At 37.2% G+C, this 576,716-nt stretch overlaps 19 protein-coding genes and 2 long non-coding RNA genes across 64 annotated transcripts in view; 13 read left to right on the forward strand and 8 right to left on the reverse strand.

Moving 5' to 3' along the window:
• The first annotated feature begins 396 nt into the window (after positions 1-396).
• On the forward strand, positions 397-39,368 carry kcnn1b (potassium intermediate/small conductance calcium-activated channel, subfamily N, member 1b). Its single transcript, XM_079638618.1, has 9 exons — positions 397-1,220; positions 14,519-14,971; positions 21,080-21,175; positions 21,857-22,275; positions 27,381-27,522; positions 28,363-28,473; positions 28,883-29,010; positions 33,210-33,279; positions 36,222-39,368. The coding sequence occupies exons 1-9, from the start codon at positions 456-458 to the stop codon at positions 36,519-36,521; spliced, it is 2,484 nt and encodes an 827-aa protein (XP_079494744.1). The 5' UTR covers positions 397-455; the 3' UTR covers positions 36,522-39,368.
• A 2,737-nt stretch (positions 39,369-42,105) lies between these two features.
• Positions 42,106-58,469, forward strand: LOC307012046 (occludin). 2 transcript variants are annotated; one of them, XM_079638264.1, is made up of 9 exons: positions 42,106-42,194; positions 42,364-42,456; positions 45,458-46,234; positions 47,789-47,950; positions 52,808-52,959; positions 55,166-55,384; positions 56,576-56,747; positions 56,831-56,872; positions 56,991-58,469. In XM_079638264.1, the coding sequence occupies exons 3-9, from the start codon at positions 45,482-45,484 to the stop codon at positions 57,087-57,089; spliced, it is 1,599 nt and encodes a 532-aa protein (XP_079494390.1). In that variant the 5' UTR covers positions 42,106-42,194; positions 42,364-42,456; positions 45,458-45,481; the 3' UTR covers positions 57,090-58,469. The 2 variants fall into 2 exon arrangements, with proteins under 2 accessions (XP_079494390.1, XP_079494389.1); XM_079638263.1 differs by lacking the exon at positions 42,106-42,194 and having other exon boundaries at positions 42,317-42,456.
• Positions 58,470-58,681: 212 nt separating this feature from the next.
• On the forward strand, positions 58,682-71,568 carry LOC307012196 (uncharacterized protein). 2 transcript variants are annotated; one of them, XM_079638593.1, is made up of 10 exons: positions 58,682-58,832; positions 61,753-61,846; positions 63,492-63,590; positions 63,741-63,842; positions 66,536-66,700; positions 68,536-68,673; positions 68,782-68,833; positions 69,095-69,121; positions 69,254-69,280; positions 70,187-71,568. In XM_079638593.1, exons 2-10 carry the CDS (start codon positions 61,784-61,786, stop codon positions 70,744-70,746), a joined length of 1,233 nt encoding a protein of 410 aa, XP_079494719.1. In that variant the 5' UTR covers positions 58,682-58,832; positions 61,753-61,783; the 3' UTR covers positions 70,747-71,568. The 2 variants fall into 2 exon arrangements, with proteins under 2 accessions (XP_079494719.1, XP_079494720.1); XM_079638594.1 differs by lacking the exon at positions 58,682-58,832 and adding an exon at positions 61,400-61,594.
• Positions 71,569-72,764: 1,196 nt separating this feature from the next.
• itgb4 (integrin, beta 4) lies at positions 72,765-100,596 on the reverse strand. 2 transcript variants are annotated; one of them, XM_079638591.1, is made up of 42 exons: positions 100,193-100,464; positions 98,120-98,204; positions 97,751-97,833; positions 96,713-96,808; positions 96,403-96,607; positions 95,644-95,740; positions 95,379-95,550; positions 94,991-95,254; positions 94,745-94,834; positions 94,543-94,665; positions 93,853-94,020; positions 93,690-93,766; positions 93,387-93,589; positions 92,736-92,839; positions 91,299-91,394; positions 91,049-91,178; positions 90,821-90,946; positions 90,455-90,561; positions 89,971-90,004; positions 89,686-89,880; positions 89,137-89,240; positions 88,965-89,023; positions 88,810-88,833; positions 88,190-88,338; positions 87,477-87,656; positions 87,090-87,238; positions 86,698-86,905; positions 86,302-86,622; positions 86,021-86,172; positions 84,787-84,967; positions 84,468-84,605; positions 84,176-84,358; positions 83,920-84,054; positions 80,550-80,711; positions 78,787-78,948; positions 78,422-78,535; positions 76,794-76,943; positions 76,140-76,328; positions 75,848-76,003; positions 75,563-75,724; positions 75,255-75,362; positions 72,765-73,840 (listed from the first exon to the last, which is right to left on the reverse strand). In XM_079638591.1, the coding sequence occupies exons 2-42, from the start codon at positions 98,196-98,198 to the stop codon at positions 73,701-73,703; spliced, it is 5,775 nt and encodes a 1,924-aa protein (XP_079494717.1). In that variant the 5' UTR covers positions 98,199-98,204; positions 100,193-100,464; the 3' UTR covers positions 72,765-73,700. The 2 variants fall into 2 exon arrangements, with proteins under 2 accessions (XP_079494717.1, XP_079494718.1); XM_079638592.1 differs by lacking the exon at positions 78,422-78,535 and having other exon boundaries at positions 100,193-100,596.
• A 4,526-nt stretch (positions 100,597-105,122) lies between these two features.
• On the reverse strand, positions 105,123-123,462 carry sap30bp (SAP30 binding protein). 4 transcript variants are annotated; one of them, XM_079637159.1, is made up of 11 exons: positions 123,250-123,462; positions 121,856-121,980; positions 120,722-120,766; positions 116,683-116,725; positions 112,468-112,556; positions 109,204-109,295; positions 109,028-109,088; positions 108,897-108,948; positions 108,745-108,803; positions 108,528-108,612; positions 105,123-107,000 (listed from the first exon to the last, which is right to left on the reverse strand). In XM_079637159.1, exons 1-11 carry the CDS (start codon positions 123,341-123,343, stop codon positions 106,822-106,824), a joined length of 924 nt encoding a protein of 307 aa, XP_079493285.1. In that variant the 5' UTR covers positions 123,344-123,462; the 3' UTR covers positions 105,123-106,821. The 4 variants fall into 4 exon arrangements, with proteins under 4 accessions (XP_079493285.1, XP_079493284.1, XP_079493287.1 ...); XM_079637158.1 differs by having other exon boundaries at positions 105,185-107,003; positions 123,250-123,400; XM_079637161.1 differs by having other exon boundaries at positions 106,036-107,000; positions 108,790-108,803; positions 123,250-123,400.
• On the forward strand, positions 123,409-139,796 carry spag17 (sperm associated antigen 17). Of its 3 annotated transcripts, none has more exons than XM_079637153.1 (39): positions 123,409-123,733; positions 124,160-124,303; positions 124,407-124,466; positions 124,615-124,746; positions 125,074-125,239; positions 125,407-125,601; positions 125,768-125,940; positions 126,263-126,424; positions 127,237-127,282; positions 127,750-127,868; positions 128,053-128,187; positions 128,288-128,398; positions 128,604-128,748; positions 128,837-129,022; positions 129,136-129,173; positions 129,296-129,394; positions 129,529-129,683; positions 129,793-129,929; positions 130,058-130,122; positions 130,225-130,473; positions 130,577-130,691; positions 130,799-130,912; positions 131,019-131,188; positions 131,332-131,446; positions 131,846-132,006; positions 132,142-132,280; positions 132,923-133,125; positions 133,202-133,334; positions 133,416-133,543; positions 133,626-133,796; positions 134,742-134,845; positions 136,212-136,342; positions 136,476-136,606; positions 136,830-137,021; positions 137,676-137,789; positions 137,892-137,946; positions 138,639-138,726; positions 138,945-138,998; positions 139,081-139,796. In XM_079637153.1, exons 1-39 carry the CDS (start codon positions 123,623-123,625, stop codon positions 139,202-139,204), a joined length of 5,070 nt encoding a protein of 1,689 aa, XP_079493279.1. In that variant the 5' UTR covers positions 123,409-123,622; the 3' UTR covers positions 139,205-139,796. The 3 variants fall into 3 exon arrangements, with proteins under 3 accessions (XP_079493279.1, XP_079493277.1, XP_079493278.1); XM_079637151.1 differs by having other exon boundaries at positions 123,494-123,733; positions 127,747-127,868; XM_079637152.1 differs by having other exon boundaries at positions 123,494-123,733; positions 127,747-127,868; positions 138,642-138,726.
• Positions 139,797-139,968: 172 nt separating this feature from the next.
• Positions 139,969-161,239, forward strand: dennd2da (DENN/MADD domain containing 2Da). Of its 6 annotated transcripts, none has more exons than XM_079637155.1 (16): positions 139,969-140,305; positions 149,949-150,002; positions 150,157-150,219; positions 150,367-150,441; positions 152,271-152,366; positions 153,164-153,333; positions 154,825-154,937; positions 155,029-155,098; positions 155,395-155,472; positions 156,256-156,396; positions 158,412-158,560; positions 158,656-158,827; positions 158,922-158,972; positions 159,079-159,160; positions 159,930-160,178; positions 161,065-161,239. In XM_079637155.1, the coding sequence occupies exons 2-16, from the start codon at positions 149,957-149,959 to the stop codon at positions 161,127-161,129; spliced, it is 1,620 nt and encodes a 539-aa protein (XP_079493281.1). In that variant the 5' UTR covers positions 139,969-140,305; positions 149,949-149,956; the 3' UTR covers positions 161,130-161,239. The 6 variants fall into 6 exon arrangements, 3 of the variants coding, with proteins under 3 accessions (XP_079493281.1, XP_079493280.1, XP_079493282.1); XR_013800421.1 differs by having other exon boundaries at positions 139,996-140,305; positions 159,403-160,178; XR_013800422.1 differs by lacking the exon at positions 139,969-140,305 and adding an exon at positions 141,227-141,248 and having other exon boundaries at positions 159,403-160,178.
• Positions 161,240-161,555: 316 nt separating this feature from the next.
• Positions 161,556-165,954, reverse strand: dram2a (DNA-damage regulated autophagy modulator 2a). 3 transcript variants are annotated; one of them, XM_079637162.1, is made up of 8 exons: positions 165,796-165,954; positions 165,455-165,652; positions 164,571-164,638; positions 163,381-163,523; positions 163,126-163,303; positions 162,950-163,032; positions 162,111-162,203; positions 161,556-161,976 (listed from the first exon to the last, which is right to left on the reverse strand). In XM_079637162.1, the coding sequence occupies exons 2-8, from the start codon at positions 165,583-165,585 to the stop codon at positions 161,854-161,856; spliced, it is 819 nt and encodes a 272-aa protein (XP_079493288.1). In that variant the 5' UTR covers positions 165,586-165,652; positions 165,796-165,954; the 3' UTR covers positions 161,556-161,853. The 3 variants fall into 3 exon arrangements, with proteins under 3 accessions (XP_079493288.1, XP_079493289.1, XP_079493290.1); XM_079637163.1 differs by having other exon boundaries at positions 165,455-165,939; XM_079637164.1 differs by lacking the exon at positions 162,950-163,032 and having other exon boundaries at positions 163,172-163,303; positions 165,796-165,935.
• Positions 165,955-167,205: 1,251 nt separating this feature from the next.
• On the reverse strand, positions 167,206-180,018 carry cept1a (choline/ethanolamine phosphotransferase 1a). The gene is made up of 10 exons (XM_079637157.1): positions 179,765-180,018; positions 179,538-179,648; positions 175,898-176,313; positions 174,183-174,330; positions 173,503-173,644; positions 172,951-173,035; positions 172,517-172,648; positions 172,085-172,243; positions 169,713-169,838; positions 167,206-169,020 (listed from the first exon to the last, which is right to left on the reverse strand). The coding sequence occupies exons 3-10, from the start codon at positions 176,246-176,248 to the stop codon at positions 168,883-168,885; spliced, it is 1,281 nt and encodes a 426-aa protein (XP_079493283.1). The 5' UTR covers positions 176,249-176,313; positions 179,538-179,648; positions 179,765-180,018; the 3' UTR covers positions 167,206-168,882.
• A 521-nt stretch (positions 180,019-180,539) lies between these two features.
• On the reverse strand, positions 180,540-197,202 carry kif2a (kinesin family member 2a). Of its 4 annotated transcripts, none has more exons than XM_079637289.1 (21): positions 196,936-197,158; positions 194,938-195,032; positions 194,391-194,513; positions 194,247-194,301; positions 192,961-193,089; positions 191,792-191,892; positions 191,555-191,650; positions 191,089-191,143; positions 190,798-190,960; positions 190,605-190,695; positions 190,395-190,458; positions 190,216-190,307; positions 189,832-189,974; positions 189,478-189,682; positions 189,244-189,354; positions 189,079-189,146; positions 188,715-188,798; positions 187,179-187,329; positions 182,084-182,185; positions 181,784-181,919; positions 180,636-181,674 (listed from the first exon to the last, which is right to left on the reverse strand). In XM_079637289.1, exons 1-21 carry the CDS (start codon positions 196,994-196,996, stop codon positions 181,589-181,591), a joined length of 2,211 nt encoding a protein of 736 aa, XP_079493415.1. In that variant the 5' UTR covers positions 196,997-197,158; the 3' UTR covers positions 180,636-181,588. The 4 variants fall into 4 exon arrangements, with proteins under 4 accessions (XP_079493417.1, XP_079493415.1, XP_079493416.1 ...); XM_079637290.1 differs by having other exon boundaries at positions 194,938-195,052; positions 196,936-197,143; XM_079637291.1 differs by lacking the exon at positions 188,715-188,798 and having other exon boundaries at positions 180,540-181,674; positions 196,936-197,202.
• Positions 197,203-198,828: 1,626 nt separating this feature from the next.
• On the forward strand, positions 198,829-204,903 carry slc2a6 (solute carrier family 2 member 6). The gene is made up of 10 exons (XM_079638141.1): positions 198,829-198,969; positions 199,071-199,224; positions 199,314-199,520; positions 201,197-201,296; positions 201,427-201,638; positions 202,887-203,033; positions 203,173-203,281; positions 203,374-203,544; positions 204,148-204,293; positions 204,525-204,903. The coding sequence occupies exons 1-10, from the start codon at positions 198,911-198,913 to the stop codon at positions 204,684-204,686; spliced, it is 1,467 nt and encodes a 488-aa protein (XP_079494267.1). The 5' UTR covers positions 198,829-198,910; the 3' UTR covers positions 204,687-204,903.
• Positions 204,904-205,936: 1,033 nt separating this feature from the next.
• Positions 205,937-211,736, forward strand: LOC307012309 (uncharacterized protein). 3 transcript variants are annotated; one of them, XM_079638826.1, is made up of 6 exons: positions 205,937-206,354; positions 206,838-206,981; positions 207,738-207,800; positions 207,924-208,133; positions 208,523-208,657; positions 210,933-211,736. In XM_079638826.1, exons 1-6 carry the CDS (start codon positions 206,238-206,240, stop codon positions 211,146-211,148), a joined length of 885 nt encoding a protein of 294 aa, XP_079494952.1. In that variant the 5' UTR covers positions 205,937-206,237; the 3' UTR covers positions 211,149-211,736. The 3 variants fall into 3 exon arrangements, 2 of the variants coding, with proteins under 2 accessions (XP_079494952.1, XP_079494953.1); XR_013800599.1 differs by having other exon boundaries at positions 205,972-206,354; positions 207,738-207,822; positions 210,933-211,718; XM_079638827.1 differs by lacking the exon at positions 206,838-206,981 and having other exon boundaries at positions 206,090-206,354; positions 210,933-211,429.
• Positions 211,737-214,941: 3,205 nt separating this feature from the next.
• On the forward strand, positions 214,942-240,009 carry LOC307011386. The gene is made up of 3 exons (XR_013800415.1): positions 214,942-215,048; positions 238,807-238,908; positions 239,936-240,009. It is a non-coding gene; the product is annotated as an uncharacterized lncRNA (long non-coding RNA).
• A 4,914-nt stretch (positions 240,010-244,923) lies between these two features.
• On the forward strand, positions 244,924-398,027 carry fibcd1a (fibrinogen C domain containing 1a). 13 transcript variants are annotated; one of them, XM_079636975.1, is made up of 15 exons: positions 244,924-245,129; positions 246,947-247,068; positions 267,842-267,955; positions 272,698-272,862; positions 273,079-273,174; positions 277,361-277,444; positions 280,107-280,220; positions 289,646-289,728; positions 300,097-300,216; positions 322,069-322,548; positions 337,248-337,413; positions 337,704-337,840; positions 363,427-363,523; positions 386,449-386,628; positions 394,660-398,027. In XM_079636975.1, exons 8-15 carry the CDS (start codon positions 289,657-289,659, stop codon positions 394,920-394,922), a joined length of 1,515 nt encoding a protein of 504 aa, XP_079493101.1. In that variant the 5' UTR covers positions 244,924-245,129; positions 246,947-247,068; positions 267,842-267,955; positions 272,698-272,862; positions 273,079-273,174; positions 277,361-277,444; positions 280,107-280,220; positions 289,646-289,656; the 3' UTR covers positions 394,923-398,027. The 13 variants fall into 13 exon arrangements, with proteins under 13 accessions (XP_079493101.1, XP_079493096.1, XP_079493105.1 ...); XM_079636970.1 differs by lacking the exon at positions 277,361-277,444; XM_079636973.1 differs by lacking the exons at positions 277,361-277,444; positions 300,097-300,216 and adding an exon at positions 320,945-321,077 and having other exon boundaries at positions 244,926-245,129.
• Positions 398,028-401,061: 3,034 nt separating this feature from the next.
• On the forward strand, positions 401,062-416,682 carry traf1 (TNF receptor-associated factor 1). Its single transcript, XM_079636969.1, has 10 exons — positions 401,062-402,281; positions 402,753-402,840; positions 403,113-403,211; positions 404,705-404,866; positions 407,204-407,263; positions 407,349-407,417; positions 408,079-408,501; positions 410,351-410,528; positions 412,352-412,500; positions 416,124-416,682. The coding sequence occupies exons 1-10, from the start codon at positions 402,067-402,069 to the stop codon at positions 416,340-416,342; spliced, it is 1,662 nt and encodes a 553-aa protein (XP_079493095.1). The 5' UTR covers positions 401,062-402,066; the 3' UTR covers positions 416,343-416,682.
• A 4,540-nt stretch (positions 416,683-421,222) lies between these two features.
• On the forward strand, positions 421,223-448,341 carry phf19 (PHD finger protein 19). The gene is made up of 15 exons (XM_079638636.1): positions 421,223-421,420; positions 423,346-423,551; positions 424,312-424,393; positions 424,601-424,696; positions 427,472-427,566; positions 427,679-427,827; positions 432,363-432,458; positions 433,342-433,410; positions 433,999-434,119; positions 436,323-436,390; positions 436,517-436,666; positions 437,092-437,161; positions 439,977-440,062; positions 442,823-442,918; positions 447,666-448,341. The coding sequence occupies exons 2-15, from the start codon at positions 423,372-423,374 to the stop codon at positions 447,997-447,999; spliced, it is 1,692 nt and encodes a 563-aa protein (XP_079494762.1). The 5' UTR covers positions 421,223-421,420; positions 423,346-423,371; the 3' UTR covers positions 448,000-448,341.
• Positions 448,342-449,853: 1,512 nt separating this feature from the next.
• On the forward strand, positions 449,854-551,243 carry dab2ipa (DAB2 interacting protein a). 12 transcript variants are annotated; one of them, XM_079638268.1, is made up of 18 exons: positions 449,854-450,409; positions 451,591-451,712; positions 451,979-452,105; positions 483,636-483,742; positions 496,767-496,885; positions 520,862-521,018; positions 524,546-524,644; positions 524,871-525,425; positions 533,301-533,445; positions 534,248-534,392; positions 536,441-536,677; positions 536,983-537,184; positions 538,242-538,420; positions 539,434-540,331; positions 541,630-541,782; positions 544,033-544,235; positions 545,840-545,927; positions 548,275-551,243. In XM_079638268.1, exons 1-18 carry the CDS (start codon positions 450,337-450,339, stop codon positions 548,440-548,442), a joined length of 3,777 nt encoding a protein of 1,258 aa, XP_079494394.1. In that variant the 5' UTR covers positions 449,854-450,336; the 3' UTR covers positions 548,443-551,243. The 12 variants fall into 12 exon arrangements, with proteins under 12 accessions (XP_079494394.1, XP_079494398.1, XP_079494404.1 ...); XM_079638272.1 differs by having other exon boundaries at positions 520,865-521,018; XM_079638278.1 differs by lacking the exon at positions 496,767-496,885 and having other exon boundaries at positions 520,865-521,018.
• LOC307011959 (antimicrobial peptide NK-lysin-like) lies at positions 487,022-488,528 on the reverse strand. The gene is made up of 4 exons (XM_079638108.1): positions 488,351-488,528; positions 487,943-488,007; positions 487,558-487,656; positions 487,022-487,450 (listed from the first exon to the last, which is right to left on the reverse strand). The coding sequence occupies exons 2-4, from the start codon at positions 487,985-487,987 to the stop codon at positions 487,292-487,294; spliced, it is 303 nt and encodes a 100-aa protein (XP_079494234.1). The 5' UTR covers positions 487,988-488,007; positions 488,351-488,528; the 3' UTR covers positions 487,022-487,291.
• Positions 551,244-552,188: 945 nt separating the features above from the next.
• endog (endonuclease G) lies at positions 552,189-556,548 on the reverse strand. The gene is made up of 3 exons (XM_079637702.1): positions 555,801-556,548; positions 554,775-554,884; positions 552,189-554,195 (listed from the first exon to the last, which is right to left on the reverse strand). Exons 1-3 carry the CDS (start codon positions 556,347-556,349, stop codon positions 553,916-553,918), a joined length of 939 nt encoding a protein of 312 aa, XP_079493828.1. The 5' UTR covers positions 556,350-556,548; the 3' UTR covers positions 552,189-553,915.
• A 1,240-nt stretch (positions 556,549-557,788) lies between these two features.
• Positions 557,789-576,716, reverse strand: part of ntng2a (netrin g2a) — a 62,875-nt gene continuing 43,947 nt past the window's right edge. The window contains exons 7-14 of the mRNA XM_079636518.1: positions 571,479-571,517; positions 569,621-569,758; positions 567,268-568,359; positions 565,840-565,959; positions 565,313-565,384; positions 563,165-563,332; positions 561,460-561,594; positions 557,789-559,392 (exon numbers count right to left, since the gene is read on the reverse strand). Of these exons, the coding sequence (XP_079492644.1) occupies positions 559,175-559,392; positions 561,460-561,594; positions 563,165-563,332; positions 565,313-565,384; positions 565,840-565,959; positions 567,268-568,359; positions 569,621-569,758; positions 571,479-571,517 (1,982 nt within the window). The 3' untranslated portion in view covers positions 557,789-559,174. The remainder of the gene's footprint in view (positions 559,393-561,459; positions 561,595-563,164; positions 563,333-565,312; positions 565,385-565,839; positions 565,960-567,267; positions 568,360-569,620; positions 569,759-571,478; positions 571,518-576,716) is intronic.
• The window catches only part of LOC307011142, an 18,238-nt gene continuing 14,434 nt past the window's right edge, over positions 572,913-576,716 (forward strand). The window contains exon 1 of the long non-coding RNA XR_013800357.1: positions 572,913-572,994. This is a non-coding gene — a long non-coding RNA (uncharacterized lncRNA). The remainder of the gene's footprint in view (positions 572,995-576,716) is intronic.

Here is a 576,716-nt window from a genome sequence, read left to right on the forward strand (position 1 = left end):
ATCAGAGCCGCTTTAACTAGTTTTTTTGTAAGTGATGCAAAGGTAATATAATACAAATGATAATGCTATAAATGTATATAATTTTTTTTCCAATTAAGATATATAAAAAGCTGCAGGATTTACGATGCTGATGACGCGCCATCACATTCTGTGATAAGGTCCAGGAATTGCTCGAGCGGCCTCCTGTTGCTATGGTTGCACTATCAGGCGAACACAACTTTTATTCGTTAGCGTTTGTTCGTTAAACCTATACTTGTATACTTAAGACCCCCAACCTTTTGTTTTGATTTCCTTTAGGGGGTTCGAGTCTTAATTCGGGGAGTCTGGTTTCGCCAACCTCCCCATAATTCGCACCCTCGTACTGTTCACTTCCCTTAGTATAGGCTACTCATTCATACAAACACTTCGACTGTCACATGTAGAGGTGGGGCTCCCTGTAACTCCATAGTGACGTGATGAGGCTGGTCTTGGTTAAACCTACCAATGAAACGGGCCTTCTTGACTCCACCGGGGCTGCGCGCAGCGAAAGGGTGCCGGATCATTGCAACGCAAAGCGGCACTCCGCCGCAGGTGAGGCGGGGATGCAGCATCGCTACTCGGGAGCCGTCCATCAGCAGCAGCACCACCACCAACAACACGCGGAGCACAGGGGTGGCCTTAGACAGACCGCACAGCCCTTGCCAAAACAGAGCCAAGAGAACCTGCCTAGCCCTTTCGGCCAAGAAGCACCAGTCAAAAGCCAAGGAAGCAACCTAAGTCTCACAGACTGTTCCAAACCCTCCCTAAGTCGGCAGCAGAGTGTTGGAGGGGCTGCCAAAACTGCGAATTGCCAACCAGATCATTGTTCGTGCAGCTGCGGATTGCAAGAGCATCAACATCTGTTGCAGCAACAGCAGCATCCAAGCCAGCGTCACAACCCTCCACCTTCCCTCCAGCTACAGGTTCAGCAGCAGCGGGTGCTGAGGAGTAGCCTGCCCAACTGCTGCGCTCGAGGATCCGGGGAGCTGAGAAGCCAGCAGCCGTCTCTGCTGCAGCACCGTGAAAACGACAGCCTGAGATCAGACGAGCAGCGGAATCCAGCTCATCACGCCCGTGCATGCACGCCTGATAGATGCCAGGGAGCCAGGAACTCCGTTTCTCCGCGGAGTAAAAGCAGCCCGCTGTCTTCTGACAGTCGCGTGTGCCTCGAGGAGAATAAACACAGACACGAAGGATATAAGGTAAACCTGCATATACCAACTCATTTTGTGTTGTTGTTGCGCACAGACCGCATGAAATACGCATCGTTTATGCGTGCACTCTGTGAAGTTTATGCTTAACAGGTGGCCAGTTTTATCAATGCACCCGATTACGCAGGCTTCAGCTCGACTCTGGGAGGTCATACTTGATATCGCTTCCCGTTTTTAACACCACAATTCGGCCGTATAGATGCAGAAGGCTCTTTTGTAGTTGCTAGGTGTTGGTATTCGTGCTAACCTCGAAAGCATGGAAAGACAGAAAAAGGCGGGGGTGCTTGCAACAGGCTGTCCATGATTCCCATGATGGCGTTTAATAGTAAGTAAACATTGTGAAGCATTCGTTTATTCTTATATCTGCATCAATCATATTTAGTCTATAGCCCTGAATATTTTTTAGCCTACCTCATTATGTGAGCCACTGCTTAGAATTATGCTTTAAATGCATCTATCTATCTATCTATCTATCTATCTATCTATCTATCTATCTATCTATCTATCTATCTATCTATCTATCTATCTATCTATCTATCTTTCTTTCTAGCCTTATATCAATGCCATCCGTTGCCTGAAAGGACCAGGGACAGAAAAGCAAGGCAGAAATGCAAATCAGTGTCATTCATTCCTTGTGGGAGAGCCGACCCTGTTTCTGCCTCGCTGTTCCATTTTCTGCCTGTGCAAGCCAAGGGAAAGCCCCCCTGAGTGGCACTAACATGTACTTCAGGCCTGTATTATTCATGATGGGTTAGACATCACTGCCAGAGCGAAGAGACATTAGTATTAGTTTAGTTCACAATGCACAGCAGATTGAGGTAAAAGCCATCACCGATCTCATCGCATGAAATCTCCCATAAGTCTTTCCCGTTGTTTGCGTCGGTCTGTTTCTTTCTCCGCTTGACTGGTTCTTGTGTTTGACTGCATTGTGCTTGTTCTAAAAAAAAAAGAAAGAAAAGTGATTGTTCAGCCTGTGCCATTTGATTAATTTGTAATTGTTTTAATGCACGGTTCAGAAAAGGCATTGGTAGGAATTAAAATAACCCTTGGAGCTTTCGCTGTTTGTACAAATCACTCTTTTAGGAAAACCATGCTGAATTCTCTCCACGGAGGGGTTGTAATTATAAATATTTACGCAGAGTTTACAGTCAGGCTTCTTCTTGAGTGGAAGCACTGGGATGTGCTGTGGATGTTGAGGGAATGACTGGTTCAGTATGAGCGAGCAGACAGAAGGGAGAATCTCTGGGTGTTGTTGCTCTGCAGCTGGTGTTCTGCTGCTTAATCAAGGGTAATTTGTGGAGAGTATAATTGGCTGAGCTCTCTTGTCTCTGTGTGTGTATTCGAACTGAAACTAGCCAAAGGCTCTCTCTGTAATACCTACAGTGTGTGTCTGTCTACTATGTCAAACTGTTTCAAGTCCTATTGCTGGGATAGTATAGATTATTTATAAAAGAATATGTTCTAATGGCATACTTGGGCATCGGTTTGAATTATTGATACTACCAGTTAAAACACTGCTATTTCGGAGTAATTCATCCATCCATTTTTAAATACCTGATCATTCTCCTGTTTTCTGTTGTCTAATGACAACAACAACAACAACAAACCATTGATTTGAAACAATGTTCTTGATTCTGCAGTTTTTGTTCTTGTTGTTTTCTAGCCCATGAGAGTCTCTGCAGTTATTTGTGTGATAGTGCACTAAATTTCAGTTGGGGAACAGAATGGAAGTGATGTTGTGAAGTCAGTTGCTTGAGGATGCAAATGCTTTCTTTTTAACCCTAAACTGTTTTGCAAGTGAAACATTATAAAAATCGATTTTTTACTACTTTCCATCAGTCCCGGGGTGGAGAATCGGGAGAATTCTATTCTATACACTATTCTTCTGGAATAGTGGAATATTTTTTGTTAACTTCTTCTGTGAATTATTATTTAACCTTTACATTATTTGTTGAACCATGGTATTAATACAAACTACACAATAGTAAGAGCTGAACTGTTGCTTCATTTATCCAATTTGGAAAAAAATAAATGTAATTTGGAATTCCGCCATGGAAAAAGTGGGCCGGTCTTGGGCCTGAATCTCCCGGGCTGAAAAGTGGCCCCACTCCGGCCCTGCTTTCCATGATAATGGAGTTGGCTGGAAAGCTTTCCCAGTATTCCTTGTTTCAATGGCATTGCTAGGTTTTTGCTATGTGGTCACCAAGTTGTTGCTAAGTACCTTTTAAATGTAAATCTAAATATATATTTTTTGCTCACAGATTTTATCACCCGCCATGCATGCGAAAGACATGTAGGCCTACATTACGTTAGAAATGTAATTAGGCAATAGGCATGATTTTATGGTGTCGTTCATAATCATATTCATATCTGTATCACTGTAGCAGGATGATTCGCACACACTCTTAAAAATAAAGGTTCTTTATTGGCATCTATGGTTCCATAAGGAACCTTTCCATTGCACAAAAGATTATAGTGGAAAAAGGTTATTTAGATGTTTAAAATGTTCTCAAACTAAAGGCCAATTCACACTGCACGACAGACGCTGACCAATGCGGACTATGGCCAGTTTACAGTCCGTCACTTCTCAGACATTCCATGACCCAACAAACAAGCAAAAACAAGAGCCGACTAACGACAACAGACACTGACAGGGGGAACACACTGATCTGACAAAACCAGGTTGCGTTTGTTGGTGCGGTGTGAATTGGCCTGAAGAAAAAAAAGGTTCTTGTAAGAAGTGTAAACTGAAAGGTTGGAAACAAAAATGGTTCTTTTATGGAATCACTGTGAAAACTCTTTGTGTCTCTTCCTTTTGGAAGGCCAATTCACACTGCAGCGATAGATGCAACCAACACGGACAACCACCAGATTACAGTACGACGTCTCTTCTCATACACTCCACGACCAGACAAGCGCAGATTTAACATGTTCAATCGGCGAAAAAGGCTCAGATGGATGCCAACAGACGCAGATGGGTAACATGCAGATCCAACAAAAACCTGACAAATTGTCTGTCGGCGTAGTGTGAATTGGCCTTAAAGGACAAGTTCGGTATTTTACACTTAAAGCCCTGTTTACAGATCGTATCTGATGAAATAGAACGGTTAAGATTAAAATTTGGACACATGCTGCTGTCGCGAGAATTTTAGGTTTGTTTAGCTTTTGTGGACCTATTTTGCCAAACGCGTCACACCCAGATTCTTCCGTTGAGAGCTTGAATAATAGACACTCCAGCGGCGGAGTAATACCGCACCTCACACAGCACATTCAATACAAGTCATGGAGTTGGACAAAAACTACGATAAAACCTGTTGGAATGCATCTTTTTCAGCAATTTTTTTTTGGAACCGTATCAGTGAACACCCCTGACCACTCGGTGAGTTTCACGTCTTTGTAAACGAAAGTTTAATGTGTTTTAGGAAGGAATCTTCCAGTGAACATAGACAACCATTGTGGGGGTGAGGGGGGAAAGCGATATAAACCTAAAATTCTCGCGACAGCAGCATGTGTCCAAAGTTTAATCTTAACCGTTCTATTTCATCAGATACGATCTGTAAACAGGGCTTTAAGTGTAAAATACCGAACTTGTCCTTTAAGAGTGCACTAAAGGTTTGGAATAATAATAACATCTAGTTAAAGGCACAGTATGTAAGTTTTGTCACTAGAGGTCGCAAAACAATATCAAAGGCGTAGCTTGATGAGGCTGTGAATGAGCGTGCCGTGGAATCATGGGAGTTGTAGTCTTCACCTCCACAGCTGATGGAAAGAAACCATTTTCTCAGACAGAAATCGTGTTTATGGACGAGCTAATGAAGCAAGGCGAGGCCGAGACCGTGGGACATTTTTTATTATTCTTGTATGCCGCGGTCGCTCCTTTCGGTTTTGTTGTTTATGCATATTTTACGATTAAAGTTACGATTAACATTCGCCTCCTTCCCTGAACTTGAACTTTTTTACAGTTAAGTTCGATAACTTACATGCACATTATTTTATTTCATACTAATGAAATAGCCTTCTCAATTACTACTCAGACAGGTCACCTTTGACAAATTAAAATTGTGTGGTAACGGAGCGCTGTTTTACTTGGTCAGAAAAATAATATAAAAAATACGAGTGTGTTGAAAGTTATATTGCAATGTTTCTCTGTGCGTTCGCTTGGTGACTGGTATGACACGCGTTGCACACTGCAGTAACCTCTTTCTGATTATGTTAGTCACTTGACTAAATAGTGTTGTTTTTGAGGCATTGATTATACAAACATGTTACTCGCGGTAAAAAAAAAAAAAAGACTAAGCGAGCTATATAACATTGATTCATTTTCTGTCGATAAAGGTATCCAAACAGTTGCTTACCTGTCTAATGAAACGCATAATATGTTAAAGCATCTTTGGTGTTTCCATGGTTTCTATGGATGTAAAACCGGAAATAAAGGGTAATGTGGATATGACATCATTGACAGGTGACGCAATGCCAATGACACAGTGTGTATGATTTCATTTCACAGCATTTAAACATTGTTAGAAATATTTGGGATATGTAAGTAGTACACAAGTCAACAAAATATATGACATAGTTTTTGAATATTTCAATCCAAATATCTTGCATATTGTGCCTTTAATAATAATAATAGTGAATTTAATTTCTCTATTTTTCCTATTACATCTCTGGATAGCTGCTAGTGAAGAAGTGTTTGGGACGGTGTGTTCTTGTGATGCCATCAGCATCTAGCAGCTCTAGTGTGATTAAGTCACATGGTCTTTACGGTTCATTTGCTTGACTCAAAAAGTTCCTTGGTTCCCATGAGCAAAGATGGCAGATTTCTTGTGAAGTGAGCCAGACAACTGGCATTGAGATGCTAACTGATAGCTTTCTCCAGGTACCATGATTCAATCTACATAAAAATCACAATTGCTGAAACAAATCACATGCAAATGTTTTTCTTATTTTGTCTCCTACATCGCACGGGCCCTGAGGTGCACATTTCTGCAACACGAGACGTGGGAAGATGTCTGTTTGTAAAGATCACATTTTGATAGTGGTGAGCAGTTAGAAAAGATTCTTGAATAGTGGGATCTGTAATCAGCTCTCAGGTCTGCTGCAGACATTTCATTACAGAAAAGAGACCTGAGGAACAGAGAGTCTGATGCCACATCTGAATGAGTGCAAATTCAATGTCAAAATAGATTTGCTAAATTGGATTTGTACGGACCAAAGCTTGCAGAGAGGGGAATGAAGGAGCAGGGGAGGGTGAAGTCTAAGGGCCCTTCAGTTTTGTCACGCACAGAAGAGAATATTGGTTAATATGGAAAATCTGTGAAATTGGGAGGCTGAGACAATGAAAACGCCATTGCAATGTGATGAACGCTTAGCCTGTTGCATCAACATTTTAGTAGCCTAAATGGAGATGGTGCAGATGTTGTTTTTTTGTGACGGATATGTGATCAGTTTTGTAGACGTATCCCAAATCAGCATAAAATTGTACCCGGGGTGTGCAGCTGTGTGTTATTATTGACTCTTCCAAGGTCATGCGAGGAATTTCTAGCTTTGTGTGTCATGTCGTTACAGCAGCTGTGCTGTCATTTGTGTGGGAATTTACATCGTGATGCATCCCATTGGAAAGAAAAATCACAAATGAGATCTCTGCAATATCCCAATTGTTTCTCCTGACAGCAATGTGATTAAATGGAGAGCAAATGGAGACTTTTGCTTAAAAAATGCAGGAATCAATGTGCCTCCTCTGAGCTTCAGAAGAGATCAATGTCACTAACTGCGCTGAGATTTAAGTCTGCAATGAAGTCAGGGATTTCTCTATGTATGGTATTTATATTTTTTTTTAAATGTGAATAGAACAGCTCATTTGGACATTGGATTAGAAAATGTAGCATGTATAAAATACGCAGTATAGCCTACAGTACTTTTATTTAGCAAGAATGCATGCAATCTGGTCACACTTTAGGGTCCATTTCTCACTACGACTAGCCTTGCCTCAACAAACTCCTGGTATGTTTGTTAAGTTTAGGTATGGGGCAGGATTACGGGATGTAGAATATTATGGTCATTCAAAATAAGGCATTAATATGTGCTTTATAAGTACTAATAAACTGCCAATATCCTAGTATCACTGTTTCCCACAAAACTTTGAAGCAGCACAACTGTTTTTACCTTTGATAATAATGAATGTTAAAATGTTTCTTGAGCAGCAAATCAGCCTATTAGAATGATTTCTGAAGGATCATGTGACACTGAAGACTGGAGTAATGATGCTGAAAATTCAGCTTTACCATCACAGGAATAAATGACATTTGTTTTTCATCAAATAAATGCCGTGGTGAGCACAAGTGTCTTCTTTCAAAGAAAAATCTTACTGACCCCAAACCATTGAACAGTATATAAATTGCATTCGCTTTCTAGCTTTTTATACTCGTACTGTACGTCAGCAAAAGTCTCAAGGATCCGAGACAAAGTTTATATTTAATTTAACCATAACTAAGATCCTCTGAGTATTAAAACTGCTCTGATATTGTATTATTGTAAACCTCAGGATAATGTTAATATTCAACTTTATCTTTCCGGGACAGATTTTAGTTTATTGTACCTTTTAACATTTATAGGAAGAAAGACTAATAGGCTAACACAATTGACTGCTGGCTCTCTGTGGACCTTGATAGAAAAAAAAGCGCTCATTTGGCAACTGGCAGACCATGTTGGCCTTGGAAAGAGTGGAAGTTTTGACAGAAGCTTTGCTATGTGTTGCAATTGATCCCTGGAGCCTTTTCATCAGAGAGACAGTCACTGTTGTTGGAAATCAGTTCTGGGTCTGTTTTATTATGTCTATTACTCCTCCATTGTATTTTAAGTACTAGGCTATATGTTCACATAAGCAGCGCAAGGACAAAATAGGCTATATTTTTCTCTGTAGCCTACAGTATTTCAGAGACATCTGTTGAAGGAGAAGGTGTGCGTGTGTGTGTGTGTGCGTGTGTGTGCGTGTGCGTGCGTGCGTGCGTGTGTGCGTGCGTGTGTCCCTACAGTAAGTGTCCTTTCTGTCCTTAGTTTCATACTTCTGCAAGCTTGTTTTCATCACACTCTCATTAAAAATCCGTAATACTGTAATTTGTACTCCTTGACATTGCATGATAAAGTTATGATTTTAATTGTATAAAAACTATTAGCCTACAATTCTGTAACTATTTCCTATTACAATGATGATTTGGTTTAGGGGTTGGGTTTTGTTACATTTTAGGTTTAGATTGTATGCTATCTTTATGGTTTTTGTAGGTCGTACACTGCAAAAACAATATTGTAGAATTAAATTTCACTCAGAAATGGCTAGTACATTGATACAAAGAAACAGCAAGTGTAACATTGAATTTTGATTGAATTTGAATTATGACTGGTCCTAACTTAGTTACATTAAAAAAAAGGTCAGTTACATAAAACGTTATATTGGTCTAATTTGAACTGAAAAAGTAAGACTGATTACCTCTTATCTAACTGCTGGTTGGTTAACATAGTGGCTAAGTTTAAGCAAGACTGTACTTTTGGAGAACTTCACACACTTTTTTTTTTAAACAAACATAAAAAGTGAGACAAACAAAAAGCTGTACAGAATAAATATTCTCTGTTGCCATTTGAGCAGAAAGCCTTGTGAAAGACTCTATAAGAACTGTCTCGCATGAGGGGCCTTGATGGAAATTTACTTTTGGGGGTCGTCCTAAATGCTTGCTTTTCTAGTCCTGAATCGTAGGCTATTATTTCAATTTAAAGTTCAGCTTATCATCAGTAGTAGCAGTGCTAATTCCTGCATAGATATAGACAGCCTAGTTCAGTAACATGGATAAACAGAATTGTTCAAGTAAACAGCGAAACTGTCAGTTATGCTGAGGAGGATGGAGGATCAAGCACTGGTGGTGATCTTTAAGAAGGTTCAGGTAAACCAGCAAAACCAGGTTTGTGACAGGAACGGGTTTCCAGGTGGTGCCACAACTAGCTTTGGTTAACTATGCCTTATCAGCCGTGATAATTGTGTATCTAGATATGTATATGTTTTTTAGGATTTAAAAAAAAAATAAGCTGCATTACTCTCATTTGTAATATATTGGTGTCTCTATTCGGTTCGAATGTGGGTCTACATTGTGAGCTGCCTATCAGAAAATGACATTACAGAAGTAGGTCTCTGCAAATGAGTTGGCATTGTGTCAGCCCAGCAGCAGTAGCTAGATAACAGAAACTGATGCTTATTGCCACGAAATTTAGAACAGTTGAATAAAAATTCAATTCAGAAATAATTTAATAATGTGAGATTATTGTGAACAAGCTTTTTTTGTATGATCTTCATAGGCATTATCGCAAGTATTTTGCCTAATTTATTGGTCTAATATAATTAACTTCTGAACAATTTAAAGGGGTGGTTGTGTATGATTTCACTTTTCTAACTTTAGTTAGTGTGTAATGTTGCTGTTTGAGCATAAACAACATCTGAAAAATTACAATGTTCAAAGCAAAGGGAGATATTTGCTTTTAAAGAAATAGTTTTTTAAGGACTACAACAAACGGCTGGTAGGAACTACATGACATTCCTCACGGGTTAGTGACATCACCAACCCTAAAATTTACATAAACCCCGCCCCCGGGAACACGCAGTCCATGTTGAGAAGAGGAAGAGTTGATGTAGTCAAGCACATTTGTGAGTCTGATCAAACTTTAGCATCCATCTTTTCACATGCAATAGAAAGTCACTCTGTGTGCATCTCACAACAGTTCCTATATGAGCGATTTATAGATTACCATGACAGAATATGCTAATTGAAGATATTAACTCAACATCAGCAACATAAATGCATCAACTAACCATTCAGAGACGTCCTGTTGCATTCTACATGTTGTCACTTCTTCTTGAGTCTCTCCATCATTGTCTGACTCCGTTTAAACATAAAAGAGTTATGCAAAACAGTTTCTGTAATTTTAGTGTGTGTTAGCAGCTCCGATTACCTCAGGCAGACACACACTAAAATTACAGAAACTGTTCTGAAATTACTGCCATTTCTAACACACACACACACACACACACACACACACACACACACACACACACACACACACACACACACGAGCTATTGAAACCCCGCCCTCTGTTTCAGGAGCAGCAGCTAATTTGCATTTAGGGACAGACACAAAACGGTGCGTTTTTGCTAACACTCAAAAAGTGACACCTTTAACATGCTATATAAAAATATCTGTGGGGTATTTTGAGCTAAAACTTCACACACACACTCTGGGGACATCAGAGATTTATTTTACATCTTGTGAAAATGGCATTTTACCACCCCTTTAAAAAACTATTTGCATGGTCCCATTTTTTTCCATGATCCCGTGCTTTTAATGTTACAGCTTTAGATAGGTTTTTACTATTATTATTATTATTATTATTATTGACAGCATTTCACAATTTTTCCCTGAGGAGCACTGATAATGTTGATTTTTCTTGTACCAAACTAGTAAGCTAAACCTGGTCTGTTTTCGGGCTGCACAAAATGTCGGTTTAGCATCGATATTGCGATGTGCGCATTTGCGATAGTCACACGCAGAATGTGCGATGTGAATATAGGGATCGTAGTTGATCCGTGATGCGTACGGTCCATCTGCTTGCCCGGATTGAAACGCATGTTATACGCAGATTAATTGCAAAGTTTAACCATCATAGAGTGAAAGTTTATCATTTGCATCTGTTTTTAAGTCCTGTCAGTTTGAACATCAAGCGTAAGAAGACTGGAATGTGAACACAGAATTCAGTTCCCTGTCTCTTATTTTTGAGCTTGAATGGACAAGCAAAATGAAGTCAAAATGCCCGTCTCAGCAAGTATCCACGTAAGCACGGTCGGTTATGTGTTGTAAACAATTGAGAAAGAAAACGGATGCATATCATTATATTGGATCTGTGCATTCTGTCTTAAAGTGACAGCAGCCTAATATACCCTCAGCTGTTTGTCACCAATGTTAATATAATAGAGCTATTCAAATCATCTTGTGAAATTGTTTTCATATCGCAATATATATTGCAGGAAATCAAAATATCACAATGTCAATTTTTCTCAATATCGTGCAGCCCTGGTCTGCTGACGTTGAATACCAAAACACCAAACTATTTTCTTGACAAATTTTAAACTCTTAAAGGCACACTATGCAAGATTAGTACCTTAAAGGGGTGGTTCGGGATTTTGGACATCGGACCTCATTTTCAAGTTAGCCTGTTTGTTATTCATCAGTGGAGACAGTTTTCAAAAAATTTCATCCAGTCCTTCCAGTTGCATAGATCGCCGATGCTAGGCTAGCGCGAATCAACGGTATAAGCTAGCCTGCCATTAAAAACAGTTTTACCCACTCCACAGTACACCAAAAGCAAATACATTATAACGCCAGACTGTCGATGTAAATTTCTATTGAGAGAATAATGTTAGAAATCAAAGTAACTTACCGGTACTCTTACATCTCAATGATCGCATTACATTTACAGGAACTAGTTTCTCAGCAGCGGCGGAATTTTACTTTGCTCCGGTTAGTAGTACTGCGCCGAAAAGTAAACACAGAACAGAAGCGCGCACTACAGACGGGACGTCTAGCTAGCTAGTAGTAGCCATGAACAACGAAATTGAAAAACATTTGATTGTAAACTAAGGAATTGGCAAAATGGTGATTCGTTGTGCATTTCGAAATTGTAAAAATAAACCAAATAGATGGTCATGCAAAAAGTTTCCACAAATTTCCATTGAGAGATCCAGAAAGGAACCAACTGTGGCTTCTTTCTGCTGGCTTGGACAACGAGACACCGGCAGAGACTATTAAAGTTGCGAATTTGTAGTGATTATTTTAGACCACACGACTTTGAAAACCCCCATAATCGAAACGTTCATAAGTCACTGACAAGGAATGCAGTTCCAGCCGTCTTTCCATATGCACCAACAGCAGATGAACAGGTAATAACTTTTGTTAGGCTACTATAGCTATCTATGAAGCTAGTCCCTTTCATAACTGATAGAATGACAATGACAACGTTAGTGGAGATAACGTTACAGTTCAATTTCTGTCCTTTTAGCATCCATCTCGATTAGTTCTTCGTCTGTGTATTCCGGCTCATACATGTACGGTTCGTTGAATAAAATACATTCCTCGTCTCCAAAGTCTGAAACATTGGCATGGCTTTCAAACGTGGCCATAGTCCTGTGTTGATTTCTTAGTGAAATCTCACTCTTCTTACTCTGCTTCTGGAGTGATGAGTGTCAGCGGCAGGTAAATACACTTGCGTCATGTGGAGACTCTCGGTTGCCTAGGTAACTTAATATCACTCCGCCGCTGCTGTAGACTGCTAATAAATACAGGGAACAAAATGTAACTATTGCAATGCAATGAAAGGGTAGTTTGATTTCTAACATTATTCTCTCAACAGACATTTACATCGACAGTCTGGCGTTATCATTTATTTGATTTTGGTGTACTGTGGAGTGGGTAAAACAGTTTTTAATGGCAGGCTAGCTTATACCGTTGACTCGCGCTAGCCTAGCATCGGCGATCTATGCAACTGGAAGGACTGGATGAACATTTTTGAAAACTGTCTCCACTGATGAATAACAACTAGGCTAACTTGAAAATGAGGTCCGATGTCCAAAATCCTGAACCACCCCTTTAATATAACAGCTTCGAAGTCATTTAGATGGTAAACAAACTCGTAGTAGGGCGAATCATCCCGATAGCAAAGCAGGGGTGGACGCCACTGGCAAAACCAGCAATACAGATTTGAGAGTTGGCGCCCCGCCAAATCTCGCGAGAATCACGACTTGCTTTACGGCACGACGTCACATACATCAACAACATATGAAACAGCCTCTATGGAAGACACTAGCACCTATTTCAGACATGAATCATGGCAGAGTCGACGAAGAAAACGAAGAGGGGATCAGGCCTTGAGTGCAGAGGCGGCTCTGCGTGAGTGGCATTTACGACAGTAACGTTAAATACAAGTACTCCACAACGACTCTAGGGGTCACTGTTTGACAAAAACGAAAACTGTATAGTATGCCTTTAAGGCAATTTTTAGAACTATATCTTTATCGTTATCTTTGTAGTTGTCGTCCTTGGTGTGAACAGGGCTTTAGGGGCCATTCACACAGAACACGTATTTAACATCAAAAGGTTGTTTGTTGGTCAGTGGAGTGAAAAAAAAACATTGGCTATGGAATTGGACGTCCTATAATAGTATTTTAGTGGGACTGGAAGAACTAGTTGATGAATACTAGTGATAGACCAGTATATTGGATGATATTTGGCCACTCGGTCAGTTAAAAGAAGTGTTTGTCTCACTTTGTTCAGTTCCTAGTGACAGCTTTGTCTATTTATTGTAAACCATTTCTGTTCATTATGTTGTTGTTTTGGTTTCATTTTGAGTAAATATTATGTAAAATAAGTTTTCATTTGCGCGTTTGAGTTTATCTTTAACTAATTTGTATTCTCAGAATTACACTACCATTCAAAAGTATTTTTTTAGGCTAATGTTTTTCAAAGAATTGTCTTTTTCTCATCAAGGCTGCATATACTTGTACATTAAAAACAGTAATATTGTTAAATATTATTGCAATTACAAATAACCGTTGTCTGTATGAATATAATTAATTTCTGTTATTTTCAGCATCATTACTCCAGTCTTCAGTGTCACATGATCCTTCAGAAATCATTCTAATATGCTGATTTGCTGCTCAAGAAACATTACTTATCATTGTTGAAAACAGTAATACTTTTGTGGAAACCGTGATACACTGTGTTAAATAGAAAGTATAAAAGAACATACTTTAAAAAAAAAAATAGATATCTTTAATCAATTTAACGCATTCCTTGTGGAATAACAGTATTTATTTCTTACGTAATACTGACACTAAACTTTTGACCAGTCGTATATATTGGCCATTAGCTGTTTTTTTGTGTGTTTTTACTGTACAAGTTTCAGTTTTTCTTTATTTTAGCCCTGTGATGCTTTTCATACCAATTAACCTGTTATGTTTTTTATAAAGTAAATGACCTGAAGCTTTTTCAGTAGTCACGGTCAGTAGACGCCCTCCTCCCGCACGAATTGTGAACCCTGTAGATGCTGGCATTTATAATGTAATTTTCTAAAGAAATATCCATTAAATCAGGCATTGTTGTGAATTGGCAGTGCTCTCTCTCAGCCAGTACACAAGATCCTGGACACAAAAGACAATAATAAAATCTATAAAAACATCATCTTTTTTTTCTGGCAGGTGAATGCGGATGCCAGCAGGCTGAGCCATGCTGGATCGGGGCCTTCCCTGTCCCACGGCGGCCCACAGTATCCTCAGATAGCCATGAACAGCTGCAAGTACAATGGGGGCATAGTCAGACCACTCGGCAGTCTGGGGGCATCCCGGAGGAACCTGGCAGAGCTGGACTCTGAGACACAGCCTTTGCAGACCCTGCACTCTTCCGGCTTGGAGGTGGTGGTCTCCAAAGGGAACGGGGAAGACCCTAGTAAGCAGTCCAGCGAGAACCTAGTGAGGCAAAGACCCTGCAGCACTCCGCATAAGAAGAACAAGGACATTGGCTATAAACTTGGGCACCGGAGGGTGCTGTTCGAGAAACGCAAGCGCCTTAGCGACTACGCCCTGATTTTTGGAATGTTTGGGATTGTTGTCATGGTGACGGAGACTGAACTCTCTTGGGGAGTTTATACAAAGGTAAAAGTTCCTCAGACATGGATATTCTAAAGTTTTGAGTTGCCTCAAAGAGTTGTTGTACACTTAAAGGATAACTCTCACCATATTTTCGTTTTCGGTCAAAATGCCTTTTGAATGGGAGTGCTAGGGGTACTACAATGTCAAAATCGCTATTTTTAAAACACTAAGGAGGCTCGACACAACATGAAACTGTGCTTGAAGTATTACCAGGGGCTCTACACATGAACTCGAGCATTGACAACATTGTTTGTGTACACAGAGTTAACTAAAAAGAAAGATTTTGAACAACTCACTGTGTTTCCGTCCGCCGGCATTTTGTCAGTCAAAAGTAGTCGATCTCCGAATGCAACGTAATGAACTGACTCCATGTGAGGAAATGTCATGAACTTGTAATTCCAATGAAAAGCATGATAACTTAGACACTTAGCTCATGGCAATATCTCTAGCTTTCCATCTTTACTCTCCTCATGTTACGTTGCATTCGGAGATCGACTACTTTTGACTGACAAAATTCCAAAATTCTTTTTAGCAAACTTTGTGTACACAAACAATGTTGTCAATGCTCGAGTTCATGTCTAGAGCCCCTGGTAATACTTCAAGCACAGTTTCATGTTGTTTCGAGCCTCCTTAGTGTTTTAAAAATAGCGATTTTGATGCTATCATTGCAGTGCCCCCCTAGCACTCCCATTCAAAAGGCATTTTGACTGAAAACGAAAATACGGTCAAACTTAAAAGTGGAGTTTCCATTCTAATTATGCTTTTACACAAATGTTTGACTCGGGTAGATTAATAGCCTAGGTTCAATTTTGGCGAGAGTTATACTTTAAAGGGATACCTCATCCTAAAATGAAAATTAAGTCATAAATGACTCACCCTGCTGTCTTTTCAATGCTGTTTGCCCTTCTTTCTTTTATGGACCACAAAAGGAGAATTGAAAAAAAAATCACGCTTGTGCTCGTCCATATAATGGCAGTTTAATAGGTTTTTAAAGCTTTTTTACAAAGTCACAAAAGTATCACAGAATGATCCCTGGCGACACATGCCTTATATTCCAAATGTGTTTGGTGAAAAAACTTAATTTTATGTATTATTTAACAAAATCCTTGACCTTGGCTGTTGGTCTTCTGTGCATGGCTGCACGACGTGCAGTGCACGTTCATGAGACTCTATTAGCACTGCAGTTCACTCCAACTCGCCCTGAAAAAGCACACAACTTGTGAGAAATCAAGATTGACAAAAACACGACATAACACCTTGAAATCTCTAAAAAAGTATCCGTGTATTTCATTCACTGAGTCAAATATCACCGGACTGCAACTCTGTTTGTCTTATACAGTAACAGTTGACAGATACGAATGCGATAACTTCTTGTTTCGACAAACACAACGGATATATTCACTTCAGAGAAGAAGGTAGGCCTACATGGGTTGTATTTCATGTCGTGTTTTTGTTAATCTTGATTTCTTGATAACTTGAGTGCTTTTCCTTGGCCAAATCCCCAAAAACCTAAAACTAGACAACAGACCATCAAACCATCTTAACCGGCTGGTAAAAGATGGTTTCTTCTGCAGGGTGACCACCACAGGTGTAGTTCATCACATCGCATTAACTGTTATAATGTAACCACTAACATTCAACAATCAGAACAGTTGCATCGCAGCAAGTTCAAACTAGACGGACATTTAGAGATACGGTATACAGTCATACCACTTATTACACAGCATTTCGCCCCATAAATAATTATGGAGATAAGAGATATTGATTTCTGATTAAACTGTTTTAAAATCATACCTATCTTAGAATCCAACAGTTTACAAAACAATAGTCACAAAATGGCAGCAGCTGTGTTTGTACGAAACAAGAGAGAGCGAGATACTGGATGGCATAATTAAATAACTACACAAAATATTGATTCGACTGAGTTTTAATAATTTATTCGCTCACCAAATGCAAAACGATGTATAGCGCTGCTGACTTCAGTAACCCGGATGAGCCTGCGTTATCTGTTTTGAGCGGTTGTTATCTGGGCAACATACCGCTGGGTGGCGGGATTGACCAATCAGTATTTCACAGAGCCATGTAATAATAACTAGTAAACTAGTACAATGGCTTCAGTAATTTAAATAAAGCTGACATAAAATGGAATTTAAATATTAGATGGAAAAAAACTTAACTTAAAAAATTTGAAATGTTGCCTTGGCAACTAATTGACACAAATAAGTGGGGGTACTAAAATTACTAGAACTAAAACTGAAATAAAATGAAATCTATCTATCTATCTATCTATCTATCTATCTATCTATCTATCTATTTATCTATCTATCTATCTATCTATCTATCATCTATCTATACAGTATATTCAAAATAATTCAAAATATTAATACATACCGGTACTATAAATAACACTAAAAAAACAGTGTATGAAACCTAACAAACATATTTTATGAAATCCTTTGCTTAAAAAATGTTCAATGTGTATTTCTTTCAAATAAACTACACTTTATATTTTGTTACTTAATTCAATTATTAAAAATTGTAGATTTTTTTTTTTAGTGTGTACCAAGTGCAGAAATAATATTTGAGGGTGCTGTATACTGGTATGTAGCTGCAGGCTATTGGCAGTTTGCATGCTTTTTTTTGGATGTTGGATTGTTGAAAACAGACTTCTTAACTACAGTAAATTAATTAGCATGACTTTCCTGTTCAACCTGCTTCACTAGTAAAAACCATTTTGGTTAATCAGCATTTTTTCTTGTAAAGAGAATGGCTAATCCACAAGTTAGACCAGTGCTCAACAGCATAAACCTGAACCACCATTAAAATGCATGTGATGTACAGTGATGTATCTCAAGACATTGCATGTTGACCTCTGCAAGATCAGCTTTATACAACTTATTTCATCCTTACTACTTTGATTCATACCATGTAATTAAATCCTGCAGCATATTGAAGTCTGGGATTGATCCATTTATGATCATTTAAAAACACTAAAGGATGCATTCATCATTGACATCTGCTACTTTGTGTGCATTTGCTTAATGGTTGGAGGCATCAAAGAGCATCAATCAATCAATGAAATCTTTATAACACTTTCTTGACCATTACATCGTGTAATTGTTCATATAAGCATTTGCACACTTTCACTCCAAGGTTTAGCTTACCGGTATATACAAAAGGGCCTGAATGAGCTAATTGGTCTTAATTATATCCTTCCTTAATTATTTAAGGGAGCTTAATAGGCTCAGCTATAGTAAGAGCAAGAGATCTTTAATTTGAGTTGTTCTCCTCGGACATTCAAAAATGCTATTTTTGAAAGAAGGGATGATGATTGTGTATTATCATTGAAGACATTTAAAGGGTTAGTTCACCCAAAAATGTATATTATCCCATAATTTACTCAGCCTCAAGCCATCCTAGGTGTATATGACTTTCTTCTTTCAGTAAACAAAATCTGAGTTATATTAAAAAATATCCTGGCTATAGGCGATGGCCATTCAGCACATAGTTATAGCATCTAAAGATTTATATGCCCTCAGTTTCTCTTTACGCTCGGTTTCTCTATCGGGTAGGTGTAGAAGTCAGGCCACTCAACCGGAGGTAGCGTTAACGTTAATCCTGTCAGATCGTCCATCCATTGACTGAGCGTGTACGGGTAAGCCAATCTGGTTCCGTTCGTTAAAATTAACTTTTGCAAATAACAATCGCAGTCCTGGACCTTGAGTGACCTTGCACATTAAGATAAAGTCATATTTTCTCCAGTCATTGTTAAAAAACAAGCTAACAAAACTTGCAAACTAACGTTAGTGAAGCGGCCGGAAGGATCGTTCTGCCAGCACCTAAGCTCCGCCCACAAAAAACGTCACCATGTTTATTAACTGAAAAGGGGTCTATAAAGGACTTCTGAAGTATTGCTTTTTTGTAAGAAAAATATCCATATTTATAACTTTATAAACTATAATCACCGGCTTCCGGTCGGGTCAGAGGTCCTCAGAGGAAACCAGTGATTATAGTTCTTTTATAGTATTTTTGGGTCAAATAACTCTTTTAGCACAGTAGGCCATCTTGTCAATCCAAAGGACTTTGGGTTGGTTCAAAGTCTCTGTTTAGCTCTGTTTCCAAGCCGGACCATTAAAATTGTCACCTACAAGGTGTCATTCTCATATGGTGCTATGGTAAATCTGTTTGCAGATTCTTTTGCCCTAAGTGAATGGCTGGCTCAGTAGTTAGCAAGACAATCCCTGGGGAGCTTTCTTTTTTCTTTTTTTACCTTCCCCTAAAGCATTGTTCAATGCCTTAGCCAGCACAGCATGTTCCAGTGTATCAGCAGAGTCAGAAAGGTTTAATGAGCTCCAATTGCACTGATCTCATAATGAGGATTGTCACCCAGAGAGAAAGAACAAGAGCTTAGATTGAGGGACAGAAAAAGATGATTGTTGGTAGTTCCTTTCTAGTCACGATTGTGTGTGAAAAAAAACTCCATATTGAACTTATGGGTGTGCTTTGTGCAGTAAAATTAGTGTTGGCTACATCTGTTGGAATTATATGAACACACACTATATTTCCCTGCTGGAAGAAAAAATCAACAAGCTGGTTTTAGATGGTCTAGTTGGCCTGGAGCTCCTAGATTGACAAAATCAGTCTATAACCAGATAACAGACCAGGTTGGAAGACTAGCTTAAGATGTTTTCAGCCTGTTTGGGAGATTTGATATTAATACCGTTCAAAGTTTGGTGTCTGTATTTTTTTTATTTATTTTTTATTACTGTAATACTTTCATTCAGCAAGGATGCATTATATTGATCAAAATTGTCAGTGCAGACATTTATAATGTTACAAAAGATATCTATTCAAAATAAATTTCTACCACTAATTTCTAATAAACTTTCTATACATCAAATATTTCTTTTTGAACATGGTTTACACAAACATTTTAAGCAGTGCAACTGTTTTCAACATTGATAATAATAAAGACTGGAGTAATGATGCTGAAAATTCAGCTTTGCATCACAGGAATAAATTACATTTTAAATTTCAATAATATTTCATAATATTACTGTTTTTACTGTATTTTTGATTAAATAAATACAGTCTTACTGACCATAAGAAACTCCTTATAAAAGCATTAAAAAATATTACCGACCCTAAACTTTTGAACAGTATTATATACTACAATTTCCCAACCAGGCTGAAAGAACATCTAAAACCAGTCTGCAGCTGGTCCTCCAACCTATTCTGTTCTCTGGCTTTATATATATTCAAATATTTAGTCATGATGATGATGTGAATTCTTGGGCTGAACGTGGAGTGCTAATTTGCCATATTGGTTCCATTGGGGAATTTTTTTAAATAGCAGTTTTTTATTTATGAGTAAAAGTTCTTTCAAAACATAAGTTGTATTGTATACATAAACTACAACTTCCACAAGTATCTTGAGTTTACTTGCTGGACAAATCAGCAAAACTTTTTTAGTCTTTATGTGACAACTTCTTAGCAACATTAGGGGGAAAACTGTTTGACATTTACTTTTAAAGTGGGACTGTGTGTAATTTCTGTTAGAACAACAAGTAATATTAGCCACAGACCTTAATGTACTCTTCAATTATTCTAAGTAGTGGTATTCTAAAAATTACATTCTCAAAGAAATCTATGACTCAAAAATGCTAATTCTTCCTGGTTTTTAGGACTGCTCTATCTATATAGTTAGCTTTCATGCATCAGAAATAGAAAAATAATGAATCATGCAGTTGAAATTCCACAAACCGCTGTATGTTGCATATAGCACATGTTCAAGACTTGTGCACACTATACTGTAGCTGTCAAGAAATTGTGTTTGTCTATCCCTCGTGAATACATTTGCTCTTGTGGGCAACATTAAAGTAAAACATAAAGTGCATTAAATGCATACGTTTTCTCAGTATGCGTGTTCCCTGGGAATCAAACTGTCATTACTGCCATTTCTAACACACACACACACACACACACACACACACACACACACACACACACACACACACACACGCACGCACGCATGCACACACACACAAAGATCAGCAATATGAACATAAAACTTTCAACTAATGTTGTTGTTTTTTTCCACTTTCTCTGCAGGAATCCTCATATTCATTTGCACTGAAATGCCTTATTAGCCTCTCCACTGTAATTCTGCTCTGTCTGATCATTATGTACCACGCACGAGAGATTCAGGTAAGTAGCCAAGTCAGCCTTGTAAGCCATAAACTAGAGTAGAGCCTAAAAGATTGCAGAGGAAACACTTATGCCAATTCCTAATGACTTATAGTAGCAGCAGAATGAAAACTTGCCCTGGCTTTTGTAATTCCTGATATCTGCATTCAGTGTCGGTGCCATTTTACCTATCCATTAAAAGGTCTTTATACAGAAGACACTGATTTTGATTAATGATGGTATTACAAGTGGGGCTTATGGCTAATAGGAGATGTAATTCAATACAGGCCTGTCAATCAGTTGGTTTGTGGGCATTATTTAATGACTTGGAACATCAGATGATGGTCAAATTACAGAATGGATGAACAATTGAAAACCTTTATTCCTGATTGAAACAAAAGAGAAGAAAAATCCATATCATGGTCATAATACTAAAACCACAAAGAATGTTTTTTATATAATTTATGTATTATTATATTAGACTATAATAGATATAATTTTAATCTATTATATAATATCTAAACATGTATTAATTACTGAACACACACACAATAATCTCAGGTAAATCTGTCTTGTTTAAAAAATGTTGGCATGTTTTAATGGAAAATAAGGCAAAAATGTAATATTTTTGGCAGTGAAGATCATAGTCCTGTTCTGAGAATCTGTTCATTCCTTAAAAACATGTCCCTGTCTAACGTCTAGCTCTTCATGGTGGACAATGGAGCAGATGACTGGCGGATAGCCATGACATACGAGCGTATCTTCTTCATCGTTTTGGAGCTGCTGGTGTGTGCCATCCACCCTATTCCAGGTCAGTACGTCTTCACATGGACCGCCCGCCTGGCCTACACCTACCTACCGTCTGTGGCGGATGCAGACGTGGACATCATCCTCTCCATCCCCATGTTCCTGCGGCTGTATCTGATTGGCCGAGTCATGCTCCTGCACAGTAAGCTCTTTACGGACGCCTCGTCACGCAGTATCGGAGCCCTCAATAAGATCAACTTTAACACACGCTTTGTCATGAAGACTTTGATGACTATCTGCCCAGGCACAGTCCTGCTGGTTTTCAGCATATCATCATGGATCATTGCTGCCTGGACAGTGCATGTCTGTGAGAGGTGAGATAAACCTTTGATTTCTTAGGGACGCTGTTTGTACCTGGAGTATTAAAGGAATATTCCCATTTTGTTCCGAACCTGTATCATTTTCTTAATTCAAATGTGAATTAAGAAAAAAAAATTATTAAAAAAATCCTGGCTGCTCTTTTTTTCTCATTTCCATATAATGTAAGTGAATGGGGACTGGGGCTGTCGAGCATCAAAATTTAAAAAAAAACAAGCACCATAAAAGTTGTCAATTTGACTCATGCACTATTTTCCAAGTCTTTTGGAGTCATTAACTACTTTGTGCAATGAACAGATCGAAATTATAACCTGGAGCCAATGATGCTGATATACTGTTTTTGTTGTCCGTACAGCTTTTGTTGTCCATTTCAGAGTTTAGTAGAAGTAGGGGAACAACGTCTTAAATTTCAGTCTTTTCTTCACTCAAAGCTATCAAATGGCTACAGTAGTATTGAAATATGGCACATACGTCATATTGATTACTTGTATGGTATTTTATGTTGGTTTGTTTGTCATTTTAAATGGTTAGTTCACAACAACAAAAAATTTATTTTAATCTATAATCATTTAATCATTATTTTACTCACCCTCATGTCGTTCTTAACCCGTAAGACTTCCGTTCATCTTCAGAACACAGATTAAGATATTTTTAATGGAGTGATTTCTGTTCCTCGATTGACATCTGCGCAACTACCACTTTGATGCTTCAAAAAGTTCATAAAGAGATAAAACTCCATATGAATAGTGGTTTAGTCCAAATTTTCTGAAGAGACTCGATCACTTTATATGATGAACAGATTGAATATAGGCTTTTATTCACTATTCACATGATCAGCGAATAAAAACAGAAGCTCAACTGCATAACACACGAGAATGTAGCGAAACAACTGATGTGTGCGTTGATGAATAGTATGTGAATAAAAGTCTAAATTAAATCTGTTCGTCATATAAAGTGATCGTGTCTCAATTTGGACTAAATCACTCAATTCATATGGATATGTTTTACGAGCTGTTTATGAACTTTTTGAAGCGTCAGTTGCGTAGCTGTCGATGGAGGGACAGAAAGCTCTCAGATTTCATTAAAAAGATCTTCATCTGTGTTCTAAAGATGAACGAAAGTAATATGGGTTTGGAACGACATAAGGGTGAGTAAATGATGGGGGTATTTTCATTTTGGGGTGAACTATCCCAGAAACCCCTTTTTTAAGTCCCCATTCACCTCTTATTATATAGTAAAGAGTGGCCAGGATATGCTTCCGCAAAGAAAGTCAGTTATGGGTTTGAAATAACATGAAGGCGAGTAAATAACGACAGAATTTTTATTTTTGAGTGAATGATTTCTTAAACAATTTATGTATTTTTCCCCCCCATCATATGCAGTTGGTCAAGACCCTATGTTGTTGCCTTTATAAAATGTGATGTGATGTCAGTGGCAAGCGGATGTGTGCGTGTTTCATTGTTCACGCGTGTTTTGTTCTATGTTTCTCCCACATGGCTGCTGCTGGATAGGGGTCCAAAGTGAGTCTGTGATCTGCAAGGAAAAACTATTACTTGGCTCTTAGCTTCTGCTCATCTCTCTTGATGAGCTATACTGGCAAAGCGGCAATTTGCTGGCATCCTGGAAATCCCAAATTCTTTTCTTTTCCAAATTCAGATTCATTTGGTTTTTTTCCTATAAATGTTCGGGCATCTTATAGCCTTTGTTGTAGAGGGGTCTTAAGTGTTAGGTAATTACATATTTGAGTCATTCGTTGGATTTTGGGATTTTCATGCAGCTGACACCATGTGTCAACATGGTGGTCATCATGTTCATGGCAGCCTGTTCTTTTCCTAAAGCGCTGTCAGATATTTGACCTTTTCTGGTGCTCTAAAGTGCTATTCTTACCAAGATACCATCTTGACCTAGACCGTGGGGAAGAGTAAAGATCCAGTATGTTGTCATGACCCATAAACATAGAGAGAGCAGCACAGCTATGCTAATCAGGTCATCCTGAGCCCTTTAGCCAGGTTCTGCGCCCACTTCTTACCCATTAGACTATGTGTGCTACATCATCTGATATTTCTTCACTGCACTGCACCACAACAATAGTCCATTGTGTATGTATGGGTTTCCTTCAACTATGGGCACTTTTCACTTCTAGAATATAGACACACACTATTCACTAACAATGTCTAACAGCTCACATAAATGTACCACAGCCAGGAGGATTTTTTTTTTCACCATTTCCACAAAGTCTTATTATTTAATAGCATTCTGTGGATAAGTTTTGTGCGTCCTAAGTACAATTACATTTTCCAAAAAAAAATGTCCACTCATAATTACAATATGGTTGAGTTGTCAATTAAAAATAATTTAAATATGAAAAAAAAATTGTTTGGTTATTTAAATGGTTTATGATGGCTTTTCATATTTTATGACTGAAAATAATTATTTAAATGATCCAACTAATTTATTTATTTATTTCTATACCTAAACTCTTCAGAATATCTCCTTTAAGTATCTTTTTCACTCTTTCACTTCTCACACTTTTTTTTCCCACCGAATATTACAGCCTGGTTGTGTTGTTAGTTTTTTTTTGTTTTACATAGTAATTTAGTACACTAAGGTAAAACATTATCAGTTGGTCATGATGCAACTGAGGACTGGTGTATTTTTTTTACATAAATCATTTTTTTAATTAAAATTTAAAAAAAATATTTTGAACAAATTAAAGTATTAGTGTATAAAAATGTAAGAATATTGTTATATTTGATTATTATATATTTAAAAATACTATATTTATGATGGTTGTGCATATTTTATGTCTAAAAAACTTGATCTGTAACCAGGATAAAAAACAAACAAAATAAAAGTGCAGTCAAAAGTCTCCCCATTTACAACAATAAAAGCGCCCACAGTTGTAATACACTCATATATCCAATGAAGTAGATTTTTTCCCCTACCTCATTGACTTTTTTCTTGTTTTGAGAATAAATCTGAAAAAAATTGTGGTGTTTATACTTAAAACAATAAAAAAACTAAACACAAAAAAACCATAATGATACAGGTCTCTCATTATACAGTTTTGCTTCTCAGATAAATTGATCTTGTTTTAAGCATGCCTACATATCGTTACTGGAAAGCAAGACAAAAATACAGATTTAGAAAGTGATTTTTTTCCACTGAGGTTGAGAAAAAGTGCTGAGGACACCCCAAGAAGCTAATGTGCTAGTCAGGTGTCATGCTAGCTTGTTATTTTTCAGTATTGTCATGTCCTGTGTGAGAGTTACAGCGTTTGAATCTGTCGGAGGAATGGAGAGGTGCTTTATCAGCACCTTCGGAACCCTCTGAGACTGTATTTCCCTTCGCTTCGCCTCTAAATGGCCTCAGTTACCTCCTCGCTTTAAATCATCTGTCGGCAGGCTAGTCGACAGGCCTCATTTAATAGCACTCAAGCTAATGAGTCCTCAGTTAAATTCATGGACATAGAAGCTGGAAACTCACTGATTGATTCATTTGAACATAAATGTAGAGTTACCCCGTAGTCAGCACATGGACTGTTCATGCTGTTGGAAGATGGATTTGAGGCCAAGGAAGTCCTCGTTTTGAAACTTTGACATCATCATCCTCATCACTTTTTACTTATTTTATCCTTTATGTTTGTTTAAGGGTGTTTGGGGCGAGTGTTTCTTGAACTGAGTAGACTGTTTTGTTATGAATGTTTTTATCTGAAAGAATCAACATAGATGGCATTCTGTTCCCTTAACAGAAATTTACCATGGTAACTAACCACAGTATCACCAAAATACCATAGTTACTGTATTTTTTCTTTCTGCTGTACAAACACTATACGAAGCTTTTGAAACGTTTCTGTTTACTTTTGATGATAATGGCGGCGGTGAATATCAAATTAACACAGTTTTATTCCAGTAGCAGTTACTGTAGTAAGTGGCGGGAATTGTGGTTACCTTTGGTAAAATTCTGCAAGGGTTGAATCTATGTTTAAGATTCTTTGATGTGTACAAATGAAGCTCTCGGAACAAGTGTTCTCTGATTTGAGATAATGCTAAAGTGCCTTTGTTGAAATCAACTGCCTGAATGCTCTTGTGTGCTCCATACTGTCAGAGCAGTGCATTATCTGAGTTCATGGCAGCTTTGGATTTGGTTACACTGCCAGCATGTTTTTTTCCATATACCCTCTTTATGCTTGTGTAATGGACTGTGACTTCCACAATAGTTTTACACAGACGCATTCTCCACACAAGACCGAGCTAGAACACTGGGGGAAGAAGAGCAAGCCATCTAATGGGCCCTGGCTGCCCTCTCGATCATACGAGCAGAATATGGACACCACTGCTTTGAAAATATGTACACAAAGGCACCTTGATTTATATTTGAGCTGTCCGCCTTTTATCCAGTGCGGTCAGGCCTGAATATTGATATATGCTGCTGCATTCAATACTTATTGATATTCTACTTTAGGTCATTTTTAAGATTACCCTTCAAATGTAATTGGGCTTCTCAAAGACCCCTAATGTGAAGTGTACCTGGCCGCTGATTCGGACAGGTCATTCTTTATGCTTGAGCCGTGCTACAGTGTCCATGTGCAGTGCTGTTCAAATTTCAGGGGAATATTTGTAAATAGCTTAGCTTTTGTAAATATATAATTTAGTATAGGACAAATCTATGAAAATATGATTGCAGCAGCACAATCGTATCAAGTAGGGGTCCGAAAACCTGGAATGAGCTGTGAGAGTTATTATAATTTTTTGGTTCTTTTTGTTTGTCAACATAGATGTAGCTACAATTGTATTTATTCATTTATTTAAATGTTTTTACATTTTTATTTATTTTAATTTTAAATTAATAAAAAAAAAAATCAGGTTTATTTTGTTTGTCAGCATAAATGTAGCTAGTATTATATTTAATAATTTGTATCAATTATCATTTTTTATTTCTATATTTTTAATTCGCTTTTTTATTTTATAAACTCGTAGTGGGGTCACCTTTAACTTTTCCTTTTTCCTTTTCTCTTTTGTGATTGATTCTATGAGGTATTAGTTAGTCACTCTTTTGAATTAATCGCAGCTTTTTTTCCCTTGTTATTTTATCTCACCAGATACCATGATAAACTGGAAGTCACCAGTAACTTCTTGGGAGCCATGTGGTTAATCTCCATAACCTTCCTGTCTATTGGTTATGGTGACATGGTGCCTAACACGTACTGTGGGAAGGGAGTGTGTCTCCTTACTGGAATCATGGTGCGTCTCTCTTTTACCCTACTAATTATGTACAAGTCTTACATTAAATTCTATTTTTGAGACATTTATGTCCTTGTGAGTTTATCTGCATATATTTTACAGTTATTAGTGTCCACTCAGCCATAACGTCATTAGGCCATAAAGCCATTTTGTGGGGGAACTGTTTATAAAAAAAAACTCAAGTCTTGCATTAAATTCAGTTTTTGAGACATTTACATCTTTGTGGGTTTATCTGCATTTTTTTTTACTGTAATTAATATCCACTCAGCCATACCGTAGTCAAGCTGTGAAGCATTTTTTAGAGGAACTGTATATATAAAAAGCTATTATCTCTCAATGGCCCCGTTTACACCTGGTATTAAGATGTGTTTTGGTCGATCGGATCACAAGTGGACGACGCTAAATAAATACAGGTGTAAACGGGGTCTAAAAAGTTTTGAGCTTATTCCCTTTCGAACACTTCCAGAGGTAGTTGACAATGCATTCGACCAGATTGCTTTCGTAGTGTAGCTGCTCATGTGTTCGAATGCTTTCGAACAGCCAAAAAAGACCGGCTACTGTCCGCCTACTGACCTAATGCATAAACATTATGGGACAAAAAAAAGATGAAAAACATACCAAACACTATTTCTGATTTCTAACTCACTGAGTTCAGCGTGGTCTTGCAGCTGTCAGAGCAGAAACAAAAGCTGCTGCTCCCTGTTTCTTCATCATCTCCATGCGCGTTTATATGTAAATTACATAAGCTTACTTTGTACATTAAATCGAAATTTCTGTAAAAACCAATACATTTACGTAGACAGGGCCTAAGCTTTTTGTTGTGGTCTGTGTTTTTTTCAGGGGGCCGGCTGCACTGCCCTAGTGGTGGCTGTCGTAGCCCGGAAGCTAGAGCTCACCAAGGCTGAAAAGCATGTCCATAACTTTATGATGGACACTCAACTCTGCAAAAGAGTGAGCATGTTTTAATATACAGAATTAACTGACATAACACCAGCTAAGTGAAAAGCAAGCAAGTATAAAATAAGTGTTAAATGGAGCAGTCAAACTCACTGCAAAAAGCACTTAATGCCAAATGTTGACTGTGCATAAGCTGTGGAAACTAGCCAACATTCACTTGATGATATAATTTTCTAGACAAAATCTGGCAAGCATATCTCACCCATATCTCTAATTCACCAGAACACGCCGTGTCTACAACTAGCACTTAACACTGTATTTCAGGAGTGTTCACTTTAATATTGTAATGTTGCTGTAAGTTCCCAGACATACTGTTACCTGTACCTCTTTCTGTCTAGCTGTACTGATGTTTTAAAGTGAATATTTAATATAATCTTCTTAACTGGACTTCATTTGCTGACAGGTGAAAAACACGGCTGCTAATGTACTCAGGGAAACATGGCTAATCTACAAACACACAAAGCTTGTGAAGAAGGTTGACCATGCCAAGGTCCGAAAACATCAGCGCAAGTTTCTACAGGCCATTCACCAGTACGTATATTCGCAACTTTTAATTTTTGTATTGCTACGTTTGCTGTCCACCTTTTTTTATATGAGATGAAAGATTAATCTAAAATGTATGGTGATTTAAAACTGGAATTAGTTCAAGTTTACTCTTTCCAATTTAGGGAATCTATAAATAAAAATGTATATGGAGTTTTGGAAACTGAATTGAACCTTTTAGACTGGATAGACTGAACCTCATATTTCCTTCCTAATGTATTATAATTATTTACAGCATTTTTTGTAGGGATGTGCCCGAAGCTGAATATCATGTTCAGAAAGGAAATTATGTGTACTACGGAGCCCCTAAAGGGACATGGAGATTGGAAAAAATATATATATGAGATTTTGCGTTCTCTCGCAATTACCGGTATATAGTTAGGTAATAATATTGTATATAATTTTTCGGTATCAGGAAGCCGCTATGAATATGCAGGGTTAAAACATTTTTTTACTTTTGAATGCTCGCTTTTTACTTTCACTTTCCAATTTCCAATCACGCGCACTCTGTGCTGACTGCATATTTTACAAGATAAGATATTTGTCAATGACGCTCTGAAACTGTTGCGCACTAAATCCTCCTCCATCTCTGATGTACTGTACTGTAGTGTAACCGACTACCACAGTAAGCCTAACCATGTCCCTTTAGGGTCTCCGTAGAATGCGTTCGTCATTTTCCATGCCTTCGGGCACATCCCTAATTTTTTGTGAGTTTTACCTGTCAGATCATGGGCTGAAATCTGGAGAATTGCTTAGACTAGGCTTTCCACGGTACTTCAGTACCAAGATGATGTTGAAAATAAAAGAAGTGAGGATTAGGGTTAGTTTATTGAACAAGCCACATAATTGTGTGCATAAATGACCAAATGCACCTTTGTCGTGGCGAGATGATAATGTAAAAACAGTCGGGTTGTATTAAGTGAATGTAAACAGGCAAAAAAAGAGAAGATTTTTCTCAATATCGGACCAGTGCATTGGAACTTAGTGTACATGCAGCCTGCCTCTGTCTATTATGATGTTATTAATCAAACAATAATACTGGCGAGAAAAAACGAAAACCCACTCACTGCTATTAGTTATTTCTTTGTTCTTTATAACTGACTGTTTACTGGAATAATTCCTTGGGAAAAACTTGATGCAACGGTAATTGAGATATATTTGAAGGCTACTTGCCATTGCTTTAATTTAATTTGTTTATATTAATCTTTAACCTCTTATATAAAAGAATGTTCAACGGAATATAATTTTTTAGTGTGAAACTGGTATAGAGCATAAAGAAATATCACTGGTGTTGTAGACAGTAACCTGGATACTTGAGTCGCTCTCAGCTCACCCAGAATAGTGTTTACCTTCAGCTCATGCAAAAGCAATGAAGAATTTTTCACTATTTATGGAAATACCTTGAAAAATTGAAGGGAGACAAAAATGTTGCTAAATGGTCTGGCGATGCAAATCAAATGAAAAACAAATTTTTTTTTTTTTATTTTTTTTTACTCTTGGTGTGCAACTTGAGGTTTTTAAAAAATGTATTCTGTGTTCCATTTGTTTTGCCTTAAATCACTGCAGAGCTCAGAAGTAAGTCATGTCTTCTCTCTTTCCTTACCATTGGAACCTCTTTTCATTTTTACAAGTCTTATTCAGCAATATCAACCAACATGATGAACATTTGAACATTCAAAAACATTTGAAGCTGGGCATCATTTTTGTTTAGACTTGATATCCCTTAAGGATATTTAGACAAATGAGATTTGAATGGTTTACCAACCTGTCAAGGTACTTGAAAGGAAAGGTTCTTCGCATCTTCTCAGCTTCAAATTTATCAGATGCCACAATGTCCGAAATTCATTCATCTAGCCTGTACCAGATTTCCAAAGAACACTGCACTTTGATCCTTTTAGTCGTACCACCATGTACAATCTGCTAGTCTGGTGGTCTGCAGTGTTTTCTTGCAAACACAAATCTATTGCAAATCATTTGTATCGAGATGCGTTTAGAGAAATACCAAATGTGAATGTTGAGAGACTGCATGAGACGTTCAGACACAAGTCAGCATTTGGTACTCGTTTCCTTTCACTTGTTTGATTCACTTTTAAAAGGGACCGTTCACCCAAAAAAACAAAATTCTGTCATTATTTACTCACCCTCATGGTGTTCCAAATGTGAACGTCATACTGATTTGTGAATGAATTATGAATGACTCTGAATGAATTGAATTAAATTGAATGATCTGTTTGAATGATCTGGTCCTTATGCATCGTATTCACACAAAAAAGAGTGACCGGTGCATTATGCAAAATTTGTCAAAGAAAGCCATACAGATTTGGAACAACTTAAGGCTGATTAAATGATGAATAGAATTATTTTTTTTGGCTGAACTAATCCTTTAAGTGCAGTAACATTTTCTGGCCGTGTTATAGGTTCTCTGATGTGAATCGCCAGTCCTGCTTTTGTTTGGCACACAGTCAAAGTGAAAGCGCGACTGCTGAGCACAACAATTCATTTATAATGTATTTGGCCTTTACTTTTACGAGACCACATAAACATTCCCTTGCCTAATGCATACAATCATAAAATTCTATAAATATCTGCACACGAAATGCTTTGTAAACTCAAATCGGCCCGTGTTTCTCGAACTGCGGAGAAGGCAAGGATATCCTCTGGAGTGCAGGGAACTATGGAGGTCTGGGTACAGAAAAAAAACAGACCAATTTTGGCCCTCCCAAAATTGAGAGTTCATCTTTAAAGCAGTACAAGCACATGAAAAGTACAAAGTGTCCACCTTTTATTTTCCATAAAGCTTGCGCACTTGAGTTTTTCACACTTGTTTTTTTGTTTTTCGTTGGGAGGTAGAGTTTGAATTAAATGGATGGTTGGGATTGGTTTAGGTTGCTTTAACTCTGTAGAAGACATTTATGGTATTTTTGAAGAAGCCATCATGTTATGTTAATATTCTGCATGCGAGTATCGTTGACAAGCATTTTTCTCAAGACATTTTCTTAAGATCTGACAAAAAGTTCCTCATTCTACTCTTACTAAACTCTCCTCGCCGCCTTCCCTGTCCCTTCCGGGTTTTGTCCATGCTTTCCTAGAGGAAAGCCCAGCTAGAGAGTTTCTGGTGTCAGCTTTCTGAATTCACAGGCACTGAAATATTAGGTTAATGCTAATTCATCACTACTAGCACATCTGTCATTACCATGGACCACAGACCATGTGTCCAGCACATTCAGTTCATCTGTTTGCACATGTTACACTGGCTCCATTCTGACATGATATAATGAATGTTTTCAGCTACATCTCATTGAGTTTTATTGTCTGCAGTCTCAGTGCTGACTTTACAAAGGTGGTGTTCGAGGTGTGTTTTCACACATTTTACACCGTTCTTGTTACAGTAGAGCTGTTTAGTCTTGACGTCAAGTTGTAGGCCTGCCTACCAGCTGCCAAAAAAATTATAATGTGTTGCATACCAATTTATGGTTTATGATTTACGATCACAAGTCTGGTTATATATTGTTAAAGTTTTGTCAAAAATGTAAACGTATATACATACAAATTTAGTGTCAATCTCAAACTAAAATCTCTTCTTGACTCTTTTGAAAGAACAGTTGACTTTAAAGCAACTTCATGGTTTTAAAACATTACAATGTATTTCATGCCTTTATTACTTCATAATTGTCTAACTGCATTTCATTACTTTCCATTCCACTTTGCTGAAAGTTTCTTTCTGCATCAGATCACCATTTAAAAAGCTCTGCAGCACAGTTTCTTGACTTTGAGGTAGTACTACAGAATCCATATCCATATGCTTATGGAGTTTTGGACGATGCCTCAATTGTTGTTCTTTTCAATCCTTTCTTTTTCATTTTACCTCCTGTGGCTGAATAAGTTTGCATGTCTGACTGGACAAAACTGGAATGTAAATGTTTGCATGTGGGCATATCATGTAACGGGGGAAACATTCATAATGCGACACTTTAGACCTTCTAGATTTCAGCCTAATTATCAAACTCTGTTTCTTCCTCTTTTCCCTGCTCTTTTCATTGACACCCCATCATAACCTCCTGCACTTCCTTTTGCACTCCTCCCTCTATAAACTCCTGCCTCCCTTGTATATCTGTGTGTCTTCTTTCCTTGCGGCCCATCTTGTTTTCTCTGTCTGTCCACCTGCTCCCTGGCTTCTTTTTTCCCAGACTGCGAAGTGTGAAGATGGAGCAAAGGAAGCTGAATGACCAAGCAAACACTCTGGTGGACTTAGCAAAGGTGCGTACTGTATTGCTTGTTCACCTTAGTAGATTTATAGTAATTGCATACTAGTTGTTTAGCATGGTCTTGTACTGTAGGGATTGTGTGTATTCGACTATTAGGTTTTGTATGTTTTAGTAGATTATAATTTCAGCAAGACAGGCTATATTATCTACACTACCATGCAAAAGTTTGTAGTCAGTAAGTTTGTAGTCACTTTTATTCAGCAAGGATTCATTAAATTGATCGTTTGAACGTGACCGTTAAGACTTTTATAATGTTACAAAAGATTTCTATTTGAAATAAATACTGTTCTTTTTAACTTTCTATTCATCAAAGAATCCTGAAAAAAGATATATCTCAGTTTTCACAAAAATATTAAGCAGCACAACTGTTTTCAACATTGGTGTCTAAACCAATATAAACTGTTTTAATAAAAAATATAATATACAATTTTTTAATTTCATTTAAATATTTTTTTTACATGTTTTTGTCTTAATTTTGTGTAAAATTAAAATTAAAAATAAATTCTGAATGCATAAAATACCCTACTTCATTTGCCAGAGCGCACTGTGTTGAATACCGCATCCCACAATGCAATGCACTCGACCTGAATTTTCGTCATGAAAATTGCCTGAAAGTCATCATGAAATCAAAATTTACCCTATTCACTTTGTTTGCGCACATTACTAGTCTTGTGGGGAACAATTAATCCATGCAAGTTTACACAGAAAAAAAAATAGTTTGTTGTGGTCTTGATCTTTAATCAAAATCTGAACATTTGCTTCCGCTCTGGAATGCCGTTCCATCTCTGATGACGTCAGTTTGACAGCTTGTGTTGAATATCCTTAACTACTCCCCTCCAACCGTCAGTTTTCTATGAGCGAGGGATAGAGAGGAGGTCCGCTAAAGTAAAACCCTGCCCTCTATTCAATATTCCGTTTTACTTGGAAATGCGTCACAACACTGGAGAAAAGTCGATTGCAACTTTTAGTTCACAGGGACTTTAACTGTCATTTTACCATCTATTTCTAGATCAAACTCCTAGAAATTTTTACTCAAAATTGAATTAACCTTCTGGTGGTCTTTTATAATTTTAGACTGAAACAGTTATGTTTAGAATTTATATATATATATATATATATATATATATATATATATATATATATATATATATATATATATATACATACACAGTGGGGAGAACAAGTATTTGATGCACTGGCGATTTTGCAGGTTTTCCCAATTACAAAGCATGTAGAAGTCTGTAATTTTTATCATAGGTACACTTCAACTGTGAGTGACGGAATCTAATCTACTGATTTTTAAGTAATTAATTAGCATTTTATTGCATGACATAAGTATTTGATACATCAGAAAAGCAGAACATAATATTTGGTAGAGAAACCTTTGTTTGCAATTACAGAGATCATACGTTTCCTTTGGTTCTTGACCAGGTTTGCACACACACTGCAGCAGGGATTTTGGCACACTCCTCCATGCAGACCTTCTCTAGATCCTTCAGGTTTTGGGGCTGTCGCTGGACAATACGGACTTTCAGCTCCCTCCAAAGATTTTATATTGGGTTTAGGTCTGGAGACTGGCTTGGCCACTCCAGGACCTGGAGATGCTTCTTACTGAGCCACTTCCTTAGTTGCCCTGGCTGTGTGTTTCGGGTCGTTGTCATGCTGGAAGACCCAGCCACGACCCATCTTCAATGCTCATACTGAAGGAAGGAGGTTGTTGGCCAAGATCTGGCGATGCATGGCCCCATCCAACCTCCCCTCAATACGGTGCAGTCGTCCTGTCCCGTTTGCAGAAAAGCATTCCCAAAGAATGAGGTTTCCACCTCAATGCTTCACGGTTGGGATGGTGTTCTTGGGGTTGTACTCATCCTTCTTCTTCCTCCAAACACGGCGAGTGGAGTTTAGACCAAAAAGCTCTATTTTTGTCTCATCAGACCACATGACCTTCTCCCATTCCTCCTCTGGATCATCCAGATGGTCATTGGCAAACTTCAGACGGGCCTGGACATGCGCTGGCTTGAGCAGGGGGACCTTGCGTGCGCTGCAGGATTTTAATCCATGATGGCGTAGTGTTACTAATGGTTTTCTTTGAGACTGTGGTCCCAGATCTCTTCAGGTCATTGACCAGGTCCTGCCGTGTAGTTCTGGGCTGATCCCTCACCTTCCACATGATCATTGATGCCCCACGAGGTGAGATCTTGCATGGTGCCCCAGACCGAGGGAGATTGACCGTCATCTTGAACTTCTTCCATTTTCTAATAATTGCGCCAACAGTTGTTGCCTTCTCACAAAGCTGCTTGCCTATTGTCCTGTAGCCCATCCCAGCCATGTGCAGGTCTACAATTTTATGCCTGATGTCCTTACACAGCTCTCTGGTCTTGGCTATTGTGGAGAGGTTGGAGTCTGTTTGATTGAGTGTGTGGACAGGTGTGTTTTATACAGGTAACGAGTTCAAACAGGTGCAGTTAATACAGGTAATGAGTGGAGAACAGGAGGGCTTCTTAAAGACAAACTAACAGGTCTGTGAGAGCCGGAATTCTTACTGGTTGGTAGGTGATCAAACACTTATGTCATGCAATAAAATGCAAATTAATTATTTAAAAATCATACAATGTGATTTTCTGGATTTTGTTTTAGATTCCGTCTCTCGCAGTTGAAGTGTACCTATGATAAAAATTACAGACATCTACATGCTTTGTAAGTAGGAAAACCTGCAAAATCGGCAGTGTATCAAATACTTGTTCTCCCCACTGTATGGTAATGTTATGTTTTAAATATTTCGTTTTTAAAATCTGAATGTTTCCCTTTTTTTTGTCAGAAAATTTGCTAAATCTATTTGCAGGTTTTTTTCCATGCCAGTGGACACCATTTGTATAGGTGATTCTTATTTATTCATGTCTTTATGTGTACTTATTGTGATTATTACTTCCTCAGACGCAGAATGTGATGTACGACCTGGTCTCAGAGCTGCAGGAGCGCAGCGAGGAGCTGGAAAAGCGGATTGGTAACCTAGAGGCAAAACTGGACTCCATAAACATCAGTCTGCAGGCTCTGCCTGGCCTGCTCTCACAAGCCATACAGCAGCAACAGCAACACCTGCTGGACGGGCTGACCCAGCGCGGATTCACCTTCACCAGACCCTCCTCGCAGACCTCCGAACGCTCCTGGGCGTCATCCGTGCACCGACGGAGATCACCTTCTACCGCACCACACACGTCCTCGGATAGCGGCTAGCACGCTCCCACACACTCAAAACCATACTCTAAACCTACACACACACTCCTACACACCTCTGTCATCAACTAACACTGCTAAATATACTTTTAGTACTAAAACGTTAACAAGAATGACAACTTCAACACACTGGAATAAAATGTAATGAATAACACATCATGGTAGAGATATGGTTTATGTTTAGCCATTGTATGGCTGTTTAAAGTTAGCTTTTTTGTAAAGCCCTTGTATAGTATGGACTGGATTCAGACTGCAGGGGGTGGAATGGATTTATATAGAGAGATATATAGTTTGGAAACAGAGCATTAAATGGAACTAAACCCTTGAAAATAAAGAGGACTGAGAAGGAAGGAAAAATGTGAGAGAGAGGAAGTCACTGGAGCGACTTCCTGTCCATGGCAGTTTTTGAAGATGTAGGCTACGTTCACATTAGCATACTAGCATACTACTTACTGTTGCTGCAGTATATATTTATATACAGTGTACAGTATGCAAATTTTCTGTGTGCTTAAAATAACCTACTACATTTGCCAGAGTGCACTGCATTGAATACCGTATCCCAGACTAAACTGCGCTCGACTTGACCTATTTTCAGCGTGAACATGTATTTCTAGTACTCCAAAACAAGACATTTTTACTCAATTTAATAAACCCTCTGGTGGTGTTCGGGCACTTTAGACCGAATTGTTTTACTTTACTTTTTTTTTTTTCTGACGGAATGGTTTGAAACTTGGTAAATTTTGTTGCACTTACTAGATTAATAGATAAAATGTGGGCATGACTAAAAAAGGCTAAATGGTCTTAAAAAAATAGTCACCCTTGTGATCGTCGCAGTCAAAAAATGAGCCATAGGAAATTAATTGGAAATATAAAAACTTTGAAAATACAGAGCATATTTTGGAGGGCAATCAGCCACGATTAATATATATAGCCTATATATATATAAAAAACTCACTATTAACTGAAAATAATATAAAATATTCTTTCTAATAATTATTTTATATAAATATAAATTAATTAATCTGAATATAGTCTACTTCTATTCTATTCCTTCAAAATATATGAAGAATTAATATTATTTAAACAAAGCATATCAGATTTACTAAAAAAAAAAAAAGGTCTGATTTGGCTTACGGTCTGATTTGACTTCCAAGGATCACAAGTGTGAAGTCGAAGTGAAAAATACCAGAGGGTTAAAAGTGCTATATGTAGCCTATTCCAAAATGATAACTGGATGCGACTCCGAATAATGCACATTCGATGGAATTTTCAAAAAATAATACAGTATATTCTGCAGAGTATTCAGTAAGTACTAAGCTGGTATTCTATTCCGTTGACTAGAATCTCATAGAATTGTTGTTGAATTGTCGAGCTCGTAGGAGTTGAGGAAGGGCCTTTGGAAGACCAGTGATCAGGTTGATTAATCATTACTAGATATTTAAATGTAACCAAATATTAGTGAATACTAAAAACAACCAAAGATTACAAATTATATTCAAATGCATATTTTGCAGACTAAACACTTCAAGCCAGTCTAATTCATTGGATAAATGTTTTCATGACACTCACCGAACACTTTCTATTGTTGACTTTCAAGTGCTCTCTTTATAGCAATAAACAATACAGTGCTATAGGGATTCAGAGACCTTTTTACAGCAACAGCTGTGACCGACTCTTTTGTGTTTTACAGGAGCCTGCCACATAATAATAGATGTCCAATCAACACTAAACAAGGTTCAGGCTGAGCTTCCAAGGGTCCTTCTAGCTCTTTTAGCTCAAGCAATCTTCAAGACAGCCTGGGGATGTGATGTGATGTGGAGGGAATACTGTACACCAAACCCCCTTGCATGTTTCAATGCAAACGATGATGAAGATAGTATGGTTTTCTCTTCATTTTTCCTTGCTTTTCCTTTCTCGTTTTTTAACAGAGATTCCTTTTTTATTATTTACCTAGATTTTTATAGCTTGTAGAGGATATACAAAATGTTTCCGCAGAGTGGCAACATAGTTGATAACATGCATTCCTTGACCATGTCCAAAGACTTCAAAAAATTCACCTAAACAAAATGTAGAAACGAACCACAGGAGATGAATCCAACACTTGGATATCATTACCACTTACACGAATTTACCGATTTGGTTCCCAGTTCTAGGTTTAGAACGGAAATGTCAAGATGTGATTGTCATTACGGGTTTGAAAAACAGCAAACTGCCTTTACTGTGTGTCTTTGGCCTTGTTGACCAAGCTGTAGCGGATTTACTTAATGCTGGGCTCCAACATAAAGAAATAAATGAACAAATCCACTACCTAGTCAGTGCGTTTTTATCTACTTTGTCTTCGTTGGACATGTTGTCTTTGCATTAACCCTTTGGTCCGTTTTAGGACAACAGCCCAAGCAGCAGCAGTGACGCAGGATGTGGGGCACGACCTATAAATAGCAATTCCCACTACTCCCATTTAACCATAAAGAACTTTTGTGCTGAAGAAAATGGACAGCGTTTTAGGTCACTCTGAACGAGGCACTCAAGTGCTTTTTTCTCTCATTCTTCATCCATCCATCTCTTTCCTGACTCTGACTTGGCTCAACATTAAGTTTGACTAGTCCATTTGAAGGCTAGGATTGCAACCTTCTTGTAATATAGTGACGTTATTATTTATGATCTATTTTAATGGGCTTTTTTTTCTTTTTCATTTTTCAAATTGCAATTCTGGCTCTGACTTGATTCTGATTGGTCGATCGCGCCAATTGGCTGACCGCTTGTATTTCCTAAATTGTTGTAAAAATGTCATCAGAGCACTTAAGTGTAATTACTGGAATCAATGTTATGACAGTGTTCGGTGTTTTGAATTTGTACACTAGTGTTTTTTTGTTTTTGTTTTTTCACTGCGAAGCTTATAGGCTAAATGTCATAGGCTTTATGTGATAGGCCTATAGCCTAATAGGCTACTTTATGCTTACACATTTATTTATTTTGCTAGTTGCCGTGTAATAAGCGGCATAGCCAGTTACATCGGGTCGAACACCGGTGATTATTGCAAAATACAGTGATTTTGTGGTATTGGCCGGCAAAATACATGATCTATTACATATGCAGTTGTGAAAGTTGATATATTCAGTCGGTACAAAGGAGTGGGTGCTGTGATCTGGACAAACCTGTCTCATCTCGCCCTCATTAATATTCTTTCTTGTATTATGTCTTGTTTTAGTAATTGACTTCAGCGCTACAAAGCGCTTCAGTGACACACACGGCATGCATAAACATGTGATCAAAATACAGTTAAATGCAAATGAATAGCTGGCCTACTCAGAATGAAGATCACTTTCCCAAATGGTTACAATCATATATAGGCTACAGACTGTGCCCTATATGGCATATCACTATGAGTAGGCCTATAACCTACATTTTAAAATGAACTGCAAAATGTAAGGCTGAAAAAATAGGTTTACTTTCCTCAGAAATCACTGCCTTTTGATATAAAAAAAATTTGCTCAGACCCCACAAGTTGTGAAGAATTTGGAAAATTCTCCCTGCATTTTTCCTCTCATTCAAATTAACTCTCTTTCTCTCTCTCTCTCTCTCAACAACATAGGGAAAACTGGGGTAAAATCAGCCATAAGGTAAGATGACCCCTTGTTTCTATATAGGCAGCCAAACACCATAAGAATTTGAAAGCATTTTCATAAAGAGGCAATCATTTTGATCAAAAAATTTAATTATTTCCTTTCCACATGAGTTCCAGCAATGTCTGGAGTTTGGATGATTTGAAGAAAACTATAGGGAAACTTGTAAACATCATCAGTTTAGTTAGACCTTCAAGCTGATAAATAAGTGAGATGATAGTTTGTGGTTCATCCTCCACTCTCTGTAAAAGCGAAACTCGCATGAAACTTTCACAGCCACAAAGCTGTTTTACAGAATTCTTCTGTGACAAAGTTGTTTTACCCCAAGTGCTCTGGTTTGGGGAAATGCCATCTGCATTAATAATTGAAAAAAAGCACTTTCTGTGTTTTCCTCAAGCGTGTCTCTATACTCAATACTCTTCCCAGGGACAGCTTCGCTCAGTGAGTATGTATTTATTAATATTTCAGAACCAAAACAAATAAACGCACATTTTTCATGCAGGTTTTTTTTAAAAAGGGGAAGCTCTCAGTACAGCCAAAGGCACAGAAATAATGTAAGTAATGGATTTATCAATTATTTATACGTAGGCCTATATATTTTTTTAGTATATAGTGGAGTGGTTGTAAGTTTGCTTTTTGTTCATAAAGGGTAAAACAAGTTTTTTGGTCATGTTGCTGTCATGCTCGTTCTACTCTCTCGATGAGCCACAACAATAAAACGGGCTCGGGATCCCTTAATCTCATTTAAAATCATTTTAACAGTTATGTGAGAACAGAATCTGGTGCATGAATGTTATGATTGCCTATAGCTTTTATTCTTTTACAGATGTGAAAGTAATAAGTGCAGGTTAGAGAACTGATGTCATTCTGACATTCAACTGAATAACTATGAAAAATAAGGCCTAAACTAAGAGTCAAATGTTCTTTTGTCCACAGATGGCCATGCTATGGTAAATAATTTTGTGCAATACAATCTTATCTATTTGGTTTAAAATTATATCACAAGCTTGGCCAAATATAACAATTCTTTTGTATCAAATGTACGTTTACCAGGCTTAAATTCCTTAAAATTGTTTGCAGCTGTTAGTTTATTTTTAAAGACACATTTGTGTATGTACAGCCTTTACTTTTCAAAATGTAGCCTAACAATAATAACCAACAGATTATTGAATAGTAGGCTTAGGCTACCTGTAGTGTTTTATAATCCTCTTTGTTATATTTCATTAGCCTATACTATATTAGTCATCGTAATAAATAATTTAATAACCTCAAACAATCAGACTTTATTTCATAGGTTCAGGTTGTTTGCACAAGTATTTAGAATAGGCCTACTCCATGTTCAGTTCTCACCTCGCTTTATTCTCATGCCATCCTTCGATTCTGCGCAAGAGGGCGCTATTAATTCATATTTTTTATATTTAACTTTTGAACTGTTGATAATATCATACCAGTTTCTATAATTCTATATTTAATTATATTTAATAATTCTATATTCTATATTTCTATTCTATTTTTTCAAACCGGACATAATGTGTTCATTTTGTTAAATCCTACTTATCGATGTTATTTCTTTGTGATTTGCACTTGCTTTCGCTAAACAAATCACTTCTTGGAAAGTGATATCATTAAGGAACAAAAACTATCAAAAAAAAAATAAAGAAACCCATGGAATATTTGTTTAAAAAATAATAATTTTCGCGTTAGTTTTTAACACTTCACGTAGCCTACGTGGGAAATAATTATAACACCTGACCTGCTTGAACAGTGAAATTATCTAAGAAAAAAATTACTTTGTTCACTTATTTGTGATTATATGAAACTAAAATAATTTCGAACTGGGTGTTTTTGTTGTTGTTGTTTTAATGTTGAAATACTTCATGACAGGAATGACCCGCCCTCGCGACTTTTGTCCAATGGGATTAACCCTGGTCTGACTAACTGTCACGTCCCTAGTAGATTATATCGAGTAAACTACTTGTTCTCAAGGAAGTTTATTTTCACAGCCGTTCATGCATTTCCACCCACATCTTTTTCAGGGGGCTCAGGACTGGTGAGTCCAAACAATCAGACCTCTGATACAGAGAGACAAATAAAGATGTGCTTCACTGCATGCAGGCGCAGGTGGACCAGAGAGATTTAAGAGAGAGAGAGAGAGAGAGAGAGAGTCTCGAACAACACCTTTACTTTTACCTGCTGAACTTTTTTTATATATATTATAGATGTCAACAGCAGCTAAGAAGTGAATTTGAAGACGAAGAGGAATAATCTGGGATAATAATAATATATTTTCATCAGAAGACCGATTCAAAAAGGTAAACAATGTTTTCCTTTGTTTATTTTAGATTTTTCATGTATTTTAGATAAGCATATAGGCTATGCTTAAAAATGTATAGGCTATGTATGGTTTAGATTTTAAAATATAATATAAATGTTTAGCTATTTATAAGAACTATTTTATAAAAGTTATTTATAAAAGCTTCTTATAAAATTATCAAACTTGTCTCAATTATTTAAACTAATTGTAGTGTGTTATAGACATGCAGCAGTTTCACGACGATAAACAATAAGAGATTGTGTGATGTTTGCTCCTACTTTTTGTGTCATACATCATTATCTGCTTCAAAAGTACTATGGTAGGCTACTATTACGTTTGAGCATTAAATTATAGTAATACCATGCTTTTTTTTTTTACCTATGTACCATGTTGTTTTTACTTTTATACCATGATATCATTCTACAGTAATACCATGTTTTTTGGCTATGTCATGTGGTAGTATTTTTTATTTTATTTTAATACCTTGGTGTTAATAACTTACCATGGTGTATATATTCAATCACTTTACCGTGGCACTGTTATAGTTTTTAAGTAGGCTAAGACCGCACAGTTTCAGCCTAAAAATGGAAGAAGAAAAAAAATCCTCTTTTTTTTTTTTTTACTCTCTCACCTGTTGTTGGTCATTCAAAAGATTCATTAATGAATCATTAAATCAAACCTGTGCCGGGATTGTAAATAAGAAAGGGACTCTCTTGAGGACACCTGATCCTTACAACTGTATGTGCCTGCCTGCGTAGGCACCCCCTCTCAGAGCGGCCCAGACACTGAAGCTCTTGTGTTATTCTTTCCAAACCTCTCTTTTTTTTTTACCTCAGGCCTTTATTACCATGGTAACCATGCGCAGACAGAGTGCAGCCTTGACTTTTTGCTATAACAAAGGAGAGAAGTTGGGGGAGGCTGGGTAGTAGGTGAACACATAGTAACCAGGCAAACGAAATGGCTTATGCCAAGTTCTGAAAGTGTTGTATGCATTCTTCTGTTGTTTTCTAAGACAGAAGACTTTTAAAGGGGTAGTTCACCCAAAAATTAAAGTTCTGTTATTAATTACTCACCCTCATGTTGTTCCAAACCCGTAATACTTTCGTTCAATCTTCGAAACACAACTGAGGGATCTGTCCCTTCATTGACAGCCACACAACTACCACTTTGAAGCTTCAACATGATCATAAAGAGATAAAACTCTTCGCTGATCATTGAATGTTTATATGTGAATAAAAGCCTAAATTAAATCTGCTCATCTTATAAAGTGATCGAGTCTCTTGAGAACTTTTGGACTAAACCGCTCAATTCATATGGTTTTACAACCTCTTTATGAACTTTTTTAAGCGTCAAAGTGTAAGTTGCGTAGCGGTCAATGGAGGAACAGAAATCTCTCAGATTTCATCAAAAAGATCTTCGTTTGTGTTTAGAAGATTGAAAGAAAGTCTTACAGGTTTGGAACGACATGAGGGTGAGTAATTCATAACAGAACTTTCATTTTTGGGTGAACTAAGCATTTAAATAAATTATAAATATATATTGAAGTGAGTAAAATCATGACATTACAATTTATAACATAAGGCATTATAAATTAAGAAAACAATACAAGGACTTTCATATCACATCTACAAATACAACAAAAGGTCTAGCAAGAATTTTTCAGGAATTTACATGTGCTATATTAAAACTGAGTATTTGATTAAGAGTATTTTTTCGAACGCAAAATATCTCAGTAGATTGCGCTGTATTTAATTTAGAAATATGTAACATGGTAACATGAAACTACAACTAACATTAGACCATAAAATAATATAACCTTCGATTATTAGACACATTGTAAGTCCTGTTTTGTCTAGTTTTGCCCTGTTTGTGACCTCATCCCCAGACCATATGATCTGAAATGAAACAAACGGCATATTTGGCAGGAATGGAAATCTGTGCATTTCAAAGTCAGTGCTGGACAATGGTTGAGATTGAGTTGAACTCCCACGGTCGGGCCTGTAAACAGTGGCTTTGTGTGGACAAACTCTGATCCCTGGTGCCGATGTCTCCGCTCTGCTCTCTGTTGTTACCTCACACTGATAAACAGCACGGTTATTTCAGCACAGTGATTTCACGGCTTGTGGTTTTGGGTAACGTCATTTTGGCCTGTCCATTAATAGAGGTCACTGACGACGTGCTGACCAAAGACATGTAAAAGGACAGTTCAACTATAAATAATAATTCTGTCATTGTTTACTCACACTGGTTTGTTTCAAACCCGTATGCGGTTATTTGTCATTTTTTCCAGAGTGCACAAAAGGATAATTACTGTCCATAATGACTATGTCTGTCATTTCTGTCAAACATAATAATAATTATATTCAGCAAGGAAGATATATTATATTCAGCAATGCATTAATTTGATCAATGTTATAATGTAATTCTGTCAAATAAATGTTAAACTTTAAACAGCACAAATGTTTTAACAAGAAATGTTTCTGAAGGATCATGTGACACTGAAGACTGGAGTAATGATGCTGAAAATTCAGCTATGCATCACAGGAATAAATTACATTTGAATATATATTTAAATAGAAAACAGTTATTTTAAATTGTAATAGCATTAAACAATATTGGAGTTTTTACTGTATTATTGGTCAAATAAATGCAGCCTTGGTGAGCGAAATCTAACTGGCCCCAAACTTTAATACATTCTTGTTTAATGTAATTTCATATAATTTATAAAATGATGATATAATTTAAGTTGTCAGATATTATAAAATTATTTGTTTAAGGAGTTTCCATGAACTCTTTTCAGTTAATAATTACTTATTTCAATCTATTCCTTACACAAAGCTATTGAGTTCCTTAGACTGGAATATAGTGCATTGTTTGAATTGGACCTTTTATGGTGTTTTTTGTCTTAAACAGTAAATTAATAACCTAATACATTTTCTGTTTGCTTGCAATACCTGAGTGATGCTATTCATATTGACACATTCAATTGCTTCTTTTAGCAAGTCATTGGTCATCATTGAGAGATGTTTGAGAAACAACCCTACGATAGTCCCCCGATGTACACTCCCCCTTCCAATGGCTTTGGACCACCGGGAAGCTTCAGTGACCCACGGAGTGAATTTGATCCATACCCTCCACCTCCAGGGTCCTACTACATTGGTGAGGAGGTGCCACAGCATTTCTACAAGTGGTTCTCCCCTCCGGGAATTGTAAAGATTATGATCGGGACAGTTATAATCCTCTGTCTGGGAATCTTCGCCTGCGTGGCCTCGACTCTGGTTTGGGACATGCAGTACGGATTAGGTTACGGATCTGGATATGGAAGTGGGTACGGATACGGAAGTGGGTACGGATACGGAAGTGGTGGATACGGAAGTGGTGGATATGGAAGTGGTGGATATGGTTACGGAAGCTACAATTCTTACCCGACCCCTTACTCGGCAAAGACCAGCATGATCGCCGTCGCTGCCATAAACTTCATCATCGCTTTGGGATTCTTTGCAGCCAGCTTCTCCAAAACAAACACGTTCCGCAGCAGGAAGTTCTTTCTTGTGGTGCTTATTGTCAGTTCCATAATGGCTGGGATTCAGGGCATTATAAACATTGTGTACATTGTAGGAGTGAACCCAATGGCCCAAAGCTCCACCAGCTCATACTACAACCCCATGCTTATGATGTGTCAGAACCTCTACGGAAGCAGCGTGTCAGGAATGGGGGCCGGCTTTCCTGTCTATAACCAGTACTTGTACCACTACTGCTACGTGGACCCTCAGGAGGTACCATTTAAACTTACAGGATGTTTGGAAATGTCTTTCTTTAATTTGTGTTTTCTTTATAGTCTACAAACAAAGGATTACAACAGACCATAACTTGTCCCTTATTGTGTAAAATCTGACAGGACGCCCACAATGGAAGCCTGATCTAACCCTAACATTGCATTTTGAAGAGCAATGCGTAGTAGATTTAAAAAATATATTTTTCAAAGTTCAAAGTTTCAGTCTTTCTACTTAAAAATGTCATGTTTAATTCAATGCTACTTGCTGATTCTTTGTAATTAACTGTGAAATTTACTTTCTACATTTTTTCTCAGTATATTTAGGTTGATTAAGTGATGTTAAATAGAATTTTTGGCATCATTTACTCACCCAAACCCATAAAACTTTCGTTCATCTTCAAAACAAATAAAGATATTTTTAATGAAACCTGCCAGATTTGAAAGTCCAAGTTCAAAACTGTCTCTGACGAAAGACATCCATATGAATCGAGCGCTTTAATCCAAGACTTCTGAAGAGATACGGTCACTTTATATGATGAACAGTTTATTTAGGCTTTTATTCACATATAAACATTGATCAACGCACATACATAAAGCACATCAAATATGGTAAACATAAGCTCGAACTTGCTTAATTGTTTGCGAAATGAAAGATGGATTTGGAATGATATTATGGTGAGTAGTTGATGAAAAAAATATATTTTTGTGTGAACTACCCTTTAATGATTCAAAGTGGAATGGATAGAATTAATTAAATAAATATAGATTTCTTTCTTAAAACAATGAATTTACTAGTTTAATTTAGCACAGGTTAAAAAAATGTTCAGTGTATTTCGTAAGTATAACCATAAATAAAAGTAGTCTTTCCTCAAAACAACTATTTTGTTTGAGAACAGTTACACCTCAAATAAATAAAATGTGCATTTTAATGGAAAATTGAATCCAAATGCTTTAAAAAATATGAATTGGGCTTCCATTGTGAGTGCAACACTTTTTCTGTTAATTTTTGCAAGCTAAGAAAAAAAGAGTCAAAATAATTGTGTATAATATGCAGTTTTTAATAACCCAGAACTTTCATTTTAATATAGAATATTTAATTATAAGAGGGAGATGATTATTAAGATAATACTTGTAGTATGCTAAATTATTATGCTAACACTTTACAATAAGGTTTCATTAGTTAACATTAGTTAACCTCATTAGTTAACATGAACTAATAATGAACAGCACTTCTACAGAATTGATTAATCTTTGTTAATGTTAATTTCAACATTTACTAATAACATTATTAAAATCAAAAGTTGTATTTTAACATTAGCTAATGCACTGTGAACTAACATGAACAAACAATGATCAAGTGTATTTTTATTAACTAACTTTGTTAACAAAGATTAATACAGTAACAAATATATTGCTCATGGTTAGTTCATAATAATACATTGACTTATGTTAACAAATGAAACCTTATTGTAAAGTGTTACCATTAGTTTAGCTTAGTATGATAAAAACATTTCTGTATGCATTGGACTTAACGATACAATTTCATCTTTCTCAGGCAGTTGCAATGGTTTGTGGGTTCATGGTTGTGCTGGCACTGGCTGTGGCAGCTTTCTTCTCCTACAGAACCAGAAGTAAAATCTGGCACTACGGGAAGCCAAACATCTACTGGGACCGGCCACTGATCGGAGGAACCGAGGGCAGAGATGTGGAGGATTGGGTGAGTTTCCATATTACCACGTTGTCTTCTAGGCTGAGACGTGCTGCATGAAAGATGAATCACATGGTCAATAACTACCGGTAAATGGCACACCCAGGTCAAAGTTGCATGAAGTGTCTTGCCTAAGCTGATGAAAATGAAAGGCCAGTGTCAGGCTTATAGTCTCTAAACTTAAAGCAAACAGTATTCCAATACATTTCATTGTGCAAGTTATAGGCTCCAGCAACATACCACAAGCGGTTTAATTCTGCTAAATTGTTTGTGATAGTCAATCAATACCTTTTGTTTAGGTATGGGAGCGGTTTATGGATGTTTTGAAGCCTTTAATAGTTTCAATGGCCTGTGCGACACTGGTGATAATTCAGTCACAAGGTTGAACGAATCGCTGATACGGTCTGTTTGTTAACGGCCAGCCTAGTTTCGCTGTGATTGATTATTAACCAAACTGAAAGAGTCGAGTAGCTTTTAACTTCTTGGGACTGTGAACTGTTAAACTTTTGTAATTCCCGGACGGTTTGGAAGCATACTTGAATTAGTATTATTTGTTTGCTATTCATTGAATAAATTAAATGTTGAAGTATACACATATTTATTAGAAGTGTTTTTAATGGCCAATATTGATGGAGATATTAAAGAGTGTAGCAGTTTCAAATTAAATATATATTTCATTTAAACCTTGAAATTACAAAATACATTACAAAATATACTTTGAGTAGCAGGAACATACATTTATAATCTTAAAATGCATTTTGGGTAAATGCAATCTATCTAGAAGCATATTTATAAAAAATATTTAATATGGATGAAAAATAGTAGATAGAAAGTAGCTAAAACTTAACAAAAACAGATTTATTCATGTACATCTATTTTAACAATATTTTTGCAATCGTTTTTCGCCAAAGATTTCTGAAATTAGATGAATACTCATTTACATAGTATGTAAATTAGCTGTCAGTAAGTCCTGTAACTAACCAAACTGTTCATCAGCTATGCGAGACTTGTTATCATCTAATGTTGCTTATTTTAAAAATAGCTAAATATATCACACTAGCCAGAATATAGTTGTCACACTGTGGTTTCCTCAGGAACAGACTGAAGACTCCGATTATAGATACACACACTCAAACGTTAATAATAGTGATCTGGAACAAGCTGACAGGCAGGGAAAACACACATACACGCAACGGAGATCGGACAAAGACTGAAAGAAGGGGTGCAATGCATCTTAAATGGCAGAAACGAGATAACTAATCATACACAGCTGGGACAAATGAACTCATAGTGATAGTAACCGTAGAAACAAAAGAAGAGGAGGGAAAAGAACAAAGGAAAACAGCAACCAATCAAAACACAAACTGAAACAACTCCAAACATGAACTGACACGTGACAATAATAACGTATGTTTGCATTGCATGTACGATTTAATTTGTGTTGCAGAACGGTGTGTTTCAGTGGTACAGTACATTTTGTGCTGTGTAAAAGAACATGAGTCAGGTTTTGTGTATGTGTGCATCACACAGTAACATTGCATTACTCATTGTGACTCTTGAAAAAGAGGAGCAATTCAAGGAATAAAGGTTATTTTAAAAAACAGGCTTTTTTTACTTTAATTTAATTGTGATCAGATTAAAGGAGTGTGATTTCACTTTTCTAACTTTAGTTAGTGTGTAATGTTGCTGTTTGAGCATAAACAACATCTGCAGCAAAGTTACAATGCTCAAAGTTCAAAGCAAAGGAGGATATTTGCTTTTAAAGAAAAGGACTACAACAAACGGCTGGTAGGGCTACACGACATTCCTCACGGGTTAGTGACATCACCAACCCTAAAATTTACATAAACCCCGCCCCCGGGAACACGCAGTCCATGTTGAGAAGAGGAAGAGTTGTTGTAGTCAAGCACATTTGTGAGTCTGATCAAACTTTAGCATCCATCTTTTCACATGCAATAGAAAGTCACTCTGTGTGCATCTCACAACAGTTCCTATATGAGCGATTTATAGATTACCATGACAGAATATCCTAATTGAAGATATTAACTCAACATCAGCAACATAAATGCATCAACTAACCATTCAGAGACGTCCTGTTGCATTCTACATGTTGTCACTTCTTCTTGAGTCTCTCCATCTTTGTCTGACTCCGTTTTAACATTAAACGCAATATTCCTCAATTAAATAATTCCCATCTAAGATATACGCAGGTTGAGTTTTGATAGTAGTGTGCTGAAACTCACAGTTATGGCAAGGGCCAAGGGGCGTAACATTTCAGAAAATCATTTGAAGCGGTTGACCAATCACAACACACCTGTCCAGCCAACCAATCAGAGCACAATGTGCTTTCCAGAAGACATTGCTTCATAGAGACAGGAAATAAACAGGGATGCGTTTCCCAAAAGCATTGTAAGCCTTAAGGGTACGTTTACTCAACACTGTTTTCAACTAAAAACGGAAAACTTTTTATGCATTATGGCTGTTCATTTACACAACAACAGCGTTTTGGGGGCCTGAAAATGCAAAAAATTTAAAACGAGATTGAAAGTGCAAGTTTTTGATACCGATACCGTTAAAAACGCGAATGTTTGAAAGCGGTGACGTCATGCGCATTACGTGTTCAGTCTATAGGTGCGTATTTTCTTTACAAAGTGACATCGCCAACTACTGGCCTGGCATGAATAATACAGTGTTTTTAGTCGTTTGCGTGGATTTGTGTGAACAGGGATTGTTTTGACAACCTTGTTGCTGAAAACGCAAAGGAAAAACTCTCCGCTTTTAGTACATCGTTGTTGTGTAAAACATACCCTAAGTAGATAGTAGAACCTTTGCCACCAATGGTGTCTACGATCAACTTAGCTCACGATGCTTTTGACAAACACAGCCCAGAGGAAAAGTGCTGCAACAATGTCAAATATAACATTTAAGCCTATTCTAGTAAACCCTAGTACCTAGTCTAGACTCTAGTAAAGGGCGTGATGTGGCCTCTAATTGTTTTTCCTAGACAGATCAAATGGAGAGCTAATGGCTCCTCAGATTGTCTCCCGAGACCCTAGAAAATGTGTCTCCTTTAGCATTTCAGAAGAGATCACACTGTGCTCACTGCTCAGATTTACCAAGATACCAATGTCTGCAATAAAAACTCTTGAGAACTCAGTATAAACTTAAACTTTGCTCATTACATTTCAAAAACCATCCATAATTCTAAAGCTCTATACTCTTGTCTTAGCGCAGGTTAAAATGGCCTCATTTGTTTCTATTTAACTTCTGGGAATTTAAGGAGAAATGTCTAAGACAAAGTTGCTAACTTAAAATCCTCCTGAGCTATAAATGAGCAACTTCTAAGCAATAAATCTTTGGTCCAGTCTGCAGGTTGTTAATGAACCTGTAGCTGCTAGTAGAGGCTCTGTAGGGTGCAGTTTGATTTTGGATTAAGTCCATTGGAAACATAATTACTACCATCATGAGACTGGCCTGCCTCTCTCTGCCCTGGTGCTTTCAGTAGATCTATGAGATCTGACAGCGTTCCACACACTCCCTTTGAATACCTTTCTCTCCTTGCCTTTCTATCTCTCCTTCACTTTTTTTCTTGTGTAAAAGGAGGTCACGGGCACGAAACGACCCTCTTTTTAGTTCTCAAGCATTCTTTCCCTGCTTATGTAGCGTGATCACGGATCAGTGCTTGCAGTAGCTCTTGCAGGGAAAGCATTGTTGGAATTCCTGGATGACTTGGGCTCTTCTATACAGTGGCTTTTCCCCTTCTCCCCAGCTGCAAGGAAATGCTCCTCCACCCTCTTTCCTGCTGCGTCCTCCTCCGAACACACACAGTCACATACAACCTCTCCAGAACAAGACAAACAATCCCTTCCACACATGTACCTGCTTTCATTGTTATAGCAGTGTACTGCTCGGAATAGTTTTTCCTTTTATTCACATGGCCACTCATTTGTACACCTTTGTATTTTAGAAACAAATATTATAAATAAGGAGCTTTTCTGACACTCATATTGAACTAGAAGTCATAACTATTGGCATTGTATGTTTGTCACAAAACTTACATGCCGAGAACATCCTCTGAAATCAAACTTAAACAGGAAGCACTTTTGCTTCTTATTCGCTGCGGACTTTCCTGTACGTTAGCAGGAGGAAAATAAAGTCTAAACAATGGTTCCAAAATGGTTTCTGTGTTTGTATAATGTTCTGCACAGAATTCAGTTTTAAAAAACTGGATTCAAGACAGATTTATGATTGAATAATTTAGTCTTACATTATAGAAATATACATAACATACTTATAGGTAGGCATAAGCTTATACAAATAAAACTGATATTTTTTTATTTATTTTAAGTAACTTTGCGAAAGATTTTAACAGCAAATATGCATTAAATTGATCAAAAGTGACAGTAAAAACATTAATAATGTTACAACAGATTTCTATTTCAAATGCTTTTCTTTTTAACTTTATACATCAAAGAATCCTAAAAAAAATGCATAATGGTATCTACAAAAATATTAAGCAGCACACCTGTTTTTAACATTGATAATGATACGAAATGATTTCTGAAGGATCATGTGACACTGAATACTGGAGTAATGATGCTGAAAATTCAGCTATAAATAAAATGGATCTTTATTTATTGATTTTATTTAGCCACTTTGGATAAGAGCCACTGCTAAATGACCTTGTATGTAGAAATATTCCTGTTAATCTTAAACAATCTTAAAGTTGAAAAAACACTGAGACCTTTTGCCTGTCATTATCTGAAAAATGTTGCTTCCTGATTTTACGCACGTCAGACTCTTTGTTCAGATATGTATCGAAGTTTGCAGACTTTGTACTAAACGGGAAGTTTGTTCCTTTTTCAGGTCAACCGTGTACAGGATGGACAGAGCGTGCGGGAGGCGTCCATGGTGTTTTCAGAGAAGATGACTCCTGTTCTGGTTTCTGCCCCCAGTGTCGGCTCCATTCCCCTGAAGACTGGCAGTGTCTTTAGCTCGGAGACCCACAATATTATCGGGTGAGTGAGTGAGTGATCCGGGCCGGCCCTGGCCTAGCTGGAGAATTGAATGCTGAGCTCCATGTAAACAGGCAATATTGCATGACCCTGCTAAGGAAATTTTGGCGGCAACTTTATTGCTTAACCCTTAAACAGGCAACATGTACCACAGGATACATACTATTTATTATCTTGGAGGAGGCATGAGAAAGAATCTTTCATCAAATTCTGTTATCATTATCATAGTTGAGTCTGTTTGGAGCATGTGGCTCACATGACTTCAGGTTCAAATCATTTCTCGTTTTATTAGTTTGACCTGAAGCCAACGCGCCCGCCCATAGTTCTGGACATTCTGACTTTGTAGAAAGTAGGCATATATTAATCTTACTTAAGCAAAAAATGCAAAACAACGGCTAATATTAATTGTGAACATTGTCTTTGTTGAAAAAGAAAATTAAGTCATACTGTATGTTGCTTCTGATTTTGAATCTGTATCCCCTGAGATTACGTAGTAAAAAAAAAAAAGGATTATCCGCAGTATTGACAGTGAGTGGTGTCTCAAGATAAACTGGACCCCTGTACAGGTTATTGTATTATTGCCAGGGGTGCACATAACTTTTTTTGGTCTGGTTCTCAAGGCAGCACCTGCATGCTACTTGGCACTCACACTTTACTCGGCACACTTATCATACAAGCTGTCTTTCCTCCTGACTGCTCTCCTCTTTTCTGTCGTCTTTTCTCTCGAACATGGTAGATGATGTCTTCAGGATTACTTAGAAAATGATATGTTGTATCATCAATTAATTACATTATATGATTGATTAGGGATGGAGCTAAACATACAAGAAATGTGTATGGCGTAAGTTTTGGACGCTTGGACGTCATACATGCAGTATATTTTGCATATTGCTTTTTTTTTTTTGTATCAAATAAATCATAGAAATAAATACTCTAATAGGGCAACGTATACTGGGATATACATCTCATAAAATCTAAACTATATCAAACATTTTAAAAAGTCCAGATGATATAAAAATGTGACATGAAATTATATTTTTGCTGATCAATTTCCACTCTTGTCTGTTTAAAGGTCATTTGAAATTGCATTCCAGTTGTTCATACACTACTGATCAAACGTTTGGGGTCAGTAGGGTTTAAAACAATTTTTTTAAAAGAAGTCTCATGGTCACCAGGGCTTAATTTATTAGATAAGATAATGTTATTAGAATTTAGCTGATTTTTCAGCATCATTACTCCAGTCTTCAGTGTTACACGATCCTTCAGAAATCATTCTGATGCTTATTTGCTGCTCAAAAGCCCAAACTTTGGAACGATAGTGTGCAGTTTACCACCGATTAAAACTAGCCGGTGCTGTGGTATTTTTAGACTTTTTTTTTGTGACCTTTGCTAGATGAAGTTAGGTCAGCAGTGCTATTGTGCTTTTAAATTAGTTATCTGGGCCATTAGTCTGGCTAATGATCTGGGCCATTAGTTTCATGAAGTCAGGTTAGATTACACCAGTATGACGTGTCTTGGCCTGAGATCAAACTAGCTGCATTTTTTAATCAGATGTTCTTTCACTATAATTTGTTTTTAAATTAAGTTTCTCCCTCCATGTCTGCCTCTGTCTCTCTGTGTGGCTCTATGAGCTTTGATGGTATTGATTCAATATAAATGAATGAATTCATATCCTTTTTCTATAGACAGTGTTGGCAAAGTCCCTGTTAAGATTTAACAAACAGGCAATGTCTCTGTAAAAGATGATTGGCTCTTCATTTCTTTTAATAGTCAACATTTATTGGAAAACAAGCACAAAAAAAATCACATTGAGGTACAATAATAAGCTATTTTGCTAAGTACTGTTTTGGCTATACTTGTGAGGGCCATATTTTCTAAAATGTCCTCACGAACACCAATATTTGAAATGCTTATAACTTGAATAAATAATATTTTACTACAAAATTGCCAACATGTTTCTGTTAATGCTATATTTAAAAACAGGGTATAATAGTCTAAATATGAAAGAAAAGAAAAAAAAATTATGAATCTTTCACATTAATCATGTTTCTGATATGCATTTCCTCATTCAGTTCATTAATTTCCTCATAACTACACAGTCTTAACCCCCCTTTTCTCAGATTGTCATACAGTATTCTGAAGAATATTTCGATTGTTGCCTTGATTCTCTGTTCGGATACAGTAGTAACGTTGGTCTTTCCTCCCACAGTTACCCTGAGCGCTCTTTCAGCCACCCATCTCACTCTACATCCCCGTCAGGAGAAGTGAGCTCCAGCCCCTCCGACCAGACCGACACCATCCGCAAACCGTCCGCCTCCAGGGGCAAGAGACGCAGGAGGAACCCTGAGCTGGACGAGTCCCAGTACGAGACGGAGTACACCACGGGAGGAGAGACGGCCAACGATTTTGATGAGGATCTATGGACACGGTGAGGCTCCGTTTTAGTAATGCATTCCCTTGGACACTGCATGGAAGTTTATAGGGGGGAGAATCATCTCTGCCACGCATGTCCACATGATAACATCATAGACTAATTTTGGTTATTAGGGTCACAGGCTGTTGCAAACGTGTGCATGTTTACATGAGTTAAAAAAACAGACCATGTTGGACCATGAAAGGAAAATCTCTTAGCAAGCAATAAACCTATGGTCTCATTTGTTTTAATGATACATTTTACAGCATTTATTGACATTTGTTAATGTAAGTTTAATTTTTCATTTTAGTTCACAAAAAAATGTATTGGTGAAAGTTGAGATTAAAATGAACCAAGATTACTAAATGTAGAAACTATTTTCATTGTTAGTTTATTGTTAATTAATGTTAATCAGTAAAAACCTTTCTTTGTAAAGTGTTACCCAATATAAAATACTTGTATTCACTGCATTATAACTAATTCTAGCCATATTTTCTCACTAGTTTGCTTTTTATTTCCTTTTTTTTTTTTTTTTTTTTTTTTTTACATAAATGAAGACTATAGAGTTTAAAGTTTGGGTAGCCACAATACTCAGAGTAAATTACCACAATTTCAGCCAATACTGATGTCACATTAGCAAAATTTGGGTATATAGTGGAATTTTACAGAAGTGAAATCTTGGCAAATAGCAGAATTTCACATTAGCGAATGTTGATATTTTACTTAAGCAAAATTTCAGCACTTCTCTGAATTTTACAAAAGCTAAATATCAGTGAATGGTAGTATTTCACATTAGCCAAATTTCGGTGAATGTTAGTATTTTACATTAGTGAAACAAAATAGCTAAATTTCGCTGAGCAATGGTAAATGTGTACTCCTTTACTCTGTTAATGGTGGGTGTTTTTCTGCGTTGTGGCAAATAAAAGGCTGTCAGCTCAAACTCCACAGCAGTTAATCCATTAAATACCATCATTGTTGCCTTGATCAAAATGCTTAACTCTAGGTCGCTCCAAAGGGATTGTTGTTAAAAAAAAGTGGATAACATTTCTTAGGATAAATGTTTATTAAATAATTACCAAATGACTATTGATCCCCTTTATCTTTTTCTGCATTAAAGCTGAATATACATAAGTCGCAGCAAGTATCACAACATCCATGTTCCTGTGTACTTCCATGTTAACTGCCTTCTGTTTCATTCCCAATCAGTCTGTATCCGGAGATCACGTCTGATCCCCAGCGACACGAGTATAAGAAAGAGTTTGACTCGGACCTCAGGACCTATAAGGAGCTGTGTGCCGAAATGGATGACATCAGCGATCAGATAAACAAGCTCAGCAGAGAGCTGGACACACTTGATGAGGGAACGTCCAAGTACCAGGTGAGTGACTGAAACATTTTAGATTAAAAGTTCAACACCCTGTTGTTCAAATGCATGACTTTCTTTTTTATCTCACGTTATAGGCTGTAGCAGAGGAATATAATCGTCTGAAAGACATAAAACGGGTGAGTCTTGATCACAAAACTTAAGAATGACTAAACATGTGACTCGCATTCATAGTAATAGATGCTCTGCTTTTTGATGTTAATATGAGGCTCTCTTTCCCTTATTCTCTCTGCTTAGATGCCAGATTATCAAAACAAGAAGCACCAATGTCGCAAACTGCGCCACAAGCTTTTCCATATTAAACGAATAGTTAAGATCTACGACCGTGGTCAGTAATAAGCTAACAACGCTCTCCTTTTTCTACATTTTTGCATTTAACTAATCATGGGCGGCCATGACGAAGCCTTTAAATGACTGTGTGACCAAAGCTGCCCGAATCCTAAACTGCTGTAACATTGGCTTCACCCGGTGCTTATGATTAACCTGAGCCCTAAAGATGGTTGCCTTGGAAACGAGGTCCTTTCAAAGTCTTTCCATTTCCTGGAACATGTTTTTTCACTGGAAACATCTGCTTGACTTCATATAGCCTGTAAAATGCCATAAAGCATTCAGATATTGTCATTGTGTTGTTTGTGTGTGATTTGGGTGTGAGTTCTAACCTCAAGGTCAGCTGATTACAGCGGTGCATGAGTTTGTACTTTGGACAATCCTTTTCCGACTGAGTAATTTGCACCTGCATAGACATCAATGCAGTCAGTTTCCTTGTGTATGACTGTAGGTGAGTTAAGTGTGCTTTATTGTGAATGCTTGTGAATGTGATTGTCAAGGTGTAACAGTGGGTCACTGCTTATTTTCAAGTCAGAAACCATGAAAGTTATCATTTCCAGAACAGTTCCCAAGAACAACTGAGATATTTAATCTCGCACACCATTAAAAAATATTGTCTTTTCATTTTTTTTAAACAACTGACTGCCTCTGTGAAAGAAGATAATATTTGGAATTTTAAATCACAAAGCGAAACTGGAATTTTAAATTCAGTAGCGATAGTAAAACCAGTGCCAGTGGTACACTATGCAAATTTGTACACATATGCAAGAATTCTGTTAATGTAGCTTTAGATGTTTATGTTGCATTTGATTCATTTGGGGGATATTGTGATTTTCACACTATTTTTGAAACAAATAATAACTGCTTAATTTCTAACTAATCAACTATCTATGCAAGATCAAATATTGAAGTTCCATTTGTTTTATGTTGTTATAGACATCAAATAAGTTTTGTTCAGAGGTTGTTTTGGTTGTTTACCGTTTTGTATGAACACTGAAAAGATTTAAAAGTAACCTTTATAGGGCATTCATTTTCAGCTGTTAATGAGATAATGCTTTTTTTGTTTTTCTCATGTGCATAACAGCATTTATGTTTATCTACATATTTGTTGTCCTTTCTATTTTCAATAAAGTTTTGTATTTTAAGTTTGATCTACAGCCAGGTTATTTACGGTGTAAAGTTTTGTTTTCATTTATAAATGCAGAACAATATGAAAATATGCAAATAACATCAATAGCAAAGTAGAAAATGTAGTAGAGGTTAAAATTAAGGTACTATAATATATAATTATTTACGTAATTTAAAAAGTGTAAGATTAATTGAATATCAATGTCACGTATAAGATTATGTATGTATTTATTATTATAAATAAAGTACATTTTTCAACTTAGGACATGCGTCGTCGAGTGTATAAGAGCAAATGGGATAAGACATGCTAGACACCCGCGCCCTCTGCTGGATGTCTTTTAAATAGCAAGGCCAGAAAAGGCTCTCCATGAGGCAAATACGAAAATATACGAGGAGTCCTTCGGCTTCGTCCGGAAACTTTACGGAAATACACGATCGATGAACACTCCGCGACAAAAGGCTTTTGCTAAAGTACCAAAAAGACGTGAGCGCCTATTGGTCACCACGAGACACAGCACACTCCAATCCTGACTGCTGAGGCGAGGCCATTCGATGCTCAAACATGAAATGAGGTTGTGTTGTACAAAAACTTTCTGAGGATATTTCGAAAGGTTAAACAGAAAGGTACGTGACTTTCATCTTAGTAAAACTTCTGTCATTAGCAGCGGTGCTTCTGTGTTATATATTTAATGCATTTTTGTATGCGAGAGCTGCGTAAAATTATGACTGCATTGCGCTTTCTGAGTTTGAAGAGAATTATGACGTCTTCATTTATTTTATGCTTTTTAAACCTACATTCTGCATAAACATAAGAAAAGAATGAGTTTTTATATTATTTCGTTTTTCTAAATGCTCTGATAAGAAAAACAATGGTCGTATTGATAAATGAGATGCCAAAATGGTTATTATAATAATAACAAATATAATCATGGTAATACGTTTTGTGACAGTTACATGTATAGCAATAACAGTAAATCGTGCATAATTACAAGTAACAACAAACCCTAACCGTAACTCTATAGTGCATGTAGTTAATTAATATTGCTCAGTAGCCTACTTAATTGAGGAAGTTAGGCTACAATTTAACTACAACACCTTAAAAGAAAATGTAACCTGAAAATGTATAATTATAATACAATTATTATATAAAAGAACACTTAGGCTATTTGTATCAATAAAATGCAAATAAGTGATATAGGCTAATATTTCCCTTTTAATGGCAATGAGAGTGTCTGCCTTCAGCAGCTTTTTAACCTTCATCCAACACCTCACACTCACATTACACGCAGGGTTCCTGGTTTAATTCGCTTAAAGGATCAGTGGTGTGGCTCCTTGTGTTCGTTCACGTGGTTTGTGTGTCCGAATCTGTCAAGACCTCTAATCTGTCCCTATTCCCGACCTGACACGTGGTGTGACACTGCCAACGCTTTGACAGGTTGAAAACAAGTGCATAAGTGGTTGTTAGGATGTTGCCAGGCAGTTTCTTGTTATAGGTGGTTACTAGGGTGTTGCTACGTGGTTTCTTGAGTGTTCTGAGTTGTTGTTGTTGTTGTTGTAATAATTATAAATGGCCAAAGTGGACCACTCTATGTTGTTAGAATGACAAAGGTTTCAGAAGTTACATTTTTAGTCTGGTCTGCTTCAGCGGTCTAACAGCACTCGTCAATGACAAAATGATTGAGGTGGCCAATCAAATCAAAGTAGGCGGGGTTTACAGTTTACCGAAGCAGAATGAATTCCAGGGAACGTACCCTGATTGATGTAGTGCATTTTTTAGGGCACCTTGTACTGTAAATGTAGGGACTTTCAGCTTCTTTATTAATCATGTTCATTCGCCTAAGTCAGCAGTTTTAATCCATCATATGAAAGCAAGTTAATTAGAGCCTAAATAAAACAAGTGCATATTGCACACCAGAGGAACATGATTGTTCAGAGTAGCTGATCATTAATTAAATCGAATCAGAGTCTGGCAGAGTTGAGTTATTGGCTCCCTAAGGATGTAAGTGCATCTCGGGGCACCATGTAAATATACAGACTTTAAACTCCATTTATCATGTCCATTCGACAGGTATAGTTAATCATAAATAAATGTGAGTACGCTAAAGTGGTTTCTCTTGTGTGACATTGCTTTAATGTGCCAAAAACAACATAAAATGAAGGAACTTGCCTAATTTTACTGTATTTGTAAAACATATAGTGTCAATGCTTTTTTCTCAGTGTATCTTGTGAATGTACAAACTTCTTACTTTATAGGAAACCTGTTTTATTCTTCCTTGTCAAAAAAATAAAATGATACAATTAATTTGAAAAATGTATATTACTGTGATGTCCAGAAGTCTGAAAATTGACATTTAAAACCTGGAAATAAACAGTAAGTGGTACATTTTGAATTTGAAAGTCACCATAAAATCAAAATAATTTTTTCGCTTTCTTTTTTTGTGGAACATTGCACTATTTATTATGGAAGCAATAAATAATAAAAGATATTGCGACTCTTTATCTCACAATTCTGACTTTTTTTCTCACAATTGCGAGATATAAACTCACAATTGCAAGATATAAACTTACAATTGTGAGATAAAAATCGCATTTACCTTTTTATTTAGTGGCGGGAACAAGCTTTCATAATTTATTCAAAATTATTTATCTGTGTAAATCATTTAAAAAAAATGCATGTCCTCATAGCCTAATCTTTAATTAAAAGACCTTCCCCTCCCTCTTGCAGCGACGTCTCTTCTCGCCGGACGTGGTTAGTGGCATGAGGGCAGGATCAACCTACCTGTCACTCACATGAGAGCAACCAATAGCAAACCACATGCATCCAACCATCCAATCAACTGAGAAGTCGTTTCACTCTGATATACGTCACAATAGAGAAGAAAAGACTATCACGAATTCTGTTTCATGCCAACTTTAAAACAAATAAATATTATGACCTTGCGCAATTTCTAGGTTACTAATCAAATGTAAAAAAAATTAGATCATTCTCAAATCATGCTAAATAACATGATCATATAACATGTTTATATCATTTGTAATGAAAAAATGGAGTCTTAAATTAGAGAAATTAGAAGCCATTTCACTAGTTGTCCCAGACATTTGGGCTATGTTGTATGTATATTATAAGCTGCTTTTTAACATTTAGTTTCTGAAGATTTGGGAATGGACTGAGAGTTGAGGTGCTTTGGCAGGTTGTGTGGGTGTGCTGGAGAAACGCTGAGAAGACGTGCTGATTCGGCACAACCGCATCCCACTCTGTCCCCGAGCTTCCATTAAAAGTGCTCTCGCTGCTTCCGCGGGTCTCTCCGGACCTGCAGGACCCACTGTCGGAACGAGCTGAACGGAGCAGAGCCGCAGAGTGATCAAAAAATATTGCGTTGTTGCAGGTTGAGTCTGTTGAGTTTGCTGAGTTTTGAGAAAAAGGCTTTTTGCAAACCCCTCCCTTCTGTCTCAGCTGCTACACTCCCTCATTTACATCATCACATCTTAAACATCTCAAATCTCTCTCTTCTCCTCTCTTGCTGTATTCTACACTTACTTTCAGGTTTCTAACAGGGTCACGTCAGCCTGCCGATATGATGAAAGATTGCCTTCAGTTCCTCATTGAGCCAGCAAAGAAGCTCAAGTTTCGTCTCAAGGTACAGTGTGTCATTCATTCATGCATTTCATCAAAGGGTTTATCAGTAAAATGCATAAAAATCACGGCTTTTTTTTTTTGCAGTAGTGGCCAAAAGTGATGTCATTGCCTATGTCATTGCTTATGTCCCTATAAGTATCATCAAAATATGAGGAAGAGATTTTATATTTTTTTTAATTTTAGGGAATAACAAAACATTAAACTTGGTTGAGGTATTTATGGGAAAAAGTACAGTTACAGGTTTAATTTTACCAAGCAAAATTTTTTTTTTCAAAAAAAACAAAGCTCTCAGTAAAAAGCAAACTTTGACTACAACATAATCATACAAATTATGCATTAAAAACTAGATTACACTTTATTTTAAGGTGACATAGTTATTCTAATTACTCAAATAAGTACTGAGCAACATGAATTAACTACATGTACTTACTATAGACTTGAGGTATGGTTAGGGTTAGTTGTAATTATCCATAATTTACTGTTTAACTACATCACCTTAAAATAAAGTGTTACCAAAAATTATGTTAAATTATGAATAAAGGTTGAAGATGTCAATTTTCCTAGGCCGGACATCACTTTTGGCCACTACTTTGCTGTATGTCAGATGAGTTGATTTTTATTATTATTTAAATATATTATATTGTGTCGAATATTATTTGTGCCATAATTTCCACCACCACCATAACAATTGTGTGGCTATTAAAGTAGTATACTTGTTTTTCAACGAGATGAGACATATGTATGTAATTTGGTCAAAACTTATGCCGAAAGTGTAATAATATTATGTAATTATTTATTTACTAAGAAAATGTTTATTTAATTGTGTGTGAGTAGTAGAGCTAACTACTACTGAATTGAATTGTGATTCTCCCACAATTCTAAACAGACAATTAAACAAAATAACATGTAATTTAGGAGAGGTTCTGACAAAAGTTGAATTGCTTGTAAATTAATTTGAAATAGTTCTCTCTTTTTTTTAAATGATTCAATGACTCAGTCATAAATACTTCACTTGTTTCATTGCTGTCTGGATGAATCAGTGTTTTTGAACAAATCTCTTGAATGAATGATTCAATGACTCACTTGTTTCATTACTGGATACAATCATTATAATGATACAATCATTATTTGAAGCGCCATCTTGATTGTTTCCGTAGACATCAGTTTATATCTGAACCATATATCCCAGTACTTCTGTGATAAATGTAATATTTTTTAACACAGAAATAATTATATTTTGAAAAGACTGTTTGTGAAGCCGTTTCATACAGTACCTATACGTGACAGCTGCTCTCTGGCTCAGCGGCAGCGCAAACACAGATTTAAATGATTTTTTTAAAGAATTAATTGACAGCCGAAATATTGTCATTTAGGAATAAGATCGCATGGGTGCTTCAATTGAGATCCCAATCTTTTAACAATTAATATTGCAGCTCTAGTATGGAGTATACATAATGCAGACAAAGGAGTCGGCAGTTATAATCCAACATGTTTAACTGTCATTTCATGTTATCAGACACAATTGCATTATTTTGAGATGTGGTGGAAATGTTCACGACTTTCAGAATTTTTTTTATATAAAAGTTCAGCTATTATATTCCCTGGTGTAGCTTTAGTTACTCCATAGTTTCCAAATCTCTGTACAGGAGACGCGGAAGAGAGTGAAACACGTAAAGAAAGAGCCATTAACAGAGAGTCAGCTGTTTATAATGGAGCTCGCGCGAGAACTCAACAGGATCTGTCAGGTGAGACAAATATATCATTGCATTGTGCCTGGTTTTTCTCTTGCCAGGATCAATGAATGAATTCACTGCCATCTGCTCAGAGATTTCCAATAGATTTCTACACACATTTTCGAACTCTCTGTTGGAACCTCTCATGCTGATGTCTTTCAGAGGACAGATATTCTGGCTCACATCTGGACCGGAGAGGACGTGTGGCCTCCGCACGCCTGTCGAGAGTTCATTGTGGAGACCGCCAACGTTCTGGAGATGAAGGTCAGAGAACATGAATTTACTGAATTGCACACAAATTCAACACACAACAGGAATTGAATTAGTTTAACACAACACAAGAACAGATCTATTCTTATGTGTATGCTATATTTCTTTTACTAATTCATATGAATTCATATTAATTCTAATTGTATGCACTTCAAAAGTTTGGGGTTGGTAAGATTTTTCTCTCTCTCTCTTATGCTCTCTAAGTTTTTTATGCTCACTAAGGCTGCATTTATTTAATCAAAATGACAGTAAAAACACTAATATTGTAAAATAGTATTACAATATCAAATAACTGTTTTCTATTTGAATATATTTTGAAATGTAATTTATTCCTGTGACGGTAAAGCTGAATTGTCAGCATCCTTACTCCAGTCTTCAATGTCACATGATCCTTCAGAAATCATTCTAATATGATTATTTGCTCCTCAAGAAACATTTCTGATTATTATCAATGTTGAAAACACATTCTTCGATGAATAGAAAGTTCAGAAGAACAGCATTTATTTTTAATAGAAATTTTTTGCAACATTGTAAATGTCTTTACTGTCTCCTTTTATCAATTTAATGTGTCATTACTGAATAAATATTAATCTCTTTAAAAAACAAAAAACCTTACTGGCCCCAAACTTTTGAATGGTAGTGTATACATAATAATAGTTTAAAATTAAGTGATATTTATAATAAAAAATATATAAATGTCCCTAATGTTTTGTGTATACTTTATGGGGAGCTCATACTAAAATGTATGTTATTAACATTTTATTATAATATTTTATATATAAAACAAAGCAGTTAAATTAATTTTAAATTTACTTCCTTAAATTTAAATGAAAAATTTTCATCTGATTTTCTACCTAAATTTAAGTTCAAGATATAAATAGAATGGTAACAAACATTCTCAGTTCATTTTTTGAATGGTTCTCAACCCTGTTCTTCAGCAAACTAAACTCACCGTCCTGTATTAATTTATCTGCATCCAATAGGAGATACACACTGTTTTTCAGACAGCTGTTATTTCTCAGGATCTGCATGACTTTAATTACAGGCTGATGTTGGTTGGTTAGAACCGTGTGTTATATTTAGATAAAATCCTGCTTTAGACTCAAAGTGCCACCAGTCCCCATAGTAACCATCTAGTCTGTTTATATCAGGCTGACTGACAGGTCCAGTGGCTTAAGGGTTTAAAATTCTGTGTCAGTTTTCAAAGGATCAAGCTCTAATCATGGTTTGTTTGTAAGTTATAGTATACTGTAGTCCGCAGCACTTTTGTGTCCTTGAGAAAAGTGTTGAGCTGTAGTTCGCTCCAGGGCGTCCGCCTCTCGGATTTAGTGTACTTTTAAAAAAGCTTGTTGTCAGCACATTTCTTCTGAGAAATCAAAGTAATTGATTTGAGTCAGACACGGGCTGTTTATTAAAAAGTTTACTGCGTCATAAATGTCAGCTCAAAGGGCTGAATAGGCCTCTAGTTACTGAGGCAATTATTTTCAGAATCACTGATACTGAATCAAACATGTTGCAAAATTGAAATTGACCCTTCACAAACCATTCTCATGTCACACATCATGTTCGGAGCAAAGCGCAAAGAGGACACTAACAACGTGCCGACAGACAAGACAGAGCAGGTTACTTTTGGTATAAAAGAAAGTCTCAGCTTTAAAATTTTGTAAGAAATTCAAATAAATATAATTTTGTAGTTCTTTAATGTGACGTGACAGATCGCTGTAGCGCCTCAGTTCAAGCGACACGTGAACCAATCATCTCTTCCTACTGGCTATAGCACAAAATAAACATGAATGAACATCAGAAGGTATGTTGTTTAAACCGCGGAAAGATATCAATACGCACCATTTTCAAGTTCAAGACCACCGACGGTAATCTACTAACTCTCCTGTCTGGTTTGTTTGTTGGACAAAATGACGATTGGTCAGATCGCCTGTCAATTAAACTCCAGGCGAAGGGTGCATTAAGGGTACGTTTACATGACAACGATGTACTAAAAACAGAAAAGTTTTTCTATTGTGTTTTCTGGAAGATCCCCATTCAAACAGATCCACGATTATGATTAAAAATGCTGTATTATTCATGCCAGGCCAGTAGTTGGCGACGTCACTTTGAAAAGAAGTGCCATGACGCTACGGCTTTCACAACAAAAATTCACGTTTTTGTAGTTTACACAGAGATGATAATGGTATCATTTTCAAATGCCGTTGTCATGTAAATGAACGGCCTAAGCGCATTAAAAGTTTTCCGTTTTTAGTTGAAAACAGTGTCTTGAAAATGGCCCCTGAGTTTTGAAACCATCGTCATGTGTGTTATGTACTAAGTCTATAGGCAGTGGCACATAGTTTTTCTTTACAAAGTGACATTGCCAACAACTGGCCTGCGAAGTACAATAATACAGCTTTTATTTATATCAGTTTTGCTGATCCGTGTGAATGGCATCGTTTTGACAACGTTGTCGTCTGTTTTTCCATTTTTAGTACATCATTGTCGTGTAAACGTGCCCTGAATGTCTAAATGGGGTTGCCAAGGTTAAAGGAATAGTTCACCCAAAAATGATAAGCCTTTTGACTGACTTTCTTCCACAAAAAGATAAATTAATGAATGGGGACTGGTGATTTCAGTATTCAAATACACCATAAAAGTATCATCAAATTCCAAGTCTTGTGTTTTTACACGCTGTGTAGGAAAATACAGAGAAGCCCATGCAAGTTTATACAGATCTGCATCCTGAAAAGCGGGACTGGAAGAGTCATTTACTAAGCATGCTTGAGCAGGGAGGAGAGCATGACATGGGCTCATATAAAAGGATCATCATGGACTGGACCAGAGGACAGCGCAACAGACACCCGGTGAGGATCAGAAACATCTGCACATTCACTACACACTATTTTCTCAACCTCATGAGGTGCATCCTGGGGTGCTTTTTAAGGACATATACATGTAACACACGTATTTATCGAAAGAAATTCATAGGAGGGCGTAAGTTATATTTGTCTACAAAACTAATTTCAGTTATTTAAGCATTTATATCAAAAAGTTTGTTAGATCCTGAGAAACATGTATTCAATCAAGCATGTACAAACTTTTGGCTGGTAATGTTTAGTGGGATTCTATATAGCAAATACGTTTATATTAGTAAATATTAGCCTGGGTTTCCCCAGACTGCCTTTGCGCAGCGCGATTTTATTCTCGCTGAAAGGCAGTCTGGAAACCATGGACCTGATTTTCGCCTCGTTTAGGGAACCAATCACAGAACGGGGAGGGAGCAGCAAGCCTATGGCAGCAAGACGATGACGACATATTTGCGACACAACTAAGCAGTTTGTTTATATCTATGGAGTCAACATGGCAGCAGACGCGAAGCTACCTTTTGATGCAGCCTTAGATATTGTTCTAAGTAGTTTAGATCGCAATTTTATTTAGAAAAAAGAGCAGCGTTTGGCGTTAAACCATTTCTCTACATATGTCATCTGGTATAATGGAAACGATTGGCTATGAGCTACGTACAGGCGCATTTGATAGACATTCTTAGCACCCAATAAACGGCGCCGGCGCATTCGTAAACCACGCCTCAAATACGAGAAAATGCACATGTGGTTCCCAGACCCAAGTCTCAACGAGAATTGGGTCTGGCGTTAGCCAGGCTAGGTAAATATATTAATGGTTACAACATTCTGTCTCTTTGTCAGGGGTAATTTGTTTGTGAATGTGTAATTTAATATCAATCCATGCTGTAAATGAAGTGTCTGATTCTCTCTCTTTGTCTATGGGTCTTAGTCTCGGGTTGCTCTCTGATTATGTATTAGGATATTAACCTTGCTATGATCCTCTTGTCCGACTGTGTTGATCACAAACGTCCTCACTGACTGACCTGAGAGAGACATGCACAAGCCGTTAAGCTGTATAAATGGAAACTCACCATTGCCTTGTACAGTTTTTCAAATAAAATAATGACAGGTTTGACAAACACTTCTAGCTTACTGCATAGTGTACACTTTATACTACCTACAATTTTAAAAGTATGTAAAACAGTATGCATTATGAATGCATTATTCGTCTGTCATCAGTTACTCACCCTCATGTTGTTCCAAACCTGTATGAGTTTCTTTCGTCTGTTGAACACAAAAGAATATAATAGAATAATGGCTACCGTCGTCAACTATTTGATTACCAACATTCTTCAAATGATCTTCTTTTAGCTCAACAGAAGAAACTCATACAGGTTTGGAATAACATGAGGGTGAGTAAATGATGACAGGATTTTCATTTGTGGGTGAATTATCCCTTTTTCAGTCTTAGCCACATTGTTTACACTCTTTGAGGAAGTCAACCTTCAAATAGCTTACTAATAGTTGTCACACATTAACCTGGATACGAGAAAGCATTTAAACATCGATAAAATTACACACCTTTAAGTCTATAGGGACATGTATCCTTTCAATATAGCGTCACCTTTCTGATGCCTAATCAATAATTCATTCATCTCTCAGAGTCCTCTTAGTGTGTAACTCAATATCAGTAAATACTGTTAGTGAAGTATCTTCTCTCTTTCTCTCATTACAAAACAACTCCACTGTGACACATGCACACAAATCAACTTTTCTGAAAACTTTGACCGTTTCTGAAGTGTGTTTTAAAAAGATATATTTTATGATTTCAGTCATTTATCAGTTTCTCTCTCCAGCACGGCATCTGGCCGGGCGAGGCGGTGTTGATGATGTTGGATGACGTGGAGCTGCAGTGGAAGCGGGGTCACCTGACACACCTGCAGTCTGCCGTGGAGCTGCTCATTGGCCTCGTTCTTGGGGAACACCTGGACAAGGTGCGATAACTCTGGAAACATATACAACATGCATAGACTTGCATAAAATTCAAAAGCTGCGATTTATATTTTTAACTGATCTAATAACAAGCACCATTGACATTGCAGGAGCTCATTCCAAGACTGTGGCTGGTACAAAAACAAAAGACCCAGAAGATCGGTGAGCAGGCAATGACATTAATGCCTTAGAATTATTTTTTGAAGGATAATTACCTACTGCTGCTGTAAGTGATTTCTGCAGCACTAGTGGCACCAAATGAAATTGCAAAAACAAAGCTTACATTGCTTATATGTTTATGTAGTTTCCTTCAAATCACATACAGACGTTTTATTAGATCAGACCTGAATTTCTTTGGATGTTGAGAAGATAATTGGCATAAATGGGCTTTCTGGTAATCTCTCTCTCTCTGATCTTTTTTAGATTTCACTGGCTACATTCCACACATTGGTGAGAGAGTAATGGCAATCAAACAATTATTTAACACTGTTTAAATGCACTGATATTCAGTGACTGAGGCCGTCAGTGGAATAGTTTATATTATCTCACGTAGTAACACAGAAATATTGCTCTTTGTTTCAGTGTGGAACTGGATATGTGATGCTGCAGGTATGTGTCACTGCTTAATTTTTTTGTTTAAACAAAAATATGATACATTTTGTTCAGGTTTCTGAACGTTTAAAAGCAATTATTTGAAAAATATATATATTTTGAAACATTATAAATGTCTTGTCTTTACTGTCACTTTTGACCAATTTAGTGCAGCCTTGCTGAATATATATATATATATATATATATATATATATATATATATATATATATATAATATAGTACTATATATATTTATATTATAAAAGCCCTGAACCGCAACGTAAAAAAAAAAAAATCTGTAAAAAAAAATGTAAATCTACAATTATGATAATAAAGTCGTATCATTTCGAGAATAAAGTCGAAATATTTTGAGATTAATGTTGAAACATTGCGAGAATACAGCCTTACGTTGACGTTCTTTTTTTTTTTTGTAAAGAAATGCGCTCGTGAAGTCGGACATGGATCTAAACGTAGTAGCTTTTTACTTTTATATGGGAGCGCATTTACTAAAAGAAAACAGAACTTCTACGGAAGACTGTAGGCTATTCTTGTCATTTTTACTTAATTCTCAAAATATTATGACTTTAATCTCGAAATGTTTCGACTTTAACCTGCAAATATTTCGACTTTTTTCTCGTAATGTTAGTTTTTTTTTTCACTGATTTTTTTATTTATATGTATATATATATAAAATAAAGATGTTTTAAGTAGTGGTAGAAAAATATTTTTTTCTGTATGCTGTGTATTTTAAACTGTTAAGAGTATTTCATTATTATTTTTAAAATATCCTAACATCAAACTTTTTTAATTGGCAGTCTGCCTTTTTTTATATATATATATCTAGCTTCTTGAAAACCTTCCGAGATAAACCTCATAAATCATAAAATCATAAATCTAACCATAGTGTGTGGCCTTATTATACAGTGGAGGTGAATTTCGACCCGGAGACGGCCAACCCTGCCCTTGTTCTGTCTGAGGACTGCAAGCGTATGCAGTGTGGTCTGGAGCGGCGCGGGGTCTCCTGCAGTCTGAGGCGCTTCGACGGCTGGTGGTGCTGTTTCGGCTCAGAGGGCTTCTCGGCAGGACGCCGGTACTGGGAGGTAGAAGTGGGCGACCGCGACTGGCGTCTCGGGGTGGCCAAAGAATCAGCCATCTGCAAAGGCTACAGACCGCTCAACACTCAGAGCGGATACCTCACCCTCAGGCTGGAGCGGGGGTCCGAGCTCAAGGCCCTGACCGCACCGCCTACCTTCTTGCCCCAGTCGCTCATCCCGCGGAGGGTGGGAGTCTACCTGGACTATGAGGAGGGGCAGCTGTCCTTCTATGACATCCAAAAGCGCGCACACATCTACACATACAGCGAGAGGTTCACAGAGAAGCTTTACCCGGTGTTTGGGACGGTGGAGATGGTGCGTGAGATGGTGATCAGGCCTGCAGATCTGAGGGAGCGATGTCTCTGTAAGGGACAGTGTCTGTTCTTCTAACGTACATAACGACCACGCACATGGATACGAAAAATATCTCACACCATAAAACATTCATACAGTTCATTCATTTGATCAATGCTTGGGGGTGCATAGAAGGTATTTTACATTGTTTAGAGTAGCTAAAGATGTAATTTCTGCACCACAAGAAAAAAATGAAGAAGAAAAAAAGACTTGTTAAACAGTCTGTGATTGGTCAGACAAACAGATAGTCCCGCCCAAAACTCATGTCTTTAGTGCTGCTAGTGATGATGTATTTTTTTAGGTCAACCTGGTTCCCTTGACAAAAACCCTGTAGGATTTTTCCAATGGCTTTTGCAAACCATCAAGGCTTTCCTCAACTGTATCGCAAAAGGGTTCATTAATCGCAGCTTTTGGATTATTGCAGAAAATAAGCTCTGTGACCAACAAAAGTTTATGATTCTTACACATTTTGTTCCTTTTCACAGATGGAACACAACTTTATGTGCAAAACGTAGTTTATAAACGAACTAAATCACTGTCGCATGACTTCACTGTCAACACCACGTAGCATAAGATGCTTTGTCTTTTTTTTTAAACATTTTCTCTAAAAGTTTGAGTTGGAATAGTTTGCAAAAGCACGATTATAAACACAAGGCTGTAAAAGTGAATGAGTTTTCCTGTTCGTTTAATGTCGTTTGACGTTTAATGTCCCCGACAGCTTCTTTAGCCTCATTTGGCCACTTGTGTAGAAGTAAAAGCTGGGCATTACTGATGTATTTTAAGTTGTTGAATGAAATGTGAAAATATCTTGATCTTATGTTCACCACAGACCTTATTTCAAGCATTTAACCAAACAAACCCATTGACTTCAGGATAATGTAACCGGAAGTGCTAAAATGCTAACTCGTTTTGGCTAACAAAAATACCTCCTACAGCCAGTGTTGGGGATGTGCGCTGTGCAAACATGACGGTTACTGTAGACTAAATGTGAACATGTATTTACTCATCTCACTTGCACAAAAGTATTCCTCAAAATGAATAAAAACAATGAAATGCAAATGAAAATAATAATGCAATAATTAAATGTTAAATAACACCAATATGTTTTGTTTAAGCTTACTTTATTAACCCATTGCTTTGCTTCTGATCCAATTCAACCATAGTAATAAGCAAAAAATGTTTTTTGTTTTTGTTTTTTTATTGCTGAAAGAGTTGAACTTTCCTGCATCCTATTCTTCTGTGATCTAAATGGCAGTGATCTAAATATGCAGTGAGAAGTTTTACATACCTACATACTATGATGGTGAAATGCAATTATTTTATGAAAATCTTAATTCTTAATTTCTTAAAAAGAAAAATAATTCCCCTAAGTCAAAAGTTAGTTTGAGCTGCGCCCTCTACTGTACAGGAGGTCATTTGCATTCCATCCATTTTACTTTTGGTGCGAAAGGGTCTTAAACTGTTTTTGTTTTGTTTTTTTAAACAAACAAGCAAGCCCAGCCCAGGTGAGTAAAGGTAACACAAAATTAAAGGCAACGCATTACTTTCCATGAAAAAAAGTAACTAAGTAATGCAATTGTTGCTTTTTTTTTTTAGGGAGTAACGCAATATTGTAACGCACTGAAAAATATATAGAATATAGAATGTTCACCATTCAAAATGTAACCAGCGATTGTCATTGTAATATTGTATACTGAATTATGATTTATTTGCATCTGTTTACCCTTATATGTTTACCCATTCATTATGTTTACGAGTACAGCCAACAGAAAATGATTATAATTAGCCCAATTCAAGGCCTGAGACCTAACTGTACTTTTGCTGCCCTGAATGCACTGCTCTCTTAGAAAATGCAAATCTAGTTTTAACAAGTATTGGATGCTAATCACATCTTACTCCATGTTTGTTGTTTTTCAGTAACATAAGAAAGCATATAGAGGGCACTGTCAGCTCGTACTCGTATTCAACGTAAAGCATTTCAGTAGGTCCAGTGTGCTAAAAACAGTTGATTGCACCCAAATCTGTTTCTAATAAACAAGCTAACACACAATGAGTCGACTGTGGTAGAATGATTTATTGTTTCATTAAGTGCGTTGAACTGATATCCAGTGAGAAGTTTTGCATACTACATACCTACATACTAGAGCTTGAGTATGATGGTGAAATGCAATTATCATATCAAAATCTTTAAAAAGAAAAAAATTCCCCTAAGTCAAAAGTACCGAACAGATTATTAAAGGCAGTAAAAATGTAATTTAAGGGTGTACAAGTGTGATGTCGGCAATCTTTTCTGAATTGTCAGTAGTGTACTAAACTAAAATACAGCCACAGGCCTAAAGTTGCAACAGCACATCTTGCAACCAGGCAATAAAAAAACAAACCTCAGTAACATATTTACAATCCTAAGAATCGAGTCCATATGCATGCGCTTGTGTTGCAACATTTAATACAACCCTTAACAAGTAAAATTTGATTTAGAACGAAGATAATTAGTTAACGTGTAAAAAATAAATCTTGAGATATTTCACATTTGATGTGAAAAATACATTTAGAAAACTTCTATGCTCAAAAAACGTGATACAACTTGAAACCAACATCATGATATGAAATCTGCTAAACCTTGTCAAAATGAAAGCAATCAAGCTCAAATAAGCAACAGAAGATCTCTAACCAATCCCATGGCGCATACGTCAATAACATTTCTCATAAACACTGTAGGAAACCAGGTTTGATGCTAAAACTTTGACCAAATACCTGTTTGGAAGCGATAACACTAAAAGGTTTTTAAGTATTTACATTCAACTAAATATCAAGGCTTGAAGACTTTGGTCTTGATGAGCAATAATCCAAGGAATCCAAGAGCTCAGTTGTTCTCATCCTCACATAAAAACCATATGTTGTGCACATTGGTCGGTGAACTTCTCTAGTTAACTTAGTTTCGCTTGAGCGTATATACATACACATTCTGCTGAAGGCAAAAGGGAGTTGGATTAGGACTCGAAGTACTGCCTCTCCAGCTTCTTTGTGACGGTGCTGCTGGACACGACTCCTCTCTGCACCATCTCCACCTGCCGTGTGACGGTGCCGCCCGACTCCGTGATCTGCCTGCTCGACATCAACATCATACCGTCTGAAAAAACACACGTAAACATTAGTGCAAAAATGACTGATTCTTTTTTATTTCAATGAAATGAGTGAACTATATTTTAGTTTGATGTTTTGTATTTTTAGGGAATTTTAAGGCACTAAATTATATTTATGCAGCAGTTATAATCCATTTATTCACTTTTTGGGGATTGACCTGAAAATTAACATTTCCAACTTAAACTGTCGTAAATCTTTGAGTGCAACTTAAGTTTGGTCTCTTTTTAAAGACAGCACTTGGCAGATTATTGCAGAAGTTAAATGTAAAAAAGTTAGAGAAATATATATATATATATTTTTTTACATTTTTGTATGAAATATATATTTTCCAAACAACATGTTTAACTCTAAAACGTTGAGAAATCAAAGCCATAAATCTTAAATAAGCCATTTTTGACTGAAAGCAGTAAAAGTGTGACAATTTTTTTCAGTACCACTTGAACCTTTTTTTGTGTAAAAAAAAAAAATCTAGTAATAAAGTAGAATTATTATTTTTTTAAACACTTTGTATCAACTTACTGTTTTTTATGAACTACTCAAACATGTTATCATACACAAAACATGATATTTCTAGAAAAAATAGATGATATTAATAATCAGTGTTTGAAATACCATCTAAAGAAATGTGTATTTAATAAACTATATTAAATATAAAAATACTACTTGTTTTTTAGTTTAGTTACATTTAATAATAATTGTAGTAGAATTAATCTGAGAAAAATGCTAATTTTAGAAAAAATATTCTACTTATCAAAATAAATAATCATAATTAATATGAATTATTTAATTATGTTTTGTTGATTTATATTAAATAACATAATAAAAAAAAAAAATTGTGTTAAATTTAATAATAGTAGTAAAACTTTTTTTCCTGAAGTGGTCTATTTTACTCCAAAGAGTTAATAAATTAAATAAATAATAATACCGGTAGGTTCAAATGCTAATTTCAGTGTTTTATTTTTGTTTTCTGAAAATAATGTGTACATTTTGTGGTGCTGTACTGCAGTTAAAAACTTTTGATTACAGTGTTGTATAGAAATGTGCAGACTTTGTATAGAAATGTGTCTGATTTGATAAAAAATAAAAACTACATATAACAAATACATTAGCATAATTAATTATAAAACATCCTGCGGGTCTGATTCAATTGAAATTATGAAGGCCGTTCACACCAAGGACATGATAAAGATATAGGGTCCCACTTTATATTAGGCGTCTTTAACTACTATGTACTAACATGTAAATGAATCATTTGATACTGTGCACTTATTGTGTACATGCAAGTTTTTATATTGTACTTAAATTTAAAAAACACCTGCATGTAATTACAGCTGTAATTATCGTTATCATTCTCAATCGTTCTTGATAACCCAGCAAGATATGTAGTCGTGTGTCTGTACCTGAAGACACGAAGGGTTCTGAGAACATGGTGTGTGAAGTAATCTCTGTTGGTAGGTTAAACACCTCTCTCTTTGTGACTGACTGACTGCTGTACTGTGACATAGAGCCTGAGGAAGAGGAGGAGGAGAAAAGAACAAGAGATGATGACGTTTCAACCATTCATTATCCTCCAAGACAACTTAAAATGCAATGTGATGTATTTCCAAGTAAAACAGAACATTCGTCAGACTGAATCATAAAAAGCAGGCTATGATATTTATTCAAACATTTAACAGTGAAAGTGACACTGTCCTGATGTCCCGCATACCTCCATCTTGGGATTCGATGGTGATGATGCCCTCTCGCTCCGGACCGAAGCCCTGTGTGGTTTGGGCTTGAACTTTAAATTTGTACGGCATGTTTTCTTTCAGGTCAGACACCGTCAAAGAAGTCGCAACGTTGTTATTCACCTGGAAGGAGCGAAGATCTCCTGCACGCGCACCAAAGATAGAGTCTTAACAAGGAAGCTAAAGAACAGGGCTTGTTTCTGATTAGTGCAGTTGTGATGGCTTTTATACAGATTCAAAAAGAATTTGTCAGGTTGGTGTCTGACCTCCACCGTGCAGCTGTTCACAGGTGACCACGTAGCCCAGGATGTCTCCATTGGGTTTGCGTGGTTTCTCCCAGCTCAGCTGCAGCGTGTCTGGACTCAAAGCTGTGAAGATCAAAGGTCCTGGAGCGCTGGGAGTGCTGAGAGTGAACGGAGACCCTGAACAACAGCACACACACACATATTTACATGTTTAAGAACAATTAAATGATACATACACACAATAGTGTGGTAATGTTTAATCAAGATTTCACAATAGTTGCCACTGCTACTGCTGACATTAGCTACTGCTCACCTGGCATTGGGCTCAGGGGGCTCTTGGGGTCGACGGCAGACTCAATGGTAATGACTCCCTCTCTCTCAGGACCCCAGCCCTCTCGACTCTGGGCCTTCACTTTGAAGATGTAGGATTGGTTGGGCAGGAGATCCTGAACCACCACAGAGTTCTGAGCGGGATTGTTCACCTCGATACGCTTTACCTCACCTATAAGAGAAACACAATACGATAGTCAAATAAAAAGACATCAAAAAGACAACATCTGTTATCATATTTATCACATATACGAAATTAAATTGTTGATTTATAGCATATAATAAATAATCATTTGCTTAGCTTGTATATGTATTGTACAATATACTGTATACGTGTATATATATATTACGTATAAGTACGTATACAGTATGACTATGAAATATGATAATTTAGCAATTTATTTGTATGTATATATATATACAGAAAGCTAATCAAAATTGTCCTAAGACAAGAACGGGTATTGTTCAAAATGCATGTATAACTTTGATGAAAGGTTTTGATCCATTTCAAATGTTGACTACTGTATATATAATTTACATATGGCAATAAATTGATAAATTATAGTATATAATTGAATAAACTTGAATATATTTCTGAATGAATAAGTATGACTATGAATGAGAAGAGATGAATCACCTCCATTGATCAGCTGGTAAAGGACGCAGTAACTCAGGACACCGGTCTCACATTGGGGCTCCTGCCAGCTCACTTTCAGGGCCGTGGGCCCCAGGGCAGAGAACACCAGTCTGCTGGGAGTCTCAGGAACACCCGGGTTGAAGCGAGAGTCTGAGGGCAAGAGTAGTGCAGACGGTAAAATGTCAAACCACAGAACAGACATGTTTTATTGCTTCAGCACTGGGAAAACAGCAGGGAATTGGCTGAGGTGTGTCAGTCTGCAAATTACTATGTTGTTCAGACGCGAGACGTGTGTCAGGGTTTAATTGTTTGCAGTGTTGGGGAGTAACTAAAGTACATTTTAAAGTTAAAATGTTACTAACTTGACTAAATTTTTCAGTAGTTTTCAAAATAATTTAGCTACTTCTAACAATAACAAGGATGACAAAAAAAAGTCATGCTTTTGCGCAAATGAAAATAAATGAAATAATTGTGCACTCTCTCCAAATGCTAGATTGTTTACAATTTATTTTAGCGAATCAGTTCATTCTTCAGACAGTTTAAAGGTAGGGTAGGCAATTTCGAAGTGGCTAGAAATAGCAAGCTAGCTTTGAAAGCATGAGATCCCACCTTCCCTTTAGAGCGTCTCCAAAGCCACACCTCCTCCACAACACACGAACGCACACAGCAGGGAGCAAACAAAAGAGCCACGAGAGACGCCTTTAAACTACCTCATGTCTCAAATCACATAACATTACAATAATAATAAACTGCAGAGCTCTAGTTTTACCACCTGACTGCTGCAGATTCATTTCGGCGTTGATAGTGTTGATATAGAAATGCGTAAATCCAAGCTTGAGGACGTGACTCCAGGGAAAAAAACGTCACGGCTTCTCGTAATTATGGTTATATGGCATGAACGCAGCATAAGCTTGTTGTTTTGGTTCAAGAGGAATTGTAAAAGACGGTTGCTGCTTGTTTGTGGGACTCAGTGAATATCGTTCTAAACTCTGTATAGCCTTAGGGAACGCTGATGACGTGTGATGTCTGCGCGAGCAGGTGCGCGGAGGTATGGAAATACTTATGTTGACAAGCAGGTAGGACATGGTATCATAGCATTCGGACCAAAAGCAATGATTGGACGAAAAAATTTTGGTCCTGAGACTTCCACAGAAGATATATGTACATATTTTAATTTTTAGACCACTTCTATTATTGATTGCTATCAGGATGTGAAGAAAGTTTCAACCAGTATAACAAAAAGTGTTTATAAAACAAATTGCCTACCCTAGCTTTAACAAGTTCGACATATTTAGTCATAAATGATGGCGTTTTATTAGTTGTATAATTTATAGTAAAATTATATGTTTAATCTAAATGTAATGAAGTTGTATGATTGTTTTTGTGCCAAATAAATACTGTTCTTACTGTAAAAATGTATTTCATAAACATATATATGTATGTATATATTATATAATGATATATATTATGATATAAAATTATGTATATATTAAAATCTTTTCAAAATGTATTACGCCTTCTAAAAGGTGTTCTTGACTTTGGTTCAACTACTTTACAGTAAAGGAAGCTTGTAGCGTGGTTTCAATCAGTCCCCTGACGCACTGATGGTTGTTTCCGCGTTCACTCACCCTGAAGAACACTATCCAGGTTCAGCAGTGCATCGTTGATATCTTCAGACTGAGTACGAGCTCTGGAGCTCAAGCTGTAGCTGGTAGTTGTGCTCTGACTGAAGCTAGAACCCCCTGAGAGAACGCCAAGCCACGGCAGGGTGTGGCGGGAAAGGGTTGGCAGGCAGCCGTCGCATGACGAGAAAACAGTGAGAGAACAAAAAGTGTAGAAAACAGACATGGCATAAGAAAGAGAAAAAGAAGAGCAAGGTTGAAGCGAGAGTCAGCCAAGGATTCTTGCCAAAAGCTGCACCTTGCGAGGCATATAAATGAAATTTGATTGGCTTTAACACTATGTGCAGGCAGATCTATCAAGCTCACTTTACCTAAATTGTCCAAAAATCCTCCAGGAAGGTTTCCCATGACGATAGAATCCCTAACACCATCACTGTCAGTGTAATGCCTGTTCTCAGATCGCTTCCTCAGGATCACTTCCTCTTTGAGAAGCCCGCCATCTCTAAGATCATATCTATGTGTAGTTGAGCCCCCTGATTGAGAAAAAACAGCAATGATTGATGCAAAGGCAATTTATTCAACAGTTTTGGTTTTACAAGCATATGAATTGAATCAAAGTGTGATTCACACAAACTTAAAGGAACATTCTGTCATCATTTACTCACCCACATGTCATTCCAAACCAATTTGACTTTCTTATTATCATGGAACACAAAAATAGATGTTCTGAAGGACAGTTCTGCTCTTTTCCATAATGAAGGACGACAGTACACAAAATGAATGGAAAAAAAAGTGCCAGATAAGTGGTCCAAATGATTTGTGTGCTATTGCTTTGTTCGAGTAACAGACTCAAATTTACATTCATATTCGCTTAAAGGGATATATTCAACTTAAATATCAGCCTATTCTTCACACAAAACTATCACAGCATTTCAGAATGGTTTGGGCTACTTTTCTAATGGTACTTTTATAGTGTATTTGGAGCTGAACAGCCCCTGATCATTCTATGGTGTGTGTTGTATGTTAAAAGAACAGCTTAAATGTTCGGCAAACATCTCATGCTGTGTTAAACAGAAGAAATTAGGTCATAAACATTTGGAACAACATGAGGATGACCAATACTGACAGAATTTAAATTTTTAAGGCAAAGGTGGATAGGATTTTAAAAATAAACTAATAGATAACAACAAATTTTCCCAAATTGAGTGATCACAGTGCATTCAGGACAATTGTTTTATAATACAAATTGTTATGAAATGTTTAAATGTTATGCTCAACCCCCTGGTGCTCTTCTGTCATTTTTGACAGAACATTTTTATGCATTTTTTTCTTCTTCTTCATTGGAATGGTACGAAATTTGGTCAAAGTTTTGGCACTTGCACACACATTAAAAGAACACGCACATTAAAAAAATATCATGGACATGAAAATGTTAAACGGTCCTGAAAAATATTGTCACACTTGCACTCCTCGTGGTCAAAGTGACCGCAGTGGAAATTAATGGGAAATCAGCAATAATAAGCCAGGTGTCATCTTTAAAAAGATGTCATCTTTTATTTCATTGTTTCATTTTATTTTAAAAATAAATTTTCAGGTCAATGTTCAAAAAGTGAACCAATGGATTATACCATTGCGGACTACCGCATAAATATAATTTAGTACCATAAAATCCTCTAAAAATACAAAATATGAAATAAAAAACATTATAAAACTAAAATATAGTACATTCATTTCATTGAAATGAATAAATACAAATTTGGGCTTTTTATGACTGCCAGGTGAAGAGCACTAGAAAATTATATATTAACAAACCATAAGAATATAAATTGGAATAAAACTATAAAGTTTGATTCATGTAAGTGCTGCTGAAGTGGAGATTTTTTTTGTCTAAACTAATTTTGAGAAAATGGCCTTTAAAGAGCATTGCATTTTAAATCACACAAATAGATAAAGTGCAATAAAATAAACATTTAAATATTAATTATTTTGGATGTTTTGTTTCCACTTCTCTGAAACAAAGACATTTTGTGGAAGCAAAATAGGCCACTACCTCAAAATTGACCAGTGCATAATTTTTTTTTTTAAAGTTGTTTTGCCAATTAACAATTTCTTTGGGCATTTAATATTCTGATACCTTTGCCAGAAATGTACGTTGTGGAGCTGCTGTGATTGGTCACAGCGGGACGGGGGGTGGAATGGCTGTACGTGGACGAGGAGGAGCTGACGTTGCGGGAGAGGGAATTGCTTCCTCCCGGGAACAGGAAATTCTGGTCCCACTTTCCATTTACAAACTGATCTGTAAGGACATATGAGAACAAGATGGCGATTTCATGAATTAGCATAGCAACATTAGCGCATTAGAATTCACAGTTGAAGTTAGCGCTCCAGACTAGCGCTTTGAACTGCGGCCTAGAGGAGGGAATCACCTCAACAGACCCAAACTGCAGAAAGCCTCTCAGTTCAGAAGAAACAATATTTCTAAGGTAGAAATAGAATTAGCAATGTACATTAAGCAAGAGAAATGATGCCAGTTAGCACTCTGAGACTCTTGATGCCAGTTAGCACTCAAGCGACTTTGATAGCCCAGCTGTGGGTTGACGTTGGGTGTAGCTGGCATGCTGTCTGCCAGGGACAGGTCTTCACCTTGTGGCAGGGTCTGTGCAAGACTATCGCTGGCATCTGTGGCTGGGCTCAGGAGGTAGGGGATGATGTCAGCAGGCAGTTTCCAGGACACTTTACGGAGATCCAGATCCGAACCGACTAGCTGGACATGCTTCCAGCGTGAGCCTTCCGCAATCATGTGGGGAAGCAAGCAAGGCACAGAGGATGTGTGGGCTGTCCGTGCTCAATTTAATTCACCTCACCCAAAAATGAGAATTCTGTCATTATTTACTCACCCTAATTTCCTGTATGACTTTCCTGAACACAAAAACATTAAGTCTACGCTTTTTCATATAAAAAAAGTGAATGTGGCTATAAAGTTTCAAATTTTACAAAACAAAACATCATAAAACTAGGATAAAAGTAGTTAACTCTTTCCCCGCCATTGACAAATTTTTCCAGCGTGTTTTCAGTGTTATACGGTAGGGGGTGCGCTATTACGTAGCTTCTGAAAGAGAACTGAATCTCCTGATCAAAACACCGGCGAAGAGGAAGCAGAAACAAGCGATAGCATATGTAAGCAGATGTAACGAGATCATCAGCATTAAAGAGAATGAATCAAATCTGCCTTATTTTAGTGAATGAAATGTCAAGCCAGGACGAGCTATAGGACTATGAAGCTTTGGAGGTGTTGACGGACACTATCTTCTCCGTCTGTTTTGATCATTGTTCTGAATCCGATCCAGACAAAGTCTTTGACAATTTTGACAGTTTTGTGAAAATTATCAAAAATGCTGCTGCTGGATGACAATGATAAAAAAAAACTCTGGAGGGAAAGAGTTAATACAACTATTGTGAAATGTTAATAACAAGTCTATTTGTATTTGATAAAAATTATATTTCAAGTCTTCTTAAGCCATATGATAGCTTATGTGAGGAATAGATTGAAATATAAGTCATTATTGGCTGAAGAATCTTGCCCTCCGAGAGTCTCAATAAGTGTGAATGAGATTTAAGAGTTATGGTGGATAGGAAGATGTTCAGTGAATATCAACTTATATTTTGTTTCTTACACAAAACAATCATTTAGCTTCAAAGCACCATATGGACCATAATCATGGTAGTTTTTATGTAATTTTTGTAGTGTCCATCCCCATTCACTGTCATTTTACAGAAAAGATTAGCCTCTGATTCTGTGCTCCCTGAAGTCAAAAGTCATACAGTTTGCAACAACCTGGTGACAGAATTTTCATATTTGGGTGAACTATTCCTTTAATAACTAGAGTTAGGCAAAGAAGGAAAGAAGAAAAGGTGATAAAGCTGATGTCTTCTGAGCCCATCCATGATGCTAGCGATGTTTATTTTAACTAGCAAGTAAATAGTCTGATCATTCTTGCCATATGCGAGCCGAAGGAGCCCAAACGTTACAGCTGCAACATTCCCTGAAGGCTGCGCAAACAATAAGTTAAACTTCCATGAAGAGCCCAGTCACCCAGTTCGACAAAGCCAAAAGAAAAGAAAAAGACAATGTTCCATGGCAAAGGTAAGTTCTTGTGGGGTCTTCAATGCACAAAGGACTAGAAAGAGCCTTTCGACTTCAACAGGAGTTGCATACGAATGATGTAAGGACATCATTCTGTTACGCCAAAGATGGAGGCAGACCTTGACCATGTCTGCTATTGACCAATAGTTTCTACAGGTCAACGTAGCACAAAAAAAAAAAGCTTTCGAATGCTTGAAACAATATCACCAACATGTTCAGGCATGCAATACAGACGAGCATGGACATGTTTTGGAAACTTGTGTGCAAAATCTTGTTTTAGTTCCCTGCTATCCCTGATGAAAAGACTAGCATTGTTACACCGTGTCTACACCGGACATGACAACTGTCGCGTGGTGCCGCAACAGCTTGAGGCTGAGGACACTTGATGCGACAACACAACTATTGAAAATCCATTTGTTCTTTGTGTCAGAAGTAGCGAGAGTGCTTGAAGTACATTAGAATTAGAACAGTGCATCAGTTTACTATCGGGAATTTGTCATGTTGCGTCACGCCACATTCAGTGTAGACAGCATCACTGATTATAATGGGTTCTATCTGCTTTTGTCACGTCACGCCACTCACGTCTGGTGTAGACATGGCGTTAGGATGCTAGTGTGCTGGTGTCCCCTTTACCAAGAGTTGCAAGGCCAACCAGCTTACCCATGCTGCTTGACCACCTTCACCAGCTCAAGTTTTACTAGTGAACACCATGGCTACACTGGTCCACCAGCTAAACCAGAACAAAACCAGCAGCATAAATCATCCTTGAACGTCATGGAAATACATCCTGGTCATTTCAGAAGGGATGTTCAGCAAATACACTACCGTTCAAAAGTTTGGAGACATTAAGATTTTTTTATGTTTTTGAAAGTAGTCTCTTATGATCACCACACCTGCATTTATTTGGTTAAAAATACAGTAAAAACAGTAACATTGTGAAATATTATTACAATTTAAAAGGACTGCTTTTTATTTCAATGTTTAATTTTACTTATTTTCAGCATCATTACTCCAGTCACATGATCATTCAGAAATCATTCTAAAATGCTGATTTGGTGCTCAAGAAACATTTCTTATTACTATCAATGTTAGTAAAAAAAACGTGCTTCTTAATATTTTTTGGAAATCATGAAACAAGTTTTTCAGGATTCTTTGAATAGAAAGTTCAAAAGAACGGCATTCATTTGAAATAGAAATCTAATATTTTAAATATATTTACTGTCACTTTTTATCAATATAATGCATCCTTGCTGAATAAAAGTAGACATTTCTTTCTTACTGACCCCAAACGTTTAGGTAGTGTACACTGACATGACTCCAATGTGTTGCAATAGTGCACCACATCACAAAAGACACCCACCTTCGGACAGATCTGTGACGCTAGGCCTCTGGCTACTTGTTGGGGATCGTAGTACTTCATTACTGTACATCAGATAGCTGTCATAGTCATCACCAGCTTCTGCATCCACAATGGGAATGTCGGGAATGATGGGAACTGTAGGATTGATGTAAATCATAACAAACACAATCAATCCACAGTCAGCACAACGGTTTATTAAACAACTACTTGGTCTGAACTTGAGTTTGATTCCACCCCATTTTTGTGAGATGCTTACTTGACATGGGTCTGGTAGGCTGTGATGCCAGGTTGATTGTGGCTTCTCTGTACGGGCCCCAGCCCACCTTATTGCGAGCACGCACTTTGTAACAATAAGTCTGAGAAGGCTGCAGATTCTCGATGAGCAGCATGCGCTTTTTGGCGCTATCAATCATCACCTTCTTAGAAGGTCCTGAAGGCTCTGAACAGAGAAAAAAATTTAGACATTTGCAATCAGAGAAACATTAAACCACAAAAAAAAAAACAATCCTGACACACAGACGCCATAAAGGGAATTTTGGGACTTTTACTTTTGCCCTCGTCGATGGGTATGTAGATGACCTCATATGAAGTGATGACACCATTCGTCTCTGCTGGCTCTGCCCAGCTGACCTGAGTGACAGTCGGGCTGATGACATTGAAAGCCAAGCGACCAGGTTCACCAGGTACTGGAAGGGGTAAAATAATGCAGTTGGACATGTTTGTGAGACAGAAACTTCAAAAAGCAACAACGGGCATGCTAGAAAAGGACAAATATGAAAAATATGACATGCACGCTTCCCAAAAAACTGAAAAAAGACCATTACAATCCCCAATTAGAGCAAATACAAAATTCAAAGATTGACTTACCATCCTCCAGAGTCTGGCATTGGATCATATCGCTGTAATTGCCCTCTCCAAGTGCATTGTAGCCACATACGCGCATCTCGTAATCGCAGTACGGGTAAAGATTAGTCAGCTCGGCTTGAGGAGTCTTCACATCCAGCACCTGAGCTTCGGCCTCAGGATCTCCATATATCCAGTACTTCACCTGGAAACAGCAAATCACGGCTCAAATGTCATATTTAACACCAGCTCCTTAGCTAAGCTAGTGTTTATTGAAATACTAATCTCATAAAAATATTGCAACTATATTGACACTTTCCAAACAGAAACAGGCTGGGGCTGAAAAACAGCCCGAGATCTATGATAAACTGTCACAACCCACAGTGTATAACTACTGTTCAAACATTTGTGTTCATTAAGGTTTTTTTTTTTAAATGCAAGGATGCATTTAATTGACCAAAAGTGACAGTAAAGACATTTATAATGTTGAAAGTTTTCTATTTAAAATAAATGCTGTTCTTTTCAGGATCAAAGAATCCGGACTTTTTATTATTATGGTTTCCATAAAAAAAGCAAGAAGCACAACAGTTTTCAACATTGATAATAATAAAAAAATGTTTAGTGAGCACCCAATCAGAATATTAGAATGATTTCTGATGGATCATGTGACACTGAAGATGCTGACAATTCAGCTTTGCCATCACAGTAATAAATTATATATATTTTTAAATGTATTAAAATAGAAAAGAGTTAAGAATATTTCACAATTATATTATAATTAAATGTTTCATAAGATACCAAACTTTAATTCATATATATTAATCACTGTTTTATATATCATCCCTGTATTTCAAAAGCAGAACAATTACATTTATTTCATAACCAAAGTCATATTAAAACTTATAAAGCCTACATGTTCTCCTTCATCTTTAATGTCACATTCCTGGCTTTTGCCACTACAAATGAAGTAAAAAAAATCTCATATTGGTTAATGCTGTGTAAATACCGAAGCTTTCGCACATTTTAAACTGTATCTAATCAGTAACAGGATTAGTGGTCTGAAGCAGATGTTTTGAATAACGGCTGTTGCTTAACTGGGCGTCTCCGTTTATGAGTTTTTTATTTTATTTTATTTTTATCATTAAACTTTACAGAGGTAAAAAAAAAAGAAAAAAAAAAAGATTATGCCCGGTAAATAATACAGAAACTGATTCAATTTTGTAATGTGTTATGGCAGATATCATGTTGCATGACCTACCTTGTAACCATTGGCGTTTGAACAGGGGTTCCAGTTTAGACGGATGTTTTTAGGCCCGGTAGGGACAGCTTTGATGTTGGTTGGGGAGTAGAGGCGTCCTCCAGGAGATGTGGCTGTCTGATTAACAAACTCCATTTTCTGGAAACCATCCCCTGAAATCACATCACGCAAACATTATGTCCCATTCAGCAAAAGTTAAACAAAACAATGAATATTTTTGCATTTACAAATGGTTGCACACATGGACCCCAAACCCGACTCTAAACCCCCTGTTTTCTCACCTCTACCATCGGTGACGTTCACCAGCGTAGTCTTCCTCTCTCCGATGACTGCACTGTTGCTTGGGTCGAATAGTTCCAGTTGGAAGGTTTCGGGTATGATAGGAGATGGATATGCTTGAGGATCAATGAGAACATTCTTTTCCATCTCGCCAGGAGCAAATTTGAGAGGACCGGAAAGGTCAAAGCGAGAGGCTTTCTTTGTGCGCCAGTACACAGTGGTCGGACCCTCCTGGTTTCCATTGCGTACCACAGGTATGGAGTATAGCATATCGGCTGTATTGCAAGTTTGAGTACTCTTCTTAAACATTACGACACTGGGTTCTGTGAGGACAATTCACATTTAGGTTAGGGAATAACAACAAATTATACTTTCAGATCTGTAAACCTGATATGCACCTGGTTTATCAGCAATGGTGATGGTGGTCCGTGGGTAACGGCCTAGTTTAGCCCCTTGTCGTGGGTTACTCAGATCCAGCACAAACTGTTTGACCTGTTTGTCCTCCAGCAGGCCGTCTCCTTTCCCAAGCTCCAAGAGTTTCACTGGGACGGTCTTCTGCGTTTCCCCTATTCCATAACTCATGTCTCCATCGACTGAGATATAGTCCTGTGAAGAGAGGTTAAAATTAGTAAAATGAAACATTACCACAATCAAACATTGAGAATTACTTGTGCATGTTCTTTCAATCCATGAGATATCGATATCACTTCAAGAATTACATGTGGTCTTATATAGTTAAGTAATAAACAGAGCAATTCCAATAGGGTCCTCACACCATCATGTATTTTACCTTCTTGTCTTTGGCAGTGAGGTCACGTGTGCAGTATGTGACCTGTGTCCGTCCATCCTCTATAATCTCACGACTGATCGGGATGTTCGCCACACCGTCCTGACGGCTGTAGGTGTATGATGGCTGCAGGAAGGTAAAGATGCTCCTAGCTATAGTATAACAAACAAACAATAATCTAAATTTTTGATCATGCATCACCAAATGTTGTATAAATTAACTTAATCTAATTCAAGATGTATTCTATGAAAAATAATCGTATTATCTTCCGCAATTTTGCTTCTCAAGAAAAAGTTATGTTGTTTTAAGGATGTTTAAATATTTTTAATAAAAGTACAAAAATACTACTAAAAAAAATTTAGCAGTATTTTTACTTGTAAAACTTCCTACCTTGTTCTTTAATCACTGTAATGTTGACATGATCTTTGCCAATCTTTGCAATTCCAACTGGAACATCAACTGCTTGCACAAGCAGCTCCTTCTTTTCATCATCCTCATCTTTGACGAACAGGGGAACCCGGACATCCACTGACTCCACGCCTTCCTGAAACTCCACAGCACCTGCCGCTTCTACAGAGGAGAACATTTTTCATTTACACAACAAACTTGAAATATAGCAGAATAACAACAACAGACTAAGATATTATGTCTTATTTTCTGAAAAAACAACATTTATTTATTTATTTTTTCAGAAAACAAGACATAATGGCCCGGTTTCACAGACAGGGCTTATAGATTATGACATGATTAAGTCTTAGTTCAATTAGGGCATTTAAGTAGCTTTTATAAATGTGCTTTAAAAAAAAACATTACTGGTGTGCTACTTAAGATAAAACAATGGCACTGACATATTTTGAGATATGTCAGGCAAGTTGCTTTCAGTTAAAACAGCTCAAACATGCATTTTAGTCTGGGACTATTTTAAGACTTGTTTGTGAAACCGGGAGAATATCTTATGCCATTTTACTTATCTAGTAAATGCACCTTGATTTAAAATTAATTTTTTTGCGATATTTGGACTGGAAACAAGACACTAATTCTAAGTAAGAAAACATTTTTTTGCAGTGCATGGGAAAAAAAAGTGTGTTGTGCAAGGTTTGTACCTCTGTCAGTAGCTACGGTGTAGTAGCCTGGAACCACCTTCAGATCGCGGAAGTTTCCAGCCTGAACCTGTTTATCAGTCAATTTCACAATATCTGGGTAACTGGCCCGAGGGGCAGTTAAAACTGTGTCCACAATTGTGTTGTTCTGTCTGTGGATGAAAATGAGAATTATTATTGTCAATCTTAAAGTCTTAAAGAGATTTTTGAGATTCTCTGTACCAATCAGTAAATCTCAAGAAATATTCAGGTTATATTTTACCCCAAAAAGAAAAAAAAGTGCACAAGGATTGCAAAGTCTTGGTAATGCTTTCAAATTAAGCCTGCTTACTGTGAATTGTTAGTCCATGTCCATAATAATTTAGTTAATGTGTAATGCTTAATGGAATAAATTATCTTGATGTAAAATGTTATGATAATTTTCCATGAGAAATTAAGCACATTAGTCAAACTCTAATGGTTTTTATTTCAAAAAATTAAAAATATTTTTTTGAATTACACCCCAAATTTGAAATTACAAATGTGAGAATTTCTTTGTGAGATTTGTCCTAATCAATAAACTCTCAATAGACTTATATCAACGTACAGTATTTCATTAATGTAATCAACTGTAGCTACTGTACCTTTTTCCAGAATTTCTTTGTGTCCTAGGGGAATAGAAAAGCAGTAAAACGTTCAGTACATTCAGACACGTCGAAATCAGAGACTGATCCAATACTTTAGAAAAATTTGCCCACAAGGCGCAGATTTTTATAAGTCATAGAGAGCTACTTCTCACCTAAACCGAGACTTTTGCACTCTCTGTGCGCCAGGGATCTGCAGGAACACGTCATTGAGCTGTTTATGAAGAACACAGAGACATTTGCAGTCAGGCATGACCGTTCATGTGCGAGAAGTTGTTTCTAGGCTGTTGTTTTTTCAGGAATCATCACACATTTATAAGCACTCACGTTGTCCTCTACTTCATGTCTGAGCATGTCTGTGTCCCGAGCCTCAAGCTGGGAAAGAGTTTCTGAATATTGCCGGTTTAGACGAAGAGAGACAGGGTACTGGACTATGACAGAGAATAGAGAGGGATGAAAGAATATGAATATGAGCTAAACAAGCACGAAAAATGCCTGTGTGGTCTTACAAGTTAAAATTGGTTTAAAAGAACAGTTCACCTAAAAATTAAAATTCAACCATAATTTACTCACCCTCATGTAATTCCAAACCTGTATGAGTTTCTTTCTTTAGTGGAACACAAATAAATTAATATTTTGAAAAACATTGTCCATACAATGAAAATAATCGGAGTCCACTGTTGTTTTGGACCCTACTGACTTTCAATGCATAGACAAAACAGTTGAAACATTCTTCAAAATATCTTCTTTTGAGTTCCACAAAAGAAAGCAAGTTATATAGGTTTGGAATGACAAGAATTTACATTTTGGGGTGAACATTTTTGGACCCTGGTCACACTAGACGACGTGAGGATCTGAATCTCAGTTTAGACTCACTGGTCTCATTGGGGTTGGGTTTGATTTGGTTCTGGGGGTGGTTTGGTCCTCGATGAACATTATCCGTCACTTTCCAGCGCACAATGTCTGTGCTCTTGGGTGGGCGGCTGCGCACCATCGGGGTGTCCAAATGATCAGAGGTCAACAAAGACTGACGTAGCATGTAATGGTCTTCTTTGAATCCCACCATACGACCTGCCAATCACACACACATTAAGAACAATAGAGTATATCTGTTTCTGCTGATTTCTCCTTAATGTAACTTAAGTGTAACAGAATGATTACCTCTGCCACAGCACGGGAGAGGAGCGAGACACGCCTGTTGGGGAGAAACCCAAACGTGAATTAATTGAGATATAACATCACTATACACGTCCTAACCAGTTCCATCATAAGTTTTAAACAGCAAACTGCAAGTAACTTGTTTGGTTTCAACACAACAGGATCAAAGCCAACATATTTGCCAGAACATATTTGATGTGTAATATAGAAACCTGGACAAGCAACAAGGCATTTTATTGTTTTTTATATCATGCTGTATATCATTGCCTCCAGTAAAATCCCATTGATTGGCAGTCCTGCTCCACTCAATTATATATTTTTTACACATAAAACGTTCTTATTGGTTGTAATTTTGCTCTTTGTGCAGATTCTGTGTAAGTGCGTGTGTGTGTGTGGTGTGTGGTGTGTGGTGTGTGTGTGTGTGTGTGTGTGTGTGTGTGTGTGTGTGTGTGTGTGTGTGTGTGTGTGTGTGTGTGTGTGTATCTACCTTGCAGCAGGAGCAGTATTTCCAGCAGCAGAGCAAAAGCAAACCAAGCAAAAGCATCAGAAACATAATGAGAGGAATCAACCACAGGAAACCAGCAGGTGGACAGTCTGACACACGGAGAAAAACATCAGTTAGTTTAACCCTGACATATATGACTTTACACACTCTTGTTCAAGAGCTAGAAATACAGAATAAGTAGTAGGTACAGTACATAACTACAAAACATAGAGTTTTATTTAATATGAAATATTAGAGATGTACATGAAAATCCAATGTTCAATTTACTTACAGGCCACCCAAATGGAAAAATGCTGTCTAAAAAAAGTAGATTTAGAATCTTAGAAGTAATATTTGTGTATATCTCACCTTTCTTTTTCTTCACTAGGACTCTGTGTTCTTTGTCTGTGATGTTTGATGGATAATTCACAGTGTAGTGATACATGCAGTCGTCATCTTCATCACGAAAACTGCACGTCTCTATCACGTTTTTATCTGTGTACACAAATAAATCAATCCTTCATTTGTTCATCCATCCATAAACGAATCCAAGAGTATAGCTATATCTTAAAATAAAGGAAAGATCTGACACCTTACCTTCCTGAAGCTCTTCCACTATGATGATTTTAAAGGGGCACTCATCGCATTTCCTTCCTTTTCTCTCACCAGTGTTCCAGGCTTGGCACTGAACGCAGCTCCTCTTGGCTTCACACATACCCAATTGTTGCTGCATTGTGAGAGACGGTTGGTACCAGGACATTTGTTAACTAATAGTGCTTATAAACATGCAAAGAAAAGGAATACAGACAGACAGACAGACACACATTCACAGACATCACAGTTGTACCTGGAAGTTCGCTTCACAAGTGGGGCTCAGGGGAAGTCCAGAGTGTTCACACTCACAACGACCACATTTACACTGACCACGGTCATTGCAGACGCCCTACAAAAGAGAATAACACAGATTTACACAATTTATATACACAGAATAACACAATTTATATACACCGAGCTGTTTTACCAGGAATACTTGGTACAAAAATAGTTTTGGTACAAATTTTGGCCAAAACTGTCAAGATCATCTAGATTGCATTCGCCCTTACAAAGGCAAAAAACTGTAACTACTTATTAGTCAAAATCAGGTTACGAGCTAAATAAGGTCTCTTACACAATGATCAGTCCAGTGACAAATAGGCTTTGCTCAACCATACTAAGATTCAGAGAGAACAGATTGTGAAAATCAAATCACTTACAAAATTCAATGGAAACATTTTTTTTCTCAGTTTCAATGTTGAAGTAGTTAATGAATTAACAGATAGTTGTTAACTATCAGCATATTTTTGTTTCCTGTGTAATAAATTACACAAACTAATTAAATAAAATAGTTACTAAATTGTAAAAGTACTGATGTAATACATTTTAATATTTTGATTTGTTGCTTAAAAGACTATTATGCCCTTTCAGTTTTAATTTTGATTTTTTTTTTAAATAATTTTACATGCTTCAGCTATAAAAACATAATGCACATAAATGTAATCATAAAAATGTAATGCATAATCAACAGTTCATTATCACAAAATTAACCCAAACAAGATGATCTTGCATCACCCTGAAGATGTTTTATGAAGTATTTAGTAATAATGACTGGCTGACTGTACATTATCCAGTTTATTACACGGCTACTCAAATAACTAAATAAATGGACATGAAATAATGATATGAATTGCAATTATATTATTTTGTGAGAAGAAAGAGGCTACAGAGTGATATAAGAGACATTAAAGGAGACAACAATAAAATTAATTAAGTCATTCTTAATTAATATTTGACCAAAGAATGTTGAGATTGACAATGTTATTGTTGAGTCCAATAATCCAAAGATTCAAAAATAAGTAATCTTTTTATTTTAAATATGAATATTGACAAATACCACAGACTTTGTGTAGCACTAAATATGGCAAGTGAGACTTAAAATAGTATTAAATAAGTTTATATACACTACCAGTCAAAAGCTTGGGGTCGGTAAGATTTTAAAGAAGGCTCTTATGCTCACCAAAACTGCTTCTGTATTCTTTGATGAATAGAAAGTGTAAAAGAACTGTATATATTTGAAATTGAAATATATTATATTATAAATATCTTTACTGTCACTTTTGATAACATTTTAAGGCCTCCTTGCAGAATAAAAGTATTTGATTGATTTCTAAAAAAAACAAAAACAAGTTACTGACCCCAAACTTTTGAACGATAGTGTACTTGCTTAGTAACTTTTTGTGAGTTTTACCCCTCTGCTGTCCAGGCATGAGTCGTTGCTGCTGGGACATTCACAGGCATCTCCTAACCAGCCTGGTGTACACACACATCGGCCCATACTGCAGCTTCCACGTTCTGTTGTGGCAAACAAAGGTAGAAAGTCACAAACCTCAAAGCGTTAACTATGGCAACACGTCAAAGCACGTACAACATTTTCAAATGACTGTATTTCCTGTTTTCCTTTCCTCTTCCAAACTAAATTTGGGATATATTTAGGCCTCAAGTTGTTTCAAACCTGCTGTGCACAAAAGAAGATATTTTGAAGAATGTCGGTAACCAGACAGTGGATGGACCCCATTGACTTCTATAGTAGGAAAAAAAATACTATGGAAGTCAATGGGGTCCATCAACTGTTTGGTTAGCGACATTCATCAACATATCTCATTTTGTGTACAGCAGAAAAAATAAATTCATACAGGTTTGAAACAACTTTTTAAGTGAACTATTCCTTTAAAGGCTCATTATGGTTTAGTATACCCCCCAGTATATATTTAAGTAATTAAATTAATATAAATGTGCGATTAGTCGACTAATGGCTTAAATGAACGACTACAAGTTGACTAGAAAAATCTTTAGTCGGCAGGCCTAGACATATTTTTGAAAAAAAAAACATTTTACTAACCATTACAGAGAAATCCACCAAATCTCTGACACTGAGATTTGTCAAACTGGCAGAAGAGTCCCTCAAACTGGTTTGGGTTATAGCACACACAGGTCCCACACATGCAGTCTCCTCTGCCCGAGCACGGCTCGGTCTTCCCAGGTTGGATGCACATGGCAGAGTCTGTGGAAGCCCCCATTGAACAGTTGCAGAAAGGGCCTAACCTATGAGGGGCCGAGCATAGACAAGAGGCGGGGTTATGGACTGCTACATATGTGATCGGCACAAACCAAAAATGTAAAAGGAGATACATTTCCATCATACCATCCTTCAGAACACTGGCATTTCCCACAGACAAGATCACCATGGCCATTACAGCGCACAGCATTTTTAACCGGGGTCTGATGTTTAAGTAGAAACAGGAGTGTAAGATTTGAAATAAACACACAGAACAAGAGATGGGGTTTAAAGACATAGCAAACCTCACCTTTTCGCAGTCACATGACTGACAGAGCACTTCAGCATTGATGCTAAGTGCGGAGCTAAAGGTGGTGGGTTTGACTCTCAAGGTTCCCGTCCGGTCAACCTGTTTGGCCTTACACACATGATCCTCTCCCACCTGAGTGAGAGCCTTCAGACGGACTCTAAATTTACCCTAGAAACAGAGAGACATTTGAATCAGTCTCTTTATGACCCGGTTTTCATATTTTAAAGGATCTTAACAGTGTGTTTATAAAATTGGAGATAGATAGATAGATAGATAGATAGATAGATAGATAGATAGATAGATAGATAGATAGATAGATAGATAGATAGATAGATAGATAGATAGATAGATAGATAGATAGATAGATAGATAGATAGATAGATAGATAGACAGACAGACAGACAGACAGACAGACACAGACAGACAGACAGACAGACAGACAGACAGACAGACAGACAGACAGACAGACAGACAGACAGACAGATAGATAGATAGATAGATAGATAGATAGATAGATAGATAGATGGATAGATAGATAGATAGATAGATAGATAGATAGATAGATAGATAGATAGATATTCAATAATTTTATGTTTTTCCTTTATTATTTTCCTTCTTTTTGAAAAACTGAAACTGTGTGAGAGACTACAGTTGTAGTTGTGCATTTAAACCTAATGCAAAGACACTCACAATTTGTCCTGGTGTGATTTTGAAATTGCCATATTCAGAAAAAGTGCCAGACTGAGACAGAATCTTGGCTTCCACCGCCTTTGGCCTGTCCTCTGCACGGATACTGATCTTGGAACGAATATTCTGTTAAAAAAATGATGAAGAGTTACATCAAATTTGAAAAGAAATCCCAGCAACGTATTTGGTATGAAAATGCATTTACCTCAAAAGCATTTTCTAAAATGTTTATGATGTTGGAGGAATCTTCTTGTAACTGTCCCAGCTCAGCAATAGGGAAGTACTCATGCAGTTTCTACATTCATGGGATACAAATAAAAGCGTCACACTTGTTTCACAAAAAGGGCTATATCACATTTTCAATATAATCTTTATTCATATTGTGGTTCCTGAGAACTTTTAAATGGAGATGAGATGCACTTATGTCTTGTGTTTTTTAAGGCATACACACCTCATAGTATGTGTAGGAATGGTTGGTAATGGCGAAGATTGGGATGATGTTATGTCTCCCCAGAAGTCGCACTAGGGTGGGTATAGATGGGTAGTCTTGACGAATGTCATGTGTGTATTTTCCGTCAGAAGTCAGATGGCATTGCTCATCGTTACGGTCCAAGATGCCCGCAAGCACATTGACACCGTCTGCCTCATAATGGAAAGCCGATTCAGTGGAGAAGACAAGCAAGTGGGTGCTGTGTTGCCTCCAGCCAATCTGTTGCTGTGAAAAAAATAAACAAGTTATACTCTACCAATAAGAAGCAAGCAACTAATTTAGAGTACTGTAAATGCCAAGCAAGGCATCCAAGTGCATTTTCCACTTCCATTTATCAACATGTCAGTACCTGGCAGACAGCAGCCTGTAAGATGGCATCAAAACCCCCCTCAGGGGCATCCAGGTTGCCAGATATGCGCTCTCCCTGGAGCTTCTGTCTGAAGAAGGTGATGTTGTTGGTGAGAGTGATGACGTTACGGAATGAAAACGGAGGGTCACTGTTGGTCCACGGCTCAGCTAATCTATGGAAAACATATATAAAAGGAAAACATATATAAGGAGCATATGCAGATAAAGTCAAACAGTGTGGTGCTGTCACAGTGTATTGTTCTTACTTGGCTGGCCTCATGTCTGTCTGAGGCTCGGTGACTTTGTCCACAAACTTGCCAAATCCGATGGTGTAATCATCAGAAATTTTGCCAACAAGCTCAGCTGCATGGGGTGAGAAAATGAATGAATATCGAAACATTGCAAAAATAAACAATATTGTACACCCAATCATAGTTTTCTCCAGGGATATTAGTTCAAAAATGTTCTTGCGTTCAAAAACAGTAAGACAAAGTGCAATGAAGCAGAACAGATTCAAATAGGGAGCTTGAACTGCTTTTAGCTTGACCCACCATCTAAATAACACAATACTGATGGCTCAAGATAAAAAATAACAACAGCTAATGTAAAAAATGTAAATGCAAAAGTTTAGTAGTAAGTATTCATTCCATTCATTCATTAATTTATTCAGAGTTCAGAGTTCATGCATTCACAAATAACTGTATAGCTAGCCTAGTTAATAAAATGCAAGTTGTGATGCATGAAATATTATAAAATACTATATGGATTTTTTTTTATAAAAACACATTTTAAACCATTTCAGAGTAAATATATTGATTGATTGATTGATTGATTGATTGATTGATTGATTGATTGATTGATTGATTTGCTCTGAGAGGTGCTTTTTCCAATCAAAGGAAGCATCATTTCAACTAACAGCCATTGTTGAGCAAATTAAGTTAAAAATGTAAATGTTTAAATGTAAAAACTAAAATGTGTTAACAATATAATACATTTTAATATATGACTCCATCTTCCTCACTCACCCAGTCTATCTCCCATGCTCTTCAGGTTGTCCAGATCATCAGACATAGAGTTGGAGAAGTCCATGAGGATGTAGAGGTCCAGAGGGCCACGGGCTGGTTCAAACACTTCCATCTCCACCTCCTTCTCCTCCCCGGGGAGAAGCGTCATGCGCATTTGCTGAGGGGACACCTGAGAGAACTGTTTTGACTCATCGATTTTCTCGTTCTGAAAAACACACAAAGACGCATGAATGCGTGAACACGCATGATTCCATGATATGGAAATATAACCAAAGCGAGGGACAGGTCAGTAGAGTCTGATGAAACAAACCTTTTCAATGCTCCTGGTGCTCTCAATTGTTACCATCCGACTACATTTACGGGCCTCCAAGTTTTCCTTCAGGTCACAACGCTCATATTCAAAGATCTGATGAGAAAAATAAGATAATAACTGTTCATACAGAGAGCTACAATAGGCTTTATGAACATACAAATAACTAAACACAATGTTACGGTGTTTACAGTAAAATAAAATACACTACTGTTCAAAAGTTTGTGGTCAGTAAGGTTTTTGTTAAATAAATTAATACTTTTATTCAGCAATGAAATCAAAAGTGACAGTAAAAATACTATAAAAATATTTATAATGTTACAAAAGATTTCTATTTTAAATAAACGCTGTTCTTTTGAACGTTCTATTCATCAAAGAATCCGGAAAGCATGCATCACGGTTTCCACAAAAATGTACTGTATAGTTCAGCCATGAAACTATTCACATGCTGATTGGTTCGTTCAATGTAACGTTCTCAGCCAATCGATTTCACGTATGTCATGACTGAAATAAGAAGAAATCTTTTGTGAGCACAAAACCAGCATATTAAAAGGATTTCTGAAGGATCATGTGACACTGAAGACTAATAATGCTTAAAATTCAGCTTCGCCATCACAGGAATAAATTATATTTTAAAATATATTAAAATAGAAAACTGCTTTTTAAATTGTAATAATATTTCACAATATTACTGTTACTGTATTATTTTATCAAATAAATGTAGCCTTATTTCAAAAACATTAAAAACATTTTTTTAATGTTATTAAAGCTAATTAGAGAAAAACTGCTCCCTCAAATCACCATTGAATAAGATTGATGTATGTCATTCATCAATTGCGGTTGAACAGTGAAATTGATGTTTTGGACATTTATAATCATTTTGTAATGGTTAACATTTCAGTTTAGCTAAAACTATTCTACAGACCTGATCTCTGGATCAATATGTCATATTTAATAAGTATTTATTTAGGAAAACATGTCAAACACATATACAACATCAGTTCATTCCACAACATAAAAGGATCATTGAATGTTCACCTCATCGGGGCAGTATGCACATCCTGTGCCGACCTGAATACATTCTGAGCAGGTTTTGGTCCTGGCAGCGGTACAGTGGTTCACTACGTAACACAAAAAGCATATTTTTTATGCATATAACAAAGATAATCATGTCTTCTAATTTGGTTTTAAATGTTCTGAACTCAGTAATTAAGGTCTTCTTGGCGTTACTGTATACATTTGAGTAACACTGACGTTTTATTATTCAAAGCAATATATGCTGTCATTACTGATTACAGTTAGCAGAAGGTAATCTGGTGTTTTTAACCAACTTGGAATGGCTTCCTAAGTAAAAGTGTTTGTAATTGAGATTTGAGGTTTAAGGGGCTTAAGAGTCGATGTTCCCACCCTCATTAGCACGGCTGACTGTCACAGCAAGCATGAGAATGCAGATCCCCACAGCGAGACGCGGAGCCCATCCTCCCATTTCAGTCTGAAACACAAATTTAACAATAGCGAGATCGTACATATTACGTAAAGTTAAACATGGTGAACAGATGTCAGTCACACATAAACAGCACACACATGGAGATACACACCAGAACTGATCGTAAGTGAACTGAAAAATGCAATGCATGCAAGACATGTGCCTTGATAAACACCATAAAAACATGCAGCAAAAAACTCCATAATGACGACTTTGATGACCAGACACACTGCACATGGACATTTACTTTATGTACCGGTATGTACTTTTAGAGACTTTTATAGACCGCTGTCCATATCTAATCTACAGAAAGAGGAATAGCATGCACTTCAGCTATCATGCCGGCAGCTTAAATCACTAAAACAGCAGCAGAAATCTGATCCACCTGCTGATATCACTTTCCCTCGCTTTTCACCCACTCCCTTTCTCCCTGAAAACATCAAATGAAAGTTGAGCCCATTTCACCCCCCATAAATCTGAACTCTGACAGTCAAGAGGAGAAACAGACCAATGATTCCTCAGGAATTCCACTCATATCCTCTACAGATGGACACAGAATCCAGGGAAAAGCAAGACAGTGGAAAGTTTGGGAACAACTTTTTTTATATTTGTGCATTACATTTTGGTCTTCTTCTTTTTATTTACAATGAAAAGATAAGTTATTGTTAGGACTTTAAATTGATTTTCTTTCTAATTAATTACTTTATATTGAAATTGATATGTATAATATCAATATTTGCTGAATAAAGTCTAATTAAGGGGGAGAAACAGGACACATAATTGCATGCCGCCATCACATGATCAGACAGACGCTGCATCACTGTTTTTCTCTAGGTGTTCTTGAACACGTCTGAACACCTCTGTACTCATCCTGTGCTGCATGCTCTCTCTAAATGTGGTGAATTTAGTGAAACATGTTGCCTGGAGTAGCAGCTGGTGCTGCAAAGACTACAGACCTGCGAAAAACATCAAGGTGGTTCTTCAAGTTCAATATCTCCAATGGTACGAAAATCGATAACTATTTACACAAGTCAGGGAGCATGATTAAATGTCATTTAATGACATGTTTTTACTTTTATATAAATAATGATACCCCAAAATCATGTTAAATTGAAAGCCTTGGAAATTTTATCTATCAAAAAACCCAAAATATACAAATATGGTATTTTCCCACAAAAAAAATGGTGTTGGCACATCCATCAACTTTACGTTCACGTATATCTGCTCGGAGTTCATATTTTGACCAACATCGCTGGAATTTCACTCCAGGATGAGAGAAAACTCAATCTCATATAAATATCACTGTGCCTGAGACCTAAACAGACCTTAACATGCTATTGTGAACCTGATCTGTGCTGTGCTAACCTCACAAATGGGCAGATAAATCAAGCTTAGTCATACACTGAGAAAAACAACATAACCCAGAAGTACCCAAAACAAAAATATTAGATATTTTGTGTATTATGATATATGTCATTCGTTCCATTCTGTGAAACTTTTCCAACCAGCAATATTTTCCAAGCTAAAAACGAATTCTATCTGAGAACAATAATGACATTATAATACGATAAACAAACATGGTCACAATATATACAATATATGATCCAGACACAAATGTGATTTGATGGGCACAATTGCACAACAACATTAAAATTAAAATGAACAACTATGATGCAAAAGGCCTTGCAAAAGGCATACCAACCAACAGCCAAACACCTTCTTTACCTCTCATATCTTCATGAGGATTTAGTTTGAAAAAGATTAAAGAAAAGATGAAGAACAAAAAGAGCTGAACAGTAGTGTGCAAACTTTAGAGAACTAAACCAAACTGATTCAAAGATTTCTCTTCTTCATATTGCCAGCCACAAACATCAGCAAACAAAAAGACACAAGCAAGCAAAGAGTAAAGGGGAAGTAGAGAGATAAAAAAAAGAGTCTTACAAAATATATGCAGGACTGTGAGGCTTTACAAAAAGATTGTTGATCTCACAAACCTCTTAGTTTGTTGTTTCCCAATCCAAGTCCCAGAGTCCACACAGAAACAGCAAAGTTCTCTAAAAGAAAATCCTTAATACTCTCCCTGTTGTCCAATGATTAACCGAAAAAGGGGGAAAGAACCTGTTTTCCACCTGCGTCTTCACAAATCCAAGCAACAGGCAATCCTCGTGTGCTTGCAGGAAAACTTCCCCCTCCTATCCCACTTTGTGCTGTGCAAAATCGACTGAATATTCCTCCAGATACGACTTGTGTTTAAGAGTGAATGTGTGTCTGGTCCCTCCTCTTTTGCTCAAGTTGTTCAGGTGGGTTGCAGGCAACACCCTTCCTTTCTTTCTCTGGCTTTGTGAGGTAACAAGGTTGTTCCACCTTTCCCTCTGTCCTTTGCCCGCTTGTTCTCTGCAAATTCCTTTAGCAGCACCCTCACCTGTGTGGACTTGAGAATGACAGGTCAGAGCTCCTCCCCAAAGGGGAAAGGAAAAGAGAGAGAGAGAAAGAGAAAGAGAGAGAGAGGGGGGGGGGGGGTGAAGAAACAAACCCTGCCCTAACTGACCTTGCACAGGGAGTGGCAGGCAGATATATTGCCTGCAGGGTACAAAGAATCATTGCCGCACTCATTTCTGCACATGGATACAGTGGTACACACACAAACACATGCCCTAGCAGACTAAGACGATGAGGATAGTTTTGAAAGCAACCAACTATACCCTGAGGTATGCGCGAAAAACAATCCGATAGGCTTCACACACTCAAATGAACTCAACAGCGCTCGCTTACTGAGCATTGCCTTTGAAGTCTTGCAAATGTCACTGCCACAAAAATGTGCCCTAATTCAAGAGGGAAAAGAGAAAGTGAGACAGCTAGAGAGGAGGCGAGACATACAGGGACAGCGTTCGAAACGGGGAGACAGAGAGAGTAAGTGGTGAAAACAAGCATTCCTGTGCAGCGGGAACAAAGCAACAGTTTTCCATTTACAACTTGACCAGGTCAGTGACCTCATCCAGATCAGCTTAGAGAGAGAGAGAGTGAGACAGCGAGAGAGTAGACAGACAGACAGACAGACAGACAGACAGACCGATAGATAGATAGATAGATAGATAGATAGATAGATAGATAGATAGATAGATAGATAGATAGATAGATAGATAGATAGATAGATAGATAGATAGATAGATAGATAGATACCGATAGATAGATACCGATAGATAGATACCGATAGAACGATGCATGATTCATAGAACATCCAGGAGTCAATTATTCATTCTAACGCTTACTAAATTCACAAGCTGAAAACAAAACACAGTAAAAGCACATGGACAAACCATGGCAACGATAAATCATGGGAACCACATTCCCGCAGGGCAGATGCATAACACTAAACACACAATGAGTCAGAAACAAGGTGTGTCCTTCCCCAAGTAACAATCAGACTGCCTGGCACTCAGTGAAACGTTAGAAAGGGATGTGTGTGGTACAGCTGTCCCTCGGGATGACCTGTGGAAAACCTGCTGTTATTGCCATTTCTGACTGCCGGACATCAAGAAAAGTTCCAAGTGCATTTCCTCACATGCTTGAATGTTTCCCTTGGATTATTATTATTAGACATCACATCTTAAGTACATTAAGCTTTATTTATGGCCAATTAATTACCTACCAAATATCAGTTTTGTAAGTCTTGTTTATTGCCCTTGGAACATGTCTTATGTCTGCATCTTCTGCCAATTTCGGACACAATTTCCAAAATAAATATTGTTTTCCTCCTTAGTGGTCAAGAGCATCCCTGTCAGGATTTCCCTTCCCCAAGGAAAAAAAAATAAAAAAAAATCATGGTAACCATAGTTTACAGTCATCTGCCAAAGATAACGTTTATCAAACATATCAGGTTGGTCTCTCTTGCTAACCAAAAATAATAATAATTAAAAAAAAATTATACAAATTATTTTTATGCATTTTTTAAAGAAAACAAACACATGCCTTAAGTGTAAGAGCCTTTCAGCATATTTGTCATTGATCAATTTCTATTGCTGACGACAGTTGTGACTAATGTCAATTTAACAAAGTTTTATTGAAGTAGCCTAACAATAAAAGAAAGGTAACTCGTGGTTACCACGATTATATTTCATAGCAGGATGTAGCTATGTATTTTTCAGCCATTGAGCATGTGTTGTAGGCTACTTATACATATACCACATTGCACAAGCACAAATATTGTTCCCCCCTCAACGGTCACAAACTTTCTCTCAGGATCCGACCACCCATGAAGCACACAACTGCTGCAAACAGTTGAGTTTAAACATACTTACAATGTAGAAAAGAGAAATGTAGAAAACAATATTCAACACGAGCATGACTTACTCAAACAAAAGTAAATTTAACTCACCTCTTCACCGCTGTCGCTTCAGTCAGTGTCAAAACTCAGCGAGCTGCTAGAAAACATCTGTGGGCATCAGGGTTCCGAGTCAGCTCAAATATTATATCACACAAACATTCATGCATTTATAAATTCAAATTTTCCGTGCACTTGCAAACGCCCTGGACTGCATTACGCACATTTTTGGCAACCGTGCTTTTGAGAGGCAAACGTCTCCATCATTTACATGACAAAAGATTCTCTCAGAATTTATTACTTTCTTTTGTTATTTGTAATCAGGCTGGACAAATGAAAACGGCTAGCTAGCTGTGTCATTGAAAGCAGACCAAAAAGTAGCAATTCAGAAGAGTCAGACTCAAAAGAGCAAAATTCTATACTCGGCCCCGCACAAAAAAAGAAAAAGAAAAAAAAGTTTGATTGTCTTATTACGCATCACAAAATTGGTCCAGTACGTCCTGTGAGTGAGCTGCATGCTCTCACAGATAGGCATATACATAGCCTACCGTTCAAAAGTGCAAGGTCAGTAAGATTTTTTTTATAGGTAAATATATATTAAATAATACTTTTCATTTACAATTAATTTATATAACAAAATATTTCGATTTTATATATAGGCCTATGTTGTTCATCAATGAATTCAAATATTTAGCAGCACAATTGTTTCTAACATTGATAATAATAATAAATGTTTCTTGAGCAGCAAACCAGCATATTAGAATGCTTTCTGAAGGATACTGTGACACTGAAGACTGGAGTAATGATGCTAATCAATTGCTTTTTAAATTTGAAATATTATTTCACAACATTACTGTTTTTAATGTATATTTGATCGATTAAATGCACTCTTGGTGAGACTAAGAGACTTCTTTCACAAACATTAAAAACCAACCCCATCATTTTAAAAAGGTGTCAAGCTAATACTAAAAATAGTATAATTTATTTAATGCCATGATGCATTCTGGGATCTTGTGAACAAAAAGAATCTGCAACAATAGTACAATATGAAACTGTCTGTAAATTCATAGGTTCTGCCTATATTCATGATCCAACACCCCTCCCCCCATATATTCTACTTCCCTTTTGAAAATAAATATAGTTCTATATTTGAATAAGTGCACCAGTGCTATGGGTTTACAATATTGGCAAAAACATATGACTAGTGGGTAGAATTAAATATAGCTCTCACTACAGTAACACAGGAAGGTAAAAAAAAAATGGTCAAGTTCTAGTTCAATCATTGAATCACTATGCATGTTTAAATACTTGGTAACAACATTATAATTATGTGCACTGCATGAGTAAACCTTCGTGGCCGGATTCAACTGTAGATCAGTGGAGTCAGGGCCTGTACCGGGTGTGTCCTCAATCTGAGTCACCCTGACGCACAGTTACACACAGCACTCGCTCAATCTCAGCTGGCAAACGTACTCCTGTGTGTCAACTGATTTACCTGGGGCCATGGAAAAGTCAAATAATAATTAAAAAACACCCTTTGTTACAACCATAAAGCCTTGCATTTGAACAGAAATAAAGTTTGACAGGCCAATAGGAGAGAGTGGGGTAAGATGTGCCACCAGAATTTGCTTTCCTTTAGCCAGGAAGAATTAAGAAGCAGCAAAATCAAAGGCAATTCATTATATTTCTGAATGTCTGCTAAACAATTGAAATGAGAAGAAATTATTTATAATACAATATCATTTAATACGCCTAGACACGACCACAACGCAAGTGTCAGCAGAGATTGTCAACTAGACTCTCCCCTGTGAAGGCCTCATTGATACGATAGCCATCGCCACTGATCCTCAACACACCCGCCTCCATACCGGCGTGACTTTGATCTTCAACCAGGAACTGGATAATATTCTTCTGATTGTTCCAATCCAATCTGACCTACAATGCTGCATGAATCATTATCATACACTGTTCACCAGAGGAGAACTGTTGCCATAGGCTTTTGGCCTGCTAAGTTGGGGACATTAAAATGTAAATGTAACATTTAATTTAATATTCGACAATAATATTGATCTGCCTGCATTGACACCATTATATGAGAACTGAACTGAGCTGGACGACGACATCACGGTTTTCTCCTGAGCGGAGAAACATAATATACATATATATATACATAAATTAACTAAATTAATAACTTTTTTACAACAAAACGAAACATCACTGAACTTAAGGTGGACTGTGACGCTATTTTCTTCTGGAAACAAACTTTGTTGCAATTTACTGTTATTTCTATAAAGCTACTTTGAAAAAATCTGTATTGTAAAAAGCGCTATATAAATAAATGTGACTTGATAATACGTTTTGATAAGCTTATAAATCGCAGTTTGGATTTGAATAGGCAATTACTTAAGAGTCTATAACTGGATCATTATTGCTGTGATTATTATGTTTATAGCAATTTATATGTTTGGCAACAGTTCTTTTAACCTTAATTGACGGAGTGTGTAGCTTTTCATTTCTCAGACAACCATGTAGGAAGACACATCATGGCCATATTCCAGAATGACGAGCCAAGATTCATCAGGGTCAAATTGTAAAAGAATGGTATAGAGGGAGCATGAAGAATACAATACAAGATCTTGACCAAAAACAGATGCACCACTTGATGGAAATAACATCACATTTATTTTCATCAAGAGGTGCCTACATTTTTGGTCAAAATAAATTGACGAAATAAATGCAGTCCTGGTGAACATGACATTTCAAAAAATAAAATAAAAAATAGACCCCAAACTATTGAATACTAGTTAAAGTTAAGTTGAACATATGTTCTAATGTAATATACTAATTTGATCATTCGCACAAGGTTTTATCCAAAATAATAGTCTACTTAGAGCAGTGGTTCTCAACCCTGGTCCTGAACTCAGATCATAAGCAAACTTAAGCAGCTGCAGAGACATCACATCAATGTCATGTGTCTTTACGGGATCTTTACGAGATGTGTGTGAACGCACACACGGATTCTGGAAAACCACTGGCAGTGCGAATGAACCAAAATGAAACCATCCCGGGACACATTATCAGTGTATTTTCCGGAATCTGTGTGAAAGAGGGCTTTAAAGTAACCACCACTTAGAGTAAAGTGTCTAGAATCTAGATCAAGGGTCGTAAGTTTGAACCCACAACCTTCTGATTATCAAGCCCTTTAACTAAAGGCTGTACCCCCACATTCTCAGAAGAAGATTTCAAATACTTTAAATATGACCAAAGAAAGTGCCAGAAAATCATCTCATTGCACAGGAATTCTTAGCTTGAACAAAAGCTTGGATGGCTAAAGTTCAGAATGGAAAAGGTATCGCTTAGATATAAATCAGTAATCCATCTAGTAAATGCACACCATCTTTCAATTTCAGAACCCAAAAACACATTCCTCATCCACAAAAAGTTATTTAACACTACCTGACATCCCATTTCTACAGCTGTTTCTTCATCCCAGAGGTTTATAAATTCAACAGCTTTGCAATTATACAAAACACATTTATTTTTTACACTGCTGAGCTACAGAGAAGCCACAGTCGTTTTAATATATACATGTTTAAAAAAAAAAAACTACTTGCATTGCTAAAATTAAATAAAAGACAGAAAAAAAAGTGTAAAAATTTACCAAATTATAAGACCACCTTCTGTCTACACAATAAATGCACAAATACAGTCAATAAGCCCTGATCAGGTGTGATAAAATACTGAATGAATACTCCAGTGATGTTTAATTGGTGTTCTGTGTGACGTGACCTATCCAAAACATGAAAAAGGAAACAGATAAAAGGCAAACCTGACTGGTCATTTATCAAACAATGAATGATTACTAAAAGGAAAAATAAAAATGCAGAATTACTCGATAAATTGTATCAAGTTCGAAAGTGTTTTCATATGTTGGACATGAAAGTTCAGATGACTTGCAATGCATGACAGCTGCAGGATAGATTTTACATACATGAAATCAATGGAAAACATCTGGGCAAAGACAACCAATAAGTTTAAATACAAAAGAAAAGTATCAACCAGAATGCATTTGAAATAGCTAGTCAAAGTTGAACACAAATGTCTGGTACAATTATGCCGTTATGAAGATATATCCAAAATATTCTCTTTCTGAAAATGAGAGAAAGACCATCTATTCCAGTTGCCAGACAGTTAAAACCAGCTGTTGCTCAAGTAAACAGCAGGACCAGTTACTTTTCCATGTGACACTGTCATTGACTATCAATCTGGCAAACTGATTTTCAACACTTTTTTTTCCCCATGTCATTGCTTAGCTTTTTTGAGAATGGTTCCCACTGCAGAGATGACAGTGGTCTTGGTGCCGCTGGCTGTTGTGGTCACAGAGACGACTCCGGGGAGGGTGGCAGTGGTGGTGAGGAGGGCGGGTTGTGCCAGGGTCACTGGCACTGCTGAATCCCACTTGCTCTTCCTCTTCTGAGCATCTGCTGGGTCATAACACTTAGGTTTAATTCAACTAGAAGTAATGGTAGGTTTGTTTGCAGTAACACTAACCAATTATAATTCAACATATGTTGGGCTGTCACAATTCCTCAATTAAATTAGAGTACTTGATTTACAAAAATCCTCGATTGTAATTTGCCCATGTCGATTACCTGGCAAAACACGGAAGTGTTGCATTCCACGGACGAGAAATGAGAATCCATGAACGGCATTATTAGACCTTTTCAAAGGCTGCGCTATATATCAAAACCATTTAAAAGTGCAGTGTGCGATTTTTAGCGGCATCTAGTGGTGAGGTTGCGAATTGCAACCAACAGAAGTTACGGTGGCCGACAGGAAAATATGTCGTCCTGAGACAGCAGAGAGTAACCAGTTAAGCAATGAGGTTTCACCATGCACCTTTAAAAACCATAATATAGCATAGTGCTATTGTGAAATCACAAAGGCTAGGATTTCTTTGAATAAATATATGCGCTGTGGGTTTCAGGGTGAAGCGCGGCACTTTAATTATTTACATGCATGAAAGTTACGAGTTTCTTCCAGAGTCTCAGAGCGGCTCCTTTCACTGTTAATGCTGCTATAACGTTCATCTGGGAATGCAATGTGCACCATTTCATCAGATATGTAATTATAAACCTTAGCCAACACAGGAAAATACATCAATACGTTTCTAAATAAGCAAACTGTTGTTCATCGTGATATCAAATAAAAGTTGCATGTTTTGATGTCCACATGTTCTTGTTCATGAAATTACAATGTCTGTCGTAAAGTGGCCAAATATCAAAAATTAAGTGGAGATTAATTAAATCTTGTTGGGCCAATATTAAACATGCTGTAAAGTGTAACAACAACAATCACCAGCCCGTTGTTGGCTTCTGGAGGCATTTATTATAATACAAAAGTTGTGTATTTTATCAGTGTTGTTCAATACAACAATATAATTACTTGCTTTTCGATACTTTGAACCAATTATTATTGCCTCATTGTTATTACACCAATGTATTTTACGTAATTTTAATGGTTGTTCTTCACTTAGGTCTATTTGTATTACCACAAAAAATGTGTCCGATTACTTAATAAATCGTCAAAATAATCAACCAATAAAGTACCAAATGATCAAAATAATAGTGACAGCCCTACACATTTGCATTTTATTATCATGGAACTAGAAATGATTAATTCAACTATTATCATAGTGGCGACACACTAGGAGTAAAGAAATATACGGACTGATTTTATCTTTTATAAATGCTGAATAATACAGTTGAAAAAAAGCATAATATAGATATTTTTTTAAATAGTAAAGGCCTTAAACCTTGAGGTCTTTTTAATAAAAAGACCATACTAATTTTGTGTGACCTAAAAACATTTTTTTGCATCATATTTTTAAATAAGAATAACAATAACAGGCTGTTATTATACAACAATAACATTGCCTATTTAGGTTTCATCACTTTACATTTTTAAAGCCCTTCTTTTTGCATCAAACACTCAATCATGCATTGTACCTGAGGATGAGGCAGTTGTTGCGTTTGTGGCCAGAGCTGCTGCATTAGAAGTGGTGCCTTTTTTAGTGCCCGTTACAAATTCAATCTAAAGACACATGGGTAAAACATTGTAACCGTCAGTAAGGTTTTGGCCCATATAGAAGAAACCAACCTTTTAATATTATAAATAATAATAATAATAATAATAATAATAAGTGGAGTGCCTCAAGGTTTTAACCTTGGTCTTTTCCTTTTTGGCTTTTTCCAGCTTGTCCATCTCTACCTTCTGAGCTTTAGCTGTGGAGAGAATAGGACACAAATGGTTAACAGATGTAATCAATTTAATCCATATGAGTTGAAATGCCAAATTTAATTTTAAGCTAAATTTACCTAGTGCCTCATAATACGAATCCTCTGACCAGCCATGGGGGTCAAACATGTCCTATGGAGAAGTAAACACAAAAAGTTTTATAAAACAGCAATGTGTGTTTACATGGTATTAAAATGTAAACATTACATACTTTTGGATAATTGGTTCCAAGTTCATCAATTCCACAGAACTGGATTAGCTTCTCATAAATACTATAAACACAAACACATGGTTAGCTTGCAAACAAATAAAACCGTATGAAAATATAATCTGCTTCAGGTTATGTCTGGTGCATGGTGGGTCATTAAAAACTTGTTATCTCCAGACCTTGGGTTGCGAAACTCTTTCTTCATTTGAATATGGCTGTTTGTATCAAAGTCTCCATGAAGCTTCCGCTCGTAAAGTTTAAAGATCTTTTCCTACAAACAGAAAAGTTACAACAGACTTATTATCTAATTATTTTTCCAATCATTATTGATATTAAGTGCATGCATGATCTTGCTAAATAAACAAATTGTCAAATTTACAAGTTTATGTAAAATGTGCACTACGAAACAAGAAAAATACTGTTTCCTCTCTCCAAGTGTTGTGAGACACTAGGAATGAATAAAGTCTTTGTACGACTGCGAGTTTCTAGAACTAGAGGGTGATTTTTGACAACTGGACTCCAAGAAGCACTTGGAGATGAGCCATTTTCAGTTTTCCTTCACATTCCAAGAAGTCAAATACATTTAAAAGTCCTTCGTTGACAGTTAAAGGTAGGGTAGGTAAGAATTGTCTAAAGAACTTTTTTTCAAATTGGCTTAAACTGTCTTTATATACCAATACATAATTAAAATGTAAGTACTTTGAAAAAGAGAGTATAAAAATTGAGTGACTCTAGTGTATTTAATCTTCAAAAAACACAGCTCATGAATTCCTACCGGGACGAAACAAGTGATTGGCTTGCGCGACTGTAACTCTCCGTCGCCATGACTACCGCCGCTATTTCTGGCTCTGCCCACGTGCCGCCCATTAATGAGCTGTGTTTTTTGAAGATTAAATACACTAGAGTCACTCAGTTTTTATACTCTCTATTTCAGAGTACTTGCATTTTAATTATGTCTTGGTATATAAAGACAGTTTAAACAAATTTGAATAAAAGTTTTTTTAGACAATTCTGACCTACCCTACTTTTAAGACACTGATCTTACTTCATTTGGACAAAATGTACTACAAGAAAGTTAGCAGGAAGACCAACTGAGGTGTAGAAGGGAATGAGGATCATGTCTGAGCAGTGATAAAAGCGTAGCCACAAGGACAGGATATCAATCATGACGTGGAAAAGCACAGCCCATCTATCAGTACTAGGCTGTACAATACTGAGTGTGAAAACCACACCCGTGCACTCCTGCCCCAACAGCTCACGAGAGACAGAGCCACAACAGGAAGTGGTATGCTTATTAAGAATTTGACAATAAGATACGAACAAATATTAACAAACCACATTATTCTAAAGAAATATGTTCAAATATGACCTCAGCATTATGGTTTTGACATCACTGACCTCAAATGTTTAAATCCTTGGACATGTTCTGACACGATGCAAGTTGCATGATTTAGGGCAAACTGCCAGTCCTTACCCCCGGGTGAGGCAAAACACCTGAAAGACTGACACCCACAACCTTCCACCCGCTTGAGCCCCCCAGTGCCACACCCCGAGATAAAACATGCCAGCCAGGATCTGAACATGTGCTCTAAAGACGGTGCCAAGAACTAAAACAATGAACTCAAATGATCTCTTTTTATGACTGTTGACAAAGTGTAGCAGTCCAACCAAAACAGAGCAGCTGAGAGAATGTTTTTCAGCTGGTATACGAACAAAAATTAATAATAATTCTTTGGAAAATTCAGAATTCACCAAGAATGAGAAGCACCAATCATATTGTTTATTTGCATGCACAGTCTATGTTGTTTTAGCCCGTGTCATTTTAATTTGAAGGGTTAGTTCACCTAAAAATATTTTGTCATTATTAGCTCCCCCTCATGTCATTCCAAACCTGTAAGACATTGGTTCATCTTCAGATATTTGTTCATCTTTTTTTAGATATTTTTGATGAAATCCAAGAGCTTTCTGTGCCTCCATATAGAGCAATGCAACTACCACTTTTCAAGGCCCAAAAAGGTTTTGTTTTTTGAAAATATTCCTGTAGTTTCATAAAATTAAGGTTGAACCACTGTAGTCACATGGATTATGTGGCTTGAAAGTGGTAAATGAGTTGCTGTATGTATATGGAGGCACTGAAAGATCTCAAATTTAATCAATTATCTTAATTTGTGTTCCGAAGATGAACAAAGGTCTTACGGGTTTGGAACGAAGTGAGGGTTCATTTTTGGGGGAACTATCCCTTTAATTAAGATGCTATTATTAGTTTTCAACCAGTATTTTGTATTTATTTTTGTATTTCCTGGTTTAATTTTAGTTAAAGGATTAGTAATCTTGTAGTGCATTGTCAGTTTTATTCGTTTTACATAATAAAGCTGTATGTCTATATAATTTGCATTATACTATATTTCTGTTTGTTATTTTAGTACATCAAGTTAAACTAAATAAAAATGAGACATTTTGTCTAAGCAAACAGCTGAAAATAAAAAACTTGTAGTTAATGTTTATTTTATTTTGAAGTAATGGAATTTATGGTTTTAGTTAACTACAATAACCCAGGCTTCAAGTATTTATGCAAATAAAAGTAACAGACAGTGTTTGTTTATACGGATGAGGACGTAATTAAAAACCCTATTTCAGCATGAGAATACAATCACCATAAAGTCAGGTCTACTTTACAGCATATATCCTAAACTAACAACGAGCAAAATATTTTATACAGCATGCATCATTTTGTTAATATTAGTTAATAAAAATATGATTGTTCATGTTAGTTCACAGTGCTTTAACTAATGTTAACAGAAACACCCTTTTATTTTAAAACATTTATTAGTACATGATGAAATTACCTTTACCTAAGACTAGCCTAAAAAATTCTGTAGTCATGTTAACTAATGTAGTTCATGTTAACAAATGAGACGTTATTGTATAGTGTTACAGAAGAGGCCATCTGACTGACATTTAAATTGTTCATGTTTATGAACAAATTTGAAATTATTGTACAGCAGCCAATTATCAAAGTCAATAAGCTCTCATTCAAATAATCATGCAACAATTTCCACAAAAGGAGTGCCTTGACTTCTGTATGACCAAAAATCATTGGTTAAGTTCAGATTTTTTACAAATGTACCGGTAAGCGTCCTTTAGGATCTAATTTATAACTAAAAGGACATCCCTAACATGTGATCAGTGCAGCAGTCTTTAACACAGCTTTGCGAGTAAAAATGTGACTCCTGGAAATTGCATAGCAGCCAACCAATCAGATTAGAAATGATTTTGGCCCAGTCTTGTTATTTGTTTGTGCAATATGCATAAGCCTGTGAATGGTCAGCGGACAAGCTATCTGAGAGCAGCTGAGACTAGCATCTGTTAAAAACAAGTTCTCTCATTGGAGCCCATGGCAGCAAGTCAAGAACATCTCAAACAGAACAGAGCAACGATCTCACCTGCAGATGACTGGAACAACGCCCGGCAGGTTCAGGAGGAATTCTGATCTCGTCAGGAGACATGTTCCGAACCTTCTCCGAAAACTGTGCTATAAAGAAGAAGAAAATACTCATTTGAAGAATTAAATACATGAATATTACAATTTACTTTACAGTCTAAACAGGTGTGCTGCAATAGAGTAATGGCAATCATATGCTCCTAAAAGCAAACTACATTTTTTCAAGAAAATATAGTTGTGCTTGCTCATGCAAACTCTCTGCTAGGATGCCAGGGCATTGCTATGCATGTTGTTATATCTAGCATGTTGGTAAGGTGTAGTGTGTGTGTGTGTGTGTGTGTGTGTGTGTGTGTGTGTGTGTGTGTGTGTGTGTGTGTGTGTGTGTGTGTGTGTGTGTGTGTGTGTGTGTGTGTGTGTGTGTGTGTGTGTGTGTGTGTATGTATGTATGTATGTGTGTGTGTGTGTGTGTGTGTGTTATGATATATATATATATATACATATACATATACATAACACACACACATATTTCAATAGGCCTGTATGTTGTGCAGTTCAATTTTTCTTTGATTTAGATTTTTACATATTTCATACAACCGAAAATAAAAAAGTGAGCACATACTAAAAACTATAAATAAATAAAAAAGAAATAAATCATGAAAAAAATCCTTCTCCCATCAGCGATATTAAGTTTCCAAACACACAAATATTCTGGATTCCGTATGCAAGTTTAACCTCAAGCTAAATTTATTTTCGCATTTTTAAAATGACACTAATCTACTACAATTTCGCAAGCATTTGCAAGAACTATTCTGTATTTTTTTCTTTATTCCTTCAAACTAGAAGTGTCTATCAGCAGTCTGTCAGACATCTCTGGAGCAAATTACGGAGAAATGGAATTTGTGGTTGCGTACACATGCAGCAGTGAACACTTTTCAAACCATACTGGTTGGAACAGGCTACTGCCGAATTCCCTTTCACCTCACCTCCTCTCTTCTCAATCCCACACACCCTTCCTCCCCCATCTGCCTCTCTCACACCCCCTGGCTGCTGTTCTGGGCAGATCTGAGGCAACCACTGTGGGCCAAAACATGCCTCCGTTTGTTAAAACACATGAGAGACATACACACACACACACACACACACACACACACACACACACACACACACACACACACACACACACACACACACACACACACACACACACACAGGGAAGGGCTGGGTGGAGCACTCTAGAAGTGGCACACTTCCCAAAGCAATGCACAGACCCACACAGACATAAACATGTAGAAACAGGCCCTCTAGCGATGGAAACCTACTCAGAATTTCAGAAAGGTAAAATCATTTTTCATCAGAGTTGCCTTGCGCAAACTGAACATTTGAGAACAACCCTTTGGTAAAACAGGTCATGTACACCTGTAGAGCTACTCTAAAGAGAAAGAGGTAGGAAAGAATATAGCACGCAGATAGCATTTAAAATAATCCGGTTCACTATAATTATTCCTCATACTTATGGTTATAGGGATTTTAAAAACTCCTAATCCTAAGTATTAAAAGTCGATTCATAACTCCTACATAAATGAAATCTCAAATTGTGCAGTTTCTCAAGAAGACAGGCTTTAGGACAAATTATCAGACTTGCCATTTTTCACCTGGCGGATGTTAAAAAAGGCAAGATAAATCCCATAAGCTTACAATTAAGAAGAAACCTGTGTCACAGAGTTCAACAGTGCCATCAGGCCTTATTCAGTGACCTTGGTATTTTCCCCTGGTCTTTTAAGGTGAATAACAACATTATAAACTTTGATTTGAAGATTTTGACAAAAAAAAAGTATTTGAAAATAAGAAAAAAGACAAAGGTGGGAGGCTGTCTACTTAATGATGGAAATACCTACACTCCCATGAAGTATTGTGAATGACATAATGGATAAATACAAAACTATTGATGGCTAATAATTATATATAGGAACAATGTATTTTATGTTTCTTGCAATATGCAACCACACCAAGAAACCACCCAGAACACCCTAGGGCTGGGTTGACACAAATTTCAGGATTCGATTAAATTTCAATTCACAATCTTGGATTTACATTATCTTGGATTTGATTCCTATTCAATTGGATTTTGATTATTCTGAATATTGTTTATAAGCCGTTTTATTGACGTCTTTCCGCGGTTGAAACCTGATTGAGCAATTACAACGGTAAACTGTACTGTTTCTTTTAACATACCTTCTGATGTTCATTCATGTTTATTTTGCGCTGTACTAGTAAAGCGGAAGAGATGATCCGTACGTGACACGTGCTGCTGCTTCGCTGTGATCTGCCACGCCACATTAAAGAGCGCCAAAAATGGTATTGTTTAAATTTGATAAATAAAATGGACAGAATTTGAAATCTTCAGAATTTGATAGAGACTTTGTTTCATATCAAAAGTAACAAAGCTTATTGCAATTTATTGAAATAATTATAACTATATTATCGAGATAATAAACTAAATTATCGATTCTTCGTAATTTAAGAATCGATTTCAATCGAGAAATCAATATTTTTTTCCCAAACCTATTAGCAACCATACTAACTAGAACACTGGCAAACACAACTAATACTTTCTTAGAAAGTGTAAAGACTTTGGTATAAAATTGTCTTTGCGATTGTATCTGTGGCTGTCATGGATTAAACTGTAGTTGGTCTGAAAGCTGTGTTTAATAAAGCATTCACACATCATGTCTTAATTACAGTGTGATTAGAGTAAATGCTGTAGCAGCAGGCAGCAAGTGTGCACAGGAATGTTGGCAAGACAGGGGTCTTCTATAAAACCCCTAAAATCCCCACCGTTGCTCTCAAGCCAGCTTTCCTATTCTTGATATGATTCAGTCCGATTTTAGCTGTGATTTTTGAGCACTAGATCTCTCCCCATTTGTCATTTCCTCTCCATCAGAGTAATCACGCGTTAACTGTACATGACTCATTTCTCAGGCATCTTCAGAGCTCAGTGTTCACCCAAACAAGTGGCACCATCACACACAAAGTCCATACACCAACTCCCGTCTCAGAAAGACTCCAAAAAAGAGAAGGAGGGAAAATTAGAGCCGAATGTAAAGATCTTCTGTCTCCCAACCACAAAGCAAATCTTTGAGTCTTCAGCAAGACCTTCCTTTCTACGGTCAATTCTGATCTTTTAACATTTTAATGGGAAGAAAAACAAGACAAAGTGGAACGTTCAGTTACTCGTCCAAATGTCTTGTTTACTGTAACTCCCAACAATTTTAAAAGTAGAATATTCTGGCTCTGAGTGCATCAGAAAGATATGTGGCATTATAAATACAGTTTTTATACATAAAAGCTTAGGGGCCCAAACTTCTAGTGAAGGCTGCATGTATTACGTTGTCTATAATGTTGCACATTACAAAGTTTTTTCATGAAGAACGTACTTCCAGTTCCAGTTGATGAACAATCACAAACATTGATGAGCATGCTTATTATAATCAGAACATTATCGAGCATGAAGTGGACACTAATCATTTTTGTTATAGTTATCATTCTTGGTGTTAATGGGCCTTTAGTTGGAAATTGGAATCGCTTCCAGAACAATTGTTTCCAGTTGATGAACGACAAAAACATTGACAGCCAATCAGAATCCATCTAACTTTAAAAAGCTCTAGCATTTAAAGCGGAATACAAAACTGCATTGCGAGCTCATTTTAAACAGAACGATATCATCTGTTGATGTGGCCAGCCGCTGATATAGTTATCGATATTAGTGTGAATGGGCCTTAAGTGGAAAAAGAAAAATACACTCAGAAAAATTCAAAGAAAAATCATGACTGATGAACAAGCATTAAAATGCAAGAGCTTTTTGCCTCTTCAGATGCTAATGCTATTCATTTTTAGCCTTTTATTCGTATTACTTGAAAAACTCGCAAAATATAATGACAGTCCTAAATCAGCTATCATCACTGATGACTTTAGAAAGTGACGCTCCTGAGGTCTCACTATAATCAAACTAATGAGAGTTGCCATAAAACAGAACTGAAGCAATCCAACCTGGATCACTCATTTCCTGGGCACGGCCAAGGTACACAGACACACACCTCAGCAACTTTCTTGCACCATGTTGGCTGGAGCACAAACACACATCAATGCTTTCTACCATCTCTTTGGAAAGATATCTTACTTTGAAGATGAGGGAATGCTTGATTAATTTGATACTTACCAACAAGCTCATTGGGGTCTTTAACCTCCACTTCCAGGACATCCTATAATAGAAGAAAAGGTAAAAAACACATATTGAAAATCAATACTACATTTCATTTCGTAAGTGCTTTCAAGTAAGCTTGTACATCCATCCACATAAGATGAATTATGATAACCCAAGTGATATATTGTTAAAACCATTTAATCAGATGATATTTGGCCATTTTGGCAATATCAGCATCAAATAATAACTGTGCCTGTTTGTTGATTTAACAAAAGTGTTAGCACCCCCTTGTGTAAGCTCTAAAACTTCCAATAGAGGAGTGAAAGGATAGTGTCAAACAGTTTTTTATTTTAAAATATTTTTACGTAAATATAGCGTAATATAAGTGTTCATTAACGCATATCTTTACACACTACTAGCTATTCAGAAGATAATATGTTTAATCCTCTGCTGTAGCTTTTAAAACACTAAATGTCTCCTGGGAAGCTTAAAAATCAAGGCGTGAGGAAATCTGCACCAAAGTGCAAAAGCCCTGAATAGTAAAACTAGGCTGAAAAAATACACTGGGCCTCTATTCACTGTCCTCCTTTACACAATCTCAGATACAGTCACTCAGCAACAGAATGTGCAGATGGAAGAATCGTCTCGTAAAAGCGCCCAAGTAGAAAATGTGTCTAGGACAGCACATAGACACAGAGAGAAAGATATGACTCACTGAGAGATGAATCTCTTGTAGCCAAAAGCGCAAATCCTAACAACAGTCCTTTCACTTGAAAACTCACTATGGCAAAACAATGTTAGACACAAAAAAGGACCCATCCATCTCCACTGAGGCAGGGGGCCAGCCTAAAAAAAAGGGTCTTTTTCATTTAGATTAGCCCAAATATGGGACCACGGGTTAAAGGAGCAACCCCTCGCTATTTCATTGTCGTGCCCCTGCATGCACTTTAACAACACTGAAGACAAAAAAATGTCTGAATAATAAAGTTATAAGACACTTAAGCAAGTGAATATTACAACCTGCACTTAAAAGGAATTGTTACTTTTATGCCATTCCAAACACAAATGCTGCTTCTTTTTGTGTGTGTGTGTGTGTGTGTGTGTGTGTGTGTGTGTGTGTGTGTGTGTGTGTGTGTGTGTGTGTGTGTGTGTGTGTGTGTGTGTGTGTGTGTGTGTGTGTGTGTGTGTGTGTGTGTGTGTGTGTGTGTGTGTGTGTGTGTGTGTGTGTGTGTGTGTGTGTGTGTGTGTGTGTGTGTGTGTGTGGAAAATAGTTGTAAAAAAGCTTCTTTAAAATTCCCCTTTTTGGGCCCTAATGAAAACAACACCATGTGAGCTTGGAACAACAAGAGTGCAAGTAAATGAGAATTGTCATTTTTGGGGGGTGAAAAACAGTCAAGGACAAACATGAACTGAACCCACATAAAAAGAAAAAGCACTACAACTCTTACATTTGAAAACGTTCTTATTAAGCAATCATAATTTAATCATTTCATTACAAAATATGTCTTATATAATTTAGTGATTATGAAGAACAGCGTTCTCTCTCTGGGGTGTGGCTCTAAATTGATGCAACATCACAAGAGCAACTATTGTGAAAAAGTCATTTCAGTGCATGAAATAACTTGCCACTGCTGTAGGGGTGGGCGATATGGCAAAAATATCATATCACGATTTTTTTCAGGAAAATCACGATTAACGATTTTATCACGATTCCTTTTCATGTTGGTTTTACTATTTTGCAAGTGACTGAGCATCACAGCCAAACTAATGTATTTAAAAACAAAGCCTTAGGTAACAACATATAAAATAAAAAAGAATGGCAGACATTTAGGCCAAAGTGGCGAAGATAAAAAATATTTGTCATTGTCTTTGTTATTAAAAATTAAGAACAAAGATACACATACACAACTTAATATACAAATAAAAAAAACAGTGCTTTATTTTTTCAGCTACAGGTGTATTTAACAGCATTGAAGAAAGTAATTAAATGAACAAATATGAAAATAAAACACAACATCGACTTCACTATATAAATTTTACATTGATTCTTATTAAAGCTACTATTAAAGTTCTCAGTCAAGAGTGAGTGAGATGCTCTTTGTATTTTGTTGTTTTATTAACAGGGGTAGTTCTCCCAAAAATTTCAATTCTCTCAAGCCGCTTTAAACCCGAATAAGTCTCCCTCTTCTGTTGAAAATAAAAGTTATTTGGAGGAATGTGGGTAACCAAACAGTTGATGTACCCCAGTGACTTCCATAATAGTTTTTTCCTACTATGGTAATCAATGGGGACCAGCAGCCGCCCGGTTAGCCACACTCCTCAAAATATCTTCTTTTGTGTTCAGCACAAGAAATAAATTAATACAGGTTTGGAACAACATTAGAGAGTGAGTAAATAATGACAGAATTTTTATTTTTGGGTAACTGTCCCTTTAAGGACAAGCGGCCGGCAGCATGTTTACTATTAGGGCTACTGTCACTTTAAGATCTGCGCGCAACGAGTCTACACGCATTTGACAAGGCAGATTTTTTCTTCATTTTTTCTATTGTTCTTTAACTTTAGACATAACCAACTTTGTTTATGTAAACCTTGTGTGTATTTGACAGTATTAGCGCAATAAGATAACTTAGTTCAGTAACGGGTGCTGTTAGACAGGCTTTTAGTGCATGTGCGCGCGTCGGGTCTATTGCGCTCAGAAAAGTGCCCGTTAGAACAGCGCATCAGCAGCGAATGACATGTTTAACCGGCAAGGCTTTAAAGCACATGCAAATAATTCATTTTTATGAACTACAGTGTCCCGTTCCTCTGCATTTCATGTGGATATACGTCGCGCTGTAGAGTATGTTGAGACGGAGGCGCCAGAAATGCAAACTGATAAAATGGACGATCCTACGATATTTCTTCAAAAGCAGATCGTGGAGACATTTTAATCGTCCACGATCAAAAATCGTAATATCGCACACCCCTACACTGCTGTGCTTTGCACATCTGAATTCCTTTAAGATTACTTTAGAATTTAGATTCTAGGTATTCGAAATAATGAGAAATACTGTTCATAAATCAGCAACTTAAATGTGTTTTCTAAAACTATCATGAAAGCACCATGCAAATACCACACTACCATTCCAAAGTTTGGGGTCAGTTCCTTTAAATGAATACTTTTATTCAGCAAGGATGTATTAAATTGACAGTCAAGTAACAGTCAAGACGTTTACATTATATTTCAAATAAATGCTGTTCTTTTTAACTTACTATTCAAAGATTCAAATAGAAAGTTTCCACAAAAAATTAAATGGCTGTTTTAAATAAGAAATGTTTCTTGAGCAGCAGATCAGCATATTGGAATGATTCATTGATGATAGATAAAAAAATATTATAGATGATTGATATGATATATAATGATATTTTGGAATGATTTCTGAAGGATTATGTGACACTGAAGACTGGAGTAATGATGCTGAAAATTCAGCTTTGCCATCACAGGAATAAATTACATTTTAAAATGCAAAAATATTTCACTATATGACTATTTACTGTATTTTTGATCAAATAAAAAATGTTCCTGTTCCAAACTTTTGAATGGCAGAGTACATTCAGTTATGTTAGTTACTAAAGCAACAGTTATTACATTAACTACATATACAAAGCATTAAAATATTATCATCGAGTACCATGGTATTATCATCGAATATCATCAAAATATCAAGGTACCAACATAGTACTGTTGCTGTGTAAGGGATAAACTTAAACACACTGAAAACAGCGAAGTCAATTTTAAAATGATTATATTTTTATATTGTTATATTTATAATGATATAACAAGTACCTGCAGTGTGTATAAACCTGATGTTTAACAAATAGACAAAAGAATATATTAGGGACATGCTGTACTACTCATACGACCCTTCTATGCAAGTTGAAACACACATGTTCCTCAGATGGAGTGATGCGGTGTTCTCTTGGTTTGACACCAATCATAACACTGCAGTAAATTTAGGAAGGGTGTGTCTTGAGTTTGATACCCAGAACAAGGAATTTAGGTGGGGTCAAATACCTTCACATCATCTTGGGTCCGCCCTGAGTCCGACTCCTCCTCTTCCTATGAAAAAAAAAAAAAAAACAGGGTCACCAAAGTCACATTACCATATTACCAAACCACATTCAAGAGCTCCCCCTTCAGGTGTGCAAAGTTACAACCATGATTCTCCGAGAATGACTGGGAATTCAGTAATAATCAGAGTTTGAATTAAAGGGAAATAAATTAAAATGACCAGAAGAGGAGCAATAGTAAATTTACTGAGATCGTTTAGTAATAAAAACATATGTATGCCAAAAGTACCTATATGCCAGTTTCACAACAAGGCTTAAACCTAGTTCCAGACTAAACTGCATGTTTGAGCTGTCTTAACTGAAAGCAACTTGCACTGACTTATCTGAAAATATGTCAGTGTCGTTGTTTTGTCTCAAGATGCACACAAGCAATGTTGTTGTTTTTCTAAGGTGAGTTTATAAAAGCTTCTTAATTTATCTAAGACCTAACCCTGGCTTAACCTAAGCCCCGACTGTGAAACCAGGCCTTAATGACTAATAATGAGAAAAAACTAGATCATAATATTTAATTTAACACAACATGTCAGAGTGTAGACGTATTATGAAATAGTTTTCTAACCTTTATATGGCATTAATTCTATTACCTGTCAGAAATAATGTGCATTTAAAACAAATGGTAATTTGCCTACATTGTAATTATCCATCCATAAATATTATATAAATATATATATATATATATGAAAATGTGACAATAATTGTTGCAAACAAAAATGAAAAAATACTTCATTTCTCCCTTAATTTGAAAAATGTACAATTTTCCAGTCCATTACTATATTATATATATATATATATTCTACTAATGATACTGATATAATAATGGACTGGAAAATGTTAAATATTTAAAATTAAGTGAGAAATCAAGTAATCTCATCTCAGTAATTTGTTAATTTTTGTTTGCAACAATTTTTGCCACAATTTCCTTTTGTTACAATTGGCTCTAGTCTCCTCTAGTTCAAAAAATAATAAAAAGGTCCTATAAAAATGTGAAGGATCATTTTGAGGAATAGGATTCCAAGTAAATGTAATGGTCTGACACTAGAAAAACACTACACTAAAAAAAGATATGGTGAAAACTTACCGAATTTCTAGTGCTGTCCTCGTCACTATCCTCATTTTCCGAGGGCTTCTCATCTGGCTCCTCCACACGACTCACGTCATCCTCTCCATAACTAGCCGACACCAATCCACCATGAGATTCTGATTCTGCAGAACAAAAAGAAACCCTTTTCAGTTCCACAAGTTAAGATATTCACAAGAACCTTGACTTCCATTCCTGATGATATCAAGGGCCGTTACAACATCCTACCCGTTTGTTATCACCTAAAAAGCAAACACTGAAATGCATTAACATTATATAATATAGATCAGAGAGAAACAAACTGAATAAGAAAATTCATAAGTACATAAAGGCAGAAGTATGATTTTCCACATCACATTAAACAAATGATGAGCCAAATACAGTTTAAAAAAAACGTGACCTATGATTTTGAGTTTAATTGGATATAGTTACAACGGTAGCCTATACTATAGTTACAAGTTATTGTTGCTACTGTAAATCCATAATACATTAATATGAATAGGTTAACACCAAGTTACAATAGTTTTACAGTTGTAATAAAGAACGTCACAAGCATAAAATGACTAGTGCTGGGCAACGCTTAATCACATCCAAGTCAAGTCAAGAATATTTATATAGCGCTTTTCACAATACAGATTGTATCAAAGCAGCTTCACAGTATTCAATTAAAATAATAATAAAACGTCCATGTTTGGTAATGCTAATCAATAGTTATTCATTCATTCACATCCAAAATAAAAGTTTGTGTTTACATAATATGTGTGTACTGTGTATAATTATTTTGTATATAAATACACACATATGTGTCACATATATATTTAAGAAAAAATTAATGTATAAAATATGTATATTTATATATAATATAACCTATGTATATACAGTATATACATGCGAATATTTCTTAAACATATACATGGATATGTCTGTATTTCAAAATAAATACACAGTACTACACACATGAATGAAAAATGAACACACACATATTGACATATTATGTAACACAAACTTTTATTTGGATGCGAATGCGATTACCCCAGCACTAAAAATTACATAAACTACCGGAAGAACGTAGCTTAAAAAAAATCTTTATCATAAAATAAATAAAACAGGGAACGAGTCTATTTATGTGTAGTGCCCTCTACAGCACTCCACGGCCAAGTGTTTGTCGTAATCATTTTTTTTTTACTAGCCAAACATTAAGAAATAGCTAGTTCAGCTCATGACAGTAATATATTTCACAACATAAGATATTTACATGTAAATATTGTCTATTTCATCGCATTCGCTGTCATTTGAAGCGGCACATACGTTAACCTAACCACAACAACAAAGCCACCAGTGTTACAAACCACCAGTATATACATGCTTTACCTAACATTCATTAGAGCTTATACCTTGATCATCTGTGTCTGGATCTGAATCCTGCTCTGAATCATCCCCATAAGCAGCTAGAGAAGAGAGAAGCGCACTTCTTTTACTGCTCGCCATGTTCAGCGCTGGCGCACATCAGTGACGTTAAGGTCTATATTTCATCTGCGCACGCTCGGTGTTTCGAAACGCGCGTCGCGTAGAAAACGCAAGCCTGTTTGGTTTCCATAGGTTACCACGACGCTTTTAAAAACTTCGATCAGACATACAAACTTTTGGTAGAATTTACACTGTCAAAATAATATAACAATAACTAATTAATTACTTATTGCCATTATTTTTGACAAGAGGCCCTATATGCATTGTGTAATCAGTCAGTTTAATGAATTTTAAGTTGCTATGCCCCCCAAACGGAATAAAAGTGTTACTCCGTCTGGAGTAACTCCAACTGGGACAGCTGCTGCTAACAAAAGCTGGGAAACGGCTCTTACTGATGCTGTATTTGAGGAGGTAACATAGAAATGACGCTTAATAAACTGTCATGTTAAAACGTGTTTGAAATTTCTAACTTAACGTTACTTAACTCAACTTAATGTTCTTCTTCGTCTTCTGTTCTTTTTCTTCTTATGTAAGTTAACGTTAACTCTGTCCTTTCTCATAATTTACACACCATTATGTTGTTAGGCAGAAAGTCACAGTCACTATTCACTTGCATTGTATATTACAAAAAGGTTCAATGAAAGTGAATGGTGACTCTGCTCTCAGTCCCTGACATCCATCTGTTTTCGTGTATCCCTTTAAACGAAGAAATGCTAATCTTATAGCAATAACCAACAAGCAAGTGCACAGCTTGTAGACACTGCAGAAGAATAGAATTGCTTCATCAGACAAAAAAAAAAGTATTTTTTTCATCATCTGAATCATCTGTGACTCTAGAATGACTGGAGGGCCAGTCTGTCTATAGTGCAGGCAGAGAGAGCCGAGGACGAACAGCTCATAACTGAGGCCCTCCAGCAGGCCGTCCAACAGCCCCTGCGCAAGCTTTTCAGCATGCTGTCCTGGGAGGACACTCTGGAAAAGGTTTCTGATCAAATTATATTTAATTAATGAAGTAATGAAATATAAGAAATAAAATAAATATTATAATCAGTTATCATAAATAAACCAATCTTTTGTGACGCAGATCAATGAACTAGGAAATCCAAAGACCAGAAAGACTAAAGATGGTCCCATGTTTTTTGAGGTGGGTATTGTTACTATTTTTTTGTAGAATCATAATCATAATTTTCATAATGCCTTTTGAGAACTTTAACCAGTTAGAAAGTTAAAATGACAAAATAATGTCAAATTATGTTGTCCATTTATGGTTTCAGTAATTTGTGCTTCTGTAGGTGACTGAACTTGCAAAGTCTATGATGGATGTTGGAGAGGAAATTACTGTGGACCTGATGGCAAAATTAATAAAGTTCCAGCTTCTGACCATCAAAAACAATGACATTGCAAGACGGGCTGCTGAGCAGAAGGTGAGAGCTTTTCACCATTAGCTAAAGCATGTACTGCAATATATGTTGACTCATGTCATGGTTATTCTATTATTTCTCTTTATAATAAACAGATTGACACTTGATTTTGTAATATGGTATACAACTGAAAGCTTTTAAAACTGATAACCAGATTGTGAACAATAATTTATGGAAAAAATACTATATTATGCAGGGGAGAATTACATTTACACTTAATATGTGATGACACAGATTTATTCTGCAGAATTCTAATCAAATATACTATGCAAACATTTGATCAAACCTATGTTATCTGATAAACAGTAACACAGAGTGTGTATGTTTAAGGCTGTAGAGGAGAATGCTCATGTTAAAGCGGGCCTGAATTCTGCCAGCAAGGATCAGGGGGGTAAAGGAGCAGCAAAGGGGAAAAAAGCTGCCGAGCCTCCAGTTCCAACCAAAGACACCAAACTCAAACGCAGAGGGGAAGAGGAAAATACAATCAAATACATAGGTGAGGCCTGATCATAGTTACTTAAAAGGTTAAAACTAGGAATCCAGTTACCAGAAAAACAAAAAAAAACATTGCCTCTGATTGAATATCCTGGAAATAGGTCAGATTTGAAAGTGAAATGGGTTGCAAATAGTGTTTTAATATTGAGTTTAAACATATCTGTCCAGATGATGAGCCTGATGACGGGCCAGAGCACTACATCCTGATAGTGGGATTCTACCAACCTCATCTGATCTCTGCACTGGACTCTCTGGGTATCCATGTGTCCAATGTTATAAAACTGAACTTAGAGACAGAAGACCAATCAGAGGCAACAACGGAAACAGCGGCAGAGGAGAACCATCACTCACCTGAAGATCAAGGCAAGTTACTAAGAACTTCATTGCACTTATTCCTTTCAAATTATATTACATAGTGTATGCAGAGATGTAGTTGTAAATTCAATCAAATTAGATGGCTGATCTTACATTTGTATACATACAAAATCAGGATTTAAAGTCACCAAGTTTTAATGTGTCCTGTGTTCAGAAGTTGAGACTTTTAAGCAAAGAAGGCAGCAGGAGCTAGATGTGTTCTGGGAGCAGTTGGATCAAGTCTTGAACAGTGGGAATATGGGATCCAGACTCAATGATGTGGCCAGGTTGAACTATACCGTGAAGATCCATTTGCTGCTGCAGGACAAAGACAATGCTGAAGAAATGGTGAACATGTACAATTTCTTATACCACACTGCACATTACTCAGAATTGTTGTCTTGTTTTTTAGTACAAATATCTAAACATTCTTAAATCAAGATATGGAGAAGCAAAATGACTTAAGATATTAAATCTTACTTTCGGAAAAAATTATCCAAATTAAATGAGTTTATGCTTAACACAAGAAAAAAAAAATCTGCCAATAGGTTAAAAATTTTTAATAAAAAGCAACTTGCACTGACATATCTTAAAATATGTCAGTGTCATTGTTTTGTCTGCAGAAGTTTACATATTACATTATAGTACTATCATCCACTACTGTCTGTAGCTGGCGTTTGGAGCTGCCATGTTTGAGGGTGTGGCGTGTCTGGTGTACGACAGCCTGGACTGGAGGAGACAGTACAGCCATTATCTCAGCTGCATGAGGTTGATCCAGGTGCCTTTGGCCTGCAGATCCATCTCGCAGTCCCGACCGCAGAGCTCCACTGAGGTACACGACTGCCTTTACTGATGGTAGTGCTGATAATATGTTAAATAAACAAGCCAGTGATTTAAAAAAACAACGTTATAATCAGTTAAAGTCCCCCTGTAGTCAATTGTATCACTTAAAACTAATCTTCGATCACCAAAATTACATATTTAAAAAATAAAATCCTTGAAAAATAATATTCATGCCTTAAAATAGCTTGAATATAACTTGACACCCAAATTTGGGTGCTATGTGGAGTTTTTCTACTAAAATGAATCCATGTTTTATTGCCTGTGTGTGAAGGGGTTGTAATCTCACAATAAAATGATCCACTTGGCGGGTTTTGCTATTACCTCTGAAAGCAAGTATTCCTATTTCTATGTGAAGGCTCCGGGTCGGATTTGCCGCGAAATCCAATGACGTGACTGACTGAGACCTGCATGCGCGCTCCTGAGCCTCTCGCCTCGTCTGCTGACTTTGTTTGCACCCAACAGCGACGACACTGCAACTTTATAACATGGAGTCTGCTAATATTAAGAAACGACCAGCACAACACAGACTCCAACACAAACTCCACATAAAAAAAATAATAAAAAAACACGCTTACGAGCACTCGCCTTTTAAACGTATTGGTTGCAGTCTGAAACATCACCGCTAGATGCCGCTGAAAACTCCACATAGCCCCTTTATAGCATATTAAAACACCACATAGACATAAACAACATTAAAAGCTTGATTTTCACCACAGGGGGACTTTCATTTTAGAAGTGTATTGTGACAGGATGTACATGTTGGTTTCTTGGTGCTGATATTTATCATGGTTTATGTTTTAGGTTGCACAAACTCCAAGGAAGAAAGTAGTGTCAGAGGAAGACCCTGGTACAAGACATGTTACACTGATTCTGAGCTTTGGTTTTACCATTACATCCTTTACACACACACACACACACACACACACACACACACACACACACACACACACACACACACACACACACACACACACACACACACACACACGCGCGATAAAAACTATAATAGTATTTCAATGATACTAAAATAATATTGTCTCCCACTGACTTTCATGCAAAATTAATAAGGTTTATAAGTTTTAAGAATAAGGGCACAGCAGCTCGGTGGCAGGAAGTCAGAAAGGGCATCCGGTGTAAAAGCTGTGCCAAATCCAATGTGTGTGTGCAGATAATTCAGATGAAGCGGACCCTGCAAATGAGCGGGACTAACACTAGGAAAATACAAAATCCAGTACTCATTCACATATATTGTTCACTGTCAGTGTGTGCTCCAAAACTGACGTCTTAAACTGACTCCTTGAGTTTCCTCAGTAGAGCCAGAGTCTCCTGTACAAAGCACAGAGGTTGATATGAGATACTACTGTGACCTGGTGGACAGGATTCCTACTGAAATCACATCTGTACCTCTTGTATTGCATTGCATGCTGGAGCAGGTGAGGGAACTTTGTAGGATTCAATATAACCTTTAATTTAAAGAGATAGAAGACTGTTAACCTTAAACTGTATTCGCAACATGAGTGAACAGACTAAAGAGACAAAAAATTGAAGTGCAGGCATTTCTGTAAACGAGCAATTTGGCAGCTAAATTTGTCTCGTTTCTTCCTGTGTGATGTCTAGGTGTTGGTCTCAGAACAGGAAGTCAATGCAGGATCAGTTTATTCAGAGGAGCACTTTGATAGAACAGACCAAGATCTAATCAGTTATATGCTTTCATCTGTGTCGAGTCTGCCACAGGATGAAGAAGACAAGAAGGTAAAATGCCTGCTCACACCAATGGTACAACAACAAAAGTCACTGGGTTTCTAAATCAAAATCAATCTATAGTTGCCATAATCTGTTTGTTTGATGGCAGGAACTCATGGAGGATCTTGGGATGCAGAAAAGCCCAATGAATGCAGATCAGAAACACCCTCTCTTGGTCAATCACCATGATGAGAGAGCGAGGAGACTCCTTCAGCTTCCTGTGAGCATCTGAATATGCAAACTGTCTCCCATAAAAGCTTGAAAGCACACACAAATGTTTTATTCTGTACATTTGCCCTTTTGTATACATCGATCATGTTTCATGTTACTGTAATCTTTAAGTCACATATAAACAGTATGTAAATACATATGGATGCAACTGACACAACTGTTGTATAAATAAAATCCTTATTCATATGTTGCAGATCCTGGATGGTTTTGATGTTGTCAAAATTGAAGCAGACATTATGAAGCAAAGCCATGTGTGGACCAACCTGATGTTCAGACACACTGAGAGCACCACTGTTAGACTGGCCAGATCACAGGAGCTAATGCACTTCTGCACTGATGGTGAGAAACAAGGACAATGACTTGCTGTTTTAATTGGACCTTTAGTCCAGTTTTCTTCCTAATGTAATGACTTAATGTGTATCTCCAGAGTCACTGAGCTGGTCTGAGCTAGAGAGGCTTCTCCAGCTGTTTGTGTTTGAGAGCATGCTTTTGACTACAGTGGATGAGAACGGCTGTATTAAAAGATCTCAATCGAACTTTTCAAACCCCACACCATGGGACAACCCTGTTGAATTCACCAAACACCTGTATTGGAGCAACAGCAGGACACCAGGTGTGAAACCAGCACAAGATCATTCATTGCAAATTCATTCAATTTCGAAACTAATATTTTTAAAGCAGTATTGAAGTCTTTAATTGTACACATCAGTTGTTTTATTTTTAAAGGATCAGCAAAAAACAATGCTGGGACTGACGAACCAATGGTATGCTTGTAGTTTTTAAATAAAAAAGCTGAAATTTTAACATTATACAAGTAAATTAAAAATGTATCTTGACACTATCATTAGCATGTGATTGGTTTTTAATATCTTAATAACTTATATAGGATAATGAAGTAACAATAACAGATCTCCAGAAGACCTTGATTCGTCAGCTGGGACACTGGAACTTTGTAGAGAAGCACAGTGCTTCTGTTTTCCCCCAGGTACCCACATTCAAATCTAAGCTTATAATAGTTTTACAATTTAATTATAATATAACATATAATTCTAATTTCAATATAACGTTTTGGAATTTTAATTAAAAAATGACAAACGAGTAATCTCTTTTCATATTCAGGTCCTCCAGTCTGCATCTGAGAATTATAGATGTGTGGACACATTTCACTGTACCAGAGACAATGCCTCATATATCATCTGCCACAATCCCATGAGCCCTCAGAGGAGTTGCAAGGAATCCTGGGATACATCACTTCACACAGATGTGGGCTTCAGGTACTTTGTCTCATCTTAAATGTTTTACATGGTACAATGTATAATTTTTATATTATATTATACTATGTTATGCTATATTATATTACATTACATTATATTATTTTTGTAGGAATTATTTGGAATATGTGGCAGACTCAATCAGTGAATGGACCAGACAGGAAGAGGAAAAATGGCAGATGGAGCAGGAGAAGAAAGAGGCGGAAAGAACTCCCATCCAAACCCCTTCAGAGGCTGACAGAAATACAGGCAACATATCTAATGTCTAATATATGCGTCTATGAGCAGGATCATGTAGATAACGTCAAATATATATGAAAATATGTTACTGTGGATATAATGATGTGCATGTTTAAAATTTAATTTCTTTCTGTTAGACTCTTCAATGAAGTCCCCAATCTCAGACACATTAGAACCATATATAAGAGAGGATTCTCTCAAAGTGAGCTGAGATGTTGATCGTAACATATAAATATTTTAATTATACACATTTTCAGATTTCATTATCCTTACACTGGTCCTTTTTCTGATGTATTTACTTTAGGCATGGAAAATGGACCAGGAGAGATTAAGGGAGGAGGAGCAATCCAAAAAGACAAAGAAAGAAAAAGGAGGAAAAGCAACACCAAAAGTAGAAGAGAGAATTGACTCTGTAAAGGAGAACAAGAAGACTTCAGTGTCCTCAAGAAAGAGTAGAGATAACATGTCCAAAACACCCAGCTCGGCCACTAAAGACAAAACTAGAGATGTTCCAGAGACGCCTCAAGAACCAGCAAATGAGAGAAAAACAGATGTCTGAAAATATATATAACCACACAAAATGCTTATAGTCTAGAATTGATGGTGCTAAGTTTGAAATGAATTGACTAAATGTTTGTGTATTTCACATACTGTAGGTATTCACAGGCTACAGTTTAAATGGGAAACTGGTGCAGGTCACTGGCAAAGTTCAGTCTCTCTATCCCTGTGACGGAGGACAAATAGATGTGGAGAGTTTTCACTTCACACAAGGTTTGAGAAATCAAACATGCACAATATACATTTGCTTTTTTTAGAGCTTCTTGTACATATTTTTTGTACTTTTATACCTTAATTATATGATTGGTTTCCATTTTAAGGAATGACACAAGTGAAGGTTTGTGTGAAGAAGGATGGCCATCAGTTCTACACAAACATTTCAGAGAGAAAAAAAGAGGACAAACTAAAGGATTTTGACATGTTCACTAAACAAGGTATGTGGTGCAAACGTAATGTAACATAATTTAGCCAATTTCATTCTGAAAAAATTACTTGTATATATTTTTTTTATATTTACACATACTGTTTTGCCCAATTCAGCCACTCTTGGAGTCAAACCAGATTGTGAGACGGAGAAATATGGCTCTTTTTATGCTGTACTGGCCAATGGCATTCGACTCTCCTGCTCTCAGAGCAGCCCGAATAAAACAAAAAGTCAAGCTTTCCAGCTCACTGTGCCTAGTGCCTTCTGTACAGACCAACAAGAACAGGTGATTGTACAAACAATAATAATGGAAAAATGTTGGTTAGTAAGGATTTGCATCAGTTAGGTGTAATTTAGTTTAGCATGCAATTAATTTTAGGCTGATTATCATAACTAAATAGACATTTTCTCCCTTACTAATGTTCCTAGATACCTGAGGTACATTGTGAGCCGACGGACGATTCCTCTCCTCCACCATTCCTGAATCTACACGTATCTCTTCCCAATGGACTTATCCTGCATTTTGATTTTGAGGACTCAGCAGGTGAGATATTTTCATCGATTTTTATAGATAAAAAGCTTGAGTACATAAAATTCATGCACCATAAGGTTCTTTCGATGCAGTACATTTTCATGTCTCTAAATTATTTCTTAATATAACAAATAAAATAAGGAATTTATATTAGTTTTCTTTTATCATAAAATTTAATTTAAAACTTAATAAAAGGAACTGCACAGGAGGAATTACCCATAAAAAAAAACATTTTATTTCTAGTCTGTATTAATCAATGCAAAAAGATCAATAAAAAAAACACATTTCATGAAAATATATTTTGTAAACTGTCTATAAATGTAGAACCAGCCTTTACTGTAAGATTGAAGAATAGGCCTACCCTGTTTCAAGCACAGAGAGCAGCTGTAAGGTCATATCTGTGTTTTTTAGATGGGGAACCTTGTGTCCGATCTCTTCTGATACGACAGAGATTTTATAATGCTGGGTCTAGTTCAGACCCAACCCCACTCTTCAGCACACACACTGAGGTCTCCAGGGTCATCACCAGCACAGGGACTGTCATCAAACACAAGAGAGATGGATCTACTGAGGTATTCACATATACACACGATTGCACATCAAAAATGCACTTTTTTGCTACATAATACAGATAATATAGCAAGCACACTCCTAATGAAATCATGACCTCAGAGGAAGTATACAGTATATATATGTGTATGTTTCAGGTCCTGTTTGCAGACGGAACAGTCAGTACGAGTCCAGACTCTGGACCGGTGTGTGAGATGGTCCTGCACATGCCCTTAAAGGAGGCGGAGCCTATCAAAGAGCCGACAGTGGACACCAAAGACACTAAAGACAAGAAAGGTAGCAATTAGCAAACACATCTCTTCGAATGTTGAAAACCTCTATGGATACTGATTTATTTTTTTCACACTATGTATGCACTACCATTCAAAAGTTTGTGGTTGGTAAGATGTTTTTTTTCTTTCTTCAAAAAACTCTTATGCTCACCAAAGCTGCATTTATTTGATCAAAATATTGAAAACAGTAATATTATTAAATATTATTACAATTTAAAATAACTGTTTTATATGTTAATATATTTTAAAATGTAACTTATTTCTGTGTTGGCAAAGCTGAATATTCAGCATCATTACTCCAGTCTTCACTGTCACACGATCCTTCAGAAATCATTCTAAAATGCTGATTTGCTGCCTTATTATTATTATCATCGTTGAAAAAAGTTGTGCGGCTTAATATTTTTGTGTAAACCATGATACATTTTATACATTAATGAGCAGAAAGCTGGAAAAGAACAGCATTTGTTTATGTTTATTTATAAATGTCTTTCCTGTCACTTTTGATCAATTTAATGCATCCTTGCTAAATAAAAGTATCAATTGCTTTAAAAAAGAAAGAATATTACTGACCCCAAACTTTTGAACAGTAGTGTACATGAATGAAATGTCCTCTTAAACCATCTACAATGTCTTTTGTGGTTCACAGGCAAGGCTGATTCTAAGGTAAATATAGAGGATGAGCAACAAATCTCTACAGAAAATGAAAAACCCAAAAATTCAGTTGAGATTACTGGAGGCTCTTGGACCACCACCACCCCCTCTGGCCTAAGAGTTGCCTCTGTGGCAGGGAAGGAAGTCCAAGTACAGCCGATACTGGCCTATCATGCTACAGATCCCTTTAGTGGGACAGTGAGTCCCTCATCAATTAAAACGAATATCTTCTATGTCATAAGATGATTCTTGTAATAAAAATGTTTCAATATAGGTTGTGGTCACAAGAGAGGACAAAATGTTGTCTGTGTTGAAGAAAGACGGAACCGTGATAGTAGATCACGCAGATGGAACACGTATTACCACTTTCTACCAGCAGGGGGAGCTACAACAACAACTGCTCCCAGGTGCAAGAGTCTTCATGCTGTGCTATCACAAACAGTTCATACAGTCTCGTCAGTAAGTATGAGTTTAAAATCTGATTTCAGGAGAAAACCTGGTTAGGGTGGAGAAAGCTGATTTCGCAACGGTAATAATGAACTGTGAGAGAAGAACATGTGATGTTTTTTTCGGGGATGGCACTTCAATCAGCGCAACTGCTCATGGATCATATAAAGTAAGAAGATGGATGGAAGAATATCTGTGAGATATATGAGTGAACATCATTTGTAAATCCTCTCTCTGTCACTTTAATGTAGATTTCTCCTCGTGATGGTGGTGTCCTCCATATTGGTAAGGATGGTGGAGCGGTGTACGCATCTCATCAGTTTAAAGAGGGACCCGAGAAAGACCCACCAGGCCAATATGTAATGAACCACGGAGCAGATGTCCTCTGTCACGTGACGGACCCTGAGGGGAACTACTTTCAAGTACTTTACATGATAATGTCTATAGTAAACATAAAGGCCCGGTTAAATAGGCATGGTTTAGATTAAAACAGTATTAGGCGTTAGTTCAGTTAGGACATTTACTGTAAGTAGCTTTTTATAAACATGCCCTATATAAAACATTACTGGTATGCATCTTGAGACAAAACAATGGCACTGACATATTTTGAGATATGCCAGTGCAAGTTGCATTCAGTTAAAACAGCTCAAACATGCATTTTAGTCTGGAAACCAGGGGAAAATGTCTCATTTTTGATTTTATATGATATTAATAATTTTAGGTTCCGCATGCATGGTCATGAAAAACCTTCAAATTTTAGATTTTTACATGACAGGATAGTCATGTAAACTTCTATAATGAATATATATATATATATATATATATATATATATATATATATATGATATATTTTAGCGATGATGACCATAACTATAATGTGTGTGTGTGTGTGTGTGTGTGTGTGTGTGTGTGTGTGTGTGTGTGTGTGTGTGTGTGTGTGTGTGAACCCTGTCTATTAAAAGTGTAGCTAACAAAGTCAAGAATATTTCTTTTGAGTGAACATATTGCAATTGATGTTACAGCTAAAATGATTTTTTTATACATTTGAGAGGATGTAAACAAGTGACAAAGTGTTAAATATTTTGAGTTGGCTTTTATTTGTATATTTTGTTATGTGCTTTTCTAGTATTCTATATAGTTGTAATATATTTTAAATCAGTCTTAGTCATTTTAGTACTTGCCAGGACAACATTTTTTTAATGGTTTAAGGTTTTTAAGTTAAAGTTTTTCATCTGCTATTTATGTTTTTTGTTTTTTTCAGCTTCATTTTCAATAATGGGAAACAATTTTTACAATTTTAACAGACTCTTGTATCCTAGACTAGTCATTCTGAATAAAAACCTAGAACATGTTAATGCTGTGTGCAGGTCAATGCAGATAGTCAGATCACCGTCACGACTAACGGATCAGAAATGAGAGAGACAGAAACAGAGCTCCAACAGAACGCTGGCTCTAAAACACATCCACCCAGGTAAGTCCCCAAGAAAACACACCCAAGGTCACTTAAAATTAAAGGGATAGTCCACCCAAAATGTTTTCTTTATACTATGGAAAACAATGGGGACCAGCAACTGTTAACATAATCTTTGAAACTTCATGCAGGTTTAGAGCAACTTGAGAGTGTGTAAATGATGACAGGATTTTAATTTTTTGGTGAACTCTCCCAATAAATATAAGCAGATTTTCTTAAGAGATTATTAATGGCTAAAGACTAGACATGAAACTGGAACAGCTGTGTTTTAGAAAAATATTGGCTGCAGAGACCAGTCAGAATCGAGTATTACAAGGTGTATTATATTTAGTTATTTTTATCTTCTAATGTTGACTTTTTTAATGTAGTTATTTTATGTAATGCTTACAGTATGTTGTCACTCACATACAGGTGAAACTCGAAAAATTAGAATATGGTGCAAAAGTTCATTTATTTCAGTAATTCAACTTAAAAGGTGAAACTAATATATTATATAGACTCGTTACATGCAAAGTGAGATATTTCAAGCCTTTATTTGTTATAATTTTGATGATTATGGCTTACAGCTTATGAAAACCTTTTCACAATATTCTAATTTTGAATTTGGGGTTTTCATAACCTGTAAACCAATCATCAAAATGATAATATATTAGTTTCATCGTTTAAGTTGAATGACTGAAATAAATGAACTTTTGCACCATATTCTAATTTTTCGAGTTTCACCTGTATCTGTTGTGCAATCATTGGCTTTTCTCTCTGTGTCCATAAACAGTACCGTACAAATGTTTTAGGCCACAATAAAAATATCTTTAAAACAGTAAGATTTTTTTGGAAAGAAATTATCACTTTTATTCAGCAAGGATGCTTTAAATTGGTCCAAAGTGACAGTAAAGACATTTATCATTTCACATACATTTCTATTTCAAATAAACGCTGTTCTTTTTAACCTTCTGTCCATCAAAGAATGCTGAAAAAGTATTCACACATTCCACAAAAATTAAGTAACTGTTTTCAAAGTTAATAAGAAACGTAGTAATATGATATCAAATCAGCCTATTAGAATGATTTCTGAAAGATCATGTGACACTGAAGACTGTAGTAATGATGCTGACAATTCAGCGTTGCCGTCACAGGAATAAATTACATTTTCAAAATATATTTTAAATGGTAATATTTCACAATATGACTGTTTTTACTATATTTTGATCAAATAAATGCAGCCCTGTTGAGCATAAGAGAGTCTTACCGTCCTCAAACCTCTGAACAGTAGTGTATTTACTTAAACAAATTACATTGCATTTTATTTGCATTCCAAGTGAAGAATGAAAAACCAACTTGTTACTTTTTCTTCGGTTGTCATTTTGAGGTTGTTTGTGGTACATGAGGACGGTTCGGCCTCAGAGCTGCTGAGAGCACAAGATATGGAAGATTTCCAACAGAAGGCTTACTGTGACTCTTCTATCGCCGTTCTCACTGACCCACTGCCAGACTCACAGCGTGAGGACAGCTTCCATTCATGATATAAATGTTATTTAATGTTGCATGATATAAATGTTGTTTAAAGCAAGTTTGCATAAACGCAGCAAGTAAAATATCTAAATTATTGATCTCCTGCATTGATTTCTCTCAGAATCATATGGCATCACTCTGCTAAGGCCCTGCCCAGAGATCAGCACTCATTGGCTCTCATCCAACCAAGATGATGACATCATTCCCACCAACCTCAAATCCAGGAAATGGGAGTCATTCCCTGCATCTGAGGTAATTCGTAATCTATAGGTGTTCCGTTTTAGATGGAAACTTTCTTTTAGTGTTAACTTTGTCACAAACAACCAGTATGTTTTATATTGTCAAAACAAATCCACATTAAATATCCCTTTTTTTAGCTCCCAAATATGTTTGGAAATGCCTAGTGTTTGAGTATGCAGTTTAGTGTGAATAATTTATGATGCCTTGATGATTTGTTTCCATCTCTGGTGCTTAGAAGAAGACTCCAGGCCCCCCTTTTGGGACCACTCTTGGTTGTAGTCTCGAGTTAAAGGAGAAAACCTTAAAGTCTTGTTCCATCCGCATTCAACCGGTTTTGGAGTGCCCTGACGTGCTGCTGGTGCGTCAGATTACCCAGCACCCACCTGTCACTGAACCACTGCGCAGGAAACTACAAGACAAACTCAAGGTGCTCGAATTCCTGTCACGCATAATAATTGAAAGTGAAATGTTTCTTTCTCAAGTTAACCTTTTTTAACCTTCCTGTGTTACTATAGTGTGTCGTTAAAACCACAATATTACCAGACCTCAGTAGTGTTCTCTTTTCACTTCCCTTCAACCTACTTTGTTCGTCCACTGACCAGTTATTAAATGTAATTTTAAGAAAAAAGTTTACGCAGTGGTTTGATTTAAACATTTATATAAAGATGAAACCGCACTCTCTAGTTATATCTCATATATTTATTTATACCATGTCCACACAGACGCGATAAACATTTATAACCATACCCATATGGTAAAAAAAAAAAAAAATCTGACCTGAATTTGAAGCTAATGCTAAATATATGTTGAAAACAGTGTGGCTTAGTAAAATCGGTTTTGTTCAAACCTTCAAATGCCAAAATATTTTTATAAAATACCATTTCCAATCTTACAATACATTCAGGGTAAATGCAAAATGTTTATATATATATATATTGAACAATTTCAATATATTTAAACTGACAATATATTTATGTAAATATATTTTAAATATATAGTTTGGGCTATTTTGAAATATATTTAAAAAAATATAGCATATATATACGGTATATATATATTTGCTCTGGGTTTCATCAAACAGGCATATTTGGAGCAGCTGCTACAGAGAGAGAATGAATGGGAGAAGATGCAGTTGAAGGACCTTCGGACAGCAGAGGAAAAGGTTCATCAGAATGATCTACTGCAGCTTGTACTGGTCAGACAAGATCCAACATCATATTCTTAAATGAATTACTGAAATTCAGATGTCTGTATGCTAGTCTGGCTTAAATACATTTAAACTTTATGTTTGTTTTAGTCCCTGACTGATGCTGTAGATCCTCCGGTTGAAATGGAGATAAAGCCTCTGTCCGGTGAGAACATTTATTTATTAGAACGTACATTCGAAATATTTAATTATAAAATAATATTTATTGTTTAAAAAAAGAAGTTAAAGGTATAGTCCACCCAACGTCATTTATTCACCCTCAATTTGTTCTAAACCTGTTTGAGTTTCTTTCTTCTGTTGAACACAAAAGAAAATATTTTGAAGAATGCTGTTATCCAAATAGTTCCTGGTCCCCATTGACTCACTTCCAAAGTATTTTTTCTCTATACTATGGAAGTCAATGGGGACCAGAAATGGACTGTCTTTATGTTCAACAGAAGAAATTACTTCATGCAGGTTTGGAACAACTTGAGGGTGAGTAAATGATGACAGGATTTTCATTTTTGGGTGCATGAACTGCCCCTTTAATATTTTTCCTAAAAAAAATAATAATAACGCTACGCTTTATTTAATCATTCATTTATGGTTTAACTCATCGATGCACGGATTATTGAATTATAATATTTTTAAATGTATTTTTATATGAAAAATAATAATCATCAAAAATAATACACAATTTTGTTTAAATGATGAGTTTGAAGAGTGTTAAAGATCTGTGCTCTGCAATATTAAACGGCAATAAAAAAGTAAAGTAAAGTTAAGTAAAAAAAAAAAAAGATTTTTAGCTCTGTCATTGGTCCCACATTCACAGTTTGTCTGTTTTTGTTCCTGTTCCAGCAGATGTGGCGTCTCTCTATACTCAAGCAGTGCGAGCAGCTCAACATCCCCACAAACTACAGGAAAAGACAGAACAGAAAGTTTTGTTGTAAGTGGTATTGTTCAGTGTTAACTGTAAATGCAGACCAGAATGAGAGTTATTAAAAACATGCTTATCGCTCAACATTTTAGTGGGTAAATTTGCTCAGCCAATGGATTAGAATTCATAGATAAGAATAGACCACAGATAAAATGCGACTGAAATTGGGAAAGTGTGTGGTGACTAATTGCACTTGTATGGTTTGCTTTCAACTTCCGCTTTAACAGTGTCAGTAAAAAGAAGCAAAAGTCAGTGTGGGAAAACAGGGTTAACCAGAACAGGTAAACAGTTATTTTTGAACGGTTTCGGTTTTAGAAGCTTTGAGCGGGTGATCCATATATGTTTTGTTTGTCCAATCTTCAGGCAAGAACTCCAGGAGCAGAAAAGATACCGAAACGCACTCCGACACCATATTGTTACTCCATACTTTCACCCTGAGCTGAAGGAAATTGCACTCTTTACAGACGAGGCTAGTACCACCATATGAATATTTAAACGTAATCATTTTATCTGATTGTCTTTGTAACTTTTTCTTTCAAATATTGTTTATTTAGAGCAGGGATTCCCAAACAGACGTAAAACGTTGAAATGTTGCCTTGGCAATCAAATTAAATGTTTAAGTTGAAGCACTAAAATTATTACCTGGAAATGAAAAAAAACTAAAACTGAAACAAGAATAAATTAAACCTAACCAATAAAATGACAAAAGCATATAATGAAATTACTACAAATTAAACTAAAATATAAAACGAAAAGATAGTTAAAATTATTCATAAAAAACTATAATAAAAAGTGAAATAACACTGCTTGAATTTCATCCAGACATTTTAACTTATTTCAGTATATTTCATATTTTAAGAGATTTATTTTGAATGTTTGTATTTAAAAGTGATTTATTTTTAAGATTGAGTTATTAGCTGTCATTAAATGGATGTGCACGGAAATGCTTAAGCTACATGTGATAATAAAAGATTCAGCAGATATAAACTGATAAAAACTGCACTTGCTGAGCTTTGTAAACAAGTCTGTGTGCTCTTGTGCTAATTTTAAAATTGCGATTAAAACCACAAATGATCACCTTCCTGTGATGGCAATATTTGTTTATACTCTCAGACTCAGTGAACAAACTTTATGTGGTAACTTTATTTCTGTAAATGATACACCTGTAGTAGAAAGGCCTGATAAGCATCAGTGTTTAAAACAAGGAAATCCCCTCGTTGCTGTTAGTCAGTCCGCTTCGGTTCTTCTGTTGGAAGAACACTTCCTCTAAATGAAAGCAGAAGCGGCAAAGTGATTCAAGACTCGTACACCAAAGCAAACACGCATGCAATGCAGTTGTATAGTAACTGAGAGAGGACAAAGGCTGGTATTGAGACGACTCCAGGTGGGTCGAGAAAAAGTAAATAGAAGAAAAAAATAGAAATAGAAGAAACTGGTTCAGCAGGTAGAACTGCATGAAACGTATTTTTCTGTGGACCTGTTTGCTAACACACTGAGGTGATGTGGTAAATATTGAATCAAATCAAACCGAGGATTTTCAACCTTCTCAAGCTACAAATCGTCGGAGGCACAGGAGCGAGTTTGCAAGGTAAGTCACCTTGAGCACATTGTGTTTCTGTCCTACAAGCCACATGAGCGCGATATCCTTTGATGATGCTTGCTTCTATTTCGTAGAAACACCTGTTAGCCGTCAGTTCACAGCATGAAAGCAATTGTAAGTTAGGAAGATGTCTTTGAAATGAATAAACAGGAAACATTAAGGAAATGCATAGCTAACCTCTATTGAAATACCAAAAAAATGTAGAGGCAGTAAGTGTTCATATATATACAGTAGTCAACATTTAAAGTGGATCAAAAAAGTTCATCAAAAGACCTAAGACAAGAACGGGTATTGTTCAAAATTCATGTATGACTTTGATGAAAGGTTTTGATCCACTTCAAATGTTGACGTGTGTGTGTGCTCTTAAAACTCTGAACAAGTTTTTATCTGCACAAAAAGGCAATTTATGAAAATGTCACATGCAAAATTAAATATTTGCCTATGTTGCATTTCTGGAGAAACAGTCTTGAGTTTCCTGACTTACAGGAAGAACTAGTAAAGTCAAACAAACAAAGTGACTGATGCAACGGATTTATTAAAACATTACAATAGCCTATATATATGCATATAAAAAGCTTTAAAACTGAGTTTTACTTGTACCATAAGCTTTTTTGAATTTCCAATGGTGAGAACAGCTCAAATTCAACAACTTCCTCTTAAAGGGATAGTTCATCCAAAAATGACATTTCTGTAATTATTTATTCACCCACCCTCAAGTTGTTCTAAATCTGTATGATTTTTTTCTTGTGCTGAACACAATAGAAGATATTTTGAAGAATGTGGGTAACCAGACAGTCTCTGGTCCCCATTGATATCTATAGTATTTTACCATTCCCCCCCCCCCATACTATTAGGGGACCGACTGTTTGATTACCCACATTCTTCATAATATCTTTCTGTATGTTCAACAGAAAAAAGAACTTCATGCAGGGTGAGTAATGACAGATTTTTATTTTTGGGTGAACTGTCCCTTTAAGATTTTAGCATTGATGTACTGGAAGCTCTGGAACATTTTTCAACAATATTCTTGTTATCATATCCATATACGAAGGGTTGTTACTTTACAGTACTCAAAACTATGGAAAAGAAGAAAAAAAAATACAGTGACTTTATAGTACTTATATTGCCCTCTAGAGGTTGGGGCAACATTTGTTTTTAATGTTTAGGGAATTGGTCTTAAAAATGATAGTCAGTCCCTCTTCTAGACCTAAAAGGCAATAGAGGTTATTGTAAAAGAATCAACTGCCCTGGTCATTTTATGACTGGGGTGTAATGTAAGAATTATGTCCTGTTACAAGCAGGATCTTTACACACAGCGCCAACTTGTACCTGCTTTGTCATTGGCGTGCTGAACAACAGCAGCCCTCCTGTACAGAAAGGAGAAAGTATCATAAAATAATAGCCTGCTTTAAGGTAGGGGTGTGTACCGCACACGTGTCGATGCTTGTCTATACCGTTGCACTCCAGTCAATCTAAAGCACTTCTCAAATTCCAATTCAGTTTGTGTCATGGTTTCTAGTTCTGTGCTGAGTATGTGCATTTACATGGACTTTAAAAGCACGATATCAGTCGGACTAAAGCAATTATTTAGTCGGACCTAAATCGTACCTGTCTAGCCGACTAGTCTGTTTTGTAAACAGGCCTAGTAGACGGTGGGCCGAGGGGAGATTTCGTGTTTTCGGACGATCTGTGGTGATGGATAACCCAGTTTTTTATAAGTAACCGCTACGCTTTTCAACAAAGCAAATAAAAATTGTTGCCACTCACATACTTTGCACATAACTATAATATCGGTAACTTTCTCCAAATTATTTTCCCGGCGAATAGAGCAAGCAGCTACGTGTGGGGTCCGACCTTCATGACGTATTTGTTGCCTTCATCCAATAGCGTGCGTGGAAAACTGTCGGTGTTGATGACGCGGTTGTCAACAAACTAGCGCGTTTCGCGCCCAGGAAAAATTTAACTTGTTAACTATACTTATGCTACATATCCAGTTTGACACAAAATGTGAATGTAGGGGGAACGTTGTCTATTCTTACCGTTTTTATTTTATGTAACCATCTTTTGTCATAAAATCGTCCCCTTGGAATTATAAGGTTCTGTCTGACATTTTTGTAAAAATTAAGTTATTCACATATTCTTATTCTGTGACCACTTCTTTACATTATGTGATGTTTTTTTAAGTTGTGTACATTTTGAACTTTTTATTTAGAAAAAAAAAAGGTTCTTTCTACACAGTCGAATGGAATGCAAAAACTTTAAAGCTCAAAATCGCAAAACCAATCAGAATGCAGATAGAACCTTATAATTCCAAGGTGGCAATATGTCCTGTCAGTTCTTTGTAATCTTTAATAAATACACCGTTCTGATTTCACACATTTGATATATGGTATTGCTTGGAAAACACGTCATAAAAATGAGCCAGACAATTCTCCCTTTTCCCGCTTTTTCATGTTTATTGGAAAGAAATGTCAAAACATGAAGTGCTGCATGCATGTATTTGAGGATAATAGACCCACCATTCCCTTCACAGACATAAGTTGGGAGAAATTCATTAAATCGGCAAAGAGGCAGTACAGGCATACAAATTGCAAAGCCAGGAACCTACAAACCAGTTAGTCAAACCAGCTAACACTGGCTACCACAGGCCAGGGAGTGCTACAGCCATTTCACAAATATCACGAAGATAAAACACGCACAAAAGAGAAGAGAGGCAGTTTTAGTTGAAGAAACTGCAAAGAAAGGTTGGTATTATATTGTATAGACACACAGTGCAGTATAGACAGTAGTATGGTTTACAGTAATATAAATATGCAATGTTTTAGCAGTAGCCTTATAAGATATACATTTAAGATTTGTATACACAGAAATGTGACACATACCCGGTGTGCGTGTGTGTGTGTATGTATGTGTGTGTGTGTGTGTGTATATATATATATATATATATATATATATATATATATATATATATATATATATATATATATATATATATATATATATATATATATATATATATATACACACACACACACACACGTGCAGTGTAGTAAAAGTATAAGAGTAACACAAATAATATAGATATATACAGTGATCCAGACATTCCTCCTCCTGTAAATCATGGCTGGAAGATGGTAGGAGATTTCTACGGAGTGGACTGGATGACACTTCCGCCAGCTCCAGAGGCCATACTGGAACTTGTGCACTGCTCGTGTAAAAAAACAAAACAAATTGTGTTAAGGGTAGATGCACATGTAAACTGCATGAGCTGCCATGTACAAACCTCTGTCAGTGTGTAAATTTTGACAATAAGTCACTTGAAGATGACTAGGGCACATGTGTGCATGCATGTATGTGGAGAGTGGTGTGTGCGTGTTTGTGTGTTGGCTACTCCTGCAGAAGTACATCTGCATGACTCTGCTCTGTTTGATAGCCCATTTTCTTTAACAGTTATACTTAATCTTATTTCTATTGCACGCAGCTCTAACTTGAGCTCTTAGCTCTCCGGTTAGAATATTGACTGTCTTTACACCAAATCAAATATGTAATTGCATGATGCTAGCTACTGTTACTAGCAGTGTTGGGGGAAATGCATTACAAGTAACTTGAGTTACGTAATCAGATTACTTTTTCAAGTAACAAGTAAAGTAACGCATTACTTTTAAAATTTACGACAAAATATCTGAGTTACTTTTTCAAATAAGTAACGCAAGATACTTTGTTTTCCCATTTATTGACTGACAGCTCTCCTGTCCTCATGTTGAGACAAATCAAAGTGCAGAGGCGTGTGTGTGTGTGTGTGTGAACATGATGTTTATTGTAGTTCTAGACTAAATATGAGCATTTACTCATCTTGCACAAAAAATTATTCAATATTCCTCAAATAAAATCAGTGAAATGCAGAATCAGAATACTATGCAAACCTCCAATAACTAAATATTTTAAATAAAATATAAATTATGCATTTCATCTCAATTTATTGAAAAAGTAACGCAAAAGTAACGTAACGCATTACTTTTCTAAAAAAGTAACTAAGAAATGCAATTAATTACTTTTTAAGGGAGTAACGCAATATTGTAATGCATTACTTTTAAAAGTAACTTTCCCCAACACTGGTTACTAGTTAGCCAGTTAAAAATAAAGTGGGCTAACCATGTTCCGTACACTTTCCGCCTTTCACTGCACGCCAGCGACCACTCCTCCGTTGCTGAAAGTTAATTTAATGTTTAAACTGGGGCGGCAGTGGTTCATGTAGGTTGTCTACAAACCGAAAGATTGGTGGTTCAATCCCCGGTTCCACCTGACCAAGTGTCGAGGTGTCCATGAGCAAGACACCTAACCCCAGCTGCTCCCAACGAGCTGGATGGCGCCTTGCATGGCTGACACCGCCGTCGGTGTATGAATGAGTGAGTGAATGGGTGAATGTGAGGCAATGTGAAGCGCTTTGGTGGCCATTGGGTCTGTGAAAGCGCTATATAAATGCAGTCCATTTACCATTAAAGTTAATAATAACATAAGCTACTTTTTATGAAAAGTTGGCAACGAAATAACACTGTCAATTGAGTTAATGTTTAGTTTGTTAGATAGTTAAAATATTCAATTAATGTAACAAGTTACGTTAACATTAATTTAATTGACCCTTTAAGAATATAAACACCATCACTGCACGCAGGATGATATAGGCAAACAGCGCCTGTGCTGACAGTCACCTGAGAGTGGCGACAAACATGCAGTCATCGCCCGCGCAATCGTTTAAATTCCCCATTTCAAAGCATTGAATAAACAAAAAGGTAATATATTTAACAATTTGTGATAACATTATATTCATTTAATAAAGACTGTAATACTAAGAAAAGCATAAATGTTATTTATTCAGCGATCGGCGGTAAAAGTTCATCTGTACGGAACATCGTTGTTGTACGGAACATGGTTAGTCTACGTTACCCTACTTAAAACGACACTAACGAGACGCTTACATACGTTTGAACAAAACAGTGTACACAACAAACATTTTATATAGATATTATATTCTAATTAAATGTACTTACAATCACACAGAATGTCCTTGGCGATGGTCAATGTGCTGCCGCCGCAGTTCGTGTCTGACAGCTGAATCCGTGTAACAGCTGTTCTAAATAAACTACACGTGATTGGTTAATAAAAATCATATGTCAGTATCTTGCCGCGCTATTGGTTTGACTGATATAGTAGGCAACCGCGTTTGCCTGCATATTTACGGGGACATTTTATCATTTCGGGGGAAAATGTGCAATAAATGGGAGTGGCAACACTTTTCATAACGTTGAGAATAAAACAACCGTCCCAACTTTAAAAATTCAGGTTCTCCCTCCATGGGGATCATCCATTTCGAAAAGTAAAGCAGATACGGACCCTCGGCCCACCGTCTATAGAAATTGCACTGGTATTCTAACTCTGTGGTGTTCTGCGCATGTTCAGAAAGCAGGATTAAGAGGATTTTAGGATTATCTTCACCCAATTTTTTCTGCAAGCTTTTTTCCGATATAAATAAAACAAAATAAAACGTTTTAATTTTAATAATTAAACAAGAAACTGTGAAGGAAAATAAACGTTAACGTACATTTGTTTGGAGCTACAGTACAAGTGACTACAATACCAAACCGGACCACATGGAGATGCTACCAGATACCATCCTTGACCAGACTGCAAATAGATAGTAGCCTATACGGATCCGTTCAGAATTATTAAACACACCAAAACACAAATGAAAAACATTATGAATGTGTCGAAAAACTGTCATCAGTGAAACAGTTTCTCTGTCAGAGTTGAGTGTTCGTGGATTGTTTGGTACATAAACACCACTTACCCTCCAATAGTCTATACGCTTCTTCAGTGAATATCCATTATAAAACATTCACCAGATATGCGACCATACTGAAATGTGCTCGTATAAGTAGCTATCACCACGCAGGAAGGGTACATATTAACGTTACACGATTTGTTACACATTAATAATAACGGACTCACGTGTGCCTAAACGTCTCCTGTATGTCACTTTAATCATTATTTACCTTGATTACAATTGTCATCCATCAAAACATTACAAGTGACACTGATTTGCTTTATCCAATAACCCTTACACAAGTCTTATTTTTGTCATATCGAGAACATGTTAGTCTGTGGGCGATTTCTCTATCCAAGACTGGCTGAAATCATTGAGGAATGCAGACAGGCAGAAATAACATGGGGAAATCATATTCTGCACTGATGAATTTCATAAATGAATCATACCATGATAGAAATATCAATGTATAGCCTATCATTTATAATAATAATTATTATTATGATTTTGTGTGTGTAAAAAAAATGGTTTATGCGCCCTAGCGCCCTCTATTGACCAGCCGTCACACATTTTCCATAATTCCCAGGCTATCATAAAATACAAATGATCACAAATCCAACTGTCCAAAACATAACCATAAATCAGTCTATATGACGTGTGCCCTGTTTTACTTCTAATCCCACACGAATACTTAAGCAGTAATTGCCTTCGATGAACAATCACTTTAACTTCTAAAAGTTCAAACTACTCCTGAAAAGCATTGCCACCTGCAAGGTGCTTCTAATGAATGTTATTCCAGTAAGTGTTTTTTAGGGTCAGAGAGAGTGTGTTTTTTAGGTGTATGAGACATGCAGGAACATCTGTTTGCCAAGTCTTCTTTAAACGAGAATTGCATTCCTCAGAGCTACAGTATTCTTGAGTAAACATTACCTTCACAAGATGATATGAATGTTGGGTCAGCTTGATCTGAGGTCAGATCTTATTATTATTGCGGTGCAATGAGATTTTTATGTTGATAAAGAAAAAAACAACTGTTTTTTGATAAATGTTGACCAGCTAACAAAAATATCTTCTTGAATGTTTTGCTATTCATTTATGAAAACGTTATAACGTTCATATATGAATGTTCTCTGAAACCATCTGTAACAAGTAACATTTAAAAAACGTTAGACGAACGTCCAACTAAAATGTTTCAGAAAAACGTTTCCATGAACATATGAGTAGCGTTTTTGTGCTAACGTTTTGAGAAAGTTATTAAAGACCAGATAACTGTGAACAAACTTTAACGTAACTGGAAGAATGTTTGTTCATAACTTTGAGAGATCCTTGCCAAAGTTCTGAGAACGTTCCCTGTTAGCTGGGGGAGAGCTCTGGGATAAAAACAGCTGTGTAGTGTGAAAAGTTCAGATGTCATCTATACTGTCCCACCACATTCTTTACGTGATGAATGGCCTTTCATTTTGAATAATGAGAGAGTGGATGAGTGAATGATTGATTGATGTTTGAAGGAGTAATCAAGGAAGAGAATAGGACCCCTTTCCCAGCAATCAGCACAACCCCTGTCTATTCAGTTCTGAGCCATAAAGCACAGAAAACCAGGATTCTATGACTTCTTGTCCATCATTATTAGGCCAAAAGAGATTTGACAAAGTGCTATTATAATAGGAGATCTTGGACAAAAAGATGAATAGAGGAACATTTCTGAACTACACTGGCACCCAACAACAGCGATGCCACTGTCTGAATCTGAAATAAGATCAATCTAAAGTCCAAATCTTCATTAAGTTTGAACAACCGCAACATATAAAAGTCATGAAGTGCATCCTCAAAATATTCCCACATAACTGCTGAGACGGAGTCATTGGGGCAACAGGAAGACCTACTGCTGACCTGAGGTCATCCTGTGGGGAATACAGTAAGCTATAAAAAGACCCGGAGTATACTAACGACCACGTCTTACACGAAAACATGGCAATAAATGTATGGGAGAGGATGGGGATTCTTTTTGGGAATAAACACGAGATTTACCAGGACAGAACTTTATACAAAGCGAATTAACTATTTATGAATAAGTCAATAAAATTATCAACATTCAAATTATTGAAGTGACAATGTTTCAGGCAGTTTTGTGACTGTATATTTTTATTAACAATATTAATAATATTTATGATAATGATCAATTATACACCACTGTTCAAAAGTTTAGATTAATTTGAACAAAAATATATAATTTCTATAATTTCTCCAGTTTTCAGTGTCACATGATCCTTCAGAAATCATTCTATGCTGATATGGTGAAATGTGATATATTTTCTTTTTTCAGAATTCTTTAATGAAAGTTCAAATAAACAGCATTAGTTTGAAAAATAAGTATTTTATTACATTACTTTGTTTTTACTGTCCCTTTTGATCAATTGACAGGGAGCTGCATGTTGTAACATCCTACAAGGTAAAGGTAAAAAAAAAAAGGATGACATCTAGTCGAGAAGACTAGAAATAACATTCACGTTAATCAGATATTGGTTGTGTCTGAAATTGCCCTACCCTCATATCAAAATAATTTTTATTATCAATATCATTATCATATTTATTTCTAGAACACAGTTCAGTAGTGGGATTGAATAAGTGCACTCAACGTCCACAATGGTTTTGGACACCCAAATGGCTGTTCCCTCAAATAGAGCCCAAATAGTCTCCATGAAAAGTTTTTTGGCCTTTAGAATATGTCGGCCTTACTGTTATCTATAGCTAGTGTGCTCCAAAACAATGACAACATTTTGTCAATGTTGAAAATGAAAATCGTGTTGAAACCAACATCAGTCGGGTTCTGACGTCCACCCGACTTTAGTTTCCGACCAAAATGCAACCCATGTCCCCTGCAACCAAAATCATCCCCTGACTGACGCTACTACTTTCAACTCAAGGACCTTGACAGAAATGTAGTGGAGTAAAAAGTACGATATTTGTCTTTCAAATGTAGTGAAGTTAAAGTAAAAAGTTTCCAGAAAAAATAATACTCAAGTAAAGTCGGCTACAGATCTCAAAAAGTGTAGGCTACTTAAAGACAGTACTCAAGTAAATGTACTTTGTTACTGTCCACCTCTGGTTGAATGCATATAAGTAAAAAAGTAATTATGAGTATTTCAGTAAACTTATTCATTGCCTGATTAAATGTACAATTATTTTCACTGACAATTAACAATTTAATAGGGTTTTATTGATGTATTTCCCCCAATGTAGGTTTTTACTGATTTTTTCTGATACATTACATTGGTGTACAAACAATTAATATAAAACTACTCTTATTCAGATTGTTTTAACAAGTGCAAGTGGCTCATAGCATGCATAGAAAGCCACCACCCACCACAAGTCTGATACTTCCTGTGGTCTAAGTGTGAAAGTGTTGCAGTATAAGCAAAAGCAGTTCAAACTTACATGTCATTTCATTTTGTTAAGCTTTCTCCTCTACAACTGGTGCGTTCATGATGTATTTGTGTTGAGCTTTTCATAAAATAGGAATATGGAATATATTGATGGAGCAGGTATGAAGTTAATCATGTGATCTCTGCACACCTGCATTAAAGGGTGTGTTTTGACTTCTTACTGACGAAGAGTTGTCAAGTTAATATTTACTGAAGGACGCAAAGGACTGTGACCTTAGTCCTTGGGAAAATACAATGGAAGTTTCTCACATTTAAGGAACAATGACATTAACATAAGGCAGAGATAATAAATAACTGAGAATAATATTGCGCTGTAGTGAGGAAGGAACTTGATGCGACTAAGTGTGTACATGTTTTATTTTTGTAGGCGTCACAATGACATCTTCCAGGAAATGGATGTTCTCCTCTGTGCGTTCTAAGAGTAAGCATGAATTTAAATCAATTTAAATAAATCATATTCTTCATTTTTTTTATTAACATGTATGATATGAGCAGTATAAGGTGCTCCAAATATTCTCGCATTGCAAGGTCAAGAAAAGATTTCTGATCTTTTCATTTGTTCCTTTGACTACTAGATGAAGGGGAAAATCCTTTCAGGAGGAGATTGTTTTCTTCTTTCAGAAGTGATCGACGTGACCGTGAGTCGCTCAGTTTACACACCTTTCTTTACCTAGCCAAATGGTTTTTGCTTTGTAAACAGACTGCCACTAAAAGAGAAGCGTACAGATGAATTAGCACACTTTTAGACACTAGCACACAGTTCAGCTGTCTGTCTTGGCCTACAGAAAGGTCTGAAGAAGAAGGTGTCGAAATAGATAAGAGACGAAGTTTCTCAGATGGAGGACTTGAGACCAACAAAGGTAAGACTTTCACCTTTTGAAGTTGTTTGACTTTCATGCCAATGCATTTGTTTCATCTTGACAGTTTGGAGTAGAAAAGGGATCTGTCTGCTTTTGAAATGGGCAATAAATCTGTTTTCAGAACTGATGTTCATTAAGGCTCTTAATAAGCACTTGTGGTCAATATATATATAGGCTAGTACATACAATTAGTCTACAACTCCTAAGTAGATATTGAGGGGATGGAAAAACATGGATGTTCTAAGTTCACTCTAAGAATGTTCTTGTGGATTACTATACCAAAGTATCAATCTAAATGAAGCCATCAGATAAGACAACCTAGTAGCCTATTATTAACTTAGTTCACCTTTATTTAACCAGGTAAAAGACTCACTGAAAGGAAAATCTGTTTTACAAGAGACACATGGGCAAGAAGGCAGCAATGTCATTTAAATGATGACCGCTGTCATTATGTCACACCAATGTCGCCCAAAAGTACCTGCAGTTAAATGTTAAAATAATCCTTGACATAAAATATATTGATATAAAATATATTTTTCATAAGGACAAAGAAAATAATGCTGAATGTAGGCTATAGTCAGTAGCTATATGTTTATAAGCCACAGTTTCATGGGCAACGTCTGAGAAAAAACACTGCACATGTATACACTTTAAAGAACTGTATAATGAACCTATTAAGAGCAGAGAAAAGAAGCAACTCCCACTAAAGTTCAGTCCATTGACTTCAGTTCACTGAATCGGTTCGTTCGAACAGTTCAGTTCAATAAATCAGTTAAAATGATTCACACTTTAGTTTGATTGTTCTGTATACATCCCCGCGCGGTATTCTTCCCCCTTTCCCTTAATTTTTGTTTAAATTAAGCTAATTATCACTATGTTTTCGATTACGTAAAATTAGGCTTGTTTGTGGTTCTTTCTACAGTCGAGTGATTCACGAACGCTTTGCGAATAGGTTCGAATGAACATCCGTTTTTTAAAAAGACAATTGATTCACAATTCACGAATCAGCAGCAAGGATACATGCAGGCTGCGTGCCTCTCACTCACTCAGTAGTAGCTGACGTTACCGTGTTCTTGCACCGTCCGTGGGAAAGACTGCCGTGAGACCACGACATAAATATTTACGTAAACAGATTCGAAAATGAACGGAATTAATGTCAAAAGAAGAGGAACGAAGGCAAACTTGCGTAAACACCGGAGTAAGTTCCTCACAATATGCTTTAGTGATTCTGTATAATGAAAATGGTGAGAATTGTTTAAATTATGTTCTTTTAATCCACTTAATGGACCGAAAAAAGGTTGCCACCTTTTTCTATAGCCTATTTTATCCTATTTTTCTCTTGCTTTAATATTTTTCTCTTGATTTCTATCTATCTATCTATCTATCTATCTATCTATCTATCTATCTATCTATCTATCTATCTATCTATCTATCTATCTATCTATCTATGGATGTACAATGTTGTGTTAGTTCGCAAAACGTGATAGTTTTGTCAGTTAGGTTTAATGGTTGAATAGTTGAATAGTTGCTGTCACAATATTGTATCAGGGACATTGATGTTTTGCATGTGTTAACAGGTTTAGCAAGACTATTTCAATTTTTTTTGTGATATCTGGTGAAGAACTTCTAAAAAGAGTAATGTGGGAAAGAATAAATTACATTTGTTGAAATTACAATTTACCCTGGAGCTGTGAAAACTAACATCTTTGGCTAAAAAAGTGAATAAGCAAATGTGGTTATGCATTTCTGGGAACTTATCTGAACTTTCCTGAACAATTTTGTGTGTTTGCAATTGATTAATTGTTGTGTTTTGTACTGTCGTTTCTCAGGTGTCTTTCTTCCAGGTGAAGATCAACAAGACATGGGAGCCATGAAGAGGTTCAGTACCTTATTTACGTCTTTCCGTGGGAAAGCCAACAAAGACAGTGAGGAAATGTTATTTAAGTATTGCTTTATAATCTTTACAAACACATATCTTTATAAATTCTGTTGAATCTTACACTATGTAGGCCTATGTTTTAAGTGCCAAAAAGCAGTTTTAATTAATGCACAACAAACGTTGTTATCTTTAGCTGTGGACATTTGCTTTATATTGCATATAAAAGTAGTTAACCTTGTCAAAACATTTCACCATGACTCATTCTCCGGTCTCGTATAGTGTAAGTAGGGCCAAAATGCCTAAGAATTAAGGTCTTTCGAACTGGTTTTGACTTGATTTGCTTGCAATGTGTTGTTCATTTGAAATTCATTTATGAAGTCACAAGGAAGTTCACAAAGTCAGTCAGAGCACACAATTTGCATCTGTTCCTTAGTGCACTTCTTGTCTTTTCAATTACGAGCTGCAGTTATTGTTCTGTTGTGTATAGAAAGGCACATTGGGGGTTTCTATGGTGAGGCAAGTCAAGCTGCAACAAGACTTTCTGACTTAGTGGACTCCTAAGGTATTCCTGTCAGCTTTGTTTGCTCTCTGTTGGGGGAGGCTGCCAAAAAGCAGGCTCAAAAGGAAATGTTGAGGAAATTCACAGAAGAGCTCCTTCTTTCTCATCTCTTAATTTGTTTGGCTCAGCGTTTCAAGTGCTGTTTCTGAAGAGCCGCATTTTTGAGATCGTTCAGAAATCGGACACTTATAAACAGTTGGTTTTTGTAGTATTTTCTCTGCGTTGACATGAAAACAGCCTCAGTAAATACATCACCTGAAGCTGACGTACGTTTGTTTTCGCAGGAACTAGTAAGGAACCAGATCTACCTGCAGAGCTCTCTCCCGTGGAAGAAAAGGCAAAGGAGCAGCGCTACGCTAGCGGGCAATTCTTCTTTGAATATCTGGTGGTGGTTAAGCCTAAGAAGACCATAGATGGGATATATGAGCCACAGATCATCTATCAGTTCCCTAAGGTGACACAGACAAACCGAGTGCTCTGCATGCAGACACATGTATATAATGCCTGAAAGAACAATTTACACTTCAGCTGTGTAAACTAACCCCTCAGGCTAAAAACGTGAATAAAGCAACCGTGATTAGTTATCAGTGCATTTCTGAGCTTTCTTACTCTTCAGTACTTTCACAGCATTGTAGTAGCAACTATTTCCATTCAATAACAATTCGATACATTTATTGTTTTATGTAAGATTTAAATCAAAAGTGACATACAAATGAGGAATGTTACAACAGATCACGATCCACATTCCCAGCTAACAGGGAATGTTCCCAGAACTTTGGTTAACGTTCTGGCAGGGTTTTCGCAAAGTTATGATCAAACATTCTTCCAGTAACATTAATAGAACGTTCCTTCAAAGTTATGTGGTCATTAATAATGTTCTCAAAACGTTAGCACATAAAATTATTTATACATTGGTCATGGGGCATTTTTGTTTCAAACGTTTCAGTTGGACTGTTGTCTAATGTTTTTTAAATGTTTCTGAATGTTCAGAACATTCAAATATAACATGTTTGCAAAATGATAAAATGTAATATTTTCTTAACGTTCGCATAACAAAAACAATAACGGGACATTTTAAATGTTTTCAGAAATAATATTTCATAACCTAATGGGAATGTTAGCAAACTATTCTTAGAACATATACTGTACGTGTTAGCTGGGTTATTAGGGTCTGTTCACGTGTGTTTTTTCATACCACCGCGCTGCTTTTCCATTGATTTTGTTCCGGCTTGGTTCCATCCGGACATAATTGCGGCATTTTACAGATTCTACAGGTTAAAATGAGCAGTGCGTCAAATCAACAGTGCGGTACACACCACAAGCGCTCAGGGTCGTTTATTGTAATGACATACTTCATTCAAGACCTTTCCGTTCTGTGCGCGTTGCTTCTGTCTCCTCCTAAAATTATTTTATTATTATTTATTATATATATATAATTGTATTATTTAATATGGGTCTAGTTCTTATGAAGGTAAAAAATATATAGGGAAAAATGAATGTGTAAAACCCAGCACAATATAAGCAGGTACAATTTTATTATGGGACTTTTAATAAAAAAAAAGACCATGTATCTATTTTTATTATATATATGTATATATATATACACACACACACTTCATTATTTAATATAGGGCTAGCTCTTTAAAAAAAATTTTTTTTATATATATATATATTATAGTGAAAAATTATAGTGTAGTAGACACTGCCATTAGACAATACAATAAATAATATATATATATATATATATATATATTCAGATTTAATGACAACTTCAGGGCAGAAATGTGTGAAAATAATGTTTAAATAGCTCATTCATTGTCGTTCTGATATTAATCAGATCTATATGAAGTAATGAAAGAGATGATCATGTAGACATGGGAAATCCTTGCATTTTCTGTCCCTGATGCATATTAATTTAGTGTTTTTCACTTTGTAATGAGCACAGAAGGATGGAATGGTGCGATGCCAGAGGGAGGCGGAGGAGAAGACGTTAAAGGCGCTCACACTCTTTTGCTTTCCAGAAGGTGTAAACTGGGCGCCCCTAACAGAATATCCCAGGTACTGTGACCACTCACATTATTTCTCCCAGCATGCCCTGTGGAGGCAGAAACTGCATCTTTCATTTTCTCTCTTTTTCTCTATTTCCCAGTGAAACATTCTCTTTCGTGCTTACAGATGTTGATGGGTCGAGGAAGAATGGATACTGTAGGAGGCTGCTGGTAAATGTTGACTGGTCTTATTTATAATACTTTCTCTTATTCTTACTCATACTTCCAGTTAATGATTTGAACAAATCCCACCCTAACCCTGTTCATCCTGTGTAACCCTGTAAGTGTTAAACCGGCATGACAAGCCGCTAACAAACACCCACATCACTCTAGCAACATAGCAACTGGGAAATCACCATTTTCCTTTTTTTGTAATGCATGAGAAGACGTACAAATAAGGTCAAGAAATGTCATATGCAGTTTAAGTGTGTGCTCACTTTTCTTGTTGTTGGTCTTTTCTTGTTTAGCCTTATGGGAAGGGTGCTCGCCTGCCTGAGGCCTACTGTATCATCAGTAATGTAGCCTGCTTTGGACTCTTTTCCAAGGTAAAACAGCATCATTTACTGCACAGTCAATGTAAATGTCTTTGTACTTCATTGATTTGATCTGTATTTTAGAAATGTGCCATTTGTTGTTCTGACTACGTATTAATTCAGAGTCTGAAAATGGGTTGTCTAACGTGTTGAGCTGTCCATTGAGCTTAACGCTTCAGTTGACGGAGAATGTTTTGTTTGTTTAAAGTTGAACTTTGTGCAGGTACTTTTTTCGGGGTGAATGCTCTCTCTTGACTGGAAATGAGTTTGTTTGTTTGTTCAAGACAAACATCAAAGACAAGCTAATGTGATCTTAAAGAAATGGACATTCACAATTTGGGTGTTTGAGAAATATATGGTGTTATTTATATATTTTATCAAAATATATTGTGAAATATTATCACAATTGATAATAGTTTTCTATTTCAATATATTTTTTAAAATGTAATTAATTCCTGCGATGGCGAAGCTGAATTTTCAGCATCATTACTCCAGTCTTCAGTGTCACATGATCCTTCAGAAATCATTCTACTACGATTTTTGTGCTCAATAAATGTAAAAATATATTTTTTCTTATTATTATCAGTTGAAAGCCGCTGCGCTGCGTAATGTTTTTGTGTATTTTGTAACATTATACATTTCTTTACTGTCACTTTTAATTAGTTTAATGTATTTCAAAAAAAAAAGAAAAAAAATCTATGAACACTGATTTCTCTCAGTGAAAATAGATTTTTTGTCTTTTTCTTGAATCCTGCATTCCCTGGCATTGTCTAATCTGTCTGCTTATTTTTTTAGATTTTTGATGAGGTGGAGCAACGCAGAAAGATCTCCATGGCGATGATTTACCCATTTATGCAGAGCCTGAGGGAGGCGGCTTTTCCTGCCCCTGGACACACTGTTAATATCAAAAGCTTTATTCCAGAGAGAGGCACAGAGGTAAGAACTAGAGATAAAACTACAATTTGTCTGGCTACTTAGGAAAGTAGTCTTAAGTCTTAAGAAACCCTATATAGTCATGCCCATCCTGCATGTTTCCTATGGGATGTTCTTGCATAGAAAAATAGCTGGATAGAGAGGCATCCTTGCGTATATTCATCCCTGTTATTTTTTTATTCTAATAAAATACAAAAACTTTTTGGGGGGTTTTGGTTAAATGCTTGAAATACGGTCTGTGGTGAACACAAGCTCAAGATATTTTCACGGTTTATTCTATTATATAAAATACATCAGTAATACCCCCTTATGTTTTTTTAAAAAGCTTTTACGTGTCTTGAAAAAGGCAGTTGCTAGTTACAAGTGTCTAAATGGGACTACAGAGGCTGTCAGGGACATTAAACGTCATCAGCCGAACAGGAAAACTCATTCACTTTTACAGCCTTGTTGTTACGTGTTTATAATCGTGCTCTTGCAAACTGTTATAACTCGAACATTTTCAGGGAAAATGTTTTTAAACTAAGACTGAAAGAGTCGGCGGAAGCTGAGTGATGGCGTTGAAGTCACGTGACCGTGGTGTAGTTAGTTTATAGCCTACTTTTAACTTTTGACTTCTTCCGATTGTATTTATGCTTTAAAATTCATTTGTGAAGATTATCACAATGAATAAAATGTGCAAGAATCAGAAGCGTTGGTTAGTGACAGACCTTTTTTTCTTGCAGTATCCCAAAAGCCAATGGAAAAATCCTATTGTTTTTTTTGTTGAGGAAACCAGGGTGGTTAACTTCAGCGTTGGTCAACAAAAATATGTAATCACTGCAGCACTCTATTGTACATGAACACCATTTTTTGCCACACTTTTAGTAGTGAAATCGTTGACTGAACAATGACTCGCACAACCAATGTGTTTATTTGCAAGAAATTACATATCGAGGCGAAGTTGGGCAAACCAGCAGCTGCTACACTTTCCATTTCCACTGTATTTACAGCAGTTGAGTCAACAGCAAAGACTGAAAAACTGGTATTTGTCAATCATTTCCCACCCAAGTGGAAATTAAATGAGGGCGTAAAATTGTGCAAGAGAATAAAAGTTGGTTTTCCATGTTTTTCCCAGTAATTATAAACCATTGAGAGCTAATTGAAGTACATTAAAAGAGGGGTAAAGTAATACATCTCTAATTCCAAGAGTAGAGAAGCAGGCAGAGACATGCTATCCACAAACACACACCTCCTCTGCTCTGTGAAAGCTGCAGGAAATTAAAGTAAGTGAAGTAATAGCTCAGGGGAAAGGGTTAAAGATGAGCCGTTTCATGCAGCAATGCTCTCATACCTTGTACAAACTTGACTTGGTTCTTCTTGAATTTCTCCTCCAGCATTTTCTACGGAACATTCCATTCAAGTGATCTATCTATCTATCTATCTATCTATCTATCTATCTATCTATCTATCTATCTATCTATCTATCTATCTATCTATCTATCTATCTATCTATCTATCTATCTATCTATCTAGGCAAGAAACTAACTTGAAAAAACTCAGGGTACTCATAATTTGTAAAGGTAGTTAGCTACATTTTTACATATCAGACATTAGACTATGGTTTATTTAAATTATCAAGGTTGTATTTAACACAACACAAAGACAGTTAGGCTTAAAACATCAAGCGTGAACAGTTTACACTATATACAACTACACTAACCCAATTTATATTACTGTATTGAAAACGGTGACAAAAACATATTTTCTGCCTCAAGTCAGATACGTCACAAAAAATACTTAATTTAGTAGCATCACTACTTTTAGTTATCCCTCAACACTGTTTTTATAATAAAAACAAAAACTTTAAAGTGTTGAAGCAAACACACCATTTGGAGGTGCAAGTTAAAGAAAAATACTTTATAAAGAAACACTCACTTAAGTTTATTTTTGAAAAGTATACTTTTAAGTAAGTGCTGCTACATTCTTTCTTTATAATGAAACATCTACCTTTAATGAAGTATACATGTCTCTCTCTCTAGATCATCAGTTTGACTCGTCCGACAGACTCCTGGCTGGAGCATGTAGATTTCAGCACATTGTTCAGATGCCTGTCCGATGAGGCGGTGCTCAAGGTCTTTGCTGCTGCTGTACTTGAGCGGAGGATCATCTTCATCGCCGAGGAGCTTGGGTACAAAAACAAACATACGTGCACACACACAAGTTTGAGGTATTGCTTTGATTTATATGGATAACATTGATCAAACCCGTACGATGTGTCTGCAGGACATTGTCTCAGGTCATCCATGCAGTTGCTGTTCTCCTGCATCCATTCATCTGGCAGCACACGCTCATTTCCATCGTTCCCGAGATCCTAATTGACGTCATCATGGCACCCACACCATATCTGCTGGGTGTCCAGAAACGCTTCACAGATCAGGTCTCTGACCAAACTGAGGTGAGTGACCAGACTCCTGACACTGGTAAAACATTACAAGCGATTTACATTTCAAACCCTGCAAGCTGACATCTGAATTCATCTACTCACCCAGCTGCTTGTTGTTGACCTATCAGAAGGCAGGACGGAGACATTTATCAAGTGTGTAAGTTCATGTGTGCATCATAGAGGACATCTTTTATTTTGTTGCCATGAAAAGTGACTGATGAATATAGTGTGGGTGACTGTGTTTGAAATGTTTCTCAAAACAGATGGGAGATGAGGACACAATATTACCTCACAAACTCAAAGATGAAATCAAGCAGGCCCTCAGTGCCAAAAATGAGAAATCAAGTAAGCAACTTTTCTGTATCCTACTTTATATTTCGTGGAGTTTGCTTGGGCACGCTTTTTATCTCTCATTGCTCATACGTCACCATGAAGTCAAGATTTACAACTCTTATTTTTATGGAATATTGCATTATTTATTATAAAATTATCTATCTGTGCACATCTTTATTATTATTATTCATTCATGTGGCTTCATAATCTTTAATCAAAATAACTTCCCCTCCCTCTTACTGGTGTGAGGACAGGTGAACCTGTCACTCACATGACATGACATCACAGCAATAGCAAACCACAACCTTTCAATGGTCCAATCAATTCCCCAATTCCCGATGGACAAAAATCAAGTCCCACCCTACATTTTTTTCTTGTTCGAGAAGCTGTTTTACTCTGATATACATCACAATAAGGAAGAAAAGACTTTACCAGCTAAGTATTTGGATGAACTCCTAATAAGACATTGACATTGACGCATACACACTATGTAGTCTAGCGGACCGTTCAAGTGCTCAATCATGTGATGGGAAGACTGGATCCTTTTACTAACTTGATTTTTGAATCTCATTCAGCCAAATAAACTGATCTTTATTCAAGTAATTTCGTTCACCAAAAGGATTAAACTTGTAGTTGCATATTCACACAGCCGGAAGACGTGCCAGAATGTTGCTATATGGTTATCACTATGTAAATCATTGCAATTTTTCCTCACACGGTTATTTAAAACTGATAGTCCTGATTTATAATATTTAAAACTTTGTGTCATTCATCACTTCAGGTCTTGAGGAGTTGAACCGAGTGGTCCCAGAAGCTTTCCTGCCTTTCTTTATCAAGACCGTCGGCCACTTCGCTAAATACATCACGCGGAATGGCAAAGACAAGCGGGGCGAGTTCCAGCGAACAAATTTCTGTAAAGCTATAGAATCCAAGGGCACGCGGCGGTTTGTAAAGAAGTTCGTACAGACGCAGATGTTTGACCTCTTCGTTCAGGAAATGGAACAGAGACCCGTCTCTCAGGACGGCACAGGTGAGACCCCTTTGGCTTACTGTTATTAGCAGTGATCAGTAAATTAGTAGTTTGACGTGCATGACATGTTATTGATAGTTCTTTTGTAATTATTATGACCTATTAATTAAGAGGCCACATGGAATATTTGTCACACTGCGTGTAGAGCAGCACGATTCTGGATAAATTGAACATCCATATTTCAAACAGAGATCATGATTCTCCCACGATTCTGAACAGACAACTAAACAAAATAACATGTCATTTACTAGAGGTCCTGACAAAATGCTAATTGCTGCAGTCTATTTGAATGTTTAATTAATCTGAATGAATTATTAATTAAAACGGGTTAAATGAATGATTCAATGACTCTCACGTAAAAACTTTTTGAACGAATCTCTTGAATGAATGATTCTGTGACAAATACATTTTTTAATAGTCATTTGTCGCCACCTACTGGTGAAACGATGTAATGGATACAATCATTATTTGAAGTGCAAAGTTACTTTCAAAAGGTGATTTGCTCTAAATTGATTGATTTCGTAGACATCAGTGTTTATATCCGAACTATAAACGTTTATCCCAGTACTTCTGTGATAATATGAATATTTGTAACACAGAAATAACGATACCAATACATGGGTCATACTTGTACATTCTCTGGATCAGCGGCAGTGCAAACACAGATTTGAATGTTCTGGTGTCATTTTTTCAAATGTTTAACAGACACAGTCGAATCGCTGCCATTTTAAGAATGAGATTGCGTGGGTGTTTGAATCGAGATCTTTTAATGATTAATCGTAAAAGCTGATTTTGCTTGAGAAGAGGATGGTTTCAATATAAAATGATCTTGAATGGTAATAAAATATTTAATAATAAAACTAAGTTATTTTTCCTTTTCTTCCAGGATATTTTGACAAAAAGATTGCTGAATACCAGAAAAAGATGAGAGAGAAAGCCAAGAAACACTAGTGGAAGCACTCACCAACGTACCAGCTTGTAAATCTTGTGTGAAATACATCAGTTTGTAGTCAAATAATTTTAAGGAATGTAGATAGAATTAAATGTCCGATTATTTTTTATTTATGTTCTCGTGTTCAGTTTGTCAGACCTTTACTGCTGTTTGTCATTTGTGTTAGGGTCTTGTGTCTTGTCGGGTCTCGGGGGGTAATTATTTTTGTGATAAGCTGCTGTATTTATGTATGTAAGGCTTGTTTTAGCTAGAAACATTTTGACCATAAGGTTCAATTTTACAGAAACTGAGCCAGTGAAAACACACTGAATTTAAAAACATAAATTTTTAAATGTAAACCACAGATTCAGTATATGATATTAAATTGAACAGTTCATCTCCATATAGATCATCACAAATTACTGTAAAAGCACTGAAAGATGTCCAAATTTGCAATGTGTTTATTCTGAAATTAAAAGGAAAAAACACTTTAAAGTGATTATTTTGCATTATTAACATTTGTGATGTAACAATTCTGATAAAACTTGTCAAATATTTATACATGGAAAAAGTCTCCCTTGATATTTTCAAAATATTACATAAAAGCATGGCAAGAAAATGTAACATTACAGAAGCTTCTCCTGAACATAAAAAGTTTCTCTGGGAATGTTCAGATGTGTGAAGTAGACCTCCACTGAATGTCGGCTGTAGTGTTCGATGTCAGACACAAGGTGGCAGAGTGTGTCAAACGGTACCAGCCAGTAGAGGAGAGCGTTCTTCATGATGCACGTGCTCTCGCTCTTCATAGTGAGGATAATCGTAGAGATGGTTACTCTGAAGTATAGGCTGAACCCTCAGAGTGATTTTCTGCTCAAAAACACGGTTTGTTCAAACTTTATGCTGAACTTCGATTATATATAAAATATACAGAATTTGTGTTTAATGTGTTTAAATTGTATGAGAAGATGACTTAAAAAAAGACTTATGAACTGGTATCATACCTGGAAATCATGGATGTATGTGAAGAAAAAGCAGATGAAGGAGAATGCCAGAGACCACTCGGCTGAAGCACTGACCTTGTGTGGTACTAAACCCTAAAATACAGTACAGTTTACATTTAGTTGTACATGTTCTGCAGTTTTATACACTGCAAAAAAATATCGTTTTTAATGGTCTTAACCAGTTTAATCACTGATCAGGAAATGAACAAGAATTGCACAAATGCTGTAGATAAATGAACTTGGCCTTCCCCTTTATCTTGAAATTTGTAAGCGGTGTGGTTAAACTTGCAGACAGCTTTTTACAGGAAGTTGTTCAACAGTGTTGTTCCACCCAATTTTAACAGCTTCAAATAGTTCATGAGTAGCCTAGTTGATAAAATGTCTCCCAGTTCGTTTGAGTTTAACGTGAGCGGCCAGATATTCACTATACGGTTCAACTCTGGCCAGGCCAAAACGTGACCCTGATGTGCTTGTTCTCAAGCCACTTCCTGGTTGTCTTTGCAATTTGGGCAGGAGCGTCTTGTTAAAAAATAACATCTGATCATTCCTCTTTAGACAACCTTTCATTTCTGGGAAGCAAGCCATTCTGCAATATTCTCCTATACTCCAAAGCATTAAATGACTTTTGAAGTAGCTCACCAATACCAGCAGCAGCTAAAAATGCTCCCCTCCCCCTCTTCCTCTATCCTTCACTGTGCTAGAGATGCCTTTGTTATTATATTTCTCACCAGGCTTTCGAAGACACCGCTCTTTCTGGAACATCATCATGCAACTCGTGTTTTATTGTGATGGGGTAGTATATTCGAAATATTAAAAGTAAAGCACATCATCTGTCTTACTCTCTCCCCTGGCTGCCAGTGTAACTTATTAGTGACATCCACACCAGGCAGGTCATCATACAATAGCACAGAGGATATGAAAACTGACAGATTTAGTCAAAGAAGCAGAACGGATATAAGTACTGGCACAACTGGCTAATAATAAACACAGACTATCCTATAGAGGAAAAGGATACGTGTAACTATGCTAATGAGCGTCCACATTCCCACAGCCATACGTGCCCATAGAATTTCTCTGCCATGGAAACGCGGCTGCATGCGGTATGACATGCCGGTCTGAACCAGGATATACAATGTCCCAGGGCCAAAGGTCAACCCCGCCCCAAAAAGGTGGATGGATATCATATCCGTTTTCTGAAAGAATAGAATAAAACATTACACTGACAGTTTCAGAGAAAAAAATATTAAACAATCTGAAGTGTGGGTTTCACCTGGAAGTTGGCCACAACACACATCCCTACAGTGCTGAAGATGCCCATCAGGAGGCCTGTGTAGTTCAGCAGCTGTAAGCCCGACTCAGAGGCCGAAATCAAAGCCTGAACTTGTTTATATCGCACATACATGGTGCCCGACCCTGCAAACACACAAATGGGAGAGCGGGAAATATCCCCCCCCAAAAAAGAAACATAAATCAAACAAACATAATTCTCAAGTTATCTCCCCTTTAAAAGTTACATGTTTTATGTGTGTTGCTTTTTGGCCTGATTTGGTTGCATTATTACAAAAAAAGTTGAGCAAATTTTTTTTTTCATTTACAAAGCATGAATGAATAACTCTGCCTTAATAAATTCGTTAATTTATTAAAACTAAAATAAATTAGTTCATTTTTATCCGACTCCATATAATTGAGCTGTTAATATGTCAAAGATGCTTGAGGCAACGTTTCAAAGTTTTAGGTGGATCATAACCTAAAAGTATTACAATTATCCCTGCTCTCTCTTATACCCTATACTCATTGGACTGTACTGTACTAAAACATAAAATAAAATGCATAAAGTTATATTAAAAGTTATTTATTCCATGGTCTGTCTGAATCCTCGATTCTGATTGGCTGGAAGGTGTGCAATAAAACCGTTTAATGCACAGGTAGTTTAATCACCGTTCACATACACATTCTCAAATGAGAGTTAGTTCTAGTTAGTAGAATATCTTAAGTGGACCATCTAAATAAAGTGTAACAAAATCGCTTTGCTACTGTATCGCTACATTAGATTACTCAGTGACGATGGGGTTTGGGGTTTTAAGTAATTAAACTCACAGCTGCGATGTTAATAGAGAGAGACTGAAAAGACGCAGGTAATTCACACACTAATCTCTCATGATAATGATTTCAAATAAATATAATTCATTCATTCAAATAAATGTAATCTTGCACACTATTTGATCTCTGTCTGATTAAAAGCAGAAAGAATGCTAATCTAACCAGTAACTGACAAAACTAACCATCATTTTTACCCTTCTGGTCACATATTGCACTGCAAACATCAACACTTCAACTAGGAGCACTATTAAAAGTTATTAAAAAAAAAAAAAAAAAAACTTAGAATTGACCTAAACCCCTATGGTAGCAATTTAAAAAGCAAAAATTCAGAACTCTAGTGTAAAAGATGCACGGCGTTACCTAAGAAAGCTGAGATTGACAGCATGAAGCCAAACACACAGCGTTCAGGAACCTCAGTGCCCGTGTCACTACAAGCAAAACGAGAAATGCAAAGTATGACAGATGGAAATAAAAACAGATTTTGAATCCGTCAACTAAATCTGAAAGAAGAAGGTGGTGTTTCTCAGAATCTGTCTGGCCATCAAACTCTTAAAAGTGAATACTATGTAATATAGTGAATACACACAATACTATAAAATGCACGATTTTTCACCCAATACATTCCAGGTGTTCATTCTAGGATTGTAACGATACCAAAATGTACTAATACCAGCCAAATTTTATGTTTTCATACTAATTTTTCTTTAAAAAAATGCTAGGTTGGAAATAAGGACAAACACACTTGGGTTAAAAAAAAAAGTTAAAACATTGTAACCAAGGATTGGGTTTGTCCATATTTTTTTATAGCAACAATTGTAACTGTTTTGTTTTAATAACTTTTTTAAAACATATTTAACAACTTGAAAATAATGCATATTAACATTTTCGTACAGACTTGGTACTGAAGTACAGATACTTGACAACCCTAATTCATTCAGGTTGCTCTCCATAAAATGTTTCTCACTGACCATTTTTAAATCTTAAAGGGATAGTTCAGCCAATAATTACATTTTTGTCAATCATTTTCTGACCCAAACCTGTATGACTTACTTTCTTCTGCTGAACACAAAAGAAGATAATTTGAAGAATGTTGTTCAAAATATCTTCTTTTGTGTTCAGCAGAAGAAAGTAAATGATTACAGAATTTTCTTTTTTGAGTGAACTATCCCTTAAAATGATGCATGACTCCTCATAGACATCTGGGACAAATAAAACTGAAAAGCAGTAATCTTCCAGGATCTTACCTTATGTATGGAAAGAGCAGGTCAGCATGGCCCAACGCGACCGCTGTGGCATACGAGATGAGGAACGTAGCAGATGACCAGGTAACCAGAGCCACCGGTAGAGCACAAAGCCCCCGCTGAAACCACCACATACTGCCCTCACATAGGGCTGGCCAGAGGAAATTCACTTACTGAGGTCACCAACATGAAGAAGAACCACTAACACATGAAACATGGAGCTTAAAGGTCAAATCAACCCAACAGAAAAACAGAGAAAGTTACACACACATTGAGGATGCTCTTATTTCCTCATGCAAACACAGAAATCAGAGGACGGCAGGTCGACAGAGGCTCAGCATTACCAAATGAAGAGGAGATGAACATCATCTGATGAAGCTGAATTAGTTACACAGAAATGATTGTGCACAGACACAGAAACATAGAGAAGAAACATGTTCCGAGTGGGTTAGTGCCTGCAGGAATCTGAAGTCTTGCACTGATCGGGTGTGTTTTTGTGAGATGCTCTCCCTAAAGTCCTGTGACCAAAGTCAGCTGACACTCATTCAGCGTGATTTCACTTTCTGCACTCAGAGAAATGAACACACACACACACACTCACTTTGTCCTCTGCACACGGTCACCTCTGAAGGACAGTGTGTTAACCACACTGGATATATATAGGCTACACTAACGGTCTAACGTACTAAAAATACAGTAAAAAAAGAAGAAGTCATATTGTGAAATGTTACTGTTTGTTGAAGGTGATTATATCAACAGTTTTATAGTATTGTAGAATAAATGCAGGGATTTTATTTTGGATTAAAAAGTCTTCCACTTGGAAAGAGCCACTGACTGTGGTCAGAAAGGCCTCACAAAACACTATAGTCTGGTTAGGGTTTGGGGCAGTAACTGCGCCACAATGCAGATGATTCATTTGTGAAATACTGTATGACTGTAGCTGAAAGATAAACACTGTTCATTTACAAAAACCAGAGTAATACAGTTGGAGTTTAATAAAATACCAAAGTGGTTATGAGATTGAAAATAGACATGCATCATGACTTAATAAAGAGAATATTAACTGGTTATTTAGAATAAAGACCCGTTCACACAAAGAACGACAACTATAAAGAGAGCTATAACGATGACTATATTAGCGTTCACACCAGCAGACGGCATCGTTCTGTTAAACTCGCGCTGCGGATTTGTCGTCTGCCTCTTTAAATGCTCGCGCTCTTAAAGCAGGATGGATTCTGATTGGTTGTTAATGTTTTTAGCGTTCATCATCACTCAGTTGAAAAAAATAAAATATCGTTCTGAAAGTGATTCCAGATTTCACTCGTACCGTTTCTCTGTGCCGTTATTGCTGTAGTTGTGGTGCCAACTCTACTATTCTTTTATATTTAGAACGACTTTTAAAACTATGCCTTCATGGTTACGGTTATCGTCCTTGGCGTGAACGAGCCTTAAATCTGCATTACGCATATTAAAATATCTTGCTATGTTAAAAATACAGTAACTTTACTTGCCGTATCACTACTACAGCCCTCACAGAAGACATACTTCCCACTAGCTGCTTTTATATTTACATGATTTTAATGTTTTACCATTTATTTTTACACTATGATCCTAAAAAAACAAAAACAAAAAATTTGCATTGCACTCCAAGGTACTTTAAAGAATACCACAGTACTACTATGGTACAAAAACCATGGCATGTTTTTGCTAGTATAAAAATTATACTAAAACAAACTGAGGCAGTGATCAAGAAATATGCTAACATAAATATATCAATCTTTATTTCATGACCATTAATCTATTGAAAAGGAAGGTATTTGCTGTAAATCAACAAAACAACAAAATCCTGGCCAAAGTACAAATTAATACAAATATGCAAATGCAGTTGCGGAGACAGACATAATTTTCTTCAACTATGTGTCTTGCAACTTTGGTTGACTTCAGCGCGGCCCCGGTGAACGGATGATGCTTAAAAAAAAGGGAGAAGCACAAATACACAGGAACCCACTGACATAAGATTCACAACAGGATTAAAACATTTCCAATCAAAGACTCGCACCGATAGACTAAAATAACATGTACAAGAAACTGCTCAGAGGTAGATGCAAAACAATAACGCGTTTTGAGAAATTTACATTGAGCTTGGCCACTCTGTTCATATTCTACCCTGGGAAGCACCCGATACAGAACTGCAGGGTTTATGTCCAATGTTTTGCAAAATAAAGGTCTCAAAAATGTAGTTTCCTCTGAAACAAATTGGCATGAAGGTAAAAAAAAAAGCTATAAGAACTCAATGAAACAAGCAGGAATATGAAATAGCATCTTTGTCGAGTTTGATGTTGTGAACATAATTTACTTATAAACAAAATACGATTTACACGAGAGGCTAAAAAAATTATCAAAAATCGCTGAGTCCAACTTTTACTGTGCATAGGAGTATAACGACAGTGACAAATAAAAAGGCACAAAAATAATTTAGCACAGGTTATCACATTAACTAAAGTATTTAGACCACAAACACGATGTTTAGGTTTTAATAATCTATTATTAAAGGTTCACATATGTACAGTGTAACTCATAACCATTCGTCTTTCTTGGCCCCAGTTATTATTAGGAAAATATGGCACTATCAAAATACTGTTTCTAATACAGTTTTTATTATTTAGTGACATGGGCATACCCAAGTAATAATAATAATTCCCTCCAAAACACAACAAACAAAGAAACATATGCATAGAAAGAAAAACTGTATCGATACATACTGTATAAATTAACCGAATGACACCAGAGAGGCTGAAAAAGCATTATGTGAAAGTCTTGATGTTTCTGCAATATTGATGGAAACACCTGTGGCTTGTTTTTCATGTCAATGTTATCTCTTACCTCTCTGAAAGCGCTCTGCTCCTCTCAGACAACAGCACAGCTTTGTATTGGCAACAGTCATGTGTACTGGTGTGTAAGTTTGTATCGGTTCAAATTTCATTTAGAAGTGAATGGCCGCAAAGTTCACAACGAAATACCTATGGCAATCTGTAATTATTACATAATTACATTCAGATGTATCGTTGGTCGTAAACGGAATAAATTATACACTGCTGGCCAAAAAAAACAAAACAAACATTAAAACTGAAAAATATAACAACTTTGGACATTCATAGTTGTGGCCTCTGTGGCAGATCTTCTATTCTTCGACTTACAAACAAACTATGGCAAAACAAAACTGGTCATCTAACATTGCAATACTGACAACTGAAAGGTGTTATAACCGCTGGATGCCTATTCTTTTTAACATTCCCTTTCAGCCTTCAAATATCCCCTCTTCATTACGAGAACAAAGTTTGTAACTGCAGCCATTCGGGCTCGGTCTCTGTGAGCTGTGTTTTACATTCACTGAAGTGCGTGACCTACTGGAGGTGTTTGAGGAGCAGGGGTTAGTGGTGATTTTTGCTGTCTGCCTGAACTCTGGATGGAGACGGAGGCTGGATGCTGAAGACACGGATGTTTAAGTGTGTGGCGATCTGGTTACAGACACTTACGCAGTACCGCACCAGATCAAACGCTGACAGCACCTACCAACAGAAAGGAAAACGTTCAAGCGTGGCAAATGCATTTTTGATACTGCAAGATGAAAAATGGTAATTTTTAAGAGGTATGCTTTTTTGAGGTTAAATAAAGGTGAAGATCATGAGCTTCCTAAAGTTAAAGAGCCATGATCTACCAGGCTCAGCTACAACTAGTGTTTGAGGGCGGGTCAAAGTAGACATTGTGTGCGGGCAGCCAATGAAAACCATGGGCTGGCATTATGCAAGTGTATTACATTGTTACATACACACGTTTCAGGCAGATCAGAATCAGTTCTTCTGGATACAAAAACCCAATTTGTCATGCACTTTGCATCTTTGTAGACCCTTTACATTCAGCTATATTAAACACTATATGAAAGGTTATATCTGAAAAAGCATAATATATTTAATATTTAAACTCAAATCAATATTTTGTGTATAGTTATTTAATTATGTAATCCAGGAGACATTTTATTAATTATTAATTTAGTGTCAATTTTAATTTCATGGTTTTTTTTATGTGATTTTAGTTGGTCTCTGAATGACCCTTTTTTCAACTTAGTTTCAATAACCAGTCTCAGTGGACCGTGGAAGGAGCTTTGCGATGTGAAAATTGAAGTATGTCTGCATACTACACTGAGCTCTTTATTTCAAAAGAGCGAGGAGAATCAATGTTTTCAGACAGATCCTGAACGTACCAGAGCGACCCACAGAAGACAGTACTCATTAATGAAACTGTTGAAGTACTGATTCAGAAACAGCAGCGCTGGTCCGGTGAAGGCCAGGTCATTACGCGGCATTTCACTTTTTGTCATATGAGCAACCTGGAAAACAAAGCAGACGTGATTTTAGTGACATTTAGATAAACTGATACTAATGCAGCCCGAGTCTGACAGATATTTAAAAGATATGAACTACAGACAACAGTGTCAATTATTTATGCTAAAATGTGCAGAAAATCTTACTAACAGCAATTTTATGCTTGCGTGCAGCTCAAGGCATAATTCTACCAGTTATAAAAAGCAAGCTGAGACCAAAAGTTCAGGTAGAGGCAGGGCTTGACTTTTTTTTTGCTCACCAGCCAGTGTGGCTAATGGTTTTGCAAAGTTACTAGCCACAATTTTAACATCGATACCATGGGAAAAAATGGCCATATAGATATTTTTTATATTATCTAATAATTTGGCAGCAGGGATATTAGGCTGCTGTCAGTTTAAGATCTGACGCACGGATCCATTTTACTGTAACGCATGCGTTTTCTTTCTCAACTGTTTACGTTCACTTAAATACATAAATGACTGTGTTTACGTGAATACTTGCCAAGACCGGCATTTTTACATTATTTTACATTATGTCACTGTGTGTATTTGACTGTTTAAAGTAACACCAAGTAACATTTCCTCTGCGGTCACCCTACTGGTTGGAAGCTGAATTGTCCATTAGCGCTCTGCCTTCATGTACAGATTTTTTGAGGTGATGGTAAACATGCTTTGTGGTATTGTTTTTCCTTCACATGTAAAGAAAAAAAGAATTAACTGTTGTGTCAAATGCCTATGATGTAAGCACGGATTGTTATAAGGACTTTTTCTTTGTTTTTTATAATTTTTTGCCACCGGATAACTTTCAAAAAGGAGAATGGGAAGTGACGTGGAGGAGGGTACTCTGGAGTGCAATCGGGGAAGCGGTCTGAGTTTAGCGGGCTCTGTGTAAAGGTGGCCTGAGGAATTCAACTGACTTTTTGTGGACTACTACAGCATCCCGGCGGCTAAACAGACTGTGGCGAGGTTGCGTGAGTTCATGGAGGAAATGTGTTGACTGCGGCGTCTCGCCACACTTCGCCCAGTATCTTTTTGTTTTGTTTTGTTTTGTTTTTCCCTTCTCTGCGCGGAGGACATCTAGTTCAGTCCGGACAATTTATGTTTGATTGACTGAGTATTTGATCTGCTGGGACATTGGGTTTCTGGGGTTTAAATGTGCGTGGAATTGAGTTGCAATGTTTGTTTGATGTATATCGGAGCGCGGCCGCGCCTCCAGCGCTGAATAACTCTGTGTTGCCCGACGTGTATAAACCTTATATATCTGTCAATACACGTTGTTGAACCTGAGTATTGTGAACTTTTCGTTAATGTACAATTATTTTAAGTTTATACATATATGATTGCTTGTTTATTTTGTTGATTTAAGGGGTTTCTTAACCAAAAGTAAGCTGGTTGCTGTCTGTAATCACCCCAGGTATCAGATCCACCCGTTACCTTATATTTTGCGTGATGTACTTTTCCCTTACTCTTTTAGTGTAAGGTAAATTGTTACAGTATGATGCATGATTTACGCTTACAATAGCGTCCGAATTTGAGGAAGTGGTGGGGGGAGTGACGTATGCCGTAAAGCACTCAAATTTTGTAGTTCTTTTTGTGCACGGGTTCCGACCCGAAACCCGAAGTTACATAGTGCCAGTAAAAGCGATACAGACCACGTCAGGCTATGGCAGACGTGTCATTTAACTTATTTTAAGTCGATGTACCATCACAAGGGTCTTGGAAATATATTATGAAGGTTGAAAAGATACTTAGTGTTACTTTAAACGCATTACGCAACGAAAAAATAAATAAATTCAGTAGCTACTGTGATGTGCACGCACTTTCCAGCGCAATCCCATGCCGAAATTCAAGCCTTGTAACACAAACAATATTCATCTGGAGCAAATTAAATGAGTGACTATAAGTGGCAGGTTTGTGTGTCATCTGAGAGACGAGAGAGCGAGAAAGCGCATCTGGCATTGTGTATCTATTCTGCGAAAAATTAGTATTGGAAGCGTTTCAGATATTTCAGTAAAAATATTTTGCCTTTTTAAAAGACTACAATTAAAACATTTCTATATTATATATAGAATTCAATTGGCCAAAGTGGCTATTTGGAGTGACACCCCACTGCTGAAATAAACCAGCATTTGACGGGTGTTAATGTCGAGCCCTGGGTAGAGGTATATCAATATTCATGTGTTAGGAGCAATTTATTATAGTACTCATTTAGTGAAGTTGAGAAATACAGTATACTGATGCCATAAACTTACCACCAGTCTGTTGGTGATTTTGGCCGAGACAAACCCAAATGCTAAGATGTATAGACAGGGATGTCTCTCAAAGAGCTGCACCGATGACTTCTTGTAGATCATTAGAGCAAGTGTGATGACCACTCCTATATGGAAGGATGGAGACAAAACGCTTGTTCCCTAATAAAAAAAAGATAAAAGGTGTGCCACTAATTTAGACTTCATATAGTAACAAGCTTTTTTATTTTATTTAGTGAAACTCATGTATTTATAATAAACAATGCAAATGCCTGACACATACTATTTAAATGTTTTATCAAATGTTCATTCAATAAAAAAAAGGTTACTTGTAGAATTAAACAGAATTAAAATTAAATGAAATAACAGAAAATTATTAAAAAGACATTGTTATTTTTATTTTCATCTTTTTCACACACTTTAGCTTTAACTTACCGCAATAGTTGATCCATTTTTGCCCATTCCACCTGTGAAAATAACCCGGAAGTAGTTTGTGCAGGAGAAAATGGCACCCAGAAGAGTGAAAAGGGCTGGTATTATTTTAGCCTGGATATTCATCACAGGGATCTGAAAGATTAAAAACAAATCTCTGATGTCCTGTTCCATTATATATAGCAGCATATACTTCAGCATGTGCTAATAAACAGAATGATATCATCCGCTTGTGTGGACACTAATATAGCTATCGTTCTTGGTGTGACCGGGCCATAAATATTTATAATGTAAGCCGGGATTCTGCATTTCCCTCAACACATGCAGCATGCTAGAGATTTCCTGATCATGATTTATAGATTAAGCACATTTGTCCTTGAGCATATGCTTTAATCAACTGACTAAAATGTGAAAGAATTAAGAATGATTTAAATTACCACAGATTGCCAAAAAGCTGTTCCTCCAATGGCAGCCAGTAAGTACATGATTATAATGAAGATTTGTACTTCAGTCACATCAATTCTGCACAAGCAGAGAGCAAAGACAGATTAAAAGAAGAAATAAAGTTAGTTATGTATTAATCTCATTCTTTCTATCTGTAGTGCTTTATCAACAGTACAACAGCAGCCGGTTTCCCATGAGTAGACCAGACCGTTCAAATATAATATTTGGGTAACACTTTAGATTAGGGAACACATATTCACTATTAACTAGGAGTTTTCCCCTCAATACTGAAAACTGCTTATTGATAGTAAATTGCTGTAGTGGTTATGTTTAGGTATGGGGTTGGATTAAGGGATGTAGAACATGGTCATGCAGAATAAGGCATTATTATGTGCTTTACAAGTACAAATAAACAGCCAGTATGCTAGTAAAATGCATGCTTATAAGCAACAGTGAATACTAGTGTTCCCTAATCTAAATCTTTGTGTACTGAAAGTGAAGTACAGGAGCCATGAATTATGATCAAAAGGCGAGTTTTCACTCACATGCCAAAGCGCAGTGTTCCAGAAACATACGTCTGCCAGTGGGCACAATAAAACATGAACATGCCCACAAAACAACAGAAAAACATCCAGTCAGGGTGAGTACCCATCTGAACTGCTATACATGTGCCCAGGATCACAAACACTGCATCAGAGAAAGACAGGAAACAACAATACAGGCTTTAGTAAGACATTTGCATTTACATATGGCCATCTATTTAGGGATGCACAGAAATCTTGCCAAAAAATATGACCAAAAACGTACTTTAACATTGTATAAGAGATGGAAAACAAAGCAGTGTACATCAGATCCATGCAACCGTTGCCTAACATACTCCGTTTCTGCTTAAATTAATACATAATTTTAGCTAACCCCATGATTTGTATTATCTTAAAACTGCACCTTTCTGTCATATGGACATTACATTGAAACAGTCACCTCTGATAACAGATTACTCTTATTTGTAATGTAGAAACATGCATTTTCTGTAAAGCTGTTTGAAACGATATGTAATGTGATATGTGAAAAGTGCTATTCAAATAAATGTGAATTTAACTGGATATAATAGAAATGTCTGATGAATTAAAAAAATAAAATAATAGTCTAGATGTTATTTTAGTAATGCCAAGAAATATATTATAATAGTAACCGACTGCATTTGCATACACAAACGTGAGCCCACCTGTAGAAAGGGAGTCACAGCCGTGGTCAAACAGCTCGCCGAGTGGCGTGCTGCTATTGGTCCGTCGTGCCTGCTTCCCATCTATGGCATCCAGTGATTGGTAGATGAACAGACCCAAAGCACAGGCTAAGTATGCCCACGTTGGTGCCTGAAAAAGACAGACAAATTTAAATAAAACGGGCTTAAATTTCAGTCGACTTGGATGCTTTTCACAGATTTTGTGAGCCACCAACATTCAACTTCATACTAACAGCCACAAAGGTGGACATTAAGTTGTTCTTTTATTCCTAATAAATACTAATGGTACATGGAGAGAGAGAGTGTCGTATTACAGACTTTAGCAACGTGGTTGTTTTCCATAGCAGCAGGACTCATAAGACCGTTATATCTGATAAACAGAGACTGTTCCAGCCGACAGAACAAGCTGTCTGACAATACACAGTATCTTATCACGCTGTTTAAACAGACCACAGCAATTATCTCCTCAGTAGAGCTCGGAATATAATAAATTATGGCCTTCATAGACTACATGTAAGGCAGGGTAAGATGTAAACCCAAGACTTTATTGCAATAGTATTCAATCATATTCATAATTACATTAATATATATATATATATATATATATATATATATATATTAGATATTAAGAAAAGGAACTGATATTAAAAGACCACATCCTACAAGTGACTATTTCAATAGCTATTAAATATTCATAAATGGAATTAAACTGATTTGAAAATTTACAGAAAGGTCATGTCCTAATTGTGACCCCTAAAACAATTTAAAATGTATAATGAAACTAAAACTTACATAAAAGGACAAAAAAGAGAGACAGTGTTCTAAAGGTGACCACTGTAACAGAAGTTAAACGTTCATAATTAAATAAAACTGATTATAAATCATCAAAAAGGTCATGTCCTAATGCTAACCACTGTAATAGCCAGCCACTAAATCATAGTTAGATTAAAATCGATCTAAACTAACTAAAAAGAGCATATTCTTATTGTGACTACAATAATAGCTTCTCAATATTCATAAGTGGACTGAACTGATATTAAAATCAACAAAAAGACAATGTCCTGATGATGACCACTGCAATAACTATTTAATATTCATAATTATTAGACTAAAAACTATATTACAAAAAAACATTTCCTAATGCAATAGCGGGTTGTTAAATATTCATAAACATAAAACCGGTTGAAAATCAATTGAAAAAGTCCACATTCTTAAGCGGACTACTATAAAAGCTACTAAATATTCATAAGTCGACTGAACAACAACAAATGGTGACCACAGCAACAGCTACTAAATATTCATAATTAAATTAAAATCAATTTTAAAATAAACAAAAAGACAATGCCCTGATAATGACCACTTCAATCAGTACTAAATATTTAGAATTAGACTAAAACTGATATTAAAACTAACAAAAAAGACCAAAAGCTACTGGTGGTGACTACTGTAACACCACTTAAATATTCATAACTGATATTAAAATCAACAAAAATTACAAAGACCTAATGGTGACCATGGCAAATGCTGCTAAATATTGATCATTAGACTAAAACTCATATTAAAATAATTAAAATAACTGCTAAAATTTTATATACCACTGTTAGTAGATGAAAATAAAATTAATTAGGAGGTGATCCATTTAAACTAATAATGCAATATACTGAAACACTGATAATTTAAGTAAAGCATGATCATACCTGTTCGGTGGCAGTAGGGCAGTAGTATACCAGTATCAGAGTGGTGATAATATTGGTAGCAAGTCCCACTATAGTGATGAGGTTCGGAGCCATCCAGAGAGGCACTTTGCTCACCAGCCAGCACCAGTATCCCTGCATGAAGGACTCCATGAGGGACCGTCCCGAACTGCTGTACTGATGATCCTCCAGCCGTTTCAGCTGCTGCCGGGACAGTCGGGATACGGGAAGCTCCATGAGCTTGGTCAGGAGACCGGAGCACTCTTCTCCACCTGCCACGGTCAGGTCCCGGGCCACAGAGGAACTGGTTTCAGAATCGGGCTGAGCCCGGACAGGTCTCTTGTGTGAGCTCATGCTTCTCTGAGGATCTGTGTGGATGTGGTGAGTGCCTAATCCACAATGAGTTTATGGGATTAGATCTGAGGGAACACAACCATTAGCATGCAGATATTAATATGGAACAACTGACACCACTGGAAAACAGGAATTGATATTTAACTAAATGTTTTTGTGGGGTGGAGTAATAGTTAACTGCTTTTTAGTAAATGATTTCCATACAAAGATCAAGTTGCACTAAGTTCTGAAAAAAAAATCTATAGTTAAATGTATTACTCATGGACAACAGAGAATATCCATTTGGACAAAAACAATCTGCATGAACCATTTCAGTCTGGCTTTTGTCCTCTACACGGTACAGAGACTTCTCTGTACTCGGATCTCATCTAACTGCTATCGGTATTACTGGAACTGTCCTTTAGTGGCTAAGCTCATATCTCTCAGACATGCAACAATTTATTAGCATTAATAAACACAAATCGTGTTCTGTCACTGTTTCCCGTGGAGTGCCTCAAGGATCTGTTCTTGGCCCTCTTCTATTTTTAATTGACATGCTTCCTCTGGGTCAGATCATCTGGCGTCATGGTCTTAAGTTCCAGTTATGCTGATGATACACAAATCTATCTTACTGCTCAGCTTAATTCTGTTTTTCCTCCCCCCTTCAATTACATCTTGGATATATGATCTCAAAATATAATGGCTCAAAACTTCTTAAAACTGAATACTGAAAAAAACAAAAACAGAAATCCTGTTAGTAGGCCCTAAATCCCTTGTCTCCTCCCAACATGACTTCTCAATTCATATTGATTGACGGTGTTATAGTTTATCCTTCACCTACTAGCAGCAATATTGGGGTACTACTTGATTCTAAATTATGCTTTGAACTCCATATCAATCAGCTTGTTAAGTCTTGTTTTTTTCCGTCTTAATAATATTGCCCGTATACGACCTTCGTTAAACCTCAAAGATGCTGAAACTGTGGCCTACCCACTAAAGCCCTTGATTGTTTGCAACTAATTCAAAACTCAGCAGCTTGTGTCCTTACATTTAACAAAAAAAATCAGCTCACATCACTCTTTCTACAGCAATTGCATTGGCTTGGTTGGCTCCCTGTTATCTTTCGCTTTCAGTTTAAAATACTTGTCCTAGTTTTCAAGGCTTGTGATGGTTTAGCACCTTCTTAACTTTCAGAATGAATACACCCTCATGTCCCTGCCCGTACTCTGAGATCGAGTTCTGAGAACTTGCTTGCAGTACCTAAGTTCAAAATATCTACTGTCAGTGGTAGGGCATTCAACACTTCAGCTCCTAAACAAACTCTCACACAACACCTCAGTGCTGCCTCCTCACTCCAGACCCTTAAAACTGATCTCAAAAATGTATTTATTTTACATTATGTTTTGTTTACTGATTCTGATTGTCTACTCAATTTCAATGCTTACTTTGTTTATATATATATATGCAGTCATGTGAAAAAGAAAGTACACCCTTTTGAATTATTTAGTGCTGCGTATCAAAGGACAATATAAGAACATCTAGTCTGTAGCAGGTCTTAACATTTGGTAAATATAACCTCAGATGAACAACAACACATGACATATTACACGGTGTCATTATTTATTTAACAAAATTCAACAGCTTGTAGAACCACCTTTAGTAGCAATAACTTGAGGTAATCGTTTTCTGTAGGACTTTATCAGTCTCTCAGATCATTGTGGATGAATTTTGGCACACTCTTCTTCACAATGTTGCTTCGGTTCATTGGGGTTTGCTGGCATTGGTTTATACACAGTTCTCTCGAGGTTGCCGCCACAGCTTTAAATCTGGTTGAGGTCTGGACTTTGACTGGGCCATTGCAACATCTTGATTCTTTTCTTTTTCAGCTATTGTGTTGTAGATTTGCTGGTGTTTGGGATCATTGTCCTGTTGCATGACCCAATTTCAGGAAAGCTTTAGCTGTCGGACAGATGTCCTCACAATTGATTCTAGAATACTTTGGTATGGTCGACTCACTCAATGACTGCAAGGTGCCCAGCAGGTCCTATGGCTGCAAAACTATCTCAAATCATCCCCCCTCCACTACAGTGCTTGACAGTTGGTATGAGGGGTTTGTGCTGATATGCTGGGTTTAGTTTTCGCCAAATATGGCGCTGTGCATTTTGGCCAAACATCTCCACTTTGGTCTCGTCTGTCCAAAGGACATTGGGGGCTTTCTCCTGGCAACCCTTTCAAACATGCCAAACAAAACACGTCCAGTCTTTTTCTAATTGTACTGTCATGAACTTTAACATTTAACATGTTAAGTGAGGCCTGTAGAGTTTGAGATATAGCTCTTGGGTGTTTTGTGATTTCTCTGAGCATTGCACGGTCTGACCTTGGGGTGAATTTGCTGGGAAGTCCACTCCTGGGAAGATTGGCAACTGTGTTGAATGTTTTCCACTTGTGAATAATCCTCACTGTAGAATGATGGACTTCAAATGGTTTAGAAATGGCCTTATAACCCTTCCCAAATTGATGGGCATCAACAATAGCTTCTCTAAGATCATTGCTGTTGTCTTTCCTCCTTGGGATTGTGTTAACACACACCTGAATGCACCAGACCAGCAAACTGCCAAAAACTACTGCTTGTATATAGTTGGTCACACTTGCTGGTGATAAGTTAATCAAAGGCATTTGATTAGCAATGCCAGACTGGACCTTACCCTCTTAATTCCTATGGAAGTGTATACTTAGTTTTTCAAACATGGCATCTCCATTTTGGCCTAGTTTTTGTTAAATAAATAATGACACAGTGTAATATGTCATGTGTTGATGTTCATCTGAGGTTGTACTTAACAAATTTTAAGACCTGCCAAGGACCAGATGATTTTTGTTATGTCGTCCTGATTTGAAAACCATATAATTCAAAAGGGTGTACTTTCTTTTACTCATGACTGTATATGTGTGTGTATATACAACTCCGATTTCATTATAGCTGATGTTCTACCATACTTTTATACTTTAATTAAGGCCTCTTAAAATATTAAGCTAAAAAAAATATTTTTTTTTGTAATTTAAATATAATCTTCACAGTCCCTATCAAATTTTACATACATTTTTATTTCAGGCAATATTCTAAATGATACAAATAATTTAGAGTCAGTGTGATACTGACAACACTCAACAATACAGTGTGACACTCAACAACAATACACCTGATACTAAAGAAAAAGGGCAGGACAGACAGATAAGAGAAATGATTCATAGGGATCTAATAAAACCAAACCCTTGCAATGTGGCATTGATCTGTCTTGTATGTAGTACTCACCAGTTAACTGTATTTATGAGATATGTAACAGCCCATTAAAATCCTTCTACTGGATGTCTGATGACGTCTGCTTGATAACAGTGTGAGTGACGTCGTCAACTTGATGGCGATCTGTCAAACGTGTCAGACAACATTAGAAATGTGATATACGTTTATAATTGTAATTACATTAGACACATTTTTAGAGGCAGCGTGATAAATAAAGTTGTGAACAAGAACAACAGTACCTTTGTTTACGTGGTGAAGATGTCTTCTCTCCTCGCAGCATTACCTTGGAGATGCCCGTGTGATGCAAAAAGTTGAATTCTTAAATAAATGATAAATAACTTAGATGAGGAAATGCCTAGACGAACAACCGTTCACATGAAGGGGGGAAGGCTTTGGTGAAGGATCGTTATCCGACGGCAGCGCAAACGGCGTGGATGAGATGCAGAGGCGTGAAAAACGCTTCAATAAAGAAACGACAACACCTTCCGGAAGTAGGCATTTCAAAATAAGAGAAAAATATAAAATATAATTTAAATTACACTAATCAGATCTGTTCATTTTTAAATTTCATTATTTAAATGTGGAATAAAAAATTAATAGCCATTAATTCGTACAGAAATAAAAAGTGTTAGTTAGGTTTCTTATAGTTGTCAGCAATGCACACAAAACATATTGCTTGAAATGAAAGGGTAATAGAAATGTGACGGTGCGTATACAGTTTGGTCTAGGGCCTTTATTGCTTTTCATACTGCTCTTATTGTTCTATTTGTGTATATACAAAAACTAAATTACAAAAAGAAACTTTCTTTCCTTTTAGCGCAGTGTTACAGGACCAAATTATAAAACAGCGCCCCCTAGGGCAATAACTTCGAAACTCCATCCACTCAAATGGTATCTATCTCTCTATGATTTTTAATTTTAATAATTAACTTAATCTTTACACTACTTATTAGCCTTGAGTCACTTTCATTCTCAACCTTATTGGACAAAGTCGCCACAATCTCTTGAATAAAACTAGTTTACAAAGGCAAGAAATCACAGTTCCTCTTAAGTACTCTTTAAACAGTATCAAAAGGAAAGTAAGCAAACAGGATAAAAAAGGCAGAATTTTGTTGAAGAATTCTTTATTTAGCAACCACTGAGTTGAGAGGTGCCAACACTGAAAACATCAGCAGCGATAAGTGGTATTCCCTATTTGTTACGAGAATCTTGCTGTAATTTAATACACTTACACATTTTAATAGGCAATGTGAGAATGTTGGAAAGTTTTCAAAGTAAAACACCAAGGGGTGAGTGTTTTGGTGGACTGTTAACTTCCTTTCCACAAGGAAACATGATATGGCACAAAAGCATTCTACAGATAAACAGATGAGAGAGACGGCAGAGAGAATATTATGTGGAAAAGGAATAGCGGTCTTTGAGAAATCAACGAACTAACATGACTGCTGAATATTCTCACATTCATTCACATAACCTCAACATTTTTTTTCCCCAGTGCATTAAATGCTTCTTTGAGAACGTCTTAAACTTCAATTAGTATGCCTTCAAGAAACGGCCAATCAACAGAAACCTTCACCGTGCCTAGTACGGTAAACGGACCCTAAAAAACAAGGTTATTTAAAGTGCAGATGAACCGAGTCAGTCATGCTGGGAACGGAGTGATAATCAATAGCTGAGTGCTCATGCATACAATTAAGAACAACTTGGAAGGAAGGATTTCAGTGGTACAACTAAAAAAACACAAAAATAAAGGGTAGAAAATGTGAGTATCAGCTGATACAAATCTGTACCCTTAACCTACAATGAAAAAGTAAATAAATAAAATCGATACTAATAATACAACAAAAAAAAAATCTAAAACTTTTCTCAGAATCTTAATCATTCATCAAGGGTTTTAATGAGCAAAATCCCCTTATTTATCCTCTGCTGATTTGTAAGAGAATCACCTAATGCGTTATTTCACATGTGAAAGTAGGAAAGAGTTTATTCAGAATACTTCTGAATACTATCATGAAGCCTACAAGACTCTTGTATTTGTCGTTCCTCCGCGAGCAAGTTCCAGGCTACAGCGCGCGGGGCCGCTTGGGGTTAATCTGCTTGCTGGCTTGTTCCTCTTCTTGGAGCGTAGAACGGAATGACCTCACTTTATCTGATAATACAAGCAGACACACATCCATTAATACTCCTTTCCATCAGTAAAACATCAAACTCTTCTGATGAAAGGAAAAACTAAAAATTCATTGTAGAGGACGCATTACCTCGGAGTTCAATAAAGATCTCAATCTTCTGGTCAAGAATCTGCTCGAGCTGAGAGGAGTAGGTGTCCACGTCATAGTCCACCTCCTCAGTCATCTCCAGGAGAACCTTCTCGTCCTCAAGCCACCTGATAGACTCCTGTCAGCACACACAGTGTGAACATCATCATTAGCGATTCCCTTTTTCAGTTTTGGGGAAGAAGCTTATCAGAGTATATATAAACAGAAAAAAAGCAAACCAAACTCTGACATAAAAAAAGCCTAAAAAGCTCTAGAGTGAAAGCACAGTTAAAAACAAAACACCTGAAACACAGCCCTGTGGTCCTCCAAAACCTGCTCCTCCATCTCCACCAGCTGAGACACGGCCTCATGGAACGTGAAGAGCTGAGGGGAGACTTCCTCTTCCTGTCAAAATTCAAACACAAGCTTTTATCCCACCTATAATAAGAAGGTGTATGCTCCACAGTAGGGCTTTGACTCCGAACTTCATTATTCTAATATAATTAGAATATTTAAAAAATAATGAAAATCGAACGAATATTCAAACCTGTTATGGGCATTATTTTTTGTAAATGTGTTTGCTTGTAAACTAAATGTTGTTTTCAATTCAGATTCCGAGGCTTTTTCACGCTTGGTGAAGCTGTGAATCGCAAGCTATTATTGGTCATCTGGGCTCCTGTAGGTGACGTTAGCGTCCTGAGGGTACTTAGCCTGACTGGCTTATTTTTCTCTTATTTTTGATAAGAACAGTGGATAAAACATGTCGAATGCATACTGTTTGTGTTTAATCCAGGGTCTGATTTGTAATGTTTTTTTTTTTTAAACAGTCGTGACAGTGTGTTTTTCTTCTGAAAACATCATTGCCTGCCTATTGACATTGACTGATACACTGCCCTCTGGTGGACAGAACATATACAACTTCAGTTTGATACCAATAGGTCTTAGTGAAGGCATTTAATGGTCAAAATATTATTAATAATTATTCGAATATAAATATTAATAAACAAACGAACTTCCAATAGGATTTTAGGGCAAAAGTCAAAGCCCTAATCCACAGCATCTAAAAGGAGACTGAACCAAACGATTGCCTGTCTAATTTTCCAGTTTATGGTTTCAGTCTTATGCTTACAAATGATTAGCATATCTTTATAAAGCATGAATACAGTGATGACAAATACAGCCTTTATAAACACATAAAAAATATACTAAAAATAATTTGAGGTGTAATTAAAACTTTTTTTAGTTGAGATGGAAGGGTTTATCACCTATAGTCCTTTTAGCCCCACCCCTTTTCTGTGCTCGTTATGTTCTGTCTTCCAGTTTGAATTTCCACAGCATGGAGATAAGATCTTATGGATTTATGAATGAACAGCTCGTTTTAAAATCTTCCCGGTCAACTGACATTTGTTACGACATCCGCTTCAAACATTATAGTGCTCATGATAACTTTCGGTATCTCTACAATAAGTGAATGCACTTCACCAGCTAATTACTCTAGGACAGCAATTCCATATAAATATACAGAGCAACCACAAAAACGGCTGCGCACTTGTTTCTCTGGCGCATAAGGTCTATACTGCAGTCACGGACAGGGGGGATCAAAATGTTTTGTCTTCTCTTTTTTTAGGACGTGTGCGGCACACTTGTACAGATGGTACTCAACCAGAATGAGACTTTTACCGCCGCCGTTCCCGCGGCGGTAAAATTGCGGGGGTGTATTTGCTGGCTTTGACCGCTAAGAGGCGCTACAATCGCAGACTTTGAAAAGTGTCAGTTTATTCTCTCTATTGTGTAATCTGCCACCGCGCCGCGGCTCATTGAGACTGATTGAAATGTGGTAAAACAGATCAATTCAAGTTAAACATGTAGTTAAATGAATTCATATAATCACAAGACTGAAATTAAATGTAGGCCTAATACATTTAATAAATAATGAAAACATTTTAACACAAAACAATGCAATAGAAAAATATTAGGCTACATCAATGAGGCTTTGCAAGAGAAATGTCTCATCAGCGGACCGACGGTAGTGCAGTGGACAACGCACCAGCACGAGCTTAACGGAGCTTCAAACGATGCGAGATCGAATCTCACTAGCTTTGGCTGACAGCGTTAAATGTTTTACCATTCTTGATGCTTAGATAGGTAACTGTTTATTGAAGTCAAGCGTTTTGTTTAATTATCAATGGCACATTACAACATACATTTGCTAGATTCCAGTAGAGCCGCTGCACAGACGACAAAACTGATGAAGGAAGATTATCAGCCGATCGCGTCAGAAAATGAAAATGGAAGCTATCTTTAATCTGCTAAATTATTGTTTTGTGAATCATCCACGAAATTGAGATGACTGACAATTGATACCCGTCATAGCAAAGGAAGAAATTTTTAAAAACAGATCCTGGACATTTCAAGGTTTAAATAAAGTGTCGGGGGCAGTTTATTTATTTAAAACAGGGTTGTGTCGAGTTAGAGTTTAATAAGTAAGAAACAGAATCATATTCTTGCGACATTTTAAATCTGTATTGCCAAAGAAATTGCAGCTAAATAAACAATTAAAACAGTAGGCTATAGTCTACAAAACGAAAATAGTTCAAAGCAACATAAATTAATTTCCTTTGCTTCTCTCTCGCGCTGGATCTCTTTTATTTGAGTTTATTTAGTCTCTCTGCACTGCGCGCGCCGGGTCTCTCTCTACATTAAACAAGATTTCAGGGTAAAACCCCATTATACAGCTGATAATACTGATGTCGCTGTGTGTCATCCATACAAATCACGAAAAAAAAACTGTAACAAATGATTGAGTCTTGCTTCAAACAGAATGCCAGGTTGAATTCACCGTACAATAAAACGAGGTGGATCGCGAATAAGCGCTGTATCTGCTGCTCACTTGCATTCGTTTAGTTGGCAAGAACGCGTTTCGTCGATAGTTCATGTTTAGATAATGCCAGATTGTTGACACACACACTCAAACGTGTTAAAATTCTACAAAACCAGTTGAAACAAATGGATTGAACACTTCAACTGAAAGTGTGTGTGAAACCCCTTTAAATACAATAGCCTACATAAAACTACAATATTTATAATTTAAGGGCCTATTTGGACACATCGAGAGATTTATCTTTAAAAGTATTTTGCCTTTGCCTGGTCATCAGGCTCACTCTGCATATGAAAGACGGAACATTAACACCTCCTGAACCCCCAACCCCCCACAGGCGATCTGAGCTCGAGACCGACTCAAAACAAAGAGAAGTCGCAATTCACACTTAATTCTAGACATAGCATTAGGCTAGTAAAGTGTTGATAATGAAATAATTTAATTATTTAGGCTACATGTAGGCTAATAGGCTAATATTTCTGTCATAAAAGTTTATTAATAAACATTTAATTATTTCAATAATTGAAGAAATAAAACGCTACCTCGGTTTGGGCAGCTTTTTCCAAGCAAACCTAAATACAAACGCATGTTCATTTGTTCAAACGCATGTTAATTTGTTCAAACGCATGTTCATTTGTTGTCATGAATACAATGTTCAACTCAATGTTAAATTCCACGGGGATCTTTGGATCCTTACAACCAGGGTGCGCGATTTGTGAATTATCTATTTTTTTTTTTTTAAATATAAATATCAAACCACAGTGCTTTGTGCTGCTGCTAAACTAAATAACATTTATATAATATTTATGAACTTAAATGAAACAATATCGCAACATTTCGACAAATAAATTATCTGATCTATTTTTTCAATTTAATTCAGGGCGATTTAGTCTAGACTACATTTAATTATAGCGAGATTTTCACCCTTGTCCATTGGGAAGCGCTCACAGCTTTTGAGTAGATCATGATCTGCACCTCTCGGTTTCATACGGATTACCTAATCAGATAACATTTATTAAATATTTAGACATGTAAATGCTTTAGACATAGCCGATTTCTTATCGTGACTGAGCGGAGGAAAGTGGCTTTCGGTTCATTTTTGTGACGCGCAGTTCCCGAGACAGAGACGACAGATAAACTTTTGAATAAAAGTTTGAATATGAATACAAGTTTACAGTTTTGACCGATGTAGGCTACTCTACTCTGATCTGTATGACTAAAAAACTACGGAGTAGCCTAAAGGGCCTAAGTTATTTTAGATGTCTGTTATGAGAAAAATAAATCCAAATGAACGCGCAGCCGGGTCTGCCGAACACTAATTCAACATGCCAGAATACCCGACTTTAGAACAATGGATAGCGCCACTCGGTGTGGTGTGCCAAAATACTTAATTAAAAACTTCAATATTTCATTCAAAATAATCTCAAAACGCTTTGTGACATTTTTAAAGCCGTGCATGCATTAAGGCACTGGAACCATGAACTGAAACTGGTTCTGATTTTATTGTTTGTCGTTTAAATGTGCCTGTTGCATATCTTTACATTATATATTTTAAATGGTCTATTGGTGAAGTAATTTATAGCATTGGTTACTGTGGAGGGAGGGGGGATTAAAATAATTCAGCAGAAGCAGGGATGTTTAGACCAGAAGGAAATCCCCGTCCCCCCTGGCAAATCACACCTTATTAAAACCATGTTTTACAAACTCTATATGAACCAAAAAAAAGGCTATCCTGTATAAAAAAAAATGTTTTGTTTGTTTGATTGTCTGCATTAATAATAGGCTATGACATGCATTAATAGGCTAATATAAAATGTACAATAGTCTATGTAGTCCGTGTCATCCATATGACCGATACGTAAGTTCTACCACTCGGCCATGAATTTACTCATTTAAAAATGCCCGGTTTATCCAATCTGTTCCAGAAAAGCGCTCATCATTCGTCTCATTCCTCAGTTGAGTAGTAAACAAATAATCAGCTTCTTTGCACCTAATTTATTTTTGTTCGTTATTTTTGTTATTATTATTATTTTATCACGCTGCTCCCAACGGGCAATAGGCTTATGTCGCCCACCGACGTCTAGGTTACATATGAAATAAAGACAATTGACGAAACATATTGACGAAAACAATATGTTCTCGTCTCTATTTTAAAATTATGATTCTATTTTTCTGTCCTAAACAATGTTCTATAGTAGCCTATTTCATCTGTTAATTGACATTAACCCCGCTTACATTTCAAAATACGGCAATAGCGGCTGTTTTGCACAATGTCCCTCTGTGCCACCTGGCGGTCATTTCGCGAATGACTTTGAAATGCGACTGGATTATTTTTACCGCGGTAGTTTCGCCGCGGTGCCTGTCGCGGCGGTAATAGGCATTCTGGTTGAGTACCATCTGTAAGTAGACAGATGGTCACAAAATATACTTATAAAAAGAAAACATTGAAGTAGTTGTCATAATGTCATCAAGCATGCATTTTTAAAGTGGAGTAAGTAATAGGAAAAGATGTGTTTTTACATTCTGTTCACAGAGCAGTTTGAGGTCATCTCTCTGAGGGGAGTTACCCAACTCCCAATCCTCATCCATGATGTCCAGCTGGTTGATGGCGTTGACATTGGGGCGGATTCCCTCAATCACAGCATTAGGATCCACGGTCAGCTCCTTTACTCTAAATGCACAGATTGACAACATTTATAAAGATGTTTTTGAACAATCATGCTGACCTAAATGACACCATGCACAGGTCACAGGACTGAAAAGCTTCAATATAATCTGGGTACTTACTACAAACATACAAAGTGTAACCTGAAGTCACACTGTATACTCTTACCTTATTTAAAACAGAACCTAACATTAGTACAAAAAGTCTAAAGGTTTATACTTTTAACAAGCATGGTATGACAAAAACTACAAACAGGAACAACAGTTAGTTTTTTCAATTGTACTGTGTCATACAAATTGTAGCCATTTGTGCAGTTAACGCCAACTGTTTATGGTGTCATCTCATTTTTTAAAATTATGTACAGTAATATTAATATAGGTGTTATTTCTAAAGGAGAAGGAAGGACAACAGCACCACAGAAATGCCAGACATTCCCAGGGTTAGAGAAATTAAATGACAGCAGATCATCAGAGGGGAAATGAAAATGTTTACACCAAGCACAACCATAAGTGTGAGATGTGAGTGCAGCCAATGTGTCTAAAAATGAAACAGACTGTGGTTATACACATTGCTGTGCATGAATCATTTTCCATGCATCAGTTACAAGCCAACATGGGATGTTGGTTATCTACTGAGCAGTGCTGGGGAAGCTACTTTGAAATTGCCAGACAAGCTAAACTCATAGTGTAATACATTTAAGATTGTATTTATAATTAAATGACTTTAATTATAATAAATCTATTAGATTATATTAATTTGAACCAGAACAGTATTATTTCTGAGAAGTATTTACTGTCAAAAGATTACACTAACAACTAATAAATCACCCCCATTTACACAACACATGGATAAAAATAATTTAACTAAATATATCAATACAAACAAGCTGTAAAAATTCTATGTAGATACTACTGAGCGGGTCAAATGAATCAGTAGAACATTTTTTTGAAGTAGTCACTGAAATGAACAATCTGATCTAAGGTTCTCATGAAACAAAAAATATAGTAGGTGTCGTCGATGGCAATACCAGTGAACTGTGGCAATACTTGATACCAATTTTGAGGTAGTGATACTTTTGAGATCCCTAAGCAGAACACAGTGATTCGATAAAATAAAATGTAATTTGAGTGATCAACTAATTATGGTTTTGAGTTTTAGTTATAAGACTGCAATACAATATAACTAAAAAAAATTATGGTTTTGTTTGTAATTTTTCACTACTTGAGATGGAAAAAAAGCTTGTTCATGAAAAAGCTTGATTTTTGCAATTATTACGCTACTGATAAATGAAGTTAATAACTTATCACAATTTGTTTTGGTTACTCCCCAACACTGCTGCAGTGTATCTGACTGAGAACAAGGTGGGAAGCTGCATAGACATGTGCTCATACTCATAGGTAGGAGACGGTTCAGAGCGACTTCCTCCCCCCTGAGAGAAGGGGATGTCAGAGGGGCTAATCCCAAACTCCTTTACTCTGAAGACAGTCAAGAAAGAACAGAGAAAAACAGCAAGAGAGAAAGAGAAGAGCACAGCCAATCAGGAGAGACAAGTTACAACAAGACTTTTTCCCATCAGCACTTGCATGTCAAACCATTGGTAAATACAAAAATACTTCTTTTTTTCCCAAGACGCTAAAGGCAAAAAAATTTGTAATATTTAAAATCTTTAAAATGGTTGAAAAGAACAACAGCTAGAGGCTACATTGGCGAGAGAGTTATTTTTCATAAACGCACAACACAGTGCCATGTCCTCACCTGTTGGCATATCTCAGAGTGTTCAGCGTGTTCTCACAGGACGCCATACCAGGAGAGATGGTGGCGATCTGAGCAGGCAATAGTCACAGTTAGAGCTGTGCAACCAGGCATAAGTAAACTTAGCCAAATCCCAATTTTTGAGAAAAAGGGCTTAATCAAACTTACCATGCATGTCCTGGAGTTCTCCCCGATAAACGAGTCTCTGAGGACCTGTGTTAGCTTGCTCGCTCTGAATGGGGTGTGAGGCTTATTAAGGCCCAGAGCTCTGATACATTCCTAATATTTGGGAAAAGCAAGATCACAATGATTAACTTGAAAATCCAAAATGGCACCTCTTGACCAAAAGGTTGCCAACCCATGCTGTAGTTTGCTCTGGGGTGGTATTTTTAAGGCACTGACCTTTAGAGCCAACAGACTCTTGTTGATTTCGGCTCCCTCTAAACGAGTCTGCCGATCAGCGCTGGACGTGTCCGCTCCACGCTCGTTACCCGCCAGATCAATGAGTGAGAATTTGCCATGCATCTTGCCCTTCCTTCGTAGTATGATTTGAAAGACGGCGTGGCTACGGGACGAGTGGGCATTGGCTGAGGTCTGACCTGATGTCCTGAAATGGTAAATAGGAAGGAAATTCAAGACCAATTACACACCAAAGATCATGAAACATATTTTGGAAACGATTTAGAGATATGCATGTTTTATACAGCAGCAAATAATTCAGTGTACATGTTAATTGCTTTACCCATCGAGTATTACCTGCAGCTGTTTCCCATTTCAATGAGTTTGAGGACGTCCTCGGTGCATTTGACCTCACGTTCCTGAAGCCCAACCACTTGCACCTGCTGCTTTCCATCTTCTAGCACACGCAGCTTAGCCTTCCGATTCAACAGATCAAATACCTAAGAAGACATAGACTTTAAACGAATTGTCCTTTTTTTTTAAATAGGCTTTAGTTCACATCACAGCCTTGAGTCATCAGTTTCTTTCAAATAACACTCCCGATTATCAAAAACAAATCAATGAATGGACATATTTTGTCAAATGAAAATAATCCAGTTATCTAGCAAATGTGTAAAATTCTTCAAATGGTACACCACCACATTTTCAATTTCAAAGCGAATGTAACTCAGAGCCACTTGCCTTTCCGCTGTAAATTTCAAAGAACGTTGCGTAAACCTGAAGATCCAGCTTCTTATAGTTTGGTTTCTTCAGCATGAGAAAAACATCTCGAGCTGTGTGTACGACACATATATAAAATGAGTTGTTTGAATGAAATTACAAGATTAAATAAATTACAGGACCAAATAAACATCAATTACCAGCTAATGCATAGATTCCTTTAGAGCAATCCTGGTTCTTTCCTGAAAAATCTCCACCCATGGTCTAAAACAAAAATCAATCGATGAGCTTTACGTCCAAGTATTTAAAAATAAGCAGTATTGTGGTATTTTTTTAAGTACAAAAACTAGTAAACTATCCAAACAGGTTTTAAAAAAAAATCTCAATTATATTAAATAAACACTTCTTACATGAGTTTTTCCACTTCCTGTTTGTCCATAAGCAAAGCATGTGGCCATTCCTCTATCAAATATGGTTTCCACAAGAGGTCTGGCAGTAAACCTTTGGAGAGAGCAGATAGAAGTATTTTTTCCTTCAATGATCAATTCCCACTTCCTTTTTAGAGAAATATTCTTGTTTAATGAGCAATGAATGATCCTCTACCTGTAAACCATTTCATTTGTTGTGCTGTCATCAAAGGCATAGTCGAAGCGGAATGTTTGGTTCTCTAGGTATCGAGTTAGGTCCACCTTCTGTTTTGGTTCATGAACCATGACAACATCTTTACTTGGAATAGTGATCACATCTAGGTCCTTTACTGTCAACTCTACAACACAAATGAGAAATACATTTATTGACAAAATACACAAGTCAATAAAAAAAATTAAAAAAAGGTATATCTTTTTTTAATGAAAGTTTTTTTTTGAAAGCCTTTTGTACTTTCTAAGGCATTACCTTTTTTATTGAGGGGTCGTTTCCTAACACAAACACATATTCTGTGCTCTTCAATCTGTCGAAACAGATATATTTACAGATATCAGTAAAATGTTGTACTTAACATTCAAGACTGAATTATAAAATATTGCAAGTTCGTTTTTTTCTTATTAATAATTATTTATAATAATATGAAACATTTTAACAATTACTGTTACTATCATCATCATCATCATTAAAATGTGAATCTCAAATACAGCTTGTCCGGGTAGTATTTCACCCAAAACTCAAATAGAGAAAATTTGCGGAATAAAATAAACATCATAATAAAACAATGAATAATAAATGAAATAACAATAACCATAATAAAGAAAATATGGAAAAATATAAGATGGTAATATTAGGTATTTTTTGTATTCAATTAAATTTAAGCTAAATTATTATTTTAAAAAATATATTACCCAGATATTTCTTTATTAATACCTACCAAATCTGTTGTGGTTAGTGGTCGATAGTCCAAACTTGCTCTGAAGTCTCTGATCATCTGAAGTATTTCATAGTTCGGAACCGTTGTATCAATTTCCTTCAAAACAAAAGCACATTCACAATAGGAACACCTACATCAGGTGAACTAATCTATTAGTCAAACCTGAGAAACACATTACAATTAGAAGCTTAGAGACAAGGGAGAGAGATATAATGACAGAAAGATGAGAAGTCTCACCTGTGCTCGCTTCTCTCTCAGTTCCTGTTGCTGTATCCTGCGCCGCTCCCTCTTCTCCTGCAATTTTTCCACTTCCTTCACACAGTTCGACTTCCTCCTTGCTGTTAGAGACCACAATTCCATTTTAACAAAGGCAACAATCGCTTCCTCTCTTACAACCCACCCCCTCCCACTGTATCTCCCTCTAATATAAGTGTGTATTTGTGTGGACAGAGTGGCTATAGAGGCAAGCCAGAGCCTCTGGCAGCTGGCACATGGTAGCGCCAACAGCCCTCTCCACCTTAAAGAGCTCTATTCTATGAGCAGGCCTTTTCCAAAGTCATTTATCTATGCGCTCTTTGCTGTCTACAACATATCTGAAATGACTGCTATTACTTGCAAACAATAGTATCAGTAGAACATGGAATAAAAGATTAGGCCAGTCATTAATATTCATTCAGACTCTAATTTCATCTACATAAAAACAGTGTGCAATTTGAACAATGGCTCATATTGCAACACTAAACTAAGGGTAGGAATTTTTAGACACCTGATGATATGATTTGACTTAATAGAAATTCAGAGTTATGATCTAATTCCTAAATTATTATCTACTAAGCATCTCAATTTTGTATCAACAGCATAGGGGCATAAATACTCTAAAATATGACTGAAATAACCTGACAATAGACACTGCATGGATCAGATCAATTCAGAGTCACAACACATCTGTGAATCAATTTTGCCCTCATCCTCTGCAATAAACAAGCAAATCAGTCAAGAAAGCTTGTAGTTCTGCCCAAAGGATGTGCAGTATCGTGCGGCGCACAGAAAACAGGTTGAGCATTTTGATTCCAGATTAATTCGGCAGACAGACTCTTGTAAGCTTCATAAATTCAAAGCAAGAGGATTAATCAGGACAGTTCAGAGTCATGTCAAGGCTGCCCGGTCACAGACGGTCACTGACATTAAGAGGGGCGGCTGGGGTGTCCAAACCACACCCCACGAGATTGGAGCCAAGATACAAACAGATGATCAAGGTTAGGTTTACTGAAAAATTAAGACTCCAAAAGGATGCTTTGTCTTTATGCATGACATGCATCCTCTGCAGGAGGCCTCAGTTTGGCTTTCAGAGTTTTCCTATGGGGAAAAGGGGGTTGACATGAACAGACTGAGGAGTGTCATATTACCGTTCTGTTGCTGAATTAGCTGACTTTGGGTCTGGCTCTGTGTGGGCTGAGAGGGTTGTTGTACAGGTGGAGGGGGTGCTGATTCTGGCTGCTGCTGCTGCTGGGCCGGCCGTGCCCGAGTCGAGCCAACTTTACAATAGAACACAATAGAGTCAGCAAATCACAGTCAGACTATGTCTGAAAACTTAACAGGAGCACTCAAACATGTCTATGATGCACAAAAATGGCACTCAGGTACAGCTTTCCAAATTTTGAAACAGCCCAGCCGGCGTAGTATAGTAGTATGCTGAGACAAGTAATATAATTTGATAATTTAAATATCATCTTACTAAGACATATTATTGGAAAAAATAAGGAGTGACAAATGATGTTTGTGCATTTTATGTAGTAGTCCGCTAAACTGTTATAAAGATCACATTGATTTGTATTACAAGCTATCAGAATTTCATCTTCCTATTTGCCCATATCTAGTCTGGCTATCACCAGACCGAGCTCAATCTTTTAAGATTGAACATTAGTCTGGGGAGTCCGCTCTGTATTTTCTACTGCACAACAGGCGTGATCAACGGGCATAGTTCAAATGACTCTGTACGCAATTGGATAGTCCTTCAATCAATCAGACCAACGATCCAGGTGACGTACTTTGCAGCGAAAACTCCAGGCAGGAAACGTGTCAACAAACGAGTTGGTTTGTAGCATTGATCAGCGGTTTACAGAAGCAGCAATGGCATCGAGCGATTTTTGCAGGTTGTGCAAAAAAAACCAAAAAAAAACATGAAAGTGAGTGGTTGCGTGGAGCGATTTGCTTGCTAAACTAAAGAAGCCATTGAGCTTCGTTGAGAGGTTAAAAGGAATTGGATTGGATTAAACCCGCCAATCGCACGCCAGGTGGATAAGCCAGTTTGTGATTGGTCCCTGCAAATGTGTAACGAAAGCAGGATAGAAGAATGTACAGGTTTCCAGTCTGAGCTGATATATTTGGTCTAAAGGTTCAAAGAATAATTATAGGACTGAATATTAGAATTCTGTTATACAAGAGTACCCTGTCAAGATAAAGTGCTTGTGGAGTGTGCAATCTTTGAAAACTACACAGCTTCAGACTGAGCCTGACACATGCACGTGTCACCCCTTCATTTTAATGCATCCAGCACATGCACACTACATATTTATTTAATTAAATCTTAGGCTTTAGCAGATTAATAATCGCACATGGGCATACTGCAATTCAGAAATTATTTTGATTTATTGTGGAGCCCTAATAATGAGTCATATAAGAGCAAATGTACCTCTGTTGTCTCTGGATGGGATTTCACTTCTTCCCGGTGCAATAGTTCTACGATTCTGCACACAAACAAAAGTGTACAAAAAGGTTCAAAAGATGCGAACAATTAGAGTGCAAACTCAACATTTGACTGTGATATTGTAAAAACCTTAGGGATTTTGTTGACTTTCACAGAGCTGGGTGTAGGAGGCGGTGGTGTAACAGGGCTCAAGGAAATCTCTTCCTCTGCAGCAACATCTGGATTTAGTGAGAATATGCACTCCAAATCAATCTGTTAGAATAAAAAAAAAATTCGGATCACTTCTATCCAAAACAGGGTTATTATAGTTAACCAAAACCCTAAAAGCACATTTTTGAAATAAAATAAATGTTAACTAAAATAAAATATATAAAAAATACTACATATTTAACTAAAATGGAAAAGAAAATATAAAACTAAAAACTGATTCAAAACATTAATAAAAACTATAATAGCGTCTCTAAACTAAAATAACACTGACTGATCATACCAAAGCATACAGAATGTCCTAATATTAAAAAAGGTCCAGGCCAGCCAGGGTATGATTACAGAATTCATATTTAAAAGGAACACAGCGCGTGTCCACTGACTGAGGGCATACTGCACCCTAACAACACCAGAATGTTGTTCCATCCATAATTAATAACAAAGGCAGCTGAGAGGCTACTAGACTTACCTCTTTCCCTTTGGTGTCTCCATTTTCTATCCATTCCACAGTAACACTGTCATTATCTTCATTCAAAGAGGTCACCATGGCCTGGTGTATTCGCCCTGTAAGAAATCCAACAGCTCTAAGTAAGAAAGACAAATGAAAAATATTCATTCATATGTTTTGAAATTTTAAACAAGTTTGAGTGGATCTTGAAGAGGTCATGTAGAAGACGGCATGACCTGTCCTGCATCGGAAGTTGTGCTTATCAACTACTGAAAAGTCTCAGAGCATCACCGAAAACAAACAGCAATGTTTCCGTATCTATTATTCAGAGCTATTCCTACTCGCACATCTCCATCCCTGCAATTATTCAACAGCGGCATCAGCAGGAAAAAGCACATATTATCCTGCCATAAAACAAGCTATTTAAAACACCAGCATGCAACATCAGGCCAAAAGAAAAGTCAAGACCCTGCTTTAAGTAAAAGGCACTAGAGACCTCCTCTGTTTAAAATGTCACAAGCACTGCTCGTCTTCAGAGAGCATGTCAACAGTCATCTCTATTACACAATACACAAAACTTCCCAAAGAGACAGGAGTGGTTTGTTTAACACATCAACAGATCCAGGCTCATTTGTTTCTTTGCTACAAACTGAAGTTAAATATAACACAGCCTTCTCAAAGAGATAAAATCATAATCTGTTCTGACAGTCTTCAACATTGTTTTGATGCTAATACCAATGAAATGCCACTGAATGCTCACAAGACACAAACAACACTAGTTTTTACTAAATCTACATTTAGTACATCAGCAGAAACTAATTTGATTTTCATTGCAGATTTACTGTCTTAATCTTCTTAATTAAACATCTTAAATGCATTGTCTTTTTATGACCAATAAGATACAGATTATTTTTAAGTGTCCATAACAAATATTCAGAACAATTTGTGTTTGGTTTTCGACACAACATTTAATTAATTACCTTTAAACTACAAAGGAGTTGTGTTCTTTAATAACAAGAATTATTACTATTGTTGTTATCTATGCAAAGTTGTAAAGGGAAAAAAAGTTTTAATCTGTCTTTGGCCACATTTTTAACCTTAAAATAAATTGCTGTTATTTAAAAAGTTGAGTAGTTATCCAAAATTTACATTAAATATGCTACTTCACATCCAAAAGCCTTTATTTGGTTCTATTTATGAGTGATTGAACTGTGAATATTGGTAATGTATGTATATATATCAGTATAATATATAATCAGTCACTAATCATCTTTCTGTGCAACCAGTCCCAAGCTTCTGCTGTCAGAATTTCTTTTGGCCATTAGGATGAGATCAATCTCTGAGCCCACATTACATAACTTTTAGGGAACTTGCTTGTCATCTTCAAAGCATGACACGAACGGAGTCATCTGTCCATGTTAATATGAATATGTAAACTCTCAGATGTCATCATAACTTCAAAAGAGTGACTGATGTGAACTTAACTTAAGTGAGCTGAATCAAAACTTACAGTGAGTTTAAGGCTCAAAAATAAACCCCAAAACCTCCCCCTCTCCACACTTATTTACACCCAATCTGTAAAACAATACATTAATTTGCAAATGCCTTAAGATGGCTAGCACTAACCCACATAAATCCAGAATCACCAGGACTTCCATGATTATATTCCCTACCAATATAATCATAAATAATTCCCTAATAATATGCATCATGTAAGCCAGTTGTTGAGCTCAAATCAAATACAATCGCACACATTACGAATAACTAAACAAACTCCACCCGGTTTAGCAGGTGGCTAACGTCAACCGACAGTTGTACTGTTGATTGACACAAGCTCATTAACTACCCAGCAACCAGCAGCAACAGACCAAACTTAACGCCATATATCGATTTATACCAGGCTCAACCGCCTAAACTGACGTTTCTGCCATGTGTATTCGTGAGGTAACGTTAGCATCCGTTAGCCGAACCGGGGAAACGACTTTAACGGACGGTTACGCGACCCAAATATGAACTCACCATCGCTGCGCTTTATCTCCACAAAAATCCCCACGACGATCTTGCCGAAGGTCGCCGCCATGGCTCATTTATGGGACGATGGGGATAGTCAGATAGACGGGCGTGTGGGAATTAAAAACAGTGTTTGTGTTTGAATTTTTCACATTTGTTGTTCCGTGTTGCTCAAAACCGGGAGGCGGCCACAGCGCGAGACATAAAGGGAGAGAGTACAGGGCGCGTGCGCGGGGGGACGTCTGACTTGCGTGTTTTTTTTTTTGCCCACAAGTCCCGCCTTCTGCACTAGGATTGGCTAGAAGCAGCTGGAGGTTTGCGATCGGACAGTTACCTTAGCAACCAGTGGAAGCGGGAACGTTGCTGTGTGGCAAAAATAAAATGTGTTAATGAAAGTTGGCACATTAAACTTAGTTTGGAGATATATGATATATACCTAATCAGTTGAAAAAATATATATTCCAAATAAAATAAAAAATACTTCAAAATCATTCCCTCATTATTATTTTTTGTCTTGAAAGCTTAGGCAGGCCCAGAGCCATATAGAGAGATCTCTCTTTATGGCTCTGGGCAGGCCTACATCGTTTTCTTCTTCTTTTTTTAAATGAATGTATCTGTTTTTAAAGCAGTTTTTGGAGATATTTTATTATTTGGGGTTGTTCTGCATTGTAGCCTACTGTAAATGTGTTCAAATGTAACCACTTCATACACTGCAGTCGTGACTGATTGATTTTTATTTGCCCACGTTATGTGACCCCCCCCCCCCCCCCCCCCCCATTAATTTTAACGGGAATTGTGTGCGCGTGTGTGTGTGTTTTCATGCCTTCATTTCTGTGTGTTTATTCTGGATTGTAGCAGATTTTTATATATTGTTTATATATTTTTTTTGACAAATTAAAAGAAAATTCCACATTTTCCACATTTCCACTTCATTGGAGGTCATTCAGAATGACCCGCAAATAATGTTTTACTATTTTTATTACAACCACATAAACTCGAATCCACTCAATTTATTTTTTGTTGGCTATTCCAAGTTCAAGTGCAACAAATCTCCCAATGTCTTGGACCACTCCAGTGAACACTCAATTTCTAAAAATGACCCGAGGAGAGGATGGGATTAATTCCCTTTTGAATTCATGTGTTGTTTCTTCACATTTTTTAGTATTTCATATTTCATATAAAATCACTTAAAACAAAAAGAAGAAAAAGACAAAGAAAATGAGGTTAATGTCAATGTACAATTGTTTGAATTTGTTTAACTTTACTGATTCTATCAGGTCGATAAGATAAGCACATTTATGAATAATACATTATTAAATAAGTAGGCCTATAGGCTTAAAATAAGTAAATAAACTATACAAACTTAAAAATTAAAGTAACGAGGAATGAGGTCTATCGGTCAGGTTTATTATGTCAATCTTGTTCAGCAATTTAGAGAAAGGTTGCATTACGTCTGATTTGTTGTCATAGGGCCTATGTGAGGAAAGTGTTTATGATGCTTGCACTCAGAGTGTCTTTTATAGATTTAGTGATAGACACACACTTTTAATAGGATTAATAAGACTTATTTCGGTCGTCAGAATGATTTTTATTTTTAATGAATTAAAATATATATTTATATTAATTAATTAAAAAAAAAATTAATGAATCATTGAAGCGACTGTTTGTTGAACTGATTCAAATGATTCGAGTCATTGAGATCAATCAAAATCCACATTGCTATACCAATCATGTGAAATCTGACAGCAGAAGATTCTGGCGTGGAAGCTTCTCTGAATGACCTTGTGGCCGCTGAAGGGAGGGTTCTGGTTGCGTAAAACTGTACTCTCGTCTGTGTTGAGAGGAAGTTCTGACGTTTGCTTCCTTAATTCTTTGTCCACCCTCTACGTAAAGAGATCCCAGGATTGCAAAATATGCTTTTGCTTTCACTAATACCCAGTGGAGAATTAAAGCGATTCAGTCTGCAGAGTGAGACGGAGGAGAGATGGCAGACTGTCCGGATGAAACCACCACATTAATAAGAAACAACCCAACCAAAATTAGGTGACTTTTTTTTTTATTTGTTTTGTTTTGTTTTCCTTTATTTGATATATTGTTAAAAAAAAATCATGTCTTGTATTTATTCGATTGTTTGTACTTTTCAGACATGGAAGGCTCTACCTTGCTGTGTTTTCAGCTGTTTTGGGCAATTTCAATTTTGGATTTGCCTTAGTGTTCCCCTCCCCTGTCATCCCCCACCTTAAAAATGGTGATGATCCTCGGCTCCATATGGACATCCATCAGATATCATGGTTTGGTGTAAGATCATTTATGTGTATAGAAGATGTTTTCAGGTACATACAGAGAATACAGAATCCTGTCTAGCTAGTTTCTCTTCTTTCGTTTAGTCAATTTTCACCCTTGGAGCAGCCGTAGGGGGTCTTAGTGCCATGGTGCTCAATGACCGAGTTGGGAGAAAGATGAGCATCATGTTGTCTGGAGTACCATCTGTTGCAGGTCTCCTTGTCATGGGGTCCGCACAAAATTTCTGGATGTTATTATGGGGCAGATTTCTGACTGGCATCGCTGGTGGTATCACCTCTGGCTCCATTCCAGTAAGTTATCTGTTTTAATCCATCTTGTTAATCTATTGATGAACAATAGTAAATCTATAGTACCACGGTAAAATTTAGTTGTATTTTTGTGTTTTTTTAGTAAGTTTGCGGTCTGATTTGAATCTGATTAGATAAAAACACTGGGAGGCAAGAGATACTCAATGAAATATTTAACATGTCTGCTGGCTTCACTCAAAAACACAGTGCAACCATATTCACAAATAAATGGCTTTTTTAATGAATCGGTTGTAGAGACTGCTTACTGATTGGATGTTTGTATGACCACATGTTGTTAAAGGGGTCATGACATGACAAATCAAATTTGCTTTGATCTTTTGACACATAAGACGTCTGTGTAACACCCTGCAAGTTTCTTAGCTTAAAATGACCTCCTCATTATAAACAAAGCATTTATTTAAAACAGATCCAAAAATGGCTTGTTTGGATATTGTGGGATTTGTGACGTCAAACGGGCAAATACATTTGCATATGACTGCCTCTAGAGCAAGATATCAATAAATAGTTATACATAATCGCAACATAGGCCCCGCCCACTGGCCTTCAGTCGTTTGCCGACACTGGATGTTGACGTCACGTCGCGTCAAAAGCAAATAAAAGCCATTATAATCCCTGACTCCGTCTACACTGGATAGTATACAGATGCACATTCAGTTTCTGACATTGTCCAGGCACTTGAGTGTGCTGACAACAGGATAAATGGAAGAGTGAAAGAACGTTCACTTTGACGCATCCTGTGTAAAAAGTTAGTTTGCGTCTCTGTACAAACTTCAAAAGGACCTCAGAGTCATAAACAAGTGGATGGTTTATTTCTAATGGTTTCCCAGATTGCGTCGGAGGATTATGAGCCCTATCATACACACCTGGCGCCAATGCAGCGTAAGGCGCGACGCATTAAGAGAATAGCAGCGCTATTTGGGTTATACGTCAGAACGTATAGGCTCACTATTGGCCGACGCTGGTCATGTGTGTGATGCTGGCCAATAGTGAGCCTACATTCTGACGAAGCGCGGCGCTGTTACACTGACTACGTGAACTCACTCAGAGGCCCACAGAAGAAAATTAATAGTTGGATTAAATTGTTATTTTAGTTTTTTTTGCACACAAAAAGTATTCTCGTCGCTTGATAAACTTATGGTTTGAGCCACTGTAGTCACTTGGACTATTTTAAACATTGTTTAAATGTACATTATTTTGCCCCTTTCTGGGCCGGCAAGTTTCAATCCCATAGAAGCCTGTGGATGAGTGATCCAGCTCTCAGATTTAATATTTAACAAAAATATCTTAATTTGTGTTCCGAAGATGAACGAAAGTCTTACGGGGTTGTAACAACATGAGGGTGAGTAATTACTGACAGAATTTTAATTTTTGGGTGAACTATCCCTTTAAGGGAGCCGCCCCTTAAAAACTGATCATTTCAAACAGAGGCTCAGAATGGGCTGGAAATAATCTATTTTTCGCATATATATTTGTTATTTTTTGTGGAAAATCTTTATTAACATTATAAGTTAACCTCAAGGAATATATAAAAAAAAAAAAAAAAACTCATGTCATGACCCTTTTAAATATAAGACATAAGAGTTTAACTGTAACAAATGGAATTTTAATTAATGTCTAATGGGTCTCAATGACATCAGCTGATTTTTTTTTTTAAACAGGTGTATGTGTCAGAGATTTCACACCCATCTGTGAGGGGTGCGCTGGGTTCATGCCCTCAGATCACAGCTGTCTTTGGAAGTCTAGCACTCTACGCTCTTGGTAAGAGAGCTCGTGTTTCTCAGGTTGTTTTGGCTGTATGATGAAACACACTTTCTCCAACACTTTCAAGAATTTATCACTGTCCTGTACGTCCTTTATGAATCATGCTTTTTTTTGGGTCTCTCTCCAGGCTTGATTTTGCCGTGGAGATGGCTGGCTGTGGCTGGGGAGGTCCCTGTGATTATCATGATGATTTTGCTTTGCTTCATGCCAACCTCCCCACGTTACCTCATCATGAAAGGAAACAGAGCAAAAGCAGTTAAATCGCTAGAATGGCTCAGGGGCCCCAATTCTGATTACTTGACTGAGTTCAGTAAGATCGAGCGCAGTATCAACTCTCAGGTGAAGCACATCATCACAGTGGTTATCACATCATCATGTTATCCGGGCGGTTTTGCCATAAAAGAAAAGGTCATGCAAATTAGGATTAATTAGGGAGAATGGGAATCATTCATATTGATCCATTTGTTTAATCAAACTTCAATAATCAGACAGCTTAAAAGATTAGTTCACTTCAGAATTAAAATTTCCTGATAATTTACTCACCCCCACGTCATCCAAGATGTTCATGTCTTTCTTTCTTCAGTTGGAAAGAAATTGTAGTTTCAATGCAGCTTCAAAGGCTCTACCCCAGCCGAGGAATAAGGGTCTTATCTAGTGAAACGATCAGCCATTTTCTAAAAACTATATTTTTAACCACAAATGCTCATCTGGCGCTAGCTCTGCGGTGCGCCACGCATTATGTAATCACGTTGAAAGGTCATGCGTGTTCCGGTTTCTGGTCCAAAAAGGTAACGTTAGGGTAGGGCGAAAAATTGCGAAAACTAGGGGAGGGTAAAACTCCATCTCATTTTCTCCTCTAATTTCAAAATCATCCGACGTTGTTGTTTTACCTTTTTTTTTTTTTGCGTAAAGGGTGTTTGAATCAGGCTTAGCACGTTCGCTTTGTAAACACTATCGGTACTTCCGCCTCTGTCACGTGTGACCTTTCAACCTGATCACGTAATGCGTGGCGCATCGCAGAGCTAGTGCAAGACAAGCAATGGTGGTCAAAAAGTATATATAAAAAAAAATTTTTTCCGAAAATGACTGATCATTTCGCTAGATAAGACCCTTATTCATCGGCAGGGATCGTGTAGAGCCTTTGAAGCTGCATTGAAACTGCAAATTGGACCTTCAAACCGTTGTACCCCATTGAAGTCCATTATAGAGAAGAATCTCTATATGTTTTCCTCAAAAACCTTAGTTTCTTTTCGACTGAAGAAAGAAAGACATGAACATCTTGGATGATGTGGAGGTGAATAAATTATCAGGATTTTTTTATTCTGAAGTGAACTAATCCTTTAAGGTATAAAAGCTGCTTACATTTTTTATGCATTTGAATTTAAGCCAAAACATGTTATCTCAAAAAGTGCAAATTGTATGATTTGAATTGAAAGATTTAATGTTCTTCAATAGGGGGTCTGACAATTATTGTTTGATTTAAAACTTATTCTTGTAAAAAAAAAACATTGAAAAAACATTTTATTCTTGTAAAATACATCATAGAAAAATACTATTTTAAATGACTTTGCATCTTTTCACCAACAGGGCGCACAATGGAGTGATCTTAAAACCCCTTTATACTATAAACCAATCCTAATCTCAGTCTTCATGAGATTTCTGCAGCAGATGACTGGCATAACCCCAATTCTGGTATATTTGGAGCCCATCTTCCATAAGACAGATATATCACTGGTATGTCACATAGAATATATTTACCTATTTATTACCATGAAAAAAAACATGAAACCAAAAAAACAACAACATAAAAGCACATTTACACACACCAAAATGTTGAAAACAAAATAAATCCTGTCTAAATCCTGTCATTCAGAAACCGAAATATGATGCAGCATTAGTGGGAGTTGTAAGATTGATCTCTGTCGCTATTGCAGCAAGTTTGATGGACAAAGCAGGTCGAAAAGCTTTGCTCTTCACTTCAGGTTTGTGTAGAATAAAATAAAGTATTATACTTGGTAAATTTAATTAATTGGAAACAGACCAATGAATAAGATATCTTATATTCTTCCTTTAGGATTTTTGATGTTTATAGCCATGCTTTCAATGACCATGTACACCCACAAAACACCATGCAGCCAGGGCAATCTTACCTTAACAGAGGGTTTGAAGAGCGCCTATGGAGGCTCAACTGCCTTCGATCCAATGAGTCTAATTCCTCTCATTAGCACTATGGTCATCATATTTGGTGAGTTTGTTTAGTTTCAGGTTGTTTGATCATCCAGTGTAACCAGTTTGCTTCTACATACTGTATAATCTTTTTGTTGATCATCACAGATAATGAACTTGTTGATTATTATGACACTTTAGTTAGAGATGTTATAGCTTAACATTATAATTTTAAAACTAAAAACTTTTTTTAACAGAGAAGCGCACTGTTTTGACAATGGGACTGGATTACATCATTTTCAAAATTAGAAGTTCTTACTTTTAAAGCCAATTCACAGTGAACCGACAAATGCCAACCAGCGGCAACAGACACTTCGTTCGGTTTTGTGTGTTACCCATGTCGATTTGTGTTACCCATGTCGATTTGTGTTACCCATGTCGATTTGTGTTACCCATGTCGATTTGTGTTACCCATGTCGATTTGTGTTACCCATGTCGATTTGGTCGCCGCTTGATTTTGCCGTTTGAATTCATTTGTCTGGTCATGGAATGTCTGCTGGTTTGTCTGCATTGTTTGGCATCTGTTGCTGCAGTGTGAATTGACCCGTAGAATTAGTTCTAGTTCTATTTCCTCGTGTAGAATAACATGAAGTATAACATTACTGATTACTTTGCCATGCAGGTTATGCTATGGGTTGGGGACCAATCACATGGCTGCTCATGTCAGAGATCTTACCCTTGGGTGCGCGTGGTGTAGCATCTGGATTGTGTGTTGGTGTCAGCTGGATCACGGCCTTTGTTCTGACGCAACTCTTCATGCCTGTGGTGGTGAGAGAAATCTATTTTTACACACATAAACAGGAAATGAAAATACACATTTTCAATCTTTATTATTTTATCTGATACTTATCCTTGTTCAAGGTCATTAAAAGATAATACAAGCTGCTTCTTGATAATTTATTCATAATCTATTTCATTTATATTCTTTGTTTGTAATCAGATTTTTTTTTTTTTGGAGTATAACTGTAAAAGGCAAACTTTTCACATCTTTTCATATAGGAAGCCTATGGACTTTTTGCACCTTTCCTGTTCTTCTGTGTCGTCTCTGTGGTGAATATAATTTTCACTGCGAAATGTGTGCCAGAAACTAAAGGCCGATCTCTGGAGGAAATTGAGAACTATTTCAAGACTGGCCGATCGTTCACCATTCATGATCCTTAAAATGCCCATATATACAATTTTTATAACAAATAATGTAAATGTATATATTGCAATTGCATTGTCTTACCACACACACACACACACACGTTGTAAGACAATTCAATATGTGTGTCTGTTATGTTTATCTGTCTGAATGATCCATGATGTAAATACATTAATTTATCTTAAAAAGTGTGTATAAACTGTATATCACTATAAAGATTAAATCTCCACCATCCTCTCTGTTTCTATATGAAAAGAGCATGTGACTGGACGCTGCGCTTCCCTTTCACTGTTCCGCATTTGTTTCCATCAGTGTGACCAAACTAAACCTATTGCACAAAATGTGTTTGTCCAGGAACAAAAGTACAATGATACAGAGAAGTTCAGAAAGAATGATTTCATCCAGATGGGTGTGGACCACAGGACTTGAGCAATACTTAAAATATCTCTCCATATATATATTTATGAATCATATATTCTGTTTTGTTGTTAATATTATTTGATTATCACTGAAGTTAATGCTATGCACAAAAATTATAATTTGTTTCTTATTGATTCCTTTTATATATTTTTATTTGTTTGTTATTTATTAGTTGTCCATTCTTCTTTCCCAATTAATTTTTCAATTTTTGAAAATAATTTTTCCCAATATTTTTCAAACAAAAGCTTTCTGTTTCAGAGAAAACAGAAGTTCTCAATCTCTGAAAACTGACCTCCTACACCAATGAATGGCAGATTTAGCCATAACCAATATAATATTGTTACATTTTAAAGTCAAATTTTATTTAAAAAAAGAATACGAATGTTAACTGTTAATTATTATTGGGAAATAAAAAAAGTGAATTAAGATAATTTGATCTGCAGTCTCCCAGCATAGCCTAATTCTTACCGGCTCTTGTCCAAGAGGTAGGTTGCTTACATTTTCAAAAAAACATTTTTAAAGGAAAAAATCATGTGATGAATGTTTGGCTTTAAGCTGCTTTATTGGTTTCCAATGAGTGAAGGGTTGCCAAATGTGATACATAAGGGTGTTTAACCTTACATTACACAACCAGGAAGGGCCAGACCTCCAGCCTACTTATGACTTATGACTTGCTTGTATAATTTAATTTATTACTTATGTATAAATTATTTATTTATGAATGTGTGGATTTTATTTATTTAGCTTATTTATTTATCCACTGTAGTTTGAAATGTAGCCTATATCTTTTATGGTTTAACAGTTTACTACAAGGCCATATTTTAGAATCTAAAATCTCATGAAATTCACTCTTTCTAATCTCCTATTGTCCTGGATTGCTGCGGCCACGTTTTTTTCCCGGTGTTTTTTACGTAACACCCTAGAAAGTGTCTGCAGCCAGAAGAACATGAAGTCGTCATCGGCACCGTGTTACTTAAGAGAACCGAGGAACCCCTCCAGTGAGTTTCATAATTAGGTTTTGTAAGGGCATGCTGACGTAAGGGCATGTGAGGCATGTGAGGGCTTTGGAAGCCAGTGGGCTACAAATGCAGGTCCTCGTCCCACTGAAAACATTGTTTTAACCCCCCAACTCGGACTGTGAACCAAACATGAAAAATACCAGGGTGAAAGTAATTGGAAGTCAAGTTATTTCAGCCGAACTTGTGGTAGGACTGCTACTCAGCATTGCGTATCGGATGTGTTCCAGTTTGGCTTTTTCTTCAGAGGTGGGTCTTTACTTGCTGTGTGAGTGAAATCATGTAGCCTTATTATATATAGCCTACAGTAATGCGTTTGTAAATGTTAATAAGCGAAAGCAAACTAATCGTTTTGTATGAAAATGCCTGCAAAATGGCAAACGTTCTGTTTTCTTTAGAATGCCATGGTAGCTAATATCCAATAAAATAGCATAGGCTACTGCAGTTTTGAAACTGGAACAAGTGAATAGTGAAAGTCATAAGGGCAAGTTCACTCAAAACATTTTGAATGAAACCGAACGCACCAGACGCGTCATTACTTGACACGCGTTGTAAAAACGCAACGCTCCTCGTCTAAACACAAGAACAGTTTCTGTGTACGCCGCTTGGAAGTTCCAGAATGTTTACGTTCTATTGTATTACAATTAAGTAGGCTAACTTAGTGTGCATCTTTGCTGAAATTATTGTTACTATGATAATATTTGTGTAAAGAGTTACGCTCGTGTGTTGCAGGAAAGCGTCAGTGACGGAAGCGCGCAGTTTGAAGTAACGCGCTCACTCGTGTGTGTGTGGGTTGCCAGTAATGTTAAGTTCATTTTCTTTAAAGGCAACAACCATCCACTTTCTCTTTCTGCTCATTCCGTATCAAGGATTGTGGTAAGTGCAATGCACAAGCTCAATATACATTGTGTAAGAAATATATTGTTTGTTTGGTAGCCTAATCTAAAAATAGGCTATATGGTATATTAGATTTCACCAACATATATTTTAAGGGTTAGGGGAGAATGCCCCTTTAAAATTGTAACATCTGCAAAAAGTGGATGCAAGTAGTTGTTGTCTTAATGAGATATTTGTACTTGATATAGCCTAACTTAAAATTACCTTTGTTGGTGTAACTTAATCCAGTCAGGTTAATTTCGTCATATTGCATAATATTTTTTTAACTACCTGACATTTTTTTGTGTATTTCTGTAGTATAAATTGCAGGTGTGTTATGTTTATAACAAAGTCAGACAAAAAATGTATTCCTCATACATTAAAAAGTTTGGGGTCAGTAGCCTAAATTTAAAAATATATATAAATTAGGCCTAATACTTTGTTTTAATACTTGTATTCATCACAGATGCATTATATTGATAAAAAAAATAATCATGTGACACTGAAGACTGAAGTAATGATGCTGAAAATTAATATTTTCAAAATATATTAAAATAGAAAACAGTTTTCTTACATTGTAATATTTCAAATATTAAACATTTTTGTTACTGTTTTTCTGATTAAGCAAATGCAACCCGAACTTTTGAACTGTAGTGTATATATTTAAATGGCGCATCAATTTAGTATTTATTGTTACATTTAACTACATTTTCAAAAAATTAATTAAATACAATTTTTAAATGTCTTTTTATACAGGCTTTCCTTTCATTGTTGGGAGTCTGCAGAGAGGGACGCATTCATGGAAGAGATCGTAGACATGTATGTTAAATGAAAACCTAATGTGAGCATTTACTTATAACAAGTCACTTTGGTATGTATGCATCTGAAGACGAATGTAAAATGCAGTGCTCTTGACTTTTTCTGTTCTCTCATACTCTCCAGCTTCCCATGGTGGATGTGGCGGTGTTCTTGTTCTTTCTTCTAAGCAGTTTGATTCTTTTGATCTTGGATCACAATCAGTTGCAAGGCTCTTTGAAACGATCTGAACGGCTCAGTAAGCCCCAGAGGTTTTTCCTTCAAATGGATTTTTTTGCCAACTTCATTTTTGGCCTCATGTGGTTGGTTTTTCCAGGATGGCTACTTGGGTCTCAGGTAAAAAACCTTGGACTATGTTTGAATGAAGTCAAGTCAAGTCACCTTTATTCATATAGCGCTTTATATACATTGTTTCAAAGCAGCTTTACAGTGATGAACAGGAACATAATGATTTTGTGATGCAAACTGAGTTCAATTCTGCTGTAAAGCAGCTCTAAAAAGAAAATAGTGACATTATTTAGCTGAGGTCAGTTCAGTATTGATTCAGTTGCGTTCAATAACTGTGTAAAGTTCATCAAATATGAAATGAGTTCAGTAAATCTGTAAAGCAGCTCTGGAGAAAACAGTGATGTCATCAAGTATAGCACAAAGTTCATGTTAAGCTAAAGTTCATCTAGGTGCTATTATCCATAGATATTAACCCCTTGTGTATCAATCCATTGTAGGTTAGTGGATCTGAGGATAATCTTCATCTCACACGTGCATTTGGAGCCATGATGGTTGGAGACAGCTTTGTTTCTTTTACCACTCAGAAACAAATGGCAACCAATGAAGTATCGGTCTTCAGCTGCCGAGCTGTGGTAAGTCATATTGTCAGAACATACTGCAGACTTGCTAACATTAGGACTTAAATTTGCTCCAAGATGATTTCACACGATAAGCAAATTGTAACAACTGCAAAAAGTGAAAAAAAAGTTACCTGTGTTGGTGTAATTTAATGCAGTCATATATATATATATATAAGCAAATATGATGCAAAGATGATTATATTTATATTATATTAAATACATTTTTACAGTGTAGCCAGGTGTGTTTTGTTAATAATAAAACCAGACAAATAATTTATTCTTAAATACACTATAACAATCAAAAGTTTGAAAGAAATTAATACTTTATTAATCAAGGATGCATTAAATTGATCAAAAGTGATCGTAAGGACAGTTATAATGTTACAAAAACAAATCTATTTCAAATATGCCCTTCTTTTGAACTTTCCATTAATAAGAGAATGCTAAAAATGTATTATGTTTTCCACAAAATAATAAGCAGCACAACTGTTTTCAACAATGATAATAATAACCGATGTTCTTGAGCACCAAATCAGCATATTAGAATGATTTCTAAACATATTGCGGATTTGTTAAAGTTAGGATTTAAATTGCGATAGTCTTTTCTTCCCTACTGTGACGTACTCTATATCCGAGTGAAACGGCTTCTGGAATGATTTGATTTTCTCGGTAACACTTTTCATTAGTTGACTAACATGAACTAATAAACTGCACTTCTACAGCTATTTAATTATAATTTAGCCTACTATAACAAATACAACTTTTTATTTTACAAATAAAACTTGTGGTTTTAATAATGTACAAGTCCTCCTGTAGTCAATAATTTTATCCCTTAAAACTCAACCTTGATCACCAAAATTATATATTTAAACTTTGTTTTTCTTGATTTTTTTTTTCATGCCTTAAAATAGCTTGAATATAACTCGACACCCTTGCTTCAATAAGTATACACAGTTCTATGAATATGCAAATTAGCCCCACCTCCACTAACTCACACCAGCTCAGAGATCCACTGGTTGATGATCACATGTTGACATGATTGGTTACGAGGTAGTTTGTGACGTCAGAAAAAACATCGATTTCAAACTGTGTTTTTGAGACTGTCTGTTTTTACTGCAGTTTTTTAAGGAGAAAATACTCAGCAATGGTATTTGACTTATGAATTTGCACATGGTTTGTCTTAAAGCATATTAAAAACACCACATAGACTGGATTTTTAACATTAAAAAAGATTTACAAATAAATGAAACCTTATTGTAAAGTGTTGCCATTTTGTCCTTCGGAAATTGATTGGATTTTTGGAAGTTGCAAACAAAATGGATGCAGATCTGAATGCCAGTTTGCAGTGGGGGATATTTAGTCCGCTGAGACATACGTTATGAAGAGAACAGAGACATCGTTTAGAGGGGGAGGGGAGGTTAACGTTTGTTATCAAAGAGTTTGAGTGCAAATGAATAAAAAATATATATGATAAATCATTACCCTGTGGTGAAAATTACGTTTTTAATGTTTTTATGTCTATGTGGTGTTTTTAATATGCTTTAAGACAAACCATGTGCAAATTCATCAGTCAACACCATTGCTCAGTATTTTCTCCTTAAAACTGAAGTAAGACCTTGTAACCAATCACGTTTAGCATATCATTAATTATGCTGTGAAGCAGCGGAGTCTCAAGAGAAGTTAGGTTATCCAGGTAGGCCTATTGTTCTGTTGATATGAAAAATCATGTACATTTAGCAATATAGCGGGTGAATTATGTATATGATGTTATGATGAACTATATGCCTTTCTCCACTGACGATCTATGATGTTCAAAGTGTTTCTAAGGATGCTGATTTTTTGAAGGCAGACTGAGATGGCAAACAGGAACATGGTTTGTGTGACATTAGCAACACATTATTAGCTGTTTGATAACGTAGTCAAACAAAAGGCTAATCTTAATTACCGTTATGTGTCCGACGTTGTAAAGAGCGATACATTTGTGCAGCGTTTACTACAGTAACTTGAGTAAAGTTGACTGAGTGGATCTCTGAGCTGGTGCGAGTGAATGGAGGCGGGGCTCATTTGAATATTCATGGTTCCACGTATACTAAATGAGGCAAGGGCGTAGAGTTACATTCAAGCAACTTTAAGGCATGAAGAATTTTTTTCACAGGAAAAACAATTAAATATATAATTTTGGTGATCAAATATTTGTTAGAGCGGCTTTAATAATAAACACTGCAACATTCTGTAAAAAAAAGATTTTTTTGATTTCATGGTGACTTATGAATCTGTATCCATTTAGGGGACTTTGGCAGTTTTCGTCTTCTTGATCCACACCCAGCTCACCACATCGGCATTGAAAACCCCACATCTCTGTTTCTGCCTAGTAGGGGTCAGTCTGTGGGCTGTTAACTCCATCCTTGGCTACCTGAGCTCCAAAGACACGAAGACAGAGTCCGTGAATGATATATATTGGCATGCTGTACAGAAAAACGACAAAAGGCTTTATGTACGATAGATTTTGTCATATGCAGACATCATTCGGTGCACTGTTTCTACTGTAAATATAAATATAAACTGTAAATATAGTGTTATTGTGTTTATAAATAATAAATAGATCTATTTCTTTGTAAATAATTGTTCTTTTTAATTTATGAATATTGTAACGAAATTGAAAATATAACTTTCATCATATGTACATATGTAAATAAAGACAGAGTTGTCATATTGTGATTGCAGGTGATGAATAGAGCACTTCATAAAAAGTAAAAACATTTTGTCAGCTGTCTGTGACCTACCATTCACACTCTCAGGCGTCGAGTCATTCTCCTGCAATATTCACTGAACCATTTGTTTTGTAACTTAGGATCCAACAACCGAGGTTTCCACAAGCACTAAACTGCAAATATACTGTATGAACTGTGCTAATATACTTTCTTTCTTTCATCTCTGGCTACGTCTCCTGTCTTGTGCTGATTGTCACTGGCAGCTTAATGCTTTGGTCTCTTTGGCAAGACCTGTGCGAGCAGCAACACTGGCCTTAATTGAACTTTGTTCTTCCTGCAAAGGCCATGATGTAGTCTAACTTAACAAGAGCCTGCATACCATATAAACAGCTTTACCGTGCAGCAGAGACCTATTAACACCTCCATCAACCTGTTCCCAGAGCTTTGCACAAGAAATCTGATTCAACAGCTCAGTTACTGCACAGTGTGTGTTTTAAATATGGCCACTTGATGGCGCTCCATACACAGAGATTACAGTCTCTGGCGCTCCATCAAATAATAGACAGTGCTGGTAAATTTACCATGACCTGTTGTTATTAAAATGCAATTTCTACATTACATTTATATAATCAGAACTGAAACTACAGTTGGATGTGGCACAATTATCCTAATAAGATTATTATAAGAATATCACAAATATTATAAGAAATGAAGCAGTAAGATGACAGGCTTGGTTCATTGAGGGTTTCATTCAGCCCCTCTTTTTCCTCATACGCATAAGGGGTTAAAATGAAAATTCTGTCACATTTTTGATCACTTTTTTCTTCTGAGGAACACAATAGAAACAAATTCTAAAGAATTGGTTTGCTATTTTCCAAGCAATTACAATGAATGACAACTGAAGGTTTCAAGCTTCAAAGTGCACAAAAGCACCTTAAAAGTATCATAAAAGTAGTTCATATGACTCGTGGACAATATTTCAAGTTTTATGAAGCCTTATAATATCTTTGTGTGAAAACAGGCCAAAATTGGTCAAAAACGATATGCAAACATATACACAAAATTACAATAAAAAAAAGCAATATCCACTCAAAGCAATGGGAAAATCATTTCAAATTCACACACTAACGATTCCCATATACAGTATATATATATATATATATATATATATATATATATATATATATATCTTTACATAATTAAATACATATATATATATACATACAAAAACAAGCCCCTTTAAGATGAATTGCATTAACTGAGCCCATGCATCACATCTTTACCAAATCACAGCGGGTTCCCACAAATCTATCTTTGTGCCACAGCTCCAAATTCCTGCCTGATTTGTATTTAATCATTTATAGGTAGGGTAGGCAATTCTGTAGAGGCTAGCAATAGCAAGCTAGCTTTGAAAGGAAGAGATCCCATCCCACCTTCCCCTCTGAGCGCTTTAAAACACATGAATGCCACTGATCTAACATGCAAAAGGGGACATTGCCCCCTTGGGTCTGATTTGTGCCCCATCAGTTTAAGTTTGAAAATGTTTTACACTATGTTTAGACTGCAGGCAAATCTGAATAATTTCAAGTGATCAAATAAGATTATAGCTGCGTCCCAAATGACGTACAATATACTATGCACTTATACATTATGTACATATGTACTCATCCGTGTAGTGTATGAACTTAATACGTTTATTTTGTCTTTCAACATCGGAGTCCGATAGCCCCTCCCCCTACATTATCCAGGTACTTAAAGTGCACCTTTTCTTTTTAGAATTTTCAGTGTGAACGATACTACAAAATGATGTAGAATAGTGCACAAGTATGCGATTTGGGATGAACCTTTTGTGTTTTTTACAGTCTATGGTCCAGCCATAACCAACCTATCTGAAGAGGCGCACTAGATATTGACGCTGGAGGCTGGGGTCTTTAGCATCTTTCTTAGCGCGCCCACCTCCCATGCTGGAGACCCCGGTTTGAATCCTGGCAGGAGCAGGTTGAGTAGGACCGGTTACATCAACGCTATCTCATGACCAATTCGTACGAATTTGTATGAGTGATTAAAAGGTGGCTAATTCATACGAATTCGTACAACCTCACTCATTCATATGATTTGTCTAAACCCACGTGATGGGTAGGTTTAGGGGTGGGGTCAGGGGCAGGTCATTCGTACAAATTCATACGAATTTTGCAACTCGTAAAATATGTAAGGTTTAGCAAAAATCGTACAAATTCGTACGAGTGAGGTTACGAGTGAAATTAAAACAATGCCCCATCGCCCAAATTAAACAATTCCCCATCGTAAGTACATATTGATGGCCTAAGACACGAAACGAGCGGTTTGTGTGATAAAACGAACGGTATTTATATCGTTTTTACCCCTTGTAACACAGCCACGTCCAAGTGATCTGAGGGCGCGGGCGCTTCCTTCTGTGTCACGTGTACGCAGACTGGTGCATAGATATATACACTAGATGTCGCATTAAAGACATTCGTTCCAATGAACTGCCGTAGCCAAGGCGACTTCTAGTGTATACATCTATGCACCAGTCTGCGCACACGCTCGCGCCCTCAGATCACTTGGACGTGGCTGTATTACAAGAGGTAAAAACGATATAAATATCACACAAACCGCTCGTTTCGTGTCTTAGGCCATCAATTTAAGATGGTTAAGATGAAAACGTTTTGGAAGAAAGATTGATGATTGACTCTAAATTTAGTTAATTTCTAAAAAAAAACAAAAAAACATTTACATTAAGTGCACACTAGTGCCTGAAGCATCTCCATTTGGAATGACACATGGTTTCTTTGATATTCGTCCATAATTCAAAATACTTTAATTTGGTGATAGGAACAGGGACTCAACCACAAGCTGTCTGTTTGGACAGTGTGGCCATAGTCCCAGTCAGCACAGCCATAGCTAAACGTCACCATGAGAACAACAAAATGACTTTGACTGGAGAGTCAAATCTCTATCAGATTAAAGGCTTCACTGTAACTGCTGAGCTCAGAAAGGGATTCATAAAGTCCAGCCAAAGGTGACGTCAAGAAGCAGTTGAGAATAGGAACGTAGGCCTACTTCAGTGTGTTTATTTCAGTGTTTTCGATAGACTTTTGGAATTTTGTTAAAATTAATTCATCCACAAACATCTGCCTGAGCCAAAAATGTGTTTTTAGGCGACTCTTTGAAAACAGACCCTTTTCATTTCAAGTTTAGCTATACTTATTTTCTTACAGTTCCTAATATAGCCTATATATATATTTACAAGAAATATGTTGATATATATTTTGAATTCTATAAAAAATGTAGTTGCTTATAAAACTTCTATGGTGTAATAATCTAATCTAATATAATATACGTTTTAGCGCATTTCCTATTGCAATTTTTACATTACATGTAATCCTACAGTATATCTTTTGCTTGTTTTGTTGCCATAAAAGAGGTAACATTTTACAATAAGGTTCAATTTACTAAAATGAACAAATAATTTAACAAATATGGATTTCCAAAGAAAAAAACATTACCTCATTGTGTTGTTTATTTTGATCAACAGAGGGCGCTACTCAATAAACCAGTTTTATCGTTCGTGATATCATTCGTCTTCTTCCGCTACTACAGTAATTCGCGCTGTTTTGGCTTTGACAGTTGGACAGGAACTAAACGACACAATAAGAACATGATTTTATAAGGTAAGACATTGTTATCAGCTTCCCTTACCTTATACTGAAATGATTTGCAATGCTATTCTCCGCTTTTCGTTGTTTTACGTATTGGCAGAGAAAGCGCGTTGGAACTGAAACTCTCACAGGACGTTTCTTGCTTTTGGCCGTTTGCGTCTAACGTACGCAGATTTTTCTTTTAGTTTTTTTCCGCTATGAGACGTTTATTATTAAAATGTCATAAAACGCGTTGGGATGTGTTTGTTACATCCCTTTGAGCTCCATTTAATAACTGTTTTTGAACTAAAAACGCGTCCTGAAGACTGAAGGTGAGCCTTCAGTTATAAGTACAGTAGTGCTCTGCATATAAGTTACTGATAACAATTTTATTATTTACAAACTTATTAACATTAACCAAATTTAAAAATGCTTATCAGATCAAATTACATTAAAATACATTCAGATATTTATGAACGTAATGAATGTTTTGTTAATTTAATGCAATTTTGCCAGGTTGTGCATTTTTTTATTGTGTCACGCGTCGCGTTATTATGTCATAATGTTGCAGTCCCTTTTTACTACCGGTGTTCTGTCGATGTAGCATACTTTGTCAGAATAGCATACCGGAAGTTGAGTTTTATAGCGGATTCTGTCAATTTAGCCTACTTTATCAAAAAAGCATACCAGTGTTTGTGAAGGGTATGCTGTTTTGATAGCCCCTGGTTTAATAAAAATACAGTTTATAAAGGGGTATGCTGTTTTAAAGCCCCTGGTTTAATAAAAATAGAGTTTCTACAGGGGTATGCTGTTTTGATACCCCTGTATTTTTATTAAACAAGGGGCTATCAACAGCATACCCCTTTATTAACTGTATTTTTATTAAACCAGGGGCTATCAAAACAGCATACCCTTCAATTAGGTAATGTGTATATATTATGCGATATAATAGACAAACACTTACCGCTTGTAATCTTAGGTATGCTGAAATTATGGTTTAAATGTAACGCATGCGCAATTCCACAAATTTTACTGCTGCGCATGCGCATTAACCGAAGGTATCCCATTCTGATGGGTATGATGTTCCGTCAGAACACCTGTTACTTTGTTACCACAACATAACTGTTAAAGTACATAAATTATGAATATGTACATTTTTGACAGTTTGACAGTTAAAGGTTCACAGTCATGTTAAAAAAAAGAAAAGAAAAGTGTTTACTAGAATTTTTTTTGTGTTTGTTCTAATTAAGTATCAAGACTGAGTGTTTTGCCACACATTAGAATTCAGTAAATACAATTTTGTTTATCTTCACCTAAATCTGCTTTGCCCAAATAGTTTTTCAAGATGTTATTTCTGTTTCACCGCTGGTCATTTTCTGACTCAGGAGGTAGGAAAACCATTCAAAATTGGTCCATCATTTTTCAGTGAATTGCTCTTTAGAGTGGCAACCTTTGTGTGTGTTTTTACGCCCTCTGAAAAATGAATGAAAATCAAGCATCAATGTGCCAACAAAGTGGTCACCCACAACAAGGTCGATTTTGTGACACTGTGTGATTTCTAATTGATCTCTGGTGATTTGCACTCTGCCCATCTATTTATGTCCTTTCAATCTGATGAGTTTGTGAGCACCGTTCTATCACGAGCGTGGAGGTCCAGTGACGCATGATTGCAGGTCCTGGTGGTAAAGGCCTTCAATTAGAATAGCACAGTTGGCCTATTATTCGACCTTGTGGTAGTACAACATTCAAGAGTGGGGAATGTTTTTCAGTAGACTATTCACTCTCAGTGATCGACTTTGTATTTCCAAAATGGCAGATTATTAATACATGCATCTAGTGTATCCTAGGCCTGTCACGATTATTAGTTCATTGTTTGATCGTTGTTATTCTATCTAATAGCAATTATTTGAGATAACCACAATAATTGAGCAGTTAAATTTTCAATTAAAATTTGCTATCCAAATAAGATAAATTGAAGCGCTTGATAGCATCAAATGTGCAATATGTCTCCCTTTCAGGGGCCTCATTTATAACCGTTGCGTACGCACAAAACAGGCCCAGAAAGAGACGTACGCCACTTCCGACGCATAAGTTGTGATTTATAAAAACAAACTTGACGGGAAAATGTGGGCACCTGCACGCAAACTCTAACCCATGCGTACGAACGTTTTGGAGACGGAGCAGTTTGGCGACACCGATGGTGAGCTGGAGTTAAATGTTTTTTTGGTCACTTTTAGACAGAAAATCGAAATAAAATGATACATATACAGAAAGATAATACAAATATAATTTCACTCACCAAGCCTATTACTTGAAGCAAATATCCACACCTTAAATGTCCGCGCCAGCGAGCGCGTTGGGCCGTTTAGTGAAACTGACGAATATCTAACAGCAGATGAAGTAAAACTGTACATCTTCATTATGAGTCCTAATCATAAATAGGCTACAGTTTATTTAAAACAATGATTTAAACTATGTTTTATTTCGGATATAAACATTTAGATTAAATATGCCATTCCCATTAACGGAGTTAAACACTTAAATTACATGACATTTAGGCCTACTGAAAGTAAAAAAAAAAAAAGTACAAAAAAAAAAAATATATATATACACATATACAATAAATAGCCTATAAATATTTGTTGTGGATGCAATGCTTTTGAACACTTTTCCTTTGGCATGCTGTGTTTCAATGTTTTAACTACAGAGATTGCTTATCATGATAATAGCAGATTGTGCAAATATAATGCACAACAAGGTCTATCTGTTTCCATTAAAAATATAAATCAATTAAAAATACTATTTGGTCAGTGGAAAAGATTGAGAAAAACTTTCTCTGAAATGTATTTTACACTATTTGATTTATTTATTCAAAAACAAGGCAAGGATATGCTACTAAATGATTTTTATTAATGTAATGTGACGGCACATCCGTATTTCATATTTTCCTAATGTCTTGTACCGTTAAACATGTTATCACGTGGATGAATAATCATATGCAAATGATATGCAGATGAGGATATGCATAGTAAAACTAGACGTTGTAAGCTCCATATATGGTTATTTCGGGGAGGAGACGCACGTGCGCACAATCTTCCGCGGAGTGGGATTTATAAAGTGAATCGTGCACAGGTTCTGGCGTACGCACGCTTTTATAAGTCTGAATATTTTTTTGCGCACGCCATTTTTGGCTTTTTGGCGCACGTACACTTTTAGTAAGGATCCTACGCACAGTTTTATAAATGAGGCCCCTGGTGTGGTAGGGAGAAGCAGGGGAGTCATAAGCTGGTAGGGAGTAAAGAAAAAAACGGATAGAAAGTAGACAAAGATTTAAGTATAATTTAGTTTATTAAGACAAAATTCATGATCGTGAGAAGTCTATATGCATCCATAATATGACATCATGCAATGCACTTCAGATCACAGCACATTCTACATTACAAGTAAAAAAAATTACTTATTTGTATTAAACGTCACAAGTCTTCCTGTTTTTACGTTGTGTCATCTTGTTCGTCTCTGTGCCAGACCCCTTCTGTCTTTGGCTCCACATCAAATAAACTTTCTTTGAGGATTATTGACTGATCATTCTCACCATGGAACACATTTCCTGCAAAGCTGCTTCTCACAGGGGGACATCCATGTCCTCCTTTGCAAGCAGTAGCCCACAAGAAATAACAACAACAACAAAAACAGTGAATGGGTGATGCTTTTTTACTAGAGATAAGAAATGAGTTGTCTCTTTTTTTTTCTTTTCTCGGTCTGTAAAAGAAGACTCCCCTGAGTCAAGATGTGCTTTTCTTGATAACATCCGTTATTGTGTTCGCCTCGCGTATCTCCAGATGTCATCTAACAATACAGAACAAATCACAATACAAAACTTCATGAAACATGAGCAGAACAAATGTCTACACTGTAAAAAAAAATTATTATTAGCTTAAAGGTGCATTGTGTAATGTTTAAGAGGATCTGTTGACAGAAATGCAATATCATATACATAACTGTTTACAGTGGTGTATAAAGACCTTACTTAATGAACCGTTATGTTTTTATTACTTTAGAATGAGCCATTTCTATCTACATACACCGCGGGTCCCCTTACATTGAAATGCGCCAACATGTTTCTACAGTAGCCCTAAACGGACAAACACGTTGCGCTTTGTTGTTATTTGTTGTTGTTATTAAATGGAGCGCAAAGGAATATAACAATGTTACATTAGAGGAATCACTTCAAAAACGAAAAATACCGTTAAGTGTAACATTGTGTGCTTGGGACATGGCTTTTAATGATGAGATTTGTTTTTGTAATCAGGCTATTAAAAAAATATGGATTTAGATTTATTGGCCAATATATTGGTTAGTGGCTTTCAAATATAAAGAGTTATCGGTATTGACCAAAATGTTCATATCGGTGCATCCCTAATAAATTCCACCAAATTCAGCTTAACGTAAGTTCAGTTGCTGCCATAAATGAAGAAAAATCAAATTTCTTACTCATGATGTGTTTCATGCTATGAGGTCTTTGTGTGACAAAGAGTGAATATTACAAGAGTGCTTTTGTCTTATAAGAGATCAGTCAAAACATTTAGTATTAAGTTTAATTCGTTAAACCGACAGGCAAACAGTTGGCTTTATACTTTTAAGTTATTTGCAAACATCTGTTTACAATTTTTACATAAATTGTAGCATTTCGTTTAATAGATTTTACAAATTTACACAAAATTCGCACTGCTCGAGTTGAATGAGGTTCTCAAACTTTATATAAAATAAAATGTATTCACGTCGTGTGTAGAAAAAGACTTCTTTCAAGAATGTTTTTTCATGAGAAACAAAACAAGCTGCTTATTTTTAAATGCCAATTGCGAATGCAACTCAACCAATAGCCACAATCACTGCCTGTGTCCAAAACAATGCTTACAGATTAGCCTTTAATAGTCATTAGGCTTTGTTGGCACTTGAAAGCCCTAGTGTGTTATGGGATTGCATGCGACTGCCGAGAGTTTTCCCGGTGTCAGCAGAAGGGGGGCAGTTTTTTGTAAGCAGAACAACAGTAAACAGATTATATGGCAGACAAACAATGGAAAGTGTTCCTAACTGATCACCTCATTACAGAGGAATAACAAGGCTAGCTAAGATTAGCAGCAGGGGAATAAGAACTTGATTGAAGTGGTATTACAGAGGTCCCTTAAACCGTACTGCTTATTAGCCGCAGGTTGAAACGTTCCTGTGTGGGTTTTAAATGGAGTCGGGCTCCTCCTGTAGGCAGGCTGTAGACATTCCCTCAGTGGGATCGCATTAACCCTCGCTGTGAGCAGCATGGCTGCCCTACAGAGCTCTGGAAGTAGGACTGCTAATTTAGCTTATTATAATTCAAAGACGTATTTCAGCCGTTGCTTGGTTACCGGGAGAGCTCACTGCATGACCAAGACCTCGGTTTATTTAAATCAACATTTGTGCACTTTGGGCCATTTATTCCAGGCACCACGAAAGAAAGGATATTGACTTTTTTCCTGCAATAAGTGTTTAATGTTATTGATGTCGCTGAATGGATCATTTAGGCTCATTAGCCTGTGTCTGAATCAGTAACTATTTCAAAATGATTGAAACTGCATTTCATCTGGAAAACCTGCATGTGAAAAACACATTTGTTGCACTTCTTTGGCCCACGTGCACTAATTTATATCATCCTGTGCAGATGGTGTTGCCTGTTGCAATCGATACCTTTATACTGTGTGGTGGCTAATCTCTGCTAAACAGTATCACAACAAATTGAATCTCACAAAAACATGTCCAGGTGATATTAATACTTTGCATAATAAAAAGGTAGCATGTTTTTATCACCACAGCTATTAAAGCACAGACTGTTGCTGTATATTTGCTTTTTTAAAATTTGTTTACATTGTGACATTTAAAAGGCAAACTCATTCCCCCTCACATTATCATTACTATAATACATAAAATAAACTCTAACAAACCATAATAAAATATAACCATAATATAAAACAACTAATGTGTACAGATATTTTCTTTTCTTTTTGAGTTTGATTTTTTTTTGTATTTCCTATTGTTCTCATTAGCTTCTCATTACTGTAATAAAGTACTGTTCGTTATTTTAAAAATACTGTAATGCAATGTTTTTTAATTAACTAACAGAAATTAAAGGTAGTGTAACAAATACTACTAAACTTCTATTTGAAACAATAGTAATACATCATTCTGCTTGTACTTGCATTACAGTAATACATTTAGATTTTAGCATTATTGTAAAAAATATGAATGATTTTAATCTATAAATAGGCATACTTTTCTTTAACCCTTTCCACGCCATTCACAAGGTTTTCAGGCAATTTGTGTTTTCACTGTGATATGCTAGGGAGCGCTGTTACAGATCTTCTGAAATCTCCAGATCCTAAAACAAGCGAAAAAGAAGATAGAGGGTTGCACAAGTGGTGATCAAACATTCAATAGCATTACCAAGAAAATGTTGAACCCACAAAGAGAAAAAATGACCTTGACAAAAATGTGAGTTTCTCAGCTTTTTAATTCAACCTACCCACATTCAAGTGTTGATTAAATAAAATATTTTTTGTTTAAAAATCTATGTTCTTTATTTTAATATGTTGACCGTTTAAATAATCATACAACTAAATATTCTGGGGGCCATGAAAGTTTTACGAATATGATCAAACATGCTGGTGCCGGCTGGGAACTTTTTTTTAGCAAACGCTGTTAGGAAAAAAAAGTCATGTTATTGTAGATATTGAAACTATTTCCTTTTTGATATTTAGGGTAAAGTGTGAACATGTTCTTGGTAGGGTTTTAAAAGATTCACCCAAGAAAAAAAAAAACATCAGTCATACATTATCTGTTTGCTCTATTTTTGGCAAATCTTCTAGTTTACTGCTTAATATAAAATCCATCCAAGACAGTAAGTAACATATGTTTTCACCCACACTTACTCCTCTCCTTGACCACTCACAGAGACAAATAACCTTTGGTTTGGAAACATGACAGAAACCAGGGTCGAACAGATTTCCTGGGGAATGTGTCACAGTCGAGGTCTGTATTAATCACTTGCTCACTTGAGCCCCGTCACACCCTGTGTGTAGGTTACTAATGCGTCTCTGCCGCTCTTCTGGACAGCAGCCACTTCCAGTTGTCTGGATGTCTGCTGCAGTTCGGAGGCTTCTTGCCACAAGAGATGCTTGCAACAGTCTTAGTAAATTGCATAGTTGTCTAAGGGAGTGCCAAGAAAATCATGGTGTAAACTAAGACAGTCATCCCGATTTAATTTTTTAAATATTGAACGGCAGGCATAGATAGTCTAACCTCAAATATGTCCAGCTTTTGTCATCCAAACTCAATGAATGTGAATGCAGACCTCATCTGTGTCATGGTTAAAATGCATGCACACTGGTCCTCTGCACCCAGGGATTAGTCAAAGAATATTAAGTATGGATGCAATTCCCATTACAAACCTCATGAAAAATGCATAACTGATATGAATTATAAAGAGAAAGACTTCTGAATGTATCACAGAGCAGGACTGGAGGTCATTATGGTGTCTGTTAACGTGTTTCATTCCACCGCTTAAAGTTGTATTTGAACTTTGAGCCCCCTCCCTCCTCCTCCTCCAGAGCCCTGTCAGTGTGTTTGGCAGCCGTCGCTTAGCCGGCACAGCTGTCTGCAGTCAAGCCTCTGTTAGCGTTTGGCATATGGACATCAGTAATGGCTGAAGAAAAATGGAAAATGACATTTGCTGTGAAACGCGTAGCCGTGCAAAGTTGGGGTTTAACAGAGGGGAGCCAGAGGTCTGACAGCTCGCTGTTAATATAAGATATCAAACTGTGATTTCAGAAGTACAACAGATAAATGTCAGAACTTTGGTAAAACTTATTTTCACCTCCAAAAAGAGTTCCTATTGCATCTCTGACTGTTTCTTGTTTCTGTTTTTCCCCCCAGTGGAACCCAGTAAATGAAAAATAGTTTGTAGCCTCCCATCATGATGTAATGTCGTTGTGGGCTTTTGGTGACCGTAATGGGTCCCTATGTGTCTTTTATTTTTTTTAGTTCTTTCCATTTCCTGTTCTCCTGCGTATTACTTCCTGTGTTCATTGCAAGAAAGTGTATCTTAGTACACTCATTATCTTGTATAGAAATTGTAAAAAAAAAACATGATTACAAAATATCCCAAGGTGGCAATATTCATAGGATGAAAAATTGTCAAACATTTAAGAAGAAATTACTTGGTCCAGAATTGGATTATTTTGAAGTTATGATTTTGTTTTGTTTAATTCCTTGTTTTAGTGTGTTAGATGCTGTCCTAATTTTTTGTCAGATTTTATGAAAATCACTTTTGTGATATTAACTCTACATTTGTCACACATAGCTTTGATATATATATATATATATATATATATATATATATATAAAACCTCCACTTTTTTTTATTAAATTTATTTATACATTTCATTATTAATTAGTCACACATTAAATTTAATATATTAATATTTATTTATTATACATTTTAATTTACGCTACATTCACAACCCATGATCTGTTACTTGCTATAGCAAGTCAGAATTTTTAATTGAAAAAGTACACCTGAAACGGCTTTGAGACAAAGAAAAATAGTTCTGTACTGGTTTTAGGAATACAATACAATTGAGGGCCAGAGTGACGTGTGATAGACATCAGACATTAATTCAATGTCTCTTTTAACACCACAGCGGGGTTTGATCCCTGATACCACCCTCGCTGTGACAAGCAACGTTAGGCTGCCGTGAATTCCTTATTTATCCCCCCCAGCAGCCATTTTCGAATGCAAGAGAGACAGTGAGTCAAAGGGAGTGAGATATAGAGATAAAAATACAAAAAGGGAAATGGCGAGAGGGACGTTTGCGTGTCTGTGCCCTGCAGAGCCGTTCGGAGATTTTTCTCTCCTATCTAGGTCCTCTGGATTTGGTGAAGGTGACGTGTCAGTCACCCGTGGTGATGTGATGTGACGCTCCATCGCCGCAGGTGCCGGTGCACTTGTCACAGCCTCAGCTGGCTCGCCCCATTAGTGTCCTCCAGATCTTGAATGCTGCCGTCCCACCTTTCAGACCAGTCGTGCCTCATTCGCCCAACTTAAGCCCGAGGCAGAGCGCTGCCTGTGTGCACCTCATCTGATGGACACCAAAGCTGTCTGCTGTTATAGTCGCCGTTTACAGAACAGTGCACAAGGGCACAGTGCCGTCTGCAGAGTCGGGCTGAAGAAAGACAATAAGGATAAACCTGACCTCGAGCTTTTTCCACATTTATCCCTTTCCCCCTGTGTGGCCTTTACAATAATCCAAAATTAATTTTTCTCTCAGGGCACAAAGTAGAAAACATGAGTAGGCGCACTGAATTTTTTAATTTTTTTGTTGCTTATTCAATTTACTTGGTAAAAAAACAAAACAATGCTGCACAATTCTTCACCTTTATTTCACAACTTAATTTCATTGTGTTCAATATAGTTGAATTTGTAAAATAAAATTTCATGCCGAAGATGAATGAAAGGAATTTTCATTTTTTTCTGTCATTATTTACTCACCCCCATGTCGTTCCGCACCGTAAGACCATCTTCGGAACACAAATGAAGATATTTTTGAGGAAATACGAGAGCTTTAAGTCCCTCCATTGGGTATAAATATCAATTTACACATTCAAGGTAAAGAACGATAGGAAAGATATCATTAAAGTATAATCCATGTGACTTCAGTGGTTTAACTTCAATTTTTATGAAGCGACGCAAGTGCTTTTTGCAAAAAACATAATTTCCCTCTATATTTACAATATAATTTTATCCAAAGTGTGTTCATGGAACAACTTTCGGTCTTCTTTTTGGCTTGCTTACTTGGAGACATTTAATATTCAACAATATTATGGATCTGCCTTAAGGTGGACAATGACGCAATTTTCTTCTAGAAACAAACGTCGTATTATTTTCATGTTATCACTCTGAAGCTGCTTTGATACAAATCTGTATTGTAAAAAGCGCTATATAAATAAAGTTGACTTGACTTGAGTCAACACAACACGCATTTGTCGTGGTGCTGCCCCTACTGGACTGGAGGTCAATATTTTCATAAATGGTCTGTGCATTTGGTCTTAAAGTGACTCTGTCTGTCATTTAATGTTAATCAAACAACAAAAGGAAACGAGGTCCTCGGACAAAGTTTTGCTTAGGGTGGCCTCTAGAAGTCTAGGACCGGCACTGATATCCGTAAATAAATTTTTCCATATAAAATCTCATACAATTAATCTTTTTTGTGGCACTTATTTTGTAGGTGCACAAAATCCCTGTTCTTTTGAAACAGTGTGAACTTGGTCAATACTACACGTTATTTTTTTAAGCAGTGTTTTTAATGTGCCCATCACTAATGATTAAATTCAAAGCATTTTTACCAGTGCACCCATATTGGAAGGCTATGGTTTTGTGCGTTGTGTACATGCTAACAAGATGGGGCTATTGTGTTCTTACTGTGCGCTTAGCCTCAATTGAAGCAGTCTTAGCACCTTATTTCCATGTAAAATGAATTAGAACAGATGCTGTTAGAGATAACTATGTTAAGTGGGAGAAACTCAGTGGCCTGAATGTAATTTGGCCTTGGCCACTACACTATAGTGGAGACAAGTCATTATGTAAACTTCATCTGACAGCGTTCTAGATGGCTTTCGAAGAAGCTAGAAAAGCGTACCTTTTTTAGGGATGGTTTGTGGCTCCGCTGAAGCTTGTTACGTACGCGCTGCCAAACTTCCTCCTCCAGAGGGCCGGAGGCGGCATCTCTGAGGCAATTCTCAGAGTTCATTGCAGACGGCAGTTGAGATCAAGACTATTTATTGGTCCCTTTGGTATGCCCAGATCTTCTGTAGTGCAGTTTTTTTTGTATCTCATATGGTGGTAATTTACTCAACTCCCAGGCCCCGGCGTCCCCTGCCAGTTGAGTGTTGATGTTGCGCTCGGCTGTGTTAAAACAAAACCACCGCTGGATATTAACAGATGAGAAGCAATTTGCTGAATGAGTAAATCATTAAAAAAGTGATTAAATAAACATAGACAAGCTCTGTTCTGAAACCTAGAGAGCTGCGCCATTGCTCACATAGGCAGCTCCCTACCAAGGCAGCATCCTAAAAGTCATGGAAACACATAAGCGATCAATTCAGAACTTTTCCGAAAAATTCTAAAAATACTAATATTCACTATCGATTGATTTCAATAGCTTAATGTTTGCATGTTGCTAAGCCAACATTTTGATATAATATAGCCTAATATAATAATGCATACTATTATTAGTAAAATATATATATTTTAATTAACAACATAAGACACTATAGACAACCTAAAAATAAAACCAATTGTTTTAAATTATATATGTGAATACATAACAAAATTATAAAGGCAGATATTAATTTTGAAGTTTGCAAAAAAATCTTTTTTTTAAGTAATATTGTGAATTACATTATTAATGTTGTTAAAGATTAAGTGAGTGTTAGATGAATGCAAATATACTCACAATAATTTTTAACTACACCAAAAATAATATCATTCGAAATATGACATTTTTTTCATATCTTATCACAGAGCTTGTCACATTTCTTGCTGCATTTTAGGATTGCTTTCTCTGCCAAGGATATTTGCAAGGTATCTTAGTAGGCATAATTAAGATTTCTTACCTTCTGGAACAGCTTTTGTGCCTGTGACGCACTGAAATGCTCACTCTGTAGGCAGCCCACTAGGTTCTGAAGCAGAGCAATGATCTTCCAAGTGTAGTTGGCTCAATGCTAATATTTGTTTGGAAAGCTTCGAGGAAAGAGTGATGACAAATGTGGCATGTGGTAAATTCAGCTATGTCTGCTATTTTGCGGTCAGTCGCAGGAAAATAGATGCATATTTTTACAGCATTCTCTTTGGTCTTTTCACTGAGTTTAAAGGCTTAACAAAATATCTGAATGACTTCGTGTCAATTATTGATATCTTTGAAGGGACAAATGCCCCCCCCCCCCCACACCGTACATTATATGGATTATTAGTGCATTTCTCCCATTTGATCAGCTTATATTGAATATTTAATTGTGCATGCCATGTTCAATATAACAATTCAGAATGTTGGATCACAATCTTTGTCTTGAAGCAAACCAGTTGAAAAAAGTTTTGCACTTTAAAAAAAGTTTTCTCTTAGGGGTTTAGTTCGGGTTAGTCTGCAGTAATGAATTGACTTTATACATATAAAAAGGAAGTCTATGGTATGCCCTCATTTAGATAATGTCTTAGATAAACATGCGTGTGCTCGTTTACATTGACTTTCTCCTCTGGAATATGAATGAAAAGATGTTTTTTAATGGAAAATGGCTTTATGAGGCAGCCAGACTCATTTAACCAGGTGTTGTGATGTTATAAATGGTCTCTGCCAAGGCAAACTTAAGATACATGCAGTTATTGGAGCTCTAATGGGGTAGAAATCCATTTTGCTGATAAGGAGGTATTGTAATTACCTGATAACTGATTTCAAAAGTCACATAAATTAGGAAAGGAGCAGGGCAATTACTCAGTGTATCTGTTTAACCGAGAGTCATGTTTAAAATTTGCCTGCAGTGCTGTCTGTGTGGTGAAAATGACAACCAACAAACTGTGAAATAAACTGTGATTTTTCAGGTTTCATCTAAATTTTAAATCAGTCTTTTATATTATGCATGCATGAGCATAACAGGGGAACAGAACCTATGCATGTGTTGTCATACCTATTCAGTTTCGTAAGTGAGTCACAAGGCTTTGTTTATTGGAAATTTATGTATAAAAAAACATGCTTGTCTAAATCTACTTTTAATTACTTCAAGAAAAATGTCTAGAGTCATTGTTTTTCAAAGCTACAGAGTAACAAAGTACACTATAGAGAGGAACTGTGGAGAAAATGAATATTTTATATGGATATCATTTAACTTTTTGTTCAACGTTTTATTAATGTTGCATTGTCAGGGGTCTCAGTTTTTTCGACCCCTAAATGTGCAATAATTACAAAATAACCTAAAGCGAATGTGTTTATATAGCTTGTGTGTTCCTTACACGCACTCATCTTTTGCACTTGAAATAAAATCATATTAATTTTGAAGGTGGTTGGCGATGAGAGTAACAGGACGTTTTTAAATGGGCAGTATTTGGCATTGATTAGAACTGGCACTTGTAATTTCCCAGCCTGCAAATGTAATTAAAAGACATGCTTCACTTGCTCTGCAAGAACTACAAAAACAAGTTAGTCATACTATTTGAGTTCTAAAAAAAAAAGAATTATATTACCAAGAAGTCTTCAGGCAAATGAATAGTGCAGAAAGACTGGCATCATGATATGATAATATATGCAAATCAGCTTACAGTAACGTGTGAAAAGATTTGCATGCGGTCGACTTGTTTGGTGCGAGTCCCCTTTGAGTATAAATACACAATGATATTTACATTTGATGTTTCCTTGTGAAAATGATATGGAACAGTTTTATGTATGTTTTTACATATTTTTTTATTCAAATCAAGTCATATCAAAGTCATCAAGGCAATGGATTATTAAATATTTTTTAATTACTTCAAAAATAACCAATATACAGTAATAAAACGGCATATTTCAGATTAGTCCCCTTTTTAGACCATTAGTCAAGTCGTCATATATCCTGGGAAAACACTGATGGTGTCATGATGTCGCAGGTTTGGAGGTGCAGCTGTAATTTAACTGAGTTGAGAGGTTGTTAAAAACAGCTCACTCCTTACAAGTTCTATTTAAAAAAGTTGTGATATTTATTTGAGTGGGTGACTTGTTTACTTTGTAATTAGTCTGTGCATATTCATCAGTTTAATCCATGCTTGGGGATTTGCACGCTGGTTGTTAACATGACATCTTTTTTTGGGCTTTATCACAATGGCCAAACACTGTGACGTGAAGGTACTGTCTAGTCTCAAATGAAGAAGGGTTGAATGACCAGGCAAGAGCTTTAAGACCTTCGTTTATATTGGGTTCTATGTCAGAACACCGGCTACTGCGTCAGCACCACACGCATGCCTCGTGGTGGAGGGGTGTGTTTGTTTGGGTTGATTTACACATATCATCAGTGTTTCTATTAAATCGTACCCCTAAAAGGTTCTATATATGAAGCGCCTGACCGAACCTTTTCTTCTAAGGGTGATTATAGGTTGAATTTGGCTAATGAGGTGGTTACAGATAACCTTTCATGAGCTACTATTTAGATTTAGGGATGGGAAAGAGTACTCGAGTACCTGTACGTGACACCGACAATTGATCATGAAAACCATAGATATCATATAATAAAGACTAGATGTCTCGTCCGCCCTGCTGGCCAATGGAGGTCGACGTCCACACACGGCGGCCATCTTGCCACAGGGGCTCGCTCACTCGTAACATTGTGTTTTAATGGTGCATGTACTTTTTAAATAACCATAACTTGCTCTACCGATTTTCTACCGATTTTCAAACGGGTTGGTTTGTTATAAACGTCAGAGATGTAGTTATGACACTGCGTACTTATTAATAATTATAATATTATATATATTTCAACATGTTCAAGCATCCAGAATTATAGCCACGTTAATAACGTTTGTAAGAAACCGAACCGTTTGTAAATCCGTCAAGATTTCAGCGAGATAAAAGTATTTGTGTTCGTGCAGATCACTCGCATACAGAAAGCTTGCCAGTGACAAGATGGCCACCGGGTGATGACGTTAGAGACTCCGCCGTAAAACATCTAGCCTTTATTATGTATATCTATGATGAAAACGATTATCTTTTTTTCTGATTGGTTATTGCTGCATTTGGGGCGGTTCCTGAGGTCTGATTGGTTAGTTAGACAGCACCGGCCAAATAAAGTGAAACTGGACTTGAGAAAGTGCACACTGCAGGTAATTGGACGATGTGCAGTGTTAATCTATCATTATAATGAGAACACGATTGTAATAGAATGTTGTAAATTTTCTGTGATTTAGTTTTTAAGTGTGCTTTTAGAGGAAGAGTGTCCACACAACAAGAGTTAGCTACACATCAGACTAGCACGGTCAAGTTCATGTGCGCATTCGTGTCCTTTTGTGCAGATGCAAGTTGTAACTAAAATTGCTTTCATGTTGTCTATATCAGATTAATCTAAAATATAAGACTCGTTTGGTTGAGTTTAATAACCAGCCAGCAAAACGCTACAGTTTGCCGGCCTTTCATTCACTCTGCAGTTTCAGCTCAAATGCAATGTCCGACATTGCAACGCATTCTCATCCTAGTGCGTCATATACTGACACTTGTGACAAATCGTCTACATCCAACGCACATGGCACCCTTTAGCGTCAATATGACACGCACAGTTATGGTTGGGTTTAGGTCTGGGTTAGGGTTAGGGTTAGACCGCTAGGAGGCGCCTTCTGGCTCATTTCTATCTGCGTCTCATATTGACGCTAAAGGGTGCCATGTGCGTTGGATGTAGACGATTTGTCAAAGCGTCAGTATATGACGCCTTGGGATGAGATCGGGCTAACTATGATTGGGTTATTTGAGACGGTCATATTCCTTTTTCAAAATTATCGATGATATTAAAAATAGTGTTTTTTATTTATAGTTGTTTCTCGCTATGCATTTGAAAACGCGTAATGATGATTGTAATCACTTTCTATCATGAAAAATAAAATTAAGTGCAGGATGTGCAGCGTCAATATACTGTCATGTCTCTGTCATGTGATTCCCTGTTGTAGTCATGTGATCCTGGCCTGCCATGTGTTCCCTTGTCTTACTTGTCATGTTGTCATTGTTTCATTGTTTACAGGTGTCCTTTGTCTAGTCATTAGTCTTGTCTAAGCCCTCATGTTTGCCAAGCGTCTTTGTCAAGTATTATTTCCCTGTAACCACTGTGGGAGAAGCGTCATGTCCATGTTTATGTCTTGAGTTTATGCCATGTCATGCCTTTGTTTTATGTTTGATCACGTTTTGTAAATAAACTGTACTTGGGTTCTCTACAAACTTGTCTTCAGTGGACAATTCTTACATGCTGTAGCATTATAACGAGACCAGGATTGTAATAGAATGTTGTGTTCTCTGTGCTTTTGCACGCGCTGTTAAGGGAAGAGGGCATCCAGAGTTTCCCTTTAAAACCATAGACTGTAAAAAACAAGCACAGTCACGTTCACATGCGCATTCACATCCTTTTGTGCAGATGCAAGATTTATTTTATGTAACTAGGATATCTACTTATTAATCTCATAGGATGTGTCCTTGAACGGGCTTCAGTTTACTGGGGATCATTTACTCTTCAGCTTTACCTCAAGCAGATATTCCTTGTAGATGCTTCTTTTTTGATGAGATTGATGCATCATAATCTAGCAGTGTTATTTTTTCTAGTCATACATTCATGTTTTCATACAGTAGACATGTTTTCATGTCATATTTTTATTTGTCAACATCAATTTTTTTCTTAAAATATTTGTATTTTCATGACGGACACGTATGAGTATTCGTTTTTTTAGACCTGTCAATGATCGAAATGAGAAATGGACAAAAATACCCATCCCTAAAACAAACTGATTAATAAGGTGAATGTAGATGCAGCTAGTTTCTGAAATATCAAGAATTGTGAATTATGGGAAGTCTCATTACAATACGTCCAATCGAGGCATAATTTCATCTGTCAAATGAAATCTTAATTAACATAATGACTTCATTTCTTTGTATAAGTAGGCCTATGTATAAAGTGCATATAGTATTTTTGCTCTGTTGATTTATGTTGCTCTTCAGGGGGAATCGGCTTTGGTACAGATTTTGAAGGAGATATTTTTCTGTTCGTGTTTGATGTATCATCATGTTGTAATGAATAGGCAGGAGGATGCAATTGCAATACTCAATTTATTAATTTAAAGAGGAAAATAGCACAGGTCAGGGACAAACACTCAGGTGGAATGAAGCAGGGACGAGATGGCGATCCGGTGGTGGTGCGGTGAATCAACGTGCTCGAGTGAACCCAGGAACCGTGGAACATCAAACGACACGAGGAACAGGCGAACTCCAACGAAGAAACTTCACAGACGAGGCACAGGAAACAGGACACACACCGAGGAACAACCAACAACGATCTGACAACATGAGAGTGAAATGACTGGGGTTAAATAGGCAACTGGGATTGAAGACAGCTGGTGACACTAATCAACACAACGAGTAACCACACCCACACAATACACTCACACAAACACATCAGCATGAGACAGCCGATTCATGAACCGTGACAGTACCCCCTCCCCTAGGAACGCCTCCTGGCGTTCCCAGGCAACCCTACCTGTCGATTGTAATCATCGATAAGGGAGTGATCCAGGATGTCTCTAGCAGGTACCCAACTTCTCTCCTCCGGACCGTAACCCTCCCAGTCCACCAGGTACTGGAATCCGCGTCCCCTCCGTCTCGAGTCCAGAATGCGGTGTACCGAATACGTGGGTTCCCCATCTACGAGTCGCGGCGGGGGGGGAACCGGGGCAGGCGGATTAATGTGGGAGTAAAATACGGGTTTGACTTTAGACGCATGGAAGGCGGGGTGAATTCTCCTGTACGCAGGAGGGAGTTTGAGTCGGACTGTCACCGGGCTAATAATCTTGGTGACAGGAAACGGGCCAATGAATTTAGGGGCTAGTTTGTTAGACACGGAGCGGAGCGGAATATTCTTGGTAGAAAGCCACACTTTTTGACCCACGACGTAGACGGGAGGCTTTGACCGGTGGCGATCGGCCTTGGCCTTCATGCGCCTCCCTGCTTGGAGTAGAGTCTCCCGGGCTCTAGTCCAAGTACGGCGGCACCTCTGGACGAATGCGTGAGCGGAGGGGACCGCGACTTCGGATTCCAGACTCGGAAAAATAGGTGGCTGGTAACCTAAACTACACTTAAATGGCGAGAGGCCCGTGGATGACACTGGTAACGAATTGTGGGCGTACTCCACCATAGAAAGTTGTTGACTCCAAGACGACGGATTCTTGGCAACCAAACATCGCAACATTCTCTCGAGGTCTTGATTGGCTCGCTCAGACTGACCATTGCTCTGGGGGTGATAACCCGAGGACAGACTGACCGTAGCCCCCAGTAACCTACAAAACTCCTGCCAAAATTTGGATGTGAATTGGGAACCCCTGTCAGAGACCACGTCCATCGGGAGGCCATGTAACCGAAAGACGTGATCAATAACTGTGACCGCTGTCTCCTTGGCTGACGGTAATTTGGGCAAGGGAATGAAATGTGCCGCCTTCGAGAACCGGTCCACTACGGTTAAAACAACCGTCATGCCTTTGGAGGGCGGGAGGGCGGTGACAAAATCTAGCGCGATGTGGGACCAGGGTCTCGAAGGGACAGACAGCGGTCGAAGTAACCCATCTGGAGGCTGGTGAGATGTCTTACCAGTGGCACAGACTGAACAAGCCAACACAAAATCGTGAATGTCGCGAGCCATTAAAGGCCACCAGAATCGTTGTTTAACTAGAAAGCCGGTGCGAGTCACTCCTGGATGACAAGCCACGTTGGAGCAATGACCCCATCGAATCACGTCTGACCGTAACCCCTCCGGAACGAACAAATGACCCGGTGGGCAACCAGGCGGAGGCGTTACCCCTTCTAAGGCTGTCTTGACCTTCGATTCGACCTCCCATGTCAGAGTGGAGATGACAATTTTCTCAGGTAAAATGCACTCGGGAGTCACCGGGCGTTCGGATGGATCAAAAATACGAGATAAGGAATCGGGTTTGATGTTTTTGGAACCCGGGCGGTACGAGAGAACAAAATCAAAACGTCCGAAAAAAAGAGCCCACCGAGCCTGCCTGGAGTTGAGTCTTTTAGCAGATCTGATATACTCAAGGTTCTTATGATCGGTCCAAACGATAAAGGGTACCCCCGAACCCTCTAACCAATGACGCCACTCCTCCAACGCTAACTTGACTGCCAACAACTCTCTGTTACCAATGTCATAATTGCGTTCGGCAGGCGATAATCGATGGGAAAAAAACGCGCAGGGATGCATCTTGTCGTCTGAGGAAGCGCGTTGAGAAAGAACTGCTCCTACTCCCACCTCTGACGCGTCGACCTCCACCACGAACTGACGTGTGGGATCAGGGGTGACCAGAATGGGAGCCGAAACGAAGCGGCTTTTGAGGTTGGCGAACACTGCCTCAGCAGTGCTCGACCACCTGAACGTCGTTCGGGGGGAGGTCAAGGCAGTCAGAGGTGTGACTAGTTGGCTGAAATTGCGAATGAAACGCCGGTAAAAATTGGCAAACCCCAGAAACCGCTGTAGGGCCTTACGGGAATCTGGACTTGGCCAATCTACCACAGCCTTAACCTTGTCAGGATCCATACGCATTCCCTCAGACGAGACGATGTACCCTAGGAAAGGAACAGACTGTGCATGAAACGCGCATTTCTCCGCCTTGACAAAAAGCCCATTCTCTAAGAGTCTCTGGAGCACTCGTCTGACGTGTTGAACGTGTTCCTGGAGAGACGAAGAAAAAATCAATATGTCATCCAGGTAAACATATATGAACTGATCGACCATGTCTCTCAACACGTCATTCACGAGTGCCTGGAAAACCGCTGGGCTATTGGAAAGCCCAAAAGGCATAACCAAATACTCAAAGTGCCCCCTAGGGGTATTAAAAGCGGTTTTCCATTCATCCCCCTTCCTGATGCGGACCAAATGATATGCATTACGTAAGTCCAGTTTCGTGAAAATGGATGCTCCCTGCAACCTCTCGAAAGCTGAAGACATCAACGGCAAAGGATAGGAATTCTTTACCGTGATGTTGTTCAGTTCTCGGTAATCAATGCAAGGTCGCAGAGAACCATCCTTCTTCCCAACGAAAAAGAACCCCGCCCCCGCAGGAGATGAGGAAGGCTGGATGAACCCGGAGTCCAGAGAATCAGAAATATATTTCTCCATGGCCTCCCTCTCGGGAACAGAAAGAGAGTAAAGTTTGCCCTTAGGCGGAGATTTACCTGGAAGTAAGTCTATCGCACAGTCATAGGAACGATGCGGAGGAAGAGAAGCAGCACGAGACTTACTGAACACTTCCTTCAGGTCCTGGTACTCCGCGGGCACGTTAGACAAATCCGCTGCCTCACTCTGAAACACAGAACTAGACACAGAAGGACAGGCAGACACTAAACAGGACTCATGACAGTGGTTACTCCAAGTGGAAACAGTGTTAGTGCACCAGTCAATGCGGGGATTATGCTTAGTCAGCCACGGGTGTCCCAAAACCACTGGTGCAAGTGGTGAGTCCATGAGGAGGAAGGAGATGCGCTCTGTGTGATTGCCAGAAGTGATGAGGGTGAGGATTTCAGTGGAGTGAGTGATCCGGGGGAGTTCTTGGCCATTGAGTGCGTTGACGGAGATCTGGAGCTGGAGGGGAGTGACGGGGATCTGTAGTTGACGTGCAAGATTAAAGTCCATAAAATTACCTTCTGCTCCCGAATCCAGTAGTGCGCTGGTGCAGTGCGTAGATGTTCGCCATCTCAGTCTTACCGGGAGGAGGGTCGATGATGGTGATGAGGTCTTCTCGGCGGAGATCCCACCCGATAGTAGCCTCATACTTACTATCGGGCCTGCTCTTTTACCGGGCAGGCATGGATAAAATGGCCCGCCCGGCCACAGTACAAACATAGTCCTTGGGACCTCCGCCTTTCCCTCTCCTCCCGGGAAAGCCGAGCTCTCCCCACCTGCATGGGCTCGTGATCGAATGTGGGACTGACCGCGTTCGCTCCACGAGACTGATGACCCTCTGTGCTGGACTGTGGACGACTGGGGTGCGTCCATCTGGTGGCTCGACTCAAGCGAGCGTCGACTCGTAGGGCTAAGTCTATTAATCCATCCAACTTCTCAGGTAGATCCAGTGTATAAATCTCTTTCTGAACGCGGTCAGCCAGCCCATGCAGGAACATATCCCACTGCGCCGACTCGTTCCAACGGCACTCTGCGGCCAGGGTGCGGAACTGGATGGAATAGTCCGCTACCGAGCCTTCCCCCTGTCGCAGTTCGGCGAGTAATCTGGCCGCCTCCTTACCCGCCACTGCCCGATCGAAAACCTTCTTCATAGCTTCGGAGAGTGCCTGGAACGAGTCGCAGCAGTCGTCTCCGTTCTCCCACACCGCCGTTCCCCAAAGCGCTGCTCTCCCCGACAGCAGTGTCAACACGAACGCCACCTTGGCGTGTTCAGTCTGGAACGTACGCGGTTGTAGGGCGAAGTGCATGGAACATCGGGTGAGGAATGCTCTGCAGTACTCGGGCTCGCCGGAATATCCCTCAGGTGTCGGTAGGCGTGGCTCCGGTCTATCCACTGCTGCGGGTGCTGATGGTGGTGGGGGAACGGGCGGTGCGGGGGGCGCAGTGGGAGTCCGCAGAAGCGCGACCTGTTGGGTGAGCTCGGACACCTGCTTCAGGAGTGCTTGAACCGCCCGACCTGTGCCCGAGATATTCTCCTCTTGCTGATCCATGCGCGTGATGCTGTGCGAAATGAAGTCATTGAGCCGGGTTGAATCTGCTGCATCCATGGTGACGGTCAGATCGTTCTGTAATGAATAGGCAGGAGGATGCAATTGCAATACTCAATTTATTAATTTAAAGAGGAAAATAGCACAGGTCAGGGACAAACACTCAGGTGGAATGAAGCAGGGACGAGATGGCGATCCGGTGGTGGTGCGGTGAATCAACGTGCTCGAGTGAACCCAGGAACCGTGGAACATCAAACGACACGAGGAACAGGCGAACTCCAACGAAGAAACTTCACAGACGAGGCACAGGAAACAGGACACACACCGAGGAACAACCAACAACGATCTGACAACATGAGAGTGAAATGACTGGGGTTAAATAGGCAACTGGGATTGAAGACAGCTGGTGACACTAATCAACACAACGAGTAACCACACCCACACAATACACTCACACAAACACATCAGCATGAGACAGCCGATTCATGAACCGTGACACATGTATCTTGGAGTATTTTAAAACAACAATAGGCTACATGTTGCCATCTGTAGAACAGTTTGTACTGCGATTCCCCCGTCTTTTTTCCGCCTGACCTTATCTGTACAAAACACTTTTCTGATGGTTTATTTAAACATATGGAGGCTGCCTTTGCCAACGAAGATCTGTTTGGGGTTTGTCAGTCGGCATGGCATCAGTGAAAGGTACTTATGATCTTTTTTTAATGTTTATTGTCTATCCAGACCTTGGCACTGATACATCACAACATGCCTGCCAATGCCACGAGGCAGATAGGCTGACATCTCACAGTCAAATGGCTGTATTCTATAAAAAAATCAAACATTTTTATGTGTCTACTCTTAAGCTTCAAGTATAGCGAGGATGATCCAGTGTTTTCAGAGATGATTTTTCCTGAATTTCATTACCATCAGGCTGAGTGTGTCAACCACAGTGACTCTTTGTTCTGGAAGTGAACCTCAACTGACAATATAAAACACTCTCCATTGAGGACCAACTACAGAGAGAAATAACGGGGCGAATTCACCAAACAATTGTGCCACATCACATTTTTTGTGCTTTACCCTCAAAAGAATTTTCTATTGATTGTAGCAGCTGTTATTCAAGAAAAAGTGTTTTATAACGTGCATATTTTGAGATTGGGTTGTTACCTAATTTGCATTTATTAATTTTTTTAGTCAATCATGGTGAACTATGAACTATAATCAAATAATCAACGCTTTCAGTGATCACACTTTAGTCCTCCTACCCGCATGTAAAGTTGACATGAAATCAAAACAGACTTTCTTTGCTTTTTTACATATTGGTCTTATTACGGACTATCCATCAGTGCACATTATTCTTAATAAAATAAAATGGTTGACTTTGTAATTTATCAGTATTACCATATCATGAAAGTGACATTGCTTGCAAACTGCATTTCATGTTGGCTTTAGGTGTTTCTGTGTGTTTTCACCAAAAGCACACACACACAGATCAAGTAATATATAACATCATAATTATAATAGATGCATAAATTCAAAGCAGTCCTGGCTCATTAATATGATAATTTAAATGTTTTGAGGTCAGCAAACAAGTGCTTTTTTTAAAAATAATTATACTTGCCATAATTTAATACATCCTCTCTACTACTTCCATACAGTAACTTCCACTATGTCTTGCCACTATTACTACCGCAATTAAAATAATATTTGAAGGTCCACTTAATAGTTTTTCTTTCTAGACCATAAGCTGCAGAGATGAACTTAAGTGGAATTTAAATGGCTATATTTAACATGCTAATTAATTAAACGGAATGGATTTGTCTCTCTCCAACAGATTGCTTGCTCTCTCATGCGTTTTGAACACTGGACGTGGTTTTGCATTCAAACAATCCCCTTGTTACTAACTAAATGGATTGTTATATCTATTAAATAACATTTATGGGTTTGCTGGACATATAGCCTAATGCTGTCAAGCTTCAAAAAGCACAATAAAAGTGGACCATGCAACTTGTTTGCTGTATTCCAATGGGTTACGAGAGAGCTGCTCTGATTGAAAGGTGTTTTTATGGGTCTTATTTGACATTTTTGGAAATCCACAGCTAATTAAAGCAATTAATCAGGATTATTTTTTGAATAAAAGCGGTTTGATCATGTGTAAGTGGTTTGATTTCCGTCGTGAACGTAAAGGGACACTTTATCCCCGCTGAGGTCTCAGGCAAGAGGACCCAGTGAAAACAGAAAACAAGATATGTCCCCCATAATTGTCTGTATCTGTGTTGAAGGTTTCTTCTTCAGAGGTCCAGGAATCACGAGCTGTCAGTCAACACTAGCTCAAGACTGGTCTTTTGGAAGACAAGCAGCGCAGAGTGTCGGGCTAGCTGGAGGTAATGCATCGATCTGAGCTTTCCTTCGCTCATTAAAGAGCAGAACAGATAATCACAGCTCCCAAATCTCAGTGAGGAATAAACAGCCTCTAGTTTCTTCTGCATAGAGAAAATATGTGCTGAAACTGAAATCTAGCACTGCTACAATCTTGATATTTTAACAATATTTTGTTTACACAAAACTCTTAAAAGCTAGCTATATGTATATACACACTGCCCAGCCAAAAAACGTCACTGTTTGGATTTGAATAGGCAAATACTTAATAGTCTATGATTGGATCATTATTGCTGTGATTATTATGTTTCTAGCATGTTATGTTTGGCAACAGTTCTTTAACCCTAATTGATGGAGTGTGTAGCTTTTTATTTCTCAAACAACCATGTAGGAAGACACATCATGGCCATATTCCAGAATGTCAAATTCAAATTGTGAAAGAATGGTTTGGAGGGAGCATGAAGAATACAATAAAAGATCTTGACCAAACATTTATGAACCTCTTGATGGAAATAACATCACAACATTTAGTTCCATCAACAGGTGCATACATTTTTGGTCAAGATCTTGTATTGACAATGCAAGAGACGAGCGCTCTGTAAGTCTCGTCCAGCACATCTCAAACACTTTCAATGAGTTTAATGTCTGGACTCATGCCAATTCATGTGTGAAATTATTCTTCATTCTCCCTCCCAACCGTTCTTCCACAATTTGAGCCCAGTCTGACCCAATTTGAATCCCAGTCTGACCCTTCCTAGAAGTTTAAAAAGTCTGGCTACACCCTAGCAGGACTTCAACAAACCTCAAATCTTTTCAAGATGAGTCAAGGTTTGACTTGAATAAACCAGTCAAAAGCTCTCTGATGCATGCTTTTTATTTTTTCAGATCCCTGTTTCAATCAAAACTGTACCTTGTCACTTTGGCATATACAGTACATACACATTCCCCAAACACAAGTTGAATCTGGGTATCATTTCATGTATTGTTCATCTGACAGCTTCTTGTTTTTTTCTTCTCTTTTCTCACTGCCAGTGTTTACATTGCCTGACTCAGAGGATCAGCAGGAAGTAAGAACACAGACAGAAGAATATTAGGTACAAAGCTGTGTAATGTTGTTTGATAGCATGAAATGAACCATCTATTATACCCTGTTTATGGGAGTGAATGAATTATGGGTTTAGATTTTATTCCATTTCAGGGCTGTGTTTGAATGGAAATGCCTGCCTCAGGATATAAATGTTGCACTCCTGCTAAGTAATGGATAATTTTAATTGTTTAAAAAAAAAAAAACTTTCATTGGTCTTGTTAATAATTAGTAGTTTTTTGCGTAATGAGTTTGTTTCACCTGAGCACAGTACCACAAATTCTGCCACTTTTTGAGGAGAGGTGATCAGACTTCTTTTTTTTTTACGATATAACTAGTTTGACCTGGGCCAGTAAGCAGCCATCCATATTACCCTAGCAACTGCATGGCAACAGGCTAAAAATCATTCTAAACAGTTTAGTCACCGCACAGCAACACCCTGATAACTGCGTAGCAACACGTTAAACACTGCGAACACTTTAGCATCTGCATAACAACACCCTGGCAACTGCATAGCAATAGGCAACAATCACTCCAGTCCAAACACTTTAGTAACTGAATAACAACGCCCTGGCAACCACCCTCAGCACCCTAGCTTTGTAACTGCTACTTTTGCACAGGTAAGCTCCATTGTAAAATGTAAAATATAGCTGCCACTGTGATATACATGTAGGTATTGGTGTTTCAACAAGTGAATCTTCTGCTTTGAAGCTTTATCCTATATGTTTCTTTCCTTTTGGCCTTAAGGGGACAAGCAAGGTAAACAAGCTCTGATGCCAACAAGTCCTTCACTGGGTCCTCACAAACTGCTCCGAGCCAGATACTACACTTCTTTGATATCGCTGACCTCTTAATTACTGACTAGGCATTTGGCCCGTTTCATCTCCACAAGACTCTGAGTTCTACATGACATCCGCTTGCTGTCCTTTGGGGCTTTTTGAGAGGGGTTCTCCCAGCGCGTAATTGTAGCCTCTGGCTTTCGAGGATGAACTTGCTTTTTATTCCACGCTAGTTCTCACTGTCTGTTGAGGCAACGCATCCAGTCAGCTCTGACAGGCGTTTTTGAGTTGACTCAGAATGGCTTTCTCCTGAGTTGATTCCAACTTATACGAGTACTATCAAAGGGTCATAGTATGTTTTTGAGAAGAGAAAAAAAATCTTAATGACACTCATTATCTGTAACTAAGTCACAGCTGACATTATTACTTGCTGAGGAGTGCAGTACTTTCAGTATGGTTATAAAGTCGTATTAAAAAGGCTTTTTAAAAGTCGCTGTTAATGCAACATTTGAATATACCGAAGGTCACTCCTAAAAAAGTGTCTGTTATTGTTGAATCTGTTATGTTTTTTTTGTTCTGATATCAATAATTATACTTTATAATTATGTATACATTTTATATTTTTATTATTTATTTTGTAAGTTTATTGTTGTGAGAACAACAATACTGATTTTGTATTTAGTAGTTAAATACAGAATACTGAATATTGAACAATACTGAACAATACTGAATATTGTAAATATAGTAATATAGTAAAAAAAAAGTTTCTGAACTCATCCCATAAAGTACTGCAAATTAATCGTTGTAATTTATTATAGTTTTCATTGAACATATGATTATGACAACCAATACTTAAAGGTGCTGTATGTAGATTTTATACTAAAACAAATCCCTTTTTAATTGCCTGTGTGTGAAGGAGTTGTAATCTCACATAAAAATGATCCACTTTGCGGGTTTTGCTATTACCTCTGAAAGCAAGTATTCTTATTTTTATGTGAAGGTGCCGGGTCGGATTTACCGCGAAATCCAGTGATGTCACCTGCATGCGCGCTCTCGAGCCTCTCGTCTCGTCTACTGACTTTGCACTCAACAGCGACGACACTGAAACTTATGACTTGCAACTTATGACATGTCTGATAATAACACGAAGAAACGACCTGCTCCCAGCACAACACAGACTCGGCTAAATGCAGTCAATGTAACTGTATCATGGTACGAGCATGGAGCATTAGTTCAACTTTAAGCTGATAAAAGTAGCCTATTAACGTTGCAGTGGGAGTTTACCTGAGTTTTCAGCATGTTGTGTGATGCTTTCTCCGGTGTGTTGCGTCTCAGTCTGGCCGGTACTCGAGCACGCGCTTGTAAACTAATTGGTTGCAATCTGAAACATCACCTCTAGAGGCCGCTAAAATCTACATACTGCACCTTTAATGTAAAATATTCAGATACAATAGAAGTTAAATTTTGATTCACAATGTTTAATGGCCGTGGTTGCTGCTTAGCATTTTCTGACTTTTTTATCGACTTCTGATTGGTAAATCTTCATTATTATTTGTAGTGTAGTTCGTCACAGATTCTTAAACATGGTTTATGATGTTGGTGATGATTATCTAACGAGTTGAAATCAGACTGAATAAAATCATATGATAAAGCCATAATAATTTTAGTTTTGTCACATATTTTGAACATTGTTGCAGCACCTCTCTTCCCAGTCTGTCAGTAACACTGTTAAGTTTCTTTCTTTATGAAGCCCCTCCTTTCAAAAAGCGCAATGTGCTCTGATTGGTCAGCTGGATCAGTGTGTTGTGATTGGTCAACCACTTCCAGCATGTTTCAGAAATGTCACACCCCTTATCATAACCGTGAGTTTAAAAAACTTCTAACGCAACTAAATCAGGCCGTTGCCCCCTTTTTTTTGTATTCCTTGGTGAGAATGACTTAAATGAGGAATATTGTGACATGTTCGTTCCCAGAAGAAAACTCAAGACTACAATCAAGGCGTTTCAGGGAGTTCAGAAACAGTGCGCACTGATATAGAGAACAACTCCTTTTGCAGTGACTTTGTGCTTAGTGACTTTGCAGACCTTTTTCATGTTCAAACAGCAACATTACACACCAAAGAGAGTTGAAAATGTAAAAAAGCATTCATTTTCATTGTATGGAAAAGAGGGAGCAGCTTAGATATTTTACTATAAATAACTTTTTTTGTGTTTCACAGAAAAGTAACAGGTTTTGAATGATATTAGTTTGGTAAATAGATATTAGGTTGGTAAATAATGACAGAAATCCATATTTTTTTGGTGAACTATCCCTTTGTCAGTTTAACAGATGACCCGCCTCTTCATTTAAATTCCCAGTCACTTCAATACAAACTGATGCCTGATTGCACAGCATATCTGATGGCTGTTTAATAAATGCATGGACCTCTCAGAGACACAGAGAGAGAAAGACACTGAAGGATGTTTGATGTCCTTAGCAAGCTGGCCCATTCTTGCCCCTGTGACCTCGCTACATTTATAAATGCACTGAATTCATAAGCAGAGAACATAAACTGGCCAAGGCTACAAGAGTCTTTTGGTACCGACACAGAACTGCCAGATGAGGGACTGCTGAGTGCTCATTGGTATTTTCAATGGAGGCGACCTTTGACCCATGGGATGTAAATGCTATGCTGAGTGCCATGATAAGACGCTTGTATTATTTATTTATTTATTAAAAGCTGGAATTGCTGCCTTTACACAAACAATTTATTATGAATGCAGTGTGATATTTAAATATATATTTTCGAGTTGTCCTGCTTAAGCAATCACTAGAAGCGTCTGTTAATATATGTGTTTTTCCATCACCTCCACTAGTGTCACTTCAGTGTAAATAGATCATTATTATACACAATTTTGGTCTAAACCAGTTTATAAAGTATGATGATGAAGTATTTATAGGATGCCATATTTAATAGTGTGAAAAACCACAACTAGATAATGATGGATAGAAAAGTACATCCAAATCATCACTGGTGGTATTAATATTGAAACGAACCTGTTAATAAAACCCCAAAATAAAAATTCTGTTATCATTATCTCATCCTTATGTCATTGTGAACTCGTATGACTTGGACAACTTCCACCTTAAATTCCACATGCAATAAATTAATGTTTTATTCACTGATCTGGTTCTCAAAATCAACTTAATGCAGGGATTCTCTGAATTTGGGCTTTACAGGAAAATAATTGTTTTGTAAATGTGAACATTTAAAAAAACTCAAAGAAATTGTGCGCACATCCAAAGAACTTTTGGCAGGTACTCGATCAAATGAAGCATCATCAAATTAAAAATATACATGAATCGGCGCACTGCCACTTCTGCTCCCAAAGATTTATTAAAATAAATAATGTTTCGACCCAAAGGGTCTTCGTCAGGCAAGCAACACTCATAGTAAGGTACAACTTATATCAGAATTCAAACCTTTTGGAGATAGGGTATTAAGTATAGAAAAGGCTTCCCTTTGCCTTTTCCTCAGCCTTTTATATACATATACTTAATACTCTTTCTTCAAAAGGTTTGCATATGGAGTTTGATTTGAAACTTTTCTTGTGAACATTCTTTGTAAAAAAAAAAAGTCTTTGTTTTTTTTAAATGTTGGTTATTGGTCTGTAATTTGTTTTTCTGTTTTTAAATGTTTTTTTTTTTTAAATGCTTTAGTGATTACATTTGTGTTTGATCAGGTCGCTCTGGATGATTAGGTAATAATTAGTTCACTAATGAGGTCAGGTGTGATGGTTCACACTGATATAATTGTACCTTTCCATTATTGTTGCTTGGCTGAGGAAGACCCTTTGGGTCGAAGTGTTGTTTATTTTAATAAATCTTTGGGAGCAGAAGTGGCAGTGTGCTAATTTTTAAATGTAAAAAAACCTCTCATTGAACGGCCTTATGACAAAGGTTTTTGGCTAAATAAAGAGAACTAGTTGCCTATAGTTCACAACAATTCCCTTTGTAGATCAAAGCTTGAAAAGATCCCCTCTCATGTAGTTTTTTTTACACCCAAACATTCAGTCATTTTGGGGCAAAAAATATTCACAGTTAATTTTTCATTTCAACCCACATCCAATTTGATGTCATTTTGAAATGTTTTTGTCATTTTCCACACAGATTGTTTCTCTGCCATGCTCTGCAACCTTGTGAATAACAACGCAGTTTTATTTTACTTGACTACGATGTGGAATACAGTTGAAAAGCTCATTACAGAGCTGTGTTATGGAAAAGGATGCTTTCCCACTGAGCCAGCTGCTGATGGCAGCTGGAATCCTCCTCCTAAATAGTTTGAATGACCGGAGTGGAAGCTGCCTCTTTACCTGCAATCAGAGTAAGACTTTTGATTAGCAACTTGATGCTTATTGTGGCCAAGAACCTCCCATTTAGATATGAAGAGGTTGTGCAACTGGCATGTAAAATTACACAATTTTTTATGTGACATTTAGGGGTGGGTATACCGTATCTGAAATCGATGTTAACATAATAACAGACTGGCTTGCAACACAGTGGCAGCTCATTTAAACCATATTACTGAGGTCTTTGTGAAAGGCTGTAGTAACAACATAGACAGAATTAGTGGAATATAACAAGTACTGGTTATTTCAACGACTTTTGAAAACAAAGAAAAGTGTACAGTTACTTATGTGCTAGAAAGCTCTGGATAGTTTTGTTGCCACAAACCGGAACAAAAATACCATTTCCTTTTCTGAACAGCCTGCGGTTCAAAATATAGCCACAAATGGCGATCAAAGTGCAGATTTGAAAGACTAAATAATGTGGATGCTGTAACATTATAAATGTCTTTACTAGCTATGTTTCCATCACCCTGCTTTTATGCGCATTTTGAAGTATCGCATCACGAGTGATGGGAATTGACCCTTCGCAGGGAGCTTGATTGACAGGTGATCTGACCAATCATACTTCGCCATCCGCCATTTTGTCGGAAAAAGCAGTCAGGAGAGTTAGTAGATTAACATGGGAGGATTTGAACTTGAAAAACGGTGTGTACTGACGTCTTTCCATGGTTAAAACAACATTCCTTCTTATGTTCATTCATGTTTATTTGATGCTATAAATAAACTAGAAGAAAGAGATGATCGGTTCACGAGCAGCTTTAACTGATGCTCTACAGCGATCTGTCAGACACATTAAAGAGCCACAAAACGGTATTTATTGTTTAAATTTCTTTTTCTAAAAAGACCAAATTTGAAAGGTGAGACTTTGTTTAATACGTTTAATATCAAAAGTAACCGAAAAGTAACCTGGTCTGTCCTTTCTTTCAGCGAGTTGTCAGTGTCCTCTCTGCTCCGCGATGAATTTTTCACAGCGTGAGAACATGGTGTGGCGTGAGAGCGGTGTAGCTTGTCGGGCATAGCGACAGTAACTAAAGGGGGCGGGTCTTTGCGAACGGTCAATTAAGGGACAAAATCCTGATGGTGTTTTATTTACTGTTGGTTACTAGGTTACTAATACCACAATCATCCGCTTGCATAACTGAGAAGCTGCTCACTGCAGAGCAAATGGGTGGGGCTTACGTGTAGCTCCTCCTCTCTAGAGCTCCAGCAAGGAGGAGCAAATGTAATCTGGGCATTATGGGTGGAGCTACAATATCCAACCACACCCTTTCCTTCCCAAACCCTAATCACAACTCCATCCCTCCACCCCCTTAGAGCTCCAGCGAGGAGGAGCTGGTCGTCATTTGACTCTGCAGTGAGTACCACTTGGAATAACTTGATGGAAAAACACTGTCACTGTATGTAGCGAACTCGAACACGAAGATGACGAAGGAAGTCTCAGGCAACAGGAACACAGAAAACATCTACATAGCATTAACAAGGCAGGACAAATTGAACAGAAACTGAGAACTTACTGGTGGTAATAAAATTAACACAGCTGAACCAAATGGCAAATCAGTTAATAACCATGACAACAACAGGGAAACCTTGCAAACTGAAAACAAAGGCCAAAACGGTGTGTGAGTGCGACACACACCTAATTCGAATTTGTTTGTTTTTTGTGAACTTTGAAAAGATTCGCTTCACGTTTGGATGGAAACCCAGCTCCTGTCACCTTTGCTTAATTTAATGTATCATTGCTGGGGAAAAAAATTTTGCATCTTTTTTTGCATCTTATTTTGTGATTTCACAGTGTTCAGATGAGAGAAATGTGTGTGACAGCTGTGTGCAGGGTCAGCGCTCCGTGCCGAACATTGCTGCCATGTGTCGCCTGTGATCACGTCTGGCACTGACTAGAGCGGAGGATAACTAAATGTAAGTTATATAACAATCTTTGCAGTTTTTCACAACTGGTAGATAGAAAGGGGATTCAGAGAGAAATCTTCTGCAGTTACTGAAAAGAGAGTAACAAAATGCAAAAGACATTTGTCCATACAGTAAATAGGGTCTACAGCACCCATTAACAAACATGTGTCAGGTGACCAAGCTCCTGCGTCAGTTGCTCCAAGGACATGGTTTAAGGAAACACTGTGAATGTGGCTGCTGCTTCTATCTACACATTCATGCCTGTCTTTGTTGCTGAATCCGAGTCAGCCGTGAATCAAAGACATCACAGCATGGCTCTTTTTCCATCTGTCAGATTTGCATTGACAATGCAGCCGTTTCATGGTACAGAAAGAAAGAATAAAGATTTGCCTTTTGAACCATAGCAGAGCAAAGGGAGGAATGATAAGCTTTAGGATCGTGCCTTTGAATCTTTAGGACACAATGACTCACTATTATTATCTTGGTAATTTGAATGCACAGCCAGAGGAACTGAAATGACTGGCTACTGCTAGTGTTTGCAAAATCTCCCTTGAGAGTTTATTTGCAGCTTGATATAATTTAGTGTTTATGAATTATTCGCATGGGCTAAGTGTCATTCCATCATATAATGGCACAATTAAATGACTATACTTAATTTAAATAAAATTCAGTTAATTTACTGTATTTAGTGTAATTACCCATTTATCTGGAAAGATCACAAATTGCAGGTCGTCGGTAGCTATTTACTCAACTAAGTTGCTGATTTGTTTAATGTGACAAATCGGAATATAACAAAAATTATTTGTGAATAAACCAGTGTTTGCATCTCACAGGCTTAGAAATCACTAAGAGAACAAAATCGCTTCTTCCAAAGAAAATTTGGTGATTAATAGTCATAATGGGAACTTAAGCCACTGTATCTCTCTCCCTCTTTTTAAAATAAAATAATCAATTTGAAAAACTAAAACTTTACAATAAGGGTTCATTTGTTAACATTAGTTAATACATTAGCTAAAATAAACTAACAGTGATCAATATGTTTTTTTAAAAGCATTTGTTAAAGGTTTTTTATTTACATATTAGAGGTCGTTGTATCAATAAAACATCCTGCAAGTTTCATTAGTTTCATTGGTTTGTTTTGATATTGCGGGATCTGTGACGTCACATGGGCAAATGCATTTGCATATGACTCCAGAGAAAGACGCGTTGCGTCACATCAAAAGCAATTAGTACCCATTATAATCACTGAGTCTGTCTACACTGGATACAGTATACAGATGCACATTCAGTTTCTGACATACTGTATAATGACAACATGATAAATGTAAGAGTAAAAGAATGTTAAGAACGTGTACAGCGTGACTTCAGAATGATCTCAGTGTCGAAAACAAGTTTGTTCGAGTTTATTTTAATGGCGTCCCTTATCGCTTCAGAGGGTTATGTTTGTTCATTTTGTTTTGTAAACTATAGGCGCAGTGTAATAGAGAGTTCGCAAAGTAACGTTTGTTGAAAGATGAAGCAGCAACTGATCTGATAGCAGCTGCATCACAAACTGGAAGTAAATAATTTCATAATGCTTTGTCTTTAAATTATGGTTTTATATGGATAATGTTTTCAAAACGCTTGCAATAATGAGTGGCCGCTGATATCGTTTCTTATGCAATGACGTTAGCCAATCATAACAGTGGCCATTTACTGACACCATAAAGGAGCCGCCCCTGGATTGTTTTAGACAGAAGGTCAGAATGAAGTTTGAAAATAAAAAACATTATATTAAAATATGAAAAATCCATGTCATAATTAATTTAATATTTGTTAAATTATTGTAAAAAAAACCGAATTGTTTATGTAAGTTCGCAGTGCATTAACAAATGTTAATCAAATACAACTTTGGATTTTAATACTGTATTAGTAATGTTAAAGTTACCATTTACTACGACTAATAAATGCTGTATAATTTAATGTTCATTGATAGTTCATGTTAACTAATAAAACCTTATTACAAAGTCTTATCAAGCATTATGATTTAGATATATAGTGATATAACATTTATTTGTATTTTTATGTGATATCCAAAAATTTGCATAAAAATATGTGGATGAAAACCCAGAGATGCTGCAAACTATTAAAACTATTGAGCTCTGAGCATTGAGCTCTCTCGGCCACCGTATTAAACACTTCCAAATAGAGTTATGAGTTTTGGAATAATAGATACCATATTCTCCATAGTTTGAATTTGATTACATCATCATATTACTTATTTTGAAACAAGGCATGCTTTTCTCAACCAAATGTTTTTGGATTGGCACAGATTCTTTGTTGTTGAAGGCACCTTGTAAAAGCTCTAAGCGATCAATTATGAGCTGCTGATTAGAGAATGAGAAAGCATTGTGCTTGTTGTGAATTAATTAGAGAAGAAGAATAATGAATTAACACTCATTTTATCTGGTCTAAGGATAGTTTCAAGAAATGTGGTTTCATTATAGCCTTCTTTAGCACATTGTTTGATTCAACATAGCTGTTAAATCTAAACTGCCACACGTATATCTATTGATTTGATTTTGACTGATTTGTAATGGCGGTGGGGTTGAAACGATTCAGTAAATTAAAGCAAAACGCACACTGGGGACAATTAGTCAATAGATGTGAGGCTGGAGAACATACACATGAAAATAGCTGTACTGTTCATACCATTAGTGGGCAAAAAACAATTAAATTACTTGCACAATCCAAGCAGAAGAAAAGCAAATAAGGGAAGGAGATGGTGGGGATTTAGCAAGGATTTCCCTTCTCAGAGCTATAAATATAAGAGCCTTGGCATAACTGGACAGTTGTAGAGTTGTCTGTGAATTTATGTTTTTCAAAAATGGAAGATAAGAGATTATATAGATATTTTCCTTTCCATAATGCCACAGGGCCATGGTCAGATGTCTCAACTCGAGATCTTATTTAGCCGTCCATGGATGCATGCTATTTTATAACATTACATTTATGCATTTCCCAGAATATTAGGTTTGAATGGTTAGAAATAAAAGGGAAAGTCACTCACAATTGGATGCTTTAGCTATCTGTACTGTCTAGACAGCACAATTATTTCCACATAATGCTACAAAATACTCAAGCGCGAATTCACTAAACAATTGCACGTTGTTTGAATTTCAGCGGTCAAAAACACAATATCCTACTTTTGCCTGATGTGAAATGATTTTGCATAAATATGTATTTTACCACCATTGAAAAGTTTGGGATTGGTAAGATATTTTTTTATGATTTTGTACTCTGCAATGCTCAACAAGGCTGCATTTATTTGATGAAAATACAGTAAAAAATAATAAAAACAATTTAGTTGAAAAAATTATTGTTTTCTATTTGAATATGTTTTAAAATGAAATGTATTCATTTGATGGCAAAACTGAATTTTCAGCATCAGTCTTCAGGGTCACATGATCCTTCAGAAATTATAATATGCTGATTTAGTGCTCAAGAAGCATTTATTCCAAAAATATAATAATTGTAATGTGAAAGTCTTTACTGTCACCTCTGATCGATTTAATGCATCCTCGCAGAATAAAAGAAATAATAATAATGCAAAACATAGTGACCCCAAACTTTTGAACGGTAGTGTATATAGAATTATAATATTACATTAGCATTTTAATGAAATGTGGGACTGCAGTGCCTGGACTAGAAATGTTTTGTAGATAATTCCTTAAGCAAATTGGAAAAAAAAAAATGCAGACAATATGTGCAAATAAACGACGGTATCAGAAGCCTCAGATCGTTCTTAGTGAATTTCAGATAGAAAGGTCTCCTCCAATAAAGGAGTCCTCAAAATGTCTCGAAAGAACCTCCTTGGCTGCTTCTGGCTTAAGGAGGGTTGGGATTCAATTATCCGCAGAATTAACTAATTAGCCCGATATGAAAAAGGGCAGCCTCCGAGAGCGAGCAGGTGAGAGAGTCTCTCTCTCTCTCTCTCTCTCTCTCTCTCTCTCTCTCTTCTCTTCTCTCTCTCTCTCTCTCTCTCTCTCTCTCTCTCTCTCTCTCTCTCTCTCTCTCTCTCTCTCTCTCTCTCTCTCTCTCTCTCTCTCTCTCTCTCTCTCTCTTTCTTTCTCTCTCTCTCTTTCTCTCTCTCTCTCTCTCTCTCTCTCTCTTTCTTTCTCTCTTTCTGAGAATGCCCTTCATGCAAATGACTTCTGATTTGTCAGACATGGCTGATTCTGACTCCGCATGGCACTTCTTAATCAATTGGCAAATGGCCACTGTGATCTTTCGGATGCTACAGATCATTACGGTTCAATTATACTGTATATTAGCCTGAAACTTTTAACCTACAGACAATAGCACACATGGCCTGGAATCACAAAAGCTCTACAAACCTAATGAGCTGCCTTGTTGCCTTGTATGCTACCTTTAAATGAAATGAAGCCTCGTATATTGGTCCCATATTGTACACCTTTCTGAAGTTTTATTTTAGGTTTTGATGTCCTTAAGAATATATATTTGCGGTTTAAGTACCAAAACACATCTTAATATATTTTTTACAGCTCCTTTCTCAGGAGCTCTGCCAAGAACCGGTCGATTTTGGCCTGTCTACTTAATATTCATGAGACTCTCTTCTGACTGGCCTGTTGTTTTCTGAGTGACTGAAGGGTGGTGACTGAAGGCGGTGTCTGAGTAGTTCTGAAATCACATTTATACAGCAGTCACAACGGCTCGTGGAAAGGCACAGCTTCTTTATGCAGGCTGTGTGCATTTGTCTGTGGATCAACTTTGAAACTTATATGGTAGTTTCATAGCCACTAGACCTCTGCTATAATGAAAAAAGCTAGTTTTAGTTTAGTTTTGACAATATGGGACCTTTAGCATTTCTACATAGGCACAAGTCATCATGATGACTCACAATAGAGAGCAACAGTCGGGTTCTGAAAGTAAAAGCTCATCTCAGATGATCCATAAGACAGTGGAAATATGTGCTGTGCTCAGATGAGTCCATGTTTCAGCTTCTTTTTGGGAAAAACTGACTTAGAATTGAGAAGACGAAAAGGAGCATCCAGCGACAGGTGCAAAAGCAAACATCTGTCATGGTATAGGGGTGCATCCGTGCAAACGGCATGGGTGACTTTCATCTGTGTGAAGGTACCATTGACGTGGAAGCGTATTGGGATTGTACAGAGACATTTAATGGCATCAAGATGACATCTTTCCTGGGAAGCAAGACAATGCCAGGCCTCATTCCGCATGTGTTAAAACAGAGTGGTTTCTAGACACTCTACACCGTCGATGTGCCTGCCTGCAGTCTCTCATTGAAAATGTATGGCCCGTCATGAAAAGGAGAATCAGACAACGACGACCACAGACTGTTGAGCAGATGTCTTTTATTAGGCGAGATCGGGCAAAAATTCCACTCGCAAAACTTCAACAGTCAGTATCCTCAATTCCCAAACATTTAAAAAGTGTAATGAAAAGGAAAGGTGATGTGACACAGTATTTCATAATCAGTTCAAAGATAATAAATACAAAACATCAAATGCTCTGGAATAAAGAGAGAAGATGCGAACCTGACATTATAAGATACATGATGTGAAGTGTTTTTCATACACTCTGCATCACAGGCTAATTTGAGTTACAAATCGCCCTGAGCCTCTTGTTGCATTTCTTTATATAGACAGAAACTTCTTTCACATGGAAACATTTGATAACAATGGGAATTTGCACTCAGAGTTTACACCATTTTGGGAGCAGAATGCCATTTGCCTGGAGGATCCACCCCTCCTCTATGTGCAAGTTATTTCTAAACTCTTAAGAACTTTATTACCTTTTGGTTTACTTCTTTGGGAATGAGACATTTGTACCAGTCGCACTGAGACATTTCAAATAATACCAAACATGTATAATACTGTATGATATTCACACTAAACCATATAGATTTTTGGGTGAATATCTGGTGATCTCAGCGTGAGAGAGACAACATGGGGGAGGTGATTGACTCGGGGATGCTAGTTTCTCAAGAGAGAGAGTCAAATGTTAATTTCCACGAAGGTTCTTTGTCTTCTCGGGAGTGGTCGTTCCTCAACCAGACTGCCCGGCATTTCTCAATTCTTACATCTGCATTCAGAAAGAGTTTTAAATCTCTTTCCTCCTGGTCTGCATACTATTTTCTTTCTCTGTCTTCAAACAGTCGGATGTGCATTTTCCCATTAAATCAGATGAATATATTATGAAGGACAGCTTTGGCTATTATGCTGTGAAGAAGTAGCCTGTCAGTTTAAAGAATAGTCTCCTAGGCTTGAGGGTAAAAATGGATTTTGATGCCAGAGTAGCTTACTCAGCTGTCTGTTGAGAGAACGGTCCAGCATGATTTGGATTTTATAACCAAATTTGTCAACAGTGACTTGACTTTGCTGTCCCGACCTCAGAAACTATTGGCCTGCTCGCCACAGTGAAACAGCTGGATGATTCTTTTAGAACTTTTAAATCTTATTTGAGGCAGCGCATCTCAACTGGTGGGTCAAGACCTAAAAATGCATTGCATGTCTATACTTTTGTAGCAGGACAGCAGGGAAGGAACAATGCGGAAAACAACAAACAAAAAATGCTACTGAGATGCATGATATATCGGTATCAGGCGATATTCAAATTATACTATTTATCATCTGCCAAAATCTAATATTTAATTGTGCATGCTCATTTGCCCTATTTTTGCATGTATATTACTTTTGCTGTCATCCAACATTCAAAGTTAATCTTTTTAATAACACTGTTAAATTAATTCTTAAGCAAATATTAAAATGAATATCCATTTTTTTATACTGTGCATTGTGATACCTAAATTCACTTATTGCATTTACAATGATTGATTTAAGTTTTTATTGTTTATTTTATTTAGGTAAAATAGTATAGAATGAGTATCAGCCATTTATTGGTTATTGTCCATAACATTAAAATAATGATCACCTTATCGGTATCAGACATAAATGTAATATAGGCGCATCCCTAAATTTAAGTAAAATAATAATAATTGTGCAAGGTTAGGATAGCAAAATAAACAGGCGTATAAAATATTTAAATGCTTGCCATATGATTTGTTGATACCAATCAAAGGCATCTGTCGTTTGGTAGAAGGTAGCCATGGTAAAAGAAAATGCAAACAATATTACATTAATAAACAGGTTTAGTAGCTAGTCTGGTAACTCAAACTTGTTGTCTGCGTTTATACAACAGTGTACAATTTACTCTTCAGAATAAAACACTTTTTTTGGCCTCTGCAGTTCAGAGTAATATCAAAACATTTCAATGTTCCATTTTTAAGGTTATTTTTGTTTATTTTCGTATGATGCATAATTTTTGTTTTGTGTTGGGTCGTCACTTGGTGCCCAATGTGAATGTAGATCCTGAAGCAAAACCAGTTTTGAACCACTGATTTAAGGCTCATTTTGTGGTTCATGTAAAAGATCAGAGAAAACCTTCTAGGAAGCCTTAAATGACTTTGCTATTTGCCTGTGAGGAGAGAGAGAGAGAGAGATACAGAGAGAAAGGAAGCAGGAGACGGTTTGTTTACAGACCCATCTCCCCTCCCACATGCGGAGAGCGCTCCAAAATGCGGGGGTGCCAGGTCCCAGAGCTCCCTACCCTGGACCGAGGGCATCGAGCAGCAGCCCGTCTGGGGCACAGGAGGGGTTGTGGGCTATCGATCCAATAAAGAACTAGCAGGCAGCTCATAAGTGAACCCAGGCCCCCATGACATTGCATTAAAGTTGGCGTTTTATGGGAACAGCATCCCACAGGTAAAGCGGCGTGGAGGTTTTATTATTGTAATTACTCGTGGCAGGTTGCTCGCTAAGACAAAAAAACAAAACAATCTTGGCTTGGCTGAAAAATATCTCTGCGTTGTTTCAGTTCAAGGCTGTGAACCGTCTGTAAATATAGCAAACATCAACATGAGATCATGTATGTAAGCATGTAGATAATTTTAGGGTGCTTTCAGACTAGAACGCTTTTATTATGCATTTCTCATAGCCACTTGTCTTCAAATAAATTGCTCATTATTAATGTTATAAATGAGACAAAATGTACACACATCCAGCAAGCCAAAAGCTCAATGTGGGTGTTCAACCACACACACACACAAAAAAAACAAAATTGGCACACCACAGCTCCAAAATACACAAATTAATTTATTGCATGTTATCACCAAATGTGACGTTTTGAGTTTGATGAAGAGCCATATGGTTCAAAACGTCTAATTTGATAACATGCAATAAATTATTTACTGTATTTATTTTTGAGCTGTGGTGTGCCAACCTTTTCTCTTTTTGACAATAATGGTATATCATGATATTTTGCTATTGTTAGCAGGAAATTACCTATTAAAATGACTTTATTTTAATTTAGCTATTTTTGGATCACTCTTTACCAACGAAAGGTTCTTCAGCTTCAAGAAACATAAGTTAAAGACTTGAAACAGTGAAAATAATATTATATAGCAGAATTCCAGCAAAATTCATTCAAAGTCCTTGTAAAATAGCTCATGTACGCACATCTGTGACAGCATACCAGTAAAATTTTCTATTAACACTACTAATTATGATAACTCTGTTGACCTGTCTCGCTCTGTATTTGTGCGTCACTCTGTGTTTCTTTGTTTCTTTGTTGTTCGGAAGTGTAAATGCACATAAAGCGGTCCTGTCTGCTGTCATACAAATATATCAAATTTATATACTGTTTGACATGACATACTGTATACTGCTGAGCCCTACTAAATAGGGTGATTCATATAATACACAATTATGCATTAAACCACATGCTCAACAAGCATATGGTAAGCATCGGCAAAGCCCAGATCATATCATCTTGTTTTCAAACGTTGTATATTCAAAAATCAGCATATGGCACCAGCAGCTGTCATGACCCTCAGATAAAGTTTTACCAACTGCACCAACAGTCTGTCAGTTCCGCACTCTCGGTTCGCCCCAAAAACAGCATCGTAGAGCTGATGTGATTAAATGTTATACCAGCGAGTCTTCCAGAACCCAAATTGTTCTAATATGGCATGAAATTTGAATGATCCAACTTTGAGGGAGCTTAAAGCTTGTTTTCTGCATGACTCTGATATGCTTGAAACGGTTTCTTTATCTTCAGCAGCCAATATATTTTTTCTTCTCAATTTTCGCCCAAGTACACCACGTCCTGTTATATAAGTGCCAAGGCTGAGCATCAGGGATGAACACTTACCCACAGACTAACAGCTTGTTTATTTATAGAAATAAAGAATCTCGCGAAAGTACTGTATTATAGATAGAGTTTATTGAAAAGAAGTCAGAACACATGTAATTAAATTTATCTGTAAGAACACATGTCCCTGCGTAGTTCCAGGGCTTTACTGCTACAGAGGATAAACACTGAATACAAATAGCATTAAAAAAAACTATCAGGCAGACAGCATTTATAACTTAGTCGAAGCATGTGTATGTGTCTGTACTGATGTGGGTAGTATCATTTTTTATAAATAATCATAATATTGTGGTTTGTGTGTGCTCTGGTAAACTCTACATTATGAGGACAAAATGTCTCCACTAAGATTGCAATATCCGAAAAACTTGTCCTTGTGATGTTTTTGAAAATGTAAAAATGCAGAAAGCTTTCTGTGATGGGTAGGGTTAGTGTAAGGTTATAAAATATACAGTTTTTACAGTATAAAAATCATTATGCCTATGGAAAGTCTCCATAAAACATGAAAACACAACATTAGTGTGTGTGTATTTGTAGATATATAACAGAAACGGAAAATTGTAGCAATACCAAAAGTAGCAGTCAGTATGTGGTGTGGCCACCAGAGACAGTTAAGTACCACAGTGCTTCTTATCTTCATAGATTGAGAAATATTTTCCCATTTTTGCTGTGAGATCCGCTCCACTCTTCAACCAAGGCACATGTCTGGGAGGACATGTTCTGGTGACATGTGGTTTGGCGCTGCAAGGATAGTCCGCTTCCTTCCTGTCTCCCTGTAGCACGGTCTTAGGCCTTGTTCACACTAATACATTTTCGTTTGAAAACGCATCTTTTTCTCTCTGTTTTGGCCTTCTGTCCACACTGAGACGCGTTTTTATTAATGAAAACGAACCTTTTTGAAAATGCTCTCCAAAGTGGATGAATTTGAAAACGCCATTTTCTAGTTGTAGTGTGGACTGTCAAAACGGAGGTATTTAAAAACGATGAACTCTAAAAAATGAGGGGTCAAATATGGACAAACCCAAACGTTGGGTTAAAAATGAAATTTAAAAATGTAACCCAATGGCTGGGTTTGTCTATATTTGACCCAAAATTGGGTTGAAACAACCCAGCATTTTTTAGAGTGTGACGTAAGTTTAGTCATGTGACGCATATTGTACCCATAGATATTCCTGTTTATACCGGTATTGTGCCTGTTATGTGCTATTCACTTTCACACTGTTGGTAAAATATGTTACTTTGCACACTGTTCATATCACAGTCCTTCAAAGATTCCAGAAAATTCACTTGCGTTTTGCTGTCCTGCGGCAATACATGAGAGCAGTCGCGTTTTAGACCAAACGTATAATGGTGTGTGAATGCGACCTGGGCGGATCAGTGAATGGTGAGATATTTTGCTAAATAAAATGGTCCTGCCAGAAGAATTGTGTGATAACATCATTATTTATTTTTCCGTCTGTATCATCTCAGTGAGCTTTTGTGAGGTTTTACGCATGCGCTGTACACAGTGAATTTAGCGTTTACAGGCGTTTTCCAAAAGTTCTCATCCACACTGAAACGTCTGAAAACGCTAGTGTGGACGGAGAGCGTTTTTAAACGAAAAAGTTGTTTTCAAATGTATCCTGATTAATGTAGACGTAGCATTGGGCGTCTTGCATTGCGGACATTGCAGTTTATTGCTCTGTTCACATCTGCAGTCCTCTTGCTTCCCTGCAACAGGACTATGGCATGTTCACACACAGGTTAACAGGATTCTTTCTCCTGGCTTTTTGGCTTTTTTTTTCAGAGTCAGTAGAAAGGTCTTTTTAGTGTCCTCAGTTATTGGAACTGTGACTTTAATGGCGCTTTTCACAATGCACATCGTTTCAAAGCAGCTTTACAGAATTTGCATGAGGCCACATTACAATTTAGAGTGATGTTATCAGAGGTAACTGTCTATGTTATGTATTTCATAAATGTACATATGAAGACTTCAGATGCAAAAGCCTCTAAGTGCCATCTGAAATTTCCTTCCAAAATGAGCATTTTTATCAAGCTTGTATATGTAAGGTCAGTAATCTCACTTTAATGACAATTAATAGGTAATTTTCATTGCCATTAAAGTGAATAAACTGAACATATACATACAATCTTGATAAAAATGATCATTCTAGAGGAAAATTTCAGATGGCACTTAGAGGCTTTTGCATCTGAAGTCTTCATATACAAATCACACAGTTATCTAAAAATGTATTCATTTAAACAATGCAATAATTTAAGGCAGTAACAATGAGCTCATTGAAGTAATTATTAAGTTTTTGTTAACAAATGATAATGACATAGAGAAAATTGTAGCATTGGTGCATGTTGATTCAGAGTTTGCGTCATCTGAAGTCTTCGCGGGAGTTGGCGCCGTCTCTTCGTGTTGGGCATCTGAAGGGGTTGGAGGGAACCGAGACCCATTTGAGTGTTGTAATCAAAACCCAGCAATATCTGTAGTCAGATCTAAATGATAAAATACAGTGGTGATAACATTTCTATACGATTTACAGCAACAATTTAAAACATTAATTAAATAATAAAACTTTGACTTTAAGAGTTTGACCCTGGTGTGAACAAGATTTCCTTACTCCGTATTTTTGTCTTGTTACCAAGTACAAATATCTAAACAATCTTAAATCAAGAAACAATAACTTAAGGATGATATACAGTCAAACCAAAATTTATTCAGACACCTTCACATTATCACAGTTTATTCGCTATAGTAATAGTATAAATGGTAATAAAGTATGACAAGAACTTAAGAGTTATCAAATCATTTGATGTTTCACTGGTTTTGGCCGTCCTTCTGTTAGACTGTCTCACAAATTAATTAGGTTGAATTAGGTTGCTGTCAGCTGTTAAATTTAAGTAGATAATACCAATTTAGGTCAACCGATTACCGAGCAACGCTTAATCTTGTTCAGTCTGTGGTGTAAAAAGGTCGCATTAGCAATTAAAGAAAAAACACTTAAGCAAAACATGGTCAGGTCAAATACAAGTGTCTGGTTTATTTTTGGTCCCTGACAATGGGAGGGCATGTTCTACCCAAGCCATCGAACTGACGTCAATCAGAGAAGGAAGGCCATTCTATAGGGGAAGTACTTTTTCAGATTTTGATCAAAGATCACATTTTTTGTGAACAACTAGCAAAGATGAATTGTTCAAAGACTAGTAATGTGTACTAACAATGTAAATAGGGTCAATTTTGATTTCATGCATTGCCTACTATAAGACTTACTCTCAAGTGAATGTATCTTGTTATCAGGTTCAAATATCTTATCATTCTTAAATCAAGACAAAAAAACTGTGTAAGAAAATTAGTTGTAGCCGGCATCATAAAAACAACAACTTTAACCACTACTGATTCAACTTCAATATGTGTGTTTAATTGCTATACATTTTATTAAATAATCAGCATAAAATGTTACTAAAAACAATGGAAAGGGCCAATAAAATAGGACATTTTGTGCTCTTCTTGACGTGTTGATTTCTCTCACAGTATCAGTGGAGTTGATCCTGACATAAATCTGTGACTTAAACACCTTTGGTGGACGCTATCTTGCTCTGATTTTAGAGCCGGAGATCTCCCATGTAATCCTCTCACATGATTAGCCTTTGACCTATTTGACGCTTGAGGTGTGCTAAAACTCAAACACACATACACACAACACTGACACAAACTCCAGTGACCGTATTGCTAACCAGCTTGGCGTGAGTGGGTGTATCTAAAAACGTAGTGTGCTGCTTATCTAGACAGCATTTTTGGGCATCATTTGATATTGGAATGTTCTAACAGACACATGATGCCCAAAAATTCAGTTCATTGTGTTTGTTTTAGTTTAATCACCCAAATTAGCATATTTGAGCACTACACAAATATGTCATTGTTGTGATGCAACATGTATTTGCTATAGCTAATAATAGCTTACATGTTTCTTAAATGAGAGATGCAGGTTTTCAGTTCCTCAAACGCTGTCGTATAAATGCAAGCGTTTAATCATCCTGTCAAATTGTGTTACACATTTAATCTTGCTATAGCGTGGCCTTTTCCACTAATCATTTTAATATATTTTCTGGATGAGCATTAAAAGCTTCAGCAGTAAACATCATATATTCCTGGATCTATCTCTTCACATTTTTTCCATTTGAGCAATTTACTGGCATACAGGCAGGGCCATTTTTCTGCTAGTGCTTTAATAAAATGAGCTTCAACTTGGAAAGTGTCAGTAATTCATGCTCTAAAGCAACTCTAAAGTTTCTCTTATGGACAATTTTGGTCTCAAATTGGAGTCGTAAAGAATAAAACCCACTTTGCTCCTGAAACGTGGACTGATTTACCACTACAAATGGATTCTAAGCCCAAGTTTTAACCACCCTGATTAAAATTCATAGTCTCATTTTGTTTATTGCTCGTTTTCATCTCGGAGACTCGCTTTCTCTCTTCGGACCGATTTGTTTAAACCCTGTCAGTTGTGTTTGAGCACAATTTGTGCGTCTCTGTGGTTGGCTGATTGAAAAATTAAACATTTTCTGAAAAGAAACATGGTGTGATAATGAGGAGAAAGTGAATGGTGTCAGTTGGGATTCTTTCCTGAACTCTTGCCCAGAATCCGTGCGGCCCCTGAGGGCTTTGTCCTAGAAATTCCACTCCAGTCACTGGTGATTTCTCCATTGCAGATTACGAGTCTTAATCAGAATCCTTCTTAGAAGTGCCACTAAAGCTTCTATGTCCTGTGCTCAAACACAGATAATTACTCTGACAGCTGTGGAGCCAAATGTGAGTAAAGACGTCCCACGTCCGTGCCAGCCACTCCGAGTCTTAAGACACTGTGCTGGACGCGACCGCGCTTTGCAAGGCCGGGCTAATGGCTTTCACACCTGGCTGTGGCCGAGGTCTGGGCTCAGGCCGTCGGCGGGTTGGCACGACAGAGGGACGAGTGTCTAAATTGGTCCAGAGAGGATCTGGGCTGTCAGGTTCAGTTTTAAACAAGGGATTTAATCAAAGATGTGGGTTTTACACAGGGATTTGTCTATAAAGCCTTATTAATTAATGCTGCGCACAGCTTCTAAGCTTTAGCGTCTGCCAAGACTGATGGGGACCATAGGTCAGTGAATCAAACATGCTGTCCGTATGGTAGCAAAGCCCGGAGCGCTCCAAGGATGTCTTGCTTTACTGGTGACCTCGAGACCCCTGCGGCAACTGGGGATCAACTTAATGTTGTCGTATGCATAAGCTGGGATTTCGGTCACGCTCAAAAATTTTTTACGCTTTTTGGAAACTGAAAGGAAGTGATCCACTATCTGTCAGTCTGTCTATCTATCTATATATCTGTCTACTGTAAAAAGTGGCTGATACTTAAAAAAAGGGGGGACTTAAAAAAGTAAGGAAATTCATTACCTTAAAATTAAGTAAATAAACTTCATGCGTAATAATAGAAAAAATTAAGTTATGTGTAACTTATTTTTTTCAATTATGCAAGAGGTTATTTACTTAATTTTAAGGCAACATGTTTCCTCACTTTTTTAAGATGTAATTTATTTTTTTATTTTTTACAAAATGTTATATTAATTTAATATTTATTTTATCTAACATTTGATTACTTCTGTTTAATCTGTGGAATAGAAATGACACTTCACCTATATGCTTAATATCTGGTAAGTTAAATGTCTAAAGTGGAGCATCGAAAGTAACCATCATTTATTTATTACATTTGTTTTATTTGCAGAACAGAAACGACATACTTCACCTATGTGTGTACACATACATTATACAGTAAATATGTATATATATATATATATACATACACTTATATATTTACTGCTCCACTTTAGACATTCTACTAACTTAGCAGATATTAAGCAGACAGTATACTAATATTCTAATGACTGGTAGTAGACATGTAGATGCAAAGGTACTTATAGTCAGTAGAATGTCTAAAGTGGACCATCGAAATAAAGTGTTACCTTATATTTGCGTGTATTAGTATTTATAGAATAGTTTTACTTGAATAAATGTAAATACATTCACATACATGCACAAAATCTATACAAAACATATATATTATAAAAAATGTATATAAAAACTCTAATCCAAAGGAACATGTTGGCTTTTTCAGCGGAGTATAAGATGCATTTGTATGTGATTTAATAAGTATAGTATGCTATAGCTGGCAAGCATGTTAAAAAATGAACATGCACATTACTCTGCCTTATAATATTTTGAGGTACATTGTTGTGTCTATTCCGAGCTCTCCCATGTGTGGTGCATTTGACACTTCCATGGCATGATTATCATCTTATGCTTTCCGAACGTTGCCTGTGGCTAAAGCCTGTTTTAGCAGTCTGAGTAATGCTCAAGTGTAAATATATATGCTGTACATTTTCCAACAATTATCTTTTACCAGAAATATATATAAAGAATAATGTTCATGTCTTTGACTAGCCAATGAATGCTTTTTTTTTTTTTTTACTTAACCTATTGCCAGGAGCCAAATACAGCTGCTGAATTATTCAGCACTCGATGCGTCGATATAGAGGAGTATTTATTCCTCTAACACACAGAAGCCTAAGACAAACTAATTAGTCAAGATTACTCCTGAATTCATGATACAGCAGAAATGCAGGAAGATAATTAATTCTGCACTTGCACATTTTCATTCCATGCATTCAATTATTCAATAAAAACCTCATGCAATACCGTGAAACGGTTTGTTTTGTGTATTCCGTGCCTGGAGTGTATGACCTTCTCCCCTCTGGCTCGGTAGCGTAGTATGTTTTACGTGTCAGGGTACGGTCAGCACACAGGGAGCTATCGCTTGATCAAAGAAAAAAGGGAGATGTGGAAGGGACCTCGGGGAACGCAGCAGGTGTCTGCTGCTCTGCCTGGGTCTAATTACCGTGTCCCTAGCTTGTCGTGTTTATTTGTTCCATTTGAACAGTGTTTTGATGATGCTTGCTTTGTTACATATCTAAAACAATGAAATATATGAAGCCTGTGGTGTGGGATGTCTTCGGTCACAGCCTTTGGGCAACATCTACATAAACACAATGATTTCTGAAGGATCATGTGACACTGAAGACTGGAGTAATGACTGCTGAACATTCAGCTTTGCCATCACATGAATAAATTCAATTAAAATATGTTACAGTAGAAAACAGTTCTGTCATGACAGCTCTTGGAGTGTTTGGCATGGTAATGGATATGACAATGTTGATATGTTTGGTCTTGGCAGAATAGATCTGCTACGCTGCTGCTGCAGAGTAAGTCCGGGACACATACGACACACTGCTGTGAGCGAGTAAGACTGCTGTACTATATAGCATATATGAATTACCCATAGCAGATCTATACAGGTGGAGCTGGGGAAGGTGGAGGGTTTCTGAATGCACGCTGCAAATGCTGTAGCAAACACTTAAGTCCCTGATATACTTCAAGCGAAATTGAAGAACGAACTGATGTGACGTAATTTCGAACAAAATCAGGCCAAAACTAACTTCATTTGGAGTTCGTTTTGGGAGTTTGAAACGATTGGTCCGTGGCCATTATTTAATAAGTAGGTGTGCGCGGAGGCTCCCGTTGAGTCTGTAGGTGTTAGACGTCTGCGAGGGAAAACATGAACACACTGGAGAGCTGCTTTATAGTAGAAAATGAAGTTGAGCTTCTGATGAAACTGATGAGTTGTTTCTCAGTGAAGTCAAACTCTTAATAACTTCTAAACAGTCTTTCATCATGTGAGCCATCACATGCAAAATGATCCATTCAGGGATCAAAATCTGTCAGACATGTTATATTCCATAAATATTTATGACATGGAATGTTTGTAATGTTTAAAATTGGCCTTAAATTGGAAAATGGCCTATCCAGGGTTTGTGTGTGTGTTCACTACTCACTGCTCCTGATGTGTGTGCATTTACTTGGATTGGTTAAATGCAGAAGACAAATTCTGATTATGGGTTACTTAGTCACTTAATCAAGTATTTGAAGGTTGAGTAGCTCATTGGCTACTGATAGAGCAGGAACCAATCAGCTGTGCCCTATAGAGAACGATGTGATTGCAAGCAGAATGAGTTAAGGAACTATTATCATGCGCCATCTAGAGTTTCATAACAGCTGGTTTTCACAATATTACTGTTTTTACTGTATTTGGATCAAATAAATGCAGACTTGGAGAGCCTAAGAGACTTTCAAAAACATAAAAAAAATTAATTTCAAACTTTTGATCGGAAGTGATGTGGCATTGAAACTGTAGACAAAAAACATGCATTATTAATTTGACAGGTTATAATAACCTCATTATTAATTTGAGGTTGGCATTGAGATGGCGATGCACCTGCATCATTATGCAGCTGTATAAAAGCGCACTATTATAAGCCGTTTACACGTCACTTGCCAACCAAATAAGCAGCAGCAGAGAACCATGCAAGAGTAAATGTGCAGTGTGTTATAGACAGATCAAAACATATAGACTCGCTTCACACACGATATGCATTCAGATATACTGATTGTCAGGTCAAACGTAAGAAAAATGCTAAATGCTTATCTAAAATGTTGATTGGTTCTTGTGTTTATACTTCTTGGTTGGCTCTATTTGGCAAATCAATGTGGTTGATGAGTCAAATGATTCTTGCATGCATGTGCATGAATTATTCAAACCCGATACTCTAAAGAGGTAAACAAAGGCCCGTTCCGTTTGATGGAGAGTCTCACCCTGAATGACCCAAACAAAATGCCATTGCTTTGTTCCAGGTTTGTAATGCCAAAGCTTTTTAGACATCAAAATTCTTCTTATGCAGCTCAGAGGATGAGATACCAGAATGCAAAGTGGTTTAAGCTCCGCACATCATCTTGGTTTCATTTAACCTCAGTGATACACTCCATTAATGCTAAATTTAGCTGCTCGCGCGTTCGCCCCGGATAGACCCCGTAGATGTATTTTTATTAACTACAACCTTATATTAAGATATGCGTGTGCAGCTTTTTGTAATTATCTCTGTGTCCCCGTGTTACATTATACTGTCCTATTTGCATTTGCATTAACATTTAAGTCATTTAGCAGATGCTCTTGTTCGTACTTTCTTAGTATTGAATATGAGGAAAAGTACTGTTTTCTTGCCACAGTGTGTGACTGCAGTGGTCAACAAATGGCTAGCATCCAATTGTGAGAGTTTTCTGCTTGGATGCATTTACAATTATGAGGATGTCAGGTAATGTTAGCGGGGAACAAGCTAGGTCACATATTAGCCTTTACACTTATATGACTGGATGAAGGTGATGGGGAAGATTCTATGAGGTCAGTTCGACATAAAACAGTGTGATTTATTTTTTTTTTTTTTTTTGCATACTGCGTTCTAATTGGTCTTTTTCATTGAAATCCCATCTTATGTTTGCAACACTTTCATAATTTTTTTTGATTTAGCACGATTTATGATCAACTCATAATTCGTGGCGTAACTTTGATTTGAACATTCTAGAAGTCACTTTTAAGTTTATATTTGTTTATTCATATACACTGATATAATAATAATTAGTATTAATTTTGATGTTTGTTTATGTGCTGTGACAAATGCGGATATTTAACTGACTCCAGTTAACATGATTTCATGTACACTACCATTCAAAAGTTTGGGGTCGGTAATATTTATAATGCTTTTCTCTTATGCTGATTGATTAATTAAAAGAAAAACAGTAAAAACTGTAAAAACAGTAAAATTGTCAATTACAATTTAAACAAACTATTTCTATTTGAATATATTTTCAAATGTAATTTATTCCTGATGGCAAAGTTGAATTTTCAGCAGTCATTACTCCAGTTTTAGAATGGTAAATATCTTAATATAACTAAATCCTTTGCTTTTCCAGATTATGTGCACTTCATTCTAATGCTGCAAAAGACTGCATTGAGTGCATCTGATGTCTGAATACACAAGAGGAAAAGGACATGTACTGTATATATATTTGAACAAAAAAGGCAGAAATAAATATTATTGAACAAAGAGAAATATTGCATTCTCACTCATTAAAGATTCATGCCCATAAGCACAGTAAAAGCACCGTGCAACATTGAGGGGTTTTCGTCCAGACAGACGAGTCCTACCAGGCAAACATCTTAAGTGCACCACGAGGATCAAGATATTTCTTACTGTCAGTGCCATTAGTGTCTCTGAATTGAGTTTTAGTGTCTTTTAGATTCACTCGTTATGTAATTTCATACGTCTTCATTGATTTTCCATGGGGTATCATTCAGCAGCTGTATTTAAAGAGGGGCCATATCATGAAAAATCTAATTCTCTTCTCTTTTAAGATAAAAGAGCTCAATATAACATGAAAACATACTGTAACTTTCAGAACTCAAATACTCATTTGTAGTACTACTCGATGTAGTAGCGGCTAAGAAGGAGAACTAATGTTTACCGGTACCGTTTGATCTTAAAAATGTATTAGTAGATTTTGAGATTAACATTAACTAAGATAAACAAATGCGGCTGAAGTATTGTTCATTGTTAGTTCATGTTAACTAATGAAAGCTTAATGTAAATCGTTACAGTTTAAGTTTTTTCTAACTATCCTTTTTATTTTGTCTGTAATCCTTTTCCTAATTCAGCCTCAAAGAAATGTCGTGCATTTTGGCCCCTGAACTTCACTCGATTTCACTTTGTTGACACCACAGTAATGCATTTTCTCCATCATCTTAAAAGTGTGACCGTGCTCTGTCTAAAAGAGGCTCTGTGAACCCTGCTGATGATTGGTTGATCTTGAAAGCCCTGGTCTTATGGTCAAATATCTCCCTCCTGGGAAAAGCTCTTACAAATGGACCACTTGGAGACCACCGCTGAGAGAGACTTCTTCGTCCGCGGTGGGCGAGAATGCACGCAACTCGAGTGTGTGTATGTGTGTGTGCTCGTGCATGTTCTCTCCCTCCGGGCCTTCCCATGGAGTCCGGCCCACTGCTGGGAGCGCCATGTGGCCGATTGTCAACCTCCACTCTCTCTCCATCACGTAGCTGCGGGACGCCCTGAAACGCTTCCAATCCAAGCAGATTATTCCGAGATAAAGACTCGGCGACAAGAGCTCTCCGAGGGACACTCGGTATTCCATTTGCAGCTGTATTATTCCAGCACTCCGTGGCATCTGCGTGACTCTTCCAGTGATGCGTTTCCTGCGCTCTGCTTCCCACTGGCACAAATAGATGAACAGATTTCCGTCTCATAAACAAGGGTCTGGTTCCACTGAGTGATTGTGTATGAATTGCACTTAATCAGCTCCTGTGTTCAAATATCATCTCTGGCTGCCAAGCATTGGGTCTGCTTATACACTCATTAGGTAGATGATAACAATAACAGCAGAGTGTGTCGTTTTGTATTTGCGATGTCATTGTTATTAGACTGCATCAACCCGTTAATGTGCGGTTTGGTGTCAGACACAGCCATTAAAACCCTTAGCGGTGGTGATGTAAGACTGAAACTCTTTTCTACCGTCTGTATGCGGAGTCATAAAAGTGCATTATGTTTTCTTTTCCTCTCTTTGTCATTTTAGTAGCTCCCTCTCTCCTCCCAGACCACCACCTCGACATCTAAACCGCATTACGCAGCTTATCCTGAACCGACTGTTTTCAAAAGAAATCATGAGAATATTCAGCTCCTGTCCGAGGTAAGGCAACCTGAGAAAGTGTTGCTCCCATCTGACATCTGTGAAGTATGTAAATACAGCAAAGCGCTCACACCTCAAGGCAGAGAAAGATGTTGAAGGTCAGGTGAAGGGCTGAAGCTGTTTTATGCTGCGGGAATGCTTGACGGTGTGAATGAATAAGACCTGTGATTTGTGCATTATGCCCTAAACCCTCTTTTTTTTTTCACTATTCAACTAATATAATACCAACCGTAAGCAAAGTAATACTTCTTTTGAATGCATATTTTTTGAAACACAATCTTGCTTCAATAGATAGACAGAGAGATGTGACAAAATAAATTTAGATGCATTTAATAAATACATTTTGATCATTTATAAAACATTATTACAAAAGAATGAAAAAATACATTTAGCTAGATAAAAAGATAACATTCTAATTCAAAACGTATTACAAATAATTTTTAATCAATAAAAAAATATTATTGTAAATAATTTTTGATAAATAAAATGTAATATACATTTAGATGGATAGATAGATAGATAGATAGATAGATAGATATATAGATAGATAGATAGATAGATAGATATATAGAAAGATAGAGAGATAGATAGATAGATAGATAGATAGATAGATAGATAGATAGATAGATAGATAGATAGATAGATAGATAGATAGATAGATAGAGAGATAGATAGATAGATAGATAGATAGATAGATAGATAGATAGATAGAGACTGTAGATAGATAGAGACTGTAGATAGATAGATAGATTGATAGATAGATAGATAGATAGAGACTGTAGATAGATAGATATATAGATAGATAGAGACTGTAGATAGATAGATAGATAGATAGATAGATAGATAGATAGGTAGATAGATAAAGACTGTAGATAGATAGATAGAGACTATAGATAGATAGATAGAGACTGTAGATAGATAGATAGATAGATAGATAGAGCGATAGATACTGTAGATAGATAGATAGATAGATATATACTGTAGATAGATAGATAGATAGATAGATAGATAGATAGATAGATAGAGACTGTAGATAGATAGATAGATAGATAGAGCGATAGATACTGTAGATAGATAGATAGATAGATACTATAGATAGATAGATAGATAGATACTGTAGATAGATAGATAGATAGATACTGTAGATAGATAGATAGATAGATACTGTAGATAGATAGATAGATAGATACTATAGATAGATAGATAGATAGATAGATAGATAGATAGATAGATACTGTAGATAGATAGATAGATAGATACTGTAGATAGATAGATAGATAGATACTATAGATAGATAGATAGATAGATAGATACTGTAGATAGATAGATACTGTAGATAGATAGATAGATAGATACTATAGATAGATAGATAGATAGATAGATACTGTAGATAGATAGATAGATAGATAGATACTATAGATAGATAGATAGATAGATACTGTAGATAGATAGATAGATAGATACTATAGATAGATAGATAGATAGATAGATAGATAGATACTGTAGATAGATAGATAGATAGATAGATAGATAGATAGATACTGTAGATAGATAGATAGATAGATAGATAGATAGATACTGTAGATAGATAGATAGATAGATAGATAGATAGATACTGTAGATAGATAGATAGATAGATAGATATGATGATACATGTGACAAAATTATGTTATAAATACATTTTTATTAAAAACAATTTTTAATTTATTATTTATAAAACATTTTATTTATCATATTATTTGTTATACATTTTAGATTTGCTTGCATCATTCTTTTTTCCATCATTAAAGTAAATAACATTATTGACTCAATCTTACATATCCTCTTTCACAATCCTATTTATATTTTTCACAGCAGTGAAAATCAAAAGCTCATATGTTGTTCTGTGTTTACCATGGATTCACGTAAGCCTCTTCAGATGAATATAGCATCTTGTCATCATACTGTAGAGTTTGAATATGTAGATCGGAGCCCTGGCTGCTGTCTGTGCCTTTGATTATGAGGGAAAAAATGAATAATACTCCCTCGTCAGTGACCTCTGACTCCTACGGCCCTCATTTCTGGCCCCTGGGCATTTAGTTGAAACAGAATGACTCCAAATCACGCAAAATATACAAACCGGGTCTATGAGGACTTGGGTTAGATATGCCGAAATGTGTGGGAGAGAGCTTCTCACTGCAACCTCTAACAAGTTTAAATCATGCGTAACAATCTGTCAGAGAGACGCGAGTATCATTTCAATAGCTGACATCTTAATAGAAAAGCACCTTATTTAGGGACATTAATGGATTTCCTTATTTTATCACTTCTAAGAAGAATCATTATAATAATACTGCCGCACTATCACCAGGAACAATTATAGATTAAATGTTTTCCAATGTATTAATGTTTTCTGTCTCTATTTAGTTAAAAATATTAGAAACTCCCTGCTTACAGCCCCTTTAACCTGACAGTAACGTTAGCAGCGAGAGGGCAAAGTTTCCGTGTTTCCTGGGTTCAGAAAAAGCAATTATTCTAATTGTTTTGCAATAAATTATTCAGCAGGCAGAATTTAATGAGCTTACGTGCAAGGTATTTTCCAAGATTTGTATCAGTGTCTTTATTAGCATTTCATGAGGACCACTATTGTTGTTTTTGTTGCCATGCCAAGCAAACTTACTTGGAAAAGCAATTATAAATTATATTTTAGCATGTTTTAGCAACTTTCCTGTTTAGTATGTATGTAATATGTGTCACTTTTCAGTAGTGGCCTGAAAGCTGTTAGGTTGTGGCTACTTTTAAATTTTCATATTTTATTTTATTAAGATCAGTATGATGTGTACCGAGAAGTGAAAATTTTATACAGGAGATACCAGATCATTTTAATGCAGCGCTCAGACATTTCTCACTAAAGGGAAAATAGAATAATGATGCTAGCATCTTAATTTTTTTTGTTAATTCATTTTTAATGCATTCTCAATTCAAATGGTACATAAAAGCAACAGGTGATGTTAGTTAGTACACTCGTTGTAGCAAGTGATAGGAACCTTTATTCAATGTTTTGACAACGGCTAAATGCATTTCCCTGTTTAAGTAGTTCAAATTCAAGACTAGATTAATCAGATTGGCATTTTAATTACACATCAGTTTGTTTGTCCATTTGTCCAGTGCCATCATGTAATTATTGATTATTATTATTGAGTTATTGATGTAAGGCTATAAAGCAAGTAATTTCTCTCGGTGGCCATCTTGGTGACTACTGACTAGTCAGCTATTATCTATTAACCAAATTGGGAATGAGTGAAATCTCCAGAAGTGTCGGCTTAAGCTATAAATGGCAATAAAATCGGACAAAAATTGTCATGTTTAGCTCAAATCATGCAAAAAAGAACTGTGGTTTTGCACACACAGCACAGGTTCTGAAGTTAACTATTTCTCTCATTCGTTGTGTTTGAGTGGTCCATCTCTTCCTCCTTTGCTGAAAGCCAGTAATTTACAGTTTTGTTCAAAAATCTGGGGTCAGTATGTGCATTTCCATCCCGTCCCGTATTCCACCATGAGAAATCTGGTCCCCCTAAGACATCAGTTCCCAACAGGGGGGTCGCGGCCCACAAGGGGGCCTCAGCGAGCTCTGTGGGGGGTCGCGTCATATTTTGAAAAGTTTTGAGTAATGAGCATTAAATAAAAGTCCTTAACTTTTTTCTGTTCAAAATTTACAACATTTAGCCTATATAATGAGCGAGTTCATCATGAATCCATTTTCCAATCCGTGTTTTTGTCTCATCCTGAACCACTATGGTACTCCTATAATAAGTGTTTACATTGGTACTACTTTACACGGGTTCTGATCGCTGCGGAGTAGCCCAGGCCTTGCGTGACTCGTCATAGACGTACACAGAGAGAAGTAGATCCGGCTACAATGTTCTTCTGAAAGACGCAATATTCTGTTAATAAACGCAAGTTTATTATCGCTCGCTATAGCGCCAAAAGCGTCAAAAATAAAGCCTCACATTGATAAAGCCTCACAAATAACATGCAAGTATTGAGTTCCCAGACAGCAGTCATTTAGTAATATCATATTCTTTTTTTTTTACCTACACACCAGTGTGAATATTTTTGTTATTGCATTTCAAATAGGTCCAATTGATAGGTTACTCCTAGGCTTACATTTTTAAATTACAAAGGGCCTACTTATGTTTTTGTTATTGTATTTTCAAAAGTATAGGCTATTATTTGTGCATAAACATATCTGGTTACAGTAAACATACCGTTTGTTTGAAAACAACATATTTTGTCATCCTTGCTGCAAGCTTACAAGAGCGATAATATCATTAAATGTGAAGGGGGGCCCTAAAATATTTTCTTGGGAAAAAAGGGGTCTCAGACAAAAAAAGTTTGGGAACCACTGCCCTAAGAGACTAATGCAGATCCTCTCCAATGACAACATGTTGAATGGACAGGAACTGAAAGGCAACCAGAAATAATGTTTTGTAATATTCTAGAGTGATATCACCAGTAGTTCTTCAGAATGATGTCATGCTGTGTGTGTGTGTGTGTGTGTGTGTGTGTGTGTGTGTGTGTGCGCGTGCGCGTGTGCGTGCACCAGTGCCCTGTGCTCTGTTAAAACATGACCCTCTCACGTCCACACTTTCATGATTTCGAACATGCGAGGACAGCCTCTACCCATTATGGAAAGGCCTGTCATTATTTTGAGATACTCTGCCTAATGTTCCGGTGTCACCTCCTCACATCATGTCTTCCAGAGTCATATTATCTCACACGCGCCATCGGGTGACACAAAATGCTCTCCCTCCTGCTGAAATGTCCAGTCCAGAGCAGAGAAGCTCCATCTGGGCCACCATCTGCTAGTTTGCTTTCATTACATGTAGGGGGCTGAAAGTCCAACGCTCCCCGTGTTCTATCAACAGGTAAGCAGCCTCAAATGCTTTAAAACTGGAAACAACGCTGCTTCGTTTATTAAAACATTTTTGGCGTGCGTTACATTTCTGTATTTGAATGCATTTCTTTATTTAAAAAAAAAAAAGTAAAGTAAATACAGAATCTCTAATTCAATTGCTACCATTTAAATATGCTCTTTTTCTGTGAAATGAAAATATAATTATGGCCATTCTGCTCTCTGCTAGGCATCCTGAAATTCACAGTTGAATCCAAGCCATACATGTGAAATAAGCATCAGATGCTGTGTTTCTCCACCCACATCCATTGGCCCTAAATTACAGGTCAGTGTTTGTTGGTCCTGAGAGCTGTGTGTTGGTTTTATGTACCGCTGTCATTCTTATCCAGTCCTTTTTATCTCATGCGATTATGTCTCAAACAGATATTCATGGATATTAGAGTTCTGTGAGAGCGAGCAATTGTCCTCTGTCATTTACTGGTGTCAGAAGTCTTGACTTAAAATACATATATTTGCAAGACAATTTCCTTCTCTTTTCACCGTTTTTGATAGGGCACCAGTGGAATACGTTTAAAGACAGCGGCACCAGCTTTTCTCAGTGACACATGGACCTTTGAATCATATTTGCTAACCGTCATGTGGTTTTAAACTCATGTGCTGATATTCTCGGTGTAACACAGCTACGCCACAGTTCTTTTTTGCACGATTTGAGCTAAACATGACCATTTTTGTCAGATTTTATTGCTATTTATAGCTTAGTCAACCCTTGTGGAGATTACACTGTAGACTATATTGCCTTATGCTTCGGACTCTGGGTCCGGATGAATTAGCTCAAATGATCCATAGGGAATTTTAATAACTAATCATGAATATGATCAATATTTTGCATAGTACAGATACATTAAATTGTCGAAAGTGAAAGTGGATTATATGAATATATGAATAATCAATCACAACGAATTATAATTCCTCATTCATATATCAATAATCTTACTTAACTTCGATTATGAGATAATCTTTAATGGAAATTAATGTAATTATCAAATCGTTGTTCGTCCCGCGACCAACCGTTAGATTAAGTGATTAATTTCTCAACAAAGTTATCCTTTCTCATAAACTCCAAGAAACACCAACCTTCTGGCCGTGAACATTAATATTTCTGGTGTTCATAAAATTAAAACTACCTAATGTAGTACACAGGGAGCGCGGTAGCGCTGATCTGATCTCATTGACGTTTGTATTTTTACGAGCCTTTCACAGAAACAGTTGAATATATTGTTTTAATAAATGCAAACTACAGAGTATAACGGATTACACACAGTGATTATAGGTTTTATACGTCTATGTACAGTTACTTACATTAAACGGACAAGACAAAAACGGGTAACAGCTGATGAGAGAAGGAGAGTTATAGAGAGTTGGGGAGGGGCGCGCGCCGTAGCACGCGCTGAGATTGTAGAGAGATAAAGAGAGAGAGAGAGATTATTCTGCTTTAAGCTGGTGCTCTTTAGCAGTAGTAACGCACACCTCGCACGCGCGGGGAGCGATTTACAGAGGTTTTTGGTCGTGCGTTTGAGAGAGAGAATAAGAGGGAGAGAATGAGATCGAGGGCCGGGGCGCGCTCGATTTGAATGCGGAACAGAGAGAGAGGGAGCGAGGGAGAGAGTGCTCTGGGGCCCGCGCTCGATTTGATTGCGGGACAGAGAGAGAGAGAGATAAAGAGAGGATGAGAGAGAGAGAGAAAATGGTCACGTGTGACCATAGAACAGCAAACATCACAGACCATTGAGAGGGCCATCAATCGAAACACCTTAAAACATTAAAACCCGTTAGAGTTTGATATACTTGCAAAGGTTCGTTTGTGTGCACGAGCTGTGTCCAGCCTGCACGTGTTCTCGGAGCAGAGTGCGCGCGCTCGTGCTGAGGCGCGCGTGCTTGTTGCCAGAGCAAGCTGTTCGCGGGAGTTTGAAGAAGGCGCCTCTTTGGAAGGGAAGTTGCTGAAGGAATTCAGGCTTCGTTCGTTTGACTCGTAGGTGGAAACGAACACAGTGGAATTTGAAAATTTAAACAAAAGACTGAGATAAAGCAAATAAAAGGAGGGAACTCCTGAAGGAGTTCAGGTCCGAAGATTTCACATGATGAGTAGACGAAGGCAGGACGCGAGAGCAAGAGAAGGAGGAGGAAGAGCGTTTTGGCTTTTAAGGAATGTAAGGATACGCCTTTTTCTGGGACAAGAGCGAATCGGATCCTCTGATCTAGAGCGGGAGAATGTTCCTTTGTTGATAAAGACACGCCCACTTTGACTATGTCATGTGAAATTGAATTTAACATTCATATTTAGAAGTATGGTATTTCCTAGACTAAATGCATATTATTGTACCTTGCAGTCAAGATTCAACTCCGTTAGATTTAGAGAATTACAAAGATATGAAACACATCATATTAACATTAATAGGAATACAAAGTTATATTATTATGCATTAGTATAGACATTTAAAGTTCGATTAATGTTACACTAGGACATATATATGCTTTCCTATGGTTTATAAACACATCTTAACACAACAAGGGATATATTTATTACATTTAAGAGTGACTATTTAGCATTCCTTTTCTCTGCAGAAACACGTGGGTGTCTCTGTGTGTGTGTGGAAGGCAGATGTTGGTGTGAGGAATTCTGGGGTGTCACGTTACAAGTCTCTTTGTGTGTGTGTGTGTGTGTGTGTGTGTGTGTAATGGAGAAAGAGACAAAGCTCTCGTCCGGTCACACAATGAATGAAGTGTTCGCGATTCCCTAATTTGACCAGATGGGAGTCAATGTTGCTACAACACACATGCTGATTTGCTGCTCAAGAAACATTTCTTATTATTGCCAACAGTTGTGCTGCTTAATATTTTTGTGGAAACCGTGAATACATTTTTTTTAAGGATTTTTTGATGTATTTATTAGCCTGGTTCTACCAAATGAAAATTGAGCGGAAGTACGTAGGAGGGCGGAGCCAGGCTAGCTATTCATAGCTTAGACGACACTTTTGGAGATTTCACTCATTCCCAATTTGGTTAATAGATAATAGCTGACTATGGATGTCACCAAGATGGCCACCGAGAGAAATGACTTGCTTTATAGCCTTACATCAATAATTCAATAATAATAATCAATAATTACATGATGGCACTGGACAAATGCAAATCCGACGAATCTAGTCTTGAATTTTTACCACTTTAACAGGTAAATGCATTTAGAAGTTGTCAAAACATTGAGTAAACGTTCCTATTACATTCTTATGACGTCACCTGTTGTTATTATGTACCATTTGAATTGATAATGCATTAAAAATGAATTAACAAAAACTTCACTGTTCACTCTCATATCAAATTTGGTGCTTATTCTGCAAGTTGGATATCGATAATATCAACATTTTAATTTATGCTTTTGAAACAAAGCGACTTACTCTGAATAATTACATTCAGAATATTTTTTTTTTCAGTTTATGCATTTTCTGGGAATCGAACCCATGACCTTTGCGTTGCTAGTGCTATTTCTGTACTGTTTGTGCTACAGAAACGTCTGTTTCCTGTTGCCAAGTCATATTTTATTGGCGAGCCAGAGGAAATTAAGATTATTAGTTATCAAAAATATTTTGTCAAACATTATAAAGAAGATAAAGTGTAAATAGGATTTTGCATGACAACCAAATAATAAAAAAACAACTTTATTTCAATAGTGCATTTTAGACAAGTAACTTTGCAAGTACACGTCAACGTATTCCTACTGACCCTAACCTACAGTAACAGTCTACTAATACTCTAATAAGATTTAGTTGACATACAGTTGGCATGCTATGGATAGTTAGTAGAAAGTCTAAAGTGGACTTTTTAAATAGATATAAATAAAAAAAAAAAAAACAATCTTTGTGAAGATTTCCTAAAAACCCTTGTGTTGCATGGAAAAATAATGTGTGGATTTGGAACAACAGGAGTGTGAATGTTCGATCACGCCATGTCAGAATTACTGTAATTATGAGATTCCAACTTGTAAAAAGCATTCACGTCCCTGTAGAACTCATAATTACAACTTGAAAACTCTTTTCTGAGATCTCCAACTTGTACACCACATGAGCACGATACCACCTGACCGCCACAGATTCATATAAAATCGTATGAAATCATGTTGTCATTTCATAAATACGGTAATTACGACATGATGTGAAGCAGCACAAGTAAATAATGACAGAATTTTTGGGTGAACTATCCCTTTAAGAAACTCAAGGGTTCCTTGCATGAGTTTGCAGTTCAGACATTTTGTTTTTGATTATTTATTTATTTTGTAACCAAAAATATCTTTGATATTGCCTGCAATAATCTCCCCCTCACATGAACACGATGTAATCTACGGACAACAAGTGCTTTGTGCCAAACAGAGCTGTGTTTTCCAATGATTTTGCAAAATCATTTCCTGTCCGATATCTGTTATGACCTTTAACATCTCTGCGTTTAACTTTTAAGTGCAGACTTTAATGCCGTGAATTCCAGCCAGGCCATTAATCTCCTGAAGTTCCTCCTATGGTTTACGGACAGCTGTGATTTTTGCACTGGTAAGCTTTTCCCCGATTTGTTTGTCAAAGATGCTGAAGATGATCATTTTCACCACATCCAGTGGCGCAATCCAATGCTTAATCTCCATTGCAGGGTGACCCAATGCGGTCCGGGGCTTTCAGTGAATGCTTGTCAAAAGAAAGCTGTGAGTGATTTGATACATTTCCTTTTGTGAGGTATTCTGGTTGAAGTGTAAAGCAGAGCGGGAGTGAATGCACGCAAACATCCGGAATCCCTGCCTCACGCGATAATGAGAGTTTGAGCAGGTCTTAATTCCCACAGATGGGATCTGTCGATAGCAGATTAATGGAAACTAGGTTTGCGTGTTTGTAATGCATGACCAGCAAAAACCCTGAGGCATAAGACCGAGACATGTTGAGTCTGGCATAACTGCCCAAAAGTAGCCATGCTACAAGCTTAGCAGCATTTTCTCATTAGCATGGCGTGTAGCTTTCCCAGTAATGTGCAACACAGGAGAATTCTGTCATTTGAGTCATTTTTTTTTTACCACAAGGCTGATTTTACAGTATATAGCATTTTATGTATCATAAATACACATTTTCTACATTACACAAACTACATTTTCACACCTTTTGCATTTTTTTTTTTGCATAATAACAGCTTCAGTGGGAATCACACACACACAAACAATAAAATTCTAATTTATTATTTTTCACAACTTTATAATTTCATAGTCCTAAATACACATCATTTTATTTTATTTTAAATAATATAAATGTTTTCAATAGTTTTGCATCAGTTGATACAAATGCAGCTTGATTGAAAATGGCAAAATAAAAATACTGTATATAAGTGAAATTTGCACTGATACTGTTGTCTCATTTTAGGTGATAAAAAACATTACTGGGACAAAATATTAAATAAAATATACACTACCATTCAAAAATTTGGGTTAAGTATTTTTTATTTTTATTAATACTTTTATTCATCAAAAAAACATTCCATTGGTCAAAAGACATTTATAATGTTTTAAAAGATTTATAAATAAAAAAATATAAATGCTGTTCTTTTAAATGTTCTATTTATAAAAAAAAATCAGATAATCAGAAATGTTTCTTGAGTAGCAAATCAGCATATTAGAATGATTTCTGAAGGATTATGTGACACTGAAGTAATGATGCAGAAAATTCAGCTTTGCATCACAGAAATAAATGACATTTTTAAATGTATTCAAATGGAAAAACAGTTATTTTAAATGGTAATAATATTTCACAATATAAGATTTTACTGTATCTATGACCAAACCGACCCCAAACCTTTGAACGCTATAGTCTAAGTGATATTTACTTGATTTTTCCGTTTTTTCTTCACACATCATGTGTCTCATTCATCTCAAGCACGCTGTTTGCTCAGCCCTTTTCCTAAAAGTGTCAGCTTTTCCAGTAACAATCTATTGCTGTTAATAGATTCACTGTTGTTACTTCCATTTGTTGGTATACTTGCAATGTAGCTAACTACATTTCGAAAAGGTTTTTAAATAGCCTCGAAACCATTTGGCGACACATTCTTTGGTTGTGTGCCATGTAACCCCTCATAAACGCATCATTGCTCTGTGAGATTAACACAAGCACTCCTTTAGTTATCTATTCAAGCCTCTGACTGAGGTGAAGCCAATGTGAGACTCGGGTCATTATGATGTCTCAGAACATCACACCAACTGCACGACATTCCTCTATTAATACACTCGATAAACTCAATGCAGCTGTCAATGTGAAAATCTTTGGCTCTGTCTGCTTTCGGAAATAATTGCCTATTTACAAACCCACTGAAGTGTTTCGGCACAAATAGAGTATAAAATGCAAGCCTGATGAGGCGGTGTCAACCCTGTCAGTATTGCAGCGAGCCCGGCAGCGTCCTCCTTCGCCACCCTATTTGAGATTTCTGTCACCCCACACGCTTGTCACACAACTGTCGCATTATGCCGTCTCTCTCTTGTCTTCCTGCTTGTCACCTTTGGGATATTAGAGGGCGTAATTTGTGCCATTGAATTTAAACTGTGAAAAATAGTTTGAGGCCCAGATTCAATCAACCCCAAATTCAGACGAAACTTTTCGTAGAAATCGTCATTTGTTCAGTGTACGGACAAAATACGTGCGAGGCAGAATTTGTTTAATCTTCCCTAATATCGTATTATCTTCCCTGCAGTATGCCAATAAAAAAAATAAGAATTGTACATTTTAGATTCCTCGATTAATTTAAACAGTTTTCACACATTAACTAGTTGAGTTTGTCCTATAGCAATGTCCAACAGTGTTTATAAAAATGCAGGAGAATTTAGAATTGTTGTACTTTTTCTGAAACATGCATCATTTCCACTACAATATAATTTCAATCACATACTGTATGTGTTTAATAGCATTTTGTGGTGGAAATTACATTTGAAACATTTTTGCAATAAAATAGCCAACACAAACAATTAAAGAAAATATGTTCAGACTTTTTCCATTATTTGACAAAATGCAGCTTGATTTGGAAATTACATTACTTGAGTGTGTGTGTGTGCTTGTAATAATATTTTATGATACATGTCTTTATTTAAGATTGAAAGTATAGCTCTGGAAAAGGTTAAAACAATAAAATTGATTCTATGGAAAAGAGCAGCTCTGTCATTTTTATAATAACTCTTTTTGTGTTCCACAGGGAAAATTTTCAGTGAGTTTGGAGCGAAATGAGTGTCTTGCCTGCTACAGACTGTGCCATTTCTGCAATCCTATAAGATCATTACTAGTCACACTGTGGATCTAATAAACTTGGGTACGTACAATATGTAGACTGTACGCTGATGACACCTATTGAATTGTAGGCTATGCAAATTAATATAAAAGGCTAAAATGTCATCAGCATGCGCTAGTGGTAAACAAATAGAGCAAGATGAATCGCACTTTGGGAATTGTGGTTTTTAATGTGGACTGAAAAAAAGGGAGAAAGCGAAAGAGGAGAATATGGACATGGTCATTGTAAGGAAAAGAGGCCGACTGGGCATTACAATTTTGCAAATGGAGCTTGGCAAGTAGTTTTAAGTTTTAGCGTCATGCCTTGATGATCAATATGCCATTTCATGTTGCATTTTTATTGGCTAGTCAGCAAACAGACTGTGAGATGAGCATGCTACATTTTTGACACTGTCAGAAAAGGATATCAGGCTGTCTTTTGTCGCAAGACCGTCAACGTTCATCTTTGAACCTCTCTCTCTGCAGGACGTAAGACCACCGTTTAGGACCATAGAAATCGCCACGATTAGTCTTTCGTCTTTTAATCTTTCTTCTGGGACTGGCCCAAACCATACAATGTGTACCGGACATAAAGCAAATAATCAGCGGAAGGTGCAGCTCGACTGGATTGACCAACAATAATGTGGTTGAGTCATTATTGTCATAGTAATTTACACCCAAAAATGTTTAACTACATTAATTATGCATCTTAAAAAGATACAAAAAAAGTAAACCCCCCCTCAAAAAAGTAAATAATAACAATTCAGGGGTAGGCCTACATGTCTGTTCCTGGATGCTGTTCTTACAAATGGATGGTTTCCAGCATAAGTGACGGGGAAACAGCCAAAATGCATTTCCACCTACTATCACTGCTCCCTGCTTACTGAGTTCTCCCCTCGTCACGAGCCATTAATCCAAATCTCCTCTTTTTTGGCACTCTGGAAATATCTGCAACAGCCTCCCTAACGCAATATTACCGCTTTCATTTGCCTATTTGTCTTCGCTCATTTGCAATTTGCACTTTTATTTACACAGTACATTTTTTTGAAGAGGAAGTCTGGAGACTGGTACATTTCTCTGTGTCTTTTCAAAATTAAATGTTTAATGGTTCATTAATAGGTCATGATTTAGCTCTGATAACTGCTGCAGGAAGCACTCTGAGAGATCTATTAGACTCATTGCTTGAGTATCTTCTGAATAATCTGGTGGCTCTGCTCTAAAACCCACCCATGTCGGTCCTGTAATTTTTGCTTTATTATGTCCTCTCTGTATACCTCTCTCCAGCACTCCTTAAGCCTTTTCTTGTTCCCTGGCAGATAAACGTAGGGACATGACAGATGGGCATTTTCACAATTTGGCTATTTTCTGAACCTCCTACCTGAAGCAGAAACGCAGAACCATTATGAAATTCCCAGGTGGCAGCACAACAGGCTGGCGGTGCAGGACTGTCTGTTGCTTTGGTCACTCTACCGTCGCCTAATGCGGTAAATAAGTGAACATTTTAGGTCCTCTTTAATCAAAATACAACACACTTTTGACACTAATGAAAAAACATACGATTTGGCCAGCTACAACTTAACAATCTTTCTTCCGGTCCTTCCGTTTCCTGAAAAGCCACTCATTTACACCTGGCATTAACATTGGTCAATTAGGGGACAGCGCTAAATACAGATGTCTTGGAGACGCATCTGATCACTGAAACAGCATTTGGAGGTTGTCATGGACATATCGCATATCTAATATAAATGCTAATGTGCCTCAGACAGCATTGAAGGACCCCCAAGTCATGCAACATGTAATAATTGTGCCAGGTTCTGCTGTAATACAAAACTACTCATATACCATTACAACAAAACATTTAATATATGCAGTGACACAGCAATGCAAAACAATTCTAAATCAGGATATATACTATATATATCTCTCTTAAACGCATACTGCAGGTCTTTAGTGACACGGGACATCATTCATACCCCCCTTAACCTTCTTAGAATTCCTCAATCAATTCATAATGAACAATATAACAATACTTTTTTATATATATAAAAGAGTGCCTGTTTTCCCATTAATTTATGTATAGGAAGCATCATCAGCAAAACCTGAAATGGCTCAGTGATTTACTGCAGAGCAAGTACTGAATGCAATCCAATATTACTGTCTGTGGATCTGGTGAAGAAGCAGTCGGCGATCACAATATTGATTTTGAAGATGTTGAAAATGATAGTTTTGAGAATATGTTTGAGATCTAATGTACTAATTAGTAACGAGTACTAATTCATCTAATGAATGTACTGGGAAATGAGCTCTGACGAGGTCCGTGATGATGGTACAAAACATCTGCTCAAACTGAACCCTTCCAAGCTCCAAAAGGTTATTCTTCTGTAATTGTTACTTTAAAATCAGGAGAGTTTTAAATGATCACGACCGCTAGAGATCCATCTGTGTTCGTGTTCGATATAGATCCCGGTCGCACTAAAGTCCCGAATATGTAATAATGATTGGCGAAACATTCATGCATTTAAGGGATATATATATATACAGTATATCTACACATCATCCTGGCCACCCCTGAGGTATCTTGTGCTATATTACAGCGCCAAAGGCAACAGATACGTTCATTCATTAATTATGAATAGCAAATTGCAACAACAGTAATTTGTTGTGTGTCCTAAAGCACATTTACTTTGTATTAAGTTTCAAGAAGGATATTGGTGCCGATGAGATCCCTTGTTTCACCTTGACCTCAATGGTCCATTTCACGATATAACATGTGAAGATAAATCCGTGTTAAGGCTGATGACATGATAGGCCATTATTATCATCCACTCTAAGGTTATAATTTACTACCGAAATCATGCATCCTCATATTTACTGCTATTCAGAGTAAAATAACCTTGCAGTAAATGTTATGTATTAGAAGGTTAAAGATGTGGATCTAAGCAAAATGGCAAGTAATTGCCAATCACGCTGTCAACATCTGACGTCTAGACCGCGGAGGAGCGACTCAAGTGCAAACCGAACACTGAATCTGTAATATAAGGCTTAAAAGGAGTGAAACTGATGTAGATAGATAGATGGAGGTCGAAAGAGGAGGAGAAAAAGACTCTGATGACAGCAGCAAGTAGTTGACTGATGAATGTGAGGTAAATGTACAGGTAGACAAACAACTTATTGACAAAGCGGTTGGTCTATTGATTGACAGCTTGATTGATTGATTGTGGTTTTTTGAGCTATTTTTCCGGAGTTTCCCATTATTGCTTTGCCAGCTCTGAGATTTACTCACACCCCTTGAGGACTTTTGATAAATTAAGACTATAATTTGGTTATTTCTGGAGTAGAAGCTCATTTTTCGTCTGCCTTCAGCTCTGAAAAAATTAATTTGGCCTTAAGTAAGTTTGCTCTTTTGATTAATTTTAATCATGTTTTTAATTTCACTAAAAAATAATGAGCGGTTTGATATGTATTCTTTGTGTTTTGAACAAAACTATGTCAATTAATTAAAGACAATCGGGAAAAAAATGGAGTTGTTCCAGCTGAGGTCCTACCTCTTGGATCTGAATATTGCATGCTCGGGAAAGTAATGGATGCTTATGAGGACTGTAAATAGTTATCCGTGTTTATAGTTCTATCCCTTTTAAAGCAAATCCATTCAAGGTTTAAAGTTTCTTTATGGAACTGTAGATGCCAATAAAGAACCTTTATCTTTAACATGCACCAATGCTACAATTTCCTCTGTCGTAATAATCTTTGAACAAACAAGTATTCATTACTTCAATGAGCTTATTGATTCTGCCAAAAATTATTACATTGTTTAAATTAGTACATTTTTAGCTAACTGTGATTTGTGTACTGTATGTACATTTCTGAAATACATAACTTAGACAGTTACCTCTGATAACAGATCACTCTAAATTGCAATGTGGACTCATGAATTTTCTGTAAAGCTGCTTTGAAACGATGTGTATTGTTAAAAGTGATATACAAATAAATGTGAATTGAATTTAAGAGTACAAGAACAAAAAAAAAACATTCAGCTTTTTTCGAGTCGTCAGTGAGATGCATCTTGTTGTCGCCTATTTTACCAAGCCGCTGTTGGTGCCTTCACTATTTTGAGTATCTTATTTAGAGTCTCTTTATTTGGCAGAAGGCTGCTTTTTGACAGAGGGCAATTCTCTGTGGCTTGTGTTTCCAGCTCTGCAAACTCGCTGGTTTGACAACCTCACACATGAAGGAGTCAGATTGAGCTGGTTACGGTCCCTTTTTTCTGCTCTGCACACATAGCTGGGGGAAAAAAAAGCTTGAACGGATGTTCATTATGCTATATTTTCTACAGGAACGTTGACAATTGTCAATCTGCCACTTTAAATGCTTTTCCTCTTAATGCAGGATAGATTCTGATTGGCTGTCAATATTTTTATGCTCATCAGCTGGAAAAAATGATTCTGAAGTGATTCCTATGATTATCGTTTCTCTGTACTATTATCGTTAAAGTTGTGGTGTGTATGCTATTCTTTTCTATTTAGTAGGGGTGTAACGGTTCACAAAATTCATGGTTTGGTCCTACACTGGTGTCACGGTTCGGTACGTTTTCGATACAGCAAAAAGTAAGAAATGCCAGAGAAATTTCCTTGATTTACATTTTTTATAATTTTTTTTTATTAAAACTAACATCATAAAGTATGATAATTTTTTACTTTGAGCAATGATGGAGCTATACTTGACATATAAAACAAAAACAGCTCCTTATAAAAAAAAGGAAATGTAAATTGTAGTAGTTATAAACAAAGGTTTATTTTGTTTCAGATTAACATTTGAGGGCAGCAATTTTATTCATAATGTCGAAATTAAATTGATGTAACGTTAGGCCTACTTGAAAGTATTGTTAGGCCTACAATGTTTCTTCCTGGTTTCCACGTCAGCGCTGTTTGATACGTTAATAACGGAGAAATGTGAATGCTTTCTTTACTGGATCTCTTAGCGCTGTGTAGTAACAGTGTCGCTTGATCAAGATCGGCTTGCGCTGCATTGTTCCAAACTGATAAATGGTCCGTGAAGCACAAAATAACGAGTAGCACAGTTTTGTTCCGCTTTCTTTACGTTTTGCCATTTGATGTTGGGCAATGTTGTGGTCGCGCCAGCGCCTCTTACATTATGAGCGTACATTATGGCCCAGGAAAAATGGGCCAATGAACCGTTCGGTTTGTAATGTGTAAAGCCTTGTACCGAACGGTTCAATAAGAATACGTGTATCGTTACACTCCTAATATTTAGAATGATTTTTTTCTAACTATGTCTTTATCGTTATAATTATGATCCTAGGTGTGAACAGGCCTTAACTCCTCCTGTTGAGCGTGAATGATAATAATACAGGCAACATAAACATTTCTCGACCATGTCACTATTATTACAGTCAGAGGACAGTTTATAGGATGTTTTAGCTGTTTACAATTCTGTTTGACTGGAAATTCAATAGTGCAAATAGCTGAAAACCGTTTTTGGAAAGCTCATGGGTGCACATACTTACTGTAGCTGCAGTGCAAAGGAAGGACAAACTGAGTTTTCTGCACACCTCCTGGCATAGTTTTCACAGCAGAAATGGCAGCTTGTTTACCAGCTGACAGAATAGTTGCTCTCATTTTTTAAACTACCTGAAGTGAATTTCTCAAACAAACCTGCCTGTTAAGGAATTGACATCCAAACAAGTTGCATTTTGGTGGCTTGTCTGTTAACTCCGCACTGGTAACATTGTCATACTGACTCGCACCATTCTTAATACCCTTACAAAGCCCTGTGGTACTGTGGTAGGAGAGAATTGCAAAAATATTGTTTAAAGTCGGCTTCAAACGGATGTTGCGATAGTATTTTTTCCCCCTATTGTGACGTATAGTTCTGTCATGACAACTCTCGGAGAGATTGTATTTTGTCTTGGCTGAATAGATCTGCTACACTGCTGCTGCTGCAGAGCAAGTACAGAGACTTGCTACTGCCAATACATTCACAGACATGCTGCCGTGAACAAGTAAGACATAAAACATACATGAAATAACCCCCGTAGCAGATCTAAACAGGTGGAGCTGGAGAAGATGGAGGGTTTCTGAAGGGCGCTGCAGACTGCTAACCGCAAATAATGCCACGTATTTGAATGATGACCTGCAAGCTCATTGGCTGCTGATGCCACAGCAACCAATCAGCTGCGCTATGTAGGGAATGATGTGATCGCTAACAAATTGAGTTAAAGTTGCTCACTGTACTATGTTTAGTACATAATATGTTTGTAGATATTTAGGAAACATTCTAAGTTTAACAACTCTTTCCAATATTTTGAATTTGGATTGCAGTACCCATTTCAACCACCAGCTGTCAATATTACATACTGCACCTTTAAGGAGTCATCTAGAGTTTCATGACAGAACTTTGTATTAAATTCGAGTGAAACGGCTTCGAGCTAGAAAAAATTTAGGGCAGGACTAGATTTTGTCCATGGATATTAATTGGATTATTGGATCGTGATTTGCTAGAGTGGTGTAGGGATGATGTAAATTTCTAGGCCAACCCGGAAGTTCACTCATGGGTCCCTCGACAAAAACCAAATAGAATTTTTCCATAGGCTTTTGGATTATCGATCCGATAATGAGTTATTATTCTAACTTTTTGAGTTAGAATAGTTTTTAAGAGCACGATTAAAAGCACAATGATGTTTGTTTAATGTCCCTGACACCCTCTGTAGTCCCATTTGGCCACTTGTTAGCAACCGCCTTTTTCAAGACACGTAACATAAATCATGAGTGGGGTAATACTGATATATTTTATGTCGTAAAATAAAGCGTAAAAGTATCTTGAGCTTGTGTTCACCACAGACCTTATTTCAGCTATTTGACCAAAAACCCATTGGCTTCGGGACGATTGAAACGGAAGTGCTTAAATGCTAACTCGTTTCTGGGTTTTGGCCTACAAAATCGCATGTGAGTGACAGGTTGTCCCGCCTTCACGCCAGTAAACAAGTCGCTGCAAGAGGGAGGGGAACTTATTTTGATTAAAGATTACAAGGGCACATGAAAAAAAAAATGTGCATGGATAAATCTTTTATAATAAATACTGCAATATTCCCTAAAAACAAGAATTGTCAATTTTTGTTTCATGGCGACTAAAGATTGTGCTAACAGTATAAAAACAGTGTGGATGTGCAGTTGCACTGACTTTAAACAAACTCTTTTTCAAACAGAGATCCTGCTTTTTTCATAAACAACAGCAGAACACAATGACCTCAAAATAACCCTCAGATTGTTTTGTTTTTTTGGATGATACAATCACATCTGTACTCTACATCTGTAAATCTCAATGACATGAAATGGTGTGTAGCTGTAAAATACATGGGTCAGACAAGTGCATGCGCGCATTCTGTTCCAGAACAGTAAACGCTTTATTAATCAGAGACTGTATCCTAGAGGTTTTATCCATACAGTATAAGAAAAAAGGCAAGCGCAAATATGCCGTTATATTTTAAAGCAGCTGAATGATGTCACGTTGTGTACACAATTGATACAGTAAAAAAACACACACAAAAAACACACAATATGCTTTCCACAGTCATCTTTAGTGGGATAGATTTTGCAGTCCCGCTAGTGTGTGTGTGGGTCTTATCCCTTTCTGGTAAGATGATGTATAATTTCAGGTGCACTTTGATTTTCTCCATGTCAAGGTAATGTTATGCTAATATATGATAATGTTACATTTTCTGTTAAAGTCTCCATGAAATCAAAATTTTAGTTTTTTTAGAATATGTTCGACTTTCTGTTATCATAAGCTAGTGTGCTCCAAAACAATGACAAAATTCACATTCAGAAGATTTAAGATGTCAAAACTTACAGTCTCTCACTTCCGCCAACATGGATCAATGATTTTGATGACATCACTACACTTCAGCTTCTCATCATTCAGCTTTCTGTCCAATCACATGCTTTGTTGAATCTGAAGCGTCCCGCTCCCTACATTATAAATAGACTGCGGCTAAAATCAGTCACTTGATCACACAAATATACTATTTTCTATTCTTTAATGGTGAATGGCATACAGTAGTGGGTAGGAAATGTTTCACAGTGTAAATAAGCTTTCCATTGGGGCGAATGAAATCTGGTTTCACATTAGTGTGTCACGCAAACCGCTGCATCTCGCACACTGTCTGCTCCGGACGCTTGACAGCACATATTAGAAAACATATCGGACCCATTTTAATTCTGCACAGAATACTATATTTTAAAGTGATATGGAGGAGATTAGGTGGAGAAATGGCTAGAGATTAGGAGGAAACTGCGACATTACCGAGCTCAACGGCTCTGGCAAGCTGTGATATATAAACGAAACACTATTGGCTATTTTAAAAAAATGGGAGGAGCTGTTCCATATGTCCTTTCTGTCGTCCTCTTTGAGTGGAAATTGTCCACACACTGAATAATGATGTGAGTTATATAATTAATACGTGTATTTATTGTAAATTAATATGTAAATTGAGTTTGTAGCAATCACGATTAGCTATAAATTCATAAAACGTAGGCTACACGTTCAATGAACAAACTAATTTACAGTACAGCTCTTACTGGATTTATTATTTTATTAATCGACTTGTCTTGCACGTTTCAATAAAATTCAATTCATTCATTCATTATTTATTTAAATCTGACGGACATATTCATTTACATTTAGGCCATGAGTACGGTTTTGTGTGTGTGTAAATGTTCTGCTATTCGCCCCATCAGGCAAATCCTCAATGCACAGAGTTGTTCACTCGAGATCCGCTCGGACCGATTCGTATTTGAGTCGTTTAGTCCAGTGCGTGAGACCCGTTTAGTGAACCGGTTTAAATGATTCATCGAAAAGATCCGACTCAGAAGAAGGATTTGTTCACGGATCGGACATCGCTAGCAGACGCGGTGTAAGCACAAGAAAGGGGGGGCTGATCTCAGGAGCGTGTTATCACACCACAGGAATGAAGCAAACCAAACGGATGCTTAACATACAGTTATTTTGCATAACTTTGTTTTATTATCTAAACCCGCGTTTTTTTGTTTCTCACTGACTGGGTAGCGAAAGTTTTATATCTGAGGAGGAATAACGTTACCTGCCAACTAACGGAACGCATCATCCGCAAACCGTCACACCTTCGCCTCAGTATTTGAGAGCGTTGAGGAGATCGGATCTGCTTTCGGACTGCATTTTCTTGTTTTGTTTCTTTTTGGGGTGAGGGTCAAGTCCCTTGAAGTACGTATATTTTTCTTTTACAAAATGAGTGTGGATCTCTAGTGCTGTGCGTGCCCCGGTTTTCAGTAGGTCTGTGCGGATCGTTTTGTGAAGTAGTTTTAGTTCCCCTAGACTGTTGTGCTGTTTCATTTTTCTCTTTCTTGGATGCTGGAATTTAAGACTGACAGTCCCGTTCTCTCCTCATGCCTATGAAAACAACTCTCGGATGGTAAGGATTCCAGAGAATGGTAAATGATCGATGGAAAATCATGAACAGTGTTTCAGAACTCGAGGATGGTCAGCAGCATAAATCGCAGGTATGTTGCACGCGCATCATGTAGGAAAGCTATTAGATCTGTGTCGATGCATTTATGATGCTCAGGCTGGTCAAACACTATGAATATGACCAAATGCACGTCACATTATGTTTTTTTATATCCAGAAAAAAAGAAAAGAAAAAAAAAACCAGGGGGATATTACTCAGAGCTGAATATTTTTTGAAAAGCATTCCACTGTTAACAAATCCCAAATACATGGACATTGTAGAATAAACTATTTGTTATAATAAATATCATTTGAGAAATGTCAGTAGGCTATTTGTCATATTGACTATTCTGTGCCTTCTAAGTAATTGTTTTGGATCAGACAGTGTTGCCTTGAAAGAGATTTAAAAAGTATGACTTTAATAATTCATGAATGTATATTATTGAAAGACTTTTTTTGTCTGTGCACCTCATTTATAATTGCTTAACTGTATATATATATATATAAATATATAATTTTGTCCAAAATTTAAAGTACTGTTTTATATACTGTATAGATAGATAGATAGAAAGATAGATAGATAGATAGATAGATTTTAGATATCGATATATACAGAGATCCAAGTGGTCTGTACTAGTGCTGACAAACAGTATGCAGTACAATTTAGTGACAACAAATAAAATGTACAAAAGTAGATGAATTCAAAGGAGTACTTGCTTCTCACAGTATTTAATACTAAGAATCACTATAAATGATTTGAAAGCAGAAAATCCATTGACAAGGCTGTTGGTAAATTTTGTAACCAACACGCGACCGCTTCTATTAATCGCCGGTGGATGCTGATAATACCTCAATATTGACAGATTAATGGGCTTAATGTAAGTTTATTGGCAGTAAAGAATAAGCCCCTTTATCTCTCAAGCATTCAGAGTGATATAGTGCGAGTGTCAGATGATACCTCTCTCCATGCCCTCTGCACACAAGGGAATACATTTGTTTCTATTATGCAGCTCGCACAGAACTCCGGGATTAAGCTCAGCCCCTCCATGTATGAGCGACTGCATGTCTGCCAGAACATTTCACTCATGACTGGTGGAAGTTCATGCATTCACCGCAGAGAGAGAGAGCACATCACAGATCGGCATGCAGAAGGGTGTTGCATCTTTGATTTCTTTATCTCTCTCTGTCCTTTTCAAAGCTCTCGCTGCCTGCATTTCACAGCAACTGTAATCTGCCGTGAGCATTTAGGGGGAAATGTGCATAACACGCTGTTTATAGCAATCCTGATTATAGAGGTTTAAGGGTGGGATCACGGTTGTAACAGCTGTTTATTACGGCTATCCTCCTCACGTGGCATCCTCTAACCTTCTCTCAGCGGGGGTGTGAAGTGTGCATAATACAATGCCCTTTCAGGAATATGTCAAGCCCTGCTTTTGAAGCATCAACATCAACACGAGCCGCTTGTTTTAATGGCAGTTCTTCATTGTAAAACTGAGTCATTTTATCACGCTGCACAACCAAAAGTGTCGTGCCAGTTTATCAAACTGCCTGGGCTTGTTTGCTTTAGTGCTGCGTAAGTTATTTTAGGGGTTGTTAATTAATCAACGTGAATTCATCTGCCATCCATTTCTGACTGATGTTTATTAATAAAATATTCGTTTGGGAGCGGGAGTGAGAGGGGAGGGGTGGGATCTCATGGGACGAATAAAACCGCTCACCTGCTGTGCTGGAGCGTTCAGACTTTGATGGACACGATTTGTAATTTCTCATGCTGCTCTTTGTGCCTTGATTTTTTATAGTAGGTGAAACCCCTGGCCCGTTGTGCAGCTGTAAAAGCAAGTTAAAAATAGGCTTACGGGTCTTGTTAGACAGGCGTACAGGTAAAATAAGGATTTGCATGTTTTGCTTTTCCTTTAGCAATGTGATGTATGTGTGTGAGTGTTATGTAAAGGCCACACAAGTCACAGTAACATTATTGTATGGTCAGATGGACTCATTAGCTCCTTGTTCCTCAAATGCTGGGGATCTCTTCACTGTCGGCCCACCCGTGCTATGCTTTAAAGTCCACCCCTGCAGACACACACGATCACACATACTGAAAAAAAAAAAAACAGCTGCAGTGAACTCCTTTCCTGTTGTTATTTACTGGCCTTCATGTCTTTCCAGACTAAAATGATTTTCTTTCTGGAAGTTGAAATTGCTATTTTGCATGCAATGAAAGTGAATGGTCACCAAAAGGGCCATAAAAATAGCCCACACAAATTGTGCACTATAATAAAAAGGGCCATTCAGACTAAGGCCGATAACTAATGATAACTATAATTTGAATAAGAAGGTGCACTCTTAAAAGTAAAGGTTCTTTATTGTCATCCATGGTTCCATGAGGAACCTTTAACATCCATGGAGCCTTTCCATTGTACAAAGTGTTCTTTATAGGGGAAAAGGGTTCTTCATATTATTAAAAGGCTCTTCGGTATGGTTATTAAGAACTGTTCACTGAAAGGTACTTTAAAGAAGCAAAAATGGTTCTTCTATGGCATCGCTAAAAAATAAAAATCACTTTTTTTTTTTAAAGAGTACGTCCACACCACAGCTATAACGATAACGACACTGAGGAACGATATCATGGGAATCATTTTCAGAATGATTTTTTTTCAGCTGATGAAGATAAAAACATTGACAGCCAATCAGAATCCAGCCATCTTTAAAGAGCTTGGACATTTAAAGCGGCAAACGACATAACTGCAGCACGCACTTACTAATAAACAATGTTATTGTCCATTTATCGTTCTTGGTGTGAACTCTTCTGAAGCTCCAATCTCATTCTCGTTCACATATATTCCAAGGGTTGTCAAATATTTCGACCTTTAACCGTCCTTTAACCGATTGCAATATGCCAAATTTAAATATACACATATTCACATTACACAAATGAGGTTTGAAATGGATTCGAGAGAATTTATCTTATGTCTTTAGATGACTTAGTGCACAGTTTGATGGGCTACTGTTTTTCATGAAGATTTTATGAATTTTTATGTTTCCATCTTGTCATTTTTGGAGCTTGACAGCTCCTGGTCACCATTCACTGTCACTGAATGAGAACGAATACTGTGAACATCCCGCCAAACTCCTTTCCTTCTCGTTCTGCTTTGGAACGTCACGGAGACGAGTAAAGAATGACAGAATTTCCGCTCTTGAGTGAACTGTCGGTTTCTTTAAGCTGGAAACTCCAGGCTAAAACATCCGTGAATTGTTCTTCAGACCAGGTAATTGATTTGCTTGTCAGCCTTTTGACGTAAAGGGCATTTAGCTATAAGGGGCTGGAGGGATTGATGATTTCAAAGACCGTAAGAAACATTTGCCATCCTGTACTGTATATAAAGCTGATAAAATGAGCAGTGGCCATTATACAGTAACTTGCAGACTTCATCTCAGCACAGGATGATAGCAGCCACCTAAAGTTAAATAGAGTTTTATCAATTCATTTCCCTCTCAAATGTGTCAAGCTGCTTAAGTTGTAGTAGCTATTAGGATTTGCAAATTGAACAGACTTGCTGACAGCCGGGGTAGCTTTTCATCAGGATGAAGTGTAGATGTGGAGGAAACCCAGATACTTTATCTCTTGAGTTAATCTTTAGAGAATCTGGGAAGTCGTGCCCAGCAGTTGTCTGCTTTCTGTCCTGCAATCTCCCATCGGGCACACAGCAATTCAACACGGCCAAACAAAGACAATGTGAGAGATGTTTACCAATTGTGTGCTGGACACAATGGGGATGGGAAGTCCAAACATGCGGGCTGAAATTCATTTCTTCGGGATGCTTGTCAAACACGGCGCTGCCAATTAAACATTCCTCCAAAAACCTGGAAGCCTGCTGTTCTGTAATGAAAGCTGTTACCGCTTGACTGAACATAGCCATTATGTGTGTACGGGATAAAACACTGGACACCTAGTGTGTCCCCTAGTTTAATAAGTATGCCCCAGTACAGCTGCAACAACTCTAAAGGCTTGTCACACTAAGATAGATAACTATGATGAGAACTATATTAGTGTCTACACCAACACATGACAACATTCTGTTTATTAGCATGCACTGCTGATATTGTCATCTGCCGCTTTAAGTGCTCTTGCTCTTTAAAGCAGGATGGATTCTGATTGGCTGTCAAGGTTTTTATCATTCATCAGCTGGAAAACAAATTGTTGTGAAAGTGATTTCAATGATATTGTTTCTCTGTGCCGTTATCGTTATAGTTGTGGTATGGACTCGCTATAATCGTTATAGTTATCCTTGGTGGGAGAACAGACCTTTATAACTATGTCCACATTAAATAAAAAAATATTCACTTTCCAAAAGTTTCTCATCCGCAATGAAATGTCGGAAAATACTTAAATCCAGGACCGTAACCATTATAGACAGTAAGGGGACAAGTCCCCCCCCCCCCCCCCCCCAATAATTGGATAGGTCCACATTTTTCGGCCATATTTGGCCAATATATTTAGCTAAATAAAATGATCGTGCCAGAAGAATTGCGTGATAACTTGATTATGTCTGTATCATCTCAGTGAGCTTTTATGAGGGTTTACGCATGCGCAGTAAGGTGAATTTAGCATTTTCCGACGTTTCAGCGTGGATGAGAAACGCTTGAAAACACTATAGAGAGCGTTTTGAAATGAAAACTCCGTTTTCAAATCTATCCGGGTTATTGTGGACGTGCTTGTCAATTTCACAATGATGACCAATCAGATCGAAGAAGGCGGGGCTTAATGTTCACTGAAGATGAGTGTGTTTCAACGCTTTTACAAGTTTTTACAGTGAAAGAGTGCGTGTGTGGTAATATATATGCTAAACATTTCATATTTTACAACTGACTGTTTTATTTGACCAACTTTTTATAACTAAATGTGACATTTTTTTGTGACATATTAGACATACTAACGAGAGTGAATATGTGAATATTTTTAAATAAAATATTATTTGCAAAGAGTTCAAAGGGATTACTTCACAACTGTATAGGCTATTACTAGACCTATAACTTATTTTACCATTCCTATTTCTTATTCCCTTAAATCCCTTTTAATTATTTAATTGCTTTAAACAAACCCCCCCCACTGAGATGATATCGGGAGACCAGACATAATGAAGCTCTGACTCTATTTTGGTGCAATAATTTTATTATCAAAATATCCCGCTTCTTACTGATATGTCCTGGTCACACTCAATCACCATTCCATGTAGTCCTAAAGTGCAAATGTTTTCACGCAGGATAGCAATTGCAAATACATTTTCTGCCTTCTTTGTAGGAATGTAATGTGAAGATTGTACAAAGTAACATTAATAACATAATCTTTGGCAACACTGTGCAAGTGTGCATAGCTGGCAAATCTCTGTATAATCATAGATATCTACAGTATATGTGTTATCCTTTTCGAATGCCTCTGTCCACACTACAACACTAAAACAGCATTTTTTAAATGATCCACTTTGGATAGCGTCTTCAAAAAGGCCAAAACGTAGAAGAAGAAAAAAGCTTTTTCAAATGTATTAATGTAGACGTAGCTTAAACGCTTCCCATTTCCCGTGTGCGTTTTCAGCTCGTATTAAGGACAAAACCCTGCTTAAAGCTGTTTATCTTCCCTCACAATAACATATGGCTTTTTAGGTTTGATCCAGGAAAAAAAAATGGGTTTAAATCAATCAACTGTGGCTTGAATTCAAAAAATGCCCTTTTAATACCCATCCATTTTCCATCTTTCTGGTGTTTCAGTGTTTATTGTGGCCTGAAATGCTATCAGAATTTCAACCCTATCCTTTCAGCCGTTCCTCATTCCTCGTCAAGCCTTCCTGTATGCATAATAAAGTCTTCTGGCCTTGGTTGTAGCACATTGACAGTGGATGGATGTGAAAGCTATAAAGTCCCTACAGATATATGGCTTTCCCTTCTCTGCTGTTATCTGTGCTGGATATCCATCACAGGATCGTGAGGCTATTTGGACGCGTATGAATTCTGATATATGGAGTCCCACAGGCGAGGGGCTCGCTCTAAGAGTAGTTGTATAATTATAGGCCATCAATGGCTCTCCTAGATGGCGTCTGTATATCAAACTGTCATGGATCGTTTTTTCAGTGTGATGGAGCGAATGTTATCTGGTTTAACCTCTGACATATTTCGGATGATCCCCAATGTGTCTCTTGCCTCTCACATTCAACAATAAGGAATGATTTTTAAGACGAGTATAAAAGTAAACAATCTCATTTGCTCTGGGTCAGATCTGTTGACATTTTGCAAAAGCCATCTTTATTTAATTCAGGACTATAGACACACCTTTTGGTATTTATCTTGCGTTTGACATTTCTTCTCCGCTTTTGCGATTGCCTAAAAAAGACTTAAATCCATCTTTAGTCAACCTGAATAACACAAAAGGCACTTGAAATGACAGTTCCACCACTTTTTCCACACTTTGTATTAAGGGTAAAACATGCTGAACATCTTGTTCACTTTCCCAATTGGATGGATTAGTGTAAGCAGACACGTGCAAGGAAGAGCAGAACAAGATTTTATTACAAATATTAAGAGGCACTATTATTCTGCAGCACAATATAACTGATGCCGCTTGACCAGTTGTGTTTAAGAGTCAGCAGTTTTTACAGCTTTTATTTTTGGGGGATTGTGCTATTTTTATTGACAGAGGCGGTAGAGAGGCGACAGGGAATTTGTGGGAAGAAAAGGAAAACAGGAACAGCAGGCAGACCATAGCTCAACTTGACTGGAGCATGTGTGCCATCGCATTCATACAGTACCTGTCAAAAGTTTGGAAGCATTATTTTATATATATAATTGTAACTAACAAGAAAATACTATGGTAAACCAAGGTACCATAGAGTACTATAGTAAATGAGTTTTTGTGCTGGGTGGTACGCCGATATAGTTACCAGGGTATAAAATGTCTATTGTTAGAGATTGTGCTATATCGTGTGTACCGCAGTTATGTAAATAAATACACTTTAAAAAATGCTGGGTTGTTTCAACCCAATTTTGGGTAAAATATGGACAAACCCAAACGTTGGGTTAAAAATCTAATTGAAAATTTTAACCCAATGGTTGTAACAACCCAGCATTTTTTAGAGTGTAGCATTATTGACACTTCAGTGTGATGAAATGCATGAATGACTGGCACACTGCCAAACTGCGCACACAGAAAGCTGACTCTCTAAGATGGCGATTGCGAATTTGGGATGTGATCGATGTAAAAAAGTGTCGTTAATGTGAATCAAACAAAAGAGAAAATAACTTGATAGCTCTTGACTGAACAACTTTTTTTTAGCTTTAATAAGAACAAACTTGTATTTAATTCATACAGTGAAGACTATGCAATAGTTTAGTTTTTACATTTGATTATTACATTTCTGCACTAATTCTAACTACAAGTTAAACAAGTACCTATTGCACCTGAAAAACTTAGTTTAATTCATATTTTTGTTATATTGTATTTGTCCTATTATTTGTAATTAGCTTATTTTTTCTTATTTTTGATTACATGAATGAGATAAAAAAAAACCGATTGTGATATATACGGTATCGTTATCGTGAAATAAAATCTCTCATATCGTGAAATAAGAACTTGGTCATATCGCTCACCCTTAAAATGAGTATAGTAATTATTCAGTATTATAGTATGCCAAAGTACCATACCATTACTATGGGACATATTTTTGTATAATTTGGATCTTATATTTTTATATATATTCGTAATTTAACAACCACATTTAAGTTATTTTAGCGTTTTAAAGCTAACAAGTTTCATTTTGTGAGATAATTTTTTTATAATGAATGGCTCTTAATTTTATATATTGCGATAATAATTCAGTGCATACATGTGTTGCTTAGTTGTTTAAATTCTGTTCAAAAAGTTTGGCTGTTGTGAAGTCAAAAGCCATAAAACGGCAATATTGAATAAGTTAATATGATGCACTATAAGACAAATACAAAATAAAACATTAAATGGAATAACTTTACACATTTTCCAATCCAATAAACGGCCGCATATGGCGTTATAAATACAAACCGAGTGGCATTTGCGGTATTATTATGAGCAGGGGAGTGTGAAAATTATAGCCACAAAGCCTATTAGTCTCAATGTATTAGAGGACAGATAATCATAATAAGCATAAGTGCTTAAGGCGGTCAGTTCTTTGTTTTTTGCCGGGGAATAAAAGCTGATTTTGAATGTGGTGGATTGTGTTATTCGGTGACAGAATCTCCTGTTGGAGCCAATTGGGGTGGACAGATTATGATCTAGGTGGATTGAATCTGGCAGTGTGAGGGATTTGGATGTGACAATGGCTGGCAGAGATTTGTTCAATGTATGGGAAGGTCAGAGAACGCAATTTTTTTGCTGCTGTTCAAATTGACCCTTGAGTGGCCTGCCTTCCGCTCTTGCACTTTTGTGCAGCAATAACAGACTGTGATAACACAGACGAAAGATAAAGCGATAAAGCTGCACATTCATTTACTCATCATACTGCACATGGTCTGCAAGGATTTCACAGAGCGGATGTGCATCTGTCGTCTTTATCAGGATGTTTCAGGTAAATTCATCTGAGACCTTTAGTGTTGAGCTTTCTGAAACATTTATCAGTTTCTCAGTGGCGTTCCATGAGGATTTTTCCTGGAAGGCTGACATGTTAATGAATGTCAATAGAAGACTGTAGTAGGTCAAGTGACTATATATACATACATGCATATATATATAGTCAAGATCTTGGATTGACAATGCAAAAGTCAAGCACTCTGTAAAGTCTCCTCCAGCACATCCCAAAGACTTTCAATGAATTTAAGGACTGAACTTTCACAATTTGACCCTGATGAATCTTGGCTTGTCATCCTGAAATGTGGCCATGATGTGTCTTCTTACATGGTTGTTTAAGAAATAAAAAGCTACACACTCCATCAATTAGGGTTGGAAGAACTGTCCCCAAACATAACATGCTAGAAACATAATGATCACTGTATTAATGATCCAATCATAGACTCTTAAGCATTTGCCTATTTAAATTCAAACATCAACTTTTTTTTAGTCGGCAGTGTGTGTGTATTTACTAATATTTTAATTGAAGTAGGCTATATTTAAACTTTCATTTGATTACTTGAAGTGTTAAGTTCATTTTGACACAATGTCTTACCGCAGCCTCACTTGTCTTCTCTTAGAGATCATCACTGCAAATGCTTTCGCTATTACATTTCTGTTTATGCCTTCCTGTTCATGCTTTAGTCCCAGTGACACTTGGGGCACAGTTGTCGCTGACAGTTCTGTTGATGTATTCGTGCAGTGGTTAAACTAGTTTTCTTGCTAATATCAGCAAATGAAATGATAATGACATTATGGCTTGCAGTCGTAAGTGAAATGTTGAGAACATCTTGTGGTTGATATGTAGGTCTGTGTGTTACATTGGCCATTATCATGACTGGTCTTCTTCTATCACTTCTGTCAGGAAATCAGTGTGCATTTGTCTTTTCAGTTGATTTATGTACAAACACTAATATAATTGTCACCTATAGGGATTCAGCAGTGTGCGTGACAGGAAGATTTTGTTTTCTGCTTGTCAATTGGTGTGATTTACAAACTGGATGGTGTTTTAGTCACTCGAGGGGAAGTGCAGTTAATGTGAGAGATCACCAGTCTTTTAAGACTAAGTGCCACAGAGCAGTAATGATTTAAGACAGGATACCTCAGCTTTTCTGATTCCCGTCGCTTTGGTGGCCATTTTGAAGCTGAGTGGTTTTAAAAAGGAGAGATGGAGATTAAACAGGACTCAGCTGTTCTGAGCTCGGTGAATCCCGGAAGCCTTGTGCATTTTTCAACCTCTGGTGCCCATATTTCCCCTCACCAGATTGGCTGATCTCATTACTGGATCTAGGGCTACCTGGGACATGGCAACAACACTAATGTGTCCTAGTCTAGGTCTGGACGAAATATATATTGTATATTTAAGGAAGATTGTAAATATTGCATTGTTGTTAATGTGCATTTTTTGGCTATTAAAGGGGTCATACGATGCGATTTCTTGTTTTCCCTTTTCTTTAGCTCAAAGTCTCAAACCCAAAGAGATATTCTTTGTAAAAGAATACAAGCCTTCCTAAAACGCTTCATTCAAACACAAATCTACGTCAGTCTGTGGGGGCAGAGTTTCACAACACCGCCCAAATGTATACGCAAAGAAAGAAGGCGTAAATTTTATTCTCACTGTATTATTGTAGTGGCCATGTCGTGGAGACGCTTTGCTTTTTGTTGAGAAAGCCAAACTAATTTGTTTGGCCTTCCAAAAGAGGACACAATTAGAAAACAGTAGTTAAGCTTTATTTACAACACTGTTCCAGAACAGTACAACCAAAATACTCGACTGTGTGCTGCGCATTTTCCGTAGGACTGTTTCCAGAACCTGGGAGAGTACAAGGTCGGCTGTGCACAAAGGCTGATTCTAAAACATGGGGCAATTCCATCTTTGCAAGTACATTCTGGCGCTTCTGACTCTCAGACACAGCCTGTAAGTATGTTTTCATATTTTAAGAATTTACTACGGACTATTCAAACTTGAGTTTTGAGCAGTATAGAGTAGCTCTTCTATGTTGTTTCTATGATCACAAATGCAGACATAGTTTTATGTTTACATAGTGTCCTAACCCCCGTAAAAAGACAGTACAAGTCGTTATAATTAGTAATTATGTCCCCAATGAAATAAAACCTTACCAATCTGATATGTTCTGGTCCAGTCGCGCTGGCAAAGTTGATCAATCAGCTTGGTCATATGCATTTTCCAGTTCAGATTCGGGCTTGAATTGATAAGGTAGTATCTTCATTATCACCTGTCATTATTGCTTTGGGAGCTGATGATCCAAATATGGTTAGGGACGTGACATTTCCGTCACAAGCTTAAGGTATTCGGGCCAATCATAATGCACTGGATCACTGGCCAATCAGAGCACACCGCGCTTTTCAGAACGATGAGCTTTGTAAAAATCGACTCGTTTTAGAAAGGTGGGGCATAGAGGAGCAACAATAATGTACGGTATGTGTAAAATAATTACTTTTTTTAAAACCTAAAACCACATAAAGACATTGCATTAAACCAAATACACAAAATAATGTTCTTTTTAGAACCATCATATGACCCTTTAAGTTTCCTAAAGATTGTGTCCTTACTCCTTTTGTCATGACTTTTGAGTTTGAGATGCATCCTCACTCAAAAAATATGGACAAAAGTCCCTGTGTGGTATTTTTTATAAATTAAAATGTAAAAAACATATATAGGTATATATCACTTTTAGTGTTAAATTAATTTTAGGAGTATTTTTTATATATTTTAGGAGTATTATATTATAATTATTATATTATAGGTAATCATATAAAAAGAAAATGATTAATTATCTTTTTTGTTAATAGTGTGAGAAAACATGACTTGATTAAAAATATATGAAGTAAAAAAGTTTAAAAATAAATAAATAATAAATTGACTGCAGTTGCTCCTTGGTTCCTTTGATTGGGGAAAAAAATCGTATACATATTCATAGAAAATACATAAATATTGAGGTATATGTTTTGTAGGGCAGAAATCCAATTCCATTGGATCCGCAAAAAAATGTAAAACCTTGTAACTCAATCGTGAATGTAGTGCCGCACGCAGTTTGTGTGGTGTTATTGCTATGGTGTTCTAGGTTGGCGCAAGTGATATGATGTCACGAGAGGGCGACAATGAAGAGCCAATGGGTTGTATGTATAACGTTGTTTAAAAGAAAGTAAAGAACCATACTGTATCTATCCAGTTCGAGTCATTATTCAAAAGACACTACAGTTTGGACCGTCTCTGCCTGTTTGGAATGTACGGGTAAATAAAGAACTGGTTGTTTGCATATGTACAGCATTTTCTTTACTCAAGAAACAATATATAAATAAAAAGGCTAATGGTTTATGTATTTGAGGAGTGAAGAAGAGAGTCTTAGTCTAGCATTTGTCATCGAGTCATAGCCAATACTGAAGTAGCCTGTGCGTTGCACCTTGTCTTTAATAACGTGAGTTTTTGGCCAGAATTACAGAAGAAAACTGAGCGCCCACATAACTACAGTAAACTTTACTGCTAGTAAGTTAATAAAAACATAATGCAATACGCTTTCTGGGTCAAAAACTGCCAACAGTTACGAGAATACTGTCAAGTATTGGTAGAAAAATATTGAAATATAATTGTTTTAGCTTAATCACCCAGTCCTTTCCTTGTCCTCGTCTTTGGTTCGTTTTAAAGTATTGTGCAGAGTGTGATCTTTCATTCTGTTTCTCTGGTTGTTGACTTGCATGATGTAATTTTATTGTGTGAACAAAAACGATTGATACAGTATTTGTGTCACGACTAGGCAGATGAAGCAAGCAGACGAACGTGGATAGGAGTGTAAACGAGGTTTATTCCAAAAGCAGGTGAACAGAGTGTAACAGCGTGCAACATAACACACAAACAATACCGGACACTGAACTGATCATAGACAGGAACTCAAATACACAGTGATGATGAATACAAAAGACAGGCAGCTGTGAGGAAGTGATCAGTGTCCATGGTAACAGATTGGTGGCGGGAAACAGACAAGGAAACACAGGTGAAGACAGGTGACACAGATGATGACGATGAACGGGTGGATAATTGAGGGAGTGAGTTCAGGTGTGGAGACAAGGGATTCTGGGAAGTGTAGTGCAGACTAAAACAGACAGGTGCAGACGAAGACTGTGACATAACGCCCCCCTTCAACAAGGCGCGACCTCGCGCCGTAGAACAACAAAGGGGTGGGGGGGTGGGCGCCCTGGAGGCTGATGAAGGGGTGGCCGATCTGGAGCAGGAAGCCTCCAGGGCGGAGCAGGACGTGCAGGCGGCCAGGGCGGAGCAGGACGTGCAGGCGGCCAGGGCGGAGCAGGACGTGCAGGCGGCCAGGGCGGAGCAGGACGTGCAGGCGGCCAGGGCGGAGCAGGACGAGCAGGCGGCCAGGGCGGAGCAGGACGAGCAGGCGGCCAGGGCGGAGCAGGACGTTCAGGCGGTGTGGACCCTTCGGGCGGCCATGGCGGTGTGGACCCTTCGGGCGGCCATGGCGGTGTGGACCCTTCGGGCGGCCATGGCGGTGTGGACCCTTCGGGCGGCCATGGCGGTGTGGACCCTTCGGGCGGCCATGGCGGTGTGGACCCTTCGGGCGGCCATGGCGGTGTGGACCCTTCGGGCGGCCATGGCGGTGTGGACCCTTCGGGCGGCCATGGCGGTGTGGACCCTTCGGGCGGCCATGGCGGTGTGGACCCTTCGGGCGGCCATGGCGGTGTGGACCCTTCGGGCGGCCATGGCGGTGTGGACCCTTCGGGCGGCCATGGCGGTGTGGACCCTTCGGGCGGCCATGGGAACCGTGTCGGAAGGGCCTCCACGATCCCCTCAGAGGACTTATTGCCCCCCCCCAAAATTTTCTTGGGGAGGTCAGCACTGGAAAGGACCAGCGGCAAAGACGGGTCTGGACTGGACGGGACCAGCGGCGAAGAGGGCTCTGAGCTGACCGGGGCCAGCGGCGAAGGCGGTCCTGGGCTGGATGGGACCAGCGGCGAAGGCGGTCCTGGGCTGGATGGGACCAGCGGCGAAGGCGGTCCTGGGCTGGATGGGACCAGCGGCGAAGGCGGCTCTGGGCTGGAGGGGACCAGCGGCGAAGGCGGCTCTGGGCTGGAGGGGACCAGCGGCGAAGGCGGCTCTGGGCTGGACGGGACCAGCGGTGCAGGAAGCTCTGGGCTGGACGGGACCAGCGGTGCAGGAAGCTCTGGGCTGGACGGGACCAGCGGTGCAGGAAGCTCTGGGCTGGACGGGACCAGCGGTGCAGGAAGCTCTGGGCTGGACGGGACCAGCGGTGCAGGAAGCTCTGGGCTGGACGGGACCAGCGGTGCAGGAAGCTCTGGGCTGGACGGGACCAGCGGTGCAGGAAGCTCTGGGCTGGACGGGACCAGCGGTGCAGGAAGCTCTGGGCTGGACGGGACCAGCGGTGCAGGAAGCTCTGGGCTGGACGGGACCAGCGGTGCAGGAAGCTCTGGGCTGGACGGGACCAGCGGTGCAGGAAGCTCTGGGCTGGACGGGACCAGCGGTGCAGGAAGCTCTGGGCTGGACGGGACCAGCGGTGCAGGAAGCTCTGGGCTGGACGGGACCAGCGGTGCAGGAAGCTCTGGGCTGGGCGCTGGATGGGAAGTGGGACTGGCGGTATCCTCAACGGTGAACGCAGATCCGCAGGACGCCAGCACCCACTCCACATATGCTGAGAAGCTCCCTCGAGGAACTTCCCCGGACAACTGTGCACATGTGGCAGCGTTGAGTCCAACTTTCAGGAATGTGCACAGGCAGTCGTCCGGGAAGGTGGTCAGATGAGCAAGATCCAAGAATTCTATCAAGTGTTCCTCGAGGGAGCGTTCTCCCTGCTCAAGGCACATGAGTCTTACCGCTGGGAGGTCCATGGTGCAAGCAGGGGTGAATACGGAACAAAAACACTGAACTCGAAAACGGAAAAAAAAGAAGAAAATATACAAACGCGTTCTTTAGTTTACGGTCCGGTATTCTGTCACGACTAGGCAGATGAAGCAAGCAGACGAACGTGGATAGGAGTGTAAACGAGGTTTATTCCAAAAGCAGGTGAACAGAGTGTAACAGCGTGCAACATAACACACAAACAATACCGGACACTGAACTGATCATAGACAGGAACTCAAATACACAGTGATGATGAATACAAAAGACAGGCAGCTGTGAGGAAGTGATCAGTGTCCATGGTAACAGATTGGTGGCGGGAAACAGACAAGGAAACACAGGTGAAGACAGGTGACACAGATGATGACGATGAACGGGTGGATAATTGAGGGAGTGAGTTCAGGTGTGGAGACAAGGGATTCTGGGAAGTGTAGTGCAGACTAAAACAGACAGGTGCAGACGAAGACTGTGACAATTTGATGTATTGTGTGCACAAAGGCCAACATATGTTTTTTGACTGCACTGCAGTTAGTAGTTTCACATCAGTGATCTAGTGGTTTTTCAACGTCAAACACAACTCACCATTTCTTGTTTTTTTTTTGAGAGCAGAACAATCATAAATATATATAAATAAATATAGCTGCAAGCAGCGATTACGGGCCCAAGCCGGTGGCACCGCCACCCCGGTGCCTTTAGTTGCACTAAAGGCACCGAGGTGGCGGTGTCCACCGGCTTGGGCCCTCCATCGCTGCTTGCAGCTATATTTATTTATATATATATATATATATATATATATATATATATATATATATATATAAACCGCCACCCCGGTGCCTTTAGGGTTCCTGTGCACGACGGGCAATAACGTAACTCCGCTTTGACTGTCGAGAAGAAGTCTGCTTTAGAGCTTGCATCAGTGTGGGTTCTGCAAAAGTGCGCATCGAGGGCACATATCAACCACAAAGTATGCGTGAACACCCTTCTGAAACCTAAAATGAAAAATTAGACACCCTACAGTCTCATGGACTTAACGGTAACGGACACATGAAATCAGCAGCCATTGTAAGTACACAAGACCAAAAATTCATATGAAGTGTGGTATATATATTCATTGAAATTACTGTACTTCAAAACACTTGTTTAAAAGAAAAAACACATGTATACATAGTATAAAACACTACATGGCACAATATACCTATTTTTAATAGTCTTTCTGCCCCCCTCCCCACACACACAGAGACAGGGGGGCTGTCTGTGTGTGTGCCCTCCCTCCCCTCCCCACACAGACACACACACACACACACACACACACACACACACACACACACACACAAACACACACACACACACACACACAGAATGGCAGGGGGAACTCTGTCGGAGAGAGACAAAACCACATTCAAACCAAAATATCTGACTTCCTGTTGGTCGGAGCTAATGACTGTAAATGAGAAAGTTGTCCGGCTCGATAAGCACAATATACATACCGAGTTTTGTGACTGTAGGTAAAAATAACCCCCCCACTTTAGTCAAAAGTATCTTGAAAGTAACACACTTCCTGCTGCCAGTTGGTGGCGCTATAACTTTGACTCACATTAGTTACATCCATGTGATCGGCCTCTTACAAAAAACACACTGCTGAAGTTTCATCAAGATCAGTTAATGTATGAAGACGTTATAACACATCGTGTTTCTCTTTTCTCGCCATAAATTTGTTTCCTCGCCACGGCCAAACCGTTCGAGATATCAAAAATCCATCTGCAATTTAGCATCCTCAATGTCTTGACTTCATGCTGACCGAGTTTGGTGAAGATCAAATTAAATTTCTTGGAGGAGTATATCAAATTCCAGGGGCGTGCGTTTTCATACAACCCATAATAGCCGACTTCCTGTTGGGCTGGCGTAAAACTTAGAGCACGAAAGTTGTTCGGCTCGATGAGATCTATATGTGTACCGAGTTTCATACTAATTCATGCAATATTCAGTTTGATATATGGACCAAGTTTTCGGACCCCGTTAAAGGGGGCGCTGTTGAGACCCCCTGCCACGCCCGGGTACCAGCTTCAGCCCGGCCCTGATGGCCGCAGGTTCTGACCTGTGTGCAAAGTTTCAAGAGTTTTTGAGCACGTTAAGGGCCCCAAAAGTGCCCGAGAAGTCCCACACAGCAGAGAAAGGGTTAAAATAAAGCCCCCCTCCTCTCACACACACAGACACTGAGAGAGACTGGCAAAATTCCCATCAAATCACATTCAAACCAAAATATCTGACTTCCTGTTGGTCGGAGCTAATGACTGTAAATTAGAAAGTTGTCCGGCTCGGGGAGAAAAATATAAATACCGATTTTTGTTACTGTAGGTAAAACTAATACCCCATTTTTTATTAAAGGTGGCGCTACTGAGCCCCTTACCACGCCCGTTTCTGAAACTTTGCACAAGTGTACTAGGCAATAAATGTAAAGTGTCTGTCGAGTTTCATGCAATTTCAAGCATGTTAAGAGTCTCAAAAACGTTAAAAAAGAATATTAAAGTTTGATGCGTTGCCGTGGCAACAGTATTTAAGATATCAATAATCCTTTCACAGGTCTACATCTGCCGTGTGTTTACATTATACAGATGAAGTTTGAAGCAAATCGGGTAAAAATAAGAGGGTGATTTTAAAGCATTTTGAAAGTGACACACTTCCTGCTGCCAGTTGGTGGCGCTATAACTTTGACTCACAATAGTCACATCCATGTGATCGGCCTCTTACAGCGAACACACTGCTGAAGTTTCATCAAGATCAGTTAATGTATGCAGAAGTTATAACACACTTCCTGTTTCCAATATTCGCCATAAATTTGTTTCCTCGCCACGGCCAAACCGTTCGAGATATCAAAAATCCCCTGGCAATTTTTCATCCTCCATGTCTTGACTTCATGCACACCGAGTTTCGTGGCGATTGGTTGAATTTTCTAGGAGGAGTATTTCAAATGCCAGAACATGCGTTTTTAAACTACCCTAAATAGCCGACTTCCTGTTGGGCTGGCGTAAAAAGTAAAAGCACGAAGGATATATGAACCGATGAGATCTATAAGTATATCGATTTTCATATTATTACATGCAAGCGTGTTTGATTTATGGACCAAGTTTTCGGACCCCGTTCCAGGGGGCGCTGTCGAGCCCCCCTGCCACGCCCGGGTACCAGCTTCAGTCCGGCTCTAATGGCCGCGGGTTCTGACCTGTGTGCAAAGTTTCAAGAGTTTTTGAGCACGTTAAGAGACCCAAAAGTGCCCGAATAGTCGTAAGAAAAATAATAATAATAATAATAATAATAATAATAATAATAATAATAATAATAATAATAATCCGAAGGAAAACAATAGGGCCTTCGCCTTTTCAAGGCTTGGGCCCTAATAATTCTTTCTCAAAATGAACTGAAGAGGAGATGGTTTTCTGCAGATATAACAGTAATGATGGGGTCTACGTTTGGAAATCCGGGCCTTTGCTGACATCTCCTTTTTGCTTCAAGCCATATAGAAAGGATGTTAATGGCCATTCTCCCCTGCATAATGTCTCACAGACCTTTATATTTAAAGCATTGCTCATTACGACGGTCCTGCTCTGCTGCATGCTTTCTGTCAACCACCCACTGACTGCTATTATAGATTCCCTGTAGTGTCGCAGTCAAGTTTTTCCATAAGTTCCCCAAACCTGTGCTGTCAATAGTGGCTAGGAAACAAGGCATTTACAGATTTACTTAATCTGTTTTAGCCTCTTGTAAACTTAAGACTAAATCCTGGCCAAAATCCAGTGCAGACCAACTTTACACTGACCACGGATACATATAGTGACTTATTGGAATGTGACGCCTAGTAAAATAACCACAACCTTCTTCATTTGACTGGACTGAAGGAAAAAATAATCAGACTAATGTCTCCCTCATATCACATCTCACCAAAACACGACTCAAGCTTTATTGTTTGAAGTACGGTAATTATTTCTGCAAGCAGACATTGCCGTAGAAGTTCCTGTGGGCTGACACTCAGTTTGGTGGCTTTAGGGCAGGAAAGGATTTCTTTGACAGAAAACACATCATCATCAGGTCTATTTTCTTCATGCAAAATAACGGGAGCAATCTGAAAACTAATGGCCCGGTTTCACAGACAGGGCTTAGATTAAGCCAGGATTAGGCCGAAATTCAAATAGGGCATTTAAGTAGCTTTTATAAACGTGCTGGTGTGCATCTTATGGTATGATATGTCAGTGCAAGTTGCTTTCAGTTAAAACAGCTCAAACACACATTTTAGTCTTGGACTACGCTTAAACCTTGTCTGTGAAATAGTTATAGTTATTGTTTTTTTGTTTTTTTTTGCCATTGGTGACGCTATTTGAAACCTAATCTTGGCTCACAGTTCGAGAGAGATTGCAGGTCCTCATTCAAGTTGCTAGGAGAAGTCCTTGTGCCGCCTTCGTACTGCATTGCCTTTTCTCTCAACTCTTGTTTTCTCTGGTCATCATTGAAAATTTGTTGTGGAAACATTGTTTTGCTTTCCTAGCAACCATAAAGCCTTTTCAGTAAACCATTTTGTGACCATTAATAGGATTTTTACCATCCAACAAAAGCGACCTGTTAAATGGCCCACTTGTGAAGTGATTGGTCTGGTTGTGTGTGTATGAGGCATAGTAGAATGCAAACAGTGAGAAGTGCTGTGTCACACTCTAAGTTATAAACGTCAAAAGCTGACTGACAGAAGATCACCAAAGCAATTGAATCGAAATAGTATCTTCATGTCACCAGAATCTGTTCAATCTGCTTCCGTCACTAGGCGAACAAGTGGCATTATTTCACCCCAGCCCACCTTTACTGTTACTGTGCATTTGTGTTGACATAACATCCTTGAGTTTGTGCATGTGGCTTGGGATTTCTGATGGCTTTTAAAAGGCTGTTTTCGGTGCCGCTCTGACCCGGGGTCGTCCTGGTGTGATGCCACCTGCAGGAGGCGCAAATGGATTTGACCTCTGCGGAGAGCTGGCCATCGACTAACAGGGATTTTGGAATCATATACACATCATACGTGGAAAGCCAGAAATGAGGGGCCGAATTATTATACTCAGACACATGCTAATGCCAATAAAGCAGACACACACCCTCTCAAACAAACACACACACACACACACACACACACACACACACACACACACACACACACACACACACACAACAGTTTCATACAGTACTTCACAACAGCTTTGGCAGCTGTCAAGTCGCATCATATAAAGTGAGATGGAATCCATTATGGACAATCTAATTAGTTTCTGCACTGTGAAGCCCTAACCGGCTGTGTCATTTTAAATGCTCAGCACATGCCAGGGTTCAAAACGCATGCCATTCAGAGGGTTTTGTGCTCAAATTACCGGCTAATTCTTGAAGGTCCCCATTTTAAAGCGAAGTGCATTTCGTGATGGTGATCGTAAGTGTGTGAAAGCTTCGATATTGAATGTCTGCCCATAATACGCTGAATTTTAAAACGATTTTGATTGACCGTATCCTTCTGTTCCTTCTGGTTTGTATTTTTAAAAATGCGACTTGAAAACATTTTGTCTGACCTTTACAATACGGTTAGGTTTTATGGAAATATATCATGAATTGTTTCAGCGAGACATTTTCTCCCAGTAGTTTTTCCTGGCAGGCTCTAAATATGGCTTTCTGGGGGAAAATGCCGCTCTGTAACAGAAGTAAATGACCATTATTAAATACCTCAAGCTGTGACTTCCCGTGAGTGATACAATTTTTTCTCTCTCGATTGCTGAATTTTAACACTAAAATCTTGCCTCACCTTTGAAATTGTGTGGCCTCTTGTATTATATCATAGCATATAATTATACAATGATTATATAATTATACAATGATGACTCCGACCTCCAACCAGATGGAACTGGATAAATATTGTGAATGTTCTGATCCAATCTGACTTCTGACCTATAATTCTGATGTAATTTTACAGTTTACAAGAAAATCAACACGGTGCCAAAGTAGGAATGCACAACCACTATATTGGAAAAAAGGAATACGGTAATTAAAAAAAGCACTTCTCGGCAAGAAGAGACATTCAATTCACGTTTGACCAAAAAAAAGATATATATATTTAAATGATTTTACATTTAATACATTAGCCTGAATCATAATCATACTCCGTTCGATCGTTGGCCAGAGGAGAACTGGCCCCCGACTGAGCCTGGTTTCTCCCAAGGTTTTTTGATAATGTTTCTTATTCAACAGAGCCTCTGTTTGTTTAAGTACTGTAGCAGTCTGAACTGAATGTGGTAATAGAGAAAGACAATTAACAGACAACACACTTTAAAGGGATAGATAGAATAAAATAATACAAATTCATAATTTACTCACCTTCATGTCGTTGACGTACTAATATTCACTAATACATATTTATATACTTAATATATATACTGATATATCAGAGCAATATGTATGTCAGTAAGTATGTTAATAAATTTGTAGTATACTTAGTATGAAACAAAAGTATTTGAAATACATTTTGGAATGAGATTTCTCTCTCTAGGGAAGGCACTTAGATGTACCTGTGATGGTACTGGCCCAGTTAAAGTCAAAATGTTCTGCCAGTGAAGTATAAAGGAAGAAAAATTGGCCAGAATTTTTTATTTGCCAATTTTTATATTTTAGTTGCCAAGGCAAAATTTCGAAATTCCATTTTTTTTTTTCCGTTTAAGTTTTTCATTCATATTTCATTTTATTTCATCTTTATTTCAATGAACAAAAACAATTTATTTCTGATAATTTCAGTAGTTTTAGATAGTTTTAGTTAACAATAACAACACTAGATGACTCGGTAACACTTTTCAAGAAGGTTTTATCAGTTCACATTAGTTAACATAAACTAAGAATGAACAATACTTCTACAGCATTTGTTAATCTTAGTTAATGTTAATTTCAACATTCACTAATACATTACATGTTACAAAATTACAAAAGTTGTATTTGTTAAAGCACTTTGAACTAACATGAACAAACAATGAATGACTGTATTTTTAATAAATAACATTAACAAAGATGAATGAATACTGTAACATATGTATTGCTCATTGTTAGTTTATTTTAGTTAATACATTAACAAATGTTAACAAATGAGATCTTATTGTAAAGTGTTACCAATTTGTCTTTCTTCAAAAATTGCTGAAATGAATACTGAAAATGTCTCTAGTTTCCACTAAACAAAGCACTTGAGAACCATTGTGATGTTCCAGTAAAATTATAAAAAGCACCTCTGCAATGTTGTTTATTTCAGACTAAATGTCACAAATGCATTTCTCCTGAAAAGTCTCATTCCTTTGAACTTTTGCATGAGGGATGTAGAACTCATATTCTCCTTGTGCACAAGACATCCGAAACAACATTTCACTTGCTTCTCAAACACGGCAAAATAACATTTTGAGATGTTTGCTCACTGCTGGCATCATACAAATGAGACGTGCTTTTACATCTCATGCATTTGCTTTCTCTCAAATGGCATCCGTTGGTCCATGCGTGCGTGTGTGTGTTTATGTGTGTACAAGCTGATCTTTTGTCCCCTGCAGTTTTGATCCAGCGTGTCAGAGCAAAGCCCGAGCTGACTTCTGTGTGTCAGCCATTAGGGAGCGGAGAGGAAGAGTGTGAATGGTGACTTATGGCATCCCTGCAGAAGCAGCTCTCTGGAGCCCAGAAGAGGCCTGAAAGACAAATCGCTGCCTGCACACATCGCTGCCTGTCCTTGGAGTGCACTGACAGGCAAGCCTGCAGAGAGAAGGCACTGTCACTGCTGCTTGCCACTCTGCCGAGTTACGCATACACAAGCCGCACACACACCACACGCTGAGGCTAAATCATGTCAACAGTCAGTTGAGTGGACACACAGTTGTAAACACTTTCTGTTGTATATAGCAGTAAATGTATACTTTGACTTGATGATAATGTGTACACTCTTAAAGTTTATTTCGTAGAGGTCGCTCTGACGTAGCTCATGCAGATGTTTCTTCTGTAATATATTAAGCTCAGTGAATATTTTGCCACACAAATGCGAGTATGGTAATGTTTTTATACAATGGTTAATTAAAGAAAAAGTTGGTGTTAAAGGGATAGTTCATCCAATAATGAAAATTCTGTCATTAATTTCTCACCCTCATGTCGTTCCAAACCCGTAAGACTTCTGTTAATCTTCAGAACACAAATTAATATATTTTTGATGAAATCTGAGAGATTTCTGTCCCTCCATTGAACGCTAAGCAACTACCACTGTGACGCTTCAAAACGTTTATAAAGAGATTGTAAAACTAATCCATATAAATTGAGCGGTTTAGTCCAAAGAGACTCGATTGCTTTATATGATGAACAGATTTTATTTAGGCTTTTATTCACATATAAACATTGATCAGCGAACATAAACAGAAGCTCAGCCAAACCTGCTTGACGGGCGAGAACAAACCTCATTGGTTCTTATGAAAGCTGAAACGTCCTGCGAAACACACAAGAATGAATTTCATTGGTTCTTGCTGAAGCTCAAACGTGCTGCGTAACATGAGAATGAACCTAATTGGTTCTCTACTTTGTAGACACAATATTGCTAGTCAACATATTTCCAAACAATCCAAGGCAGAATTAACAGTTTTGAATGAATTGATTCTGTGAATGACTCTCTCATAAGGAAAGACAATTGTTTAATTCTTCAAGGAAATAGTGTTTTTGAATAAATGTCTTTAGTGAATTATTTATAACAATTAAGATATTAAAGAGAGCTCAATTTTGAGCTTTCTTTTCTATAGCTTAAAAGGCAAGATCTATTCAACAGTGTAGCAAATTTGCTCAAAATAAATATTAATAATCAATTATAACTTGTAATAATTATGTATATTTTGTCAAATTAATTTTACAATCAATCAACCAGTTCGTCCCGTGAACACTTCAGCAAGCAGAGAATCAGAAAAAAAATACATATTGTGCACAAGTTTTATTAACTAAATCACAAACATAACTAATCTAAATACACATACACACAAACAATCACACATACATGGGTAAAATGATAAGTGGCAGAATGAAACTGGACGCAGGAAATTGAACTATGGAAAAGATCCATTTAACTAAAGAACCATCAGCTTGTTATTTTCAGAGCACCTCGTTAAATGTATACTTGCATGGCCTTTGCAGTGAAAGCATTTCGTGAAGTTCCTGAAGAAGGATTTTGATGGTTTCATGAGTCTCAATCAATTTCTTCTGCGTTGAAGGAGGAAATGGTGATGAACTGGCATGGTTTGTTTGACTCTGTTCTGGTTGAAAGTTATCTCTCTCTCTCCATGAGCACGTGGCTGGAGTACAGATTGTAGCCTGCCGGCCCTGAGCCGGAGAGGCCACGCAGAGCAACCTGGAGAAGGGGGGAAGTCGGAAGAGTTGATGGTTGGAGTTACGATGGACTTCTTCTGCATTGAATGAAGAAATTGTGCCAAACTCCTGATGTTGTCCTTGATTCTGTTGTGGTTGAGAGAGTCCTCTCTCTCCTGAATGAGCACATGGCTGGTTGTGAGTCAAGGCCTGCTGCCCTGGGGCCTGGTGCGGCCATGCAGGACAGCGACCTGAACGTACCGAGAAGGCCAAGAGAGGTAAGGGCTTGTGTAGAGGCCATATAAAGCCTGAGAAAGGTTCCACCCCTCTGGGTTGGCTTGACCAATGAGAAAGGTGGAATTTCCAAGCGGGAAATTCCTCTGTTGGGAGGATTTATGAATCCGTCTCAAGTGTGCTCACTTACATGTGCAGCTTGATTGGTCGCTGATGAAGAAACTATTTAAGATTCTTGTAATACTAATATGTTGCGCAGCAATCGACATATATACACAATCATTTCGAACTTCAAAGTACCTCAAAGTGCTTCAAAATACCATCCATGTTTGGTTATAGAGAACAAACATGGTAAAATTGAGGTTTCATTGACCGTTGGTTCTATCATAAAATAGCCTACATAGTATCAAAGACATAATAGTATCAAAAGACACAGTAAATCATTCACACAGTGTCCTGGGGTGCATGTTAATTTATAGATCAGTTTGTCTGTAAATGAATGCTGGAAAGTCTGTTTTAAGGGCTGTGGGTCTTTTCTATGGCCTCTGCTTTTTCCCTGTGACCACATTTTTTTAGAGCAATAAACCTTATCAGTGAGGAGTCATGGTAACTGAGGCCCTTCTTGCCCTAGTTGGGGGATGGGTCCATAGATCCCAGAGTGAGTTTTAAAGATTATTTGTTAAATATAACAAATAATTGTGTCTGATTTGTCTCAGTCATTACAAGAGAGAGCAGACATACCTTTCCACACAGTCACACACACAAGTCAAAGTTATCTAAGGTTTGAAGAACGGAGGTTTAGGGTCAGTGCAGGAGGATTATGATAAAAAATTGATGGCCAAGTTTTCAGATCCACGTTAGCAGCACATGGCAGCAATTTCATGAAGCAATATATACCATTGAAGTGTTTATTTCCTCTGCTCTCTGTGGCACCCGCTTATTTCCTTCGAGAAGATGCAGAGCTCAGAGTATTGCAGCTTCTCTGAAAATGCCTTCAGTAAACGTCACACTGTGCTGATAGACAAAGAAACCCTGCAATATTTATACAAAGAGTGCTGTATCTTGACCTGCACTTCTGTAGTTCTCAGTTTGAAGTTTCTCTGCTTGAAAAAACATGGTTTCTTTTTCATTTTAATTAACTGTAAGCGCACTACGAGTACTACAAAGTGCACTACAAATGCTAATTCATTACCCCTGCCTTGTTTACCTCTCTCACCCTATGCAGGAAGTAGAATTATTTTTATCGCTCACCTCAGGCTATAATGAGCATGTCGCAGTGCTTTGACCCGCCAGTAACTCCTCAGATTGTTGGCGAGGTGCTGTTATCTGCTTTGGAGATGCTCGTGAGATGTTTCAAAGATACACAGAGGGCCCCTTCTCAGGATGTCATCACCTATTGGCTCAGAAAAGCAGTTCACACTTTAGTGCGATGCTGTTTTAATAGCCTCGGTGGAGCTGGTGGAACAGTCTGCTTTTGACAGCCTCGGGCACAGACCTCCCCCCCACCCCACGCACAGTAAACTATTTATCATTTCAAACCGGCTAATGAAGCCACATATTCTGAGCCAGCAGATTGTGCTGGTTTGTGTGAACGCATTTGTGTGGATGCGGCAGTGCGGATCTCGTAGTGAGTCTGTGCTTCCCGCGTCTTACTGCCATGCGACGTTAGTGATAAATGAACTGGAGAAGAAGTGCTAAAGTTGTGTGGCCATTTTGCAGATTAAGAATAATCCCCTACATCTGGTCTGCCCAAAGCGCTAAGACTTACTCGTTGGGATTTCTGCTTTAAAGTTGTATCACAAGATATTTTTTTAGGCCTCGGGTTGCTGTGTAATTCAGAGTGAACAGCGTAGTGATCCCTTAATTCGTGTTGACGGGCGATGCTTTCAGGCGTTTGGCCTTACAAGTGTCTAATTTGTAAAACAACTGGAGCTTGACCACATTTAAGACTTGTGTTTTTGAAGGGGTTTGAAAGTGCTCTAGGGGTCTTCAGATGAAGCCTTGATCTAAACCATGGCAGCAACAATTGAGAGTCAAAGAGTTAATTGTTTGGAAATCTATACTAGTTGTGCTGTATGTTTAGCTTTATAAATTCAGTAGCAGTGTTGCGACATCATTGAATGAGTATTTTGGTACACGACTATCTGCATCGGTAAAAGAATGCATGCCTAAAAGTCATTAGCAGACCGAGAATTCATAGAAATAATTTAGCTTTTTTTAAAAAAAAGAATAGAACAAGTTTTGATTAAGACCCCGTTCTCGGTTCTCAACTCTAATGAATATAAATACCCTATATTCTGGATGTATGCTATTAGTAGGTCAACACACATTAGCAGATGCGTTTTTGTCTGTCTGGGATTGGTTTTCTGCTGAAGCATTGAGAACATTAAAAGGTCACTCATCAAGACCCGTACAGTAGTTAATGAATACCCAGCACTCTTAAAACAGGGAGATCTGTACCTCAGGGGAAAAAGTAAACAACTACATATGTCTGACTGCCAGCCTTTTTATTTCACCCTCTGAATGTATGTGCGCAGAGAGAGCATCTTTCCAACTTAAGCTCTTATAAGAAGATTAGGTCGGGCCTAGATTAGAGCCTTGAGGCACCCCAATATTTCAGCAGGAGCGGTAGATTTTATTTGCAAGATAAAGGGACCCCTGAGCTAAAGCAAATGTTGTGGTATACATCATCAAGTCTATTATCGGGTGCTGATTGGGAGTGCTGTCCATCTGACTATTAATCTCGCATGTACGAAGACATTATTATGTCTTTATGTTTAAATCTTTTTCCATCTGTTTATCCATTAAGTGTGGATATTAACAGTAGCTCACAGTCTGTTTCACAAAGATGGTGCTCCATCACATGTATTAACAAACTGTTTGTGTAAATGTTGACATACTTGTGTTATTTGTAGTTATGCCAAGTAAAAACAAACTGACCACTGGTACAAATATTAAAGTAAAATACAGTTCGGAATCAATTTTGCCTACTTTTGAACGCTCAGAAGCTCAATGCAAGTACACTTACTTTTGATTTGTGCTACGTTTGTCACTATAGATAAAATAACCAGTTCAATAAATACATTTAAAAGTAAATGATATAATGGTTACCACGTTGACATTAGAAATTACATATTTTCAAGGGCATAAGGAATTAACAATGACTGCTAAGCCTTTGAAATATCTCTGCTATTCACATCGTAGTCTTCTCACATGCTACATACATATCCTAGATTTGTATTTCTATGAACGTTTACTTTCAAAAGCTTAGTGTAGTTTGATATATGCTTAAACCATGCTTGTGTCAAGGTCATCTTTGCAATACGATTATTAGAACATGTGACACCTAAAAAGTGACTTTAAAAGCTCTGACCTTAAAATGAAGCTATGCCCTAACAGCCTTTGAATCACTGTTGAAATTGCCTGCAATCTAACTGGCTGTTCATTGTATTGAAAACCCTTCAGAACACATGCATTCATTGAAAAACCAATATGAACCTGAGGCAGTTCACATTCTCATGATTTGTAATCAGCAGAGCTGCATTCATAAGATTAGAAGGACACACAAACCCAACGAATGCGGTTCAGGTTTTATTTATTGATTGAGTTATGATTAAACCATATGTGTCTCAAGGGATGCTGACCCTTCCAAAAAGAGAATCCTTTGTTTCAAGAACAGAGAGAAGACCAGTCAAAAGACAATTTTCCTTGGTATTTCAACTTATATAACCTACAATTAAACTAATGATGAGCAAAACCACCCTGAGGACATTTTTATTGCTTGGAGGTTACTTTTCCATAGCTCTGGAGACTTAATGGAGTTCTTCAATTATATTTTAACTTTTTCTCAGATGTTTCTCTTAAATTTCTTGATGAAATAAACAGAAGAACCCTGCGGCGCCCAAGTAGTTATCTGATATGATTTCCAATAAACACCCCTGTCCTCCAGTATGGATCCTTGAAGGATCTTTCTCAATATGTCCTGAAAGTTTAGAGAAGACCAAGGTTTCGTACCATTCAGAATTGAATTGAGAATGCCTTTTAAATTCCAATTCAATTTGAATTCAAATTCAAATCAACCTCCGGTGGGGTGTGGCCAGTTCAATCCAAATTTTCCACAACCAAGGAAGAGACAGAGATGATTAACTTAACATTAATTATGATTTGGTTTTAATTTGCTGTCCGTTTAATGTCATTGCTGTCAGGGAGAAACTATTGGGCTATTATGTAGATTTTATTGTTATTTCTAATAGCAAGACTCTTTCTCTGTGCTTTTTTTTTTTTTTCTTGTCGGAGAGCCAATGTCAAGAGGAGAACCTGACACCTCACCTGCATCTCCCCGAATAAGCAATCTCCAGCTCTGTCATGTGACGTTCCCTTCGTGTCAACGCGTTTGACCTACCTCTCAGTTCCTGTGGCTGGTATCAGTGTCGATTCGCTGTGGGTCTTAGAGGTCTAAGGTGGGCGGTGGAAATAATGCGGTGGTGTTTTTGTTCCGCAGCTCCTCTGTTTCACCTCTCCTCATTCAAGAGCCTCGTCTCAGCGCGACAGATAAAAGCCCTTATCAAATATTGTCTGCGCTCAGCTGAGCGTGGCCCTCTAATCTTAACCTGTGTCTGTTCAGGGGGCATCTGAATACCGTCTGCCCACTAGACTGTGAGAGGGAAGTAAAGGTGCGTAGATGCCTCTGAAGGCGGCTACTGTCGGGGCCCGTGGCCTAGTTAAGATGCAAGTCGTGGAATGCCGGCCCAATGTTTACGAGTCCCAGTTTTTTCTCCTAAACACCCGTAGAGAGGCTCTATCACAATGAAGAAGAGCAAGATTGATGGGGCACTTGTACACAGAATAGACGAGCTTGCTGCCTCATTGTGTCGGTGAGGATTTCTCGCAGGGCTGCTCTGGAGGGAAAAGTCGGGTCTCGCCCGCGTCTTTGTTGCCACGCGGCTGTATGCGATATGCTCACATTGGAGGGGTCAGATATAAGCCCGGTTAATTCCAGCAGACAGCAGGTATTGTTGCTTCATTGTAACAAATTGATCTGAGACCGCTCTCATCTGGTGCTGCATGATGAAGTAGGCTGGAGTCTTTTGTGCACATTAATTATCTTTAAAATAAATATGACAATGCCTGTGCTCGACGCAGGGGGACTGCAGGAATAGGGCCCTCTTCACCAGGCTCCACTTTTGCTTTTGTTCATAGGTGTCTTGTGAAGAGATTCTTTATCACACGTATGGAAATACAATATAAAACCTCTGCAGAATAATATATCCATGACTCAGGGACAAAACACAGCTATCGTAAATTTAGATGTCTTTTACAGGGAATTTTTGCATCAGAGCAAGGGCCATTATTCACAGTAGTGACTGTTAAATCAACATCTCAGAGGGTATATGTATTTTTATTGTATCCGTGAGTGTGTTTGCATATATGCAGGTGTACAACACTTGGTGATTTAACTTCAAATGGAAATGTCTGACTTACTTGGCAAATTATTTTATTCAAAGTAGTTTAAAGTGCATTCAAGCTATATGGTTGATCAGTGCATGTGTTCCCTGTGTATCAAACCCTTGACCTTGGTGTTGCTGCTTGCACCCTGTTTTACAATTGGTAAAGTTGGCCAATGTGATAATGTTTGGGGCCAGTTGACATAACTGTGACTTGCCTAATTGTTCCATCACTAGCCTATATCTTAATTATTTGAAATTATCATAATGAACATGCATTTTTTATGCCTAAAACTTTGGTTTTCTGTGACAAAAATCCACTTGTTGGCAACTTTTTAAACTTAAATTAATTTGGCTTTAATAGATGAGTTTTATTTATCTATTAAAAAAGTCGTAATTTTGAGAATTTTACCCTAATCTAAAGTGTGACCACAAATATTAAAAAGCCTAATCATTTTAAATTATGAATGTAAATGCTATATATTCATAAAATGTTTACATTTATAATATTTTTTTGTGCTAGGCCAGTGAATATATTTCTGAACTGCAAATAGAAATCTGAACAATTGGCCCGACCAGGAAAGCAGAGTCTTATTGTTGCTGTGCTCTGCTTCAGCCTCAGTGTCAGTGATTTAATTTCAATCATAAATGGCACTACGGCACATGGGCATTGAGTCACTCTGGCATATATGTAAAAGTACAACAAGTAAATGTAGAAAATGTACTCGAAGCTCTCGCGAGGGAGCGGCACCCGCTGTCAAGTGGAATATTGAAGTGGCACTTATAACAGCGGGGCGAGCGATGCAGGCTCCCCCTGAATAAAAAGACATAGCAAAATGATAAGCAAGCCCTCTCCAGTGCCTGCGTGGCATTCCCTAGTTTCCCATCAAATGTTCTTCACTTCATTTGTTGTTATATCTGCATTTGTTGCTGTATGCACACACACACAGACACGTCTACACGCTGGCACACACTCGCGTGGATGAGAGAGTTGTCAACTCTGGGCACTTAACCAAACCGTAATATTGAGCTGTAAGGCTTATATATGTGGTTTCTAGTCTTTTGCCCTGTGGGGATTTGCCTTCCTAGATCCTCAAAGGAAACACTGCTCATCTTGTCGTTTATATTCAAGCCCACCGCTCGGGCCCTGGGCAATCACAGAAATCAGTGTAAAGTGTTCACAAATGAGCTTCTGCCGCCCCTCCTCCTAATGTACATCGGCTTTGGCTTCATGCTACATTTTTAATGCACAATAAGAGGAAAACATGCTTGCATGCATAAGTGTTTTTGATATGTCTGAAGACTGTATTTAAAGTAATCCTGTCAATTTTGTGTTACAAAAATGAAGGAAATTAATCATGTCCCCTTCCCAACTCTACAGCAAAATTGATTGCTGTGGACTATTGGTCAGTTATGTTAAATTACTTATTGTATAATGTCTTTTCAGTGTCTATATAGTTTTTGTTTTGTTGTTTTTGATTTCTTAATCAGCATATCATGTAATTTATTTCTCAAATGATATCCCTGATATATAAAGTGTTTTGTTCTGAAAATATGTAGGCTATAGACATAAAACTCAAAAAGATAGGAAACATTTTGAATTGGATGATCGGGGTAGATTGTATTTGAACCATATACATGTCTTATGTTGTTCTGAAGAGCAATACTAAATGAAAAAATATGATCTTTAAACTGAATAGGTAAATATGCAGAAGATGTTAGAAAACTGAAGATTGTGCAGAACCTGGATGACTTTTCTGAAGAAGAGTAGGCACAAAAGTAGGACAAACAAGAGACTCATGAACAACTATCACAAAACATGCAGTAAAAACAGTTGTCATCCAGGTAACAACACACATTATTAAGATTCAAGGGTATGTAAACTGGTTAACAATAACAGTAATTAGAAAAATAGCATGCAGCTTTTATGATCCATTTTATCTAGAACATTTTGCAAGGGTTATGTAAATGTATGCATAGATTTTTTTTCTGATTAGAAGTCCCAGAAGTCATAATGATGATGTGAGTAATTTCATATATTTTACATTATATATCAGCCCTACAATATAATGAGGAGCAAAGGAGACACATTATGTGTAATTGATGCTTTATCTGTTTTTTATCTTTCTCGTTCTCGCACAGTGAATAGTTGATTTGCTTCTTAAACATATTAAATGAGTAGCATTTTAGCTTTATAGTGATTCAAAGGGTAAATAGTGCACCAAAAATGGAAATGTAATTACAATCAATATCAGTTTCCTTTCGCCGTGATTCTTTTATCAGAACATCCCCAATTCTGAAAGTCTGGGCTTAGAGAAAATCCTGAGTTTCTTACTGGTTGTTGCTGCATGTATGCGCTGTGAATACTATCATCCTGACTTAAATTATCTGGAGCGAGGGATGGCGATTAGGTCTTAGGCAACCAGGCAAATACATTTCATTTTCCCGTCTTTTATAAACACCTTTGTGAAAAGCCTGAATTTATGCATTCAGGAGTCTTCAGGTGTTACATAATAGCAGATTAAACTTTCAAGAGGCATCTCCTGCATGTTTAATGCTCGACAGGGATTTTTAGAAATTTGTAAGCTGCAGTTGTGGGAAACCTACTTTTGAATCTGTGTTATCAGTATATGTCAGATTTGATATGCCCTCCTGCAAGTTTAATCAGCGCAGAGTTGTATTTAAGATTAAAATGTATTGAAGAGAAAAAGAAAAAAACACATTTCCGTCTGTCTATGATGTGCTGGTCATTTTAATGCTTCTTTTGAGACATGTTTTTTTTGTTGTTGTATACTAATGCATCTTGTTCTGTGTCTGTTTTTCACACTCTCAACAGAGGATGAGCTGTAGCTATCTCCTATGCACCATCCTGCTCTTTGTTGCCGTGTTACTGGCTGTCACGGTAACCGGGATCATCCTTCTGATGAACCATTACCAAGCGCCCAGCGGCCCCGATGGCCCCCCTCTCATCAGCTCTAACCAGGATGAGGCTAATGCCCTGGTAACCATCGAGAGAGGCGACGGTTCCCGCATTAACATCTTCATTGACCCCAACTGCCCCGACTACAACAATAACTTCCTACGTCTGGAGGGCGTGCAAACCTCACTGCTGCACTCTCTCACCGACCACGACACTGATCTGAAGTCAGTGAAAGGGCAGGACCGGGCTCTGCTTGTTAAACTGGCAGAGGAGGTGGCCAAACTGTCCGCCCATGCCAGTCAGCTGAAGATGGAGTACAACGCTCTGAGACAAGGCCAGGGCAACATTGGACAGGAGCTCAGCACTCTGCAGACTGAACAGGGCAGGCTTATCCAGGTTAGTTATAGAAATGTCACTTGTGCTCCAAGAGCAGACCTGACGAATCAGCCTGAAATTAATTCTGTCCCTGTTTTCGTAGCATTATCCACAAAGCCAAATTCCTGTGCATACCAAGAATTTCTGGAATTTCTTGCAGAACGAGATTTTAAAATACAATGCTGGGAGCGTTCACAAAGAATGAATGGTGCTGTTGATAGTGCTTTTTGCATTGTTTTAGCGCCAGATTCACTAAAGAAATTATGCAAGTTAGGTAAACGTGCAAACGCGACCACGATCACTATCTTTCAGGCTGGTTCTGGGTGTGAGGTTGTTGGGAATGCTGCACACTGTGTGATCTGGCATACTTTGCTGGGACTTCGCGGCATTGCCCAACTACTTCTATCCAGGTACCTGATTCAGAACTTTACATCACTCATCTGGATATATGCCTGGTTATAATAGAGCAACCCTTTAATTGTGGTTTACCATCTGCTTTCCATTGGCAGTAACGGTGCGGTGTTAAAGGGATAGTTCATGCACCCAATAAAATTAAAATCCTGTCATAAATAAATATATATATATATATATATTGAAAAAAAATATATATTTTTTTTTAACAGGGTTTGACATTAACGCTTGTCCGGGACAAGTGGATTTTTTGAAGGGACAAGTAAAATATAATTTTTGGGGGGTGGGGGGATGCCCTTTAAAGGTGCGGATATTATAATATGCAGATTTAATTATATCAAAGCTGTTTGAACACTGATGAGAATATTGCTTTAGAATAAATTATATTTACAACACACACACACAAATCTGGACAAGCAACTGTTTTACTCGGTCAAGTGAATGACAGAATTACTTGTCTGAATGACAGGCATATGAAAGGCTTAATGTCGTGCCCTGTTTTTAATGTTTAAAGTCTCTAATGCATACCAAGGCTGGATTTAATCAAAAGAACAGTAAAAAATAGTAATATTGTGAAATATTATTACTATTTAAATGAACTTTTTTTCCTATTTTAATGTGATGGCAAAAACTGAAAACTGAATTTTCACCAGCTATTTCTCCAGTCTTTAGTATCCATAATCCTTCAGAAATCATTCTAATATTCTGGTTTGGTGCTCAATTATTAATTATGTGATCAGTATTTATAATGGTTCTTAGTATGATCAAACAGTTTTTGCTGCTTAATAATTTTTTGGGAAACCGTGATACATTCGTATACAGCACAAAATATACAGCAGGGTTGTGTGGCATTCAAATTCTTCAAATTCTCAATATTACCCAACTTTGATATATATTGTGCTGCTGTTTCGTTAAATAGCATCTGATTTCATGTGAACAGACATTGACACCTTCCACATGAAAACCAGATTTCGCTGACCTTTTTGCTGATAGCATTTTTAAAATAGTTTGGTTACACTTCATAAGCACCATATTGCTTGCCTCTCCTTCACCTGTCATCATGTTAAAGTCTTCATCAGCGCCGTCTGGATTGTCAAGATGGAAGAGTGTAGGAAAATCTCAAGCACCATTACTCACAATGTCCCACAAGTTCCCACTTTATGACCTTTTATGAGTGTAAAACTCGCTTATTACAGAAGACGAGAGATTATTTATCCTTGACAGTAATTTGAGCCTGAAATACTAAGGTTTCTCAAACATTCAACAAATCTTCCAGTGTTTACAAGATACCATTTCTCTCTTCTGCCAATATGTTGTCGGCATACTAAAGCTCTTTATGAGCTTTTCCCGTGTGATGAACGGCTCTATCTTTATTTCTTTCTCTTTTCTTTTTTTTTTTTTTTTTATAATTGAAACTTGAGGGAAATGACTTGCCTGTGAACTAGCGGGGGATTGAGCTCACACTACGCAGCCGTATGCCAACATCCCCACCAGGCACACACCTCATTTTCACTGTGCATTTGAAGATGAGATGACAAAACGCACTGGAGCTCAGTGGTCAAACAGTGGAGGACTTTATTTGATGTGGCAGACCACACAATGACATTATAGTAGAGGATTCAGTCAATCACATGATGTCTGTATAAGAAATATAGACCCATTTGAATGTGCTCGACTGAAATTTGCCTGTTTTATATCCAAAATAACACAACATAAATATTATAGTTGAATGTGCTTTTTTGATATTCAGCTGTGTAGCTTTTCAATGTTAACCTTGTTACTTTTGCTATATACATATTATATATTACTATTATATGATCATATTTTATATCCAAAATATTATAAAATACACACACACACACACACACACGTACGTATATAATATACATATATGTGGGGAAATTCAATAGATTCACTCTGAGCTGAACAGAACAGAACTAAATGCATGAAAACCCCACTCATAACAAAAAAAAACATAGATTACCTGTAACATTGTGTGTATGTATAAAATATATGTTATTTACTGTTATATTTATATAACAGCTGTTACTATTTTACCCAGTATAGCATAATAATTTAATCATATTTAAGTACATTTTGGTTATAGGAATATCTTGATGATCTACTTAACATCTAAACGGTCAAATCCCTTGTTAAATTGTGTAAATTATGGCGTAATTGTCATTTTCTTTCATATTTATCAAAGTGCCGTAGGTGTCCTGTGTGTCTGATATGTGATAGCATCATTTCAGACCTGGCTCTGGAGAGCAGGAGACAGAATGAGAGACAGATGGGATCTGCGGGCCCTACATTTAGATCAGCGTTTTATGAATTCAGCCAGTAAACCAGGGCCATGCTTTCATTACATTCCCTCGGCCAGACAATAAAAACACTGCCCCATCAATAGGGAAGATTGGGTTGAGAGAAGGGGGTTGTATTCCACAGCCTTGTGGAGTTTACACTATACAGCCTGGTAATACCATGGGAACTTTTTATTATTTATCACAGAGTCAGAGATAACTTCATGATATGGATGGATTTCTCAGCCCAAGGGACGCACACGCTTGTCGTGGTTAGGTTGATGGGAGCTATAAACTGGTTTGCACACACTCTCCTTGAAAACCACTGGATAAATCTGAAAGCAAATATGAGGCCATTGAGTGGAATTACAAGAATACCGAACGAGAGTTCTGAAGGGTAATTTCAAAACTTAATTACAGGTATACCATGATATCCTGAGCTCATATTATTAGATCTGTCTATAACCTGTGTTTACTTACTCTGTATAGATTAAATGAAATGCAATATCTGCCCAGTGCTTACTAGAAAATAGATTCGATCATGTTATATTAAGTAAGCTCTATTAAATCTTAATAGGCATCATTAAATGTATCTTTGTCAAAGGTAAATTTTTTTTATGTGCAGAGACATGTAAGCTATGTAAGCGATTAGTCAAACATTATAGTGGAAATTGCTCCTTTTGTTTGAGTGGCCTGATATTCAGGCTCAATTAATTTGTGGTGACAATGCATTACCCGTTTTTCTGAACAATACAGCGCCAACAGGGTTTTTTAACGTAAACATCCCATTAATTTTTTTAATATTGTGTTTAATTCGCAGTGAATATATGTTAATAAACAGTGTTGGGCATGTTACTTTAAAAAAGTAATTAGTTATAGTTACTAGTTACTTCTCACAAATAGTAACTGAGTTAGTTACTGAATTACATCATTATAAAAGTATATAATTACCTGGGAAAGTAGAGTTACTTAAAAAACTTTTTTTTTTAAATATATTTTAAATAACTTGGATGCCCCCAATATTAAATATGTGAATCAATTAAATGGACACCAAATAGAGTAAATTATTATTATAAAACATTGTACAATAATCTACACTATTTTAATGTTGATGTGGAACATATTCTCATATGGGACATATGTAAATATTATCATTCCTACAGTGGAACAATAAAACACAATATATGGTTTAGAACTTTTAATATTTATTGCACAGACCACAACGGGCCAATAAATAAGTCTAAAAATAAATTATGCTTCTTAAGAAATGACCAAAAATTTATTAATAATAATAATAAAAATATACATACACTCTTTGTAGTGCAAATAAAAATGATACTTAAAGTATTTTCTTCCTCACAAAAGTAAATGGTTTAACAAGAAGAATATATAACGGTTTAACAAGAAGGTTTTAACAAGAATGTATATATATATATATGTATATATATATATATATGTGAATATTTTGAAATAAACGTAAATTATAATGTTCTCAGACTGGGGTGGTGGTCCCTCTTTTTAAGAAGGGGGACCGGAGAGTGTGTTCCAACTACAGGGGGATCACACTTCTCAGCCTCCCCGGGAAAGTCTATGCCAGGGTACTGGAGAGGAGATTACGGCCGATAGTAGAACCTCGGATTCAGGAGGAACAGTGCGGTTTTCGTCCCGGCCGTGGAACACTGGACCAGCTCTATACCCTCTACAGGGTGCTGGAGGGTTCATGGGAGTTTGCCCAACCAATCCACATGTGCTTTGTGGATTTGGAGAAGGCATTCGACTGTGTCCCTCGAGGCGGCCTGTGGAGGGTGCTCCGGGAGTATGGGGTCCGGGGTCCTTTGCTAAGGGCTGTCCGGTCCCTATACGACCGGAGCAGGAGCTTGGTTCGCATTGCCGGCAGTAAGTCAGACTTGTTCCCGGTGCATGTTGGACTTCGGCAGGGCTGCCCTTTGTCGCCGGTTCTGTTCATAATATTTATGGACAGAATTTCTAGGCGCAGCCAGGGGCCGGAGGGTGTCAGGTTCGGGGACCACACGATTTCGTCTCTGCTCTTTGCGGATGATGTTGTCGTGTTGGCCCCTACAGACCAAGACCTTCAGCATGCACTGGGACGGTTTGCAGCCGAGTGTGAAGCGGCTGGGATGAGAATCAGCACCTCCAAATCCGAGGCCATGGTCCTCAGTCGGAAAAGGGTGGCTTGCTCACTTCAGGTTGGTGGAGAGTTCCTGCCTCAAGTGGAGGAGTTTAAGTATCTTGGGGTCTTGTTCACGAGTGAGGGAAGGATGGAACGGGAGATTGACAGACGGATCGGTGCAGCTTCCACAGTAATGCGGACGATGTACCGGTCTGTCGTGGTGAAGAAAGAGCTGAGCCGCAAGGCGAAGCTCTCGATTTACCGGTCAATCTACGTTCCTACTCTCACCTATGGTCATGAGCTTTGGGTCATGACCGAAAGAACAAGATCCCGGATACAGGCGGCCGAAATGAGCTTTCTCCGTAGAGTGGCTGGGCGATCCCTTAGAGATAGGGTGAGGAGCTCGGTCACTCGGGAGGAGCTCAGAGTAGAGCCGCTGCTCCTCCACATCGAGAGGGGTCAGCTGAGGTGGCTCGGGCATCTGTTTCGGATGCCTCCTGAACGCCTTCCTGGGAAGGTGTTCCGGGCACGTCCCACCGGGAGGAGACCCCGAGGAAGACCTAGGACACGCTGGAGAGACTATGTCTCCCGGCTGGCCTGGGAACGCCTCGGAGTCCCCCCGGAAGAGCTGGAGGAAGTGTCTAGGGAGAGGGAAGTCTGGGTGTCTCTGCTTAGACTGCTGCCCCCGCGACCCGGCCCCGGATAAGCGGAAGAAGATGGATGGATGGATAATGTTCTTGCTTATAACCAATGAATATTAACCAAGTGTCGTAAATAGAGCTGGGTATCGTTCAAACAATTTCGGTACCGATACCTTGATTTCGAGACCGGTTCCTGAACGATACTTTTTTCGATACCAATTTTATGAAATCCATTTTAACAAGATTACATAACACATTATCTTAGAAAAACTTTGGTTTTATTTTTTCAGTTTGACTCATGCTCCTTAGCCAGTGCAAAAAGGAACAAAAAAAGCACAAAGGAACAAAAAATGTTTTATAAAGAGCTGCTCTTTTAAAATAAAAAATACAGTAAAACTTAAAGGGTTAGTTCACCCAAAAATGAAAATAATGTAATTAATGACTCACCCTCATGTCGTTCTAAGCCCGTAAGACCTCCGTTCATCTTCGGAACACAGTTTAAGATATTTTAGATTTAGTCCGAGAGATTTCTGTCCCTCCATTGAAGCTGTATATACAGTATACTGTCCATGTCCATAAAGGTAATATAAACATCATCAAAGTAGTCCATGTGACATCAGTGGGTTAGTTAGAAGTTTTTGAAGCATCGAAAATACTTTTTGGTCCAAAAATAACACAAAATAAGACTTTATTCAGCATTGTATTCTCTCCCGGGTCTGTTGTCAATCTGCGTTCAGGACTCCACAGTGACGCTGCTGACGTAAGACGCTGATGACGTGTTATCTGGTGCGCCCGAGCTTGTTTACAGTCTGAGGGAGACGCACGCTATATTCAAGCTATTCTACATTGTTTGCGTGGATATTATTTTTTTAATGGTGCGTAAATGTGCATGTCGCGGATGAGACACTTTTACAGCGTGCGTTTCCCTCAGTCTATAAATGAAGCTCGGGCGCACCAGATAACACGTCATCAGCGTCTTACGCCATCAGCGTAACTGTGAAGGATTGACAACAGACCCGGGAGAGAATACAATGCTGAATAAAGTCTTATTTTGTGTTATTTTTGGACCAAAAAGTATTTTCGATGCTTCAAAAACTTCTAACTAACCCACTGATGTCACATGGACTACTTTGATGATGTTTATATTACCTTTATGGACATGGACAGTATACTGTATATACAGTTTCAATGGAGGGACAGAAATCTCTCGGACTAAATCTAAAATATCTTAAACTGTGTTCCGAAGATGAACGGAGGTCTTACGGGCTTAGAACGACATGAGGGTGAGTCATTAATGACATTATTTTCATTTTTGGGTGAACTAACCCTTTAAGTAATATTGTGAAATAGTATTACAATTTAAAATCTTATTTGAATATATTTCAAAATGTAATTTATTCCTGTGATGTCAAAGACATCCTGAATTTTCAAAATCATTACTTCAGTGTCAAATGACCCTTCCGAAATATGAAAACAGTTTGCTGCTTAATATTTTGGAAACTATTATAAATATTTTCATGATTCTTTGATGAATAAAAATTTAAAAAGAAAAGCATTTATTTAAAAACTAAATATTTTCCATTGACTAACCAACACATTTTTGAACGGCAGTGTACATTCAGTAGGTTATTATTTATTGCAATATAAACACTGAAGTGATCAACAAGATATCTCTTCATTTACCAGTCAAAGACGGAGCAACTTTCTGCTCTTATGTTTACTCCGTGCACTGTCAAGGTCTTCATCATATTTGTCGTGGTACCGGTCTTTGCAGCAATTATTTTACCGCAAATACTGCATCGCGCGCTGTTGGCATCGAGCCTGGAGAAATGTACCCACACGTTTGATCGACTTTTCCACATATTTAAGGCATTATGTGTGTGTGCTCGCGTCTCATATGAATATGTGTGCGGAGAGTTTGTGTGTGTGTGCTCGCGTCTCATAAGTATGCGCGTCGAGAGTTTGTGCGTGCGCGCGCACGTCTCATATGAGTATGTGCACGTCTCGTGTGTAGAGTTTGCGTGTATGTGCGTGAGCAACTTTATGTGTGTCGTTGAGCATTTCATATGTATTTGTTTCAGCAATGACGTTGACGAGTTAACTCCTTAGGTATCGAAATCTGGAACCGAACAACATGTCCTTTTTTGATACTCGATAGTATCGAGACATTTCGGTCGGTACCTAAAAAGTATTGAGACTCGGTACCCAGCCCTAGTCGTAAACGGAGAAAATTAATGGGAAAATACTTCTGGAGCGAAGGCTGCTAAAAAAGTTGGCGGTAGGAGTGTTTGGCAATCTCTTTATTTGTGCAGTTTCTATTATTGCCACTAGTGGTGCAGAAATCAGACAATTTACCTTTGATCAAAAGAAGGTTTATTTCTTCCAGTGACAATGGAATTGCTGAGATGCTAAGTAAATCTATCCTCAGGGTCTCTTTGAAGGATGGATAAAGGTTTCTTTTGTGGATCCCAAGGTGCCAGCGATCTGACTCGGCAAAAGCCCTGGATCATTAATGAGGTTGGCTGAATCCAGGCCTCCTTAGTCATTATCCCACCTCAGTGCTCCCGAAAACTAGAACATGGAGAACATAGTGATGCATTAGAGGGAATATGCCACTTTTATAGCATAACTTGCACAGAATGTGCCCACTGTGTAACATTGCACGAGTTTGCATGCTTTTGATACGAATATATACAATGAAGTCCAAAGCATTTGCTTTTTCATTGTTGAACCTTAAGATGCATTAAAGTGGCTAATCATGCTTTAATCTCTACATTTCTATTGCAAAGTCAGCTCGACGTTTTTTTTTAAAATAGCTGCACTTTAACTTTCAGGATATATAATTTGTCTCCGGCATAGTACCTGCCATCTCCCTCTCCCCGTTTAGACTGGAGTGCTCACAACTAGGTCACTGCCACGGCTGCAGAGCTGGCAGCTCATCTAAGGTGGCAGGAGATCAGTAGCATGCATTTGGGGAAGTAGTTAGCGCCTCACTATTCCACTTTAACAGCATCTTAATACAGTTGTTCAGTGTGTCATGAAACCTGGGTTTAGTAAAGAGCAGGTAAAACTCATTTGGTCCTTCAGGAGAACTTATTAGTCCAGCTACAGGACCGTATTAGAACTCTCTTGTTAATTGTGAGCATAGACTCATTAGAGCAGTTGCTGTGGGAGATTGCTCTGCGAAGAGAGGAGCTCGTGGCCTTTCTACCTTTACGATAAACCTTTGGCAAAGAGACCACTTTCTTTAGTCCTTTTGCTTTAGAAGGTGGGAGGAGGAAGGAAATGTTGACTCATCTGTCAGCCAGACTTTGAAATTAATACATGCTGACACTTTCCCTTTTCTCCTGGCAAAATCGCATCTGTCGTCTGCCGCAAAATGGAAGGATGGAAAGAGCTGGTTCGACTTTTTTTTTGATTGTTGTTATGCCTGGACAATGACTTTGTTGTCATTTATTTAATTGTTTAATTATGCTTTAACTCTCTTTTTAAAAGAATCTTAAACTCTCTGAGAAGAAATGTAAATTTTGTTGTACTTTACTCACTCGCATGTCACATCACACAGTATATATGTATATGTATGTGCTTGACATTAACACCCGCCAGGTGTTAAGGCTTGAATTTTGGCGAGGGATTGCACGTATTGAGGATAATTTTACTCATTCCCACAGATTTTGTGCTCACACCCAAAGTGCGCACTCATGAAGACAAGTATATTGGCTAAGCTATATAAAACAGTATAATGCGTGTGTCAGGTCTTAAAGCCTCTTTCACACAGCACGTTGATCCCGGATCAACAATCCGGTGCCTTCTGTGTGAACGCAAACACGTCCCGGGATTGATGCCGGGATCGATCCCGGGTTGGGGACCTAGTAACATTGCCGGGATCAGTCCCCGAACGTGCCCTGTGTCAACAAAAGCCTGGATCAATGCCGTAAGGGGTGTGTCGTAGTAGTGATGACGCACGACTCTGTTGCTCTGAGAAGAAAGTTTGTGTTCGTCATCAACAAAGAAAGAACTAAAAAATGTCTGCAAACTAGAACGAAGCAGAGACCAGGAGCTCCTTACTATCCGCGCTGAAGCTGAGATCGTTCGCCAGCTTTGTGGAACGGTACGCGATGCGTTAGTGTACATGTTTTTGATGCGTACGTTACACTTCTCATCCTGACGTCACGTGTCTTTACGGGATCTTACCGGAATGTGTATGAACGCACTCACAGATCCCGGAAAATCACTGGGAGTGTGAATGAACCAAAATCAAACGATTCTGACACATTATCCGTGTATTTTCTGGAATCTCTGTGTGAAAGGGGCTAAAGTGACAGCAGCCTAATATACTGGTTGCCAAAATTATGAGATAATATTAAAAATATCTATATGGCATTTTTTCTATATGGCATCGATGTCAAATTTGTGGCCAGTGAAAATGCTGAGTAGCTAGTTACTTTGGAAAACACTAGCCACAGCAAAAGAGTTAATGTCATGCCCTGTGTATATATAGTTGCTGTAGAACCAGAGATTTGGAAATGAATGCACAATCTATGGGAAAGGTTCAGTTCACTTGAGTGCAGAATCTTGTGTTTTCCGTCATTTGCATACTAAGAAAGTTTTGATGTGTCAGCAAGCAGCGCAATTTTTCCCTTTGGTCTCCTCCTGTTCGATTGTGCTTATTAATCTTCCGACTTTGATCTATCATCAGTCATTTCCAAAACTGAGAGCTGTGTTCCAAACTTGGACGCATACTCTGTTGGCGAGATTATTGATGATGCAGAGTCTTGCGGAGGAAGCGTGTTCGAATATGTCTATGATTAATGAAAGCCCCTCAAACAGGAAGCAAATGTCTTTTAAATAATGTTTATGCCGTCGATGTTCAGGTCCAGCCTGGACATGACAAATGGCCCAGGCGCCACTTATTTAAAAGGGGGGCTATCTGTGTCTCTTTATCTGCCAAAATGTTTTGGCATGAGACTCTTAACCTCAGTTCATTTCCCTCTATCGTCTCTTAACACGTTTTAGAGCGATGGAAGTAGACAGACGTCGAGTAGATGTGCAGTCAGTGGGCGCTAATGTGCCTGGTTCCATGCCGTGACATTGGCTGTGTTCGTAATAGCTTACTACCAATCTGCTCTTGCTATTTCTGCAGTATAGTACAGGTATGTATGGGCACAGTATTTTTCTGTACGCATTGAATAACTGCATGACCTGCTACATTCGCCTCATAAACCAGTGTTTACTGTGTGAAATATGATATCACACAAAGCAATGCTCTTGACATTTACAGTGTGTTGCACGATCCAGTAGTAAAATAATCTATTTCTTGTCTCATTATTTCATTTGAATGGCCAAATGTTATGAAATTTAAAAAAAAAATCCCAAGATGATAACAGATGCAAAGTGATGAGGTGATGTAGTAATAGTTTAGCATACGGCTGTTCGACTGTGTACATTTCCTGATCGTCTAATATAAGATCTTCTAGTATAAGATTCTTCTAGCAAAATCTAAATATATTAAAGACATGCTTGCTCTTTTTCTTCTATTTTTGTCCTTGCATGTTTCTTCTGCAAATACTTCTGCAGTTTTGCAATATGTTTTTGCAGTAATATTGAACAGTATGTTAGCTAACTCATCAATTCTCATTCATGTCTTAAAGAGCAGGATGGCCATGACCTTTCTTTTAATATTTAAAAAAATGAGTGTCCTCCTTGCAAAAAAAAAAGAAAAAAGAAAATGCATTTCTTAGCTTGACTTTTCAACTGTCAGATTCTAAAATCACCTGCAATTATCTTTATTTGGACATGCACAGATAAAAATGAACGCTCTGTATCTGGATATTTAAAATAATAATGATAATACAAAAAACAATAACATTAATAATACAATTAAAAAGTAATAATGATTACATTTACAATAATAATAATAGGTTTATTATTATAACCATATTATTGTCATTACAATAAGAATGATAATAATAACAATACATTATATAATAATAATAATAAATTAAACTAATTATTATTACATTTACAACAACAATAATTATTATTATTATTCATTTTCTTATAATAAAATGTATAATAATAATAATAATGTTGTTTTGGATAAACAAATTAATATCAGTAATAATAATAATAATTAATAAAATAGGTAAATAATATAGATAAATATTATTAAAAATAAGGGGCCCTATTTTAACGATCTAAGCGCATGGTCTAAAGCGCATGACTCATGCAAGTGCACTTAGGGCGTGTCCGAATCCACTTTTGCTAGTTTAACGATGGGAAAAATGGTCTATAAGGGTTGTTTCTATTCTCTTAATGAGTAATGGGTGTGTTTTGGGCTTTACGTGCAATAACCAAATCAGTCTCATCTCCCATTCCAAATTTAAATGCCAGTTGCGCTATATTTGGCATGTTTGTGTGCTGCGCGTCCCTATGTGTGCAATAACCAGAGTGTACGCGTGTTGTGGCACTTCCCGCCTATATGCGCACATTACAAACATGCTCTTTAAATAACCAAAAAAATATTGCGCCATTGACTTTCGACCAGGTTTCAGTTGGTCAATGGCGCAGTCTATTTCAGTTTCCTCAAAATAGCAACGTGCCATCAATGCGCGTGAACACAACTCGTTTTCAGACCAGCTCGCGGCTCGCCCATGGGCGCACAGATGGGCGCAAATGCATTTGCTATTTAAACAACGTAGCGCAGGACGTGAAAATGATAACTGCGTCAGGCTGAAACTAGCAAAAAACACTTGCATGTCGCCGGGTGTATGACGGGGCTCAGGGTGTTTGCATGTCCCAAAATAATACAGGTTAATGCCAGATGTCTTAAAATTTTGGAATACTGGAACTGGAACGCTGATGTGTTTACAATACAAAGCTGAGCAAACTCTGATTAATATATTGTGCATGTAAACTGACCTTGAAACATTCATCATGTAATAAAGCCTACTGTTTAACATACAGTTAAAAAAATAGAATGTGGTATACAATACAGTATTCACTAAGTTGTAATGTTCTGTTCCAAACACAGACATTGGAATTGATAGTTCAAGGTGAGTTTTGAATAGCTGGATCTTTTAATTTGTAGTTTCCTGCTGTGTTCTTTAATAAAAGGGAGGCAATGTTTAGAGTAGATGTGGTGACTAAGGTCTTGCGTCCTGTCGAGTGTACAAACACTGAAACACCATTGAACAAACACTAGAGCATGGCATGCATTGTACTTTTGGCGACATTATGTTTTCATGCGTGTGACGTTTTTCTTTTGATGCTGGACAGGCCTTGTAATGATAGACGTTTAAGTGTTGTTGCTATGGCAGCGCGCCGGAGCGAACCAGTGTGTCGAGAGCTGCGAATGATAATGTCCTAACCATCCACACAGAAGCGTCAGCCGTCATCAACTTCAAGCGTGTGCACGGACACACCAACACACTTAGCTTGCAGTGTTGTCACAGCGACATATGCGCACACGCAGACTTGTTAGCGACACACTCTCAAAGAACTTGATGTTTGTTCACACCCCAAAGGAGAGCTTTCGTGTGTCATAGGAAAAAGGCTTCACTTTAGGGCTAATTTTTGCTAATCGCCAGCTGAGCTTCCTACAAGTCCCACGTTGAGTCATGATATTTGATGTCTGCAACACAAAGACCTGTCTTTAGAGAAAGGCGTAGTTTGCCTCACTCAGAAAGAATGACGTTTTTTTAGTTTTTTTTATTGAGGTGACCTGAGCGGCTTTGCTGATGCAGGCAATAAAGAGAGCTGTCTGGGAAACTTAAACCGAGTGGCTTCCAGACCCGCTGGCCGTGAGCCCGCTAAACTGAAGCACTATCAGTGTTGTGCAGCAGTGCACCTGTTACTTCACTGCAGAGCCGCGGACCACATGCTGATACAGAGACTTCATTGTTATTATTGTTTAAGCCAGGCTTTTAGGAAAGGCATGGAAATGCCAAATAATCATGACATCAAACGATTTCAGCGGAAAACAATATTTACACAAAAACATTAAGCAGCAAAAGTGGATTTCAATGTTTAAAAATAATAATTGAGCAGCAAATCAAGCATATTAGAATGATTTCTGAAGGATCATGTGACACTGAAGACTGTATATGATGCTAAAAATTCAGCTTTGTTACACAAAAATGTATTATATTTAAAAAAATATATGATTACACGAATCTTTGGAAGGTTTGATTCTAATTAAATCGTGCCATCCAGCGGTATGTTATTTTCCCGATAACTCAGGGTCATCCGGGTTACTGAATTCAGCAGCGCTATACGCTTGCTGGGGAAGTTTTCTTCCTCATGGAAGTTTTGTGTTTGGTGAGCTAATAAAATATTAAAACTCCGTCAAATCAATATTTTGTGCACAGATATTTAATCCAGTCATCCGGTATCGCGGACTCGCTCTCTCTTGTTTCATTCAAACGCAGCTTCTGCCATTTTGCGGCGATTGTTTTGTACACTGTCTTAGAAGGTAACAAACAGGTGACGATTTTAAAACAGCTTCATCTAAGATCAATATCTCTTATCCCCATAATTATTTATGTGGTGTAATACAGTGTAATAAGTGGTAAGACTGTATACCGTATCCCTTAAATGTCCGTCTAGTTTGAACTTGCCGCACTAGCAACTGCTCTCTCCGCGGAAGCTTTTCGTTTAAAGAGCTAATAAAATATTTGGATATTTAATACAATATTACAAGTAGCCGTGTAATAAGCAGGATAATGTACATCCAGCCGGTTTTTATAGCAGAATAAACCCCTTCAGGCTGATGCAAGTCCTGATCACCCTTATTCTGCGATAACAACCGGCTGGACGTACATTATCCCTTAAAATAGAGAAGAGTTATTTAAAATTATAATAATATTTCAAAATATTACTGTTTTACTTTAATTTGTTATTGTAAAAATATATAAACAGTATTTTAAATATTGTAATACATATTGGTTCATTAAATATTCATTATCATTACTTATATCAATATTTTCGAAATAAAAAATTGAACATTTAATGTTTAAATCTTATTTGCCATGTGAAAAGTTTCGCAAAGCTCTTTTGGTAAAGTGAATCAATACAAATGTGGCAAGCTGTGCCTCGAACGTTTTAGTGCTCTAAAGTATTTGTCAGGCTGATTCAAACATGTGTGAGTGCGTGAGTCTCTGAGAGATTCAGTAAGAGAAATGGATCATTTGTTTTATCCCTTTGTCCCTCAAACTTTCCCCTGCTTTCTCTCTCCAGCTGCTGTCAGAGAGTCAGATCAACATGGTGAAAGTGGTGAACTCTGTGAGCGACGCGCTCAGCTCCATGCAGAAGGAAACCGGAAACATCAAGAGCCGTCTCAAGGCAGATCTGCAGAGGGCTCCGGTGCGCGGCGTCCGGCCCAAGGGCTGCGCCGGTGGAGAGGGTAAAAAAAACCTCCTCATTAGCCACATATTCTCCACTTTCCAGCCAGCCCTAATGAGCCCTAGAATGGTTTCACACCTATTCCCTCATAAGCTTTCTAGCAGTGTGAAAGAGACATGCCACTGCTTAGACAGCAGGTGCGAGATGACAGATTTGAAGTCTTGAAGCTTTCTTTTCTCACAACGTACCTTGAACAGGTTTCTCAAAAAAAAACTAAAAGAAAAACAAAAAAACGGATGGCTTGCCGCTTAATGTGGATTGATGATGCTGGCATGTCCTATCTTCTGCCAGGTTCCAGACCCAGGGACTGCAGTGACATCTATGCCAGCGGGCAAAGAGAGGATGGTATCTACTCCGTGTTCCCCACACATTACCCTGCAGGCTTCCAGGTCTTCTGTGACATGACTACTGATGGAGGCGGATGGACGGTGAGTCGCTCAGGTGTCCGTTCCCAAATATGGCGATATTCGGACGTTGTTTCCGGTCACCTCTGAGCTGTTTTTTTTTTTTTGCTATGTATATATCTGAATTAACTGAACAGCCGTTGGAATGAAAATCACTAGTAATGAGTCACTCCATTAGGCATTGACTTGTTAAGCGTACGCTCCCACGCATTAGTAAGCAGGTCACAGATATGCGCATGAATGCATTCGCATGCACAAACACGCTTCAAACCGATGTTTCACAAGTGTACAGTTCATTACAGCAGCTGCATACAAAATAGACAGAGCAAACTATCTTTTCCGAGGGCATTACCTCCTCATTCGACGCACGCGGAAGAGTTTTAATTTCATGGTCTTTTGAATAAAAATAAAGATAAGACGTAGGACTGGCAGTGTATATATCATGCAACGGTAGATGTGTGTCAACCGGTAAAGATTCGGCTGTGTGCATTTAAAAGAATCTGACAAGCAGAAAAGTATAGTGTACTCTAGAAAATGTGTCACAGAAGGGCGCTTCCGCTGTAGACAGATTTTTTTATTTTAATGTGAGTGATTTAGTTTTGGTGGTTTTGCACTGACTTCTACAGTTGTTACGAATAATTGTATTATTTGAGTTATCTCGATTTTATTATTTACGGTGTGATGTGGTCTTGGGTTGTTCCGTTCTTCGAAACTCACCTTGGAGTTTATGCCATAGGTCAGCCACGGGTCTGCTAACTCAGGCTTATTGAACGTAAACAGGATTAAATTGTGGCTTATTAGTGGAAGTCTGATATTCTGATATAATAATTTGTAATAATTTCAAATATATAAATGATATTTTATGTAATAATAATAATATTAAATAATATTAATATTAAATTTTAATAATAATAATTATTAATAATTATTATTATAATTATTATTATTATTATTATGTAATAGCACTATGACTTATCAAAATCTTGTATTCATTGCAAAGTTGACAGGATCATTTATAAGGAGATTTTATTCATCAAGAAGACTTCTGTGCACTTTCTAAAGTGTAAGAGATGCAGACTAAGTAAGACTTTTAAGTTTATGCCATGTTATTGAATTACAAATGGAGTTATTTTATATGTAAGGTTCATTAACAGTGCGGACGTTGAGATGGAAAAATAACTTTTAGTATGCGCTTCTTGTTTTGTCCCTTTTGACCAGCTTTCTTTGATATCATAGTCATTCTGGTTGTTTTAAATGACTTGTTTACTTTCAAGTAAATAACACAGAATGTTACTTGTAATTTGGTTATATGCTTTTGTCATTTTTATAATTTTAGTACTTCATCTTAAACTTTTTTTCAGTTAGTTGCCAAGGCAGCATTTCTCTATTTCATTTCAGTTTTTCAAGTTTTTAAGTTTTTCATCTAATATTTATATATTTTAGTTTCCATTTTAGTTTACTATAACATCCCTTTTGGGAGGTGAACATGATTTTTTGTGTCTGTAGCACACTGCAATATTACTCAAACAGTGAAATGAGGTTTTTATAATGCTGCACACTGCAAACATGATAGGTATTTAATAACGTGTACAGTGTTTTTCTATCATTATTATTAAAGACAGTCCACTTTGTGAAAATGCAATTATATAGTGGAACACTGTGATTGCTTCAAAGCGGCGCGTTTCCATGTCTTGCTTTTCAGACGGCATGTTCAGTCATCTTAAGAATGCTCTAATCAGTTCACAGGGATGACTTTGTACGGTTGTTGTCGGATAACATCCTTTTTTAAAAACAAGTGGCTTTAGATCTATTCAACATTTTCAATCCTTTAAGCGTATGAAACAGAAAACAGCACTTTTTTTTAATTAAATTGAGTGCCATTATTTGTAAGACTAACTGATCGGACTATGTGAAACGTATCTGATGATGAATAATTGAAAGAACGCTGTTACCGCCGTATCCTCATTTGTTCGATGTCCTCTGAGAAGATTCTTTGAACAATACTTCGGGAACATCATGAGCTTTTATAAGTCTGTCTTTGTATATGCAAGGCTATTGCAATGAAAGAAGATAAGATTTCAAATAGCATATGGTGTTACTAAGACTTTGACAAAACTAAGTAAAAGGAAAGAAGATATTTGATGACACATCGTCTTTATGGTCATCAGTCTCTGAATGTGGACAAGGAGACAAGGAGTTGTCCTTGTGTTATGAACACAGGCACGCAGTTTTCTCCGTCCCGATAGAAGTGCCAGGACATGTATTTTCATATTTGCTCTCTCTGGATAACATACATGGTGTTGAAAAGGGTGACATATTGTATTCCCTGATTACAGTCAAAGCTGCTTTGCGGCTGTGAGAGCATTAGCTTAGCACCGCTAAGCGTGCCGGGAGCGCTGGGAATCTGAAGAGGCAGAAAGGAACTGTTACATGGAATTAATAGATCCAGCGCCGCTATTCATCATCTGCGGCCTCCAGCGGGTTTTGATGAGGATGTGGGGCTTTTCTGCTGGTACCGGAGTAGATCAGCCGGGTCACGGAGAGGGGTGCTGGGGGAGGGGGTTGTAATTTCACATGCTCGGACATGCACACAATTCCTGCCACGGACATTCCCGGTTAGCTGTGGAATGAGCTGTCCTCTCTCCTCCTCTACAAACGCGTGCTCTCTGGTGTTTTATTAAAGGAATAGTTCAGCCAGAAATGAAATTCTGTCATTATTTACTCACCCTCATGTCGTTCCAAACCCACATGGTGTGTTTTTTCTTCTGTTGAACAAAGGAGGAAAAACATTTGGATGGATTTTTATGTAGCACTTTTTATACGACAACAGTTCATAGTAACTGTGTGTCAAGCTCTGAAAGGAACAAAAAAACAAAATTAAAAGCACCAAAAAAAATGTGTTGCAGACTTACGTGTCAGTCTTTTTCTTACAGAAAGCTTTAAGATTTTAAGATTTAGAATATAGAGTTCCTATATAGTCATTACTCTAATTCCAACCAATAATTAGCATGTTTAAGACTGATTTAAAAAAAAAAATCTTTCTAACCAACTAGTATAAAAGTACCTGAAAAATCATTCGTTCATAGTATGATTGTTACACTGATTCAGACCGATGACTCAAGACTGTTCAATTTTAATTTAAGGCCATTTTCACACCTTTAGATTGTTTGTTTTGTTCCTAAACTGGGACTTAATTTGTAACAATGTTGCAACTTGGTTAGGTTCGCTTTCACAAGGCAACCATTCAAAGCTACCAAAATGTGTTTATGCAAGATACATGCGAGTACAACTGTACTCTTATTGGTCAGAGTTTTTTCTGCATCATCCGTCAAGATGATTGACAAGTTCTCTCCATGAGCTTATTGTGGCTTTATTTGTAACTGTCGAGACGCATGCAAACACTATACGAATGTAGCCGTCATTCCCACTGTTAAATTATATACTACATTCATATTAAAACTGCAGCAAATTCAAACACGCTCTCTCTGGATCTCCCAGTGCTGTCTAGAGGTTAACTGTTTCAAGACATACGCAAACACTGTACGAATGTTATAATGCAGCTAGGCAGGAATCAAGGCTTCATCGGGACAGCATTCTCGCACGGAGAAGCGCAATTACACAACATTTTAAGATGAGGAGGTGCTCTTTTAGTTTTCAACTGTGATAACTAATGTGCTATTTATACCGCACATTTCCCAGTATGAATTATAATACCATTTGGACCCCAGAGTTCGTTTGCAATCTGTCCGAGACCACGTCGTTCAGGCGATCTCGGAGCGATTATTTTGGTGCGGATCCGAGCGCGATTGCCATGTTCACTTATGCCTAAACGAACCGAACCATGGGAGAAAAAACGCACCAGGTTCCGAAACAAACGCTCAGGTGTGAAAGCACCCCAAGAGGTTTTTCTCATAAGAACCATATGTTTGCATACTGATTTTGAATCGTTTTAGCCAGTTCAATGTAAAAAGCCTGGCCCAATCATCCACTTGCAATGTGTATTTACACTGATTTAAACCAATAACTCATATGTTTCAGATTTAAGATTTTTTGGTCTTTTTAACCCATTTATTCATGCGTTGAGTCTTTTTCATGGATTCAAATCCTTAACTTTAAGACTGATTTTGATTTAAAAGAACTGCTCATAAGTATCATCTGTTCACACTCATTAAAAGTAATGCGGTAATTTGCATGTTCAAGACATGACAAGTCTTTTTGATTAATAATCAGTTCGCAATGAGTCTTTACACTGATTCAGACCAATAACTCATGTTCATTCATGTTCTGACTATTTTTAACCAGTTCATTTAAAAAAAAAAAATCTTTCTCATAGGAATCATATATTGGCAGTGAGTCATTGAACTGATTCAGATCAATAAATAAAAAATTTCAAGACTGAATTTGAGTCTTTTTAGCCAATTCAATATAAAAGACCTGGCCCAAAAGCATCCGCTTGCAATAGAATAGAAAAGAATAGAATGAGGCATCTATATAGCGCTTTCATATGTACTACTGTACACCCAAAGCACTTTACAATCATATCAGGGAATCTCTCCTCAACCACTCAATAGCAATGAGTATTTACACTGATTCAGAATCATTTTAAACCGATTTATTTTAAAATATCTTTTCTCATAAGAAGCATACATTTGTAGTGAGTCTTTAATACATAAAAAGTTGATTTTTTTATTCATTTGAAAGAACCAGCTCATTAGAACCATACCCTGTGATTCAGATGGACCAATTTTATGGTGCTTTTATGTTGCCTTTTAAGCTGAAAATAACCACACAGTTTTCATTTATCACTTTAAATGTGATCAGTTCAATTTCTGCTCTCATATAGAAATTGAAAGAAAGACTGGCAGAGAGGGTCAGGGGGAGAAGGTACACATAGGGGTAATGAAAAAAGCTAGAATCCTCTAAAAACTACAAATAACGATGGCAAACTGTGGTTAATTGGAGCAGATACTTCATTTATGCAGTAATCAGATGTATAAACATCTGGAAGGCAGCTGTGGCTGTCAGCCATGTCTGGAATAATGTCCCGGCTCTACCTCCGTCAGCACACAGGTGCATTCCGCCCCCAAACAGCACGTTCCTGAACACCACTTTCCTAAATACTCTGACCAACAGCAAAGATGCAGAGAATTACAGTATCGGGCGTTTGTTTTCATCAGCTTAATACATAACCTACTACATAATCTTCACCCCAAAAGTCTTTCTCTCAGCATACTGGCTGCAAAAAAACCCCCAAAAAAACCTGATATGAGTCAGGGTGATGTGCACTGTTGGAAGCTTGTGAACAGAATGTCAGTCAACTCAAAAGTGAAACAGAAAAGTGAAGTGGCACGAACTTCACGTCCTCACACATTCCATCAGCTTGCAAAACTAGCACCTGTCTGCATGCTGGTATTTCATATTCTCGGTTGTTTTCATTTGAATGAACTATGATTAACTGCTTTGACACTTGAAAGAATCCGAAGAGACACTTGAAAGAATCCGCACTGAGTATGTGAATGATACAATGACTGTGTTTAAAGGAATTTCTATAGGTAATTTTCAAGCACCGTCTGTTCAGATTCACCTCACTTGCCTTTAAAATGATTCGTTTCATTGATTCATTCAGTCTGTGAGATTAGACTAATTCAAACCAATCAAGTTTGGTTAATATAAAATAACTGGTTTAAAAGAAACATCTCTTTCCATTGAGTTGCTACACTGATTATCTGATTTAAAAAAATAATAATAATACTTTTATTTAGCAGTGAGAGTAAAGATATTTATAATGTTGCTAAGATATCTTTTGAAGTTTCAATCAAAGAATCCTGAAAATAAAAGCATAACTGTTTTCAACATTAATTAGCATATTCAAATGATTTCTGAAGAATCATGTGACACTGAAGTCTGGAGTAATGATGCTGAAAATTCAACTTTGTCATCACAGGAATATATTACAGTTTTTAAATATATTAAAATAGAGACAGGTCTTTTAAATTGTAATATTTCACAATATTACTGTTTTACTGCGTTTTTGATCTTTTTTCAAAAACATACTGTACAAAAGAACTGCAGACAAACTATAGCATTGTATGTTTGATTTTTAACCAATTAATTCAAACTAACTGGCTCATAAGAATCATCTGTTTATTCATAGTGAGCTATTATACTGATTCAAACTATAACTCGAATGTTCAGGACTGAGTTTTGAGTCTTTTTAACAGATTAATCTTTGTTGTAGAGTCGTCATTTTATTTTGCGGCACCCAGTCTTTCTCTCTTATCACAACCAATCTATCTAAAAGTTTCAGCTCAGCTAAAAATGTCATTTCTTTTGCCACGACACTGTAGATACAGTGCAGGAAACGCTCTCAAGAGTAGTATAGTGTAGTGTTCGTCCACCTACAGATAAGCAAGTACCATAAACAGAAATTAAAGTCATAATAATCATTCACACTAGTATTGTTTTAAACAATTTACCCGATTTTTGATTCCCAACGGTCAGCCTCTCACCTCTGGTTTCCTAATAGCTAGTGATCTCATTCGCACTGTCAGATGACACAGCTGAAATTTGGATCTTCAAAGCTCATTTAACACTGAAGGATGCATACTGTTTCCTCCACAATTACCCCCCCCCCCCCCCCCCCACACACACACTTTATAAAGAAATTCTGATTATTTTGCGCTTGAATGCATTGATTTGTTTCTTTGTGTATTTTTTTCCCATCTGTCAAAAGCTTTCTCGTAGTACTATTTGTCAAAAATAACAATGCACTTCCAGAAGAAAAAACCCCCCTCAAATTTAGGAAACCAGAGTCCCCCGAGGCACTTTAATAAGTAGTGCTGTCCTCCTCTTTGTTTTGCTTTTTGCTTTTTGGGACACAAAATTAATTGCTTTTATTTTTAGGAGACCCATAAAAATGCTTTGGATGCATTTCTGTTGTTTTCGATTAATATTTGATGTGCCTTTTGTAATCAAGACTTTTAAGCTTTTAAGAGGATAGTTACCCTCAATCTGAATATTCTGGCATCATTTGCTCACCCTGATGTTCTTCCAAACCTTTTGTTGTTGTTGTTGTATGGAACACAAAAACAGAAATTTAATTTTTTGACCAATATAAATATGTAGTCCATGCAATCACAATAAATGAAGTCTGGAGCTTTCAAACTCACAAAAGCACCATAGAAGTGGTCCATATAACTTGTATTCATGCGCTATATTCATAGTCTCCTGAAGCTATATGATTCAGAAGACATAAAAATGCAATCATTATTTACTGATAATCTCCTCAAGTGAGCTGTTAACTGTTAACTCAACGAGTCCGATTTGTAAAATAATCATTGAGATCATTGTTGTGATCCGGTTCAATGAATTCTTTGAAAAGATCTAAACGAATATCAGAAGTCAAAAGAATGATTCATTCACCAATCCAGCATCGCTACCTCTCTCATGAACTCTCGTATGGGATTGGAATGACTTGAGGGTGTGATTCAAATTATTGAATTGTGAGTGTGTTTAAACCCGAGGCAGCATATTGGAAATTAGTTGTTTTTATTTAACCGTGTAAGAGTTAGAACGCACCAAAAATAGAGCAGACCTAGACGCAGTCTCGGGGCGGTTCATGAATCGTTTTCTTCTTCTTTTTCTTCTTCTAAAGACAGACTTCAGTCGAGGGAGTCCATCAAGAGAAAGCTCTTTGAAAGATGGCCTGACACGGGCGGCAATCAAAGCATCTGAGAGGAAATTGCACCAGCGATGGCATCTTACTTTGTTGGCATGGCAGGGGAATGAAATATATCAATCTAATTTCAATTTAAACCCAGAAAAGTTTCAACCGGAGCACCGCGGCCCACTCCCAAACTCCCGCAGCTTAATCGTTCCTTCTCCGCCGTCTCTGGCCCGGATCTCCACTAATTGCTGCATTTTTCTCCCCTTGTAACTCTTGAGGAGCAACTCTGGAGATGTGGAGGGAGCGGGGGAGGGGGGAAAGGGGTCGGTTTTTGATGGCAGATCTTAAAAGGTGATGAAAGTTGAAAGTAACATTATTGCCAGAGGGGGAAAAGTCTCAGCATATCTTTCTTTTTCTTTTTCCATCTTGACGGTTTGAATTTTGCATGACCACTAAAGGTCTGGAGGTCTAACGATTCTTAAGGTTGCTCTATTTATATTCAGTCAGCTAGCGCTACCCCTAGGTTGTTTCAAAATGGCCGAGTGCCGCACGCCACAGCGGCAGACGGTTTCTCGCTGGCATTGATCTTAGCAGAGAGTAATGATTTCTCATGATTACAGACAGGCTGGAATTGTAAGGCTGGTCTCAACGGAGAAAGGAAAATGCATTATTCCTCGTGCAGATTGCGCTAGCCTTTTCTGAAAAATTCAAGTGTAATCACAACACTCTCCAAAAAGCATTATGTGCTGTATAATTTCCTATTTTTTAAAGGTGGCCAGGTGAAATGAAATGCTTTATCTATTATACATGGCCAGAGGATGGCACATGAAGTGGCTCCGTTGAAATATTTACCTCTTCTGTAAAGCGAATCAGACGGCATGCTGTTTGTGTGTGTGGGGGGGGGTTGGGTTAAGGTTATTACATGGGCCACTCTCAAAGAGAACGTAAATTTCCATGCGATTAATTTGCTTTCTTCAAGCTCTGAATGCATTCCCAGCGGGACCGATGTTTTATGAAATGTGAATAAGCCATGGCATGTTTTATTTCCTGAAAAACCTTTGCTGTTTATCAATATTTTCTCTCCACACATTGGCCCTTCAGGACGTTTCTACAATTCTGTTAAGTTATTTCTCACTTTTCTCTGCGGTTAATGTGTTGGATTCTGACACACCTAATACCACATGAATAGAGCTATAATTGTTGTTAATAATATATACTTATGCTGTATATATATATATATTAAACTCTATTCATGTATATGTGTGTGTGTGTGTATATATACGTGTATATATATATATATATATATATATATATATATATATATATATATATATATATATAATAGAATTGTCAATTGTTAAAATAAAAATTTGATTGACCAGGATACTCGTTACCTCGACAAAATAATCTTGTGGTCACGTCATATAGACGTTCCCACAAGTTAATATGATGTTCCCAAGAATTAATATCTCGTGGCCAGGACATATTATCTCTCTCCCACGTCAAAACTAAATTAACCGAACATGTACCCTCCCGTAAAAATTAAATGCCAGTAGATGGTAACAAATGACTAAATCTTTATGAGTGAGTGATTAGAATCATTAATTCAACTGATTCGTTCAAAAGTTGTCTATTGAAATCAAGCATAAAAAAAAATAAAAAAAATAAAAATCTCTCATCTACCTGTATGTATGTATGTATGTATGTATGTATGTAAATACTATATATGAATGCTGTTTAATATGGAGATCGTGATGCTAAATAAGAAGAGAGCGAGTGTTCATTAAAATTAATGGTACCATCTGCAATCCACCAGCAGTTTTACACCCTCTAATGTGCTTCTAATATGGCCAAACGCACACCCATACACCATGCAGTATGCAGTAATGTGCTTGTTGTCCACTTACATTTAGCGTGAAATGTGTATAAACACACATTTATTCTTAATCAGTTATAAATAACTTTAAAATATGTATTTCAACCATTATTCCTATATGTATTCTGGCCTTTTCATGAGATTCTCACAAAACTTAATCCAATGCTAATCCCAGCTGTATTTGCCTCCCTTATTCATAAAAAGAATAAAAAATCCTCTTTGACACCCCTGCGATAATGTTCAAGCACACAATGATTCTCCTAATATAGCTCACATCTCATATAATGATTAATGTGGTCCAGATAGCAGGACAACGCCTATGTTAACCTTGAGAATTGGAGGGTAAGCCCTTGAAATCTGGCCCCATTCGCTGTGCTTTACAGATACCCTGTTTGGCTACACAAACTTCACCTCAGATATTTAGTCTTAGAAGTCATTTTACGCTTATCAAACTCCTCGGCTGCACTACTGACTATTTTCCGTGCCATATACGGTGCTGCTTCAGTATATAGCGCACATTTTTTTGCGATAGTTGTGGATCTGTATTAAGTAAGCGCTGGAAAACGGTGCATGGCACAGCTGGAATCTGAACAAGAGTTTGTCACAGACGCTATCTGTGCAATCCTTCACGGCCCGACTGCCGTTTATTGATTCTCTGGTGTCGGAAGTCTGAACGTCCAGCGCCACAGTTCAATTTGAACCACATTAGAGGGTGTAAAATCACTGATGGGTTGCAGATGGTCCCATTGATTTTAATGGAGACTCAACTCTCTTCTGATTTAACCACACAATCTGCATATTAAACATTATTAATGTGTATTTGCAAAATTATGCTTGGAGTTTATCAACCTTTCAGCTATTTAAAAGATGTTTACTGCCAAAGTTTTAAACTGGAAATTAAATTACTTGAAATGATGGCACGTCTGGCTCTTCGAGATTGAACCATTTATTAGCCCTCGTTTATATCTTGTATTAATATCCCAGCTTCGGTGATCACAAACAGAAAGCACCAAATTACAATTTGATCATAATTAAAAGCTTTTTCAGCGGTGGTCAGGTCTAACATCCTAAAGATCGGTTTATATATGCTATATGTCACAGGAGACACGTCTGATTGGCTGACCAGTGTAACTAGATCACCCGTGACTGGTGTAAACAGGGCTGAAATTAAACTGCAGTTTTTTTTTAGTACAGTTTGAGTTTGAAGAAAAAGCGACATTTTCAATGATGACACTGCAGAGCCTGACAAACTTGAACCATGAAGCAAAGCGGAATAAGCACGTATGAGCCTGAACGAAGAAATCCTTTTTTTCAGACTTGTGAGTTTTCCCGTCAGTGGACCTCCTTACTTCAAAGTGTGTTATCTGCACAGGCCCAGCCCGGATTAAGGGCTGACTTGATTAGGTGTGAAATGGCTCTTTGGCCTCCGAGAGCCCGGCCCTTTGAAGTGTCAGTGTATTTTCTGGACAGTATTGTGTGTTTGGATCAATTTACACTCTCACACTGAAAGACAATGGGATGAGAATGGCTGAATTTACTCTGTCTGGTATTACATCTTAGGTGCCAGGAACTTTTTTTTTTTATCCTGCGGTTTACAATAGATGGAGTTTCATGACCCTCGAAAGGTTGTAAAAGTTATCTGTGGCCATCTTCATTTAGTCTCTTTGTGGCATTTTCAGGACATTTTAATTGGGGGTGTCAGATTTGACAGAGGTTGTGGGATTGATCGATATTGTTGTGAAATGTTGTTGGTTAGAACAGATTTTGTCAGCTCAACCAGTAGATCATGCCGCTAGCAACGCAGAGGTTATAGATTTGATTCTATGGCAAATACTTTGGATGCTGCTTTGGAAATTTATTAAGAAAGATTCAAACCTTTTTTTTGTTGTCGTATAATACAAGCACTATCAGTCTGTTTAGATTAAATATTAGTTGGCTTGGATGATTTTCTAAAGCTCATTATCACCACATCAACATTTCTGGTACACAATATGTTAAAGTTGTGTTTCATATTTTTGGCATATTTTCTATCCCTTATTTTCATAGTTTCAGCAGCTTACAGTTTGGCAACGAACACCACCCCAGAATTATTGTTGATCCAAATTAGTGTGGGGTTTTATCATTTATTTGTATTATTTCAGGAGAAATTCTGAAGAATATTTATGTTGCAAACTAATTTCAGTTTGTTCTTTAAACACAGTCATCCCACACTGCAAAAAAAGGAAGATATTTTAATTTCAAAATAAACAAAAACAGTCACAAATGTATTGCTAATATAGATTTTAAAATACGTAAATATGATAAATAAATATTTTCAATTCCTTTTTAGTTAGTTATATTTCCTTGTATATTTTTTGGTCATTTAAAAAAATATTGTTCTAAATATATATTTATGTCATCCAAAATATGTTAAAAAAATATATATACATTTTGATTTGACCCAAAATTTATTTTAAGATTGAAAATTGTATTTTCTTGCTCCTTGAACTAAATTTTGTCATATTATTTTTCAAATGAGGGTTTAACGGAATACATTCAATTTGAAAAATATAGAATGCAATATTTACAACATACTGTATATTCAGCATATATTTTAGATAGAACTATTACTGATGTCCGTGCTGTTGTTTTCCCACCAAAACCATTTCATTTCCAACATCTGCTCAAACCAAACCAGTGATTGATTTCATTTTGAAATGATTTCAAATTCACCCTGTATGTTCGTTTAATGGTGAAATTGCGATGAAAGAAAACCAAGTAGTATGATGTACTTCTTCTAAAAATGGGAATTCAATATTTCATCTGGTATATTAACTTTATATGATAGGGACATGAAAATATACTGTCTTATTGGAGTGACCCTAATACGTGTTGACATTAAACCCAAACCAAAAAAAAAAGAATTTGTTCTCTCTCTCCCTTTCTCTCTCACTTGAAGGACATTTTCCATTGCAGAAATCTGACTCGGGAAGCCGTGTCATGCATTGCAGTAGAGTACATTTTTTCACTGTTTCGGTTTATGTCTAAAAGAGACGGCAGCATAGGTCAGATTCTGACTTGTAGCAAAAGGCAGCTGAAAGCTTTTCCTGAGTCTTTTCTTCATGATGTACTGCAGGTTCTTCACCAGAACACGATGCCTCAAAGTGAACATTCTCAGTCATGTAACAACGACCCTGATCTCATAAGCAACAGTGACACAGTTGGCACACGGCGTAAGATAGCAGGTTGATGATAACCTTAGCAGCCAATCAGAAGTGAGCGTTGGGTGTTTAAGTACAGCTTGGCTCTGATCGGGTTAGATGTGTTTGTTAGTGAGTTTATCAGCGTTAACAGGATTACATGGCTGTGAATTGTGGAAGTAAGAAGCGTGCGTGGTCCTTCACAGGTGGCGTAGATCATTTAAGAACCTGTTCATTCCATGTATTTAAACTTCATGACACGAAGGGTAATCCAAACAGCTTAAGTGCTTGACCTTAAGCCGCTGAGCGAGGATCAGGGTCACAAGCAACCTGTGGCACAGATTGGACACATAGAAGTAAGTCTATGTTGTATGTTGTTTCAACAATACTGATAATACCCACATATTTGTATGGTTATTATGTGTGTTCCCAAACACTAGGCTACTTCTTGAGCTTGTTTTGTCTTGATTCACCATCAGTAATCTTTTTTTTCTTCTTCTCACCTTCATATTGTTCCAAACCAATGTTTTGTTTTGTGAATGAAATAATCGTCTTGTTTTGTTTTGTGTGGAATACAAAATTAGAAAAATAAATTATGTTGCAAATACATTTTAGTTTGTTATTCATACATACATTTTTAATTTTCAAGATATTAACATTTCAAATCATTTGTTAGAATTTTAAATTCCATTTTAGTTCGTTCTATTTCCACATATAGTTTTTGGACATTTTATACAGTAATACTATCCAAAATATATATAAAAAAACACTTTACTTTTTGTAATTGTATTTTCTTGTTCCTTGTAGTTTATTTTTGTAATATTATTTGAATGTTAAACACAATATATTTTGAATTTAATACTAATATTTCTTTTAAATGCAATATTTACAACATATATTCAGCATATATTTTAGTTACGTTTTGACAAAAACTATTTATTTTTAGTGTCTTCAGAAGACTTGAAATATCATGAACTATTTCTATGATATTTTGATGGGGTTTTTTGTGGCTTTTGTGTTCCACAAAAAATAAATAAATAAAAAATAACATGCAGAGCTTGGAATGACATAGGACTGAGCAATTTTAGTTTTTTACGAACCATTTCACAGCAACTTCACAAACTGAAGCGAATACAAAAAAATAACGATCGGTCTATAATAAAAGTGTACAATAACAAATGGCAAAATAGACAAGAAGATTACAAGATTATCCAACACGATCTCATGAAAGTGCGTATCTATACCACAAATGTTATTTCTCATAGCATTTATACGCCAAAAAGGTTTTTTGCGTGCATATGCTACGCACTGCAAACCCATAGGATTAGGGGTGGGGAGTGCGTGCGTATTACACGCCATAAAGTGCGTATCATATGCACGCGAAAACTAATTTTGGCGTATACATGCTATGAGAAATAACATTCGTGGTATAGATATGCACTTTCATGAGATTGGGCTGGATTATCAGTCTTGATTCAATATCTTGAGTATCAGTAAGAACATGTAGTGGCCTGAAATCCACCCTTCATGTCTTTTGTCATGCATGAAGAAATGCTACATTTTGTTTGTCTTTTATTCTTTTCTCTTTCCCCCCCCAGCATTATGGGAGCCAGGCTGTGTATCTGCCTTGATAAAGAATAAAACGGTTGTTCAGTATAGATACTGTGTGATCTATCTGAAAATGACTGCGGCAGGTTTTCATTTCTGGTGTTTTCACTGTAATTTCGAGAGCTAGTGTTAGTGGGAAGCAGAGAAGGGAAGGGTCAGCACTCAGACTGTAACCCGCACTCACTCTTGACGTCATCTCAAATGACTTGGTGTCAGACTGTTGCAAGAGAAGTTTCTCAAAGACGCTGTACATTCAGGTGGCTTTCGGTTAGGGAAAAGTTTTGTTTTCATGGTAAATTCTAGTTATGCAGCAGAAATCATGCTTATGAGAGTTATGCCTCTTTTATGAATTCAATCTCTTTATTTTAGTTGCAAATAGTGCAGTGACTGTTGAACTACAGCGGCTCCAAAAAGCATCTGGACACTAAAGTCACAATGGCATATGCAAAGAAATGATGCTATTTTTCTCAGTGCTAGATTTATTTTCTGAGCCATTTTTGTAATTTATTTAAATCATCTGGTCCTATATGAAAGATTTTTCATTAAATTTTAGTTGTTATATGTCCTCATATATTTTGGGCATTTAAAAAGCATTTTTCTAAATATATTTATATTATCCAAAATATATTTTAAATAGTATATTTTGTTTTTACCCAAAATGTATTTTACGTAATACTATAAATGGTATTTTCTTGTTTTTTGTTTTGTTATATAGGTTTAAACTGAATATGTTTTCAATTTTAAAATCCTTAAACTGCACTATTTACAACATGTATTTAGCATATGCAGTATTTTAGTTATGTTTTGGCTAAAACGTTTTTTGCTGTATAGTATCAAATGTCTTTAGAAGAGTTCAGAACTATGTCTTCAGAACCATTTCACAGCAACTTCACAAACTGAAACTGAAGCAAATATTTTAAAAAAGGATCAGTCTCAGTCTCATATCTACAATATGCTCAGTAAACAGCAATATGAGTATCTTGATCAAACACTCAGAGTTCAAAATACATTATTTTGAACAATATATCTTTTGTTTGATCATTTAACACCTGACAAATGTCTTTGTGAAATGTGTGGCTTTGTGCTTGAGCTATTTTATCTTTAACAAAAGTGTGGCTTTAAGTGTCCACCTTAACCTTGGGTTATTGTCATTCTAAACCTCGCTTTTAACCTGATTAAAGGAACGTTTCACTCTTTAGAATTTAGAAGCAGGTCTAGCGCCGCTTTTTACCCCGGGTTATGAAACCCTGGTCTGAATCAGGGTTAGCACCGCTTTTGTGGTGTGTGAAACAATGCAGTGTGTTGACTAGATGCTTAACCAATCACAAGCCTTATATTCATGTGCTTTGTACAATAACGGAAACACCGTGCATTGTATTTAAATGGTTGTTTCAGCGGTGGATGAGAAAAATGTCAAACGCCAATGGAAAACGTGTCAAATGGAGTGAAGAAGAAAACGTTTAATTCTTACCATTATAGTCCGAAATGTCCATTCAGGAAAAAAACTTGATATTACAGATGGCAATGTGTAATATGAGGATGTGCAATGCTTGACCGGGTCACATGCTGAATCGTCCAATGAATGACTCTGACACTGCAAATATGCAAATTAGGATGTTAACCCAGGGTCTAAGAATTAAATAAACGTAAAGAAACGCAATAAATTGTGAATTAAAATTGAGGTGACATGACTAATATTATCATCACTAATATGACCATATTACTTTATTAATATGAATATGCGGAGAGATAACCGCAGCACCTGAGATGCGCTCTGAACGAACTCTCTGCTCCTCACCACGGCGCGTCTCAGGTGCTGCGGTTATCACTCCGCCCAAGTAGCAGTGCTTCGCCTTCAGAGAATATAGTTCCCAGTATTTATACGGTTAAAATATGTCTGTGTCTCATGTGACTTTGTTTTTTGTACACTCTGTGACTATACAAATCACAACATATAAATAGGTAAATGTTTGCGTTATTTTGTCACTTATTTGGATTAGTATGCTAGCTGCAACCATTTACATCCAGTCTTTGTGCTAAGCTAGGCTAGCGGTGGGTGCGTCAAACAGACTTATAGCACGCACGGAGATGAAAAAGGCATGTATGGACTTATCTAACTCTGGGGGATAAGGTGAATAGGCTAAAGTCCCAAAAAGTTGGAGTGTTCCTTTAAAGGCCCACTGAAGTGCCTTGAAACATGCAGCATTATTCAATGTGTTGACGTAATTTTTGAATTTTTTTAAATATTACAGCTTGGCCAGAGCTGTTGAGATCTGTAAAGCCGCATTTGACAGCTTTAACAGCCACAGTCTAATACATTCCCCTTTTAGATTTAAAATGAAACTGTTACTAAAGTAAAACCTTGAACACAATCATGCTGAGGATGTGTACTTTGAAAAGTGTGTAATTTATGTTAGTGCTTGGCACTGGTGTTATCTCTTTTACCCGTCCATGCTGTTTGTAATGTTGAGTCTGTCGAACTGTTTCTCCTCCTAATCTCCATATCGCTTTAAAATACAGCATTCTGTGTAGAATTCAAATGAGTCCGATAGGTTTTCGGGTGCGCACCGACTCGCACATATGATCCGCTCTGTGCTATCGTGTCTATGGACCGTAGCAGACACTAACAGACTTCATTCGCCCCGATGGAAAGCATATTTACACTGTCTGAATCGTTCCCTAGCCACTATATAGTGCACTTTGCGTCATTCACCATACAGAAAATTGTAATTGTGTGAACAAGTGACTGATTTTAGCCACAGCTTCAGTGTTCATTCGGGGACGGGACGCTTCCGATTCTAAAGAGCATTTGATTGGACAGAAAACAGTGATGTCATCAAAATCATTGCTGCATATCGGCAGATGTGAGAGACTATAAGTTCTAAACGCTTATTTAATCTAAATGCGAATTTTGTCATTGTTTTGGAGCACACTAGCTTTGATAACCTTAAGGCTATCATATTCATACTAAAAGCCAGAAAACTTCATGGGGACTTTAATTATTCAGCTGCTCTGCTCAATTGTGTCATGGAATGCGCCACTACCAATTTTGTTTTAATTTTACATGAAGATATGAGACAATATCGCTGTTCTATGAAGAGGACACATCTGTGGAGCTCCAAGCGAGCTCAATCACCATCTCTGACACTCCGCCAGTACAGCCAGAGGTGTAGACGCCACAAGTATATAGTTCGGTTGATTGACAGCCCTCGGGGAGACCATTGTCAAATCCTCCACCCTTTTGCCCTGTGTGTGGTCAGACTCTGTTTTCTGTCAGAGTGACAGGAGGAGGTCGTGTTTTTTGGCTCTGAATGTCTTCTCTTGTTCCAGCCCAGCAGATTGTTACCAACGGTCTGTTGTGCAACTGCTGGCTGCGGGAGGGGTCTCAATGGGGAATATGAGCGAACAACATGATTTGATTTCAGTTATTTTTGCAGCAGGGTTGTTTTCTCTGCTCTCAGCAATATGAAACCAAACCTGCCAGTACCTAGCGACTCTCCGGTGAAAAACAGCCCACACTGCTGCAGCATTTATAGCCCGCAAATGCTCCACTATAAGCTCGGAGAGGCTGTTTATCTAAAGATGTGACATTATTCTTATATTTTTCAGCACGTACGGTAAATAGAAGTGAACAAAGCATGTCATTGAAGTTTAGGATATTTTTAACTGCAGGTGTTTTCTGCTCTTCAAATAAAAGGTCATTGATTTCTTGTTGTTTTTGCTGTCACTCGGTGGATATTAAAGATCCAGTTTTGCATATTTTTATGTATTTCATTTAGGCGGCTAAATTATACATGACCCATCATGATGTAGCTGTGTTTTGCTGCTCGTCATTGGCTGTGATCTTGATCAAATATAGTGCCAAGGCGTTTGGTTGAAACGTTTTTTTTTTTTATGTCTGCTTTCTGCGGATGCTGATGAAACCACTACGCGTTTTTTACATTTACATTTAGTCATTTAGCAGACGCTTTTATCCAAAGCGACTTACATTCTTACATTTTTGCATTCAGAATTCTATTATTTGTTTTAGCAATCTAGATTGGGGGCGACCGAGGTTAGTTGTCATAAATGAAAGTGTTCCCATAATAACTATTTTTATTAATAACTATTTTTAGTCTTAAGGTTTTTTTAGTGATTTAAATTGTAAAAAGTATCTTTTTTTATATATATATATATTTTTTACATGTATTATTTTTATTTTGCAATAGTTATGACAGCTGTAAAAGTTATAACTTTTCATTATTTTATTATCAACCACAACTGATAAGATAAGAGTCAACTATTTAATGTCAATTATCACGTTTTATGTGTTGTAATTGTCACAATATATACATATCAGTGTTTGTTAGTTTTGTTTTCATAGACTTTTAGTTTGCTTTCATTTATCACATGTTCGTTTGTTTGAGTTTTCCTGCCACTTATTTGTTTCCATGGTAACTAATCATCATCACAGACTCTTAATTTAGTTCATCACCATGTGTATATCAGGCTACGTTTAAACGTGGCTAGCTTTTTTCATAAACGGACATTTCACACCTCTCCGTTTTCAAAAATAACATCGTGCACACCTGTCAGTCAGTTTTCAGAAAAGTGTTCGTTTACACGAACCCGTCTATATGCCGTCAAGAGCATGCCAAGCCTGTAGGTGGCAGTGTAACGAGAAGCTCAAGCCCACGTTAGCCAATCAGAATCCCGAAAATAGTCTCAAACTGTGACGTCGGCTGCCTAAAACTCTGTTTTTCTCAGTTTACATGCAAACTAAGTTAATTTCCAAAATCTCCACTCTGGCCGGAGTTTTTAGAAAGAATCGTTTTCAGAGGCGAATTCTCCGTTTGCGTGTAAACGAAGGGCACAAACGAAGGGAAATTTCTCCGTTTTTTAAAATAACCATATACCGGTAGGTGTAAACGGGGCCTTAGTTCCTCACCTTCACTCAGTGTTTGTCTGGTCCATGTTTAAGTTAGTATATGTGTAGTTGCGTCAGCCTTCTGTGAATTACCTGGATTTTTATTCAACTCTGTGTTTTGAATATTCTTCGTGTATTCCTGCACCCTTTCTGTCAGTCATTTAATTTATAACAATATTTTTATGTTTAGATATCAGACATGTATCATACTGTAACTATTTTACTGTTATAATTTAGGCTGAAAGCCTTTAATAGTCTATTAAACGGCAGGTTCTATTGTGGCAACTTAGCCCATATACTGTGACAACATGCCCCACTCTTAAATAAACAGCATTGTTTCCCTATAGGCAATAATAACAGTGTTTTTTGTAGCCCAAAACGTTAAAGTATGTGCCTTAACAGAAACTGGCTTTCAAAAATGATCCTACCCTGAAAAATATTCATTGGCGAGAAAATTGTGACAGCGAGCCCTGGTCTCCCCAATGTCTTATCTGGCCTGTGGTTATCCTGTGAACAATTGAATTACTTCTCACCTCGAACCAACATAGCAAAACAATGAAAAATGAGGAGGATTACAAAGGATATCTCCTGAGAAATTACAGAGGTCATTACCTGCACTCCCAAAGATAAATCCGATATTATAGAACTGTTGTTAGACCAATAAACTCTCACTTCTTTTCCTTTTCTTTAGAATTAAACCGAGCCACCGGCTTCAAACCGGTGAAATAAATTCGTAATCTAATTCGCTCAAGGGAGCCAAAACACTCCATCATTTCTGAATATTCAACACAATTCTCATTTTCCTTTTAATCTTTCACACACTTCCTCTTTTACATGGACTGAAAATGAAATACTTCAACTAATATGAGGGAGGTTCAGCCTTTGAGAACAATTATTAATTTTTCCCAGCTCGCTAGAGGTGTTTCAGAACTCCCCCGGGCCTGGCTGTGTGCCGTCTGCCGTAGTGCCGCAAATTAAAGCGTTGATAATTAAGAGATAACAAGACGATTCTTAAGGCTGCTTCTCCTTCTGAGCACATGACTCGAGTGAACTGTCTTAAGGAGGTACGGTTTTTCCTGCTCTCTGAATTGCACATATGGAGTCTTCTTTTGGCAATTGTGAAATAGAAGAACATCTCGTCTCTTGTGGAACAAGGTCATCCTTCTGCGTTAGTCCGTCAGACCCGATGCGGCGACCTGGAGCTGAACCTCATCTGTGTCGAAGGACTCACCACTGCTGTTGTGTGCTCTGCTGCCATTGGAGATTCATTGTAACAGGAGAAATTGCTTTTGGGACACATCAGCTGGAGTGTGGCTCCAGTATTAGGGAACAGATGCACAGAGGAACACAACAGCAAGAGGGGAAGACACTTCTCATGATGAAAATAATGTACATTTATGTACATTATCCTTTCTGCTGTCAATCAATTCAATTAATGATCTGTCAGTCAATGATATTAATCACAATTTACCAATATTTGCTGAAAAATTATATTTGTGCACGATTTAGTACCCCGAAGACATGAATGTATATATTATATTAATATTGTATATTATTATTATTGAATGTTTTATATATATATATATATAAATTATTTTGGATGTGATTAGTCGTTGCCCAGCACTTACATATACATATCTATAGCAACAATTGTGTGTGTGTGTGTGTGTGTGTGTGTGTGTGTGTGTGTGTCATATTCAATAATAATAATATGCAATACATATTATTTTCAGTCAGCTGTTCCATAAATTAAATTAAATTATACGTGTGTATATATATACACACACATATATATATATATATATATATATATATATATATTGAATATGACATTTTATATATACATATAATTTAGACATATTATGCTAATATTAATTACAAATATTTAGCATTTAAATTTAATTTACATTTAATTTAATTTAAGCATTTAATTTAAATTAGTAAATAATTTGATGTAATAAAATATATTTGATAATATTTGATAATAATTAAAAAATAATAAATTAGTTATTTCCCTTGAACGTTGTTGTAGCGTCATGAACTGATTTGCATTTTATTTTTTAAATGGCAGGTTAGATTGTGACAACTTACCCCATATGATCCAACAGCCTGCCCTGATATGACTTAAAAAATAATGTGTAAAATTGACAGCCCTAATCTTTATTTGTATATTTTAAATTAGGGGTGTGCGATATTACGATTTTTGATCGTGGACGATTAAAATGTCTCCACGATCTGCTTTTGAAGAAATATCGTAGGATCGTCCATTTTATCAGTTTGCATTTCTCAACATACTGTACAGCGCGACGTATATCCACATGAAATGCAGAGGAACGGGACACTGTAGTTCATAAAAATGAATTATTTGCATGTGCTTTAAAGCCTTGCCGGTTAAACATGTCATTCGCTGCTGATGCGCTGTTCTAACGGGCGCTTTTCTGAGCGCAATAGACCCGACGCGCGCACATGCACTAAAAGCCTGTCTAACAGCACCCGTTACTGAACTAAGTTATCTTATTGCGCTAATACTGTCAAATACACACAAGGTTTACATAAACAAAGTTGGTTATGTCTAAAGTGAAAGAACAATAGAAAAAATGAAGAAAAAATCTGCCTTGTCAAATGCGTGTAGACTCGTTGCGCGCAGATCTTAAAGTGACAGTAGCCCTAATAGTAAACATGCTGCCGCTTGTCCTTAAAGGGACAGTTACCCAAAAATAAAAATTCTGTCATTATTTACTCACTCTCTAATGTTGTTCCAAACCTGTATTAATTTATTTATTGTGCTGAACACAAAAAGAAGATATTTTGAGGAGTGTGGCTAACGGTTGCTGGTCCCCATTGATTACCATAGTAGGAAAAAACTATTATGGAAGTCACTGGGGTACATCAACTGTTTGTTTACCCACATTCCTCCAAATAACTTTTATTTTCGACAGAAGAGGGAGACTTATTCGGGTTTAAAGCGGCTTGAGAGAATTTGAATTTTTGGGAGAACTATCCCTGTTAATAAAACAACAAAATACAAAGAGCATCTCACTCACTCTTGACTGAGAACTTTAATAGTAGCTTTAATAAGAATCAATGTAAAATTTATATAGTGAAGTCGATGTTGTGTTTTATTTTCATATTTGTTCATTTAATTACTTTCTTCAATGCTGTTAAATACACCTGTAGCTGAAAAAATAAAGCACTGTTTTTTTTATTTGTATATTAAGTTGTGTATGTGTATCTTTGTTCTTAATTTTTAATAACAAAGACAATGACAAATATTTTTTATCTTCGCCACTTTGGCCTAAATGTCTGCCATTCTTTTTTATTTTATATGTTGTTACCTAAGGCTTTGTTTTTAAAATAGGGACATTAGTTTGGCTGTGATGCTCAGTCACTTGCAAAATAGTAAAACCAACATGAAAAGGAATCGTGATAAAATCGTGAATCGTGATTTTCCTGAAAAAAATCGCGATATGATATTTTTGCCATATCGCCCACCCCTATTTTAAATGCATATTAAGTATTTTTAGTCAGCCGTTCCAGTGTGCAGTGACACAATAAAGCCCCCTATCCCATACACCCCCCCCCCCCCCCCCCCTTTCTGAACCCTGGGAATGGCCCGGGATGTGCCCACCGTGAAATATGCAATGATTTCCAACACCTAAACGCTGCCTCGCTTGAAGTCTGCTCGTGCTGCGCCGGTGGGAATATTCAAAGCAGGTCTTATGAAATATTTATCGGAACATGAAAATTTCCCTGTATTTTAATTACCTGTTTTATACTCGAGGTACAATAAAGATTAAGTGAGCCCACTGCTCAGAGGTGACTCAGTGTTCATTTACAGAGATTATGGTGAATAATTAAAAAATGTTGGTTGCTCTGTGGGTTGGAAGAAGAACCAATGAAAGGATTTATTTAGAGTCAAGCCACATCCATTAATTTTGAATGCAGCCCAAAGCACCTGCACAGAGTGTTGGCATGTTTTATTGAGAGAGCGGCTGTGTTTTCCAAGATCTCATGCCCGGGAGGTCTCAGTCAAAGGTCTTCTCTTCAGAATCTATATGTTGTGTGTCATCGCACATAAAACCCCTTAGCTAAACATAAACACAACTCCTCTAATGAGGAAAAAATCACCTTCAGTACATTCAGGCCTGAAACATCCTCCAACGCCAGTACGTCAATGCATGCGCTTCAAGCAGAACACACTTGATTTCCATGCGTCATAGCAATTCATTGAGCAGTGCACAAAATACATGTTGCATTCCATAGTTCAGAAGTTAGGGGGAATCGTTAATTCTGTGTTTATGTATTGCTATCTTGCAATAATTAATAAAAGTTATGATATTTAAAAATACAAAAAATCTGATAATTTTTCTAAATCGTTAATTGTGTTTATTTATTGATTTCTTGCAAGAATTAATAACAGTTATAATGTTTAAAATACAAAAAATCTGATCAATTTATGAAATCATTCATTTTGATTATTTATTACTGTCTTGCAGTGATAATAATTCATAACAATTATATTTAAAAATGACAAAAAATCTGATACATTTGTGAAATATTTATTATTTTAAATAATTGTAACAAATGTTAATTATAATTATAAAATTGTTGATGTACTGTATCTGTTCACAAAATGTAATTGCTTGGTAAAAATTCACTCTTTTTGCGCCAAAAAGTCGAAAATATTAAATATTTAATACTTAAAAATACACACACACACACACACACACACACACACACACACACACACACACACACACACACACACACACACACACACACACACACATAGTAAACTATTCTTTGTAAGTAACATAAGAACGCATGTGTTCGCCTTATTTGAAACAAACACATTGACATCTCTGTCATCTCATAAACAGGTACATAATTATAATATCTCTAATTGAGGTTGGAAGGTGGATTTCCTCGTTCCTGTCTTGTTTAGGTGAGGATGTCCCTCTGGGAACAGTCCCTGGAGGAATGTGTGTTTTCGTCTTGGCAAGCACTGGTGAGCATGTGAGGAGGGCACTGTGCTTGGCTCATTTACATTGATGGCAAGACTTCTCCTTTGCTGGCATTTTCAACAGCCATTGATCCACTGCCTGCCTGATTAATCTTCTATAAAGGGATCAGGAGTCAATTAGTGTCTGAATTTCACTTTGAATTCCACATATGCGTCACCTTTCCCTTGAGGACCCCGACCCCTCCACACTCGTCCTCTGTACCGCACTCCTGAAATATCCATCTCCAGTCAATTTACATGTTTCCCTTTCATTCCTCTAAGAGTAAAGAATACATCTGCATACCAAAGACAAAGGATCTACCTGCAGTGTGTTAGCTACCCAGAGACTGAAACACTAGGATTCATTATCTTTCTGGTTTTAAGTGGAAGTGAACAGAAGGTTGACATAAGATAATGATGAGATGCTGTACTCGCCTGTCTGGTAATGGTCACAAAACCTTTATGTTCCAAAACCTGGTGACAGCTTTTTGAGGCATCGTACTGTAGGTGCGTTCTTGTAAAAAATTGACAGCATCACATACACCACATACAATACTAGAGCGTGTTTTGACAAGCTCAGAGAAATGTGAATATATGCATTTCATTCAAAACTGAAAGGTAACTTCAGAATGACGTATGCACTGGCCCAGTACAGATAAGCTGATAATCATGTTCATGTTATGGCTGATAGTAAAATTCTTTAGTATTTTGTATAAATAAAATACAAATAAAACACTAGAAAATAATTCAATAAATGCTACAAGCGCATTTAGGCATCACAACATTATAATGTACAGTATGCAAACAATATTTGATGTTATACATAATATATGTGCATGCATATTCATTTTGGGATTTGCTAAAGATAACATTTATCAGTATTATTCAATTATTCATGTTTTGAAAGATTAAGTTTGAGTGTTAGACGACGGCAAATCTAAATGTAATCTAAATAAATAGAGAATGCATGCACAATTAATGTTTGATATCAACTGATATATTGTAACACTATTTTATCCAGATAAAATATATATATATATAACAAATTAAACTGTGATATTTTATTTATATTTATATATAAACAAACTGATTTTGATGTATAAAAAAGAAAATGTATATGATATATCATGTATCCCTCATAAAGCCTGTTTAGCCCAATGGGTCAGGGGTTAGTGTTCGCCCCTGTTGGTTAATATTGTAACTACACCACAAGGCAAAAGTAATCTGGAGGTTCCACTTTGCATAAAGGCTGTGGAAATGATCCTCATCATTTTCCTGCTGTAGGGGGCTAATGCACGAATCACCTCTGCATGGTGATTGATAAAAAAGAGTTTAACTGTACAACAATGACATTGTAACTTGTCTTTTTATAGGTGATTCAACGCAGAGAAGATGGCTCGGTTAACTTTTTCCGTGACTGGGAAGCCTATCGTGAAGGATTTGGCAAGATAACAGGAGAGCATTGGCTCGGTAAGACATCCATGTCACTATCTGTAATACAATCTGTCTGGAAAAAAGGCTTTAGTAATATCAGTGTCACAAAAAGATTTATAGAATGTTATAAAACAGTTTTTCTCCTCATTCCTGAGTCATTACACATTTTCCAAACAATTTTTAGTTGTATGCAATTGTAATATGCAATGTCTATTACTGCGTGTTAAAATAAAATGTTCTATAATATATAATAAGTACTATATAATATTCATTATACAAATAGTTTGTTTCGCTCCACTAAGTGACTTTCCATAAATGGTGATATTTCATCTTGCCTGTATTTGCAACACAAACATTCCTTTAAAAATGAAAACTATTTTCGTTTCATGATCAAAACTAACCAGAAGAGCTGGTCATGTTGTGTCTAAATGTAAATTACTCTATATAACTTTTTGTTTATAGTTCTGTTGTGTAAAAGTGCACCCGCAGCCGTGAATCACAGTTTCACAAGTTTTTGGTTTTGAATGACAGTAACGTCTTTAAAAGCAAGGTGATGAGTTATTCTACTTCTGTCGTAACACACAAACACGCCTCTCGTGATTGTCACTCTTTTTATGTCTGTTTTTCTGACAACTGTAAGGAACAGGGGTACATTTGGTTATTGCCACGGTGAACTGCCAGCCCGGACAAAATGCCAAGCTGTGTGTCCAAAGCCGAGCGTAGCAGATGGCAGTGGGTGGACAGAGAGCAAGGCTTTACAAAGAGAATGAATGTAGTGAGGAAACTTGTGTCTACTGTTGGTTTCATCCCATACTGGAATTATAGATTAGTGCTGATTGATTCAGCTCACTGGTTTTGGGATGGCTCACCCACAATTATTTACTCAAACTCATGTTATTCCCAACCTGTGTGTTGTTGTTGTTTTTTTTATTGAAAAAAAGTCAAAACGCCATAAAAGATGTCTTTGTCTTCAGATATTTTTTATGTATATTCCTGACACAAAGCTATTGTACAGCTTTGAGCTTGGAATATAGTTGGACTTCTTGTACAGTGCTTGACATACTTGTGCAGACACCTTGTCATTGGGGAAAAAAGCTTAAAGATTCTGAATGCAAATGCAGCATACAGGTTTGAAACAAGTAAATAATGACAGAATTTTCATTTTTTGGATGAACAATTTTTTTAAAACCTGAGAGTAATGGAATAAGGAAAATGTTGAGGTTTGTTTGTGTATTTTCCATGACAGTTGGTCGCTCTCCAATATGTTGAACAGGAAGAAGATAAATTGCATTTTCTTTTATTTACTGCAAGGTCGCTCCTCTTTCGAGGAAAAAAAAAAAGGAAGTATTTGTTGACAGTCCTTATGGGCTGCGTCTTGTTTCTTTTATCGCCTTTGCCTGACAAACATTTTATGTCTAGACTTGTTCTTGGACTTGTTGTCTGTAACTTGCGCTCAGGGTCCTGTGTCTCAATCAGCGATGATGAACTATGACAGGTCCGTCACGGAGTGTCATCTTGGAGAGATTGACAGCTTCACAGCAAGAGCAGGACAGCGCTTGCTAGCAGCGTCTCTCACGCCTGCTGTGGCTGAGAATGACTTTTCCCATGGCCTGCTCCTTTTTCTTCACAGTGAGTAAGACCAGCCTAGAGCAATTCCACAGGCTGTTCAACAAAGGATATTGCCTGCGCTGGTGGTGGTCAGGGGTTCGGGTCCCTGTGGGCAAGCCCAGGATGGAACAGTCCTCCCTGGAGTGACAAGGTTCAAGGCCCTGCCTCCTGGTGAAGATGTGAATCGGTGCCAATGAGTTGAGCTGCTCCAGCCCACGCTCTTAATCAATAAGAGACATGAGGGAGCTAGAGACAATTAACCTCCAGGGCTGGCGAAATGAGTTCCAGAAAACATCAACAGCACAGACTCATCAGGAATGAGGTGACAGGGAAACCGGGGAGGGCAGAGGACCCGTAGTGAGAGACAATCTAGCCTCTCACCTCCAACAAATAGGATTACAGTGCACAGTTCACAATAGCTCCAAAACTTACTTGTGCGCCATTCTGAATTCATTGGGAATGTTGTGTAAATTCCAGTTCAGTTGAGGAGTTTCAATTTAATATGATTAAATAAATAAATAAATGTTTTTTTTTTTTTTCAAGGCTCAAGTATACTTGATCAACCTTTGTGGACTAGGGTGGACTATAGGCAGTCTAAAATTAACACTCGGCAAACGCCAAATGCGAGTAAAAAATCGGTGTTGGTGAGTTTATGAAACAGTGTCAATCGCCAGTGTCAATTGGACCGTAACATTTTTATGAACTCTAAAAATGCAATGTTGTGAGAACAACTGACAGTTGATACGCCAGTGCTGCATCGTCACGAAAGTTTAAGCCTTGGCGATTTAAATATTCAAGCACATGAAGACGTGAAAGGAAACTCAATTCGTTACTCGTTACCGAAGCCCTTGCACAGAAATCTGCTTCTCAGACAAAGCGGCAATGCTGAATTGAGCTCTCTTTCATGTCTTCTTGCACTTGAACAGATATATTCAAACAAAATAATGTCAAAAGGCCCGTCTTGGCAAGTATCCTCATAAACGTAATCAGTTATGTCTGAAGTGAACGCAAACAGTTGAGAAAGAAAACACTTGTGTATCAGCATATTGGATCCATGCAGCTCTTAAAGTGACATCAGCCTAATATTCCTTCTGCTGTCTGTGTTTTTAATGTTATTAAAAGAACAAAAGACAAAGAAAAATCACTCACTGCTCTAGACTGAATAACTTCTGTAACTTAAATAAGGATTAATCTATGTATCATGGCTGGTAAAAAAAATATTTATGGCCGGTAAATTCACCAGCGATTGGCAAGTGTGGCAAAAGGTTAGTTTTAGGCCCTGCCTAAAAACATATTTCTCAGAATGCATTAACAGTGATGAGATATTTTTGTTGGCCAACCTGGAAGTTTGCATCACTCTGGTTCCTTTGACAAATCCCAGTAGGATTTTTCCATAGGGTTTTGGATTATTTTAGAAAATAAGCTGTCCAACAAAAGTTGATTTTTAAGGCCCGTTCACACCAAGGCCAATAATAACGATAACGGTAAAGATATAGTTATAGTTGTAAGATATAGTTAAAGATATAGTTATCATTATCTTATGTCAAAAAATATCACTTGGAAAAGAATAGCAAAGTCCACACCACAACTATAACCATAACTACACAGCTGATGAACAATAAAAGATTGACAGCCAATCAGAAACCATCTGATTTTAAAGCAGCAGATTAATAATGACTGCTCATAATAAACAGAACAATATCATTTGTTGGTGTGGCTGCTATAGTTATCTTTACCGTTCTTGTTTTAAACTGGCCTTTACACATTTTGTTCATCATGATAATCTTCACAAATGAACACAATTTAGGCTGTAAATGAACTACACCACAGTCACATGAAAAAGGATTTTCCTAAAAGTTTGAGTTGAAATAGTGTGCAAGAGTGCTCATATAAATACAACAAGGCTATGCAAGCAGACAGTTTTCCCGTTTGATGTGTTGACGTTCAATGTCCCTGACAACCACTGCAGTCTTATTTAGCCACTTGTTAGCATCTGCCTTTTTGAAGACAAGTAAAAGCTTTAAGAATTCACAAGGGGGAATTACTAATGTATTTTATGTTGTAGAATAAACCGTGAAAATATCTCGAGCTTGTGTTCACCACAGACCTTATTTAAGGCATTTAACCAGAAACCCATTCAAAAAATCCATTAACTTTGGGACGAAGGAACTGGAAGTGCTAAAATGCTAACTCAATTCCAGATTTTGGCCTACAAAAATACGTAATCTCTGCTGCACTCAGAGATTCATTACAGTCCTTTTCCTGTCATTCCAATTCAAATCCCAACTCAACTTCTGTGGGATGTGGCCGATTCAATTCAAATTCCTATTTAAATAATAATTGCAATTCATTTCAATTGAAATTGACGTTAGCATGTTGCTAAAAATGAACAGTCTGAATACAAAAATGCATTAAGTAATTAAATTTTTATTTGTTCTGGACTTTTTTACCAATACTTTCCAATACTGAATGAAATATAAGTATAAACTAATATTTTAGGTTTCTGAACAGAGCCAATGACAGACAAAGTTTCTTAGAGCTCACAGAAACTTATGAGCTACTTTTGGCGTTCATGCAAGCAGAGCTGGTTTTAGTGCCACATTACCAATTAGCATGAAATGCTTGTGCATAAATTTAAGTCGAATATTAAGGGAGCAATATGAATATTAATGCACAAGAGTGTATTTTTGTGTCATCAAAGGAGAGGTTTGAATTATCATTCCATAATTTCCTTTTGTAGTGTATTTGCATATCCATTCATGATCAGCCTCCCAGAGCACTATAAATAAGTCTTTTATCAGTCATTTTCACATAATTCTGTTGAATTGCTTATAATAAGTCATTCCCACTCCCTCATCACAAGCTCACGCATGCACACAAACTTGTGTGCTTACACTTGTGAGGAACTCCAACGTACTGCTATTGTTCTTAAATTAAGCTAATTACAATGACTACATTCTTGAGAGCGAGGAGTGTTGGAACCCGGGATGCGCCATCTATTTAACTAATGAAATGAGTCAGAGGGGGGAAATCACTATCATACTTAAACACCACCCATCTGAGGTGATAGGAGAAGTGATAGAAGCCTCTGTGTAAGAATGTATTGAATGTACAGGATTTTAAAGGGTACATACACAGTTTCCAATCTCATGTTAATCTTGAGTACCTATAGAGTAGTATTGCATCCTTAATATCTCTGAAGAGTCTTTAGTTGTATCAGATTTATAAAAGACAGATGCAGAGTTCCTGGAGGCGTGCCGTGGGCGGAGCTAAATAAACGAATGGACACTTATGGTGCTCCGCTAAACAAATGAATTTAAACACACAAAATTATCCCTGGATAACTTTTGATTCATTGTACGTCTGTGTTGTATGCACTTGTGCGCTGATTGCCAACAAAACAGACATTTGATGCAATTGATTCTCCATTCTGTCACCTGACGGAGTTTTGCTTCCTTGCCACTGTCGTCTTTTTGGCCTTTGGCTTTTGGCTTGCTTAGTTGGGGACATTTAATATTCAACAATATTATTGATATGCCTGCATTGACACCATTATATGAGAACTGAACTGAGCTGGACGATGACGTCACGATTTTCTCCAGAGCCGCTATATATGAATATATTAGTGCTGGGCAAAGATTAATCACATCCAAAATAAAAGTTTGTGTTTACACTACATAATATATGTGTGTGTACTGTGTATAATTATTTTGTATATATAAATACACACACTCTAAAAAATGCTGGGTTGTTTCAACCCAATTTTGGGTAAAATATGGACAAACCCAGCCATTGGGTTAAATATTTCAATTACATTTTTAACCCAACGTTTGGGTTTGTCCATATTTTACCCAAAATTGGGTTGAAACAACCCAGCATTTTTTAGAGTGCAGACATGCATGAATATATTTAAGAAAAATGTGTTCTAGAAACAAACTTTGTTGCATTATTTTCCTGTTATCACTGTAAAGCTGCTTTAAAACAATCTGAATTGTAAAAAACGGTATATAAATAAAGTTGACATCTTTCACATACTCAAAAAAAACTTTCAGAAACTTGTACAAACCCTGAGGGAGTGTTTAGCATTAGAATCCAACTCTTTAACAGTGTAGGTAGGAAGTCATAAAGCATGAAATAGCATTAGACATCCCATTTAAGGTAAAGTGTAGTATTTCAGTTTTGCATTAGGGATCATGTTGATGGATCATGGATGTTGAACTGGTATCATCTGACTCAGCAGGTTTAATTTGATATATAACATCCAAACAAGCTTTTTTTTAATAATGTTCCTGACCTGAAATTGTGTGGTTGTGTGAGCGTTTTGTCAGAATCCTAGTTGGTTCAATACTTGGCCAGTTCTTTTGTCAAGAGAACTTTCTTCTTTTGATGACCTGCCCAAAATAATGAACTTAACCCTTTTCCTACATCCTCTTAAGGAAGAAAAGTGTGTATTTAATCGTGTTTACTTTATCCCTGCCATATCCCCACAGTCATCACACAGTGTTCCCGAAAGTCTGTCCAGTTCCACGTCAGCAGAAAAAAGGATCGTAGCCTATAATCGCATCGATCCTCACAAATCTCGTCTCATCACAAATGTTCCCTGACAGAAGTTAGAAATTGCCACAACTGTTTACCATACAAAAGATTTTGCCCTTTTGGGTAGATGAATATTTGTTTCTGATTAGTTTTTCGGTGACTGACTATGTGAGACTTTTTCAGCAAAATTGATTTGAAGCGTGTCTAGTTTGCCAGTGCTGCACAGCATGTGTGGTGTTAACAATATCACTCGTCACTCATTAAAGCTGAAGTGTGTAATTTATGCACAATTGGAAAAATAACACTCCCACCTTTTAAGGAAGTCAGCCTATAAATATCTTACTTATATTTGTGTCTTTATATTAAGGAAGTATCTTGACAAAGAAAAATGTCTAATACCTCACTCTTATCAAATCCTCTGAATTTTGCAATCGTGTGCCCTTCAGTCCTTATCTGTAGAGCAGAAACTGTCCCAATATCTTGGCAGAGATGGAGTCAGACCGTGAATGTGCTTTGCAAAGTACACAATGACAGATAGTTTAGACTGACCCTGTGAACTTCCTTCTGGCAAGCAAACTTTGCAGAAGTCGGTCAGGCCAAAAGCTGTGGTCGATATTTAAAAGACTATGCAGAGGTAAAAAAAAACAGGAACCATTATTTCCTTCATTGATTTGTTTTCTTAAGATATCATATTTCAGGGCTTAATAATAAGGATGGATTGCCTGAGGGCCAGTGTGAGAGTGTTTCTGTCACTTGCACACATACATCTCCTTAGACGGCTGTTAAAAAGCGCTTCAGCTAATTAATTAGTGTGCACAAACTTCATTTATGCCATGCATTCTGATAAATTCATACATTTAACCATAAGACGCATCATAAATACGTGAATGGATCATTTTTATTTGGAATATTTTTTTTGTGTGATTAAAAACACACATCAAATAGATTTCTAGGTGATGCATATGTGTTGTTAGTGCCAGTGCATTTCGAAATCTGCATTTTTAAATCCTCTACATGTTTTATGCCTTGCGAACTTAAACATTTGATTTTCTGAACATTATTTTGAATATAACTGATTTTTATCTATCTATCTATCTATCTATCCAATTTCCCACCCACCCATCCATCTATCCATCCATCCATCCATCCATCTACCCACTTATCTATCTATCCACCTATCCATCCATCCATCCAATAACCCATCCATCCGTCAAATTATCCACCCACCCATCCATCCAATTATCCACCCATCCATCCATCCAATTATCCACCCATCCATCCATCCATCCATCCATCCATCCAATTATTCATCCATCCATCCATCCATCCATCCATCCAATTATCCACCCATCCATCCACCAATCCATCCATCCATCCATGCAGCTTCTTTAACACACAGTCAGTGGAAAAGACTTTTGTACTTGTTGAATCACTAGCTGTGTTAGTAAAGAAAACATTACTCAGTCAACTTTCACTGTCTTGTGCTTTGGCAATTTATTCACAGATATGTGCTCTTGCTTCAGCTAGCGATAAATGAAGATGTTATCTCAAGGGCTTTTTGACCCATTACATTCTCGTTTTTTTCTGGCGGAGCGTGTAAACAGCATGAAGAAAGCGAGGGTGGATGGATGCTGTTGATGTGAAGTGACTTAGTTACCAGTAGAACGTCTCAGAAAAGCGTGCCGGTGGCTCTTAGTTCTTACAGCTTGACATACGAGTGTAAATTCCATTTCCCACACATGCATATACTAGCTGTGCCTCAAGCGCTCGTGGTGGCCATGAGAAAAAAGAAGTCATTAAGTGCTTCTACCAGGATTTTCCTCGTCTCTCACAACATATTGCTGACTGTCGGAATACTCTAATCCCCCTCAAATCTCAGCTTTCTCGCTTTCTGCTGCCGTTTTGCTTTGTTTTCCTATTGAGATGTTGAAGTCCTACTGATTTCATTAAGCTTAGACTGGCATTTTCTCACCACTGATGTCGGCTCCATGCAAGCTCCCCACGTCTGGCCGGGTGAATTTTAAAAAGTGGGTTAAAAAGATGGCCGCCTCTCCTGGGTGTTTCTCCCCTGTCTCTGCACTCATTACTCAACACAGAACCTCCATTAATAGACTGCAATGCATTCTAACAACCCGAGCGGCTTCAAAAATGAGCCACGCTGTCATAGGAGCCTGTGAAGTCTGCTTTTGGATAGCTGGTTTGCTTTATTGTCACTCCATCATTGGCATTCTCTTAAAGGGACAGTTCATCCAATATAGTTAAAAAGATTCTGTTATCATTCACTTAAAGCTTGAGTGACTTCATTTATTCTGTGGAACACAAAACATACATTTTTAATTGAATATTCTGTCTGGTGTTCATTTTTACACCGTTTTTTTTAATATAGTTTTTACATTTTTATGAAAATATCTATTCAATTTTTTAAAATTAAGCATTTTATATTATACATATATAATATTTATGTGTATATTTTCACTACCATTTAAAAGTTTGGGGTCATTCATTTTTTATGAAAGAAAGAAATAATAAATAAAAAGAAATTCAGTGACACTAAAGACTGGAGTAGTGCTGATTTTAGTGTTTTTAGCTTTGCCATCACATTTAATTATATTTTAAAATACATTAAATTATGAAGCAGTTGTTCATAAAACAACTTAATTAAAAAACAATCTTTCTGACCCCATACTTTTGAAATATTCTGTACATATTGTTTTTGTGCATATTTTTTATGCATTAATGTATCAACATTTAAAAACAACATATTCTATTATGTTATTCTATCAGAATTTGTTGTGCAATAATATTTTACAGCATTATTTTTGTCATATTTTCATCTAAAGTATGTTTTAATTTAAAAATGTTTAATTATTTAATTATAATTAATTAGTGTTTAAAAAAATTAGCTAACAATAATTTTCATTGAAAATATTAATGCTGATCCTGAGCATTCTTTTTAATAAAATGACAGATGAAACAATGACAGAATTATCCTTTAAAACAAGACAACAACAATAAATAGCCTTGCTAATTAGATTTATTTTCAAATCTGTACAAACTACATCAAGGATCTGCTGGTTTTCTCTCTTTCTCTCTTTTTGCACCCCCCCCCCCCCCCCCATTTCTTTTTGAAATTCATGGTTTGTTCTCTCACTCGCTCATTTCCAATCCGTATCCTGCTATTACGCTCTCAAAACCCTCTGGATGTTACACAGAGATATATGGCCGAGATACTGCTGACAAACATATTTTCCTTTCGCCGCTTGTCTCCACTGGATCCTGTGTGTGTGTGTGTGTGTGTGTGTGTGTGTGTGTGTGTGTGTGTGTGTGTGTGTGTGTGTGTGTGTGTGTGTGTGTGTGTGTGTGTGTGTGTGTGTGTGTGTGTGTGTGTGTGTGTGTGTGTGTGTGTGTGTGTGTGTGTGTGTGTGTGTGTGTAAGCTCTCCCTTCTGAATCACACTGTTATTGTTTACTGCCACAAGATGGAAGAATCCACTACAGTGACCCCTTCAATATTTAAAAACCGAAGGATTTCAAAGAACACGAGTCGATATTGTGACTCTCCATTGTACAGATGCTCAAGCGAGATGTTTCTGTCAGAAAGTGTTAATTCAGAATAAATTTTTAAACAGTCTAAAGTGCAGCTGATGCTGTAGTGTGTTCGAACACAGCTTGGGGAAAGAAACCTTTACATCTCACAAGGCAAGAGAAGTGTGACATTTTTGTTGATCTTCTACTGAACGCAAGACTCAGCAAGGTGCAGTTAGCGGTTGAATAAACAGCTTTTGCGTTTAACTGTGCAAGTGGTGTATTGATGAGAGCAATAACAGCCTATAGTGAAGCTACACCCTTTTGAAAGGTAGTTAGCTAGACTATAAGTAATTAACACATGTAACTAACTACACTGAGGCTTTGTGACTCTCTGTGGTCATCAAAAATCCCAGGATGTCCTTCGAAAAAGAGTAGGGGTGTAACCCCGGCATCTTTGGCCAAATTTGCCCAATGCTGCACATTGGTGGTGGTTGAGGAGATTCCCCCCCTTCTATGTAAAGCGCTTTGAGGTCTCAGAAAAAGCGCTATAAATGTAACTAATTATTATTAATTATTATTGTAAAGTGTTTAGCAAGCACTGGATTAGTCTTTACACCCTGTAACATGGATGGACATGAAAAATATCACTTAATAAAGATTTCTATTTCACCTTAAGTGCACTTTATAGATCTTTTTGACAATATTCTTGGTAAAAGTTGAATGCCGAAGTTGGTAGTTAAAATACTGTGGATACTGGCATCCCGTCCAATGTAAAAAAATAAAAAAATATTTATACTTAAAATATGAATCATTTACCAAAAAAATAAACGTAACTCTTTCCCCACCATTGATGAAAATTTCCGTCATTTATGAGAAAACGCTTTCAATAATGGAATAAAAATAACGGAACAAGCCATATCATATGTAATCATATGTAAAATAATGATATCACCAACATTAAACAGCATATAAATCAACACTGCCTAACATTACAGAATGAAATGTTGACCCAGGATGAGATATGAGTGTGCAAGCATTAGGGGTGTTGATGGACCCGATTTGACAAATATGTGATTTCTCAGCCTTTTGCTCATAATGTTGCTTTTTAATTAAACTTTCCCACATTCAAGTGTTGATAAAAAATAAAAATAGAAGAAGCTAATTGGATGTTAAGAGTTAATTGAACAAATGTTTTATGAAAAAAAAGTGTTGATAAACAATTTCCCTTTTTCAAGTTGATTGGTTTTGTTTTTTTACTGGATAACAAGACAAAAATACTAAGGCCATGTTTTTTGTCACACTACTGAAAAATGTAGTGCTGCTAGTTTTATTTAGTTACTGTGTTCTTAATGCATTCTCTCACTATGGATCTGGTCCTTCCTTTATACAATTTAGTCTTCTTCTTCACAGGTCAGCATGGCAGGTTTCCTCCAGGATTATGTGAGATCTCTGTGCATTTTCATACGTGTGATGTAAGGTAATAGAGAACAGCCTTGCGTGCACATCCGGTGATAGTTGTCTCGGTCTGTAGGTGAATTCCCAGATGATTCAGAGAGTGAAAAATAAAGGATGGACTGAATAAATAGGGTAGATCTTTCACGAGACAGCCATCGCCCATTCGATGGAGTGATGCAATGTGTCTACGGACTGGTGGAATGAATCTGAGCAGGGAAAGAGATGGATATCAAACCAACGTGGTCCCCGCTGACTTGTTTGGCACTATGAAAATATTGGCAATTTTCACTGGGTCTTTATCTGTGATTTATCTGTGAGTATAGCCCTCCAGAGGCTTTGAATAAAACATGGCCTTGCTCAGCATCCACAAAGCGTTCCATTAATCGCCATTCGGATTGTTTTAGACTGACTACTTATCTTGCGCCGTGGACGGACCACGTGGCGCTCGCTGGCCATGCACGGATGGCCTTGAATTTTATGGGGGAGATGCGAGCTAAAATTGAAAATTCCTCTGATCTTCTTCTCGCCTGTCCTTGCCCTTCTGCATTATGTTCTATTTTTCTCTCTCTCTATCTTTCTTCTTCCTTGTGTGGAAATGAGATGCTATCACAGCTTTCGGCTTCGCTTTTAAACACCATAATCCATTATAAATGTTATCAATCCAAGTGTTTTCCTCTTGGAAAGGAAAAGGATCAGCGCCAGCACGGTCATGACAGACACTTGTAATGCTTCTCCAAGCGTGCACGCGTGTGTTATTATCATTGCATATTTTCACAGTGCTTCCCAAGCTTGTTTATCTTAATCAACACCAGACCATAAAAGTGTTGCTTTTTTACTCATGCACCTAGTATAAAGCCTTTATGTTAATGAAAAGTAAATCAGAGAACTTTTGTGACAGGTTTTACAGTCTCCCCGACACGTATTTGGACATTTTAGCCACACTTATAAATGTTTGACATTCACACGCATTATATTACAACATATCAAATCAAGGAGCATTTATTTTAAAAGGAGACATGGCATTGTTTTTTTATTTTTTTATTTTAATATGTTCCTTGAGGTTCAAATATAATGTTAAAGTTTTTTTTACATAAAAAACAAAGACAAATATATATCGGGAAAAACAATTATTTTCAACCCTCAGTCTGTCATAAATGATCTGTTTCTCAGTCTGTCATAAATGATCTGTTTTTAAAGGGATCCCATGGGTATTAAGTCATGCATGGCTTAAAATAACGAAAATGATGCCTCTTACTGAAATATGTAGTAGAAAACCCATCAAAGATCTATTTTATTTTAAAGAATCACACCGTTTTATACATATTTTGAACTATAAGAGGCGCTATTATTCTGATGACGTAAAATGGTTGCACTCCGTGAGCTACTAGCGCTATCTGTTGCTATTTTTACCATAATAATACATCTCGAATTAGACAACTCTGAAAATAAAATGCTGACATGATGACCACGGCTATTGAAAGAGCTTACAGGTGGCGATGGATATAAGTATAACTGGGGGGATAACTGTCATCGGCCAGTGGCCCGTGCATATCGACTGTCACTAAAAATCAGTGGTAAAACGTGAGGAAATGCTAGATTTTTTTTATAGCTGGCAAAGTTAAAGTCTAATGAAATACACTGACACCTTATGTTTGTCTTTTCAAAAGTAACTGAACGCCCTGCTACATATATTAGCCTACAGTAATCGTAATTCTATTCAAAACATATAAATGTACATGTATAATTATAATGTCATTATAAAATATATATTTGTTTATATACACACTATATGCATATTTGAAAATAATAAATTTTCCGCTTAAAAAAAAACGTTGCGTACATAGCCTCAATGCCCCCTGAACCCTATAATAAAGATAGACAGTGACAGAAATTTGGAAAATAAAATGGCCAGGGTTACATTTCAGACACACACACACACACATACCCACCTCTGCTCTGAGGGATAGTAAAGTTCTCGGGACTTAGTATCACTCGCAAGACGCAACCTGCATTGGTGAACAAGTCCGAAGTCCACCATTCTCCAGATCGCGAAGCTCTCTCGTTAAAAATTTTAATCCCGGAAGACGGAAATAGCGGAAAAAAACTACGATTTAACCATTTTCCCCCTACTATTAAATCTAACAGATGCTAACATTGTCTTCAACGATGTTCAAAACACATACCTCTGTTAAAATCTCAGAAAATGTGGTTCAGGGTTTCATGACCCTTTAAGGCTTGTCAGTAAGTGGCCACTTTTATGATTGGCTAACGTCATTGTATAAGAAACAGTATCAACGGCCACTCGCTATTTCACCCAAGTAATTTACAGACAAAGTATTATGAAATAGTTTACTCACGGTTTGTGATGCAGCTTCTGTTAGATCCAATACAGCTGACCGCTTTATCTGTCAACCTAAGTAACTTTGCAAACTCTCCATTACACTGTGCCTCGTTCACAAAACAATCTGCCGTCAAATGCTCCGAACAGACATATAATCCTCTGACATGATCCATAACGGCATTAAAATTAAACCACCCGCTTATTCCTGACGCTGGTATCCTTCTGAAATCTCTACAGAAATGAGCAAATGAGCTGTTTAAACAGGACGCATCTATTTGTCCTGTTGTTGACAGACTCAAGTCCGTGTTTCTGTATTTTTGAAGCTTGATTAAATAAATGCTTTGTTTATAATGAGGAGGATGTTTTAAGTTGTGAAACTTTCAGGATGTTTTAATGATACTAGGGATGGTTATCCATATTGCGATATACATTGCAGCCTCTTGCGATAACGATATATATCACGGTATATAAATTATAATAAAACCATTTCAGAACAGGTTACACAGACCCTAAGGAAAGCCAAACAACTGCTAAATGTATTTTTTTTTAAAGAAAGAAAGAAACGGTGTACAGTATGTAGTTTTGAGAACATTTATTGTGCAAAACTGTAATTATACAACATAATGTTTAAGTAGCCCTAATGTTTATATTATGGCTATCAGCTTATGAAACCCCAAATTCAAAATGAGAATATTGTGAAAAGGTTTTCATAAAGCTGGTAAGCTATAATCATCAAAATTATAACAAATAAAGGCTTGTAATATCTCACTTTGCATGTAATGAGTCTATATATTAGTTTCACCTTTTACTTTAGCATGATATTCTAATTTTTCAAGTTTCACCTGTATACTTCAACTAGAGAAAATGCTTCAAGTATAAAGGTTTATTTACAGTAGTGCCATGCCATAGACAGTAAAAAGTGCAAAACAGTGCAGAAGGCACTCCTAATGTAGTTTTAGTTTGGCTATTTTTTAAAGGACACAAAAGCTTAAACGGCTTAAATCCAAACCAAGTCCAAATAATGGATGTTGCACCGATCTTTTTCACCAGCTCCTCTGTTTCGCTTTTTAGCCATGTTTACTCAAGATGACGACGTATATGATACGTTTCAGCCGGTTGCAGCTCGTGGCTTTAAATTTCGCGGGTAGATTGCGTCATCAACATGCATTATCGCGATAGTGCAATAGAATTAAAATCTCTATCGTAGGCCAATTTTGTATCGTTTATATCGCATATCGTTTATATCGCCCATTCCTAAATGATACAAATAGCTCTTATGTCAAAAGATAGACAATCTGACAGCTGCAAGACCACGGCGAGCGCTAGAAATGTGTTAGAACATTGTGCTTGGTGCTTGATCTAACTAGTACAATACCACTGATTGTGTAAAGGTTGTGTCTGGCCAAGGATTGTGTTTATTAAGACAGATGCAGAGCTTTACCGATCTCAGAGATGGTGCATAAAAAAAAAAAGAAAAGTTAAATAGCAATGCTCCATTGAATGCTTCAGATTCCTAATGGGAGCTATTTTTCAAAGAGCATTATTTTTCTAGTCTCTGTAACCTTCGGGATGCTCTGCATATTTTTCTGTCTCACGGCATCCATTCATTTAGCCAAACCTGACACCGTAATGAACTGTAATATGTGTTTTGTGAAGCGTTTCAGAGGAATAGACAGGCGGCGAGCTGTAGACATGAAACCGGGTCAGCACACAGATAGCAGGCTGATGTCCCTGATAAGATTTCAGCTGATGGCAACGTAAAGCCGCTATGATGCTATCAGTGAAAGCACTCCAGATAATTTCACAGTGCTAACTGAACGGCCATTAACACCCCATAACTTTATAGATGAATGAGGGGGAACAGACCTGGACTTCTTATCTTATTAATACTGATACAGCATATGCCAATGAGGAACTAGAAGATACAAAAATATGCTGTTACCATTTATTCGCTCTCACGTCATTCCAAACCTATATGACTGTCTTTTTTTCTGTGTAACATTAAAGACATTTTGAATATCATACTGGTTACTCATTTCAATGCTATTAATAAATGGATAAGGAAGCAAACGCATCGTAAATGTATCACTGAAGTATCATAAAAGAAGTCCATATGACTAGTGCACTAAATTCCAAGTAGTCTGAAACATTCAATATCTTTAAAGCATGGTAAAAAGGTATATTTTGACATACTTACATACTTTGATTTGTGAACTCAAATAAGTTATTTGTGTTTAATCAATTAATAAATCAGTTGATCTCAATCATAAAGCAAAAAATAATACAAGTTATTGAACTGAATTGAATTAACACTGAACTGAATTGAGCTAAATAATGACACTATTATCTTTCTACGGCTGATTTGTAGCAGAATCTCATATTTGCTGAAGTTCGCATCATTAATTCTGTTAATTGTCTTGTTTATTACTGTAAAGCTGCTTTGAAACTATTTCTATTGTATAAATTGCTATTTTCCCTATTTATAGACGAGTAAGATGGCTGCTTGCGTGCGCCACAATATCCCAACATGGTAATTAAGTTTTTACCTTAGCCACAGATGAAATGTTATTTGTTGTGACAGTCCCCACATGAATAAAGGATGTGAATCACGCTGGATCCGATGACACTCGTGTTCAACCTTATTTTTGTCAGTGCCAGTTCAAACATGTTCTGTTGGCACATATTAAATTAGAATTAATTAATTGTCAAGTCATGATGCTGCAGTTAGTACACTTTCTCCTGCCGTTGAGCTCTTGTGCTCATGCTGGATACACAGGTTCAGGTCCAAGCCAAAGTCCTTATGAAGCAAGTTGTTTTATGTGTATATGCATAAAGAGGGATGTTTTTGGTATTATTTACATCATTGTGAGCCAATTAGACTATTGTTATATTTGCCTTTCTATAGCTATTTTTACACCGTATAGAAGTTGCATCTCTTAAACTAAAGATGTATTGTTTACACAGGTTCAAAGAGGTGGTGTGAATATATTAACATGGATTCACAATCTTTTTGCATGTTAAATAGTTATGCCAGTAGAATCATTTACTCAAACGATTCATTCAAAAGCATTGATTCATGCGAGGAAAGCTAAGTGAGTAATTGAATCATTCACTCAAATGATTCATTCAAAACACTGATTAATTCTGGAACAAAAGAAGTGATTAGGTGTGTTGGACTTGAAGTGGCGCTGCACAGACAGATTTGTCATGAAAACTAGCATGTATAAACCTTAATTAAACTATTTAACAATCAATAAAAAATGTATGTATACCTGTATGATATTACGCCGTAGCCACATTGGACCAGCGGTTTGAAAAATGGATCTTCAGCCATTTGTACTGGTGTCCGACACCTTATGGACGTTATTGAGTGCACTCATTGAATCCCATAATGCAACGCAATAACGAGTGCCATCTTCAGGTCCGACGTGCAAATTTACACTCTCTCACACTGCATTGTTGGTATTCTCTAGGCATTGAGCATACATCAGATGTACACTCGTTATTGCGTTGCATTATGGGATTGAATGAGTGCACTCAATAACGTCCACTATGGTGTCGGACACTGTGCACTACAAATGGCTGTCCCCTCAAATAGTGCCGTATTTAAGGGTATAAGGGGGTATTTCGGACACAGCCTTATTTTTTCTTTAACAAAAGTGAATGTCTTCATTCACAGCTGATTTGTTCAAACTATTTCTAGAACTATTTTTGTTTATAGAGCAAAAATAGACAAAATAACTGGCAATATTGTCTCTAAGTTAAGTTACGCAGTATCTTAAAGAAGTTAGTTGCCTAAGAAGTTACTTGATATTAACTTCTTGTTAAATTTATTGTTGCATGAAATTAAAGAAAAATAAATAATTAAAATTGGAACATTTTGTTTTTTAAAGGAACAGAATTGAGATTTTAAGCAACACTTAACCAGAATAACAAAGGATTTTTGCTTTTGTGAATGCTGTAATGAGAAATCAACTCAATTAAATGCACAATGGTGTATTGCATTAGCAGCAGTCATAGATAATTACCCTTCTTTATATTATCTCAGAGCTCATCACTGTCTTTAATTGGATTGGTCAGGAATGTGTGAATGGCCAATGATATAAAGGCAGGTCTGCCTGTTCTGTAGCTTCTAAGTGTTGAGCAAGTTTCCAGAAACACTGTGTTTGTTCCAGTCTCTGGTGGGAGGTCTCCATATGTTCCTTTTAATTGCGCTGTAACAACTGCATTGATGTGAGGTGTAACTACAGATGTGTTTTCAATAGCACACAAACAGCTGTTCTGCCCTAGGTTTTACACCTCGTCCATTTTACCTCAGCTGTTTCCAAAAGCACTGTGCTCCTGTACCTTATTGAGGCTCGTATTTAATGCCCCGATCTGGCGTCTGACAGCGGAAGGCTCGTTGCTTATTCCGCCAGAATCCCTCTGGAGGATCCTGCAGGCGCGACAAGAGACACTTTTTTCGTTCTGAATATGTAAACAAGCGCTGCATCAGGTGTAATTAAATCCCTTTTCTTGATTTGCATATAATTGAGCTCAAGGCCCAAAAATGGATTTCACGAGACAGCTTGGAGCGAGCGTTTCTTGTGCAGACGGGCTTTGGAAAATTAGCAAAATCGATATTGGTGCGGTCGACAGCGCCCACCTGTAAACAGCAGCTTTGATGCGGCGCACTGGGAAGGGACGGGCATGTTAGGTGCGATGATTCATCCTGCAGAGAACTGAAGATGTGCTGGATGCTGTGTCACTGCACTGGCAGGTGTTCAAAGCCCCGTACATCGTGACCTCGGGGCGCAATCGAATGTGCGGATTTCTGTGTTTATATGTGCCATCGTGAGAGTGGAAACCCCTGTGCTGAACTCAAATCTCTCTCCTTCATTTCTCCAATGTCTCGCTTTTGTCTGACAGGGCGCGGGGAACAGCCATGCGAGACGCATCTCATAGAATGGTTGCGGGGAGCAGCAGAGCCCTCACAGAAACGCAGATGGAGCAGCTTGATTAAAAATTAATAGCAGAGGACTGTTGCACGGGGAGAAAATGAGCGCAGCTCTTGGCCTGTCAGAAAGAAATCTGTCCTCCGCTGGCACGGCTCAGCACGAGCCTCCGATTTCACCACTGCCTCACCTCCTCAAGTTCCTCAGTTTAGTTCTAATTGAAACACGAATTGGGCCTCCTTCAAAGAGGCAGCAGAAGAATTGAAACGTGAAATTAAGAATCTCAGAGTCCAGTGGTGACGCAACCAGTCATTTTACTGTTTAGATGCAATACGTGTCCTTCTAAAATACCAGGGTCATGCACCATACAGAACTGAATTGACAATGAATTTTATATTGTTTTTAGGATGGATGGATGGATGGATTTTTTGGATGGATGGATTTTTAGGATGGATGGATGGATGGATGGATGGATGGATGGATGGATGGATAGATAGATAGATAGAGTCATTCATTGATTCTCCTGTCTAACATCTTTTGTGTTTTACGGAAAAAAGAAAATCATAAAAGTTTAAAACAACATAAGGGTGAATGGATGACAGAATTCACATTTTTGGTTGAACTGACCCTTTAATACCAACTATTTAATCATTCAGACCCGACATGAAGCCTTTTAAAGTTAAACGACACTTCAAAGTAGCTTTCACAGAACAATTGATTAATTACTACCTTTACACCTTAGCACTTCATAGCAATTCAGGGCAACATGTTCGCTGTTTTATATATCTCTAAGAAATTATTGTTACTTGGGTTGAGTGAGTCTCTTGAGATTTAATTAAAGTCCTGAATGTAATTATGTAAATTCAGAGGAAATCCACAGTTTAAACATAACTACGGTACTTACATTTCAAAGATTTCTGTTTGATGTCAGAGCATGTTAAATTTTATGCCTGGAGATATGTAAATGTTCATTCCAATAGCCAAAAGACATTCTCCCAAATTTGACTCCTTAGAGTGAAAATATTAAGCTCTGTTTTATAGACAATATACAGAACGAACAGAATTATATTAAACTGATAAACTCTTGACAAGTGCATCTTTTCAGATGATGCTTAATTATTCACACATTTCTCATTTTGTAATCATTCCAACCTCTTTTGTGGGGGTCTGTGAGGAAAGAAGGGATCTTTTGTAAGCGCAAGAAAAACATCTAACACGTTACAACGATTAAAAAAAGCGAAGATATTTGGTGCTTAGACAACACGGCCCATCAAGGCTGTGGAAATGATGTGATGAAAGATTGAGGGGTTTGTGTTTGATTTGGTTGTGTGGACTCAGACGAAAGTCATATCTGCTGTGGAGCGAGCTTCTCCCCGCAGGGCTTTCAGGCGGTAGTTTCGGGGGTAATCAATGCTTCCCAAAAACAGATCAAACTGTCTTTGTGTCAACAACACTGGAAGCTATGAAGTCACCCTGTCTGATATGTTATTGCCTCCATATCCAACTCATCCAACATGTGATTTACAGCAGTCATTCTCAATAGGTTTTGCTTCAGGAACCAGATTTTATATATAGTGGCAACTCAACACAGTGCCAAAAACACACACTGCTGCTGTTGATTATTGCTGCTACTGGTGCTGCAGAGCAAGTATGGACTTGCTACTGCTAATAGGTACACAGACACCCTGCTGTGAGCAAGTAAGATGCTGCTGCATAATCAAACATTCATAAACCCCGCAGCAGATCTAGGCAGGTGGAGCTGGGGGAGGTGGAGGGTTTCAGAGGATTGTGCGCTGCATGATTAGCCTACAGCAAACACTGAATCAGACATTTCAATGTTGACCGGCAATCTCATTGGCTGCTGGATCAGCAGAGGCAAATCAGCTTGTGCCATGCGATAATAATGTGATTGCTTGCAGATTGCATGTAAAGGACCTTTTGTATGATTTAAAAAAAACCCGTATCGTTTCGTTTAAATAGATCGCGGCCATAAAAAGACTAAACCAGGGCACATTGCAAGCTTGTTGACTATACTTATCAAAGTATAGTCAGGTTCAGATCATATCGTGCAACACAATTGGAAGATGGGTCTCGTATCAGGTTATCTGGAACCGTTTGAAACCCCGACCAGGTGAAGATAATCATACGCACATTAGTTTTTAGATGAAGAACGGCACAGCCAGCCCTCTGTCTTTAGCACGCCTGTTCTGATATATCGCACCTCTGTGTAACATTTCTGGGTCCCTGGGTTGAAACAGAAATGACCTTCGAGTGCAAATGGCCTATCCATTTAGTCAGCGCAGAGACCATTAGAAGGGTGTTGGTGCTTAATAGAGCCTGATGTTGCGCTCGGCTGCTGCTGGAACGGTACCACACCAGTCCCCCACCATTCAAAGCCATCATAACCATCTCTGTTATTATGCCAATATCATTTGTACAAATGTTAGTCTATTCTGCAGGACTGCAGGGAGGCAGATAGACTGCTGCTTCTCACCCAGACTGTCATGTAACTTAGGTTCAAAGTGTGGGAAATGTTTCAGACGCAAAGCGGTGAATCTTAAATGATGTTGCAGCCAAAAATAGACTTAATAACAAAAATTTGAAATTTTCACTTAGCAACTAACTCAAAATATGTTGAAGTTGAAGTATTAAAATGACTAAAACTGAAATAAAAATAAAGCCAAATAAAATTAATTTTCTTTAAAAAAAAATCAATAGCTAATAGAGATGCTAAAAGCACAAAAATGACAAAAACTGATTTTTTTTTGGACTAATTATAGATATATATACACACTATATATATATATATATATATATATATATATATATATATATTAACTTTGAATAGCATGCAGTAATTAGTCCCAAATTTTTATTTTTAGAAGATATCATGAATCCCTCTTACTTTTCAATCCCTCCCTTCAAACGACTCATACATAACGATACATAACGGCCACTTTTTATTATCCAATCAATTCCTGATTAATAAAATAAAGTCCCTCCTTATTTTTTTCTCACTGAATATCTTGTTTCACTCTGAAATTTGCCAGTTTATGCAAATGAAATGGGTTGTGATTGGCTTCACGTTGACTTAAAAACAATATCTCAGTGTCAGTGCTAATGTTAATAATTGTTATAACCCGTAGCTCTTTTTTTGTAGATATCTAATGACTGTTGAACATCTGTTAGGCACAGTGTGATGCTTTTTAAGCAACTCATTCTGTTTAGCAAATATGGCCGCATGCAGCTAAAGTTTATTCACCTAACACCCTACCCAAACATGCGCTGCGGTCCACAACAGCTGAAGACCAGCAGCAAGCTACGATTAGACCTAGCAAAACTCTGCTGTATTGATTTTCTGTCCTGGGGGTGCAACGCACATGCCAGTGAACGGGCTACAAAGGGAATTCATTTGTAGGCAAGCACATTAGTTTCCTGTCAAGCACCTCTCCTCCTCCTGTGTGAAAACTGGGTGGAATATTAAGAGCAGAACTTACTAGAATCTGGGTCTCCCGTTGAGATATTGATCCCAGGAAGTAGACCAGAGTCCTTCAAGCCGGTCTTAGCTAAGAATGAGAAGTTATGTCTCTAGCAGACCCGCCCCTCTGAGGAAGAAGACGTGCATTTTGTGCTTTCAGATTCACAATGTTGCGTCTCTTACTATAGAACTTTGCTATGAATGTTGCAGTGGAATATTAAAGTTCACTGCTAGTTCTTTTCATGTTAAAGTAAGAAGTTTCAAAACAAAGCAGGAGTTAGCCAATAGGAGTGACAATCTCAATGCTAATTCGCTAATGGTTTCACTAGTATCAAGACTTTAAAGGCAGCAGACTAGGGAAATATATATATATATATAACCACTGTTCCTGTAACTTTGAACTTGCAAGCTATGCTTCAAACGGTGTCTCTGGGAACATTTAGTGCCTTTGCTATCTTTTTGTATCCTGTTCCTTGTTTGTGAAGGGTGATGATATCTTGTCTCAACTTTTTGGACCATTCTTTTGACTAACTTAGCCATATTTCTAACATGCAGTCAAACGTGACACACACCAACCTAGCCAGTTCAGATATATCATGTGTTCTAGCTTAAGCACACCTGGTGCAACTAATGAAGCCCTTGATCATTCGCATCAGATGGGCTTGAGACAACACCTGTTTTGCAGATTTGTGCTGTTGTGAGGGATTCTATTCAGGGGGTTGAATAATTTTGAGACTGCAGAAGGGGAAACCACTTGTTGTGTTGAGCAATTTCAATTACTTTTGTTTGATTTCCTCATTGCAAACAGCTGAAAGTCTGTCAATTTGGCAATTAACCTGATTTGTAATGGGGGTTAAATAATTTAGATTACAATATATATAATAAACACATTTCTGTCCCACTAGCAGTCCCAAATAGAATTGGCCAAAATGTATTTTGTTAATAACAAACTACATGATTTGAGGTATCAATTATGTTTGTAGCACAAGCTGGTCACCCAAACACTCTTTCCACCTTCTTTATATTCAAATAAATCTCATCTGCACATTTTGTTCATTAACTTAATCTAAATCTCTTTTTCAGGCATGAAACGAATCCATGCACTTACCATTCAAGCCAACTACGAGCTGAGGATTGACCTGGAGGACTTTGAGAACAGTACCTCCTTTGCGCAGTACGGCTCTTTTGGAGTGGGTTTGTTCTCTGTTGACCCAGACGAGGATGGCTACCCACTGAGCATCGCGGACTACTCCGGCACTGCAGGTATGATTCACACTATTCTGCCTTTGACCGAGAGTTCCTGTGCTTACCTGCAGCGTGGAGCCAAAAACTATTACATTTATTGAGAAGGCAGAGGTCTCGCAGAAAGCCATAGGTCATAGTGTCCTGCTTTTAAAGCTCTGTATTCTTAAGACATCCTGCACAACAGCAATTCAATTGTGGACCTGCATTGATGCCTGGAGCCAAAGTTCATGTCAGGTTTAATAGGGAGCCTCAGGTAAATGCTGGTAAAAGTTCTTTGGCTGATATGTAGTCTCGCCTAGACAGACTTCTGACAGATTATCTGGCCATAAACATCCACTTTAGACCATGACAGACAATTTAACTGACATGGAAGGTGTCAGAAATCATATTTGTTTTATGTTTATGTTTTTCCATTTAGGGACATAAATCAGAAATATCAGCAGTCTTTGCAAATGTTTGCACAGAAAAACATAGCAAAAAATGAACATAGAAATTAGCATACAATTATGAATTCATGATCCGAATTACTGTTCGCCCCAAAAGTAATATGTATTGATTATTTCACCGGCAGAAAACAGTGAATGTAATGTAAAATGCTGTATACATACTGAATGAAGAAACAGACTAAATAAAGTAAAAATAATCTAGTAAAAATTATGGTAAGCTTACTTTAAAAAGTAAATGTGTATATATATATATATATATATCAATTTATAACAAATATAACAAGCCCACATTATATATATATATATACTGTTTCTGTGTTTAAAACAAGCCCGCATTTGCACAGACAGGAAATCCAAACTTAGTGGCCTGAGTTGCACCCAGCAAAACAAAAAAGCTCAACCTAGAATAGAAACTATCATGAGAATCACAAGACTAATTTAAAGTTTCCTGCCCTGTTGTCAGTGGCGTTCAGATATATTCCTGTGGCACGCAAAGCAACAGAGGCCACGGGTTATCGTCTGTGCCGAGGCAAAATGATGAGCAATTCTCAATGCTTCACCTGCGCTGTCGCCGGGGCCTCTTTTTAACGTTAATTGGGTCCCGCACTCTATTATTCTCAGGTGTTTTTCCCCGAGCACTGCCCTCCACGCAGGGGCCGGACGCGGGCGTGACCTTCGCAGTGTGCCGGAAAGGGCAGGGATAATGAAGCCGTAGAATACATCTATGGCATTCCAATAAAGCAGGCACTAGGCTTATTATGGGAGACGTAAACAAACACTCCTATTAACATAAATCAAGAGGAGAATACTGCATCCATGCGTCTAATTAGCAAGGCTGTCTTAAACATCCCCCGCTGGAGGAGTCATGCCACATTGATTCCCAATCTTATCAATTACGTCTTGTTTGGACTCTTACGCAGCTGTCTCGGTTTAAAATGCATGCATGGTTGTTTAAAGCATTAATGTGTACATGAATGGTAGGTTGGACTGACCGTAAGCATTAAATCACATTTTGATTTTTTCGTCTGAGCTGTGCTTGCTCAAGTAGGAAACTTAGTTTTGAATAAAACGCTGAGAGAGATCAACACAGATCGAATGTTTCAGCACAATGAAATCAAACTGCCATTTTTTAAGAGTAAGCAGCAGTGTGGAACAAAACAAAAGGAGTAAACACCTAAACACACAACTTCGCAGACCCAAAATGAGGTTTCTGGAGGGCAACATTGTGAGATGTCCTTGACACCTTTAATAATGGTTTGTCAAACATATAGCAAGTCCCTCCTCAGAGTCCAACCTTCACAGAAATTAGAAAGGGAAAATTCTGACACAAGGTCAATAGTAAAAGGCACATTGCGGCCATAAAATCAAACGTGAAAACAATTGAATGCGGCAGGCAGCTCAAAATTCAAAAGCAGGATTTTAATTTATTCACACTTTACCACAAAGTATCCTTTTCTCTGACACTAATGATGAACTAGAAAAACGTGTTGATCATCTCTGTGGGGCGGATACCTCGTATATCCATGTTTCATAATTTTATTATTTTTAATTAATCACTACTATTAGTCACGCTGTGGAAGCTTGTTTCCGCCAAGGAATAAAAAACTGCAAAAGATAAGGGTATAGACTTTTTATCTTAACATTCTGACTTCTTTTTCTCACACTTGCGAGTTTACATCTCGCAACTCTGACTTTTTTTTCTCAGAATCGTGTGATGTAAAGTCGCAATTGTGAGTTATAATGTCAGAATTGCGAGATATAAACTGACTTTTTTTCTCATTTTCTCTATAACACACAATTTTCATGCAATTCTGAGAAAAGATTGCTCGATGTAAACTTGAAATTGTGAGAAAAAGTCAAAATTGTGAGATAAAATGTCACAATTACAGTTTAAATGTTTTCATTTAAACAAAATGCGGTGCAGCGAAAAGGGGAGGCATGTTCCGGCGCAAACGTTCCCTGGTGCTATTTTGCGGTTTCCAAAAACAATTCTGCCACTGACCAGGAAAAACCTAGTCTAAAGTCAGTGGTGAGTTGCGCGTGTTATTCATATGCTATTTTAAGGGCGCAGGCTTGGCCATAATGTGCACATCGCGCATACACTTTGATTCTCACATCTACACAGACACAGCAGTTTTCATTTGTGAAATTTATACATTATTACAAGGAAAAATATTTACACATGAGGGAAATCATTGTTGTGTCCATGAAGATGTGAAGAAATTAATCTAGCTTACACATTTACCCAAATTATTATACGCCTGTTTAAACAAAGCTTATTTCGGTGGGTTTCTCCCATCCCCATACAATGTCACTTCTCTGTCTTTTATGGCCCTGACGAGAACGTCGGTCTCCTCGGCTGTGAACCGCTCCTGGTGTGCGCTTGGGAAATCCGCCGTCATAATAGCAATCCGCCATGGAACAAGCGCGTCTGCTCTTAAAGGGAATGTGAGAGGACGCTCTGATTGGTTATTTCACATTACGACCAAACCACACCTATGAATAATGAAGCTACTTCAGACCAACACGTTTTAGATTTGCGCCGAGATCCACCCACAAAGTTACTTGCGTTTCGCGTTTGATACTTGCGCTTCAGATTGTTAAAATAGGGCCCACAGTGATTAATTATTTAAAAAATACAGTGTTTTTTCCATTTTCAAAAGTAGCATATTTGGAGGATACAAGGTTTCAGTCCAACAGCGATGTGATATAGTATTTGAGTAATAATACTATTTAAAAATGAATAAATAAAAAGTCACCTTTAATTATATATAAATATTTAGAAAAAAAACATTGATTCGATTTCTGTTGTCGAAGCAAAAATAGACAAAGTAACGTCTCGGTTACGTATGTAACCCTCGTTCCCCGAATTGTCGGTACGTGACGTTGAACATGAGCGACTGGAAGCGAACTGGTTATATTGTGTTTAAAATATAAGTTATTCAATATTACCTTCTTTTTTATGGAACTGGTGTATAGAAGTCTTGAAAAACGTTTAAAAAAAAATCTTTTCAAGTTTGAAGGTTTATAGGCCTTACGGATGGATGGAATAACATGCACTCATGAATTGATGCACTATAAGAACAAAACTTTAAATAGGAAATATAATTACTTGTAACGCCTTGAAAATGTACCAAAATATGTGGCATGCAAAACCACAGAGAATCTCATTCATCCGGGCCATTAGTAAAAGACTAAACCGTCCAAGTTACTTCTTTAGCAGACATCTAAAACTGTGCAGAGCAGCTGTCTGAAAGTGTTTTAGCGATTGTGCGCTGATGCTGATGTACCGATTTGATATGACATTATTTCAATATGACAGTGCATCCCTGTGGAGATTTTGATGAGCCATACCCCAGAATCCTCTGTTTTTCATAAATTACTGTGATGTTTTTTTTGCAACTGAGATAAAACAAAACAAAATCTTTTGGTGTAAAAGTGTTCCTCACACACCCTGTCCTTGCATGCGAGAATTTTCATATCATAACTGCTTGCATATCATAACACAAGCGTGGTGTCTTTAATGCTACTCTGTTTAATGAAAGGCCTTTACGATAGCGTAGAGAAAGAGCGCTCAGCCACAGCAGGGATCTCGGGGAAGAAATAATTACCTGAGATGAGTTTTTACACCCATGATGCCCTGATCTCGGTAAACACTCTGAGTACTAATACAGTGCCAACTTCAAAGCATGCTAATGACAGTTTTGCAAGTGCACAGAAATGTTTTCACTACCATTAGGGAGGCCAGAGTATGAAGCGAAATTGCATGTGAGCGTTTGATTATTTTGTAACAATGCTTGTCCAAGTAGAGGAGTGTATAATTTCTCTCTGATGTTGCAGTGTTTTTCGGCATTTATGCGATTATGCATTCATGCGCATACCTAATGACTCGTATCGCCCTCCTGAGTGGGTCTGTCTCAAGACATTTCAGAAAAGTCTGAGATGCACCTTCATGCTGATACACGCTACACACCCCCTCAAGTGCACAAATTGTGAGGTCTATTTTGCACAGAATCTGCAATTTACTGCAATGATTAATCATTTCGTTCTAGCAAATGAAAATTTTTTCCAGCATTGTTTGTATGATTGGAGATTCTATGAATATTGCAACATACTAGTATTACGCAGGCAGTTGGTAAAGATTTGCTCTTATAAAGAGTGAAGGATTTCCTGCCAGCAGCTTTCCCTAACTAAGGTTGTTAGCTCGTTTCCAAAGCTAGTTAGGCTAGGTACACCAGCTTAAACTGGTTAAAACTGACCACAGTGTTCAAATTCATGTTTAGCCGCTTATATTGGCATAGATAATTACAGCCATTGCATATTTAAAACAGTAATACCCTAAACTAATATTGACAAACTGTATATCATTTGAAAGCTTAAAATCTCTAGTTTACATATTTGGTGACTGATTTTCAAAATAAATGACAGAGGAGCCGTAATTTATCAATTTGCAACAAGAATATTTTCATACTCCTAAGGCGTGTTCAGACCTTTATTTTGAAATAGTGATGAACATGAAAAATCATGAAAGAATGGTAGAAACCTCAGTTTGTTTTCATGCCAAGAGTTCAAAAGATAGCATCCATTTAATAGATTCAGCATTTGTGATGTGGCAGCGAGCTATAATGCACATACGTGTTCTTTTTGTGTTTCTTAGAGGTTGAATTCATTTCAAAATCTGCCAAACTTCCAATACTACTTCTGAATAGGATGTCTACTTCATAAATTATATGACAATTGTAAATTTAATGGTTCAGATCACTCAAACAACATATGGAAATGGAGGCGCCCTTATGGACAGTAATGTCAACTAGTGGAAAAGTGTGGTACTGCGCCCAAACAAAATCTTACTAAAAGCTTATTTTTTGAGATATCAACCTAAAATTTGAAACACAACTTGTTCAGATTTTTGGCTTTGATTTTTTAGCATTTTTAGAGTCCTCCAAGTTTTGAAAATATATATTTTATATAAAATATGTATAATTAAATTTTTAACATTGTACACTCTCAAAAATGCTGGGTTGTTTCAACCCAATTTTGGGTCAAATATGGACAAACCCCAAACGTTGGGTTAAAAATTTAATTTAAAAATTTAACCCAACAGCTGGGTTTGTCCATATTTGACCCATAATTGGGTTGAAACAACCCAGCATTTTTTAGAGTGTACATTTTCATAAACTCAAACTTCTATAACTTTTTTTCTGTTTAACTTTCTTAATTTATTTCACTTCTACAAAAATCTGCCAAATGTCTTCTTTAAAACAAGACCAATCTTACATCTATATTCTAGAATTACAACCATTTAAGTTCGGAATGTGCATTTTCATGTCTATTAAAAAAAGGGGGTGCCGCTTAAGGGGTAAAAACATGATAGTTGATACTGTTGACCAACATGGCTGAACCATGTAGGCCATCTAGACCAGCTTTTTGTTCTGACCAGCAAATGACTGTAAATAGCTAGCTCGAGACCCATCTTAAGGAAAACCCACCCCAAAATGAAAATTCTAACAATTCACTCACCCTCATGTCATTCATTCCAAACCAGCATGACATTTTTTTGTTATCTGTGAAAGAAAATGTTGGTAGCCAAACAGTTTCGGTTCCCATCCCCTTCCATTATACGGATGTCAATTGGAACCGAAACGGTTTGGTTGTCAATGTTTTTTTTCCAATATTAGTTTGACAGAAAAAAAAAAAAAGACAATCACACCGGTTTGGAACGGCATGATAGTCTAATAGTCTGATAGTCTAACGGCCGACAGTCTAAAATGGTAAAGTCTTAGCCGGTTTAAGCTAGCTGGATTCTCATCTTAGACCAGCTTGAAACTGCCAACGACCATAAATGACCATCTTTTAACCTTTTAAACCTGCTAAAACCATGTAAAGCAATCTCCTGTAGTGTTTTTTTTCTGCTGGTAATCTCCACAGCTGTTCATGGGTCTCCTTTCACAGTCCAGATGCTGTCATTTTATACCCCTATCATTCTGCTGATTCGTTATCTGCTAGACCACAATGATGAATCTATGAGGCACCAGAAACAAGTTTATGATGTGTAACACACTTTACAATATGACATAACGCCGTCAATTGGATCTCCTTTGTCCCAATAAAACGGCTATCACGATACATGTTGCAGCAGGGTAGAATTAGAGTCAGAGGAAGAGGACAGGAGGAGGGTTTTACTGCAAGGCTGGCAATAAAAAGCTGATCTTGTCAGCGTGGCCGGGCCCAGCGGAGCCGGGCGGTATGGAGGCAGGAAACTGGGATTAGATTAGCCTAGCTGCACACTGCAACATTACGTCCCTGAGACATACATCACAGAGCTTAATAAGGGCACATTAGCGGCAACGCGTTAAAACGCTCCCCTCTTTGGTTTCTGTCTCTCTCCACATCACTAGCAGAGCTAGCAATCTCAATATGCAGATGTAAACATGCTAAGCTTATTGTGAAATGTGTGTCCAATTTATGTTTTACTGCTCAAAATATGAGCCTATAAGCAGTTTTAGCATCCCTATTCTAAGGAATTTGATTGTATGAATTGAAAGCTATAAAAAGCAAGTATAAATGCATAAATGTAGGCTATGCTACAGTATATTATGTGCATAAAGGTTTTAAAATACACTACCATTCAAAATTTGGGGTCACTTTGACTTTTTATGTTTTTGCAAGTCTCTTCTGCGCACCAAGGCTGCGTTAATTTGGTAGAAAATACAGTAAAACAGAAATATTGTGAAATATTATTACAATTTAAAATAGAACTAGAACCTATCACCTGAAGAAAAAGGATTTTTTTTCCCTTCAATTTAGGACGAAACACATTTTTGATGAATAGAAAGTTAAAAAGAACAGCATTTGTTTTAAATAGAATTTATATTTTCAATGTAAAAGCCTTAACTGTCTCTTTTAATCAATTTATTGCATCCTTGCTGACTTTTGAACAGTTGTGTATTAACATTACATTTTTACATGGCTTGGTTGAATTCTAATGTAGAATGCGGTCTGCTATTTCTTGATAACAGAGCGCTGCTAAGTTATAACACACCGTTGCCATGGAAAACAGAGGGTTGTATTCGCTATAACAACCGCCTTGCTATACATTATCCCTTACTTATAAAACGCATTTTCAAGCACAGGACAGTTTAAATCACTAAATTTGAAATGATACAATACAGTTGCATTGTTTTCTTTCAAACGTAAGATACATTATACATCCCATTACAGTTACAATATTTAATTGAAATATTTTAGTCATCATTATTGCATTGCAGAAACAAATTAAAAATGTACATTTTACATAATATTTGTGTATGTGTATGCTTGTTTTGAGGTTCCATGGATGCCTTAGAAGGCCGCTTGTAGACTTTAGACAGCAAGGCAGCTCACTAGGTTTTGGAACAAAACTTCTTTGTTGAAACCCTGTGTACTGCAGTTTCTAAACTTTCCATGATACGGATAAACAAAGACGTTGCGGTTGAGTGACTCACTTGTTCTTTTGTTTCTGTCTTTTTTCCTCACCGTCCCTGTCTATCACACGCTCACGCTTCCACCCTTCCTCTGTCTTTCTCAATCTTTCTTTCCATCACGCATCGATCTGACGCTGCAGGCGACTCGCTGCTCAAACACAACGGGATGAAATTCACCACTAAGGACAAGGACAACGACCACTCTGAGAATAACTGTGCGTCCTTCTACCACGGCGCCTGGTGGTACCGCAACTGCCACACTTCCAACCTCAACGGACAGTACCTGCGCGGCCAGCACACCTCGTACGCCGACGGCATCGAGTGGTCGTCCTGGACGGGTTGGCAGTACTCGCTGAAGTTCACCGAGATGAAGATCAGGCCGACCAAGGAGGAGAATAAATGAGCGAGAACTAGAAAACTTGACTAGAACAACTCAAAAGATGGCTGTAGGTGTTAGAGACACTCGGTGCATAAACGCAAGAACTTTATAGCGACAACCTCTTTCTCATGTTTCTGTTTCTATCCATCTTTCAATCCCCGTTTTCCCACCATCTTGTAGTGTTCGTGCTAATGCCCAGTGGGCTGTTGTTTTTCTCTTGATCTGCTGTTCACATCTCTGAATATTATTATGACGAAACATTGCAGGTATTGTCAAAATGTACTAATGAAAAAAAAAACAGTAGATGTTGTGTAAAAAAAAAAGAAAAGAAAAAACAAAAACAAAAAAACTTCTGTAGCTGTGAAATTTAGCAAGATTGTGTAGCTTTTTATAAAAAATAAAGACTTTTAACTCTTCTCAAACATCCGACAGAGAGGCAGCTTGTCCTATGTTATTTTCATTCAGTGCTTAATAATCAATAACTCGTAGTTAAACATGACAAGGTTGCCATTGGTGTGTCCAGCCACCGCTGTAATATCTGGGAGGTAACTACTTTTCCCCACATGTCGAGTAAATACGTTATTGACCACCAGGGATGCTCAAAGAGAATATGTGTCACAGTGGTGGCTTTCAGAGTGATGGGCCAATACAGGCACATTTTTCACTCTTGACAGGTCAGTCGGTGGAAGGTTTATCAATGGAGAAGCTAAACGTCTCTCAGAAAACACAGTAACCCTTTGGTGTTACTGCCGGTTAGCAGAGTGTTGGGTTTTATCTTATGCACAGTAGGTCGGGTTCACCTGAAATCCCAGTGAGATGGATTGACTGAGCTTAAGGCTTAATCTTGGAGGAGATCTGAGAAGTGAACTTGGGTTGAACTGCTTTTATTGTTGTGAACAGACTGACTCTTCTGTTTTTATTGTCAGATCACCGGGAGATCGTTTCAGTAGCTCGTCGGTTTGCCACCAATATATTCTCATGCATTCATTTAATGTAATTTGTTTGAGATAAATTGGGAAATTTCTGAAATAAAAAGGAATAGTTTACCCTAAAATGGGTCAAGATCTAAATTACATTTCGGCATTTTAAAGAACACGTATTTTATTATATTGTCGCAAGTAATGCTTTGACATACAACAATACAACAGTTCAATAGATTTTCAGTGACTCTTTCTGCACGCCATATCGTTATGCCAGTAGCTGGGGGCAAATGACTTTATGGGTGAATCATTTACTCAAGTGAGTAATGGATCATAGAATGTTCAAATACTCTGATTCATTCAAGAATGAAAGAAGTGGCTGACTGAATTGTTGAATCATTTACTCAACCACTTTGTTCATAAATGCTGATTCATACAAGAACGGATCAAGTGACTCTTTATGAGTGAATCACTGAATCATTCACTCACCTGATCTTTTCAAAATAATGAATCATTCAGGAAGAAACACTAGCCGCCGCTGTTGTGCAACGGCTCTATTTTGATTCCATATGGATCTATTTTCATTTGTGAAGCAAAAGTACACCAAGTGTATGGCAATACTGTCAAAAAATGCAATTGACTCAATCTTGTTTATTGAACGGTTGTATAAAATCATGAGGGTGAGTAACTGATTGAACTGATTTTGGGGTAAACTTATGTTTCATCTATTTGTATTTGTTTGCTTTTTTATCTATGCAGACTTGACTCACTAACTTTCTCTTGTCTATTTAATTTACGGCACTGACAATGAGCATATGTTTCCTTTCCAAACCATAAACTTGCAATGTCCTTTTATTAATTTACTTTGGTTGTTATGTGTGTTTGTATTAGTTTTGATAACACAATATTGAACATGTTCTATTTGTATACTAATGCCATTTATCATGCGATGTCCATGTTAGCGAAGATGACCCAGTGTTTAGAATGTGAAAATCGGTTTCATAACTTTATTTGTATCTTCATATTTGATGTGATTGTACATTGATTATCCTGTCAAAGATGAACATTGTCTGCACTTTAAACAGCAACGTCAAAATAGTCACTTCTGTTTCGAAATGTTTTACAATCACTTTTATATCTATATTGGATGGAAATCAAAGAAATAGTTTTATGAATCAAAGGATAACTTATCCCTCAGAGTATTTTAAGAATGCAACGCATTTCAATATCAACCTGCTTTATTGATCAAATGTTTATCTATGCTCAAATGGCTAACTTATCGTATATACTGCAATGCCAACCCCTACTGAAGAACCAATTCACCAACGTCAAAGGAACTCGAAACTACAACAGAGCAAACAGATGTCACAGCCCAACCAAACTGATGCGTTTTGATCAAGTTTGTGACACATTCTCGCTCAATAAAGAGAACTGCAGGCATTTCTGTGAGGTGAAATTGTTTAAGATGAACGCCGCTATGCAGATTGACTTTCACGGTCAATTCCCTCTGGAAACTGTAGGAGGGATGTCTATGCTCCAGCTGTCCTAGCATGCACATTCAAAATAAAGTGAAAAACGTCAATAAAAGACATCCCCGCACCTCATCACGCCATGTTTTTCTTGCTCTCCACAGGTGTATTGAAATAAATTTGATGTTGAAATGTGAAATGTGGTCTGCAATGAGAGAGATTGGTTTTGTTGCGCTAAAGGACAGAAGGTGTGACGGCTACAGCTTTTGGGGAAATACAGATTGTCAGTTCGTGGCCCCTAGTTGCTCTCTGTGAACTTCTTGGAACTCAGGAACCCCTGCCGATGGCCTCTCAAACTACACCTGCCTGCTGAGAGCGCTTGCCAGTCATCCATGTAAATAATTTAACCGTGAAATTGAGCATGTCTTGCAGTATAACAACACCCCAGGATGACAAGAGGATGTTTTCCATTCTTTACACACCTTGCCCTTCCTAACATCCCCCAAACCTTCAAACCCGTCATTTGTGACCGGCTATGAAAGCGAACGCAGATCTACAGTATACAATTTAACACTCGGTGGTACGCTCTGCTATGAGTTACCGTACAATGGACTCGGTTTCAATTTCTAGCCATTTTTTATGGTCTTGTATTAGCCGTTTTTTTGTTGTTGTTGATCATTAAAATGTGTTTCATGTTCACAGTGACATTTAATAAACATCCACAGTTTCTAACATACTTGCTTTCGGTGTGACTGAAGCATTTCCTGCGACGGAAAAAAATAAAACGAATTCCTCCTCAGCAGTTTGGGAGTGAATGTCAGCCGAGGTCAGCTCATTAGCTGGTAATTGACTAGGTAGGCCGATAATAAATCCTTAGGTAAAGCTTCTTTTAATGTGAATATTGTGACACATCACATTTGCCTTGCTTTTAAATATTTGCAAGAGTGCCAATCTCAGGCCCAGATAGCATAATGAGGCTCTCAGCTGATGAATGTTTCAGGAATGTCGTGAAAATGTATGACATTAAATGGAGGAAAGGAGAGATTTCACCTTTTTATGTGACTATGGAAAGGAAAATGGTTCATATCATCATGCAGCATTCATTTTCATAAGGCGACAGCAGCCTACTTTTTTAACATTTTATTTGATTTCCTGATATAACTATGTGTTACCTGACGTATATGACTGGGTATAAATCTCAAAAAAAAGAAAAAAAAGACCCATTAATTTTTTTAAAGCATTAGCGGCACAAATGCTACCATGTTTGCAAATGCTTGGTAAACTATAACATAAAATAGTATGAATAGTAGTTCTAAAATGTCTGTATCTACCAAGGATGGTGACATTCCATTTTGGATTTCCATCTCAGAAATATTAACCTAAAATGCAACATTTTGTAATTTGTTGAATTGATATTCAAGTCACTGTGGTATGTTATTAAAATGACACCTAGAAAGTGACATCACTAGGGCCCTATTATATTTATTTAGTTCATCCTTATAACCCAGTTCATGGAAAGTACCCAAGTTAAATAATATAATAAAAACTTTTTTGAAAAGGTTATTAGCTCTGCAAAGGGACACTTTACACCAATTTCTATTTAAATGGAGAGTCCGCCAATGCCCCGTGTTAAAAAAAAGCACCCCTAAAAAAATCCAATATGCAAATGTTTTACTCTTTTAGATCTCATTTATTATTTTAATTTATTCTAATTTGTTCATTTTCTTTAAGATCTATATACAGTATGTACTACCATTCAAAAGATCGGGTACATGGGTACGATTTTTTTTTTTAAATAGTCTCTTATGTGCACCAAGGCTGCATTTATTTGAACAATGATACAGAAAAACAGCAATATTGTGAAATATTATTACTAAATAAAACAGGTGTTTCCTATTTTAATATATTTAAAAATGTAATTACTCCAGTCGTCAGTGTTACAGTACATGCTCCTTCATGAAATCATTCTGGTGCTCAATAAACACTTATTATTATTATCAATGCTGAAAATAGTGATGCTGTGTAATATTTTTGTGAAAAGCTACATTTGAATTGTTCTCTGATGAATAGAAAGGTCGAGAGCAGCATTTATTTGAAATCTTTTGTAACATAAACATCTTTACGGTCACTTTTGATCAATTTTATGCATCCTTGCTAAATAAAAGTATGAGTTGCTATAAAAAAAATCTTACTGATGTTCTATATATTCTTGTTTTGTGAGATTCACTCAGTCATGTAGTAATATCTCTTATATACAGTATGTGGTGAAGGTTTGTAAGAGAATGACTCTGCAGGTCTAGATTCCAAGAACAGTTGCAGTTGCGTTGCAGGAACTGAATGATGTGCATCTACTCAGCAGAACTCAAAATCAAAACCAAGTGAAGCGTCAGAAGCGAGAGGCGTGCTGATGTAAAACTTCAGATATTCAACACTCAGCAAGCCATAAACACATCTGGCTCCTTAACTCCATCCTCCAATATCCTTAACACCCATACTTGTCTTCCACCCAGACAGATTTACAGAAGACGCTGCCCTAAACTTAAACCGCCTCTCTGTTCCCGTCGTTTTGGGGACGCCCAAACAGCAAGATCGATAAGGCCCATCGCATTTTAAGCTTTTGCATCATGAGGTTTCGGTATTATTGGATTGCATCTTCTCACGGTGATTCATGAGGGTACAAACATCTTCTTTTTCAAGGAAACCTCTCGGGCTCCTCACCAGCACCTGCTGCAGTCATTTTGATGCACTGGTCCCTCATGTGATCGCTGTTTAATGAAAAACAGGCCAGCATAGCCCTGCTCTCCTATTACAGAGTAATTGATTTGAGGTGAGGAATGTCCCTTGTAGAGGTGAATAGTTTCACCCAAGTCATTAATCCCCTCAACCAGATATTGAAAACCCCCGACCGGCCTCTTTAGCAAAAATTATCTCTCTTGCTCTCCTTCCCTCACTCTCTTATCGTCTAATCTGCTGTCAGTTGTACCATCTAATAGCGTCTCACAGACAATTATTCACTATTTATCAGCAATTATCTACAGCTTTCATAAAGTTTATTTGGCGTTAAAGTGCGTCACAGGTTGAAGTGAACAAATATTTTTGTAACCCGCTGTAAGTATCAGTCGACATGATACGCAGATTTGTTATGACTTTTTTTGCATGCCGTACATTGTAGCAGCATGCTATAAAAGTGGGAGATTCCTATCTGAGTAGAAAGTAAATAAAGTCTTCTGAGGGTTTTTCCACTCTATGTTCAAATGAAATGCTGCTCGTATGATTAACATGATCAATAATCTTTAGGCCATTTGTATAGTCAAATACTCCAAGCGTGAAGGTCAGAGATGAAACATGACAAGTTCTACAGAGCATAAATGACATGGAAAATGTCTCACTGCATGAGTTATTTATCACCAGCAGCTCCACTTTTTGGTCAAAATCTCATTAAGGATTATTTCATCTTCATTTCACAAACTGAAATGAACAGCAGATGATAAAAAGTTCACTGGTGTGCACAAAGGCTTGATTTTATTTAATGGAGTAGTAGCGTAGACTAAATGGTGACAAATAGGCTACTCCACGATAATATTATTGCTATAATAATATTAATAATTACTATTATTATCATAATAATAAGAATTATTGTTTATATACATTAAATGAGACAAAGGACGCTTTGCAAAGCATAATGAACAAAACAGAACATAGCATGAGACCGTCACACTTGAATTATTGCATAGGCTAATACAGGCTCTCACTCTCTCTCTCTATCTCTCTCTCTCTCTCTCTGTCTCTCTCTCTCTCTCTCTCTCTTTTATGGCTCTACAATTTATGACGTGAATACAGTAGCTACTACGTCCGACATGCCATTTATGATTAACAGACACGGGTGAACATGAAAAATAAAAAACGTGTCCACCACATTGGAACCGCAGGTAGTTTTCACATGGGGACTTTCCGTCTTGACGGATGTGACGGTGAACTGAGGCCAAGTTCTGAGAAAGGCTGTGTCTCAACACCTATGAGCTGCCTATAGCCAGGACTTTACGGCCATCGTTGGCACATACTCAATAGGCTATGGCACCGCGATTTCGGGTTCGACTCATCACGAACCGGTTCACAGAGTTGTTCATTCGGTTTTAGATTCAGTCCGAATCGTTAACGCACAGACTGGTTTTGTAAATCGGTTCAATGGATTCATTGCAAATGTCACTTTCATGTATTTGTTCATCATGAATAATTAAATGACTTCAGCCTTTTAAGCTTCTCCATGCCATAACAGGTTTTAGGTAGGCCTATGTGTAAAGTAAAAATAATAATAATAAAAAAAAACAGTTTAACTCAAAACCAGAGATGACCGTTTTCACTTTTTGAACAGAACACGCGTTGTAAATGAACGCTCTGTAGGCGGGGTCGAGAAAGCAAGTGAGCTGCTACCTAGACAGCACTTCTGCTTTTTGTTTTAGTATGCTCACTAGGCTATCAGGAGACAGACACTGTTTTTACATGCGGTTTTATCACTTTTACTCATAATTTAGCCATAAGTCCACACTTTTTTCCTTTGTCTTCTTATTTTGTAGCCTTTTCAGTTTATTATCAGCCAGATCAATAGCATGTGTCTGATAAGTGGGCGGAAAAACAGCGCAATATTTCCGGGTGTTTGAAAGGGGGGAACCCCGCGGTGTTTTTCTACCGTCCGTGGGTACATACCCAAAAAGTCAAAAGCATATATCAATATGTTATCATAACGTGCTGTTGGCAAAGACATTTCATTTTAAAAGCTCAATGGCTTCTGGATCAGCTGCTTCAGACCCGTCGTTAAACGGGGTTTCGTCCACACCGGGTGAGAACGAGTACCCGTCGGGTTTTCCTCAGAGCATCTGCGATGAGGTCCCTAAAGAGAAGTACTTGTGCAGCAACTGTAATAATGTCTTGAATAAAGCGCGTCAAACGGTGTGTGGTCACCGCTACTGCCTCGCGTGCGTCAACTGGCTGGTCAGGTAAGATAATCGTCCAGGCAGAACAGCTCGAGTTTCATGACGACACACTGTCACACAACACATGGCTTCCATGGCCACTGATTTCATTTTCGGTTTTGATACTAGGCTAATTGTATGTTATGATAATAATTATGGCTTATAATCGATCACTGGGCGATGACTAACTTAAGTTACCAAATGGGTGCTATACCTTTAGAAAATATGTGCCTTGCCATATGTGTGTAAAAATCCACAACGTTTTCTGTGATGGGTGGGTTTAGGGGTAGGGCTAGTGTAACTAGGGATAGAGTATACAGTTTGTACAGTATAAAAATAATTATTTCTATGGAAAGTCCCCATACAATGTGTGTGTGTGAGACATAAAGAACTTAGCTAGTTTATAAAGTGAGTAAATCAACTGTAAATTGCTATGGATGAGGGTATGTATATGTAGCCTGAAATGTCATTAATAAATGCTTCAATTTCATACAGAAACAACAAGGACCTTGTGTGCACAAAGTGTAAAGAAGAAGATTCCAGTGTTGAGAGTGACACTAGTGTACTACTGACTCTTGACCAAGTAAGCAACATTTTTTTATTTATCTATCTATCTAACTATCTATCTATCTATCTATCTATCTATCTATCTATCTATCTATATCTATCTATCTATCTATCTATCTATATATATATATATCTTATGTGATTTATGTCCTCACCCAAATGTACCGGTAATAGTGAATGTGTTTACATTCACATTTCTTATGAAGGCTATATGTCAAAGTATGGTTTTAGACAGTGGAAGAATCATGACACATTTTTTGGAAAGTTATCATCATTTCCCCTCTGCAGTTCTTCAATGATGCGGCTATCAATAAAGAAATTTTGGATCTGAAAGTTCACTGTGCTAACCAAGGCTGCCCCTGGAGAAGCACCCTGAAGGACTTTGAGGTACTTTTCTGTTTTTTGTTAGATGCTCGCTGTCATACTAATTCATGATAAGATTATAGATACTCTTTATTGTATATCTGCATGCACTGAGTTAGTCGTATATGAATCTTTAATGCACTTTACAGTGTGTAATCAGGTCAATGATCAAGGCTTTATTCAATTTATGAGATTTTCTTCTAAATGGTGTGCACATGAAATGCTTTTCTGAGCTTCTCAGGTCCTGATGTGAAGATCATGCTTTTGAACCACTTCCCGAGCCGTCAGATAAAGTCTAGCGCTTTCCACTGCACTTTAGATTAAAACATCGAGTTAATTTATGTAAGACCAGAGATCAGGGCTGTTAACGGGCTGGTAAACATTCATGTAAAACCTACAAAGCTATCGGGAACACTGTAATGCTCTCAAATGTCTTTTACACTTGGCTGAGTCAAAATCAATGTGGATTATGGGGCTTTTATTGATCACATTAGCAACTTCTGTTATCACATTGTTAAATCATAGGAACTCGTTGAAACTAGTTGGCAGGCAGTCATACTTTGTTACAACCACAAGATGCTGTTTTACGGGAATCCTATGGTAGCTTTGTGGTCATTTCATTACATAAACCAGCCATTAAGTCATTAATCATATAGCTGTTGTGCAGATGTTGTCCAGCGTAGTGAATCAATCCTCAGTCTGATAGAACAATAATAAACTCATACTTTAGGGTTTGAAAAGCCTTGTGTGCAACTTTTAGAGGTCAGTGTTTTGTCGCGTGGAGACTGTAGAAATTTCGATGACTTCGACCCTCATGGCTGCCTAATGGAAGCCTTTTGTGTTTCTACCTTCTTTCTGTACTCAAGAGAGTCTGAAAGCCTTTTGAGAATATTGTTCACAAGCTCCCTATTAAAATAGAAACATGTAGGTTGTGCTTTTTAGAGGTTATGGTTGTAGAGGTTCATTAAGTGTATGGAAATAAAGTAGCATTATCTAATTTGTAGTAATCATAGTTGCTTATTGGAATAGTTCTCCAGAATATGAAACTTCTGTCAATTTTTTACTCATTCACTGTACGCTGTTATTATTATATTTTCTGCAGTAGAAAATAAACTCAGATGTTTTGAAGAATCTTCAAGCTTTTTTTCATATAGCGACGACAAGTTATTGTAACCACCAAGTTGTAGAACTGGCAAAAACACCATTACTGGAACATAAAAAAATAGTGTGTGCAAGGCTAAAGACAAACAATAACTCTGTGAGGAACAGACCAAAAATTATTTACTAAAATTGAACTGGCATGTTTCTCGGAGTGGTGCTTTTATGGTTTTATGGTGTGTGTTTTTTTTTTATAGGAATTTTCATTATGAACTGTCCTTGTATTTAAAAGAGCAGCATGAAGATTTTTGGATGAAAAAATTTCCAAAGAAAAAAGCATACATGTTCACAATGATTTCAATAAAGTTTACATTATAGTTGAATTATCCCTTTAATATGCTCAATTACTCATTTAACAGGACCATCAGAGTCAATGTGAGTATGCCCTGATCCCTTGCAATATTGGCTGTGGCATAATGGTGCAGAGGAAGACACTGGCCACGCATCTGGAGAGGGGCTGTCCCAACAACAAGACCACATGTTCCTCTTGTGCTGGTGTCCTGACACCGAGAGAACTCCAGGTAAGCTTAGAAAATGATCATTGTATAGTATACACTAGTAGTATACACTAAAAAAAAAACTGTTTATCTACAGTAAATATGTATTTATATTCTTAGAATAAGATAATTGTACAATATTAAGAATTAAGACAATAGTTTTTCTTTTACTGCTATATTGTTTTAAGCATAAACCTTACTACATTTGGTTAGATTTATGCCTAAAATTTGAAAAAAAAAAAGTTCCTAAAAGAACATGGTGATTGAAAAATGTGAAATTTATGAAAGCAAAGTTTCTCAGGGGAATTCAAAATTTTTGCGAGAAAACGCAAAATTTCTCAGGGGAATTCAAAAGTTTTGCGAACGAACGCCAAATTTCTCAAGGGAGCGCAAAGGTTTTGCGAACAAACACAATATTTCTCAGGGGAACGCAAAATTTTTGCGAACAAACGCGATGTTTCTCAGAGGAACGCAAAAGTTTCGCGAACAAACGCAATGTTTCTCAGGGGAATGCAAAAGTTTTGCGAACAAACGCAATGTTTCTCAGGGGAACGCAAAAGTTTTGCGAAACAAACGCAATGTTTCTCAGGGGAACGCAAAAGTTTTGCGAACAAACGCAATGTCTCTCAGGGGAACGCAAAAGTTTCGCGAACAAACGCAATGTTTCTTGGGGGAATGCAAAAGTTTCGCGAACAAACGCAATGTTTCTTGGGGGAATGCAAAAGTTTCGCGAACAAACGCAATGTTTCTCAGCGGAACGCAACAGTTTCGCGAACAAACGCAATGTTTCTCAACGGAACGCAACAGTTTCGCGAACAAACGCAATGTTCCTTGGGGAATGCAAAAGTTTTGCGAACAAACGCAATGTTTCTTGGGGGAATGCAAAAGTTTTGCGAACAAACGCAATGTTTCTCAGGGGAACGCAAAAGTTTTGCGAACAAACGCAATGTTTCTCAGGGGAACGCAAAAGTTTTGCGAACAAACGCAATGTTTCTCAGGGGAACGCAAAAGTTTTGCGAAACAAACGCAATGTTTCTCAGGGGAACGCAAAAGTTTTGCGAACAAACGCAATGTCTCTCAGGGGAACGCAAAAGTTTCGCGAACAAACGCAATGTTTCTTGGGGGAATGCAAAAGTTTCGCGAACAAACGCAATGTTTCTTGGGGGAATGCAAAAGTTTCGCGAACAAACGCAATGTTTCTCAGCGGAACGCAACAGTTTCGCGAACAAACGCAATGTTTCTCAACGGAACGCAACAGTTTCGCGAACAAACGCAATGTTCCTTGGGGGAATGCAAAAGTTTTGCGAACAAACGCAATGTTTCTTGGGGGAATGCAAAAGTTTTGCGAACAAACGCAATGTTTCTTGGGGGAATGCAAAAGTTTTGCGAACAAACGCAATGTTTCTTGGGGGAATGCAAAAGTTTTGCGAACAAACGCAATGTTTCTTAGGGGAATGCAAAAGTTTTGCGAACAAACGCAATGTTTCTTGGGGGAATGCAAAAGTTTTGCGAGTGACTGCAAAAGTTTTGAAATATATTTTTTCCTCCCATCTCATATTTTTTCCACCACCATGTCCCTTTAGGTTTAGTAGATCCGTAAAAAAGTTTTGCAAGCTAACACAAATTTTCTCAGGGGATTTTCTGAAAATTTTCTTTTTCGAGTGAATGCAAAGTTTATTGGGGAACGCAAAAGTTTTGAAATATATGTTTTATTCCCATCTCATATTGTTTTCCCATCACCATGTCCCTTTAGGAGCTCTGTATAATCTTGTTCTTGAACAATGCTTGGATATTTTACTGGAAAACAATAAATAATAAAAACAGACCAAGAAAATGCTTTATTCAGTGATATGTTTGATATAGATTCTTTCTCAACTTAAACATACAGATATATACAGTATATATTTGTGGAAATAATATGTATGATACATAGGCGATATGTTCAAATAGGCCCAAAGTGCAAGATATTCTGGCTCGTTCATGTATCTAGAGTGGTTTTGGGTCAGCGTGCCCTTGCTTGAAGCCCCATGGCTCGGTTTTAAGCCACAGACGGAGTCTCCAGTGTTTACTGCTGTCCCATATTACTGGTCTTTTTTTTCTATTTCGCCCATCGGGACCTGCACTCCGGGACAGATTAAAGGAATAAAAAGGAGGGGGAAAAAAAACAGAAAGCCTGTGAATTTAGACATCAAGCATCAAACGCAAAACACATTAGTCAAGATATCTTCAAATGCAATGTGTTTCTCGCCTCAAATTAAGATAAAGTCTTAATAAGATGGTTTGGAAAGTTTGTGGGACAAAACTGTTTGTGAACTTTCATCACTGTAGCTAGTGCAAGTGACTTTCCTAATTTCTTCACAGAAGCATGTATGTCCCAGTTCAAGCGATAAGAAGACGGCTAAGGCAGATAAACGGCAAAAGGTATAGAACAGCTGGCTTTGGTGGATCACTGAATATTGAAAAATTGCATGTACAATTCTAAAAAAGATTTCTGTTTCCTTTGTAGAATAATCACTCGGGCAGCTCAAAAAAGAAAGAGCCATGCATTTTCTCAGACGTTGGTTGTCCTTTTAAGGTTGGTCTTTTAATAACAGTAACTGATGTTAATTAAGTTCATTTAAGATGTTCTATATCATTTTGTGGAACAAAAGTTTTATATTGAGCAGAAACTTTTGGACATTTAAGTCACATTTAAAATGTATATATGAATGTAACATTTTTCTAAATGTGGGATCCCCAGGGGCCAAGGGTGGTTATATGAGGTCCACAAAGAGCTTGAGTGATTTTTTTATATTTTTTATTCATGTTCAGTTGGGTTGTATGGCTATTTGGAACAATAATTATTGTGAAAAGTACTTACAAATAAATACATGTTAAATTGAGCTTAAATGGACCCTTCTAATTTGAGCAAAAATAGAGAAAACTAATATTTTGCAGAAAAAGGATATGCTATAAATTTAAGTGGATTATTATACTTGGGGGTTCAATCATAGAAGTAAAAAGTTTTGTTCAATTTGTGTTTAAAAAAATAAACAAAATTTGACAATAGTGTAACAAAAAAACTTACAATAAATAAATATAAATTAATATATTCTTTGAAAACATATGCCTATTCTCTGAAAACAATTTCCATTACATTTCGATACAAATATTATTTTATGATTATATATTTATATATTAGTGTTTGTGTGTAGTGGTGGAATGATACAATGTTTTACTGCAACGCTTTATTGCAGGGTTATGCAGACAAAGTAAAAGACCACGAGTCTTGCAGCCACGTGGGCCATCTACAGCTTCTCTTGGACGTGACCAGGACTCTTCAGCGCACCGTGAGTTCCCCAGCTGAGCGAGGCCAACACGAAAGCCCTGATTTTCTTCAGCCTGGACAGTGTTGTGCATCCCTCGCTTCTCCGGTTGAGGGTGAGATTGAGACCGACGAAGGAGATCCAGGAGTGAGCGATAAGGCCTTCAGCCTCCACGATGACCAGGTTGAGCTTGCTGTTGGCCAGCAACTGGACGCCATACAGCAGAGAGTGCAGGTTATGGAGAACATCATCTCGGCTTTGAACAGGGAGGTGGAGAAGACGCAGCTCAGTGTTATTGCACTGGAGAGGGACAATGACAACAGTCAGCAGATCATTGAGCACTTGGAAACCAAAGTAAGTATTTCAAAAGTTATTTTTCATGACATTGATTGTATAGAAATGTTTACCTTTAAATGGTTTTGTTAAAATGCCATTAGGTTTTTATCATGAGCGTTTTTCTTTTTTAAAGAAGAAAGCAGATTTTTAACTTCTGAGGAACTTTTAGAGATTGTATGACAAAATAAATTCTTGTATAACAAGAGTCCATGAGATGCATTACTAGACCGTTTTCTTAGCCTGCACAATTTATTAAAACCATTTAAAAACCATACAATAGCATAGTGCTATTGTTCATTCACAAAGGCTGCGATTCAGTTAAATAAATACATGCCCTGCAGGTTTAATATATATGCGCTTTAATTATTCACATGTGTGTAGGTTATGTGCGTCCCAGAGCGGCTCGGTTCACAGTAAATGCTGCTCCACATGAACTGTTATCATTTATATGCGCGGAGTGCGTCTCAAACTCCATCTCTGCATATGCTGTGAGTTTGGGTTGCCTATAACGTTCATCTGGGAACACAATGTGCGCCGTTTCATCAGATTTGTAAGGTAAATCATTTATAAACCTACCCCAACATTCTCTAAATATGCAAACTGTTCATTGTGATTTCAAAAATAAAAATAAGTGGCTCTGACATCCACATATTCTTGTTCAAGAAATTACAGTGGCTGTAGTAGCATTTCTGTAATACAGAAGTAGCTAAATGTAAAGAGTAAGTAAACATTTTGATGCGATTAAGTGAACAATTGAATGCGTCCTTGCTGAATAAAAGTATTAATTTCTTTCAAAATAAAACTTTTTAACTGTAGTGTATTTCTTAAAACTAAGTTCAGCATTATCAAAATAATTCATAAAATGTCATACATCTCCACAAAATTTCCATTACATTGTTTTCAGATTTTAAAAAAAATCTTAATTTGATTCCTTTGATAATGAAAAATAGATATAAACAAATTTCCCTTAACATAATTAATGCCATCTAACGTTTCTGGAAATAACTCATATGCTGTGTGTATGATAACATGTTTATGGGTAATTCGTACGGAATTTCATTTTATTTGAATTCTATCTAAATTAAAAATCAAATAACAATTCTGCATCCTGCTACCTCATTTCAAATGTCAGGAATTCAATTCACTTCTGAAAGGTGCACAACCCTGATATCACATTATTTCCATCCTGGATTATCAAAATCAAAGCCCTTGCTTTCCACTGTGTGTAAATAGCAACAACAGATTGAATTACTTTGATGTGTCCTGCAGTTAACTAGGCATTGATCTCATGCTGTGAATCTGCAATATGGTTGGCGCTAATGAATGTGTCTGTTACAAAAGAGCTAAAATGCTATATAGGAATGTTTGGAAAACATTTGTTTCCTGTGATGTGTTTTTTATTTGTAGCCTCTGGGTCGCATAATTCACGGTTTGAATAAGAACTCGCATAAAACTAACAAAGGTATTCGTTTTTTGGGGGTCTGAATGATAATGTATTTGTCCCTATGCTCATAACAAATGATTATGGCTGTGTTCTGTCGCTCGACCTGGAGGGGTTATTTAACACGCAGGAGCTGAGATGACACTCCTGAAGTGCTGAAAATGAAGAGATAAGTTGAAGTATGGATGAGAGGGGAGTGAGTGGTAGAAAATAGATTTGTGTGACAGTTCTCCAAGTGCTGTCGAGAAAAAAAGAACGTGTCTAATAGGATGCAGCTATCTCGTTCTGTGGTGTGTTTCGAAGTGTCTCGCACAAGGCACCAGCTCTGAAGGTCCATTATGATACATTAATTTTATGCTTTTGCAGTGAGCCAATCTGTACCTTTGTGTGATTCATCTATGATAATGGTTTTCCATCACGTTTTAGGTAGCCGAGCTGCAGCAGAGGCTGGTCAGGAAAGACATTCGCATCACTTCATTGCAGCAGTGTATCAGCGCCCAGCAGGACGTCTCGTATGATGGCACCTTCCTCTGGCGCTTGTGTGATGTCAGCCAGAGTCTGAGAGAGGCTGCCAGCGGCCAGAAGATCAGTCAGTACTCGCCAGGTACCAAAGCACACGTCTCCTGCACTGCTCTTAATGGGAGAGTTCATCCAAAAATAAACATCGTCTTTATTGACAGATACGTATGACTTACTTTCTTCTAAAAGAAGAAAAAATGAATACAGATTTTTGATTCAAAGCAATATATATATTACTATATATATACCGGTATATATATTGCTATTATATATATATATTATATACACATAGCTTTGAATCAAAATCAACTTGAATTGGGAAATCTGTATTAATTTATATTAATATATATATTTAATATTATGTATATATAATACTACATTTATATTATTTATATAAAAATATACAAAACTCTCTCTATATATACATCTTTTATAAAAAATAAAAAATAAAAATTATATTATAATATTAATAATTATAATTATATATATATATACACACACACAATATTATTTTATATATAGAAATGTATTTAATCAAAAGGGTAAACAATGCAGATTTATTTTTTACAGCCAGTTTTGATCATATTTACCAGGGGTGCCATTAATTCTGACCATGACTGTATATAAAATATATAAAGATCGAACAAACACTTTATATATATATTATATATATATAAAAAATACAAAAAATTCCTGCAATCTACCGGTATGTAAATCAACTTGAATTGGGAAATCTGTATTAATTTATTCTTTTGTGTGTTCTTTTATATAAATAATATATATTTAATATTATGTATACCGGTATGTATATATATATTACTAAATGTATATTATTTATATAATATATAAAAATATATACACAATTATGTATGTGCACATCTTTTACCAGATTTTTTATACAGTTTTATATATTATATCAATTATGTTTTATGTATGTATATATATATATATATATATATATATATATATATATATATATATATATATATATATTCATTAAGCGAAAGGTACATAAGACTGATTCAAATGGTAATTTGTGAGTTTTTAAAGTGTTTCTTTAAAAGAATTGGCTCAAAAATAATCTGTTTATGAATCAGACTACACTGGAAGCGCTGTATATTTTTGGTTTAATTAAAGGAATTTGTTCAGGGATTAGGGCGACACTACTCTTTTATATAATGAAGGTAGATGGTGACTATGGGTTTGGGTTGATATGAACTCTGCATCATATTCCAAATAATATGATAGATTGTGTAAGGAACAGGCCTGCATCTACGCTGTGATTCAGGAAAATCTTCCCCTGGGCCTTATTTTCCCAAGCATGTTCCATTTGCAGTTTCAGTTGACGTAATCGATATATATTATTGACAATCACAGACTCCCTCACTTCTGTGCCGAAGCAAAACAGTTTTGCCAGCACTGAATACTTTAATGCATCAGACTGGACTCATCAGGAGAGCTGCGTTGAATGATTGTTAGTTGTTATCGTGTATTGAGGTAGAATCGATGCTCATTCTTAAGACCAGTGCTGAAAAAATTGAGTTGGTACCAGCGAAAGGGAAAGCAAAAAAAAAAATCAAATGTGGAGCAGTTATAAAGACTGAAATGGGGTTGTTTGCCCAGTGGGCATGTGTCTGTGTGAACACAACTGTAATAGACAGGAAGACGGAGAAAGAGAAAGACTGAAAGAGAACAACTGAAGGTAATTTCATTGACTTGTTTTCTTTCCCGTCATTACAGAATAGGATATCAGAATAACTGTTCCGCCAATACAACAGTCAGCAAAAGGAAGCCACACGTTTGATTTTTTGAGATGAAAGAAGCTCTCTGGTTATCCGCTGCTATTTTTAAGAGTTTAACTAAAGCCCATCACGCTTCACATAAAGATGACAATGCTTTGTTTTTCAGCTTTCTACACCGCCAGGTATGGATTTAAAGTGTGCATGCGGCTCTATTTGAACGGAGATGGGGTTGGAAAGGGAACGCACATCTCTCTTTTCTTTGTTATAATGAAAGGAGAATATGACCCCATTCTCTCATGGCCGTTCAGACACAAGGTAAACCGCTGTAATCAAGCTGTCAATCAATGAATTAATCAATCGCTTTATACACACGTGTTGTTGTTTATGCTGAATTCATACATTAAATGAGTCATATCATGAGGAATCAAATTATCCTTGATCTTTTGAAATAGAAAAGCATTGATGTACTATGGAATTATACCGCAAATTTAAGAACTCAAAACAAGACTAGTCGTACAAGACGTGTTGGATAACACTTTACAATAAGGTTAGGTTTCATTTGTTAACATTAGTTAACGTAAATTAAAGGGGTGGTTCGGGATTTTGGACATCGGACCTCATTTTCAAGTTAGCCTAGTTGTTATTCATCAGTGGAGACAGTTTTCAAAAATGTTCATCCAGTCCTTCCAGTTGCTTAGTTCGCCGATGCTAGGCTAGCGCGAGTCAACGGTATAAGCTAGCCTGCCATTAAAAACTGTTTTACCCACTCCACAGTACACCAAAAGCAAATAAATTATAACGCCAGACTGTCGATGTAAATGTCTATTGAGAGAATAATGTTAGAAATCAAACTACCGGTACTCTTACATCTCAATGATCGCATTACATTTACAGGAACTAGTTTCTCAGCAGCGGCGGAATTTTACTTTGCTCCGGTTAGTAGTACTGCGCCGAAAAGTAAACAGAACAGAAGCGCGCACTACAGACGGGACGTCTAGCTAGCTAGTAGTAGCCATGAACAACGATATTGAAAAACATTTGATTGTAAACTAAGGAATTGGCAACATGGTGATTCGTTGTGCATTTCGAAATTGTAAAAATAAACCAAATAGATGGTCATGCAAAAAGTTTCCACAAATTTCCATTGAGAGACCCAGAAAGGAACCAACTGTGACTTCTTTCTGCTGGCTTGGACAACGAGACACCGGCAGAGACTATTAAAGTTGCGAATTTGTAGTGATTATTTTAGACCAGACGACTTTGAAAACCCCCATCATCGAAACGTTCATAAGTCACTTTCCATATGCACCAACAGCAGATGAACAGGTAATAACTTTTGTTAGGCTACTTTAGCTATCTATGAAGCTAGTCCCTTTCATAACTGATAGAATGACAATGACAACGTTAGTGGAGGTAACGTTACAGTTCAATTTCTGCCCTTTTAGCATCCATCTCGATTAGTTCTTCGTCTGTGTATTCCGGCTCATACATGTAAGTTACGGTTCGTTGAATAAAACGCATTCCTCGTCTCCAAAGTCTGAAACATTGGCATGGCTTTCAAACGTGGCCATAGTCCTATGTTGATTTCTTAGTGAAATATCCTCTGCTTCTGTAGTGATGAGTGTCAGCGGCAGGTAAACACACTTGCGTCATGTGGAGACTCTCTCGGTTGCCTAGGTAACTTAATATCAGTCCGCCGCTGCTGTAGACTGTGCTAATAAATACAGGCAACAAAGTGTAACTATTGCAATGCAATGAAAGGGTAGTTTGATTTCTAACATTATTCTCTCAATAGACATTTACATCGACAGTCTGGCGTTATAATTTATTTGCTTTTGGTGTACTGTGGAGTGGGTAAAACAGTTTTTAATGGCAGGCTAGCTTATACCGTTGACTCGCGCTAGCCTAGCATCGGCGAACTAAGCAACTGGAAGGACTGGATGAACATTTTTGAAAACTGTCTCCACTGATGAATAACAACTAGGCTAACTTGAAAATGAGGTCCGATGTCCAAAATCCTGAACCACCCCTTTAAGATTGAACAATATTTCTACAGAATTTATTAATCTGATGTTAATTTACACATTTACTAATACATTTATAAGATCAAAAGCATTAACATGAGTATCATATTAACATTAGTTAATGCACTGTGAACTAACATGATCTTTTTTTTTTAACAAATGTTAATGCAGTATAAATATTTCGCACAATGCTAGTTAATGAGCTTATTGTAATGTGTTACCACACTTTAAAAAAAATTCTATCACTTAGAGTTTGCAAGATTGAATCCAAATTGAACCAGTCCCTGCATTCATTTCAATAGCTGGCTTTTTTTCTTCAGTACAAAAAATATTACCTAGATAGATTATCTTTTAGATTATATTATCTTTTTTATCTAGATCCAAAAGCAGCGTTGTTTTTGTTAACTAAAATCAAACTATTAAAAGTTGTTTTTTGTTTATTGAAATAAAGCTGAAATAAATATATAAATAAAAAAAAGAGTAGACTTAAAAATAAAATAAGTGAAAATAAGTGAAAGTTGAAATTGTAAAATTACTATAACGGAAATAAAAAAATGGCAAAATCACATAAAAAACTGAAAATATAAAAGCTTATTTAAAATATTATAAATACTATAGTAGTATATTGTTACATTTTAGTTCAAAGTTCAGGGAAGAAGGAGGCAGGAACTGGCGAGTGATCAATGTAAAGTTTAATCATTAAATAAATATCAAACGTGCAAAAGTATTTTCACCCCCCAAAAAATGGTTGTAAGCCAGTTATTTATATATTTCGCTGTAGTGTGTCAGTAGCAAATACCAGTTTGCATTTCCAAACATTCCTTTTGTCATTAATTATAATAATCCAGTGCGATTTCTGTAAGTACAAGGAGTCTGACAACAGATAAATCCACACGGAGATCTGATCTCGCCATCATCAGCTGTCTGGGATTACATGAGGAAACAGAAGAAATGGAGACAGACTGAATCCAGAAGAACTGTGGCAACGTCTCTAAAATCCGTTTCTTCATGTAATCCCAGATGGACTCGATGGTGAGATCAGATCTCAGTGTGGATCATACCGGCTGCTGTCAGACTCCTCGTGCATACACACATCTCACTGGATTATTACAATAAATGGCAAAAGGAATGTTTGGATATGTAAACTGATATTTCCAACTGACACCCAACAGAAAAAGTTATTAATAACTGGCTTAAAACCATGTTTTTTTCTGGTGAAAATACCAACGTGTCTGCACAGTATTGTATACAGTATATAAAGAATATTAAAATAACTGTCCATAAGTCCCAGGCCAAACAAATCGATTAAAATGCTGTTCACATTGAACTGTCCTTCTTCTGTTTTGTAGTGATTGTCATTGTAAAATGAGCATCATTATGTTAGACTCAAGAGGACAGCACACTGAGCACTGAAGTGCATTAATATCTCATGTGTGCATGTTTAGTACACCAAATATGAAGACATACATCACTGCCACTTTACTTATTTATGTTATATATATTTACACTTCTATTCTGGTTTATAGGTAATACTTTTTGGGTCAAATTATTATTATTATTATTATTTTTTAGTGTGATTTGACCCGTTTGACAGCGCATTGCACGTTTACGTGCACGTCTACGTTTATTCTGCTATTGAATGATCGGGCAGTTCAAAATTTCACATTAAAGATAAAAATTTTAATGGCTTGAAATTTCTTAAAGGGTATGAGAGAGTGGAAAAGGGTCATGAAAAACGAAATTAAACTGTTTATGGTGCAAAAGACCCTTACTAAGTGCACCTCAGGACAAAGAATGAAATAGTAAATGTGTGATATGACCCCTTTAATAGTGGCTTCTGCTTTGGTTCCTCAATCATGTGGCATCAGCATTTTCCATGACCTTCCACTGACTTCTCCTGCATGTTCCTGGCAGGTAACGTTCTTTTTCATAGATCAGAACCAGAAGGAGCACGTCATCGACGCTTTCCGTCCCGACCTCTCCTCTGCTTCTTTCCACCGGCCCGTCTCAGAGATGAATGTGGCCAGCGGGTGTCCCCTCTTCTTCCCTCTGGGGAAATTGAGGTCGCCTAAGCACGCCTACTGCAAGGATGACACGATCTATATCAAGTGTGTGGTGGACATCTCCTCCTGAACCATGAAGGCCTGGCTGTTAAGGAGGACCGGATAAATCTAGAGTGCAGAGAAACGACAAACCCAGAAATATTCATGAACTCTGCATTTGCATTTTGGTTCTTTTGGTACATGGATAAAATAGTCTTTAAAACTGTGATTTTTTTTTTGTATGTTATTTTGGATATTTTTATTTTGTATTTATTATGGAATGAACTCTTTGATTTTGAATATCATCTTGACAGTTTTGCATATGTTATAATAAATCAAATGGGTTTACTATCTTGTTTTTGTGTTTCCTCATAGCATAGTTTATCTGCATGGCACATGTCTCAACATTGCAGATAAAATATGGGTACGTTTACACAACAATGATGTACTAAAAAGGAAAAGTTTTTCCTTTGCATTTTTCCAATACGGCCGACAACGTTGTCAAAATGAGCCCGTTCACACGGATATTTAAAAATGCTGTATTATTCATGCCAGGCCAGTAGTCGGCGATGTCACTTTGTGAAAAAACTACGCGCATATAGACTGAACATGTAATTCGCATGCGCGTGACGTCGTGTAAATCAACGGCAGAAACGCATAAAATGTTTCCGATTTTAGTTGAAAATGGTGTCGTGTAAACTGCCCCTATATATGGTTTTATCTGCATGCATGCAGAATTTTAAACAATCAATATTATTGCCATTTAACATTTAATTTCTTGCTATAATAAAATCAGTGTTATTTTAGTATCGTTCAGTCAGATACTATTGTAGTTTTTATGAATATTTTGAATTCGTTCAATTTTAGGGGCCATTGACAACACTGTTTTCAACAAAAAAACAGAAAACTTTTTATGTGTTTTCGTCGTCGATTTACACAACAACAGCGTTTTGGGGCCCTGAAAATGCAAACTTTTGAAAACGGGTTTCAAAGTGCAAGAACTATAGCGATATAACAATGATTATAATGATTAGTGTCCACACCAACTCACGATATCGTTATGTTTATTGTAAGCACGCACTGCTGTAAATGCTTCAGCTCTTTAAAGCAGGATTGATTCTGATTGGCTGTCAATGTTTTTATCATTCATCAGTTGAAAAAAAAAAATATCTGTAAATGATTCCAGCGATATAATTTCTCTGTGGCGTTTTCATTATAGTTGTTTATGGTCTAAACTCTGCTATTCTATATTTAGATACATTTTTAGAACTATATTGTTATTTATTGTCTCCGTGTAAACTACAAAACTGCAAATTTGTAAAAACAACTGACGTTATGCGCGGGCATATTACATGTTATAGTAATCTATCGATTTTTTTTCGAATCTTTGTGAACGGGGATCTTTTTGACAACATTGTCGTATTATGCAAAAATTATTTTGTTATATTTTTAATATATATATTTTTAATGTTTATGTTTAATGTTTTGAAATTTTTATTCCAGTTTTAGCTATTTTACTACAAATTAAAATGAAAATGTGAAATGTCTTGGCAACCTGCTGAAATGAAGTTAGTTTCAGTTAAAGGTATGTAACTTTTGGCCCTCTAGCGGTTATAAAACAACACTGCATGCACATTTTGTGGCTCTGCATGACTGCGGATGAAATGACCCTTCACAACACATAATGCTTAATGAACTATGTTATAGAGATACATAAGGCAATTTATCTGTTCAATAACATCTCTTACTCACCTGCTGAGTAATAAAAACGCCATCTCTGCATCGCTTTTACAACTTTTTAAATCCCCCAGTTCTCGCCATCTCCGAAAAGCCAATGTTGATTCTATTTTATTACGAGCTTTGTCGCGTTCTCTTTGCCAGCAGACTGTCCTCTGTTCGGCGTTTGTTTAAAATGGGTGATTCCCCAGAGGTTTGAGATTTAGTTGCTCCATGTCTATGGCAAGCCGTTTTAGCTTAAAGCTACACTGTGTAGGAATTACTCCCATCTAGCGGTGAAATTGTATATGAGTACTAACTGAATAATACTTTCTAGCCCCTCCCATTCCGAGGGCGTTTTAACCTCTACGGTGGCCGTATTATTTCAAATCTGCCGGCAGTCGCGAGTAACCTAATCTCCCCCTCGCATTCGTCGCGGTGCCACACTGAGTGTAAAAACGCAAAGGCGAAGCTTGACTTTCCAGATATGTCCCTCTTTGGCTAATGTGTTTTCAAGATGGAGGCGCAACATGGCTTCTGCCAATCGAGTAGCTCACCCGTATGTATTATAAATGGCAGATTCTACGTTTATGACAATACTTGATTAGTTGGTAGAAGTAATTATACATTAATGAGCACATACAATTTTGAAAGAACAAAGTGTTTTTTGCTAAGAATCAACTTTAAAAATTACACAGTGTAGCTTTAAATTGTAGCCAGCGTTACTTGTCGTAATTGCATTTTTACTAGTAAGAATTCAATTAGAGAGCTCTACAATTCAATTCTTACTAGTAACAATTATAATTATAGAGCTCTCTAATCCAATTATTACTAGTAACAATTCCAATTAGAGAGCTCTCTAATTCGTTACTAGTAAGAATGCAATTGCAGAGCTCTCTAATTGAATTTTCACTAGTAAAAATTTTTTTTATTAAAGATATGCAGAGCTCTGTAATTGAATTAAAGAGCTCTGCAATTGCATTCTTACTAACGAATTAGAGAGCTCTCTAATTGGAATTGTTACTAATAATTGGATTAGAGAGCTCTCTAATTGTGATTATTACTAGTAACAATTCAATTGTAGAGCTCCGTAATTAAAAATGAATGGAAGTCAATGGAGACATATGATAGTAAAAATGTATTTGTAGAGCTCTCTAATTGGAATTGTTATAGTAAGAATTGAATTAGAGAGCTCTGTAATTGTAATTTTTATTAGTAATAATTGAATTAGAGAGCTCTCTAATTTAATTCTTACCAGTAAAAATGCAATTACGACGAGTAACGCTGGGTACAATTTAAGCTAAAACGGCTTGCCATACATGTCAACCTTTTTCGCTTGTTGCTCAACTAACTTATGTCACTCCCACACCATACATGTAGTTGGAGCAACTTTTCTCTATTTACTCTGATGAAAACCATCCCAACAGGTCTAACATTTAAACACACGATTACCATAGTGAATCAGGGTAAGACAAAAACGTGTTTTGGAAGAAGGATTGATTTATTGACTCGTTACATACTCGTTCCAAAGTCAGTGTACTAATAACCCTGAATAAAAGTCATTGCTTTGGTTGGTGCATATCATTATATTATTATATTATATAGTCTGCCTACTGTACTTGTATTTATTTCATACTTTGATATCTTTAGAAATAGGAGAGTATGCATCATTATCAAATATAGGTTAGTAGGCCTATCAGATTAGCACATGAAAAGATGAAACGGACTCATGAATGTTACATAGCATTTAAAATATATATATATTTTCACTATGAAGATCCGTTTTTTTCTCACCAAATGCAGTGGCTACTGTGCAACATCACCTTGTTTTCACTTGAAATTATCCTGTAAAATTGTAATATTTGTCGCTGTAGCATTTTTTTTTTTTCATTCTTCAACACTTCATGTTAACACTCACAGGAATGCGTTCAAAAAAATCAACCTCGTCCTGTTGGTAAGCTGTTTTTAAAAGTCCTGAAAGTATAGAACCCAACTTTGGAGAGAAAACACAATCAATTGTTCACAAAATCAAAGAAAAGAACAGGTGGTTTCTCAGAGTGATTACTGCACTTGAGAAGGGTTCGACACATATGTACAAATCAACACTCTGCATCAAAAAACTCTCTTGGTATTCAGCATTCCCCGAGTTAGCATGGTTAGTTTTGTTTTTGCGACAAAAAAATTCATTTAGTCAGCTCACCGTGACCCTGTGATGTCTGCCCGAATCACAATGTCCGAATTTCACAGAAATCTAAGAATATTACTGTTATGCCAGCAAATACAAGCCATTATGTGTTAAAAATGTAACTGTATTGTGACAGTTGCACTTGCACTGCCAGCAAACCTTTACTGACGCCGAGGGCATTTATGCTGACAGACAACTCGCTCTCTCTGACACATCTCTCACATCCACTCATCAAAATAAAACTATTACACTTCATAATAACTTTCATAAATTACATTAACAAACATATCATGCTCAAAATGTCAATTATGCAGATTCGTCTGTCTGTATAACTTTATATGAACCTAAATAACTATAATTTTAATATAAAAAAATGTATATAAAAATACATGATGTATATACATGATACATAACTATAATGTAACTATCTGTCGCTCTATCCATCCATCAATATAACTTTAATATTTAATATATTTTAAAATCTGATATAAAAATAAATATACATGATATCTATATAACTTTATGTAACGATATATCTATAGATAGATATATCTATCTATATGACTTTATATAACCATAATTTAATATCTGTCTGTCTATCTATCTATCTATCTATCTATCTATCTATCTATCTATCTATCTATCTATCTATCTATCTATCTATCTATCTATCTATCTATCTATCTATCTATCTATCTATCTATATAACTTTATATAACCATAATTTAATATCTGTCTGTCTATCTATCTATCTATCTATCTATCTATCTATCTATCTATCTATCTATCTATCTATCTATCTATCTATCTATCTATCTATCTATCTATCTATCTATCTATCTATCTATCTATCTATCTATCTATCTATCTATCTATCTATCTATCTATCTATCTATCTATCTATCTATCTATCTATCTATCTTTTCCGCTGTCATGTTGTAATATTAGAGCATTTTTGTAATGTCTTTATTTAGTCATTGGATCAGAGCTTCTGTAGCCCCTCCTCGAGACCGCTGCTGTACTTCCTGTACGCGGGTGATGATGATGATGATGATCGGGTTATGTTAATTACATAAGCAAAACGTAAAAGCTTCGCGGGAAAAGGTGAAAAAATGGCGACCTGCACTGACTGCATTTGTGCGCCGCTTGTGCTGTAAAAACACCAGAAACTCCCCTAAACATCGCGAATGGGACATCGGGCTGCCAGAGGAGGAATATCTGCACTTTTGGGCGCGATTTACCCGCGGGACTGGAGAGAAATCAAAGCGGTAATCTCAGCGCGAGATGTGTTTGAATGTGACCCGATTCCAAACCTGCAGCATTAGTGCGTAACAGTCACAGCTGTAGTGATCCGACGAACTTATTCATGCATATGAACGAGTAATACTGTGTTTTGTGCATGTTGTGTTTGATTACAGCCAGCATGACAACTTGTCTGAGTCCCTGAGAGAAGTTTTCCAGCATGCACTGATGGGGAGGGAGTCAGTGCAAAGATTCGTAGTTTGCTATGATTTGTATACGCAACTGATCTAATAGACTTTTTAGAAGTCGGCATGGCTGTAAAGTGACTTTTTTTTAAGCAGGCGTGCATGCTTTTAAAGTTGATACAATAGTTTTTATCACGCATGTTTTAACGTTATTCTTCCAGTTATAGCACGGTTTCAGATTGCGTGATTCTTGGCCGGCTGGTTTCGATTGATTTGAATTTTAGAAGTAGAAGAAAAGTAGCCGAGATCAGTAAGTCTGAAGTTCACATCCTGACGATGAGTCAACCAGCTCAGTTTCTCTGCTGCCTTTTTAACTCATCAGGGTGAGACTGAGTCAGGCAATATTCCCCATGTGCACAGTTGTGGTTGGACCGGACGAATCTTCTATTTGCAGTTCTACACAATTCCTGCAGGGTTGTCAAACCATCGTGTACACTTAGTACATACTTAACTTACCTGCGGTACTGTTGGCTACATGCTTGCGCAGTTTGAGTGATGCCTAACCAGGGGGTTTTGAAAATGCTTAACTTTGTTGTTGAACTTGCAAAAAATGTAAAGCTATAAACGTCTTCAAATGTATTAATTTAAAATAAAATAATTAATATTTAAAACATTTTTTTTAAATACAATTAAGTATATGTAATATATAATTTACTTAATATAATTAATTTTAAATAACAAAAAATGTTATATATTGGTTTTATATATTAATTCATCCATTTTGTCAACTTCTGTATGTTGTATCAATTTTGTTAACTCCCTTAATTGTCAAGTGAGTTTGTAGCATCAAAACCCAGAAGTGAATTTGTATTTCCAAGCTAACCTTTTTTTTAATTTTTTTTATGGCATTTATAAGTAAAATAAGGTATTTGCTTGGCATTTAATTTTTTTTTTTTACATTTTGAAAGACTTTTTGTTAATAAGTTACTATATAAGGACTGCATGTAAACTCATCCTTGTGGTTGTAGTCTGTAAATTGTTGGCAAATGACGTTTTAAAAAATGCACGTCCTGTAGTCATTGGATGCAGAAGTCTTCACAAGACTTCAGTAAATGAATAATTGTAAATTATTATGAAATTCATATGAACATTTTAGCTGATATTATAATTTATATTAATATAAATATTATAATATCAGCTAAAATGTCACATTTCTGGTAGGTAATTATTAAAGAGGCTGTGTAAAACTAATAAATCTAGTACATGATCCTATTTTTAAAACCACAGCAGTAAGTGGAGAAATCTAGATGACTTTCCTTTTTAAAAGCTTATGCGAGATGTGCCGTGCATTTAGACCAATAGTGCTCTGCGTTTATGCTTATTGATTAATTGTACATATAAATCCTTAAACCCCCTTTTTCCATCTGTAAATAAATACTTTTGGGGTGAATATAGACTGGCACAGAAATAGACCTCTTTGACAAGAGCCTTTTCTGGGTGTTTTTTCAGGGCAAACCCCCTTATTATGTCAGTGTTTGTCTTGGTTTCTTCGGGAGTTTTTATAGAGATAACAAGTAACCACTGTTCACTAAGGTTTCCATATTTAAATAATTTTTACATAGAAAAATACTCTTAAAATAGATTATGTTTAATATGCAATATGATGCAATTCCACTTTTGGCATCTCTGGGAAACATCACATGTGATAAACCTGATGTAATCTGTGTGTGTGTGTTTTTTCTTTGCATTTGACCACTGACCCACAGGAAGTGTAGGTGTTTCTACAGTCAGCATGTTGGAATCGGCCTGTCGGGACGGATATCTGACTGTCGGGTCGGAACCTCTAGAACCCAAGCACCTGCTTCCCAAGAAAGAGAAGCCCTGCAGTGACCAGGAGACCAACTTGACCGTGGGCCAGTACGTTCTGTGCGGCTGGTCTGACGGCCTTTACTACCTGGGCAAAATCCAGAGAGTGAGTCGCTGATGCTCTGGGGCTTTATATAAACCTGAACTGAATGCACAGAACATCTGTTTTATTGCTCACACTGTATATCCTCCTGGGACACAGCAATAAAAAGTGTTGGAATTGTTGTTTTAGTACTTGGAGCATTAAAAACATCTGATTATTTTTTCTCTAAATATCAATTTAAACAGATAAATCAGACTTTGCACATAGTCTCTAAACTTTTTTTTATTTTTTATTTTTTTACCAACATTTATGTACCGGTATAAAATATTTGCTTCATTCATAATTTATGTAAATGTATAGAAAAATGACGTTTGGTACATGTTTTGAGTGGCTTTCAATGGAAAAATAGGATAAGAGCATTTTTGTGCCAAATGAAAAAAAAAGTCATATTTAATTGGAATATTGTATATTTTTTTTATCCTGTTCAAGGTGAAATTCTCAAAGTCTTGATGTACCTTACAAAGGACATGTGTAAAAGAAATGAAAAAGAACTGTGCTTTGAAAGCCCAGGATGTCAACTTTAAGATACACCATATATATATAAAAATGTGCCATGTGAAATTCCCAAAAATCAATGTTCCTTACTAAGGACAAAAATGAATTGCTGGGTCCCTGGAGGAAACATGCAAGAGATGTTCATAACCTGATAGCACATGCTCTTAATCATGAATAATTCATTTGGCGAAGACGTATTTATGTTTTTTTTTACAGTCTTATGTTCGCATTTCACAACACAAACGTTCCTCGTTCCATTTCCCTATAGGTGAGCACCTCAAAACAGACTTGCTTTGTGACGTTTGAAGACAACTCCAAGTTCTGGGTGCTTTGGAAAGACATACAGCATGGTAAGAGAGGTCTGGGTGTTAATGCACTGTACAAACCCGGGGTTTTTAAATCGTTGGCTTTCTAAAGAAGCAACAATAATCATCAGCAAGCTAGAAAGCAGATATATTGTTTGATATGTCATTGTGTCCTGTGAGATGTCCGTGACGCTATGGTATTAGCGCTTTGTGACGAAGTAACAAGCTTTCTTCTCTCGCTCTCTCACACAGCTGGTGTCCCTGGGGAAGAACCAAAATGCTCAGTGTGTTCTGACATGTCTCTACTTCCTGGTAATGAAATCCTTATCTGCGGGAAGTGTGGAATAGGTGAGTGAGGCAGACCTAGCTCTTCACGTAGCACACAAAACCTGGATATATCACAGGAAAAAAAAGCGGTTTTTGCTTTAAAAAAGTAAAGATTCATTTTGAAGAACTGTTGACTCAAAAACTAATTTATTAGTAGGGCTGGCCTTCACTAAAGATTTTTCTATTCGACTATTAGACGTTCATTTAAGCCATTTGAATGAATGAATGAATGAATGCGGCATTTGTCGACTAATCGCACATTTATATTCATTTAATTACTTAAATATATACTGTGGGTGGAATAAAGGCTATTCTGCACTCAAGCGCACACATCCAGCTCGCAAAGCACCGGCAAAAGTATTGATTATGAATTTGTGCAAAAATAGCAAGGAGACGTTTTAATTGTCTATTAATAAACTAGTGTAATTAATTGATATAAAAAACAAATATTCTCAGTTTATGTAATCTGTATGAAAAGAGAGAGAGATGTCAGACGTTCTCATTATAGCTCATCAAGTGTTAATGTGACCGTGACCACGCCCACAGAGAGCGCGCGCTACTCAAACGCAAGTGATCTGAGGCAATACATGCAACTCCCACATCAGCTGGATAAAACACACCGAGTTTAATCAGACTCATGTACTTTACGTGGTCTTGCTACGCTGTGAGGAATAATACTATCATAATAAAAATCCTGGGAATACCTCACTGCTGTTAACATTTCATATTCAAATTAACATTCATATGCTAATACATCATAAAAACGATATGTTACAGACGACATGAATGTGTAGACAAGATTTTGTTGATTCGTTTTGGATAGATTATAAAGGTTTTACTGTAAAAAAGACTGTCACATCAAATAAGCTTTTTCGCTTTTTATATTTTCGCCAATTTCTGCTCATATGTTAAATATAGTATGTGATGTTTTGTCAAAAATAAAGTAGGTATATTGAATTATCAACTAAGATGTTATTATAGTGTTTGTTCCAACATTCAAACTAATGAATCCTTAACTTTGAAATACGTATGATAAAATGTATACTTTTTACAAAGAAAGTTTACACTTGAAATATTGTTGTTGATTTACATGTGTGAACTTTTTAATAAAATAGCAAAAAATATGTTTACAACGTAGATGTAAGCAACATCTTAATAGGTCAATATAAGCCTTTCTCATTAAATTATTTATTATTGTTTTTTATTAGTGACACATTTGGGGAGAGGATATATTCCAAAACTTTCTAAAAATACTGTATGAGAACTGCATAGTTACTAGAAATGTTTACCTTGGATTTTATACAATTTGCATGCATACAAAATAAGTCCTCACATTCTTTCTTGTGGCTGAGTGACACCTGAATGAAAGGCTCATCATGCAGCTCATTATGCGGGTCATTATGCAGCTCATTATGCAGCTCATTATGCAGCTCATTATGCGGGTCATTGTCTTCTCAGGTGTGAATCACGCCCCTGCGCATATTGCCTTTCCAAACAAAAAGTGTTTTACAAAATTTAAATCAATGTATTGTTTTATGTGAATGATTAGGGTAATTTTCAGATCATTTTGAAGAAAAAACTTTGGGCGACAACATCCATTACTCAAAAGTCTTGTGGACACATATTTGTTATGTTTTGTGGCCTTATTTCAGACACTTTAATTAAAAAAATTTTCAATAACCATGCATAAACATTATTCTATCAAAAATACAAACATGTACATACATGATGCTCACATATGGTAGCCCTGTTTGTGCTAAATAGTGTAATTACACCTTTCCCATTAATATGTTTATAAGCAACTGAAAAAAGCACAAATGTCAGGGCATGTCAGAGCGTCTCAAGGACCCTAAAAACACCTTAGACCCCAGAGGGTTAACACTAGAGCGAGCAGCCATGTAAAGTTGCTACTACTTGCATGTTTCAAATGATAATGACCCATATTTGAGGTCGTTCGATGATAGGCGAACGTTTGGATTTCCTGCCTGACGTACTGTAATTACCACAAGGACCCGTCTTTTTGGGTGACAAACTGATGGTTTGTCCCTCACAGACTGCTTGACTTCGCCACTTCCCTGCGACTAACTGAATAATAAGCCTCTTCTTGTTGATTAACGTTTAGTCGACTAATAGGGGGCAGCCCTAGTTATTAGTGGCATTTGAAAAAGAAAAGCATCAGTGTTATTACTCATCGTATTTGAGTTTTTGAGATCATTCATATATTATTTACACCTAAAAGTTGACCTTTAGCAGATATACAAATTTAAATCTAATATCAAAATCAAATCAAATATTGCAGTTTGGCGATCTTAATGTTCCATGTCTATGCTAGTTATGGCTCTTGTTACTCCTTCATGATCATGCAGCACTCACATTGTCTTTTGAAAATGTAGAAAATCTAGTTCTATAATTGTTGCTATGACTTCTCGCATGATGTAATTGCTGGGGAACTCTTCTGCCTGTGGATAAAAGTGATTAGCATGTACTTGTGATAATGTATTTTAAAAGAATGGAGTGGAAAATGTGGTGCAATTTGCATTATAAATGCCATAGGATCTGCAAAGTAAATAGAGAACTATTCTGGGTGTCTTTGATGACTAAGAGGGTTTGGTAAGACTGCACTACATTAATGACTCGCTGGGGACGCAGAAGTGGCTCTCTGAAGTCTCAAGGATTAGTGTCGACTTCAGCTCTGCTGTTCATATTTACACATCTGATTGGGTATGAGTAGACTTCTTCTTTTTCCGCGCTAATATTTGTCCTCCATCCTTCCACATGCTTGCCTTGCATCTTCAGGCTATCACCAGCTTTGCCACTTGCCCCCAGTGGAGAGCTCAGCTGACCTGCCCCCATGGTTCTGCAGGAAGTGCATTTTTGCCTTAGCTGTGAGAGTAAGTGTTTCATATCCATGTGTATACACTATATTCCCTTTCCGTTTCCATATAAATTAATGGGGATCATGGAAAGTGTGTTGCTGACATGTGTGTTTCATGTGTGTGGCAGAAAGGGGGAGCTCTGAAAAAAGGGCCAATCGCCAAAGCGCTGCAGGCCATGAAGCAGGTGCTGACCTATAATCCAGAGGAGCTGGAGTGGGACTCTTTGCATCGTACGAACCATCAGCAGTGCTACTGTTACTGCGGAGGACCCGGAGAGTGAGTCTGCCTCGTCTCTTCTCGCTCCGGTCGTTTTGCTGTCTTCCTTTCCCTGCTAGAGGTCTAGGATTATGAAAACACTGAATGTCAGATATTTTTGCCTGGTTTCACAGACAAGGCTTAAGCCTAGTTCCAGACTAAAATGCATGTTTGCGCTGTTTTAATTGAAAGCAACTTGTACTAAAATCTTGTACTATATGTCAGTGCCATTGTTTTGAACTTTGACTTGTTGTCAAGATGCACATCAGTAATGTTGTTTTTCTAAAGAAAATATATTTAGAAAAGCTACTCAATTGCCCTAATTGAACTAAGGCTTAATCCTGTCTTAATCTAAGTCCTGTTTGACAATAATGACAATAACCTCCAGAGCAGTGTTCATGCCTGCAAATTACCCGTCCCCCTTAGTTACTGTCGCTGTGTCGGCAAGCTACGCCGCTCTCACGCCACACCATGTTCTCACGCAGTGAAAAACACATCGTGGAGCAGAGAGGACACTGACACAGGACAGACCAGGGCAGGGTTTCCCAAAAGCATCGTAAGCTTAAGTTGATCGTAGAACAATTGCCACCAAAGGTCTCTACGATCAACTTAGGCTTACGATGCTTTTGGGAAACCCAGCCCAGGTTACTTTTCAGTTACTTTTGATATTAACCCTCTGGGGACTAAGCCCTTTTTGGTCCGTTTTCTCTATTTTTACATTTGGGCTTATAAACCATATGTAATGGAGATGGAACACCATGTGTTTGGTATCTATGGATTCAGAAGACCCTAAGCTAACATAAGCATGCATGTAATGTGTTTATAAAGGAAGTATGTGTGAAAAATGTACAATAATCGAGAGAATTTCAAAACCGAAAATTAGATTTTTGTCATTTATTACTGAAAATCACACCTCACACAACAATAGTGAACAGTTTTTGAACCAAAAAAATATTTGTCAAACCCTTTGCTTGACAGCCATTTGTAATTGTTCAATCAAATGTGTTAAGAACAATGAAATAAGGAACTTTTTTTACAAACAGTCCCAGGCGTGAAAAAGCGGTCTGCTCAGAACTAAATGAGACCTGCTTGCTCTGAAGAACATGACACACTCACAACCTGGCAGATTTACTTTCCACTAACTGTTCCAGAGCTTGTTCTGCCGTAAATCTTACTGCTAGCCATCATAACAGTGCTAAAACAATACAATAATAATGCTATTTAAGTTATTCTGTCTCTCTCTTATATAGATCTCTGTGCGCTCTGTAATACTCCGCTCCGTTCGCTATCTGTCTCATTCTCCGTCCACATGACGCTGTTTGTTTGTACATGTTGAAGGCTACAGAGTCCTCTGATTGGCTAGAATACGTCATGGTAACCTTCCTCTGATTGGGTAAAAAAAAAAATCCTCCCAGCGGCAATTTTTCCATTGGTGGAATTTGCCTAACAACATCGATTTCATTGGCCTTTTTATGCAGTGGTATTGCGCAACAGCGAAGTGTGTGTATAATACAAACGGGATACCACTGTTTTCAGCGGAATCTGAGGAAGACGGCAAAAAAGGCCGCACCTCTCTATCATTAATAGTTTTGAAGATAATTGCACATTTGTAAAAGTATGCCATTTTGGGCGGTACCGCCCAATTCGTCTCCAGAGGGTTAACCGTATTAAACAAAGTCTCACTTTTCAAATTTGGTCATTTTTAAAAAGAAATTAAAACAACAAATACCGTTTTGTGGCTCTTTAATGTGTCGTGACAGATCGCTGTAGAGCCTCAGTTAAAGCTGCTCGTGAACCGATCATCTCTTTCTTCTAGTTTATTTATAGCATCAAATAAACATGAATGAACATAAGAAGGGATGTTGTTTTAACCGCAGAAAGGTGTCAGTACACTCCGTTTTTCAAGTTCAAATCCTCCCGTGTTAATCTACTAACTCTCCTGACTGCTTTGTCGGACAAAATGGCGGATGGCGAAGTATGACTCACCTGTCAATCAAGCTCCCTGCGAAGGGTCAATTCTACGTTTTGAATCAAAAATGTTGTTTGTGCGAATTGTATAGATCCGAAGAGTTTTTTTTTTTTTTTTTTTTGCAAACACCGTCGTAAACCTCAAAAGAATCGAAAATTGGCTAATTTCCCATAGACTGGAGTGAGACCATAGACGTCTCTTGTTGCTGTGATGTTTTGTGGCGTGACAGATCGCTGTAGCACTTCAGTTCAAGCGAGGCGGCAACACGGAGCACATGTGAACCAATCACCTCTTCCGCTTTACTAGTTAAAACACAAAATAAACATGAATGAACATCTGAAGGTTTGGGTTTTGAAGTTGTCCTATCTATTTTGTAAAATAGAAGACAATAGCCTTTTTTTCTGTTTTCTCTAGTCAGGTAGCACCAATGTAAAAAGAAAAATCTAGCTTTTATACTGCAGTTTTATTGAAAGCCCATGTTGCCTTGGCTGCTAACTGAAATAAAATAAGTCAGGGGCGGCTTGAGTTCAATTTCAAATGCAAATGGGAAGTTTGTGCAGTATGTTTGTTTTTGTGTAAGAATGCCTCAACCTTTTAATATTGCAATTCAAAAATTGTGTTTGGGTGGTTATTAATAATAATAGTAATACTAATAATATTTTTCATTTATATAGCGCCTTTCCAACACCCAAGGTCGCTTTACAAAGATAGGTTAAGGAATAGAACAAAATAAACATCAATACCAAGGGCAGAAATGAATATACAGAGGTCTCTTTAGGTTAGTTAAGGTTAGGTTAAAGATACAAACATAGAGGGATTCAAACAAATAACATCTCCATAACAAGGTAGAATTTACAGACTGCGAGCTGAAAGGTAATATTCAGAGAAAAATGTGTTTTTAAGAGATTTTTGAAGGAGAGAAGGGTGGATGCTCGACGGATGTCTTGAGGAAGAACATTCCACAATGCTGGGAGTCACAATGCTAAAAGACCTGATGGCTCCCATCATTACCAGACTATTGAAACTGACTGAATATTGGCACAGCCCCACCTAGGATATTTTTCACCAGCCGCCACTGAAAAAAGTTAAGCTAAAACTGAAAATGCAGTTAATGCAGCAAATGTTTCATTAATTGGACTGCACATTTCAGTGAAATGCAGGAAAAAGTGAGGAAAGCGTGACAAATGCACTCACACGCTTTTGCCTCGTGTGCTCGGTTGCTGTCTGCTCACTCAGCGCTGATCAAAATGCGTTAGGGTTAGGGTTAGCAAAACAAAAATGCATGTGTTATGCAACAAACAGCAGAACAGGGACTGTCACGGGGTTTCTGAAAAATACAGACCCTACTTGCTTTGTAGCAGTGGTCATCTGATTATTATATCACTGTCTGCCACACTGTTCAGGATCAGCTCTATACTGTATGTGCGCTGTGACGCTGAATCAAATAAACATAAATACATCTAATGCTTTACTTAATAATGACCAGCACAGTGTTGTTACTGTTAACTAATTAAACTGGAACAATGAAAAATAATTTTCTTTAATTTAAATAAAACTTAAATAAAATAAATAGAAATATTAGATGAAAAACTTTACCTTGACAAAACAAAAATTTGAAATGTTGCCTTGACAACTAACTAAAATAAAATACGTTTGAGCTGAAGTACTAAAATTGCTAAAACTAAACCTGAACTTAAAAAAATTAAGGATAAATAGAAATATAATAATAAAAATAACAAATAAACTAATGAATAGAGATATACCGGTTAACTAATAAAAACGACAAAAGCACATAGAAAAATTACTAAAATTTAATTGAAAACTGAAAATAATTAAGCGAATAGTAAAATTAATGAATACCTCGGTTCCTCAAGGGGCAATTTTTAAATTCATGCACTTTGAGAGTTTGAAATTAAGAGCTCCACCCCATATTCAGTGTGCAACTTGAACAAAGTCTCTGCATTTTTATATAGTGTCTCAGTCTACATTACACTACATATACTAATATGATTCATCCCATATTACTTTTATCCCAGTAATTCTGTGATAAATTTAATTTTTGCAACACAGAAATAATGATATTGTGTGGTTGAAAAGACAGTGTGTGAAGCTGTTTCATACATGCACATGGCAACTGCTTTCTCTGGGTCAGCGGCAGCTCAAACACAGATTTGAATGTGTTTGTGTGATTCTGTCAAATGTTTAATAGACAGGTGAATTGTTGTCATTTAGGAATGAGATCACCTGGGTGTTTTAATCGAGATCGCAATCTCTTACTGATGAATTGTGCAGCTCTATTACTCGTGCTGGGTCTATAAGTGGTATTGGTGCGTCCCTACACACGTATTGTAGTTCACACTCCAGCTTCAGGAAACATCCAGTTAATGCTGTGCTACTGGTTTTTCTATTGCTGCTGTTCTATAGACACACCGTTTGAATGGAAAAGAGATCTGAGCATCACTCCATCACACCACCCCCTTAGTTTTGCTTGTTCTTTTTTTCTTCTTGAAATGTAATTGGTCTTTGTGCTTTGTGTCTGATAAGAAACAATCGACATTTCATTTCTTATTCTCGATTTTCCCATCAGGTGGTACCTGAAAATGCTGCAATGTTTTCGCTGCGAGCAGTGGTTTCATGAGGCGTGTACGCAGTGCCTTCAGGAGTCCATGATGTTTGGAGATAGGTATGCACAGAGCTACATTTATCACAGACTTTACCACAACAAAAGAACTTGCATCTTTGCATCAATACTCTGCCATCCTTCAGTATTGATTTCTCATATTTTCACTCAAATCAATGAATTTTCCTGAAAAACAATTGGCTTTAGATCATTAAAGCAATGCTTTCAGTGATTGTATCGTGGCCGAAGGGTATTTAATCACTGTAATGCACAACCTCGTGTGGCATATGGGTTTTATAAAACAGCAACAACATTAATATGATGAATGAATAAATAAATAATCAATAAATCTTTTTTTTAAATAATCAAAGTAAACAATTCTTAAAGCAAAACTCTCTCATGTAAATCTGAGTTTTTGTTGAACCAGCTGCACTCATGGCGAGCAACACATTTTTCTGATTGCATGGTTTAATTAAATTAAATAATAAATCTCATTGGTCGGAAATCCACCTCCACATAGCTGTAAACCTCTGATTAGCTGTGATTGTGTCATGCAGCTGTTTCACGTTTAGTGTGTGTACAGACAAATTGCTCGTTGCTGAAAATTGCTCTTCGGTGGCTTCGAACGGCGAATCGGTCCAATCAGATTTTAGGGTCGGCGTTTCCCCGTTTTATAATGAAATGTAAGCCGTTGCTCTTCAGAAAGACCAATGAATGCAATAACCAAAGTGAAATTCTATTTGCAACATCTCAACAGTGATGATTAGTGAATATTGCGACAAACTTTAATGCATCGCCGCACACAGGCAAGATTACATGCATTAGGGCATTTTTTAAAGATCATAATGACACTGTCAAGCACAATTTTTCCGTGGCCGCTGCAGCGTTTGTACCTCTCCAAGGTGTGTAATTTAAATGACTCCATTTTCTGTCTTTTCTCTCCCAGGTTTTACTTGTTCATTTGTTCGGTGTGCAATAAAGGAGTGGAATACATCAAGCGGCTGGCTCTCAGATGGTAAATGGGCAGCTCTTCTTTCCCCCCTCACGAGTGATTGTTCCCAGATCTGTGTCAGAATTATACAGTCAAAGTGTCGGATTTGATTGATACAGGCCGGAGCTCTCGATCCGGAGCTTTTTCTCTGGTGCGCCCGGCTATTTCAGAAAGTAAAGTGGGTTCAATGGGGTTTTTTTCAGCATAGAGTTTGTCTAGACATTGATTCTTGCTTTTTGTCCCAAATGAGAAATAGCCATTTGAACCAAAGATTTGGTGCTGAGAGGATTTCTTATGATAGCAGGGGATTACTCTTGAAATACAGTGAGCTGGATGTGCTGGATATTTAGGTATGAAGTCAGTCTCGGTTTGGATTTAAGCCTTATCCTTCTTAAAAAGTCTGGTGAGTTAAAATGGACCTTGCCTTGTGAACAGAACGGCACTCTATTTAACATTTACCATGTGACATTTCATGCAGATTTTGGCGGTGTCATTTGATCTAAGAGCATTTCTGCTTTAGGTCTAAAACATCTTCAGCTTATTCTCACACTTTAGAGCTCTAAGTGGCATTATGCAGGAATTTTTTTTTTTAAACATGTATTTCATTTGCAGGGTGGATGTGGTCCATCTTGCCCTGTACAACCTAGGAGTCCAAAGTAAGAAGAAATACTTTGAACTGGAAGAGATCCTTACCTTCATCTGCAACAACTGGGATCATTTCCAGATGGGCAAGGTTATATATTCAAGCTTTTTCTATCCATGATCATTTTAGGAAAATAATTTAAAGGTAAAGTCTGTAACTTTTAGGTAGTGATTTGTCTGATGATTGCGGCCATTTCTAGGAATTGAAAAGGAGTTATTTTGAAATAGGTCGTGAAAATATGCCAGGTGGTTTTTTTTTGTTTTTTTTGCCAGGGCCCTCCAACCTTATTTGATTTGAGAGCTACTTTTTAAAAATGAAAGTATCTGAGGGCTACTCATGTTATACAATACTTAAATCTCGTAAATAATGTACAATAACTCTCAAATAACAACAATCCAAACTGTTATTTATACACCTGAAAGAGTTTATGTACACATGTCACGTGGGGCTGAAACTAATGATTTTTTTATTTTATTTTATTATTCAAGTAATCTAACGATTTGATTATCGGGTCTCTGTTTAAAAAATGTCCTCACTTTGTAATAACGGCTTATTTTCAGCATGCCCGGGAGCCGCCATTATTGGGGAACATAAACATGTTTCATCTACCTGTTAAGTATTTGGTCCCATTTTCATATCGGTCTGAACAAATGGCAGACAAAGAAAAAGTTATGAGTGTACATTTTCAGATGAATGTAAATCCACTCTCTGGCAGTAGGTGGCGCTTATGAAACAGCAGAAATAGGTGTTTGCACTGTAACCTCTGTAAAACAGGTCAGCGCTGTGCTTATAAACATTACTTTATTAGGCTCACACGGAGGGAAGATAAAAAGCGAATGCCATCGAAACTTTCGGAAGACAGTCAGATCCCTCTTATACATTCATAGAATTCATTCATTCTTAAATTGTTTCATATCATTTCTCTCAGCACTCCGTCATGTTTTCACACAAACGAAACCTACGCTGCATGCTGCGCCTGCGTGAGACTTAAAGGATTACTTCACTTCAGAATGGAAATTTCCTGATAATTTTCTCACCCCCACGTCATCTGAGATGTTCATGTCTTTCTTTCTTCCGTTGAAAAGAAATTAAGGTTTTTGAGGAAAACATTGCAGGATTTTTCTCCATATAGTGGACGTCAATGGGACGTTTCAATGCAGCTTCAAAAGCTCTACACGATCCCAGCCGAGGAATACGGGTCTTATCTAGCGAAACTTGTCATTTTCTTAAAAAAATAAAAATTATATATATATATATATATATTTTTTTTTTAACCACAAATAGCATGTCTTGCACTAGCTCTGCGATGAGCCACGCATTACGTAATCACGTTGAAAGGTCACGCGTGTTCTGGCCCTTTCAACGTGATTACGTAATGCGTGGCGCATCGAAGAGCTAGTGCAAGACATGCTATTTGTGGTTAAAAAGTATATAAATGTTTATTTTTTTTTAGAAAATGACCGATCGTTTCGCTAGAGCCTTTGAAACTGCAATTTGGACCTTCAAACCGCTGTACCCCATTGACGTCCACTATATGTAGGAAAATCCTGGAATGTTTTCCTCAAAAACCTTAATTTCTTTTTTCGACTGAAGAAATAAATACATGAACATCTTGGATGACGTGCGGGTGAGTAAATTATCAGGAAATTTTAATTTTGAAGTGAACTAATCCTTTAATGCTGACTTAAACAGTAATGCCTTACTGTTGCTAGCGCCCCAAATTACGCACAAACCGCCTGTATTTGTAAATAAGAATCCACTCTCCCATTCCTTTTGAAAAGATAATGTTTTTTTCCTTTTCTTTGCTTGAATTATGTCTTTACTCATTCTGATGCAAACTGAGCATGATGAAGTGCTTGATCAAAACTTGGAAGTCCCGATAGGGTTTTTTTTCTATTGTTGGTGGTTATTTTTATTTTTATATTATAACTACATCTGCATGTTCATAAAATAAATAACCTCACTTACTTAATTTGCATAAAATGTATGAATGGATGTATGAAATGGATGAAAAGTATGTCTCGGCAAGCTTCCTCCAATCAGGCGGACTGGTAGCTCGCGGGCGTTGTGTTGGAGACCCCTGTTGTACCCGCTTGTCATGTGTAATCTGAGAAAACAGCATTGCTAAATTGCTCACACTTCTGAGTGGAAGACTTAACTATAGCAAAGCCAATGGGCTTCATTTGTCTTCATTGAAACATGACAGCTCAAGGCAACAGCAAAGGAAATGTCTTATAATAAAAGCCCATATCACACCGTCAGTTTCTCTCAAAGACTTTCTTTCCTATTTCAGCTCTCCAATACCCCTCTGTCTGAACGAGGCCAGTTTATTCTGGATGCCCTCAACAACTATAAAAGCAAGTAAGAAAAATGTTTCTTTTGTTTTTATACGTGTGTGTGTTTTTATACATATATTTGTAATATATTTAATATACTGTATAAAAAAACACTTTTCAGTGTATATTTATTCTGATCCTTTTTTTTAAGGTTTCTCTGTGGGAAGGAGATCAAGAAGAGGAAATGTATTTTCCGACTAAGGACAAGGGTCCCTCCTAACCCCCCATCTAAGTTGTTCCCAGAGAAGGCCCAGAACAGTGAGGGCCACAGGGGCCACAAAAAAGGGGCCAGCAGAAGCAGGTTAGTTATATCATTTTCCTTATTAACGAGACCTCTTGTTGACGTCACATGGAAACATTCAAATTCACCATGAGACTGATCCCAATTAAATATTTTAATTGGTTCACATTGCTATTTGTTTATTATTTATCCAGTCGGCTGATCATAACTGAGGTCTTTATTTCTTTTTACGTTTCAAAAGGGAATTTAGATTTTCGCAGTGCTTTGATAATGTAATGAATGCACTGAAAGACACTTGGCTTCTCCCCTATAATTTTACATTTGACAGCCACGTCTCCTTTTTAGGATTCAATAGTTTTGGCTCTCAAATCTGTAATGACATGTTTAGTGGGTGGAGATGATGCATTGATTGACAATTTATTTAGTTCAGCTGTTATTATGCTCAATTATGTCGACTGAATGTTTCTCTTCTTCCTCTGTTGCAGTAACTCAGTTCCTGCAGAGAAGCGGAGAAAGAAGAGGTCCAAGTGGCTGCTGGAGGATGCTATTCCTAATGTAAGCTTTTCACCCGGGTGACATTTCACTGCGTCACCAGCCGTATAACATGACCTTTCTTGTCTGGTTTAAATCTGTGTTCTGTTGTTCCAGTTACTAGGTCTGTATAATAAAAAAAAAAGGTTCTGGGCCAGTTGCATAAACATTGTAAACAACTAGCAGTTAGCCAAGGGTTACTATATTTCCGATTAAAAATAGGCCAGTCTATGTTTTTATTTAAATTATTTAAAAAAGGTTATGACCTTAAAGAACAACAATTATGACTTACTTTTAAAGGTGCTGTATGGAGTTTTCAGCGGCATCTAGCTGTGATGTTTCAGATTGCAACCAATACGTTTACAAGCTCGTGCGCGTGCTTTCTTTTGTTTTTTATTATTATGTGGAGTTTGTGTTGGCGTCTGTGTTGTGCTAGTCGTTTCCTAGTATTAGCAGACTCCATGTCATAAAGTTGCAGTGTCGTCGCTGTTGAGTGCAAAGTCAGTAGACGAGACGAGACGCTCGGTAGCGCGCACGCAGGTCTCAGTCACGTCACTGGATTTCGCGGCAAATCCGACCCGGAGACTTCACATAGAAATAGGAATACTTGCTTTCAGAGGTAATAGCAAAACCCGCCAAGTGGATCATTTTATTGTGAGATTACAACTCCTTCACACACAGGCAATAAAAAATGTATTCATTTTAGTAGAAAAACTCCATACAGCACCTTTAAGACTAGTCTAAGCAGTTTAGCAATGATTTCTAAAGGAACATGTGACACTAAAGACTGGAGTAATGATGCTGAAAATCATTATATTAGTTATTATAACTAATTATAATAGAAAACCGTTATTTTATATTGCACTAATATTTTTGATCAAATAACTGCGGCCTAGGTGAGCATAAGACACTTATAAAAAAACAAAAAAATAAAAAAAACTTTTGAACATTAGCAAATAAGAAATCCACAAAATTTTGAAATTAAACAATTTCAATTTTGCTAAAAAATATTTGAGAACAGGAATTGTTTGATATCCATTCACAAGATTATCAGACACCGTTAACTGGCCAATTGGGCGTCATTAGCACAGGATGATTACCCTGGAAATCCAGAGTTCTCGCGAGAGCACAAGTTGAATTTGCTCAGCGAGTTACTCTGGTGTCGAGTAATGATGCTCATTAAATATGCCCTTGTATCTGTGTATCTGAGCTGCACCAATCACATCGGGTTATCTGATATAGGTGGGCCAGAGGCATTGCAAGATGGCTATGGATGAACACCAGTTGTTTGAAACGGCTTTGGGCGCTACAATGAAAGATTTAGACTGACCTTTTCCTCTAAAAGAGGAACAGAAGACGGCGCTCAAATCGTTCCTTCTGGATACGTCACCCTGTGTATTGTTGTGATTGGTCGTAGTGTTAGCCAATTGCGTGCAGTGAGATTTTCAAATGCATGCTTGGTGCCGCCGCTCGAGCTGGCCGATTTTCATTAGTCGACGCCAGACCCTTAATCTTTCAGATTTAGGTCTGGATTTCCAGGCTAGAGGATGATATAATCTTAAAATAGATGCATAATTCAGGGTTTCACAAACTTAGTGTAACCAAACCCCTTCACCTAAGGTTCTGTTTATCGTTATTTTATTTTGATGTTTTGTTTTTTTTGCAATGTTTTATTTATTGTGATTTTACAATTTTATGATTTAATCATCATGCTTTTCATCAACTCACAAACACCCTGAAGTTCCCTCATGAACCTCAGGTTGGGCAACCCTGGCCTAGCTGATTTATATTGATCTATCACTAAAACACACACACACACACACACACACACACACACACACACACACACACACTAAATAATTCAGTTTGTGCAGTCCTCTTGAAATCTGATTCATGAAGAGGTGAAGTGTTGGACTTCTGAGACTGTTTGACCTGTCAGTCCAAATCTGAGTTTATCTTACTGAGATTTTGTGCTCTAGCACTTCTTGAAGTCTTGAAGTTTCCTGAATTCCTCGATAGTTTAATTTCACGCAGCCAAGCTCATTGCTACTTGTTTCTTTTTCTTTTTCTTTTTTCCCCCAGCCATTTTCTACAAGGTTTCTTATGTACTGACTATTAAATTTAAATATGACCCATGCGAAGTTTACTCTTGGTTGTCTTCTCCTGCCTCTTCATCTCTCTAGCATCTTCCCTGCGCCCCGTGGTGATCTTCTTTTTATTCCTTGACGCCTGCTGCCATGCAGACCTTGCATTTCTCCCCCTCTTCTCCTGTGTTGTTTTGTCTCTTTCTCGCCTTTGCTTTGCCTCCCTCATATTTTTTCTCTCACTGTTGGTGAAGCTACTTTGAAAGGCAAGTTACAAGCTACTCATGATTTCATGTTGCTGAACTCCAGTCAAGCTAGCCTTTAGTGCAAGACTTCAGCTGCACAACAATCTACTAACAAAAAGTATTCACGCTACTGACAAAATCTAGTTGGGTTACGTCGCTACTTTAAGTTTTTCCTCCCCAACCCTTTTCTACCCTCTCATTCTGTCTTTCTAAATTTTCTAAAAAGGATTACATTCATCCTCTGAAGCATTTAACTGACAAATCCTTCTGAGAGGTCTCCAGTCCCCAGACATGCTTTACTTGAACTACACATCTTGACACTCCAGGCAGCACGGCTAATAATGCCAAGAGCAACTTCAAAGACGGCATTAGAGTGACTGTAACAACCATGACGGCTCTGATCGTCATAATCAAAGCTGTGATTATCGTCATTGTCCAAATGACAATGAGTCGATGCGGTGAAATGAATTTAACGTTGCATTTCATACTTTGTCTGTGACCTCATCGCAGAATGACCTCACCTCTGCCTGGAGCACCAATCATCACATGGCCAACATCTTCGACTTCACGCTGGACGAGCTGCAGAGTTTAAAGAGGTGAATTCAACTTTTTGTTTGTTGGCCTTTTTTTTTTTTGCTCAAATCATTCACACAAGTCCAAAGCTTCTATTTTATTTTATTTATTTTTTATTTTATTTCATTTTAATGAAGCAAAGTGAATTCTATGGAAGCTTGTTTCCGCCACAGAGTGAAAAAAAAAAGATAAATGCGACTTTTAATCTCACAATTCTGACTTTTTTTTCTGACAATTGCGAGTTTACATCTTGCAATTCTGACTTTTTATCTCAGAATTGCGTGATATAAAGTCGCAATTGCAGGTTATAAAGTCAGAATTGTGAGATATAAACTCGCAATTGCGAGAAATATACTTTCTCGCTTTTTCAATTAAAAAAATAATTGCGACTTTTTATCTCACAATTGCAAGTTTACATCTCGCAATTCTGACTTTATTTCTCACAATTGCAAGTTTACATCTCGCAATTCTGACTTTATTTCTCACAATTGCGTGATATAAACTTACAATTGCGAGAAATATACTTTCTCGCTTTTTCAATTAAAAAAATAATTGCGACTTGCGACTTTATTTCACGCAATTCTGACTATATCTCGCAATTCTAAGAAATAAAGTCAGAATTGCGAGATGAAAACTCACAATTGTGAGATAAAAAGTTGCAATTATTTTTTTTATTGAAAAAGCGAGAAATTGTTTTATTCTGTGGCGGAAAGAAGCTTCCATAGAATTGGGATTGGTCACTATGAAATAAATATAGAATTAAATGGTATATTATAATGTAGCATATCGTCACCTTCCTAAAATAATTGCCTAAGTCCTTTTCATTTTCAAATGACTTAGGCAATTATTTTAGGAAGGTGACGATATTAATATAAAATTCAACTGATATGTGGTCACTCACAGACTTTGAATGTTTATCATCCAATTATATAATATATAAAAAGTATACAATGTTTTATAATATTAAAGATTTTAAAGAATATAATAAATATTTTATACAATTGTATTTTAGCTTTATTGTTTTGGGCTCATGTGACGTAATGTCAAGCTTTGTCATATTTTTTTTTATTTTTTATGATTTCTTTTTTTTTTTTCAGAAAAAATTAAATAAAGAGAAGATATAATCAAAAAAGATGAACTATTTAATTCACACATTTTTTTTCATTGTCCACAAATAGGCTTTACCTCATGAACATATAGTGTAAAACTTTTGTTCTAATTTTCAGCAAAAATAACTATACGTTAGTTATTTTTGCTGGGGGGAAAAATAATTTACACCATATATATTAATATCTTTATATAAAATATTGGTCACACCACCCTTCCTTAATGTGAATAAAATCATCCCAGTAAAATAGTTTATTAATCCATGTTTTTCAAGTGTTTTGCATTTTAAATTTGGTGTGGAAAAGCCATAATATTGTATAATCGATTTATGTCGTGGTACTAGTTCATTATTCACCCTTGTCCTCTTAGTGACTTAATAATCCATTAGGACTCAGAGGCACGTCGTAACAATTAAGCACACAACACAGATATCTGCATGCTTCGGGTTAGATGGCTCATTTGATACGACTGCCCTTTCATTTTTTTGATAAAGCTGCCTCACCTGTGCTAAAACCGCCAGAAATTAATTGTCACCTTTCCGTCAATGTACATAATGAGGTCTCAATCAAATTCAGTCTCACGGCAACAGACGGCACGCTTAACCTTTCTCATTACCTTTGATTTGAATGCTTAAGCATCTATTTATTGGCTTTCGAACAATCACGCTCATTTGCATCCATTTTCCTTTGAAATATCAGAAAGGTCTTTCACTGTTTCCCCAATCACAACCCCACCCCACAGAAAATATATTTTTTTATCAACACGGTTGGTGAAGCGATTTAATTATACTTTTCTGTAAAGGTTATCATCTCTCAAACAGGCCTGAATAATGAGAGAATTGGAAACACTATTGGGGCAGACAAAGCTTTGAGAGGCGAAAGCGGCTGTCTGGGAGGGATTGTTGAAGAGTATAAAAGAGAAATCTGGAGTTGGTTTCGGCCATAATAAAAAGGGCACGTTGGGTTTCATCACAAAGCCGTGAACTGTAGTTAATGACTGCCATCCTTTGAATGGTAGTCCTGATAAACTCTGGTGTAGTCACAATCCCAGCGCTGTATAATGTGTTGAATAGCAAGCAGCCGGTCGGATCAACTGTATACTTTAGTATTCTTCAGTAGCGTTTTTGCTTTGGCCTCTTGTGTATGACAGATTAAAGTTATTGAGAAAGATAAGATTAGGAGCATGAAGTCAAATTGAAATATTTTCTCCAATTTTTATTGTTTTATGTGACTATTTGTGATTTATTTTATTCATTTTGATATAATATAATAATAGTATTTATTATTTTGAATTGGCTTTTTTTTCAGTTTTAATTTTTTGTTTGTTTGTCTTTTTTATTAGTTTTTAAAATAGTTTTATTCAGCTTTAATTTATTAAACTTCATTTATTTTAATTAGTTGCCCAGACAACATTTCATCTAACATTTATACATTTTATTTTATTTCAGTTTTATTTTAATTAGCAAAAAATGTGTTTTAATTGACAATAACAACACTGGTTTCAATCAATTCCTCGTAAGTAAAATCAAGGCCTACCTATTTGCTCTGAAATGTCACATTATGGAAGTAAAATGGGGTGCTAACTGTGTGTTAACTTTCATGTTGACTCTGTAAGTATGTGATGGTTTTGGCTTTCTGTCTGTATCTCTTTATGGATTTGTCCATCTTCATTCTTAGCACCAGTTCAGGACAAACCTTGAGTTTGGACCAGGACTCCACCGACGCAGCCAGCACTTCTGGTTCAGCCACCACCAGCGTCTCCTATGACTTCAGGTACTTAGTTTCTCCGCTTCTTCAGATCTGCAAATAACAATGTTCTGTGTTTTTTAAATAAAGATAATCTTTGAATTGTTTTCTATATTTGCCAACTCTCTGTGGCTAGATAATAATAAATGTGTTCTGTTGGAGGGTAAGAGCAGACACAATATAGTATTTAGTACATCATTTATGCAGAATCTTTGACAGTGACAGTGACCTTAACTCGCCCAAGATTTGCACCCTCACAGTGTTGCAGAAAAATTAAGAATCGTGAATTTTTTGGGAATAAGATTGCGACTTTTTGAAGTGAAATGGAATCTAATCCTTGGTGCAAAAAAACGCCCACCCCATGTTGTATTAAAAAAAAACATTTTATGTATGTAGTAAACAAAACACTCTTGTGAATGTTTATTTAAATACACACTCTTACAGTATGTTAGGTTTAAGTTTGAATGTTAAAAAAACACATTATTTTTCACATATTTTTACTCTGTTGTAGCACCTCTCTTCCCAGTCTGTCAGGAACGCTCTGTTTAGTTCCTGTCGCTATGAAGCCCCTCGTTCCGAAAAGCACAATGTGCTCTGATTGGGTCGGCTGTACCAGTGTATTGTGATTGGTCAACTGCTTTGAGCTTGTTTCGTAAATGTCACGGCCCGTAACATAACCGTGAGTTTCAACACACTACTAACACAACTAAATGAGGCCTCCCTTTTTTTTGTGCATGACTTGGATGGGAATTTGTAAAATGAGGAATATTTTGCCATGTTCCCGAAAGAAAACTCAAGACTACAACAGAGGCGTTTCAGGGAGTTCAGAAACAGTCTCCACTTACATAGTGAATAGCTCCCTTTGGAGTGACTTTGTAACTTTGCAGACCTATTTCATGCTCAAACAGCAACATTACACACTAGAGAAAGTTGAAAATGTACAAAAGCATAATAGGTCCTCTTTAAAAAGGAACTGAATGCATTAACATATTAGCTAAAAAAATTAAACTCTTGCTCACAACGCAGCTGATATGAACTTGTTTAGCCATCGGGCTGTAGATTTAGCAGCTGGTGTGATGTAATCCTTCACAGGCTGTTGCGAATCACCCGTACTCTCTTACATCCTTGATTCAAATAAGTGAAGTTAAAGCCATGCATGTGACGTGAGGTCAACCTAATGCATCCTTTCAGTGGACCATTCCCCGAACCTGCTGGTACCCTGTTGCCATGGAAACCACGGATGCTAACCCTGTACTTCAACTTAAGTGGTATTGCGGTTCCATTCAATGCGAGCTTGAGGTGTTCTGGGAGCTAATTTGTCATGACTTTTGAAGTGGTGACATCATTGATATCACCTAAACCACTGGGCCAGCAGGGTGCCTTCTAAACGCTTTACTTTTTTAATATACATGAGCTCGAGCAATTGTCAATTTGACTCGGGCGCTGGAATGACCGTGGTGGGTTTGCTGGAATTCCAGGCCTGTATCCTCTACACCTTTCATCTTGCTCTTTCACAAGTGTCCTCTTCACGGCTACTGCAGCGTAATCAATATTGCTGTAGCGGGACAATTTGGCAGCGCGGCTGTCACTGTAGATTCTCACCTCCTCTGCTGGGGTTGCAGTCCGCTGCCCACAAGTTAAAGAGGAATAACAGGCGTCCATCAACACCTGATGTTGTGTGTAAACCGCTTCTGACAGCTCGCTGAGAAATATGGTCAGATTATGGGTTATTTATGGTTACCGCCACTTGTTTGCTCCTGTTTATTTTAAAGATGGAGTCAGTGGAGGCTGAAAATGGGAGTGAGACCATGTCTGAACCGAGATCGCCATTAGTCAGTTAGGAATTTTGATGTCGGTCTGTCAGCTTTTGAGGTCTCGTGTCTGGCTTTCCTTTAGCGCTGAAGGTCAGAGATATTTTCCAGGTATTTTCAACCTCCCCTGTGGCATGTCAGTGATTTACCACAGATTCATTGGTGTTATGCAGTTTTACCCAGACTCATCCATCAGTGTGTCTTAATTTAAAAGTAAACTTAAAATGAAAGTTTAAGGTTTAAGAGACAGGGTTCACTTTGTCATGAAAAACTTGGAGATAGCAGGGAATTTTTTATATTTTTAAAATGGAAAAGTCTTGAAAATTTATATATACAGTAAAAATAGTTGGTTATTAGCATGCATATTACTAGGATATTGGCTGTTTATTAGTACTTATAAATCACATATTAATGCCTTATTCTGCATGACCATATTCAACATCCCTTAATCCTGCCTCATACCTAAACTTAAAGGGATAGTTCACTTTAAAATGAAAATTCTGTCATCATATACTAACCCTCAAGTTGTTTCAAACCTGTATGAATTTCTTTCTTCTGCTGAACACAAAGGAAGATATTTTGAAAAATGTCAGTAACCAAACAGTTACTAGGTCCCATTGACTTCCATAGTATTATTTTTTTCCTACTATGGAAGTCAATGGGACCTGGTAACTGTTTTGTTACTGACATTTTTCAAAATATCTTCCTTTGTGTTCAGTAAAAGAAAGAAATTCATACAGGTTTGAAACAACTTGAGGGTTAGTATATGATGACAGAATTTTCATTTTAAAGTGAACTATCCCTTTAACCTTACTAACTATTAATAAGCAGTAATTACTAGGAGTTTATTTAATATTAATAAGCAGTAGTTAGGAGTTTATTGAGGCAAAAATCATAGTTAACAGTTAACTATCATCACTAGTCATTATTTTTCTAATAATTATTTAGAATCTTAAAAAGATCAAAATTTCAGTGCTATTTTTTATTAATGACACAAGGGGAAAAATAATGACTATTGATGATTAATGTGTAATGATGACTAAATGATGATTTTTATATATGGATTAACCATTCCTTATTAAATCTTCGGTTCCTCCTCTTATCTTTTTACCTCTTGCCCGTTCCCTTTCGTCTTCCTCACAAAGTTTTATTGTCATTGTGGAGCGTTATTGACGCTGTCGAGCAGAGCTTTTTTTTCTTCTTTTTCTCTCCGTTGAGTCACCACTTCTTCTGAAGCTCTTCAAATTCCTGGTAGAGATGCCTCATGTCCTGGAGGCCAGATACTTGTACAGTTAGTAATCCCTTATACTTGTCCTGTGTTTTTATTTATTTTTTGTCACCCACTGCGCTAGGCCTGGAGAAATCGCAACCAAAGAAAGCAAAGGCCTGTGCGCAGAACACGACTTGGATGGATGGGCTGGTTGGAGACTGCCAAACGTCCCCACTCACTCTTTGAAATCTTTCCCATAGTTTGTCTTATTTATTTTAGGATATGAATGCTCATTAGTATTCTTGCAGTGTTCCTTAGGGTGTTTGGAAAGAGGCGGAGAGAGAGGGTGGAGGAAAATAAACACGACTTGGATTTTCTCGACTGGAAAAGTTGTGAGGGTCGACAGATCCCTGTCCCCTACTGTGCATCCTAGTTGTGGGCTAGATCAAACACTTCACAAACACATATCTGCTTTCCGTGCTTGGCTTTCATGTACTAATACTGTTTAGCTCTACATCCCATTTTAGCAGCTGTAATGATTCTGAAATGGAGGTTCTCAGCATTGGATTTTGATATCTTGCTGTGATTTCCCATGTTACACATGCCCTTGGGCAGAAATGTGTGGTCATTACGGAGCTTATGCAGATTGGAAACTCCCCAGAAGATTCATTCCCCAGAATGAAAAAAAATAAAACCTAAAAGTCCAGTTCTGCTGAATGACCTTTAAAATGCCATAACGCCCACAGAGGCAAGTGAAAGGGGACGGCGAGGTAAAATTCAGTGTTAAACAGGGACATCTTGTGGTGGACAGTTTCAGTGCATCCATGCAACTGCACCATTTTTACATGAAAGTTTCTTCTTTTTTTTTTTTTGATGGATAATACATAGAAAAATATTTAAATAATAGAGCACTTTTTACCTGAAATAAAATAAAATAGTACAAAATACAAATTTTTATATTTGCAGTTTATAGAATGTATACTGAGCAGTTTGCTAATTTGTTTGTGTGCTTAGAATATCTGGACTTTTGTCAATATGTTATGTATGCAGTACTTTATCCCACAATGCAATGCTCTGTCATCTTTAGCTTCCATTTTTAATGTCATAAATGATCCAGAACAGAAGTATTTATAGTGATTTTATTTATTTATTTTCAATACCATTCAAAAGTTTGGGGTCAAAATGTTTTAGAAAGAAGTCTCGTACCAAGGCTGCATTTATTTGATCTAAAATAATATTGTGAAATATTATTACAGTTTAAATAATACTGCATATTTTAAAATATAATTTATTCCTGCGATGCAAAGCTGAATTTTCTGCATAATTACTCCAGTCTTCAGTGTCACATGATCCTTCAGGAATCTTTTTAATATGATTTGGTGCTTAAGAAACATTTCTTGTTATTGTTCTGTTGAAAAGTGATGCATTTCCCCCCCACTATGTTTTGATGAATTTAACGTTTTGATTCCTATCGATATTGAGTCCTATCCAAATAAAAAATATAAATTTCTTTAATAAAAAAAGAAAATATTTACTCACCCCAAATTTTTTGAACAGTAGTGTATTTATTTATTTTTCCTCACTCTTTAAAAAAAAGAAAAATGATAGCAGGAAGTATGCAGTCGGTAGAAAGCAAGTACTCCGTTCTTGATTTTTATACATTTGGATTTGGTTACACGAGCAGAAAAGATGTAAAATATTATGAACAAACAATTTTTTTCGGTGACTGGCAAGTTCTTATGTTCCTTTACAGGAAAAATGTGGGCAGTCGGAAGAGGAAGTTGCCCTCCTCTAATTACACTGTGCTGGCCACAAAAAGAGAGATGGTGGAACGTGAGCTCAGCCCCATCAGCATGCCTGGAGAAGAGAGTAACGTCATGATGGAGAACAGCATCGACAGCCACACCTTCGAGAGCATCAGCGAGGACGATTCCTCGCTGTCTCACCTCAAGTCTTCCATCACCAGCTATTTCGGGGCGGCCGGCAGGCTCACCTGCGGGGAGAAGTATCAGGTTCTGGCTCGCAGGATCACACCTGAAGGAAAGGTGCAGTATTTAGTGGAGTGGGAAGGAACTACACCTTACTGAACATCACAGAACAGCAGAAGGATAACTCCCCATAGGTTTTCCCTACATCGCTTTTCTGAAAGCCAGCTCTAGTTTTGTTGTTGTTGTTTCCCACAAACCACATATAGTGTTTTTTTTTCTTCTGATATTCTGGTCTTATATCAAGTCTTTGTTTTTCTTGAAGTCATTTACAGTGTCCTTTTAGGGCACTTTAAACATCACAAACATGAATCAGTCTGGTAACGCATACTAGCCTCACACAGTAGCAGATAAAGGACAGTATTATGTAACATGAAGTCATTCCAGTTTAGTTTTTCAAATTCAAACCGTTTAAGAGCATTCGCCCCTGTGAGTTTCGAGTTTTGAGTTTAATAAAACATGGAGCGCTCATCTCCAAGAGTAGTTTACTTAAAGTAATTCATTGTTTCATTCATATCTCTCAGTATTTCTGCAGAAGGAATATATATAGCGACATTTATTTGTTCACCTAAGATTAACAGTGGTACTTTTTAGCTGTTCAAATATTAGTCAGCACTTTTGTTCTTTCCTTTTCAACCATAATATTTGAATTTGTTCTTGGTGATTATATAACCAAAGTGAAGCAAATATTGCTTTGAGAAGTATTTTTCTATTTTATATACTTTTGTATGCTCTGGCATGTCAGATTGGATATACAAGACCTGCTTTGAGAAAGCAGAAGGAAACTGGTCATCTGCATTTCATTTCATTTCAATAGAATCCAGGCTCTTTACCCACATGTGACCGTCAAATCAATGTTTTCTGCAAGCTCTCCAAAGATTGTGGTTATATTTGAGCTGGATCTGTAAGGGGATTCGTCCACTTATCAGATTATTGGATTGACTGGAAATTTGAAAGTAATGTGAAGTTTTAAAGGTTTGTCAGGTTCTATAATTTGATTTCATTAGTTTTATAGTACACAACATTATTAAAAATACTTTATTATTTACATGTATATAATTGGATATAAGATTAGCCCCATTTTATTATTGCACTATTAACATGTTTTATCAGCTATGCAAGCTATTATTGGATAAATTTACCTATATTTTCTAATTGATTTTAAAGGAAAAAAATTATAAAAATATATTTCAAGTATTTACTTTTTGATATTATAATATTACCCCAATGGAAAGGCATTTGTGAAATTGTTTTTGTGTCAACTTCATCACATTTAAAAAGGAGTTTTATATTTTGGTTACGAGTTTACCAAGGTTCAGAAGAGAGACACAATGTATTTGTATAAGATTAAAATGAATTAGTTTTGAATGCTTTTATGACTATTTCTATACATCACACTCAACGTTGTACATGGTTAACATGTACGTGCTTTTTTGGAACAGTGTTCAAACATGTTAAATGTGTAAACTTGCATGTGTCATTATTCATTCATTCCTGTTTCAACCCATTAAAACAGTTTGTCAGCAATAATTTTAAAGGTGTGATCTTGTGTGTTTGTACCATCATTTTCACAGGTGTGAGATTCTTCATTCTGCATAATACACAAATATAACTAAATGTAAACTGGGAGGTACAATAGCCAAAATTAATTGGATTTTTCATCTCATGATGTGAATGAGAAGAGAATTGCACGTTTCACAAGTATAGAATTGTTTGAGAAAATGTTATTTTTTCTTGCCAGTAACAACTGCTTTCATTTCCTAAAAAACCTAATAAATGCATAACCCCTGTGTGTCAATGACACGGTCGTCATGGGGTCATAATTTACACATCCTGTGGCAAAAGGTTAACTCATGAATATTAATTACGTGATGCTGACGTTCCTTGTTAACCTTAGAGCTCAATTAATATTCATGAGCCACAAACTTTCAACTTCTGCCTACCACCCAATCAGGTAGGCCTACCGGGCGAACGTAACGTTACGCAACTAATATTCATGAGCCAGGCCTGCACGAATTTATGTTTACTTGAGAGGAAGGAAACAAGTGAATAAGAGAAAGGCAAATCTCATTTATGTGACATTTGATTTAATATAATCAGTGTATAATAGTTCTCCAGAATTAAGTAGCCCACTAACCTGAAAAATACAAAACAAAAAAGAGATTTGTGTTTGTGGACAGATTACTTACTTTCTTCGCCAGAGAGTTTAATCCGTTAATTTAATCAAGGTATTACATGACGTGTCTTGTCCCCTTCACTCTCAGTCTCGGCGACTCGCACGCGCGTCTCATACGGGTCAACAATCTGAAAACACAAACAGCGTCATTCGTTTTACATAATCCAAAAGTTAATTTGATGCCGCATTCAGTCATTATGAGGCGTCCATCAGGTGTACAAATGTCCAGGAACGTTGTATGTTGAAAAGTGCACGCTGGCGACATGTTTAGTGGTCCTAATACTATGTCACCGAACATCACCCGCTGTCAGCACCAGGGCTGGATGAGGGTCATCGGTGAGTAGCCTACATTATAGCCTACATCATTTGTTTCGAGGCTGAAACGTGCTCTCTAAAGTAATATTTGATATATTATCAATATGTTTGCGTGTATGAAGAAGTTTGTCTGTTTACCGTGGATGTTTTTGAGTACAGAGAGCAAGCATTTAGGTCGACTGCAGTCAGTCAGTATTTTTTTAATAGGGTAACGTTACATTGATTTTTTTTTAAAGTTAATTCCTGTATTTACACTTACAGTCTCTACAAAAAACTATTAAACATTATTACATTAAAGATACAGTTAAACAAACTTTTTGTCATGTCTAAGCATGTTGTCACAGCCACTCTGAATGGTCATACATAAAAAAAATAAAATAAAAACCTTTACAAAGCAAAAATCTTAAAGTATGCAATGGACAAACATCCATCCATTGATCAGATTATGAATTTCTGCGATTTTAAATTATATCTACTACATCATATGTGACAACTTGCCCCAACAGCCTGACATTTATGCTATTTAGCCACAGTTTAACTTTTCAGACAAAATCTACTATCATTATATTGTTGACTGTTATCCAAATGTATGTAAATGTTGTCTTCAAGTGGTCCCTTGTTTACCTGCAATGTATAGAAAAAAACAATAAATGTTACAATTTTAGTTTGGAGGACAGAATTCACCAAAAAGAAACCAACATTGAAAAAAATCAGGTATCAAGTCTTACAGAGGCTTACTGCAAACAGATGTCTTCTAGAGTATTTCATATTTGTTCTGTCTCAGCAATATCTCAGTGTCTTGCCCTTTAGCCAGCAAAATTTAATCATTTTCCTAATTATATAATAACAGTTCTGAATGTCACAGGATCATGGCACAGTCCCAGAGGTGCACTACAACATCCTAAAGTGAAGTCTTTTAAATTTTCTTTTTAAACTCAGTAAATTAACTTAAATAAATTGAAGGCTATCTAATTCAGTTAACCTATCATTGTGCTTTCATACAAAACAATGCTCATAACTGAATCTAGTCCAAGCAGGAAGGATTGTCCATTCATAGTGGCTTTATGGCCACGTCACCTTCTGTTTTAGCTGCTTAGACTCACACTATTTGGTCCTGCTGTGGTTTTAATTGATCCATGAAGGCCTCATCTTCTTGTCTCATTTCTCATACTTATGATCCAAATGTTTTGTGTGTTTTACAGACATGAAAGGTTCATCAATCCACTGGATATCTTGTGGACAGCCACTATTAGAACCAATTGGGTGGCAGGTCAAGTTTTGCTTGGTTGCAGAATGTCAACTAGTTCTTCTGGACAAAAGAGAGGTATACAGCACACACACACACACACACACACACACACACACACACACACACTTAATCTTACAGTAGTTATGCGTTTTGAATCCTTCTGGTTATGACCTCACTTTTAATGGCACCCTTTAAACTCAAGAGGGCAGCACATGTCAACGGGTCAAAGTAACAGGTCAGAGCACAGAAGATGAGCTTTCTTCAGCCTACAGAGTCTATATTGTAGGCTTTTGCCCACCAACACTATAACTCTATGAACGGCTTCTGTAACCTTTCCTTAGATCAGTCCATTGCTGTTCCGAGAGCGCCGCGCCGAATCTTGCACTGTATGGCTCCTGCGACGCAGCACCAGCATTCCCGAGGGAGTTCAGATCCGTAAGGACCAGAGCACTCAAACCAGAAATAGCAGTGAGTAGGATCTGCTTGCACACCTGTTGCAGTGGGGAAAAAAACAGTTTGATGACAAATAAACTATTATAATAGTCTTAAAAGGTAATAGAGTGGCATGTAGAAGACAAAAGTAAACATGTGATCACTTGGTTGCTGCTGCCAATCTGCGCTGCTTTTACCATAGTATATTTAGAGTCTAGTACACTGTTCTAAATGAGTGATTTTGACCCGGTCATTGCTGTGCTAAAAGCAGGGATAACATGTGCAAGTTAATAAGATTTGGCCACTATTTACGTAATGATTGAGAATATATTTAATTTACTCATATTAGCAGATGTTTAGTGATATGAACTTCAAAATGATACCCTCGCCTTTGTGTTAAAGTTCATATGTGACGGCAATTGGCAGACCGTGAAATGGAGCATGATGGAACGCACTGTAGACTCCACTGTTTTCCGTTTGTCCAGATCTGTCTCAGACAGGCTGCAGACCAGTAATTTGCAGTGGGAGGCATAATTATGCTGGTGTTACAGGATGGCCATTGTTTAGAATTGCCTAATAGGGGCTCTGGTTCACAATGCCATTGAATTTGGGGACGAGACACATTATGCCAACGGTTGCTTTGTGAAAAGGTTAAAGAGAACTATTGCATTAAATAGGCCAGGATGTTTCTATAATAGCTAGTTAAAGTTTCATTTTTATCTATCTATCTATCTATCTATCTATCTATCTATCTATCTAATGAATCTATCATTATGTCTGTCTGTCTGTCTGTCTGTCTGTCTGTCTGTCTGTCTGTCACAGTTCATGTGTTGTTTTTGTTTTTTTGTGGTTATCTTTATTAAAAAATATGATTGGAAACCCATTTCCCCCCAGAGCGTCATATAAATGTTATGCACGCTAACTTTTAAAATTTGAGGTTCGTAATACTTTTTTGTTTATGAAAGAGGTCTAGTGCTCACCAAGGCTGCATTTATTTGCAAAAAATACAGCATAATATACAGTATAATAACAGTAATATAATTAAAAAAACGTTATTTGATGAATATACAGTTCTGAAGAACAGTGCCTATCTGAAATATAAATATTTTGTAACAATGTAAAAATCTTTACTGTTACTTTTGATCAATTAAATGCATCCTTGCTGAAAAAGTAAGTACGGTAGTCCTTTCAGACTTTTGAATGGTAGTGTATGATCATGGGTAGATCCTAAAAAAACTGATTTGGCAAAAGATCTCATACATTCCAGACTGTTCTTCAGATCTCAGTGAGATTCTTCTCTGTTGTGTGAGCCGTAGTGTCATCGCAGCTCAGCGTTGTGCTAATGCTGGTGTCAGACACTGGCAGCTTGTTGCTTACTCAGCAAATGTCTGTGCGTTTACTCTGCACACCCCCGCAGAGACACAGGCATTTAACACCCCACACACACACGCTCCTGCGCATCAGCGGCATCCTAATCTGTGTCGTAGCTCTTAAGAGTAAGGCACTTGATATCCATATGTGGTTTGAAATGAAATCCGATTAAAATTGGATTTTTGGAAATGTGTTGCAGTCTGATCGGATTTCAAGTTTCAGGTTCTGTCCTCATTCAGGATGTGAAGTCTGTAAAGTCTTAAAGTGCTGTAGTGTCTGCTCTTGTTTTGGATCATGGTTGAGTGAACGAGTGTGCAGTTTTGAAGAAAGTATATTTGTGGACAGTAATAATGCCTCTGATGCACCTCATGAGTTGTGAGCATTTGGGTGAGATTAGGTTGTATGATGGACAATATTTCCAGTTTTTTTTGTCCCCTCTTTACACAGTAATGGCTCTCTTATGAAATAGGCATAGATATAGAATAATATTTCATTATGTGAAAAAAAAAATTTTGTGCAGTTTAATAAAGTATTTTTATTAAAAGATGTACCAGCCTTAAATCTTAATATTAAATCTAGTTATGTATTATAATTATTCATTAAAACTTGATTATTTACACAATTACAAGAAAATTAACAAGACATCAGATAATTCAATCAAATCAAATCAAAATAGGTAATATTGCTAACATAATTTCCCAACAAGCTGTGATTCAGGGATTATACAAAAACTAACAGGATGTTAAGTGAAATATAAAATCTATATAAAAAAAAGAAAAACCTATAAATTGATTAGCAATGAAAGCAATGTGTTCCTAAGAAAACTTTTTTAAGAATTTATGAACATATTAAGAAAGGCAAGAATGAAGAAAAACCTGGAATATGTTTTTACAAATTGCCAGTTTTTCATTTTAGAAACTGCATATAGCATCCACAGCAGTGAATTAGAGTTTTTAATAATATTTTTAATTCGATTTTGTTTTTATATAATCTATTTTCACTTTAATTTTAGTAATTTCTGTGTTTGCGTCATAATGTCTATATGCCTGTATAGCTTTTATGAAGTTTTATATATATTTCAGTTTGTTTCATTTTTAATCAACTTAAATTAAATGGAAATTAGAAATAGTTTAAAGTAATAGTTAATGCTTGTTTAATCAAAGTAATTATTTTTATGGTTTTAGTTAATTTAGTTAACAATAACATCTGCCGACATGAGATGACAGCTCTACTCCCGTATGTTCACATCATTGTTTTATTATGATAAATTAAACGTCATTTCCATCTTTAAAAATTATAACATGACAATGCACTGCATAACAGGAATGAGCTGTAAGATCTAGAGGATGGTAGAAAGGCATGCTTTCATAGAGAGAGAGAGAGAGAGAGAGAGAGAGAGAGAGCAAGTAATCAAGATTTAAAAGGAGGGAAAAAATCCCTGCTGTGTCTTTAAGAGCTCTGGCGCTCATGTGGGAGTGAGTGGGGCCCAGAGAAGTGGCTCAGCCCAGCACAGATCTGCTCCGACTGCCAGATGCAACGCTCCAGCCAGAACGGAGCGCAGGCAGGCTGCACGGGAGGCAGCGCTCTTCTGGCAAACGGGTGACGAGGCAGAGAGAGAACCCTCCCCGTGAACCATTGCTGTCTTCCCCTCCCCTGGCATTGAGAGCATGTCTGATTTTGCAAGTTTATGTCTTTGAAGTTATGGAGTTGGACAACAAACTTGCGCTGGACGGCCACCATGGTAAGAGGAGAACTTGGATCCACTTTTAACAAAGCACATGAAGTGTTGAGAGCCAGTGATGTGCGTTTGTGTATGTGGGGCTGTGAAACAGATTAGTGCAGGTTGCTAGGGCTTGTCCGCTTTTTGCAGTTTTTGTATTTTAACAACTGTGTTCTACAGAATGTGTGTAATTATGCCCTAAAATGTGTCTTTTTTTTTAAAGAACATGTTTAACTGAACGGATGAAAACACTGTAACGTCAACAGATCTGTTCGCTCAGGTGGCTACTGTTACATCAAGACAGGCTGAAGCCTTGACATGCGTTAAACCGTACCTGAAATTTGATCCACAACAGGCCAAGAGTTCACTTTTCTGTCCAACACCACTGAAAACCATTACTTACACCCCACACATTTACTTCAACTTTCTGTGTGCACCAGAAGCATTTGAATTCTATTATTATTTTTACATTATATTTAATTTATATAAAAATAAGTTGAATTAGTAGATGCATTGAAATTTTGCTATGAAACCTGTGCCAACCTGTTATGTTCGAAAACATTTACGCCATTGTATTCAGGTATGAACTAGTTGTGGTTGTATTTTTGTTGATTAATGTATTTTCATTTGGCTAAATACACCCTCGGGACTGTTTTGAAGGATTTATTGCTGTCTATGTTAATGCTGATGTGACACTCATGTAGGCTGAGATGAACTTTAGAGGGATATGTAGGTGCGTTCACCCCATGTCGTAATTACCTTAACGATTCTGAACTGTGAAAAGCCTTCATGCTTGAACGTGTAATTATGTGTAAACTCGTCATTTTCTGAGAGCTACGACTTGTACCACGTGGCCACTGTACCACCTGACCACTGCAGGTTAAGGTGTGTTCAAATTGAAGTGGCGCTGTGCAGACAATTGTGTATGATATTAAAGTACCACGAGAGTGATTCGAAAGCAAACAGAGATGCATTTACAGTAATTATGACATGGTGTGAACGCAGCATGCGTCATGGACCCTTAAAGGGATAGTTCACCAAAAAAAAGAAAAAAATTCTGTCATCATTTATTCACCCTCAAGTTGTTCCAAACCTGTATGAATTTCTTTCTTCTGCTGAACACAAAATATGATATTTTGAGGAATGTTTGTAAACAAACAGTTTTGGGGCGGCAACATTGACTTCCATAGTATGGAAAAAAAATACTATGGAAGTCAAAAATACTATGGAAGTCCATCAACTCTTTGGTTACAAACATTCTTCAGAATATCTTCTTTTGTGTTCAGCAGAAGAAAGAAATTCATACAGGTTTGGAACAACTTGAGGGTGAATAAATGATGACAGAATTTTCATATTTAAGCAAATTGTCATGAAAATGTCAGAGCTTGTCAGACCACAATTTTTCATTATTTCAAATTTTTAGAAACTTTTAAAAGGCATACAAAGGGGTAAGGGAATAAAATAGTTAGCTATTCCATCAGATGAATACATACAGTCCATGTAGATAAAGAAAAAAATAGACTTTTACTTTACTCTTAAAGTGTTGTCTTTCTTGTGCATCCAATTTAGGGCTACATTTGAGTTGCATAGGGGTTGGCTTACTGTACAACATATTTGTAGTGTAATTTATGGTTCATATAGGCTAATTAAAAAGTATTTTGTTGGTAATGACATGGAAATGCTCTGCCATGTTCATCACTTTTTAATTTTCCCCAGGAATCTGGAATCAAACAGAATTGTTCAGATATTCATCAGCATAACCCATGTGAATTTTGCATTTCAGCACAAGTTTAAAATGTTTTGAGCTTCTGAATAATTAATTAAATGAGCTCTTTTGCACCGAGATCAAATAGAGAATACAAATAGATGTGTAACTAGTGTAAGAACTATGATTGAAAAGTTTCGGAAAAAACTCCAGTACAGTGAAAAGCAAAGAAAATATCTGAAACATTTGGTTTTGGTGGGATGTATGATTTTTTTGTTGTTGTTGTTGCTTCACTTTGGTTAGGAATATTTGGTTAAAAAAAAAAAAATCCCTGCATCTATTGGGCTCAAAGCAATCCTTCTTGTAACTTTTCTGAGGATTAATATCCCAAACATGGCTCTGAATGGTGACAATCTTTGTGAAGAACATAATCCTTGTGATATATCAAGATGGACATAATCTCCTTTAGTCAGATACAGTCATAATTTCCTCCATCTTGTTCCTGATGCCCCACCCCGTGTTTTATGGAGCTTTTAGCCCTGTTGCGGTTTAATTTGGCCGGTGCCGCTGATGACTGTCTGGCCATTGTTACAGCAAAGCATCACATTGTCCTGCTTTTGTTCTTGAAATATGTTTAGCATCATTTTGTTTTGGACTTCTATCCATTTAATTTGCAGGCATGAGGACTGGCTATGTTCCAAACACACAATGTGACTGATGTACTCAGTAATAAACATTTCTGCTCTTTCAATGCAGGACTGTATTATTTATGGCATAAGCCAGATAGCTTGTCTTATGGTAACCTCCTGTTATCCTTTGGTTAAAGCTGAAGCGTGTAGTTTTTCTCCTGTCTCAGCTTAATTTAATTTGCTTAAAAGAGATTATAAGAAAACTACTTTTTAGGGGTTGATTCCCCTAAAAAGTGTAAACTCTGTCTATCTGTAGCACTACTAAAATATTGTTCTTAAAAGCGTCCTAAGCCTAAGTACATAGTTGAGACTATTGCTGCCAATAGTTTATATACGAGCTACTTAGGCTTACGATGCTTTTGGGAAATGCAGCCCAGGCCTGACGCAGCAACAATTGACACTGTCGAATAGGGGAATGATTAGAAACCAGGTTGTTGTTTTTCTTCATAAAACTGGTGTGCCGAAATTACATACAAACGCAGTTAGTCTATTTTTGGTCCACTTTTACGGTTTGCTTTTTTCCAAAAGGATTGGTAAAACACTTTTTTTAATGTTTTTGAAAGTAATCTCTTATGCTCATTAATGCTATAATTATTTGAGAGAAAAAATACAGTAATACTGTAAAATATTATTACAATTTAAAATGACTCTAAAATAACTCAGAAATCATTCTAATATGCTGTTTTGCAGCTCAACAAACATTTCCTATTATTATCAATGTTGTTGAATAGTATTCAACGAGTATTCAACTCAAATACTTTTTTTTCAGAATTATTTATAGAATGTTCAAAAGAACAGCTTTAAATATTTTTTGTAACAATTTAAAACAAATCTTTACGGTCAAATTTTTTTTTTTAAGAGGACACTTCCTGATCCCAAACTTTTAAACTGTATAGATGTCTTAAATGTGCAGTAGTTAAAACCATAGTCTAATTGTAAGTGTCAGAATGATAATGGATGAATACAAATATAGAAGTATGAAAGGCTTCAAAGTGTTGAATATGACCTATTTAATAATTTGTACAAATAAACATTGACAGTAAATCACAGATACAGTACACTCTGAATCTGTTTTCAGTAAATATAAGTTAGACGCATTACTCCAGGCTAGCTTGAAAAATCTTCCCTAAAAATTCACAGTTATGCCTTTTGGTAAGCTGGATGTTCAGGCTTTTTATCAGTAGTGGGAAATCCCAGTTTAGTCATAATTGGTAATTGAGGGTAGTCAACTAGGTCTTTATTCTGCCCATAGACTAGGGAACAGCACTCCCCTAATTGCATAGTATTAAAATAATTAATTATTATTGAGATTTATCGGGAGGGAAGATTAAACAATAGAGCTCTCTCATAGCATTGAGGCTATATTGTAGGAGTACAGTGGATGCCTGTTTTATAGAAATCCCTTTAAGATAGACTGTAATGGCTTAATATCTGCTTTTGAAAGGATTAGACATCCAGATATAAACTGAAAAGAAAAGATGTTTTGTGGTTATGTAAATATCTTATGCCATCAAAAAGGGTTTTTCAGAATTTAGATTTAATTTTACATGACAAATTCATGTTTTTATCTCCCACTTTCACCATGTTCAACAGGACAAACTGTTAAAATATAATGCCCTTTAATGATTGTTGCTCAGTGTTTTATACCAAGCCATGTGTCCCTCCAGGTCTATGGAAGTTACAGCTGTGGTTTACATCTTGGTCCCAATGAAAGTTTAAGTAACACAAAATTGACCTTTACCAAATCCTGAATGGCTGCCATTAAAGCAAAGGACATTTTGAAAAAGGGCAGCTGTAAAATGCGTCAGAATCAGGAGTAGGTGGGCGAAACGGGCTCTAAATCCTGGACCTCGATGATAAGGTCAATGTTAGAGATTTGTAGAGACACTTTTGTGTCGTTTTTGTCTTTTCATTTTTAGTAGTAGTAGTAGTAGTAGTAGTAGTAGTAGTAGTAGTAGTAGTAGTAGTAGTAGTAGTAGTAGTAGTAGTAGTAGTAGTAGTAGTAGTAGTAGTAGTAGTAGTAGTAGTAGTAGTAGTAGTAGTAGTAGTAGTGTACTGAATACAGCTCTTCCACTATCCATACTTAGCCCCATTTCATAAATGATAATAATGTGTTTTCTTTGTTTATTCCAAATGTGAAGGATCTTTGACATGTGAGACATCATAAATCCATGTAGGCATATTGCATTTGAGCTTTAAGTTTGATTTCCTTTGAATGTGAACTTGGCCCAGCAGGTTGTCATATATCTTACCGAATTTTCTGACCTCACATGCTTCACAGAAGTGCTTTTGTGTTGCTAACAGCAGCTGTCCAAATCCCAGCTCTCTATCGTGTTAGTAGGATGTTTAGACCTGTACGTCAAATCACTTGTCTCTTTGTTGAGCTTATTTTATGATCACAACCATTGTTGGGGAAGCAACTTTTTGGATGTTATTTGAATATGGTGAGTAGTACTGTAGCTTCACAAGCTACAATTTCAAAGCAACAATTTAGCCTTTTGAAAAAGTAGCTTTCGTTTTCATTGTGACAAAACAGAGGTTTAGTATTTTAACTAATTGGTCCCAGCGGCGTTTCAAAGAGATATGTAACGCCCAGGGATTCACAAAGTTTATTAAAAATATGTACAGTTGCTAGGCCTTATTTCCAGGATATATGTCAATGTCAATGTCACCTTTATTTATATAGCACTATTAAAACAACACAAATTGACCAATGTGCTTTACATTCTCACTGAAAAATAGAAAGAAAAACATACTACAATAATAATAGAATCAAAACAAGATAAAAACATTTAAGACGGATAAGCCATGGCAAACAGATATGTCTTAAGTTGTACTTTAAAAACATGTACAGAGTCAGCATCCCTAACATATGATGGCAAGCTATTCCAAAGTCTTGGTGTTACTACTGAAAAATATAGTTGAATACTTAGGCTTGTTATGGTTTTTACTGTTTATTTTATCACAACCATTAGAAACTAGGAGTCGCTTATTTTGGCTTTTTATTTGGTGAGGCAGAATTTTCTAAATGTTGTGTAGTCCCTACCAGTCGTTTGTTGGAGTCCTTAAAAAAATATTTCTTTACAAGCAAATATCTTCCTTTGCTTTGAACTTTGAGCATTGTAACTTTGCAGATGTTGTTTATGCTCAAACAGCAACATTACACACTAACTAAAGTTAGAAAAGTTAAATCATAATCAACCGCCCCTTTAAAGAAATAAATGTGATGACCAACTTGTAAGACTAGTCTTACCAGTTTATGAAACCTGGCTTCATGCAATGTGTCCATTTGCATAATGCGCTTAGACTAGTCTTACAATTTGGTCATCTCATTTTTCAGTTACAAAAAAACATAGATTGGTCTGTTTTGAATCTGAAAAGTAAGACTGATTTGCCCTTATTAATTGCTACAGTAGTTGGTCAGACTAGATCTTAAGACAGTCTCAACTTAGCAGCTATCTTCATGCAATTGGCCCTACTAGCGACAATGGCAAAATGGGTATGTTGTGTTTCATGTTTACTTTATATTAGTAGAATCACTTCTTTTAGTTTGCTTTCTCATAATGATGCTAACAGCTAGAACAGCAAATGTTGCAGTAAACGTGCTGCCCAATGCACATTATATGTCTCGGCGTCCAGACAGCTTTCAGACACTGATAATTGGATGTCCTTTACTGCTGTAGTGCAATACGAACCATTGAGAGCTGGGTTTAGGTGCCATGAAGTAAAGCAAATGCTCATTGTGAGCTGAGCTTTTTATCTCCACTGAAGCACAGATTGCTGAAGCGTTGTAACTGTTGCTAGGATGTCCGGTGGACAGAGCTTTTATCACTGTGGAAACATTGTTTTACCCATCCCCCTTTCTGGATTGATGTGTGTTTTTTTACTTGTTTCTCTTTTTAACTCGTCATTTGAAACAGATGTCACCAAAGCCACCGTTTTTTCACACGATCAGCAAACACTATGTTGGGTGCCTGGTTTTACGTTGTTCTTTGGATACATGGCTCAGTATGCCAAACATTAATTCCACATTCCAGATTATTTACAATGTGTTAACAGATTAAGTCAATGGACAATATGCCTGGCATCTACATTGCTATAGTAAATGTTTACTAATCCCTCAGTTATAAAAACCAACAGAAAACACATTTACAGTTGCACACTTATAATGAAATCTAGCAGAGATGCATACAGTACATCAGTGGCCACATTGTGACTCTTTAATGTTATCGGAACCAGTCTGATATATTTAAACTGGTAAATTATAGCCAAATGATCGGACCCCATATTATTTTTACTAGACCTACCTATTTTTAAACAAATAAAAATGTTTACTTGAGCCTATTTTTTTTGTAAATCATGCAGATGTTTGCAGTTAAATTAAAAGCAGTTTTCCATTGTAAATGATATTTGGTGTAATTTGAAGCAATATAGATTTTTAAGGTGAGCATTTTTTTATACAAATGTATTCTATATAGCCTACTGAAATTTTTTACTGAATATTACTACTTGAAATTAGTTGAGTAAAAAAAAAAAAAAAAAAAAAAAAAAAAACATTTTTCTTTATTGACTGATTGATTATTAACCCATCCAAAGCCACTGTAAAAAGTGTGTATTGGAACTTTTTTGCTGGGAGATTAAAGTGTCAGAGCCCAGACCTTCCCATAACACATTCCCTTGAGCCTGCGTTCTGATTGGCTGACATTCCAGAGGAATTCAGATTTCCAAAGGGGGCTCGTTTCCCCAAAAGATGGTGGTGCAGAATGAGAGAGAGAGAGAGAGAGAGAGAGAGAGAGAGAATGCTGTTACTAGGCCCCTAACTGCTCATGAAAATGGAAAAAAGTAACCACTGTCCCTCTTGTTAACCCCCCACCCGCCTCTTTCATTCTCCTTTCTTTCCAAAAGTGGGAGGGTCAGCTTGCCGCACATTGTGGCAGGCCTGAGCGGGGTGTTAGAATTCTTGTGGTAATCTCCACCACCGTGTGGAGGCCGAAACAGCACACAGATGGATGTAACAGGCAGGTTTTTTTTTGTAAATCTCGATAAGGAGCTGAGATAGTGCCGGACACATCCTTGAGTCCTTCAGCTTCAGCGTCGTCCTTTCTTTTTCTGATTATTCTCTTCACAGGATGGGGTGACCTGCTTCAGAAACTGGCCTATTTCTAAGATGTCCCCATGGGCAACCAAGGTGAGAAGGAGGTGTTTTTGGGCTCCAAAAAGATGTGAAGTACTAGTTCTTTTAAACAGCATGCCGTACGCTTCAGGCTCAAACAGGAAGTGTTGGGCATTCGAGGCCATCCCAAATGGTGCACTAAGCCCACACTTTGGTTATGTAGTCTCGCATAGGTTGTTGGGGAGTAGTCGGAATCATAAAATGGGTCACGCTATGATCTTGTGGACTGATCAGACTAGCATTTTAAGAAAGGATAGGCAATACTTTTTGTGCCATTTATATACTTCTAAAAGAAAAAATAACTATTGAAGAAAAAATACCTTATTTAATAAAAGTGATGTGAAATGTGCCTTCCAGCAATCAGTTTGAATGTGTAACATATAGTGTTAATATATCTTACAGTCACATTCCTGATCTTTGAAATGCACAGCAGAAAAGCTTTAAACAGCCGGTAAACTTGTGTAGAATAATGGGAATTATTCTCTGGCTGGCAGAACTCTGAATCCGAGGGTGTTTATTGGCTCTGTCAGCAATTAACTTTTTATGATGCAGGCCTTGCTGTTTTAGGATCGGCTGATGAACAAATGGATCTGTTTTCCATTTTTCTGCTGTAATTCCCTTTGCCTCTCTCTTTCTCTCTCTTTCTCTCTCTCTCTCTCCACACTCTCCCATGTTACCCTCCCCTTTTTTTGTCCGGATGTTGTTTTACTCTAAAGTGAGGGTATTCCAAGCCTGGCTTTGAACTATAAAAGCTGTGGTGCTTCAGAGATGGCTGATATAGTGCCTCTATTGATCCCGTCTCCTGGCAACCTCTGACAACAGCTGAGCAAAGGACAGCGTTCCGAAATCACAAACAAGACTTTTCTTGTGCAAAGTTAAATATAGGCTTGCCCTGGCCTTGAGCATTCTGGGAGATTTGCTTTGTGTATCTTGCAAAACTTGTATAGATGGTACAAGGAAACTGCTATTATAACGTAAGTGCTGTTATAAGACAACTTGTTTTTGTGTAATAGAAAAATCGCAGTCATATACATTGTGTTTGAGATTAGTTTTCATAGTTTGCTGGCACTCAATGGTACAGCGTACCATCAATTATGCGCTATCAGTACCAGGAATTATTTTTTGCATATCAGCCTCTTTTGTAATCTCTTCCATCTCTGCTTTATATGACACTCTTTCTAGACAAAGGCTGTTAGTCACGCAAGCCAACATTTTGAATATGACATTAAATTTCCATATTGTGGCTTTATCCGGCCAAGACTGGTCAAAACATCCTATGACCAATTATGACCAACATTTACTCTTGAATTTGCATTAGCTGGACCAAAATGCAGTTTTCTGACTAATTTTCCATTATATACTATAATTTATATTAATCTATGTAATTTATATTTTATTGTATATTAGTTCTGTCAGGAATTAACTAAAATTATGATGCAGGCCTTGCTGTTTTATAATCTGCTGATAAACAAATGGCTATTTTTATATTTTCTCTCTCTCTCTCTCTCTCTCTCTCTCTCTCTCTCTCTCTCTCTCTCTCTCTCTTATATAATTATATAAATATATTTTATTAATTTGATATAAATACAATATTTATGTTTAATTTATTTATATAAAATCTATAATCACTTTTATATAAATTCATACGATATATAAATAGTATTCCCATACATTATATAACATCTCATGTTTGTCAGTTCTCATGTTAATCACAAGGATTGCAGACTTACTGTGATTAATCTGAATGCAATTTGTATTCAACAATTTGAATCTCAGTTCTTAAATCGTGACTTACTGCCAATGGCAGAGAAGCACTGGGTCTGTTTATTGCGGGGGTTTAATGGAGACCCTGGCAGAGACTGTGGATTCGTTGGAACAAGCAGGTGTTTGGCATATTTTATCCATGGCTCTTTGATGGCATGGAGTCCATTGTGCTAGACGTTCATTAACATACCAAAGCAAAAGAGAAATGCCAGAGTCCAATGAATTAACTGAGCAATGCAGCCGACGAGATGTTCTGCAGGATGCATATCGGTAGCTGAGCACAGATATTTGACAATATTTTGACTGCTACTGTGGAATTGCTTTTACTCGTCTGAAAATGCAGCCTCATCCACTATCCAGGGGTTATAAATACCTCTCATGGCCCATTTTATAGATCATAATTTAGAGTGCACATGTTCAGCATAACTTGCCCTGGTTGCCCCAGGGAAAAGACCCCTGTAGACACAAGTGAACCACTTATGTACCTCTTTGATGTATTTCCTGTTTGAAGTAACATCACACCTGATCTTAATGTAATAATGCTGCTTTTATATGAGATTGCGCATGTGCCCACTAGCATGATGATGCTAGGCCCTCTGGTTTTAGATTAGACTGAAGGACAGTAGACAGCATGCCAGGAAGTGCTGAGATTCTTGAGGAGTCTATTCTGCTCTGGCCTAGACAGTATTAAATTTAGTTCTCAGGGTTATGTGAGAGTCCATGTGCGACACTAGCAGTTGTGTCTGTACTTTGGCAAGCAGAAACTAGTCTTCAGTCAAACTATATTTGATGCTATCTTTGTATATTCCTGTCGATTAGCAGCATTCAGGGAGTTTTTGGGTATTCTCACATTATTTTTACACATTCATTTGGTGACGCTATAGTGTAGAAATTACACACTTTGGAAGATCTTGAGTCTACAATATAACATTATAATGGCAATTTTGGTTGCATTGCGATTTTTTGGTGAATATGCCTTTAAGGCTTTCTACTTGGTCAGATAAGTAATATGCCAGAAACAAGTGGGTGGTCTGTTGACGTACTTGCACCTTTTTATATTTGAGTCAAAAAGTGTTTTAGACCATCAATACAAAATTGCGTAGTTGCAACACAGAAATCTTGATTATCACAGGGGATAAAACCCTTTGAGAACATCTGTCTTGCGTACGATTAAGGTTTTCTGAACATGTCGAATAAACTAGATTGAAATTGGGTCAAACCAGAAATGTGCTACATGTGAGATCCCACAAGTTCAAGAGATCGTTGCTGGAACTGAACCCGAAAGAAAATTACTTCAAGTGCTAACAAATCAGAACAACATGTTGCTGTTCTTTTCTTCAGCAGCCATTAGTTTAGTTGTTGTTCTTCTCTGTAATTGAAATAATTGCAAAAATGGAAGAAACAATTCCTCCAGCATGGGGAAAACAATTGTGGCCGTGATTGTATTGAACATGAGATTAGTTTGGTTCTTAATGCATTTTTGAATCCTGTGCCAAAAATAATTTTATCTGCTTTATGTACTTGAAGGGGTGGAAAATAACCAGCTGTTTGCCTGTTCCTTAAAGAGTTACTTCACCTACAAATGAATATTTTGTCATCATTTACTCAAACCTTGTGACGTTCTTACCTCAGTGGAACACAACAAATTATATATATTGGTCACACTTTAGATTATGGTCCAATTCTCACTATTAACTAAATATTAACTATGACTATTACGGCTTATTAATAGTTAGTAAGGTAGTTGTTAAGTTTAGGTATGAGGCAGGAACAACTAGTTAAAGGATTAGTTCTCTTTCAAAAAATTTTTTGCTGATAATTTATGTCCATGTCTTTCTTTCTTCAGTTCAGTCGAAAAGAAATTAAGGTTTTTGAGGAAAACATTCCAGGATTTTTCTCCATATAATGGACTTCAATGGCAACGGTTTGAAGGTCCAAAAAACGACGTTTTTTTGAAAGTGAACTAATCCTTTAATAGTGAGAATTGGACCCTAAACTAAAGTGTTACTAAAATATGTTGCAGTGTCGTAGCTGGTCTCCATCATGCATTTGAAAATGAAGTTGCATGGACCATTTGATACTTTTATAGTGCATTTTTTAGTATAACAGCTATTTTACTTAGCATGTAAAAGAGAAAAAACAAAAATGATGAAAAAAATCTTCTTTTAACTGAACAACTGATGGAATGTGTTTATCCATTTCTAAATCTCACACAAGGGCTTCTACTAAAACTGCATTGTCTTCTCAGGGATTGTGTAATTTCTAGAGATAAATGAACCACAGATATGTGACTCTTGTCCATATAAACAGAGATGGAACGTGTGAAATCCCTGAGGCTGTTTCTGCTGGTGATGGTTCAAACTGCTGGTTTTTATTCTGGGAAGAGATTCATGAGCTTGTTTGACTGTTGCTGCAGGAAATGCGGCGTGACTGCCTGGGATTCAGGGAGCTTGATGTTAATGGTGTCTGGTGGCCGACGGCCTCTTGCTTTCCAGGGGACGGCCAGATGATGTAAGAGCGGTGGAGCGCTTACAAGTGGCAAATACCCAAGAGCATCAGTAAACTACTAGGCCCCATGTAACTCAGTGATTGAAGTCTTGTCTCAGAGATTATGATGCACAGTATCTGGTGCTCGGTCAACACTTTCTTGTAAGTTGGAGACTTGCAGTGTTATAATAATAAGCTCCTTATGTAGGATGCTTCGCCATTTGCTGGTAATGTACTTCAGTTTGGTTTTGTTTAGTCATTTGTATTGTAAAGTGTAAAATCAGTGGTGTGTAACAGACTTCTGAAATAAGGAGGCAAATTTTCCCCTCTGCTGTTTTTTCTTCTTTTTTTTGTTCTCGACAGTAAAATTTGCATTCCAGTTCCATATGAACACCCATTTGTGTGGGTGATTTGTTTAGTCTGTTTCCACCAGTTTCACCCATTCAGGCCAATTTGCAGATTGAACATGATAGGCGGGCAGTAGTGCATTGACAGGGTAATAAACCAACCACAGCACGACTGGAAGCATTGCCTCTTTTCATCTGTATTTTGCAATTTCTCCCGTTATATTCATGCTGGAGAATCTCTATGAGAACACAGTGAGCTCAAAGGAAGGGGAAAAATAGCCACTGCCTTCTTCTGAAAATTGGTCTGTTTACTTTATTAAACTGAGTGATAGAGCACTATTATACACTATAGAGCTCAAGAACCTGCATTCAAAAGCTACATAGCTACCAACACAGCTATCATTATCATCATAAGATTCTCTATCTTTTAGAAATGTGAATTATGTTGTGACTAAAAATGTTAAAGGAACACTCCACTTTTTTTTGGAAATATGCTCATTTTCCTCCCTTTTTTTCCTCCCTTTTGAGTTGAGTTTTACCGTTTTCGAATCCATTCAGTCGATCTCCGGGTCTTGCGGTAGCACTTTTAGCATAGCTTAGCATCATTGAATCTGATTAGACCGTTAGCATCTCTCTCAAAAAAATGATCAAAGAGTTCCAATATTTCAAAACTCAAAACACCAGACTCAAAACACATCTGTTTAGCTTTGCATTTAAAGAATGAGCACGGTGCCACTGTTCGTCCGACTGTTTGTACTGTATCTTATTTTTTATTCTAAACTCTTTTAATTATTCTTATTTCTTTTGATTATTTTAATTTCTTCTATGTAAAAGCACTTTGAATTGCCATTGTGTATGAAATGTGCTATATAAATAAACTTACCTTGCCTATTTTTCCTATTTAAAACTTGACTCTTCTGTAGTTACATCGTGTAAGACCGACTATGTCTGCGATTTTCTAGGCCAATATGTCTAAGAACTATACTCTCATTCCTGCGTAATAATCAAGGACCTTGCTGCTGTACCAGCAGGCGCAATGGTATTACACAGGGCCTGAAAATAATCCCCAACTCGGTAATTTCCAACGTACACGATGTAACTACAGAAGAGTCAAGTTTTAAATAGGAAAAATATCGAAACTCTTTGGTAATTTTTTTTGAGAGAGATGCTAACGGTCTAATCAGATTCAATTATCTATGTAAGCTATGCTAATGGAGATCGGCTGAATGGATTCGAAAACGGTAAAACTCAACTGTTTAACTCTAGGTGAGTTGGAAAATGAGCCTATTTCCAAAAAAAGTGGAGTGTTCCTTTAAACAAATCGAATCTTATATTTGAGCTCTGCTCACTCTCTTTACTAACTTCTTGAAGTGCCATGATTCCATTCATCCATCCATTGAAAAAAAGCCCCTGTATTAAATGTTTGTTAAATATTCATTTTACTGCACTGTAGTTGAGACAAAGTCATTTTCAGCATCTGGTCTTTTTCATGTGGTGTTCCAAAATCTGTTTGTATGTTCCTTGCTTTTCCATTGGCGTCTTGCTTTTACATTTCTTGTCAGGCTTTGGTGTAGTCTAGCTTTTCTCCAGAGCTACCGTACATAATAACTGCCATGTACAGCTCATGTGAGAGTTTTTTAATGATTGCAAAAATAACATCAATAGTTCTCACACAGCCAAACAACAATACGTATGGAGTAACTTCAGACTCTCAAGTTGAAAGGACTATATGTAACTGAAAATGTTTCTTACCAAACTTGGCATTATTGCAATAATTGCACAATCATTTAGACTCATTCTAAGTCTCATTCAAAGCAATAAACGGTCTAGGCCAGTGTGTCCAGAACACTGTTTCTTTGGCAGACTTCATCTCACTTAATGTGTTTGTTCTCCTAGTTTTCATTGCTTCATTAATTCACAGTGTCACATCATCACAGAAAGAATGTCATTATGGGTGTTCATTGGTTGATGGTTTTGGCAGTCCATTCTAGCAAAAACTTGAAATACAAAACTCCAAACAGCAGCAAAAAAAATCAAGGATCTTTCTGTACTACACCCTAGCACCTAATGTTCCTTTCAGTGAACTCTGTACACTCACGAATGCTTAACTGACTCTGATATTACATCTAAAGTGGCCAAGAGCATTATGTGTATTTCATAAAACAATCCCAAAGAGCTGTTCCTCTATTGCACATCAACCGAAAAGAAACGTGGTTTCAGAGGAAGAGCAAGTTATTGCATATTTTGTCTCAGATGTAGGCATGTGTTGAGCTGTGGCCGTCATGAGCTGTGGCCGACATTGATTCATACAATTACTTTCTGCTGTCAGATCTATCTATCTGTCGTCTATCTGTCGTCTATCTGTCGTTATGTCTGTCGGTCGTTATGTCTGTCTGTCTGTCTGTGTGTGTCTGTCTGTCTGTGTGTGTGTGTGTGTGTGTGTGTGTCTGTGTGTGTGTGTGTGTGTGTGTCTGTCTGTCTGTCTAAATAATGCTATGTCTGTCTATCTTTATGTCTGTCTGTATATTTTTTTCATATATGTCTGTCAAAAGTTTAATATCCATCTTATCTGTATTATTTTTTACTGTCTTATCTGTTTGTCAGTCTATCCGTCTGTCTTTTGTTTGTTTGTTCTGTCTGTCTGAATATATCTGTCTGTCTGTTTGTCTGTCTGTCTGTCAATCTTAACGTTTAATATCCATCTATCTGTATTATTTGTACTGTCTTAACATTGATGATTGAGGAATGCTCTAATGGTACTGCATCCAGCTCTTTTATTTATTACCACTTTGGTCCAGAGGGGGGCACTGGATGTAAACATTTTTCCCTTGAAATGTGCAGTCTATGAAGCAGGCCCGAGGGCAGAGAGCTGAAGTCATGTCTTGATTGCATTTACCTTCTGCACACTGGTCAGGCTCCCTGAAGTCAGTCTGATATTTACAGCAGTGCACTTCCTGTGCTCTGAGGCTGAATAGATGTTTAGTGTGCAAGCTGACGTGTATACCTCCTGAGGTTAGTGCTATTAAAGGGCTAGCTGAGTAGAGGTAAAGATTTAGGAGTGTGGTGAAAGCAGGAATCATGGAAAGAAGTAATTGAGTAATTGTTTGATTCATTTGGTCAAGGTCATTTACATAAAACTGGACAGTTTTACTTTTAATTACTTTAAGTCATTTTGAAATCAAAATGTACTCTGTTTGCTTTCTTAAATTATGTTACTTGTCTTATTATGCATAATTCATCAGAGCATGTTATTCTAAAAAATAAATAAATAAATGTTTGTTTTCATAATTAATATTTAAAATTGAACGGGTTCCCACCTGGAAATAAAAGGAAAATTTTGAATTGTGATTTCCTACAAATACGAATTGAATACTGTCTTAAAACGTCATGTAGTATGAGGTTTTCTAGTTATAGCTCAAAACAATGAGCTCTATTAATTTGTGTTTTCAATAATTTGTATCAACTAATCACAGATAACTGGAAAAGGTGTGGAAACCCTGACTGTAGCTTTCTTGACTTCTTCATGTTGACATAACCACACTGCGAAAATATCTCATTTTCAGTATGCATTTTGTCTAATTTTCCAGTTAAAATACCTCAAAATCCTTAAAGGGTTAGTTCAGCCTAAAATATAAATGTAAGTAACCATTTACTCAACTTTGTGTTATTCTAATAGTGTATGCCCTTCTTTCTTTTTCGGACCACAACAGGAGAATGTTAAATGTCCCGCTCGTGCTTGTCCATATAATGGCAGTGAATAGGGACCAGCATCAAATCAGCAAAAGTATTACAGAATGGTCCCATACTCGTGTCATATATTCCAAGTTAAAACCAAATTGAATACTCATCAAGAAATATTTTTTTGCAGTACAAGGTTGTGTGAGCAGGACAAAATATTAATACAAATATAACAGCAAACATTCACGATCCAATCCAATCCTAATGGTTCAAATCACACCCTGTCCTACATTCCTCCGTATGAATCTTGGCTGGATTACGTCATTATGTGTGAGATCTCTCAATTGTCTCATGTTGTAAGAGGACTTAGTATTTATGGGGGATCATTTTTGTCTTTAGTGACAAATTAGAACCATAATACAATTTTATACTGACTTTATAATGACAGTGACTTGGCTAATGAATGTCATGACTCATATTTCAAGACTTTGTGACGTTATGTGTTTTTGACTGTTACCAAAAGTTTGGTTCCACTGTTTCTGTTTGCTTTTATATCTCTGGAGAGATAAACGTTTCATTTGATGTCTTCATGCAAAGCAGGCAGCATCAGTACACAGAGGCGTCCATCACTCCGAGACAGCTCAACTTAATGGCCCTCCTCTATATTCTCCTTTAGCTTGACTCCGAGTCTCAGGTGGCATGTAGCAACTGCACTATGGGTAATAATATCAGACCTCTTATTACCCACATTTATTCCAGTGCAGAGCTGTTCTGAGAAGCCGAGCAGACAGGTTTACGCCAGCCTCTCCATCTCATCCTCTCGTCCTCTCTTGATGAGAAAGTTCACATCGAGGTCGAGTGTCTGAGCGTCAGGAGAGAATGAAAGTGGCTCCTGCCGCCTCCCCCGGCTCCTTCCATTACTCACTCACCCTCATACAAAGACCCAGAATGCAACAGACCTGATCTCTTCCCTCTCACTGGAGAAATATTCTGTCACTGAGCTGCCAGGACATCAACCCCCCCCCCATCCATTAGCTCCCACTCAACGAGAGACGCTTTGTATTAAGACTCTTACTCTCTTTAGCACTTCTGCTATTCAATTATTCCCTCTAATCTTTTAACTTTGTAGTTCTAAGTATGTCTGCTCTCGAAGTTCGGAGAAGCACTGACGACGGCAGGTAATGCTGATCTGCAACTTTTTGGCTTGTCATTTTGCTGTTGGAATTATGAAAGTTTGAGTCGAGTTTTAAAGGGATAGTTCACCCAAAAATGTCATTATTTACTCGCCCTCATGTTGTTTCAAACCTGTGTGACATTTGTGCTGTGTTCACAATACTCTTTTTCTAGGCTGTTAAGCTACAGAAAGGTAAAAAAACATAAAACTATAAAAAAAAGTGGTCCATGACTCTCGTGAGGCCATATGATTACCTTGCACCCATTCGCCCTCCACATATTTGGCCATACAAACCAATGCTGGTTGATGCCATTGATATTAATCTCTTCATCTGTGACATTTGAGAGGTACATTATGCAATTGTTATTGCATAAGGACTTAAATTTCTGTCTTTTCTTTACACAAAGCTATCAAAAGACTTAGAACATAGTAAGCAAGTCTTTTATAGCCTTTTTTGTAGGGCTTGACAGCTCATGATGTACTGTATATGCTTTTGTTGCATAGAAGAAAGCAGTGTGACAAGTAAAAGTCATACAGGATTGGAACAACATAAGGGTAAGTATTATGACAACTTTATTGTCATTCCTTCAGTAATGATGCTGAAAATTCAGCTTTGCCATCACAGGTATAAATGACTTTTTAGAATATATTCAAATAGAAATAATTTCACAAAACATATTTCACAATATTACTGTTTTTACTGTATCAAATAAATGTAGTCTTGGTGAGCATAAGATACTACTTTCAAAAACATTTAAAAAATATGTTTGCTGACTCTTTTGAATGCTACTCTCTAAAAAATGCTGGGTTGTTTCAACCCATTTTTGCGTCAAATATGGGTTAAAATTGGGTTCAATTTTTAAATTACATTTTTAACTCAACGTTTGGGTTTGTCCATATTTGACCCCAAATTGTTGAAACAACCCAGCATTTTTTAGAGTGTAGTGTAAATGGCATATTCATTTATTAGGTTTTTACAGTAGTGAAAACTAACTTAAAATAGAAATAGGGAATGGGTCATTTTATGAGGTTTCTGAGAAATAAGTTTTTCTGGAGCTGAATATTCTGCCTAGATATAAAAACAAACAGCATGGTGGTTTGTTATACGTACTGTATTGCATTAATCAGTTACCTTTATTGTGATGGGTGCATATAAATCATTTTTAAAAAATAGTTTCCATCTCTGTTTGAGAGGTTGTTGACATTTGGTTCTCAGAAACAAGGATTTCATCAGGAAGGTGAAATGTTCTTGTGAGGCTCGTAAATCTCATTATATCACCGGCTAGTGTTGTCGTAGAGGTCAGGGGGTCAAATGCCTTGCCAGAACACTGCAAACATGTTAACGGATTGGATTTTTAACTGAGGGTGTGTGAAGGGACAAACGGTCTTCAGTTGTGTCAGCCTGTATGCAGAATTCCTTATAAGCTATAATACATTTATTTACAACAATAACGGGAAAAAATGTGAACTACTTAGTGTGCATATCTGTCAAGCTACAAAAAGGATTGTAAATTGACCATGAAAGTGACCCCAAATCAGTTTTGTGTAAGACCAAAATGTAAGTTATCTGTTTCTGCACAGATAACAACTTTAATGCAAAGTTTTAAAGCATGCACACATTTTGACACATTTTTATGTCACTAGTTTCTGTACTCATCGGTGTATAGCGAGCACACCTGTTACTAAGATTAATAGATGCTTTAGAAATCATTTACATGATTAGGTCATGTTAACTAATGACCTAATGAACTAATGTAGATAAATGAATTCTTATTGTAAACTGTTACCTTGTTTTTTTTTTATGCTGTTTTATGTAATTTTTTGGCGCTTGACAGATGTCAATATGCACTTTTAGTTGAAAAGAGTTCCAAGATAAAAATCTAAAATTTCTCTATTGGAGTTTAACAGAAAACTACAACATAGAGGTTTGGAAGAATGTGAGGGTGAGTTGACAGAAGTTTCACCTTTGGGTGAACTATCCCTGTAATTTAATATATGCATTCAATATCTTTTTTTTTTTTTGAGCTGCTCAAGACATGTTTGCACTGTAATTTACACCTCACTGTAGTTTTCATTCCTAAATCACAGAGGTTATTTGTGGGGAGGAGTTGGCACCCCCCTTGTTTTCCCCCCTTTCTCTCGAAACTCTCCACCATGTCATTTCAAGAGCAGTCCTGACTTGCAGAATCAGATTCAGCAATCTGGAGAACATGCATACTCTACTGGCTGGGATTCAGTTCAACAGGAGCTTTTGAAGTGAAGACTTCCAGCAGTTTCTGAAGTCAATCGTTCTGAAGGCCGTGAGACGCAGACAGCATGTCAGGGGCAGTGAGGAGAGTTCTGGGGAGGAGGTGGTACTACTACAGACTTCTGGGCCGGTCCAGGCACAGACAGCATGTTCTGTCACGGAGCCGCTGCCGCACTGCTATCAAGGGTGATTTCATCTTTCTCTGTCTATCTTGGATAAAAGCGGTACTTTGCTGGGGTTACAGAGAGTGCCATTGTACTCTTATGCATTCGTGACATTTTTCATTTTCTGATCATATTGACTATCGTCCATCAATCCATTATACGATCCATCGTATAATAGAATTTGCCCTAGAGAGCGATGGGAATATAAGTGCTCTGAGGAACTGACAGACATGTTTGACTGATTATAGTTTTCAATCAGAATAGAGTGTGCATTTGGTGTCTGAGTAAAATGGTGCCCAGGTTTCAGATATTCCTCCTCTCTCTTTTAAAGTTTTGGAGCATGTCGTGATACTTTTTGTTTTTAAATCAAGTGACTGTGCAGGCAACATTTGAAGGGACTAGGCATGTTTTTGTATATTCCATCCTCTTCAGTAGGTCCTCAAATTAGCATGTAAACTGTATTTGATAATACCATTAGTAGACTTTAATGATAGCTAATGAGGCACACACTAATCAAATGTTGCTCAAATGTTTTATTAAGCAGGAAGTTATGCAATTGAAAAGTACTGTACGACCAAAAAGAATAATAATTGAACGGCATTTATTTCTTCTGGCAAACAATACAAAATACTGATAATGCTAAGACTTATTAATATTATTATTTTGTAGTTTAACAGCCAAATAATGGCTGATTAATCAGTTGATATTGGTTTCACTAGAGCAAACCTTTCCTGTTTTTTGCTTTGATGCTATAGTGGGAATATTGTCTTACTGAAAGTAATCATATGTTAAAGATATTATTGATAAGACTACAAGAATGGGTCTCCAGAAAGAACAGAAGGGATTATACATTTAATCTGGTCTACACTGATGGGACATTGTTGGATTATATTTTTTAGTTTAGCAACAATGGTTGAGTCAGTGCTTTATCAGTGTGTCCAAACTCCTCCCTTTAGGACCACCCACAAAATCAAAAAGTCACCAAATATGAAAACAAAGTATACACAGGTTTGCATATTTGTATATTTAAAAAAAAAACTACAATAATAATTCCTCACACATAACATTAGGGTTGTCACCCTATACACCCAATATAACGTTTAGTGTGGCAAAATAAGGGACACCCATCTCTCCCTACTCGTCTGAATTGAGTCTTTTGCCCTTTAGAAGCACAGACTTGGCTATCACCGGCCGCATGCTAGTCGGACAGTTCACGTGGGCAACTGAAAATGCTTTTCGGAAAACTGTGCAGTACGCTATATACCGTAGCCTATATTCATCATTAGTTTCTGGACAGACTCAATTATATATATTTTTTCTTTATTTGGAGAGTCTCTTGCTTTGGGTTAATTCACACTAAAATGAAAATTAAGTAATCATTTACTCACCCTGCTGTTGTTCTAATACCGGATCCCCCTCTTTCTTTTTCGGACGACATAAAGAGAATAAAAAAATTAAAAAAGTCCCGTTCGTGCTCGTCCATATAATGGCAGTGAACAGCAACCAGCATCAAGCTTTTAAAAAAGAAACAAAAAAGTATCACTGAATGGTTCAATGCTACACATGCTATATAGTTCTGGGGTATACAATAGGTTTTGGTGAATAACGTTCATGAGACTCTGTTAGTGTGGCATTTTACAAGACTAAAAAAAACCTGACATCAAATACAATCCATGTATTTCCTTCTCTGGGGTGAATATATACGTTTTCTCATTCACAACTGTCAACTGTCATCTGACAAACAGAGATCTGGTCTGGAGATATTCTACTCAGTGAAGAAAGTACACAGATACTTTTTGGTATTTCTAGACGTTTTATTTTATGTTGCGTTTTTATTTATCTTGATTTCTCACAACCTGTGCGCTTTTTCTGGGCAAGTCGGTGTGAACTCCTTCCTTTCATATCCATGTTTTAAAAATGTTGATACTTGGAGCAAAAGTATTACTTTTAAATCACTTCACCTTCACTATGAGTTAACCTGAAGCAGGAATACTGTTTTTTAAAGTTCTGCTGTAAGAATATCTATCCATTTTTGCTGTAAGCCTTCAGCAGTATTTCACTGCTTCGGCTGAGTTCATAAACAAGTGTTTTTCCTTTTTTTATAATGGTGAATCGAAACTTCCCAAATATACAGCCTCCGGGGGCCTTTTCTGCTTCCTGCACTGATTAGGTGTGTGTGTGTTGTGTGTGTGTGTGTGTGTGTGTGTGTGTGTGTGTGTGTGTGTGTGTGTGTGTGTGTGTGTGTGTGTGTGTGTGTGTGTGTGTGTGTGTGTGTGTGTGTGAGACAGCAAGAGGTTCAGAGAATACTATATACGTAACACTATTTCTATAAAAAAAAAATGTATTCCCAATTTCTCCTCTCTCCAAGACGATCCATTCCTTAGTGTATGCTAAGTATTAAACTTTGGTGCTTAACTTGACCCTTGTGTGATACCGTAGGTCAAGCAGCTTGTTGCGGAGAAGTGTGATATTAAATTTCTAACCAATCCCATTGACTTATACCAAAGAAGTAACCCCAATCAAGATGTCATAGAGACTTGAAGGTGGGCTCCTTTGACTTTGGCCACCCAGAGAACCTTAGGAACCACATAGTAGTGCCCTGGAAAACAATAGGGTTTAAATATGTTTTAAATAAGTTTTTATGTAAATATACAGTATATGGATTTTTATTTAGACAAAAAACTGATTACCGGTAAGCAAATTATTAAATCAGTAGTTAAATCTGTGCTGAATCGCTTTTGAACTATTGTTCAGTAAATTCCTCTTTCTTTCATTCCATTTCAAATTCTAATTCCACTTCCTGCGGGGTTGGACAACTCAATTTAAATGCACACTCTTGAATTAAACGGGAACCAATTCTACATCTCCGAATTTATCACAATCCTGGCAACCACCCATACACTTACAACTTTTGTTTTTAAGAGAGCATCCTAACATTTAATGTCTCTTATTTCTTTTCAAAGAGTTATTAGTGCAGTCAGTATTTTTCTAATCTTCAAGTATGCAGAAATACAATTTTTTAAAACTTCAATATCTTGTGTATTCTCGTTTTACTAAGTGATGGCAGATATTTTCCGTAGAAACACTGCACTGTTCAAACTTTGCTCAAACTCTTGTGGTGGTGTAAGTTCGGACAGTTGATGAGATTGATAAAGGCCTGCTGAGATGAAAGCTTTTGTGGAGTTGGTGAATGTGAGCTGATGGCTGACGTGAACGATCTGCAATCTGTCAGGCCTTTAGCTGCTTTAGCTTCTCTATTTAAGACAAAATAAATTCTTTGACTTGACATATTCAGAGGCTCGAGAGAGACAGGTGCAGTCGAGAGTTTGGCTCTGCGTTGGTTTCCTAGAACAAAGAGAGCAGACTGCTCAGTGATTGACACTTCAACACAAACGTCAAAGCAGCATTTACCGTCCATTCTATGTGTTTCTGTACATGTCAAGGCATTCAAGGCCTGGGTATTCTTCAATTTATCCGCGTTCCACTCCGTCTTCCACACAGTCATGTCCACATAACTTTCAAAGTATACTCTCAACCGCAGATGAGCACGGCTTGACATGTTCGACACATGCACAGTACAATTTCTTTTCTATACTCAACAAGATGTCAGAGGGCAGCAATGAGTCATGTAATAGGACATGCGTTAGGAAGGATATAAGAAGAAAAGTAGCGGATCCACCGTTGCAGGCAAAGTTTAGAACAAAATACAAAGTAAATTGTTGGATAATGATATGCTGCTTTGTTTACTGTTCTTGGAACAATGTGTTTTGTATCGCCATCACTGTGAGCCAGTTGCGGATGCAGAAAGTGGATGATTGGTGGGCCTCTAAAAGTGTGGGTGGGCCAGAATAATTCACATCACAGTTTTTTTTCATGTTTTTGAAAGAAGTCTTGTATGCATTAAAGCTACAATATGTAATAATAAAAAATGTGCCGCTAGGGGTCGCTAACCTCTTACAATAACAAAGGCGTAGGTTGATGACGCAGTGATAAGCGGAATGATGAGACTTGCTGTCATGCTGATGGATCTAATAATGTTTATGGATGAGTGAAAACATTCATGTTTTTTAACATGACTGTGGTAGGAAGCAGGTCGCGATTGCTAATGAGAGACAGATATCGGCGCCACACGCGAGACCTGAGGATATAAAGGAATAAGGATATTTAATTCTAACGAACTACCAGCAAGTGCTGAATTACTACTCACACAGGTCAGTTTATTTGACGTATTAAACTTGAGGCTGTTTCACTTGGTCTAACGTTACACTATCATTCTAAACTGCATTTAAGTGTGATGAAAGTTATAATGTTATTCTATGTGTTAGTTTGTTTGCTATGTGAAACTAGCAGTAAGCTTGATCAACATTAGAATAACATACATGGTTACTATGGCAGTACAAGCGGAAACCAGGAGTAACGTGGATATTACGTTATTGACAGGCGACAAGTAAACCGGGACGGGCACTTTTTAAAATTGTGAATGTCTCTGAATTTACAAATTCTTGGAAACATTTAGAATAATGGAAGTACACAATTGAAAGAAATATAACACTGTGCAAGTGGTTGTTGGATATTTTGATACACAATTCTTGCATATTGTACCTTTAAGTGCATTTGAAAGGAACATTGCTTGAAAAAACTTGAATTTGCTAAGTAGGCTATAATTTCAATGCAATCACATTCTGTCTCTGGTATTAAAATCAATTGTCTGTGTTGTCTATTCCTTTGACACGTCTTTAATGTCTTTCATAATCCGCGAGCAGTACCTATACCTGCCAGTCACCTTACGTTACCCAGATACTGACCCTGCTGAAAGTATCAGCGCAAGTTATTTTGCTTTTTATGTTATCGTCTTTGCTTTTAAACCTTGAGAAGAGCGTTGCTGCCAAATAAGTCAAAAAATATTGTGTCCCTGGCCTTCGTCTTACCAGACTGAAGGACCTGCAAAGACTCATCTCTTGCTGCGACAAGTCGAGCCAGACCTGAAGAAAGGAACGTGCATTTAGATTAAGAGTAAATGAGACAAGTCTGTGAGTTATAGCCTGCTTGAATGCTAAATGAGACCGTAGCACTTCTATGTAATTTCCTGGAATGACAAAGTCCTCTGTGAGATCGGATGGAGGACGGTGGCACCCCGGTGAAGACGTCTCTTATACAGCTGGGCCATGCATCTTGTTCAATGCAGATTAATAGGGCCGTTAGCACCACACATTTCTGCTGTAATTCTCTGGCAAATGGCCCAACATCTGGGGCTGAACTGATTAACTTATATGGAATTGTTGTTATATTGTTGGTTAATTTCAGTAGAGATTAATTTATTATTTCAAGAAAGTTACTGGGGCCACAATTTTAATTAAACGGACGATCAAAACTTTTGTTTGAGGGTGTCAAGACTTATTACAACAATACTTATTGAGTATTGAAGCTGTCTATCACTAGATAGCTTAATGACTATCATAGGACAACATGCTAAAGCACGTTATCAACATGCTAATTCATACTAGCAATATGTTAATCATGCTAAAAGCATTTTAATAATTTTGACCACATGTTAATTCATGTTAGCAACCTGCTATAGCATGTTAGCAACCTACTAAAGCATGTTAGCAATGTGTTAAAACATGCTTTAAAACATAACTGTTAATAAGCTAGCAGAATGTTAAGACATGCTAACAACATGAAACATGCTAGGAAGCTTATAAATGTTTTAGACAAGGCTTTGTCAAGCCAACATACAAGTTTGTCCCAACGTACTTTACTTTCTGGTTTACTTTTATTACTTTTTGTCCACTCTGAAATGAAAAGTATTTCCACAGCAACTTCTGTTGTCTTGTCAGCATGTTTGCTCTGGACAAATATGCACAGAACGGTCAAGAGTTCAGACCCCCTGCTCGCAGGTCCGTGCCAGAGGAGGCTTTTCTTTGAGCCCCTTGTGTTGTCCTCTCAATATGAAAGCATTTTACCGTCTCCACTCTTCATAAACACTTGGCTCTGAGTGGAGGAATGTTGGAGCCGTCTCTTAATTGCTGTTTGATGTTTTTCCATTTGCGCTGCATTTTATCCATCGTGATCAAGCAGCTTAATGATGAAAGAATAGCTGAACCAATTACCAGTTTGCAGGTTGGTAATGGCATTGTATGCATCATTCAGGGCAAAGAGTGCTTTCAGAGTTTTTCACCACAGCTGATGGAGAGCTGCTGAATGTTTTTGTTGTAGTTGTTATTCACGGTGCCTTTGACTTGACAACATGAAGTCCAAATTGAACCTGTTTATTTTCTTAATATTCCTGGTCGTATGGTGTGCAATTCATCTGTGAATAAAGAAAAAAATGTTTCCATAATTTTTGGTGTAAGGTTAATAACTTCGCCACGTAAGAGCTTTTATGCTGCATGAACTGTTTAAAATAATAATAGGCTATTGTAGCTTAATGGAAAGAAAAGAAAAAAAGGTCAAAATTTACTCACCCTTGTGTTGTTCCAAACCTTTATAACTTTGTATTCCGTGCAGCACAACAGAAGAAAATTTAAGAAGTTTGTCAAGCACCAGAAAAGACACAATTAATATTCTAAAAATTGTCTGTATGGCTGTCTGTGTGCTCAATTAATGTATATTTAAATAGTTAGAATAGCCGAATCTACCAATTTTATTCATATATTTTTACACACCTATTGCGGCTCACTAATAGACTTTATAATCGAATGTTTCCCATAAACCCAGTGAATCTTAAGTGTTTCAAACATTGAAGTCAAAGATCAAATGGTCTTGCTTTTATGATTAACATATTAACATATGGATCAGGATGTTGTGATATCAACATAAGCAAGAGGCGGCATTGAGATTTCTCTCTCATGCATTCCAATCTGTTCATCTCTCCAATGAAATTACTAACACACACACACACACACACACACACACACACACACACACACACACACACACACACACACACACACACACACACAGATGGAATCTTCATATGTCGATACCTACGCAGGGCTGTTAATCACTCTTCCTCCATGTTGTTAGATCATGTCTAGTTTTGCTCAGCCAATACGAAATGATGACTGAGGTGGCAATACAGATCCTTGTTTATTTTATATTGTGGAAATATTTAATAGCACATAATTGTTTATCTTTAGTAATTCGTATCATTGGTTTATTTCCAGGTATAACGCCCAGTCAGTGAATTTAATGCTCTTTTTACACTGTAAGAAAATTTCAATTAAAAACCGAATTAACCAAATAATCGGTTAACTCTTGGCTTACCATATATTTGGTGAAAAACTGTAAATGGTTTAACGTGCATGATGACACTTCACATGATTGTATTTTATATAAATAATTTTGTTTCTTGTGATTTTTGTTATCATAAGGGTGTTTTGTGTTACATTTTTAGGTTATTTAGTTCATGTTTATTGCATTATTTAAATGTCATGTGGATATAAAATCATGGTGTGACTTTCTATTGTATTATTATAGTTACCGGTTCATTTTATGGTAAAAAGCAGCTTTTGGTAGTTCAAGTAGATATATTAACAATATACTGTACCACTTAATGAAATGTACAGTTATAAGCTGTAAAATTTTTACTGTAAATGTAACAGGATATTTTTTTACAGTGTAGTATATGAGACTTTCTTATTGTAATAACCAATTCAGGCACAGGAAAAGTGCTGTCAGAAATAGAAAAAAAGGGCTTCCAGATCTTGTTAGTGACGCATCTTTCCAAGTACAAAACCAGCGAGGCAAAGAAGCCTTTCCTTCACTTTGTTTGGAGTTTGACATGATTCAGACTGTGCAAAGATGGAGACAGTAGGATGAATTTCATAGATCTTGTCTTTCAGGTTGACTGCGTTCGCTCTCTCATTTGTTTTCCGCACAAACACTTGTTCCCTCCTTCCCTCCATCAATCGTGCAGACAGAGATGCAGGCGTGTGATGAATGCCAAGCGTCTTGACAGGCTGATTCAGGCTGAGATTCAGCCATCTGGCCGTGCATGACCGAAACATGTGACTGAATAGTGACGCTACCACAGAAGCCGCATATCATAGTACTGGGTGGGCCTTTTGACTTGAGCCAATAAGCAAACTGCTAAAGCAGTCACATTGCAAAGAAACCACTCAGAAGACATAGCAATGCATTAATGCACTCAAAACATCTTGACAACTGCACAGCAACACCCTGGCAACCATTCAAAACATATTAGCAACTTTAGATCCTAGCAAGCACCAAGAACTCCTTACCAGCTGCATAGTAACATGCTAAATACACCTTAGCATATTAGCAACAATGCACTGGCAGCTACCCACAAGAAATGAGCAGCACTATCCTGATCAAAAAGAGTGTTCCAGCCAACCCGGTCACACTAAATGCGTCTCTATAGCACGCAGTGTGTTTATCGTGCAATTTATACGCGAAAATAAGTTGTTACGTGCATAGGATATGCATGGGTAGTTTAGGGTAGGTTTAGTAGTGGTGTGGGGTGCGTGTGTATTATACGTTTGGTTAGGATTAGTGGTGTGGGGTGCGTGTGTATTACACGCAATGAAGTGCGTATCAAATGCACACGAAAAATGCGTATCATATGCACGTAAAAAAAAAACGTAATAAATTGCACGATAAACACAATGCGTGCTATAGAGACACATTTTCATGAGATCAGGCGGGTTCCAGCATAATCCAATGGAAAACGTCTGGCAAACAATGCCAAATAACAATCCTAAAATTCCCACAGTTCCTTGCAGACGGAGTATTTGCATATATCTCCTCTCATTGGATTTTCATGCAATGCCTTACCAACCACCCAGAACATTCGATCAATTGCATATTTTTTGACCAATAGGAAGCCTTAAGCAAGATTCTTTCCTGCTGTGCCCATTAACACTTTTTTATCTCTTTAGATCAAAAAGAAGAACAACTTTTTAATTTCCCAGTACTGTTATTGATTTTTGTTTGTTTCTAAGCTGTTCATTTGGTGGGTTCGCTTATTCTGGTCAACTCTGATCCTAGAATCAACACCTATTCCTTTCTCTCTGTCTCTTCTCAGAGTCACTCACTGACAGGGTGGGCCGGCGGCGCAGCATGCCTGGCAGTACGGTGGACAAAACGGTGGTCGCTATGGATGCAGACACGTCAACACCTTTTAAAGTCACGGTACGCATTTATGACAACACCACAGATTAAACAAAATAGTGCATTAACAACCATAACATCTCTCTGAGCTTGGTGTTGTATCTCAAAATGTGTTTCAGTTTTACAGTAGGTCATTCCTACTATACGGTACACTTCATAAATGTCTTAATGTATTACATAACATATATATTTTTTTATGTTTTAAATTTTTTTTAATCATATTAAAATTGATTTTAAATCATTTAACTACTTTGATTTGACCAGATGATGCCATTTGTGGCAATTTCTACAATGTATAAATAGCAATTTATTAAAAAAGCAGCACTCGTTGATGTACAAGCATAAATGGCCCATGTGTTTGTTTGATAGTTAGTGTTTGATGCAGCAGGTTAACAAAAGATGCTGGTGTCAAAGGGGACAACTAACTCACAAAGGAAATCACTTATTACAGCCAACAAAAAAATATTTTAATTTATAAAATATATTTCTGCGTATGCTGGGATGGACTCCAGCAACATCACAACACTATAGTATAGAGGATAAAACGGGTTGATGAATGGATTGACATATTTGTACAAATGATAATATAATAATATTGCAAAAATACTAGACAGAGGAAATTGTCACATTACTAAATACAACATGTTAGAAAAAGGAAATATATCCTATAAAAATGCTTTTAGAAAGTCCTTCTTTATTATTCAACTCAAAATAAAACAAAACCAAAATCTCTGGCACAGGAAGGCCCAGGAAAAACCCCAGGAGCACTATACAACAACCATTCAGACTACACCAAAAAAAGTGAACAAAACCGTATAAATACACAAGACAAATTGAGGCACTAAACTAGACACAGGTGAAACTAATCAGAAACCATGGAGACAAACAGGGACAACAATGACAACCAAGTAAATATAAACTTACACAGGGGAAATGAATGACAAAAACAAAGATGAATCCTGACAATAGAAGTTATATTAACATTCAATGCATCTATCAGCATTATAATATATGTAAGTACATAAGTGACGGATTCGAGACTGATTCAAATCCGATCACTCATACCACTTCAGGAGGGGGTCTGAGACGCATTCCAGATGAAACTGGACAAGTGGAAATTTGTTGTAAAACCACAAGTTGTTAAAACCACATCAATTTTACTCCTCCCTTGCACCACTGCAACACCCTTCACCACAGATGAGTATCTCTTCAGCAAGCCGACGTGCAAACTTCCTCAAATTAAACTGAAAGCAAGTCGCAGATGCACATAATCATCTTCATTAAAAGTTGGAGGCTTAAAGATATTACCAGTGCTGATGCCGCTCATTGTTCTATTGTGGTCTTTGATCTTTAAATGAACTGATGATAAATAAAATGCCGTTCATATATGTTGCTTTCGTTGACATGAACTCCATAAATCTGCGTATACAGTAGCCTAGGAATTGAAGATCGTATTTAAATAGTACGCTTTGCGGAGACACATCTATATGGCCAAGTGTAAATGGAACAGTTTAACAAATAAGATAGCTATCCGATCAGAGGTGTGAACAGGCCCATATATACAGTGCTATGCATAAGTTTAGACACCCATGCTAAAGTTGACTAAAAAGAGGAATAAAAAATCATCTTTTGGAAATTGAACTTAATGCCTTAATTTAAAAAAATAGGAAAAATCCAACCTTTAAGGACACCAATTTTCTTTGTAAATGAATAATGTATCGTAAATAAATAAATGTTCTTCCTTAAAATACAGGGTGCATAAGTTTGGACACCCCTATGTTAAATTCCCATAGAGGCAGGCAGATTTTTATTTTTAAAGGCCAGTTACTATATGGATCCAGGATACTCTGCATCCTGATAAAGTTCCCTTGGCCTCTGGAATTAAAATATCCCCACATCATCACACACCCTTCACCATACCTAGAGATTGGCATGGTTTTATTTCAGTTAGCCTAACAGCTGGTTTGATTTGCATTGAGAGATGATCTTATGGAAAGTACTCCATGCCAATCTCCAGGTATGGTGAAGGGTGTGTGATGATGTGGGGCTATTTTAATTCCAAAGGCCAAGGGAACTTTATCAGGATGCAGAGTATCCTGGATCCATGAAGTAACTGGCCTTTAAAAATAAAAATCTGCCTGCCTCTATGGGAATTTAACATAGGGGTGTCCAAACTTATGCACCCTGTATTTTAAGGAAGAACATTTATTTATTTACGATACATTATTCATTCACAAAGAAAATTGGTGTCCTTAAAGGTTGGATTTTTCCCTATTTTTTTAAATTAAGGCATTAAGTTCAATTTCCAAAAGATGATTTTTTATTCCTCTTTTTAGTCAACTTTAGCATGGGTGTCTAAACTTATGCATAGTACTGTATATATATATATATATATATGTATATGTGTGTGTGTATATATTGATCTCCTCCTTAACCACTTCACACGAAATTTTGCATGCATCTATAGCAGAGGTTTCTCTTTCGATACAACATCAGTATCAATGCTTCAGGATCGATCCGCCAATCACTATCCTTCAGTTCGCGGGAACCGTGGCTGGAAAACAGTTGATGTAAAATATTGGGGGGAGAAGGCCACAGATTCACTTATTATTTTTTTCATGCAGAATAAAAAGTGGCCTGAGTGTTGTTGGTCAAATTCATCTATCCACACAACGCAGAGCAAAAATGAAGACCGGTCACACCAGTAACATTAACTTCTCCAACTTGCAGTATCTCACAGAAAATTTTAATAATGTTTCAGCTTTAAATTGCTAATATGTTCTTTTTCTGATCACATCCGAGACCTGCATTTGTGCTCCCAGAGTCTGAATAAGCTGGACCAGGATGCACTGCATCAGAGCTGGAGACAGAGAACAGAAGCTGTGCATGTCTTCTCTCGCAAATGCATGCTGAGCATCACCTCAGTCTTAAGTAGGCTTAAGTAGCATTTTTCTTAATATAACTGCCAGGTTACCAGAGTGTAGCAGGCCCACTGCATGCAATGCTGGTATTGTTAAAGTTGTGATTACAAAGTTATATAATGGGCAGTCATTTGAACCCAGTTGTCTGTATAAATTGTCTAATTGTCTAAAAGTGTGCAGTTATGTATTTTATGATAATTATTTATATGGTCACATATGTTTGATCATACTTGTCACTCAATATAATTTGTTCTGCAAATGGTCTTCTTTGCTGATTATTTAGCAAATTTCAAGAGTCTGAAATTATCATGAGGTAGACCAATAAAATACTAGTTCAAGCATCTGATTGTGAAAGTATCTCCAAGAATCGGAAAAAAAAGAGTTTAGAATCATGTCACATAACATGAAATTTTATTTTGCAGTTTATTGCAGGAAAAATAAAGTGGTGTAAAGCTGAGTGTACGTGACACATATGCAAAAAACTTCAGTCATTTCCACCTTCATTTGCAGCGACAGATATTGTGTGATATGCAAAACCACAATAATCACACCATTAGCTCAGAATGTCATCCATTTTTTTCCAGCTAAAGAGAACACTTGAAAAACAAAGACAAAAACGACATTTTGCATTTCTTCGATACATAGTGTATTAGCAAACGCCAATGTTAACACAGATGGTTCTTGCATTATCAGTAGTTGAAAGTTCTTCAACCAGAAGGTTTATATACTTTGCCACAAATGTCCTACACGGGTATTTTAGGAACCCGATCTCATCACAGACGTGCGTCAGCAACTGTCTAATTTCGCTCTGTAGGAAAATAAACAATCAGAATTAACCTTACTCCACTAGTCTCTGTGCATTCTGTAATATTCTTTTTGTTATTTGAAAAAGTCATATACAAGCCTTTAGCTCACCTGAGTTGATTTAGTAGAGACTAGTTTTTTCACCTTCCCCATGGCCCACTTGCAAGCCCAGCACAATCCAGGGAGTTGTTCGGTTTGTGGCCACTCGCCCTTACAAGACAACAGACATGGCATATTACAATAATAAGTTTAGATATGAACGTTAGAACCTAATGCGCAGTTCAAGCTGGACATGACTAGTTGTTTGAAAAGCATTGTCAAGCTTCTCTGCATCTGGCATTCTCTTGTAGTTTCAGCATATGGCAAAGTTTTGACCTCTTGTAGTTTTGCCCATTGGTATTGGCATCAGCCATTTAAAAAAAGCATGTCTGACCACTACTTCTATGTGTCAGTGTGATGCAGCTGTCCTTGATAAACCACGTTGAGGACAACTCACCGAGCTTTCTTCAAGTTCATCTCCAGTAAAGTTTCCTCCGTGCATTTCCCAGTCAAGAGCACAAACTGTGAGGAAAAATGAAGCACATACTAATCCCAGTTGACAAGAGAGAACATCGAACATATGAGTTCAGTTAAACCGTGAGAAAATGAGATGTGTGCTCAAAACACTAATAGCTAAGTACGTGAATGTAACCTGGTTTAAACAATAAAAATAACAAACTTTTTAGCTGGTTCAGCTGGTGGCTTTTTAAATTACTAGATACATATGCTGGTTTGGAATATACACGCAACATTGTCCATCTTAATCCGATTAAGACCATCTTTTCTGCTTTTTCTTTCTTCCGGCTGAACACACAAAGATAAATAATGCTAAAGATAATGACCAATTGACCAGTGCTAATTTTACCGGAGGATATCAGCAGGGTGGCCAGAAGGATACGTCAGAACATCTTATTTGAAAAGTCTGAACACGACGAGACTGAAAACACACTGTTGATTATTTGTTTTGTTTGCTGCAGATGATTTAGGTCCACTCTGTTAAATACACATTTGTCTTCAACCAGGAACCACAGATGTGTAGAAGTGAGATCATTAACACCCTCAACATGCCAAGGCGTACTATCACTCAGACACAATTTTTGTCATCTTCCTGTATGTTTGTGTGATATTCATTATACAAACTATATCCTATTCATCTAAATTCAGTGTGAACACTTCATCAGGTAGTACACCCTTACGTGGTACAGTAGCTAGTTATAATTAATTATAAATATTTAGATCAGCTGTAAAAATTAAATTGATGAAGAAGAATTAAGACCACAATCAACTAACCATGTCGTCCAGCGAACACTCAGTGTTAATTGTTTTTCAATGCTAAGAAACGTAAATTTCCGGGGTATGGGAAATAACTTTCTTACTGAACCATACTACTCGGAGCATGTAGCCAAAAACTGCAAGATTAGGGACTCCAGTATATGAACCACAAACAGCTTTATGTGTAAAACGACTTTATTAACTAGACTAAACCCTTAGGTTAATCTAATCTTAGGTTAATAGTTTTGCAACGGAAAGAGAGCTGAAGCACAATAGGAAAGCAAGAAGTAATAGCATTTGACAAAATGTGTATCTAAACTACACGCTGTCACTTAGTCAGTAGCTGGTTAGTTAGTTATGTGTCTTCACTTAAAACAACCCACTCATTACACAAATTTTTTCCGGAAATCGCACTGCACTGGCACTGTATGTTTTTGACTGACTGCAAAAAGAACTGGCCCATAGAGCAGGTTTCGAAGTCAAAGACTGTGGCCCTTCTGACACAATGTACACAATGGCACCAGAACACCCCCTCCCCTAAAAAGAGAAGAATTAATACGTGTACCGTAAGTTACGGTAATACTCAGAAATAGTTTTTTTCTCATGGTAATCTTTAATCAAAATCTGAAAATTACTTCCGGTCTGGAGAGACGTTCCTTTTCCGATGGCGTCTATTTGACGACTTGGGTTGAAAACGCTTAAACACTTCCCTCCAACCATCAGACGTGCATTAGTTGTCGTGTTTTATAATAAATTGAACACTACACCTGCTTGGCATTTCTCATGTAAGCTTTTCTCATTCTTTATTGTTATAAAAAAAAAAGCAGAACATATATTGTCGTAATCATATATTTATTTGGCTTGATGCTTTATCTGTAGAAACGTTTCTCTCAGTTGTTTATGTGGGGAACCGTGCTGAACTCAGAACGAGGAAATGAACAGAACGTCATCATTCGGAAGGGCAGGAGTTATGATCACTTAATATGATTGACAGCTCTAGAGTGAATGAGCTCTCTGACTAGACACGCACAGAGGAAAGCAGCGCTCTGCATGCCGTTTCAAGCTCTTCAGACACCAGACACCAATTATAACAAGAATGCAACATCAATTCTCTTCTCTCTTCCGGAATACTTTTCTTCGGTGTTCACCATAGACTGTATAAAAGGTGTTCATGCAGGTTTTCAAACCAGGCCCACCACTCTCACACTTTTGTACAACAGCAGTGGCTCGGGTGAGCTCAAATCTAATTGGACTAAATCGACATTGGTCGGAAATAGAAATCTCGCTTTGTCGCGCTGTGATCCATTGGGATCTATTGTTCTTATTCAAGAGCGTCATTGCGACATACATTCGCATTGTTTAATAGCGCTCAGTGTAAAAGGCCCTTTACTAGTTTACTAAACCTACAACACACCTGGGCTCCGTCAAGAATCGCATACTCTCGAGTAGGTACTCATTTTGAATAAGTAATTACTTCATACCACTAAAAAAGTATGTTCTATATTGAATGAATGTGGGTAGTATGAATGTAATCTGGATGTACATTCGCCATATTGTCATCATCATGTGACCTACCAGCCTCATTTACCTCGCTTCACTACCATTCATAAACCCTTTTCCATGGCCTTCAAGCATCCATCTTATGCACACTTCAGAATCTCGCCAGAAGTAGGTCATCCGGGTACTTTTCGCTTACTCTTTTAAGAATACTGTGAATTCTGACATTTTCTCACATACTGTTTTTCACCTACTATATAGTAGGGAAGTATGCGATTTCAGATGCAGCCATAGTTTTTAGCCACTAGGCTACACTGCCTTTTACAGCATGGACAGTGTTTACTGTGGATTACAGTCGTAGTGTGGCACACACAGCTTTATGGCTTTTATGGTAGGTTCTGTTTGTTGAGATTAGTGGAGCAAAGGGCACTGGATTGCACTTGTCAACTAACTCCTGACTGCAGTTCATTGAACTCTGTTACAAGGTTAATCCCAGCAGTTGTTGCTAGTCGGATAAAGCAGGTGTCATCACGCACCCTGAGGAGAGACAGCATGTTTTGCACTTCCTGCCTAGGGCGAGAAGCACCGGTCCTAATGACTCTCTTCGCAGATAAGTGAGCGACGCGGCCACAGCTGGCTCTGAATCCTCGGGTCAGCCTTAGAGGAGAGAAGGATTAGGCACACTGATAGAGTTAAACCATCGGTTTATAGACCTCAATGGGCGTCTAATGGGGAACAGTCCTTGGAGGAGATGCAATCAGTCCTGGTTGATGCATGCTTTAAAAGAGACAGATGGGAAGCGAATCTTGCTGCATTTAGCTGCAAGGTGGAAAAGCCACAGCTGGCAGCACCAGTACCCATGCGATCCTGCACTTGTTGCATGCCCTCTTGAGAAGGGCAATATTATTATAATATTATAATATTATATAATATTATTCCTCACAGTGAATGAGTTGATGAAGTGTTGTGTAAAAACGTATCCTTTCCTGTACTACTGTACTTCTAGTGTACAACTCTATTGGGACAGGTTATCATGGCGACTTTCACTTCAATATAACTTGCAGTCTGTCGTAATTTAGTCAAGTCAATTTTAACAATAGCAATATAGTAGTTTACTTGATTAAGCAAATGGATTTCTTTAACAATGGCCACGTTTGGCCCTGTCTTAAAACACTTTTTACACTCACTATTACTTTTTTTTTTTGCTGTGCATTAACAACATCCAACAGTATATACTGTAAATGTACATCATTGAATAAGTCTTTTTTTTTCTGAAAGTAATAAAACATTCCACCACAGTCATTTCCATTCCAATTATTTATTTATTTTGTATAAAATTGACATTTATTTTGTTTTCACAAATAGCATTTTGTGTGTCCTAAATACACACAAATAAATAATATTTCCATATGTTTAGAAAATATTCAGGGTTTTCATAATTACAGCTAGATTGGAAATGATTCACAATAAAAAAAAATCTGCCAATATTAACCTTGTTTTTTTTATTTATTTATGTGGCATAAATGACACTGTGGGAAAGTTGTACATTGAAAAAAAAATGTCACATTTATTTTTAATATATGCAAATATTAGTAATAATATGAATGGCCATAATAACAATTCATATTTTTTGATGGCTTTTTATATTTTAAGATAGGACAAGAGTAAAACAATAAAATTTATACTGTTCCCTCAGTAAGTAAAAAAAAACATATTTTAACATAAAAACACATAAAAAACATTCATATATTTTTTTAGCATGGATGCATTCAATTAATAAAAGTGTAAAAACTTTAACATTGTTGCAAAATATTTCTATTTCAAATAAATATAGTTCTTTATTTTTTTATCTTTCTTTAACTTTCTTTTTTTTAAAATCATGGTTTCCACAAAATAACAATGTTTTTGAAAAATCTAACTGAGCCCAAACTTTTAATGCTAGTGTATATTAAAGGCAGTTGAAAAGTAGTAAAAGTAAATGAAAAATATATTGTAAAAAGTTTTCATTATAGTTTGATTGTGATCATTTATTGAGAAATCTGTTTGTTTGAATAAAAAAAAAAAATCAAGTCATTGGACACAATTGTGTGAAACACTCATATTATATATATATATATATATATATATATATATATGCACTTCAGTAATTATCTAAGGCCTGTTTGTTTATTTTCCAGTGGTACTTGTTGCATTCAAATATTGGCATCCGTCTGCCCAACTGTTTACCCCCTACCAGAAGACTAAGATAAACAGTTATTCCACTGCTTTCAGCTCACTTATTTTGGTTAATTACAGAGCTAAACTAATGACAGGATCTATTAACTGACGCAAGACAGAATGAGCACTGTGTTTGTAAGCATGCTTGAACGTGAACGCCCCTCGTGCATGCCGATGAGTTGTGTGTTTTGCTCCTGCGGGGCCACAAGAGAGTCCCGCTGTCTCATGCGACACAGAGCCTTTCGTGCGAGTACGCCGAACCGGATCCACGCTAATTGATCAGGATCCCAGGCTTGTCGGAACAGGAGGAGAAAGGGCAAAAGTGCGCCCCCATGCTGTGTGGACCACTTTGAGAACCCTGGGAGAAATCCAATACCTGGCTCTGGTGATGCACGCAGACACGATCGTTAGGAGCCCAGGGTTACGGATTTCCCCACAGCTCCTGGTTCTCATGCAGAGCGGGCGGCTTCAGGCTGTGGACTCTTCTGCATTAAGGCTCAGGCTAGACTGTCTGGCTGCGAACAACAGATAATGACATTATAGATGTATTGTTTCAGCAGATGCTCAGACACATCCAGGATCTTAGCAGCGGCTCGCTGGAGTCGGGAGTCTTGTTTAGTTGTTATCTGAGAGTGTGTTTGATAACGGCCGTCATGCTAAGTGCCTTCATGGAAGACTGAACACAAAGAACTTGTTTTTACACTGTAAAAAGAAAATGGTGATTTTGCTCATTACTGTATATCACAAACTAGTGTTGTCATAGAAAACATGGCTTTTCTGAGCTGCACAAGGGGTGAACACTGCAAACAATTATATCTTAAGTGAAGAACAATTTACTTGAGAAGCAACATTGCATTACATATTTCAGCTTGCTTTCAGACAATGTTGAGAATGTTTCATGAGAATGTTGTTTCAAGTGTAAAACAAGTTAAAAATCTGCCAGTGCAATAATACAAATAAAAAATTCACTTAAATAAAAAAAGTATCTATAAGAAGTAGTCTTCAACTGAAAAACCAGTCAAAAGGAATCATTAAGATTTATTTTGCAGTGAACGGATGCATTTTCTGTTCAGTGTTCAGTATTTTTGTCTTGTTTTCCAGTTAAACATTTTTTTTCAACATCCTTTAAACCAGATAAAATGGTTACACTTTACAATAAGGTTTCGTTAAAAAAATGTCAGTATTTATTCATCTTTGTTGATGTTAGTTAATAAAAATACAGTCGATCATTGTTTGTTCATGTCACAGTGCATTAACTAATATTAACAAACACAACTTTTGATTTTAATCTAAATGTATTGTTGAAATTAACTTTCATTTAGAATAATAAATGCTGTATAAGTGCTGAATTCTTAATTCATGTTAACTAATGAAACCTTATTGTAAAGTGTTACCTATAAAATAAATAAGATATTAAGTCTTGGTTTCTGAGTGTATCTTGAATTAAGTTTATTTGTCTTAACCCATTGGCAAAAAGTTTGTTTTGAGCTAAATACTCACTTTGAACAAGAAAACAACCATTTGCCAAACTGAGTTTTCAATTGAACTGTGAGCCTCAGTCTTGTAGTGTGCACCTGGCATAAGGAGACATCTGGAAGGCTTGGCATAAGGGGCTTCTTGAAATATTTCATCTTAAATTAGATGTCTTCCAGGAATGTTTATCTTGTAACCTTGGTGCATTGGCACAATAAGGGTGAGAAACAGATCTCAGTTCTACTGGTTATAACTTGTTACTTGTCGAAACACAATTTCAGGTGAGGGATAGGGATTTAACCCATTAAAGGCTACTAGTAACTAATTCCTACTCAGCTAAATTAATTTTAATGAGCTATTTTTAAAAAGCTTCCCCCTGTAAAATATTTAAATTGTATTTATCTCATATCAAGATTTTTTTTTTAAAAATCCTTTTGGAACAATCTTCATGTTGAAAAAAAAAGAAAAAAGAAGCTGTCTATGTCTCAGGGGGTTTCGGAGAAGAGCCCCAGATGTTTTCTTCACTAGCGCTGGTGTGACTAACAGCCTAACAGTGCCGTTTGGGGGTCAGGACAGAGCTTAGCCTTCTGCTGTCTTACAAAGTAAGAACCAATACAAATCTAAACAGGGCCTTTAAATCAATGTGTATCGGCCTCAAAATGTTTCACGCCGTGTCTGCAAACTGACAGCCACACAATTAAAGCTGTCAGACACAAACTCACAAGCATGGACACAAGAGGGCAGAGAGAGGCCAAGCATTAAGATTACAGGAGTGGGGGGGATGAGAGGAGGTTAGGAGTGCATGCTCAGCAGCATTACAGGAATCCAGTACATGCACACAATAGACGTAAAGGAATCTGCAAACCTTCAGCCTTTTGACAGCTGACAGAGCTTATTACTGAGGCATGATGCCAACATAACCGCATATGTTAGGCCTAGAATAGTGTGTAATCCTGATTGGCATAAGGTCCAGGTAATATATTGAAGAGTTTATGATTTGACAAAAACTTTAACCTTTTAAATATATTATGTTACTTTCCAAATGCTTGTTTCTGGTCTTATTGTGAATTATTTATATGTACTTGTAACATCTTCATGATGTTTTTCTTCAGATATCGTGGCCTTTCACACTATTGGATAATGTTAACCAACAGCCACATTGTTAGTTAGGCATTGCTTTAGCACATTTGCAGTTACCTTAGCTCCTTTCTGGTATGTAACTCCCAGTTTTCACAATACAACCAGTTTCTGATAGATAAAAAATTGTCTCACTGTCTCATTGTCTCACTGTTTGTGACAAATGTGGAGTTTCACACAGAAAATTTATTTTGTGGTAAAGCATTCATAATTTTGTGAAAAACATTCCATCGTAAAGAAAAGCATGTGATAAAGATAGACTGTAGACACGTCTCTGGCGTATTGTTTAATTTTGAAAGATGCAGAATAACTACCCGGCTTGAGCTTGTGTCAGGAGTGAGCTCTGCAGACTGTGTTGTCATTGATCCAGACTCACTGCAGCCCCCAGTTACACGTCTGCTCCAAACAACAGCATCATCAAACAGAGCTCTTCCTTCACCCTGACTGGCTCCATGAATAATTCTGTTTAGAAGTTCAGCTAATATTGGCAAATTTCATGTGAAAAATGTCCCGAAAAAACAAAGAACTGAAAAACGTAGAAATATTCTTTGAAGATGTTTTGATATAAGATATCTGAAAGCTGACCCATTGAGAACAGTCATGCCATCTCTTAAAAACAAAAATCTTTACTTACCATACGTCTATATCGGCTGATGTGAAATTGTGTTTGACTAAGAGATTTATGTAATTTTTCAATGATCTACAGCCAGCCTTCTCATAGGATGGACATGTTTGCATTTAAATATCATAGTTATAAGATATAATTTATAATTATAAAATGTATTATAAATGTGGCACTAGACGACAAGCTGAATAGTAGCACAATGTGATTTGGGATACTTTTACTTGAGTAAAGCCACATGGGACTAACCACTGCCCCAGATCTATTTTGTTGCCTCAGTTGTAACTCAATAGCCTAGGAATATGATAAGGACCACAATATTTATTAGCAAATGTGATTAAGTTATGGTAAAGGGTCATATAGGTAGTGTGTGGATGGATGGATGGATGGATGGATGGATGGATGGATGGATGGATGGATGGATGGATGGATGGATGGATGGATGGATGGATAGATAGATGAAATGTGACTTTCTTTGTTTCTGTTGGCCCCTTAATCGGTTGTTGAGCAACAACGGGCACTACGTGCTTTATTAAGATCAATTAGCTTCATTCACTTCATGCACGAGGCCTTGATTCAGATTTCCCACCCATTAATTGCATCTATATGCCTGAGAAATGCACTTTTTTTTTCTTTCCTTCTCAAAGCATCTCACTCTGATAGACTTTGGCCTTTCAAGAATAACTCAAGTCCTTTTAATCTTGTCCTAATCTATACAGCCTCTGAAAAGCACCAGCTCAGCTCTCCTCCTATGAACTTGCAGTACACCAGTATTTTTTCCCCCTCTCCATGCCAGCCAACAGTTTCCATGGTAACAGCGGCATTAAGGGGAGTATCACATCAGTGAAGCTCCTCCAGCCCAGCGCTGCGAGCAGATGTGAGCGCCACACCAATCGCGCAGCTATGCACGGCTCAACCAAACGCTACGGATGAGAGGAGAGCGAGAGGGAGGAAAGAACAAATAGAAGGGGAAAAGCCAAGCGTCACTTTTCACATGCAGCTGCTCCAGTGGTTAATGAATCTGTGAGTGTAATACAGTCCTTTCCTCTGACTTCCTGTCCAGGGCTTTCTCAGCCGCAGACTGAAGGGTTCCATTAAACGCACCAAAAGTCAACCGAAGCTCGACCGGCACAGCAGCTTCAGGAACATCTTACCGGGCTTCAAGAGCGCGGAGAATGACAGGTAAGGTGGAGCCGTCGATTTGGTTGCTTGTTGCAATTTAGAATCTTTTTCGCCTTCCTGATGTTGCTTTATTATTTTTTATTCATCCAACACCATGAATCCACCATTACATTGACAGCTGTCAATACCTTCTTTCTTATCTGCCGTTTACAATTCATATAGTTTTTAATCACTCCGTGATTAGAATTAGCCTTAATATTTCGATTTTGTGCCAACAAGTTGATGAACAGATCTCCTCTTGTCTGGTCTAAGCGTAACGTCTCGAATTGCAGCTTGCCGTATCTCCTACAACATTCATCACGTTATTCTCCAAACGCTTAGCCTCTCTATTCATCTCTATTAGGATTGTTTAGAGTCACTTATTGCAGTGCTAAAATGTCTGAGTCATCTTTCTCCCCCATGAATAGGGATCAGAGTGAGAAATGAATTGGATTACTCACAGGATAAATGGTCCAGCCACAGTCTAATTTGCGAGAGATGCTTGTGAAATATTCGGCTCCTTGCGTGTTGTTCAGGTTGTCAGGAGAAGAAATATCAGGCTCCGGGATGCTGGGTCCATATGTTGTTTTGATGTGACTTCAACACAGTGACCTACACACAGCAGTTTCCCAGCCTCAGTGTGTGTTTCTTGTATACAAGCTTGTAGCAATGTCCACAGAAGGGAACAGAGTTCATGGTAAAGTCAACGAGTTTAGATGATATTGCAATTGCGTTTGAGTCTATACTGTATGTTATTCAGAAGGAGGACTGGTCATCTCGCAACCTCTCTTCTTTACTATCCCAATTTATTCTATTCCCCCTTATGTAAAACAAATAGTGTCAAATAGTCTCAGTGCTTTTCAGCTTATTTTCCCGCTTTTTCTCGCATGTTTCCCCCAGTTTGAGATATCATCTGAAATTCTGTTCAGATTTACAGATTCCAAAAGCTACAATCAAAAGTCTGAGATCTTTTTGCAAACTAAAATATTTCCCAAATTCTTTTAAAACCAAATTATCTAATCCATCCACATTTGTTGCTCTTATTGTATGTCATCAATTGTTTCATTCTCATTCTTTTTTTATTTCTGAAAACTGGATTTTAGGAAACTGTAGTAGAACATTTGATACTCAAATGAAGCATATCAGACATCCTCTGAGCTATAACATTTTTGTAGATTAGCAATGTGAGTTTGAATCTGGCGTATGCTTGTTGACCCATTATTTCCTGTCAAATGTGTCGAAAATGTATTTTATTTTTTACTCATCCTCATCTCATTCCAAACCGTATGGTGAATATGCTGGCTACTCTTTTCCGTGTAATAAAAAGTAAATGGGAAATGGGCATATCAAGCTCCAAAAGTACAAAAAAAACACACCATAAAAGTGTCATTAAAACGTCCACATGACTCACACGGCTATATTCCAAGTCTTCTGAAGCAACACAATAGCTCTGTGAAATTTAAGCCACTCTTGCTTAATAATTTTCCACTCAGTTGTGCTCTCAAATCAAATCTGGTGCCATTTAGTTATAAGACACTTTTGTGGTACTTTTATGGTGCATTTTATGGTTCCATTAACTTTAATTATATTGAAAAGAGTGGGATATTCTGCAAAAATTTTAGTTTTGTAAAAGAAAAAATCTCATGTCGTTTTGAAACAAAATGAGAGTGAGTAATGATAACAAAATGTTCAGTTTTAAGTCTGATATTCATCGGTTTACTACAAAAATGCACATTGACTTCCTTCATTCTTCATACTAGATGTGTGTTGTGTGGGAAAGTATTCTCATTTACTCAAAAGCACAATCTTTTACATGGGAATTTGTTGAGTCACTCTAGTCTATACAGTCCTGTGGATATCATAGCAACCGCGCCAACGATTTCTCCACTGCTCACCGTCAACCTTGTGCTTCTGTGTTGCTGTGGTGTTAGCAGGGAAAAATGGCCTTGCTTGTCCAGAGATTTTATGCCTCATTAAAGCAGCATATTATCCTGGGAGCCTTCATGGCACCAAGGTGTGTGAGCTGGATATGACATGCACATACTGCTTTTCGGATGCTGTGCCAGACTCCATACCTGACTGGGTTCTGCCAGTCACAGTAAGTTAAGGGTCATTTCACCCAGATGTGTCTGTTCAGCCTGCTTGGACCTGGCGGATGCAAAGCTCAAGTCGATGTTGTGTAGTTCAGGCTGAGTCTATCACCTCCGCAGTATTAATATTTAGTGAAATTTAGTCTATTTTTTTTTTTTGCTTTCATGTTTGCTTTCCTGCTCTTTATGTGCACAAATCATCTGCATTATTTATTAATTCATTTTTGAAATCCCTCCCCTATTCTTCTAGACCCAGTCAGTTCTCTTTTATTCCTTTTTGTGTTTTTGGATATATGTATATGACTGATTTGTTTATTTATTTCGTCGTTAAATTTGTATACTTTTCCATTGATATAATACTTTTTCCTGTTTAATGTGCTGTACGCATTCTATTGGTTGATTATGAACATCAAAGCTGTCATTGCTCTCTTTATTTAACATGTAAACCAATGGGGTGAATTTGGGGAGGAACAATATTTTGGTCTGGCCAATGACAGAGAAGGGCGGAGCTTAATGGTTTCTTAGAGTGTTTGGAAAACAGATTATTTTTCAGTTTTTGGTGTCCACAGTGGTGCAGAAATTACTGACTTTATCTGCTTAATGACCTCTTTTCACAGATTTAGCTTTTTACAATCATAAATTTAAGTTGTTAAAAATGCATGACTTTGGACTGAATTATTGCATTTGATTTTTAGCCTCATTCTGCTTGTAGAGCACATTGTTTTAAAGGGGTGGTAAAATGCCATTTTCACAAGATGTAAAATAAATTTCTGATGTCCCCAGAAGTGTCTATGTGAAGTTTTAGCACAAAATACCCCACAGATATTTTTATATAGCATGTTAAAGTTGTCACTTTTTGAGGATTTGCAAAAACGCACCGTTTTGTGTCTAGCCCTTTAAATGCAAATGAGCTGCTGCAGAGGGCGGGGTTTCAAGAGCTCATGTGTGTGTTAGCAGCTGCTATTACCTCATGCAGACACACTAAAATGACAGAAACTGTTCTGTCTTTAATGTCAAAACGGAGTCAGACAAAGATGGAGAGACAACATGTAGAATGCAACAGGACGTCTCTGAAAGGTTAGTTGATGAATTTATGTTGCTGATGTGGCGTTAAATTAGCATATTCTGTCATGGTAATCTATAAATCGCTCGTATAGGAACTGTTGTGAGATGCACACAGAGTGACTTTCGATTGCATGTGAAAAGATGGATGCTAAAGTTTGAGCTGACTCACTTCTGTGACAAAATACTATGCAAATATTACAAATACAAATATTTGACTTGTTCCCTCAACTGCGTGTTCCCGGGGGCGGGGTTTATGTACATTTTAGACTTGCTGATGTCACTAAACCCAGAGGAATGTCGTGTAGTCCCTACCAGCCGTTTGTTGTAGTCCTTAAAAAAACGATTTCTTTAAAAGCAAATATCTCCCTTTGCTTTGAACTTTGAGCGTTGTAACTTTGCAGATGTTGTTTGTGCTCAAACAGCAACATTACACACTAACTAAAGTTGGAAAAGTGAAATCATACTTTACCACCCCTTTAAACTGTGTTCTGTTCCGCACTGATGGCCAGCATCAGTATTATGTGGAATCTGCGGTTTCATCCTTTATGGACTCTATTATAGTGCATAGTTTACCTTTTTACCTTTTAACTCTATAAAAGCTTCCATTTAGATACGGTATCTGATGTCCTTTTGCCTGAAGATAAGAATCAGCTTTTAAGCTCTCAACTGGCCACTCCAAAAGATTTTTTGACATAAACTGGAAGTGATATGAAAGGAAGATTATGAAGGGAGATTTTTATTTTATAGCGGAAGGGCGAAAATGCTAATTTTGTGTTCTTAAATATTTTGACATGTAATTATATATTATATAATGTAATATTATTTGATAATGTTATTTATAAAAAAAGATGTTTTAATTTTCACCTACATGTCCAAGTGGAGACATCAAACTGACACTTAAAGACAAAACACATGCCATTCAGCCTTAGGAGATCTCTTTACATTACAGCCTTTGAAAAGGACTTTGGGCTTTACCTATTGATTTCTTTGTTGTTTCCCAACACCCATTATCTGAACAATAACGGCAGTGAGATCTCTTCATCCTCATGTAATTGAACAAGAAATAAAGGAGGTGGTGTCGTCGCGGCAGTGTGATGATGGATAGCACTATTCAAAGCATGTTTTTGTTTGGCAAAGGCCATCTTCTTCACCTCTGGCTCGCACTTCTGTACATTTATTAAGACTTATTGCTCCAAATTCCTTTATTTTGAATCTAAAGACATGCTGCTTGAAACCAATTACTGAAGCATCATGTTCTATTTTTCTTTTTTTACGGGTCTCTTGCATCATCCGTTTGGACAGAGCATGGTTTCCAGGTCAGCCTCCCTTCTCGCTGACGGCTGTTTTGCCATGTCCCACTTAATTACAGGCCTGGGAGTCTTGTAATCGAGAGAATGCATGGCCTTACTGCACTCCACTAACACCAAGAGACATGATCGCCCAGGGCGGGCCAGTGTTTTAGTGTGCACCCTACTCCACAGATTACTGTCTTCATTTCTCTCTGGCTTTGTGTCTGTGTGTGTGGGGCGGGCCGGGGCGGGGCGTGGGGGGTCTTTGTCTTTCTTCTGTAGACGAATGGAGTAATCAGAAGCTGTTATGGTATTTTGTTTATTTAGTGACCTGTGAATTGCACCGCAGATCGTATCATGGTCACAAAACGCTGTAATATTCCAGTAAGCATACATATACTTCACCAAGATATCTGTGAAAGAGCATCATTTGGAGAGCTTAGTATTTTAAGCACCATATTTGTGCACAAACATCTGATACGCATTTAAAAAAGGATTTGAGATCAAAAGTGTCAGAAAAACATCTGTAGAAAGCCATTCTGACATCCGTCAGGATATTTTTTTTTACAATGGACTGAAGATGCAAACTCTCTAAATAAAAATGGCACATTCCAAATGAAAACTTTGAATAGATTTATGATTTTTTTTTCTTTTCTTTTTTTTTTATCTACAGAAAACAAAAATAGCAATCATGTTATGTATTTCAAGAGGGAGATCGGGGATAGTTGTCACACTTTTCACTCCAGTGAATATTTCTGAGAATTGAATTTTTTGAAAGTCAATATCTAGTAGGGACAAACCCAAAGTCCTCTAGTAGTCTAGTAGAAACATAAAGTCTAGTATTTCTACTGTTGTCGACTGCAGAAAAAAGATACTGTTCCTTTAAGACATGTTGGCCCAATAGAGGGACAATATATTATATTATATTATATTATATTATATTATATTATATTATATTATATTATATATTATACAGCTGAATTTACAGAAAAACAATTATGTAGGAACTGCAAAACTGTGAATTGTAATGTACAAACATTTTAAACTATTGTTTTGGACTACAGGTAATGAACTCATAATTGTATAAAATTACAACATTTATAAAAAATGATCTGACAGCTCTGCCCATTTCTGACTGTTAATTCAAATAAATAGCCTTTACCAACAGCTATTGCACAAATATAATTATATGAAACTTTTAGTTCATTCTTACGGAACATGTCGACCTCTTTATGAAAAGCCAACCTCTTTAATAATACATGAGCAAGTTGTCACTATTGACTCGTATTGATTAAAGGCACACTGGAAGGCACTGTCCCTCAGTGTGTGGCGTCCCAGGAGATGGGGGAAGGGTGCAGGATGGTGGTTGGGTTTGGTTTGAAGACATGTGTGATGTGAGGGCTGTGGCAGTCTGCCCATAATGGATTAGCCTCATTAAATTCAAACCTGCATTCCACACAGAAAAACACCCACGGCGGAGCTGCACATCCTCTCTTCCCTCAGTCCGTCTGTCCCTCTCATTTTGTCTCTGTCTCAGCCTGTCTTCCCCCACGGTACTCCATCTATCTGAGGCTTTCTATCCCCCCACCTCTGTTTTTATTGGTTTCTACTGTCTCTACCAAAACCTGCACCATATTTCTGCTTTTGACCCTCCAACCACCTCAATTATCAGCTATGAATAGGATTGTTGTGCACATTCAGAGCATTTCTATGAATGACCAAGGACTTTTACTGGTTATTGAATTGATTTTTTTTTTTTACAATGAGATGAAGGTTTTATCTCTCAAGGTCTGCATTTAATAGCAAACTGAGCAAGCTCTGCAGCTTATTTACCATGGTTATCCTATAGGAAATTGATGCTCAGCGCCTCATTTAGCTTTAATCTTGTCATAAAACTTTTTACAAATTCTGAAGCTCTAAGAACTTACTGTGCATGTTTTGTTGATGGTATAATTTTACCAGCAGCATCGCTTTCTCAAGATTTTTACCTACACAATTGAGCTTCTATTTTCTCTCTCTATATATAGTTTAGTTTTATATAACTATGTGTATATATATATATATTTTTCACCCAAAAATAAGATTTTCTGTCACTGTACACTCCTTCATGATGTTCCAAACCTGTTTCTTTTTTCGTCAAGGGATGCACAATATATTTGTTCCATTTCTGTTTATTTTTATTGTAACACTTTACAATAAGGTTTCATTTGTTAACATTAGTTAACGACATAACATTAACTAACAATGAAAAATACTTCTGAAGTATGTCTGTCAATCTTAGTTAGCCTAATTAATGTTAATTTCATAATTTACTAATACATTATTAAAATCAAAAGTTGTAGGCTATCTGTTAATATTATTTAATGGACCTGAGCTAACATGAACTAACAATGGATGGTTGTGAGATATTTCAAGCCTTTATTTGTTATAATTTTGATGATTATGGCTTACAGCTTTTGAAAACCCCATATTCAAAATTAGAATATTGTGAAAAGGTTTTCATAAGCTGTAAGCCATAATCATCAAAATGATAACAAATAAAGGCTTGAAATATCTCACTTTGCATGTAATGAGTCTATATCATATATTAGTTTCACCTTTTAAGTTGAATTACTAAAATAAATGAACTTTTGCATGATATTCTAACTTTTCGAGTTTGACCTGTATATTGTTTTGGTCAGTATTTGTGACCCATTTTTAAATTTAGATCACATTTGCCTTCATCTTTCACTCACTAATTAATAAGAAGTTCATTTTTAAAAATGCTAATAATTTAACACTAAGTTTTTTTTAGCAAATCTCAAAATGAAAATCCTTTTTCCAAATAGTACATTTATAATCCCTACATGTTTCATTTAAAAATGTATTTTTATTATTGTCCATTTATTTGTATCAGCCTGATTTATATCGTTGAATATTTTTTACATTATTTCTTGATACAAAACATGACCATCAATTCAGCTTTCTCTTTGACCCAGCAGTTCAATGACACTGGCAACATTTCCCTCGTTGTCTTCATTTTCCTCTCATTTTGAATGCTTGACATGTTATATTATATAGATCAGGTCTGTGGATGATGTATAGTAATGCAATTCTTGTAAGCAGGGCTGTGTTTGACATCTTCACGGGCAAGGGCGATGACCTCTCTATCCCACAAATCTTTATTCTGAGGAATCACTAAATCTCACTGTTCTGATGTAAAGTAATGCTTGAGCTCAAAGGACAGAATAACCTTCTTGATAAAGCAACTTCCAGCTGAACGACTTCAGAATATAAATTCAACACAGTATAGCAGGAAGTATTGTTAAAGGGATTTTCTGGGGTCAATGCAAGTTAAGCTGCATTGACAGCTCTGTGACATGCTGGTGATTATCTCAGGAAATCATTTTGATGCGCCACTGATATTGCACGAGGATAAACATAAAATATGTGAGTTTACTCCGTTTCAAAACAAGACTTCACCGAATACATGTTAACTAGTGTTGGAAAGTGGGTATATATTGTTCCAGAATCAAATGGGGCTCGGTTCTGTTAACGATCGCATGTGCATTCTTCCACCAATGCAGACGAAATACAGAAATACAATCCTGCAGTGCGCAATATGTATCATTGCTGCAACAACACTATATACATCGTGACCAGAGATATTCCAGAATAAATAACTCTTATGACCCATTTTTAGTGAATCATAGACACAGATAGGACTCTGAATCATATAGATCACAGTCCTATCCCCAAATGACCGTCTGTAGTGAATAAAACGCATACAAATCAAGTGTAGTCCCAATCACCAATGACTGAATGAATGGTCTTTCTGTGAATTTTATTTATTTATTTTTCAGAATCAAATCACATGTGAGACTTTTAGATCAATGTACAGTATGTCTGTTTAAAGTTAAATGCAATCTTTGAGTTCCTTTTTTTTTTTGGTACCCAGAAGATAATTTAGAAACTTTACAACTCAACACATATTTTTGCACGTAAGATTTAATAAGGGTTCTTTAAGAAAAATACGAGCTTCATATTTCTGCTTTTAAACTCTCTCCGTCTTGCTTCCTAGACTTTAATTATCAGAACAGACCTGTCATTTTTACAAGCTGAGGGGGACAGGTCAAAATAATCGAAGTGGTAATTCACATCACATGCCTTCGATTAAGCTTATAATTTGAACCTGGAATGTTCCTTTAATTATTGTAAAGACGGTATACATCAAATGAAAGCAAACTAAAGCAATTAGTCTTGCACTACATAGTTGTGATTGTCCGCTGTGTAATTGTGTAACATTTTTGGGTGGAGCCAACAAAGTTAGGAATTACAGGATAATGTGATAACCTTCAGATATTGTGTTATTTCTTGTACTACTTCATACGAAACAGTTTGCCTAAGTGTGATGGTGCAATTGAGGATAACACTGAATAGATAGATCTGCAGTTTACATCTTAAGAGAGCTCTTCACAGTCATTTTGACAGCAGAGAAGGCTGTTTAGCTCTAGTAATGGCTCTTTTTGCAATGACCATGACCTGAGCAAATTGATTTGCTCTTAAGAAGAAATGTCTTTCTAATTCACACATTTATCCGAGAGGATAGCAGAGAGAGGAGCGTCTTGAGCTGTCATTTCTGTCACCTGATTCTTTCTGTGCATTGTGCAGTGGTTGAGATGAGGCTTCACACACAGCACGAACGCCTGTCAGCATCCCACAGATCCCGCGCCGACAGCCCATCATCTTCTGGAATTTTCCAACCGCCTGTACCATGCAGATCACTCTTGCTTCATAATTGCCAAGAATATTTTACATGAGGTATGTCAGATATAAAAACAAGCAAATAGGAGGCAGAAATTGTCAGTCAAGTTGTTGTTGTTGTTTAAAAAAAGAAAAAGAAATTCAGAGCGAATAGGCAGTTGAATGTAAATGTCTCATTTGGCAACATTTGAATGAGTTGTTGCTAATTCAAACTAAGGCAGTTTTTAGCACCCATATTAACTCTCATATTAACTCTTTCCCTGCCGTTGACAGAATTTTCCATCATTTATGACACAACAACTGGCAATCCATGTTTTCACTTTTCTACGGTAGGGGGCGCTATTTTGCATTTTCTGAAAGAGTATAGAATTTCTGGATCAAAACACAGGCGGAGATAGAAGCATTACTTACGCATATGTAAACTAACCCGATCATTAAACAGCATATAAATCAAAACTGCCTAACGTTACCGAATGAAGTGTCGACACACAAAGAGAGAAAGAACTGTGCAAGCTTTGGGCTGTTGATGGACTCAATCTACTCCATCTATGTTTTGATCATCGTTATGAATTCAATCTGGATGTTGTCTGAGAAAAAAATATATTTTCTTTTGATATATTGTGTATTCATATATTCATACAACAAAATATCCTAGGTGCCATGAAAGTTATGTGAATTATTATTATTATTATTTTTTATCCTGGCGCTGGCTGACAAAAAAAGAAAGAGTTGCAGCTTTTAATAAACAGCATAATGTGGCATATGCATAGCTACAAGTGCAGTTTAGACCTACTTGACTAATTTGTTACTTTATTTGTATCTTTTAAAATCTTTAGAAATGTTTTCATTAAGCTTTCAAAATAATCTTTCTATCCTTTTCTTTTCATGTAAAGGATATCTCTTTATAAGATTGTTATAATTATTAATAGCTCACTCAATGTTATAATTTATAATATTCTAATTTATGACCATTATTATAGGGAGTTATACTACGGTGCTGTTGAATCTGATTAGTTGACGAACGAATGTGTGCAATTATTTTCAGGGAAACGCACGGCTAAAGTAGTTCCAGGCAGGACCACATTACAGTTCCATATCACATCGCCAAATGATTTCAGTTATTTCAAAGGTCCTTACAGACTACAACAACCAAAGAACCAAAACCCACAATGACACTGAGCAAGCATATAAATATAGCTAACAATAGGGAAAAAACGACAAAATATTTCCATGTTTTTGACACAATTTTTTTTTTTATTATGTATGGAAAGCACATACTCTCTTTCTCCCACTCTCTCTCCCACTCAAACGCACACACAACAGTACTCGTACACTCTCTCACACACACTCGCACAGAAACATGTTGTCAGCTCTGCTCTGCCGATTTTATCAGTAAAATAGCTTAGCAACTTAAAAGCTACAAGACATTTCACTAGCGGTGTAATAACGGCGCTCTTCTTGGAGCACAGTTTGGCTATTAGTAGAGCCAAACACTGTTGAGAGACATACATACATTAAATATATAATATATACATATTTATAATATACTCTCTCTCTCTCTCTCTCTCTCTCTCTCTCTCTCTCTCTCTCTCTCTCTCTCTCTCCTCTCTCTTTCTCTCTCTCTCTCTCTCTCTCTCTCTAACTGCATTAACAACTGATTTAGACTTCTATGAGTGGCTCAAGCCTCCGTCATTAGCTCTAAAATGACATTTTGGAATTAGCAACAGAGGCTTGGGATGAGATGCGTAAGAAATGAGTCCTACACACAAGAAAGTTTTAAGGACAAAAACATGACAAATATCTTAAAATGCATGATCTGAAGAATGTTTTGAGGTGTGGTAACCATAATATAAGCAGAATAATTTACTCCGTGCGCTTTAATTATTGAAAAATAATGCAAAAATTATCTCTGCTTTGTGTCGTGGCCGCATTACCACCTCTTGTGTGCATTATTTTGCTTATAATTCAACAGCCCGGAGTCAATTATTCCTTACATATTTAATATTACTGTTATTTTCTGCTTAGATCCCTGTTAAAAGAAGCAGAAAGCACAACGTGAACTTGCAGTAGCAGTTGTGCTGCTTGCTAGATCTGTGTGAAACAGGCCTAAGTGTGTAACTGTGTCTGGCAGATTCACTCGAGTTCAGGGATCAATGACAAATCAATTTATCAGATAAGCCTTTGCTATATACGCAGTAATCTTTCAACCAGCAGTTCTGCTTTGCCACTGCAGTGGTTTTTATGTTCTATCTACGCCACTACAGGTTTTTTTTTTTTTTTTTGAAATGACCATTCACTCAGAGAAACACAAAATTGGCATTTCTTTTAGTGCGGTTCACTCTTGTTGAGACTCTCAGACAGGTTTTTTTGTCTCCTTTGTCACAGCCTTCCTTTGCATTTGAAGCAGTGTCTTATACCCATGCGAGTTAGGCTTTCATTTGTGACACTTTGTTATTATCCGGTCTTATTGAGATGTGCACCATGGTGTAGACTGTATACCCAATTTTGTGTTGTTGTCACCCCAAAACATCTAAGCAATCATCATCATTTAATGACGAGGTAATTTGTGTCAACAACTTGCAGGCGAAATTGCTCCAGTTATGAAAGCAGTCAGTCGCTGGGTATAAAAGCTAATCTTACCCTCTAGAGTTGCCATAGTAACAAAGATAAATATTAAGTACAATTCAATAAGCCATTCTGCTTTTCTCGCTTTACATGCACATTAATGAATGCACATCATCGCTAACTCCGAGTGTGTGTACCTTTTGTGGGCTGTTACCGCAAGTGCAGCGTTTCGAATTGACAGATACCGTATGACCCTCTTGCGAGATTAGGCTTTGTTGCAACTGCATTACACCCTTAACAACGTCAACCTGCACCTCCGTAATTAACACGTTTTGCAGTTATGTTTTCCTAGCGGGATGTTAGCATAGTTACTGGAAAACTAGGTCAATATGATGCGTCATAACTTCAGCCTGTAAGGCAACAAATAATAAAAAAGGGAAATATGGGGGCGGATTTATGGTTCTGCATGTGTTCAGTGGTCTGTAGCTGTAGCTAATGGAGCCGGAAGAGACAGGAGGAGAATGTTAACAACACTGAGGGGAATGTTGGAGGTCGCAGACGGAGCTAACAGAGTAAACGGACTTCCTGCGTTCTGCTACAGTCTGTGGTTGGTTTGTTAGAAGAATAGTTTAGAATTTTTTTCCGACTTTTGATTCTTCTGTGGAAACCAAAATAAAGTATTTCCTACTTTTCTATATATTAAAACAGATCTGCATGATTAATCAAAATAAAACTGAAATTGCGATATGGCTTAGAACGATTATCAGACCGCACACACTGCAATTTACTTACATAAATATGTGCGCTGCATGTTTCATAGTGAGGCCTGACACTGGTTTTGTTTTTACACTAAAGCAGCTCATGTTCCTGTTTTCCAATGCTGCTTCACATGAATTCATCCCTGCATTTTGCTGTGAGTTTGGGTCATGTATAGTGTGCATTTGAGAAGGCAACATGCACTTCCCATCTTCCCAAACTTGTGATGAGAACTGCTTATAAACCGTATAAATATATGTACAGTATTTTTTCTCAAATACTGTATTTATTATATAGTGAAATATTACAATAGTCATTTTTTCTTTTGTTTAATATTTTATTTAATACTACTAATAATAGACTATATGATAATAATAATAATACTAATTATAAAATATTAATTATAAAATAAAATAAGAAACAAAATAAGAAATGTTACATATTACACATTTGACATAATTGTACAGCCTTACAAAACAAGAACAGCAAACATGGAGCTTTTTAAAAACATAAGTAAATCAGAAATGAGAAACTATATTTTCCCTCATATAGTGCAGCCCTATTGAAAATGAATGGGCTCCAAAATACCAATGTATAAAGTAGTCTGTACTCTTTCGCTGTTTTCAAGTCTTCTGAAGATATTCAATAGCTTTTTCTTTTGTGACTAATAGATCTAAATTTGGTCCCTATCAAGTCGCTTTTCACTAAAAACTGTCTGCATCCTTTTTAAATATGGTGCCTTTAGATGTAACGCATGATGTTTGGAATATAGCACATGTCTTGGACTAGTTTTATAGTGTTTTTTGTCATGTTGGAGCTCTTTTGGAGAACATTTCTCCATTTGTGCTCCATGGTAGAAAGAAAATCATTGGTTTGGAATGACATGAGGATGAGTAAATCATAATAGAATCGTAATTTTTACTTTAAATGGGTGGTTGAGTATGATTTCACTTTTCTAACTTTAGTTAGTGTGTAATGTTGCTGTTTGAGCATAAACAACATCTGCAAAGTTACAACGCTCAAAGTTCAAAGCAAAGGAAGATATTTGCTATTAAAGCAAAGGACTACAACAAACGGCTGGTCGGGACTACACGACATTCCTTCCGGGTTAGTGACATCAGCAAGCCTTAAATGTACATAAGCCCCGCCCCCGGGAACACAGTCCATGTTGAGAAGAGGAAGAGTTGTTGTATAAGAGTACATTTGTGAGTCAGCTCAAACTTTTGCATCCAACTTTTCACATGCAATAGAAAGTCACTCTGTGTGCATCTCACAACAGTTCCTATACGAGCGATTTATAGATTACCATGACAGAATATCCTAATTGAAGATAGTTAACTCCACATCAGCAACATAAATTCATCAACTAACCATTCAGAGACGTCCTGTTGCTTCTACATGTTGTCACTTCTTCTTGAGTCTCTCCATCTTTGTCTGACTCTGTTTTAATATTAAAGGCAGAACAGTTTCTGTCATTTTAGTGTGTCTGCGTGAGGTAATCGCAGCTGCTAACACACACACACACACACACACACACACACACACACACACACACACACACACACACACACACACACACGCGCGAGCTCTTGAAACCCCGCCCTCTGCAGCAGCTCATTTGCATTTAAAGGGCCAGGTACAAAAAGGTGCGTTTTTGCAAACCCTCAAAAAGTGACAACTTTAACATGTTATATAAAAATATCTGTGGGGCATTTTGTGCTAAAACTTCACTCACAGACTCTGGGGACATCAGAGATTTATTTTACATCTTGTGAAAAGGGCATTTTACCACCCATTTAAATTGTGTGAGTTTTTAACCGTCCTGACCCATTTCTTTTCTCCTTTACCGTTTATAATGATAGCTAGCAGAGCGCTACATGACAGAAATGAGAGGCAGCTAGCCACATCTGCATCATTGCATTTATGATTATTTTCAGTCTGTTGACAATCCAAGAGGCCTGTGGGAAGTCAGGCCCTGTTATTGCAATCCTCATTCTGCTTAAATGCTCCAGGGAGCTTACATTTGAGGAATCCTTTTTGAGGAATACAAATTAATATTAAAAGACTTCCACAAGTCCATAAGACAGGTGCGGGACCATTAGGTGAGGCTGCAAGATGACAAGTAATTGCTCTTAGCTGTCTTACACACACCTACACACACATGACACTGGAAAATGAATCACAGGCTTGCTGTTGGGGAAAGCTGTGCGTGGTGGAGAATGGCGAGAACATATGTCATTAATTTGTCTGCCGAGTGACTCGCGCACATTCTATACATTATGTTAAAGGTTAAGTTTGGAGGAGAGCCGAGCTGGAGATAGGAAATTCCTCTCTCCCGTGCTGCAGGTCCTCTGTTTTAGTGCATGAATGTTGTGTCGCCCGATGAATTGTATTCCTGAATGTGTCTATAGTCTGCGACCTGCACCCACTAGGCACGGATACTGTCACATCACACTTCTGTGTAGCGAAGACATGACCTCATTGTCTCAGGTCTGAAGGACATGGAACCCACTTTAGTTTCTCTACCGAGAAAAGCTTTTCAAACGCCTTGTGTGCTTAAGCTCGAGATGTTCAGCTAAAGAGTGGACATTAGGTCGCTATAATACAATGCATTGATTAACTTGCATTTATAAACATGTTTAATGGATGCAAATCTTTACATCTGAATGGACATTCAGTCTGTTCTAAACTGGAGTCAATAGATGATGAATAAAGGCCTTTTTTCTTTGTGTAAAATATGTTAAAAGCCAGATACTGTGTTATGCAAAGCTAACACAGAGAACAAATAGTAAGATGTGATATTGTTTGTTTACTTCTAAAATCAGAATACTCAATTTACTTTGTTTTATTCTTGTACATAATTGTGTATGTATATAATGTATGTAATATTTTTTGCTTAAATGTAAAAAATAGCATTTTTCTGCATTTAAATATTATTTTTGTTTTGTTTGGATCAGCAATGGCTAAATTCAATCACCATTGTAAGCTCATAACACTAGTAGTTTTAAGTGACGTGCTGTAGGCTGTGGTGTGTCAGCCCTCTTCTTCTTGTTGTTCATCAAATTACGGCTTAAACTGCATTTTCTTAATAGAGAGTATTAATCACAAAATTTGTGTGGGTTGAACACTAAGCCTGATAAAAAATGATCTCATAATTGATCAAATCATGTTCACCACTAATTCACAGATTCATTTTAAATTGTAGCATGTTTTAAACAAAACGTTTTAAAATCAATGCAAGACACTACAGGCAAGAAACTTCCACTGGTCAATTGTGAGATTTATGGCTATGTGACTTTACATGTGTGTGGGAAGTGGGAAGAATGTTTATTTTATTGCGCGTTATCTATTTCTGTCTGTAGATTTTAATTACAATACATCTCTTTAAAGGCTGCTTTCTTTCTCATGCACTGAACAAGAAATCTCCACTCACTTTATACACCAAACTTTACCGTTTTATTCCGGTCTTTACTCTGAAGGGCTTTACAGAAGGATTTAGGTAATGCATAATTTGCATATGTAGACACATTTCAGAATACTTGTAATACAAAAAATGTTTGCTATTCTTAATATAATCAATCAGCTGTAGAAGTTTGGTGATATCTATTATTTAAAATTTTTTGCTATTCACCAAAATGCATTTTTAGCGTCTTAAAACAGAGAGTTCTTGGTGCATGAGCAAGACAGTTAATAATAATGAAACTGACTTGGTAGTGAAATATATTGGTATTCGTAGGTGCATAATTTGCCTATAAAATGAAAAGATTAGTTTGATTCTGTTATGTGGGAGTGGGGTCACCACAATTTTGAAACAAAAAACAAACAAACAACAAACTTGAGAACCCCTGCCCTAACCCTAAGAATGAGCAATACTGCCTGCCTAAAAGCAGGCTATAATTGTTTTAAGCAAACGCTACTCAGATCAAGGTTTACTGAGCATACATACACCCACCCACGTTCCCAAACAGCCATTGACTTCCAGCAAACATGTGTTCTGCATGACAATATTGTCTTTACTTTTGGATGTAGAGCAGAGGACAAAGGCCATACACACACACACACACACACACACACACAGAGGGAAGGGGGCAGGGCCAGCTCACACTGTTCAGCCTGCTTCCGTTGCACACAGCAGCAGTCCAGCCGACACAACGAGAGAGAGAGAGGAAGAGAGAGAGAGAGGGATCGGCACAGCCCACAGTCTGTCAAAGGATCTGTGGCCCACTTTAAATATGAGTGGGGGGTTTACAGCAGCTCCTCTATGAGAGTGTGACAGTTAAATCAAGGAGGCCAGAGCGAGAGGAGAGAGGCGGGGTTGTGAGATTGTGTGTGTGAGCCGGCTGTGTGTGTCCGCTGTTCCCAGTGGCTCTGAGCCGCAGCAGAGGTAGCAAAATGGAGCTGTGAGCAGCCTTCCTCATCCTTGTCTTCGTCGCCAGGGGACCGGGGATCTTGACGGCATGCCCGGTGAGTAGTCCATACTAGAATCCCTGTGGTTCTGACAGGCACGCTGTAGATCCAGATCTTTGGCGGATGGAGTGTGTTACGGGAGCGCTGCATTGTGCTTGAATGGCATCTCATTACAGAGCTTCCATGCTGAAAGAATGAAAGAGGGCGAGAGAGGGAGACGAGGGACGAGTCACAGAGCTCCCTCAGCCTTTGTCGGCATTATCAGGGCAGTAATCGATGGTAAACAGCGCGCTGCTGCGGTCAGCTGGGATTGTGGCCGGTAACTGAGGTGTTCAGTCCCTATGAACGGATCATGGGCTTTTGACTCTGCGCAGCTTCCCCGTTCTGTCCTTTGTGTGGGAGCAGATGTTGAAAAACACATGCTGGGTGAGGAATACACACCATACCCTGCGGTCAGGTGGCTGTAGAGGTGCTTTTGGTTATGTTTCTTTTTCATTTAATGGCACTGTCAGGTTGTGTATTGATATAATGAGATCCGTTATTCCACCCTGTTACTGGGTGGTGACAAGTGCTGTTTGACATCCCAGCATTCTCTGTGTTGGATGGGCAAATCTGATGATGTATGTTTGTCGAGATGCTATGGCAGAATGTAGATATTTGCAGTTTATACTTTGGTCTCTGTATATTTAATTTGGTGTATTTACGGGAGTGTGTTATTGTGAAACTTCTTGGTGCAGACTGAAAATATGTCATGAATCTGTGTAGTAGTTATTATACATAATGAGAGTATTGTTTTATATTACTACAGCGATTAATCCAAACATTTATTGGCAAACAAATTAATTCAGTCTATAAACATGTTGTCTATACACATACTGCTGGACACATCATACGTCATTGTTCTCATTAGATATGTACTGTAAGTAAGTATATATACATAGGAATTTGGCATAAAACATTCTGTCTCATTTATTTCTTGAAACTTTATTAGATCTGTTTGTGATCACAAATGAACGTAGTAGTTTGAAACGTTAAAAAGCATCGCAACAGTATTTATGGTATAAGCATATATGTGTAGCACAACCTGGAATACTTGATTCTGATTGGTCAATTGCAGCATTTGACTGCATTCTGAAGGCAAATAATTTTGCATAATGACCGCTAAACTGTATAGCTGACTGTTGTTCAATTTGCTTTATAGATATGTTACATTTGTCTTGTATCACTCCGCAGTCTCTATTTTTTTAGTAAAAGAATGATCAACATGATAAAAGCAGTAGTCTTTGTTCATTAAGTAGTTTATTTATTAGTATCAGATAAACTGTTGCAAATAATGTAATTTGATATAGATTATTTTACCCATTCAGAATCGCCATTTTACCACCACAGTTGTTGCTATAATTATGCATTTGCTGTTCTAAACCACAGAGGCACTATAAATGTAGATTCTGTGCATTAATATAGAATGTGAGCTCACAGATTTTTATTTGTCTACATTTTATAATGGCTCATCCAAGAGTCAAAACTATACATAAATGTTACGATTTCCTGTACGATATCCCGTACATAAAAAATGTAAGTTAATAATCAAATGTACAACTTTTTTTTAAGAAACACTTTTGGTGTATAACCAGATTATTCACTAGAAAAACGTGTTATTCACATTGATTTTTTTTTCATCAGGAAGTGTGAATGTGCAATGCTGAGGACAAAATAAATATTCATGTTCTACTCTTTTTTTTTTTTGTAGATGTCTGTTAATGGCTTCGTTAAGAGCGAGGTTTGGCACTTTGCATGAATTCAAAGCCATTATCAGAAGTTGTGTAAAGGATTTTTAAGGAGCCTCAAAATTCATGACTATTTCATAAACCTTGTCACATAGCAGATTAATTCTCACCAAGGTTAGTGCAGAAATACCATTCCATTTTAATTGCCTCCCTCTACACAACCATTTTAGAGCTGCAGTAATTTCTGCTTGATCAAAAACCTTGCTGGTTGTGGGTAAAATTGGGTAGAAATGAAGTTGCTGAAATGTCAAGCAGTGACATGAAGTGTTACTCTAAAAAAAGCCATTAATTACTAGTTAATAACTACATCTTCAACAATGTAATAATTAGATTACTGTACTAATTACTCTATCCAAAAAAAGTATTGCATAAGTAAATCCCATATCAACCTCGACCAGCTGAACTATAAAAGGATGAAACTGCTCTTTTCATTTTCAAATAAATCATATAAAATTGCATAAATTATGCAATTTAAAGGGAGAAGGTTACAATTACAAAACATACATTTTAACATTAGACGTAACATTTTTATGTTAAATATACTATTGTTTTATATAGAATTGTTCTAGTCTATAAGTATTTCGTGCAATTACATCAAAACTAATTAAATTACAGAAAATTTTTAACTAATCTCTTACTCTACTTTTACAAGGGAAAAGTTATTCAATTACTGTACTTAAATGCATTACACCCAACATGGTGACATGTGACAGCAGTGTGATATGATATATTTTATCCCAAACTATTTAAATTGGTGTAATTATTTTATATTTGTATACATGCATTTTATGGGCTAAATACTTGGTGTTGACTTTTTAAAAAAAAATGTTTTATTTGGCATCAAGGATGATGAAGGACAAAAATATATAGTTCTAAAAATCTTTCTGAATATAAAAGAATAGCAGAGTCTACACCACAACTATAACGATAATACTATAGAGAAACTATACGTTTTAAAATAAACGTCCAGGACACTTGTTTTGTTTATCTCCAACTTTCTCCCAAAAAAAAAAACCATTCCATGCCCCAAGAATCACCCAAATAAGCTTCTTTGAAAAGAGGCTTTGTGGGTTTTAGGAGTGACCCCATCGATAGTGCTGAGATTATGTAACTATTCATCTGTGAACACAAACACAGCTGTTGAAATGCAGTAATAAGATATGTACCAGGGTATGATGGGATGCTGAATAATTACTTTGTTCATTGAGCTCCCAAATATTTTTCTGATTATAAAATGAGTGGTATGGTTTTTATTTTTTTTATTTTATTTTTTTTACATGAGCTGGCTGATCTACTTCACACTAAGGCTATTTTATTACTTTGTTTTGATGGTGTAGCTTGTGTATTTATTGCCCTTATGGGATAATGGATAATATGAATACTTTGTCATTGTGTACTCCAAGTATGTATAGCCAAAAAACATATCAGTGTTAGTCAAATTTCCACATTTAATTGGGCTTCAGTATCTAAAACAAACAAATAAATAAAATATATTTTTAGCTTTTAAAATCTTAGCTGGTAGAATTCTCATTAATTTAACTTGTTCATTATTTAAGCCTTTTATTTGAAATAGAAATATTTTTTATATTATAAATGTCTTTCCAAGTTTAATGCATCTTTGCTGAATAAAAGTATTAATTTCCCTCAAAGAAAAAACCTTATTGACCCTAAACTTTTGGAAAAGTATAGTGCATTTTATGTGCGTGTGACCTTTGGAGGTATAAATGCTATTGTGCGTTTGGAAAGTTAAACAGCACTGTATGCCAGGTTCACTGAGCCATTGTCCTTCTCTTCAAAATCTTGCTTGTATTGCTGGTTTCCTTGGCAGTCATTTCCTATTTGGAGCAGAGATCTCGAGGGAGGACTGCTTCCTGTTGGGGAGTGTGGGAACCTTCGGAGGCGGAGTACACGGTACACAGTCAACCACAGATATAGGACACAATCTTAGACCAGACGGCAGGCTGCACTCCACAACATGAATTTAATTACAGCATGCGAGGTCTGCGGACTCCACAATCTGCTGCTGTCTATCCTTCTTTCCTTCCTTATTATTAGCTCATGAAGACATACTTAAAAAGAAACCTATTTGGAAGTGCTTTTTTTAAAATAATTGGCTGTTTAGTGTCATCATTTTTATAAGGATTTTTAGTGCAGTGAGACGGTGGAGGCTTTCAATTGCTGATTGCTTATGGTTTTATAACCTTTATTATGTAATTCACAAGATAATTATGATTAAGCTTAATATTTCATGTAAACTCAACAAGAACTGCAGCAACGATCCATAAATCCCTGCTCTGAAAGCGAGAGCAGTATTTTTTTTAAAAATAGAAATCCTTGAAAATGGATTTGGGTGTGTTCAAGATGCAACAGATTGTTCCCTAAGGTGCTCGGGACCAAGGCACTCCCTCGCTCTGAATGTTTTAGGCAGAGCGCTGTACAGTGAACACGGTTTCCAAGCCTTGGCGTCTGATATCTTGCAGAAGAATCAAGGATAATCACTGCACTGGCTCGCTTCTCTTGCAGCCTCTGGACTGGTTTTGTTTTGCTCTGGGACCATGCTGAATCAGAATAGTAAAAAGTAAGTTTGGGAAATCTCTCTTCTTCCTGTTTTTATAATCTTGATGGCTGCGGTTCTAGTGAAAATGATTGTTATAAACACTGGGTTTGGGATTAACAGATTAGCTGGAATGTTGGACTGTAACCTGCAATAGAGTTTGTTGTTTCATTTTTCATGCCGTGCCAAATTGTTTTCTTTATTTTGTAATGGGCACCCGGAACGGAGGTTTTTTTTTTTGTCTGAATACCTTACCGGTTATTTTGTTTTTTTGATCATGATGTAGATATAAAGCAATACAGTATCAGTTCGCAAAATAAATTCCATATTCAGTGTGATCCAAATATGAGGTGTGTGTGTGTGTGGTTCAGGTATTTCCTACGTTGTTGGGCATTTTTTGGTCTCCATGAGGAAAACATACCAATGATGTTTTTTTGAAAATGTAAAAATGCAGAATGTTTTCTGTGAGGGTTGTGCGTAGGGTTAGGTTTAGTTATTTCCTTGTTTAAATCCAAGATTTGAATCGTGCAAACAGTGTATACAAACATAATTTTGTTTTCTTAAGAATAGATTTTCTGTCATTGTACACTTGTTCTCTCTTTGGATGTTAAGCCGATAAGAAAACAAAACATTTTAATATAATGAAGCTTTTCTTTTTTCAAACTCGACCTGTGTAAATCACTGCTCCACGGGCCATTTCCCATGAGTCATCACTAGCTCTCTCTGATTAGAAGAGCCCATGCATGGTCAAACAGAACTAGTTTGTGCCCATGCAGCTGTCTACTTGACCTTTGCATTATTTAATGGTGTGAATGCCTACTAATAGGTGATTTTCAGTGATTAATGTTCCAGAAAGAATATTTTGATACCAATTCTACTTTCTTGTTCGGAGCTGCCTGTGGCTTAGCACAAGTTTGAGGCTTGCAACATTTACTAATCCGTCCATCCATTATTTCCTGCCTGTGCTATAGGCGCAATATATAATTTTTTTATTTAATATATGTGTAAATGATAGGGTCTATAGAAATTTCTCTCGTTATGAAGCACACATTTTTCCAGTCTTGTTGCACTTATCGGGTCATTCTGTCAATGCATAAAGTAGGTTTCCTTGTCATTTTAGTCAATGTTTGGAGCAAACATATGTTCGCCTCGGGTCATTTGTGGATTTGCTGACACCACTGGCAGAGTCGCAAGAGAGACATTACATGAGTTTTAATATCAGCCTACAGTCCGCAGTGTGTCATTCATCAAACTTTTAAAAGCACACAGGACCAGAGAAGCACTTGCTTGACTTATCTATTACATGTCAGGAAAAATGAACACAGGAACAGGAAGATAATCTGGCCATCTTTCTGTGAGATTTGACTGAGATGAGTTTTTTAATATAGTCCTTGACTGATGCTTTGTACATTCTTCAGAAAATATCCATGTTTCTTCTTATTTTACACCCTATTCTGACTGGCAGGGACCATGACAGCAAAATGGGCCTTTTTTGAGATTTTTTACTTGTTTTACAATTTCATAACTCATAATTTGATCTGCCATCTTTGTTTTCTGTTAGCAGCAGTGTCTCTGAGGCTGTGTAATTCCATCATCTGTTATCTCAACTCATTATCTTCGTACTCATTTGAAGAAGAAAAAATCTATTCGGTTTCACATTTTCCTCACATTTTTCTGGGCTGTACTGAACTGTAATTGGCAGGACTGGCAGGATGAGCAGGACTGGCAGGATAACAATTTTTTTTTCTAAGCACATTCTACCAATTTCAAACCACACCAATCTTAATAACTACTATTAATTTTGTATTCAATCATTTATAAGTGATATATAATTGTTGCGGAAGGCTGGAAGTGAAAAACGCCTTATATTCGGGTGTGCATAATTATTAAGCAGGTTTTCTTTTACAGGTAAAATGGGCAAAAAAAGAGATTTAACTCACTGAAAAGTCAAAAAGTATTAAATGCTCATGAGAAGGATGGAATACTAATCCAATACTAGAAATGACCAATTTAAGGCAAGACCAATAGACAGCATAACGCTCATTGGTTCAGCAGAGTCATATAAAAACAGGCCAAGAAGAAAAGAAAATTAGAAATGAAGGTGAAGGATTAGGTGTGAGCAACTCTCACAGACAGCAGACTTCATTTGCTCTTTCTCCTAATCTCATTATTGTCTAAAAGAAACAATTAAGACATTTTCTTTCCTAAGGAAACATTGAGAAGACGAGTCACACTTCCAGTAAAGACTTCCTTTTCACCTTTTAATTTGTGTATGTGTGCTACCTCCTTTTTCATCTTTGTGGCAGTATTAGTCAACTCATCATGCCCTCGGTGGTTTCGTTCACACGGTCCCATCCGAGTGAAGGTCATCCACCTGGAGGGCAAACTTTGTTTTCCATTTCCTGTGAGAGACGCCTCACTTCCAATTAAGCGACGCTACTATTTGATGGCTCATTACAGCTTTCTGAAAATGTCTCATGGCCTCATCATTTCCCAGGCTGCCGCCCCTATCTTCGTCAGATACTGTATGCCATGAGGAGGCCTGGAAGCTTTGGCTTTTGTGTGCGATGCAGCAGAACCGCTGAGCACTGAGAAGTCAGCATCTCCTGCTGTGCTCACTAGTTCCAGTTCACATTGCATTCTCACTTCTAATAAACTACACATGCCTGTTTGACTCTATTGGATGCTTGTAAGAAACCTAACCTTGATGCATGTGTTCCTCTCTTCCTGTTTCGCTCCAGTAGATCCCATCTGATGCCGAGGCTGAAGGAATCGCGGTCTCACGAGTCGTTGCTCAGCCCCAGCAGTGCAGTAGAAGCTCTAGATCTTAGTATGGAGGAGGAAGTGCTCATCAAACCTGTGCACAGCAGCATCCTGGGACAGGATTTCTGCTTCGAGGTGAGTCGGCTGATCTCACTGCCCCGTTGAAGCCACAGCTCTGTATTAATTGCGAAAAGGACTTTTAATGTCCGACAAGTCTCAAAATAGCACGCAGCAAAGGCCCATTAAAACTTCATCAAGGCCATTAGCTGAGATCAAATAGTTCGCTGAAAATAGCAGCGCTATCTAGATGCTCCACAGTTAAATCATTGAGGGGCCACGGGTCAAGTTACTGGAGGATTTTCACGTGTGCTACAGGGAAGGCTCACTTAAACCAGATGCTTATATAATTACAAGGTCAAAGGGTGCAGACAAAGAAAACTATGATCTGGTATCTGCATGCAGGTTTCCTTAAAGGAATAGTAACTCTCCTTAAAATAAATCAATAAGAAATGTTTTTTTTAAATGTAATATTTCAAAATAAAATATAAGTTTTTATAATATTTGTGAATATTAGTTATAGTTACGCACCCTCATGCTCTTCCAACCCTGTATAGTTTCTTTCTTCTGTGTGACACAAAAGGAGAGATTTAGAGATACTGCTCTAAAAAGCACACAAAAATACCTTCAAAGCTGCTTTGTAACCGCTACATTGAAACAACAAGCTAATCATAATTTGAAGCAGTAAATTATAGTCATGCTACCGTTTTATATTATAAAAAGCTAAATTCTGTACTTTAAAATTGCTTAAGGAGCTATATGTTTTGCACTTTGCCCTTTTTTCAGAGCCAATGTAAATAAATCTAGATTTAAATTCAAAGAGACAAGATTTGACTTGGTGTTTTATTCTTATCCAAAACGAGGCGATGTGAACATTATGGAACACTCAATGTCTGTTTCATAGCCGGCAGCCGTATCACCCTGTAGCCCAAGACTGGTTTCCCACTGAAGTAGCAGGGTTGAGCCTGGTTAGTATCTGGATGGGAGACTCCTGGGAAAACTAGGTTGCTGCTGGAAGAGGTGTTAGTGAGGCCAGCAGGGAGGCGATCACCCCGTGGGTCCTAACACCCCAGTATAATGACGTGGACACTATATTTTAACAAGCACCGTCCTTCGAATGAGATTAAACCAAGGTCCTGACTCTCTGTGGTCATTAAAAATCCCTGGCCAAATTTGGCCATTGTCCTCTGTCCATCATGGCCTCCTAATCATCCCCATATATATATAAATGGCTTCATCACTCACTCTTATTATTATTTTTCATACTGGAAGCCGGAGGGCGTTCTCTCGCAGAAAGTCCAAAATGGAGTCCTAGAAGTAATAACTTGTGATGTTCCAGGAAATCTCTAATATGGACAAGGCATCCAGTTATCACTGTAGCTGATTAAAAAGCAGGAACATTTTGACTTATAAAACCTAAAAACAATAAACGCACACTTGCGACAATATATGGTTTATGTGTGTTTTTCATAACAATAAAGTATGTTTAATGCAGTGCTATTCAACTTAGCCTTTATTACAATATATAAACTATATACTACAAATTATTGGTTATTGTTCAGCACTGTATTTGATTCCTTAGTCAATTAAAAGCAAGAGATAGAACAAAATAAAACCAGTCAGTTAGACAAAAAACTGGTATTACACTTGACATTTGTGTCCCCCTCACTTCTGAAATGATGGCTACACCCCTGGTGACAGTAAACTTGAATCAGACATCTGCATGCAGATCTTAAGACCAGAAGGGCCTTCCTGTCTCTTTGCATCCCCTGCCCGATAGGGTGCGAAAGTGCCTGTCCCATCTGTCTGAACAATCTCCTCTCATTCTCTCTCTCTGCTCACTAGCGGTGAGTTTCGAGAGGCCAGTTCACATGGAGTCGATGACTGTTACACTGCACCAGACGCCAGCTGGAAAGAATGAGACACTGACAGTTAGGAGGAGTTCTTCAGGGGTCAGCCAGAGGTCCGTTATGGACTATGCTGTTTGCTCTGCTCTATTTATCAAAATGTTAAATTGGATTGGACTACAATTCAATATATCACAAAAAGTCTTAAATGTTAGTATCAAATCAAATTTGAAGGTGAGGTCTTAAAGGACAAGTTCGGTATTTTACACTTAAAGCCCTGTTTTCAGATCGTTTCTGATGAAATAGAACGGTTAAGATTGAAATTTGGACACATACTGCTGGCCCGAGAATTTTCGGTTTCTGTGGTAGCACCCCCCCTCCTCCACAATGGCTGCATAGGTGCACTGGAACAATCCTTCCTAAAACACATTAAACTTTCGTTTACAAAGACAGGAAACTCACCGAGTGGTCAGGGGTGTTCACTGATATGCTCACACAAAAATCGCTGCACTCGGTGAGGCTGTGTAGCACCAAGTCTTTAGTAGTAGCCTATCCAGTTCGCAACTGGACTTTATTACGTATGTTTTGTTTTTTTTACGTAGTATGTCATAGTGTGCGCTTCACTGTGAGTCGCTTGGGAGAAGAGAGGGCAAATTCGAGCAAAATGAGAGTGCAAATTGACATGTTTCAGAGATGGTTGGCAACAACTAATGACAGCGATGAAGCCAAGCAATTAATGCTGCAAGACGTTAATTAGGTACAATGAGAATGAAGGCAAATTAATTAAGAATTATTTCGATTTTTAGAATACTTTCGTAACATTTTTTGCTGTGTGCATTGTCTGAGAGGCAAAAAAAGTCTTAAACTTAATTTAAATATTGCAGTTACTTATTTTTTATTTACATTTATTTTTGTAGATTTACAATTACTTATTTAAAAATATAATCTAGATATTACTTCATTTTGCCCATTATAACTTTTTTTTAATTGTATTTCATTTTGCAATTACTTTCTTAAATATTTATTTCATACATAATTCAAAACTAAATATTTCTTTATTTCGCAATTGCTTCATTTGTTTTTGTTTTTTTATTATATTCAACAATTGCTTCTTATTTTTAGTATAATTTAAATTAATGTATTACTAAAATATGACTTAATTTTTACCTTTTTGAATATTAATGAATTTTATTTACTTTTTTATTTAATATTTATTACTTAATTTTTTTGTAATGACTTATTTTAAACATTTATTTCAAATAAAATGTAAATGCATATTTAAATACAAAAGGAGTCAGACGCAGATAGCACCTGGTTAAACTGGATGGGTTTTCAATGTTTGGCTGAATTACAGCATGCAAAAGTATTGCAACTGTTTAGTGAATTCACCCCTCTGTATTCAAACGTACTTTTGTAGTCACCTGGATGGTGCGACTGTGAACAGATGGTCTTTTCAGATTGAATTTTTGATATAAAAAGAATATTTGTAAAAGGCCTCCGCTTGTATCACTTTTCTCTGATATCATGTGATCCTGCAAATACATTTGATTTAAGTGCATTCTGTCTGATCAGGCTATTTGATAGTTTTATTCTTTCTTCAAATGTGATTGTTCTCCACCCCTGGAAAACGCTTTGTTGACTGAGTGCTGTAGATCTCTCTGCTCATGTCCACCATCTGCCTGATCTGCATTACATTCCTTTCTAGCTCACTTCATCCACTTATCTGCAAATTGCAACAATTGTAATCTGTAATTGCAGGTAACTACTTCAACAGGAAGCAAATGCTTCTCATGTCGATCGGCTGCCGAGAGAGACAAATGGATGGAGAATTTGAGACGTGCTGTGCATCCCAACAAGGTAAACTGGATGATTCATCTGAATCCTGTGTAATTCTAGACGAGATGAGGTTTAAGCCAGTCAGCATGTTACTTTTTCATATATCCTGTCTCAACTATTGACTGTTTCTGATCGACTTCTCTGCATTAACCCGGCTTAACTTTGTACAGTACACACGGGGGTTGTCTTTCTTCAGCTTGCAGAGGTCGATGTAACATGCAGTGTTTTCTTTTTTCATATTCCACAGGATAACACCCGTCGGGTGGAAAACATGCTGAAATGTTGGATTATCGAAGCCAAGGACTTGCCGGCAAAGAAAAAGTACTTCTGTGAACTTTGTCTGGATGACACATTATATGCACGGACTACCTGCAAACTCAAAACGGACAATGTTTTCTGGGGCGAACACTTTGAGTTCAACAACCTGCCCTCGGTCAAGAGTATCACCGTGCATCTTTACAAGGAAACAGACAAAAAGAAAAAGAAGGACAAGAATAATTACGTGGGCCTGGTCAATATTCCCATGGCGGCGGTCACCGGGCGACAGTTTGTGGAGAAATGGTATTCCGTGAGCACGCCGAATCCCAACAAAGGAAAGAGTCCGGGACCCATGGTCCGAATGAAATCCCGATATCAGAGCATGAGCATCCTTCCCATGGAGCTGTACAAGGAGTTTGCAGAGTATATTACTAACAATTATATGTTGATGTGCTCAGTGCTGGAGCCAGCTTTAAGTGTGAAGAACAAAGAAGAGATGGCTTGTGCGCTTGTCCATATCTTACAAAGCACAGGCAAGGCCAAGGTAAGACAATTGCTTTGTACAGTATGCTTCTATCTCTCAAAATTAACCCCCATTTACTTTATGAATGCACATTCCTGCTCTTATTGGTGCACATTATTTCAAAGAAAACTAATTCTGTCAAGACCACTATCGTCAAAGATGATTGACAAATCATTCACAGTTTGAATCGGTATGGTTTAAGGCTGCACATTATATCGATATATCGCAAATGTATACATATCGATATTCATATCGCAACAGCTTGCAATAACTGGGGTCATGAAAAAAAGACAAAGAGAAAATCACTCACTGCTCTAACTTTTGTAGCTATAATAAGAATCAGTATATATTTAATTCATACAGTGAAAACTATGCAGTGTTTTTTTTTAACATGTGATTATTCAGTTTCTGTTGTTAAATAAACCGAATGTAGGCCTATCTGAAACCCTAAACCCCGTGGTTTACACTGATGTTAAAATAACACTTCTTATGCTACAGTAAAACACTGCTGTTCACTTTCAAAGTTGTAGTGATGTTTTCTTGTCAAAAACAGATTGTGAAACTCGTATGTAGGTTATATCATTTTAAATATATTTTAAGGGTAATTTAAGTTTATTTTACACACTTTATCGTATCGAATATCGCATTTTTTAAGTAGTTATCGCATTTTTCTTGTGAATATTGTGCAGCCCTAGTACGGTTCTGTTCTGACCTGGGCAAGAACTCCCTGCCCATTCATGCAGCCTAGCATGGATAAAGAGCATGGAGAACAGCGATAACCCCCCTTAGGGTTAAAGAACCAACATAAATGTTTTGCAGATATCATTAATATTCAATAATTGAATATACAACATAATTCAAGAAAAATTTGTCTGATTCGAAGAGGAATATCATAAGGCCAAGTCCTGACTGGATGAGAGGAGGAGCTGGGGATGGAGGAGGGTAATTAGCTCAACGTGATAAAGCTGCTGATATGGGCTTTATACTGTATATAGGGATACTGTGATAGGTGTCGTATTCCTATACAGTAGGTAGACGTGGAGTCATCTGATGCGAGCTTGACTGACGTGACCTGCCAGAACTAACGCTACACTTGATTTTCATGTTGACTTCAAAAGTAAACGTGTTGATTGACTGTATTCTAGGAAGATTATTTAATTATAGTCTCTCACGGATGCTGTTTGCTGGCAAGCGAACGAGAGGGTGACATGACGTCGAGATAAAAGACTCAACAGTCATTGTGCTATATTGAGTTCAATAGTTGTATGTTATTTTGGATGTTGTCTTAGATGTGTCTTGAAAGAATTATTTCATTTTTTTCTCAAACTGAAGCATTTGAACAGCTGTGAGTGTTACTAAAAAAAGACAGCACAGGACGTTCTAGCATTTACTTTAAACGCCACCAAATGTCCAACTGCGAAAAACGTCATTGACAGAGAAGAATAATAGAGACGTGGCCTGCTTTTCCTCATTTAATCACGGGAGTGCTGAGCGCTATGATTGCCCTCATTAACTTGAGCACGAACGGCTCTGATACTCGCCATAAATCAGCTGACATCACACACAAAAGCCCACCGTCTGACGCTTTGTCACTCATCTGTCATTATTGATCAAATGCTGCGAGAAAATAGTTGTTTTGTGATTGCTTTTTTGCTGCAGCACTCTGACGCCAATCTGAGGCATTGTTGCATCATGATGGACCCGCACAACAATGTGCCGTCCAGTTCTCTAGAATATGCGATCGCATTATTGTTGAGCGCCACTCTGGGCTTATTTGGGATTTGAGTCAGTGCAATGTAATAATACAACCCCGAAGCACAATGTGTCTTGTGTTTAGATGTGCTCGAACGGGAAGTACCCTGCTTTTTGGTGTTTATGTCCCAGGTTTTGTTGAATGAAAATTGATTCTGTCCTTTTCAGCAGCCCTAATCTGTTACTTTTTCAACATATTTTCATCTAAGCGCACAATTCAAGCTCTTGAGTGCCAGTTTTTGCAGAACACGCATTATGTAATTTTTCAGACAATCAACAAAGTGGCTGGTCTGTCATTACAGCAGAACTTTAAGTCAATAAGGCCATATTCTTTCATTATGAAGCAGTTGATTGGTCAGGGACGGCATTATCTATCATTATACAAGGCCAGAGCGGGTCAGCCAGTGCAATTCTTTCATTAGCTGAAGTCTGGTTACTGTAAATCACACTTACTCCCTAGATTCCACAGCTTCCTGTCTTTGTCTGCAGGTCTGCATTAATTCAATAATGAATACTAATTACGGTAACTTGATTATGTACTGATAGCAGATGATTGAAATAATATCTACCTGTATGGGGCATCTCGTTTTAAAATTGAATTGTAGAGTGATAAGCTCTCCATAATGCGTGGTCACATAATAAGACATTTACCTTTACTGATCTAATAAGCAGCGATCAAATTTGTAGATTTGAAAAGCCAGTGCATTTCAGTTTTACTTTGTTAATGTATCAAACATCTTTTGATGCTCTTAACTCTAACTCTAAATAGTAAATATTTAAATGTCCATATACAGTATGTATTTAGTAATGCATACAATATAGTGTGTCTGTGTTATATACTGATACTGTATATAGACATTTGAAGCATTACTGATATAAATGACATATGTATTTACATCTATTCAGGAGCTTTATTAAAAATGTAAATGTAAAATATCCAATGTTTATATATATTTATATATTTATATTTATATATATATATACTGTGTAAGGGTGTTAGCCGGAGGGGGGAGATTCACGATTCTAACCCCACATAAAGAGCCATGGTGTCCGCTCAGGGTTTGTCCCGAGGGAAATTCCAAGTGTCAGGCCTCATGCTAATCAGCTTTTATTAATTCAGCCGTTGGTTTAAGGGCCAAACAGGTTCATGTGATCACGCACAGTGAAGAATTGAGCTGTAATGTGCAAGTCTGAAAGATTATTTATCAGCAGGACTGTGCACTAGGGAGGCGAGGCCTGTGGGACAGGGGTCATTACTGGATCGCCCCTGAGGGTGAACGGACAATCAAGAGCACACACTGCCATTTTAACAAGCCACTGCTTACTTATTCATGCCTGCCTCAAACCGCTGTGAGCGTAAAGCTTAAACAGAACGTTAACAACCCTTCCTCAGGCTATTGGACAGCAGGAAATGTGTGAAACATGGATCATATACATACCATAAGTATCATAATGAGTGTATGGCCTATGTGAATACACAGCATTTTAAGATGGCCACAGATTTCAGTTTTATTGGTTGTGTATAATGAAAAAATAAACATGCAACAAAAACAAATTGGTTGTGCCAGGTTTTACAACAGACTGAGGTTTACATCATTTTATTTTAGGTGAGCTGATTTTTATTTATTGTTTTGCTCTCGCGTGAGAATTTAACACAGACTGTGGGTATTGTACCTGTGTGCTTTTGAAAAATGACAAAAATAGAAATTTGTGAAATAGCCAAATTATAGCATAATCATTTTTTGTGTGTTTTTATACAAGTTGCCACAATGATGCTGAGGTGTTTTGGGCGGTTGCCAGGATGTTGCTATGTAGTTGTTTCATTCTGAGTTAATTTTATTGTGTAGCTATGTTGTTGAGGGTGTTCAGGGTGGTTACTAAGTGTTTACTTAGTGTACCAAATTAAAAGACTCCACCCTCAAATGTCTGTGATATTCTGGTCCCTTAAATGGAAGTCTTTAGCCCTGCGTCTCAATGTCCATAGTATGCATTCTAAACAGTATGTGAGATTAAAATAAGTGTGTCCTAAAGCAGTGGTTCTCAACTCCTCGGGACCCACTGCTCTGCACAATTTGTATGTCTCCCTTATTAAACACACCTGAATCACATCATCAGCTCGTTAGGAGAGACTCCATGAACTGAACTGAGTGTGTCAGATATGAGACAAAATGTGCAGAGCAGCGGGTCCCGAGGACTGGAGTTGAGAACCACTGTCCTAAAGCATAGTATGTTGAAAAGAGTGAGAGGTTTAGATAGTCAAAGTTTAATCTCATAGAAAAATATGTATTTAATGCCATCCGTGTTATATTTCATCTGTAATAACAATGTGGACTTTTATTAAGATCTGTTTGGCCTTTAATGGAACACGCCGACTTTTGGAGATTTTAGCTTATTCACTGTATCCCCCAGAGTTAGAGAAGTCCATACATACCCTTCTCATCTCCGTGCGTGCCGTAACTCTGTCTGACACACCCACCGCTAGCCTAGCTTAGTGATTTGCTCACAGCACCTGAGGAGCCCTGTGGTGAGGAGCAGAGAGTTCGCTCAGATGCTGCGAGCAGATCACTCCGCCCAAGTAGCAGTGCTTCGCCTTATGAGAATATAGTTCCCAGTATGTATACGGTTAGAAGATGGCTGTCTATCATGTGAACTTGTTATTTGTACATGCTGTGACTATATAAATCACAACATGTAAATAGGAAAATGTTGCCGTTATTTTGTCACTTATTGGGAGCAGTATGCTAGCTGGAGCCGTTTACCTCCAGTCTTTGTGCTAAGCTAGGCTAGCGGTGGGTGCGTCATACAGAGTTACGGCACGCACGGAGATGAAAAGGGTGTGTATGGACTTATCTAACTCTGGGGGATACGGTGAATAAGATAAAGTCCCCAAAAGTCGGCGTGTTCCTTTAACTTTTAAATGCATCATTATGCATGTATATGACCCGCGACTTCTGATCAACATGCTTCTGCATTTCTCTCCGATACGGTAGGAAATGAAAAGTGGAGGATTTTGTGTGACAAGATGATTGACAGGCCAGTTTACTGTGACAGGATGCGACAGAGAAACCATTAAAGACGCAATTGTATGACGTGATAGTATGTACAAAAGCTTGTCTACTCTTCTGCTATAGCCTACACTCAAAAGTGTGCACTTTTTCTTCACAAAAAGAGTACATACTTTTAGGGCGTAGTATAAGTAGGCGAATTGAGACGCAGCATAGGCCGTTTTTTTTTTTTTGGTGTTGTTTTTTTCACCACGCCAAACAAATTGCATGTTTCCTTAGAAGAGTGAAAGCACAATGGGTTACGTGGGTTAAAGTCTTTCTTCAAATCTCCTTCTTGCTCGTCCTCTCTCCTCCATCGTAATGCTGATTGGCTATTGCTTACCCCTTTAACTGGGCACCACTCATGCAACCTAATCAGACCATGTGACAACAATACTACCTTGAGCATTTATAGCTGGACACTGTTTCACATGCATTGTTTGCTTAAAAAATAATACGCATTACATAGTGTGTTCTGCCTAGTATGCAGTAAAACCTGCACTAGTACTCCATATTTCATAAAACCCTATATTTTTTGGCAGATCTGTGCAGATTGTGGTGCTAAGCTATAGGGGAGGCATGATGGGATGTGACAGGCGAGCTGAGGAAGATGCACTGCACTCGGTAGTGTCTGATTAGTAGTGAGACTACGGATAAGTCTCATCAGTGAGCGGGCGCTGAGTGCAGCTCACTGTGTTAAGATCTCGCGTCCTAATTGAATACCCAGTACTGTGACTGCTGCCAAAGCCGCAGAGCTTTTCCAGAAACTGGGTCTCATTTGATCCTCTCAGTGTCATAACCACTACCTCTGCCTGACTGGGAAGAGAACAGCTCAGATATGCCCTTATCACCTGATCCCACCGGTGATGGTTTAGAGAGCTTTGTGCGGTACAGTCTTGTTCTTGTTTATATAAGGCGTAATGTGTCAGCAACTGTTTCGATTGTTATGGACACTTGCTTAGGAGACAAAATCCTCAGAAGGGTGCTTGTAGAGACGGGCAAGAATGACTCAGGCACTATCTCTCAAAACACAGACATACATCTGCTGCAGATCATTGATCACACGCCAGAGCTGAAATCAGCAGAAATCACAGCCAGCTGTAAACACACACGCCCATGTCCTTTACAGAGATTCTGTTGACAGCAGTAGCACAGCACCACCCACGTCGCTTTTCATAGGATGTCACCAGATTGTGTTTTTCATGCTGGTGGGGATCGTATGTTCAGCTGGTAAATAACAAGACTGTGCTGGTCCACAAGCCCTAAACCAGCACTAACCAGCATTAGTTTAATACTTCTTAATTATATTTAATAATCATTCATTGGACACTTTTTGGGGGACAAAAAGGGAACAAAAATTCCCTTTTTACCCCTAATATTATTCATGACTTGACGGTAATTATTGTGAAAAATAGAACATTATGAATATATAATGACATTATAACTGGCTGAATGCAATTAAAAAATTAATAAATTGTTTTACATTTTCAGCATCATTCTGAAATTAATCAAATGCTTTTTAACTTGGTAAGTTTGAATTGAATTTGATTTGGAGTTGAATTTGAACTGGAACTAGTGCTGAAATTCAAAGGAATTGGAATTCAAATTAATTTAAAGTGAAAAATAAATATAAACAGAGGTACAATCCTTACTAATAGTGATATTAAATGCATTTTAAGGCTTAATGTTAAGAAATGTGCATTGTGCAATAAAGTTGAATTATAATTATATCAGTAAGTCTCAAGCGATATATCAGTAATATATGTTAATGGATTTGTAGTATACTTAGTATGAAATTAATTTATTTTAAAAACATTTTGGTATAGGTTTATTTCATGGTCAATAACTGTCATTTTAACAAGAAAAAGGAACATTTGACAAGGATTGAAGGATTAAAGTTTTTACAGACAGCTTTATGTATAATGGTGATTGAATGCCATTACCTAACGATTTCTTAGAATTGCAATTCAGTAAATTACACTTCCTGTCATTACTGTAAATTCCAAACTGTGCGTGTGTGCGTGCCTGTGTACAAAAGAAAAAGTGCACAGATGCCATTGTTATTCACTTAAGATCTTCCCTTCTGGCATAGCTTTGAAATCGTATTTAAACTGGGCGAGTACAAAACACTTGACATGTTTGACACCAATGACAGCTACAGCAGAGGACTAATTACAATCATTCCAAAATATTGTATGGCTTTATAAGACTTGAAGTGTTGTGCAAGAGTCTTCTTAACCGCTTTAATGGTGCTTTTTTTTGTCATTTTTGGGGCTGAGTATCCTCTAAATAAAGCCTACAGAGTATCTGGACCTCTCACACACGGGCCACATGAGTGCAGGTCATTAGCATGTTTACTCGTAGACTTCGGAGGTGCTGGATGTGCTCAGCTGAAACTGATTACAGAGGCAGCGAGGGCGAAGCCGAGACATGGGATACGCATCATAAGAGAGGAAAAACAGGAAGTTAGGGAAAGAATATTGCAACGAGACCCAGGGTAAATTTCATTGAACTATACAACGTCCATTATCCCACAATCAATACACTATCACTGAGTATGAGTCATCTCCCCAGCTGGATATCCATAACCCTCTCAATCTGTTACACATTCTTACTGGAGCTGCTGTGTCTTCAGTCAATAGTGGCACTCCTAGACCCTGAGTCTGGCTTATTAGATGATTTTGCTGTTTTCCAGGTCATCCAGTCAGACATCCGGTTCTGGATGGTTCAAAATCAAACTTGGGATTTCAAAAACAGAGTGATCAAAGATGATCAAAGCAAGCAACAAACCAGTAGCAACACAGCAGACACAAATACAACTTTTTTTCTTTTGAGTTCCGTTGTGTGTATAAAAAGGATTTGTGTCTTTTTTTAATCAGTTTTATATACAAAACAAACAAAGTGATGTTGATAAAGTATGAAAACGATATCAAGCATCCTGACCAGCTTGATACAGAAACATTTGCTCAACCAAATGAGATTGGGCGGGACTATCTGTTTGTCTGACCAATGAGAGTCAGGGGAAGTGTTTCAGTCGGGGGTCTTTTTCAAACAAGTTTGACAAAATTAATAAAGACATCTTAATGTTTTGTCCCCTCAGGACTTTCTGACGGATCTCATGATGTCTGAGGTGGATCGTTGCGGAGACAATGAGCATCTCATATTCCGTGAGAACACACTGGCCACTAAAGCTATAGAGGAGTACCTGAAACTAGTGGGACAGAAGTACCTTCAGGACGCTTTAGGTAAAAACACTGACTTTTTGTACATGTCTCTGTGAAATGTATATTTAATTGTCATTGAAATCAAAGCAGTCCGATGCTTTCATCAGAACTCCTGCTGGGATTTTAGACCATCAAATATGCTTGGGAGAATCAAGAATCAATAATTTACTGCTTTTTTTTGTGTGTGTAGTCTGTGTTTTTTAAGTTCTGTTCAATTATTTAAGATATCAAGTCGAATATGAGCACACAATCGAGTGGGGAGGGAAAGCTTTAGGCTTGGTTTCCCTCAAAAGCGCTTCTTTGATGCTGAGAAACTACTTTTAAAAGTTTAGTCTGTGAGAAAGTGTCGGAGCTTACATCAACAGCATAGTTTCGATCATTATTTGGTTCATTTTTAAACTGCCATTCTCGCTCTGTCTGCACAGCGTATGTGAACGCTGATGACGTATGGTGTCTGCGTGAACAGGCTGCGCAGTGGTATGCAAACACACGTTGACTGACAGGGAACATTTTATGGTCCTACGCCTTCCACAGACGATATGTATTTATAAAAATACACTTAAACCACTTAACATATTAATTGCTATCACGATGTGAAGAGACTTTCAACCAGCATAATAAAAAGATTCCTTTATCTTATTACAAAATGAGTGATTCATTTCCAATGTATTCAATTATTTTAAACTGCTATTAATTTCTAATGATAAAGTTTTGTTACTTTAGCATTAGCTGTGAGGTTTAACCAGCAGCGCAGCACTGCAGCAGGCTGCACGCCGTCTGTGCTAAATGAGGTTTTCCGCATTGTTTACTTTCTTTTTCCCAGGTGAGTTCATCAAAGCTCTGTATGAGTCAGACGAGAACTGTGAGGTGGATTCGTCTAAGTGCTCCTCCAGCGACCTGCACGAGCACCAGAGCAACCTCAAGATGTGCTGTGAGCTGGCTTTCTGCAAGATCATCAACTCTTACTGGTAATGAGATCAACTTCGCCTCTCATATCAGCGTCTGCTCACAGCTCATAATGGGATTTTTTCCGATTGGAAACATGGTTTAAAATGGGTAGTTTCAATATTGAATACTGATTGGTCAATATGTAGTTTTAATTATGCTAAAATACACAACATAGTTCACCATTACGCGGTGGTCATATTACACTTATATGATCGATTTACTTTACTTCCTTTCTTATGGATGAGTGATAGTATACATAATTTTAAAATGTAAAATGTACTCATATAGTAAAATGATTATAGTAATCATAGTGATTATACTAAATAATTTAAATGTCAGAAACTATTACATTAAAATATTATTGTATAAGTATATATATATTAAATACTGTATATTTAAATTACGTAGTATTCATTTTATATACAATTATAAATGTATTCATATAGTAAGGGGATTATTTTACTACGTAAATTTAAATCATAAACTATTACATTAATATAGTATTTTATATGTGTGTATACATATATGTATATATATATATATATATATATGAAACATATTCAAATTAGGTTTAATTTATTTACGAATATAAAGGTGTTCATATAAATATTACTACATTTCAAGTTATGTAATAAGAAAATTAAATATATATAATATTTTTTATTAAAGGTATTTAAATTATATATGTGGTGTCAAATCGATTAATCATGATTATATATATGTTTGTGTGTAATATACAAATATAAACACACACACACACACACATTTATATTTAATATATATATATATATATATATATATATATATATATATATATATATATATGGCGAGCAGGACGAGGTTGAGGGCCGTGGGAGGACAGGTCGAGGGCCGTGGGAGGACGGTGGCGTGATTACTGATGAGCGCACCGGTCTCGTATCTCTCACGGAGGAGCGGAAGCATAAAGGAGGAGCGACGATAGTGGAGATCGAGAGAGGAACAGGCCTGATTTTATTGTGTTTTGTTTCTGTTTTGTGTGGCTTATACATTTATTTTTGTATGCACGGCCCTCGACCTCGTCCTGCTCGCCACAATATATATAAATATAATAATATACACATATATATTATATAAACAACCTTTTATTTTAATTGAATATTGAATGCAATGTAAGTCACTTTGAATAATAAGCATACCAAATAGATTACTATAAAATCTGAATAAAAACACGCAAGAATTTTTAGACTTATGAAGGGTTATCGTCTGCTATCGTCGAGGCAGATCCTGAATAAGGAATTTTGTCATTTCTCCAAAAGGCCCATGATGCCTGGCATGGTAAGACTAATAAGAAGTGAGAGGTCTCCATCTGTCCTCGTAGAGACTGTGCTATTCCTCAATCATCACCTACGTTTCTGCAAAATCATGCTGGGAAATGAAATTAGTCCCTCTTGCAACGGCCCGGAGCATGATATTCCATAAGGGGAATGTCATTTTCCTGCCTTTGAGGATTATCTTAGACTGAATCTTGACAGGTTATGTCTAACTGTGCTACAGTTTTGTCATACCTCCATCTTTTATGTCGTGCTGTCTTAAAAAGAGCAACTTAAACAGCAGATTGTGGTGAGCTAGAGGTCGCAGCAGGGGACGTCCTTACGGCGATGATGTGAAAATTGTAGGATGGTGTAACGGTTAAAGGGGGTAGCAGTGAAAGTGTTGTGGGAGAAGATGTCGTCCCGTGTTGTTAACACTTAATTAAATGCACACAGTGACTGTGACGCAATGTGGGAATGCAGAACTGTGTGGGAGTTTTGTTGTTTTTTGGGCTTGTTTGTTACTAAACAGTTACTTAGCAGTGCTAGACTCATATAAGTCATCATTTATTCACCCTCATGTTTTTCCAAACCTGTATACTGGTATTTTGTAGCTGTGGTCACTATGAACTGTTGAAGACAGTTATATTACAGGCTATATGTTGGAGGGTGAATAATTAATGACTGAATTTACATTTCTGGGCGAAATATCCATTTAATAATTTTTAAACAGACTTTTTGTTTTCTAATCAAATCACTTAATTGTCTTTTCACTCCAGCGTGTTTCCTCGGGAGCTCAAAGAAGTGTTTGCGTCCTGGAGGCATGAATGCAGTAGCCGAGGACGGCCAGACATCAGCGAACGCCTGATCAGCGCGTCTCTCTTCTTGCGTTTCCTGTGTCCTGCTATCATGTCGCCCTCACTCTTCAGCCTCATGCAGGAATATCCAGACGACCGCACCGCCCGCACACTCACGCTCATTGCCAAAGTGACGCAAAACCTCGCCAACTTCACCAAGTGAGTGAATTTGTGCATGCAACTCAAAGATATAACTTTTTTCGTCTTTTTTTATTTATTTATTTAACTGGGGTTCGTGAGGGAACTGTGAGTTGATGAAAAACTAAAAAATATTTAAATTATACACATATAAAATGAACATAAATAAGTTATTTTTTAAGATAAAAACAGGTTCTACAGTATATGGATCCTTTTCTTCCAAGAGTGTCATAACAAAAGCTATATCATATGCCATGATACTGAAACATGGTACATTTGAATCAGGAAACTCAAACTGTACTTTTTTCTTCTTTTTTTCATCACAGGTTTGGCAGTAAGGAGGAGTACATGTCCTTCATGAATCAGTTCTTGGAGCATGAATGGACCAACATGCAGCGCTTCCTGCTGGAGATCTCCAACCCAGAGACCATCTCAAACACCGCAGGCTTCGAGGGTTATGTTGACCTGGGCCGTGAACTCTCCACTCTCCATTCTCTTCTGTCAGAAGCGGTCTCACAACTCGATCAGGTGAACACCTGTGTTTGAACACATATTTTTTCATGGGAAAATATATATCTAAAACATCTATAAAAAAATAATAAACTATTTTATTATTACAGTTTTCTCCCAGAAAATCCACATAAATCAGTGAAACATTTATTCTGAATATCTTTATCATTGTAATTTGAGATAATAAAATAGAATCTGATGAAATACAAAGAGCTCAGTTTAGTTTATCTAAAGTGAACAGATTTTAATTTAAGATAAACTACAGACAGTACTGGCTCTAAAATCTGATTGGATGAGCCACAATCAAAGATCTAAAATGTGCAATAGTATATATATATATTATATATATATATATATATATATATATATATATACATAGATATATGAGAGGACCTATTACTGTATGCTTTTTTACATTTTAATCTTTCTTTTCTGTAATGTGTTTGTAAAGCACAAAGTCCAGGTGGTTATCTGACAGCAGAGACAATCCACCTGTCACTCAAGTGGCCACGCCCTTAATTATGCAGAATTTCAAGGCTTAATATAATTTAAACGGATGAGTTCTAATAAAATTCACCCCCTTCACTATAGGGCAAAATTAGCTATATAGACCAAAACCACTTTTAAAACCAGGCTGTAAAAATATTTTTTTCTGCTGTAAAGTTGGGCATATTAACACAGGGGTCTATGGGATTGACTCTCTTTTGGGGCCTGTCTCTAGCGGCCAGTCGATGAATTGCAGTTTAAGTCACTTCCGTGTTGGAAGGTTGCTGCTTATTTGCGTTAGTAGTGTGTTAATTATGGTAAAGGGCGTGACATTTCGGAAACACGCTTGATTGGTCGGCTGCATCAATCAGAGCACGTTGCACTTTTCGGAAAGAGGGGCTTTCATTGAGACCGGAACTAGAGCGTTACTTACAGACTGGGAAAAGAGGTGCTGCAACAATGTAAAATATATGAAAAATAATGTGCTTTATTAACACCTATCCTATTGCCTTTTACCCACCAGAGTGAGTTTAGTGCTTTATCAAGTTTGAATCCAGTCAGTCACAATTCATTCTCCATTGTATTGTAGAGTACTATCACCAAGCTGGGTCCTCTAGCACGGATCCTGCGGGACGTGAATTCAGCCCTGACGAACCCCACCGGAGTCCCTGTGTCGTCTCCCACCGAGCGCGTGGGTTCCCCCAGTCTACCCAGCAGCAGCCTGTCTACCGGTCTGCAGAAAATGGTCATGGACAGTGAGATCACAGGGTAAGTTGAGCCTAAACTTCAATTTCAGCCTGGTTTAGATGGTAAAGCTAGTAAAATCTTGAATCATTCTATTGTGGTATACGGTAAAAATGAAGGTAAAACTTTTCCAGAGCAAGCCTCTTATAGAGCTCGACATCTTTTCTTGCTGCTTCACTGATCACCCAGTGCTTTCAAAGACGATTAATTGGATCTGATTATGTCTTCACATGTTCTAATAATTTGTTTTCAGATCTATTACAGATCTACACATGTATTAATTTTCTCAACTGAAAGAGCACAGCACTAGCAATGCCAAGGTCATGGGTTCAGTTCCCTGGGAACACGAATAGGCCTACTAATAAAATGTATGAATGCACAGTCAGATGTTTTGAATAAAAGTATCTGCCGAATGCATAAATGTACACTACGTTTCAAAAGTTTGCCGTCGTTAAGATTTTTTAAATGTTTTTGAAAAAATATCTTTGGCTCACCAAGGCTGCATTTATTTAATGAAAATTACTGTAAAAACAGCAATATTGTGAAATATTATTACAAATTTAAATATAGTTTTCTATTTGAATATATATTTTAAATGTAATTTATTCCTGTGTTGCAAAGCTGAATTTTCAGCATCATTACTCCAGTTACATTACTTCAGTGTGTAATATGCTGATTTGGTGCTCAAGAAACATGTATTATTATTATCAGTTAAAAAATTCTTCTAAACTTTTGAACGTGTTAATGTCAAAAGTGGCAATATAATGCATGCCGTTAACTTGGTCAGACTTATCCTGATTTGTTTTGACTGATTGTTTTGACATAGTTTATACTTTCCTTTTCTTCATGGGCAAAAAATAAAACAAAAACCTTCAGGGTGGTTACTCCTCTTTTATAATCAAATGCATATTCTTTTTATATTCATATTTACACACATCAATTAGCCATGCAAATGAGCTAGATTGACAAATAATGAGTTTAATTTGAATTAAAGAACAGCTGTGATCTTCAATTTTGTCCTGTCGCCACTTGGACAGGTTGGTGGATTTCACTCGGCTGCCCTCGCCTACCCCCGAAAACAAGGATTTGTTTTTTGTAACAAGGAATTCTATGATTCAGCCGTCGCCCGCCCGCAGCTCCAGTTACTCGGAGGCCAACGAGCCAGATATTCAGATCCCTAACGGCAGCAAGAGCTTGTCAATGGTGGACCTGCAGGACAGTCGTTCTCTTGAGAGCGCTCCCAACACCTCCTTCAGCGACCCCATCAGTGACAGCCAGACCCCCGTCGGCCAGGGCACGGGAGTGTGGACCACCCGCACCGCTAAGGGCAACACGCCCAGCGGTCCGACCCTAAGGAGAGCAGGTCAGACCCCCACGACACCGAGCACAGAGACCGCCCCGGGAAGGTCCCAGCTGCTTGCCCCGCTCTCGTTCCAGAACCCCGTGTACCAGATGGCTGCCGGATTGCCCGTGTCGCCCCGTGCGGTGGCCGATTCGGGATCTGAATGCCAGAGTTCCATCAGCTCCCAGAGCAACGTAGAGGAAGCAGCTACTGCGGGGTCAAAGCACCCGTTCCTGGGCCAGTCCAGCGCGGGGGCCAGTGGGGGAGGGGGAAGCAGCGGGGATGAGTTCATTCGGCGTTCTGGAGAGTTCACCCGCAGACAGCTGTCCCTCACGGAGGCCCAACACCAGACCAACGTACCGCGGCAGAACAGCGCAGGGCCACAGCGGCGGATAGACCAGCCGCCTCCGGCCGTCACAAGGGGCCGCACTCCACCCAACATGCTCAACACCGCACCCTACCCCCGCCCCTCCAGTGGAAGCATGATGTCATCGTCTCCTGATTGGCCAAGCAGCGGCACCAGACTGAGGCAGCAGTCGTCGTCCTCCAAAGGGGACAGTCCAGAATCCAAGCAGCGGACCCTGCACAAACAAGTGAGTTAATTGTGACAATTTTTTATTTTTTTTGTCTTTTGATGAAAATTTCCTTTCTTTTGGATAAAAAGTTTGTCATGTCATTGTCATATAATTGAATTATATGAATCGAATATGTACAGGTCATGTACAGGTGCTATTCATCTTTTTGACCACTAGATTTCCTCAACAAAATCTATTTTGAACAGCTTTTTTTCTTAAAGTATAATAAAAACAACAACAACAAGAAGATACCATTGCCATGAATTAATAATGTGTTCCCTCAATTAAGTGGCCTCAATTCAACTAAAACAAGGGAATAAAATGTGGCCATGAATGAATAGATCTTAAGAAACAAATTTGGTCTATAACACAATGTCTATTTTTTCCCACATATCATGTATGAGGCTCCATATGCCAGCACAAATGTTGCTTTTATTAAAGACAAATAAACTTGATTTTTCACTGGACAATAAACTTTTCATAAAAAATACAATTAACTATTTGGAAATACAATTTCAAAAAAATACAATGGACTTACATTGGCGATCCGAGTCATATCTAGAGATCAAAATATCACAGAGAATTGATGTTCCAGTAAGCAACCCAACAGAAAACCCCATCAACCACATAGCAGCATGCTAACAACTAGCATTGTGGCAACAAGTTTTGCAGGGCTAGCGCCACTCATGTTTTCTCAAGTGTTATAAACCTAATCGTAGTGATTGTTGCTTCAATCAAGAAAAGATATTATACTTCTCAAAGTGCCAAGTTTTCAAGACATATCATTTTAAAACTGATCACATCCCTATCTGTCTCTTTATGTTGCGACATTCCCATAGCTAATTTAGATACCACTAAATTAGCTACCACTCGGCTGATATCCTTAAAACAACTTGGCACTCAGATCTCTCGGGGGATAATGAGCCTTTTGGTGCAACGCTAGAATCAAACGAGGCTCTTAGGTTGAGATGAACACGCAGCCCTCTCGCTGTCAGAGGCGAAAGGAACGGAGCAGACAAGCAGAATTAATTGCTAGAGCGCAGGCGCTGCGCTAGTGATTAAATGACTGCTCGCATTGTCCTAACTGTTCCTTTGATGTCTGCTGAATGACTCTTCATTAAAAAATGATCAAATGTTTTTTTCTAGCGAGCACAAGTGCTGATGTCACCTTGAAAAGTTTTGAGGCACTTGTTTGTGTGTATGTTTCTGTAGATGAGTGAAAACTAACAAATTTGATAGCAGCTGTCTCATTTGGATGTTAGCATGGCCATATTATGATACAATCGTGTGTGTGTGTTCAAATGAACTTTTATTAGGCTCCATCCCCTGTGAATCCTAATGCGTTGGACCGCACTGCTGCATGGCTGCTGAATATGAATGTGCAATATTTGGAGCAGGAGGGAATTGACCCAGATTCGAAACACCGGGAGGACTTTCCAAACAAGGAGGATCTCACACCAACTGAAAAGGTAATAATGAGACCTTATTCTGCGGTGCAGCAGCATAAAAACAGCAGAAATACAGCAGGCTTACTGTTTGTGAGTTCAAGACTGGCCTCCCATGGGCACACAGACAGGAAGTGCTATAAGAGGTGATCATCTCTCAAAATATTTTAGCTGCTTTCACTATTTATCCTCACTGGAACATAATGGACTTTCTGTGACGTCACAACATGTTGATGAATATTATGTAGGCCATGCTGACATTGCTAGGTAACCTTCCTGATGATGACCAATCATCTAAACCTAATTAATATTCATTAGCTAAGCATTTTTTGTTGTTGTTGTTGAATGAAATGAATACTTTTATTCAGCAAGGAAACATTAAGTCGGTCAAAAGCAGCACACTAAGCAGCACAACTGTTTTCAACATTGATAATAATAAGAAATATTTTTTGAGCGGCAAATCCGCATATTAGAATGATTTCTGAAGGATCATGTGACACTGAAGAGTAGAGTTATGATGCTAAAAAATCTGATTTGCCATTACAGGAATAAATTACATTTCAAAATATATTAAAATAGAAAATATTTATTTTAAATTGTAATGATATTCCACTGTTTTACTGTATTTTTGATCAAATAAATTCAGCCTTGGTGAGTCTTTCAAAAAACTTTAAAAAGCCTTCTCTACCCCAAACTTTTGAACTGTAGTGCAAATTGCTAACTTAAATATTTGAAACCAGTTTCACTCTTTAAACTTAAGAAAAACATAACCATCCAAAGTTTTTATTCCCCCAAGAACCAAGAAGTGAGGATATTTTAAGCTCAGATCTAGTTGCTTAAGTCACGGCATCTTGTCTTAAACTGATACGATGACGGTGGATGTCAAACTGCAGACAGGTTGATGTTGTTCGAAGAGTAGAAGTGCAATTCTAAAGCACTTCAGATAAAGTTGCCTCTTGATCTCTCTAGTGTTGTAATTTAGGCAAACAGGCTCAAATCACTACACTGCAAAAGCGGAGAAGCACGCGCCCCTGCCGTCTCGTTCCCCTGCTCTTTAATGAATAATGAACCCGGCGGAGTGCATAGAGCGTGCACACCCACATACTCACCCCTCTCCCTCAGCAAAACCCCACTGCATCTGTGCTGTTTGAAGCTGTTAATGTAAGTGATGCTGTGAAGATTGGTTGAATCCTCTAAAGGGAATGGCGCTTATTCCACAATAACGTTTTAGTCGAGATGCAAAACAAGAAGATGAAAAAATACACCAAAAAAACAGGCTTATTATTTCATGTCTTTGCATATTTATAAAGCAGTCAGTTTCTGTATCTATAAGCCCTTGACCAAGCAGAATCTCAAGATGCAGACTATCGGCAGTGAATTTTAAAAAACGTTCTCCTTAGAACAACTGCATTAAACATTTCATACAACACTTTCTTAGTTTCTGAATAGCCTGAAGCAAAAACACAGCACAATTATATATTCCTAACCAGTTTTTCTGAATTCTTTTTAAAAATATGTAAACAAGATACATTTATTTGAAAAGCAAAATTGTGTAAGATATTAAGACTAGATTTTTTTTAGTTTCTTTGTGCCTTTGAGTGAAAATTCTGACTATTCCAGTAAATGTGACTTTATACTGTATTTCACATTATGACTTTATTTCTTCTTTTAAATTTGATATCACAATTACCAGTTTTTTTTGTGTACTTTTTCCCCATCAGATTAATCAAACATCAATTTGCATTACCCCATTGGAAAATTGTATTTTCAAGAGTAAATTAAAACATTTTTGTAAGGTTTATACTATAAACAAGAAAAAACATATTCCTCAATGGAGTAAGAAAAATAACCTTATTTCAACCTACAGTAAATTCTCAGAAAAAAAAACGTATTTTTATAAGTTGTTTTTATCCAAAGCAACTTTGATGATTTCAAAAGTATAGCTGTTATCATTGCATGCATTCCCTGAAAATGAAACCCATGACATTGGCTTTGTTAGTACCATGCTTTACATTTTGAGCTACAGGTTTGCCCCAAAACACATGAAAAATTCATCTTTGAATCATTCAGTAGCACCAACTAGGTATATTTCATACAGCTTTGCTGGATTTCCTAGGCTTAGCAGACAGATATAAGATGATTAGCAGGGCTATATTCGTGTAATATGCATTTCAAACCACAGCTGTGCACATCTGAGAACTCCCTCTTTACACAGCTTTTGTTGTTCTATAATCCTGCTATTAGAGTTCTTCATTCGCTCTTTTCCTTCCTCAGTATCAGCAGGAGATAGCTGTCCTGCAGGAGAAGCTGCGTATTTCTGCTAAGAAGCTGGAAGAGTATGAATCTCGCATGAAAAGCCAGGACGACCAAACTCAGAAGATGCTCCTGGAGTACCAGGCCCGGCTGGAGGACACGGAGGAGCGATTACGCAAGCAGCAAGATGACAAAGAGCTCCAGATGAAAAGCATCATCACCAGGTGAAGATCTGCTTTAGAAGCAGGAGAGTTTGGACGTGGGGTGGTGTGGCCTTGTGATTAAAGATCCAGTCTAGAAACTAAAACTGTGTAGTTTCAAACCTCATAAAAGATTATACATTAGATGTTACTAGGGTCCAAAATTAACTGTTTGAAACTTCAGGTATCCTAGGTAAACTTCTGATGGTAAATTAGGTATTTTGTGCTCGGTAACTACAGACCAAATTTCTAATCTTCCATTTCTTGGTAAAATAATTGAAAAAATAGTGTCCACACAGCTCAATAACTGCAGTATCTCAACGCCAATAAACTTAATGAGACATTTTAGTGTGGCTTCTGGGCAAACAACCGTACAGAAACAGCCTTGCATAAGGTTTTAAACGATCTGCAAGTTATTTGTAACTTTTAGATTGAGTGCTGCTTTTCTTACACTGTTGATCATGAGATTCTACCCGACGGATGTAAAGGATTTTCCCCTAAACCTAACTATCCTATAATATTTATACTCTGGCGCGTCTTCTTGGTCGACGTCGGCCGAGTCTATCTCTAAACCCTAGCACGTCTCCTGTCGACGACGGCTGGGTGCTACCTATACTCCAGCGAGTCTCCAGTCGACTACAGCTGAGTTCCCTATCTGTACTCCAACTTACTTGCTTCCCTAAACTAACTTACATGCTAACTAACTTACTTGCTTACTAACTCACAATTTACGGCCGGGAGTTCTCGAGCAGTTTTCAGAGAATCTCCCAAGAAGAAACAAGGCCAGGAGTATCTCAGGCAAATTCCATTGAGAAAAACCCACAGTACACAAGAATACAACAGTTTTTATAGTATAGAGTTATGGCATAAATGCCATGCTGCATTACATAATTTCCCCACTTTTTGATTGGTTCTTCATATGCAAACCCTTCTGTTACTACTGTAGATGAAGCAAACTTTGTTTTAATGATTACTTCATTGTTAATCACAAGTTCTAACTTCGTCATAGTTAGAGTTCCAATGTCTAGTTTCAGTTCCCATATTCGTTATTTATACACACACACAAAGTCATGAGTTGACATAAAAAGACACATACATTCAGCTTAAGTACAGAACGTCTTAGTACATCGTGTTTTAGAGTGTTAGCTTTGTTAGGCCTGAAAAGTAGTGTAAGGTTAGATGTTAGTTAATATTAGTTATATATACAGTTTACTATATAATCTTTAAAAAATCCACCACACAGACTATAGAACTGGGACGGTCTATCAGGTCCTGTCTTAGACTGGTTCATATCCTAAGCTGCAGGGATAACTATGTTACACTGGGTACCTACACCTCCAGGCGTTACGTTATATCTTGTGGTGTTCCTCAAGGCTCAATTTTGGGTCCTCTATTATTTAACTTTTACATGCTTCCTTTAGCTGGTGTAATTACAGTAATCAGTACAATATTTCCTTCTACCAGTATGCAGATGGTATGCAACTCTATCACTTGCACCAGATGCCTAAAATTACATTTTCCTCTTTACTTACTTACTTGGAGATATTTTAAGTATTATGCTTCAGTTCAGTTAAGCACTCAAGTAGCATCTGTAGCTTAAATATGTATGTGGCAATTTTATGTTTTAGGTTGATGTCAGTTGAAGACGAGCTGAAGAAAGATCACTCCGACATGCAGGCCATCGTAGACTCCAAACAGAAAATCATCGAAGCCCAGGTGAATCTAAAATCAAAAACCTATGTCTTTATTCATCGTAAAGACAAGTCAAGGTTAATTGTAATCAGAAATGTTCCATGATGTCTTTCGACTGGTGCTTTTGGATCCAGAAGCTTAATTTAAGTGAAAAATATTTGGCTTGACAAACTATAGAGCTGGTAAGTCCCGCCCCTTCCGTAAAACCCCGCTGGACCTCAAAGTTAAAAAACCGTCAATGCAAGTGAATGGGAGAAAATAATTATTTTCTGGTCCCTTTTGAATTGTGCCATGAATGTGAACATATGTTGTCTGTGAATTTTTTATATAATCTTTCATGTTACAAGTTTGACAGTATATGGTATGATTCGTCGGCTAGCAGTTGTGGAAAAGACATGACGAGAAAGACTACATGTCGCCTATGTGACGTCACCCCATAAAGTTGACTTACCCGTGGTTTTCGCCAACCTCAACGATTTTGTCCTCTCCCTGAAAGAAGGCGGTGAAGTGCACCAAAGACACAGCCATGTCTAGCGGGATCCGTGAGCTAGAGCCGTGAGCTAGTGGTGTTGACGTTTCAAACGCGCCGAAAGCAGCGCCGAGTTGTAGTCCACAAAGTGCTCTCACACAAAGTCTACCCGTATCAAACTTCTACCCGCTAAATTGTAGCATTTTTCACACGAAAGATTATATAAAAAATTCACAGTCAACATATGTTCAAATTCATGGCACAATTCAAACGGGACCAGAAAATAATTATTTTTTCCCATTCACTTGCATTGACGGTTTTTCAACTTTGAGGTCCAGCGGGGTTAGCGGAGGGGGCGGGACTTACCAGCTCTATACTCCATCTAAAACAGCATTTTTCTCATTTTGGTTTAATGAGCTTTATGGAATATTTAAAGGAATACTAAAATTCATTGATAGGACGACTGAGCTCTTTAAGTGAACTACTAAAATGACTTAAAATATTCACTTTCCCTTATACTGTCGTTCTAAAGTTTTAGGTCAGTAATATAAAATTTGGTAACACTTTATTTTACGCTGTCCTTGTTACATATGTTACATGTACTTACCAAATTGTGCATAATTACATGTTACTAATATTACTATATATTACTATTACTATAATATACTAATATTACACAGTAACACAGTAATACAATTACACAGTAACAAGGACACCTTAAAATAAAGTGTAACCTAACATTTTTATTTTATTTTAGCAAGGATGCATTAATTGTTCAAAAGTGACGGTAAAGAATTTCTGTTCATCAAAGAATCCTGTTAACAATTAATCATGGTTTCCACAATATTCAGCGCGCACTACTGTTTTCAACATTGATAATTTGAGCAGCAAATCAGCATATTAGAATGATTTCTGAAGGATCATGTGACACTGAAGACTGGAGTAATGATGCTGAAAATTCAGCTTTGCCCTTTCAACAATAAATAAAAAATGTAAATTCATTAAAATAGAGAACAGTTATTTTAAATTGTAATCATATTTTGTATTTTACTTTCTTTTTTTCTTTTTGTAGCCTTGGTGAGTCCAAAAGTCTTCAGTTTAAAATGACAAAATGATTAAAAACATATTTAAGATTCTGCACTATTTCTATGTCACTAATCAAATAAACAGATTTGCTTCCATTAAAGCACAAGATGCTTTTTGGATCATTCTCAAATCAGGCTGTAGAACATGATCATCAGTACGTGTCAGCTTGAGTGCTGCTGTCATTAAAGCTATAGGGGTGCATACTAAATACTAAGAAATCAATGTTAAGTTTTCACTCAAGTTCTTATGCTGATAATATAATGTAATGAATCATTTTCAATTAAATATGAACAAAAAAAAAATTTTCACTAATGGTTTTGATTGTTTGTATCAATTGCCAGCTACCCATTTTCAGGGTCATAGCGCCCTCTTGTGTTCTGTTTAGATTTCAGCATGATGTGATGAGTTGGTCTCTTGAGGTTTAATAGTATTAATGTAGTTGAAAGTTTAATGATAAACGCCCATGTCCTCCGGGGACAATCAGCGTCTCTCGTAAACATTTTGATGAGCATAAAAACCACCCACAGTGGATTCACTTTAGCACTCATCAAAATCATTAAAGACTTTGTTTACATCATAGATTTAGTTTATAAAGGCGAGGAGAGATTACTGCTGTCGCCGCACAAATTTTAATTTTCAACTCTATGAATTTAATGGGTTTTAGACGGTGTAATTAGTCTCTAATGTTTCAGACCAAAGAGTGCCAGTCACCTTGTGTCCGTTTGCGGAGTAGAAAGACTTTAATTAAACATTAAATATCATGCACTGTTAATCACCTTCTTCTATCTGACCTCCATGAATGGTCACTCCCCACAGGAGAAGAGAATCGCATCCCTGGACGCCGCGAACGCCCGGCTAATGAGCGCTCTGTCTCAGCTGAAGGATCGGTACAGCATGCAAACGAGGAACGGCATCTCTCCCACCAACCCTACGAAGCTGCAGATCACGGAAAACGGAGAATTCCGGAACAGCAGCAACTGCTAGCGTGGATACAAACACACACGGGCCTACGCGCCTAGTGATGGACAAGGGCTATGGGTAACTCGCGGAAACAATACGGAGAAACGGCACTCCAGCAGGTTTAAATTTACTTCACAAAGTCCTGAGTACTGGGTCGGAATAACTCTTTTGGGAACAAATCGGATAGGGTGTTGCACAATGTCACACGGTTTGTTTCACTCAGTATAAAGACTAATAGATTATTAGCCACGCAAAAATGTCTAATTGAATATTCCCATGATGCTTCATTCATAGCCTTTGTCACGAGAGCCACTCGGTCACAGAAGTTAGCCGTGACCTAATTCTGTATCATCTCTAGATTTGAACTGTGCATACGCATTTTGATTGGAGTTAGCATGATAATAATGATCATAAGTATGTAATTATTTGTCGAAACTATTTTCTGCTTTGTTTTTATTGATACGTCTGTACATTTCATGTAAACATCATTTTTCTTAACATTTTTGTTGCTTGCGTCACTCCAGGGCAGCAGTAGCACAAAATGCTCGCTTTTTTTTTGTACGGTTAAAGAGAAACATCGCATTTTGTTGCATACTTTTTTTCTATGCGCATAACATATAGAGGCGACTTGCCTCATTAATGTATATAGTTTTTTATGGGCTTTTCAGAGAAAAGAGATTTCTTTTTTTTCCCCGTACAGTGTGTTTTTCCCGTGCTGAGGTCAGCTGTACTTTATCTAGAAAAAAGACGAAAAAAGTACAAACTATGTATGCTCCGATTGTACACTGAGGTGCTGCTTCTAGATAGAGCAATGATGACGACACACTTTTAACTTCAATCACAACCAACGCTGTGGATAGAAATGTCCTCATACTGCTTGCCGTTCACGTGGCCAGTATTAGACTCCGTATCCATCATCATACCTACAGTACAATCAGTGTCTGCCCCCTACGATGTCTTTCTTCCACTCTATGCACTTTCTATAGCATTAGAATGGACCCTTTAACCAAAACCTGCTTCTGTGGACTTGTTATAAAGGCTATTCAGAGCAGCAAGTACAAGGCATAAAGCATTCAGCACTTCTACTGGATGACAGAGGTTTGAGTCGATGCGTGAAGAGTACGTGGCTGTTTTTTGTACTTTACTTTTGTGATGTTTCCTGCTCTTCAAATGCAGTTTGCATCAAACAAGCTGGGAGTCGGTGCAGCACGGCAATAGTTGCGTCAACCCCGCAGACCCCGAACGTTTGCTCCGGTATCAGACGAGCCTGTTTTTAGCTTCACCGAACTTTATTCAAATCAGGTTCACGGAGTGGAGTTTTAAGACTGTCTGTGTTTCTTTATGTATAAATATTCACATCAGTTTGTTTGGGACAATAACTTTGGAAAAACGGCAAGGGCAAACCACTTTGTGTATAAATCTCATATCGAACATCTCCATTTTTTTTACAATTCTCTATTATCACTACATTTTTTTTATTTCTCACACAGGCTTGAGAGAAAGTATGTTTAATTGTTGTTTGGAATTGATTTTTAATTTATATTTTAAATTATGCTTAGCTAATTTATTTATTCAACTGTATTTGTTGTTACAACCCCAAAATGAAGAGTACTTTTTTTTTAAGTGTCCAACGTTAAAAGGCTATGTTAAAGTCGACATGAAATGGAAGTCACAATAATATTCTCTTTCCTATTGTGACGTAAACAAAAAATGTAGGGCGGGACTTGATTTTGTTCAACGGAATTGATTGGATCGATTGCTAATTGCTGTGATGTCATGTGAGTGACAGGTTTTCCCGGCAGTAAACACATCATTAGAGAAGAGAAGAGGCTGCGTCCGAAATCACATAGCTACTCTCTTGAGTTGGTAATTATTTTTTAAATGAGTAATTACTTCAGGGCTGCTAAAAAAGTACGTTCTAGTATGAATATAATCTGGACAGTACGTTCAGATTATATTCATACTACACACATTCGTACTATATAGAACATACTTTTTTACATATATGCCATGTTGCCCTTATCATGTGACCGATCAGCGTCAGTTACGTCGCATCACCGCCATTCACAAATCCTCTCCCATGGCCTTATAGGATAGTAAAGTGTCCACAGTATGCACACTTCAGAATCCCGCCGGAAGTAGTAGGTCATCCAGGTACTTTTTGCTTACTCTTTTATGAGTACTGTGAATCGGACATACTGCTTTTGTTACATACTGTTGTTCACCTACTATATAGGGAAGTATGCGATTTTGGACGGGAAGTTATTTCGATTAAAGGATACAATGGCACATTATTTTTGTTTTTTTAAATAATGTGCACGTATAAATCATTATCTATTCTTTAATAAATACTGCAATATTCCATAAACAAATAATAATTGACTATTTTGATTTCATGTCGACTTTAAATTTCTTTCAAGGTGAAGTGTGTAATCTTTTGAATGTTAAAATAATCAACCAATGGCGTGAGGTTGGGGGCGGGACTGTCTGTTTATTCGACCAGTGGGGTTTTAAAAAATTCATTATTTTTGCAATTGCTGTAGATGAAGCTAGTGATGCCCATGTAAGAGGAGGTCACATTCACCGTTGTTTGGCAAATTTTTGAGGGTAAAATCCGTTCATTACAACAGGAATTTCACGTACAGGTGAAGAATTTCCTCACGCAGGATTCGAAGCGGTTCAGGTTGATCATGCGGATTTCGCTAATGTGATCACACCTTTATAGTAACTTAGTTAATTACAGAGAAATTGAAAACAAGCCAATTAAACATGTCACATGAACTTTTGAAGGCTAGTACAGCACATTTAAAAAACTCTAAAGAAAATGTTTTTTCATCTCTTAATACGTTGTGAAAGTCAAAGGGCTGCTGTTTAGTCACTTGGTTTAAAGGAAGACAACCTTTAACTTTTTCCTGTTTGGCATGATTATATATAAAAACAAAGAGAAGAAAAAAAAATCTCCATATTATTTTCTGCTTTACCGCTACATCTTTTGTATGTATGTTTCAGAGCTGCGATGACCGTTTTGCCACATGTACATACATGAACAGAAGACACACCAATATATGAGAAGTCATTTGTGTTGAAGAAAAGTTCTGTGCAATTCATGTACAATTGCCTCTAGAATTATTAAAGTTTTATTTAGCTATTTCAAGGTTCTGACTTTATTTGTTAGTTTACTGTACAGTCCAAGAAAAATAATGTTGTTGAGAAAAAGATATATTGTTCCAACTGTGTAAAGTTAAGTAAATGCTATGGACAGAATGTATATATATCCATGTAGAATGCCATTGTCAAGATGGGTGCACTTCAATGAGTGCCATTCAAAATAAAAGCAAAATATTTGTCCATGAGTGTTATCACTAAGGTCTTTCTTAAAGAAATAAGCATTTGATTTGTTTCTTTGTTCCACTAATTTGTTTGGTATTCACACACACACACACACACACACACACACACACACACACACACACACACACACACACACACACGTACATATATATACATACAGACACATATATAACTAGAATAGCACGTATATAACTAGTATATTACTAGAAAGTTTCGTTGTTGATATACTGTATGGATAAAAAAAATAAAGGAATAAAAAAAAAAAAATAGTGACGTCAAAGACACTTCACTGTAGAGAGGGAAAAGTAGTTAATTTCACAGCTCATGGACTGTCAAAAATCTGGGCAATAGTAAAACGTACTAATATAATGAATAAATAAATGTCATGTTTTTGATGTGTGTATTTTTATTTTTTATTTCGTCAGAATACATGGATACTTTTGAATGAACGTCAATGGAGAAAGATGTTTTTGCTTCCATAGGTGATCCCCATATTCTTGGCAAAAGCTTGATCTCTTCAAATTTGTAATATCACGTGCTGAATTCGGAACCGCATACTACTCTACGACATGGTAAAAAAGTAAGAGATGCTAGTATGCTGTTCCGAATTCAGCAACAGCTGCCTCTCTTGATGTTTCTAGACAATAGTGCCATTTAGTGGTCTTCGAGTGTAAGTGCCCATATTTTTTTATGACGTTGGTCAAAACAACATTTTCTGAAGGAAAAAGCAGTGCCTGAATGTAGCAAACAATAGAGTTATACAAGTTTAGGGTTTAGACTTTGGTTCTGTAATGAAATGGTCCATCAGAGACACGTCTTGTTGACTGCACAGGAGAATAAACAGTTACTACAGTGACCTGCTTTATTTATAAATTGTATGTGAAATTATCCGAATTAAAACACTGGCAGATTTAAAACAGCCATGAAAAAAAAAAAAAAAAGCCTAATACAAAATTGAGAGAAAAGAAACGATGTGAATGCATCAGAGTTTTGACAGAGTTGTGTGCCAGTTCAGTTGTTGGCTATTTGTTAGAGTAGTTTGGATTTGGGATTTCTTTTTAAATATTAAACAATATGCAAACCAAACAATTACTGGCCAGTCACAATTCATTATGTAAGTAGGCTACATGTAAGAAAGAAGACCGACCAATCAAAATCATTGAGATGACGTCGAGGCCGCCGGTTACATTTTTTTAACTCGAAGTTACTCGACACTTGAAGTCGATAGGAGATTTTCAAAGTTTATTTTTACATTTATTGAAGTAAAAAGTTCACAACAACCGAAACTAGATAGCACGGCTAATAAGACAGGTAATACCTAAAGTTTGAATGGGTTTTTGGACTGAATTTAGAGCAGAAATGTCAGTTAGGCCTATACATAATGGTTTTGTTACAACAACGAACAACCTCAAGTTATGAATTTCATTACAATGATGCACAGCACATGTTTGTGGTCACTGAGAAAATAAAAAAACACGTATAATCATCCAGCATGAATTTGTGTAAAGAAATGGAAAATATACACTGAATTGATATTGTTTCTGAATACCATTAATTTCAATAGCACATTTTTTATTTCCAGGAGGACAAATTAAATTTCACATTTTAAATTAAAATCTAACTTCACACAGAGTTTTGGCTCGGCATTAATTGTTCATAAAAAAATAAATAAATAAAAAGTTTTTGCCTGACATCTAAAAAAAAACAGTGAAGGTACAAGATCTCCTCTATTACACAATAGGCTACAGCATTAGACAATGATATATGACTGATATGATCTGTCTCAGTAGTTTTTCCTCACATCTTGAAAATTAAATAATTTCCTCAGCAACTTTTTGGTCTGGTTTCACAGACCGGGTTTAGAATAAGCCAGGATTAGGCCTTGGTTAAATTAGGCCTTAGTTTTTTTTAAACATGCCTTAGAAACAACATTACTGAAGTGCATCTCGAGACAAAACAATGCCACTGACATATTTTAAGATAAGTCAGTGCAAGTTATTTTCAGTGAAGGCAACTCAAACATGCATTTTAGTCTGGGACTAACTTAAGCCTTGTCTGTGAAACCGGACAAATGAATGTTTGACAGTGGCATAATGAGGTATTTATTTTGCATCCCCCCTTGCCCTCAGTAATCTCTGTAAACTCATCACGGGCCTGCAGTAATGGCTTTCAGACCACTGGTCCTCTTCATGATGTTTGGTACAAACAGCAGTCCGGACGCTCTCTCGATGCTCTCGATGGGGACCAGGAAGCGTTCCAGAGGAATCTTCTCATCGACTGGCATGTTGGGCATCACATAGGACCGCAGCTCCACGTCTCCTCTCGGCTTTTCCAGAATCACCACCTTAAAGAAGTGAGTCGGCACGGCTACATGATTCTTTCCCAAAACCTGATACTTCACATACATTTTCCCATCAGGTTCCTGTCTGTAGGTGCAGGGAGGAAAATATTAATTCAGTTTTCATTGATTAAACAGTTAAAATATCTTAAAACACCTTGCATTTTAGACATGTAGCTGATTTGAAAAATCTAGAGCAGTGGTTCTCAAACGGTTTTGTCTCAGGAGCCAGATTTTACATTTGATTTAAAGGAATAGTTCACCCAAAAATGAAATTCATCATTTACTCACCCCAAAAATTTTGCGAAACCTTTTCTTTGTTTCTGTCTTCATTCTGTTGAACACAAAAGAAGATACTTTGAAGAAAGTGGGTAACCAAACAGGTGCTGGTCCCCATTGACTTCAAATGAATTAAAATGGAAGTCAATGGGGACCAGAAACTGCCTGGTTATGTTACCAACATTATTCAAAATAACTTCTTTTCTGTTCAACAGAAGAAATAAACTCATACAGGTTTAGAATTGTTATTTTTGGGTGAACTCTTCCTTTAAGCAGTGAGCCTTGCTATGGCATAATCTGTTTTGTTTCCAATATAATTATTGTTTAATTAGTTTCCCTTTAATGGCATATCATACAGGCAGTGCAGACTTCAGTGGCAGGCTTTTACCGGGGCAAGTAGAGTGGTCCAGTGCACACAAAGACATTCTGGTAATGCTTGGTGAGAGAGCGACAATATTTCTCCAAGTTATTCCATGCGTTTTGGTTTAAATTAGGATTCTGTGGGGAAAGATATCCGCAATATTACTAGCCATAATTACCCATGCAAATAGAAAACAACTGAGCAAAATTCTGAATTTGTGAATCACTTCTGTTTCAATTATTGGTAAGAATATGAATTCATGTGCCCTTGTAAGTTTGAATCAAAATAACTTCACCTCCCTCTTACAACAACATCTCTTCTCTAATGTGCTTTTCCAATCAATTCCTGATGGACAAAATGTTTAATGTGTCATTTGGTCTCACAGGGTGTTCAAAATGTTTGATGAATGACAGGAAGCTGTCCAAAACATGTTATGCCTGACTGTTATTTATTTTCTAGTATCTAAAAAAAAAAATAAAAAAAAAAAATCTTAATCGATTAGACATGTATGTATATTCAGCAAAGGTTTCATAATTAATAATAAACTATTTATTGATAAATAAATATAAAAATATATTAGATACATTTTATAGGTGCCATTTTAAACATTGATCTAACATATATTTTCTGATATATTAAAAAACTTGATTGATAAGTTTAATTATTAATAATAAACACATTTTATTTATTTTATTATTAATAAATAATAAACAATTAGTTCAATACTTTTTAGGTTGAATTTTAAACACTGGTTATTAATACCATCTAGTATTCATTTTCTGGTATACTTTTAAAATAAATCTTAATTGATTAGACATTTATATAAAATCAGTAAATGTTTTATTATTAATAATAAAATTATTGATAAGTAAAATATTAAACTTTTATTAAATATAAATAAAATAAGGTAAATGTATTTTTATAGGCAGCATTTTTAAACTTGACTATAATAATATCGTCTTTCAAGGTTATTGTAATTGTACTTCCTTAGCTGGTGTTTGCAGTAAGATTATAAAGTTATAAAGTACGAGAACGCGTTGAGTTCCTGCTCACCTGTGGTGACACATTGCTCAGGTAGAAGGTTTCATCCATGGCTTTCTGGCTCCACTTGTGATTGGCTGCTGCAGCCAGGTGACCCCTGTCAAACCCACTGCCCCTGTAATCCGCATTGCTCGATCTGTGGTAAACATGAACCGAGTCGTCCTCTTTAAAATCGCAGAACTTTCTGTCCGATGTCCCGGTTACCGTCTCGGCGTTGAGCTGCTCAATGACCCACGCTGCTGTCCTGTTTCTGGGGTCGTATGAGGTTACGTAAGACTCTCTGCTCTTGACGTTGGACAGGGAAGGGAAGCCGTACTTCATCACAGCTGTAGATTTGTTTACAGCGACCTGTCCCGGCTGGTATGCGGTTATCTCTGACGCAGCGTCGACGCTCGGTATCGGGATGACCGGCACGCGGTCCAGCAGTCCCCGGCTGTGGCTCGTGTCCCGGCTTTTATTTAGGAGATCGTCGCTGGCTGCTGTCAAGGTAGCGCCGATGCCTATGCCAGCTGTGAGTGACAGCCCGGATAAAACCCACCGCGAGCAGAAAACACGATGCATCTTTTACGTTTAATAGAGTTAATTAATTACTTTATCTAAAAAGATGGGCGTGCTGTTATGTTGCCCTCAGTATAAATAACCCATGTGAGGCAGTCCCACCGGCTATGTGCTAAACCAGGACATTTAGTCGCATGTTTATGACGTCTCTCAGTTCTTTAAAAGGCAGTACACAGTTTCAAAATTAGAGTTACAGAGTCATTCTTACTGTGCAGTACATTTTCATATTCAAAACGCTTCTGAATAGCCTATAGTGGATAATACTTATTTACATTATTCGTTTTTTTTTTTTATCACTGTCACAATTAAGTGAACTTTTCCTCCCCAAAAAATTAAACTTTGGTTTGAGCTGGTTTAACCATGTTCCCCATAACTTCTATATTTTAAACTTTTTTCATTCTTCTGATCGGTTTCTATCTGGTAAGTGGTAAATATTTAGATTTGAATCCTGTTAGTTTCGTAAACCGTGTTATTTTAGTATCTTTGAGATACTATAGTTAATTGTTTTTTAATTGTTAAGGATGCTTTTTAATATTAAAGTTATTTTAGTTTTTATTTGCTTCTTTGAAATGTCTAAATAGTTTTTATTAATTTTTTATTTTAGGTTTTGTTATTTTAGTACATCAAGTTAAACTAATATTTTGTTTCAGTTAAGGTTTATTTTATTTCAATTTCAATTAGGCTATTAAAATTTTAGTTAGTGAATAAATATATGGTTGATCACAACTCACACCCTGGTGGTAGAAGTGGTCCTTACAGAAATCTTAAATTGAACACACACACACACGCACACACTGTACGAACACAACAGCTCAAACATCAGTAAAGTTTTAACAATGTGATTGATGAATCCTGTTATGGTTTACATTTTATCACTCTAAACCTTATATTGTGATTGATGATCATAATATAGAAATATTAGCATTACAAAATGGTTCAAATGTTTCAAAGAAAGGGTATTGCATAACATAAATGAATATACTACTGTGCAAAGGGTCTAAGCGGAATTTCCAGTGCTAATTGCATAACACGTTGTATGTTATATATATAGCATGCGGTCTATTTCTGTGAGTAGCTTGTATTTAACTCGTGCTTGGACAGAGCCTTATTTATTTGTTTCAAGTAAGCAAAAGTCTCCACCTGGCATAAGCTCTGCTGACTCAAGATGTGTGTTATTAAGGGGTTATACATTTATTTCAGTGCAGGTGGGTAGAGTAATGCAAATGCCTCAGCACATTTGAATCTGGGTCTGTAGACATGCAGTAAATACAGCTGATTCACCTTGTGAAACTTTCTAAGCAAATAAAAAAGGCCTGATATTAATTACTGTTATTAGCTGTTGTGTTGGTGTAATGCTGCATCAGGCACTATATACTGTTAAAGCTTTGATATGCATACAGAAGGACAGAGTCTAAAGAAAGACAATTCACCCATATCACTTTGTGCTTTCTGATTGTCAGGTTTTATTCATTTATAATATGTATTCATAGTATTTTACTTACCCTGGCTCACCATGAATGTAAAGCATTTGTAAATATGAAATACATCAAAAAGCCCATGAGCCGCGGACGATTTTGGCATTTCTTTGAGATTCACAGAAGGAAAAATAATTATTTGAAAAATAACCTGTTTGCATGATATATGATGTGCTGACTTTCCTTATGTATTTTTAATTGTGCATCTGAATGGCCATTATAATTGCGTTGATTGGCGATGCACTTTTACCGTGCTTTGTAATTATTTAGTGTCTGTTTGGGGTTTGTGAGACTTTGTGCTTTAGGAATGTGCTTACATCACTGGTATCATTATAGGAGTGTGTTAATAAGCAGTCTGGAATGGTCATATCTGCACAGATGAACACATGCCAGTATCAAGATGATGTGCGGGTTACGTCGAGCTAAAGCTGTCCATGTAATGAATCGTTGTATGCTTTATTTAAATGTGATGATATGAATGAAGAAATATTCCAAATATATTAGAGATGCACTCTGCTGTATCATCAAATATAGTTTACCATGGTGTGAAAACCATATGCACTGCAATAAAGGCTGCAATGTCTTTACAATGTAACATTTACTCAGAACAAAAATAACAATTTCTACAAAAAATAGTGAAATCATAATATACAATACTTCATATTTCCTTTCAGATAGATCGCTATATATATATATATATATTTGTTCATTGTGACAATTTAAAACTTCTTTCTACATTCCAGAAACGTAATCTCAAACACAAGCTAGAGACATTCGTTCTTCGTACTGTACTAGTAGCAGTACAGCGACTAAACATCTTTTCCATCGGTTTCATCTACTTGTTACAACCTCAATGGCAAAAAAATGCAAGGAAAATGCAGCAATGAAAGGAAATGTAAAAACAAGTCTTCAAGAGAAGAAGAATAACTTGGCATAAGTAGGCTTCCGTGATATTGACCGATTGTTGTTGGTTAAAACAAGCTGGCTAAGTGCAGTGCTTGTATCTCAGTGAGCGTCGAAACTACAGACAAAGTAGAAATGCAAAGGAAATGAAACCTCATCTATATATTTCTCCACTTGAGTTGTGTGTTGAGTGAGCTGAAACAGAACGTAACTTCTTTTTTCTGTTTTTGGTATAAAGTTCAGTCGATCAGTGATGCTAGGAGACCAGCAATAAGCTGCTCGTCTCATGAAGGCGTTTTGACCTCAGCGTGGCCTCCGCCCTTTCCAAAAAACCATTCCAGCACCGTGAGGCTGGGTCCGTACGGGGTTCAGGCCACCGTCTCTCCGTCCACAGGGTTCAGCCATTTGGCCTGCGTACACTAGGATGGATATCAGGACTAAGATGTGTTTCTAGGCGCTGGCTTTAAGCAGGCTGTTGGCTAGAAGGCAGAGCAGCAGCGTGAGAGTGCTGAGGTAGCAGGCCGATGCGCCGTCGCACCCTCTCTCGCCCTGGCAGCGCGACTGCTCACACAAAACACCCTTAAAGCTGGGCGGACACACGCACTTATGGTTCTGGATGCAGGAGCCGCCGTTCTGACACAGGAGGAGCTCGTCGTCGCACACTTTAGCTGAGAGTAGAAGGACAGAGGAGATTCTCGTTAATCAAGTTTATTCTTAAATATGATCTAAACAATAGTTTTTTATGTGCCTTTACTATTCACAGATCTGGAGAGAGAGATCATATTTCAGTCTAAATATTGGTAGACATTTAGCAGACACTTTATCCAAAGTGACTTAATGCATTCACACTGACAGTAATTTGCTGTGTGGATTCATTTTCAGTGAGCATGATATTTGCTTTTGTGGGCCAAATGTCTATAAACGGATGCATGTACAGGCTACTGTACAAAGCAAACTGTAATCTATCTATCTATCTATCTATCTATCTATCTATCTATCTATCTATCTATCTATCTATCTATCTATCTATCTATCATCTATCTATCATCTATCTATCTATCTATCTATCTATCTATCTATCTATCATCTATCTATCATCTATCTGCACAACAGCGTTCACATCATCGAAACAAACCGAACTCTTAATGTCAATCGTACCTGAAATGTATTGAAATTTAAATGGCATTCTCAGTTCTGAATGGTCCACAGAATTATTTGTCACCGTGTTTGTTCTGTAAATTCGTCATTTGTGATTTCAGGGTTTGAGCAAGTCTTATAGAGCAGAGAAATGTACAAATCTCCAGAACTCTTGGAGACTGGGTGTTTCAATCCCATATACTGTACACTTTTTGGTCATTTTCAGATCAATTTGTAGAACCAGGAGGTCTCACAAAAAAGTATAGTATATTTGTAAACAGTAATTTCTAGAGATGCACCTCTGGCTACCGGAATTGGCCGATTTTCACGTGATCGGCCATGACCGGCGTGTTTGCAAGTCTATTGTGTTTTAACAAGAACTGGAGTAGACTGTCAGAAAAGAAAATTAAGACTCAAAAATATTTATAGAAAATGTACTAATTTAAACTTGTTCAGTTTGTGAAAAAATATATGGTGTTTTATAAAAAATAAAAATAAAGAGTAAACTAGTCAAATTATAGGTATAAGCTTTCTTTTAGTTTATGTAATAGCCTACACAGATAGGTAGGCTAACGTTACATGCCCAAGTCAAACCCGAGTCAAGTGTACGTTTTTTTTAATGTTTGCTGTCTTGTAAACATATCGAAGTATGACTGAAAAGACAAGATCAGAGCTGTTTTCATAGTTCTTTTTGTTGTTTACCTTTTACATACAATTGTTGTACACCTCCCCATCTTAACAAACTTAAAGACTACCAAGTTTATTAATAACCAACTTCTAAAATACTGCAAGGCTATATTTATTTTATTTTATTTTATTTGTTATTTATTTATTATTTTATTTCCATTACCTGTTTTCCCTGTTTTCATACAGAAGTTTAGTTTGCTAAATATATATTTTAAAAAATGTGTTGGATATTGGATGTAAAAAGAAGGAAATGGTACATTGCACTTTAGATGTGTGTTTCCCACACTAGAAGTAATTTATATAGGCCTAGTTCTATTTTATAACGATTATCTGTAAAAAAAAAAAAAATTATATGTTCTATGCAAAATGTTCTATTAAAGAAAAGTTTGAAAATAAATATTTGTGTGTGCTGTAAAGTGGTTAGAAAAAATGAAATCGGAAATGGCTAAAATCGGTATCGGCAGGTCAAACTCAATGAAAAATCGGAATCGGCCTAGAAAATTGTAATCGGTGCATTCATTGTTAGTGGTGTTGATTTTGGGCTGTTTTCTAGTCCTGTGCTGACAGTGTTTCATTATGCTGTGTATAGGGCTCACAGCCAATTCCTTGCAAGGCTCGAACCAGCAACCTTCCTGCCCAGTCTCCCTGCTTTAGCCACTGTCACCCCACCCACAAGTCTCTATAATCCACAACTGCTGCTACCAGGACGTGTTATTGGTAGTACAACAGCAAAGACCTCTGTGAGGAACAACAATGTTGCTCATATGTTTGACTGAAATGACACCCATATGTTGTTCGTTCACAACACTTTATTTGTTGTATGAGTGGTATCATCCATCACAGAACGTGTCTTTCATGACTAAGCCTGATTAATGCCTTTGTGTAGTGACAGTACAAGAAGTGTGACTTACGCACGCAGCCATTCTTCCAGGTATATCCAGGGAAGCAGTCCTCACACTTCTGGCCCACGGTGCCCTCGCGACACTGGCAGAAGCCGGTGTCGTTGCAACGGGCGTGTAAGGAGCCCAGCTGATTACAGTTACACTCTGTGTATAGAAAATATTCTCATTATTCACCAATTGTAGATTGATGCTGAAACCATGAAGAGGAAGGCTATGGCTTAGTTGAAAGATATTCTTTCTTTTTCAGATTTCATGTAAACATACTGTACCTTTCAGAACTCACAAATGGCTTGTTTTATACTTACTAAGATTACTGCATATTCTTCAGGAGGATATTAGTAACTATTTTTGACAATCTTCTTGATAGGGCAGAAAAACTATATTGGACACGACAGCAAACCTACTGCTTTTTAAGTTAAAGTGCTGGAGAGTGCCACATCTCATTTCACATGAGAGTGTTTATAAAGTATTAACAGCACAGCAGCAAAAATTGCCTGTTTAATAACTCCTAAGGGTCATAGAAATATGTGGCAAATGGTCATAAATAGCTTATTTATTCACAGTGAGAAAATGGTACCCTTAATATAAAATATTTCTCAATGTACATAGTGTTTCAGAGGTTTTGCAGAACATTTTGCCTAAAGGAAATAGCACAGCCTGAAGGCATATTCATGTGTTTTGCAGGAGAAATGTATATGTTTGCGAGCTGCGATGTCAGTTGTATGTGATCAGTGGTTGTTCATAAGTCATGTAAGCAGGGTTTGCTCTATGTATTCACACGGGTATAATTTGTCCCTCTGGGCACCTGTCAGTCATAGCACTGTGATTTATGTGTCTGTATTTTTCCAGTAGAGGTCACTGTATCATTATCAGAGTGTCCTGACAGATTGCTTGAGCCGAACAGTTTTTAATAAAAAAACAAAAAGAAAAAATATTTTTGAAAAATATATTTCTGATTCCTGCCTCCCATTTAAAGTCAACATGAAGTTCATCCTATTTACTTTTTAATGTACATTCCTTGTCTTATAGTGAATGAAAAACTGTCTTCATAATCTTTTGTCAAAATGTTAAAACTTTTTGATGCCCGCGAATGCATTTACTTCTCATCTGACATCACAAATCACTCTTTTCAGTTTTACCATGTAACGCCCACTTTTCAAAATCCAATCAATTTCCATCCTAGAATTTTTTTTTTATTATTAAATATCCAGTTTTACTGGGAAATTTTGCATTACTGAAGGGAAAATGTGTTGTAAATGGCATTTCATGTTGACTTTAAGACAGATTATGTACAGAAGCATATCATTTAATTTTTTCTTATAGCATAAGTCTACATATATGGATGTAGTTCTAAGCTGAAAGGTTGAAAATGCAAGTTGTTTAGTTTCCTAGATCTTCAGTAAAATGAAGACAGAAGTCTGGGAAAAGATTTCTTGTGTGTCCATATAAAGGCTGTTAGATGAATGAGAGGGGTGGTCTGCATGATATTACTATATTTAAATCTATACTTCCATTAGACTTCAGTTGATCAGAAATTGTCACATGTATGGGAAGGTGGTGGCAGACCAAATGTAGGACTGTATGGGCATAAGGAAAGATTTCTCAACCTTTCCCTAATATCATTTGGCCAGAAAGGACAATTTCTGCGCAGCATGGTGTTAGTGCATCAGGGGGAACAGTGAAACGGGTTGGCGTGGAGTGATATCTGACTGACCTATGCAAACATTCTCATCGTCCAGCTCGGCGGAAGCATTCCGGAAGTATCCGAGGCGGCAGTGCTGACAGTTCTGCCCTCTAGTGTTGTGTTTGCAGCTCACACAAGTCACAATGTTGATGAAATCAATGTAACTGCAGCGATTTGAGTGACCATTGCACTCGCAGTCTAATGGAGAAAGAGTAGATAGGTGTTAGTCCGTGGATCAGGGAACGAGGGAAGGGAAAAGGACACTCATGGATGAGAGGGCATGGGAATGAGTGACGTGTAGATGCTGAGGAGACTATATAAACTAGGTCTATTCAGCTAGCTGGTGAGACTGCCACTTATTTAACGCAACCTCAAAAATAATGGGGAATTAAGATTAAAGCCCTATTAACCAGTTGACCCTTCGCAAAGCCCTACTTAAAACATTACAGACTAATCCTGCCCTAACAACTGTTCCTCAGAGAAGCTATTGCTCTCTTACAATGTAAGTCTATGGAAGATGTTCTTGGATAGTTGTGAACACAACACAGTTTAACAGATATTTACAAAAGTGCGGCCCGACTAAACTGTGCCACTCGAATTCCCAAACAAACATGTAGCCTATGTTGCATTTGCTTGAAGGCTATTAATTGACATATTGATATGCTATAAAGAGTGCAGTTTCACAGTATAGGCTACATTGTAGAAACGTTAGGAACAGTTGGGTTCACTTATGCTAATCTTATCACTTGTAATCACTCCTAAATTAGGCTTTTCTCTTTTTTACAAGCATTTGATATTTTTCAGCTTTTCATCATGTTACTGTGTAATTTAACAACTTCTTAAATTTGCTAATAAAAATGTTCTGCTGTGCCATAATTCATTCCAGCCCATCTAGGAATAACATATTGTTTTTCCACTTTGTGAACTAATTATACTGAAAATGAAATGTTCAAGGCAATCTCCAGATCATTCCTATATGAGACGTACTGTAAACCACTAAGGTGGGCGGAGCTTAGCGAAGGGTCAACTGTGGATCAAAAATGGGCAGTACTCATTAGCCGAGACTGCTTTTCTTATAGCCTCATTTTTACTTTTTACTTTCTGTTCACGCATTGGTATTTTATGTACAACTGTAATTATTTGTTTATTCGAAGTATTTTAAAATATATTATGTGGCACCTTTCCAGTTTCATCATGTAATTTAAAGTTAAGTAGTAAATAGTTCTTCTGTGGGTCTATTACCTGTAGTATCTAGTTTAACTGTATTTTCTCTGAGTCACCTATTAACTTGTTGGTGAGGCTCAATATTCAGATAGTAAAATAAAATAAAAATGTTTTTGAATTTGTTTCTCAGAGTACATTTTAAAGATTTTTGGGGTGTTTTTACATAACAGTAGTTTAGACATGTCCAAACAAACTAAATAGTAGGAAGTTATAGTTCGTCTGAGTAAATAAATCCACCTGTAGGGCTTAATTAACATAGTTTAAGCAGACATTATGACACTGATAAACATTGATAATGAGCTAGTGTTTGAGAAGCTGTTCTTTTTTTCGATTCTTTGCTGTTTAAACACTTGGGGCTTTGAATAATTGATATGATGTTTTAAAGATGCTGGCGACGTGGGGTCCTGCTGTGTCACAGTCAGCCAAGCAGTGGGATGGGGGGCAAGAGCAGCTAATTAAATATAAATGCTCAATTACTCCCCAGATTGGTGAAGGGATGGAGCGATGTTTCACAAACGATCTTGCATCTTCAGCAGACAGCTGTCTAACACTCGGAGAGTGAAAATGCAAAGTAGCTAGTTTCTAGAAGAGGACGCTTTTGATTATACAGCCTGGGGGAGATCTTTCTGTTTTCTAGCAAACACAATACATCATGAGCGGCTTACCTTATGAGACAAAGCAAAAAACAAAACATGTGAGCACAAAGAAAGGAGAGAGACAAGAAAGAGCGACATGGAAGAGAGGAAATGAATAACATTTAGGCAGCAATTTTTCCACAGTTTTCAAATTAGTGTCTGTCCACATTCTAGAAAACAGAAATCAAAACTGAATCATCCTTTGATAAGCATTGCCTACAGGAGCGCTAATGCATATAAATAGATCATTCACATAAAATGTCATCGAAACCCTGAAAATAACGCCTTTTTGCTGTCTTGATTTAAAGCATCGCCTTACCTTGAAATCTGATGTACGCTATCCTTGACAACTGCGTTTTTGGCCCTCCGGGGATCAAAATCCTTGCAACAACTTTGGAATAAAAGCAACATTAAGCTCTTTGTTGGATATTTGTTGGCCAACACTGCTACACTATTGGCACAAAAGAAATGTGGAACGGTTCACCGTAAGAGCCGAAAATGTGAAACTAGATACACTGAAATGATGCTACTGTTATTTAAGAAAACTGATGATGGACACAAAACAGCCTAAAACTAGAGAAAACTAGGGTTTAGAGTTTCTTTCTGTGGATCTAATGGCTGCTAAACCAATCGATACACTACAAGCTGTGAATGTTCTTCACTAACAGATACTCCATCTCATCCACAGCACCAGTAAAGGTACCATGCAGTCGAGCAGAAATGCATTTTCAGACTGCAGTCATTTAAATAGTCAAATGCTGTGTCAGATGAGTGCAGTATCTGTTTGTTTCATTTCTATAGTCAAGCTACACAAAATACACACACTCAACTACAAATGCTGTATACCTTTTTTCTCATACTCTTTCTTTTCATAATCTTTTTCTTTCTTTTTCTCCTTCTCTTTCTTTTTCTCTTTGGCTTCCCTGCTTTTTTTGGTTTCCGCAGCCTCGTTGTTCCTCTTAATGTCTGCAGATGCGGTTTACACCAGAGAAATCATGAGTATCTGAAGAAGAACTCGGCAGTCGTAACATTTCATTATATTCCAGTTCATTTTATTCATTGTTTAAATCTGATAACCATACATGATTTGTTTTATGAAGACATAGTATTTTAGTATTTAAAGATTTTGTTTCAGACATAAGGTTGATGTGTGTGGTTGTGGGGTGTCTTTAAAAGAACATTTAAAAAAAAGTTTGGGGTCAGTAAGATCTTTTTCTTTTCTTTTTTTAAAGTTATTTACTCAGCAGGTACGCATTAAATTGATCAAAAGTGACAGTGGAGACATTTATACTTTTACAAATGTACATTTCAAATAAATGCTGTTTTTTCCCCCAAAAAAATCCTGGATCAAAGAATCCTGAAATAAAGCATCACAGATTTTCACACAAATATTAAGCAGCACAACTGTTTGCCTTCACAGGAATTACATACATTTTAAAATATAGTAAAATAGAAAACAGTTATTTAAAATTGTAATAATACATGTAATTTCAAAGTATTACTGTTATTACTGTATTTAAAAAAATTAAATAGGCATAAACACAGCCTTGGTGAGCTTTAGAGATTTCTTTTTAAAAACATAAAAAATTCTTACCGACCCCAAACCTTTGAATGGTAGTGTATACTAAACTTTTTTACTGTTTCAGAGACCACAAAAGTTCAAAACAAGTTTGACAGAACGCATATTTGATGCCAAATAGAGAAGTTGAATACAGCCTGCCTGAACGCTTTATGTCAGGATCAGTTTCGACAAAACAAATACTGTGATTATTTATTACTAGATATATAAAACTGTTTTTTTAAAGTCTTTTGAGGGATACAGTATTTCACTCGAACCAAAATCACAATTCTATCATTTACTCATCCTCTTGTCATTCAGAACTCATATGACTTCCTTTCTTCTGTGCAAAAATGAATCTTTTTTTCTTTATAGAATATTCACCAAAAAAAAGAATACTTTTTTCATATAATGAAAGAGAATTGTGAGTGAGGCTGTCATTTTGCCTAACATCACCTATTGTGTTTCACACAAGAAAGTAAGTCATAACAGTTTTGAACAAAATGAGGGTGAGTAAATGATGACAGAATTTTCATTTATTATTCCTTTAAGAGAGTTAGGCCTTTGGCTAACTGTTCTGAAGGCAATTTGATTTGTGTAACACAGACTTCAACAGATTGTGCCTCAGAAATTACCTTTTGAATCTATAAAAGTGTATCGTGTAATTTGCTCTTTAGCAGGAAATATACTTGAGATGTCAGAATTGCTGTGGGTACCTGGGGCTTCTGCATCTTTATCTTTCTTCTCTAGGTTTGTTGCGGTTTTCTCCTTCCTGGTCTCAACAAGAGGAACTTCACTGTTTTCTCCTACTTCAGATGAAGGTTTACTGGCAGGGGCATCTTTATCTTTCTTCTCCAAATTTGTTGCTGTTTTTTCCTCCTTGGTCTCAATGAGGGGAACCTCACTGTTTTCTCCTACTTCAGATGAAGGTTTTCTGTCAGGAGCATCTTTATCTTTCTTTCCCATGTTTGTTGCTGTTTTTTCCTCATTGGTCTCAATGAGAGGAACTTCACTGTTCTTTGCATCTTTGGATGGAGGTTTACTGTCAGTCTCAGCATCAGGTTGAGGAGTAGCATCAAGAGCTTGCAGAGGGTCACTTGTCAGAAGAGGTGTGGCAATTGTAGGTGGGAGTATGTTGGTGGTGACCGTTTCTGCATTAGTACCATCACCTGGACCTTCTGGTTTGATTTCATCTGACACATCGGTAGCTTTTGCAACCTCATCAGATGCAGGAGCCACCGCAACAGTCGTAGGAGCATCTGTGTCAGTTGCAGGGGCAATGGAACCAATCTCTGGTGCAACCATATCAAGAGATGGAGCAATACCATCAGTGGCAGGAGCATCAACATCAGATGCAGAAGTTATAGGAACATCAGATGTTGGGACAATCAAATCAATGCCTGGAGAGAGTGCGTCAACTGGTGTTATTGCTGCATCAGTTGAGGACACAACAGTACTTTTAAGCAAGTTTACCACAGTATTTGCTGTAACCACTTCACGCGTGTCCACTGAAGAAACATCAGAAACAGGTACAAGAGAGGTTGGCAGTTGAATGGTGCTAGCTGATGCTGAAGATGTTGTTTCAAAAGTTGCCATGGTTGCAGAAGGTGTTGTTGCCACGGTTGCAGAAGATATTGCTTGGGTGACCATATAAAGTGTTGTTGCAATGCCATCAGAGGATGAGGCAAATACATCCGTGACCTCGGGAAGAACAGATAGTGGATTGCTTGTAACAAAGCCAGTTGTTGCAGTGAGGGTGTCGGTTGCAGTGGTGGCCGTATCGGGTATCACATCTGGTGCTGCGGAAACTGTAATTGTGTACAGAGCATAAAGAGTCAGATATCTAAACTGTTCTGTCAAAAGCAGTAAAGATGCCATTGCTGCCCTTTGGGCTTACATACTGTACATAATGGATGTTATTGCAGCGATTCAACCTTTCGTCATTTCCAGTTCAGCAGAAACGAGATACACAAGCCCTGATAGAATCACTTCCCCCTGCTCGTGCCCCTGTCCAACTCTTCAAGGACAGGACTCGTTGCACTTTCCTGTTATGGTTTCATGTATCTATCTCTCTCTCCATAAGTTCAATAAATTGGCCCCTTTTTGGTCTTCCTTACCATGACCTGGTCTCTTTTCTCTTATGAAATATTTAGCAGCTGTTCATTCAATCGCTATTCAGAAATAGATCTGAAAGAATTGAGCTCCGGCCTTCAGCTGAGCCCCGACCGCCACGCCATGTGCTCCCGAAAGTGATTGTGTTTCACAATAACAGAGTAATTAATGATTTATCTCCCGAGGCTGGGTTTGCCATTTTTCATTTTTAGTTACAGCTTCAGCGCCATTAGGTTCGAAAGGCGGACGCTACACACACCTGGTGCTGGTGGGATAGGTGAGGTGGTGGCATTTTGATTTGATTACACATAGAAAGCGAAAATATTTCACAAATGTTTCGCAGTCACCAAAACTGAACACCTGCTGTTTAGCACGTCCTAATGGAAAATCGACCTCCTTGGTAAGCAGAACTCACTGCTTTAAATGCAAAAAATGAGCCTATACACATTTAAATGTGTTTGTTTTTTTACTTTTCACAATTTTTTTTTTTTTTTTATATTCAACTTTTCAAAAAAGAAATATGAGCCTCATATAAATTACTAAATCATCCATTTTAGGTATTGAGTATGCTAGGCTCTTTGAAAGCATGTAAAGATTCAAAGTGCCTTCTAATAGAATAACTATAATGTATGCATTCTCACAACCAGGAGGGCAAAAGAACAAGACTCAAAGTATGGCTTTAAACATGCTCCCTGTTGAATATTTCACATCTTAATTAGTAACACAAGTGAGACAGAATAAATGAAGATTGTCTCACCTACATGTAAATAGATAGACACACGCTTGCATATATTATGGCTCATATCAAGGTTAAAATATCTTTGCGAACAGAGTTCTGATGGATTCACTCTTTAAAAATCTAAACTTTAATACTGGAAGACGTTTAAAGAAAAAAGGTTATTTGTGTATTATTGTCTTGTGCAAACTTGTCAACAAACTGACATTTACAGGACTTACCTGGCTGGTCAGGTGTCGTGGGTACGACTGTGAGTGTTGGACTAGACGGAGATGGCATCGTAGTTAGAGACGAGGTGTCTGTCTGGCTCGAGATGGTAGCAGCTGGCATTGTGGGCAGAAAGCTTGTCACAAGCAGCACTTGGGACAGTAGAATTACAGTGTTGAGTTGAGAGCCGGGAGAGTAAGTAAAGAGAGCCAGATACCTCCTACTGTTAACACCTCTATTTTTAATTTTATAGCTTTGGGAAACATACTTGTACTTATGCAAAATAATACAAAGCCTATAAAAAATACAAGTGGGTGATGTAGTGTACATCTAGCTACCTTTGGTTGTATAATTTTCTAAATGTCCTAAAGTTTAATGACTCTGTTTTTAGTTATTTTTAATACATTTGTTTGATGTTGACAATGATAACTGTTTTTTGATGCTATTACTGATTTTATTATCATACATTATTATATCTTTCTCAATGACTAGTATAAATTCAACCACAAAGCTGAATCTGGGTGTGTTCACACTTGCCAGGTTTGGTTCATTTAAAATGAACTCTGGTGCAGTTGCTCTGTTAGTGCGCTTCATTTAAATATGTGTGAACACTGCCATCCCAACTCTGGTGCACACCAAACAAAAGGACCGAGACCTCTGAAGAGTTGGTGTCAGTCCACTTCCAAACGAACTTTGGTGCGGTTCGACTGAAATATGTACGCAACAAAGACATCTAAACTAACCAAAATGAGGACGTGATGTCATTAGATGCAACCCTAAAAAGGACAGAATGCCCAAGTACCTGTTTTTTCTTGTTATAGGAGCTACATTGCCCATTACAGAACCGCCATCTCCTCGCAGCAAATGTAGTCGTTTGCATGTTTTTGCTGTTTTGCCTCCTTTGCACATTTTATAAACTCTTCACACTCTTCTGAATCAACATGCACCAGTTTTCTGTCATAATAATTTGTTAACAAACTAGTATTAATTACTTCAATGAGCTCATTGTTTCTGCTTTACATTATTAAAAAAAATTAAATGAATACATTTTTAGCTAACTTGTGATTTGTACAGTATATGTACATTTCTGAAATACTGTAGATAACTATACAGTTACCTCTGATAACAGATCACATGCGTTTTCTGTAAAGCTGCTTTGAAACGATGTGTATTGTGAAAAGCGCTATACAAATAAATGTGAATTTAATTTAATTGAATTCACAAGTTTTCAGCTGGTAAAAATACCATGATATGTATGCACAACGAGTGCATTTAGACCAACACATGGTGTTGTTTTGGATGTTTGGTAAGTTCCGTTGCAAAATATACACCATAAAAGCTGTTTCTTTGTTTTGTACTGTATCTTTAGGTTAAGTCTTAAACATGACAGTGTGAACACTAAACGAACCAGGCAATTTATAATTTTCTTTTTTGATCAGGACTAAAAGAACCAAGAGAACCGAAATACAAGTGTGAACACACCATAAAACACCACAGCTAAGCAATGCTTGATCTTAAAGACACGGTTAATCTACAACTAAACAGCAACGAAAAGGAACTTTAAAGTCAACATGAAATGAAAATCAACCATATTTACTTTCCCAACAAGATACAGATCTGGTCCACTTTTCACAATCCAATTCATTCCCGACTTTTACCCAACATTTTCTCCTTTATTTGAACATACTGTTACTTTGAGAATCAAATCATACTGTGAACTAAAATGGGTTACGAATGGCATTTCATGTTGACTTTCATGCAAAACAGGGAACTAAGAGCACGTCTATTAAACGAGGCTTCACAAATCGAGACTATATCTATACACCAGCAGAAACTGCTCAAATATGCTAATGTAGTCTCTGCATGTGTCACCTGGTGTATTGGTGAGGGATTCAGGGATCACTGAGCCGCCTGTTGGAGCAGGAGGAGAAGTCGATGTGTCACTGGAGGTGGCCGTGTCTAGTCAGCAGACAGAAGGATGAGCATGCCAGTACAGGGATCAAATACCACGACAGTATTGCCCATCAGAGCCTAAATCAGCCTGATCTCAGCTATTCGCTGACCACAAATAAAGGGCACTTTACTGCAGCCCACAGCACTAAAAGGGACTCACACGCTTTTGATGATGTATGGATTTACCCATGACATCAGTCGAACATATACACTCTGTCATGTCCATATACTGCAATGATACTATATCTTTATGCAGGGATGGTTTCAGGTGCATATACCATGGTACTGTTTGATTGACATTTTATATACCATAGTATTACATGGTACTTCAAGGTACTTTCAACAATACTTTGGTATCTCCATCATGGTCAGTATACATTTTTATACACTAATTTATTGGTATCTGTCAATATTGGACATTTGACTGTGCATGCTCATTTGCACATTACCTTTCCCATCGTTAAGTTTCAATCATTTCATTCTTTAAATGTAAAAATAAAATTTTAATAACATGTAGTATTGTTTTTATTATATATAGTATATATATTTATATAATTATACTGTAGTATATAGTGATATATCACTTTAAATTATTTGTATATTATTGCAATTACGTTTATACATCGGTTTTTAATTAAACTATTTAATATTACAAATATTTTAATTTGTTTTGTTTTGAATCTTAAGTAAAGTACCGCGTGCTCCTCAATGCCAGCACAATGCTAATCATCTCTGTCTATGGCAGTATTCACAGTACTGTACATCAAACATGGAACGTGGCATTCGGCGTCTCATGAATGTTAGTCTGTTTGCTGTCGTCTGTCTGTCTCAATAGGAGCAGGTGTCTTCCCTCTGGAAGAGGAATGACCATGTCAGCTCACACTGTGCCGGTGCTGATGGGAGCTTTGGGATTCAGCGTGGGCAGCCCACAGCGAGCACCGCAGCAAGCCGATGCTTCCTGCTCTCAGGCATGCTGATGTTTTATTAAGGTTGCGTCCCTCCCCAGTGTTTCATAATTAAAGCATGGCTGAAGACACTGTTCCCTAATTCCATGGGTTTATTGTATTTATATGGTTTGCAAATGAAAATTGGGCCATATTACTGATAGATGTTTTATTTAGTGTTGCGTCTGAGTGGCGTGGATGAAAATAATTTATTTAGTCTCAGTCTCTGGGTAATAATTCAGTGAGAGATTCACACAGGGTTTCATGTTCTATGAGATCGGTGTTGCATTTTCGCAATTATACAAACTGTTTTATATAAAGTCAACATATTATGGAAAATAGGATTTTCCTTTCTCTTTTGGAATAAAAGACTTTGATGTACTATGTTCTCTATAATACTCTCACAAAACTTCCTTCTATCAGGATAATTATGGAAAGTCATGGTGTTGACGTCAGAACCAGCAAGCAAACAGGTTTGGAACATCATGAGGGTGAGTGAATGATTTTTATTTTTGGATCAACTATCCCTTTAACATATCTACTGTATATGACCGACCACTTTTTCAGTTATTTTCAGTTATTCAGTTCATTTCACAAACAAAGAGGTTGGAAAATCATAACAGAGACTATTTACAGTACATTATACTGTTCAAAAGTTAGGGGTCAGTAAGATAAAAATAAAAAAAAGATATATATATATATATATATTTTATAGAAGACTATTAAGCTCACGCAGGCTACATTTATTTGATCAAAAATACAGTAAAAACTGTAATATTGTTACAATATAAATTATTACAGCATCATTACTTTTCAGTGTCACATGATCCTTCAGAAATCATTCCAATATGCTGATTTGCTGCTCAAGAAACATTTCTTAATGTTGAAAACATGTGTGCTGCTTAATATTTTTCTGGAAACTGTCATACATTTTTTCAGGATTCTTTGATTAATAAAGAAAGCTCAAAAGTACAGGATTTTTAAAAAAGTTTTTACATTATAAAGGCCACTTCACACCAAAGGGCATACGTTTCATGATAGAGATAAAGTCCACACCATAATTATAACGATAACAGCACAGAGGAACAATATTGTTATAATCAGTAAAAAAAAAAAAAAATCCAACTGATGAACGACATGAAAAATATTGACAGCAAATCCCAATCCAAAATGTATTTTGCCGTGGACACTAATATATATTATAGCTGTCTTTTTAGTTATCGTTCTTGGTGTGAACCCTTAAATGTCTTTAGTAGTACTTTTGATCAATTTAATGCATCCTTTAATGCATCCTTGAATATTTTTTAGTGTATAGGGGTCTAAAACTGTTTCTGGATAAAAAAGTAATAGAGCTGTCAATCAAATTAACTGTATGATATCAAATGTTTCACAATGATTCTCATATACCAGTATTTGCTGAGAAAATCCCCAAAATGATTTTGTATTTTAGACATTTCATCATTATTGTGGCAAATGTGTAAAATAATTTAATAGACAAAGAGTGTTTTAGGAGTCTATGCATGTTCTTGTGTTCCATCGCTATTTTTTATTATTGGTCTACACTGTTGTAAATGCGCTAGATTGACTGTTTATTCAACATCATTGACGATGATGATTTTATGATGGCGTGTCAAGCATATCCATTCACACAAAATGATCAGTAGAGGCATCCAGAGAGGCATTATCACCCAGTGCCTTTTAACAGGCTGCTAATGGACTTAGCCTCTCGCAGTACAGTCATGCTTTCTGGACAAAGAGTGCATGCGTGCCTGTGTGTGAGAGAGCGAGGAGCTCCGTTCAGGGCCAGTGAACAGGGAACGGGTAACAGGAGGGCAGGCATATGGCCACGGGGGGTTAACGTGAGAGCTGAAGCGCGGGCAGATTTCTCACGTTCACCCCCACCTGCCATCTGCCAACGAACCGGACCAGAACCAAACTACTTCAGACCGCTCTCCTTCTCTGACCACATTAGAGAGAGAGAGAGAGAGACAGGGAGAGAGACAAAGAAATAGTGTTTGTTTGAGAGAGATGAAAAAAAGACAGACTTGCAATCTTGTGAATTAATGGCTCTCTTCCAAAATCTAGTAAGCTGAGTATTTAAGGAAGCATGCGTGCGCTCCTGCTGTTCCAAAAAGTAAGCAGCGTGATTGTGCTGCCTTCTAAGAAAACTCTTTTGGACAGATTCTAAGGCAGTATATCAAAGGAAGCAATGCCAAAATGCATTGTGACAATTTTTCCAAGATGGTGTAAAAAATGTGTGAGAAATGTTGATTATAAAAATCATTTATTTAATGCAAAAAAATAAAGTATGGCTAAAAAGTTACAATTAAAAACAATTCTTTACCTATTACTCAATAGTAAAATATGCTATGTATTTTTATGCTTGTTAGAGTTTCTTTAACAAAAGTCAGTTCACTCTTTAGAACCTTCCTCTGGCAACTCTTTTCTAGTTAACAAGCGTACAAGTCCAGCTCCTATCTACTTGAACGCTGTTTGTATATATGCATCCTATTTAGATCACTTATGAGCTTCCATTTCAGTTAACATGCTGTCTTAGAAGACAGGCGCCTATGTAGGCTGTAGACAGCAAGGAAGTTCACTTGGTTTTGGAACTGAGCCAGTTCCTTGCAGTAATTATGAATAATTTCAGCTTTATTACATACAGTTGCTCACTAAATCTTCGAGATGCTTCTCCCCATGCACTGCCTCAGACACTTGGGCAAGAAGATGTGCAATAACATTGCCCTTGCTGGATAAATGCATGAGGGTTATTTTTAGTGTGATGGGAGGCCCACGAGATTAATAAACATTCATCATCCATTTCCTCCAAATTCCTGCTCTCTGTCTTTCTCTATTGCATTCTCTCTCTCTCTCTCTTGCACTCTGTTTTCCGCTCCGTCTTCTCCTTTAGGACAGTGAGAGCTTTCTATCACAGTTTCCAAACACTATCCAGGAAAGAGGAATGGAATAAACGGTGCTTCCATATTTTATTCCTCATCCTCTCACACAGTAAAATTCAATAAAAATAAAATAAAAAATGATACTGGATAGCAGTAGGGTTCAATCCCAGGACTGTTCGGAGATAATTTTGGTAATGATGTCTTGATTTGGCCCTGAAGCACATATGCTGATAACCTTCTCATTTCAACATGACTAGGTCACAGAGGTCACGGCTGCCGCAGTCCTACTGTATACCTGAACAACCAAGATTTGCTTCCACATCGTAACTCGTTCTGGCCAATAACTGCTGTCTGATCATCTTGTAAAGTGACCAACCCCATTTTGTTTGTTAATATTTAGGTTTATGGGAGGGTAAATCTGAAATCAATGATACATGCCACAATAAGCTGGCGTGCAATGAAGTGTAAAGTAATACATACTGATTATTTCACAGACATACAAGTGGATTATATATTTGGTGTCTTGTTGATATGTGACTAACAAAGTTATTTTGCATGATAATTATATTTTCCACTTATTTACTGGATACAAATTTTTGACATTTATTTAGATTGCACTAAAACAATTCTAGATGCTAGGATACACATTAGAGATAATGATTTTTTTTGTTTGTTTCTTTAGAAATTAATACTTTTATTTAGCAATTGATCAAAAGTGTCAGTAAAGACATCTATATTATTACAAAAGTTTCTATTTCAATTAAATGCTGTTCTTTTGAACGTTCTATTAATCAAAGAATCCTGGAGGGAAAAAAAGTCACGGTTTCCACATAAATATTAAGCAGCACAACTGTTTTCAACATTAATAACAATAAGAAATGTTTTTTGAGCAGCAAATCAGCATATTAGAATGATTTCTGAAGGATCATGTAACACTGATGATGCTGAAGATTCAGTTTTGCCAACACAGGGATAAATGATTAAAATGTATTAAAATAAAGTGCTATTTTAAATTGTAATAATATTTCACAATATTGCTGTTGTTACTGTATTATTATTATTTTTTTATCAAATAAATGCAGCCTTTGAGCATAAAAGACTTTACAAATCTATCTGACCGCAAACTTATGAACTGTAGTGTAACTAAAAACATTGTCAATATAAATTTCCAAAAGACATATTCATATATATGTTCTAGTAATATTATTATAAACTTTTGAGATTTCTACATGCCCAGAAATCACAATTTAAAATGGTTTACCATGTGCATGGGACCCCAGTAATAGCTACCTCAAACAAATATTTTATGTTAT

Source organism: Phoxinus phoxinus, assembly GCF_949152265.1.
Source record: "Phoxinus phoxinus genome assembly, chromosome: 15".
NCBI lineage: Eukaryota > Metazoa > Chordata > Actinopteri > Cypriniformes > Leuciscidae > Phoxinus > Phoxinus phoxinus.

Coding starts and splice junctions, on each gene's coding strand:
- LOC307012196 (XM_079638593.1), top strand. CDS start 61,784: ATGATGAAAGATTGCCTTCAGTTCCTCATTGAGCCAGCAAAGAAGCTC. Junction 68,674..68,781: donor TTGGGGAACACCTGGACAAG/GTGCGATAACTC, acceptor TTGACATTGCAG/GAGCTCATTCCAAGACTGTG. Junction 69,122..69,253: donor TGGCTACATTCCACACATTG/GTGAGAGAGTAA, acceptor TCTTTGTTTCAG/TGTGGAACTGGATATGTGAT.
- traf1 (XM_079636969.1), top strand. CDS start 402,067: ATGGCTTCTGGATCAGCTGCTTCAGACCCGTCGTTAAACGGGGTTTCG. Junction 403,212..404,704: donor GCACCCTGAAGGACTTTGAG/GTACTTTTCTGT, acceptor CTCATTTAACAG/GACCATCAGAGTCAATGTGA. Junction 407,264..407,348: donor AGGCAGATAAACGGCAAAAG/GTATAGAACAGC, acceptor TTTCCTTTGTAG/AATAATCACTCGGGCAGCTC.
- kcnn1b (XM_079638618.1), top strand. CDS start 456: ATGAGGCTGGTCTTGGTTAAACCTACCAATGAAACGGGCCTTCTTGAC. Junction 28,474..28,882: donor ACACTCAACTCTGCAAAAGA/GTGAGCATGTTT, acceptor ATTTGCTGACAG/GTGAAAAACACGGCTGCTAA. Junction 33,280..36,221: donor CTCTGGTGGACTTAGCAAAG/GTGCGTACTGTA, acceptor TTACTTCCTCAG/ACGCAGAATGTGATGTACGA.
- dab2ipa (XM_079638268.1), top strand. CDS start 450,337: ATGTTTAGTGGTCCTAATACTATGTCACCGAACATCACCCGCTGTCAG. Junction 452,106..483,635: donor CACTCAAACCAGAAATAGCA/GTGAGTAGGATC, acceptor GTCTCTTCTCAG/AGTCACTCACTGACAGGGTG. Junction 538,421..539,433: donor ATGGACAGTGAGATCACAGG/GTAAGTTGAGCC, acceptor CCACTTGGACAG/GTTGGTGGATTTCACTCGGC.
- LOC307012046 (XM_079638264.1), top strand. CDS start 45,482: ATGTTTGAGAAACAACCCTACGATAGTCCCCCGATGTACACTCCCCCT. Junction 46,235..47,788: donor GCTACGTGGACCCTCAGGAG/GTACCATTTAAA, acceptor CATCTTTCTCAG/GCAGTTGCAATGGTTTGTGG. Junction 55,385..56,575: donor GATGAGGATCTATGGACACG/GTGAGGCTCCGT, acceptor ATTCCCAATCAG/TCTGTATCCGGAGATCACGT.
- slc2a6 (XM_079638141.1), top strand. CDS start 198,911: ATGGCAGACTGTCCGGATGAAACCACCACATTAATAAGAAACAACCCA. Junction 203,282..203,373: donor AGCTTTGCTCTTCACTTCAG/GTTTGTGTAGAA, acceptor TTCTTCCTTTAG/GATTTTTGATGTTTATAGCC. Junction 203,545..204,147: donor CACTATGGTCATCATATTTG/GTGAGTTTGTTT, acceptor TTTGCCATGCAG/GTTATGCTATGGGTTGGGGA.
- itgb4 (XM_079638591.1), bottom strand. CDS start 98,198: ATGGGAGGATGGGCTCCGCGTCTCGCTGTGGGGATCTGCATTCTCATG. Junction 90,005..90,454: donor AATACTGCTCCTGCTGCAAG/GTAGATACACAC, acceptor TCTCCCCAACAG/GCGTGTCTCGCTCCTCTCCC. Junction 84,055..84,175: donor GCCTACCAGACCCATGTCAA/GTAAGCATCTCA, acceptor TCAATCCTACAG/TTCCCATCATTCCCGACATT.
- kif2a (XM_079637289.1), bottom strand. CDS start 196,996: ATGGCGGCGACCTTCGGCAAGATCGTCGTGGGGATTTTTGTGGAGATA. Junction 191,144..191,554: donor CACTAACCACAACAGATTTG/GTAGGTATTAAT, acceptor CTGTTTCGACAG/ATTGAAGAGCACAGAATATG. Junction 181,920..182,083: donor ACCACAGGGCTGTGTTTCAG/GTGTTTTGTTTT, acceptor GTGTGCTGACAG/GAGTCTATCAGGTGGCTTGA.
- cept1a (XM_079637157.1), bottom strand. CDS start 176,248: ATGAGCTCACACAAGAGACCTGTCCGGGCTCAGCCCGATTCTGAAACC. Junction 173,645..174,182: donor CTGTGACTCCCTTTCTACAG/GTGGGCTCACGT, acceptor TCTCTGATGCAG/TGTTTGTGATCCTGGGCACA. Junction 173,036..173,502: donor GGAACACTGCGCTTTGGCAT/GTGAGTGAAAAC, acceptor CTGCTTGTGCAG/AATTGATGTGACTGAAGTAC.
- LOC307011959 (XM_079638108.1), bottom strand. CDS start 487,987: ATGCACGGAGGAAACTTTACTGGAGATGAACTTGAAGAAAGCTCG. Junction 487,657..487,942: donor ATGAACTTGAAGAAAGCTCG/GTGAGTTGTCCT, acceptor TTGTCTTGTAAG/GGCGAGTGGCCACAAACCGA. Junction 487,451..487,557: donor TCTCTACTAAATCAACTCAG/GTGAGCTAAAGG, acceptor ATTTTCCTACAG/AGCGAAATTAGACAGTTGCT.
- LOC307012309 (XM_079638826.1), top strand. CDS start 206,238: ATGAAAAATACCAGGGTGAAAGTAATTGGAAGTCAAGTTATTTCAGCC. Junction 206,355..206,837: donor GTTTGGCTTTTTCTTCAGAG/GTGGGTCTTTAC, acceptor CGTGTGTTGCAG/GAAAGCGTCAGTGACGGAAG. Junction 208,658..210,932: donor TCTTCAGCTGCCGAGCTGTG/GTAAGTCATATT, acceptor GTATCCATTTAG/GGGACTTTGGCAGTTTTCGT.
- phf19 (XM_079638636.1), top strand. CDS start 423,372: ATGTTGGAATCGGCCTGTCGGGACGGATATCTGACTGTCGGGTCGGAA. Junction 423,552..424,311: donor ACCTGGGCAAAATCCAGAGA/GTGAGTCGCTGA, acceptor ATTTCCCTATAG/GTGAGCACCTCAAAACAGAC. Junction 436,667..437,091: donor AAAGGGGCCAGCAGAAGCAG/GTTAGTTATATC, acceptor CCTCTGTTGCAG/TAACTCAGTTCCTGCAGAGA.
- dennd2da (XM_079637154.1), top strand. Junction 153,334..154,824: donor TCATCTATCAGTTCCCTAAG/GTGACACAGACA, acceptor TAATGAGCACAG/AAGGATGGAATGGTGCGATG. Junction 155,099..155,394: donor GATACTGTAGGAGGCTGCTG/GTAAATGTTGAC, acceptor TTTCTTGTTTAG/CCTTATGGGAAGGGTGCTCG.
- spag17 (XM_079637151.1), top strand. CDS start 123,623: ATGCCCCCCAAACGGAATAAAAGTGTTACTCCGTCTGGAGTAACTCCA. Junction 132,007..132,141: donor AGAGAGATGGATCTACTGAG/GTATTCACATAT, acceptor TGTATGTTTCAG/GTCCTGTTTGCAGACGGAAC. Junction 134,846..136,211: donor TCTAAAACACATCCACCCAG/GTAAGTCCCCAA, acceptor TGTCATTTTGAG/GTTGTTTGTGGTACATGAGG.
- sap30bp (XM_079637158.1), bottom strand. CDS start 123,343: ATGGCGAGCAGTAAAAGAAGTGCGCTTCTCTCTTCTCTAGCTGCTTAT. Junction 121,981..123,249: donor TCCAGACACAGATGATCAAG/GTATAAGCTCTA, acceptor TTTGTTCTGCAG/AATCAGAATCTCATGGTGGA. Junction 108,949..109,027: donor TTGGAACCAATTATCCAAAA/GTATGTAATGTT, acceptor ACTTCTCCATAG/GACATGTTTGACCCCCATGG.
- endog (XM_079637702.1), bottom strand. CDS start 556,349: ATGCATCGTGTTTTCTGCTCGCGGTGGGTTTTATCCGGGCTGTCACTC. Junction 554,885..555,800: donor TGAGCAATGTGTCACCACAG/GTGAGCAGGAAC, acceptor CTTTCCCCACAG/AATCCTAATTTAAACCAAAA. Junction 554,196..554,774: donor GGACCACTCTACTTGCCCCG/GTAAAAGCCTGC, acceptor CTGCACCTACAG/ACAGGAACCTGATGGGAAAA.
- fibcd1a (XM_079636975.1), top strand. CDS start 289,657: ATGGTAAATGATCGATGGAAAATCATGAACAGTGTTTCAGAACTCGAG. Junction 289,729..300,096: donor GTCAGCAGCATAAATCGCAG/GTATGTTGCACG, acceptor CATTTTCCGTAG/GACTGTTTCCAGAACCTGGG. Junction 363,524..386,448: donor AACAGGAGAGCATTGGCTCG/GTAAGACATCCA, acceptor TCTCTTTTTCAG/GCATGAAACGAATCCATGCA.
- dram2a (XM_079637162.1), bottom strand. CDS start 165,585: ATGTGGTGGTTTCAGCGGGGGCTTTGTGCTCTACCGGTGGCTCTGGTT. Junction 163,524..164,570: donor GTCAATCTCAGCTTTCTTAG/GTAACGCCGTGC, acceptor GTGTGTTTGCAG/GGTCGGGCACCATGTATGTG. Junction 163,304..163,380: donor GTGTTGTGGCCAACTTCCAG/GTGAAACCCACA, acceptor CTATTCTTTCAG/AAAACGGATATGATATCCAT.